We start from the raw sequence: 549,531 nt of genomic DNA, 5'->3' as shown, positions 1-549,531 counted from the left end.
TTCTAGAATGTCAGGACCATGAGGGCTGGAATTTATCTATATTTGATTCCCTACTGAGTCCCCAGTGCCTAGAAATCTAGGGAATTTTAGACATATATAATTGGTATTGTAGCATAAATAATATATTGGTTTTTAAAAGTATTGGTTAAATGAATAAGTTAATTCAGAGAGTCCATGTGTTTAAAGGCAGGTCACACAGCATCTCAGAGCAGAAAACCTTCTGGACCAATGGGATGGCAAATCTGTGGCACCCATGTCTGAGTTCCCACTCCTGCACTGAGGGCAGACATCACTAGTCAATCCCAGCACTGTTTCCAATGAATAGCACACAGAGCCCCGAGTTGAGAACCTATAGAGAGGAGAGAATGCAGGAGATGTCCCTGCCCAACACTTCTGATTTCAGGCCTCCCCTGTAACCCCACAGCCTCAATCCTGGCCCTCTGGGTCCCCCCAGGCTCCTGGGCAGCCCTCCGCATCCAGAAGATTCCAGAACAGCCTCAAACAAACCAGGACCTTCTCCTGTCTGTCCAGGGCATCCCAGACACCTTCCAGGACTTCAACTGGTACCTGGGGGAGGAGACCTATGGTGGTACGATGCTATTCACCTACATCCCAGGGCTACTGAAGCCCCAGAGGGATGGCAGTGCCATGAAGCAGCGAGACATCATCGGCTTCCCCAACGGCTCCATGCTGCTGCGTCATGCCCAGCCCACAGATAGCGGCACCTACCAGGTAGCTGTCACTATCAACCCTGCCTGGACTATGCGGGCCAAGACCGAGGTCCAGGTGGCCGGTGAGTGTTGGGCACTGAAGGAGGAAGTGGGGAGGCTGATGCACCCTGAGCAGCCACCACATGCCAAGCTCTGGGCAAACATTTGGTCCTCTCATTCATCCATGCAACACATATTGGTTGAGCACTTAACTGTGTGCCAGGCCTGGAGATATCATTTAATACTCCTGTGCATTAACTAATTAAGTATCTACTGAATGCCTACTTTGTGCCAGACCCAAAGCCAGAGCCTGGAGAATGCACCATCTCACCGACTCCTCACATGCATTAATTCATGAAAAATCTATTGAGCATCCACTGTATGCCTGGTCTTAAAGGATATATATCCATAAGTAAAGTATTTATTGATGAATCCACTCTGGGCAAAGTACCAGAGAGATGGTGGTGGACAGTAGCAACAGCTAACATTTCTTGGACACTTGTTATGGGAACAGTGTTATGGGAACACTGTTCTAAATGCTTGCCCTGGGCTAGTTCTTTGCAGTAGGGACCTGTTCTGTGCACTGTAGGATACTGAGCACCCTCCCCGGCCTCTAGCCACTAGATGCCAGTAGCAGCCTTTCAGTCGTGACAACCACAAACGTCTCTAGACGAGGTCAAATGTTACCCTTGGTTGAGAACTACTGCCCTATATTAACTTATTTGTATCTTAAAAAATAGAAAACTCCGTGAAATGTTATATGCCAATTATATCCCAATAAAGCTGGCGGGGGGGAGATAACTTAACCTTCCCTGGCAGATCTATTTCTTTATTATTTTTAATGGAGGTACTGGGGATTGAACCCAGGACCTTGTGCATGCTAAGCATGCACTCTGCTGAGCTATACCCTCCCCCCAAAATATGATCTTAATTTATTATTTACATGTTCACTCTCAGCATCGTACATTGGAATGAAGGTAGGGATTAGTTTTTTTAATCATCATCTGTGCTCTTGTAGGACTCTGCTCATCCCCTCACCTTTCTGATTATCACAACATGTTCTAATTTATCACTCTACAAACTTGTCTCACTAGAATAGTAATTATTCAAAGTGACAGAAATAGAACATACTCATCCTTTTGTCATCCGTCTACCACAGTAGGTGGGACATAATGGGTTCTCAGTTAATGTATGTTGAATAAACAAATGAGTGAATGAAAACTTTCAAAACAAAATTCCATGAGGTGGGCACCATTGTTGTGTCCATTTTACAGATGGGGAAACTGAGACACACAAAGCAGTAGAGCTGGCATTTAATCCCATGAAGTCCCCAGGCCAGCATCTGGGAGCCTAACCACTTCCTCTCAATGTGGGATGCTCAGAATGAACATGTAAATAATAATTTAAGATCAAATTTCAGCAGGGGAGAGTACAGCTCGGTGGCAGAGTGCGTGCTTAGCATGCATGAGGTCCGGGCTTCAATCCCCAGTACCTCCATTAAAAAATAATAATAAATACATGAACCTAATTATCTCCCCCCCAAAAAAACAAACAAAAAGATCACATTTCAAGCAGAGACTTTAACAACAATAGTGATAGCTAACACTCTTTAGGGCTTATTACATGCCAGTTTTACATATAATGGGTCATTTCATCATCATTGCAGCCCTGTGAAGCGGGCATTATTATAAGACCCAATTTACAGATGAGGAAACTGAGGCCCAGAAAGGTTATGACTTGTCCAGTTAAATTTTTTTTTAATTAAATAGGAAGATGTGATCAGGGATGGGCCTCATTGAAGAAGTGACATTTGAGCAAAGGGAGGGAAAAGATCTCTGTAGATTTCAGAGTACAGAGTTCCTGGCAGAGGGAACAGCAAGTGCAAAGGCCCCAAGGCCAGCTTGGTACATTCAAAGCATAGACAGAAGGACACAGGGCTATAAGACATTGAGCAAGTAGGGTGTTAGGAGGCGAGGTCTAAGAGGGAGACGGGGCCAGGCTCATAGGCCGTGGAGAGATTGACAAGAATCCACCAGAGGGTTTAAGCAGGGGAGTGATCTGATTCACAGCCTAACCTGTCCACGAGGCACAGTGTAGCCTGAATCTCTGTTTTATCCAGGAAGAACCTGAGGTTCAGACAATTTAAGGCACCTCTCAAACATCAGGCAGCTAATCATCAAATCAGCAACAGAGTTGGGATTCGCGTGCAGGGCCTCCTGAATCAGGCCCACAGCTGCCTCAGCAGAATCTAAATTGCTTATTCACTCATCCTTCAGCACTTTCCAAGTGCTGCCTCCTCAAGGTCTCCTCTGTGTCCAGCCTGTATCGGGCAGTGTCAGAGACACAGTGATGACCAAGGCAGCCCTGGCCTTGCCCTCTCAGGACTCATAGCCCAGTGATGGAGACAGATATTAGCTACATAATCACACACACACAAACACAATCAGGGAGGTTGCCTGGAAAGGTAATCCTTCAACAAAGCTTGAATGATGACAACAGTTCTAAGTAGAAGGGGAAGGAGCTTTGGGAGATATTTGGGCAGAGGGCTAAGCCTGTGCAAAGGGCCTGTGGCAAGAAGCTGTAGGGCTCATGAACTGAGCTGGCAGGAGGCCAGCATGACCGAGGCAGGACAGTGAAGGGGGGCATCCTACGAGGCCAGCACTGCAGGACAGATTTGAACCAAGGCTCAGGTTGTAAATACATAAGCTCTCTCTACCTGGCTCAGAGTTGGGGTGCCTAGTAGAACCCGAAGTAGCCCCTGAGATGTCAGTTCTAGGAGGCCTGGGTTCCCAGCTGTCTCTTTGGAGCTTATAACTGGGCCAGACACACTGTTGAATGAATGAATGGTGGGGAAGCCCTGCCCCTGGTGGGAAAGGAAGCTTTGTCGGGAAAGCAAGTGCTCCCTCTTCCTCCAGGGGGCAGCATCTCTGGTATCATCTCTGTTCATGGGCTCTACCTTCCTCTCCATGACTGGTGAGTCCCACCAGGACACTAAACAGGGTGCCAGCCCAGGTTTCTTTGCATATTCTAAATCTCCTCTTCCAAAATGCAGAGATAGAAAGAAAGGGAGCTGGAGAGAGAGAGATGAAGAGAGAAGCTGGTTGGCCTGGCCTGGCCTGTGATTTGCTTCCTCTTGGGTCAAGGGTCTACCCCTTTTCTGAGGGGGGTAGGATCAAGTACCACCACCAAGATGGGGAGCTGGGGCTGGGGTTAAGGGCTAGGAAGATGAGCAAGGAATCAGCAACTGCCATCCCTGGTAATAGTCACAATATAGACTTATCACCATTTTGTTCACCATTATTCCCCTGGTGCCTACAGCAGGGCTTAGCACACATTAAGCCACTAGAACAATACTTTCGATGCCATCTCCCATCTATGGAGCACTTACTACACATCAGGCACTTCCAGCTAAGCGCTCTGCCAGCCTCACCTGATTCCATCCCCACAAAAGGTAGCCTTGGGATGATCCCCATTTTACAGGAGGATAAACTGAAGCCCAGAGAGGGCCCAACAGCCTGCCGCTGGGAAAGGGAGGGGCCAAGGCTCCAGCTGGGTCCGAGTCCATGGCCCTGGTCCCTTGCCACCTGCCTCTTCCACGGGGACTCCCAGGGAAGCACTGAGAGGTCCCCATGGAGATCAGCAAGCTAAAGGGGCTAGAACAACCTTGGCTTCCAGAGAGCTGAGCACAGCAGGCAGGGAAGCAAGGCGGTTCAGCTCAGTGGAAAAGGAAGAGCAGAGGAAAAGACGGAATTGGGGATGGGGTTGGCTGCTAGTGTCCTCGTGCCAGGGGATTTATATTTAAAGGCAGCTGTGCCCCAAATTTAGCCCCCGACCTAGGTGGGGACTGGAAATGACTGACAGCACTTCCTGCGTCCCAGGTAACTCACGTACTTGATCTCTTTTAATCATCAGGGAATTTGGCTGTAACAGAAGCCAACCCCAGCTAGCATGGGCAGAAAGATGTTTAATAAATGTCTAAAAAAATGTTAAAAATCAACTTATTTACAAAATAGACTCATAGACATAGAAAACAAACTTATGCTTACCAAAGGGGAAAGGGGAGGGGAGAGATAAGTTAGGGGTTCGGGATTAACAGATACACACCGCTACATATAAAATAAACAACAAGGATTTACTGTACAGCCCAGGGAACTATATTCAGTGCCTGTAATAACCCATAATAACAATAATACAATATTGTAAATCAACTATAAAATTTTTAAACCTATTAAAATTAAAAATTAATTAAAAAATAAGTAGGGGGAGGGTATAGCTCAAATGGTAGAGCAAATGCTTAACATGCATGCGGTCCTGGGTTCAATCTTCAGTACCTCCTCTAAAAATAAAAACCTAATTACCTCCCCCCAAACAATAACAACAAAATAAACAAATAAATAAATAAATAGAAATAAAAATTTTTTTAAAAGATGACATAAGAAAAAAAAAGGAACAGGACCTCCACGAGGCTGGGAACCAGGAACAAGGTATGATCACCGGAACTGCTCCTGCCAGACAAACCACTGCCCACAACATCAGCCTTGGGCCAAAAAACCATGCCTGGGTAGCCCTGAAAAACTGCATTCATTCCTTCAATCAACAAACATCTATTGAATACCTGCTGTGTGCCAGGCACTGAGTTTACAGACGGAAAGTACAAAGATCTCTTCCCTTGTAAAGTTTATATGCCGGTGGGCGGGCTGGCTCTGTCCTCACCATCAAAGGCCCCACATGGTGTCTGCGTCTCTGACTTCTGCAAGTCAGAAGCCAAGGCTCACAGGAATGCCTCTGATCAGGGAGCCTGGGTCACATGACACTGCGTGACTAAAAAGGAGCGGAAGAAAGTGAGTCTCTGGCAGGACTCCAGAGGCCAATGATTCACAGAGACACAAGAAAAGGCCCTGGACTTGTAGGTACTGTGGCTGCCCCCATTTTACAGATGAGGACACTGAGGCTCAGAGAGGGGAAGTCAGTTGTCCAAGGTCCCACAGCCAGTAAGCAGCAGTTACTGGGCTCAAAAGCACAGTGCAGGGATCACAGTCATTTACAGCTGGTATCTGTTGTCCCGTAAATCTAGTCATGAGGATTTGGGGCCTTCAAGCAACCCTGCAAAGGCTCCTCAAAACCTTCGGGCTCTCTGACACCCACAGTGGTTAAATTACCCAACTCCCCTCAACTCACCAAGTGCAGAGCGCTTCTCACATATTTATCCGCTGCATCCTCCCTGCCAAGGCACGATGATCCCCATTATACAGATGGGAAAACTGAGACACAGTTTAAGTAACTTGTCCAGGTAACCCATCTACGGAGCAGCAGATGCTGGACTTGAACCCAGGCTGCTTGACTCCAGAGCCCACATTTTTTTTTCTCTTGTTACCTAGCTCTCTGGTCGGGACGCTAGAGTATTTATTGCCACACTTCATAAAAGAGACCTTTTACCCTCATGTGCTGGAAGCTTCTATAAGCAGTAACATTTTGTACCATTACAGTTTGCTTTTTCCCTCTTCTTGATGAAATCTTCTATACTTCTACTGAAAGAAGAGAAAGAGAAAAACCAAGCTCATTGGCCTTTCCTACTAGCCTCTCCTTGCCTCAGTCTGGGCTGGGACTCGAGGCAACACTCCTTAGACTCTAGCATTTATTTCAGCAGCATCTGTTGAGTTCAGATTCTCTGCCACCACCAGTGTTCTGCCTGGTGTCACCTCTCACGGGTGTGTGCGGGCAGCCCAGGGGGTCCACGGCAGTCTGCCTTTGGCAACACTCACCAGGCCTCTGTTTTAAAGCTCTGCCACTACTAAAACACGTGAGAGGAAAGAAGCACCAAGCTCCCTGGAGAGTCGGCCCCTGAAAGTCAGAATTGGTGCAAAAAAGCTGTTACCTTCTTGGTGGCCTAGAACCTACCACAACCCTCACAGCCTGAGAAACAGGGGTCATAAAACTGCAGAAACTCTTTGGACCTTCAGAGCCTTTCAGCCACAGGGTCACAAAGACGCTGACAGAAACAAGAAGCGCCCGGGGTCACAAATGGAGGCAAACAGACGGAGGCGTTTAACCAGAGCCCACACTCTTAACTAGGACTTGATTCTGCCTCGCCACCAAGCCTAACTCTGGTGTCAAGTACTCACCGCACTGCGGTTAAGAAATCAGACGCAAGGCCCACCCTGAGGGCCCAAGCTCACACGCATCGCCCCTGGCTTGGCCTGGGAGTCCTTTCCCGCGCAGGTCCGCGCTGCCAAGGATGAAACTGAATTTGATGCAAGCAAGACAGGGTTGAGGAAGGCCAGAGAATGGAGAAGGGGAGCTCATGTTCTAAAAGCCCCTCCCCTCCGAAAGGAGGCGAGTAACGGGGTTTTAAGGGTTAGGAGGCAGACGGTCATCCGGGCTCTAGAAGGGGGAGGAGACTTTCTGGAGCCGCCGGGCATGCGCAGTCTACGCTCCTTTGCCCAGGGCCCAAATTGCGCCTAGCAGGGTGCAGTCCGCCCCGCCCCCCACCTGGGGCAGAGATCTTAGCGTGGTAATGAGGCCAACGTAACTGTGGGACACCATCGCGTCTCATCTACGGAGGCATGTTCCTGTGGTCAAGATAGAGGCGATTCTGAGCCGTTGACCACTGTCTATCTCTTAAAGCACAGCTGCAAATACTAAGTGCCTTTGAAACAAACACAGTATAAATCTGGGCCAGTGTCCTTCAGCTCTCAAGGGCTGGTAGGGAAACACAGAGATAAATCAAGGCAAGGAAAGCCAGCCACCGTGAATCTAGCCGGTTCAGTCTGGTTTTGTTGAGGGCCTCTGTGGCATCCCTGTTGATAAAACACAACTAGCCTGATGGTTAAAAAAAACAGCCTCTGCACCTAGGACCTGGGCTACAGAGCGTGGGTGACAATACGACTTCTAGTCAAATGGCCAAACCTCTCAGAACCTCTATTTTTATGTCCGTAAAAAGGGCAGAACCACAACACCGCCCACTATGGGATCCTTACCAGGGCTGGTTTGACAAGTCCATGGGAAGCTGCTGCTTTTGAAGCTGTAGAAGTAAACAAAGAACAACAAAGTGTATCAATTCAAAACATGCTGTAGCAGGGGAGTCAGCCGTTACTTCTTGCAGAGACTCAAAGGCACGCAGAAGGGTGAGAAAGCTTTAGAATGGAAAACAGGGAAGGTGTCAGGTGTGTCCTTGTTGGAGGCAGAGAAAAAGCTAAAAGCAAGCTAATTAGAAGCAGGATATCCTAGGTGATCAGGGTGCGTGTTTAGCTTTCTCTGGTTGGTCCTAAGTTAGAAGCAGGGACAGAAATTAGAGAGGCTGTTAGTTTTTAATCAAGTCCTGGCTATTTGGAGCTGATTATTACAGAAGTTATTGTAATGCAGTTATTCCTGCATTGTCACTAGAGACGGCAATCTGGCTTCCTGTGAGTCTGACTTAAAGCATGCTGGCTTCCTGGGTTGTTTATAAGAGGGCTGTTTTTGTAGGCAGCTTGCTGCAACTTGTGAGTCAGAATCCTGTTTTTAGAGATGATCTGGCCACTGTCCATTTGTATACTGGTCTTTCGAAGTGATTTATTTATTCACTTATTTATTTTTATTGAAGTAGAGTTGATTTACAATATTGTGTTAGTTTCAGGTATACAACAAAGTGATTCAGTTGTATATACATACATACATATGTATATTCCTTTCAGATTCTTTCCAATTATAGGTTATTAAAAGATACTGAATATAGTTCCCTGTGCTATACAGTAAGTCCTTGTTGTTTATTTTATATATAGCAGTCCAAAACACTTTTTAGATGTGATTTTACCTAGTCAAAGACCAACATGGATAAATTTGCTCCAAAGAAAAAGGCCCAGATGATTCTTTGCTCATAAAACTTGAGTGCACATGGTCCCAGAGGCTGATGAAAAGAAAAGCCAAAAGAAAACTCAGTCTTAGAAGAAGAAACAGAATGCAGAGCTCTGTCCTAGTTACTTCTTGCTGTGGAACAAACTCAGTGGTATAGAACAACAATCATTTCAAGACGCTGAGCTTGGCTCAAATGCTGGAAGCTAGAATCACCTAGATGTGACTTCACTCACATGTCTGGCAGCTCGCGCTGGCTGTCAGCTGGGACCTCAGCTGGGGCTGTCAACCAGATTATCGTGACATATTCTCACCAACGTGACTGCTTGGGCTTCCTCACAACGTGGTGGCTGGGTTCAGGGTTTATGGAGGAGAGCATGTGGAGAGCAAATGTTCCAAAAGACCAATGCAGAAACCCTATAGCTTCTTCCTTGGAAGTCATACACTGTCGCTGACACTGCATTCTTTCAACTACAAGTGAATCACTAAGGTTGGCCCAGATGCGAGAGAGGGAGATTAGACCTTCTGCTGGATAGCAGGATGGTGAAGTCATATCACAGAAGAGCATACGATTGCAATCAACGTTGGAAAATACAGTGATTCACAGATGCCATCTTTACAAGCTCACTGTCTATAATAAAAGCCAGGAAATGTAACAAACTGCAAAAATCATGTGAATCAGGAAAGGTTTCTGCTCCAGCAACAGAAACTGCTTCTGGCTGATTAAAGCAGAAAGGGAACAAATTAAAGGAATCTGAGCAGCTCAAAGAGTCTCCAGGATGGCAGGGAGCCAGGTTTAGGAGGTGCTGTATGTTGAATTAAGTCCCCTCAAAAAGATATGTTGAGTCCTAGCCCCCAGTACCTCAGAATGGGCCCTTATTTGGAAATAGCGTTTTTATAGAGGTAATCAAGTTAAAATAAGGTCACCAGGTTTGAACACGGCATTGTGCTTCGGTCAATACAGTGTTAAGGCATGTGTGAATGAGCTGTGCTCTGCATGACACTGCAAAGGAGGCTGGAAAACGTCTTAATTAGGGGCAGGTTTCTGCCCAGCGAAAGCTCAGGGTTTTCTTTCCAAGGAAGGAGACGGATACCGCCTTTGTGGTAGCAAAATGACTCCAGTCTTCACGTTCACAGGCCTCACAACTCCTCTTGGCTGCTTCCAGAACAAGGGCTCTCTTCTTCCATAACACTGAACCACAGTCCTTCACTTCACTCTGATTGGACCAATCTGAACCAATCACTAAGGCCAAAGGAATGCAGAGCTCTGATTGGCTTAGGTCTGGATAGCCGCCATCTCTGATCCAATCACTGTGACAAGGGGTGGGGCTATACAGATTGCAATAGGCTAATAAGAGCCCCACCCAGAACTGGAGGTGGGCTCAATCGCGCAGAGCAGGTAGGTACTGAGGAGACGCCCACGTGCCCACTCTGGCAACACTAATCAACTAATTGCATAATTAAGTAATCCATAAAGGAGAATTGTATCAGAAGTCTCCTTGGCCCAGGGTTGTCAGAGAAGGCTTCCAGAAGGAACTAGGCACAGAAGAACGAGCAGGAGCTATACATAGCGTGGGGAGAAAAGCAAGCTAGACAGAGCGAACAACATGGGGAAAGGCCAGGCAACCCCGAGAGTAAGGGAGTGAGACGTGGGTGATGGGGATGGGTGGGTATACGGGGCAGCATGGGCCAGAACACGCAGATTTGGGGAGAAGAGGCTCCACATGTTGCAGGAAGACTGGGCAACAAGGGAGAGGGAGTAGACAGAGACTAGGAGGCTCCCTGAGTTAGCTGACACAGCCCTGCCCCTCCTCCTAAGCTGCTCACAGAAGCCACTGAATTTCCATTTGCTGTTGTGGGGATTCAATTAAGTAGAAGCTGCCGAAGTTGCTAGTATAGTATCTGGAAGAGGGACAACCTTCCATTCTCCACCCAAATGCAACCCGTCTGGGCCTTGGTTTGCACATCTGCAGAATGAGCCTAATTTAACCACCTCCCTGGGCTGTGGGGACAACTTTGAATATGCCCACGTACCAGATAAGTCTGGATATAAGCTCTGCCCTTCCTCCTAGTGACAAGATTAAATTTCAAAATGGGTTTTGGATACTTTGAACATATAAACGTTTAGGGAGATGGATGAAATAGGTAAAGGTTGACTTAAAATACTCATTACTATGATTAGAGAGATACAAATCTCTCTCTCTCTCTCTCTCTCTCTCTCTCTCTAATGAAGACTCTAGTCCATTTGGAGATAACAGTCTTTACTGCACTCTCTGCTCTGAAATAGCTCATTCCCACTCTTCAAGGGCTCTCAGGACACAGGCACACACAGCAGTCATTAGGAGCTCTCATGGCCTGGGTGTGATCCCAGCACTGCCCTTACCGAGCCCTCGGGAAGGTTAGTTCATTGCTCTGTGCCTCAGTTTCCTCTTCTGTAAAATGGCACCAAGTCTACTTTGTTTGGATAATAGAGAGAACTCTGTGTGTGCTTGTATGTACATGGGTGTGTGTGTTGTAAACTCATCCAGTTGTCACAACAACCTTGTGAGGAAGTCAGGTATTTTTATTATCCCCATTTCACAGATGAGAAGAGGCACAGAGAGGTTGAGTAATTTGCCCAAGATCACACAGCCTGTAGGCAGCAGGGACTTAAACCCCAGCATTTCAAACTCAGAGTCTACAAGCTTAGCTGCCAAGGACTAGGATATAACAAGCATCCAGCTTGAGATTAAAGGCTAGAGGTCCTCGTGGTGGGGGCCAGAAGTCAGGTAGGCTTGGCCCCAAATCTGGCACATCGATGAATTAAGTCCCCTATGTCCCCCACAAAACACAGTCCAGAACCCCATCCTTTTCCTGGAGAGATGGAGATCTCATCGACTGAGGCAAAAAAAAAGCAGGTTGGTAGGGTGAGGGAGTGTGTCAGGAGGTAGGTTTTGGATGGGCTGAGGATGATAGAAAATCCTAGGGAAGCAGAGGTTTTGAGGTGAGGAAAGCCGAGGTGTTCCAGCTGGGACATGTTGAGTTTCACGTGCGGTGGAATCAGACAGTTGGCTAACTCAGATCTGAAAAGCAGGAGAAAGCTCTGGGCTGGGAAGATGAGATTGCACATCAGTGCTCTGTGAACAGTCACTGATACAGCGGGGAGGGTGGCAGGGAGGCCCTCCCAAGACATCACACAGTCCTCTCTCTCTCTCTCTCATCCCTCAGAAAAGCATAAGGAGCTGCCCATTACAAACCTGCCAGTGAGTGCTGGGATCGTGGCCGCCATCATCATTGGCTCTCTGGCCATCGGGTCTCTCTGCGTTGGCAGCATTGCCTATCTCCTGGTGACAAGAGGCTGGAGAGCCCAGAGCCACAGGTACAGGAACCCCAGGCCTCTCTCTCCTTCCCTTCTGCCTCCCTCCCCCGCAAATCCCATTGATTCTTCTTCCACAAATCACATCATCCAACTCATCAAATCTCATCAAATCTCAGAACCACTATGGGGAACAGGATCTTCCTGTCCTGTATTAGACGGAATTTTGGATTGCAAGTGACAGAGACCCTACCTTTAAACTGGCTTATCAAAAAATAGAAAATGTTTTGTCCTATATAACATAAGCTTCAGGTATGGCTGGCTCAGGGGCTCAATTCTGTCCAGAACCTCCTTCATACACCTCTCAAGGGACCCAAGAGGCCAGGGGTCTTTGTCAGTTTTGTTCCCAGCTGTGTTCCTAAGGCCTTCAACAGTGCCCAGCCCATGGTCAGTGTGCAGCAAATTAACAAATTTGCAGTAATGAGGTCAAGTATACCTTTTAAGTAAGGGTATTCAAACGAGCCAATCTTAAGAAGAATACTAAGGAAATCATGAAACAGGTAGATGGAGCAGGATGTTTACGTGGTCTGTGTAAACCGGGACATTAGGGAAGCGTTGCTTGTTGGCAGAAGGTGGCAGCCAGGGAAACTTGAGGATGGACTGTGTGGCTGGGGATTATGGGAGAAGAGGGTAGGGTGGGGGCAGGTCTTGCCCTGGCTCATTGTAAAGCAAGGACCATCTCTCTCTCTGGGGCCTGATGGGCTTTCCAGCTTCTCTGAATCTCTCCCCACCCACCTGAGCATCTTTCTATCCTAATGTCATTCCCTCCATATGTCCCCAGGATGACGGCCGCAGAGAAACCGGAAGTGGGTTCCCATCATCACGCTGGTAAGACAGAGGTCCTGGTCTCGCTACCTGGCTCTCCTCACAGCCCCCTCCCTTTCATGCACCAAGCCCAAAACCCCCTTGTGGTCCCCAACTTGGGGCCTCCAATCATTTGCCCCACCAAGCCCTCGCTGGGACTCCCCCAGACTCAGCCCACAGATTCTGAGCGCATGAGTGCTCACCCCAAACCTGCTTTTCCTCTTCTTCTCAGTGCCCAGCACTCCCAACCCCAGTCACCGCCACACTCACCGAGCCACACCAGTGGCTCCTGTCTACCAACAGGTCACAACTCAACCCAAGCTCCATCTCCCGGATCCCCACACTCAACTCCTCGCTTTCCTCCCAAACTCCAGGCTGACCTCCACCCTATTGCTGGGCAAGGTCCTTTTAGAACTCTGACCCTGTCCCTCCTCTGCTCAGACACCCTCTATGGCTCCCCAGTACCCTTAGGACAAAGTTCAGGCTCCTTAATGTGGCTCTTCAGACCCTGCATAAACTGGTCGCCACTGTCTTCCCTGGCTTCATCTGTCCTATGTAATGTTTCTATCCTTAAAACAAATTGGTACAAAGAAATATATATACCAAATCCAGACAGAACATAGTTCCTTAAATACAGCCAGCTCTCTCACTGCTAGGCCTCTGTATGCACGCTCTCGTGCCTTTAAATAACTCTCACTTCTCTTTCCAGTCTCAGATGTCCCCACATCCAGGAAGCCCTCCTGGTCTCCTCTCCAGGAGTCCTATGGGCTCATCCCACTCCAGCCCTGCCCATTCTGGATCATCCCTGTCTGGGGATGGGTCTGTCTCCCCCACTGGACTGAGGACAAGGCCAGCACTGCCTCAGTCACTGCTGTGTCCCCAGCATAAGGCCAGGCAAGAAAAGGGCTTAACACAAATGGTAGTTGAATGAGTAAATAAATGGCAGCAGCAGCTAGCGTGGACCTGAGGGCCACCTGTCAGCCGTTGCTCCCCTTGTCTTCTGCTCCAGGTGACAACAACATCTATGAAGCGATGCCAACTCCGGTTCTCCTGGTGTCCCCTCTCAGTGACACGAGGCCCACGAATGCCACCATGGTGAGCCCCCACCCCTGTCCCCTAAATAGCCTACTTCCGACCTGGTGCCTCCCCTTCAAGTTGGCTGCAGTGCCCTGCGGTGCTTCACACACATTTTGGGAACTGCTTCTCTCTCTCTTTCTCTCTCTCTATGTCTGTCTGTCTGTTTGTCTGTCTCTCTCGGCTGCTCCCCATTTTAAAAATCATAAGCAAAAGAGACTGGAAGGAAACAGCATGACATAAACAGCATGTGTCTTTGGGCGCGTAGGCTGGTGGGTGGATTTTATTTTCCCCCTGTAAGTGTCCATATTTGCCACACTGAGCAAATATTCCCTTTACAATCAGGTGGGAAAGGTTGATTAAAAAGAAGAATTCAATAAGAAAAGGGACATAAAACCTAACACTACAAGCTTACAACCACAGGTGTCAACAGGAAGGCTCGTTAATGGGTGATGGTCCGGCCCCTGGACAGACCCCCGTGATGCCCATTTCTCAAAGGAGAACACTGAGGTGCAGAAGGTTCATTCCCTTCACTCAGAGGGCTCACGGTCAGGGAGGGGTGGCGGGGATTTGGAATCCAGGTCTGTCCCTACATCAAAGGGCAAAAGTTGGGGGTGTTCGGGGTGCCCGGGGCCTGGCTCAACGTGTTCTTCCTTCACAGCTGCCACCGCTGCCCCAACTCCCACCACTGGAGCCAGAGAGCCACCACTATCAGGTGTGGAGCTGGGAGGCAGGAGTGGGTGTTGGGGACCCCGTGAGGGTGGGGAGGGTTCATGGCAACCGGGCTTGGTGGGAGAGGGCTGTCGCTCTCTGGAAAGTGCATCACAGCCTTGCGGAGGGACCCTGGACAAGTCCTTTCCCCTCTGGGGATGGCAGTTTCCTCCTTCAGAAAAGGATTCCAAGGCAGTGAATTTGCACAGGAGGAAATGAAGCCCAGAGAGGGGAAGGGCCTTGCCTGGCCAGGGCTCGAGCAGGGACCCCAGCACGGGGGCCCATTCATGGGCCTGGGTCTCAGCCCATCTTCATCCCTTCCTGTCTGCCCCCAGATCTCTGCCTCCTCTCAGTGTCCCTTACTGTCCCGTCTCACATTTCCTGTGCGTGTCTCTCTACCCCTCTCAGGGTGTGTCTGTCTGTCTGTCTCTCTCTTGCTCTGTACTCTTTCCCATATCTTTGTTTCTGTCTCTCTCTCATTGTCCCTCTTCTTCTCTGTCCCTCCTGTCTTTTGATCTCTGTCGCCCCGTGTCTACCCCTTTTCCTGGCTCTTGGGTACCTCCACATCTCTCTGTATCTCTCTCTGTCTTTCCATCTCAGTCCTGCATTCCCCATGTGGGTGTTTCTCCCCATGTTTCTCGGTCTCCACCTGGCTCCTCTCTGTCTCCCCCCAGCTCTTCACCCCAACAACACCCCCTCCCTCTGTCTCCTCTCCCCTCCCCCCAGGACCTGCTGAACCCCGACCCTGCCCCGTACTGCCAGCTGGTGCCAACTCCTGAAGGGGTCCCAGGCTAGGCCAGTGGCTGTCCCTCACCCCTCCTCGGGAGCCTTGGGCCCGCAGAAAAGCCACATCAGAGACCCAGAAGGACCGGGCCATCAGGGCTGTGAGGCTGGTGAGGTGGACTCAGCCGAAGACTCAGCACAGCATCAAACAGGTGTCCTGGGCAGGGGGCAGGGGAGTGAAGGGCCCAGCATCCCGCTCACCCTCTGCGTGTACAACCTGGCCTCAACTCTGGCCCTCCAGCAACCTGGCCTGGGGAAAGTAGGTTCTTGCCTCCCTCACCCCAAAGTCCCCCATCTGGATATTTGGGGGTGAAGAGGGTCATCTCAGGCCGACCTCCAGCCAGACCTCACAAGAGGGCTCCCTACTATCAGCCCACAACACCCCACCCCAGCTCTGCTGGTTGCCTTTGGAGCCCCTTCCCCTGGGCACAAGGCAGCACCCCCACCACCACACAAGCCCCAGAGGACAAGGCACGTGGCAGCCAGGCCTGGTCTCATGGGCCTGTGTCCCCAGATGACAGTCCTGGCCAGTTGCTGCGGCCCCCAGACCCCTTCCCTGCTCAGGCAGATCCAGCCCCACTCAAAATTCGGTCTCTCAAAACCTGTGGCCACCTTCTGGCCACTTCCCCTGACACCAAGTCCCTCGGGACAGCTGCTCCCTGCTCTACCCTCAACCCAATCCTGTCCTAAATGCGGGCCGGCTCTCTCACCCTCTAATCTATTCATTCACTCCACAATGAATAAGCTGTGGGCCGTGCCCCGTTCTAGACCCTGCTGCCCCAGCAAGGATCAAAATAAGCAAACCTTCCTGGTCTCCTAGAAGGACACTCTGGCAACGAAGAGAGAGCCAGAAAATATAAATAAATAACATACATGCTGTGTTGGGTGCTGACAAGTGCACTGGGGAAATAAAGACAGAAGGGGGTTGGGAGAGTTAAGGGACTGAGGTTTTAAATAAAGAGCCAGAGAAGGCCTCCTCGCCCAGAAGGTAACAGTGAACAAAGACCTGAAGGAAGAGAAGCAGGGAGCCAGAGGGATCTGGAGGGAGAGCATTCCAGGCAGGAGGAACAGCAAGTACAAAGGCCCTGAGGTAGGAGTCAGCCTGGGATGGGCACAGAGTAAGGAAGGGGGAGAGGGCGGGAGGTGAGGTCAGGGAGATGGGGAGGTACAGAGCATGCAGGGCATGTAAGGCATTGCAAAGACTGTGGCTTTTGCTCTGGAAGCTAAGAAAAAAATTAAGAACTGGATAATGGCCCCTCCAAGTTGTCTACCTTATATAGCAAAATTCTCTGTGAATGGTACAGAGGATTTTATATAGCAAAAAGAGTTTTGCAGGTGTGATTAAGTTAAGGATCCTGAGATGGGGAGATTATGCTGGATTACCTTGGAGGGCACTGAATGTCATAAGAAGGGTCTTTCTAAGAGGCACACAGAGGAGCAAGTGTCAGAGGAGGAGCTGTGATGAGGAAGGAAGCAGAGATTGGTGTGACACACTTGGAAGATGGAGGAAGGGGCTGAAAACCAAGGCAGCCCAGAGTCAGAGTGACCCGATGGGAGAAAAATTCCAGTGGTCCTTGCTGGCTTTGAAGATTGAAAGGGGCCATGAGCAGAAGCCTTTAGAAGTCAGAAAAGGCAAGGAAACAGATCCTCTCCTAGAAGCTCCAGAAAGCAACTCTGCCCTGCTGACACCTTGATTTGGGCCCAGGGAGACCCACTTTGGACTTGTGACCTCCAGAGCTATGAGATAATAAATTTGTGTCATTTGAAGCCACAATATTGGTGGCAGTTTGTTTCAGCAGCCACAGGAAATTAATGTAGAGGAGGAAGAAGAATTCACAGGAAGGGAAGTTGCCTCTCCCGCTGACTCAATATGCAAATACTCCCTGTGAGGAACTTCTCCAGCCTCAGACCTCTCAGGACACCCAATGCCTGGGCCCCTGACCACCTGCTTGCTGAGGTTAACCAGGTCAACACACGGGTAGAACTCAGCCAGGCACTGGCTGCTAGGGTGTAGGGTGTGAGGGACTCAATTTATCCCAACCCCAGATGAGGAGAACCCAGATGCCTGCCTTCCTCTCCTCAATACCAGCAACTGCTTATCAAATGCCAATATCTGTGATCTCCTTTTCCCCAGAAATAGGGTTTTTAACCAAGTATATGGCTGTCAAGCATAAAAACTACATTCCCCAGCTTCCCTTGCTGCTAGGTGTGGCCATGTGACTAATTCCAGAATAATGGGATATGAGCAGAAGTGATATACACACTCCTCGGGTCATTTTCTTAAAGGGAAAGGATACCCTTTCTTCTTGGTTCACTTTCCCTTAGGCTCAAGAAAAGATGTGATGGGAACTATCTGGGGTCACATGGACAAGGACAGCCCAAAGCCAAGTTAGAGGGAGCCTGAAGGACAGTGATATGGATGGAGCCACCATGCCAGGTTAGATAGTTACCCTCTTGTTTAAGCCACCATTATTTAGGGATTCTGTTACATCCAGCTCCTTCTAAATCCTAATACACCCAAGATGGCAATGTTTTCCAGAGTAAGTTCTCTGAGCCTGACTGTACGCCTTCTAGCTCACTTGGAACTAGCTTTGTTATACAATGACTTGTGTCCCCCAAAACTCATGTTGAAGCCCTAACCTCCAATGTGACTTTATGCCAGTGTTGCAGTCAGGATGACCTGGATTATGCGGCAGTAACAAGCAACCCTACAACCTCCATGGCTCAGAACATTCAAAGGCTCATTTTTTTTGCTCATGCTACGTGTTCCTCTCAGGCAGGCAGGTGTGGCGAGGGTCAGGAGAGCTCTGCTCCACATCTCCCCATTCAGGAACCAGGATGACAGGGCCAGTCACTGTACAGGGAAAGGGAGGGAACCTAGCAAGACACGCACTGGCTTTTAAGGGCTTCCACCAGGAAGTGACACTCCCACTCTAAGTTCATTGGCCAAAGCAAGTCACACGGCACAATCCAATGTCAAGAGCACTGGGCAGGTGCAGTCCTACCACGTGCCCAGAATAGGGAGAACCAAAATATGTACAGTCAGTCAATGCACCTTCAGGATTCACACCTGAGCCCACATTCTCAACCACATAGTTTCCTGAGAGAAATTCCCAGGCAGGCCTGCCCTCCCCTATCTATTCAATCAATGACTCATTCATTCATTCAGCAAGTGCTGGACCACAGTGGTGGGGGTGACTGGGGAAATTTTTGTTTATTCATCAATTCAACAAACATTTATTGATCAACTGTTGTGTGCAGCTGTTTGAGGCTCTGAGGAGGTAGCCATGAACAAAACACACAGAGATTCCTGACCTTGGAGAGCTGACAACAAACAGCATCGAATGTCCAGGGGGGGTGATGCTCTGAGGGAGAACAGAACAGGTGCTGAGGAAGCTGGGGTACCAGAGTGGGGGAACACCCAGGTGCCTGCTTTGCCTACGAGGTTTAAGGAGTAGTGGTGACGTTCACACTGCAAGAAGGCCAGGTTTGCAAGAAATGACAACATACGTTCACACAAAAGCTTGTACCCAGGAGTGGGTATAGCTCAGTGGTAGAGCATGTGCTTAGCATGCACGAGGTCCTGGGTTCAATTCCCAGCACCTCCATGTTTGATGATAGCAAAAAATAAATAAAATAAAATAAAATAAAATAAAATAAAAACTTGCACACAAATGTTAGAGAAGCATTTGACTATTCAAAATAGTCAAAAAGTGAAAACAACCCAAATGTACCTCAGCAGATGAATGGATAAACAAAGTACAACCTATCCATATTTCATATTTCATACCATGAAATATTGTTTGGTCATTAAAAAGGAATAAAATATTAATTCATGTTACAACATGGAACCTTGAGGACATTATGCTGAGTGAAAGAAGCCAAACACAAAAGACTGCATACTGTACGATTCCACTCATATGAACTGTCCAGAATAGGCAAGTCCATAGGGACAGAAAGCAGATTAATGTTTGCCAGGGGCTGGGAGGGAGGGGGCATGGGTAGTGACTCCTAATGGGGACAGGGTTTCTTTGGGGAGGTGGTGGAAGTGTTCTAAGATTGTTGTGATGATGATTGCACAACCCTATGAACATACAAAAAACATTGAGTTGTGCACTTTAAAGGAGTGAATTGTATGATATGTGCACTGTATCTCAATAACACTGTTTTTAGAAAGGAAGGAAGGAAGGAAGGAAGGAAGGTAGGAAGGAAGGAAGGAAAGAAGGAAGAAGGGGTTTGGGAGGAAGAGAGAGATTTGGGAGGACAGTCTTGTGTTCAGTTCAGCGTGTTGGCAGAAGGCAGCTGGAGACCGAGGTTGGGAGTGTAGGCTTGGGGACAGTGAACGTGAGTGCACCCTGCAGCACGATCACCCAGGAAATGTCATCTGTCACTGGTTAGGTATGGACTTACTGAATCCATTCTAGTTAGACTTGCATGCAGGACGGGGGTCATCACGGAGCCAGGAGGGGGCAGCAGAGGACCGCGCAGTCCCACAGCCGAACTCCCCGCCACGTGGTGCCCCTGCATCCACCCGCCCTCAGTTTCCAGCCCTGTCTTTAACTTTCTGGGCACCCAGAGAGTGCACCCAGCTACCCCGGTGCTGAAACATGGGCGCCTCCTTCCCTCAGTTTCTCTGGGGCAGGCACCTGAACCAGTCCCCTAGTCTCCTGAGCTGGGATTTCCCTGCTCTCTACAGTGCAGCCCTGGGCCAGACCGTCCTGTTTCTCCCTGTGCCTCCCCAACCTCCTACCTGGTCTCCTCCCACCCCGTCCCATCCTCCCAACAGAAAACAGCCCAGGGGATCTTTCTAAAGCCCAGACTCGACAGCTGTCCCTCCCTGCTGGGACCCATCCTGGCCAAATCATTCAACTGCCTGTGAGGTCTGGCTCCTGGGGGTCTGTCAGCCTCACCTCTAAGACCCCTGCCCCTAACCCCTACCCTGTGGTCTATGGTCCAAGACACTGAACTCCTTCCAGAACCTTGCACATTCTCTTCCCTCTGCCTGGAGTATGCCTGCAGCCACACCACTCTACTCTAGCTGCCCTACTCCTATTCATCCTCCAGTCTCAACTTAGACACCTCTTCCTCCAGGAAGTCCTCCCTCACTCCCAAGCTGGGTCAGGTCCTCATTCTGAGTTCATATCCACCCCAACCCTGCCACCTCTGGGTCATCACTGGCTGGAGATGGGTTTATCTCCCCCACTGGACTATGAGCTCAGGGCACAGTCTTGCGTTCAGTTCAGCATGCTGGCAGGAGAAGGCAGCTGGAGACCCTGGTTGCAGGTGTAGGCACAGCCAGGGAGGCCTCAGCCACTTGATGGGTCCCAGCACCACCCAGCCCAGGGCAGGCACAGGGCAGGGGCTCCAGGAATGTGTGTGGAATAAATGAACAGGTGTGGATTCTCATGGTCTGTATCCTTCCCTTCCTGTACCCAGCATCTCCATTCCTCACTGACAAGTGTTAATTGAGCAACTACTGTACACCAAGCTCTATTGAATGAACTGGGCACCAGAGACATGAAAATAAACCAGACTAGCCCCTACTCTCAGGGAACTCAAAGTCTGGTAGGGGAGGCAATATGGAAGCAAATGTAATAATAATTAATAATACATGTTTACTGAACGCCATACACGGTGCTGAGTGCTTTACTTATTGTTCATTTTATCCTCGAAACGATTTTGTGAGGCAAGAGCTTTGATTATCCCTATTTTACAGACGCAGATACCAAGGCTGAGAAAGATCAGGTCACGCAGGCTGTTAAGAGACAAACTGGGAATGGAACCCAAATCTTTCCAACACCCAAGCTTCATCCTCTGCATGTTTCAGTCTGAAATGAAGGACTAAGATTTAACCCCCACCTACTAAAATGTCAGGGGTCTGTTTGTCCAAGCAGAGGGGTCTGAGGAGAGGGCACTGCTCAATCCAAAGGAGGTATCACTCTCTGATGGTGGAATTTCAGGCACTGGGTTCAGTGTTTGGCCCAGTTAGGAAGAGACCAACATCCTTGGCTGGAACTGGGAGCCCCCAGGCTCCTTGGCTCTCCCCACCCAAGCTCTGCCCACCAGGGGTCACTGCCCACCATTACCGACTTCCCATGGGTCCACAGGCACCTCTGATTCTCAGGGCTGTGGCTCCTTGTTTGACAAATGAGGAAGTGGCTGCTTGGGGGAAGGAAGTGTGTTGGGCCGTGACCAAGAGGGATTATGATTCATGGGGAAAACCCTTCTCTCCCAAACTCAACCGCTCTGTGTGCCAAAGGGCATTGCTCTCTGAAAGGGTCCGGCCGGGGTCAGATGGCGTGGGTAGCCTGGTCTCAGAAGTATCACCCTCCATACCTTTGATGGGGGTGCAGACTTGTTCCCATACCTGGGGGTGGGGGGATGAGTCAAGACCAAGGTATTTTTATCTGCTGGACACCCTGGGGTTCCGTGGAAGAATTTAGTTGAGGAAATTGTTCCACTGATGGAACAAACATTTCAAAATATGGAATCGTTTTTGTATCTCAACACAAGGAAACTCTTGAGGGTGATGAAAGTGTCCTAAAACAAGATTTGGGGGATGGATGCACAAGGTGAATTTTATGGGATGGAAATGATGCCCCCAGTGAAGCTGGTAAAGACAGTCTAATATTTAGGAGATGATGGGAAATTTAGACACTGACTGGATATTTGAAGATACTAAAAAGGTCTTCATTATTCATTTTAACTTTTTAGGTGAAATAATGACACTGTGAGTATGTTTGTTTGTTTCTTTTTAGCAAGTCCTTATCTTTTAGAGATACAGGCTGAAGTATCTATGAATAAAATGATCCCATGGCTGGAATTTGCTTTCAAATAAAATGGGAAAGGGTTTTGGGTAGGGGAAAGGAGACAAGATTGACCCAAGGTGGGAGACGGCTGTAGGGGAAGGATGTTGTTCTGCCCTCCGTTTTTGAGGAGTCTATAAAACTTGGAAGTTTTCCAGAATTAAAAAAGTTTTTAGAGGGGGAGGGTACAGCTCAGTGGCAGAGCACATGCCTAGCATGCACGAGGTCCTGGGTTCAGTCCCCAGTGCCTCCATTAAAAATAAATAAATCCTTTTAAAAAACTAATTACCCCCCCAAAAAATAATTAATTAATTAAAGAAAATAGAAAATAAATATTTTTTAAATTGTTTTTGACCATAAGTCTAAATACAAGTCCAACTCCTTCCCACATTACAGATGGGAGACATGAGGCCCAGAGAGGAAGGACACCTAGCTGGGTTCCCTTTTCCCAGGTCCTCATATCTCTTATGGGGTCCCCAAAGAACCCTGGCACCCTCTCTGCTCCCCTTCACCTCCCTAACTCTGCCTTTCACTTCCTGCCTTGAACTGCCTTCCAGAAAAGCCCAGCCCCTCACACATACCAACCCAGACCCCTGCAGCCCCTCACCCCACACTTAGAGTCTTCCCTTCTGCCTCTCATTGGCTCTCTTACCCCAAGCTGGGACTTACCATCACCCGACTCATCTTTAACCTGCCGTCTGGTGTACAAAGGTCCCTTTTCTGGGTCCCCTGCTCTTTGTATAACCACCTCCTCCCATGATCCCCCTCCCTCACACAGCTCTAGCCACACCAACCTCCTCCCTGTCCTCACACTCATCCAGGACCCTCCTGCCTCAGGGCCTTTGCACTTGCTGAGACCTGCCAAAAACTCTCTTCCCCTAGATAGTCACAGTCCCCCGGGTCACCTCCTTCAGGTCTCTGCTCAAACATCTCCTTCAGGTCTCTGCTCAAACATCACCTCGTCAGAAAGGCCCTCTCCACCCTCCCTACCAAAAGAGCTGCCCCTGCCACTCCCCAACCTCTCCCCCAATTGAATATTTTTATAGCACTTATCCCCACCCGACAAGATACGCTCTATCAGTCTTTTAATTATTGCACATCTCCCTCCAATAGGATTTAGTCCCACAAGGGAAGTGACGTTGCCTGTATCCCCAGCACAGCCCGGCAGATAGTCAGTGTTCAATAAATATTTGTTAAATGATTAAAAGACTTGGAAAACCCCGGGTGAAGGAGGGGAGAGGGGGCAAGGGGTTGGGGAGGAACAGGTACCCAGACAAAGGGAACAGCCTACTCAAAGGTCTGAGGCTTGACCTCCAACCCACTGTCCCCTTCTGCAGGGTAGCCCTGGTGTTCTTTTGACGGTGAGGAATCAAGTGGGGGACGTGGGATAGAACAGCCTCCCCCCAATGCCCCCGCCCCCGCCCCCGCCAGGACCAAGCCCAGAGTTGCCAGGCGGGCACAGGAAGCCACACCCTGAAGTCAGATCCATGAGTAAATATTGCAGCACCTCAGCCTCGCCCTGGACAGATAAGGGGACAAGAAAAGGGGGGCCGGGAGGTCAGAAGCCTGCTTCAGCCAAGCTAAGTGTGCAGCTCTAGCCAACCTCTCAGCTTCTAGGGCTCTGCCCAGGGGGACAGGACAAGGGTCCTGCCACGGGAGACCCGACCACTCATTCCATCTCACGAATATCGATGACGTCAGTGATGGGCGGGGTCTCAGCGGGGAGACAGAAGGAGGCCCAAATGGCCTCTGGCTCCCTAGGGAACAAACAATGAGGCTGGTGAGATAAGAGAGCCGGGGTAGGGGGAGAGAGTTGACAAAACAAGGTCAGAGAACCTTGTCCCCAACTGGCTGTGCAGAGTTCAAGACCTACCCATTCCAACCTCCTGAGGCTGCGGCCCTGAGTCTCGGTTTCCTTATCTGCAAAATGGGTTCTCAGGGAGGGAGGGTGGTCCCGGATGAGATAACAAGAAAAGCCCACAGTGTCAAGTGAATAGTGTATCGTTAGTAAAATGTGTCAACAATCCGACAGCTTCGCCCCTCCCTGGTCCAGCCATAACCACCCTCTGCCTGATCCAGGGCCACCCAATAGACATGATGCAAGCCACATATACACCTTAAAATGTTCCAGTATCACATGAAGAAAAGTAAAAAGAAATAGATGAAGGGGGAAGGTAATAGCTCAGTGGTAGAGCGCATGCTTAGCACGCACGTGGTCCTGGGTTCCATCCCAGTACCTGCAGTTAAAACAGAAAAGAAACAGGTGAAATGAATTTATTTTACCCAGCGTAGGCAAAATGTTATTTTTTTAACATGGACTCAGTATAAAAAGTGAATGATCTACTTTACATTCTTTTGGTTTTTTTCGGTCTGCAATAAATCTTCAGTATTTAGTGTGTGGGTTTTTTTCTTTTCACCTTCAGATTCTGGGTTTTTTTTTTTCAGTTTTATTAAGAAATCACCGACATACAGCACTGTATAGGTTTATGGCGTACAGCCTAATGGTTTGATTTACATCTGTTGTGAAATGATTATCACAACAGGGTTAGTTAAATTTATTATCTCATAGAGATACAATAAAAAGAAAAGAAAAACATTTTAAAATGTATAGATGTTATAAGAGATAAAATTTAATTAATACCTCCACCTCTCCTTCCTTATCCTCTCCCCAAAATTTTATCATAATTTTAATTATATCAATAATGAGTATTTGTATGTAAGTTCATTTGTATCAATTTTTAGATTCCATGTATAAGTGATATCATATGATATTTGTCTTTCTCTCTCTGACTTACTTCACTTAATATGATAATCTCTAGGTCCAGCCATGTTGCTGGAAGTGGCATTATTTCATTCCTTTTGATGGCTGAGTAGTATTCCATTGTATATGTAAGGAAACTCAAAACAAAATAAGTGTTTGCATCATTACAACAATGTAAATATTGTTCACTGCAGAACCTGTTAGGATACTGTGATTATGTGCCCTTTCTTTTCTTAGTTGAAGTGTAATTGATCTACAACGTATGTTAGCTCCAGGTGCACAACATAGTGATTCAATATTTGTATATATTACAAAATGATCACCACTTTGGTGTATACTCTTCACTCATAGCTCATCTCAGTTCAGATAAGCTAGTGGTAGTGGCTACCAGATTGGACAGCACAGACTATTACAGTCACCTCCTTGCCTCTCAGCATCTGCCATCACCCCCCCACACAGTCTGTTCCCCACATGCAGCCAGAAGATCCTATTGACACCTAAGTCAACTCCCATCCCTCCTCTGTTTACATCCATCCCAGGGCTCCCATCTCAGAGTAAAAGCCAAAGTCCTCCTGTGACCCACAAAGCCCTGAATAATTTACCCTATTCCCTCTCTGCCCTCACTGACTCTGCTCCAGCTACAATGACCTCACACTCACCAAAACACTCCTGCCTCAGGGCCTTTGCACTTATGGTTCCCCCTCCCTGGAATGCTTTTCCCCCAGATTCAGTATGGCAATGTAGCCTCCTAAAACGTCTTCTCTCTGCCCTTTATAAGCCAGTGCCCCAGACACCTCCAACCCTGCTTTCTTTTTCTCCACAGCATTATCTCCACCTGATATAATATTGTACCTGTTTGTATTTGTCAGTTGACTATCTCCCCAGACAAAAAAGTCAGCTCTCTGGGGCAAGGGCTTTTGTCTTTCCTGTATGGGGCTGTAACCTGGAGCCTAGCACAGTGCCTGGTACGTAATAGATGCTCAATAAACGGTTGTTGAAAAGTTAATGAACAATGGAACCATGTACCCAGTTCCCACTCTGGGACAGGCCCAGCACTGAACTCTCCACCCACCTGCTCTCCCTCACACTTGGAGGAATTCCAAGGGGGTCAGGGTCATGATCACCCACCACCTGCTTCCCAGACAAGCAAAGAAAGGGTCCTGCTCAGGACTGCCCATTCTACTTCTGGGCCTGGCACGTAGTAGGTGCTCAAGAAACTTCAGTGCTCAATTGGACCAAAATTCTGGGCTCATGTCTGGAGGCACCAGAGGCGGGGCCAGAGAGGTAGGGGCTGGGAGCAGATCAGGAAGGGTCGGGTGATGCTGGGGGAGGTAGGGAGCCCTGGTGGAGTAGGACAAAAGCCAGGACCTGCCTCAAGACTCTCAGAGCCACAGCCTCTTCTCACTCCTCGGCCAGACGGCAAGTTATCAGAAACCCAGGCCTCCCTGGAGACTCCTCTCTGTGTCATCCACACCCGGTGTCTGGTTCCACAGACACTCTCTGATCCTCTGCTCTGCACCCGATCCCATGCTGGGCAGTGCTGGGGACACAGTGGCAACCAAAGCAGCCGTGGTCCTGCCCTCCCACAACTCATAGTCCTGTTGAAGAAACAGACCCACCCTCTGAGAGTGAGGACCCAGCGTGGTCAGGGCGAGGACTGGGGATCCAGGGCATATCTAACCCTGTCTGAGAGTCCAGGAGGGCTTCCTGGAAGAGGAGGAATTGTTGAATAGGCAATGAAATAGAGCAGAGGGAAGCAAGGATATGCTAGGTGGAGAGAGGGCAAGTGAGGAAGAATAACTGGAACAGAGAGTTTCCAGAAGGAAGGGATGTTCCATGAGGCTGGTCAAATGGGCAGGGCCAGGCCATGCACGGCCTGGTGGGCCACCATGAGGAGCTGGGCTTTCTCCTGAGGGCGCCAAGGAGTCATAGCAGGTTCTGAGTACCAAGATGGGGCCAAACCAAGGCCAGAGATCAGGGAGGAGTTGAGGAGGGGAAGCCAGACAAGGAGCTGTGGGGAAAGGGGGGTGGGGGGGTGGGAGGACCTGGACCCAGGGACAGAGACAAAGGCACACAAGGAAGAGATATTTAAGAGGCAGGCATGAGAGGGTGTGGTGTGAGGGGTAGGGGGGGAACTGGATGTCAAGGACGAGACCCAGTCTCTCTGTCCCAGTGACAGGTGGACGGTGGCGCCATCCCTGATAAGAGGACAAGGAGGAGGAGGAGCAGGTCTGGGGGAAGATGCCGAGGTCAGTTTGGGATGGGGTGAGGGAGAGGTACCCAGGGACATCCGGGGGAGGCATTCTGAATGACACTGGGACAAGGTCCCAGGGCTCAGGGGAGAGGGCCGGGCCAGGACAGAGAAGGGTGAGGTGAGGTCACAGGAGGGATGGGGGGAGCAGAAGGAGCCAGGTCACCCACAACGCATCTGGCCACCCCCACCCCTCTCACCTAGCACCGCCCCCCATGTCAGAGCCCCGCCCTGCCCCTGCCAGGGCAGCTCAGGACACGGTGCTGGAGGAGCAAACCAGGACAGGTGAGCTGCAGGTATGGCCCCCTGCCCAGAAGCCGGATGCTGGGGCCTCAGAGAGACCAGGACCCAGAAGCCACCGAGATGTCGATAATAACACGTTTGTTAGGAACACCCTTCCTAGATCCCCCGTGGCTCCTGCTCAAGGTCACCTTCCCAGAGACATCCTCCCTCAGCCCCTCCTCTGCCCCCAATTTCAAAATTACAAGCCCCCTTCTCAGCTTTGTTTTTCTCCTGAGCACTTATCTCCATCAACATGGAATAGATTTTCTGTTTATGTGTTAATCCCACAAATGTCAGCACGATGAAGAGAGGGATTTTACCCACCAGCCACTAGAACAGCGCCTGGCAGGCAGTCTCTGCTCATTAAATATTTGTAGCATAAATGAATGAGTGATTTATTGCATTTTTGCTCCGTGTCTGCCATCATCGTAAGTACTTCATACAAGTTCACTCATTTGATCCTTACAACCCCATGAGATGGGTACAATCATCACTCCCATTTTACAGATGAGGAAACTGAGGCCTGGCAGGCTCCATAATTTGCCCAGGGTCATGGAGGCCGGGAACAGTGGAAACAGGTCCAGTAACAGCAACCACACCTCGTATTTGGGACCCAGACTCTGCCAGGTGCTGGCGGAGTTCCTGATATGTAGCATCTCACTGTTCTCAACAACCAGAATCAGGGCTACATCCTCCCTGTTTTTCCATAGTAAACAGAAACTCAGGAAGGGGCTGCCCCTAGCCCCAGTTCTAGTAAGTACAGATCCCAGGTCAACACTGGGCTCTCTCTGGCACCAATGTCTCCACATACACCCATTTGACAGATAGGCAAAAACGAGGCCTCAAGAGGCGAAGACAGACTGAATTTCTCAGCCCCGTGCAGGAGGTCAAAATGAAGCAGGGCCCCAAAGAAAGTCTGGAGGCACCCAGCCTCCTTCCCTTCTGTGTAGCTTTGAAAACAGGGCAGGATTCAGACCTCTCCCCCCGCCTTGCAGGAATTGGTAAGTCAGAGTCCTTTCCTGGTGCCTCAGTTTCCTCATCTGCCACTGGGGGTTCTGACAGTGCCCACATCACAAGGCAGCCACAGAGATGACACATGAAGGTCACCCTTGGCGTTGGGACTGGGAAACGGGCAATCACTGCTGATGGGTTTTATTGCTCAGTGACCCCCAAGCTCACCAGGGAAGCCAAGGCCTGGGTCATGGTTAAGAACTGCCCTAAAATCTTCCCTTGCCCCTCCTCCCTCCTCCCTGGCAACCTGGTTCTTCTCCTGGTACCAAATCCGGGCCCTCGGCACAAAGAAGGTTAGGCAGCGCCCCAGGAGGCCTGACCAGGTCGTGACCCCTGGCCTGTACCTGCCACACCCGCTCTGGTACCCAAACGGGGCCCCAGATCCTTGGTGACTCGATCCCTCCAAATTCAGGTGATCTCTCCCCCCAGCTCCAAATCACCGAACCCTCCCTGATCCGGCGCCAGACGGAGCCAAACCCCAATCAGGAAGGGCCTCGGAGCACCGAGCCACCAACGCCACTATCCCCAGGAGCCGGACTGGGGTGAAAGATGGTGCTGACCGGGTACAGCTGGCTCCTCCTCAGTGGTGAGCAAGGATGGCACCCCCAGAATTCAGCCCCCACGGGGAAAGGAGGGGATGCCCGGCCCGGGGAGGGAAGGTGTGAGCTGGAAATCAGCATGCTGGGTAGGGAGGACGGCACTGCATCATGCAGGTGTGGTTTGCTCCTCCAAGGGTCACCAGCGAGGGGAAGGCCGGGAAGGACCATCACCCAGAGAGGTTTTTGGGGGGGATTTTGGAGATTTCTAAGGCTTGGGTGTGAGCATTCTTGGGGCAAACTCTTACTTGAGCTATGGAAGCCTGAACTAGAGTGAGTTGGAACCAGCAGCTCTGCTCCTTCTGGGGCCTGGGGATATGGTTTGGACAGTTCTAAACCTCAGTTTCCTCATCTAGGAGATGGGCCTAACTCCCAGGGTCACTTGAAGGTCATAACAAGCAGGGTTTACTAGCGTTTACTGGATACTGGGAGCTGTTCTAAATGCTTTCCATGTATTCATAACCACCTTATAAAGGTGGTCCACTCGTGACCCCCACTTCATAGACCAGAAACCTGAGGCTCAGAGAGGTGAAGTCACTGGTCACAGGTCACACAGCCAGAAAACAGCGGGGCTAAGAGCCAGACCCAGAGCCCTTACTCCTAGCCATGCTCTAACAGCATGGAAAGTACCGGAAACCAGGCTGGGCATGTAAGTACGTCTTACATAAGAGGTGCCCCGGCTCCCCACTCCAGGAAACCACATACAACTCCAACCCAGGCAGACTCGACCAGCTAGCTGGGTTTGAGGCTTATCTGTTGGGTTGAGAACAGAAAGGGTGGGGTGTATTCATCACGTCCCAACTTTCTGCTGTGGCCGAGCCTGGGGAGGCAGAGTAAGAGCACTGGACTGGGAGTCCAGGCCCAGGGGCTGGGTGAGGCAGCCTGATCTCATAAGCGTAGGCCTGATGATGACTCTCACAGAAGGAAAACCCTCTGGACGCACCCAAAAGCTCCTGGAGGCTGTGAGCGTGTGCTATGAGTTTGCCGTGTGCCCGGCCTTATACTAGATCCTTAGCACGGCCCATCCAGCTCAGCCCTCAGAACAGACCCATCTCCCCAGGACTGAGCCCCTGCACCTGGCTAACACTTATTCAGCACTTACTGCATAGCAGGAACACGTGTGGCAAGAACACATGTGGCAGGAGCCTATGTCTCCTCCTCCATCAAATGTGGGGAGCGGTCCCAGCCCGCCTCATCTGACCCCTCTGGCTCATCTTCCTCAGCCGTGTTCCTGAGCGTGGGAGCTGAGATCACCATCACCCCCCAGCCTGCCAAGCCAGCCGAGGGAGACAACATCACACTGGCTGTCCAAGGGCTTTCGGGGGACCTCCTTGCCTACAACTGGTATGCGGGGCCCACACTCAGCCTGTCTTACCTGGTGGCCAGCTACATCGTAAGCACGGGTGATGAGACCCCCGGCCCGGCCCACACGGGGCGGGAGGCTGTGCGCCCCGACGGCGGTCTGGACATCCAGGGCGTCCTGCCCAGACACTCGGGCACCTACATCCTGCAGACTCTCAACAGGCAGTTTCAGACGGAGGTGGGCTACGGACACTTGCAGGTCTATGGTGAGACACCCCCTGGAGCCCCCTCAACCCCAGCTGGGCCTCCCCGTCTCTTTTCCAATCCTGCTTTAAAAAAAAAACTCTAAAAAATATTAAAACCATCAAACAAAAAGACCTAAAATAACATTAAAATGCTCACCTCCTTCAGGATGGCTTCCAGGATTAAATCTGCCTCCCTTCCTGTTCCTTGTCTGTCCTGGCTGGAGGTTCAAGGGCACCGCCAGGATCCTATCATACTCCTTGTCTGGGGAGAAGGAGGCCCCCAGAGCAGGTGGTGCCCGGCCCCCTCCCCCTCTGACTCTTGCCCCACAGAGATCCTGGCCCCGCCCGTGGTCATGGCCAACAGCACTGCATTGGTGGAGCGCCGAGACACCCTGCACCTGACGTGCAGCAGCCCCAGCCCCGCTGAGGTCCGCTGGTTCTTCAATGGCGAGGCCCTGCCCATCACCATCCGTCTTGGCCTGTCCCCTGATGGCCGGGTGCTGACCCGACATGGCATCCGCAGGGAGGAGGCTGGAGCCTACCAGTGTGAGGTCTGGAACCCAGTCAGTGTCAGCCGCAGCGAACCCATCAACCTGACTGTGTACTGTGAGTCCTCCTGGCCCCGGCCCATCCGAGATACCCAGTGTCCCAACCGCCTAGATGGGGAAACTGAGGCCAGGAAAGGGCACCCAAGGGCACACAGTGAGTCAGTAGGCCAGCAGGATTAGAAACCAGGGGTTCCCCCTTACAATGTACTTGCTCCATCTCTAAGGACTAAAGACCACCTTTGAAATTAAATAATCAATACTCCAAGGAAAGGACACCGAACTGATTGGGTTTGAGAGGGAGGCGGGAAGTGAGTGGTGGGATGGGAGTGGAAATAAAACTTTAAAAAACATAACCAAAGCGTGGAGTCATCCCCAGGGACAGCAGATATACAGTGTGGACTCCAAAGAAAAGAAATCACTGAGGTACATGAGTGATGTAGAAAAACTTAGAACTCAGAATTCTACAACCAGGGAACCCTAGATTTAAGAAGTACTGAATTCTAGACTCTAAGAATCCTGCAAACTCTAGAAGCAGAGATTCTTAGACTCTGAGAATCTAATTCTAAAACCGTAGAGCCATCCAATCCTAGAATCTTAGAAACATAGATTTCTAGAATCTTAGAAGCCTAATAACTTAGAAACATCTGCTCTTGGAGCCCTAGAATTCTAGACTCTTAGAATGGCTTATCAGAAACCAATCAGTTAGACTTCTTCTTCTTCTTTTTTTTTTTTTTAAATGTAGCCATAGATTTCAAACGTTATCTTGAAATTTTGTCTGGCCCAACATCCTCTTTTTACAGAAGAGAAAAACCAAGATCCCTGAGAAAGTGATTCTCAAGATCTTAGCGCAAGTTAGAGATTCATGCGGGACTGTATAACTTTTTTTTTCCCCCTCTGCTAGGCCCAGATAGCCCCAGGGGCCCAGCCTGGTGGAAAGAAAGCCAGGGGTGCCCACCTCGACTGCCCTGCCCCTCTACTGCCCCATTTCTCTCCCTCCCGCCCTCACAGTCGGCCCAGAACGTGTGGCCATCCTCCAGGATTCCACCACCCGCACGGGCTGCACCATCAAAGTCGACTTCAACACCTCCCTCACGCTGTGGTGCGTGTCCCGGTCCTGCCCGGAGCCCGAGTACGTGTGGGCCTTCAACGGGCGGGCCTTGAAGAACGGTCAGGACCACCTCAACATCAGCAGCATGACCGCAGCCCAGGAGGGCACATACACGTGTATTGCTAAGAACCCCAAGACCCTGCTTTCTGGATCCGCCTCAGTGGTGGTCAAACTCTCTGGTGAGTCACCCCCCAGCCTGACCACCCGCCCCGATCCCCGCGGTGGAAGCCCAGTTAAGATTGTGAAGGTTTGGCTTCTCCGCCCAGCATGAGGCCGCCATTTCCCCAAGAGAGGATGGGAAAGCGAGAGATTTCCAATCCATTCATTGGGCAAGTAACAAAGTGGCACATCAGATGGACCCTCTTCATCCAGGTGACAAAAGGAGGCAGTCCTTCGTGCTTTGCCACTTAGAACGCAAATGACAAATCAGACTGTCTTCCTTGAGGGGTTGGCAAAGGGAGAAACGGGCCACATAGCCCACGCTGTGCAGCGGCAGAATGGAAAAACATTCGGCCATCCCTTCACAGGGGCGCCCCTGTTCTCAGTGCAGCCCTCCACAGCTGCTCCAGGCCTGACCCACTAGCTGCCACCCAGACAGCGGCACCTCTGCGCGGCCAACAGATTACCCCGTTATCCGGCCCAGATGCCGGGGAGCGCATGCGCACACAGGCACACGTGCATCCGCTTCCGGAAAATCACAGCCAATTGCTGGCAAATGGAAAAACACAGCGAGGGAGGCACTGTCTGGCCTCTGTCCTTAAACAACCTGGTGGTGGGGGTAGTGCAAACACAGCTGGTGTTCTCAGAGCCATCAGGAGCCTCAGGGGACATTTTCTCCTCCCCTGGGGATGGTGGCTTTGAACATTAGGGCCTCATTCATTCCGCCTTGGTTCCTTCCCAAGTGGCCACCGTCCCCTGAGGGACAGTGGGAACAGTCCTCCCCTGCCTCCACCCTCCCTCCTACTAACAGACTGGGTCTCATCCAAAGGGTGGATACTCTTTCCCCAAAGCAGAAATGGCATCCCCAGAGGTAAGTGTACCTCCTGCCCCACCCAACTTGAGCCTTGGCAGCCGGTCTTGGCAAGACACAGGGGGGTGGACCAGATGACCTCAGGCACTGCCCAGAGCCCTGTCTGTGCAGGTCAAGATGGGGGGTGTCCGAGGTGTGCAGGTATGTGCAGGGAATGGGTACAGCGTCCCCAAGAGCCTCCTGAACTGTCAGCAACCCTGTGGCAGGTGCCAGGGGAGAGACAGAGGAAAGGGCGACACCACCCTTTCCCCACTGGTAGAGACTCTGATCTGATGGAGGAGACATGGGCTCTGCCCTTGGAGAGATGGTCTTGAAACAGGGAAGCAGGGCCTCCCTATCAAGGAGCTACCAGTCAGAGAGAAGAGTCAGCGCCTCATACTCCATCCAAGCAGTGATGAAGGAGACAGGACAGCCACCCTCAGTGAGCTTCCAGTCAGATGGAGGAGACACATTCCACACTTGAGACGATTTTGTATTCTGATAGGGGAGACATGGTCTTGAGGAGACATGGCCCTTTTTTTTGAGAATTCCTAGTCTGATGGGGGAGACAGTTCCCACTTTGGGGGCACTCCCAATCTGATGGGGGAGTAGAGGCCCCCACTTTCTAGGAATTTCCAGTCTCATGGAATAGACATGTACCCATTCAACTTCTGAGGTCCCCAGCCTGATTGGAAAGACCCAGCCCAATAATCTGAAATTTCCAATCTGATGGAGGAGACATGGCCTCCCACCCTGGAATCTTTCCGTCTGATGGGGAATTATAGCCCCCATATTCTGAGGTCTCTTGGTCTGACAGAAGAGACACAACCTGGAGTACACAGCTCCCAAATATCTGATGGGGGAGACACGGCCCCCATATTCTGAGAATTTCCAATCTGATGGGGGAGACATGGCCCCTATACTCTGGGAGTTTCCAGTTTGATGGAGGAGACATGACCCACCCCTCTAGGGTCTTCCAGTTTAATAGAGAGATATCCCCCCAAAGGCTGGAAATTCCTAGTCTAGTGGGGGAGAGACGGCTCCCACCCACTGAGGTCTCCCAATCTGATGGGGGAAGACACAGCTCCCTGGCAGCGGGCATTGCTGGGACACAAACTCCGCCTCCACTACCACACGCCACCTGCTTCCTCTGTCTCCCTCCCAGCACCCCACATGGGGAGCACCAGCCAGTGGGGGAGGCATAGGTGAGCTGGCTGGGGGTGGGCAGGGGATGCTGTGCCCTGTGCTGGCCCAGCTGACCCAGCCCCTCCGGCTCTCTCCCCAGCGGCAGTAGTGGCCATGATGATCGTGCCCGTGCCGAGCAGGCCGATGGAGGGCCAGGACGTGACACTGACCGTACCGGGCTACCCCAAGGACCTGCTGGTCTACGCCTGGTACCGCGGGCCTGCCTCCGAGCCCAACCGGCTGCTCAGCCAACTGCCGTCGGGGAACTGGATTGCAGGCCCCGCGCACACAGGCCGGGAGGTGGGCTTCCCCAACTGCTCGCTGCTGGTGCAGAAGCTGAACCTCACAGACGCCGGCCGCTACACACTCAAGACCGTTACACTGCAGGGCAAGACTGAGACGCTGGAAGTGGAGCTTCAGGTGGCCCGTGAGTGTGCGAGAGGGGGCGGGGGCACCTCTTTTGAGACAGGGGCTCCCAGAAGAGGCTTTTGCCTCCTCCGTGAGTCTGGGGAGAGAGATCAAGGATGGATATGCCTCCCCATCAGACGGAAGGAAGGGGCCTTTGCCTCCTCCGTCTGACCTGGGACTCCCCAGTGGAGCTCTCACCTCTTCTGTCAAACTGATAACCTAGACCAGGGGTAGCGAGGCTTCCTCCATCAGACTGGGGGCACTAAGCGGGGCTTCTGTGCCTTCTCGCTCCTGGCAGAGGCATACCAGACCAAAGGTTTTAAAACATGGGACGTAGCCTGAGGATAGGGTATCCTTTTTCCTGCAGATTGGTGGCCCCTAAAACACAGGAGATATTGCCTCTACCACCATGCTGGGAGGATGGGTTAATGATGGAGGCTTACCTCTCCCATCAGACTAGAGGTGCAGAGTGAGGGTGGACCATGCCTCCCTCTTCAGACTGTCATCCCAGACAACGAGGGTCCTGTTTTGTCCTTTGCATTCTAGTAAGAGTGAGAACAGAATTTCTACCCCTAGAAGGTAAAATACATCTCTCACACTGAAATAAGGGTGATCTCCATTAGGATGGAGGTTTCTAGGTCATAGGAATTATGTCTCCTCTATCAGACTGGAAATACCCAGTGGTTAGGAAGAATGTCTCCTCCATCAGACTGGGAGCTCCCAGATGTTAGGGACCGTGTCTCCCCATCAGACTGGGAGCTCCCAGGAGTCAGGAACAATGTCTCCTCCATCAGACTGGGAATTAACAAATGTTGAAGACCGTGTCTTGCTCATCAAACTAGGGGTTCCCAGAGTTGGGGACCATGTCACTTCTATCATACTGGGAGCTCCCAGAGCCAAGGACCATGTCTCCTCCATCAGACTGGGAGCTCCCAGAGCCGGGGACCATGTCTCCTCCATCAGGCTGGGAGCTCCCAGAGTCAGGGACCATGTCTCCTCCATCACCCTGGGAGCTCCCAGAGTCAGGGACCATATTTCTCCCATCAGACTGAGCATTCCCAGAGTTCTGAGAGGCCATGTACCTGAGGCAAGGTCAAGTTTTACCCATTTGACAAGGAGCTATTAGACACTGTGGGCTAGGTCATTCCCAGTCTGCAGTCTCGCTTCCCCCAGGCAGTCCCAGAAGCCATGTCCCTGAGTCAAGGATAGTGACCTCCTCCCTCAGACTTGAAGCTTCCAGGATCAGAGACTCAATCACTGCGAAGCACCCCTGGTACCCTCCTTCATCCACTCACTCAAACCCTGGTTTTCTGGGTCCGTGTTGGAGGGAGAATGCCTGTCAGCGGCAGCAGGCCACCCCTGATGAAGCCTCAGAATTCCTTTTCACCCTGTCTCTCTTCTCACAGTCAATCTCCCTTCCTCGCACCAGGACCAACGCCACCTTCCTGAACCTGAACCTGGCACAGGCTGAGCATGGGGGCGGGTGGGGCCGCTGGGAGGCTAGGGTTGGGCAGGGGAGCGGGAGGAATGGGGGCACTGGGGACCTGGTCCCCTACCTCCCTGACAGTCTCCTCCGCCCCTGTGCCCATCCTTCCGCACAGACCTGGAGTAGCATCGTGGCCCTGGAGACCTCCAGAGAGACGAGCGCTTTGTGCCACCCTCCTCATCTCCTCCCTCTGAGCGAAGGACCTCTTGCTTCCAGCAAGGATGCCGGACTATTCTCCTGTTTCCACCCTAGAGTTAGAGCCACCAGGGCCCTACTCCTTCACTGAACTGTCAGAGAGCCACAGAGTTCATAAACGTCCTGGTTAACACACGTATGTGTCAGTCTATCCTTCCGCCACCACCAACCCTGCCATTTCCTGGTGGCCACACTTGCTGCTCTTCCCACCCAAGATTATTCTCAGTCTGGGTGCATATATCTACAGGGATGCTCAAATCCGAGGGCTCCAAGCTCCCACTGCTTGATATCAGGGCCTCAGGCCTTCCCACATCTCCCCAGGTTATATCTGAGGATCCTGCTTCCTAGTAGGGCAAAGAACGTCCCTCCTCTGGCACCAAACAATGGCCGGACATGCCCTCTCCTACACTGCACCCCGCTCCTTAATCCAGGGCCTGATGCCAAGCTGCTTGTGCACAGGACAGGGAATGACCACATTTTTCAAGAAGAGTTCCAGCACCTTCTGGCCTTCATCCATTTAACCAAAGATGCCCTTTTGTGTCCTCCATTGTCCTGGGATTTCCCCCCCCACCCCTCGTATCTCTCACACATCACCTGCATGGCCCTAAAATATCTCCCTCCTCCTCTAAACACGAAAATCCCCTATGAATAAATGAATGCAAATGGGGCAGGGGTAGGGGTGAGGGGTGGAGAACAGGGGAGCAGGAAGCAGAGAGAGTGTGTCTTCTAACTCCTCCCACTAGTAGAGTCTGAGCCGCAGGCCCCCACCCACTCAAGATGACCCACTGGCGAGAGACTCTTGCTGTTAGAAGTGGCGATAGCAGACTCCAGGCTTGGGGTGGAAAGAGAGGTTTGGGCAGGGATGGAAAGGACTAGTAGGGAGATTTCTCCAAAACTTTCAGGCCAGAGCATTTCTGGGGATGGCTATGTTGAGCTAAGATGGTGAGTGGTAAAAGATACCCAGAATGAGGATTATAAAATCTGGGTTGGAATCCTACATTTGCTATGGGTTCACTAGACCCTCAATTTGTCCATCAGTAAAAAGGTGTGGACTTAGGATAGGCTAGAGTTTTCCAAACCATTTTATTAGCCTCAGAGCCCTTTCTTCAAGTGCAAGCTTACATGGTAGGTCAATATCTTATTTAAAATGCAATGCAATAAAAGTAGATAACAGTTCAATAGCTAGAGCCCATTCCCCACCCCAAATTTCTAAACATTTAGTGGGGGAAATCCTTTTTAAAAATTTCTTTCTTGTTTGTTTCTTAATTTGGGGCGAGAGGTAATTAGGTTTGTTTATTCATTTATTTAATGGAGGTACTGGGGATTGCACTCAGGACCTTGTGCATGCTAAGCACCTGCTCTACCACTAAGCTATACCCCTGCCCCCGGAAACCCTTGAATTTAAATAATACTTGGATTACAGGGACACTTAAAATGCAAAATACTAACCAGAATCAAATGACAGTAAAAACATTATATAATGAAACCGTGGGATACGGCCAAAGCCACACTTGGCGGGGGAATGAAAGCCTTAAATACTTAAATGCATTGAGAGTATTAAAAAGAAAAGAGCTTGAAAGTGAGCAAAATAAGTTTCTACTCAAGAAATGAGGGGGAAAGTCCCCAAAATAAACCAAAGGGGAAAAGGTAAGGAATTAAGAAAGATAAAAGCAGAAATGGATGAAATAGAATATAAAACATTGAGTGAGCCAATAAAACCTAAAGCTGGTTCTTTGAAAATATCAGTGAATGGACAAACTGTTTGCGCATGTAACAAGAAACAGCAGAGACTAATATATAAAATTAAAGAGAAACTGTTTTGATTAAAGTGAAGGGTCTGTCCCAGGGTAGATGCTTGCTCTCTCCCTCTCTCTCTCTCTCTCTCTTTTTCTCTCTCCTCTCTCAGAGAGAGAGAGAGAAGAGAATGTGGTTAGCTCCCCAGCAACAATTCCCCTCTCCTCTTTCATGATGGCAGGCACTGCGTCCCATAAAGGCAGCTGAAAATGTCAGGTACTCACTTTCCCAGACTGCTTTATAGCAACAGGTGGCCACGTGACCAGTTCTGGCTAATGAAGGAAGGAGGGAGCTAAAAGTTCTGTCCACTGACTCTGTCCTACCAAACTGAGCACTAAGAGAGCTCCATGGAGTTTGAAAGCTATTAGCTAAATCCGTGATCTCCAAGATGAGGTTTCCAGGCAATGGCACAGCTAGAAAGTGAGGATGGATTTGTACCTATACTCTTAACCCCAACAACCCTAACCAGCCACAAATGAGAAAAAGCATCGAAGTTCTCGCCACACCTCCAAGTTCACATAAGAGTCAGTGACATACCTATCAGTTAGAATTTTTCTTCAATAGCTGGTAAGAAAGACTGGAAATAACGTAAGACAAACAGCAAAGAGAAAGGACACTAATATATAAGATAAAAGAGAAACTGGTGTGTATATATATATATATATATATAAGAATAGCTTACATGGATAGAAGATTATTTCTCTCTCACATAAAAAGTGACCATAAGCAGATTGTTCAGAGCTGAAATGGTGGCTCCACAGTGTCATTAGGGACACAGCTCTTTCTATCTTTCTGCTCCATTATTCTTAGCTGGGGACTTCCATTCTCTTGATCACCTCATGGTCCAAGATGGCTGCTGGGGCTGCAGCTGCCTCATTTATGTTCCAGGCAGGAAGCAGAAAGAAGGAAACAAAGGGTAAAAATAGCCCCATGCCAGATCATGGGCTGTGCCCTTCTTAAGGAACCCTTCCCCAAATCCCAACTACTACAATTTCCACTTACAGCTGATTGGCCAGCTCTTAGTCATGTGACCAGCCTAGCTGCAAGGGCGGCTGGGACATGTAGTCTTTTCCCTGGGTATATGGCTGCACCAAAGAACATCAGGGTCCTGCTCTCAAAGAAGACGGGAAGGATGGATCCCAGGTGGGCAGCTGGCAGGCTTTGCCATGACAGACCTTGAATCTCCTACCTACTAAGCTGGACAAAATGACCTTTCTCACCTAAGCCCAAAGAGAAAAAGCTCCAGCCACAGTAGCAAGGACTCGGGAAAGGCTGGGGTTGTGTCCAGCTGGGGTTTGCTTTGTGCAATGCAGAATGAGGCCAGGGGGAGGGGCCACAGGACGGGGGCAGCTCAATTTTCTAGGTCAAGCCAGATCCCATGTCCTCAGGATGCGGAGGTTCAGATGTCCCCAAGACCAAGTCTCCTATCCCCCTAGGTCTCTCTGGGCTCCTGGACTGAATCATCTAGGCAGTCCAGTCCCCTTCTTTAAGAGTCCAAGAAAGAGTAACAAGAAACGAACATTTTTTTAAGAAAAAGGAAAAAAAGAGTAACACAATCATACAATAATCATGGCTCCTCTATCCCGAGCATCAGTTTTGTCCTTTTGTGTGCTCTATCTCAATGAATCCCTACAACAGCCCTTCTGAGTGGTTACTGGCAGCTCTTCCATTTTACAGGTGAGGAAACTGAGGCACAGAGAGCCAAAAACCTCGCTCCAGGTCCCATGGTCCCCACGGCTGCCGGGTGGACACGCCAGCTGACGAGTCCCCTTCACTCCTCAGCAGGGCTGCAGGGCAAGGGCGCAGCCTCGGAGCCCGACACAGCTGAGCTGGCCGCCTTCGCTGTGGGCCTCCAGGCAGCCTGGCTCTCCTCCCCCACAAAACAGGCATAATGACAGTGCCTGCCTCCTTCTGCTATGGTGAGCCCAGCTAACAGATACTCCAGAAGCCAGTAGGACGGAAGTATTAAGAAGTGGAACTTCTAGTAGATTTAGAGGACGAATTCCCGTTGGAGGCCAGCACCTGCCTAATTCAGGTGTGGGAGGAAGGCCTGAGCGATGAAAAGCTCATAAGAACCCGGTAAAAAATAAGACTTCTGATACAATAAAAAGAATTAGGACTAAGAGATTAAATGAGTCCATACAAGGAAAGAATCTAGTTAATATAAGCACTTTTTTTTTTTTGGTTCTTTCTTTGTTTTCATTGGGGTTTTTTGGGAGGAAGTAATTAGGTTTATTTATTATAAAAATATTATATTTTAATAATATATAATATTATAAATATTTTATAAATAAACCTATTAAATGTATTTAAAATATATTACATGTTATTTATGTACAGAAGTATTTTTTGTTTGTTGTTTTGGGGAGTAGTGAGGTTAAACTTATTTTAATGGCAGGACTGGGGATTAGAACCCAGGACCATCATAGTATGCTAAGCATGCGCTCTACCACTGAGCTATACCCTCCCCACCATAAGCGCTTTTTAACCATGAAGATGTTAGGTTTGAGCAACAGGCAGCTGAAAAAGCCCCAAATCATTGTTTTTCCATAATGCCTTCTTCCTTGGGGACTTAATCCTGTGGCACAGGTTTCCCTCATTTTATGTAATACAGGCTGTTCTTGAAAATCGTCATCACCTGAAAACAGCCTATAAGAAACCTAGTCCACGTGTACGAGCTTTCCAGATCCCGACGCTGATCATCACAGGTGCCCGCGCCACGTGCGCTCAGCACTGATTCCCTAGCCTGCTCCTCAGGCCTCCCTTTGAAATGGGGCCACATCTCCGCAGTCTCCTAGCTGTTTATTAAAAATATACCTCCCAGGTTCCTGCCTGGGCCCAGGGAAACTGTGTCTTCAGAGAAAGGAAGCTGGAAGCTGAATTATTTAAAAATAAAGAGCCTGGGTGATTTTTGTCAGCTGAGACATTAGGGGACACAGATGCAGGGACTGTTTGACAAATAAAAGGAAAGTGAGGCACAAAGAGTAGGAGGCAACTTGCCCAAAGTCAGCCAGCCAGGAAGGGGTGGGGCCAGGAATTGGCCCAGGATCACAGGGCAGGTTTGCAGACTGAAGATTGAGACTGTATGGCCCTCTTCTGCCCCAAGGAGTTGATAACGGCTCCCCACGTCCCCCCACAAAGCCCGGAGGGTGCTTGGGGTCCTCTTGGGCCCTCAGATTCTTCTAGCCATGGGTGGGAGCCAGGCCAGACCTCCAGCACTGCCTCTGCCCCTCTCCCCATCCCCATTCATCCCCTCCTCACCCAAAATGCCTTTTCCCAAGTAAACTTTCTGCAGTGGGGAGGGCAGTTTCGGGGCAGGAATGACCTTGAGGCCAAAACACACAATAGCGCAGTCAGTCTCTGGAGCCCTGCCAGGGTGAGGAAGGAAGCCTGCCCTGTTTTTCTCCCCGGGCCAGAATGTTGATTCAGGATAGAAAGGAGGGTGAGAGAGAGGGAGGAGGAAGGAGAAAGAGGAGGGAGAGGGGAAGGAGGGATGAGGATGGAATAGGGAGGAGGTGAGGGAGGAGGAGGATGAGAGGGGAAGAAGGAGGTGGGTGAGAAGCAGGGAGGGGAGGAGGGAAGATGGGGGTGCCTGGCACCAGGATGCCAAGGCCAGACCTTGGGAACCAAAACCCAGCAGGGAGTCTGGTGAACTCCAGCCTGTCCTGACACACAGTGAAGAGTCCAGAGAGGTTGTCCCAGCCCCTCAAGGTTGCACAGGACAAGGGCAGCCAAAGGGCCTCACCAGTGCTGCTAACCACAGGCAGAATCTCCCTGAGTTCCCACAGTGACCTTCAGAAGCAGGTATCAGATACCCATTCCTCAGAAGAAGAAATAGAGCCCCCAGAGGTGAGATCACATTTCTGGAATTATCTCCTCTTCAGATCACAGTCTATACCCCTCCTCCTCTCCTTTCCTCTCACTCCAGTCTGGCCACACTGGCCTCTTGGCTATTGTTTGACCAAGCCACACAACTCCTGCCTCAGGGCCTTTGCACTGGCCATTCCCTCTGCCAGGAATGTTCTCACCATGGATATCTGAATCATTCCATTCAGATCTCTGCTCACATATCACCACCTCAGAGGGATACATACCCCCACCCAGAACACCGAATTTTATCTAGCTTTGTTCTTCAGAGCATTTATGACACACACACTCCACTTCATATTATGTATTTCATTCTTCACTTGTTCATTATCTGTCTTTTCCACCAGACTGTGAGCTCCATGAGGCAGGACATTTATTTCTTGTCTATTACCTAAATCAGTGCTTCGTGCTCAGTAGGTGCTCAATAAATAGTCCTAGTAGTGATCAGGAGGCTTGCCCTACCAGATAACAAAACATACCATAGAGTGATTGTATCAGTTGTCTACTGCTGCATAACAAATTGCCCCAACATCAGCAGCTGTATTATCTCACAGTTTCTGTGAGTCAAGAATCCAAGAGTAACTTGGTTGGATTGTTCTGGCTCAGGGTCTCATGTGAGGGTACAGTTAAGAGGTTGGCTGGGTCACAGTCATCAGAAGGTTTGGCTGGGGGTTGGAGGATCCACTTCCTAGCTCACTCACGTGGCTGTTGGCTGGCGGCCTCTGTCCCTTGCCACCCAGGCCTCTCTGTAGAAAGTTCATGATAAGGCAGCTGGTGATCCCATGGCGGGACAAGAAGGAAGCCACAGTGGTCTCAGAAATCACACACCTTCACTTCTGCTGTATTCTAGACTAGAAGCAAGTTGCTACATCCAGCCATATTCAAGGGGAGGGGGATTTGCTTCACTTCTGAGGGGAGGATCCTCTAAGAAGTTGTGGACAGATTTTTAAACCACCACAGCCATGATAAGTAGAGCAGTGTGGAAAGAGGGGAAAAACAACCGAGAAACAGCAAATGCTAGAGGGTATCTAAGTCAGCTTGAGCTGCCGTAACAAAATACCACGGATGGGATGGCTTGAACAACAGAAATTAATTTCTCACAGTTCAAAATGCTAGGAAGTCCAAGAGCAAGGTGCCAGCAGGTGGGTTTCAGTCTGAGGCCTCTCCTGTGGCTTGCAGGCACATCCATCTTGCCCAGTGCTCTTTGTGAGCTCGGAGGGAGAGAGAGCGGGCAGGCTGTCGGGTCTCTTCTTAGAAGGACACTAATCCTTTCAGCTCGGGGCCCCACCTTTAAGCATTTCCATAGAGGCCCCATCTCCACGTACCGGTGCACAGTGGCGGGGGGAGGTTAGGGCTTCCACATGTGAATTTAAGGGAGACAAAAGCATTCGGTTCATAATCAGGGGAGACACAAGGGCAGAGTCACTGTCTGCATCCCCCAATTCCAAGAACAGTGCAAGGCAAACACTGGGTACTTGATAAATACTTGATAAGTGGATGGATGAATGAATTTGAACCGAAATATCTGTTGAGCCTAGACCCTCAGCAGGTCCTGCGTAAGGTCACAGGAACACATACTGAATGAGACATCTGGGATCCTGGCCTCACGGAGCTCACAGCCCAGACTGGAAGACAGGTGTTAACAGGTCATGACAAAGTCATCACAGAGTGTCATAATGCTCTGATGGAAAAGCGTGGGTTCTTGTATGTAATGTAGGTGGAGGCTCCGAAGCAGCCTCCCAGAGGGGTGACATTTCAGGCGTGTGTGTTTCCTGTGACTGCCGAAACAAATTGCTACAAACTCAGTGGCTTAAAACAGCAGAAGTGCATTCTCTTACAGTTCTGGCAGGCAGAAGCTGGAAATACATCTTACAGGGCTAAAACCAATGTGTCCACAGGCCTGGTTCCTTCTGGAGGCTCCAGGGAAAAATTCGTTCCTTGTCTCTTCCAGCTTCTGGTGGTTGCCGGCGTCCCTCACCTGTGGTTGCACCCCACGTCTCTGCTTCTATTGTCACAGCACTGTGTCTTCTGTAGCAAATCTTTCTCTGCTTCCTTCTTATAAGGATACTTGTGATAACATTTAGGGCCCACTCAGATCACGCAGTATAATCTCTCCATCTCAAGATCCTGAACTTCACCACCTCTGCGAAGTCCTTTTCATTATACAAGGTAATATTCGCAGGTCCCAGGGATTCCGACGTGGATATCTCGGGGGGGCATTAGTCGGCCTCTCACAAGGTGAGACCTGAAAGATCAGAGGAGCTGGGTGGACAGTTGGTGGGGAGGAGGCACTGCAAACAGAAGGCACAGGATGTACAAAGGCCCGGAGGCAGGAAAGAGGATTCGAGCTAGGGTGATGGGAGTGGAGCAAGTGTGGGGGAAGTGGAGAAGTTGAAGGCAGAGGGGAAACAGGGGCATGCAGGGCCTTGTAGGCTGCAGTAAGGACTTGGCCATTACCTCAAGTGAGGTGGGAGCCACAGGAGGGGTCTGAGCAGAGGCTGGACAGGCCCTGACTCAGGTCTTAACAGGATCCCTCTGGCCCCCTGCTGGAAGAGACCATTGGAGGGAGACAGAAGAGCAGGGAACCCAGTGAGGAGGCAACAGCAGTGGCAGCAGCTGGACCAGGATGGTGGCCGTGGAGGTGGGGATGGACTTTGAAGGTGGAGCCAACAGCATTCACTGATGGGCTGGATTCAGTGTGAGGGAAGAGAGAAGTCCAGGGGTCTCTAAGCTCTTCCGCGAGCATGCGCAGGATGGAGCTGCCATTCGTGAGGCTGGAAGGCTGCAGGCAGAGCAGGATTGGAGGTAGGGCCAGTGACAGGGCAGACAGCCTGGACCCCACGGCATACAGGCTCTGGGAGGGAAGCTGGCACAAGCTGTGGACTGTGGTTTTTACCCACCTCCAGGGGCCCCTTATCCTCTCCCCCAACTTCCCCTCACACCCGGGTGGAGCCAGCCTTGTTTGTTTCCCTCCCATCATCCGTTTTATGATGGGGAAGGCTGGTTTTCCCCTAACCCAGCAGACACCTCTTCCCTCTGCCTGTCCCTGACCCTCCCGCCTTGGGAAGCCCCGCGCTGGCCTCCTGAAATGTCCCGGCAGGATGGGGCCTCTGCCACCCATTCATATAGCCAGATGGGCCCCAAAAGGGGAAGTGGATCACCCACAGTCACCCGGCACACGGTCAGTTCAGGACCCAGGGTCTTGTCTCCTCGATGTCCCTGGGAGGCTGGAGGAAGAACTACCCATTCTTTTCACATTTCTCATGAGAAAACTGGAGCTCCAGGAGGGCCCTGAGCTCACCCAAGACACGCTGCAAATGGGGGAGTCGAGATTGAAGCCCAGGTCTTGACAAAAGGATGTCTCTATTATAAGCTCTGCAGGAAGACAGTGGATGAACAGAACTCAGTCCCGTCCTCCCAGGACCCAGTAGGGGAGACAGACTTGTCACAGACAGTGACAACCCAGCATTGGTCAGGGATGAGATTGGGGGAGCCCAGGAGGCCAGGTTGGGGAATGCCTGACCCAGGGGGTCAGGGAGTGCTTCCTGGAGGAAGGGGTGGCCCACTGAGACCTAGAAGATGAGCGGGAGTTAATACGTGCAAATGTTCCAGGAAGAAGGAAAAGCATATACAAAGGCTCAGGATTAAGAGGAAACCTGGAAGCTTCTAAATCTGACCTTGTCCCTCCTCTGATTAAACTCTCCTCTGGCTGCCCTGGCAAACTCTTTAGCCTGGCATTCATTCATTTATTCAAACAAACATTCCCTGGAGTATGTAGCTAGTGTCAGGCTCTGTAGGGACATAGCACTCCCCATAAGACTGTAACCCTGACTTGGGGAGGTCAAGGAGGGGCTCCTGGAGGAGGAGGCATCTACTCCAAGATCTGAAGGAGGAGTACAAGAGATGCTGGGGAAGAGGCAGGGAAGGGTGTTCCAGGCAAAAGGAACAGCCTGTGCAAAGGCCTGAAGGTAGGTTCTGAGCCTGACATGCTCAAAAATCTACTCATGTTCAGCTGAAGCACAGGGCGGTCTGGGAGAGGCTAGAGAGGCCAGCCTTGGGGCCCTCGTGCGGGCTTCCTTCTCAGGCACTGGGGAGCCATGGAGAAGTTGTGAGCAGAGAGACAGGAGCAGACTTATAGGTCAGAAAGACCCCTCCCCCCAGAACACCTGGAGGATGAGCACAGTGAAGCCGCAGAATTACAGATGGGTTTCTTTTTTTCGGGGGGCGGGAGGAACTTGCACCTAGGGGTTCACGTCCTCGGGGGCCTCAGCTTTCCTCCAGCTCTGGATGGGAGGCCTGGTCCATAGATGCCACTAGGTGGCGCCAGTACCTCACCATCCAGATCTGAGCTCACAAAAGACGTCAGGCCCAGAGCCCCGCAGAATTGCCCTTGGATCCCCCAAATCCTTTGCCTCCCTGGCCCTTGGTCGTGGCCCCCTCCAGAGCTGGAGCTGACTAACAGTGGCATTTCAAGCATTCAGGTGCTGCTTGGACTCTGGCGGCTCAGGAAAGAGCGGGCTGAGCTGGAGCAAACATTTTCTCTCATCACATCGGAAGCTCAGGCTGGAGCATCTTGCTTCCCCCTGGGGAGCACAGAGAGCGGGGCAGGATGAGGGGGCGTCGAGGAGGAGTTTCTACCTCCCCCTTCAGACTGGGGCTGGGGCTACCTGCCTCCTCCCTCAGACTAGAAACTAACCATCTCACACATCAGAATGGGCCCTCCTAACCTCCCCCAGCGGACTGGAAATGCAGACTAGACACCTGCTCTCTATCCAGGGAGCTGGGACTTATCTTTATCCTGTTTGGGAAATCCTGTCTCCCTCATCAGACTTAATGAGAGCTCTTTATCGTCTCCGTCAGGGTGGAGCTCCTTGTCTCCCCCATCAGACTGAGGAAACCTCTGTATCCCAGTCCGACCAGAAGGGAAGATGCCTGAGGGTCCTTCTTGTGTCCCTGGAAGGAGCCCCACCCATTTTACCAAGAGGGAAACTGAGGCACATGGCAACGAGGCGGCACCACGGAACTGCAGATGCTCCCCTTCCCCCATGGCCCCTTTCTCCGCACCTGCCTTCTGCCCTCCGCGCCCTGGGTAACTCCCCTGGCACCGGGAGTAGGGGAATTTTGCCTGCTGGCCTCCGCACTGCTTGCTTGACTTTTATTGACCTGGGCGGTGGCTGGGGATAAAGTCCAGAACTGGGCTTGGGGCTCTGGGCAGGGAGGGAGGGAGGGGTGGTGGCCTAACCCTGCCTGAGGCCGCTGCTGGAGGGCAGCCGGGAGGGTAGGGGATGGACAGGGCTGCATCCTGGCCTTTCTTAGGGAAATGGTTGTGGGTTCAAATCTCCATACTCCAGTTCCCAATTGTGTGACCTTGGACTGGGAACTTTGCAGCCTCTCCAAGCCTCAGTTTCCCCAGCTGTGAAAAGGGGATACTTCTCTGGGTGGTTGTGAAGATTCGCTGAGTTCAGGTGTGAGATACTCCTAGGATGCTAGCTGACATTGACCCCAGAAGTCAGCACAGACCCCACCATCTCCCTTTCCCAGGAAGTTAGCTCCTAAATCTCTGGAATGGGTGCTCATCACCCCTCCCTCACGTACCCTCTCCACCCAAGCCACCTGCTGGCTCGAGGCAAAGCTGATCTCCCTGCACAGTCAGAGTGGTCTTTCCAAAACTCAACCCTGACCCCTGCTCAGAACCTGCTGTGGCTCCCCAGTGCTCTCAGGAGAAAACCCAAGGGCTGTTCCAGGGCTCCAGGCCTACTGGGCACAGTGTGGCCTGACCCCTGCCTGTGTCCATCCTCCTTTCTGTTTTGCTAAAAGATCTTGGCACTGGCTGCCTTCAAATACTTCCTCAGCTGCTTAAGGCCTCAGCTAAAACATCAGGTCCCCAAGGATGTTTTCTCTGATCTCCGCAAACCAAGCCTGGTCCTCTCACTCCTCCCCGTCCTGGTTCCCTGGGCTTCTTGCCCCACCCCCCAACACAGGTAGAAGTATTGGGATATCCACCTTCAAACTAGCTTCTGAATCCAGCCACTTCTCTTCACAGCTGCACCCAACCTGACGCAGCCACCACCACATCACCTATGGCCCGGACCTCTGCAGTCTCCTCCTCACTGGGCTCCCTGCCTCTGTCCCTGCCCTGCCTGCAAAGGGAAACCCTTGCAGCCAGAGAGACTCTGTTAAATCTTAAGTCAGGTCACATCTCTCCCCTGCTCAGAACCCTCCCATGGCCCCCATCTCCCTCTGAGTGAAACCAAAGTCTTGGCAGTGGCCCACAGGACCCGAACAATCTGTCCCACCCTCCCTTGTCCTTGGGCTCTCGTCTTCCCAATCTCTCTTCCACTTTCCCCACTGCTCACTCTACTCCAGCAACCAGCCTCAAACAGCCAGTATAATCCACCTCAGGGCCTTTGCACTTGCTGTTCTCTCAGCCTGGAACACTCTTCCCACTGATGTCCAGATGGCTTCTTCTCTCCCCTCCTTCACATCTTTGCCCAAATGTCACTCCTGATGAGGGCCTCCTGATTTTAAAAACACTTTAAACCACTCCCCACTCTCCCATCCCACCCTACCCCCAGTCACTTGCCAGTTTTATTTTTCTCCATAGCGAATACTTGACATTGTCTACATTTTCCTTGTCTTATTGACAATCTGTCTCAGGACACAACTCCCCAGTGGTCCGATCTTATTTGTTCACCACCAGAACCAGGCCTGAAATACCTGTTGGTGGAGTGGATGGAATGTATGTGTCTATTTTGAACCAGTAAGACATTCACAAGTTTCAAAATCCAAAAAGCACAAAATAGAATTGAGATGTGGTCTATCTACTTGACCTCTGCTCCAACCCCTCCCAATCCTGTTCCCACCTCCCAGTTTCTGCTCTTACCAGCTTCTTGTGTTTATTCCAGAGATAGTCTATGAATGAATCAGAAAATATGTACACATATTTCTTTCCCCTCCCCTCTTTCCACAAATGCACACATTCATCCTGTTCTGGACTTTCCTTCTAGCAATTTGTCTAGGAGATCACACCACATCAGCCCAGAACTGCCTCCTCTTTTCTTTTTTTTTTTTTTTTAAGCAACTGCATGGTGTGACCAAAGGGGAAAGAGCTTTTGTTGCAATCATTTACAGGAGCCCTGTGGCTTGGTGTCAAGAGCTCAGCCCGGTCTCACAAACCCAGACTCACATCCTAGTTCTGCAATCAGAACTCTCCTGAGCTGCTGGTGAGCCTGCAAAGCAGAGGGGCCACTTTGGAAAACAGTTTGCCAATCTCTCCAGAGGTGAAATATACACTTCCCAGGCCCAACCCAGCAATTTCAATCCTTGGGTATTTGCCCAAGAGAAAAGCGAACTTAGGGTCACATATAAACCTGTACACGCGTGTTTATAGCCACTCTCTGCAGAATGGGCAACAGCTGGAAATGACCCAGGTGTTCTTCAGCTGGTAGATGGATAAGCCAACTGTGGTCCATCCACGCATGGTCATGAAACGCAGCACGCTTCTGTTGCACACGACCACGTGGATGAATCTCAGATGAGTTAAGCTAAGTGAGAGGCTAGACTCACAAATCTCTGTTATTCTATTTATAAGACTTTATGAAAAAGGCCACTCAGTAGGGACAGAAAGCAGATCAGTGGTTGTGGGGGCGGGACGGGGGAGGGTGTGACCACAGAGGGCCAGCAGCAGGGGGTTTTGGGGGTAATGGAAAAATCTGCATTTTGATTCTGGTGGTGGCTACCTTACTGCACGCATGGCACAAAGCTTATAGAACAGGATGCCAAAAAGAGTAAATTTGACTGTATTCAAATTTTTTAATGAATTTTTCTAAAAAGCTGCATAATGTATGATACCATTTATGTGATATTCTGGAAAAGCAGAAACAACAGGGATAAAAAACAGATCAGTGGCTGCCAGGGATTGGGGATGGAGGGAGGGTTTGACTGGAGGGGCACGGGGGTAGTTTGGGGACGATGGAAGTGTTCTATATCTCGAGTGTGATGATATGACTGTAAACTTTTATCAGAACTCATCCCTCGCACCACGTACACTGAGTGCATTCTGTTGTATGTAAATTATGTCTCAATAAAGTTGATTTTAAAAAGCCTATTTCCCCCAGCCCTTCCATGGCTGTGTGACCTTAGGCAAAGCCCCTAACCTCTCTGTGCCTCAGGGGAAGGAGTAGGGAGTTGGGGAGATGGGTCCTGAAGTCTGGGGTCTCACAGTGGGTACACAGGTACATGGGTACATGCAAGAAATGTTTACAAATAAAACAGGCTTTATGAGAATTTAGGGTAGAACTGGGGACACGAGAGCTGAGCTGCTGTCAATGGCTACTGTGTCTCAGGAGGGCAGGTCCTGAGCTGAGCACCATCGGACCTTAACTGAGTCCCTTTGAACCACTGGGCACACCTGTTGACCTAGAAAAGCGAAGAGAGCCATCCCAGGGTCCCAGAGGAATGGCATCCCGAGTGCACAATTCAGAGCATTGTAAGACAGCCTCTTTCAATAGTCAGGTGGAGCTGATGGACCTGTTCCCTGAGATCTCAGCTGTTCCAGGGAGTGTTTGGACGAGCACAGCCCTGGCCTGCCCTCACAGGCTCACACATAGGGGAGATTGAGCTGCCCCCAGACAGCGACATCTCCGAATGGTTGGGGCTTCGAGTTGGGGAATCCAGAGAGGGACACCTGACCCAGCCTACAGAAAGAAATCAGGGAGGACTTCCTGGAGAACAGGCTGCCAGAGCTGAGACATGATATGTAGTTTGAACCCCTCCTGTGTGTCCTGGTCTGGATCTCGATGGACGAGACGGGTTTTTGAGGCTGAAGTTAAAGGGGCATGTGTGGGCAGGAGGGTTGGGGGAGAGGCCACGGCTAAAAGCAGGGGTGTGGGTGGGGGCAGGGCAGGGGGAGATAAGGCAGAGGGAGGTGGTGCCTGGTTCAAGGCCGCATGGCAGGAGCCTGGACTTTCTCTGGCTGACACCCTAGCACCCTAGGTGGGAACAGCTTACTTAAGATCCATTCACCTGCGCAGGGAGGATGAGCCGGGAAGAGGTCGGGAGGGTGAGGAGGGAGGTGATGGATATGAGAAGTAGGGGTAACAAGCAGGGTGAGAAGACAGAGGTTTTGTCTTTTCAGTCCCACATGAGACACTACCAAGAGCTAGGAGGCCTCCACCAATGGAATGTCCTCATTTCTAAAACTTGAACACAGTCAGCCTTAGGAACTACACGTGATAAAAACGCATCCTTGGCAAATCTAAGACTCTCTGGCCTGATAAGTCTTCATCTTTTAAATTCTGTTAGCCTTTGCTCCTGAGGTTCCACAATTGCAAGTTTCTTTGATCCTTTGAGGCTCAGATCCATTCAGGAAATATTTATTGAGCTTCCATCCTGTTGGAGGTGCCAAGGACACAGAAAAGAACAAGATGGATGAAATTCCTGCCTGAGGGGAAATCACATTTACGGAGCGCTCACTATGCACCGGGCTCAGTTCTCAGTGTGCATATAATTCAGTCCTTGAATCCTGTCCCCAATCCTCTGAGTCAGAGACTTGAATAATCCCTGTGACACAAACAAGGAAACTGAGGCACAGGATTCTGGAATGTCTAGTTCCTTAAAGTCTGGGACTCTAAAATTCTTTGCCACTAAGATTCTAAGTTTCTAGAGCTTTTTGTCTTGAACATTATGTTGTGCTTGGATTCCAGTGGACAGTGGATACAGGAAAGGGTGCTCAACTTCATTCCTGAGCAAGGAATTGCAAATTATAACCACCAGAAGATACACACACATACACACACACACACACACACACACACACACACACCAGGATGACTTGTATTTCAAAAGTCTGACCAGATCCAGTGCCAACAAAGATGTGGGGCAGATAGAACTCAAAGCAGCAAAGTAGATGGGAGTGAAAATCAGTGCAAAGCCGTGCGGCCGTATCTTTCCACAGCTGGACCGCTGCAACCCAATGCCCCAACTCTACCACTCTTGGATAACGCAGAAAAGTGCGTGGGCTTGGAGGCACCAGGGGATGCACAGAGCATCGTCCAAAGAGTCAGAATCGAGAGACCGCTCACATGCCCACCAACAGGAGAACAGATGAAGAAATTATAGTTTTCCAGGCCAGAGAATGATAGACCCAAAGTCACGGAAATGAAGGCACTCCAACAGATGAAAGAACATGCATGAACCTCACAGACATAAAATGCAATGCAAGGAGCCAGATTCAAGAGGTTGCACTGAAAGATCCTCTTTATTAAGAACTGAAGGAGGGGAAGGGTATAGCTCAGTGGTAGAGCACATGCTTAGCATGCACGAGGTCCTGGGTTCAATCCCCAGCACCTCTGTTAAAATACATACATACATACATACATACATACTTCCCCCTCCAGAAAGAAAGAAAGAAAACTGTAGTGGTCAGGTGTGTATTCACAGGGAGTAAAAGGAAAGCAATAAAAACATAAAAGAATATGGGTTACCTTGAGGGAGGGAGAGAGTTGTGATTTGGAAGAGGCCTGAAGGGGCTTCCGAGGAATCAGCAGAACCATTTCTGAACCTAACTGCTCTCTTTATAATCGTTCGTGAAGTGGAACATTGCATTTTATGCATTTCTCCACATCATATTTCCTAATTTAGAAATATATATATATATATATATTATTTTACATCCCATGATTCCACCATCTCTTCATTGCTCCTCAGATGACTTGGTTCTCCAGGGGGGGCAAAATTCCTGAGCCCAGAGGCAGGAGGGTGTGGTGGGAACCCACATAAGAAAATTTGGGATCTGAAACTCACGATAATGATTTGATTTTTCCCAGAAGTGAGCCAATGTTCCGCGGCTATGTGACCACAGGAGGCTGAAGTGACAAGTTGAGAGGTGGGTGATGTCCCCAAGGAGATGCCACAGCCAACTCCCACCCCACCTCCCACAGAGCCTGATGGTAACAGCTCCTCTGGACACCCCCTCTCACCAGCCGGCCCATAGCCAGTGCAAACTCACAGAGGCCTGGCGCCAGCCCCACACTTTCAGATGGAGAAACTGAGCCTGCCTGGGGTTGAGCAGCTGGGAGGCTGCCGTGTGGAGATTTGCTTCCAGCTGGCGACCTGATTCCACCAGGCAGGGCAGTGGTGACATGTCTGCCATGGGAAAGTCTGGCAGGGCAGGGGTAGCCCCAGCCAGGACGGTGGTTTGGGACAGGGAAGATGAGTCTACTGTGGCCCCAGCTCAAATGAGGAAGGGCCTGGCATGACCTGGCTTTCCCAGGAGCCTGGGGAACTTTTGCATCTGTGTTTTTAAGCCTTAGTGGCTGCAGGGGAGGTTGTGGCCTCAGGCTGGGGAGGCACCGACTTCCAGGGAAAAGGCTAGATTTTCAGGGAAGGTGCTGTCCCTTCCTCTGGGATGGGCTCTGTGCTCTGCCCTGGGGAGGTGGGCTTGGGAAGGGGGGCCCCAGTTCATTGAGGGAGGCTCACACCTTCTCAGGGAGTGGCTAGGCTGATGGGAGACGCAGGCCACAACTTCCTCCTGGGTAATTCATAGCTTATACTTTAATACTGCGGACAAGACTTAAGCTCATTAAGCACTCTTAGTAAGATGGCCGATTCAAGCTCAGGACTCAGGCTCACCCTCAGGGAGCTTTAGCATGATGGTGGAGGCATGCCCACCTTCTTCAGGAAGCTCTAGTCTAATACTCATCCAAACGTCCCCTGGGAGGGAGGCAAACTTGTCCACCTCCATTGAGAACCATGTACAAGACAGATGATGGAAGCACACTGCCTCCTCATTCAGGAGCTCCTAGTCTAACAAGAGGCGTGCCCAGCCACCACCCAAGGGAGTTCCAAGCCTGAGAGAGGAGGCATTGCCCGCACGCACGTAGAGATATCTAATCCGCGAAGTCACACTCATTCTCAGGGAGCCTCTGATCTGATGGAGGAGGAAGGCCCCAAGGCAAACCTGCAAAGGAACCCCTGCACTGATGCGGAACGTGTCCCCACCTCAGGGACCTCCCAGTCTGGTGGTGGTGGCCTTCCTCCCCGCCTTGGGGAGCTCTAATCTGCGGAGGGAGGCAGTCCCCGCAACCAGCACCTGCCCTCCCCGCCCAGCCCTCTTTCTTGCACACCCTTCCCCTTCTCTGGTTGACAGAATGAGCAGGGCAGAGGCCTCCCCCTTCCCACCTCCACGGTGTATCCTAGAATCAGGGAACTTCTCCAGGAGACACCACACTTTCCCAGCCCTGGGGCTTCCCTTTATTTGTCAGCCTGCGAGCAGGACCTCAACGGGGGTCAAACACGCCCGCCAAGCAGACCCCTGCTCACCTCCCCTGTCATGGCGCTCACAGCGGTGACACCACCTGGCTACTGAGCATCCAGTGAGCCGGGCTCAGCGGGGCTCCCCACGCCTGACCTCGCCAGTGCCCTGCCCGGGAAGGGAGGGGCCCATCCCCTCTTTGCAGACCAGGCTCAGAGGGCAAAGCACTTGGCAGCAGCCACATGGCTGGGAACTGGCAAAGTGGAAGGTAGACCCAGATTCGACTTGTCTCAGCTTTCTGGATAAGGAAGACGTAGGCAACAGTTCCTAAGGCGCTGTAGCTGACTCACCGGATCCTTTCAGCCGTCATGTTATCATCCTCATGACTCAGAGGGGGAAACTGAGGCCCAGAGAGATCAGATGCCACTCCAAAGCCACTCAGGCAGAGCCGATACTCCCACTCAGTTGTCTGACTCCCAAGTGCCTTGTCATGGATGTGGTCCTCCAGAAAGCAGACACTGAGAGGTAGGAGGGCAAAAGGTTTATGTGAGAAAGGGGAGGGAGGGCAGGATTGGGCAAGAGAACCATCAGGCCATGATGCCAGCCCAAAAGGGAGCCCCTGAAGCAAAGATTGCATTAGAGGAATCCCACAGTGGCCGGAAACGGCCAGACCACCCCCCCCCATCCTGCCAGGCTCTTTCAATGGCTGGAGGCTGCCCAGGGGACTTTGCCCCCGACTGACACACTGAGGCAGCCCTTGAAGGAGCCAACTGTTGAGGCTGTCAGCCACCTACACGCCTGGCAGCTGGGTCACAAGTCCTTTCTTCAAAGGGGATCCAAGCAGTGTGCCTCTGTGGCAACACTCCCATACTCAGTATTAATAGCAAATTTGAAAATCACAGCTTCCACGTACTGATTACTTACTTCATGTCGGCCTGTGCCAACAGGTGTGAACTCATTTGACCTTCGCCACAACCCTGTGAGGCATGCACTGGTTCTGCCCCCATTTTATAAATGAGGAAACTGAGGCTCAGAGAGGGTAAGTCACTTGCCCAGGGTCACATAGCTGGTAAGTGGCTGAGCTCAAGTTTGAACCCAAACAGTTAGACAGTGAGCCTCATTTACAGATGAGCCCCATTTACACTAAGGCCTAGCACTGTAATGCCAGGCTGTCTACCATCATCACCTCGCTGGGACCCCTCTGCCCTCCACCTGACCTTCCCAGAGCCACCACCCTCTGCAGCCGCCCAGGGCAGATGCTGATATCCCCAAACTCCTCCCATCTCCCCTGTCTGATCAAGGCAATGGGGGGGGAGTGCGGGGGGGGGGAGGGTGTCCAGTCTTGAAGCCCGCCTGGAGATGATGTTGTAATCCTCTGACTCAGCGGCGTGCGTGCAGACCCAGCAACAGGGAGAAAGAGGAAGATTAAGTCTTGGCCTAGGCCCCAGATACGCTGATCCTGCCTGGTGCCAGGGATTCCAGCAGCTGCCAAGGCCCCAGGGTGGGGAGGAACCAGGAGGCGCAGGCTGGGCTCCAGGAAGCTGGCCTGCATTCACCCCTGGGGGTTGGGTGGAGCCTCAGAGGGCAGAGCTGTGTGCAGACCCAGGGAGGACTTTCAACCCAGAGCCCAGACGCAAGGCTGTGTGACCTCGGGCAAGTCCTTTTCCATTCAGGCTCAATGTCTCTGTTTCCCTCTATCTGCAAAATTCACTTGCGCTCCCTGAGACTCTTAAATCTAACTCTATTTCCTCCTGCTGCAAAGCGAACTTCTCTCTTGTCTGCTCAAACTTCCCTGTGCCTGGAGGCAGCAGAATAGCACTGGAGAAAGAATGTAGACCCTTGGGCACGTGACCTTGCCTGTTTCCCCATCTAAACTACTCCTTCCCAGGGAGTAACTGGAATTAGAACTGAGACAGAAGGCCTTGGGCCTCTGGGACTAATGACCACCTCACCCAGGGCAGCGGGTACAGCAATCAAGAAGCTGGGGTCACAGAGACCTGCTTACAATCTTGACTCCCCCAATCTCTCACCGTGTGATCCTAAGAAGTGACTACTCTGTGCCTGTTTCTTTCTCTGTAAAAATAGCGATTTTCGTTGACTTTTCCTCACAAGGTGTCAAGAGAATGAAATGGGCCAACTCCCAGTGGAAGCTCAGCCAGAAGGACTGGGCCATCTTGGCTGATCACTGGGTGGAACATGATGACAAGAAAGGTCTGGCCTGCTGGGTGAAGGCAGGCAACATGGACACAAGAATAGAAGTCATTCATTCATTCAGCTGTTCATTCTGCACACCTGGGCTCACTTCATCTGCTCAGCAATCCTGGGAGGCAGAAGCTGTTACTACCCTCAACCAAGAAGTCATAGAAAGGCACAGAGAGGGACAGCCACCTATCCAAGGTCACACAGCCAACACATGGCAGAGCCAGGGCTCCAACCCACGTCTCTAAGCCCAGTAGGCTGGATGTTAATTTCCTCAAAGAAATGGATCCTGCTGTTGAAATTATGGGTTAATTGATAATAATTATTATTCCTATGCCAGGTTATAACAGGAAGAATAATAATAGCAGCTACATCATATTAGGCACTTTCTGTAGTTCAGAACCTGTAGAATGGAAGTGTATTTTCTTGACTTAGTCTGTCTTATAAATGAGCAAGCTAACTGCCTGGAAGTCACAAAACTAATGAAAGCAGGAGACAGGACTTGTATCCTGGCCTCAGTCAGAAGCCAACAGGACAAGCCCAGGAATTAAGTCAATAGGATCATAGGGCCCAACCAGCCCAATCTTCTCTTCTTTGAAGAGGAAACTGAGGCCCCCAAGGCAAGAAAGCTGCCCCAGACCAGCAACTTTCTAGCTAGGAATTCATTTCTCTCTTCGGACCTCGAGCAGGTACAGTTGTGGTCCTTCCTTCCCCAGGGAGGTTCGGGGAAGGACAAGGGGAGAAGAAGCAGTAGGAGGCAGGAGAACTGAACAGGTACAAAGGGTTGCCTGCATGAGGGAAAGTGGTTAGACATCAAACAGGACTTTCGGGCCTTCTCTGGGAAGTTTCTGGGACTCATCCAGGGACTGCCCCTACTGGCGGCGGGGGGCCTCCAGATTTCAAAGCCCAGAGAGGGGAGACCCTAGTCCTCCCCGCCTAGGGTGCAGGGAGCAAAGGGAAAAGGAGGGGGAGCCATCCTGGTTCCGCATCCTCCGTTCCCGACACTGGAGGGAGGCGGCTGTGGGAGCTGGGACTTTCCTGAGCAGCAGAAGATTCTGGGAAATTAGAGACAGCTGCGGGGCGGGGCTGACTCCAGCCTCCCTTTTCTTCCCTCCCCTGAGTCTCCGCAGGTTCCCCAAGCATGCCGCTCTTCCCTCCGGCCCAAGGAGGCCCTCCTCCAACTGCTCCTCCTCCCTCAGACCATGACCTCCTCCCTCAGACCCTCAGGTCTGCTCCCTCCCGTGTCCTCCTCCCTCAGAATTTGCCCTCTCAGATGCTCTTCAAATCTCCCCTTCCCTCAGACCCTTCCGTTTCCCCCAACTCTCTCCTCCTCCCTCAGAGCCACTGCCCTCACTTGGTCTTTCTTAGAGTTCCTCAGACCTCACTTCCTCCCTCAGACCCTCATTTCCTCCCTCAGACTCTCACCTCCTCCCTCAGACTCTCACCTCCTCCCTCAGACTCTCTCCCCTTCCCTAGACCACCTACTTCTGTCTCAGATCTGTCTTCCTCCTGAAGATCCTCTTCCCTCAGACTCTTATTCCTCATCCATCCTCAGACTCAGAACCAGCACCCTCTCCCTCAGCCCCTCCAACCCCTCTTTGGGCCAAGCACAGACATCCCCCTTTCCAGTCCTGCCTGGGTCGAGAGCCATCACGCCACCTGCCACAAGGGAGCCCGGGGTGGGTGGGTGTCCTGCCAACACTATCTCCTAGGGTCATCACCTGGACAAGCCCTGCTCCCCTGAGGCTGACTTTCCCTCTGTGCAGGGGTAGTATTCTACATCCTGTCCCTCCCCTGTGTTTGAGAGTCACCAGAGGCCAGGGTGGGTGGGGGCAGTGGGACCCAGACTTTCCAACCTAATTCCTTCACCTCTTCCCTTGTAGCTCCCACAACTCTAGGGCCAGGGCTTGACATCAGCCCCATTTTCCAGAAGAGCAAACCGAGTTTTAAGAGAGACAACTTGTCTGAGGTCCACCGTCAGCAAGAGGTGGAAGTGGGATTTGAAACCAGGTCTTGCCTGCAGATGCTCACCCATTACAGGGGACCCAGGGGGAGAGCCAGAGAGGTAGAGAGACGGGGGAAGGGCTGAGGCCTGAGTCTGCCCACAGCTGCTCCTCACATCCCGTTTAACCATCCACCGGGTGGAGCCCCAGTCTGGGGCAAAGTCCCTTCCTGGGAACCGGGGCCCCACACCCACTTTCAGGGTCCCAGAGAGACACTGCCGAGGAGACAGAGACGCAGAGATTGGGAAACAAAGAGACAGGGTGGGGCTGGAGACGGAGGCCAGGGAGAGAGGGACAGAATTGCAGAGACATAGGGAGACACATGGAGAGAACCAGGGAGACTCTGCGTGCCGCCTGAACAGATCCGGAGTGCAGCCCCCCCTTCCCCTGCCCCCTCTAGGTCCCAAAGCCTCCTGCTCCGCCTCCCGTAACTCGGTGACCGGGACTCAACCCCAGCAACGGTCCCGCCTCCAGGGAAATCCGGGAAAGCCCCGCGAGGCGCAGGCCCCTCCCCGGGGCGGGGAGAAGGGCTGCAGGGGAGGGGACGCAGGAGAGGCCCGCCTTTGCCGTCCCCCGCCCCCCAGCTCCAGCGGGCCTCTGAGTCATGCCCCCAACCGGCCTGGCCTGTTCCCCACCCACCAACTCCGCCCGGGATGGGAGTGGGATGTGGTGCAGAAGGGGCGCCAGACTGCCCCCGCCTCCTGGGCCCGGGTTTGGGCGCTGTGACACTGGTCTTGTGTCCTGCGTCTCTTGCTATCTGCCCGTCTCTCCCTTGGTCTCTCACGACCTCTCTGCCTCTTTTGCCACGTCTCTTTCTGTGCATCGAGGATTCCCGGAGCACCCACCTAGTGCCCGGCGGCTCCGGCTGGGTGCAGGGACCTCGCAGGGAGAGACACATTCAGTGTTTCTCTGTGCACTTCCCGCCGCACCCCACCCCCAGCGAAATTCAAACCCACCGCTAAGGAGGCACATGGAGGAGGCAGAGATGGTGTCAGGGGGGCGGAGAGACAGTGCCTGGGCGCCTGCCGAGGGTAGTCCTTGCCCTAGGTGCGTCTTTTCGGTCCCATAAAGGAGGAAACGGCTCAGGGAAGAGAAGTGCTCGGTCAAGGTCAACCACCGAGAAGTGGGAATCGGGAATCGAACCCGCGTCCTTGCGACCCCAGCGCCTCATGGAATTGCCTCCCTGGGGGAGAGGCTGAGAAGCAGACAGCACTCATGAGACAGAGAGATGGCGAGGGACGCGAAGAGAAGACAGAGACAGAGACAGAACAGAGAGCAACACAGAGATAAAGAGACATCTCTCCAAACCCAAGAGTCAGAGACAGTTGCAGACTGGGAAATACAGAGATAGAGACCTATAAGCCAGAAAGAAAAAAACAGAGACGGAAACTGAGGCCTGCAGCCGCAAGGGTGGGGACCCCGCAACCTCCGACCCCGCCCCCTACCTACCCCACCCCCTCCTCCCGCCGAGGCCCAGCCGCCCCGGGCGCTGCGGGGCCGGGAGGGGGCGGGCGCGGGGCGAGGCGCGGGCGGGGCGCTCGGCGGGCGGCGCCGCAGGACGGCTGGAGCTGCGGCGGGTCCAGGAAACCCCTGGGGCGGACGGGTGGCCCCGGGGGGGCCGGGGGCGGGGAGGCGGGCGGCCGGCAACGCCCGGGCCGACAAAAGTCCCTTCAGTTCAGCCGGCGGCAGGGGAAGTCCCGGCGCTCGGCGCAACCACCCTCCCGTGCCGCCGAGCCGAGCCGCGCTCCGGCCGCCCGCTCGGCCGCCGTCCCCGGCGGCCCCATGCCCCGATGCCCCGCGGGGACCATGGACGAGGGGCCCGTGGACCTGCGCACCAGGCCCAAGGCCGCCGGACCCCCCGGCGCCGCGCTGCCGCTCCGCAAGCGCCCCCTGCGCGCGCCCTCTCCGGAGCCCGCCGCCCCCCGCGGCGCCGCGGGCCCAGTGGTCCCCCCGGATCCCCTCCGCGCTGGCTCCGACACGCCCGCTGTGCCCGCGCCCCCCCACGGCCTGGCCCGTCCAGAGGCAGTTTACTACCAGGGTGAGTGGCTTCCGCGGGTCCGGGCCGGTTGGGGGGCAGGCAGGGCATAGGGTCCCCAGAGCCAGGGGCAGAGCTCCGACGTGATATACGGGGTCTCACGCAGCTGAGGGACGGAAGCCAAGGTCACAGATACGGGGTTCCTTAGTGGGTCAGAACCTGGGGTCCCAGGAGTACAGATACGAGAGCATCAGGGAGCAGACCTTGGGACACACATATCCTTGCTCTAGGAAGCTGGGTGTCAGGAGGCCCTGAGGGATACAGCCCGGGGTCCGAGTGCCATGTATCCAGAATCAGGAGACAGTGCCCAGTCTCAGGGAATCAAGTCCCAGGAACACAGAATTATAAACTCTTAAGAACCCAGATATCTAGAGTTATGAGAAATCAGCACTTGGACACAAGAAACTGGAGTTCTTGGCATCCAGCTATGTGGGGTCAAAGGGAGTCAGGGAACAGGCTGGGGTTCTAAGGAGACAGATTTTAAGGATCCTAGGATGTCAAAAATCTCAAGAACCAAGATATTGGGAGACACTGGAATTAGGAGAACATAGTTGGAGTTCTGAGCACCCCAATATCTGGGGTCACAAGGATCCAAAGAAACAGATCCAGATACTAGGAGTCCTAAGGAGCCAGTGGGACAGAGATCTGGGGTTTTGAGCACCTAGTTATGTGTGCTTGCAAGTGATCAGTGTCTGCTGGGGTCACAAGGTCAGGTGGCTTGGGGACTGAGGATTCTAAGAATTGGGGGCAGGACTGGGGAGTTCTGGGAATCAAGGATTTAGGACCAGAAAAAGGATTCAGGGAGTCTCTGGGAAGAAGGTCCCAGGGCACCAAGGCCTGGTATGGGACATACAAAAACCAGGAAACCTGAGAGTTCAATAATGGGAGCCTCCAAGGATCAGGAGATGACAGAGAACGCCAAACACCATTTTCCCCATCCTGTCTCCATCCCTGATCTCCAGGAAGAAGCATCCCCTCTCACAGCTGTGCTGACCTCAGCATCCCAGAGTGACCTCCAGAGCTGCAGAGACCCCATGCCTAGTACCTCCAGACCTTTGCCCAGTTCCTGCACCTTCCACCCCCTCAGAGCACAGCTTTGAGCTGTGCATCCCGAGGCCTGTCACTGCCTCCTTTCCCATTCCTTGAGTGAGAACCTGGGCCTCAGTTTTCCCCATTTGTGTGATGGGTGGATGTGGATTTGCCTGCTACCACAGTCCCTTCCAACAGTTTGATCTGAACAGGCTCCCAGCACCACTCCCCACTAAGCAAACTCTGTTCACATCTACCCCACACCCTACACCTAGTGCTTCATCCATCCTTACATCCCTCAGCCACAAATTCACTCAGCAAACAGACCCTGGGGTCCCCCTGCTGGGTGATGATAGGGGTTCAGTCCTTAAGGGACTCTTTGCCTAGGAGGAGCTGGGAGTCAGACACAAGTGAAAATAAGTGATATTGAGAGTGACCAGGGCCGAGGGGGAAGCTGCGGGAGCCCAGGGGAGGGATGTGGGAGAGGAGTTTGTCATGGGTGTTGAGGACTCAGTGTGAGATGCAAAGGGGACCTGGGAAAAGCGCAGGTGCCTGGCAGGAACAAAGGCCTGGAGGTGGCAGGTGGGTTTGAAGATCTATGGGCCTGGCCTCAGACATGTCCTTTCTCTGCCCAGGACCTTTACTGTCCCTGTACCCGACTCCGACCATGGGCACCCCTTTCCCTCTGCTGAACCTGCCTACACCCCTGTACCCCATGATGTGCTCCATGGAACACCCCCTGTCGGCTGACATCGCCATGGCCACCCGTGCGGATGAGGACGGAGACACGTGAGTGACAGTCCCCCATTAATGGAGGGATTAGTAGGGCCAATCTTCCCCCCACCTCACCCACCGAAGGACAGGTGCCCTCAACATTGGCTTTCAAGTTGTCTCGACCCAAGTTAGAATCCAGTCTCCACCGCTGTCTCTGTGACTTTGAGCAAGGCCCTTTCCCTCTCTGAGCCTCAGTTTCCTTTTCTGGAAAATGGGCACCCTGTGAGCACTTACTTCCTAGGGCTTTTTTTGAAGCAGTGGATTTCCAGTTTATCAAAATCCAAAAATGAGAAAGACATTTCACTGACTGATTTCTTACATGAATTATACATGATAAGCTCCTCGCACTGAGCCTGGGAGATTAGAAGTGCTCAATAAGTATTAATTAAGATTATTGTTGTTGTCATGACTTTATATTAAGCCCAGGACATACATGCACGTATAAACTTGAAAAAAAAATTGCACAGAACAAAACAGGACTTACCCTTACAACATGGGGTCTACTTTGGGTTTTTTCTATTCTAGTCTCATTTCCTGGTCATAGCCCACTAAATTAGGCTGACAATCCCTTAAGTTGATTTCACCAGTCTCATGGTTTGATCCCCTGCAGTTTGGGACCTCTGGGAAATCCTACATCAGAGGGTTTAGCCCCGGGCCCAGCATCTAGTGAGCCCTCAATACACTTGACTGCCATGATTCTTATGATTCTATCCACCTCAGTTTGAATCTCAGCTGGCCACTTTCTCACCCCTCTCTGCCTCAGTCTCCCCCTATAAAAATAGGAACCATGAGTATGTGGGGGTCTCTGTGAGGCAGAAATGCAATCACTTCTAGAAGGTGATGATCTGGGGATGGTTTTGGTGGGAATGGGATGGACAGGCCTTTTTCTGCAATGAAAATGGGGGCTCCACCACTGGCCCCTGGGTGGCTTCCCATCCCTGAGCCACATATCTCCTAGCTGGAGATCAGGGCTCATCATCACAACTGGGCTTGAGTGCAATGATGGACATACATGTAGTGCATAGAACAGGACTGGGCACACAGTAGGTACTCAGTACGTGGGAGGGGATTTTGTTTAAACAGAGCTCCTAGGGTGGTTGTGAGCCAGACTTGTGAGCCAAAGCAGGAGAAAGTGCCTGTGAGATATATAAAGGACTCAGCGAAGCTAGTTCCCTCCCACTCTGGGTACCTCTGGGGTCATCTGTGAAATAGATTTAATTTGTACCTGTCCCCAGGGGTGATTTGTTTGCAGCCTGTGAAAGAGGGGTGCAGAGAGGGACCTGGCACAGCAGCCCGCAGCCCCACACCCCAGCCGCTCTCCCCTACTCCCCCCTCTCCCCCAAAGCAAACACTTCTGCCTCAGCTGCCTGTTGGGGGAAATCCCTTCCCGCAGAACTTGACCGCAGCCCAGCTGCTCTGCCTCCCCCACGTCAGCACCCGTCACTCACTCGCAGCCTCCCCCTCCCGGCGCTCCCTCTAACCTTAACCCCTTCCGCTGGGGCCCAAGACTTTACCGGAATGGGCAGCCGGCGCAGGCCTGGCGGGGGCGGGGGAGGGGGACACGAGCAGTCTGGGTCCCCAAAGCAGCAAAGCTACAGTTGGGAGGCTGGACTTCCAGGGATTCAAGGGAGAAAGAATCTCAGGGCATTTGGACCCCCAAGAGGTCAGGCACTGGGGAGCTGGCATCTGGGTCTCCGAGAGAGGGGGGCACGTGTTCTGAATCCCAGAGAATAGAGGTGGGGGTAGTGTAGTCCTTGACCTCTGAGCAGAGTAGGACAAGGGTGCAGGGCAGATTGGGGATCTACTCGGAGGGAATGGGGAAGTTCGCATCCGCAAAGAGTTAGGGAACTATATTCCTAGGGTCCCAAGAGATCTTGGGAGTGGATGCCCGGATTGGGGGGATAGGCAGCCAGCTGGAGTCTAAGCCCCAAAGGGTGGAATTCTAGGGGGGGGGTCCCCTGGCTGGAGGACTTGGAGTCCTTCCCCCAACGGTAACTAGGTCTCTAAGTTGGGCTCCCCTCTCCGCCCCTTTCGAGGATGGAAGTTGGGGTGCCAGGGTGGCCGGGGTAGATCCCCGGCAGGACAGGCTTCCCTCCCCCGGGAGCAGGAAGCAGAGCCCCGCCCAGCAGACCTGTTACTGGAAGTCCGAGGGCTGGGCCGCCCCTCCCGTCCCCACTTCCTCCAGCCCCGCCCCACCCCCTGCGGCCCGCGCGTTTATGGGAACTCAGGCCTGGACGGTTTCTCTGAAATCATTCTCTCCCTCTGCCCTCACTTAACCCCGCCCGCCCCGAGAGAGACCCGGGCCGGGCGTCCTGGGAGATGCTGGGAGGGGCGGGAGACCATCCCAGGGGCCCCTCGCCCAGATGCGACCCCTCCCCCAAGATTTCTTTTTAAATGTGTCTTTCACGGATCCGGGTCCAGAATCAGAGTTTCATCTGCATAATCCCCTCCTGGGAGATAGGCGTTATTATGGGTTATGCTTTACAGAGAAGAAACCCGAGGCTCAGAAGGGCCATGTGACTTTGCCCTAGCCTCACAGCTAGAGAGATTTGCCACCCAGTTGGTAACCCTGGCCTGCTTAGTTTCCCCAGAGCCCCCTGGGCTGCAGGATTTCTCAGCATGGGAGAACCGCTATTCACCTGCCAGAGCCATGCTCTGGTTGGTCCCCAGCAGTGGTGGGTGAGAAAGTAGTGGCTCCAGTAAATGGACTTTAAAGAAAGGTGTGGGGCCTATGTACCTTCAGTCTTGTGCCCTTAGTGCTAATGCCCCCTTACCGACCCTGTACAGTCATCCCAGATTGCCGTCATTTTGAAATGACTCTTCCAGGTGGGGGGCCCTGGGAAGTGGCAGGAAGTTTATTGGAAAGTGTTCTCCACATCAATGCCTGCAGGGGTGGAGGAAGCTGGACTTGGCAGGGGCAGCAGTCAAGCTTCTGTGTAGTTTCACCAGGGCCTCAGCTATCCCAGAGGGAGTGTTTTGCAGCTGGAGTGGCCTTCAGAGTTGGGGCCAGAAGGCCAGACCTTCTATGCCCACACTGACCAGTCACTGGATGCCATTGTATGACATCTACCCCCACCCAACTGACCCCCATGACCTGGGCAAGCAGCTCTTTTCTGCAGAGAGTAATTAACAAAGAGTGCTGACAACCTTCCCAGAAGCTGAGGGAATGAGTCCCTCAGTCCGGAAAAGGGGGGGGGTGTATCTAGGTTGTGCAGCCCAGCCTCCCAAACAATGACCCCCATCCCCATTTGTCCCACCTCCCTTCTGGGCAAAACTTCCTCCACTCTTGGGTTGAAGGCTGAACATGATCTGCAGTCACAGCTGATGGGAGCCCTTGATGGCCTTGAGTTCATCCCCACTCTTGTCACAGATGAGAAACTCATGGCCTGGAATGGGGTGGGGATGTGGTCACCAGCTTCAAGGATGGCCAAGGATCGTTGAGAGGGACTCATTTATTCTATGAGTATTTGAGGAGCACCTGTTCAGCCCCAGCCACTGTCCTAAGCACTGGGCAGTGACAGAAGCAGACAAGTGACAGGAGTTGACATTCTATCAGGAAAGAGTTAGACAGGAAACAAGTGTACAATGTCAGGTGATGATGTGGGGGAAAATGAAACAGGGAGAGGGGCGAGCCACTGCCACTCTACCATTTTAACTGAGGCCCAGATGAGGGGAGCTGACCCTGCAGATCTGGGGGAGGGGTAAGATTATTCCAGGCAAAGGGAACAGCCAGTGTGAAAGCCCTGGGAGGCAAGCATGCTTGGTATGTTTGAGGAACAGCAAGGAGGTCAATGGTCCCAGCTGAGTGAGGAGAGTGGACAGAGATAAAGGAATTGAAGAATGAGAGGCAAGATCACATAAGGCCTGTGGGCCATAGCGAGGACTTCGGCCTTTACTCTGAGGGTTCTGGGCAGAAAAGGGGCATGACCTGACTTAGATTCCACAAGGGTCTCTCTAGCTGCTATGTGAGGGACAGGCCATAGGGCAGGGTGGAAGCAGGGAGGCCAGGGAGGAGGGGACAGTCGAGGGGGGAGATAATGGTGGCTGAACCAAGACGGAGGGAGTAGGGGTGGGGAGCAGTGGCTGGATTCTGGAGATTTTTCTAGAGTAGCCTGCACATAATGGAATGAGCACTGCTAAGATTGTGGGTGTGAGAGGTGACCAGCCCCTCATGCCCGTGATCCTCCACCTCCAGGCCACTCCACATTGCCGTAGTGCAGGGCAATTTGCCAGCTGTGCATCGGCTAGTCAACCTCTTCCAGCATGGCGGCCGGGACCTGGATATCTATAATAACCTACGGCAGGTGAGCCTGGGGACCTGGATCTGATGGAACAGGGGGCTGGAGACCTGGACTCCTGGGTCCTAGGGGAAGAAGAGCTGGGGGCCCTGACTGTTGAATCTGAGGGAGGAGGCGCTCCAGATTTCTGGTTCTTGAATAAGACTATAGCTAGGCGTCAGGACTCGGAAATTCTGGGGAAGGCAGGACTGGGAGGCAGGGCACGGGTCCCTTACAGTCTCTCGTCCCCAGACACCGCTACACCTGGCTGTGATCACCACCCTGCCGTCTGTGGTCCGGCTCCTGGTGATGGCCGGTGCCAGTCCCATGGCACTGGACCGCCATGGCCAGACGGCAGCCCACCTGGCGTGCGAGCACCGCAGCCCGGCCTGCCTGCGGGCCCTGCTGGACAGCGCGGCCGGAGGCACCGTGGACCTGGAGGCCCGCAATTACGACGGTGAGCACCTACCCGGGTGCAAGGTGGGGCTGTCTGGCAAGCCGTGGAGTTCTTCTGAGGGCGCAGAGCCCCACGCCCAGGTTTAACTGAGTCTCCCTCTCCTTCAGGGCTCACTGCCTTGCACGTGGCCGTGAATACCGAGTGCCACGAAGCCGTGCTGCTGCTGCTGGAGCATGGCGCAGACATCGACGCTGTGGTGAGCGTGCTTGGGTCGGGGGTGGAACCAATAGGAGCGGGGAGGGGCGGAGCCAACGGGGAGGGGCTACAGTGGGAGAACGCCCTGATGAGTGGGGTGGGGCTTGAAGTATGCATCCGGTTGAGATGCTAGACTAAGCGATTGCGATGCGAACCCGCCCACTGTTTGGACACAAGTAGGAGATGCTCAAAACCTTCCTTCCCTGCCGCAGGACATTAAGAGCGGCCGCTCCCCACTCATACACGCCGTCGAAAACAACAGCCTTAGCATGGTGCAGCTGCTGCTGCAGGTGGGTACGGCCTATGCCCGTGGCCTCTCGCCCACTCTTTCCTCTGTTACCAACAGGCTGTCGCCCCATCCCTGCCACTCACTGACCCCTTCCAATTCTGTCTCCTCTCTTGCTATACTTCCAGCCCCGACCCTTCCTTCCAGGACTCTATCTGTCAACCCTGTGACTTATTTCTCTCTCTCTCTCTCTTTCACACATACACACACACACACACACCGGCTACGAACTTACCCAGGTCCTTCTCCCATTACTCCTCCGCCGTTCAAATGGCCCAAGCTGCCCCACCCAGCGAGAGTCTTACTGATCCTGCCTTCCGGCTTTGGCCCTGTCTCCGTGCTGTCCTTCTGCCTCAACTGTGACCACCATTAGGCCCATACTCTGGACTCTTCCCATCTCTGACTCCACCCTACCTTGGCCAGGGCTGCCGAGTCCAGCACGGGTTGATTCAGCGCCGCCCCCCATCCCGCTCTGTCCAGCTTCCAGCCTTCTCTCGCCCCACCCCGATGTGGCCCCGCCCCAGGCTCTGATCCCACCCGGCCCCGCCCCTCCCTCTGGCCCCGCCCGGGCCCCGCCCCCTCCAGTCGGACCTGGCCCCGGTCCGGCCGCCGCGGTGGTCCTGACCCGCCCCTCCCGGCCCGCAGCACGGCGCCAACGTGAACGCTCAGATGTACTCGGGCAGCTCGGCGCTGCACTCGGCGTCGGGCCGCGGGCTCCTCCCGCTCGTGCGCACGCTGGTCCGCAGCGGCGCCGACAGCGGCCTCAAGAACTGCCACAACGACACGCCGCTGATGGTGGCGCGCAGCCGCCGGGTGAGCGTGCGCGCTGGTGGCGGTGGGAGTTGCGGGGGCGGCGGAGGAGGGGTCTGTGCCCGAGCGCCGGTCAGCGTGGATGTGAGTGGGCACGTATATGCAGGGGTGCGGCGGTTTGCGTGTGCGTGTCCGTGCAGGGCGTGGAGGCGGGCGGGTGAGCCAGAGTGCGTGGATGTGAGTTCCGGACAGAGGAGAGACTGAGGCACAAAGACGGGAAGTGACCCGCCCGCCTTCACATACTGAGGTAGAGGCAGTGCCCATTTGAACATGGACACCCCATGAGCTAGGCGAGGTGGAGAAAGGCGGTGCTGGGTGGGCAAGGGTGGCTTGGTAATGACTCCGCATCTTCCTACAGGTCATCGACATCCTGAGGGGGAAGGCCACCCGGCCGGCTCCTGCATCCCAGCCTGAGCCTTCCTCTGACCGGAGCACCACCACCTCCCCGGAGAGCAGCAGCCGAGTCAGCTCCAATGGTGAGAAATCAGCCCCCTCCTCCCTCAGCACCCAGGAGTGGGGGCCCCCAGCCCCCTTTCTCTGGATCCAGTCTCACTGCCCTCACGCCTCCTCTCTCTTTTCTTCCCACAGGTCTTCTGTCAGCATCACCTCCCTCCTCGCCCTCCCAGTCTCCCCCTAAAGACCTCCCTGGATTCCCCATGGCTCCCCCCAGTTTCTTCCTTCCTCCCTCATCTCCACCTACCTTCTTGCCCTTTTCTGGGGTCCTCCGAGCCCCTGGCCAGCCGGTGCCCCCTTCCCCAGCTCCAGGAGGCAGCTGAGAGGGATGGGGGGGCAGATCTCGGACTCATGAGGAGGGACCTTGCTGCCCAATGGGGTCAGCCCTCCTGAAAACTGTGAAGATCTCACTCTGCCCCCCCAATCTTCTGGACCAGGATTTGCACAAAGGCACATGTATTTACCCATAAGCCCCCTCTTCTCAGCACAGATATTCCCCCAACTCATCTCTGGCACCCAGGACTCTGACCCCCATTATTCTCAGGCGCCTGTCTCCTGTCTGGAACTCCACCCAAATGTTCATTTCCTTCTCCTCTTCCAGAGATGGTGGAACCGAGGAAAAGCCACTCTTCTTTGTGCTCTCCCCAGTTGGATGAGGAGAGATGGACTGTAGCCAGGCACTGATAACAATGTAAATTATTAGGCATTTTGGTTGAATTTCTTTTGTAATAAACTATTTTTGTACCATATCCCTGGCTTGGTGGGGCCTCTCTCATGCAGAGGTCTGGAGGAGGCGTGTTTGTGTGTGTGCACACCTGGACACTATATCCAGCTGACTCCAGGAATGACCTTGTGAGTCTCAGACTGACAGTGATGTGTATGGGTGCCTCTGGGGCTCCTGGTGTGTTTGGTTGTAAGTGGTCTGTCACTGTGTCACTGTGCCACTGTTTTATGCAAATGACGTGATGTGTGACATCTTTCTGGGGACTCTGTTGGATTCCATGGGATGGGAGCTCTGGGTGTGGGCAGGTGTGAGTGGTGTGCTTTTGAGGGATGCAGCAGTTTGTGGGTCCCTGTGGTACCACAGCTGACTGTTGTGTACCTGCTGTAAACTGTTGATTCCGGGGTCTGTGGGTTGCCTTGTGTGTAGCATCCGTGGGTGTTCCTAACACGGAGGGAGACCTGTGGTCATCCAGTGTGATTGTTTTTGTGTGACTACCTTACTTGATGTGTAACATTTTACTCTGGCTCCAGGGCCCCCACAACATACAGGTTTATTTTTAACTCTCTAGACATGTCTCTTGTGTATCAGTCAGGGTTTACACTCATTTCTTGTTGCCACAGTAAAAAAGCAACACAAAGTGAGCGGCTTAAAACAACACAAATTCATCCTCTGATAGTTCTGGAGGTCAGAATTCCAAAATCAGCTTCACTGGGCCAAAGTTAAGGTGTCAACAGAGCTGGTTCCTTCTGGAAGTTCCAGGGGAGAATCTGTTCCCTTTCTTTATCCAGCTTCTAGAGGCTACCTGCATTCCTTGGCTTGTAGCCCCTTCCTGGTATTGCTCCAACTTCTTGCTTCCATCTGCACATCTCCTATTCTAATCTCCTGCCTCCCTCTTAGAAGGACCCTGTGATAATCCCCCTGGGTCCACCCAGATAATCCAGGATAATCTGCCCATCTCAGGATCCTTATCTGCCAAATCCCTTTTGCCATATGATACTTCACACATTCACAGATTCCAGAGATTAGGATGTAGATATTTGTTGGTAGCCTTAACGCAGCTGACCCTGGACATCAATCAGAGAAGCAACTACTAGGAGGTAGGTATATGGATGAGAGATTTGTGACAAGGATTTTCCCATCAAGAAGGGCAGATGGATGTACAGTGAGGGTGGGGAGCAAGGACTAGCAGGGACCCCTGAGGAAGGACTGGACCCGATGTCAGCCCCCACTGCCTCCAGCCTTGGTGAAGGGGGTGTCCTTCCAGAGAAGCTGGCAACCTTTGCCCCGTTCTATTGGTCTTTTCTTTTTATTGAAGTATTTTTGGTTTGCATGTTGTGTTAATTTCCGGTGTTAATTTCATAGTGATTCATTGTACACATATATATTCCTTTTCATATTCTTTTTCATTATAGGTTATTAGAAAGTATTGAAAATAGTTCCCTGTGCTAAACAGTAGGACCTTGTTGTTCGTCTATTTTATATATAGTAGTTAGCATCTGCAAATCCCGAACTCATTTTAACCTTCCGCACCACTCCCTTTCCACCCTGGTAACCATAAGTTTGTTTTCTATGTCTGTGAGTTTGTTTCTGTTTTGTAAATAATTTCATTTGTGTCATTTTTTTTTAGATTCCCCATATAAGTGATATCATATGGTACTTTTCTTTCTGACTTACTTCACTTAGTATGACGATCTTCAGGTCCATCCACGTTGCTATAAATGGCAGTATTGTATTCTTTTTATGGCTGAGTAATATTCCATTATCTAAATACACCACAACTTCTTTATCCAGTCAACTGTTGATGGACATTTAGGTTGTTTCCATGTCTTGTAAATAGTGCTGCTGTGAACATTGGGGTGCATGTATCTTCAAATTTGAGTTTCCTCCGGATAGATTCCCAGGAAGGGAATTGCTGGATCATAGGGTAACTCTATTTTTAGTTTTTACTTCCTTCTTAAGGAATCTCCATACTGTTTTCCATAGCGGCTGCACCAAGCTACATTCCTATCTATTGGTCTTGAGTGACCATGTGTTTGTATGTTTCTGAGTGATGCTAAATGCTGTTTTTTTTAATCTAGGGGGGCCTCCATGGGCCTCTGGGTCTTTGTATGTCTTGGCTATTGTGAACATTTCTGCTGCCACGACTTCATAACGTGTTCTATATGTGGGGCCAACTGTCTCAATGTCTTCCTCGTGTTGCCAAAACATGGTCTCCGTACCCCACTTACCGAATTGAGACTCGAGGACAGAGCTTTGCATGAAGTAGAAAGGGCAGCTTTATTTCTTTGCCAGGCAAAGGAGGTCACAGTGGGATAATGCTTCTATGACTGTGAGCCTGCTGGGGAGAGACGGCAGAGGGTTTATAGTAAAAGTTCAAGAAATTGAGAGGCAGAACTATCTTCCATAGAGATTGCATACAATGTGATAAACTGTTGCAAAGTTGTTTTTATTTTTGTAGATACTGTGGTCCCCTTCCCTCTGCTGGGTATGAAGTTCACCTCCAGGTTTGGGAGTTTCTTAATATTCTTATATCTAGAACAAAGGATGCTTAGGAAGGGGCTCTGTGGAAAAGAGCTCTAGAGAAAAACTTGTGCAGTTTAAAGTCAGGTTGATAAATACTTTTCTCCTTTTAAGCAGACTGAGGCCTGGGATCTCCTGCTGCAGGCCTCAGCCTGCAGCTCAAACAACAGGATACAAGGAAACCACAAGGGGTCAAGAGGAGGGCACTGGAGTCAGGAGGAGAGCACTGGGGGCAAAAGCAGAGCACTGAGCATTATCCCTGTACCCAGAACCACAAGGGAGTGGGTGGATCACCCAAACCTCCCTCCTCTCCAGCCCAACTTGGTCAGCAAGAGGATAAGAAAAACCCTTTAAACCATTATACAGTTAGGCAGTTACAAACACTTACAGATATCAGATGGCCACCGATGACAATAGAGTCCTGCTCGGTTACACTGAGAGACACTGTTGGGTTCCATGAATAGCTGTGTGTGTATGTGTGGACACGTACATGCATGCACACACATCCACACATGCACTTCTGGGTCAGCTCTGACTGGGTGGCCCACAATCACCTGACTGTCCTGACCCAGGTGGCCACGTGTCTTTGTGTGTTTTTGTGACCATGTGCCAGTGTTCCTGCCCCTACCTCTGGGCTATGGTGGCCCTACTGCTGCCTCATTTGGAAGCTGTATTAGTTTCCTAGGGCTGTGACAGATGGCCACGAACTAGGTGGCTTAAAACAGAAATTTATTCTCTGACAGCTCTGGAGGCCAGAAGTCCAAAATCAAGGTGTCAGCAGGGCTGCACTCTCTCCAAAGGCTCTCAGGGCAGACCCTTCCTTGCCTCTTCCAGCTTCTGGTGGCTCTGGCATTCCCTGGTTTGTGGCTGCATCCCTTCCATCTCTGCCTCCATCTCCATCTCTGTGTGTCTATGTCTTCTCATCTCTCTTATAATGACAATTGTCTTAAGGTTTAGGGCCCACCCAGATAATCCAGGATCATCTCTCTTCGAGATCCTCACCTTAACTGCATCTGCAAATACCCTTTTTCCAAATAAGATCACATGCACAGGTCCTAGGGGGTTAGAATGGTTTCATATCTTCGTGGGAGGCCACCACTCAGCCCACTACAGAAGGTGACTGTTGGGCCCTGTAAGCAGCTGTGTGTGCAAACTTCCCATGTGATAGTACCACCACACCAGTAAGGTCGCGGGCAATGACTGTCTCTCCAGCAGACAGTGAGCCCTGGGTACCCAGCACTCACAGCAGCCAGCACAGAGCAGACCCAGAGAAGTGACGGTAGAATGGGTGAGCCTTGCCCACCCCCTGCTGCGTTATGGCGTCTGCAATCCTTTGTGGCTGTTTGGTCCCCTGTCACACAGTGCAGATTTGTGGAGTGTGAACAGAAACAAATCTGAGCAGCCGTGTATTGACCATGATGATGCCCATATTCCAGACAAGAATACTGAGACTCAGAGAGAACAAGCTGCCTATCCAAGACCGGATGCGCTGCCTCCAAAATCCATGCTCATATTTGCTGGGCCCTTGCCTGAAAGGAAGGCTGTGTGTGGTTGTGTCTCTTAAGTGCGTGTGTGTGCATGTGTATGGGCTACTGGAATGGGGGTAGGTGAACAGGTGGGTGGGTCACCGAGGGCAAAGGCCCTGGACTCAGAACTGAGCTCGAGTCCTAGCTCTGTGACCTTGATCATGAGACTTCACAGCCCTGAGCCTCCACTTCCTCATCTGTAAAATGGGAATAATAGCCCGCTCTCAGGGTTGGTGGGTTGATGGGGATTTGATGAGAGTGGAGATGCCAGGCCCACTGGAGTGTGTCCTGGGAGTTTCCTCATACCTGTGGGTCCAGGCTGTGGGTGATGTGCTATGTGTGAGAGAAACTATCCTCGGGTTCAAAAACTGAACCCAGCACTGACCTTGGTAAGTTACTTCTCTAAAACAAAGGATCTGGCTTCTCCACACATGGAAATCCCCTCTCAGCCTCCTGACCTTGGGACTGGGCACGTGTCCTTCCACACCCCTCCCCCTCCCCACAAAGAAAGGCAGACTCCAAGGAGAGGGGTGGGGAGGGCCACATATAGGGTCTCCAGCCCCCCAGCCCTCTCTCAGCCACCACCACCAAGACTGTTCTCCTCATCTGTGAAAGTCCTAGTGTTCTAGGGCCAGAAGTCATACTTTCCATGCATTTTTCCAGGGCCCCAGCCCCTGATGCAAAGTTTCACTTGTTATCACCACCCTGGGTAAACCCAGAAGCTCAGTCAGAGAATCTCTCTTCCAAGTGTATGTGTGAAATCTGCCAAATCTTAAATGGTGCTGTTCCCCTAAAATGATTTTAAGAGCACAAGAACTAAACAGAATATATCTTCTGGTTAGCTGTTAGCAGACCCTCATGTAAACGACACCTCCATTTTACAAAAAGGGAAACTGAGGGCCAGAAAGGGAAGACACTGACACTGAAGGGTCGATGAGTCCGGGATTCCATGATTGACCTTAACCAAGTGATGGAATTCGGCACCAATAATGGGATGACTAGCATCATGTACCTTCTGATACAATGCACCGAGAAGAATCCAGCATCACTTTTATAATATTCCGGCCACCAGAATCTGAACAACAAGGAAACATTAGACAAACCCTAATCTAGACATCTTACAAAAGAACTAAAAACTGGCTTGCAGTGTTCAAAAATGTCAATGTCATAAAAGGCTGAGCAGTTGTCCCAGACTGAAGGAGACTAAAAAGACAACAAAACTAAATGCAACATGTGATCTCGGCTTGGATCCTGGACTGGGAAATGTGGTTTACTAAAAAAGATAGTTTGGGGACAAATGGCAACTTGAATATAGGCTGCACCGTTAGATGCTTGTATTGTATAACTGTTAAACGTCCTGTTTTCGATAACCTTTCTGTGACTGTGTAAAAGAATGTCCTTAAATGTGGAAATACACACCTGAGTGTTTAGGGGAGAAGAGGTATACTGTCTGAAACTTACTCCCAAATGGTTCGGGGAAGGGAGGAGAGCAAATGATAAAGCAAACTGACAAAGTGTTAGCAATTGGGGAACCTGAGTGAAGGGTATACAAGAAGCCTTTGCCCTATTCTCGCAACTTTTCCGTAAGTTTAAAATTATTTCAAGAAAGAAAAGAATGCTTGCAAATTAAAAGTCATGGTTTAAAGGTCTATGGTTTTCAGGCTCTGTGTTTCTAAGAGTATCTAAGTCTGTGGGTGTCTCTGTGCTGAGTTTGGGAAATCAGGAGGGTGAATTTGTGGCTTCAGATTCTGCCTTGGGGTGTGACCTGGGTTTTAGGGTGTGGTTAAGATCTAGGGGTGTGACCAGAGTGTTGGGGGTGTGGCCAAAGTTTCAGAGGCATGGCCTGGATGAGGGGCAGGCCATATCCTGGGGGTGTGGTCAGAACCTAGGGGCATGGCCAGATTCTCGGAGGTGTGGCCAGAGTCGGCAGGTGGAGCCTGAGATGTTAAGGGAGGAGATAAGTCTGTGCTTAGAGCACCCTCTTGTGGGGTCTGGCGTCCACTTTTTTAAACAGTTTTATTGAAATATAATATATATAGCCTACAATTCAACTGAAGAGTACAAATCAATGGTTTCAGTAAATTCAAAGAGTTGTGCAATCATCACCACAATCAATATTGTGATTTCTGACTTGCTTCACTTGGAATGACAATCTCCAGGTCCATCCATGTTGCTGCAAATGGCATTATTTTATTCTTTTTTATGGCTGAGTAGTATTCCATTGTATAAATATACCACATCTTCTTTATCCAGTCATCTGTCAATGGACATTTAGGTTGCTTCCATGTCTTGGCTATTGTAAGTAGTGCTACTATGAACATTGAGGTATATGTGTCCTTTCAAATTATATTTTCCTCCAGATATATGCCCAGGAGTAGGATTGCTGGATCGTATGATAAGTCTATTTTTAGCTTTCTGAGGAATCTCCATACTGTTTTCTATAGTGGCTGCCCCAATTTACATTCCCATCAACAATGTAGAAGGGTTCCTTTTTCTCCACACCCTCTCCAGCATTTATGGTTTGTGGACTTTTTAATGATGGCCATTCTGACTGCTGTGAGGTGATATCTCATGGTAGCTTTGATTTGCATTTCTCTGACAATTAGTGATGTTGAGGATCTTTTCATGTGCTTGTTGGCCATCTGGATGTCTTCTTTGGAGAAATGTCTATCTGGGTATTACCATAATCAATTTAAAAACATTTCTTCACACACACCCCCAAAAGAAACCCCACACCTATTAGTAGTCATTTCCTATTTCCCCCTTCCTTCAGCCCTAGGCAACCACTAATATATTTTCTGTCTCTATAGATTTGCCTGTTCTGGACATTTTATAGATACTGAATCATATAATATGTGGTCTTTGTGATTGGTTTCTTTGACTTAGTGTAATGTTTATGAGTTTCATCCACACTGTAGCCTGTATTAGTACTGTGTTCCTTTTAATGGCCAAATAATATTCTGTTGTATGGGCATACTGCATTTAATTTACCCATTTATCTATTTTCATTTGAGGGACATTTAAATTGTTTCCACAAATCTTTGCATGGGATATATGTTTTGAATTCTCTGTGAAATATACACATAGGCATGGAATTCCTGGGTCATACAGTGACTCTATGTTTAACATTTTCAACATTTTGAGAAGATGCCAAACTTTTATCCAAGGCAGCTGCACCATTTTACACCCACAACAGCAGTGTCTGAGGGTTCCAACTTCTCCACAGCCTCCCCAATACTCATTATTGTCTGTTTTTTTCTTTGTAGCCTTCCTGGCAGGTGTGAAGTGAGATCTTCTTGTGGTTTTGATTTTCATTTCCCTAACTGATAGTGATTTTTCTGTATCTTTTCTTACCATCCATTTCTTTTGTATCCACTACGCAATTATATGAATTCTTAATCAGTTTGCAATATTTGATCCAGATTTTTTATTTTTTAAAACATTTTTATTGAGTTATAGTTATTTTAGAATGTTGTGTCAAATTCCAGTATGATCCAAATTTTTTAAATTAAAGCATTAACAATATCATTGTAGTCCCACTGTATCCTCAAAGTCCATCTTTTCCCTTCTTCATGTACTGCATTCAGTGCTGCATTCCTGCATTACCACTCATGGTTTCATATGATTATGACATACAATGTGATATAATAAATAATATAGAGCACCTGTTTTGCAGGTTTTCTAACTCTGTATAAATAACATTGTGTTGTACTAATCCTTCAGCGTTTCAAAAAAAAAAAACTCATTGTGTTAGTTTCCTGTTGCTGCCATTAACAGAGGACCACAAACTGAATGGCTTAAGCCAATAAATTTATTCTCTCACAATTCTGGGGACTGGGAGCCCCAAGTCAACATGTTGGCAGGGCTTTCTCTCTTTGAAGGCTCTAGGGGAGGGTCCTTCCTTGCCTCTTCCTAGCTTCCAGCGTTTGCCAGCAATTTGTGGCATTCCTTGGCTTACAGATGCATCACTCATCTCTGCTTCCATCATCACATAGCTTTCTCCCTATGGGCATACCTGTTTCTGTGTCCAAATTTCCAGTCATATTGGATTTAGGGCTCATCCTAATTCAGTACAACCTCACCTTAACTTGGCTAACTCCAAAAACTCTATTTCTAAATAAGGCCACCTTCACAGGTTCCAGTGGACATGAATGGGGGAGGGCCACTATTCAACACAATACACTCATCATTACGTGTTTACGATTCACGCTGTTGGTATGTGTGTCCAGTTCATTCATTGGAACTGCTGTGTGGGAGTCCTTTGTGAGAGTAGACCACAATGAATTATTCATCCCTCCTCCTGCTGATGGACGATTGCCTTGTTTCCAGTTTTCTCCACTTCCGACAAGGTTGCAATTAACATCCCTGAACATGCCTCTTGGAGTTTCTTAGGGCAGTATTTTTCAACCTGCCCAAAAAGATGCATTAGTGGGTTGGGAAATCAATTTAGTGGGTTACAAACACAATTTTCCCTTTAATGAAACGATGTTAAATGGAACAGAAAATATTAGAGCACATGCTCGGGGTAAGGATTACTCTGAAATTATTTCAGGTGTATAATGTCCCAATGTGAGCAAAAGTGTGTACAAATCACAGCTCTGAAGGATGTAGCTGGCAGTGGACTCGCCCTGCCAAGTCTTTAATGGATGCTGTTAAATTACTCTCCAACTAAATCTGTCCACTTACGCTTGCATCAGCTCCTCATCAACGCTTGACATAGTCAAAATTTTGAATTTCTGCCAGGCCAATGAATTTTCACCCTATTTCCCAGAATTCAGAGAGAAAACGTAAAGCTTGACACACAGGGCCCCACAGGGAGTGTTTAATAAATGTTCTCTATTACGATTATTCTCTGATTAGAACATTAGAGCATTCTCTAAATAGGCGCACATTTGTAATCAGAACTTGGCTAGGTCTCCTGGCCGGGGCGTGGCCTGGATGCCTTGGGGATAGAGGGACGCTCCGGTCCACAAGCGCCCCCGAGTGGCCGCGCAGCGCACAGCCGGGGCTGTGTTGATGCTACAAGTAGCCCAAGCTGCGGAGAAAATCACGCCCCTCCAGCCCTGCGAGGACCAGCCGGGTCTGGGCCTTGGAATTCATGAACCCCATCTTCCCGCTTCATCCCCTGGGGACCAAGAAACCCCCGTCCCCTTTGGAAATCTATCTCAGCTTCAGCCAGATTTCTCGTAGGCCCCTGCCCTGAGGACCCAGGAATTACGTCACCAAATTCTTGCTCCCTCAGATACTCTCCTCCCAACTCCAGCTCTTAGGGGACCCAGAGGTCTGGGCACGTTGTGTTCCTTCTCGGGGACAAAGGGATCCCGCTATCCCCCTAACATTTTCTCCTAGAAAATTCAGCTTTCTGACCTTTCAGCTCTCTGACCTTTAATCTTCAGCCGCGACCCAGGATCGCTAAACTCCCAGCCCCACCCGCGCCCCCAACAAAAATCCCAGGTTTCCCCCAATCCCTCATCCACTGCAAGCTTGGGACCCAGCCCTCAGCCCTTCCCAAAAGGGGCCCAGGCATCCTACCTGCAATTCCCACCCACTCAGGAAGTCCTGTCTCCACCCACCGCAGCCACCCTATCCGGCTCTCCTTTGGGGATCAGACTTTAGAACCTCATCTCTAGGGAACCCAGTTGTCAGAGCCCCCAGCCCCCGCCCCCCTTGGGAGACACAGGTACCTTGCAGTCCCCTCCCCGGTTCCCCAGGGCCCGCCCTCACCTCCCCGGCCCCGTCCCGCCCTCACCCCGGGCTGGGCGGCGCCGCGCCTTTCCCCGCCGCACCCGTCCCTCCCCGGGCAGCCGAGGGACCCATGGCTGTGGCGGCCCTTCGGGGATGGCAAAGGGGAGAATCCCGCGCGTTCGGCCGGGCGGTGAAGCTCCTGCAGCGCCTGGAAGAGCAATGCCGGGACCTCCGGCTCTCCTCGAGTCCCCCGTCGCTGCGGGACCTGCTGCCCCGCACCGCGGAGCTGCTGCGCGAGGTGGCGCAGGCACAGCGGGCGGCCGGCGGGGGCGGCCCCGAGGGCCCCGGTGGTGCGGTGGACTTTCTCGCGGTCTATCTTGCTAACCTGGAGGCCAAGAGCCGGCAGGTGGTGGCACTGCTGCCACCCCGGGGCCGAAAGACCGCCGCCGACGAGCTCTTCCGGGAGGGCTCCAGACTCAGGTGAGCCTTTGCCCCGGGACAAAGGTGAGATCGCCAGCGAGGCCCAGGTCCTGCTCGCAGCTCCCTCCGCCCTCGGACCCAGGAGTCCCAGTCCCAGTCCCTTCTTCCTAAAGGAACCTGGAAAACTAGGCCTCCCAGTTTTTTCCTTCCTTGGGCACCTAGGCTCTCAGCCCCCCATTCCCTCTCTTCTTGGCTTAGAAGCCGGCTGGCCCACCCAGAGAATTTAGACACATATCCTGGAACATGGGGACCTCAGGGTGCTTCCTGCATCCTAATCACTGGAGAAAGTCAGCGCCCCTGCCGGGAACCTCCCAAGGCCTGTCTGGAGCAGCAGCTGTCAACCGTGTCATGCCCCCACACCCCTTCTTTATAGCAAATATTTTGTAAGGTTTCCTTAAATCCATCCTGAGATGAAATTCACAGGGTCAATAACCTACCTCCTCATAATTCCTTAAAAAACATTATAAGACCCAAACTGTATTATAAGGGAGTGATCAAAGGAACGTTCTTCATAATAAATGTATCTATATTTTGAATGAAAATGCCAAGGCACAATTACCATTGCTCTGGAAGGCAGAACGGACTAGTCAGACACTTGGACCTGTACAGAGAAATCACTATGTTGCTGAAACAAACTGACTTCCCTTGATACATAGGATAGTTGGATTTCTGTAAAATTCAGAATCAATTTTAAATGTGCAAAAAAATACTTGTGTAAAACGGAATTGGGTTCTAGGTTCAGATCATTACAAATGGATTTTCCACCTTCATGAATGTCTGGTGGGACACTGGAAAATTGAGAGAGATGTGGGCAAATCTTGCTGGAGGGGATTGTCCCTATAATCCAGCCTCCGCACCCTAACTACCATGTCAAGGAAATTTCCAGAAGCTCCTTAGGAGGGTGGTATAATTCTGCTGAGAATCACTGTTCTAGATTCAGTGGGTTCTAGAAACTAGGAAGCTTTGGGGCTCAATGAGTGTCTTAGTGGATGTTACAGAGTTTCAGGATCCTAGCAACTCTTTGAAGGAAATTCTAAACCAGAAAACTCCACTAAAATCTAATGCAAGCCAAACAAGCAGCTTTCCATTTTCCAGTAGACATATTACAAAGAGTTTTTTTAAACAGGTGAAATGAATTTTAGTAACATTTTCTTTAACTCACTATATCCAAAACATTATCACCTCAGTATAATCAATATAAGGCGATGATTAACGAGATAGTTCACATTTTGTTTTCCCTTTTGCGTTGTTTCAGAAATCTGGTGTCTATTTCATACTTAGAGCACATCTCAGTTTGAACCAGTCACATGTGAATAGTGATTCCATTATAGACTCTGGGAAGGGAGGATGCTTAGAAACTGTCAAGGGTGGCCCTATAAAAGGTCTCAGGAATCCTACAGACCTAGCCCAAGGAGACTATTAACACAAAATAAAAAAAAAACAGTAATAGTAATTAACATGCCCTGAGTGCAGCCTTATGCCACACTGTGCTAGGCATTTTATGTGCTTAGAAGATGTGTAAGAATCCTCATCACTCCCCCAGTGACCCAGGGGCTGTACTTACCCTGTATGTATGCCCATTTCACAGTTGAGGAAACTGAGGCTTTGGGGGTGGGAAAAAGGAACTTGCCGAAAACCACACAGCTCAGTGTCCGAGCTACCCTCTGCTGCTCACCAAATTCTGAGCAGTCCCTCGGGGAGGCAGCCAGCAGGAAAAAGCTCAGGAACCCACCATCCAGAGCTGCTAAAACCAAGAGGGAGTCTCCAAGCGTGACCTATACTCAGACCACCCTAAATGGCCCCAGCCCTAGTGGTCCGCGTGTCTGACTAGGCAAGGCTTCTCCTCCAGCCCCAACCCCAGGCTTCAGGCAGAGGCTGGGATTTGTCTGCTGGAGGATGCCTTCGGTATTGGAAGAAGGGCAGTACCTCCCTTTCCTTCACAGATGGGGAAACCAAGGTTCCGAGAGGGGAGACATTAGGGCTGCAACAAGCAGTTTGGGAATTGACTTTTACCCTGCACTGACGCCTTAGGGAGATTCTGGGGGCCTCGTCCCTGTGGGTGTTCCCCACCGAGGGTGCAGGAGTCAGTGGGAGCCCCAAGGTCCAGCCCAGATCCTCAGAGCCCATCCCCACAGGCGACAGCTGGCCAAGCTGGCCCTCATCTTCAGCCACATGCATGAGGAGCTGAGCGCGCTCTTCCCCGGAGGAAAGTACTGCGGAAACACGTACCAGCTCACCAAGATCCCAGCCCACACTTTCTGGAGGAAGCACTGCGGAGCCCGGTGAGTGAGCACTACCCCTGGGGCCCCTCAGCATCTGGAGCCTCATCCTGCCCCTGCCCAGGGACCCAGGAGTCCAGGCCCTGAGCCCCTCTTCCCTCAGACCCAGGAGTCCAGGCTCCCAGTTGTTTCCTTCCTAGAAGGTGCTCCCATCCTAGGCTCCCAGAAGCTTCAGCTTCGTTCCCCCACCCCCTCCATCTAGGTGTGTGCTGCCCTGGGCTGAGTTTGAGGCACTCCTGTGTATCTGCCACCCCGTGGAGCCAGGCTCCACCGCCCTGGCCTTGCGCTCCACCATTGACCTCACCTGCAGTGGCCACGTGTCCATCTTCGAGTTTGACGTCTTCACCAGACTCTTTCAGGTGAGGGGAGGCCAAAGCTGGAAGCTTAGACTTTTGGGTCCTGGGGGAAGGAGAGGCTGGGAGCCCAGACTCCTAGATCTGAGGGAGGAGGGGCTAGGGACCTGGACTCCTGGGTCCTGGAGAAGGAAGAGTCTGGAATCTTCTGTGTCAGAGATATTCCTGAGGCCTACCATGGGTGTGAGCGAGGTAGTGGGAGGCACTAGGGGTGAGGGCTGCTTCCTCAGCCCCTCCCTCACCCAAGTGCTGCCTCACCCTAGCCATGGCCAACACTCCTCAAGAATTGGCAGCTGCTGGCAGTCAACCACCCGGGCTACATGGCCTTCCTCACATATGACGAAGTCCGAGCACGTCTACAGGCCTGCAGAGACAAGCCAGGCAGGTAAAAGGACCCGGCCTCAGGAGAAGGAGGCTGCAGGAGGTGCAGGGGTCTGGGTCTTGGGCTGGGGCGATGGAAGCCCAGACATCCTTCAGACAGCAAGGGCCACAGTACATGGGACCCCAAAGGGTCGAGAGCTCAGAGGTAAGATGCTAATGCCTCTTACCTCTGCAGTCTGGGTTCTCCAAGGACCACCTAGACCTTCCCACAGTCCAGCAGTTAAAGGGACAATGCCTGCTCTGGTAGGGGGGCCTGAAGACCCTGCCCCAGGACAAATGTGTTTCTGACAGCTCAGAGCCCATGCTGTACCAGCTGTTAAATATTTTGTATGTGACCTTCTGATCTGCTGGACTTCACCTGCTGGAAGTTGCACTTCAAACTGGTGTAAAGGGAAAGAGAAATTAATGAATTCCCATAATTGAAAAGACCAGGTGCAAGTTTCAGGCACATCTGGATCCAGGTGCCCAAGTGCTATTATCAGAAATTGGTTCCTGTTTTTCCCTGGCTTCCTCCGTGTTAGCCTCATTCTCAAATATAGTCTTTCCTCATGGTGGTAAATGGTTTCTAGAAGCCCCAGCCCTACACTCTGCCAGTTTAGCAACCCCTGTAGAATGTGGGTGCCTTGCTCCTGATACTTCCAGCAAAATTTCCAGAGTTGATTCCCACCACTATGATCAGGGTCCTGAAATGCACTGGTTGGCCAAGACAGAATCAGTGTTGTCTAAACCCCAGAGAAGGTGGAGGAGGAGCCAAGCAGGTAAAAACAGCAGGTGTTCCCTATGGTGGCGGATGGGGATCTAGCCTAAAAAGGAGGAAGCTGGGTTATAAGGGATTGAGGACTTAAACGCCTGGATCCGCACTAGGGTAAGGGGCCGGGAGGTTCCAGAAGGGACAGCAGTGACCACTCCCTAACCCCATCCCTTCCTACCTCTTCCTCCAGCTATATCTTCCGGCCTAGTTGCACTCGCCTGGGACAGTGGGCCATCGGATATGTGAGCTCAGATGGCAGTATCCTGCAGACCATCCCTCTCAACAAACCCCTGTTCCAGGCACTCCTGGAAGGACAAAAGGAAGGCTTGTGAGTCATCATCCTAGCAGGGGGAGGGTGTCAGCAGAACACACTGCAAAAGCTCATGCCTATTGAGCACTGCCCTAGATCACTACGACAGAGGGCACAGGGTTCACAGAGCAAACATAAATTTGCAATACTCCAGTGTTCCAGCAGGTGGCAGACAAGGATCCAGAGGAAGGGGCACCTTTCCTAGTTCCCACAAAGCTGCCATATTGGGCTAGCGGCAGCTCGGAGCTGTGTGTGGAAGTTGGGCACAACCCCAGTGGCCACCTTCCTTGGACTTGCACTCAAGGGCCTTTGCTTCTAGATAGCCATATCCTCTTCTAGAATCCAGACCAGTTAGAGCAGGAGAACTGGGCAAAAAGTTAGACTGGGGTTTTCAATCTGTAATCTGGGCTGCCCCGGAGCCCCTCTTTTGGAAGCTGCCTTGGGTAGGAGGGGAGGGGGAAAAAAGGCAGGTGAGGTTCCTGAATCTTACCCTGGACCTTTAACCAGAGCCTTCTTAGCTAGCAGACATATCTATATGATGTGCTATGAAACAGATGCTGGATAGATAGATAGACAGAGATAGATAAGCAGTTGATTCTCATTATTTCTCATTATTCATGGTAGTTCTATTGTACAAAAGTGCAACAAACACCGAGTTAGGAAATCCTAAGCCATGGCTCCTAGGGGAAATACAGGTGCAGGTTCCTGCAAGATTCTGGTCACGTTTTGGTCAATCAGTCGTTCCATAAGAAGATTCCTGTGTGTTTCTGTTTAAAGACACCTAATTTAACACATAACGTTGATTCATTCACATGGAACTCATGGCCAACAGCACTGTAACTCATGCCTGAATGAAGCTCGTCTGTCTCACCCCCGAATTTTCTCCATAAGTCACATCTCAGCCTTCTTGAGCTTAGGACATGAGACTGAACTTCAGCACTTTGCTTGGGGTGGGGGGCATTTAAACTAGTGAAATCACCAAGAAAAAGCATTAAAATGTGGAAAACGGGACACTGAATAGACTGTGAAAATGACACGTTTACAGTGTGAGAGCTCAAAGGAGAAGGCCAAATGTTGCCTTGTTCACCCTCAGCTGGGAGCATGCCTGGCGGTGAATGACCACGGAAGGTGCCCAAGAATTGATTCTGAGGTTACAAATACATTTTAGCAAGTAGGCACATTTGCAACCACGGAATCCACGAGTAATGAATATCTATTGTGTGTGTGTGTATGTAAATATATACGTATACATACACACACACAAGGAAATTGAGGCACAGAGAGACAGAGATACATGTCCAGGTCACACAGCTCCTTAGCTAATAAACTGGGATTTGAAGCCAGGCAGCCAGGCTCAGAATTCAGGCTCTAAAGCATTTTTTTTTTGTTTGTTTGGGGGCGAGATAATTAGGTTTATTTATTTATTTTAATTTAATTGTTTTTCATGGAGGTACTGGAGATTGAACCCAGGACCTTGAGCATGCTAAGCACGTCCTCTACCACTGAGCTATGCCTTCCCCCTTCTAACGCATTATTATGTGCTGAGTTCCAGGTCAGATTTCATCGGAGGATTCCAGAGTTAAAATAAGTGCGAACACCATCGATCTGGTTTAGCCCCCCTGCCCTATGTGTTACACCCTCCCCCAATATTTTATCAATGGAAAAATCAAGAGGAGGGGAGGGGACACTAAGCTCTTTCTACCACACAGCGAGACATCTTTCTGGGTCTAACGCTGATCACAGCAGCTCCCCTCTTCCTGGGTGTTTCTGTGTGGGGATGAGTACTGCTTGTCTTCTGAGCACTGTCTTGTTAAATCCTCACCACCCATCTTTGCCCCAGGCACTATTATGTCCATTTTACAGAAGAGGAAACTTGAGGCCAGAGAGGTAGAGTTGCCTGGCCCTGGTCACACAGTGTGTTTGTGGGAGAGCTGCACCAGGGCCCAGGTAGAGCCACTGGCCTTGGGGGACTTGTGACCCTGAGTTGATCTCGGGGTGCAGTTACAACCTGGATAGGAGGCCCTGAGTGCGCAGAGCCTTTCTCTGGGCTGCTTGGAGCCTGGCGCTCAGACCTGGCCCACAGCCCTGGTTCCGTTCCCCTCCCGGCCTCTCTGTGTGGCCTTGGGCATCGCCTTCCTGGCACACTGAGCTCCGTCACCCTCTGTAAAGCATGAAGTAGTGTAGATGGACTAGGAGGTCCTTCCAGCCCTGTGGGCCTCAGACTCTAGGACTTGGTCACTCCAGCAATCTGTGACTAAGATGCTTTTTTACGATGGGGCCTGAAGACTCTGGAACTGGTGAAGTTCCAGGGTTGGGGGTGCTGGGCCTGAGGTTCTGAGGTTCCGGGTTCTCATTCACCTGGTCTGAGCTTCCAGGCTGGAGTCGTTTAGTGTGCCTTTCTATGGGGGTCTGAGAGGATGTGGCCTACCCTGGAGGGTTCTGAGGGGACGTGGCTTGACCTGGGGTTTGAGGGGACACAGCTTGCCCTAGAAAGTCCCACTGTGAGGAGAAGGGAGGGAAAATAGCCCCAGGCTAGCAGTGTGTTTGGGGCAGATGCTCTGTGGCCGGGCAGTGAATGCGGGATGGCCCCTCGGCAACCCTCTCTTGCCTCCCCCACCCAGCTACCTCTACCCAGATGGGAAGAACCACAACCCGGACCTGACTGAACTCTACCGGATGGAAACCTATCAGCGCATCCACGTGTCAGAGGTGAGGCCCAGGCCTGGGCCCCTAACCCCTGCCCATGCCACCCCCCCACCCGCCGCCTCACCTCACCTCACCGTGGCTCAGGAATCCTCTCCATCGGAGTTCAGCCCTGGACTCCTGGAGGCGGGGAGTTTTGTGCTGGCTTGGTGGCCACGTGACCTGAAGTGTATCACTTGGCCTCTCAGAGCCTCTCTGTTCCTCCTCTGGAAAACACAGCTCCTCCTGCCTCCTACCCAGGGGTTTTCGTGGGGATTAAACCAGGAAATGATACTGCTGAGCTCACCGGAGCAGCTAATGCACTTTGCGCATTCACCGGGGGCAGCCCCTGGGCCAGTTCCTGGCCTTCCAGCCATCCCGCAGTGAAAGCAATGAAAAATACGGGGTTTTTTTTTTAGTACAATTATATCCCGTGCAATATTTGGGATACACTTATACTAAAAATGTATTCATCATTTAATCTGAAAATCAAATGGAACAGGGCATCCAGTATGTTTATTGGCTGAATCTGGCATCCCTGAGTGTAGACCACCCCCAAGAACGAGTCCATAAGAAAAGCCCAAGTAGGAGGCAGTTGGGCACCCGGCCTTGAACTTGGGAGAGCGTCCAGGGCTGGTGCAGAGGTTTGAGACTTTGTGACCCGGCTTGTATCCCAGTGGTTGACATCAGCACTCCTTCCCGGCATCCCCGTCTCGCCTGCCAGGAGCAGCTGCAGCTGTACTGGGCCATGGACTCCACGTTTGAGCTCTGCAAGATCTGCACCGAGAGCAACAAGGACGTGAAGATTGAGCCGTGCGGGCACCTGCTCTGTGGCCGCTGTCTGGCTGCCTGGCAGGTAGATCTGACCCGGTCCCCGCGCCCTGCCTTAAAAGCCCCCAGACACTCGCCCAGATGCCTCACTAATTACGTGGGGAAACTGAGGCCCAGGGAAAGCAGAGGCTCACTCTGCATCTGTCACCTCGGCTTCTCCTGCAGTCACACTGTTAGTTGAAAATGCCACGACATTGGCCCTGGTGTGAGAGGGGGTGTCTGTGAGGCTGGTTCCAATTAATACAGCCTCAGGCATTCCTAGTCAATTGCATTTCCTTGCTGGGTGATCTGGGGCCAGTGGCTTCACCTCTCTGAGCCTTAGCTGCCTTCTCAGGAGATGAGCTGATGGGAGTAACCTCCCAAGGGAGGATCCAGGCCTACAAAGCTAAGGCTTGGGCTGGAGAAGCCTCAGGGTAAAGGGAGCCCCTGTGGATTACAGGTGTCGGGTACTAAGCTTTTCAATTGTAATGTAAGTGTTTGACATTAAGTTGTTGGTTGTGGAGCATCCACATCAAAGACATCCATCTCAATGACACAGCGACTAGCAGAACAACTAGATAAGGGACCAGGCCGCTCTCACCCCTGAAGTTTCCTTTTAATAGAAGTACTGGGGATTGAACCCAGGACCTCGTGCAGGCTAAGCATGTGCTCCACCCCTAAGCTACACCCTCCCCCCTGCAGGGTCCCTTTAGAAAGCTTTGGATAACTGACCATTTGAGTGGCCCCGTTTCTCACCTCCCATATCCTGATTCTGGCTCTTCTGCTTTAAATTGGCCAATAAAGAGTGAACCTCAGAAAATCTAGGCACCCTGCTCAGCCCCTAATAAAGGCAGAGCCTCAGGTCCGCCCCCCTCCCTCCCTTTCTCTCCACCCGCTCTCTGAGGTAGAGACCTCCCGCAGCCTCCAGGACCTGTGAGTAATTCATCTCGCTCTTTAAAGTTCCCTAATGGTTGGTGCTGAGGGGAGCTCTGCAGTCATAAGAACCAAAGGGCTGGTCCAGCCAGACATTGGCCTCAGGCATTCCTAGCCAACAGCATCACTACTGCGGGGCTGAGACCACAATGCACCCTGCCTCCCTCAGCTCCTCCTGACCTCGGGCTCTGGTCCTGTCCCTCCTTCCCATCCTACATCTCTCTCTCCATCGCCCTCTCTTCATAGTTCCTCCTCTCTCTTTCAATTTCCCTCCCTCTAGCTGTCCTCCCCTCATCATTCTGTTGGGGATGTAGTCCCAGGGCACGTGGTGGGAAACAGAGAGATCCTGACCCTTTCCCTGCCCATCTCCCCCAGCAATCAGACAGCCAGACCTGCCCCTTCTGCCGCTGCGAGATTAAGGGCCAAGAGGCTGTGAGTATCCATCAATCCCAAGGGAGGCCAGAGGACACCAGTGCCACTGCTGAGGACTCAGGGGACAGCAGTGATGGGGAAGATGGGGAGGAGGAGCTGGAGCAGGTAAGCACGGCCAGGCAGGAGCTGGAACTGGAATTCCTGGGTCTGAGGGAGGAGGGGCTGGGGGCCTGGATCCTGGGGCCTAGGAGAGGAGGGGGCTTGGTGACAGGATACCGGGGTCTTAGGGGCCTAGACCTTTGCTTCCCCTGGGGTCGCGGCTGTGGCTCTCTCCAGTTGTGACCCTCCTGAGGTTTAGGACTCTGTCTCATTCACCATCCTATCTCCAAGGCCTAGAAGAATGCCTGAAGGCTAGGGGGACATGGAGACGAGAGAAAATGGCAGCTCACAACCCCCTCCCCACCCTCTGTCTCCCCTAGGGGGCCACCTCAGCTCCTCCTCTGCCCCCTCGGCTGGATCTGTTCCCCAGGAATCCCAGCAGCAAATGCCAGCTGAAGGTGGTGAGTCAGGCACTGGTCTGAGGTGGGTGGCTTGGGTCTCGGTCATCCCTGGCACCCCTGGTCTGGCACTCGGGCTGCAGGCAAGGCACCTATTCTTTGCACCCACTTACAAGGGGCTGTGCCATGTACATCCACACTGTTATAGCCTCTTCTCTTGTCGTCTCCTTTACTTATTCCCCCAACTGGCTTTCTGGCTCTCCTTCCAGCATCCCAGGCATGCCCTACCCCAGGGCCTTTGCACAAGCTGTTCCTGCTGCCTGGATCTCCTTTCTCCAGACTCGCTTTCTCTGCTCCTCAGGGAGGCCTTCCCAGACCACCCTGTTGAAAATAGTGGCCCCTGTCCCTCCAAGCCCCTGTCAGCTGCCTTCTCAGTCCTTTCCGCCAGCTGACAGAGTGTTACAGTCTATTGTTTCCTGTCACTGTCAGCAGGTTGTAACCCTCCTGAAGGTTAGGACATTGCTTTATTCTCTGTCATATGAACCATGCCTGACACATAGTAGGTGCTTAATAAACAGACATTGAGTGACTCAATCAAATGAGTCTTCCCAACAGCCCTATGAAGTCTGAATGTTCCTCTCCTCATTTTCCAGACGAAAAAAGCTCAGGGAGGGGATTGCACCTGCCCAAACACATAGCCTGAAAGAGAAATCTTAAAAACCCCAAATCATCTGCTTACTTTCTAAGTGAGCCCCATCCTTGTTTTTATGTCTCCCCCCACCCTCTAGGTGAAACCCTAGGGTTTTCCAAGCCCCTGGCTGGCTGGGGAGGGGCAGTTCTCTGTTAGCATCTCAGGCTGAGTACACACCAGATCCAATCGATACTGGGCAGTCTTCAAACAAACAGCTCAGGAAGTCCAGGAACATTATTCGACCACAGCAAACAGGAGAGCCAGCAGGAAGGAGGGGGGCGGGAGCGGGGCGTGGTGACACCAGCCAGGGAAGCTAAAAACAGATCCCGACCTGCAGCCAAAAACAAATGGAAACATTCAGAGGCACTCAAGGCTCCCTGAGGACAATGAGGGGGTCACAGGCTGATGGGGCCCCTCTGGCCAGATGGCCGCTGAGTGTGCTACTTCCCAGAAAGGTGACTGTCGTAATGAGAAGAACTAATGCGTTTATCACTGTTACTATATGTCTGTGCTGCTTGTTTAATGTAGTCACTTAGTTGTCATGACAACCTGATGACGTAGGTGCTATTATGATCCCCATTATACAGAGGGGTCCACTGAAGCTACGGGATGTGAAGGTCTCCCAGCTCAAAAGTGAGAGAGTCAGGACTGGAACCCAGGCCCCTGGCTCCAGACTCCAGAGTTCATCCTTGATTTCCGTGTCTGTAAAATGGGCGTGATGTCAGTCCCTGCCATGTGGGGCCGCTGTGGGCACTGGATGAATCCCCCGCTGGGCCTGCTCCCACACCAGCAGAGAAACCCCCCACTAGGAGTGACACCATGGTTCAGCGGGACCCAGGCACCTCGCTGTGGCCTCTGGGGACCTCTCCCCTCTTTGGTGTCTCCATGTGGAAAATGCAGACAAGCATGGCACGGGCTCCATGGGTTTTGATGGAAGTCAGCAAGATTGGGCATTTGTAACCTGAATCAGATCCCCTCCCTCACCTCTCAGAAGCCCCCAAGACCCCAGGGCTCAAGAATTAAAGCCAAAGTCCTCTCTACCAGCCCACAAGGCCTGGGGATCTGAGCCCTACCCACCTCTCTGACCTCCTACCACCCCCTCAGCTCCTTTCCAGCAACGATGGACCCCTTGCTGTTCTCCTAACAAGCCAGCAAGCCCACCACCCTCTGGGCACTTCTGCCTGCATCCTTCTTGCACTCAGGCTTCTGCTCAGTTTCCCCTTCCTCCAAGAGGCCTTCCCCAGCCACCCTCACGTCTCATCATCCCCTCTCTCCTCCTGTACTATTTCCATCCTCTGAAGGACACCTAACACTCTCCAGGCTATTTCCTTATTATGCACTGATTACTCACGGTAAGCCCCTTGCTTAGCAGACTATCAGCTCCATGAGGACAGAGATTTTTTTTCTGTCAGTTCAGACAGTTCGTGGCTGTCTCTTCAGAGCCTAGAACAGTGCCTGACACACTGTAGCTGCTCAGGAAATTTGTGAGATGAATGAATGAATGAAGAGATGGGTAGCGGATGTGTGGATGAATAGATGGATGGACAGACAGATGGATGGGGGATAAAAGGGGATGGATGGGGGATAAAAGGGGATGGATGGATGGGTGGGTGGATGAGTGGGTGAGTGGGTGGGTATATGAATAGGTAGATGGGTGGATGGATGGATGAATGGATGGGTGGATGGATGGATGGATGAGTGGACAGATGGATGGATTAATGGATAGATGGAAAAACAAAACTTTTTTCCACTCAAGCCAGAGGTGTTGGGGAAAAAAGCAGCATGGACTGGGGACAAGACCCTGCCATTCCCCTCCCCGCCACCACCACCACTGTGTTACCCCTGTCGGGGCCTGTGACATGGAGCTCAGCTGCAGCTCAGCTGTGAAATTTCTTAATCTCCTCCCCTCCAGGCGACTCTGGCCCTCCCCAGACTTCGGGCCCCTCTTACCTTGCCAAGAATTTGGACTGTGGCCTCAGCCCCATGGGAAGTCACCTCCAGCCCCCAGGCCAGGGAGGGAGCTAGAGAGTAAGTGGAGAGGGCAGCTGGGGTCCAGGACTCCTAGGTCTGAGAGAAGAGGGGGTGGGGGCGGCAGGAGGACACTGGTCCTAGGAAATCAACAGCCCCCCCACCAACTCTCCCCACTGCAGAAACTCCTAAAGGGAGAGTCCCCTCTCCAGCTGCCCCGAGGGACCCACGAAGGCCTAGATGCCAGGTGAGGTCCCCGCCCCGCCCAGGGTCCTTCCCTCAGCCTGGTCCTTCCTGCCCTATGCCACCTGGATGTGATACTATCTAAATTATCTAAACCACGTCTCTTTCCGCCTCACAGGGCACCAAGATGTGCTGCTCAAGGGAGCCCCAGGGGCTGAAGGGGTTCCTCAAGCGGAAATAAACTGCCAAGCCTGGTCTGTCCTCTGGTGTGTGGAGATGAAGTGTAGCAGCCACCAAGGGGCAGCCTGGTGTCGGGAAGAGGCGGTCCCTGAGGCCTGATCCCCACCTGATCAAGCCGTGTCCCTCTTCAGAGAGCCAAGAGTGAGGGACTCTGCTCCTCTGGATCCAGGAGTCTAGGCCCCAAGATCCCTCCTCCCTCAGACCCAGGAGTCCCACCCTCAGGACTTAGGCATCCAGAGTCTCAATTCTCAGAGAATCGGGCATCCAACTCCCTTCCCCCATCATGGAAAAAAAAAAAATTCCCTGGACCCAAACCCAGATATCCGAGTTCTGAGTCCCCACATTTCCTTGAGAGTTATCATCTGGTCTTGCCAGAGTCTGTTCTCATCCCTCTCTTTGCTCCATTCCTCGGTGGGATCCTTCTCCCAGAGTAGAGCTGACAAGTAGAACTTGTCCAAGACAAGCTGAGGAAGTATCTCCCCACCTCATCACTAATCCCGGAGGGACCCGAGCCTCCCTCCACTTGAGTGTAAACCAGTTGGCACCTCTGAGCCCCTACCCCGTGCCCAGCCCCAGGCTGGATAATGCTGAGCACATGGCAGGGACCACTGCCCTCCTGGGGCTCACAGTCCTGTCCCCAAACGATGACACAGAGTGGGCAGAGCCGGGATGGGGGCAGCAGCCCAGGGAGCTGCAGGAGCCTGGGGCCGATAGCTGACCCAGCCTCTGAGATCTGGGAGGGCTTCCAGGAGGAGGGGATGTACAAGCTGCATCTGAAAAGATAAAGAAAAGGTATTTCAGTGTAAACAGAGCATGGAAGCCTGCGTCACAAATTTAGTTTCAAGCAACAGAAGCCTCCTCTGGGGTAGGAAAGGAATTGATTGAGAGGACTTAGGATCACTCACAGATTCCCAGGAGTGATTAGAGAACCAGGATTGGAAAGTCATCAAGAACACTGGCAGCTGGCCTCCAACCATAGCCCAGCCACGATCACACCACCAAACTGGTTTAATAAGGTTACGCTGGTGCCTCAGTGACCACTGGACACCAGTCATCTCACTGCCTCTGCTGCCCCAGAAACAAGCTGTGTCTTCTAACTGCTCAGTGAACAAAGCACACCGAAACTTAATGGTGAATGACAACAATCGTGTTATGATCTCTCGTGGTTGCTGTGGGCCAGGATTTGGGGAGGGGATCATTTGGGTGGTTGTGGCTCAGGGTGCAGTTGAGTGATGCTTGGAGCAGGGCAGCTGGGGGCTGGGCAGGCATCCCCCATGTGGTCCCCACATTGGCTAGTCTGGGCTTCCCCACAGCATGGCTGTCCCAAACAAGTCAGACTGCTTGTATGAAGGCTGAAGGCTTCCTGGAGACTGCTACAGTGACCCAGGGAGAAGCGACATGGCTTTTTCAACTTAATCTTGGGAGTCATGGATTGTCACTTCTGCCTCATTCTAATGGTGACCTGCGAGTCACAAAACTGCACGGATTTAAGAGGAGGGGACACAGATCCCACCTCTCAGTGGAAAGAGTGTCAAGATCAGGTTGTCCTAGAGCACGCGGGATGAGAGCTATGGTTACAGCCATCTTTAGAAAGTAGAATCCATTCCCGCTGCCAGAGCAGCAAGAGATTTGCCCTTCCCTGTTTATTTGGCATCGTGAGCACCTGATTCCAAGCGAAGCAGGATTCGCCAGACTTAGGTCACCTGAGCTGCAATGGAGGCAGGAAAGCAAACATCTGTCCTTCTTGGTTTCAACAGAGGACCATGGGCTTTCAGAGAGCACAGATTTTTTTAAATGTGGGAAGTGGGTACAGATGCTAGCCAACTCTCCCCCCCAAAAAGTCTCACACAGTAAGTAAGATAACAGGATGGAGGCAGAGAAAAGATAGAACGTGTTAATGAAAATGTATCTGTATCTCCATCTGAGGCGGCAAAGATGGAACTGGAAAATTCCTTGATTCTACAAACACTTGCCTAGCTCCTCATGCCTAGCGCTGTTCTAGGCACTGGAGATACAGTGGTGACCCAAACAAAGTTCCTGTTCTCTCAGAGCTTCTGTTCTGTGCCAGAAAATAAAAAATAAATATATGGTGGTGATAAGTACCATGGAGGGAAAATGTAGTAAGACAAAGGAAGGAAAGAGTGGTGGGGATAGCAGGAGTTGCTATTTTAGATAGGATAGTCAAGGGAAGCCCTGTGATGAAGTGATGGAGTAGAAATTTGAAGCAAGTGAGGGAGGGAGCTATGGCGGGAAAGAATGTCCCAAGAGACGGAAGAGTAAGTGCAAAGGCCCTGAGGCTGGAAGATGCCTGGCATTGGAGGAACAGCAAAAACGCAAAGCAACCTGGGTGGCAGGAGCAGAGCTAGCTAGTTGGGGAAGAGCGGGGGAGATGGGGTCAGAGAGTCATGAGGAACAAATCAAGGCCCTTGTGCGCCATGGAGAGGACTCCAGCTTTTACTGGGAGTGAGAGGGGCCATGCAAGGGTTCTGAGCAGAAGAGTGACAGGGGCTGACTCACATTTTAATGGGACCCCTCTGGCTGTTTTGTGGAGATGAATTGTAGAAGACAAAGGCAGACGACATTTCAGTACTAGTTTCGGCAAGTCCTCATGGACAGAGGAACTGTGCTGGTATTTATGACTTCCCTGCTTCCTACACATGTCATATAGTCCTCCCTCACCTAGATCCTCATCTGGTTGGCTTCTTGAGGAAGGTGGAAAGGGGGTGCTGATGAGAGGGTGCCTATCAGCCCAAGCAGTAGGTGCACTAGCGAGCCAGGGCCAGAAGAGCTGGGCAGCAGGTGCCTGGGGTCATTGTGTGTAAGCTGGTCCCAGGGAGTGCTTTGGTCCAAGAGCAAGTATGCATGTGCGGCCAGCCTGGGTGGAATTTGCAGGTGAGCCTGTGTGCTCCTGCCTTTGAGCCTTGCGCACCTTCCCTGAGTGCCTGCTCTGTGTCTGGCCTGTGCTGGGCAGTGCTGGGGACACAACAGTGACCGAAACAGCCCTGGCCCTGCCCTTACTGGCTCACAGCCCAGATCCAGTCCCCAGAGCGATGACCCAGTGTGGGAAGAGCTGGAGTTGGAGAGCTCAGAGAGGGCACCTGACCCAGCCTAAGAGATCAGGGAGGACTTCCTGGAGGAGGGGGTGGTGTGGCTAACACTAAAAGATCACCTGTCCCTCTATAACAATTGCTCTCCTGTATGGACAAAGTAGCCTTTACCAATCTGACCTATAACTCAAGGCTGACCTGTAATCTAAGCCTTCCCTGGTGTTTGACCAATGACCCTCTGCCACCTCCACCCACCCCGATCTGATCAAAGGCCTGGGTAACCTCTCCCAGCATGACCAGCATCCCCTATCCCGAACAGTGTCCAGGGCTAGCTTCTCCCTGGTAACCAGTGACATCTCCCTCCCTGCAGCCAGCATCTGGGGATTTGGTCCCAGTCAGGCCTGGCTTGTGAGGAGCCTTGGACAGTCTGATCTGTGATCCCAAGTCTGACCTGTGACCCTTCCTTCTGACCCATGGCCAGGCTCCTCCTCTCTTCCCTCAGGTGCCCTGGCTTCCTCCCCTCCCCCATTCACCTGCTCCTGCCAGCCCGATTCCCTTCCCCTCCCCCCAAGGTTGGGAGGGAGTGAAGGGAAGAGAAAGGGAGGAAGGGGGGTGGCATTCCTGGGATTCCCAGGATGGGGGGAAGAGAGGGAGGGCCCTAGGAGGAGATCAGAGGAAAGAGCACCCCACAGCCCCCACTCCCCAGCATCAAAGAGGCCTGGGCAGAACTGGGGTTTGAAGACTATTAGATATAAGAGATTGAACTGGTGGGTTCCAGGCCACTGGTCAGACAGGAGAGCAGCTGGCCACAGGGGAGGGCTCACAGGGCATACTGGGAGAAGCTGTTCTAGGCCACTGGTCAGGCTGGCGACTGCTGGTTATACTGGGAGAGGCCAATGCAGGCCACTGGATGGACCAGGGCCAGCTGGTTTAAAGGATGAAGTGAGCCCAGGCCATGGGCCATAGTGGGAACGAGACCGCCGGTCAAAATGAGGGGGAGAGGGTCCGCGGTTGTCCAGTGATGTCCAGCTCAGGACACCGGCTGGACTGGTCAGTCAGGCCACCCGCCGTGGGCGCTGGCCAGCCCGTGCCTGAGCCTGACACCCTGGGGCCTGGGGGCGGAGGGAGCCCCGCTCCGGGCTGAGCGCTGGGAGGTCGGCTCCGGGCAGTGGGAGGTCCTGGCGCGGCGCCCGGGTTTGGGGGGACAAGGGAGGCCGGGAGGGCGGGGCGGGGCGGGGCTGCCCGGGGCGGGGCCTCGTTGCTCCAGCCCCGCGGCCGCCGAGCTCCAGCCCGGGCTCAGTCCCTGCCGCCGCCGCCGCCGCCGCCGCCGCTGCTGCTGACAACGCCTTGAACATGGAGCCCCCGGACGCCCGGGCAGGGGCGCGCGGGGCCTCGCGGCTGCTGGTGCTCACGCTCCTGCTGGGGGCGCAGCCAGGTAAGGCTCGGGCTGAGAGCAGGGCGCCTCCGGCTGGGGGCGGGGACGGTGGGTGGGTAGCCCCTGGGGACCCCACGAAGGGAAGAGGGCAGGAGCTTTCACCGACCCCAGGAAGCCAAACTTGGGGACCCCAGGGAGGAGGGATACGGGAGCATAGGGACATAAGGACAGCTAGGCAGAGGGGCTCAGGATACACAGCAGTGGCTTCCAGACGACCTGAGAAGTTGGGACCCAGGAGTGCGGGGGGCTCTCGGCTCCCTCCCCACTCAGACCTTGGGAACTACCCCCACCCCGACCTGGGCCGTACTCCCTCAGACACAGGGCCAGGCCCCCAGTGGCTGGGGTAGATTTCCCCAGGACAGAAGAGACCAAAACAATGCTCCCCGCTCAAAAGTTGTCAAATTTTGAGAAGATCAGGGACTCTGTGGCTAGAAACCAGGAAGTCACATGTATTTGAGGGTCCCTGGGTCTAGATCGAGAGCCCAGATTCTAAGGGACCCCCCTCCCTCTCCATCAGAAAGAGCTGGAGCAATGGCCCTGGGCAGTGACAGTGGAGCCAAGTGGGAACCAAGTGTTTCCGAGTGACACTGCCCCCTTCCCAGGGCCCCAGATAAATCCACACACCTGTGTGGTTGGGGAATGGGGGTGGAGGATGAGGCTCTGAGGGGCTAGCCACAGAGGGACAGAGAGACCAGAGAACTGGGGAAGAAAGAGATCTCTCCATCTATCCTTGCTGTCTGCTGCTCAGCCCGAGCCCCAGGCACTAGCCTGGCCCCACACTCCCTCCCATGGGGCAGGCCTGGGCCAGAGGTGGGTGCCTGGGAATCCAGGCCCCTGGCACAAGCATGGCCAAGAGTGGATCCCCAGGGGCAGAGCTGGGCCAAGCTGGGCGGGGAAGGGAAGGGAGAGTCTAAGAACTGAGAGCTAATGCCAGGATGCCAGCCCAGAGGGTGACAGAGCTTGCTTTCCTGATGTGAGCACCTCTGTCTGCCAGGGTCCGGGGATAGGAGTCCGGCCCCGAGCTCCCTTCTCCCTCGGGACACAACATCCAGGGCCTCAGTCCTAGTCTGTTCTGAAGTGACGCACTGCTCAATCAGAGTTAGAGGGGCCAAGGGGCGGGTAGGGGGCTCGGGCAGGTCTGAGCCAGCCTGTCCCTCCCACATTCCTGAAACCTGCCCAGCCCTGTCCCCCTCACCGCGCCCACACAGCCATCCCGCCTCAGCTCTGGCCCAGCCCCAGCCCCCCACTCCTGAGGGAGAGACCCAGAGGCAGGGCTGAGGTACATGGAGATGGTGAGAGACACAGAGGCCATGGAACTAAGAGCTGGAGACCCAGTGTGAGGGACACACATGCAGAGGAGGTGACTAAGAGATGGAGAGGCGGTGATCTCCATCACTGTGGCAGGCCGGAGCAACGCAAAGTGCTGGAGGCAAAGGAAGAAGACCGCCCTGGCCCTGCCCTTGAGGGGTGTTTGGTCTGGTGAGAAAAGTCAGGACCGACACGCTTTTAGCCCAAGAGGATTGAATGGAGGCCCCTGGGGCCCTGTGTGGCCCGAGGGAGGAGCCCTTAGTTCTGCAATTGAGGAGAAAGATGGAAAGAAATGCTAATGAGATCTGAAGCTCAGAGATGCAGAGATGAGAGATTAAGGGAGAAGAGGAGGGACTGGGTCTGAGGGAGGAGGGACTGAGGACTTGGACTCCAGGGTCTGAGGGAGGAGGGGGCTGGTGGCCTGGACTCCTGGGTACTGACGGAGGAGGGGCTGTGTTTGGAGGGCTCTGCCTATTGGTGGCGGTAGGGGAGAGCTCAATGGCCCAACTCCCACAACAGGTGCCAAGGCTGAGGTGCGCCTGTCTGTGCCCCCCCTGGTGGAGGTGATGAGGGGAGATCCTGTCACTCTGGACTGCACCCCCTCGGGGACTTATGACTATTTCATGCTGGAATGGTTCCTGGTGAGTGCTGCGGGCTGGGGGCCAGGGGATGACAGAGTGTGGCCTTGGAGTCTGGGCACAGCGGACTGCAAACCTTCATCCCTCATCAGAACCCGAAGGACCCTAGGAGCTCCACCAAGCTGCCTTTCCATTTTACAGATGGGAAAATGGAGGCCCAGAAAAGGGAAATGCGGGTCCTCTGATGTCTGAGCACAGCTGAGACTAGAATGAAGAAGTTCCCCTTCAGAGCCCTGGCTCTTGAGAGAGAACATTCAGAGGCAGATACCCAGGAAGCCAGAGCCCCGGGGTGGGAGTAAAGAGAAAATAAGAGGCAGGGAGAAACAGGGCAGGTGAGGGAGATGGAGAGGTGGGAATAGAGTGAGATAGAGAAAGAGAGGAAAATGTGGCAACAGATAGGGTGCACGGGTGGGAGGGGTGGAGAGAGGGGCAGAGGGACCAGAGAGAAAGATAACAAGAGGCAAAGAGACCCACCGAGCAGCAGAAAGAAAAGGACACAGACAGAGACGCTGCGGAGGGGTGGGCCAGCCAGGCAGCCCCTCAAGATGAGGCGCTGGCCCCCCCTCCCACAGGCCGACCGCTCTGGGATCCGCCACCGCCTGGCCTCTGCCGAGCTGCAGGGCTCTAAGCTCCAGGACAAGGTGCATGATTCCCGGGGCCGCAGCCCTCCGTACCAGCTGGACTCCCGGGGGCGCCTGGTGCTGGCCGAGGCCCAGGTGGGCGACGAGCGGGACTACGTGTGCGTGGTGAGGGCGGGGGCAGCGGGCACTGCCGAGGCCACCGCGCGGCTCATTGTGTTTGGTGAGTATCCAAGGGTCCCCCCCCCAACCAAGGGGCAGGCAAGGGAGAGCCACAGGAAGGGGCTCCTGATAGTAACATCTCTCCCACAGCAAAACCAGAGGACACCGAGGTTACCCCCAACAAAGGGATATTGTCTGTGATGGAGGACACTGCCCAAGAGGTACCTGGCCTGGACCTTCATTCCAGGGTTCTGAAGGAGGAGGGGGCTGGGGTCCTGGACTCCTGCATCCTGAGGTTGGAAGGGGCTGGGAACTTGGGCTCTCTAGTCCAAGGAGCAGGGGCCTGGGAACTCAGCCCAGGTCCCGGGGGAGTAGGGGTCTGGGAGCTTGACTCCTGGGTCTGAGTAAGAAGCCCCTAAGGGGGCGAGGGGACCCAGATTTCAGGATCCTGGCTCCAAGCCCACTGTGGGGCCCTGTGTCTGCCCCAGATTGCCACCTGCAACAGTCGCAACGGGAACCCAGCCCCCCAGATCATGTGGTATCGGAACGGGCAGCGCCTGGAAGTGCCCATGGAGATGAACTCCGGTGAGCTAAGTGCACAGGAAGAGCCTAGCTAATGGGGTGGGTGGGGCAGCGGCCTGGCTGGCTGATGGCCTCTCTCTCTCTCTTTCCCTCTCTCTCTCCCTTCCCCTCTCCCAGAGGGCTACATGACCAGCCGCACAGTCCGGGAGGCCTCGGGCCTGCAGTCCCTCACCAGCACCCTCTACCTGCGCCTCCGCAAGGCCGACCGGGATGCCAGCTTCCACTGCTCCGCGCACTACCGCCTGCCCACAGGCCAGCACGGCCGCCTGGACAGCCCGGCCTTCCACCTGACCCTGCACTGTGAGTCCACGCCGGCCCGACCCTCCCCTCTGGCCTTCCACTCCCCTACCTCATGTGGCCTGGCCTCTGACCTCTGACCTCAAATAGTAGCACGAGCCCCTTCCTGACTTCTGACCCCACCCCCATGGCACCCTGAACCCCCTGGAGTTTTGTGACTTCACCTCATACCCAACCCTTTCACATCTTTGAATTGGTTCCCCCGAATCTCACACTGACCTGCCACCTGTGCTGACCTCTAACCCTTGACCTATACTCTCAGCTTGTCTCAGCCTCTGACTTCTAGTCCCTGATCTCAGAATTTGAACCTGAGCCTTGAAAGCTATGACCTCTAACCTTTAGCCAACCGTAGCCTTTTCCTTTGCTGAGGCGCTGACCTCTTTCCCTTCATCCAGCCCTGCCTTTTACTCTTGACCCTGATCGTGAGTCTGCCCTTTCCCTTAGATCCCACGGAGCACGTACAGTTCTGGGTGGGCAGCCCATCCACAACAGCGGGCTGGGTACGTGAGGGTGACTCTGTCCAGCTGTTCTGCCAGGGGGACGGCAGCCCCAGCCCAGAGTACACGTTTTTCCACCTTCAGGTAACTCACTCCATCATTCCCTTGGAACTGCCAGCCCTGACCTCTGTGATATACTCACCTGTACCAACTTCTAACCTTTCACTTGGGTGGCCCCTGGCCTAGCAAGGCACCAGACGGGTGACCCTGGAGCTAACAAGACCTCAGACCTCTGATTTGAGAGAGTTCTGACTTAACGTGATGCCTGACTTGGGTGACCCCTGATCTAGAATGACCCTGCCAGTCCAGGGTATCTCGTGAACTGAGTTCCTCATTCCTGGCCACCCAGGACAAGCAGGAGGTTGTGCTGAAAACAAATCTGGAGGGGAACTTGACCCTGGCGGGGGTACAGCGGAGCCAGAGTGGGACCTACGGCTGCAGGGTGGAGGACTACGACGCTGCTGAGGACGCAGAGCTCTCCAAAACCCGGGAGCTGCACGTGGCCTGTGAGCGCCCCTGGAGAGCGGGGAGGGTGGCCCGGCGCCCGCTGCCTCCTCACCCCCACCCCCCGCAGCCCTGCCGCCACCCCTTTCTCTCTATTTCTATGGTCCCTGCCCCTGACCCAGATGCCCCAGCCCCCTCCAGCCTCCAGATTGCTGCCTTTCCAAAACCCAAACCTGACCTTTCCCTGCTCGGAACCTACCATGGCTCCCCAGTGCTCTCAGGAGAAAATCTGCCTGCCTCACCACAGCCTTCAAGGCCCACCTGGCAGGCTTCACCTTCGCAGACCCTTGTCCCCACCGAGGCGTTCTCCCCATCACACACCGGGCCCCTCTCATTCCTACGCTAACTCCCCATCCCCTCCACTGCCTATTTCTAACGAATCTCTTGGGTCCCAGTCTTCTAAGAAGCCTTCTTGGTCCACCTGCACCCAGTCCTGTGCGAAAGCTCTGTCCCTTCTCGGCCTTCCTTGTACCTCTCTTCCTGGGGCGAGACCCTCTGCCAGATCTTTGAGACACCTCTGTGAACAAGACAGACCAGTCCCCACCTTCGCAGAGCTCTGGGCCCAGTCGGGGAGGCAGATGGTAAATGCTGAACAAGACACTTTGAGTAGCAATCCTGCAGCTACAGCGACTAGCGCAGAGTGATGGGATAAGGAGTTGGCCAGGCGAGCGGGGATTATGTTAGATGGAGAGGAAGTGGGTTATAGGCTGCGTCCCCAAGAAGCAGATTCTGACCACAGGTGGGAAATTTATAGGGAATGCCTTGGGATTCACGTCTGTTGGGGGGTGAGGAGGGCAAGGAAGCAGGATTGGGCAGAGGGAGAAGTTGGGCTTCAGTCTAAGGAAGGCTTTGGTTGGCCTCACAGGGCACCCGGAAGCTGGGATGTCCCCAGATGAGGTGAGGGGGTGAGGCTGTTATACTCCCACATCAACCAGTCATTGGATGTGGGCTGCGTGGTGAAGGAGGGGGCATGACCTTGAGCGAGGGGCTCTGTGCAGCCCGGGCAGTTCCCAGAGAGGGCTGACAGCTGAGATCTGACAGCTGACATCCTTCTCAACAGCTGGGGGAACAAATCCTTCAGTGCTGAAGGGGAAATCTGAGTGTCTACAATAGGGGGACAGAGAGGCCTCTCTGAGAAAGGGACATTTGAGTAGGAAACCAAAGAATGGAATCAGAAGTATGAAGAACCAAAAGAAGTACATTCCAGGCAGCGGAAGCAGCAAGTGCAAAGGCCCTGAGGCAGGACCCAACTTGGCATACTAGAGAATGACAGCGAAAGTATAGGCTAGCTAGAGCTCAACAAACAAGAGGGGAGGGTGGGAGATGAGGTCAAAGCAGTGAGCAGGGGTCAACCAGGCAGGATCTTTAGGCTTCATCAGGGAAGTTGGCCTTTATGTCAAGGGTATTGGGGAACCAGTGCAGGATTTTAAGCAGAGGCAAGGGCTGACCCAGGTGTGTTTTGGAAAGATCCCTCTGGTTGCTCAGCAGAGGATGGACCAGAGAAGATGAGAGTCTTGCCCAGGAGGGAGACCAGTGAGGAGGTGATTGCAGAAGTCAAGGCAGTCAGACCCCAGGACAGAGATGGAGAGTAGTGGAAGGATGCATCTGGAGGACAGGGCAGAGGGTGTCTTGATGGAAGAGTGGGCAGTGTGGAGGAGAAGGCCAGGGTTTGGGTGGTAAGTCAGATAAAGAACACCTCACACCTCCGAGGTTATCCACTAACCTTGGGCGCAGACATCAGCTCTGGAGGCAAGTGGTCGAGGAGGGCATGTGTTCGGGAGCTAGACTCCTAGGTCTGGCCTCGAGGGCTTGGATGGGACAGTGGAAAGTTCGTGATGCCAGGGAGAATTCGGCATTCTCTTCTAACATTTGTCCGTTCATGTCTGCACCCCCTAGCAGCCCTGGAGAGCCCCTAACCCAGTGGGTGAGGGTCCAGGGAAGGTGACAGTCTGTACCCCTCTCCAGACCTGGACCCACTGGAGCTCAGCATTGGAGAAGAGCTTTCCCTGCCTCTGGGCAACAGCACAGCCGTGAATTGCTCCGTGCAAGGCCTGCCCACCCCAACCCTGCGCTGGACCAAGGTGAGAGGGAAAGGCTCCCCGCCCAGCGCAGAACCCCGCCTTCCATCAGCCCCTCCCCTCCTCTCACAGCTGGCCCCGCCTACTCTTTCTCCCCACCCAGGACTCGGCACCCCTGGGGAATGACCCCACACTCTCCCTCCGCTCCATCACCTTTGATTCCGCTGGCACCTACGTATGCGAGGCCTTCATGCCCACTGTCCCCCTTCTTAGTCGCACCCGGAGCTTCAAGTTGCTGGTCCAAGGTTCGGGGTTGGGGCAGGCTTGGATGGGGACAGTGGGGGGCATGGGGGCCAGGACAAATGAGTCATGTCCACAGCTGGTCCTTCTCTCTCTCCTCTTTCTCTCCTACTTCTTCTTTCCCGGGGTGCCTCCCGCTCACTCCCTTCCTGCCCCACCACCCACAGGGCCACCAGAGTTAAGGGCAGAGGAGACAAAGCCTAAAGCAGAGGGCAGCTGGATGGAAGGAGACGAAGTCAGGCTGACCTGCTATGCCCGCGGCTACCCAGAGCCCAAACTCAGCTGGAGCCAACTGGGCGGCAGCGTAAGGGACCCTTCCCTGCACCCTGAACTCTCTGGGACCCGGGAAGCGCCCCCTCCCAAACCCCTCAGAAGACCCTGCCCCCTCAACAGTCCGAGCATTATGCTCCCCCCCCCCACTTCCTCTTCACCTCTGCCCTCACCCTGAGCCCTTGGTCCTGAGCCTGGGCCTGACCTGCGCCTCCGCAGCCAGCAGAGCCGGCCCCCGGAGAGCAGGGCTGGGTGAGCAGCTCCCTGACCCTGAAGGTGACCAGTGCCCTGAGCCGAGATGGTGTCTCCTGTGCGGCCTCCAACCCCCACGGGCACGACCAGCACGTCTTCCACTTCGGCACTGGTGAGTGAGCACAGGGGTGGGACAGGAGCCGGGTGTGGGGCAGACGCGGCGCTGCTGACTGACTCCTCCTCCTGCGTCCTGTCCCTGCAGTGGCCCCCCAGACCTCCCAGGCCGGAGTGGCAGTCATGGCCGTGGCCGTCAGCGTGGGCCTCCTGCTCATCGTCGTTGCTGCCTTCTACTGCATGAGACGCAAGGGCCACCCCGGCTGCTGCCGGCGCGGGGAGAAGGGGTCTCCGTGAGTGACCTTGCAGTGGACCTCTCTAACCCGGCTCTGACCTCGTCCCCAGCCTCCACCCCAAACCAACCACATCCCCAACCCCAGCTCCATCGCCAAATAAAACGCCATCCCATCTCCAACCTCTAACCTGGTCCATAACCATCCCCTCCCACACTCCCATTCCCAGTCTCATCACTGCCTCAGATCCTGACCCCACCCCACTCCCAACCCCAGCCCATAACCACGTGCAAACCCACGTCAAACTCAATTTAACCCCATCTGTGTCCCCAACCTCCTCTCCAACCCCAACTCAGTCCCAACCCCAAACCCAGCCCGTAACCAGCCCCGAACTTGACTCCTACCACATCTCCATCCCCGAGGCCCCCTCCTAACCCAGTCCCATTCCTAACCCCACACCCATCCCCATCTAACCTCATCTCCATCTGCAACCACATGGCCACCCTCAACTCCAATCCATGGCCACCCCCAAACCCATCCTCAAAACCCACCCCAACTACATCACCAGCTCCATTTCCAACAGCATCTTTGACCGTAGCCCCACCCCATCCCTAACCCCAGTGCCATTACCACCTCTGACCCCATCCCCAGCCCATTCCCACCCATGCCCAAGTCCATCCCCATCCAACACACCCCAGCCCCAGTTCCTTCCTTGGCCATGACCACCTCCAACATGCTTGCCTCCTACCCCTAGGCCACCCAGGGAACCAGAGCTGAGCCACTCAGGGTCAGAGCGGCCAGAGCAGACGGGCCTTCTCATGGGAGGTGCCTCTGGAGGAGCCCGGCGTGGGAGCGGTGGCTTCGGAGATGAGGTGGGTGAGGGCCTGGGCACCCTGGTGAGAGGGTGGAATGGTCTCTATGGGTCCAGGCTGACTTCTCCGTCTTCTCCCCAGTGCTGAGCCTGAGGACTGCCCAGAAGCAGCCATGAACCTGATGTGGGGTTGAGGGGATCAGAAAACCAGCCCTGCTCCCGCCTCCGCCTGCCCCTGCCTTCCCGGCCTTCCCTTTTCCCTCTCAGACCCTCCCTTCCTTCCTCTGTAAGCTGGGCAGGGACCACAGCAGCCTGCTGCTGTTGGGAGGGAGGGAACCTTCCTCTAGGGAGTGTGACTCTCCCAGGCCCCAGAATAGCTCCTGGACCCAAGCCCAGGGCCTGGCCTGGGACGAGCCTCTGAGGGTCGGCTGGCCGGGGCTATTTTTACCTCCTGCCTCCATTGCTGGTCCCCCCACCTGACGTCCCGCTGCATAGTCTGACACTGGATCCCCGCCCCTGCCCCCGCCCCATTATCTGTGGACACTGGAGTCTGGAATAAATGCTGTCTGTCACGTGGACCCCATCCTGTGGCCAGAGCCTCCTCTGGGGGATGAGAGGGGAAAGGGATGCAGGTGATGCGTCCCTCCCCGCTGGCCCTCCAGCCTCCTTGCTGGACCTCAGGAGAAATCTGATGTCATGGAGCAAGAAATGAGAGAGAGGAAGAAAACACAGGGTGACTCAGCTGGATGAGGGTGGAGGAGAGAGATGCTGGGGGTCCAGAGGGAGCTGATCCTGGATCCTGAGGACCAGTGCCTGCTTGGGGGTGGGGTGCCGTCCCTGTAAGTAAAAGTTCCCAGTCTCTCTTGCCAGAGACCCAGAGGTAACTGAAGCTTCCAGAGGAAAAACTCTCTCTGAGCTGTAGAGTGGATGGAATTAGGAATTTAGCTGCCTCTTCTGGGGCCAGCCTAGTGCCTGCAATTGAGGATTCCCTAGGGGAGGAGGGGTGGCTTGGAGGAACCCCAATGAAGGTGCCTGGGGCAGAGAGAAGAGAGGTAGAAACAGTGAGGCCAGCTAGAGAGATTTATGGAGGCCAAGGAAGAAGGATTTGACAGGATGGTGAGGTTTAGGGGGAGGCAGGAGAGATGGACTGGAGCAACTCAGAGATGAGAAAGACCTGTAGAGTCAGACAGACAGAGATTTAGGGGGAGAGAGGCAAAGACAGACAAATCCAGGCATACCATAGACATATTTCAGGTTTGGTTCCAGACCACTGCAATAAACCGAGTATCACAATAAAGCGAGTCATACAATTTTTTTGGTTTCCAGTGCCTATAAGTGATGTTTACACTCCCCCCCTGCAGTCTGTTAAGTGTGCAATAGCATTCTGTCTGAAAAAACAATGTACATACCTTAACTAAAAAGTATTTTATTGTTAAAAACACTAACCATCATTGAAGCCTTCAGTGAGTCACAGTAGTCACATCAAAGATCACTGATCACAGAGCACCTTAACAAGTATAACAATGAAAAAATCTGAAACATTGCAAGAATTACCAAATATGACACAGAGACAGGAAGTCAGCAAATGCAGTTGGTGCAGATAGAATCGCTGGACACAGGGTTGCCACTAACCTTCAATTTGTGAAAAACACAGTATCTGCGAAGCACAATGAAGCAAAGCCAGGTAAAGCGAGGTAGACTCAGAGAGACAAAGTCAGGAACACAAAGAACTGGGATTCAGAGCGATAATTCCAGTTAGAAAGGGAGAGGAAAATATGTTGAAAAGAAGGAGCTCCGAAACAATGGGAGGGGCGGACAGGTGTGACCTTGGGCAAGTGACTTCACCTCCACCAGCCCATCACACTTGGACCGTGGTTGGCACCGTGAGGAGTGCGCAGGACCATCCCTGTTCAATGCATGATTGGAGGTCTCTGCCAGTGGCATCACCTCTCTGTCCTCAGTCTCCTTGGCCACAAAAGGGCCAATGTGGGATCTGGGGCTGGGGGAAATTGGAGAGATGCTATGAGAGCCTCTCCATAGGCAACTGAGTGGATGCCCAGAAGTCCCCCGAGTAGAAGAGCTCACGGGCCTAATTAAGGTGCTCAAATCCCATGGTTTATTGAATCGGATTAAAACCAATGTGAGAAACCAGAAATTGACGTAACATTGTAAACTGACTGTACTTCAATTAAAAAAAAACAATAAAAGTTCCCACCACTTGAGCTCTGGGGTACACATGGCTCTCTCGTCCTGTCTCTCACCATCCCGCTCCCAGAGTTGAGGGGGAGCCAGGAGGTTCTGCACCCAGACGGTACCAGGGTCATGTGGGGGGCAAATGAGTCTGGCTGCAACTGCAGCTGGCAGAAAACAGACTTGGTAGCCGTGGCTTTTACCTGCCTAACGTGGGCACAGGACTCATGGAGCAGAGCGGGAGTCACCAATGGGAAGCACCTCAAGGACTCAGATACTTGGAGCTTCTAGATCTTTCCACCCTTCTCATCTGCTTTCAGCTCACATTCTTAATAGGTTTAACAAGCCTCATGAGTTGCTTCTTAATCTGCATCCTTCGTTTCATCTGTCTCCTTATTTGTGTGGATTTCTTGCTTTATGTCTGGCAGAACTGAATATTCTTTAAAAATAAAAATTAAGCAGTTGAGGAGAGTAGAGTTCAGTGGTAGAGTGCGGGCTTAATATGCATGACGTCCTGGGTTCAATCCCCAGTACCTCCATTAAAAAAAAAGCCAAAAAACAGCCAACATATAGAGGATCCTAGGGTATCGGGGATAATTTGCTAACTGTGGAAAGTGTTTAGTGCAAAGCCTGGCACGTGTTCAGTATGTGGTTATTATTATTGTTGTTGTCATAATTATCATCATCATTCATGGAAAATGGAGGGACAGGGAGAAAAGCCAGGAAGGGACCAGGAGGAGAGAGATACCACTCTAAGGGCAGATATTGGTGAGGGGAGGTTTGGGGAGCTGGAGGGAGAGCGAACAGATGGCTGGGAGGAGGGGAGAAAGAGGGGGCCCCAGGGACTAAGGGGTGCTCTGCCCAGCACCAGGTCCCTGATTTAATGAGGGGAGGGGCTGGGCCTGCCTCCCAGAAGGGCATACGTTTGCATAAGATCCCTCATCTGCATGGCATCCCAGGCAATTTGCATACAGATGGTAGCCTGCACCCTCCTCAGTCTGACCCCTCCTTTCACCTTGGCCAAGGGTCTAGGGGAAGGGGAGGGGGGAGGAGGGAATCATAGGATCTGTGATTCCAGGAAGTAAAGGCACATTTAGGGTAGGCTCCCCTTTGCTCCTCAACCTTCTGTGGCTCCCTATTACTCTCAGGAACATGAACCACCTTTCACCTGGCATTCAGAGCCTGCTAAGATGTTGCCCCTCACACACACCCACTGCTCCCTCTCTCACATGTTCCCCTATCTTTTACCTTTGTGACTTTACTATTCCCCCTTCCTGGAATGTCCTTTCTCATTTCCCCCACTGTAACAAAGCTTGCCTGTCCTTCACAGTCTGGACATCTTGAAGAACTCATAAGTTTTCAGTCCCTGTTCCCTGTCCTTGGAACTTTACTGGAATTTGTGACTCCTCTGAATCAGAGATTTTATTAGTAAAGGTATGTTTCACTGCAAATGACAAAAAAGTTATATAAGTGAAAAGGGAAAATTATTCACTCATATAATCAGGTAGATCAAAGGCTGATTAACCTTCAGGTATAGCTGGATCCAGGGACTCAAACAGTCTCATCAGAAAACTCGTTTTCCATTTCTCAGCTTCGCTGTCCTCCATGCACAGGCAGGTTTTTTTGTCTCCAGTGGCAATCATAATGCCAGATTTCTATCCTTACAGTTTAGCAACTGCCATCAAAAGAGGGTGCCCCTTTCCTATTCAACAAGAAGTCTCAGGGCTAATTCTCATTGGTCAAAAATGGGTCCCACTCCCATCCCCGAACCAGTCCTATGGCCAGGAGATCAAATGCTCTGCTTGGCCAGGACTAGGCCAGGCTTATTCTGAACCATAAGGGCTTAGCGTGGAAGAGGTTACTGGGCAGGTAAAATACTTGTCATCAACTCCACAGCTCCATCAGAAAGCCTTTGGCCCTGTGCCCCAACCTCCTGGTGGTTATGGTTCTTCAGTGAAGTGTCACCTCTGAGACTCCTTGACACTGGAAGTCAACTCAGCAGGAATGAGACTCACCCAGACTTTTGTCAACAAATGCAGCAGTGCTCAGCCTTATCCACATCCCCTTATGCATGTGACTGGGGGCATGAAACTCCAGCCTGCTGCCCTCTGGGGCTTCCCTCCTGGGCTCACCCCTGCACACAAAAAACAGCTGAACCCACTCATTGACAGACCAGGAAAAGAGTGGGTGCTGGGGGCGGTGCTTCCTGGAAGAATTCTCCCTGGGGACTGGTTATTTTGTTCAAGGGAGAAATGGGAGGGGAGGGGAGCTCAATTTTACAAAGCAAGTTAGTAGCAAAACTAGCACTAACCCCAGAGATCTTGGCCCTCCAGTCTGGCCCCAAACTGAGGAGAGAAAGACAAGAGTTCTAGAGAGAATTTATTATGCACTTACAGGAGTCCTCCCTTTTCTGTGGGGGATATGTTCCAAGACCCCCAGTGGATGCCTGGAACCCTGGATAGTACCGAACCCTACATATACAATGTTTTTTCCTATGCATTCATACTTATGACAAACTTTCACTGATAAATGAAGAACAGTAAGAGAATATCTCAATTGCCAGCATCACTACTCTTGTGCTTTGGGGCCATTATTAAGTAAAATAAGGGTTAGTTGAACATAAGCTCTGTGATAACCTCCACAGTTGATCTGATAACGGAGGCTTCTACTAAGTGACTAACGGGCAGGTAGTATATGAGCAAGGATACACTGGACCAGGGGATGATTTACGTCTCAGGCTCCAGATTTCATCAAGCTACTCAGAACAATTTAAAATCCATAAATTTTTATTTCTGGAATTTTCCACTTAATATTTTTGGACTGCGGTTGACCACGGGGTAACTGAAACCACAGATAAGAGGAGGGGGAGATTTACTATATTTGTCCAGCTGGCCTCATACCAGGCCAGTGCTGAGCCTAAGATACACATGGGGAGATCCCAGCCTGCTTCTTGCTTGCTGGGTAGCGTGGAGCAAATAAATAACCACTATGTTCAGTGTACTTTACAGTGAAATGGGGATCACGATAGCCTCCCCTTCACGGGATTCTCCTGCAGAATTAACTGACAAGTTGTAAACTGTGACATTTGGGTCAAGTCACTTTATCTCTCTGTGCCTCAGTCTCCTTATCACATAGGTGCTGCGGGGGTTACTCGAGATAGGGCACCTGGATCAGTTCCTGGCACATAGTACTAAACACATTTATTAATAGTATTATTACCAAGACGTGAATGCCAGTAATAAGAGTAATGCCAGTAAGAGTCTCCACTACTTAAGATCTTGCCCTTCTGGGAAGGAAAGCTCAGGTGTGTGGCAGGTGGGAAGGGAAGGCAAGTCTAGGGCGTCATCTTGGTAGGGGAAGAAGCGCACAAGCAGCTGCCCCCAGCTGACTAGCTCGCGTTCAGAGGAACTGGAACGGAGGGATTTCAGACGTTCGGGCATCCCCTCCCTCGGCCTCCTGCTTCCCGCCCTCATCCTGCACGCTGGGCGGCCTCACCAGCTCCCCCATGGCAGCCCAAGGAATGTGAAGAGGTAGGTGGGGGTAGGGAGGAGCGGGAGCCGCCCGGGAGGGACAAAGGGGCCGAGTTAGAGCGAGAGACACAAAGACGCGAGGAGGCTGGGAAGATAGAACTGGGACAAGGACACGGGGAGGGACCAGCCGAGTCTGGAGGCCGGACCCTAGCCCAGCCCCGCAGGGCCAGCGGAGCGCGGGGGCCGGTCTGTGCTGCCCCCTGGCGGGCGGCCGCGGTAAAGAGACGATGCGGACCAGATGCAGGAGAGGACTGGGGGATGCAAGGAGGGTGAGAGGTCAAGAGAGACGCAGAGAGAAACAAGAGACACTGAAAGAGACACAGAAACACACAGAGAGACAGAGGCACAGACACACAAAGAGACAGAGAGGCTCACAGAAACACACAGAGACATACAGAGGCAGAGAGAGACGCAGAGACAGAGACAAAGAATGGAGACAAATGACACAGAAACAGCAATAGAAAGACACCAGAAGGAGAGATCAGAAACACAAAGCGACGCCGAAATACGAAGACTGAAAGACCCAGAGTTAGAGAAACACAGAGACAGAGGAGAAGCAAAGATAATGAGACACAAAGACAGAGAAACTAAAAGGGACAGATATATCTGAAAAGAAACGAAGCGGCAACTCCCAGTGTCCCGAGGCAGAAATTAGAAGGAAACCAGGGTACGCTGAAATCTTGCACAGACCGGAGAGACAAAGCGGGCGCGGGACGAGAACTGGGGAAGTTGCTAGGCAGGGAAGGGGATGCGAGGAGGGTGTCTCAGCATGGGGGCGGGGCTCCAGAGGGGAGGGCCTATGAGAACCCACGTGCCTCACGCAGGTGCGACGAGGCGGCTTCGACTAACGTAGAGCGGGGCAGAGGCCGGGCGGAGGCCAGGCCGTACCGGGCTCCTGGGGAGGGGAGGGGCAGACTACGGGGAGAGCGGGTGGGCGGGGCTATCTTGAACGGCGTGGGTGGAAACGGCCGGAAGTCGTGAAGAAGGCTCTATAAGAGCACCTCATTAGATGGGGGCGAGGCGCGAAGGCCACCGCGAGTGTAAGAGGGCGTGGCTATAACACAAAGGGGGCGGGGTTTGAACACCAGGAGAGGGCAAAAATAGAATTCTGGGGGATGGGGGCGGCGATCAAAGAATCCTGGGGGTGGCGAACATAGGATCCTGACAGCAGGTGTAGAATCCTGGGAAAGAGAAGGAGAGGAATGCGGCGTGGGGGGTACGGGGCGGGGCTGGCGGAGAATCCTGGGGAGGGACAGGCGTGGAATCCCAGGAGAGGGCGGAGTCAGAACGGCATGAGGGGGCGTGGCCGGATCGGCTCCGCTTTTGGGGGGAGGAAAGGGGTGAGTCCTGTGACGTCAGTGAGTCCGAAGCCAGAAAGAAGCTAGAGGCCAGGGACGCCGAACTGGGAGAGTCGGGCCGCGAGAGCTGAGCCGGGAGAGCAGAGCGCGGCTGGAATTACCCAGGAACCTGCTTGTCCGCCCAGCCGATCGGCGCACGCAGAGTGGCCCGCAGGCCCTTTCCTGGGCCCAGTCCCTCCCCGGGCCCCCCATGGCCCGGGCCACAGCCCTCCCGCCGTCGAGATTGTCGCCGCCGACTCTACCGCTACTGCCGTTGCTGCTGCTATTGCTCCGGGAAACTGGTGAGAGACCGCAGGCACCCCCCCCCCACGCCGTGCGCGGACCCAACCCCCTCCCCACCTCAGCAGGAGGGTCGCGATGATGAAGCGAGACCACCCCTCATCTTTCCTTCTCCCAGAGTTGGGAGTCTGAGGCCCGGGGAGCATTGAGGGCAGGGGGTCAGATGCCGAGGTCTTCAAGAAGAGCGGGGAGCTCGGACTTTGGTTCCCTTGGAGGGCCCAAGAATGACAGTTCGGCGACGGGGAAGGGCCTGAGGGTTCCAACCCCGTGCTGAAGGCTCTGACTCCTGAGCCTCAGAAAAAAAATAGGGGCTGGGGGCTCTCTCTCTTAGGTCCCAGGGAGAATGAAGGCTAGGGGCTATGTCTACCGGGGTCCTGGTAGAATTGGGGGCAGAAAACGCTCTTACTTGTGTGTGGGTTCCAGACTGTGAGCAGGCGGCTCTGTCTCCTGGGTCCCAGGTAGAACTAGAGGGAGGGGAAGGCAAGCGGCCTGTCTCCTGGGCTCCAGATTTAATTGTGGGCATTGGAATGTCTCCTGAGATTCAGATATAAATGTGGGCAGAAACCCTGTCTCTTGGGTTCTAGATATAATGGAAGGCCGGAGGCTCTGGACGCTGGAGGCTCGGTCGGCTGTGTCCCACGTAGATTAAGAAAGCCGAGTCCCACCGGCTGGGACCCTTCCTGTTCCCTGAGAGCCGTCAGCGGGGACGTCCCTGGGGAAGTTTTCCCGGTTTCACTTTTTGTCGGGCCGAGCCAGGGCAGGGCAGGGCCGGGCAAGTCGGGCGCTCTCATGGCTCCTGGTTTCGGACTCCCTGTTTCGGGACCTTATCTTTCCTCTAGTAGCGCCTTTGTCCTCGGAGCCGCTGCGGGAGATGGACGCGGGGAGACGCCGCCCTAATCCCTCTGCTCTGCCCACTACCCACTCCTGTTCCCCCCACCTCCCATAGTGGAGGGGCGCAGCCCCAGGAGAGGGAGGGGCTGGGAGGAAACAGGTGAAGGAGGCTCTGGTCCCGCCCCTTGCAGGTGACCCGGCTGTTTATTCCCAGCTGGAAACTCAAGGTACTGGAGTTTCCCAAAGATTTGCTAGAAAGTGTGAAGGGAGCTGGGGGGAGCCCTGATCATCCTGTCTTTTCTCCCAGCGTGTCTCTGAATTGTCTCCCAGCTGTGACCCAGGGCTGGGTACTGACTCTTGCCTCACCTGCCTCTCCCTCTGTCAGAAATAGGGAGATAAAGTCAGAACCTGCCACCTCTGGGAGAGGGCTCAGAATCCACCCCACCTTGTGTCAAATGATGACTTGGTGCATGATCTCATGGTGGACTCTGGGAGACAGGCTTAGTTCCTGTTTCCATTTTGCAAACAAGGAAACAGAAGCTTAGAAAGGGCAAGCCACTTTTCCAGGGTCCACAGCCAGTCCCTGGGGAAGCCAGACTGCTTTTCTTGGCTCTGCCCCACCAGGTGAGCTCCAGAAAGTGCCTCTGAGCCTCCATTTCCTCCTTTGTAAAACTGAGTTAACAGCTCTTTCCCTGCAGGGCCATTGGGAGGATTTAGAGGTCTCATGGATCCCAGGGTAAAGCTCTTAGCACCTGGGGATGAGGTCTTCCCCTTTCCTGATCCTCCATCCTTGTGCCTTTACTCTCTGCTGTCTCTCCTCTCTGCCTCTCTCCCTCCCTCCCTCCCCTCCTCTCTCTTTCTAGGTCTCTCCCTCCCCTCCTTCCCTCACTTTCTCTCCCCCTCTTCCTCTCTCCATGCTCACCCTCTCCCTCTCTGCTTCTCTGGCTAGCTAATCTCTCTCCGAGCTCTTTCTCTCTTCCTTTCTTGCCATCTCTCCCTCCTTTCCATCTATCTCTGTTTCCCTATCCCTAGCTCCTCTGCCTTCCCCCTCCTTGGTCTCCACGGAATGTGGGTGCACCACCTGGGTTTCCTGCTGGGCCGGCTCCCCTCCCCAGTCCTCCCCAGCTTTCACTGCTCATCCATGTCAGCCAGGCAGCCCCACAGTAGCGGAGGGGGATGGGAGGAGAGAGGACTGCTGGCCTGCTGTCTCTTCTCGTTAGGGAAGCAGGACTGGACACAGGAGAGGTGGGGGTGGGTCTGCTCACATCCTGGGGTGAGGGAAGTGGGGATGCAATGGAGAGGCCAGAGATACAGGGATGGGGACAGAAGCGAATAGAGGGAGGACGTCAGAAACAAATTTAGGGATGAGGTCAGAGACACACACAGAGATGGAATCCAGAGATGGGAGGAATAAAATACAGCCTGGAGTTATAGGGATGGGGCAGAGAGACACTGGGATGGGACAGAGAAAGGCAGGGGGGTGGGAGCTGGACAGACATCTGGATAAAGGCAGAAACAGCATAAAGAGACAGACTTAGAGGTTTGGTGACAGGCAGGGAACCCAAAAGACCCCAGCCATCAATGACGGCGATGCCATGACCCAGAGACATCAGGGCACAGGAAAGCCTCAAGGCCAGCAGTGTGTAGGGGCCATGGGGAGTGCTGGACGTAGGAGGGACAGGGAGTTGGACATGCTGGCCAGCTCCCCCGCCCCTGCCTGGGACGCTGTTACATTTTTAATGCCCCAGCACTGCTGAGAAACGGAGCAGGAGGGGGAGGAGAAGAGGGGACCCAGCGAGATGGCCCAGCACAGAGAAAGTGTGTCAGAATTGTGGAGAGACAGGCAGGGATGAGGAGACCCAGGGGGCAGAGAGAGTCCGGGGTCAGAGACATGGAGAAACAGAGACTGTGAGAGTTGCAGACAAGAAACCTTGAGAGATTAGAGACTCCAGGAATCGATGCAAGGAACCAGATGCCAGAGACTGGGAAACCCAGACCTGGAAAGACCCAGACCTTAGATGGCAGTGGTATGGAAGAAAGAGAATATGAGAACAGCTAGGATCTTTGGGGGCTGGTGAAAATGATTTGAAATTGATTGTGGTGATGGATGCACAAATCTATGAATTTACTAAAAACCATTGAACTGGACACTTCGGGCGAATTGTATGGTATAGGAATTATATCTCAGTAAAGCTGTTAGAGAGACAGAGAGACACAGAAAGCAGAGACCAGGGACTCTTGGGAGACACAGGTAAGAAGAACAGAGACTCCGAAAGAGACAGAGGCAGAGACCAGAGACCCTAGGAGTTGGGGACACAGAGGGACAGACTTGGGACTCTAACAACCAGAACAGAGGGAGACACCGGAGATCAAAGAGACAGGACCAGCAGGAAGAAGAGGAGGAGGAATCTCAGAGACAGAAGTGTTCAGATGTAAACTCTGGACTGGCTAGAATGGTAGAGTAGGATTCTGTCTGAGGGGCTCGGCCAGGAAGAACAGTCCTAGAGATTGACCCCCAGAAGTATCACATCCCACAGAGGAGGCCTTCCCGGATGGTGGAGCCCCTGCAGAAAGGCAGGGAAAGCTCAGACCAAGGCAGGGGGATCCCCTGAGCTGAGGGATGACCTCCACCAGAGAGGTGGGCTGCAGGAGGCAGGTGCAGAGATGCAGGCAGACAGCCCCATATCCTGACAGTGCTGCTGCTCACCCCCCAAAACCGGCTCCCAGATGTCCGCTGGGTGGGGGTGGGCACTGTGATTAATGCCATTAATTAATTAACAAGGTAGCTGAGGCCAGCATTCCAAGCACACTGGCCTTCAAGGGCCTGCTGGAGTCCGCCATACCCTGCGGTGAGAGGGCAAGTCATGATGTATTACAAGTTGGGAGGTGGGTGAACCAAGCCACCGTGAGGAGCCAGCCAGGCAAGGACCCAGGAGTCGGCGTCCCCAGCCCCTTCCTCTCAGCCTTGATTTCCCCTGCCCGGATCTCAGGACCTCAGGCTCTGTCTCTGTACCACCCACCAAAGTTTTCCCCTGGGCTCATACAGTACCCTGGGTAGCCCCCACTCTGCCCCCACAGGAAGTCTACATCCCAGGCCACAGGGAGCGGAAGCATGTTTGGGGACCTAGCTGACACCTCGTGAAGATGTCACCAGCCTGGCTTGCCAAGGGAAGCTGAGAGAGGCCAGTGTTCCCACGGCCGTCCTCTCCCCTGCTGTGGTGCTGGCCCTATCCTGGCCAAGGTCAGGGCACAGGTCCCCGCCCAGAAGCCTGCCGGACACTAGGGCCTGAACTCCAGGCCAGCCATCCCCCTGGTTTCACTTCCCCTGCCTCTGCCTGAAACACATCTGGGCATCAGCCCACACCTTGTCCCCCCAGCACCCCTCTACCCAGCCTGTCGGCCTCTGTGTCCCAACCATTCCAACTTCTGAACGTCTGGTTCATCCTCCATCCCAACAGCCCTGACCTGCAAAGCCCTGCCCCACGCCATTCTGAGGGCTCTTTCTAAAGCACAAACCTAACCCTGTTCCTCTCTCTGCTTATAACTCTCCATGGCTCCCCAGTGCCCCCAAGAAAAAGCTCAAACTCTAACACGGCCTTAACCTTTGTGACCTAGTGCACTGTGAATTCCCCATCCTTACCTCATTCATTCATTCAACACATTTATGGAGCACCTACAGTGTGCCAGGCACGGTTCTAGGCTCTAGGGATACAGCAGTGAACAAGACAGAAAGCTCCCTGCCCACTACACTGATGTTCTAGCGGGAGAGATACATCAGGTGCTGAGAAGAAAATGAAACAGGGTCAAGGGAGTTTCTGCTCTTAGGCAGATAAGGGACTTTCGCTGAGCAAAAACCCAAAGGGAGGGAGCTGTGGGGACCTGCTGGGGAAGAGAGTTCCAGGATGGGAGGACAAGTGCAAATGCCCTGAGGTAGGACTTGCCTGGCATGTCTGAGGAACAGTGAGGAGGGCACTGTGGCTGGAGCAGGGTCTGCCAAGGGGAGAGGGTGGGAAAAAGGACAGGCATAGGATCACACAGGGGTTTGTGGACCACTGTAAAGACTTGAGCTTTTTGTTTTGGTGAGGAGTGAACCACCGGAGGGCTCTAAGCAGAGAGACAAGGGACCTGGTTTGTAGTTTCCCTGTGGCATGTGGGGACAGACTAGGAGGTACAGGGAGACAAGGGCAATGCTCCATGGGGGGAATGACCCAGGGGAGAGATGCTACTGCATTAGACCAGGATACAGGCCATGCAGGAGTCAGACCTGGTCCACTTGCTGATACATTTTGAAGATGGTGCTAATAGGATTTCCTGATGGCTTGCGTGTGGGTGAGAGGAAAGGGAGTCAGGGATGACTCCAGAGTTTCTATCTTGAACTTTTCACTGAGGTGGAAATGCCTAAAAATGGGCCACTAACGCCCCCATCCCCGCCCAGGGGCTGGACCATTATATTCATTCATTCAGAATTAGAAACTCCTAGAGCTGTGGGATTTTAGAACTCGTTCATTCAGCAAATACTGAGCATCTCCTAGGAGCCAGTCTCTGTTGCAGATACTGAGGGGACAGCTGTGAGCAAGACAAGGCAAAGAATTCCTGCCCTCAGGGAGCTTACAAGGCCCTTGAAAATCTGTTGTGTGAGATGGGGTCAGCTAGTCGGTGAGGGGAGAGGTGGGGCAGAGTTTTGTGATGAAAGAACTTCCAGAGGAGCTTGCCCCACAAGAAGCTAGAAGTGGATTTTTTTTACTTCTCTGGAGCTGCCAGGGCTGAGGCGCCACTCTAGATCCAGGAGGGCAGCCTCCTTCAGAAGAGAGGCATCTTGCAATCACAAGGACTTCCTTTGGGCAGGAAAGCGGAGTCCCAGAAGGGACCAGTGACCCAGAGAGAAGTGTGGGGCTCTGTGGGCCCAGAGCTTGGCTTCCCTTGAAAAGGAAAGGAAAGGTCTCCCCCTCCAGGAAGCCCTCTTGCCCTTCCCCTCAGATGGGTCAGGCCCCTGCTCTAGTTACTTCCCCCACCCCTAGCCCCACCCCTTCAGTCTTCCTGGCATTTTTTGGTGATGACTATCTATGTAATAGCTTTCTCCCCTAGAACTGTCAATTCCTGGAGGACAAGCCCCTGATTTGCCCTGACTCATCTGTGACATCAGCATCCAGAACAGAGCTTGATAGTTATTCAACAGTTTTTTTTAACAGTGTTTCTTGAGCACTTACTATGTGCCAGGCCCTGGTGTAGGCTCTGAGGGTACAACAGGAAACTAGACAAGTCCCAGTCCTCAGGGGCTGACCCTCCACCCCCCAGGGCCTGTGTTGAGTCACTGTCTATTTGCATGGATTTGCATAGGCTGGGAAAGATTGGCTGGTGGGCGCATTCTCGCAGGCTCCTCCCTCTGCCCCACCTAAATCCCTTGAAGTTCTAAAGCCTCCTGGAGGAGTCCATCTCCTCCCCCACCCCCAGGCTCAGTCTTAAACTCTGGGTCTTTTTATCAAGTTGCCTTTTCAGGCCTGTCTGATAATCCATTTCTGCCCAGCTCCTCCCCACAACCTAGATCTCCTTGGCTTTAGCCAAGTTCTTCTCCAGTTGAAGAACCCTCAATGGCTCCCACTTGCCTCAAGAACAAAACTCAAGTCCTTGCCCCCCCCCGCCCCCTGCCCCCCTCATCCCCCCCCCCCCCCCCCCCCGCTCTCTGCAGCTTACACTGGCCCGGATGTTTTCGCCCTCCCCTGACTGCATACCATTCCTTCCTCATTCAGCTAGAAAGGAGTAGAGCCTTTGGGGACCCTTGCCCCAGACTCAGTGCCTTTGGGGGCCCTGCAGTTAGGGGTCCTGGCACCTGAAGGAGTGCCTTGAGGGAAGGGGGCAGCCCTTCCTCAGCTCCACTCACCTCTGGCCCCCAGAGCCCATCCTGACTTTTGTCTGGATTTTTACCTTCAATCTCCAGGCTCTTCGGGGCTGCTAGTTCACATCTGAAACAATGCTATGTGGGCCAAAAGTAAACATGACCGAGAGTACTGAGAGCCGGATTTGGCCTGCAGCAGGCAGAGGACTGCCTCGGCGCGGCTCCCCCGTCCAGCCCTGTGAAGTGTTACAGGAGAACGTCATTTAGGGGACTTGTAGCCAGGGACCCTGCAAGGCTGCTTAAACATCCCCATTTTACAGAAGGAGGAATTGAGTCTCAAAACAGGGTCACCCACCTGGAAAGGGAAAGAGCCAGCCAGAAGCCCCCAGCCATCTGCTCCAGGGTCCCTCACATGACACTCTGTAGTGCAGTCCCTCTGCCAGGGGAGGAGCCCCATCTCCCAGGGGGGCACCCTTGGGTTCGAGTTGCAGGACATGTGGAGATTCCATGAGATGATGTCAGTGTCACATGAAGACCTTCACTGATGGCATCTTCCCAGACGCACCTGGAATGAGTCCTGCCAGAGGGGCTGCCTTCTGCCAGGGACCCTCTGTTCATGTACCCTGGATTCCTGTGTGAGGCCAGGGTCTGCACACGCTCCTCACCTGACATCTTGGGCAGCAGGTGCCCCTTGCGACAGGACGTGGGCCTTGCCTCGAGGCTGGGTGTCAAGCGCTACTTGTAATTATACTTACCTGGATGTGTTTATTTACCAAGCACTCATCTGTTTCCTGTGGCCCCATGCTAAGTGCTCTACAAATATTCTTTTATCCTCACAACAACCCCAAAGAAGTGGGTGTTATTATTACCCTCATTTGACAGCTGAGGCAACTGAGGCACAGAGAGGTTAAATGACTTGCCTAATGTCACACAGCCAGGAAGCAGCAGAGCCAGGATTCAAACCCAGGCAGTCTGTGCCCTCAGTCGCCATGCTGTACTGCCTCACACCACAGAGAAACATTCATCTTTATTCCAGTGTTTCTTAAAAGTCAGAAAACAAAAGATAAGCTAAGAAATGAAAAACACACATTCTGACAAAAACTGGTACTCAGGTGTTCACAATAGCTTTATTCGTAGATGCCAAAAGGTAGAAGTGTCCATCATCTGATGACTGGATACACAAAAGTGGTCTCTCCATATGATGAAATATTACTCAGCAGTAAAAAGGAACAAGGCACTGATCTATGTTATAACTTGGATGCACCTTGAAAACATTATGCCAAGTGAAAGAAGCTGGACACATTGTAGGATTCTATTTATGTGAAGTATGCAGAAGAGGCAAATCTGGGCGGAGAGTATAGGTCAGTGGTAGAGCACAGGTTTAGCATGCATGACATCCTAGATTCAATCCCTAGTACCTCCATTAAAAATAATAATATAAATAAATAAACAAACAAACAAACAAACAAACAAACAAACCTAATTACCTTCCCCCTTCTCCTCCCAAAAGAGAAGAGGCAAATCTATGGAGACAGAAAATAGTTTAGTGATTCCTAGGGGCTGGGAGGAGGGGGAATGGGAGTGACTGTTTAATGGGTACAGGGATTTCTTTGGGGGATTATCAAAATGTCCTAAACTTGATTATAGTGATGGGTGCACCATTCTCATGAATATACAAAAAGCCATTTAATTATACACTTTTATTTATTTATTTGAGGGAATCCTTTTTTTTTTTTTTTTTGAATTTTCCTTTTGTCGTTTAATGGAGGTATTGGGGATTGTACCCAGGACCTCATGCAGGCTGAGCATATGCTCCACCACTGAGCGATGCCCACCCCTGAATAGTATGCTTTTAATGGGTGAGTGGGAATTACATCTTAAGAAAACTGTTTTAAAAAATAGGCTCAGAGGGCTGTAGTTCTATTTCTAGAAAGATGAGAGAAAGTAGTATTACCACGCAGGAAAAAATGAAAACTAGCCTCATTTAAATGTTTTAAAATTGATTTTGTGATAGATTTGGGGTTTATTTTTGGAGGATTCTTTTTTCCTCCAAACATTTTAGAATGAAACATCTCAGCCATACATGTGTAAGTTGGAAGTATGGCCCAGCAGCCTCCCTCATCCTCTGTCCCTAGACTTCACAGCAGGTCATGTTTTGCTACGTTTGTTTCATCAGTTTCTCTATCTTTTCTTTTTTTTTTTTTTTTTGGATGAACCATTTGAGAATACGTTGCAGACATGGCATTTCCACCCTTTACCTTCTCAGAAAAAGGAACACTGTAAATCCACAATTTAATCTTCACACCTAAGGTTACGTGAAGGTTATAGTCATCCCATAATAATATGAAATCTATCCCGGACCACAAATGTCCTAGTTTTCCCCCAAACCATTTAATCTGGCTGACCTTTTGGGATTGGGACCTCATGAAGTTTCCTGCGTCGCATTTGGAGCCTGCATTTCCCGGTGGGGCTCCCTCACAGATGTCCCTGCCTGCCAGGAGGTATCTGGGTCCTTCCCCCTCCCAACCTCTCTCCTCTCCCCCCAGGAGCCCAGGATGTGCGAGTTCGCGTGGCAGCCGAGGTGCGGGGCCGCCTTGGGGACACCGTAGAGCTACCGTGCCACCTGCTGCCCCCAGCGCCTGAAGTCCGAGTGTCCCAGGTGACGTGGCTGCGCCCGGACGCGCCCGAGGGCAGCCAGAACGTGGCCGTCTTCCACCCTACGTATGGTCCCAGCTTCCCCAGCCCGCAGCCGGGCAAGGAGCGGCTGTCCTTCGTCAGTGCCGGGCAGAGCACCGGGGCCGGGCAAGGCACCGAGATGGAGCTGCGGGACGCCACGCTGGCCCTCCGGGGGCTGACAGTGGAGGACGAGGGCAACTACACCTGCGACTTTGCCACCTTCCCCCGGGGTACCAGTCGGGGGGTGACCTGGCTCAGAGTCATAGGTGAGCAGGGTGCGGGGCGGGGAGGCAGCAAAGTGGGAGGGGCGTGGTGTGGGCCCCCCCCCCGCTCCGATCTGTCTCTCTGCCTTAGCTGTGGTCTCCAGTCAACTGGCAGATATTCATTAAGCACCTGCTGTTTGCTCCACGCTGTCCTGCAAGTTGGAGATACAGCAGGCAGCAAGGCATTCAACAAATATGTATTGAGGACCTACTCGATGCCAGGCACTATTCTAGGGGTAAAGCAGCGAGGAAGACAGAACCCCCTGTCCTCCTGCAGCTTACGCTCCGATGAAGGGGTGCTTGAGAGTGAATAACAACTAAGAAAAATAAGGGGGGTGGGTATGGTTCACTAGTAGAGTGCATGCTTAGCAGACAGGAGGTCCTGGGTTCAATCCCCAGTACCTCCATTAAAAATAATAATTAAAAAAAAATAAGTGTGACTCAGGTGCTTATAGGGGCTTTGGAAGTTGGAGGGGAGCAGGTTACAGTTTTAGCGAGGGTGGTCTGGTGATATCTGAACCAAAACTCGGAGGTAAGGAAGTCCTGCAGGCTATCTAACAGAAGAGAGTTCCAGCCAGAGGGAATGGCAAGTGCAAAAGCCCTGAGGCAGGGCATACCTGGAATGCCTGAGGAAGAGCAAGGAAATCAGTGTGGCCGGGAGACACGTGAGTGGGGGTAAAGTCAGGGAAAGTAAGAGGAGACAAGGCCAATGAGTGATGGGGGAGCATAGATCACAGACAGCCTCATGGACCATGTGAAGATTTTGGCTTTTGCCCTGAGCGAAGAAGAGCTACAGGAAGTTCTGAGCAAGGGAAAGATGTGATCTGGCTTGGGTTTTCACAGGCTCCTTCTGTCTGTGTCAAGGGTGAAGGTGGAATCACAAAGGAGGTGACTGCATAAGTCCAGGCGGGAGGTGACAGCAATTAGACCAAGGCAGAGGCAGTGGGGTGGTGAGAAGAGGTCGGATTTTGGAAATATTTTAGAGGTGAAGCCAAAGAGTAGTCAAATTGTCAGATAAAAGGAACACAAGGATGTTGTACCACTCAGACTAAGAGACCCAGTGGACTCATTTAGATAGAACGGTCAGCAAAAGCCTCTTAGTCGAGTCCCAGAGTGTAGGAAGGAGCCAACTCGGGGACACGTCCAGGAGCAGAGGAGTGAATGCACAAGCAGAGGGAACAGCCTATGCGAAGCTGGGACGTGAGAGTGACCTTGGCGTGTTCCCAGAACAGAAAGGAGGCTGGTGAGGTTGGTGGCAGGGGCTTGAGTGACCCTCAGTGAGGCAGAAAAACCAACAGGGCCAGACTGCTTGGGCCTCAGAGATGGAGGCCCAATGGCTGGACTTCAACTAAAATACTATTCGGAGCCATCAGAGGGTTTCAAACCCTAAGAGCACCCTTATCAGACTGTTGAAATTGTTTAAAAAAAAAAAAAGACTGGCTGCTGTGTGGGGTGCCATGCGAGGGGTAGACAAAGGTAGACAGAAGCAGGGAGGCCAGGTGAGAGAAGGCATTGGCTGGAAGAGGGAAGAAGCAGGGAAGGAGGGAGGGAAGGGGAGTGAAGTGGAATAATCACACTTTCAGGAGACGGTAGGCACTTGTCCATGAATTAAGGGAGGAGGAGGATCAGGGAGGACTCCCAGCCTCCTGGCAGCAGCAGAAAGGTGACCCACACAACCATTTAGCAAAATGGGGAAGACTTAAGGAAGGAAGGAAGGCATCTTTTTGAAGGTCACTATTTCTTGCCAAATCTTGGCATTCCCCTGGGATTCCGCCTTCCCCCTTGGCAACTCCACAGAAGCCACACCACTCTGGACACTTTCTTTCCTTCCAGTCAGCCCCAGAAAGTTTGAGAAGTGTCCCCTGTACTGTCCCTGGGTCCACACTTCCCTTCCCTGGGAGCCCTGAAACCAACTGTTTTGCATAAAGCACAGCTCTTCTCCCATCCACCCCTTGCCAAGGTCTCTCTTCTTCTGCAATCATTTGTTCTGTTCAAGACATACATAGAGCACCTATCCTGCACCAGGCACCTACGAAAATACAGAACAGAACAGTGAAGCCTCTGCTTTCTTGGAGAGACAGCCATGAGGGAAGTTCCCTTGATGAAGTGAAGCTGGATCTGGAGAAGGAGGAGCAAGACAAGGAGAAGGGAGGCTAGAGCACTCCAGTAGTGGGGCAATGCAAGTCGCTAAGACCCTGCAGTGGGCAGGAGCAGGGGTGGGGTGGGCGTGCCTGGAGCTGTCAGAGGACAGATAGGAGGGTGACCGGGAAGGATGTTGGGAGGTCCATCAGAGACTCTGGTGGTTGGGAGAGAAGAGGGAAAGGAGAGGAGGGCCATACTGAATTGAGGTACCTAGGTGGTGAGATCCAGAAGGTGACTAGAACTCAGGGAACTGTCAGCCCACAGCAATAACTGTGGGTTGCCATTATTATTCCTCATGGGGGTTCACCCCGCCTAATATTCTTCCATATTTTCCAGGACGATGGGTGGAAAGGGCAAAGGATGTACAGCTTTGGGAATCTCCATTGCCTTGATCCCACTTCTGGCACCACAATCTAGTGGTGATTACAGGAAAAGAAGTCGGAGGCCTTTGCAGCTGGACCTTTGAACCAGATTATTCTACTTTAGCTTTTCTTTTTGTTTTTCATTTTATTTTTTCTAATGGAAGGTCTGGGGATTAAACCCAGGACCCTGTGAATGCTAAGCATGTGTTCTACCACTGAACTATGTCTCCTACCCCAGCTTTTCTTTTTAAATATTGGCCTCTTCCAGACTTGTGGACAGTGTCTCTGCTTTTCTAGCAAAGCAGAACAGAAAATATAACATAATGGCTAACATTTAAGTAGCACAGTGCGTGTCAGGCACTGTCCAAAGTGTTTGATGTATCAATTTATTCAATCAACACAACAATTCTATGTGGTGGTGGGTACTTTTATTATCTCCACTTCACAAAAGAGGAAACTGGTACAGAGATGGGAAATGACTTACCCAAAGCCATCCAGCTGCAAAGCAGCAAAGCTGGGATTTGAACCCAGGCAGTTGGGGCTTAACTGCTCAGCTCTACTGCAGAGGTGTTTGTTGAATTACTGTAGGTGAGCAGTGACTCACCCTCTATTCCTCTCCCCAGCCAAGCCCCAGAATGATGCCAAAGCACAGGAGGTCACACTGAGCCTGGAGCCTGTACCCGTGGCCCGCTGTGTCTCCTCGGGTGGCCGGCCACCCGCCCGAGTCTCCTGGCTGTCATCCTTGGATGGGGAGACCAAAGAGACCCAGACGTCAGGGCCCCTGCCTGGCACAGTCACCGTCACCAGCCGCTTTATCTTGGTACCCTTGGGCCGAGCAGATGGGGTCGAGATAACTTGCAAAGTGGAACACGAGAGCTTTGAGGAGCCTGACCTGAAGCCTGTGATCCTCTCTGTGCGCTGTGAGTGCATTAAGATGTGACCACACCCCCAATACTGTCTACACTGGCTTCTCTAGGGCACTGTCTACACTATCGCTAAGTGTTGTCTACATTGGTCCTCTGGGTCAAATTCTGCACTGCTTTCCTGCCCATTGTCTATACCGGCTCCCCTGGACAACATCGACGCACTGTCCCCTCATTGTCTACACCGGCTTCACTAGGCTCTCATCTTGCTACCACGATGGTAAATCAGAATGGGTTTGCAGGGGCTGGTTTTATACCTCTTATCCCAATTCTGCATCCAGAGAAGTCTTACTGATATTTTGAATCAACCACAACAACCACGGGGCGTGTTTATACCAAGGAAATTGGCAAACATTGCAAATCAAGGCTATTCTTTCCTTTTTTTCCCTTTTGAGAGGGCCAGTTTACCAACACACAACTGCCCCCAACAATATCTTTTCCGGCTCCCATAGACCCCAGGTGACATTGCTCCCTTACTGTCTCTATCAACTACACTGCCCACCGCAATATTGTCACCCACACCGTTTCCACCCCAACTCATACTATCTAAATTGGCTGCCTGGGCACTGTCTATACTGACTCTCCTGAGGTCTCTACACCAACTTCTGCCCCCTAGTATGATCACATTAGCCCCTCTGGACCTAGTCTATACTGACCCCTTTCAATAAGTTTCATGCTAGCTCTTCCCCGAACTGCCTACACCAGCACCCCCTAATATTAGAGAGGCTCCCCTGGCATTCTTCCCACAAACCCTGCCAAACAGTAACTTTAGCAGCTTTTCCAGCCACTGTCCAAACACACCCCATACCCCAACTCAGCATTTTCTATACTAGCTCCCCAGACAATGCCTTCAGTGAAGCTAATTCCCTTATCTACTCTGGGCATGTCAGGAATGACACACATTATCTATAGTGGCTCCCTGGGGCGCTGCCTGCACTGTATAACAACTTCCCCAAAATGACCCCAGAACAACATCTGGGCTGCCAAGACTGATGTGCCCCAGGCACTTTCCTTGGGTCCGCCTCCTGCCAACCCCACCCCTATTTCTTTGGGATTCCCATCGACCTGCTCACCTGTCACCCGCCTTAGGATTCTCTCTGTCTCTGAACCAGTCCCCCCATTTCTTCCAGACCCCCCCGAAGTCTCCATCTCCGGCTATGATGACAACTGGTACATCGGCCGCAGTGAGGCCACCCTAAACTGTGACGTCCGCAGCAAACCGGAGCCCACAGGCTACGACTGGAGCACGTGAGTCCTGTGTGGACCCAGACTCTTGGGTCTGAGGGAGGAGGGGCTGGGAGCCTGGACTCCTGTGTCATGAAAGAGGCATGAAAGAGGAACATCAGAGGCCGGAAACTGTGAGTCCTCCAGAAGGAAGGAGCTGGCAGTTTGGGGTGTCAAGGAGTAAGTTTCAGGTCCACAGAGCTTGGTTTCTGAGGGCATCAGGGACCAGACCTGTGCTCCCCTCTCACATGAGCCCCACACCCTCCAGGACTTCAGGCGTCTTCCCAGCCTCAGCAGTAGCCCAGGGCCCTAAGCTGATCGTCCACTCGGTGGACAGGCTGTTCAATACCACGTTCATCTGCACGGTCACCAACGCCGTGGGCACAGGCCATGCTGAGCAGATGGTTCTCGTTCGAGGTAAGCAGGTCTTGGGGGTGGTGTGTGTGGCCCTGGGTCTGTTCCCCAAGTGTTCCTCCTTTCTGGGTTCTGGGGCTGCACTGTGGGAGACTGCACCGCCGACCTCGAGAGGATTCAGACCCGCCTCGCTGATGGGAGAGGAGGGCAAAGTGGCTTTCATTTCTTACCCCCAGGTGGGGTCTGGATTGGGGTGACAGGGTAGGTGTTGACAGAGGAAGTAGGAGGTGGAGGCCTGGGCTGGGGGCTTCCTAAAAGTCGAGGCCTGGGAAAGGTCTTCAGGAAGAGAGACCCAGGGACATTGGCCCGGCCTGCGGCCAGTGAGACACACCCAAAGATCACACAACTAACGTCACAGAGGCTCGTGAGGGGAGCTAGACAGAAACAAACACTCAGAAACAATGGGCTTCTTACCGCCAGTGCTGGTCAGGACCACCTGGAGACTAGTTTGAGCGTGTGTGTTGGGATGTTTGTGTTTCTGGAGGTGGGATTTCGGAAATGGTGGCTGATGTGTCCATGGGACAGAAGTTCTCAGAGTCTCCCTGCTGTGAACTCAGAAACACAGATGGGACCCAAGACACGTAGCCGGAGAGGAAAAGCATGAAGCCAAACTAAGCTCAGGCTGATGGAAATGGGGCTGGAATCATCCCTGTAGGCCCAGATGCTCGGAGGGACGCAGGGACTGTCCCGGGGCCTCAGTGGGTGGGAGGAGAGCCTGCCCTGAGAAACCCAACTGGGGCAGGGGGCGGGGCTAGCTCAGCGGCAGAGGGTAAGCTCAGCAGGTTTCAGTCCACGGGTACCTCCATGTAAGACAAGGTAAATAAATAAGCCAAATGGTCTTCCTCCCAACCTTCCCCCTCAAAAAAATAGAAAAGAAACCCAATCAAAGGCAAATTCACAGGCATAGGTGTGAAGACAGACACACCCACATCTAGAGACAGAGGGAGGGAGACCACCTTACTGAGATGACCGTCACACACACACACACACACACGCCCCCCTCGAAAGACCCAAAGGAAAACGATTCCTCTTCAGGAACTGAGACTCTCGCCAGGGAGATACAACGTAGCTACCCAGAAACCCACAAACCACACACCCAGAGAGACTGTGGCACACCCTCAGCACATTTGACACTCGGGTGTGCAAACACGCACACCTGGAGGGAGGGAGACAGACACGCCGGAAGCAAAAAGAACCTCGGAGCAGCTGTTCCACGTGCCGCAACGCCATCACTCACGCACAGGTGCCGAGAAAGCAACTCAGAGACGTTGTCAGGGGCCCACCGTCAGAAACTCCAGAAACCCCATTATAATGATACTCTTTCAACAAATCATCATCTGACAAATATGTGTTGAGGCTTCCTCTTTGCCAGGCACTCTCCTTGATGTTGGGGATACAATGCTGATGGAGTTGCCGTCCCCGCCTCAAAGGCACATCCAGAGAAGGGTCACCCCATCGACCCAACAAGGTGCCCAACCGGAAATACACCCCTGGACCCCAAATATACACCTGAGAAACTGGTCTTCCCACCCACACTCGTTCAGTCGGCACCTCCATGGGGTGGAGCCTGCAGAGCACAGGCACGGTCACACTTAAGGGCCATTGGAGGAATATACAACCACGGAAACACAGACACTCCCCCAAAACACCCAGAAACCCCAGAGATGTCCACTGCTGGTAACCCCCAAAGAGAAAACACCAGCTTCAGAGTTTAGCCCTTCGGCAACATTCACCCAGTGAAACACACGTTCTCAGAGTCCTGTCAGGAGCCTGGGGCGTGGGGGGCCGCACACACAGAATCACACCCCCAGAGAAAGACTCAGCGCACTGGAAAGACCCCCCCGACTCCCCCAAAGGTAACTGCAGACCCGCATATGGTCAAAAATATCATCACAAAGACGCACACCTACAGATGAACACCAACAGACATGGGGATGCACTCTGAACACCGTAGAAATGCAGTCACAGATGGTGGTGAATGGGTCAACAGAGGGCTTTGCCCAGAGAGGAGACTTACTCCCAGCTCTTGGCTGAGTCCCCGCAGAGGGTCTTGGAGACACCTCATGTTCCCATGTGCGCGCAAACCCGCACATGCAGTCACTCACGGATTGGGGTTCATACCTGCGGACACAGTGCACATCCCAGGCTAAGTACGCAGGGTGCACACCAGGCTGGACGTTGATTCAGGGAGGCTTTGGAGAAGTTCTGCCCACAGACAGGAACACAGACATCCACCATCTCCAAAATACCACCTCCAGAAACGCAGACGCACGTTCCAACATGCGCAAAGACTGGTCTCCAGACGTTCCTGACGAGCACTCACAGAAAGAAGCCCTTCACGCCTCCCGCCCCGGGGACAAGTATAGAAATATATTCCCCCACTAAAAGTTTCACAAAATAGTACATACCATTCATACCTTAGGTAAACTTTCTCTGTTCTTCTTTGTTTTACTGCTGCTTGTGAGTCACCCAACTGATCGGACAGTCCCCTAGGTCGTGACCCCCTTTTTGAAAAGCCCTGGAAACAGATACCCTCGGGAGCCCGGGTCCTAGCCCCTCCTGTGTGCAGAGGCGTGGGGAGGGGTGGGAGGGCACAAAGCAGATCCTCCCTGGCCTCTCCCAATCAGGCTCCGCGTGCAGGTGGGTGGGGCGGGGGTGTGATAAAAGATAAAAGGTGCAGGGTGCATCATCTGTCCCTGCCTTGGGGTCCAGACCTCCTCCCAATTCTCACTCCTCCCTCCTTAGTGTTCCCTGGCTTCCTTTTCCACCTCCCCCAAAGTTCCCCAGAGCCGTCCACTCCCGCCACCTCAGCCCCTGCAGGGAGAGGAAACCAGGACTGTGGGCGCTGGGAGCCTCATTTTCCACACTGGGGATGCATGCCCCCAGCCGCTCCCAAGGAAGAAATTATCAGGAGGCCCCTTACCCGCTTCAAATGCAAAGAGCTTTGGAAACAGCCTCAAGCTTACATCCAGCTCTGCCTCTTCCTGACTAGATCAGGGCCCCAAGATTCCGTGACCCTGACCTCAGCTTCTGGGAGAGGGTTGCAAACTCAGATGCCTATGGGATGCCTATGGGGTCCTGGCAAATGATGGGCTGAGGGGCAGGTGGGGAACTCTGCTCGCTTCTGAGTCACCAACCTCACTCAGCCACAGCCCTTCACCAGGCGGAGGTGAGAGTTTAGTGTTGCCAGTTCTGATTTCTTCCCTCTAAGAGAAATCTGGAATTTGCAGTGAAATGGCCTGGTGCTTTAAATGTTGGCTGGCATGTTTAATTTTTGAAAAACACTGCGTGAGTGTAAGGAAACCCATCTAGGGGCCACCTGTTGGCAACCCCTCCACGTACAAAGCACCCAGCCTGTAGCGAAGAGCGAATGGGTCCCCCTTCTCTCCTGCACCTCCTCCTCCATCCTGTTTTTTCTCTTTTACTTAAGTTTTCAAACTTTTCTATTTTTATGCAATTTTTAAAGGTTACACTCCATTTACAGTTATTACAAAATATTGGCTCTGTTCCCCTACAATACATCCTCCCACCCCCCACCCCAACCTCCTCTGTTCTTCTGCCCAGAGTCAACCTCCCTAGTTCCCGTCACGCCCTGCTGTGCCCTGTGTCCCACCCCCACCAGATGTATCCTCTTGACCTTGTGTCTCCTTCTCTCTCTCTCCCTCTCACCCCCTTCTTCTCTCTCCTCAGACACCCCCCGGGCCTCACCCCGAGACGTGGGTCCAGCGGTGTGGGGGGCTATGGGGGGGACACTGCTGGTGCTGCTGCTTCTGGCTGGGGGGTCCTTAGCATTCATCCTGCTGAGGGTGAGAAGGAGGAGGAAGAGCCCTGGCGGAGGCGGCGACGGCGGCAGAGGAGGATCCTACGATCCGAAAACTCAGGTGTTTGGGAATGGGGGCCCCGTTTTCTGGACGCCAACGGCCCCTGGTCCCCTGAGGCCAGAGGGCAAGGAAGAGGAGGACGAGGAGGACGAGGAGGAGAAGGCAGAGAAAGGCCTTATGTTGCCTCCACCCCCGGCACTGGAGGACGACATGGAGTCCCAGCTGGACGGCTCCCTCATCTCCCGGTGGGCAGTTTATGTGTGATTCCCAAGACAGGCAGACAGAGACAGAGACACAGCCTGCCACCAAGGCCAAGGGTTCCAAGACCGGTTGAACTCGTTTGTCCGGACACTGGAATTCAAATGCTACCTCCCACTTACTTTCCTGGGGTTCGCAGGGAGGTGGACTATCACACACTGGACTTCTGTCTCCAGGGCTGCATGGGGATGGGGAGGCCCCCCGGGGGGGAGCTCGGTAATGGGGACCCACAGAGGGCCCCCAGGGACTCGATTTGGGCTCCAGCCTGCCCCAGCCCCCATGACACTCAGGAGTTAATAAATGCCTTGGAGGAAAACATTGGGGGTGTCTTGTAATACATCAGACCCCCTCCTTGTGGGGTGGGACAGGGACTGCTAGGTCCCAGGAGGTGGGGAAAACTCAACTGGGCCCTGGAAAGTGGGAGCCTGGGGTGGGCGGGGCTCTGGTCACTTGGGTCCTTGAAAGACACATTGGATGCCCAAGACCCCTGAGGCCAGTGGGACTGGAAACTGGGCCTAGAGGCTGGGGTGCTTGGACTTGGGGGTTCCAGGATGGAAGCTGCCTTCCTGGGTGGAAAGGCCAGACTGGTGGGAGCCCTGAGATCTCCAGGAGAGCAGGGCTGGGATCCTGGACTCCTGGGCACTTGCGGGTGGGGAGGTGCTGTGAGTGATCCTCTGGGGGCAGCTCAGACCTGACCTCTGCAAGGTTGCTGAGGGTATTGGGAGGGAGGGCTGCCCCCCTGCATTCTGAGGGCTCTGAGGGGCAGGGCAGGTGGGGATGCTGAGGAACTGGGAAAGTCCCACCTCTTGAGAACACCGCAGTGGCCTTTCCTACCTCCTTCCTGTTCCCTTGTCCCCAGGCTGGGCCCAAGGGGATTTTCAGTGATTCAGAGGGAGGGGCTACAGCTTTGTATCTTAGAAAATCTCTCAAACCCAAGCTGGGGGCTGCGGTGGGGGCGAGGGGGCGGGCAGGGTTAAATCCCCATAACCTCTGCTCCCGGGGGTGTCCTGGGATTCAGTAAGGCTGCGCCCAAACGCCCAGAGCGTTGCTGAGCACCCAGCAGGGGCTTGGTCAGCTTGTTCCTTCCACCAGCATTGACCCCCACCTACTCTGCCGGGGACACAGCGGTGACTCCGCCGAGCTCGCCTGGCCCTCCCGGGCGACGACGAGAATCGCAGCCATCTTAGGATGACCGCATGTGGATGGACCGAGCGGCAATTACTCTGACATCCCCACACCCCCGGCTCTGAAGCCCTCCGGAGGATGCCAGGCTGTGGAACAGAAAGTTCTGGAAATCACAAATCTGAGAGTCCAGGGATGCAGCCGGCATCCCCGGGGCAGCTTTCTGTCCTCGTCTGTGCAGTGGGGTTGATGGAAGGGGGACGCCTTTGCGCACGTGTTATTTCCTTTGGTTGGTTGTTGTCTGTCCCGCTCCGTCCAGTGCCCCCCCCCACCACCATCGCCTCCTCCCAAATGGGAAGGTAGTGACAGGAGGGCAGCGGGGGGAGTTTGGTCTATCTGGCTTACAGTAGGTCCCTGAGTGCCCCTGCTGGGCCCTTCCCTACACTGCTAGCAAACGCCAGCTGTATGCCAGACCCCGCCCCTTGGAGCGCACAGTGTGGAAACTGGCAAGTAAACAGGTAACTGGTCCAATAAGACTCAGGAAGTAGGAAATGTTACAAAAGGAGAGGTCCACGGGGTCATGGGCTTCTCTCACCCCCTTTTCCTGTTAGGTTGGAGGAGCTATGGACCTCTGCCCAGGATGAATCCATTCTGTGTAATGAATTCAGGGTTCTGATCTCAATCTCAGAATCACCCACTCCCCTCCAATTTTCTGCCTTTTCGCTCCACCCCTTCCCCATAACCTCCGGTCCCTTAGCTCCCCACTCTCCCAGTCATCACTGCTCTGGCCACATGGCCTCCTTGCTGTCCTTAAAAACAACCTGAGGCTTCCTCCGCAGGGCCTTTGCACTGGCTGTTTGCTCTGCCTGGAATGCTCTCATATTCTCATGGCTTGCCCCCTACAGTTCCTTCAGGTCTTTGCTCAAATGTCACCTCATAGTAAGGCTCTCTCTGACTACCCTTGAGGGCCCCTGCTCTGTCACTTATCACCTTCTATATATTGTTTTTTTTTTCCAGGGCAGGGGGTGGGTGGTAATTAGGTTCATTTGTTTATTTATTTTTTTTTTAGTGGAGGTACTGGGGATTGAACCCAGGACCTCGTGTATGCTAAGCATGTGCTCTACCACTGAGCTACACCCTCCCCCCTCCACTATATATTGTTATCCTCTATCACTTACTGTCACCTGGATGATAGCTATTGTGTATATTTCTCTACTGTTGGCCTCCCTGCCCAACAAAATGTAAGTCCCATGAGACTGGGAATTTTGTATGCTTTGTTCACCACTCTCTCATGCAACAAATGCTCAGGAAGGGTTAGGTGAATAAAAAGAATGTTCCCTGCCCTTGGGAGAGGAGGTAGGCAGGTGGGTGGAGACTTGGGGGGGCTGGGAATAAAGAGTTATGGCTTCCTCCTGGAGACTCCCTTACGCTGTCCCTCTTCTTGCAGAGACACCCAACACAGCAGGCGCAGGGGCCACAGGCGGCATCATTGGGGGGATCATCGCTGCCATCATTGCTACTGCTGTGGCCGCCACGGGCATCCTCATCTGCCGGCAGCAGAAGAAAGAGCAGAGGCTGCAGGGGGCAGAGGAGGAGGAGGAGTGAGTGAGGGGCCCTGAGAAGCAAATGGGGGAGGGGTCCCAGAACTGAGGAGCACAGGGTCGGGGATGAGGCTGGGAGAAAATAACCCATAATGGGCTGTATGAAACAGAGGGACCCAAAATAACTATGACTTGCATTGGCCGGAGAGGAGAGTTTATTTCTGCCTTCTAGAAAGCATGGGTATGACAGTTCTGCTCTGTGAGGTCATCAGAGCCCAGGATCCTGCTATCTTGTTGCTCCACCAAGTGTGGCCTTTATTCACATTCCAACAAGACACAGCCATCCTGGCCTCGATGACCCCACCCTTACCAGTGGGAAAGGGAAAGGGAAGTCGAGGGTAGGCGATAGCCCTGTAAAGGAACCCATCACTTCTCATTTCTCATTGGCCAGAATCTAGTTACGTGGATGCCCCAGCTGCAGAGGAAACTGGGAAATGTAGTCTTTATTCTGGGTGGCCATGTGCCCAGCCAAAATCTCTATTACTGTGAGGAAAGAGGAGCCTGAATATTGAGGGAAACTAGCCCCACTTCTCTGTGTAGAACATCTGTTATGTGCCAGGCTTGGCGAGATGCATTTTACATGTGTGATCTCAGTGAAGCCTCATATCCATTCATTCATTCAACGTGTACTCAGACATGTATCAACATGCCTACTTGGGATGAGGTCCTGAAAGTTAGGGACATAATGATGAGACAAACATTTAAAGTATGTTCACACACATAAAGGTGTCATGTCATGGAAACTTAAATTCTCAGAGGGAGCTAAGATACCCATTTTCTCAAAGACTAACAGGTTCAGAGAGCTGAAATCACTTGCTGAAATTCATCCAGCAAGAAAATACTTGGCAGGCAAAATGGTTCTGAAATAATACTATCCAGTGTGTGTGAGGGGGAACACTTATTAAAAATGCATAATCCTGGGCTTACACCAAACCTACTGAATCAGAGCTTTTAAAAGAAGGGCTCAGCATCTGTGTTTATAACAAGCTCCCTAAGATGCACAGGAAAGTTTGTGAACCACTGTCTTAATCATCTTATCAGTGCAAACCAACAACTTGCTATTGATCTCTCCTCCTAAGCCCAGCCCGGTGCTGAGACTCAGTGGTGCCTGAGATGGCCCTGGTCCTGCCCTGCTGGGGTTCACACAGTCTGGAGGAGACTGACTTGTCCCCAAACAGTGACAGCATGGCCAGGGATGGGCTCAGGAAGCTGAGGGAGCTGTAGGAGGCCAGGAGGGGCACCTGCCTCAGCCTGGAAGATCAGGGAGGGCTTCCTGGATGTAGGGACATCTGAGCTGAGGATAGAAGACATATTAAGCATCATCATTTGTGTGTATATATATATATATATATACACACACACACACACACACACACACACACACACACACACACACACATACACACACAGAGAGAGGATGCTCTGGTCTGTGGGTATGTAGAATGAGTGAATTTAACCTGGTTTAGGGGACAGGAAAGCATTTCATTCATTTATCCATTCTCTCTTTTAACAAATATTCCCTGAATTCCTCATAATGGGTTCTGGGAACACCGTGTTGACAACACAGATCTCATTTTTCCCCCCTCACATGGCTCACAGTCATTGAATGATATCAGAAACAACATTTCAAATACAAACTCAGTTAGTGCCCCATGAGGGACGTATAGATGGATATTATCATGTAAGAGGAGTTCCTGATTCTCTTAGAGAGTCAGGAAGGCTTCCTGGAAGAAAAGAAAGCCATGGGATGTGCAGTAGTTAGCTGGGCAAGGAAGGTGGGTGGTGGAAAGGGAGATCAGGCAGAAGGAGGAACATGGGTAGTGACCCTGGGGTAGGTTGCTCAGGGCTTAGCCTCTACCTGACTTACCTTCTACCCCACAGCCTGGAGGGGCCTCCCTCATACAAGCCACCGACCCCAAAGGCAAAGCTGGAGGAGCCAGAGATGGTGAGCACTTCCCTGGAGCTCAGGCTGCACCCACCCCCTCACTACCTTTCCCCACTGAGGCCAGACCTGGGAGGGGGGCTGATGGGGAGAGGCTGTCTGGGGGTGGGGTCCTGACCTACCCCATCTTTCCCACCACAGCCCTCCCAGCTCTTTACCTTGGGGGCCTCGGAGCACAGCCCACTCAAGACCCCCTACTTTGATGCTGGCGTATCATGCACCGAGCAGGTAGGAGCCCGGGAGACAACAAGAGTAAGATTCGGGGTCTGGGTTTAAGGGACTCTTGACATAAGAGGTCAAGGAGTAAATGTCCAACTCAAGTTCAGGACTGTATCTCTGATTAGAGCTTAGAGCACTGAGATGCATTTAGGATTCATTCTTGAGGTCATAGCTGTAAAAGTTCAAGGACATGAGGTTAGCATTTGAAGTCACTCCATCAAAGAAAATTGGTTGAGTATCTCCATTTGCTGGACACTGTGCCGGGAACTGGAACAAGACAAGTAGTGTCTCTCCTCAGCGGTCTCCTGGAGGTCAGAGGTTGGATGTTGAGTTTGAGATAGGTCAAGTTTCAAGGGGCTATTTAGAGCTAAGCTTAGGTCAAGATTAAAGTCAAAGGTTCATGGGGAAAGACTTGGGGTCAGTGATCAAAAGAAAAGGAGAGGCTTACTCTAGAACCACAAGATCTTGAGTCCCTTGGTCCCATCTTTGCTCTTTACTTTGTCTCTGTTTCATAAGTCTTGCATCGCCCATCCTCAGACATGGTCCCAAGCTGCGAAGGACGCAGCACAGAATTGTTAAATTTTACTTAGGGTCACACAGAAATAGATGGTATTAGGAGTTGAATTTATACCTACTTGTTCAGGGAAACTGAGATCTTAGCTGTAGTGATACACTGTGAGTAAAAACTTAGAAAATATTCAATCCACATACTTTTCAAGAGACAAATTACTTAGAAATTTAAATCAAGCAACCAAGGAATAAAGTGAACATAAGAATTAAATAATAAAAAAAAAAAAGGAGAGGCTTAGGATTGACAGTCCATGCTCTGGGCTTCGAGTTAGGGACGAGCTATATGATTGTCCCAGTGCAATATCTATCCAGGTGACAAGGGGTGATATGGGGTGTGGTCAGGTCTGGTTGGTATGGGGAGAGCGTGGGCAGGATTTGGGGGTCAAGGAGCAGATTTAGATTCTGTGTTACACTCAAGAGGTGACCTTGGGCTCATTCCTTCTTCACCCCCAGGAAATGCCTCGATACCATGAGCTGCCCACCTTGGAAGAACGGTCAGGGCCCCTGCTCCTGGGGGCCACAAGCCTGGGATCCCCCATCCTGGTACCTCCAGGGCCACCTGCTGTTGAGAGGGTTTCCCTGGATCTAGAGGAGGAGGAGGAGGAAGAAGACTATCTGGACAAGATCAACCCCATCTACGACGCCCTGTCCTACTCCAGCCCCTCTGACTCCTACCAGGGCAAAGGCTTTGTCATGTCCCGGGCCATGTATGTGTAAGCCGCCAAGACTCTGTCCTCTTACTTCTCATTTTTTGATCCCTCAGCTTTCTGCCAGGGATCTAGGGCCCCCTGACCTCTGGCCAGGCCAGTCAGTTAACACACATGCATCTCATCTGTGATTTCTACCTTGGTGGATCCACTATGACCTCTAATTCCTGATCTCTGATTCAGAGAAATGGGTCATGACAATGGAAACCCGATAACCTTATCCCATGAGGGGCCGGGGGAGGTATGTTTCTGCACAGCCTCTCACCCAAGGACTCCTCAGGCTGACCATAAATCATACCTCTCATGCACCACCATCTCCAGACTACCCCCAAATCCCAAAGAAGACCCCAGACCTCTGATTTGTCCTCAGGCAGTAACTCCCAATAGCTCTGCTGTGGGGTGGGCATTGGGGGCATACTGCTGCCCAGACCTGAGCCCTCCAGGCAGCAGAGCCTCACTTGCCCAGTCCCCACCCTGTCCCCCAAAAGTGGGAGGAAGAGGATTCCCCAGCTCAAGACGGAACTTCCCCATTTCCTCCCTCCTGCCAGCAGGAGACTCAGGGTACAGACCCATCCCTGAGCCCCAACTACCCTAATTCCTGTCTACAGGGAATTAAGCCCCAGCTCAGGGCTAGATGGGGTGAGCCTCATGCAGAGTGTGCCTTGTTGACCCCAGTCTTGGGAGAAGAACCTGCTGTTACTTTGAAGACTACTGAGTCCTTTTACTCCTGCCCCAGTGGGATTGGACCCAAACATCTCCCTTGGGGAGTAGGGGGAAAGTGGATCATCTGGGTTGCGGGTAGGGAATGTGGTATTGTTTCTGTAATATAGCGTTTCCTTAAAAATATAAGTTTGTACTTTTGTCAGGTCTCAACTCGTGTTTTCTGTGGGCTGTCAAGGGGATAGGGGTGAGATATGATGTGTAATGAATTGGGGGGGGGGGTCCAGGGCTTAAGAGAATCAGTGGACTAGAAATCAAGATGGGTTACAGACAAAAAGAAAAGGGCCAAATATATAAAAACAAAATAATTCAGGGGATAATGAGCAAAAATGCATAAGCCAAAAACAGCGATGGGTAATGGAAGGAGAGGGGGAGGAGTCCAGGGCATGGTGGTTAATGAAAGGGAATCCGTGCAACAGCAGTCTAATGGGTCATGGACAGAAATAAACAGAACAGAGATAGAAATAACAGTAATTAATTATGAAGGGCCCAGGTTTAATGAATAACTGGCAATTGAGAATTGGCCAAAGGCAAAATTATGTATAATGTTGTAATAGGGGCTCAGGGTATGATGGGTAATAGATCCGAATGAATGAGCCGGGGGGATGAATAATGGAGAAATAGGGGTCCCAGGTATAATGGGTAGTGGACCCAAAACTTGATGGTTAGTTAAGGAAGGGCTGGAAGAACGATGGAAGTGAACTGACAGAAATGAGCTAACGGGGGTTCAAGCAACCAAACTGAAATGAATGGGACGGAAGGCATACTGGGTAATGGGACAGGAATGAATGGGCCAAAGATAGAAGCCGCCATGACTAGGGTTGGGGCGGAGGGAGAGACACAGAGGGCATGATGGGTAATGAAAGGGGTGGGTCTACGGCAACTGTCCCGTTAAATAGGTAAGGGGCATTGTGGGTAACAAGAAGCCGGACAGGGTTCACCTAATGGGTTAGAATTCTCCCGGGGCACTGTGGGAGAAGCTAGTACTTCCGGCTTTCGGTCCGCGACTGCGGACTACAGGGCCGCCCCTTTACCGCGGTGCCTGGTGGGATGCGAGGCCTGACCTTGCTGCCTAGCAGCCTCTGCCGCTCAACCCACCTTTACCTGTATCCCTTGACCCTGGCACATTAGCCAATGAACACACGAGGTTGATTACGCCACCAGGGTCGGGCCCCTGTACCTGTTGGAGCCAATCAGGATGCTGCAAGGGCCAAGGCCGACCAATTATCATGGCAGTTTCGCCGCGGGGCGGAGTCGAAAAGGGGAACGCCTTCTGGAATGGGGCAGAGGCGATAAGTCAATGGGCGTTGCAAAGTGCGCAGCACAGACCAATGGCGAGTGAGCACAGGAACCCGCGGCATCGCAAGCCAATCGGGGTGGGCGCCCCGAGCCAATGGGAAGGGCGGGGAGGTGTGCTTTGACCTGAGAGTGGAAACCAACAGAAAAGGACGTTCCAAAGAGATGGGTGGGACTCTCATCCATGACTCCAATAGTAAGGCCAGGCTCTGAAGCTGGTGGGCGGACCCCAAGGCACGCTAAACCAATGGGCTAGGTGGGGCGGGGCGACGGTGGCAGCGGCGGCGGCATCGGGTTCGGTTGCGCGTGGCGCACGGGGTGGGAGCGAAGCCCAGACCCGGAGGAGGCGCTGCCGCGGTGAGAACCGAGGCTCCGAGCAGGGGGGTGTTGGCTGGGGACTGGGCCTGGAGACTGCGGGCCTTGACCTCTGCCCTTTGACCTTTCCCCTGCAGGCGACCATGGGGAACGTGTTGGCCGCTAGCTCGCCGCCCGCAGGGCCGCCGCCGCCGCCGCCTGCGCCTCCCCTCGTGGGACTGCCGCCGCCTCCGCCCTCTCCTCCGGGCTTCACGCTGCCGCCGCTCGGGGGCGGCCTGGGCACTGGGGCTGGCGCAGGTCGAGGTTCCGAACGGACCCCCGGGACTGCGGCCGCCAGCTCTGGAGGGACCGTGGATGATGGGGCCTGCGGCTGCCTGCCCAATCCGGGCACGTTCGAGGAGTGCCACCGGAAGTGCAAGGGTGAGGGGCTAGGGGCCTGGTAGGGGTTCGATGGCCCAGATCTCGGGGGAAGCGGGAGCACGTTGAGGACCTTGAGAATTGGCATAGACCATTGGAATCACTTAACAGAGCATTAGGAGTTGACGTTGGGATCGCGTGGTGGAATGTCAGACTTGGGGCTTAGAGCGATGGGATCAAATGGTGGAACCTTGGGATGGAATGCCAGAGCCTTAGAGAAAAGCCTTAGGAACCTCAGGATCCCCAGGAATCAGCCAAGCCAGCTTCATGTGGTTGAGAGGGAAACTGAGGCCCAAGGTCACAGTGTCAGCAAAGTGTCAGCAAGGGGCCAGTGGCGGTGGAACCCAAGGCTTAGGATCCTGGCTTGGAATAATTATGGTAGCAAAAGTGGTGGAGACTTATTGAGCACTGTTCTGGAATTCAGTATGTGTTAACTCATTAAATTCTTGCAATATTTCCATGTAGTGAGTATTTTCATCTTACAAATGATAACGTTTGACAGAGACATAAAGTGACTTGCTTAAGGTCACAGAGGTAATACTGTGATTTGGATGCAGGCAAAGGCCTTGGTCCTGGGCCCATCCACTAGGCTATTCTGCCTCTTTGCTGGTTGGGGTACTTTGTGCAGTGTGCTGCTTGTTCGTCCCTGGAGAAGGGAGAGCCAGCATGATAGGGAAGGAAGGGATGAGAGATAGTGTGTGTGTGTGTGTGTGTGTTGGAGTGTGATAGCATTTCTCTCTTCTTTAGAGCTGTTTCCTATTCAGATGGAAGGTGTCAAGCTCACAGTCAACAAAGGGTTGAGTAATCATTTCCAGGTGAGCCTTCTTGAGGCCATTATCCTCCAGAGGTCATCCCAGCCATTCCCCTGTATCTGCATATACAGCCCCCTTACTCCTCCTCCCTAAAGGTCTGGGCTCCTTGGTACTTGAAAAGACTCAGAGACACAGTGCCAGGCTGACTACTCAATGGGGGCCAGTGGTAGTGTTTAGAGATCCAGAAACCAGAGATCCTCCCTTCCCCTACTACCAGCATCCAGGCAGGAATGAAGTACCAGGTATGCAGTCCCAGCCCTGGCACATCTCTTCTCTGAGTCTCTAATCTAGTCAGTCCACACCTCCCACTCTTCATCCCCTGCCCAGCCCAGAGATGCCCTGATGGGGAAGCCAGATTGGCAAGTATCCCCTATCCCAGGTGGGAGGGGAGCTGTCCTGGGAGTGGGCTCAGCTGGGCTCCTGGGGGAGGGGGCACAGTCTCGTCACCACAGCCCTCCCTCTTCTCCCAGGTGAACCACACAGTAGCCCTCAGCACAATCGGGGAGTCCAACTACCACTTCGGGGTCACGTATGTGGGGACAAAGCAGCTGAGTCCCACAGAGGTGAGGTTCCTTTTGCCATTCATTCATTGTATCTTTCTTCTAACAAATAATGTAGCCAAACAGGCAAGCGAAGAAGACTTTGTCAGTAGGAGGCCAGAGCTGCTGAGGGTGTTGGGAGGTGGGGACTGTGTCTCTCCAAGGTGCATTGGAATCTGGGTCATTCCTTCATCCTGACCCCCACCTCTCTGCCTAGCCTTGGGCTGGGCAAGTCTGGGGACACCCGGGTCACCAGAGAGTAATGACCTAGAGGGGGCAGAGCTGGGTTGTAGATCATGCTGGGCTTTGAAGGCCAAGTTAGACATTTGAACTTTCACTAGGGGGCGCGAGAGAGCCACAGGAAGATCTGAAGCGGGAAAGACATGGTGGGATGAATGCTTTGGAAATAGCCTCGCAGACATCCTGAAAAATGTTAGGTTAGGGGAGTGAAGAAGGCAAACCTGGGGGCTTGTAAGGAGGCTGAGGCAGGACAAGGAGGAGTTGGGCTAAATTAGATCTCTGCTTATATTAACTATTTCCATTCAATACATTAGTTTATTCAACAAACTTTCCTTTTACCCCATTCTGTGCCCAGCCCTGTGCTGAGCGGTGCTGGGGACCTAGCAGTGACTGAAACAGCCATGAGGCTCATAGCCTAGCAGAGAAAGGGAACAGACCTGTCACCAGATAGTAACAGTGCAGGGTGGGCAGGACTGAAATGGGGGAACCAAAGGCTGTGGGGACCCAGAGAGGAGCCTAACTCAGCCTAGGTGGTCTTGGAGGCCTTCCTGGAGGAGATGAGCTCAGTCTGGGGCTTTCTAAATCTAGGATTCTCACCGAGGCCCGTCATGCCTGTACTTCCATTAGTGCTCTGTCTCTGATCTCTAATCCTGCTCTCTGCCCCACAGGCATTCCCCGTGCTGGTGGGTGACATGGACAATAGTGGCAGCCTCAACGCTCAGGTCATTCACCAGCTGGGCCCTGGCCTCAGATCGAAGATGGCCATTCAGGTGAGTGGGAGTTGTGTTGGCTGCTCCCCTAGTCACCCTGAGCACCAAGCCCTTGTCGAACCCAGGAACCTAAGTTCATATACCCAATGCACAGTGAGGCCAAACAAACCAAAACATCTGAGTTTGGAGCAGAGTACGGGTGGCTCAGACTTTAAAGACAGTTTTCAGGGAAGAGTTTTTAAAGGCAGATTTGGTGAGGAAGGGCTGCAGGATGTGTGACTTTCTTCTGGTTGTTTGGAGGGGGGTCGCAGGGTGTTATGCCAGGAATCTGGTGCCCAGCCTAAAGTTACATCCATCTGGGTAGGGCCTTAACTCAAAGACGCATTGTTCTGTAGATCCCCTGAGGAGGAACTAGGATCCTGCCTATTGCCAGCTCTGTTGTTTGACTGCTTTTCCTTTGCTTCTGCCTTCCCTCCCTTACTTGACTAGTAAATCTTTGAACCTGCTCTTAGGGAGGGTCTAGGAGGCTGAAGCCTCTCTCCCATAAACAAGAAAACTGGACATGACATATATCTATATAACTGAATCACTGCTGTATATCAGGAGTTAACACAACATTGTAAATCAACTATACTTCAACTAGAAAAAAAAAGAAAGAAAGAAAATAAGGGGATAAGGAAAGGCTTTTGTATCTGGGAGGGACCCTCACGCATCCCCTTCTCCCTCACAGACCCAGCAGTCGAAGTTTGTGAACTGGCAGGTAGACGGGGAATACCGGGGTTCCGACTTCACGGCAGCCGTCACCCTGGGGAACCCAGACGTCCTGGTGGGTTCAGGTAAGAGGCCCAGGGCTTGGAGGGTGGTTCAACCCCCGCCCCAGCTCAACCAGCAAATCCATTTCTTTCTCCCTCCTTTTCTACTATCCAAGAACTGGTCCAGGGCAGGAATGTCTTGAGAACATGGGGCCCCATAGCATTGTGGGTGAGAAAGCGATTGAAGCCCCAGCTGTGCTGCTGTCTCAACTGCGATTATATGCACTTTCATCACTTCTGTGGGCCTGTTTCCTCATCTGTAAAATCAGATTGCCTCACAGACTTGTTGAGTAGGTCGTGGAAGTTCATATGTCTGGAGAGCTTCAAATAGGGTTAAGCATGTGACAGGTCCCAAGATGAGCTGCTCTTGTTACTACTTGTGCGGCTCTGGGGTTGCCTGGGGGCAGAGAGCAGATCCCAAGGCAGGCGGGGTCTACGTGCAGTTGCGCGCAGTTGCGGGGAAGCAAGTGAGTCTGAGATGGAAGCTGATGGGGTTAGCTGGGGGCAGGGACCGTCTGACTTCTTCTGTCTGTACTTCTCCGCTTTGGTTCCCTTTTTTTTTTTTTCTCATCTCTAGGTGTCTGCCTTTGATTTCTCTACATTCATTTAGTGAGTGTTTAGCGATCACGTACTGTGTATATTCTAGACCCCAAGGGTAAGGTGGTGAACAAAGGAAAATTAAGTTCGTCCTCTGGGAGCCTCCATTCTCCTGACACAAGTAAAGCAGCATATAAAGAAAAGACGTAGTGATGGAGTGATGTGAAAAGATTACAGCCTCAGGAGCGCTGGGTGGAGTCTGCAGAAAAGGCTTCGTTACATAACTAATGTTTGCACGAAGACTGAGGGGTGTGAGGGAAGGTGTCAAGCAAATACATGGGAAAAGAGCTTTTCAGCTGGAAGGAACAGCAAGTGCAAAGGCTCTGAGGTAGAACCCTTTACTGGAACGTCAAGGAAGATCCGGGCTGTAATGAAAGAGGAAGGAGGGCAATGAGGCCAAATCACATAAGGCTTTGTAAAACTTTGGTTTTACTCTGAGTGAGTCTGGGGTTACCAGAGGATTTTGAGAGGAGCAGGGTCTGACTTAGCTTCTAATGGGACCCCTTGTGCCAACACATGGAGACTGGACCACAAGGGGTTCCAGCCTGGGGACAGTGGAGGCGGGGAGAAGTGATGTACTTTGAAGCTGGAGCAGTGGGGATTGCTGATGGATTGGGTGTTGGGGATAAGAGAGAGGTCAGAAATAAGAGATCAGTCCCCTTCTTTTTGGCTTGGACCACTGGAAGGGTGGCGTTGGTTCCCACCTTGTGGCTGGGCCCTAGGCTCTTGGGCAGTGAGCGCTGAGTGAATGCATGTGTGAGGTGGGAAGCCAGGATATCTGGGAGTCCCCAGGGAGAGCCCTCACTTCTGCCTTCTGGAGGCTCAGGAGCCTTTGCAGAGGTGTCACCTTTGAGCTTCCAGAAGAAGGGGAGGAGAGGAGCCGTGAAGGTGAGGAGAGAGGGACGGGCTGGGAGATGGGAGGCTTGGCATGAGAGGCCTCCTAGGTGGGCTGCATCCAGGGGCCCCAGAGCGGGGGTCCTGTCCCCTCCACCCTCCTCTTCCACCTGCTCACATGCTCACTGCAGCTGGACCACAAGAGCTCTTCTGGAATCGCTGTGTTGTTTCTTCCCCGGGCCCCTCTCTTTCATCTGCCATCCCCACTGCTTGGAATTCTTTCTGATCTTGACATGGCTGAATGAACGCCTCTCAGGACACACACCACCCTCGCTGAGAGACCTTCCTTGGCTAAAGTGATGTTCGCGTCTCCGTGGTAGCCCTTCCCTCTGAAGTGGTCTCGCTCTTCCTCACCTGCCTCCCACGCTAGGACATCAGCTCTCTGCAGGCAGGGAGTCGTCTGCTTACTCACTACTGTCTGCGCAGCACCTGGAACCATGCTGGGAACAGAGTAGGTGCTCAGAAAATGCTGAGTGATGGTTATAGCGCAAGCTGGTTTCCACCTCCTGCCCTTTATCAGGCCCAAAGCTTATCGTGCGCACTTTGTCTCTCATTCGAGGCACTAGGGGTAGAGTGATGAAGAAACAGGTGGTCCTGTAGAAGCTCACAGAATCCTCAGCAGCCCTGTGGGGTTGGTGCTGCCGTCACCCCCAACTCATCGAGGCCCACAGGGACAAGTGCTTCCCCAAGGACATCAGCGAGTCCACCTCCAGAGTTCCGGCTCCTCTAGCACTGGCCCGCGCCCTGCGAACACTCGCCAGCGTCGTCCTTCCATCTTCCCAGCGCTGGCCTCTCCTTCCCTCTTCCCTGGAGCCCAAGGCCACTGGTGACACTCTCGTCTCTCAGTTCTTAACAGGTGTCCCTTCGTCCCCCCGAGACACTGATCAAAACTACTGGGCCCGGGTCAGTGCTGACCACCTGTAGTCGGTGGCTCCGCCCCCTCTGAGCCTCAGTTTCCTTGTCTGTCTCTCGGGCACAGTAGCAGTGAGCACATCTTCCTGAGGGAGCAGTGGGAGAGCCCAGCTTCAGCCCCGAGTACGGGGCGAACTATGCCTAGTTAGGGTGCACTCCCACCACGGGTCAGGGCTCAGTGTTCCCACAGATGAGGGCAGGGCTCAGGGGTGAAACGGACACAGCTAGGAAGCAGAGGAGCTGAGATTTGAATCGCAGCCTCTGCCTCACTGAGGAGCCCGTCGTTTCACTTCAGTTCCTTCCCATGGCCTCAGTTCCTCCCCTGGAGCCTCTGCTTCATTCTGAGCACCTCGCGCACCTGTGCCTGTTCTGGGCTGGGTGGTGCTGGGACCCAAAGCCAGAGAGCCCCTGCCTTCCCTGTAGGTTTCCGGAGACCAGGCTCCTTTTCCAGGCCAGCTGCACTCTGCCCCTTGCCCGCGGCCTCCTCTTTGCCCACAGATCCCTGACTCACTTCCTGTCCTTCTTGCGGGGTCTTGAGCTCCGTGGTTTCTCCCTCGCTGCTCCAGACGTTGCAGAATGGCCCCTGGTTGAGAACCACTGGTCTTGACAAAGCTCCTTCCTTGGGGAGCTCCCGGGTCATGGGGGAGCTGGGTCTGGACGCAAGCAGGAGGGAAAACCAGAGCAGCTTGAGGAGACAGATGCAGGAAGGGCTGGAATGCTCAGGTCTGTGAGGAGCTAAGTGCTGGGCAGCGAGCTGTAAAGCCCTCGGAGGAAAAACATCCCGGCGCAGAGCAACCATGAGCCAGAGGCCCGGGGAACGTGCTTGGGGCGCAGAGAGAGCGACTCCATAGGGCACGGGGCAACCAGGAGAGGCTCAGGCCGACTGCAGGAGGCCAGGGCTATGCGGCCGCAGTGGTCCTGTGGTGATGGCAGCTTCAATCCCACGGGGAGAAAGCAGGCAAATCCAGGAAATGGCTTCAGTGCAAGCATTTACTTTCCCAGACGAAGCAGAGGGACGGGTACACCCAGCCGAAGGGATGGTGTGTGCATGGGCTTGAAAGCAGAAGAGAGCTCCACGTGTTCCTGCAGTGTGGCCAGCTGTGTTATGGGATGAGACGATGGCTCTCTCAAAGCTGGGGACCAGCCATATGGGGCCTTGCACCTGTTCCGTGAGGAGCCAGGGTCTCCTTGGCAGTGGGGAGCCTGAGCAGGGGGAGAGCGGGGTCAGGTCTGTGCTTGAGCAAGATCCCTCTGTCTGCTGCGTGCAGGGTTGTTTGGAGAGGGTGAGAGTGGGATCCAGGGAGCAGAGGACGAGGCAGTCCCAGGAGATGGAGGGCGAGTGGGAGAGAAGTTTGGGGGTCTCTCAGTCCCAGTAGTGGCCAGAGACTCTTGAGTTGAAGTCCCTGTGTGAACTCGAGATAGTCAGTTTTCTCTCTCTGGGTCTCGGGTTCCCTTTTATTGAAAGGAGAGGGCGCTCCGGGCCAGAGGTGTGCTGGTGATGGTTTAACAGGCAGCTCCAGGGGTAGGAGTTAGGAGGCAGATCTGTATCATCTACTTGTGGGGTGAAGAAACGGACACAGTCACTCGAGCCCTTAGGGATCCGCTCCAGCCCACCCTGACCCCAGCTGCCCCAGAAGACACCACCAGGTCCCTGGCCGGGAACCCTCAGCCTCCCTCAGTTCCGCTGGTGGCCGCCCCTTCCCAGGTGTGCCTGCACATGTGAGCGGCCCCTGATGCTGTCTACCCGTCCCTGTCCTGCTGCCTCCAGCCTGTCCCCAGGCTGTGCCTCTGATCTCTGGGAAGCATATTTACATCTCCTGCTTCCTGTCTCTAGGTTGACACCTCGTGCTCCTGTCCCCCAGGCTTTGTACCACCCCCCAACTCTGGGCCTGTCCTGTCCCTGCCTGTCCCCACCTTCCTTTCTGCCCTGTATTCCTTCTCACTGAGTGTCTATCTCTAAGCTTATCTCCAAGCTTATCTCCACTGAGCTCACCTGCTCCATCTTTTCAGGTTAGGAATCTGCATTCCTCCATCCCTCTCCCTTTCTGATCATTTTCCTGTCACTACAGAGTTGTCTTTTGTTTTCCTTTTCTCTCTCACTCCCTCTGCATACCCCCTCTCTTCCTCCCTGGTTCTTCCCCTCTGCAGAGGTCACTCTGTGGTGTCTAGTCTCTGGGGCTTCAGAGACAGACACGAGTGAGTCTCCGTCCTCGGGCTCAAGGAATTAGCGCAGTGATGAAGTCATTTGTTAGCATATACTCAGGGGGCCTCAGAGCCATCCCTGGCTGCCGAGGAACAGAGGAAGTAGACCTCAGCAGGGCCCATCCTCGTGATTGCTGGGTGCTGGCTGTGTAGATACTGCTCCTGCTTCCAGCCCTGAGCTCTTCCTCACAACCTTGCCAGGTGGTCCTTGCCAGGAGTGATGCCAGAGGCCTGAGGTACCTCCACCAGCACGTGGTGGGGCTGGGATCTGAACGCAGGCTTTCTGGCCCCCCGAGGTGTGCTCTTACCAACCGTACCCTCTTACTTCTCCTGGCGGGAGAGCAGTTCAGAGCCTGGGCTTGGGAGGTGGAGAGGCCTGGAGTCTGCCCCTGACCCATTTTGTGACCTTGTGGGAGTGACTTAATCTTTCAGCGTCTGTAGCCTCCTCCGTAAACGGAGGCAAATGAATGCAGAGTAGTTGAGGTCCCATGGGGCCTGGGAGGCTGACCTCAGAGTCCTGTGAACCACTTGAGCAAGGAGCCTGCTTGGGAGGCCTGAGGCAGCCCTGAGCCTCCGGCAGGGGCAAGCCTAGAAGGCTGCCTGGAGCAGGAGTCTAGCCTGGCACTGTGACAAGGCGGAAACTAACCAACAAACCAAGTGTTAACTTAATGTCTTCCCTGCAGGAATCCTCGTGGCCCACTACCTCCAGAGCATCACGCCATGTCTGGCCCTGGGCGGAGAGCTGGTCTACCACCGGCGGCCCGGGGAGGAGGGCACTGTTATGTCACTAGCTGGGAAATATACATGTGAGCCTGGGGGCCCTGGTCACCTGGGTCCAAAGGAGGAGGGGGCTAGGGGCCTGGACTCCTGGGTCTGAGGGAGGTGGGGGAGAACCTAGGTTCCCAGATGCCCAAGCCCCCTTGGTAACCTGCCCCACCCCCCGCCTTGCTCTCTTACAGTGAACAACTGGGTGGCAACAGTAACGTTGGGTCAGGCGGGCATGCACGCCACGTACTACCACAAAGCCAGCGACCAGGTGAGCTAGTCCGGGGACTGGCTATCGGGGTATGCTTGCCAGGCACGGGGTGCTGGGGGCTCCTGTGCCTGAGACCCACCCAGGAGGCTGACTCGCCCGTGTTGTCCTGGCCTCTCCAGCTACAGGTGGGTGTGGAGTTCGAAGCCAGCACAAGGATGCAGGACACAAGTGTCTCCTTCGGGTACCAGTTGGACCTGCCCAAGGCCAACCTCCTCTTCAAAGGTACAGGCCCCCATTTCCTTACTTGGGAAACAACAGGTGACTCAGCTCTGAGGGGGTGTCTAGACCAGGGGAGATGGTAAAGGGCATCATGCCGGGCCCCCAAATTACCCAGGGAGGGTAGGTGCCTGGGCCCCGAGCTTTGTATCTACCACCCTCCCTCCTCACCCCGCCAGTGGCCCTCTCCCAGTCTGCACACCGGGCCCCTTCTCTCTTTTTATCATGAGTGGAAGGCAACTTGGAGCACAGCCAGCCCACCCCGTATCTCCCATTTGGGAGGTTGCACAGCCTCAGCTAGATCCAGAACCTTCCCCCAGGCTCACCGACTCTAGTCTCGTTTCTTCTTGGACCTCAGTGCTTCTCAGGCTTGGGGTGTGTGGAGATTGCCCCAGTAAGGCAGCTTCAGTCGGCCTGGGCCAGGGCTTCTCAAGGCAGCGAGGAGGCCCAGTGAAGGGTTTGGGGGTTTTTTTGTTTTTGCCTCTGAAGCCTGCCTCCCCTGCTTGCCCCTCGAGCCCTCGCTCTGCAGGCAGTAGCCCGCTGTCAGAGGCTGGGTTTGGGTTGCGGCTCTGCTCTCCTCAACTCCTGGTCAGTGAGTCCTCCCTCCCCACCGTGCGGGAATGGCACCAGGTTCTTGCACACCTGTCAGGTTCTGGCACACAAGCCCTAGAGGAGAGTTCAGTCTTTCATTCAGCAGATACTCAGCCTTGTGTACCCAGTCCTGTGTCGAGGGGGCTGGGGACACAGCAGTCACCAGGCCCTGTCCCCCCCCCATCCCCGAGAGCTAACAGTGTGAGGGACAGACCCATCCCCAGAGAGCCGCAGCAACCTGGTGTGAACAGCACTAGAGTGGATGCTGGGGGGGCTCTCCAGAGGTGGGGTGTCACTAAGCTCAGAGCTGAAATTCTTGGGGTGCATTGAGGGGCTTCGGGATGATGGGGACCACATGGACAGCAGTCTGGGGCAGCTCCTGGGGACAGAGCAAGAAGCCAGCACGTGGCTCTTACACAGCTATCTGCCGGCAGGCTCCGTGGACAGCAACTGGATCGTGGGTGCCACGCTGGAGAAGAAGCTCCCACCCCTGCCCCTGACATTGGCCCTCGGGGCCTTCCTGAATCACCGAAAGAACAAGTTCCAGTGCGGCTTCGGCCTCACCATTGGCTGAGCCCCTCCTGGCCCCCGCCTTCCACGCCCTTTCTCCTTCAGATCCCACCTCCCCCTCCCCCTGCCATGGAGGGGAGACCTGAGTTCCCCTCCCCCTCCCTTCCCTCCCTCCTCGGGGGTCAGGGGGACAGCGGAAAGGAGGGGACCCATCACCCCAGCAGCTAAGGGGGGATTCTGGAACCACGGGCGCTTCAGGGTTCAGAGTACCAGGGGCAGCATGCCCCGCAGGCCTGGAGGTCCAGGAAGGGATTCTGGAATCGAGGGGCACACGGGATTCTGAGCACCATGGGGCAGAGGCAGCCAGACAACCTCAGGGAGGTGTTGGGGTGTTCCCATCCCCCAAAGGGCCCTGGGCCCAGCCCCAAGGGGGCAGCAAGCAGAGGAGCTTCCCACCCCCAGTTAGCCTGCCCTGCCCACTTTCCCGCCCACCCTGCATATAAATCATGTTTATAAGTTATGGAAGAACTGGGACATTTTACAGAAAAAAAAAAAAACAACAAAAAATATACATGAAAAAAACCCAAGTGAAATGGGAGGCCTCTGTTTTCCTATGCGTGATGTGTCTGTGGCCCCGTTTGGCCTATTCCATCTACCTGACCTCCCCACAGTGGCCGGCGGGGGGGCACAGACCGCAAGGGAGTCAAGTCTGGTCATTGGCCAGAGCCCAGCCCAGCACGGGGAAGGGCCTGGCCCAGGGTCACACAGCCTCCTTGTGACTTTCCCAGCCGCCGGGGACATCACAGGCTTCCCTTCCCAGGAGGACGTTGTCCTGTGGTCACTCACCTCAGCTTGGCCTGGCCAGCGTGGCTGCAGAGGACTTTGTCCCTAAGAACTAAAGCAACAGGGATGAGGCTGTCTCTGGGTGCAGGGGTGGGGGCAGAGGGCTGGGACTCCAAGATTTTTCCAGGTTCCAAAGAAGGCAAAGGATGAAGGTGTGTGAAGACTAACAGGAAGATCAGAGCTTTTGAAAAGGTTCATGAAGTATTCAAGCACCTGGAAGGGCTTCAGAATCAGTTACTACCCTTGGGAAAAGGGCGTGGGCTTCTGGCCCCTGGTGGGGAGGGAGGGGGCTGGAGTCTGATTCACTGGTGGGGACAGGGGGTGCTGGAAGCAAGGGAGGCAAGCTGACACCCCTGACCCCACTCCAGACAGAGGAACTGAAACCCTGGCATGCACTGTCTGGGGAGGGAGTCCACTGACCAGTGATGACCCCTCACGGCTCAGAGAAGCCACCCAACCCATTCCCTGCCAGGGCCTTCTGAGGCCAAAGCAAACAGGCCCTGCCTGTCTGGCACGGGGGCTCCCTTCCTGAGACCAGCCTCAGACGCCACAGTATCCAATGTCCCCACACCCTCAGAAGCAAGCTCCTCCATTTCTTACTGGCTTCACTATCCACCTCAATTCCAAATCAGGGGTTACTCATCTGCGAAACAGCTGGGGTGCATGTAACGGCTGCTGGGGAGCGGACAGTGACACTGTGGCCCACCACAGCAGTGACGGTTCTCAGTACTTGACATATACCAAATGATTCACCAAACAATAAGGCAACTATCCGTTTTCTGGACCAAGAAACTGGACGTTCAGAGAGGCTGTCATTTGCTCATGGTCACACAGCTGGCGACCAGCAGAGTCGCCTGGATTCAGGCCAGGACATTTTGGTTCCAGAGTCAACATGAATGCTCCAAGCCCTGGGGGATGGCACAATATGCAGGTGGCTCCTGGAATCCACAAAGCCTCTGTTAAAATGCTAGATTTTCATTTCACAAATGGGGAAAAGGGCTCAGAGAGGTACTTACGTGTGCCCAAAGTCACAGAGAGTGAGGGTTAAAAACCGGGTTTCACTCAAAGCCTAGGCTTTTAGCAGATGCTACACTGTCCCCACACCTCCCATCCCTTTTCTCTTTTTTTTTTTTTTTTTTTTTGGAGGAGGTAATTAGGCTTATCTGTTTTGTTTTGTTTTGTTTTTTGGAGGCGGTACTGGGGATTGAACCCAGGACCCTGTGCATGCTACGCATGCGCTCTACCACTTGCGCTATAAGCACCCCCCCACCTCGACCTCCCATCCCATTTCTGCCTGGGCCTCCATCTCCCTTCTGCCTCAACCCAGAAATCCAAGACCCCAGCCGCCTGCTTCCAATGACCCAGGATCTCACGCCCCCAGCCCTTCCCCCAAATTCTATTCAACCAACTGCTGGAAAAGAGAGGAGTGGGGAATGGGTGTTCCGGGCAGCTGCCTAAGCCTTTCCCTTCCACATGCCCCCCTAACATCCCCCCCAACCCACCCACCAGAATGGAGGAAGGCGCCTGAGTTTCTGGGTGAGAGGTCACCTCCATTCATGGGGCTGGGAGTGGGGGGGATGATAGGGCTTCCAAGCCCCACCTCTCTCCTCCTCCCTGCCTTGTTTGAAGGGGGAGGACAGCCCACCTCGTGACCTGACGGGGGCTGGCCCAGCTCGCCCCAGCTCTGGAAGAGTGGGCGGGGCAGGAGGAGCCTTATAATTGGATGAATCTGGGATCCCTGAGTCCTGCTCAGCCCAGGAGGCGCGAAGGACACCGTTCCCCGGGAGCTGGTGAGAAGCAGAGTTGGGGACACAGAGCCCAGTTCAGGGCTTCTGTGAGAGTTGGGCTGCGGGGGAGGAGGTGACCGTCCAACGTCCTACGCCTGGGCCAGGACAGAAGCAGGATGAGGCCAGAGACGGGACTGGACCTAGAAGAAGGGTGGGCAGCAGGGGCATCCTGAATTGCCTGGAAGGTGTGGTTGGGGGAGCAGCTGGACCTGTAGGAAAAACTAAGTGAGCCGTTGCAAGAGCCACAAATTGTCATTGTCATTTATTGAGCACCTCCTGGGTGCCCCCATCGTCCTAATATCTCTTGTTAATGGGAGGCACAGGGTGAGGATCGGGAGTAACAGGATGGCCACCAGGATGGTGGCCGGGTTACTAGAGCATCGGTTGAAGGGCTTTTAAATGAGGATTAAATTAGCGAATATGTGGAAGGCAGTGTATAGATGTGAAGTTGGAGGTTAGAATGTGAAGGCACAACGAGGAATGCGAGGTTGGAACGCCCAGGTGGAGCTCCCATGGAACTCCGGGATGGAGGGGAGGGCGGGGTGAGTGGAATTTGAACTTTGGGAGAGGGCCTGGAATTTTGGCTGCGGCAGACCTGGGGATGAGGAGATAGGACAAGACAATTAGGGAATTAAATAGACAATGAAGGCGCCGCTTGGTAAACATTTGTGATAGGATTAGGCTGATGCAGATGCTGGGGTCCAAGGCTTTGAAGGCCGTGACCGGATGGGGCGGGGCTCTAGGTGGGAGGAGCCCGCACTGCCGCTGAGTGACAATTTCTCCCTCCCCTAGGTTGGCCAATCTCAAGCCAGAAGATGAAGGCTCTGTGGGTTGCGTTGGTGGTCACGCTCCTGGCCGGTATGAGGGCGGAGCTTGCTCTGGTTCCCTGCCCCCGCCCCCTTCCATCCTCCGCTGCACCCCTTGCCCTCCTTCCATCCCTGGGTCCCCTCTTCTGCTGGTCTATCTCCTCAGGTCTGAGGCCTCTCTGACATTCACTGGCTCTGAGCAGCTGTTTTACTAACTCTGAGCCACAGTTTCCCAATCCTTAAAATGGGAGTTATAACAGTTTCTAATGCATCGTTGTCAGTCAGGTAGTGAGCACTAGGTAAGTGTCAGCTGTGATTAGTTTTATTCTCCGTCACCCCAGCATGGCCCTGCATGGAGAACAGGACAATCAATGCTGGTCAAGTGATTAAATGTGCTGGATGTCCCTCCACCCCCGTCTCTGCTCACCAGCTCTCTAAAGAAGCCCACCAGCACTGGTTGAGCACCTACTCTGTACCAGGTACTGTGTGCCTGCAGTGGGCAGAGGACCCTGACAGCCATGAACTTGCTCCCGTGCAGGATGCCGGGCGGAGGTGGAGCCGGAGCCAGACGTGCAGCTGGGGCAGGAGCAGCCCGAATGGCAGGGCAGCCAGCCCTGGGAGCTGGCTCTGGGTCGTCTCTGGGATTACCTGCGCTGGGTGCAGACGCTGTCTGACCAGGTGCAGGAGGAGCTGCTCAGCACCCAGATCACCCAGGAACTGACGTGAGTGTCCCTGTCCTGGCCCCTGATCCTCCTGGCAGGCAGTGCCTTCTGGACCTTCAGCCTCTACTGGTCTGGGTTTCTTTTTGTCCCCCGGCGCCGATTCCTGGGGGTCTGGGTCTCTGTTCATTTCTTGCTTTCTTTCCATTTTGAGCTCCTGGCTTCACCTCTCTCCGATTCTGTTTCTCGGCGCTTCCTGTCTCTGGAATATTACTCTCCTGGTCCTCCATCCTTCTAGCCCAAGATCCCTATTTCTCTCTCTCCATGCCCACGCTCCCGCCCTCTCGGCCCCCAGGGCGCTGATGGAGGAGACCATGAAGGAGGTGAAAGCCTACAAGGCGGAGCTGGAGGAGCAGCTGAGCCCTGTGGCCCAGGAAACCCGGGCCCGCCTGTCCAAGGAGCTGCAGGCGGCGCAGGCCCGGCTGGGCACGGACATGGAGGACTTGCGCAGCCGCCTGGCGCATTACCGCAACGAGGTGCAGGCCATGCTGGGCCAGACCACCGACGAGCTGCGGAACCGCCTGGCCTCCCACCTGCGGAAGCTGCGGAAGCGGCTGCTCCGCGACGCCGAGGACCTGCAGAAACGCCTGGCCGTGTACCGGGCCGGGGCCGTCGAGGGCGCCGAGCGCAGCGTGAGCGCCCTCCGCGAGCGCCTCGGGCCCCTGGTGGAGCAGGGCCGACTGGGGACCGCCACCACGAGCACCCTGGGCAGCCAGCCACTGCGGGAGCGCGCTGAGGCCTGGGGCCAGAAGCTGCGTGGGCGGCTGGAGGCGGTGGGCACCCGGGCCCAGGACCGCCTGGACAAGATGCGCGAGCAGTTGGAGGAGGTGCGCGCGAAGGTGGAGGAGCAGGCCAGCCAGATGCGCCTGCAGGCCGAGACCTTCCAGGCCCGCCTCAAGGGCTGGTTCCAGCCCCTGGTGGAAGACCTGCAGCGCCAGTGGGCCGGGCTGGTGGAGAAGGTGCAACAGTTGGCCGTGGGCACCACCCCCACACCTGCAGCCAGCAAGAATCAATGAGTGCCCGGGCATCCGCCTGGGGCGCCCCACTCCTGCCCAGGTGCCCCCTGCCTCCCTCCAGCCTGCGGGAGGCCCTGTCCCTGACCCAGCTGTCCTCCTGGTGGGCCCTAGCTTAATAAAGAGTTCATCAAGCTTCACCGCAGCTGCTGGGTGTTCCTGTGTGATTTCTCACAGCTCACGCCTGTTTCTCTTTCCTTCCCTACTCTGGCCACACAGCTGTCCTGTTCCCTCGGCCTGTGTGTGTCTGTTTGTCTCTTTCTAACTGTCTTGACTTCCTTCTGTCCCTTTCTGAGTCTTTCCCTTTTTTCTCCATCTCCACTCGTTCTCCTCCCGGCCTCTCTGGCCATTCTGCCTCCAAAACAGGACTCTGGAAGAATTCCACCCGTGGGTTAAATCCCGCGGTTGCCCCTGACTACTGTGGGCCAAAAAAGCAAGCTCTGTGAGCCTCCGTTTGCCCAGCTTCACCATACCGGCTTCATTGCCTCATGACTCAAAAGACCTGAGACCACCACCATTATCATTAAACTGTTTTTATTGCCGCTTCCCCACCCCCTTTCTCCCTCTCTTATCTGATTCTTGGTCTCCTTCCCTCTCCTGGCCTTGGTCTCAGTCCTGCTCTCCCCGAGAGGCTTCATTTTCTGGCTTCCTCTTTTCTTCCATCTCTGTCTTTTATCTCTCCCTCCACTGGTTTCTCTTGCCCCTGGCCATGCTTGGTGGTTTTGTTTGTTTCTTTTTCCCTTCTTTGTCTGGGTTTGCCCTCAGCCACCATCTTGTGGCATGTGGGCCCTGGGCCTGTCTCCCTCCCTCTGGATTAGTGAGTCCCTTCACTCTGAGCTCTGCTTTCTAGTCCCCCACCCTCATTCTCATTCCTCTGCTCCTCGAGCTGGGTCATTGGCCTCTGGTCGACACTGACAAGCCTGCTGGGTGCTGGGAGCAGGCCAGGGAGGGAGGCATGCCCTGTGAGGGTCTGCAGCTGGGCCGTTGGTGTTCAGGGCGGGGCCATGTGGTAGGGAGTTGACATTCAGAGAAGCCTGGCTGGAGCCTGGAGATACCTGTGCTCTCCCCTCCCATGCCCTCCCCCTTGGTTCTCAGAGGAGGGGAGCGGGGTTCCCTCCACCAGGGACAGGCCGGAACTTGTGTCTGCAGGGCTGCCTCTGCCTGCTTTGGTTCCAGCACTCTGCCCTTCCAGCTTTCCCTGGCACTGCTTTGCTTGCCCTTGTGGAATCAGACTCCCTCCCCCTGCTCCACCAGATGAGTCACCCTTGGGGCTGAGTGAGGAGGGGAAGTATCTGTGGGCTCAGAGGCAGGGGCCTAGTCCCACCTGGGCTTCTGCTGACTCACTGTGTGCCCAGGAGCGAGGGCTGAGCCCTCTGAGCCTGCTTCCCCAGATGTCCATGGGGGCGGAGACGTCCACCATCTCTCCCACTGGAAGAGCTGAATCTTGAATTCTGTATGAACAGAGGCTGGCAGAGGGTGCTGTGGGGTGAAGGCTGACTCCAAAGGGATTCAGAGAGACAGCCTAAAGTCTAAGAAAGGGAGGGAGAAGATGAGGGAGAAGGAAGGAGAGGACACTTAACCTCTCACTGAGCCATCGAATGTTCTAATCTGCACCTCTGTTGCCCCATCTGTAAACAGAAACTCCTGTAGCTGAGTGGAGGACCAGATCAGCAAAGCAAAGTTGTCATTCTGTTCTGAGGGTGGAGAGGGGGAAAGCAGACATCTAGGGGGTTGTGTGGGAAGCACTGGGCTCACGGAGGAGGAAGCCGGTGTCTGGGAAGGCTGCTGGGGGCTGACGGGCTGGAAGCACTGAGCTGGCCAAAAGGCTGTTGCAATCCTGCCAAGGTAGTGTCTGTGCTTCCTTCTCACAACCACCCCCCTCAGCCCAAGACAGACACGTGGTTGTTGGGGCACTAGGCCAGCCAACCTAGAGTCTGGGGCCAGGGCCACCCTCTCCCAGCTGCCAGGGATCACTAGCAGTCAAAGGCAGCTGAGAGGATGGGAGCAGGCATTGGATGGCAGCCCTGGGGGCTTGATCTGGTGGAAGGGAAAAGGGGCGGGTGCATGGTGTTAGGAGGGGCCCAGTGGGTGAATAAAAGCAGATGGAGTGTTTCCAGGGAACCTGGAGGCTTGGAGAGTTGGGGAGCAGAGAGAAAGGGGCTGCTGGTGGAATGGACAGAAGGGTGCACATTGTGAACCTTGCACCTGAGGTTTTGTACTTTTAGGGGGGAGGGGGTGGTAATTAGATTTACTTGTTTGTTTGTTTGTTAATTATTTTAATGGAGGTACTGGGGATTGAACCCAGGACCTCATGCATGCTAAACATGCGCTCTGTCACTGAGCTCTACCCTCCCTCCATGCACTTTTGACAAGTTGAAGAGACCCTCTCCAAAAGGGAGATTGGGGGCTGTGAAATTAAGACCCCAGAGAGCATCCAGGGAGGCCTAAGAGTCTTCCAGATGCAGAAAGATGGGGGAATAGAACGGCTAGTCTGAAAGTGACTGGAGGTGGCCGTGAGATAGGTAAATGTGTGGAGGCAGACTGTATGACCCCAGAGTCCTGGAGTATGAGTTATTTGAGGCAGGCAGGTAATAGCTCAGTGGTAGAGCACATGCTTAGCATGCACAAGGTCCTGGGTTTTATCCTCAGTAGCTCCATTAAAAAAAAAGTTATTTGAGCTGAAGGGGCCTGTTAAGAAGGGGGAGGGGATGATAGAGGTGGCCTGGGGACACAGTGTGAATTAGTTACTCAGTTACTGAGAGACTTACTGAGAGACCCCCTGAGGCTGGAGAAGGGTCTTAAGCAGGAGAGCCCTCTAAGGGATCATGGCCACAGGGAGAGGGAGAAGGCTGTCCCCTGAATGGGGAAGACACCATGGCAGCCTGAGGTCCCCAACAGTCAGGGAAATTTGGAGGTGCAGGTGCTGTACATCAAGATGCTTTTGGCCTAAGTCTTCAGGCCTATGTCCCACCTGATCCCCACAGCCACCAGGGAGGGGTGGGGAGGAGGAGGTAGGTGGGTACAGGGAGGCAGGTGAGGCTTAAGGGGAGGAAGACTGACCTTACCTGACTCCCCCCGCCATCAAAAAGGCCCCGGGCCAGGCTAGGTCCTGTCACCTGTGCTGTCCTCAGAGCCCAGAAGGAAATCGGAGAGTGCTGCTCTGGCCCCATCCCAACCTAAGGCTAATTCTGTCACTCCCGGTCCTGCTGGTGGCTCTCTGCATGGTTTTGAAAGGTGAAAATGGGATGGGAGACTGAGAGTTTGAGATTTGGGAAGGTGAGGCTACCTTGGGCCTGAGATGCAGGCTTAGAGGACCCTTGAGAACTCTGGGGTCCCTTCTGTACCCTGGTTCCCACAAAGTCCACCAGTCGCCCTCACTTCCACCCTCCCAGTCATGTCTCAGAGTTCTCTAAAGCCAGGTCCAGTGTGTGTCAGTCTGCCCAGGGGAGCCCTAGTAACCAATGACGTGTCCATTCTAGCCCTCTGGGATTGGCTGTCTTGCTTTTACCTCCTGGAAAGGGCTGGGGAACTGGTCCAGTGCTGAGTAAGGCAATTCTCAGCATCTTTCAAGCCCCATCTGGTGCCTCCAGTACCGTCTCCTGCATTCTAACACCATGACCCCCAAGAATCACATTCAAAGGTCTCCTTTCCCATCCCCAGAATCTCATCCCAAGGGCTCCCAATACTGAAGGTTTTGTACCCGTGTCCCTTTTCTGGGCAGGCCTAGCCCCTGCCCAGGCCTCATCAGCTTATTGGACCACATCCCGATCCTCAGAAAGTTGGCAAAGTTTGGAAAACCCCACGAGATGACTCAGGGTGTCGTTGGCACCATCAAAAATAGCAAAGTTCCTCTGAAGGCTACATAAGGACCCTCTCCAGGGTAAGGGAAGGCTGGGGTGTATGGACTTACACATTGGGATAACTAAAGTCAGGAGAGGCTGACAAAGTCCCTGAGGTCACACGGCTGGTCCTTAGATCTCAGGGTGCTCAGACATGGGGGACAGGTTCCCTGACTCCCATTCAGACACAGTGTAGAGATGGTCCTGGGTGGTGGTGAAAAACCCAAGCATGGGAGTCACGGTCCACAGGCAGACCTGTGTCCTCAGGCTGGCAAAGACCCACTGCTCCCTGTGTGATCATGTGCCTCAGTTTTCTCATCTGCAAAATAGGTGCTCTGAGGGGAAATAAACTAGAGGAACTTCGTAGTGCCTGACATCTGGTAAATACTCAATACATTCAACTGGAAGTTAGCTGTTGAGTTAGAGGATCATTCATGACTGAATATTATGGAGCATCCACTAACTGCCAGGAACTGTTCCAAGGTGGGGAATGACAGAAATGAACAGGATAAAGTCCCAGCTCATGGGGAGCTGACATTCTGCAGGGGAGAGAGGAAGGAGGAGAGAACACACTATAAACCCGTATATTTTCAAGAAATTAGTCCAGCTAGATCCAAATACTGAGAGGACAATAAACAGGGCAGGTGTAAACAAGGCAGGATGGAGTAGGGGCTTTTGCAGACTTGGTGACTGGATCTTGGAAAAGGAGACACTTTCAATCCAGATCTTAATGATTAGGAAAATCCAGCCAGGCCAAGGGCAGCTTGTTTCCTGGGAGGGTGAGTGCAAAGGCCCTGACGCAGGAGTACATAAAGTACCTAAAGGAGAGGGAGGCATTCCAGGCAAGGAAACAACCCAGTCAAGGACTGGGAGACTGGAAATTGCCCTTGAGGAAGTAGGGGACAGCTAGGGTGAGAGCAGGCTTGGTAGCAAGAGATGGCAAGCCTTGAAAGCCAGGCCAGGGTGAGGTGTTGTGACTTCAAGGTGCTCATCTGGGAAATAGGCACAGAAGTTGGGGGCACCCAGCCTAGGGCTCCTCCTAATCCCACAGACAGGGTCCACCCTGCTGTTTTCTTGGGGGAAGGAGATAATCAGGCAGTCAGGTATAGGGGAGGATTTGGGCATCCTGCAAAGAGGCAAAACACAGTCATCCCTGCTCCACTTTTCTCTATAGAAACTGGTTTTTGAAAATCATCCTCCATGTCTAGCAGGTATTTCAGAAAAAAAGAACCTCCTGAGCACCAGGAGGTCCACCTCTCTCCTCTGGGTCTGTGCTCTGGGAGGGCTCTCTAAAGTTTCGCACACCATGGACTCTGGATGGATGACTCCATGAAGTGCCATATCACCCCCGCCCACCAAACAATAAAAATTGTAGAGAGAATTCTGAGTGCTTCTTTGCTGCGTGGCCAGGGCTATCTGACAGGGTGGGGGCTGTGCCTTTGGGGAAGGGCAGCAAGGACACAAATGGATTGAGTATTGTCTACTTGCTCTGTGTTGAGGACTTTGAACTTCATCATCTTAAAAGAATCCTCATAAGAAACTTGGGGGAGGACATAGCTCAGCGGTAGAGTGCATGCTCAGTGTGCATGAGGTCCTGGGTTCAATCCCCAGTGCCTCCATTAAATAAATAAATAAATAAGCCTAATTACCCCACCAAAAAAACTAAAAAAAAAGTGGAAGATAGCCCCCTCAAAATACCCATCAATTGATGAATGGATAGATAAATCCATAGTGTATGTGTGACCATGTATATATACACACACACACAGTGGAATATTTTTCAGCCATAAAAAGGAACAGAGCACAGACACATGCTACAGCATAGATGAACCATAAAAATGAAGTGAAAGAAGCCAGTCACAAATGACCGTATATTATACGATTCTATTCACAAGCAATGTCCAGAACTGGGAGACAGAAAGCAGATTAGTGGTTGTCTTGCTGTGGAGAAGGGGCTGGGAGTAAGTGCCAGGGGGTATGGGGTTTCCTTTTGGGATGATGAAATGTTCTGGAATTAGATAATGGTGATGGCTAAAAACTTAGCAAATAGATCAAAAATCATTGAATTGTGCATCTTAAAAGGGTGACTATTATGGTATGTGCAAATCTCAATATAAAAAAAATGAATGAATGGAAATCTTACAGACAAAGGCAGAAAGAAGAGATGAAGAAGGGGACATTCCAACCTCTCTTCCACCCCAGACTTCCCTGACAACCCAAAGCAGCCAGGGAGGGGAGTGGTGAGGGATGCCAGAAGGGAGGTGGGTACAGGGACTCAGGGGAGAGGGGATGGGGTCTGGACTGGGACAGGGACCCTGGTGTGAAAAGAAAGATTGATTTGGGAGTCTGATGATCTTGCAGACACAGATATGTGGGCTCAGAGATGCTCTCTGGCTCCAGACACACACGCTAGGGTCTCAGACCCCACTGCTCCCACCCCCAACCCCCTCCTTGTGACCTCTCTGCCCCCACCCACCACCTGGAGTTGTTTTTGAGCTGCCTCTGAGGTCCATCCTGAACGACCTTCAGCCTGTTCCTGCCCTGGATAACAGAGATGAGCAAACATTGCAAACAGCAAACAGCTCATGCTGACCTTGGAGCTGGGGCAGGGTCAGTGACCTTCCCTCCTCTTCCCCCCACCTCCTCCAACCCCGGCCCTGCTTCAGCCTCTCTCTTACCCTGTAGGATCCAGTCGGGAGGTGAGGGCGGTTGTCCTGGCTTGGCTGTAGTGTGAAAAAGCTGGATTCAAATTCACCACTTGCTGGCTGGGAAGCCCCACCGCCTACAGCCTCAGTTTCTTCATCTGTAAAATGAGAATGAAAAAGATGCCCACTTCATAGGGCTGGAGCAAGTTAATTCAATGAGTTAATGCACTAAGGCCCTGCCGGGGAGCCTGATGCATGGTGAGAGCTCAGGGAACACAGGCTTTATAAACAGCAGCTGGGGTTGACAGAGGGGCTTCGCACCGTGTCTGGTGTGGCTCACTGCGTGCTTTACATACGATCTGCTTTACTCTCCTGGGTAGGTACCTAGTCCATGTCTCTGGTTCCTGGATGGAGAAACAGGCCCAGAGACATTAAGCAAGGGGTACCAGGTCACACAGTAGGAAGGAGGTAGAGCCAGACTCTGAACCCAACACCACGCTGCTTCTCATAACACCATGCAAGGTGGGGTTTTTTCTTTTTTCTTTTTTATTATGGTAAAATACATAACATAAAGTTTACCATTTTTTAATTTTTAAAATTTATTTATTTATTTATTTATTTTTTGGTGGGGAGGAAGGTAATTAGGTTTATTTATTTATTTAAATTTGGAGGAGGTACTGGGGATGGAATCTAGGACCTTGTGTATGCTAAACACGCACTCTACCAATGAACTATACCCTCCCCCCTCATTTTAACCATTTTTAGGTGTAAGGTTCACTGGCATTAAGTACATTCACAATCTCGTGCAACCATCATCACTACCCATTTCTGGAACGTTTTCATCATTCCAAACAGAAACTCCTGGAGGTTTTATTTTGCTGATTATTGTCAGTGAGGAACTCCAGGAAACATTCATTGAGCACCTACTGTATGCCAGAGCCCACGCTGGGGCCACTAGAATGGACAGCATTCTGCTGGAAGCCTCTGGGTCCATTCTGTACGGTCGCCCAGGTTGTGGCCAAGGAGGGGTTGTCAGATTCACCACCTGAAAAGACAGGATGCCTGGCGGGATTTCAGATACACAAGAAATAATTTTTAGTGTAATTCCCAAATATTGCATGGGACATATTTATACTAAAAAATACTCATTACTTAGAAATTCAAATGTCACTGCGTGTGTTTTATCTTGTAACCTGAGACCAAGGAATCTGGCCCATGGTCCCCTGGCTAAACTGTGCACCCTGGCTTATGGCTGGGTCCTCTAGGAGAAAAAGACTCATTTTTATTCTGTCTGGTAGTTGGCCTGACCCTGATGTTGGCAACCTCCTACTATGTGGGCCTGGAGCTTTCCTTCACAGGGTGTCACCCAGCCTTCACGTGAACTCCGTTACGCTTGTTACCAGCCCCATTTTACAAATGAAAACACTGAGCCCAGATAAAAGAGTCTTTTTGCCCAGGTCACGTGGTGAAGACATGTGTGGACCTGTAGCCCAGTGGCCAAGGGATCTTAGAGACAGAAGAAACAATAACAAAAAGCTGCGATCTTCGAGCACCTAAATTACCTGGGTCCACGTTGAGAACTTCCTTTGTAATCACATCATTCAATTAACGTCCTAAAAAAAAAAAAATATGGATTGTGGGCCCATTTTACAGAGGAGGAAGCTGAGGCCTAAAAGCAAGGCTGTCACATGAAGTGGGATCAGGATTTGAATCCAGCTCAGCCCAGAAGGCCAAAGAGCCTCCTGCCTTCCCCAGTCAGGTTAGGGTGCTGGGAGAGTAGGAAGGAGGAAGGAAGGAGACCAGCAGGGGAGAGCATGGCCTCTGACTGTCACTGTCACCTGGGCCCCCCTCTCTTTGATGTCCCTGCCAAGGGGCGGGCGGAGGTGGCCAGGGGAGGGCTCTGCTCAGTGCAGCTGCCCCCTCCCCCAACCTGGAGTGCTGAGCACAGAGGGACAGAGGGACAGAGCCCCCAGAAATGTCGTTCTCTGGGCCCAGCACCCCCTCTGCTTCTGCATTCTGGTCCTGGCCTGTGTTGTGGGTGAGGAGCCAGTCAGCGGTTGTGGGGACCGCATAGCAACAGATGCGTCTGGGAGTGGGTGTCATGGGAGACAGTGTGTGAAAAGGGTACACTTGCAGGGTCAGTTCAGATGCTGGGGGTCATGAACATGCACTTGTGCGTGTGAGCGGAAGAGAATGCAGTTGTGGGAAACGTGTGTGTCCATGAACATGCATGTGTATCCGTGTGTGCACATGTGAGTCTTTATGGGGTATTTATGCAAAAGATTTTAGGGTCTGGAAACATGGAAGGGTGTCTGTGTGTATTGGGATGTGAGCATGTCTGGGTTCTGCACATAAGTTTAAAATGTAGGGTACAGCTCAGGGGTAGAGTGCATGCTTAGCAGGCACGAGGTCCTGGGTTCAATCCCCAGTACCTCCACTTAAAAAAATTAAATAAAAATAAAATGTTAACACTTATATAGTGCCTATGACATGCATGAAACCAGCCCAAGTGCCTTATAATTGGTAACTCTGAACACTCACAATAACTCTATGAGGTAGGTCCTATCAACCCATCGTATAGAAGGGGAAACTGAGTCTTGAAGAGGTTAAGTCATTAGCTGAGGGTACACCAGAGATCACATGGATGCCTCTGTACATGTGTGTACACATGCACCCCTGTGATGGCTGGTCTCTGTGGGTGAGGCTTTGCCCGGGTGCTTGAGTGCTGGACAGACAGGTGTGTGCGATTCCTGGCAGAACCCCTGGCCCAGCAGCCCGGCACATGGCCTTGTTCACATCCATCCCTGCGGGCAGGAAGTCCTCCTGTGCTCTCCCTCACTGCCTGCAGTGGTAGCTCAGACCACGTAGGGGTCACAGGAGAGCTGAGCGGGCAGCAAGATCAGGCAGTGAGGGAGGCATCAGGAGGGGGCGAAGGGGCAGAGAGGCGATGGTACAGACTCAGAACATCACAGGCAGACAAGGAGGGGACGGGGCCAGGGTCTCGGGCACAGAGGCTGAAAGGTGATGACCGATAGCAGAAGCGGGGCTAGTGGTCAGAGGGACATATAAAGCGGTGAGAGGACTGGCAAGGGACCACAGGAGTGTCAGTGACAGTGAGCATAGAGGGAAAGGCAGGTGGGAGGGTGCTGGGGCCCAGCTGTCCCACACTGCCCTCTGGTCCCATCCAGTAGGCCAGCAAGAAGCGACTGGGGCATCCCCAAGCCCCCCACCAGAGACCTCGAGTAGTTCCTGGAGCCTGGTTCCCGGCAAGGTGAAGGAGTGGATGGAGCTGCTGGTGACCAGACCCAGAGAGAGGTGGCCGTGGTTCTGGTGAGTGTGTGCAAAAGGAGGCTTGGGGGCTGGACTCCTGGGTCTGACAGAGGAGGGGCTGGGGATCTGGGTCTGAGGGAGGAGGAGGGGCTGGGGGCCTGGGCTCCAGGGTCTGAGGGAGGAGGAGCAGACGAACTCCAGGGAGCAGGAGGGGGTGGGGTTGGGGAGGGCTAGAGGGTAAGGGCTGAGAGCAGGGACTCCTGAATCAGAGGGAGGAAGACGTGAATGGGGCAGAAGTCTTGGGGAGGTGGCTGGAGGTCTCAACTGTGATGTCTCCTCCCTGACAGGGGCCTCGGGGCCTTCCAGGGCTTTCTGCAGACTTACTTTGAAGACCACCTGAAAGACTTGGCTTCCCGCACCCAGGCCTGGCTCCACAGCTCCAAGGACAGCCTCCTGAACAAGGCTCACAACCTGTGTCCCCAGCTGTTCTGCGAGAAAGGCGACCAAGATTAAAGTGTTCACAGCCTCAGCAATAAAGAAATTCTCTGTGTCCCTGTCCCAGTCCCTCCCCAACTCGGCCAGAGATAATTTCACCCCATCCACCCTCAAAGATTAAGGAATAGAGGAAGTAACATGTGGCAGGGAACCACAGTAGGGGTTGGGGGATTGGGGGAAGGAGTCGGGGTTGCGGGGGATGACCCCTCAGGCTTGTTTGGGGGGCAGGGACTTCAGGCTTCTCAGTTTGGGATGGAGGGTGAAGAACTGGAGAGCAGGCAGCTCCCCACAGCAGCTCCTCCTTCAGAGCTCTGCCCTCACTTCCCACAGGATGGAGACACCCAGACCTCATTCCTGGTGGGCACCCAGTACCCCAATCTCGCCACAGCTCCCTACTCAGCCTGTCTCCCTCAGCGGTGAATTTTCCAAGTAGGGGCTCCCTGTGGCTTGACCTCAGGAATGTCACTGTCCTCTGCCCCCATGCCACCCCCCCAGCCGTTCTGTTGGCCAGGACTTTGGCCAAGGCCTCGAGGTTGTGGGGGGGTGGCTCTGGAGGACAGAGCTATAAAGAGCTCAAGAGCTATAAAGGCTTTCTCTGTCCGTGTGGAGCTGGTGCGGACAGCCTGCCAGAGTCCGGTAAGAGAGGGATGGAAATGTGGGGCAGGGGGCAGCAGGGAGGGGGCCAAGACTGTTAAATCAGAAACCACGAGAGTCAAGATGTTAGATTCCAGTATTGGAATCATGGGATGTAGAATCGTAGAATGTTTACCTGTGCCAATCCCCCTCCTGGGTCAGATCTCAACCTCCTTGCTACAGTCTCCTTATCTCCAAAATGTGGATGGTAATATGGTGATCTGAGCACTGTTGTCACTGACAGCGCCTCCCTTATGCGGTTGGGATCACGACAAAGTGATCGAACGCGCTAAAACAGGGCCCAGCACAGAGGAAATACTGTCATTCAAGTGGCGGTTCTTAATCAAGTCCGTGGCATGTGCCCCTGTACCGATTGGATTGGGTCTTAGCATCACTGTTACCCCCTGCTGAGGCTTTTTCAAGATACAAAACACACCCTCCTCCCTCCAGAGGGGTGTGACAGGCTCTTTACTTCACTCACTTAATATTTGTTAATTGCATTTCTCTCTTATGTCGGTGTCTTCTTTTTTTTTTTTTTAATGGAGATGATGTAGATTGAACCCAGGACTTCAGGCATGCTAAGCACACGCTCTACCACTGAGCTATACCCTTCCCTTCGCATGTCGGCTTCTTAAGGGGAGGGCCAATGCTGTGTTCATGGCTGGGCCCAGAACTGTGCTTGGTGCATAGTAGGTGCTGAAGAAATTCTTGAATGAATGAGTGTTAGAATTAAGATGTTAAAATCAGGAGTAGCATCATAGAATGTTAGGAAGTGAGGCCCAAGTTAAGTCATAAGGAACTTGATTCAGGTGGAGAGAGGGGGTTCCCAGGCCTGGATCCCTGAGTGCATGTTCCCTGGAATACATGTTCCAGCGGCCCTGCCTCATGCCTGCTTTAATGTTCCAGGTCTCCTGACGCCATGGGTACCCGATACTTCCTAGCCCTGTTTCTCATCCTCCTGGTGTTGGGATTCAGTGAGTATGGTCAGGAGGGGAGGAGAGGATGTGAGGAGGAGGATGAGCCCCAATCATCTTCCCAGCCCAGTCTTGTCTGGCCCTGTGCCTGCCCATTCCTTTTCTTCTCCACCTCGTTCTCCCATTGCTGGAGACCCGTCAGCACCCTAAACACACTTTCCTCTTGCAGAGGTCCAGGGGGTCGCTATGGCCCAGGAAGATGAGGCTGACAGCCCTGGCCTGCTCACCCGGATGCAGGAATCACTCTTCAGTTACTGGGATACGGCCAAGGCAGCTGCCCAGGACCTGTACCAGAAGACATACCTGCCCACCATGGATGAGAAAATCAGGTATCACCTGCCTCCCACTCTCACCCCAGGAACCCGGAGTCCCAGCCCCCGGCCCCTTCTCCCTCAGACTCAGAAGTTCAGGTTCACATCTATACTCTCTCAAGGACCAGGTATCTCAGCTCCTAGCCCCTGGCCCCACTGGAACATGGGGTTCTGAGATCCCAGCCTAGGGATACAGGAATTTGGGTTCCAGTTGCTTTTCCCCACAGGACACATGATTCTGGTTCCCAGGCCCCTCCTCCTCCCTCAGGCCTAGGAGTCCACACCCCCAGCCCCTCCTCCCTCAGCATCTCTGTCCTTTCTCCTCAGGGACATGTACAACAAAAGCACGGCAGCTGTGACCACCTACGCAGGGATTTTTACTGACCAGCTCTTTTCTCTGCTGAAGGGAGACCAGTAACAGCTGGGCCCCCAATAGTGGGGCAGGGCAAATCCAGACCCCTGCCACCCCTGGGCTCCCCTGATCTACCCTCATACTTCCTAGAAGCTCTGAGCATCCTGCTCCCAACTCTAGCTTGACTTCTTATCAATAAAAAGAAAAAAAAAAGCTAAGTTTATTCTTTTCCACGTGCTTGCTTTTCTGAGACCTCAGGAGCTAAGATGGAGGGACTGATTCCATTCAGCCAACATTTATTGAATCCCTGTTCTATGTATATATATGTATATGGTCAGTGGGAATAAAGAGGTGACTAAAAATAATGAATAATCGTAACAACAATAATTAGAGACTTTGCTTCACTAAGGTCTAGCTTTCTCATTTGTAAAATGACAAATAGACACAGCTAATCTGCAGTGGCCTCTGGCAGTGTCTGGGTCCTGGGCTGACATTTTAAATATGCCATCGTAGAGAGGTGTCCAATGGTCCTGTGGCTGAGGGGAGACCGGTGCCCACGAGTCATTGCTGAGGATAGGAATGCAGTGCCCAGGTTGGCTGGGACCCAAGAGGACAGACCTATAAAAGGTGTGCTCTGTGACAATTCCCATACATTTGTCCCACATGGATTTACAGGGAAAAGACAGACAGTCCTGCCTTCAGGTGGCCCCTCAAAAAGATAGTGTTTTGGTCCTAACCCCAATTACATACTGCTTTATTGATTACAGCTCTATGGTGTGTTTTTTTTAGCTGTTCTCTTATTTTTTTAAATATTTAAAAAATTTATTTTCTATTAAAGTATAGTTGACTTACAATGTTGTGTTAGTTTCTGGTGTACAGCATAGTGATTCAGTTATACAGATACATTCTTTTTCATATCCTTTATCATTATAGATTATTACAAGATATTGAATAATCCCTGTGCTATACAGTAGAATCTTGTTGTTTATCTATTTTAAATGTAGTAGTTAGTATCTGCAAATCCCAATAGCGTTCTCTTCTTACTAGCAATAAAAATAACATTTCCTGAGCTCCTATTCAGGCCAGGAGCTCTGGTCCATCCTGAGGCCACAGAGAGGCTGTGGCGGAAGGGAGGCGGAGGATGCCCAAGACGACCCCTGGAGAAGATAACTTCCGACAACAAGGCAGGCAGTGAAGAAAAGGAGAGGAAGTGAGGCGTTCAAGACCTGGGTGAGGCTACTTCAGATAGGTAGTGGATTCAGGCACAGGGAGGGCCCTCTAGGGGACCGGGCTGGGCTGATCACAGGGGATGCATCACCATGCAGTTGTGGATGGAGAGTAAGGGGAGGGGTGGGGAGCACTCACTTGGCTCCCCCTTCCCTGGTCTGAGTGGTTGGAAGAGGGTATCTGGGCAGTGGGAAACAGCAGGCTAAAAGCATAGGATGTACAAAGGTAAGCAGAGGATCTCCAGTTTGAGAGAGGATAGTGCTGTGGCCCATAGGTAGAGGGGCTGAGTACCGACTTCTAGATCTGAAGGGAGTAGAGGGTGGTCCTGGGCCCCCAAGTCTTATGGGTGGGGCTATTGGCCTCTGAGGATTCAGGGCCTGCATTTATACTAATCAGCTTGGCATTAAATTCCGGTCAGCCTGTCAGCACTCTTGGGGCAGTTTTTCCAGGTCCTGAGACTGGGCAGCTGTGAGTCTAATAGAAAACAGGGGCCTTGGGGAGGGGCTGTGGGAAATGCCCCCAAGTCCCCAGGGCCTGGGAAGAGCTGAGGCTGCCAAGCCCAGGGGGGGATAACAAGGGGGGGATCCTGGAGGAACAATCCCTGCTCTGTCCACTTGTTTCCCACAGACTCTAGCCAAACTAAACCACTGCCCAGGCCAGTTCTGCTTCCAACCAATCCTGGTGTCCTTCCCCGACTCCTCCTTCCCGTCTCAGGCCCCCACCCCAGTCCCACTCCCTTCAGGACTCCAGGAGTCCAGGCCCCAGACTCTTCCAATCCCAGAATTCAGGACCCCCAATCCATTGTCCTCAGGACCCGAAAGTTCAGGTCCCCAGCCTCCTACTCCCTTAGAACCTGAAATCGCAGCCTCTGGTTAGTATTGGGCGTCCCCTAGTGGAGCGCAAACTGGGCCTGGCCTGTGATTCGCTTATCAATAGGAATGGAAGAATTTATTTGGTCATTCAACAGACTTGGGGGAGGGCTTTATAAGGGCCTAGTCTGAGGTCACAGTCTAAGAGCCTCTCATGCTCCAACAGATCAGGACTCTGAAGTATATGAGGGAGGACACTGGGGCATTTTGTACCTAGAGCTGAGAGCAGAGATGGGGTAACAGTCAAACTGGAGATTAAGTTTCAAAGCCTCTCACTTGCCTGGGCTTTCTGTGGTTCTCTATTTAAATCTGTACATGTAATTTTGTACTTTTTAAAAAGAGGCCCACAAAATCTCAATCTGCCCGTCTTCTGGGAGATTTAATCAGTATGTTCATTTCATCTCTAGACTTGAAGACTGGGCCTACAACTTCACAGAATTGTTATTACTATCACTGTTGTCTGTAAGTGAAGGGGATCTGGCAAGAAGTTTTCTAAGATTCCTTCTTGTCCTTGTGTCGGTCCTCAGGGGAAAGGTCATTCATCTTCTCCACTCAGAGTTTCATCCTTTCACTCAGCAATCACGCCCTGAGACAAAGCAGTGCCCATAACCAAGACACACCCATCTGGGTCAGTAATGACACAAAGTGGGCAGGGATGGGGTGGGGAAGTTCAAGGATCCAGAAGGACTGCGATATGGTGCCCCGCCCAGCCTGGAGACCCGGGAGGGCTTCCTGGAAAACGCGGTAATACTATTGAGCTGAGACCTCAAGGAAAGTAAAGGATGTAGATAGCAAATGATAAATAAATAATGAGACTATCCCAATGCAAAGCCTGCTCTCCTTTCCAGGTAATATGTAAAGCTCATGAAAACAGCACATGATGTTGATCACTTACTAAGCAGGAGGCCCAGGGCCAGGTGCTTTACATTCCTATCTCACTGGGTCTTCTCAAGAACACGGCAGGGCAAAGAGGGAGGACAGCGGGTACCACTGTAATGTCTAGTTTATACAAGAGGAAGAAAATGAGGGCCAAAGAAATGAAGATCCTTTGTCCGTGATCATTTCGCCGATGAGTAGCACAACCAGGATTTAAACCCAGTTCAGACTTTCACTCAATTCATTGGTGAAGGTTTAACAGCCGCTGAGTCTTCTCTCTGGGCCTCTTTCACTTCCTCCCCGGGCCAAGGATCCCTCAACACGTGTCCAGGCTGGAGCTGTAGAAAAATAGCTAATGAAAAAGACTGGAGCTTCTTTCTAGAGCCCTTGAAGCTGAGCCCACAGCTGCGAAGCTATCTAGAAAGCAAAAGACCACTAAGGCAACGCGCATGCGCATTAAACTAAGCCCTGAAGGCTTAGGGAGGGGCTGACAGGGTCCAATTTGGAAGTGTGGTGGCGTGAGGACGCTGAAAGAGTAACTAAACGCACAGGATTATAACCTAGGGACACCTGTCGGAGGAAACGGCTGAGGTAAGAAGAGGGGTCAGAAAACGAGGCCCTTGACCGAGGGCCCTGCTCTCCGAGCTTGCGTACGGAAGCCAGGAAGGTTCCTTTAACGCAGGTGGGGAGTGGTTCCAGCGGAGCATCTTGAAGCGCTACAGTGGCCGGGAAGACTCAAGCAACTTGGAACAGAAAGGACTCAGAATCGGCGGGGCGAAGAGGACAGGATGACCCAGAATGCTCATATAACTGGAAGCAGCGGGTTTATTGAGAGGGCAGAAAGAATAGAGACTGTGGGAAGCGCGTTGGCCAAGAAAGCTCCGGGAGTCCGGGGCACGCAGCGTGTCTACTAGGTGTAAACAAGGGCCAGCAAAGAGAGGAGGAGTACGGTGGCCTGGTTGGTCCTTTCTTGGCCGGAAGCGGCTCCCGAGAGGCGTGGCTAAGGCGTTCTTGCCGGATATGGTAGCCGGCTGGTTGGGCCTATTGTGAAATCTCGCGCGATCGCGCTGGTGCCGTCGGGGACGGGGCGGGGTTGGCGGCGGGGGCGGGGACCCGGAGCGGGAAGATGGCGGCGGCGCAGGAGGCGGACGGGGCCGGCAGCGCCGTAGTGGCGGCCGGGGGAGGCGGCTCCGGTCAGGTACGGAGGCCGAGAGGGGCCTGAGGGGTTCTTCCCCACCCGGGGGGCCTCCCACGGGGCGTGTCCTGCTTTTTCTTAGGGAATCTGGTGCACTGGGGGCTCCTTGCCCAGAGGGACCTTGAATACCGGGCCCAGGCGGGGCCGGGCGGCCCGGGAAGCCGGACAGTTCGGGGAACGGGGCCCTGTTGCGCGCTGGGTCCCCTGCACGCTCGCGCCGGGCGGCCACCAGGCTTGTTGTTCGAACCGAGGAGACAGTGGTGCGGAGGAGCGCAGACTGGTACCCAGGCACCCTGGGTTCTCGACTCCTCGATTCCAGGTTCCAAGACTGTTCCTAGAGTGGGCTGGCGTTCACGGCGTCTTTTTCTCAGTGCCCAACATATGGGTAATGATTGATTAATGGGGAGTTTTCTAACTCTGTGAAGTCAGATAATCATTGTGGGTAAGGGCACGCGCTGTAGAGGCTGACAGACCCATTTTACGGACAAGAGTCCAAAGAACAGACTGAGGCGCTTGTAGAAGGTCACCCAGGTTAGGTTTGGGACCCAGTTCCTGTAGAACTTACCAGACATAGCTAAAGCAGGGTGGCTGGAACTGAGATGGGTGTGCTTTCAGCATAAATTAGTTCCGCAGGGGAATTAATCCTGGTTCTGAAGACTTCTGACCCATTGCCACCTCAGCTAAACTGAGGCTGTAGAACATATTAGTTCAGGCAGCCACCCTTCAGACGTTTAGGGAATCGATGAAGTGACAGACAGCGAGGTTTTGCCGACCCACCCACTGGGATGTCACTGACATGTAGGAGGCAGCACAGGGAAAAGAAGTGTAGGTTTGTGGGGAGAGCGAAACTGACTCTCTCTGTGACCTTGGGCGAGTTCCTGTCCCACTTTGGGCCTTCATTTTTCCGGGGTGAATGAAGGGGTTGGACCACAGAGATGGCTCCAGCCGTGTCCCTTCCTTCATCAGTGGAGTGGAAGAGAAGACTGGTGTGTAAAGAGAGAATTATAATCCTGGATGACAATGGTGGTGACAAAAAATCTGTCCGGGACTGGGGGAGACCAGAGGAGAGGCGAATTATAGCACCTGGGGAGGACACCAGTATATTTGTGTCACAGAGCCAACATTCCTGGTCTGGATCTTTTCAGCATCTTCAAGCAGGGCCTGGCCTGGGGGCAACCTGAGGAAATGTTTGTTGAGTTAGGGCCAGAATGAAGACCAAGTCCCTGTCTCCAGGGGCTTCCTAGTCTTGCTGAAAGTTCTTTCCCCCTCTGAATTTCTCTTGACTACTGGGTAGGGGGTGATTAGAGAGACTAAGGCTCCCACTGCCCTGGCTGCTCTGAGCTTACAGAGACCCACCCCTCTAAATCCCCTCTGGTCCCACTCCTGCTTAAAACCTTTCAAGACTTACTCCTTTGCTTTCAGGATTAAGTACAAATTCTTTGGCAGATCAAGGCTTTGCATGACCTGCCTTTTTTCTTCAGACTTGACTAGGATTTTTCAACCTCAGCACCATTCACATTTGGGGTTGGATAATGCTTCATTGCGGGGGGCTGACCTGTGTGTTGTGGGATGTTTAGCAGCATTCTTGACGTTTACACACTAGATAGCATAGCAGTAGCCCCTCCCCAGTTGTGACACCTAAAAATGGCTCCAGACATTGCTGAGGTCCCCCTGGGGAAGGCAAAATTGTCCCTGTTTGAGAACCACTAGACAAGAGGCGCATCAGCTACTGTGAAGCTGTTACTTCCAGGAGTGTGCCTCAGTCTCTCTCCTCGTAGCCTCTGCACATGTTTCTCCCCTCTTTACCTGGCCAATCCTGTACGTCTCAGATGCTCTCTCCCCTGGGAAGCCTCTCAGATGTGGTCAGAGCCCCAGCAGTCCCTGGGCACCCCTGTGCCAGCCCTGCCCCCCTGGGTTTTCACTCTGTCTCCTCCAGTGGACTGTGAGTCTCTGGAGGACATAGCCGGAACTGGCTTGGTCACCACTGTGTCCCCAGCACTGCCCAGCTCAGGACCAGACCCAGAGCAGATGCTCAGCATTTGTGGAATGAGCAGTCTTGAGGCAGAGGCTGTGCTGAGGTGGATGCCCGTGGTGGATCCAGGCAGGCAGTGAGGATGCCCCGACTTTCTCCCAGCTCCCGCCCAGCCTCATGATCTCAGCTGCTTCCTGGGCCCCTTAGTGGGTGTTCCTGGGGATTGTGTGTGAGACTGGGCATGCGGGTCCAAGAACAGGAACTATGTCTTAGTCACTACTGTGTCCACAGCCACCACCACCCTCCCCTGGCCCGTGGGGCCTGGCCCAGAGCAAGTGGGCTCTCAGCAGTCTTCTGCTCCGGCCAGCCGGCCCCTCGCTCGGCCAGAGGCTCAAACACAGGGCCCACAGCTCTACTCATTGTTCCTTCAGCTAACGTTAAGTCCCCACTCCGTGCTAGGCCCCGTGCAGATGTTGGGGATGCAGCTGCGACCCAGACGGAGACCCTGCCCTCTTGGATCTCCTGTATTTGTTGAGCGCTGGGTGTTGGGCAGGGGTGCCTGGGACAGGGACAGTGAACACAGTAAATAAAGAAAACATACTGGGTCAGGTGGTGATAAGTGCCCTGGACAGGACTAAAGCTGGGGAGGAGCATAGGAAGGGAGGTCTGGGTCGTAGGGTTGCAGTTTAAATTGGGTAGTTTGGGAAGGGCTCTTTGAAGAGATGACATTTGAACAAAGACCTGAAGGAGATGAGGAGGGTAGCACACAGATACATTGGGAGAACGCCTTTCAGGAAAAGAGAACGAGTGCAAAGGCCCTGAGGTGGGAGGTGCCTGGTGTGATGCGGGAACAGTGAGGAGGCTGGTGCGGCTGGAGCCGGTGTCTGCAGGGAGAGGGGTGAGAACAAACAGCCATGGAAGGGTCTTGAAAGTGCCAGGCCCTGGGGGTCATGGTGACAACTTTGCCATTACTCTGAGGAAACTGGGAACCACGGGAGAGTTGCCATTTTATTGAGGTCTAGTTTAGATGCTGTCACATTCACCTGTGGTCAGTGTAGAGTTAGTTCAGTGGCTTTCAGTACATGTCTGCAGTTGTTCAGTGGAACCAGCAGCTCAGTCTGGTCTGAGAACATTTCCATCCCCTTAAAACGTTCCCTTGTCCCCTTTTGCAGTTACTCTGCCCCCAGCTGTGTTCCTTTTTGTTGCTAACTGGTATTCCATTGCACAGATACATCACAGGTCATTCATCAGAAGACCTTTGGGTTGTTTCTGGGCTTAGGAAAATCACTGCTGTGAACAGTTGCGTATAAGCTTCTGTGTCGATGCGTGTTCTCATTTCTCTCCGGTAGAGACCTAGGAGTGCGGTTGCTAGTTTGAATGGCAGGTGCACGCTTAGCTTTTTACGCAGCTGCCATATTTTTCAAAGCAGCAGCTCCCTTTTCCCCACCAGCAGTGTACTGCTGTGCTAACTTTGCACGTCCTCGGCGGCACTTGTGACCGTCCCTCTTTTTGATTACGGCCATCCCTGTGAAGTGGCACCTCATTGTGGTTTTCCTTTGCATTTCCCTGGGAGGGTTTCCAGCCAGCTTGTCCACCATTGTGGGTAAGAAAACAGACCTGGGAGCCAACCAGACATGGGTTCAAATCCTGGCCTGGCCTCAAGCTTCCTTTTTTTTGACCCAGAATCAACTCAGATTTGCTAGAAACCCTCACTTGGCTCCTCGGTGCTCCCAGGAGCAAGGTCAGCTGAGCTAGAGGACCCGGTGCCTATTTGCCCTCTCACCCCCGCTGAGCCAACCCCTTACCCACACCTTTTCTCTCCCTCAGACACCCTTCACCCGGACACCAGAGGCGGCTCCTCCGGAGGCCCCCGTAACCACGTGACCCGAGGCGGGTCCCTTGCCATCACCACTCCTGCCTGTTTCCTCCGGAGCGCTTTCCCGTTTACCATTATTCACTGTCCTGTTCACTGTTCTGCCGGTGTGTTTCCCTCTAGACCCGGAGCTCTGAGGGAAGAGGGCCCTGAGCTGTGTGGCCACCACCGATCCTACCGCCCAACACTGGGCCTGGCCTACAGTGGGTGCTCAGGAATACTTTTTTTTGACACACGAAGGAAATCTTTTCTGCCCTAAACGTACCAATATTATCACAGCCTGGCCCTTGGGTCAAAGAGGTGAAGGATCAGAGAGGGGAAGGGACACGCCCGAGACCTCACAGCCAGACCTATGGGACCAGCCCGCAGCCTAGGTCTGTCAAGCTCCAGAGCCCCCGCCTTGCACCACAGGGCTGTCCTGAACTTTGGGAGACGAAAGAGCTCTTGCTAGTGAAGGGGACAGGAAGTGACAAGTGATGTTTAACAAATGCTGGCCTCAGCTTCGTGGCAGCCTCATCTGGCCAGGGGTGCCTCTGTCCCTGCTCTTGGGGGCATTCGAAGCTGACAGGAAGACGCTGCAGAGGAGTGGGCCTGGAGTGGGACTTGGGGGACCATGGGAGGCCCAGGAGTGGGTAGATTTGGGTGGCCTGGGTGTTCAGGGCAGGCTGTTCAGGAAACATTTGTTGATTTATCGAGCCCCTACTCTGCCAGCCCTGTGCTGGGCAGTGCTCCCACCTAACAGCGATCATGACAGTTCTGGTCCTGCCTCTTAAAAGCTGAGGGCTGATGGGCCAGCCGGTAGGAGGGAAGAGGGCAGGACAGGACTGGCGAGCCAGCAGGTGCAGAGAGAGGGGCCCCATCTTGGGCCCTTTCAGCCTGACCTCATGAAATTCTCTGCCTCTGAGCTTCTGTTTCTGAGTGAAGGTTCTTTCCCTTGGAGTCCCTGCCTGACTCCCTGGCTGCTCACCCCTTATCTAGCTGCTGTCGTCCTTCCTGAGTGACCCAGACAAGTGCCTGAGGCTCCCTGAGCCTCCCTTTGCCCGGCTGCCAAATGGAGCTGAGCGTGGTTCTGACCTCACTGGGTGGTGTGTGCCGCATGCATGTCGCTCTCCTCCGGCATGGCTCACGGTGGCGTGGCTCACTGTCTGGTTGTGTTTTTCTGTGTCTGTCTCACCTGCTGGATCCAGAGCCTCTGGAGGGATGGGCCCCACACAGAACCGGCCACAGAGGAGGCCTCAACAACTGTTTGCCTGGGGAAGGACCTTTCAGATAAACCCAAGCCTTGAAGACTCTGACACCCGCCATGCGACCGCTTCTGCATTACCCCAGTAGCCACCTCCTTGTATCCTGGGCTCCAGCCCCAAGGAGCACTGGACGGTTCTCAGAGTCAGGCTGTGTCTCTCTGCACCGGCCAGCTTGTTATGATTTAGGCCTCAGCTCTCCTCCTCCAGGATCCCTGCCTGACCCCCAGGCAGGGCCAGGCGTCCCCTCTGTGCTCTGCCCCGTGTGGGGGCCCTGGTGCCTCAGGTTGCCTCCTCACCTGACCTCTGTCCCTGCAGGTGACCAGCAATGGCAGCATTGGGAGGGACACGCCGGCAGAGACCCAGCCCCAGAACCCACCACCCCAGCCGGCACCCAACGCCTGGCAGGTCATCAAAGGCGTGCTGTTCAGGTAAGCAGATGCGGCTTTGGTTTTGCTCGTTGAAAAAAGTTCAAAAAGAAAAGCATAAAGAGGAAAACAGAGAATCACTGAGGATGACCATCATTACTATATTGATGCAAATCCTTTTTATCTTCTCACAGTTCTGGAGGCTAGAAGTCTGATTTGAAGGTGTCAGCGTGTCTGGTTTCCTCTGAGGCTTCTCTCCTTGGCTTGTAGATAACCGTCTTCCTGAGTCTTCACGTGGTCTTTCCTCTGTGTGTGTCTGTGTTCTAATCTCTCCCTGTATGAGCAGTCATATTGGATGAGGGCCCACCCTAAGTAATGACCTCACTTAGTCTTAATTACCTCCTTAAAGGCCCTGTCCTGTCTGCAAAGAGTCACTAAGATACTGAGGGTTGGGGCTTCCTCACATGAATTTGGGGGAGGTGGGGGAAACAAGCTAGCCATAATACATACTCTACATAAAATTCACCATTTTAACTATTCTTAAGTGTACTATTCGGTGGCATTAAATATATTGACATTATTGTGCAACGTCACACCATCCGTCACCAGAACTTTTTCATCTTCCCCAAACTGAAACTCTGTCCCTATTCAACACTAACTCCCATTTCGCCCTCCCTCAGCCCTGGCAGCCACCATTATACCTCTGTTTCTCTGAACTTGGCTGCTTTCAGTGCCTTGTGTAAGTGGAGTCATATTGTCTGTCCTTTTAAGACTGACTGGGGATGATCCCTTTACCTGTGGATTCATGTGACCATTCCTGGGCAGTGGGAGCACAGGGCTGGCCTTCTGGAAGCCTGGCCTCTGACTGAGAGGCCCTGGGGACCTGTTGGGTGGGGACCGGGGGTACACTTGGGACTGGGTTCAGTCTCTGCCTGCCTAGACTTGGTGCTGGTCCCCTCCCTGCTCTGGGACTTTGTTTACCCATCTACAAAATGGACATTTCTTCTTCTCTCTGGAGAGGTGTTTTAGCTAAATGGTCAAGAGACTAGGCCATGCACTGGGCAGTCACTTCTCCCCTTGTCAGCTATAGGGGATTACACAGCAGAGTTGTTTCAGACAGTGATCGCCTTGGCTAGGACGTTCCCACACGGCCATGGCCATATGCAAGGGGGCCTGGGGATTGTCTTTATTCTGGAAAACAGAGCACCCTGCTGAGAAGCAGGGTGTCTATTGCTACAGAAGAAGGGGAGAGTGATTTGGGGGAAGCAACTACGTGTCTCTTCCATCCTATTTTATTAGTTTTTTTCCCCTCAATTTATAAATAATAGGGGCTTATTGTACAAAATAAAACACTTCACACAATACAGACGAGTATAAAGAAGAAAATAACAAAAAAGTGTAACGTATTGGCCATTCTGTAAACATACACCTGTAACTGCCCTTACATGGGATTAAATAAGGATTCTCGCAGACAAAGTTGTGCAAAATGGAGAAAAGCTGGAAACAGCCTGCTTGTCCAACATAGGAGATCAGCTACTAAGATTTGGGTCGCATGGCAGGTGTCAGAGTCTGCAATATCAGTGTGTGAAAGCACAGGCCTGCCTTGACACCTCAGCTCCCCGACCTCTGAGCTGTGTGACCCTGTCAGGTGATCGCCCCTCTTGTGCCTAAGTTTCCACCCCAGAGCAGAGTGCTGACAGTTAGCTCACAGGTCATCGAAGAATTCCAGTAGAATCTATGTCAACTGGGGGACACAGGGGCTGGCACGTGCTTAGAGTTGAAAGAGAAACAGCTGAAAAATAGCCCACCATCCCTGCTGCAGTCACCAATCACGTTCTGGTGGGGATAGACCCACTTGCCTGGAGTCCTCCGGGAGTGGCACGTGGGACATGGAGGAAGTCACCACCATTGAGCCTGGACACTTGGGTGTTGTTCCTGACATGCACCCCCAAGTTTGTTCATCCGTGGAGCCCTGTCCCTCCTCTTCTCTTTGCCAGCTTCTCCCCTCCCATCGCTCCCGTGTCCAGTAAGGACTTAGAGTCTTCTTATATATCAGCTTCTTTTTTTCATGCAGGCAGCTGTGAATAAAGATTATTTTTATCTTTCCCCTCATTTTTACATAAGAGGTAGCCTATTTTACACTGTTCTGCACTTTGATTTTTTTCATTAACAACATATCTTAGAAATCTTTCCACAGCAGTATGTAAGGGAGCTTCCTTCAGATGGATGCTTTCCATACAGCCACAGCGTAGGCTCATTTCCTTCCTTAGAACCAGGCAGCACCAAGTATCAGTCTGGGTGGTTTCCCAGAGACCCATCTCATTTGGAGTTCTTAAAGGGGGTTCAGGGTGTGTTTTCAGGGGCCTATGAAATCTCAGAAGTGTCAAGCAGATTGCGTGAGAATGGCCTTTTTAGGGGGGTAGAGGGTGGAGTCCATAGTTTTCAGCACATCCTCAGACTGTACCGGTGGTTACCTGAAGTAGGGGGTGGGCTGGGAGGGAGAGTTTTCATTGTTAAGTCTTTTCATTTAAAATGTAAAATTTTTTTTTTGATAAAGTCTTTTTATTTTATTTTATTTTATTTTTAACATTTTTTATTGATTTATAATCATTTTACAATGTTGTGTCAAATTCCAGTGTTCAGCACAATTTTTCAGTCATTCATGGACATATACACACTCATTGTCACATATTTTTTCTCTGTGAGTTATCATAACATTTTGTGTATATTTCCCTGTGCTATACAGTGTAATCTTGTTTATCTGTTCTACAATTTTGAAATCCCAGTCTATCCCTTCCCACCCTCCACCCCCCTAAAATGTAAAATTTTTCTGTGAATGTAGAATGCTTATTTGGGATAGGAAGGAGGATTTAAAGTCTCTTTCATTTACTTACTGCAGTAAGTTGAAAAGCATTAGGTAAGGGCCAGTCCCCTGGAGGCCTGGCGTCCTAGGCAAGGGCTTCCTGGTCTGGGATGTGGGGATGGAGGGCAGCGCCCGTGAGCACTGTGAGAGGGTCCATGAAACTGTGAGTATACGGCTGCACACAGGTGTTCTTCAGGGGACTGGGGATCTGGAATCCCAAACAAGTCTGACTCAGCCTGCCTTGTTTTATACACGGGGACCCAGAAGCCCAGAGCGGGTGGGACTCATGTAGGCCACACACCGAGCCAGGGCAGAGCTGCCTGTGGGTGTCCTTGCTCCCACACTCTCCCTTGGCATGTTCACTCCAATGACTAAAATAGGAGCCTCCCTTGTAAGTGGAGGGGTCCCCAGAGATGGTTCCAGACCTTCCCCAGCCATGTGTGTTGGGGATTCTTGGGGAAACAGCAGGTGGCTCAGCTGGGCCGGGGCCCCTGAGACCCTGGACCCCAGGGCCCCATGGCTTCTGCAGGCAGAGGCAAGCCCCTGTGCTCAGTCTTGCCCTTTGACGTGGTTTGGGGCTCAGCAGGGAGGCATCCACACACTAGAATTCCCTTGTAGTGTTTTTCCATTCCAAACGTTTTTGTGTGCCTTTTTCCTGTGATGAAAATAGCAGTAATAGCTAACATATCTAAGGCACTTACTGAGTACGTAGCAGGCTCCATTCTGGATGATGTATACAGCGTGAGTGTGTGTGTGTCCATTTAATTCTTGTAAACAGCCCTGCAAGGTAGGTAGTGTTGTTGCCCCCATTTTAACTGTCAAGGAAACGGATGCCTAGAGAGGGTAAGTCTTGCCTGAGGTCACACAGTCAGGAAGTAGCAGAGCTGGGCTTTAAGCCCAGATGTTATAGCTCAGAGGCTGAGTGCTTAACCTCTCTGCTATACAGTTGACCCTTGAACAACGTGGAGATCAGGGGTGCTGACCCTCCGTACCCACATGTAACTTAATGTTGGCCTGGTGATTCCTTTCTGTTTGCGGTTCTGCATCCATGGATTCAGCCAGCCACAGATCTTGTAGAACTGTAGTATTTACTATTGAAAAAAATTTGTGTATAACTGGATCCTCATAGTGCAAAACTTTGTTGTTCAGGGTCAACTGTGTTGCTTTTCATACTTGTAATCAATAAGTATGTGTCTAATTTAATACTTACAGAGCTACATGAATCTGTGAGGCCTGAATTAACAGAGTAGGAGTTTATTTCTCTCTCTCTCATGTACCATTCTGAACTTAGACCAGGATCATGTGGTCTTCTGCAATCCAGATTCCTTTCTACTTTTTATTCCCCACTGCTAGGTTTTGCCCCCTTCTCATGGCCTAAGATGCCTACTGAGGATCCAGCCATCACATTCACATTCCAGGAGGGAAGAAGAAATCAAGGAGGATTGCTCTTTCTCTTTAGGACACTTCCTAGAAGTCCAACTTAACACACTATTTTTATATTTTACTGGTCAGGACTTTACCATGTGTCCATACCTAGCTGTAAGCAAAGATGGAATTATAGTCTTTATTCTCAGTAGCCAAGGAGTCCACTTAAAATTTAAGAATTTTTTTTCTGAGGAAGGGGAAGATGAATATTGGGAAATAACTAGCAGTCTGCTACAATTCTGTTGTGGGGCTTTTATTTTGTTCATTAAAAAACACTCAAAAAGAAAAACCTAAACAAGAAAGTAAAAATCACCTACAGATAACGTCATTCATCATTACTGTTTTGGCGGTGATCCTTTTACATGTTAATTCATACACATCCTGATTATATTGTGCAGAATTCTTTAAGGCAGTATTGTGTTTTGAGGCATTTTGTTTTGTTTTTGTTTACCCTCACACCTTCCCTATCCCCCCAAACCAAAGGAATCCATTTTAAAGTCTGATGGGTATCAATTTATACCTTTCTCTGCTTTTATGTCGGTATAAAGGTGCATTACAGATCATTGGTTTTTTGTTTTTCTTTTTATTGTGGCAAAATATGCATAACATAAAATGTACTATTTTAACCATTTTGAAGTATACAGTTCTGTGGCATTAAGTACATGCACATTATTATGCAGTCATCACTGCCATCCATCTCCAAAATTTTTTCATCTTCCCCAACTGAAACTGACCCCATTAAACACTTAGTTCCCATTTCTCCTTCCTCCAGGCCAGGTTTGTTTGTTTGTTTGTTTGTTTTTTAAACAAAAATGGAATGATACTCTACACACTTTCCTTCATCTTGCCTTTATCTTTTAACAGTGTATCCTGGAAATACCTCTACGTCAGTTACAACTCTAAGACTGTAATATTATGTTTCCTCAATTTTGTGAATTGAGAAAATGACTCAAATATTTTTGGGGGGAGGAAGGTAATTAAGTTTATTTATTTTTAAATGGAGGTACTGGGGATTGAACCCAGGGCTTTGTGCATGCTAAGCAGGTACTCTTAACAGTGAGCTGTACCCTCCCCCCTCAAATATTTGTTTTAACTAAGATAGTGTCATTTTGTTTCTCTTTCAATTTTTCCTATGGTGATATTCAGAGTGTGGATACTTCTGAAGCTCTCTCTCACTATACATTTTGAGAGTTTCAGAGTTCATTGGCTCTGAGCTTCTCAAATTTTGGTTTGGTTTCTGCTAGTTCTCACTTATAATGTCTTGTCTCCTTGTGTTTGGCTTGTCTTTGGCTGTGTGTTGATCATCATACTTGGAAAATTATTTACAGGAATCATTTCAGGCCTAGGGTAAACATACTTTCCTCCGGAGAGGACTTGCTTTGCTTCTGGTGGTAGCCTGTTGCGTTATCAGTGGTGGAGGATGGGGGGGTGGTTCCTTGCACCAGGTTCAAGGATCTATCTGTGTCCACCTGGTGTGACTCCAGGGAGGGCTGGGCCACACCTGCTTTCCGTCATCCTGGGCATGGAACCCTGTGGGGTCTTAGCTTCTTGTAAGGTAGTTCTCTGGTTGCCTCCTGTGGGCCTTGGCTAGCATTTCTGTCACTCATCAAAACACCTAGCTAATGTCCTCAGATATTAAAAAAAAAAAGAAGCTCCCAGCGCTCCTTTGCTTCTTTGGTTCCCATCTTCCCTTCAGTTTTTGCCTGCTGAATGTACAGTCTTGTCTGTTCTTCAGTGCTGTTCATTTAAGAATGTGTGTTTACATGCATTTTGTATGTAAACTTGATAAAAAGTATATATGAGAAAATATATGAAGAACATATAGAATATATTATTCCTCTATCAAGATACATAATTATACATATAAAACTAGTGTTGGTGTGCTCTTAATCATATTAATTTTACCAAGCTTTTCCAAATTGTTTCCAACAGGGGTATTGGTCTGAATTACCTAGCCCAGTGTTACCAAAAATAAGGACTAATCCATTACTTACTGTCTGCTTCTCCAGTTTTTGGTTGACTTGAAGTTCTAAAATGTTGCTCTAAGGTCTGAGCCTCTAAAATGCTGGGATTCCAGACTCTAGGGTTCTCACACTTTGGGATTCCAGGGGAGTGGGGCATTAGGTTTCCTAGTTCTGAGGTTTTGAGGGTCCAAGCCCCTGTGGCCACCAGATCCCAGGGGAGGAGTCTGTGTGGAGACCAGGGCAGCACCAGATCCCCCACACAGGTGAACAGGGACATCTGGGGTCTCTCCCCAGACATGGCCTTTAGGGGCATCTTGTCTTCTCAGCAGCCCTGCAGCTGCCTTCTCAGGGGCCCTCCCTACTTGGCCACCAACCCCTGGGTCAGGACCCAGCATGTGCCAAAGTCAGAAGGAGGTCAGGCCGAGCCACGTTAGAAAAGGTGTGGAGACTCACTGTCTGCCCTGCTTCCCTCCTCAGGATCTTCATCATCTGGGCCATCAGCAGCTGGTTCCGCCGAGGGCCGGCCCCTCAGGACCAGGCGGGCCCCGGAGGAGCCCCACGCGTCGCCAGCCGCAACCTGTTCCCCAAAGACACTTTAATGGTAACCATGGGCTGGGAGGCCAGACATGGGAGATGAGAGTGTAGGGGAGGGACATGGGCAGTCGGGACAGACTCGGGCCCTGGTCACTGTCAGGTCTGTGAATGAGTCCAGGGTTGAGAAACTCTGAGTCCATCCTCAGCCCGTGAAACCTGTGTTACTCAAGGGACACTTCTAAGGAACAAGTAAATCTTTTTGGGTTTGTGGTGGTGCTCTCTCTGGGAGAGAGGGACAGTAGAGGTGTCACTCAGATGAAAGCTGTCTTAACAGAGTCCTTACATATTTTAGTTCAAAAGTTATGTTCAGGCTTTAAATGTTGCAAAGGGAGGTGTGCAAGGAAGAGGAAAGGGGTTGGAGGGAGAGAACGAGAGGCCAGAGGGCAGAGTGGGCACGGGGAGAAGTGCACTATTGCCGCACGTGGGCAGCGGCCGGGCTTCAGGAGCATCAGCAGCGAGGCTCAGACCCCAGTAATCTCGGCGTCTTCCACCTTGCGGTTCTCTGCAGCTCTGAGATTCCTGATTTCACAGAATTCTGGCCAGCAGGGTGACCACTGCTCAGCTGTTCTTTATCAGTGGGCTTCCAGGGCTCTGGACAGAGACAGCCTCGGGGACTTGAGAGAGGAGGGAGCTCTGAGACCAGCTTCCCCAGCCACCGGGTTCTCAGTAGCCAGCCGCCATGCCTGCACATCTTGACTGTGCTTTGTCCATAAGCCTGCGGAGCTCTGACCAAGGAGCCCACGAGAGGCTGAGAGGGGAGAAAATAATTCAGGGCAGTCTGGATCCTTTCTGACCCCAAATTCTAATTGGCAGTTTGGCCATTCTTTAATTGTTTTTTGCTCTTTGACGTCAGTCACAGACTCAGACCAGGACAGACGCGGTGGGTGCAAGGAAAGAAAAAATGTATTCTGCCAGCTGCTACTCTTCTCCCCACTAGCCCCCACCCCCGGGTTGTTCATATCAGTGCGCTGACCACCGCCACAGCTCTTCAACTGTTGACCTTCCGATGCTTTTATGAGCAGCCCTAAGCTCCCCCTTTCCCTTCCCAACAGAACCTGCACGTGTACATCTCAGAGCACGAGCACTTTACAGACTTCAATGCCACTTCAGCACTCTTCTGGGAGCAGCATGACCTCGTGTATGGCGACTGGACTAGTGGCGAGAACTCAGACGGCTGCTATGAGCACTTCGCCGAGCTGGACATTCCGCAGGTGGGGACAGCGCCTGGTTTCTGGCCTCAAGGCTGCTCGGCCAGCACTCAGGGCCTTTCCTTGAACCAACTCCCAGTCCTTTTGGGAGTCCAGGTTCCAAGCCTGGCTCTACTCTCAGTTCACATGCTGTGTGACTGGAGGCAAGTCCCTGAGGCCCCTGGGCCTTGTCCTCCCCACATCTCCATGTGGATGGAGTTGAAATTGGCCTAGGATCCTCCCAGCTACTTTAAGGGTTATGTAAATCTGTGGTTTAAACCAGTGAAAGATTAGCAATCGTCCGTGAAAGTGTCGAGTCGTCACTAATTTGTCAGGTAGCCTGGTTTGAAAATAATGGTTAATGTTGATTGAGTACTTACTGTGTACAGGGCACCAGGCTAGGCCGACTGGTGGAAAGCACCCAACAATCCTATGAAGTGGGAACTATTATTTCCATTTGACTGATGAGGAGACTGAGATACAGAGAGGTCACACCCAAGGTCATGCTACTAGTGAGAGATCTGAACTCAGGCTGTCTGGCTCTGGACTCTGGTAGCCCCAAGTTCCAATCCTGCCTCCAGGAAGCTCTCCCTGACACTCAGGCTCAGGCAGTGCCCTCTCTGGGCTCCCCTACCTGAGCTCTGCCAACTCTAGGGGGTTGTCACTACCTGGATATGGGCCTGTCTTCCCCACGGGACTGTGAACCCTGTCAGGATAAGGCTAGGACCTTCTTGGTCACCACTGTATCCCCAGCTCTGCCCAGCAGGGGGCTGGGTACAGAATGAGTGTTGAATAATCAATGAATTTTATGAATCTGTGAATGTTGATATCTCTTTGGAGCTACACTCTCATTCATTTCTCCCCATCAAGTCTTCTCCTTGGCCTCCTAGGGAGGAGGGGGCATGTGTGCTGTGTCTGTCTCTGTCTTGGTCTATTTGGGTAGCTGGACTCAGGGCAGCTGAGTCTTTCTCAGGCAGATAGGATAACCCATGCTGAGGGGTGGCTCCCACTGAGACCTCATGTCCAGCCCCCAGACCCCTCCCCAGGATCCCAGTAAGGCTGAGTGGCAGGAAGCCAGGCAGGGAGAGCTGCTCCCAAGGACTTGGATGTAACCTTCCTCCCCAGATTGGCGGTGCAAGGGTGTCTCAGCTGTACCTGACCTTAATTTACAGAGGTGAGTGAGCAGCGACACAGAGAGGCCAATGCCACTGAAAGAAGAATTTACTACTTACATTTCCCAGGAGGAGGGGGCCCCCCCACCATGCCACGCAGGGCCATAAGGGAAGCCCCAGGTTTGGTCAGGAGCAGAAGGAGCAAGGAGGGCCTAAGCTAAAGCCTTTTTTTGGGGTTTCCACAGGAAAGGCCAGGGAGGTGGGGGAACGGCTTTGGACTGACCAGCTCGGGTGTTGTGGTGGGCTCTGGGCTAGAGGGTTGGTCTCTAGTTGTCTGGTACCTGCCCTGGGAGCTCCAGTGCAGCCTGGTGTGTGAATCAGATAAAGGGAGTGGTTGGGATTGTGGACTTGGAGTTGGTTGTTTTGTATATGAAAGATGTGTTCGAAGGCAGGTGAGTTTGTTATCTCTAGGAATCATCTAGCCCTGGGAGGGGCAGTCTCTCCCTGGCCACATGTTGAAACAGCATAAAGTATAACAAACATGGTTTATTAACACAGAGGTGGACTTAAAAGGCACAGCATGGCCAAGTGAATCCAGGCTCACCTCGAAGGTCAGAGAGGCTCCAGTTTGGCCTTGGCCATCGCCGCTTCAGTCTCCTCACCTCTCTCCCCTTACTGCACACTACGTAGCCTCTCCGCGTGAGCCCCGTCACTGCAGCTGGAACACAGGATAACACGACCCACTGCTTAAGGTTTATGTGCGTTATGCAGATGTGAACTCACTGGATGGGGCAGTTACCATGTGAGGTGCCAGAAGCGGGATCTAGCCTTCACGGTTTTACTGTTGAATGAATTGAGGTCGCTAATGTTTATTGCGCTTTCCCTCTGTTCAGCGATCTCACATCATCCTGCAGCCCTGCTGGCCCACAGCACTGATTACCTACGCCCTGCAGGTGGGCACTGAGGCCACACAGCCCTTGTGCGCTAGAGCCGGGTTTGAATCAGAGTCCATATGACTACAGTGTCCTGCTCTTAACCGCTCAGCTACACTGATGCCCCACTGAGCACTCAGTGAACGGGGTGGGGAAGCCATGGGGGGCGGGCGTCCTGAGGGCCTTCACTGTTTCCTTCTCCTGTCCACCCACCTCTCAGAGCGTCCAGCAGAACGGCTCCATCTACATCCACGTCTACTTCACCAAGAGTGGCTTCCACCCAGACCCCCGGCAGAAGGCGCTGTACCGCCGGCTCGCCACAGTCCACATGTCTCGGAGTAAGTTCCTCCCTGTCCTAGGGGCCCGGCTGGTGCTTTGGGCCTCAACTCCCAGTCCACGAGGGCAGGCGGGGACCTTGTGCTCAGGGAGGTCGATGTTGGTGGCTGAGTTCAAACTGCGCATATGCTGTGTGCCTCTGTGGGCAGGTGGGAGAGGAGTCGGCTTAGAAAGAGCAGGTGGAGAAAGGGACTTCTGAGGGAGAAGACAGTGTTCACAGGAGGGGAAAGGCAGGGCCGGCTTGTGCACGGTACCTGGCCTGGTAGAGCAGACGCTTGAGAATAGTTTGTGACATGTTGCGTCCACTTGTGTTCTCTGTGACTGCACGTGCATCGGCCGCTCCTGGAATGCATGTGCACAGTGCTGCCCTAGGGGGGCCCGAGGTGCAGTGTGCAGCTGCCACGCACAGGTTGAATGTGTTGTGTGTGACTCTCCATCCCCATACACACACCTCTGAGCAGAGCCTGTTGATGAAGCAAGCTGGTGACGGCCATGTCACTGGACAGGCCCCATTCTTGTCCCCGCTGGCCACCCAACTGGTTCTGGGGGCCCCCCTGAGAATCCCGATCCGATGAGCAAACCCCAGGACTGCCAGTGACCCCTAGAAGCCTCGAGTCAGAGCTGGCCATCGGCAACTCTGACACGCCCTCTTGTTGAAACTGAGATTCTTTCTGCCTGGTCCGTCTTCTTAAAAAATTTTTTTTTTTGTTTTAAATCTCTTGTTACAAGTATATGGTTTAAAATTCAAGTAATTCAACCAGACAGTGAAACTCATCAGTCCCCTGCTCACCCCCTCCCGCCCTCCCCAGTTTCCACTCCCCACAGGCAACTGCTTTAGCTGTTTCTGCTGCCTAATCTCCAAGGCTTCCAATAACAAGTTGATACTTGGATTTTTCGGTTTTTCAGTTTTAGACATTATCTCTTGACTTCCTACTCTGGAAGGGGAAATCTCAATTCAGGAACAGAATTTTGGTTAGATTAATATTCAGTATTCAAATGCTTTTGAGTATGTGACTCTTATTCACATCTGAACGACGCACAGGGCACAGAGTTTATTTTTAATTTCCTGTCCAGCTTCTTTTCCATGAGGTTAATAATTGTTGGCATTTTTTCGCTTGCTTTTTGTCTTTTGTCCTTGAGTCCACTGTCTCCTGATTGGCAGTCATGAGAATCTCTCACCATACTTGAGTTTCAGCAGATCTGGAGAACAGGACCTCCCCCAACCCCCGCCCCAAAGCCCCCATTCCCTTTGTGTGAATTTTATGTGCCCCACCTCGCTCTGATTTTGCTGCGCCTGTGGACTTGGTTAAGATCTCTCTGACTGTTTCGTATGGCGCAGTGACACAGGTACTTTAATTTGTGGTGGTTAGATCTTTTCTTACTTCTTTTCATATAAAAATATCCCAAAGGATGAGAATTTTTTTGTTATCATCTACACTGGATGAAACAAAAAGTTGGTGACCCCATGTCAGTCCCCAAAACTGATTTGGAAAAGTCCCCCAGGTATGCTGAGTACTGTTCTCAGTGAGTGTGTCTAGGGCCTCTGCTCTGTGGGATGTTCCGCCCGGCTGGCTGGCTGGTGGAGCGAGTCTGCGAAGATGTGGGCAAAGGAGAGCTGAGGGGGTGTGGCCTGCAGTCCCCACAGAAGTGTCCCTGAAAGTGCAATTCATCAGGGGTCTGGGTTAGGTGTGCCTGATTCCTCAGAGGTTGCCTTGAATGTGACCTAGGTGAGTGGCTGCTCACCTGCATCCCAGTTACCCTGATCAACCTGAATCGATGCCAGCATCTTCTGTGGTTTTGTCTTTGGTGAACAAGATCCATGTCACTGTGCTGAGGTCGTGTTCATGGTCGATGTGACAGATACTGGCATGGTCTGCAAAATAGAATCTGCAGCCTTATGGACCACCAGGGTCACCCAGGTTTGCCTCACAGCTGGGCCAGCTTGGAGCAGGGACTTGGAGGGATGTAAAGCTGGCCACTGGCCAACTCCAGGGCATAGAATGTGACTGTGGGATCAGAAAAGATCCCTTCCTCCCCAGAGGGCCAGTGATCAGTACTCTGGAGCAGCTGTCCCATAGAGATATAGTGCCCGCCTTAGAAGTCATTTTAAGTTTTCTAGTGGCCACAGTAGAAAAAAAGACCATAAAATTTATGTTAGTTATAATTTTATGAAGGTCAACATGTTGTCATTTCCAGATATGATCAGTATTAAAAATTAATGAAATATCTTACACTCTATTTTTTTCCTGCACTAAGTTTCAAAATCCAGCATGTGTTTTGCGCTCGTAGCATATCTCAGTTTCAACTGGCTGTATTGCTGGTGCTTAGTGACCTCATGTGGCCTCACATGGCCACAATCCTGGCTGGTGCAGTTCTAGAAACTCTGAACTTCAAGAAAAGGGAGCTTTTTCCTCCCTACGGAAGCCAGGTCCATCTCACATTATAATTCCATCTGTTTGCTGCCAAGTAGCAGAATGTTCTCCACCTGAGCCAAAGCTTCTCTCCTGCGCCTCCCACTCCAGGCCTTCTGGGGCCGGCCAGGCATGGCTCCTCCCTTCCCTGGACAGCCTTTCCCAGATGTGGAAAACAGCAGGATGCCCACCCTTGGGTGTTTATTGCTCTTCCCGGACGTGGGGCCAGGTCTCAGGTGCATTAATGATAGAAGTGATGGGACAATACTCACAGTGACAGCAGCAGGGCCCGGGCTGAAACCCACAGTCAGTTCCCAGAAGCATGGAACATAGGGAACGGGAGCTCATCCCTGGAATCTAGAAGCCCCTGGTTCTGAGTGGGTGTGGGAGGGATCTGGGCCCTGTGGTTTGTGTAAACGTGATAGGCAGGGATGCTCTGTCCGGCTGGGCTCTGTAGAGCAGAGAGCCACTTCCCAGTGATCCTGCCAGGAAGAGGTGGGACTTTGATCCTCATTTTCCAGTGGAGGAGTGAGACCCAGGGAAGTGGCTAGCTCACCAGTGTCCTTCAGCTCTTGGGAGACAGAGCCAGGATGTGACCCCAGGGTCCCCACTCATGGCCAGCTTCCTCTCCCATTTCCCCATCTCTCCCTAGCCCCTGGGGGCAGGATGGAGAAGTCATAGGAGGGGCAGGCCGTATGTTGTCCCAGGGTGGAGGTGGGGAGACCGAGCATAAACAAGCACCAGCCCCTCCTGCTGGCATGTCTTGGCAAGTTCTGGGCAGGGTGGCAGGGAGCCCGTGGCTGACCTGGCCTCTGCAAGAGGAAGTGAGGTCCACTCCTGGCCAGGGATTCACAGCCCCAAAGTGTTCTCACGTCGGCGGCTCTAGGCCTGCTTTCGAACTGTTGCTGCCCTCCTGTTTCTGTTCGTCTCTTCTACTGTTCGTCCCTGTGGGCTTAGCCCAGGGCCAGGGCTACACTAGTGTCCAAAATGGGCCCAGCCCCACCTGGGATTCACAGACTGGTTGAGGGGACAGATAGCAAACAAGTAAACCAATGGGCAGGTGAATTTGCAGTAGTGGACTGTTGTGAAGGAAACAGGGATGGCGAGGAGCAGGCCTGGGGATCCTCCTTCAGGGGAATGGGCAGGGAAGCCCTGTGGAAGGAGGGGCCTTTAACCAGGGGCTGGAAGAGTGAGAGGAGCCAAACAGGAAGATCCCAGCCATGCTGGGTCTGTGCCAGGGAGATACAGCAGCACATCCGAAGGCCCAAGTTTGGCATATTTGAAGAGAAAGGAGAAGGGGTGGGCGGGGGGCGGGAGGTGGCGAGTGCTTAGAGTTCAGTATGGCTGCGGTGAGCCTCTCAGGGGCCCTGCTCGGGGCTGCGGGAGCCACCTGGGGTTCTGAGGCAGCGGGATGATCAGATACTTGGTTTAAAAGACTCACTGGCTGCCCTGGGCAGAGGGGATCTTAGTGGGGCAGGAGTGTCCTCCAGGAGACCAGTGAGGTGATGATGGTCATCCAGGAGGGGACACTGTGGCTGGCCCAGGTTGGGTCCCTAGAGGTGGGAGGGGTGGTCAGATGTGAGGTGTGTGCCAAAGGGGACACCCCCAGGACGGGCTGATGGAATGGATGCAGCAAATTCTGGAGAAGGAATACTCCAGCTTTCTGCCTGGGGCGATTTGATGGCTGTTGGTGTCACTGTAAAGACGGGGAACTGGGGGCTGGCTGAGATTTGAGAAGGCAGTTCAGGCTTTCTGGTGACCGTTACTGTCGGCTGGCAGGTGGAAGAGTGGCAGCCAGGAACCCAGGGAGCAGCTGTTGGTGGTCAGAGGTCTGGGGCCTGGGGCCTGCAAGTGCCAGTTGGTCTCATGTGCACACCTTTCCCTGCCTTCCCTCCCACAGTGATCAACAAATACAAGCGCCGGCGGTTTCAGAAAACCAAGAACCTGCTGACAGGGGAGACAGAAGCTGACCCAGAAATGATCAAGGTAAACACAAGCAGAGCCAAGGTCCAGGGCCTGTTCCCAGCCCAGCAGCTGCCCATCTGGGTTGACCTCAGGGACCACCACTGAGCCGTCATGGGGGCTTTTAGCTCTCTGAGCCTCAGTTTCCCTCTCTGGAACGGGGTAGGAGGCAGCGCTCCCTCTCAGGGAGTAGGGAGACTTCTCACTGACACTCAGCACTAACAGAGCAGGTGCTCTGCGCATTGTACACACACTCGGCAGCCTCTCGCCAGCCCTGTTGCATGGATCCCCTCACAGGAGACTTCCCCAAGGTGTCATGGCGGGAAGTGGCAGGGCTGGGATTCGCACCCAAGCAGCCAGGGCCCAGGCTTGGCCGGGCACAGAGTAGGTACCTGATGATGTGACTCTTGAAGGAATACTCTGGGGCAGCTGGGGCACTGGGGTATTGACCTGTGGTGGGTACCAAGAGTCCCCTGTTTCCCCGAGGTGGTTCCGGGCAGGCGGGTGGTCCCTGAGTTGGAGACTGCACATGGGTCCTTCACCTGTTCTGTCTCGAGGCTGCACTTTGCCTCCTGGTGAACATCCCACCCAAATCCATGGGTCTGAGTTTTCTGTGCTGTCAGGTGGCCAGGGGATCCAGGGCAGCGGGCTCTGTAAAGGCTGCGTGCAGACTTACCAGGGTGAGCCCTTGGCCAGCGGTCGCAGTGGCAGTTGCTCTTTTGCTTTCGCGATTATCACGGGGGTCCTTGGGAGGAAGCGAGTGGATACCTCTGAGGCTCATCAACCCCTTCACCCCTCAGAGGGCCGAGGACTATGGGCCCGTGGAAGTGATCTCCCACTGGCACCCCAACATCACCATCAACATCGTGGACGACCACACGCCGTGGGTGAAGGGCAGCGTGCCTCCTCCCCTAGACCAGTGTGAGTCCCCGCCACCCCCACCCCCAGGTCCTGACCCAACCCTTGCCCCCAAGATCCCTAGGTCTCCCCACTCCCAAGCTCCACGCCCTGCTCTGCCCCTCTAGACCCTCCCCTTCCTCCCACACCGTGGGTGAGCCCAGCACTGACCACCGTGTGCCATGTCCAGCCTCATCCAGCCCGTGAGCTTTTTTCAGAAAATGTGCCTTAGTTGCCAACCTTGGAAATTCAAAGCATCACTTTAAAACCCAGATTTCTGACTTTTTGTTTTTATAAAACCTTGATCCGTGGTGGCCCTGGGGGCAGCTGTAGTCTGGAGCTGAGCTGCAGCTGTCCCCTCCAGCCGGGGCCTGCCCAGCCCTTCCTACCCTGTCCTCTCCGCTAAAGTCAAGCAGCCCTTCAGCTCCTTGGCACAGCCAAGAAATGTTCCCTGTCCTCCAGTCTCTGTCAGAGGGGCCCCATCAGGTCCCTGCACCTTTGTCCCCAGAGGCTGAGTGATCGCCGCTGCCCTGGCCCCCAGGGGTACCTGTGGCCTCCGGCCTGGGCTGATGGTGCCCCTGCTCCGCACGCCTGCAGATGTGAAGTTCGACGCCGTGAGCGGTGACTACTACCCCATCATCTATTTCAATGACTACTGGAACCTGCAGAAGGACTACTACCCCATCAACGAGAGCCTGGCCAGCCTGCCGCTCCGTGTCTCCTTCTGCCCGCTCTCTCTCTGGCGCTGGCAGCTCTACGCCGCCCAGAGCACCAAGTCGCCCTGGAACTTCCTCGGTGATGAGCTGTATGAGCAGTCAGATGAGGAGCAGGACTCAGTGAAGGTGAGGCAGGGACATGGGGGCTTCCCAGCACCTTCCTGGGCTGCAGGAGGGGAAGGGGAAGTGGGTCAGGTTGGCGGCCTGGGGACCTCTGGCCAATGCTCCCCTGCCCACAGTTTTACAACCTCCCAAGCCCCATCCCTGCAGTGGGCAGGAAATAGGACCTGGCTGACTCTGGGAGTCCTGTCTCTGCAGCTTCCATGGTGCTGCTGGTCATGGCTTTTCTGTCTGCTTGGCCAGGCCCTAAGGGTCTGGACCTGCTCTGCCTGCTTCCATCCAAAGCCGCCTCCCCGACTTTGGGCTTGGACTCGATGTCTCTGCCCCCTCTCCCAGTGTCCTGGAGTATCATCCTTCTCTCTGCCTGCGTCTGTGATGTTGAGACTTGGCTGTGCTTGCTTGGGGTTGTTTTTGGTGTTGGGTTTCTGTTCCTCACTCCAACTGTCCCTTCTTCTCTGTTACTCTGCCTCCCCCCATTGCTGTCTCCCCACCTCTTCTCTGTCTCTCTCCATCTTTCCTCCACCCTCTCTGCATCCCTCACCCACCTCTCTGTGCCCATTTGCCCATCTCTGACCTGCTCTCCTCCCAGCCAGCACTCTCTCCTCCCTCTGAGAAGCCCCAGGGGTTAGGTCTGTGGGGAAGGTCAGCAGGTTCTTCGGGTCCAGAAGGAAGAGACGGGCCGGCTAATGGAGGTGCTGCATTGGTCGGGCCCCAGCACAGTAGTGCTCACAGCCATCTCCCCCACCCCCGCCCCAGGTTGCCCTCCTAGAGACCAACCCCTACCTGCTGGCGCTCACCATCATCGTGTCCATCGTCCACAGTGTCTTTGAGTTCCTGGCCTTCAAGAACGGTAGGTAGGGGTGGGACCCTGGGTTCTATGAGAGGTCATGGGGGACTGGGGACAAGGGGGTACATGGTGGGAGGATAGGGCCTGCCCCCTCCCTCTTCCTCTCAGGCCTTCCCCATACCTGGGCTCCGTTACCCCCATCTCGAGAGGCCTAGTGAGCAGTCGAGGGCAATGGCCGCAAACTCCCAGTCCAGAAACTCCCATCCACCGGGTGTGGTGCTGGGGGAGGGGCTGAGCCTGCTCTTTTGGCAAAGGCCAGGATGGCACCACCAGGAAGCCGGGCCGGGGAACTCCAAGGCCGGGAGCAGGGAAGCCCCAGGGCTGCTCCTGCCACCCTGCTTGGCAGGCTGCCTGTTGGGGAAGACCCCTCAGGGTTGAGTGTTGGGGCCCTGAATGGGAAGGTGACAGCCGTGTCCCCAGAAGGCCGCTAGATTCCAAAGGCCAACACTGGTGATAGCCAGCATTTGAGGGGGACTGGCCACATGCAAGGCACTGTTCCAAGCACCCTCACCAGGGAGCTCATGGAGCCCCTGCAGCCACAGCTCCGTGAGGCAGCATCGTCACCCCCGTGTTTATGGTGAGGACACAGAGGCTCAGGGAGATTAGTTACTTAGCCCACAGTTACACAGCTCCCAAGAGTGTGGATTTAGATCTAGGCAGCCTGCTTTGGCTCCAGGCCCTCGTTCCTTCCCTGGAGAACCCCAGTCTGAAGGAGGACTGCTGTTCTGCAGCTTCTGGGAGTGACAGTAGTGATGATGATTATTATTATTATTACTGTCTTCCTCCTCATCACCAGTAAGAGGACATTTGCCGTGACTGAGTTACCTTCTGGAAAATTAAAAATCGAACAGTAGGTGGTGTCAGCCCGTCAGGGTGGAGTCTGATAGCAGTGGTGCGTGCTGTGCCTGGGCATGCGCCGGCTTGCAGATGCTCCTGCTGACCGTGAGCTGGGTCCCCTGGGGTCCATCTTTTCCTAATGAGAAATGCAGGCACAGAAGAGGTGGTTCCTTGCTCAACGTCGTGCAGCAGGGGTGTGGGCCCTAGGCGAGCCCAGCTTTGTGGCCTCTGGTCTGAGGCAGAACTAGGATTCACCCTCCCCCACCAGAACCATGTCTTCAGACTCATTCTTCCCAGTTAGATTGGGGGGAGTCCTGTGAGTGTCCCCTTCAGATCTCAGGGTCTGAGGGTGCTGGAGCACTGGAATCAGAATCAGAGCCAGGTGGGCGGCCAGCACCCGGGACATGGCCCCATGTGACCACGGGCTTGGCTTCTCTGTAACACAAGCATGTACTGGGTTGGCGTCCTGTGGCAGTAGGTGTCAGATGCTCAGCCTAGGCAGGGTCAAACAGTGCTGTGACCCTCATTTGGCTGATGGGGAGACCAGGGCTCAGAGAGGGGCTGACCTGGGCCCTGGAGGGTCGGGGGTGGGGGATGGTGTCCCAGGACAGTAGTACTGGAAGGAGCTTCAGTTGGAGAGCAGAGCACACAGACCTGTGTGTGCCCTGAGTGTCTGTGGGCCAGTTCCTTCATGGTTTCAGGGTGGTGGGCTGGGAGAGGGGGTCCTGAAGCCTGTGGCCCAGATCTTCTCACCCAGGGAAGGCCCCATAGCATAAGGGTGGACAGCTCAGGTCTAGTGTCAAGCAGACCCGGCTTCTATGCAGATTCTTCTAGGTCTGGCTGTGTGGCCTTAGGAGTGTGGCTTCTCTGAGTAGCCCTTAGCACTTAGCGAGTGGTGAGCACCCAGAACATGTAAGAGATCACTGTCACCATCACTGCCAGCCTAGGGACTGCGCCCTGGGGGCTGGGATGTCCCAATGTGAAGACTGCAGATATCCTGCTTGCCTGGTGCTCGACATGGCACCCATAAAGCAGAGACTACCCCTTCACAGGCAGGGAGATTGTGTGCACCCTCCGCCTTGGCAGACCCCGTGCAGCCCCGAGGGTCTGAAGGGTATGGGGCTTGAGGGAGCTGCAGGAGGGACTCGGAGGCTTCTCAGACTCCTGGCTTTCCCCCATCTCCCACGCACAGATATCCAGTTCTGGAACAGTCGGCAGTCCCTGGAGGGCCTGTCTGTGCGCTCCGTCTTCTTTGGCGTCTTCCAGTCTTTCGTAGTGCTCCTCTATATCCTGGACAACGAGACCAACTTCGTGGTCCAGGTCAGCGTCTTCATCGGGGTCCTTATCGACCTCTGGAAGATCACCAAGGTCATGGATGTCCGGGTAAGGCCGGGCTGCCGGGCTGTTTCGGGAGCCACCAGGGGTTGGGAACCAGACCCTGGAGCTGGCCCCTGGGGGATTCCCAAGACCAAGGGGATTTTTGCACCAGGGGATTTTTTGGGTCACACGTGGGGCAGGGGAACTGGGAACGGTGGGGAAGGGCAGGGGCTGGAACTGGTGTGGGGGGTGGGAGCCAGTGCAGCAGCTGACCACGGCCTCCCTCCCTATGTGCAGCTGGACCGGGAGCACAAGGTGGCAGGACTCTTCCCCCGCCCAACCTTCAAAGACAAGTCCACATACGTGGAGTCCTCGACCAAAGTGTATGATGATGTGAGTGTCCCCAACAGTGGGTCCCAGAGAGGGTCTCCAAGTATCTGCACACTCCTGAGGTACCAGGGGATGGGCCGTGAGTGCTGACAAGCCCATGCTTTATGGCTTGTGCCCTACCCTCCAGTGTCCCCCGCCTGCCATGTATACTTCCTGGCCAAGTCCAGAGTTCCCAGGGCCACCTGGAAATCCCCCGGCTGGCCTGCCAGACCAGGTGTGCATGGGTGAGGGTTGGGAGCAGGGGTGCCAGGCGAGGCCCAAGAGCCGGATCCCAGCCCTGCCCTGTGCCCCACAGATGGCGTTCCGGTACCTGTCTTGGATCCTCTTCCCGCTCCTGGGCTGCTACGCTGTCTACAGCCTCCTGTACCTGGAGCACAAGGGCTGGTACTCCTGGGTGCTCAGCATGCTCTACGGCTTCCTGCTGACCTTCGGTGAGCAGGCTCTCACCACCCTCAGCTCCCCCGGTTAGGGCAGTTGTCCAGCAGCCCTCAGCCCCATGGTGGGCTGTGCTGGGGCCTCAGCAGTCATTAAGTCAGCCGGCCCCCACCCTCCTGGCGCTCAAGGTCCAGTGGTCAGGATGGCACGTGGGGAGCCTCCCAGGGGTGCCTGGTCCAGTCTAGGGGTCAGGGAGGGCTCCTGGGAAGCCCCAAACTGTACATTTCAGTCCTCATCCTCGGGCGAACCCATGGAGTAAACAAGCAGACGAATGAGTTACAGCATGTAACTGAGGTAGGATGTGCCTGGATGGTTGGAAGGCAGCAAGGAGGCCAGTGAGACTGGAGCCAAGTGAATGAGGGGAGAGAGGCCAGAAATGCAGTCAAAGAAGCCAAGGTTCAGGACGCATGCCCCTTCCTCTGCTCACGAGTGTCTCTTCACCACTACCACAGGCTTCATCACCATGACACCCCAGCTCTTCATTAACTACAAGCTCAAGTCTGTGGCCCACCTGCCCTGGCGCATGCTCACCTACAAGGCCCTCAATACCTTCATCGATGACCTGTTTGCCTTTGTCATCAAGATGCCTGTTATGTACCGGATCGGCTGCCTGCGGGACGGTGAGGCTGTGTGGGCAGGTGGGTGGGCTGGCCAGCAGGCTCGCACCAGAGCTGGACACAGGCAGAGCCCTGGTCTGAGTGGGAGGCCCTGGCCTGGGGGTTCAGTCCCAGGGGGCTCAACCCACTCTTTACAGGACCACTCCACCCACCCCTGCTGACAGTGAGCCAGGCGGGCCCCTCCCCCTCACACTGCCCCTCCCACCCCCAGATGTGGTCTTCTTCATCTACCTCTACCAACGGTGGATCTACCGCGTCGACCCCACGCGGGTGAACGAGTTCGGCATGAGTGGCGAGGCCTCGACGGCAGCTGCCCCTGTGGCCGAGGTCCCGACAGCAGCAGGGGCCCTCCCACCTGCCCCCACCACCACCACTGCTGCCGCCAGCGAGGAGGCCTCCACGCCCCTGCCTGCCAAGCCCACCCAGGGGGCCAGTTCTGCCAGTGAGCCCCAGGAAGCCCCTCCAAAGCCAGCAGAGGACAAAAAAAGGGATTAGCCGCTCCTGGTCCTCCTCGTCAGCTCCAGCTCCTGGTGACCACCGCCCCCGCCACCCCGGCCCCCTCGCCTCCCCTCCCTGTTGCCCTTCCCTGGACAGATTGGGCCAGGGCTGTGGGAGGCCCCCATCGAGCCAGGGCCTAGCGTGTGCTGTGGGGGCTGGGGCAGGCCAGGGCACGTCATTTGCGGAGGCGCCGTCTGTTTGTCTGTCCCTGTGTGTTTCTAGCCATCTTGCCCTGCCAGCCCCGCAACATTGGGAATCATGGTGAAGCCGACGTGGAGCTGTTGAGGGGGTGGGCCAGGCGGGGGAGGGGCCAGGGCCCCTCTGTGGGACAGCCACGGCCATCCATCATCTTGTCCCTCGATCCCCCACCACCCCTCCTCCCAGACCGCCGCCCTTTAACACAGTCTGGATTTAATAAATTCATATGGGTGTTTAACTTAAAGTCAACAATCCCCCACTTTGTGCCTTCCTCTGTCCCCTTGGAGAGCAGGTGTGGGTGGCTTTCTTGAGTCTGGCAGGGTGACCTGCAGGATGCAGGACACGGGCAAGTGGGGACAGTGACCCTCTGGGCCAGGCCATTCTCACCCTTCTTCCCCTCCCAGGAGCCCTCTGAGGGGGCTTCCTTAACTGTCCCTACTTCACAGATGGAGAAACTGCTTGCCACGACCTCACTGTACCTGTGCTCACCCACAAGGCTGCATCTGGCCCGCCAATGCGCTCTTACCTCCCGGCACTCTTCCGTCACTTGAGACACGCCTCCAGGCACACAACTCTTCACTTCACCATCTGCTTCCTCCAGGATGTAGCTCTGTGGCTCCTCCTCCAGGAAGCCCTTCCTGACCACCTCCTCTGGGACCTCCCTCCCACCCCCAGCTCCCTGGGCTCCCACATTCCAGAACTGCCCACTGTGGGTCATCACTGTCTGGGGACAGGTCATTCTCCACTGGACTGAGCCCTGTGAGGACAGAGCCAGAGCTGTCTCAGCCTCTGCTGTGTCCTGGGCAGAGGGGTCGCTCTGGGAATGTTTGCCGAGTGGACATTTGCACAGTCCTGACTTACACAGACACGTGCACACATCTGAAGTGTGCACCTTGATGGGGCTGCGATAAGACACTGGCAGAGAGACTGACATACAGTCAGTCGACAAATGTTCCCTGAGCCTTGCCCTTGGACATTACTCCAAGCTGGGGGGCTCTGTGTCCACAGCAGGGATCAAGATAGCCCCAGGCCTGCCCTCATGGGGCTCAGAGCCTCGCAGAAATCCTGAGTGCTGAGGGTTTCTGACAGGTCCTTTCAGTCATTCACCCAACAGACAGTTGTGAAGCCTGACCTTTCAAGGGGCAGAGGGGAATCAGTTGGGCTCCTGGTCCTATACATAGGAGCCACTATTCAACACTTCTTATTGTGAGCCAAGCTCTAAGTGCCGTATGTGGTTTGCTTCATTAAATTGAATACTGCCTAGTGGCCCCATCCCCCTACAGACCATCATTTTAGCTTTATCTCCACTTCTTCCCATCAGTCACCACTCCAGCCTCCTTGCTGTTCCCTGAACATGCTGTGCGTGTTCCCACCTTGGGGCCTTTGCACGTGCTCTTCCCTGTGCTTTGAACATTCTTTCCTAGAAGTCCACATGGATCCTTCACTGTTTCAGCTGTCTGCTCATATGTCACCTTCAACCCTCCCTGAACTTCCTAACCCAAATAGTATCCTCCAAATTCAAGCCATATATCCTGCTTTAGTCTTCTGTAATACTGCCATCACCACCAGACAGACATGTGTCAATTTTCCATCTGTCTCCCCAACTTGGATTTCAGTTCCATGATAGCAGGGGCTTTTGTCTGTTGTGTTCCTTGCTGTGTCCCCAGCTCTGGAACAATGCCTGGTACTGTTACACTGTGTGCAGTAACTGTAAGTCAAGTATTCACAAGAACAGGTGAGAAAACAAACCCAGACAAATTAAGTAATTTGTCTAAAGTCTCATAAAGTAATGTGACACATATTTAAAGTGTAAAGTGCTTGGAATAGTGCTGAGTACATGTGAGAGCTCTATTCAAGTGTCAACTATTACCAGTATTTAATCCTCCCAACCATTATCAGACCCATTGCACAGATGAAGAAACTGAGGCTCAAGAAAGATGAAGTCAATTGTCTGAGGTCTTCTCATAAGTGAGAGACCTAGGATTTGAACCCAGGCAATCTGATTCTAGAACCTCAAATCAGCCTCTCTGGCAATGCCTTTGCCATATGCAGATGACAGACTGCAGACCAAGAACAGCTTTTTCCTGTTTTTATGCAATCTTTACACGTTTTAAGTGGTTGGGAAAAAATCTTAAGAATGGTTTGTTTCAGATTTTAGTATCTATAGAATGATTTTTATTGGAGCACAATGGTGCTCATTGTTTCTGTATGGTCTCTGGTGGTTTTTGAGCTATGGCAGAGTTGAGTGTTGAGACTGCTGGCCCTCAAAGCTTAAAGTGTCATGTATCTGCTATCCAGCTCTTTGCAGAAAAAGTTTGTTCCATGTTTTGCTTTTCAACAGTAGCTCTCCAACTTGAGCTTACATTGTATCACCTGCAGGGCTGGGGGCCACACTTTGAGAACTGCTTTACACAATTCTGCCTCCCATGGGCAGGTACCAGGCCTGGCTTGGTAAGTGCTGCGCCTTAGTACCTAGGCAGGCTCTAGCACAAAGCAGGTGTTCAATAAATGTTAAATGAATCAATGAGTCTGCGTGGGCCATGAAGCAAAGGGGTGGAACACTCAAAGTTTTCACAAGCAGATGTAGGAAGTCAAACCCTGGCTCTGGTGTCTGAGGGTGCCCAGCATCCAAGTTGGGACCCAACAGTCATCCAGTCATTCTTAGGGATAGGCTTAGAAATACGATCTAAGTGGCTGCCCCTCTTTGAACCTCAGTCTCCTCCTCTCTGCAATAATCCTAGCACCTTCCTCTGATGCTGATGCAAGGTGTGAGGCATCTGTGAGGCCCCCAGGTAAGCCCAGGGGTCAGGCACACAGCTCAGTATGTACACTGGGGGCTATGCTGTTACTATTCCCAGACTGAGTTACTGAGCCTTCAGGCTGAAACTGCTGTGGGCTATTAGGAAACTTGAAGGCGCTGTGGGAAGGAATAAAATATCCATCCATTTATTCAATAAACATTTGTCACCTACTGTGTTCTGGGCGCTGTTCTAGGTGCTGGGGATACAGCAGGGAACAAAACAGACAAATCCCAGAGCTGACATTCTAGCTTTAAACGTTTAAGTATCTTCACTGCCAATTTACAGTTTAAGGAACTGAGGTGTAGAGAGATCATGGAAGTTTCAAAAAGATTATCAACGTCAGCTATGGAGCCCTGGCAACCTCCTGATCCCGAAGCTTCCCTTCCACCCAGAGAAACAGGTCAAGTCCCGTAGGCAGACGTTGGGGGCAGGCCTCAGTTTCCTTACTTGCTCCATGGATAGGTTGTAAGGGGCCACAAGCGAGACTCAGTTGTCTCGGCCAGAGCAATGGGCAGCGTCGCCGGCCAGGCCCCTCCCGTGCGCCCGGCCTCCTCTTCCCGGCCGGCCCCGCCCCCGCGACCACGTGACGCGTGGGGGTTTTCCCGTTCCCCTTGCGTTACGTCACGGCGGGGTACGGGCCAATGAGCGCGCAGGCCGGCAGCGCCGGGGAATTCCGCCGCCCCGCCCCCGCCCGCCGCCCTCCCGGCCCGGCCCCGCGCCCCCCGCAACCCCGGGCGCCGCGCGTCCAGCCCGGCCTGCGGCCCCAGCCCCTGCGCCGCTCTTCCGACCCGCAGTCGTCCGCTGGACCGTGCCGCCTGGCCACACGGCCTACCCGCGTGTGTGTTTTGGTCTGAGCTGGCCTCCGTGCCGTCAGTCCCCACTGGTCGGGCCATGCCGAGTCGCCGCGTCGCCAGATCGTCCGCTGCGCCGGAGCTGGGGGCTTTGGGTAAGCGGGGCCGAGGTTCAGGAGAGGAATCTGGGGAGGGACTGGAGATGCGAGAGTTGAGGGTCCCGATGTAGTCTGAGGGTTCCTACAGGAGTCTAGGGGTTTGAGGGGAGTGTGTAAGGGTTCTGGGGACACTATATTAAAAGGAAGGAAGGAGGCAGGGGATGGTGACCGAGTCCGGCCCACGGTAAGAGAGAGGTGTCCCACTATAGAGTGAGAAGGGGGCGGGGCCTGACCCTGAGGCAAAGAAGGGGGCGGGGCCCGTCGCGAAGAGGAGGGGGCGGGGCCTGACTTGGAGAAGGAGGAGCGGGGAGATGCTCCTGAGGGATGAGGCGTGGCCAGACTTTGAGAGTGGGGAAAAAGGAGGGGCTTGACTCACAGAAAGGGGCGGAGCCTGATCGTGAGAGCAAGAAGGGGCGTGGCCTAATTCAAAGAAGGAAGCAAGGTCCTTCCTACTCAGTAAGGAGGCGGTGTCTAAGGGAGAGAAGGGGCGCGGCCGCACTCGGAGAGGGAGAAGGGGCGGGGCCTGACTCTGGCAGAGAGCGGAGAGAGGGCCTGTTCCGAAAAAAAGGAGGGCGGGGCCTGACTCTGAGAAGAAAGAGGGGGTGGGACTTGCCTCAAGAGAGAAGTGGCAGGGTCTGAGAGGGAGAAGGGGACCTGCTTGACACTGGAAAAGTGAAGGGGTAGGGTCTGACCCTGAAATAAGGAAAGGAGTGGGGGGTTTCCTAACTGAGGTTGAGAAGAGCTCCTCCAGGGCCTCCTCAACCTTCTTAAGGTAGAGAAGGAGCAGGGCTTGCGTGTGATGGAGAGCGAGGTGAATGACAAAAACTAGGGAACCTGTTAAGAAAGGAACTAAGGCTGGACCGTGCGGGCGATAAGGGTGAGGGGCCTGGTCCAAAGGGGCGGGGCCAGGAGAGGAACAAGGTGGGGCTTGGGAGATTCCCTGGGCTTCTCGCCATATCTCCGTCACCTCCTGAGACATGCCTCCCTCCCTGCAGGGTCCGCTGACCTCTCCTCGCTCTCGCTCGCCGTTTCCAGGACCACAGGTGAACAGCCCTCCACAGTTCCTGCCCATCTGCACGCTCAGGACAGGGCACAGGGGAATCCTGTGGAGGTGGCATTGTGCACGCCTCTGTGTGGGGGTTTTGTGGAGGTCCACCTCAGCTTTCCTCTGACAGCCTGTGTCCCTCCCTGACTGTTGAGATGGGGTCCCCAGATGTCCCTACCTCCTAGGTGATGATGAGCTGAGCAAGGAAAGCTAACCACCTGTTCACTCTGTAAGAGCAGTCCTCTTTACAGATTCACCATGGTAGTGCAGAGGGTAATAATTACATACTGGTGCCACCACCCCCTCACTGTGTGAATGTTTGCTAGTCACTTCCACTCTCTGGGACTCAGTTTTCCTCATCTGTAAGATGGGTGTAATATCAATACCTCCCTTGTAAGGAGACTGAGAGGATTCAATGAGCTGATACAGTTAAACTTTTAAAGCAGTGTCTGGCACCCAGTAAAGGCTCAGTAAGTGTTACCTGTTAGTGGTATAATAATAATTACTATTATTAGTCTATAAGAGTGGTTCTCAAACCTTTGTGTTTATCAAGGTCACCCTGAGAGCTGTTAAAACAGATTTTTGGGCCTCATCCCCCAAATTTCTGATTTAATAGGTTTGGGATGGGCTTTGAGAGTTTGCATTTCTTGCAAGTTCCCAAGAGATGTTGAGTCTTTAAGGCCCCTCCTACTGTGCCATCCAAAATTCAGTGTTGCCCAGGGAAATGCAGAATCATGCCCCAAGGCTGACATCCTCTCTCATAAATTTGCTGGGATTTGGAGGGAGGAATTGAGTCTTGTTGCCATGAAAACCCAGTGGCCCCAGTGGGCTGGCTCTGAACCTGTCTCTGGAAGTAGACTCTTGGGATGGACCCCGGAAGTACTGGCTTGGCTGTGGAGGAGGCTCTGTGGGTTCTCTAACAAGTCTACATGTTTGGGAGATAGTGAAAGGTGGGAGATGGCTTTGGGAACAGGTACTGCCAATCACTGGTTCTGGGCAGGAACAAGGCTGAGACTTTTCTGACCCAAGACCTAGATCTTTGGTTTCAATTGAGAGTAATTTCTGATGTTATCCATTCAAGAAATATTCAAGAGTGCCTATTCCGTACCTGGCTTTGTGCTGGGCAGTGCTGAGGACTCAGCGGTGACTGAGATAGCCCTGGCTCTGCGCTCATGGAGCTCCCTACCTAGATGTGGAGGCAGATATGTACACAATGAATAAAATGTAAGATTATAAAATATGATGAATAAATCTTGGGGTGAGTGACATCTAACAACATGGTGGGGATAGGAGAACTACTGAGATAGAATGGGAGGGAAAATTTCCCTCGTTCTGATAGGCCAGACACATACTGGGCCCTGGGTATACAGTGGGGGTGGGGCAAACATGTTTCTTACTCTCTGGTGCTCATAGTCTACAGGAGACAGATGTGAATCACTGTAATGTAAGGTCATGTCAAATCCTAATCCGAGTTGGGGTATAGCTCAGTGGTAGAGTGTGTGCTTAGCATGCATGGGGTCCTGGGTTCAATCCCCAGTAATACCATTAAAAAAATAAACTCAAAAAATAAATTAAAAAATTTAAAAATCCTAATCAGTGCCATGAAAATGATAAAACTAAGGCACCTAACTGCGAGTGACTAGAGTAGGGGTTCTGGGGGTTATCTTGGATAAAATAGTCAGGGAAGACCTATGTAGGAGGTGACATTTGAGCAGGGACCTGAAAGAGGAGGAGGAAGCTATGCAAAGAACTGAAGGAAGAGTATGCAGCAGAGACCAGTCTATACAAAGGCCCTGAGACAGGAAAGACATAGCTGCTTCAGGGTGGCCCATCCTGACTGCCCTTGAATGATGGCATGTCTGTGTGAAAGGTTGGGGAGGGCAGGTTGTTATTTAAGCTAAGCCTTGAATAAAGAGAAGTCCCTAACACTTCCTGGTGGAAAGAGGATTTTAGATAATAATAATGTTAGCTAAGCTTAATGAAGGGCCTGAAGTGGTCAGACCCTGTGCTAAGCAATTTCCCAGAGTGATCCTAAATCTTTATGTTAATGCCTAAGATATATTAGACCTCATTTTCTACAAAAGGAGGCTCAGAGAGGTTAGGCGACTTGCCCAAGGCCTCACAGACAGGGAGTGACACCTGAGATTCAAACCAACATCTGTGTGACTCCACATTCCACACTGTGAAACCATGTCTTCCAACCTCCCCGTTTTATAGACAGATAAACTGAGGCCTAGAGAGGGGAAGCAGTTTCCCCAAGTCCATAAAATAATGTCTCTCAACTCCTTACCCAGTAGTAGCCAGCGTTTATTTGTCACCCACTATCATGGCGGTTCTTATGTTAGCTCATTTAATTTTCACGACAGCCCAACGAGGCAGACATTATTATTGCGTCCATTTTATAGATGAAGAAACCAAGGCACAAAAAGAGGTTAAGTAATGGGCTGAAGGCCACACAGTTAGCAAGGAACAGAACCAGGATTTGAACTGGGGCAGTGCAAAGCTTCAGCCACGCCTGCCTCAGTTTCCCCCAACAGCCTGGGAGCCCCTTGAGGGTTCAGACAAAGTCGAACTCGTCTTTAGGTCCACAGGTCATCCAGCATGGATGCCTGAGGTTTTTCCAAGTTGAAGTGACTTGAAGTTGGCCCTGCTGGAGATCTATAGCATGTCCCTTCCTCACTCCTAGCTTCAGTGTCCCCATCTGCCAAAAGGGGATGTCCTCCCCCACCTCCTCTGACTTCACAGATTGCATGAGATAAGGGGTGCAGGAAAAGTGCTTTTCAAGGAGCAAAGGTCTGGCTGCCAGGAGCCACTCCCTGAGAGCAGAGGAGGAGGACAGGCCTGGCAGCAGGGCAGGTCGGCGATCACTCCGCGGCCAGTGACCAGCACAGGCAAGCCTGGGTGGGACATCTGGCCCTGGCCTGCCCTCTCTTGCTGTGTGACCCAAAGGCTTACTTGCTTGCTCTGGGCTCATCCATGCTTTGTCTGTGGAATGACAGGAGGTTGGTTTCAGTTCCTCCTCAGCCCCTTCCAGGACTGAGCTTTCCTGAGGAGGTGATAAGGGGCTTCCCCAGCATTGTCATTACTCCCCACTCAGGAAGTAGGGACGAATCTTGGATACCAGGTGGGCACTGCTGGGGGACGGACACAGGATGCAGAGCACACGGTTGTTTGGAGGTGGAGGACCAGCCTCCTTGGATCTTCAGACACCAGCCAGTGACCTCCCGGGTCTAGGATGGGCTTTAGGGAGTGGTACACCCCCACGTTTTGTTTAGAATCCTGGGAATCCATTTTTCTCCCTGGTGATAAGACCATTGGCTTTTCCTTAGATTCTCCACAGTGCTTCATAATCCCCATATTTTTAGGAAGGACTTTGGGGGTAGCCTGAGCCTGGGACCCCAATATTGGGAGCTGAAGGGAGGGGAGACCAGGAGGGGGAGATGGGGGTTGGGGTTTGACACCCTAGGAGTCGGAGCCCTGGATTTCCCAGGATGGAGGAAGGGGGACGGGTTCCAGGAGGGGATGGGATTGGGGAATCTGTCTTAAAAGACAAAAGTCTTGACCACTTTCTGGAGCTCATCTTTTTCTTTCTCTTTCTTCCACAGATGAATTGGGTGAGTATCACAGGGCCGTTTTGTGGGGAGGGTGAGGAATCCAAGTGCTCACGTGGGGATCTTGGCCTTCCTTGTTGGGGAGGAGGTCACAGTGTAATTTCTGGGACTGTTGGGCTGTTAACAAAGTCACGTGCTCACAAGGTACTTAGCAGCACTTAACACTTAGCAAAGACTCAGTATATGTCAGCTGTCTTTAGTGTTACTGTTACTATGACTATTGTTCATTCCTTCAGTGAATTATATTGAGCACCTGCTGCATGCCAGGCACTGTTCTAGGCACCGGGGATTCAGCCATGAATCAAAGTCCCTGCCCTATGGAAGCTGATATTCTAGTGGGGGAGACAGTCGGAAAAGGAATAAAGTACAAGCTAATGTTAGATTGGGCTGAGGGCTGTGAAGGAAATAAACGGAAAGAAGGAGAGATGGCCTGGGGAAGACACGGTAGATCAGACCTTGACTTTGACTCTAAGGGAGATGGGAGTCACAGGAGGCTTCTGAGTGGATGGGGACAGCGTCTGACATCAGCTCCCTCTGGCTGTGTTTGGGAGACAGACTGGAAGAGGCGAGTTGGGAAATGGAAGCAGTGGTTCAGAGGGGGAATGATGGAGGGTGGACCTGGGTAGAATTAGTGAGGGTGGGGAGAAGCAGAATGTGCATATATATTTGAGGTAGATGCAGAAGTTCACGGATCGGGGTCATGAGTAACTGGCAAAGATATGCATCCTTCCAGCTTGAGCATCTGGATGCTGCTGCTGCTGCTGCTTTTTGAGATAGGAACGGCGCGGGCAGAGCAGCTGCTATTCATGTTGTTATTAAATGGGGCAAGATGGAGGCGGGGTACCTGTCACTTGACCCTACCTTGATCCAGGTGAGGGGTGATGGAGGCAGGGATTCAGGAGCTATTTGGGAGGGGAATGGATGTGAGAGTGCAGGGGAAGGAGAAACCAAGTCGACTCCCCAGGTCTCCGGCTTCAAGAACTGGGGGATGCTGGGGGGCGGGTGCTGTTTGCAAGGAGGACAGGGGCTTTTCTGTGTTCGGAGCTGAAGCCCCTGCCCTCGGCCCACAAGAAATATGTCTTGAAGAAATATGAACGGGGAAAAGCGAGGGCAGCACAAGTCTGCGGGTAAAAAGTCTTTTCTTTTCTAACCAGCATCACCTCCCCGTTTTCGCTTCCCCCACAGAGATCATCGACGAGTACATCAAGGAGAACGGCTTCGGCCTGGAGGGGGCGCAGCCGGGCCCGGGTGAGGGGCTGCCGCGCCTGGTGTCTCGCGGGGCGGCCTCCCTGAGCACCGTCACCCTGGGCCCCGCGGCGCCCCCGCCCCCGGCCACGCCGCCGCCCTGGGGCTGCCCCCTGGGCCGGCTCGTGCCCTCGGCCCCGGGCCCCGGGCCGCGGCCGCACCTGGTCATCACCGAGCAGCCCAAGCAGCGCGGCATGCGCTTCCGCTACGAGTGCGAGGGCCGCTCGGCCGGCAGCATCCTCGGCGAGAGCAGCACCGAGGCCAGCAAGACGCTGCCCGCCATCGAGGTGGGGCCCGGGGCCGGGGCCGGGGCCGGGGGCGGTGGGGCTCGCGCCCTCCCCACCTCCAAGATTCACAGGCACGCATTCATCTATTCCTGTTTTGTGGTGATTGTTATCACCGCTTTTGCTCTTGGAGCGGATGATGCTCTCTCACCTGGCCTTAAGTTAAAAAGGGCATGCAAAGAAAGGCCTTCTTCCAGTTTTACAGGACTGAGCAAAATTATCATTGCTGTAAAGGCGGTGTAGCCTCCTTGCTCAGAAGCGCGGCCTTAAGGTTAGAGTTCCTGAGGGGAGGGTAGAGCTCAGTGGTAGAGCGCATGCTCAGCATGCACGAGGTCCTGGGTTCAGTCCCTAGCACACTACTCCATTAACAACAACAACAAAATTTTTTTAAGAGTATGTCTTGGAGCTGAGCTCACATCAGGGTGACTGAAGCTGCCTTATTCTCTTTATCTTTTCACCTCGCTGTGTGAATGTGTAATAATATACTGTGCAAGTCTATTGGTGGCCGTTTAGGTTGTTTCCTGTCTCCCACTATTACAAGCAGGGCTGTAGAGAACGACTCAGTTCATGTGTGTCACTCAGGCAACTCCTGGAAGTGGAGTTGGAATTGCTGGGCAAAGGTAATTTGATGGTTATTGCTACATTGCCTTCCACCGGGGCTGCACCCAGGACTGTCTCTCCCATTGATGTCTGAGGGGCCTGGTTCCTTGTGCCTCTCCAATGTGGAGGCTTCATGTGTTTCTGAGTCTTTGCCCAAATGTTCGTGGTACTTGAACAGTGTACTCACCATCCCACTAGCCCTGGATCCCGGCCCCAGCTGCTCCCTGACCTCCAGTTTCCTCCGTGGTGACCAGCTCCGAGTCTCCTCTAGATAGTCCCTGACAAGACAGCCAGAGGGGTGCTGTGAAATTACATATCTGCTCCTCTCCCCTGCTCAGAACCCTCCCTTGGCTCCCTAGTACCCTCAGGAGGAGCCCCAAGATCCTCCCTAGGCTTCTAAGACCTTTCATGGTCTGGCTGCCTGTTCCCACCCAGCCCCACTCACTCGCTTGCCACCGCCACGGTTTTGCCTGTGCTGTTCCTCCTGCCTGCAGCCTGGTCACCTCAGGGATGCCTTCCCTGACCTTCCACCCCAGGTCCCAGTTCCCTCCTGTGAGATCTCCTGCTTCCCCCTCCTCTCCCTCAGTCTCCCTCAATGGGATTTTTATGCTGAGCTTTATTTGGGTGATTAGCAGAGCAATCCTGTCCTACCCCAACACATTTGGATTTTAGGGTCAGAAAGACTTGGGTTTGAGTCCTGGCTCTGCCACTTACCAGCTGTATGGATTGGGGAAAATCTAGTGCTTCTCTTGGCCTCAGTTTCATCACCTGTAAAATGGGGATGAAACTCCCACCACTGCCACCCCCACCCAGAATGCTGCGAGGAAACCAGGGAGATGGCCCAGCTCTGGCGTGCAGGACCCCTCACTCAGCCAGGTGCCTGTAGTTCTCGTTACTTGATTTGGCTCCAGGCACTGCGGCCAAAAGTAGCATGTTAGCAGGACATTTTGGTCAAAAGAATGATTTACTTTGAAATGTATATTTCATCACTGGGTTGCACTGAGGGGCAATTTCTTAGCCCTTTATTTATCTTTAAGCACTTTGTGTTTTTCCAGTTTGATGGGATTTTTTTTAACGTTACGTCTCAACTTTTTTGGAAAAATGTTAAACCTGTGTAAAATAGACACGAATCATGCAATGAACACCTGTACACTTGTTGCTGGCATGTGCTTTGTCTCCCTGTCTTTGTGTAGACATTCATAGAGGGAGATGTGAAAGTGAGTCAGAGATATGATACTTCACCTAAAATGTGTATCTCTCGAGAACCAGGACTTTTTTCTACAATGTGGGACCTATATAATCACAACACCATTAGTACACTCTAGAAATGTAATATTCATGCAAGGATGTTATCTTATATTAAGTCCATATTCTAACGATCCCAGCTGTCCCTGGATTTCCTTTATAGCCATTGTTTTTCTTGTCCACAAGTTTATTTTCCGGTTCAAGATCACATGCTGCATTTCGTTGTCAGTTCTTGCTGTGGTCTGAATGTTCATGTCCCCCCTCTATTCGTATATTGAAATCCTAACCATCAAGGTGAGACGGTGTTAGGAGGTGGGGTCTTTGGGATTAGTGCCCTTATAACAGAGACCCCAGAGAGTGCCCTCGTCCCTTCTGCCAGGTGAGGACACGGTGACACCATCTGCAGCCGAAAGAGGCTCTCACCGGAACCCAACTGTGCTGGCACTCTGATCTCGGAGTTCTAGCCTCTGGAACTGTGAGAAATACATTTCTGCTGTTTATACACCACCCAGTTCACGGTATTTTTCCCATACAGCCTGAATAGATGAAGACAGTGTCTTCGGTGTCCTTTGACCTGGGTTAGTTCTTCAGTCTGTCTTTGCATTTTGCGACATGGACATTTGTGGAAGACAGGAAAGGTGTCCTGTGAGGTGTTTTGTAAAATGGCCTACATTCCAGGTTTATGGGCTGTTTCCTGATTAGATCGAATTATTTGTTTTGGAGGGAATACCCCAGAGGTGGTGCTGTGGCCTTCTCAGTCTCACATCGAGGCACGTGGGGTGGCAGTCGGTCCAAGGATCTGATGCTGAGTCAGATCCTGTGGTTAAGGTGGTGTATTAATCAGCTCTGGCTGCCATGACAAAATATCACACTGGGTGGCGTGAACCACAGGAATTTATTGTCTTACAGCTCTGGAGGCTGGAAATCTGAAATCGAGCTATTGGCAGGCTTGGTTCCCTCTGAGGCCTCTCGCCTCGGCTCGTAGATGGCTGCCTTCTGGTGCCGGTGTCTCTTTGTGTGTCCAAATTACCTTTTCTTTTCTTTTTCTCTTTTATAAGAAAATTACTTTTTCTAATAAGGACATGAGGCAGATTGGATTAGGGCCCACCCTAAGGCCTCTTAATTTACTCACCTCTTTCAAAGGCTCTGTCTCCAAATATAGTCACATGCTAAGGTACTAGGGTTAGGCTTCAACATATGAATTGGGGGGGGTGCAGTTTAGCCTGTAACAGGTAGTGACCACCAGGTCCCTCCATTGTAAAGGTACAGCTTTCCCTTTGTAATTAGTAAGTTATCTGTGGGGTGTTACTTTGAGGCTGTGTTTTCTCCAACTTTGTATGTCTAGGTCTTTCCAGGCAATTAGTCTAGCTTTGTGTTGGTTTTGAGTTCAAAGAGTTAGAGGAGCAAACATCCAACAATAGGGGGTGGCCTGACTCTCAATTTGTATTTAGTATTTTTATCCTCATCTTTTAAAGGAGGAGACTGAGGCTCAGAGAGGCTCACAAGTTACATGTGCAGGGGTACACAGCAAACTTATTCTAGTAATTACTACCATTTACTAAGTGCTCCTGTGTGCCAGGTACTTAATAATACCCATTTTACAGATAAGGATGGTGAGACCAGAGAGATTTATCATGCAGATGGCCAGTGGTAGAGCCTGGATTTGGTACAAGGTTTGACTTAACTCTAGGGCCTAATGTTTTATCCACGATCTCGTGTGACATCTCTAAGAGGAAAAGCTTTCAGCCTTGCAGTCTTCATGACTCCTGAGACTGTTGACCTGGAGCTTTTCAGAATCTTTGAATATTACAGCAGGGAGCTGGTTTTAACCCTGTCTGACTCAACATTACCTACCTCTGCTCATAACCATCCCCCAAATCCATAATGCCCTACCTTCAGTGTCAAGGAGAAATAGAAGGAAAATTGTACAGTATATACAAGGACATTTATTTCAGGATATAAATGCTCAGGCATAGCCCCAGGGAAACATAAACAAAGTAGTGGTTGCTTTTGACCTCATTACTACAGCAGCCATGAATGCAGCCTGAGCCAGCCTGGTGGACTTGGCCACTTGAGTGCCACACATCCAGGGTGGCCATTGATGACAGGATTTTCCAAAGTGGTGAACAATTCTCAGTCTAAATGAAATCCAGTCTTCTTTCAATTAACATGGTGATGGCAGTCCTGGAAAATTCAGTGTATTTGAAAGTTATGGGGAAAATACTGTATATGTAAAACGGGAGAGGTTCTGGGTTCTGACCATTTAAAACAGGTTTGGCACTGACGTGAATGTTGGCGGGACATTCAGAATTCTTGCAGGACTTGTGTAGGACTGTCCTGTGTAGCATCTCTGGCCCTGTGTACTGCCTGCTGTGGGTCTCCAACACCGTGTCAACCAAAATCATCCCCCAGTATCTCAGATGCCCCCTAGAGGGCAGTACTCTCCCACTGAGCCGCACCTGTTCATTGTCTTCTATAGGCATGAGCTTTACAGGTTCAGAGCAGGCTTTAGTGGTCCTTCGGTGCCAGCAGGGCCATGCAGGTGACCTACGAAAGCCAAGTGGCCCAGTGGGTCTGGGCCCCATCTAACGGGGCTGGAGTCTATCTGCTGCCCCATGTGGCTGCTGGGTAGAATTCCAGCCCCCATTGCCATAACTTCCTTTTAGAAAAAGAGAATCTGGAAATCTGGAATAATGTGGTATCTCGTACTTTTTAAATGTAGGCTCCAAAATTTCCCCAACTTTTCATTTTGGAAAAAAAAAAATTATTTATTTATTTATTTATTTATTTATTTATTTATTTATTTATTTATTTATTTATTTATTTATTTATGGTGGGGGAAGGTAGTTAGGTTTATTCATTCATTTATTGTTTGTGGAGATCCTGGGGATTGAACCCAGGACCTCATACATGCTAAGCACACACTCTACCACTGAGCTATACCCTCCCCCCACGACACTGATATTTTTGACTGATGACCCACGTTTGGGCTTGTCTAATGTTTCCTCATGATTAGATGCACTTCTGGAGGGGCCATCATAGAAGTGATGTTGTGTCCCCTCCAGCACTTCCCATCAGGGGATGCCTGTGTTATTTTGGCCCCATATTGGTGATGCTGACCTTGGTCACTTAGTTAAGGTGGTGTCTACAGGTCTTTCCCCTGTAAAGGTACCTCTCTCCCCTTATCATTAGTATGTTATCTGTAGCTCATACTTGGAGATCCAACTTTTTTTTAAGTTGAATGACCAAAGAAAGCACATCTTTGGGGCAGCTATCATGCTAGGAGGCCCCCATGTTGGAAGCTTCTGGTTCAGGATCTCCGAAGGGTCTTAAACACTCTTCCATCATCCAGCGGGAGGGGGTGGGGAGCTACCAGGGAGGCCCCAGGGAGTTTGGATGGGTGCAGGTGTCTGCAATGGGACCCCAAGAGCCCCTGTCTTCCTGCAGCTCCGGGATTGTGGAGGGCTGCGGGAGGTGGAGGTGACCGCGTGCCTGGTGTGGAAGGATTGGCCTCATCGAGTTCACCCCCACAGCCTCGTGGGGAAAGATTGCACCGATGGTGTCTGCAGGGTGCGGCTCCGGCCTCACGTCAGCCCCCGGCACAGGTACCCACCCCCTGACCCTGACCCTTCACCCTTCATCATGGAGATTTGGAGGGGCTGAAGATCACCCCGGAAAACCTTAGGGCAAGGAAGTGGACAGCTTAGCCAGATTGTCCCCACTGCATTTCCGGGGAAACTGAGGTCTAGGGTGGGTGGAGGGTCTTACCTAGGCCTGGAACCCTGCCACACACACACACATTATTCACATGCATTGTATTTATCCTCATTTTGTAGAGGAGGAAACTGAGGCTCAGAGAGGTGAAGGAGCCCAGGTGGCCAATGGCAGAGGTCCATTCCTTAACTGCTAGGCCCATTCCTTCTTTTGCTTTTAATTTATATGTTGTTGATAAGTTAAAACATTAAGGGGGGAGAGTGTAGTTCAGTGGTAGAGCGCATGCTTTCATACACGAAGTCCTGGGTTCAATCCCCAGTACCTTCATTAAAAACAATTGAAAGGTTGAGAAAGGATGTGCAGTGAAAAATAAATTTCCTTCCATCTTTGGTCTTTCAGCACAGTGCCCTGTCCTGGAGGCAACTAAAGATATGCCATGCATATATTTTTTTTCTCTCCTAATAAGTGGTAGCCAACATTTGCACCTTGTTTTTATGTTCCAGTACATCTTAGAGATCATGCCTATCAGTACATTTAGAGCTGTCCCATCCTTTTTATGGGCTGCATAGTATTCCACTATATGGATCTACACAGTTAATTGAATAAGTCCCTATTAATGGGCACCCACAATGGTTCCAGTCTCTTGTTGGCTCTGTTACTAACTGTGCTGCCATGAATGGCTTCATATACATATATATACATCTATATATCTGTATCTTTATCTATCTATCTATATGTATATATCTCATTTTTTCTCTAGGATAAATTCCTACAAATGAAATTGCTGGCCCTCAAGTCTGTGCATTTATACTCTTCATGGGTTATAAACTTAAGGAAAATGTCAGCTCCATGAGAGCAGGGATTTTGTCTCTTTTGTTCCCTGCTGTATCCCCTGGCGCCTGGCACACAGTAGGTGCTCAGAAAATATTGGTAGGATGAATGAGTACTGCCATATTGCCCTCCAATATGTGATTGCTAGAGCAATTTACAGTCCTGCCAGCCAGGAGGGAAAGCGCCTAATTCCCCACAACCTCACCAGCAGAGGGTATTTTCAAACATTTTGATCTTTGCTGTTTCAATGAGCTTAAAAAAAATTGGCATCACAGTGATGTTTAATTTGTTCTTTTCTTGTTATAAATGAGGTGAGCCAGTGTTTTCATGTGGTAGAGATACAGTGTGTTTCCAGGTTCTCCTAAGAGTTCTCCACACCCCAGTCCTCTCCCCCTGCTGGGACCCCTGGGCCTGGGGTGCTTCAGCATCTGAGACCCTGAGCCCCATGGCAGCTTCTGCTGGAGACTGCCTGTGGGTTCAGGCTACACCTGCCCCCTCAGGAGTCCCTCCCTCTACCCCTCCTCCCCCGACTCAGCTTTAACAACCTGGGCATCCAGTGTGTGAGGAAGAAGGAGATCGAAGCTGCCATTGAGCGGAAGATTCAGCTAGGCATCGACCCCTACAATGGTGAGTCCCCACGCCTAGCTTGGTCATCCTGTTCCCCCAACCCCTTGCCCTCTGCCAGCCCTGTCCCCTCACCTTCTCCAGTGTCCGCCATCTCCCCAGCCCCATCCCTTCCCTGTCTGCCGTTCCCCAACCATGGTCTTCAGCCCCCATGCTCAGCGTTCCCACATCTCTCCCACAGCTGGGTCCCTAAAGAACCATCAGGAGGTGGACATGAATGTCGTGAGGATCTGCTTCCAGGCCTCATATAGGGACCAGCAAGGACAGTTGCGCAGGATGGACCCTGTGCTCTCTGAGCCCGTCTATGACAAGAGTGAGTCAAGGGTGCTGTATCCATTAGGATTATTCTTGGCCACAGGTACCAGAAAGCCCCATGTACAATGGCATGAACAAATAAACAGGGAGGTTTTTTTTTTTTTGGTCTCAGTTATTAAGTCTGTTCCTATGAATTCAGCTGCTCAGTTCTATCAGGGCATTTGTTCAGTAGCTCTATGATTCTCTTGGCTTTTCCCTCATGGTCATGAGCAGTCTGCCACAGCTCCAGACATCACGTGTGTGTTCAGGGCATGATGGCAGTGTCGCCCTGTATGATGTGCAGGCTGTATACTACCCAATTCTAGGGATCAGCATTTACTATGTAGCCTGTGGAAACAGGGCCTTCTAGTGTTGGAGAATGCACAACCAGTACAACTATACTAGGCAGCCCTTGAGAAGAGGCAGCATGGGTATCTCTCTCTTTTATAGAGAAAAAAATATATTCCTGAGAATCACTCTGGTAGATGTCTACTTATGTCTTGTTGGCCAGAACTTGGGCCCATGGCCACCTCTTGTTGCAGAAGAATCTGGGAAAGCAAATTTTCATCTTCTGTAGAGGGGTACAGGCATAGAAGAAGGGATTGGGAATGGCTGTTAGATTTTAGCCAGCCTGCAGTGACTGCCATAAGCATCAGAATGGGGAGGAATATTGATTTAATCAGGGCTTTTATGGATGTGAGAAATAGAATTGCAACTCAAATAAGGAAAATTTTTAAGAATTTGTTTGTTCCATTAACTAAAAATATCCAGAGGTGTCACAGATCTTCAGGTCTGGCTGCATCCAGGTTTTAAGTGATGTCATCAGAGATCTGTCTTTTTCTGTCTCTCAGCTATGCTTCCTTCATGTTAGAGTCATTTTGGGGAGGGTCCTCTCATGTGGGGGCAAAATAACTGTATGCAGCTCTAGTCTTACATTCTACCAGCTTGATACTTCTCCCCCACTCCCAAAGAGAGATTCTCTTATGCAGTATTTTGGCTCAGAGTCCCAGGGCTGTCTCTCATTGGCTTGGTTTTAGTCATGTGCTCCTCTCTGACCAATCAGCTATGGCCTGAAGGAGGCAATGCTCTGATTGGTCAGGTCTAGGGCACGGGATCACTGTTGAGCTGAGAGTGGGCTCAGCCCTACCCAATCCCCACGACTGAGGTGGGGGGTGGTCTGCTGAAGGAAGGTTGTGGGGCTGTTAACAGAAAAAGGGCCAGGACCACTAGACAGGCAAAACAGCGTGTGTCCATTACAAGTTTCAGGCCTGTTAGCCCTCATCTAAGAATCATCTTTGAGTCCTGACCCCACCAACCCCTCCCTGAGGTCTGAGCATCTCCCTTTTGGCCAGACATTCACCAGATCTCAGCACAGAGGACTTGTGATTGTCCATTAACCTCTCGTGCCTCGGCATCTCCTCTTCCACTTGGACCATGGGTTCCAGAAGGACCAGGCAACCTGGCTTCTCTGTTTCTCATCTCTCTGTGGTCCTGGGTGGGAACCCATGGGGTACCTGGTAAGGGTTTGATGACTGAATCCTTGTTTTTTTTAAATATATTCCTTGCTCTCCTTTGTCCCAGAGTCCACAAACACATCAGAGCTGCGGATTTGCCGAATCAACAAGGAGAGCGGGCCGTGCACGGGAGGCGAGGAGCTCTACCTGCTGTGCGACAAGGTGCAGAAAGGTGAGGGGCCTGGGGCAGCGATGGGGTGGAGTGAGGTCTGGTGGCTCACAGGGACAGCCGGGGAGCCCAGAAGGGTGAGAGGATGAGGAAGAGCTGGCTAACCTGGGCAGCGGAGTGGAAGGGCCCAGAACTCCTGTTTTGGAGTCAGAAACAGCTGATTGATTCATTCACTCACTGAGTCACTCACTCACTCACTCACCCACTCGCTCATTCACGAACAAAGAAGGAGGCTCATGCTGGGTGCTGGACAGCCCTTGCCATCAGGAGCTCCAGGAGACTGATATTAAAATTGTGGAGTTGCATAAATAAATGCTTTATGACAGTTGTGATAGGGGCTACAGATGAAGAAAACAAGGGACATTTCCAGTTGATTCACATCTGCTCAAATGTCCCTTCCTCAAATAGGGCTTAAAAAAAAACCCACCCAAGACTGCCTGGCTGAGGAGAGCTTTCCCTTTATTGTATATATTTTTCTCTGTCCTTTGCGTATTCTGTCATGTGATTCTTTTATAAATAACATCACCACCAACAGAAAAGCTGACATTTAGCTTGCTCCTAATATATGACAGACTCTGTCATAAGCACTTTGTATACATCATTTATTCAATCATCTCTTTGCCTAAGAGTTCTGTGAGGTAGATTCTATTATTCCCTTTTACAGATGAGGAAACCGAGGCACAGAAAAGTTAAGGAACTTGCTCAAGGTCACATGGCTAGGCAGGTAGAGACAGGATTTGAATCCAGGCAGTCTGTGCTCATAATCATTCTTTTGGGAGGAAAAGTAAGAAATAAAGAGAGTTGAAAAAAATTCAGGAAGACGGTGAAAAAGTGGTATTTGGAGATAAATAATACTGAGAAACAGGATAGAAAGGAATGTCTAGAGGGGTTGTGAGGCACAATTTTACTTAGAGGGGCCAGAGAGGATGCTTTTAGGAGGTACTATTGGAGCCGTGAAGAGTCTGTGTGGCCATGTGAGGAAGAGTGTTCCAGCAAAGGGAACAGCAGGTGCAAAGGCTCTGAGGTAGGAGCTGGTCTAGCTGTTGGAAGAACACTAAGGCCAGTGGGGCAGGAGGGCAGAGAGAGGGGAGGAGAGTAGGACAACCTGCCACAGCCTCATGAATCCTCCCCACAATCTTTTCTCAGATTCTATGGTTATATAGTTAACATCTGTCTCTACCCCACCCCCGGCCCCCGCCACTGGGTTGTAAGGGCAGGACCTGAGGATATCCTGGTGAGCAACTGTGTCCCCAGAACCACCCAGTCTAGGGCCAAGCACACATGAGGTTCTCAGGAAAAAAATTTTTTTCAGTAATTCTTTTTTTTTTTTTTGCCACAAGTTTCACTCTTAAAACAAAAAAATTTTGACCATTTCAAAGTGTACACAATTCAGTGGCATCTAATACATTCACGCTGTTGTGCCACCACTGCTATCTAGCTCCAGAACATTCCATCGCCCCAAAAATGAACCCCATACCTGTTAAGCAGTCACTCCCTATTCCCCTCTCTTCCAGCCTCTGGCAACCACTAATCTATTTTCTGTCTCTATGGATTTGCCTATTCTGGACATTTTATGCAAATAGAATCTTACAATATGTGGTCTTTTGTGTCTGGGTTCTTTTACCTAGCATAATGTTATGAAAATTCATCTATGTGTAGCCTGTATTAGCGCTTCGTTCCTTTTTATGGCTAATATTCCATTGTATGGATAGATTTCATTTTGTTTACCCATTCATCCATCATTTGATGGGCATTTGCGGTATTTCCGCAAATGAATAGTGTTGTTATGAACACTTGTGTTATGAACAAAGTTTTTGTTTGAACGTCTGTCTTCAATTCTTTTGGTTATGTACCCAGGAGTGGGAGGTTCTTATAAAATTTTGAATGAAAGAGCAAATTGTTAATGGGTGGCTCATCTGTGCCAGGCTCTGTGCTAGGCAGTGTTGGGACACAGCAGTGACAGGTACAGGCCCAAGCTCTGCCCTCACAGGGCTCTCAGTTCAGTGGGAGGTAGGGAAAGAAATACAAGTTACAAACCTGGGTAGTACTGAGAGGGAAGAAGACGAAGAACAGAGATTGAAAAACAGGAAGACCAGACATGGTCCAGACATCTGGGAAGGCTTTCTAAAAGAGGTGATATTTGGCCTGAGGACTGAGGAATGCCGAGGAGATTGTTAGGATCCTGGGAATGGGGGTCAGGGCAGGGAATGTGAGTCCTATTCCATCATTCACTCACTGGCTGATCTCGGGCAGGTGACTTCACTACCCGGAGCCTCTGTTTCCTCATCCCTAAAATGAGCTGGGGTTAGGATGAGATGCAATCTCAACTACCCAAGAACTACACTACCAGGAGTCAGCATTTACTGAGGATTTTCTGAGTGCCAGACCTGGAGCTAGTATTTTGCATAATGCCAATAGAATCCATCATAGTTAACATGGACTAAGCACCTTTTATGTTAAGCCCTCTTCTAAGCCTTTTCTTGGAGTGACTCACTTAATCGTCCCAACAACTCCTATGAGGTGAGTACTACTACTTTCCCTCTTTAAGGTGAGGAAACTAGGTCCAGAAATAAAAGCTCACTTTGCCAAGCCCTAGGAGCTAGTGATGTAGAGCTCTAGCCTGCCTGGATTCCCAACTTGCTGACTATGTGACCTTGGACAAGTGACTTTATCTCTCTGTGCTTTGCTTTCTCCTCTATATAATGGGCTTCCTAAATGTAGTTTTTCCATAGGATTGTGTGTGTTAGAGGCAATCTGTGTGTGTCCAACACATATAAAGTCTCAGTATATGGAGTTAGTGTGATGAGAAGCAATGCAATAAGACAAGAAAAAGAGATAGCAGGCAAAGTAGCATACTGAATCATGACTATTCTGCTACCAGTTGTGTGACCTTGGGTAAGTCTCTTAAACCCTCCAAGCCTCAGTTTCCCCATCAATAAAGTGAATGTATAGAAAAGAGTTAATATAGCAGATCTGAGACTGTTATCCTTTGATAGGCCAACTTATGAGGTTGACCCTTGGCTGGCTTTTGGGAACTTGGATTTTGGGAGGGTTCCTACCATTCCTTGACTATTAAGAGTGGCTTGCTCTGCCTAAACTGTGCAAACAATGTGGTTTGTGTGGCTCACCTGCTTTCCTTCTGGGAGTCTGGAATTTGGGTATGTGTCAGTCGGAGGATGCCAACATGAGCAGCTCCCAGTAAAAACCCTGGGCAGTGAGTCTCTAATGAGCTTCCCTGATAGAAGCATTTCATGTGTGTTGTCAACTGGGGGGTGGGGGCAGGGGGTGCAATTAGCATGTCCTTTGTGACTCCACTGAGGAGGACTCTTGGAAGCTGACGCCTCGTTTCCTTTGGACTTCGCTCCAGGCACCTTTCCCCTTTACTGAGTATGCTTCTGTATTTTTGCTGTTTTTGTTTTTTGGGGGAGGTAATTAGGTTTGTTTGTTTGTTTATTTATTTATTTAACAGAAGTACTGGGAATTGAACCCAGGACCTCGTGCATGCAAGGCATGTACTCTACCACTGAGCTATCCCCTCCCTCCTTTATATTTTTGCTGTAATACATCATAACCATGATTATGACTATATTGCTGAGTCCTGTGAGTCCCCTTAGTGAATCACTGAATCTGATGGTGGTCTTAGGGGCCCCGACATGGTGGAAATATTAATACTACCTGCCTTTCAGGTTGTTAAAGGATTAGATGAAAATAAATATCTAAAATACTTAGTGACTGGCACACAGTAGGTGCTAACAGAAAGTTAGCTGCCACTGTGATTAGTTTTAGTCTTAGAAATATTGATGTTGATTTGGGGGAAGGCTGAGTGAGTTGGGGCCCTGGTGGACCAGTGTCCCTTGCTCAGCTGATGTCCCCACTTTCCTGCCAGAGGATATATCAGTGGTGTTCAGCAGAGCCTCCTGGGAAGGCCGGGCTGACTTCTCCCAGGCCGACGTGCACCGCCAGATTGCCATTGTGTTCAAGACACCGCCCTACGAGGACCTGGAGATCGTTGAACCTGTGACAGTGAACGTCTTCCTGCAGCGGCTTACTGATGGGGTCTGCAGTGAGCCTCTGCCCTTCACCTACCTGCCTCGGGACCATGGTAACCACGGCAAACCAGGGTGACCCATCACCCTAGAAACCAGGTCTTTGGCCTTGCTTGGGGTCACCCAAAGAGGAAAGGGGAAGAGGCAGAAGTGGAATGCAGGGTCAGAGTTACACAGCCTGGGGTTCAAATCCTGGTCTGCTGCCTACTGGCTGTGTGACCTTGGCCTCTCTGAGTCTCAGTCTCCTCCTGTGCAAAATAGAGGTAGTAATAGTATCCATCTCATGGCATTTTGGGTGTATTTAATCATTCCTCCCTTCAGCATGACTGCCCCTGCCTGGCCCTCTCCTGGGTGGTGCTGGTGACACAGCAGTGACTGAGATTGCCCCAGCCCTGTCCTCATGAGCTCATAGTCTTATGCAGGGGGGAACATTTGTTCCCATACAGTGACAACCAGAGTGGAAAAGACTGGGATGGAATTACTTAGGGGACTCCGATTGCCCAGAGTGGGGCAACTGACCCTGCCTTAGGTATCAAGGAGGGCTTCCTGGAGGAAGGGACAGCTGACCTGAGGATGGGAGGATAACTAAGCAGTTCTCCAGGGAACTGGTTAGAAGTGAAGCAGCAAGTGCAAAGGCCCTGAGGCAGGATTGTGCCTGGGATGCTTCAGGAACAACAAAGAGGCCAGAGTAGCTAGAAGTGGATTTGAGTCTTGTTCTGATTATGATGTAGACATCTATTTGCCTTGGTTGGGCAAGAACCAGAACAGCTCAGCAACTTCCTAAGTGGTCTCTAGAATGAATTCTTAATTAATTTCTTATTTGTAATGGATTACTTTGTATGCCCCTGGTATCTCCTGAACAGACAGCTACGGCGTGGACAAGAAGCGGAAGCGCGGGATGCCTGACGTCCTTGGGGAGCTGAATAGCTCTGGTGCGTCCCATCTGCCCCTTTCCACATCCCTCTCCAGGTCCCTAGGAGGGGGTGACTGATCTCATCTTCCTGTCCTACCCTAGGCTGGGGAGGAGTGGTGGGGCTATGGGGTCCAGGGGTTCTCATCTCTTCTTTCCCTCAGACCCCCATGGCATCGAGAGTAAACGGCGGAGGAAAAAGCCGGCCTTCCTGGATCACTTTCTGCCCAGCCACGGCTCAGGTGGGTCCTGACTCAGGGCAAGCCCAGCCTCTGAGGTGGGCTGAGGGTGGGCTGCAGCCCTTTTTTTCTGGCCTCTTCTAGCCCCTAAGAGCTCCCACACGGCCAGTGACTTACCACTTGGCCAGCAATGTGAAGTGGAAAGAATAGCGGTTCTGGATACTGTCCTGAGGCACCAGGCCATTTACTTGCTGTGACCTTCACCAAGTTGCTCCACATCTCAGAACCTCAGGGCTCCTCTGAAAAGTATCAGCCCACACCTCTTCACTGGCCTTTTACAATTTAATATATTTATTTTTCCAGACACTGTATAATGAGCACATTACTGCTTTGTGTGTGCTTACTAACTTCATCTGTGCAATCACCCCCCCAAGGTGGGTGTTGTTATCCCCCGCAGCCCCACCCCCATTTTACTGGTGAAAAATCTGAGGCCCAGAGAGGTGAAGTCTCTTGCCCAAAGTCACACAGACAGTCTGTGGTAGGGCAAGGAGTTGCACCAGGGTGTAGGTTTAGATTAGTGATGATGGATGTGAAACGGGTTGCAGGGAGTAGACGGTGGATAAATGGAGGTGGTCGTCAGAGCCAGCCTTGAACTCAGTCACCGTCTGGCCTGTTCTACCCCTGCTTTCCTCTCAACTTGCATGCCAGCCTCCAGTTCCACCCCTATCTGGCTGCTATCCAAAGCCTCCCCACTTGCTGACCACTAGCTCTGAGAATGCTGTCCCCAACACTCCAGCTACCCCATGGTATCCAGCTCCTAGCCAGCCACCAGCCACTCAGAGTCTGCTGAGCCCAGACCACTCCAGCCAGTCCCACCCTGGAGGTTTCAAGTACCCCCTGTTGTCCCCTCAACCCTCTGCAACGGTAACCAATGCCCAACAGCTGTGCCCCTAGAAACCCTCAATCCTAGTCCATTTCACCAAACTTCAACCCCCAATCCTTCAACCCCCTGAAGCCCCTCCTCATCAGCCACCTGACATTCATCCACCTGCTCTGTCACCCCAATTTACCGGTGTCTAAAGTCCCCCTCTCTCATCCTTCTGCCAGATCAGCCATGGCTCTGTAGTGTAATGATTAGGAGCATGGCCTCTGGAATCAGACTGGGTTTGAATTCTGAGGCTACAATTTAGCCACTGTGTGATTTCTTTGGGCCTCAGTTCACTTAACTTTCAGATGGAGACCTACCTCTTAGGATCCTTTCCAGAATTTAATGTGGTCACATCACACAATTGTTTATCAGCACAGTGGCTGGCATAGAGTTGTGCCCAGGAGATGTAAAGAACTTGCCAGAAACCAGGAATGCCACCTGCATTTGTTATGATCATGTTTGATTGCCTTCACAGCAAAACCCAAAGTAACAGACTTCAATAGGATAGAATATTATTTCTCCTCTCACATAAATAGAGTCCAGTGGTAGGTGGTCCAGGAACAGTTTGGTGGCTGCATGACCATCAGAGACCCAAGCTCCTGCCATTTTCAACTCACAGTTTCCACCTCATGTTCCAAGGTGGCTGCTGCAGCTCCAGCCATCATTGCCACATTTCAGCCAGCAAAACTTAGTCACATGACCACATTAAGCTGCAAAGGAGGCTGGGAAATTTGAGTCCCAGCAGCACTGTGTCTCTGCAACAACTGTAATCAGCCTTTGCTGGTGAGGTTTGTCTTCTCTCAAAAAGAAAATCTCCCATAATAACACTTATGTTCTTACAATTTTGGGACTGGTGACTTCTCACTTGGGTCTCCCATGGCACAGAGATTTCACTTTTGGGGTTGTCTCTATATTCTGGGGGGCTCTGGGGCCTCCTCTTCTTCCTCATTCTTGGGGATAAACTCCCTAGCATTGCAGGAGCATGATTTCATCTCTGGTTGCACAGCTCGCCCGTTGACTGCAAATTATTTTGCCTGTCTGCTTATTAAATGAGAATGATTCTATATTTTTTTGAGGAATCTCTATACTGCTTTCCACAGTGGCTGTATCAATACATTTACACTCCCACCAAAGCATATGGGGATTCCCTTTTCTCCACATCCTCACCAACATGTTATTTATTATTTGTGTCTTTTTGATGATAGCCATTCTGACAGGTGTGAGGTGGTATCTCATTGTGGTTTTAATTTGCATTTTACTGATGATTAATGATGTTGAGCATCTTTTCTAGTGCCTGTTGGCCATCTGTATGTCTTCTTCCGAAAAATGTCTATTCAGGTCTTTTCCTCATTTTTCAATTGGGTTTTTTTTTTTTTGATGTTTAGTTGTATCAGCTGTTTATATATATTTTGGATATTAACCCCTTATCATGATATTGTTTGCAAATACCATATGACCCAGCAATTACACTCCTGGGTATATAACCAAAAAAAAAAAAGAAGACACTAATTTGAAAAGATACATGCATCCCAATGTTCATAGCAGCATTATTTAAAATAGCCAGGATATGGAAGCAAACTAAGTGTCCTTCAACAAATGAATGGATAAAGATGTGGTATATATAAACAATAGAATACTACTCAGCTGTAAAAAATGAAATTTTGCCTTTTGCAACATGGATGGAGTTGGAGGGTATTATGCTTAGTGAAATAAATCAGATGGAGAAAGATAAACACTGTATGATATCGCTTATGTGTGGAACCTAAAAAAATACGACAAACTAGTGAATATCACAAAAAAGAAACAGACTCACAGAACAAACTAGTAGTTACCAGTGGGAGAGGGCAGGGGGGAGGGGCAACACAGGGGTAGGGGATTAAGAGGTACAAACTATTAGGTATAAAATAGCTACAAGGATATATTGTACGAGGAATATAGCTAATATTTTATAATAACTATAAATGGAGTATAACATTTAAAAATTGTGAATCACGATGTTATACACCTGAAACATAACAACACTGTACATCAGCTATACCTCAATTTAAAAAATTGTAACAACAACAAAAAAATAAGAATGGTGATAGTCCCTATTCAGAGTTTCTCCGTGACATTTAAGGAGGCCACACAGATAATGCATTTAGCACCAGACGGGGCATTTGAATTAGGACCTGGCCGGAGGTTGACTCTAAAGCCCACCACACTTCCATCTTTCTCGTCATCCCTGCAGGACCGTTCCTCCCGCCGTCAGCGCTGTTGCCAGACACAGATTTCTTCCCGGGCACCGTGTCCCTCCCCGGCTTGGAGCCCCCCGGCGGGCCAGACCTCTTGGACGATGGCTTTGCCTACGACCCCGCTGCCCCCACGCTCTTCACCATGCTGGACATGCTGCCCCCAGCGCCGCCACTCACCACCGCTGTCGCGGGCAACGGGGGTGCAGGAGCCGCGGTCGGGGAGGCCCCCGGCCCCGAGCCGCTGACTCTGGACTCGTACCAGGCCCCGGGCCCCGGGGATGGAGGCACTGCCAGCCTCGTGGGCAGCAACATGTTCCCCAACCAATACCGCGAGGCGGGCTTTGGCGGCGGCCTTCTGTCCCCGGGGCCTGAGGCCACGTAGCCCCCGCGGCGCTGGAGGAGAGGCGCTGGGTGGGCAAGGAGGTGGAAGGGGCCTTGCGAACCCAACCAGGATGTCCAGCACCCCCGTCCCCTTTGTGCTGCCTTTGGTTAGTCTTCCGACGTCCTCATCCTTCGGAATCGGACATCTTCAGCGGTGGCGTGAAACTCCGTAGCATCGGTTTCCCCTGAGCCCATTTTACAAATGAGAAAACTGAGTCTGGAGAGGAAAAGGGGCTTGGCTCCTTTGCACTAGCTTCTTAAAGCTGCCTCAGCTCCCACAAGTGGGGGCACCTTCTCTAGGCGGATTCTGAAGTGTACATATGGGAGGAGGTTGCAGATCCTCACCCCTCCTTCCCCAGGTCTGAAGGTGGGGGGTAGGTTGTTTGTTCAGAGTCTTCCCAATAAAGATAAGTTTTTGAGCCTTGGGGGGGATCTCGTCTCTTCTCCGCTTCAGAAACACCCACAGTTCCAACTTACAAAGTCTCCAGGCTCTCCTTCCGCTCCGCTATTTCGACCTTCAAGCCCCGCCCCTTCCTCCACACCCTACCCTAGACCCCGCCTCTCGCGTCTGCGGAAGCGCCCTCCGCCACGCACCGCACCTTCCCCTTACTCAGCCGCCCAGTTCCGCTTCCGGTGCGGGCCGCGCGCGAGCGCAGCGGTGGGAGGCGGCGACGAGCCGGTGAGTGCAGGCGGCGGGCCTTGACCTCCCAGCTTCGGGCGACGTCAGGCCAGCTTCGCCCTCGCCTCGGCCTCTCCCCTGTCTGCTGTGAGATTCTGCCTGGCCCCGGTCCCGAGGGCCGCCCGCCCTGCACCTCCTCGGCCTACCGGGCCTCAGGCCGCGCCCTGCGCCCGCCGTTGGACCGAATTCGCCGCGTCGGACCCGCTGTTTGCCACAGGTCCCGCCCCCTTGTCAAAAATACTTAACCCGAACCCTCAGGCCCAGACCTGGTGCTCGATCCCTGTCCAAACCCGCGGTCTCCGCCTCAGTCCACAACCCTTGCCCCTAAACTCAGCCCACTCCTGCCTGTCTGCCTTCTCCGCCTCCCTCAGTCTCTGTACCTTTCTCCTCCCCTCAGCCCCCGATTTAGATTCCTTCTTTAGACCTTAGCGGTGCTCTGGTCTTTCCTTAACAGCACTCCCTCATGCTCCCCCTCCTTCCCCAAGTGTCGTCGTCTTCCGTCCACTCCCTTTGCCTGCCTTCGACCCCCACTTCCATGCCACTACTCTGTTCCCAGAAAGTCTTTCTCTTCTTCCGCCACCTACTTTCATCTCCAGACCCCTGCAGCCCCTACCCACCCCCTCGGATGACCCCTGGTTTTAGCTCTTCCCCCTCCTTGAGCTCCAGCCCCAGCTGCTCAAGGTCTGCCTCCAGACCTTATTTCAAACACTCCATTCCAAAACCTTTCATTCTTGATTCCAGCTGCTTAAACACAGAAAACCCCTTTCGTAGGGATGCTCACTCCAGAATCTCCCAGTGGGGTTTCTCAGAAGCCCAAGCTGCTGGATCAGAGTTGTTCAGGATACACCTGAGCATCTGGCTCACAGTTCTGCAGCCTCACTTTCCCTCCCCGAAGCTGATGTTCAGGATCAGCTCTGTCACAAGCTTGTTAGGTGACTTTGATTCTGCCCATATGGTTTCTCCAGCCCATATGACACCCCTCCCCTCATCCCTCAGGTTGAGGCCGCAGACTTGGCCTCACCACGATGTGGCACGAAGCTCGGAAGCATGAGCGGAAGCTTCGAGGCATGATGGTGGACTACAAGAAGAGGGCAGAGCGGAGGCGGGAGTACTATGAGAAGATCGTGAGTGACCTTTAATCTGGGCTGGGAGCTCTTCCAGGGGGTGGGGCCCTGGTCATCCTGGTAGAATTTGGGCTGGGAAGTACACCGAGACATAGAGCCCAGTTTCCCAGTTTCCGCAAGGGAATTTTCATTTTTTGAGCATAATGGTTGATAAGAACCTGAGGGATTTTGTTGATTGTAGCATACTGCATTGTTTGGCGTGGGCGCAGAGTACACAGCCAGTGTCAGCAGGAAGGAGGAAAGTCTTTGTAACACTCAGAGCAGTCCAGACATAAGATTGGCCACCTCCAGAATGGTGTCTGTCTTGCTTATTGCTGAATTTGCGGTCCCCAGAAAGTGCAGCTTTTCTTCAGGTTTGCCTTGGCACCCCGAAGCCGTGCCATCCATATTCATTAAGTGAGTGGACTCTGACCAATTTCCCTCTCCTGTTTAAATGCTTCAGTTGCCTTTGGAGAAAAGATCACATTCCATCCTGTGACCTAAAAGGCCTTTGTGATCTGACCTCTACTGGCCTCTCAGCTTCATCCTTAGGTAGCTCCACTGGCCTTTTTTCCGTCTCTGTCACCGCAGGGCATTGAGCCTGTAAAGACTCCTCACCTGTTTAACTCCCGCTAGCCCTTGAGGCCCCAGGTTGAAATGGCATTTGTGTACTAGGTTCTATTTTCCTGTTAGGTGGTATTTATATGGACATTTCCATTAAATACCACATCACTGCCCCAGCCCCCTCCTCCCTGGTCTCCTGGCTTCCAGTCCTGCCCCCTCTAATCCACCCTCCTCCAGGGGGCCAGAGAGGTCTTTCTAGAGCACAAAGCTGACCCTGTCCTTCCCTTGCTCAGAACTTCTCCATTGCTCCTTAGTGCCAGGCTCCTCAACACAGCCTGCAAGACCCTGCATGACTTGGCTTTTACCACCCCCTACAGACTCATACCACTCTGTTTTCTGTCTTGTTTCTCTCCTTATGCTATCTGGCCTCCTCACTACCCAGGGCGACTTTATCTAACAAAAAGATATGTGAAGAGTATCCGTTTACCTTCCAAATTATATAGTCCTCTCCAGCCACAGGGCCTTTGCCTTCACTCCTGCTCATCTGTCAGATCTCAATCCTCAGGGAAGTCTTCCCTCATCCCCCATACACAGCTGGGTGTCCACTATAAATATCCCCATCATAGCTCCCTATTCAGCTCTGTAAGAGTGGAGCCTAGTTATATTGGGGTCATGTTTGTATCCCAAGCTTGGGTCCAACCTGATTTGAAAGAATGAATGAATGAAACAATAGCAATAGCAGTTACCATTTTAATTGATCCCTCTTAGGCCCCAGGCTTTGTGAAAAGAGCTTTAGATAGATGCATTTTTTCTTTGAATCCCCACGGTCATCCACGAGACAGGCTGTTATTACCCTAGGAGAGGCCTCTCAGAGCATCTCGCTTGCCTTCTGTCACCCAGGAGGGAACCACTGGGCTTAGGGATGGCCAGTCTCTGGTGATATCAGAGTAACATGCCCCTGAGGGCTGGCCCTGGGTCTGTGTTGGTTATAGTTGAGGCCCCAGCGATGGACCAGGAACATAGTGCTCAGGAATGAATAGCTGCCATTTATGAAGGGCCCATGGTGTGCCAGACCCCATGCCTGCTACTTTGGCACATTCTTTCTAGTCCTTTCAGCAGGCCTGAGAGATTGCTGTTGTTCCTTGTGTTAAAGGTGATACTGATAGTAAGGGCTAACGCTCTTGAGCATTTATGTGTTACCCACTGTGCTGAACACTTGACATGCGTCTCTGCTTCATCAGATCCTCACCCCAGCCTGGGAGGTAGTTTGCTTATCGCCATTTTACAGATGAGCAAACTGAGGCTCAGAGAGTCCTGGCCTACAGTCATGTAACAAGAGAGCACAGCTGGCATTCTAACCCAGACTCTGACCTTTGACCTCTCAGCTATCCACTGGGCTTTCTACTGCAGAAGTAGAAGTTCAGAAAGGTGCAGCAGCTTGTCCAAGGTGACACAGCCAGGAGGCAAAATACCAAAATGGTTAAGCCCTTAGAGTTTGGAGTCACAGAGCTCTGGGTTCAAATTCCAGCTGTTCCTCTTACATATAGTGTGACCTGGGGTAAGTGGCTGTCTCCCTGATCCTGGTTTCCTGTGAAATGATGTATCATGTAAAATCAGATTTGTCTGTTAATAACAGAGACCTAAAACATAAGTGGCTTAAGTAAGATAGAAATTTATTTCCTTTTTGCTTCATAGCCCAGAGGTGGCCAGCTCTGCTCAGGGACCATTTTGTTGTTGAGCTGTGCATGCTTCTCTTCCCAGTGTTGTCTCAAGAGTCTAAGAGGGCTGCTCAAGCCATCATGTCTTTATTCCTTCCAGCAGGGAGGAAGGAGGGAGGGAAAAGGGGCCAAGGTGCTTATGCCAGTTGTTAAGAAAGTTTCTAATTGTTTGCACGTGACACATCCACTCATATCTCGGTGGCTGAAAAGTAGCCCGGTGGTCATGTACAGCTGCAAGGAAGGCTAAGAGGCATAGACTCTCTTCTGGGTGGCCTTGTGCCAGATGTGTTAGAAGTCTTACTACTGTTGAGGAGAGGAGAATGGATATCGGTTGCCAACTAATGGTCTGCCACAGATGGTGGGGACAGGAGCACCTCCTTCCCAGAGCTGTTGGAGTGAAATTGGGCACAAGACCACTGAGGGTAGGCCTGCCCAGGGAAGCTTGCTCAGTGAACGCCAGCTCGGGTGGGACTAAAGTTATTATTGCCAGGTAGAGCTGGAATTGCGTCCAGGTTGATGGATGATGTGGAGGAGAGAAGGCTGGAGTTGTGTCACTCAGAAGGCCTGGGACTCCAGGCTCTCGTCCTTGTTAGCTGGAGAGCTCCCTGAGCTTTATTTCCCCCTTGGGACAGTGGTGATAACCAGCCCCTCTCACTGGGTGACAGGGAAGAGCTTCAATAATAGAACAGTGTCTGTGGGGTGCCTTGTGGTGCAGGCCTGTACAAGAAGCTATTGTCCCCGTACGAGAATGTGATCAGCATTCAGATCTGAGCCACGAAGCTGTGGACTGATGGCTGGGCAGTGGCTGATGGCTGCTTTGAGGAGGGGGTGGGGCTACTCACGCGGGTCTCTCTTCCTCTCTGGCTGAGAGAGGTGGCTGAGGCGAGTGTTTAAGAAGCCAAGGTCCACTGTGGCGGGCTGGACAGGTGTGTCCTGACAGCTGGTTTCTTTGCTCCTGATTTGTTCTTGTCTGCTCTCTCTCCCTAGCTGACCCTGGTCCTGTCACTGCCCCTGCCCTTGTCAGCTTTCTCCTTTAATCAGTGGTTTGGATAAAGAAACAGAATTCCCTGTTGGTATGAAAGTGGAAAATAAAACAGGTCTCAGTTCCGGCTTTTCCTTCTTCAGAAGCCTCTGGCTGAACCCCCAGGCTAAGTGATGCATCCCCTGGCTCCCCTATCCTAGCGCTGCCTACTCTAGGTCATCACTGTAGTGGACAGGTGTGTCCCCTACACTGGACTGTGAGCCTTAGGGTGGGGCTGGGGCTGTCTCCGTCACTGCCATGGCCCTAGCACAAGGCCTCGCTCAGAGTAGGTGCCTGCCTAACTGTTGAATGAGTGAAAGGCTCTATGACCTCCTCTGACCCCTCTGATCCTGGAATGATCCAGTGGTTAAGAATAGATTTTGGATCTGGAAGAAATATTTGTACATTCATGATCATTGCAGTATGATTTACCATGGCCAAGATGTGGAAGCAACCTACATGTCCATAAGCTGATGAATCGGTAAAGAAAATTTGGTAAATACATGCAGTGGAATATTAGTCAGCCTTAAAAAGAGATGAAATCCTGTCACATGGTACAACATGGAGGAACCTTGAGGACATTGTGCCTAGTGAAATAAGCCAGTCACAGAAAGACGAATACTGCAGGATTCCATGTGTATGAACTGTTTAAAGTAGCCAAGCCCTTAGAAGCAGCAAGTGGTGGTTGCCAGGAGCTGGGGGTGGGGAGGAAGAAGAGTGGTTAGTAGTTCAGGGGGTATAGAGTTTGTTTTGCAGGATGAAACAGTTCTAGAGATCTGTTGCCCAGCAAGGTGCAAATAGTTAACGCTACCGTACTGTGCACTTAAGAGAGGTTAAGATGGCAAGTGTTATATGTCTTATACCACAATTTAAAAAATTACTCTTAAAGAAGAAAAGGAGTGGATTTTGGAGTCAGGCACATTTGGGCTCAAATCCTAGTTTTGTTTTTACTGCTTTGATCTCAGGCAAGTGAGCCCCACCCCTCTGAGCTCGTTTCCTCATCTGGAACACGAGGATAAGAGTAGCTAGCACCTCTCTCCCACGGCTGAAAGATTTGAATGAGAAGATGTCCATAAAACACTTAGTCCAATGCCTGGCTTTTAGTACGGTTCACTGACTTCCAGAATCTCCCAGCAGAGCCAGACTAAACCCAGGTATTTACTCCCAGCCCAGTGCCTTTTCCTTTCTGCGGTGCTGGCACTGCCAGGGACTTCGCCGTCCAGGCCAGAGTCCACCCTGCAAGCAACGTCCCATGAGTCTCGGCTGTGGGAGCTGGCATTTGGCCCGGAGTGGCCTCGGAACATGAAGGACTCTTGGCCTGAGACTTGGCCAGAAGCTGTCACAGGGCCGAGGGAGCTGTGTGGCCTGAGATGAGGAATTGAGGGAGGCAGGGAAGGTGCAGGGTGAGGAGCTGCATTCCAGCAGCGCCGCCCTGCTGGACCCCGTGGTCTGGGGTGTACCCCACCCTCAGCTTCTTCGGGTGTGAAATGAGAAATGGCAGTGGAGTGCACGCAGAATGGACAGTAGCCTGACGTCAGCGGTGTCCTCAGCCCTTGCAGGGCTGGTGTCCCCGCTCACCCCTGCTGGCTGGGGGTCGGGGTGGGAGGTGGAGGCAGAGTGAGGATGGGCAGGCTCTCGGGAACCTGATGTGGATGGGTTTCTCCTGCGGGGGCTCAGCGTCCTCATCTGTCAGTGAGGGTTCATTCTCCCCCCTTCAGTCAGTGTTCCAAGCCCCTGCTGCAGGCTGGGTGCTACTCTAGGCGCTGGGGGTACAACGGGGAACGGAACCGAGATCTTAGCCTGTGGAAGTTTGGTTCTAGTGTGGAGACAGGCGGTATGCGAGTGCAGGTGTAATGTCTGGTGGGGGGCAGGTTAAGAAGCCAGTCAGTCAGGGGTTGTGGGGGGAGCTGTTTGGGTAGAGTTGATAAAGCCTCTGGAAGGAGGTGGGAAATGAGTGAGGGGCGGAATGGGCAAGAGCAGTGCGGGTGGGGGTGGGGGGCAGCCAGCGCAGAGCTGGAGTGGAGGCTGGGATGGGCCTGGAGTGGGGGTGGAGGGGGCAGTGACAGTCAGAGCAGGGAAGGGCTCTGAGCCTCACGGGCCTCGGAGGTTTTAGCAGAAGCCCTGGGGCTGCCGCGTGGAAAACGGGCTGCACTGGGCAAAGGTGGCAGCAGGAAGCCCGAGCGCTCCAGAGTGGTGGCAGGGCTGGGGCAGGGGTCGGGGGAAGGATGGAGGGGGTGGGAGGGCATTGGACTCTGGGAGATTGTGGCTGGGAGTTGGCCAGGACTTAGTGGGGCACACCAGCAGCCCGGCTCATGGCTCTTCTGAGTTCCCCTGATGTGGCATGTGGCTGGAGCTCAGCCAGGGCCTGGCACTCGGGGGCCTCAGTGATGGGAGCTGCTGCTGCTGCTGGATTTTATCTTTCCCTTATGCAGAGATGGTGACTTGGAATTGTGACCCCCTACACATGAGGCTCAGGCCTGACATGATAGATGAACGTCAGGTGTAACATGAGGTGGTAGGGGGCGCTCTGAAGAAAACAGGTGACTTGGGACTTTCTCCTCCACCTTGGTGCTTGTTCTTTTTAACAGCTTTATTGAGATTATTCACGAGGTTGTGCAACCATCTCCACAGTCTTATTTTAGAAAATTTTCACAATCCCAAGAAGGAACCCCATACCCATTGGCAGTCAGCACCCCCTCCTCCACCTTCCCCCGCCAGCCCTGGGCAACCACTAATTTACTTTCTGTCTCTGTGGATTCGCCTGCTCTGGACATTTCACATATTCACAAGTGGAATTGTACACTATATGGCCTCTTTGTGACTGACTCCTTTCACTGAGCATGTTCTCCAGGCTCATCCATTCTAGCGTGGATCAATCCTCCATTCCTTTTTATTACCCAACAATATCCCACTGTCCGGATATGCCACGTTTTGTTTATCTGTCATGCGTTGATGGACATTTGAATTGTTTCCAGTTTTTGGCTGTTGTGCATAGTGCTGCTGTAACATTTGTGTGCACGTATTTGAGTATCTGTTTTCAGTTCTTCCGGGTACATACCTAGGAGTGGAATTGCTGGGTCATATGGCTGTTCTTTGTTTAACTTCTGAAGAACCAAATTTCTCCACATTCTTGTCAGTACTACCTGCTGTCGTCTGTCCTTTCCATTTTAGCCATCCTGGAGAGTGTGACGTGATGCCTTCTAGCTCTCATTGCTTGTTCTCTGATGAGTAGTGACATTGATGGTCTTTTTACGAGCTTATGCAGTCCTGATGTCTTAGAGGCTGGTCCAGGCCAAAGTGCTCTAAATGCATGGCCCTGGGCTGGGGGAGGGGTGGAGAGTTGAGGGATAATATTTTGGTGAGGTAGGTCTTGGTACTGGCTGTGTAGAAGGTTGGGCCAGAGCTTAGAGCCTCTTGCCACTATCTTGAGAGGAAACCCTCCCCCTGTTCCCAGAGGTTGGGTGGCCCCTGTTAGTGCTGCCACCCCTGTGCAGGTCCTTTACCTCTGAAGTATGGCCTGCTTGGCATCAGAGGTGAGCTCGCTGCTAAGCTTGGGTGTGGGGGGGTGGCAGGGTTTTGGGGCTCAGTGGGGCAGTGACCTCTGTCTTGTCCATCCCTGCAGAAGAAGGACCCAGCCCAGTTCCTGCAGGTGCACGGTCGAGCTTGCAAGGTGCACCTGGATTCTGCGGTTGCCCTGGCTGCTGAGAGCCCCGTTAACATGTAAGACTGATTTTGGGGGTAAGGTGGTGTCTGTGGCTGAGGGGTGGGGGTCCGAAGGGACCTGGGGCATGAACAGACCTTTGGAGTCTCAGGCAGGGAAGGCTTGGCCTGCATGGGAAGGTGAAGATCACCAGCTGAGGAGAGCCGGCAGGGGTTGGGCCCAAGGCCTCCGGGTGTAGTGGTTGGAGGATTTCTGGGGAATGGGTGGGGTCAGGGCCAGAGGCTCAGATGCAGCAGAGAGTAGGTTGCCAGAGAGGGTGTTTTGGGGTGACTGGGGCTTAGCAAGTGGCCCTTGGACCTGGTTCAAGTTCCACACTCTTGCTTGGTTCTGAGAAATAACCTGTTCAGGTCTCGAGCCTGAATGTATGTTTCAGGGCAGAGGTTATGGCATAAAAGACTGAGAGGTGAAGGGTGAGGGTGTGGCTGGCATGGGGATCAGAGGCGCTGAGGGTTTGGCTCCCAAGCTTGAGGTGGCAGGGAATAGGCATTTTGTGTCCTGAACAGTGGGGACCCTAGGCTCCTTGCTCCCCCATTCCCCACTTCAGGATGCCCTGGCAGGGGGACACCAACAACATGATTGACCGCTTTGATGTCCGTGCCCACCTGGACCACATCCCTGACTACACCCCGCCACTGCTCACCACCATGTAAGCTGCCTGCCTCCGGGGTTGCCAGTAAGGGAGTCCGTCCTGGCAGCACCTCTTCTTTCTCGAGCCCTTGCCTGCCCGCCACCCTCTAGGGAAGGAAGGAGAAGTGCACGTGGGGAGGCCCTCCACCCCCCAGCCTGGGCCAGGCCCCTCGTCCCCACTCCTGCTGGCTTGGGGTGGGATCTCCCCTCTCCCTCTGATCTCAAGACCGTGACCTCCCCCAAAGCTCCCCAGAACAGGAGTCGGACGAGCGGAAATGTAACTACGAGCGTTACCGAGGCCTGGTGCAGAACGACTTTGCTGGCAGTGAGTGATCTGGGGTGTGGAGAGTGGGTTTGGGGGGGGTCCCTGGAGACTGAAAGACCTCAACAAGATTGGGAAGAGAAGGTATCCCAGGACTTTGTACTAAGGGGCCTTGGGTTTGGTTGAGCTCTGTCATGGACCCGCTCTGTCCACATCCCTTTCCCTTTTGGGGCCTCCATCTCTGGAATTGGTACAGGAGACATTTGCTGGACTAGAGGGTCCCACCAGGGTCACTGCCATATCCAGTGCCCCTTAATTCTGTGGTCTTATTTTCCTAAAAACTTGGACATTTTTTCCCCTTTTGTTTTCCCTGGCCTATACAGATCAGAATGTCAGCTCTGAAGAGGAAATTTCTCCTTGTTTTAAACAAATATTTAGACAGTGTTTGACAGTTTGCCCAGTGTTCATACAGTGTTTTTTCCCAAGCCATCACCATTGCTACTTCACAAATGAGAAAACTGGTTTAGAGAGACTTTTTCATACCCTGGGCTTGTCTGGGGAGATCCTGACCCTGACATACTTGGACTTTTTTGTCTCTGTTATCTCAGTGCATCTGCACAACCACCCAGCAAGGTGAGAGTGATACCCCATTTTACAGATGAGGATGTCAAGGCTCTGGGCTTGGGGGGACACTATGTTCAAGGAGTTGGAGTTCTCACTCTGCCCTTAACCACTGCTGCCTCTCACAGGAGAGCTCCAAACTTAGCACGTCTCCCAAGAAGGACTTTGAGATTCCTTCTCCTAGGGTTTCCCTGTGGAGTTAAGGGGAGGGTCACAGGAGTCCCCAGCCTGGCGGGTCTCGGTCTCCTCCTGGAGAAGGGTGGTAATGGTGGTGTCTGTCCCTCAAGGTGGTTGTGAGGGTTCAGTGAGGGGTGCATGAAGCCCCAGTACCAAGCCTGGCACAGGCAGCTCTCCCTGTGGGTTCACTGTTCCCGTATTTCTTTGTTTCTAAGATAGGCATTTTAGCAGCTCTAAAATCAGGGTTTGAAAAAAATAAAAATTATAAATAAATAAAATCAGGGATTGTCAAATTCTAGCAATCAGTGAGGCCCGAGAATCAAGGAAATGCGTCATCGATGCAGTTGGTTTTGCCTTCCTTCAGGGCCACGCAGATTCTTGGTGATGGAGCCAGGGTTTCCCTTAGTTCTGTCTGATTCTGCATTCATTCCTTTATTCATTCCCACAATTCCTGAGCACCTGTGGTGTGTCAGGTGCTATTCTGGGATCAGGGGTCTAGTAGGGGAGAGGGCAGCAGCCACATAATCATGAGCGCGGGTGGTAATTACAAACCAAGGTGCTGTTACCACAACCGGTGTGCTGTTCTCGGCAGTGCTTGGCTGAGGCTGGGTCAGCGTGGGGGTGCGGGCAGGAGCTCCCCAGGGAGGAGAGGTGGGCCGCGAGGATAGCGCTGTGCGGGAAGGAGGCCTGTGTGGCTGGAGCTCACATGAGGTGGGCCGACAGGGCCCTCTGGGGCTTTGGACACGACCGCAGAACCGTGGAGGCTGCTGGAGGGGCCGTGCTGTGTCAGCTCCGGGCTTGCCCAGCCCACCCACCTCGCTTTCAGATAGAAAAGCTGAGGCCCATGGAGGGAAGGGGACTCGCCCAGGGTCCCACCTTGAGTCAGGCATGTGTTTCATGGCAGGAAGATCAGGAGAGGCTCTGGTACATTGCTGAGCTTGTCTAGTTGGGTGTTGTGAATGACTGAGAGCCCAGATTAACCACATTTAATTTAAACTGAGCCACAGGGCACACACTGGAGTGGCCCGTGGGTTCCAGGGTGCATTCAGCACTTGGGATTAATCACGCTGAAGGGACCAGCCAAAGGCTTCCCTAATTCATGCTAGAGGTAGCAGAGCCTAAGTTAAGTACCACGCACTATCTCTGCCAGGCACCCCATTTTACAGAAATAGAAACTGAGGCACAGAGTGGCTAAGTCCACCCGGATCATATGGCAAGTCAGTGGTATAGCTAGGGCCCTCCTGCAGCCGCTGTGTCTCCACCACACACAGTTTGTGATTTCCCGGGAATCCATGACTCTGCCCCCAGCTATGCTTGGATGGAGCCACCCTCCCACCCCTAACTGCATCCTTGTGTTTCCCCCCGCATTCCCAGTGTCCCCAGCCCACTCTGACCATGTGCCTTTTGCCCCAGTCTCAGAGGAGCAGTGCCTATACCAGATCTACATTGACGAGCTATACGGAGGCCTCCAGAGACCCAGTGAGGACGAGAAGAAGAAGTAAGTTGGGCTCTGGGGCACTGTGTGTGGGGTTGAGGGAGGCAGGAGGACTGTGAGCCCCTCAGGGCGCTGCTCCGTCCATCCTGGAGCCCGGACTCCTGCCCCCAGCCGCAACCTCCCCACCTCCAGCCCCACGCTTGCTGCCTCCCTCCATCTGAAGAATGAGAGCGGAGCTCCTTGATGACTCTGGTCCTCAGTCGCGGCCCCATGTTCAGGGCGAGGCTGGCACTGGGAATGGCTCAGGGAATGTTGCCTGGAGTCAGCAGCAGATGTGCAGAGGGTTCTAGGCTGACGGACAGTGGGAGCAAGGGCTCTGTGCTGCCCTGGAACTCAAGAGGGCGGTGTCCAGGATGCTTGGTGTGGGGGCCCTCCTCTCCCCTGGGCGCTGCCCTGGCTCATAGCTCCCCTGTCCCAGGCTGGCAGAGAAGAAGGCTTCCATTGGCTACACCTATGAGGACAGCACAGTGGCCGAGGTGGAGAAGGTGGCTGAGAAGCCAGAGGAGGAGGAGTCACCAGCTGAGGAGGAGAGCAACTCGGATGAAGATGAGGTCATCCCCGACATCGGTGGGGTCCCCTCTCTGCCCTCCCCCCCTGCAGTCCCTGGGCATCGTTTTCGTGTCTCGTCCCTCACCCTCTGTGGTGCGCCCCGTGCTTATGAGCCCCATCTCTCTGGCCCCTGCTCCAGGGCACACCAGCCCCCTGCTGTCCTCCCATCTCATTCTTGTCCTCCTGGCCCCACCTCCCTCTCTGTATCTCTCTCCTTCCTCATTTCTAGGACACTGCTTTTATGACCCTGTCCCCACCTAGGTTCTAGCTCTGACCTCCTCTTCTCTGTCTCTCTTCTCCGGAAAACAAGTGTTCTTCCAGTTACAGAGCCTCACCCCGCATCCTGCTGCTCACCCCCATCTAAATCCCACTGGTCAGGCCGTCCACCATCCTTCTTCCTCCTCCATCCTGCTCTCACTCAGCCAGTCGGCTGTTGATTCAGACACATGTAAAGCACCCGTTCCCCTCCACTTCACCATCCTGCATCTGGCTCCTGAATACCTGGGACCACACCCCTGCCTCCCACACACCTGGATCTTCATCCACCCTCTGTCCGGCCCCATCCACTCCTCAGATCACTCCCTTCTCAGCCATCACATCACCTGCCCACCTCCCACCCCCACTGCCTGCCGTTTGTTGTGCTCGCCTCTGGCCGGGCCCTGTGCCAGCCAGGGGATGCTGAGATGAGCTGACTCGTTCTCTTCCTACAGAGGCCTCCAGTCTGGTGGGCACCTGCCACCCCCAGCTCTTGGGGCACCGCCCCTTCTCCCCTTCTTCTCACTCGACTTTGGTCCCTGACAGCCTTTCTCTTGGTGCAGACGTGGAGGTGGATGTGGACGAACTGAACCAGGAGCAGGTGGCAGATCTCAACAAACAGGCCACAACCTATGGCATGGCTGACGGCGACTTCGTCAGGTGAGGCCTGCTGGTTGACACCTCTCCCCACCCTGTAGACCTGGCATCTCTGTCATTATCCTTGTCTGAGCACTTTACACAAGTGCCAGGGTATTACACACACAGCCCCTAAGTTCATGGGGTGGGTACTTGGGGACTGGCTTCACCTGTGTAGAAACTGAGGCTGCCCCCAGCTGAGTGACCCCTGGAAGCTCCCGGCCTGGTGGACAGCGCCCTCTAGTGGAGAGGCTTCATTTTTTTTCTGGATCATTAACTTGCAGTTGCTGGTTGAGCCTCTCTGCCTTGTGCCTTACCCAGTGCAGATCACATAGAGTGTTCCACCTAACAGCGCATTGAGTCCAAGTCTGAGTTCTTCCAAGTCTGAACCTCTGCCCAGAACCCTCCAAGACTCCTGCCTCACTCATGACCAGCTAGTGTCCTCACCATGGCTGGGAGGTCTCACCTGTCTGGTCCTCTGCTCGCACACTCCACCCCTTCTCAGCTTCCGTGGCTGCTTTACCTCTCATATCCCTGAGGCTCCATCTGACCTTGGGGCCACTCCATGTGCTTTTGGCCCTGTGACATCTGCAGCTTACTCCTCCAGGTCTCTCGTCAGCTGTCACTGCCTCTGGGTAGCTTCCTATTGAAAGCTGCAGCAGCTTCTGCCAGTTCCCTGGCAGTTCATTTCTCCCTTCCAAGATTTATTTTCCCATGAAGGTTTTCACCATCTAACATATCGTGTGTTACATTACTTTGGCCATTGTCTGTCTTCTCATAATGTAAGCCCACGAGGGTGAGGATTTTTGTTTGTTTTCAGTAATTCTTTAGTACCTGAAATAGCACCTGGCATGCAGCAGGCACTCAGTAATAGTGCTGAATGAATGCGAGACCCTCAGCATGGTGTGGGGTCCCTCACTCCTCATCTCGTATGACCCTCCTCCCCTTCCACAGGATGCTCCGGAAAGACAAGGAGGAGGCAGAGGCCATCAAACACGCCAAGGCCCTTGAGGAGGAGAAAGCCATGTACTCGGTGAGGGCTGGGCCAGGGTGGCAGGGTAGGTGTGCCCCTCATGGAAGGCACACCCTCACCAGCCTGGTACCCGCCCTGTTCCAGGGCCGTCGCTCCCGGCGCCAGCGGAGGGAGTTCCGGGAGAAGCGACTGAGGGGCCGCAAGATCAGCCCACCCAGGTAGAGTGGGTTCGGCCCTGTGCTCCTGCCCCGCCGGCATCAGTCTCTCAGGGCTCAGGAGTTGGGGGCCGGGGCTCAGGAAGACTTCGGGGGCAAGCTTTCGGCCTGTGGGGAGAGTCCTAGTGGGGCCGTGAATAGGGAAGGTTTCGGTAGGAATAGTCATGAGGGTTGTGTGGACACCCTGCCCTGCCAGCCATTTCCCTCACCCTGCTAGACTCAGGGCTCTTGCCGCACACCTTGGGAGTCAGTAGGGAGGTGGCATGAGGTGGCTGGGAGAGTTGGGGACATAGTCGAGGGACACGGGCCTGGCGCCGACTGTCGGACCTGGTTCTGCAGCTCAGCTGCTTTGTCACTATCTCAGGTTGGGCAGGTGACTTCCTCTCTCAAGCTCGTTTCCTCTTTTGGAAAAGGGGCACCGCCACCTGGGAGAGGGGGCTACACCTGTGCCTACATTGAGGTCTTGGGCAGGTTTGGATGAGGTGGTCTGGCTTGGTGCAGAGAGCCAGCCTGGGTCAGGTGGTCTCTGGGCCAACCTGCTGCAGCCTCTTAGGCCTGCTAGCCCCATGCAGACCCCTGCCTCTGCCACGTCTCCTTTGTTCAGGGGAGGTAATTGAGGGTTGCTGTGAGCTTAAGCGGTTTGGTGTGGGGTTTGAAAAATGTACATTCAGAGTGGAACTGATTCTTGCTATTGTCACCGTAGAGGTGCAGGTCAGTGTGGTGTATAAAAGCTTGGGCTTGGGACCACGTGGCCTGGGTTGGAGTCTGCGCTCCTTCATTTACGAGCTGTGTGACCTTGGGCAAGTGACTTCACCTTTCTGGGCCTGTTTCCTCAGCTGTGAAGTGTGAATAATCACAGCACCCACATCAGAGAGTTGTTAGGAATAGCTGTTAGTTCACTTAGTGCTGGCACACAGTGTGCGCAAGACGTCTTAGCGCTGCTAGTTTTATTGTCATCATTAGTGAGCCAGAACCCCGCAGAACCAGGGACTTGTGGGACCAGGGGCGCTTCTCTTCTGGGGTCTGAAGGCCAGCCGGATTGAAGCTGCTGAAGTCCTTGTTGCTCAGGATCAGAATGGGTCTGGGACATTGTGGGTTGGGGCTGAGATTCAGGCTTTGGAGAGATTTGAGGTTGGGTAGGAGGAGGGATCAAGACAGGGCCTGTAATCTGGCCAGCAGCTCCTGTGTTGCCTGGCCTTGGGTGCCCAGGTTGGGGGCTGGCCTTAAATCCGTGCACACTAATCCCACGCCCCTATGTGTCCCCCTCGTTCTCTCCATAGCTATGCCCGGCGAGACAGCCCTACCTACGACCCCTATAAGCGGTGAGTTCCCGGGGCCCAGTTGTCTTCCTGATGGAGGGACGAGTGGTGAGGGGTGGGGCACCCACCCTGTAGGCTGCCCTGAGATCACAGACTGGGTGGTATTTTCTGGGAGTCTTAGCGCCTTGTGTTGGCTTTGAGTCTGAATTATTTTTGGTTTTCCAGAATGTTAGCCTGCTTTCACAATTTCTTTTCCTTTTAAATGTGAACCTTTAAAGTTTTCTGATTTAAACATAGTGTAGTGTTGTGTCGAAAATGATCAAACATGGTAGAAAGACCTGACTTAGAAATCAAATCTCTTTAATCTGAACTCCCAAAAGTAACCAGTGAGAAATAACAGGCACAGAATAGCCTGGTTGAGCACGTGTGTCTCCTGGATGTGGGGGTGATGGGAGTTGTGGCTTTGAAGATGAACAGACCTCAGTCTGACCCCAGTTCCCTTTTCAGAATAGGGTGGGAGGGACCTGCCCTCAGGGCTCTTGGGAGGATGGGTGAGATAAGGCATGAACCCCTTTTGGTGAGAGGTCTGGCCCAGATAAGTGCTCAATCCATGGCTGCTGTGAGGAATATCGCATACGTGCTTTCATGAGAATGGAACTGTATCACATTTAATGCTTTGGAACTTGCTCCCTTCCGACTTGACATCTACATTGGGGAAGTCATTCCCTGCTGCATTATGGATCTGCTCTTCCGTTTTAATAGTCATGTAAAATCAGTACGGTTTTCTGTCACTCCCTTTCCTGGTTGTTTTGAGAAGGCTCCGTGGTCATGAATCACATTCTTGCGTAGCTGGTGTCTTTCTGCCTCCTGGCTCTGTTCATGTGTGTTGGCTGTCCCATGTCGCTCTGTAGTGGGTCTCGTTAGCTGGTGAACAGGCTCGAGGAGCCTGGCAGTTAAGTCCCCTGCTCCCTGCTCTGTAGGTCGCCTTCGGAATCCAGCTCCGAATCCCGCTCCCGCTCCCGCTCCCCAACCCCGGGCCGAGAGGAGAAGATCACATTCATCACCAGTTTTGGGGGCAGTGATGAGGAGGCAGCTGCGGCTGCAGCTGCAGCAGCTGCATCAGGGGCCGCCACAGGGAAGCCCCCCGCGCCCCCCCAGCCCGGCGGCCCCGCACCGGGACGTAATGCCAGCGCCCGGTCGGTAACGCTCACGCTGCCTGCCCTACACCCCAGCCACCGTTGGGGGGGACGCGGGGCAGTGGGGGGCCTGGCCCAGGCTGGTGCTGACTGGCTCTCCGTGCCCCACCTGCAGCCGCCGCTCCTCCACCTCCTCCTCCTCCTCTTCCGCCTCGAGGACCTCCAGCTCCCGCTCCCGCTCCAGCTCCAGCTCCCGGTCCCGCCGCGGCGGGGGCTACTACCGCTCTGGCCGCCACGCACGCTCCCGCTCCCGGTCCTGGTCCCGCTCCCGGTCCCGCTCCCGACGCTATTCGAGGTCCCGCAGCCGTGGCCGGCGGCATTCAGGTGGGGGCTCCCGAGACGGACACCGCTACTCCCGCTCGCCTGCCCGGCGTGGCGGTTACGGGCCCCGGCGCAGAAGCAGGTGCGTGGGGCTGGGTGTACTTGGGGCGCAGGGCCTGAGAGTGGGTGTGGGCCCCATCTCAGGGAGACCAGTGTCTGAGGGGTGGCCCTGGATTGCAGGGGGACATGTTTCCACTCAGGGAGTTCCAAGTGTGGTACCAGGGCCAGAGCACAGCTGCCGTTCTCAGGGACAGTAGGGCAGGAGTCCTCTCAGAGGGAGTTCCTATGTGTTTGCAGTGGGTGACCCTTAGGACTGGGGCCGCTGTGTGGGAGGGGCAGAAAGTCAAGGCAGCCCTTTGAGGAGGAGACAAGGTGTAAGGCGAGTGCTGCAGACAAGGTAGGATGTAAAGTCCTCTAGAGATGGGAGCATCCTTCTGGTCCCGTTCCGCAGGGGAGGGGGTCAGGGTGCCCTGGAAAGGCAGCATGGCTGGGTGTAGATTCTGGCCTTGCTAGTGAATTCTCGGGGCCTGTTACTTCATCTGGGAAAGAGATGATAGTATCCCCTCCGCTGAGTTGTGAAGTTCTAACAAGTAACTTCCACATAAGGGCCCAGTACAAGGCCTAGCATTCAACGAGTACTTTTATTCCCGTCAGTGTCATTACCTATGTTACTGTTGTGTGGGTCTTGCTGCCAGCTACCTGTGGGGTCTGAAATAGAGGGGCCAGGTGGGCCTTGCTGAACTGAGGGCACACGTCCTGTCCTTCGGGGTCATTGGCCAGTCAGTGATAGGCCTGGTGTTGCCTAGTTTTTCAAGAAGAATTGAGTCTGAATTTTTAAAGGGTGGCTCTGGTTTCTTCAATATTAGCAACAAATTTGAATTTTACTGAAACCCAGAACAGTCCCACTGGAATTAATGTGTGACATAGGTGTGGCTTCCAGGTCGTTCCTGAAGCCTGACCTGGAAGCAGGAGAAAGGCTGAGGGAGGGACGGGGGCCCTGGTCACATCTCTGAGGTCAAGGCTGATATGTCCCCAGACTGGGTCCTGTGGGTCTGTGCTGCAGTCTGGTCGGGGAGAGGGGGTGTGGGGGTGCTCCCCGCTGGTGGTGAGCCCCTGGAGGTGGTGAGGTTGTAGGTGAGGTTATGGCTCCTGTGTGCCCTGGCTGGGTGCAACGTATAAAGTGGGCGGAGCCCACCAGCCAGGGAAGTGGGTGAACGGGTGTCTGGTGAGTAAGTGAAGAGCTGTTTGAGGGTCAGTGTGTCTAGGGGGCAGTCTCTGTGTAGAGGCTGCAGGAGGCCAGGAAGGGTTTCTGAGGGAAAGTAGCAGGACAGAAGCAGAGACAGAACGACCACAGGGCCTTTCTTGCAGAAAGACTAGATTCGGTGCCGGGGTGGGGGATTTGTAAATGGGGTCCCAGGAGCCTCATGGCCCCCCTGCTGCCCTGCTGCCCTCCCAGGAGCCGCTCCCGCTCAGGGGATCGGTACAGGCGGGGTGGCCGGGGCCCCCGGCACCACAGCAGTAGCCGCAGCCGCAGCAGCTGGTCCCTCAGCCCGTCCCGAAGTCGCAGCCTGACCCGGAGCCGCAGCCTCAGCCCGAGCCGCAGCCGGAGCCCCAGCCGCAGCCGGAGCCGCAGCCACAGCCAGAGTCACTCGCCGTCGCCCCCGAGGGAGAAGCTGACCAGGCCGGCGGCGTCTCCCGCTGTGGGAGAGAAGCTGAAAAAGTGAGCAGAGCGGGGCTCTGGGGAGGGGACTGTCAGCCTCAGGTGGGGAGGGTGAATCCCACTGTTCCCTCTCTGAAGGGAACTTGGCCTGCCCTGGGAGGTCTGAGAGCGACACAGCTCTGCCCTGGGGAGGGGGGTGGTCTGAGGAGTCACAGCTTTGCCTTGGGTACGGGGTCAGAGGGGGACGTGGTCCTGTCCTGAAGGATCCCAGAGGGACGGGGTTTCTCCCTGAGGGTGTCTGAGGCCCATGGCCTCTGCTCCCTGGTCTAAGGGCAGGGCTTGGGCTGCATGGGGTCAAAGGTAGCAGCTGCCCTTTCTTCCTTCCAGGACTGAACCGGCTGCTGGTAAAGAGACAGGAGCTGCCAAAGTCAGTAAGAATTTGGAACTCGCCCGTCTAATTCCCGCCAGCAGCAGTGCCCGAGAGCTGGGCCCGGTGGGCCTACAGGGGGGCCCGGGTGGGCCAGGAGATCCAGCCCCAGGGATTGAGATCTGTGTCCCCGAGCCCTCCTCAGCTGTCCACTGGGGCTCCCAGAATCCCGTGGCCGGTCTCCACAGCCTGCCCGTCCTTGGCACATGCCCCCGCCAGTCCCAGGCTCTTGGATGAGGTGGGTTGTGGGAACTCCGGGACACCCACCCCCTCTCCTGCCTCTTCTCCCCCTTCCCCAGCCCAAGCTGACGCCGCAGGAGAAGCTGAAGCTGAGGATGCAGAAGGCGCTGAACAGGCAGTGTACGTCCCACCACCTGGCCCTCCAGGGCTGCCCAGCTCCTCTTCCTTCCAGCCTGGCCTTGGGCAGGCTCTGCCCTCTCTGGACAGGAGGCACTGTGGGGAGGGTGTGGGTGTGCATGCCGCCTGCTATGTTAGGACCTCTCCGAGCTCGGCTTCCACCTTTGGGATCGGGGTGGGGGGGGACTTGGCTGGGCACCCCTCAGCCACTGTATCCCTGCCTTTCCACAGTCAAGGCGGATAAGAAGGCGGCTCAGGAGAAGATGATCCAGCAGGAGCACGAGCGCCAGGTAAGGGCAGGAGTGAGGGGATGGGGCTCCCATGGGGGTGGCCCAGCCCTGCCCTCACTGCCCTCTCTCCCACAGGAGCGGGAAGACGAGCTTCGAGCCATGGCCCGCAAGATCCGAATGAAGTAAGACTATCCCCCACTCCCTGCATCAGAGCCAACCCCCTGCCTCCTGGTTGCCCTGCATTCGCCACCACCTGCTTCGAGCCAGAGCCCTGCCCAAGCCCTCTGGGAAGATGAAAATCAAAGCCCTTACCTGGCCCTCAGGGCCAGCCCAGGCCATGTCCTGGGCTCCTCCTCGTCCCCAGCTTACTTCAGCCACCATGACCTGCCAGCTCTGCCAGCCTCCAGCTTGTCGCCTTACCTGCTATTCTTCAGATACCCACCTGCTTCTCTCCCTTGCTACACTCAGGGGCCCTCCCTGACCATCCTGTGTGGAGTAACACCCCACAGCACTCTGTCCTGCAGCCCTGCTCTGTTTTCTTCATAGCACTGGTCTCGCCCCGGCTTCCTGGCCTGCACTGTGTCCTTAACTCATTCTTGTCAGCCTCCGCACTAACGAGCCAAGCCTGGCTGCTGGGCCCCTGCTGTGTGCTCAGCCGCTGATCGTAGCCAGCCCCGTGGGGCCTCTCTCCCCTCCTGCTCTGCTTCTCTTCTCCCCTGACTCTTTCCTTGGAAGAGTTGAGTGGCTCATAGCCTGGGTCAGACAGACTTCAGGTCCCGTCCCAGCTCTGCCACTGTCTGAGTGTGTGGTGCTGGGGCAGGCACTGGTCCAGACTCTGGAGTGAGGACGGTCCTTGGGGCTGACTTCTCAGGGTAGCTCAGGGATCAGTGCTGTGAGGCCTTGCCCCATCCAGGCCGTAGGCAGAACTGCAGGCCGCAGTGCTTGGTGTTGGCGAAAAGGGGAGTCAGTCACAGTCGTGTCGCCTGTTGCTTGTTTCTGGTTCCACCCTGTACTTGCCGTGGGTCCTTGGACAAGCAGCATAACCTCTCTGAGCTTTTCCTCTTTGTGAGACAGACATGACCACACATGCATCTCTGCGGGATGCTGCCATCAGGCTCGTGGTGTGTGGTGCCAGCCACGTGGGGGAGGCTTGATGCCCATCACATGCCTGTCTCTGCTGGGCCTCCAGGGATGCCATGCGCTCCCATCAGGAGGTGGAGGAGCAGAGCTCGCAGACTCAGCATCGTGGTCAGGCAGACCTGCTTCTGCTCCCCACCAGCTATGGGCCTTCTTCCTATCTGAGCCTCAGTTTGTTCATCTACTGAATGGGGATGGAAGAGTTGTCCCTCATAGGCATGTTGGAAGGATTCAGTGAGATCAGGGCCAGGCATGGAGAAGGTGCCCAATAATTGTAGCCCTTGGGGTTTCAAATCCTGGTCATCTGACAAAGGCCAATTAGCGTGTAAGTCCCTGTGTTCTGAGACTGCACCCTGAGTATGACAGGAAATGGCCCAGCTCTCCAGCCCCCCTGGCTGTTTGTTCAGCAAGCCTTTCATGGTGAAGTAGACTGGGGTTCAGATGCTGGCTCTGCCGGCCAGTATCCCGAGCTCAGTGTCCTCATTTCCAAGTGAGGAGAGTTGTGCCCCCTTGGTTAATTTTTCCACTTGGACTAGGACGTTGGCAGCACCTGCCCTGGTGGGAAACCCAGCCAGCCCTCGAGTTCAGTGCTGTCAGCCGGCCACATACTCACCCCTTTCCCCTGGTTTGTGTCCCCTTCCCCCCACAGGGAGCGGGAACGCCGAGAGAAGGAGAGAGAAGAATGGGAACGCCAGTACAGCCGGCAGAGCCGCTCGCCCTCCCCCCGTTACAGTGAGTGCCCCGTGGTCGCTTGGTCGAGAGAGACAGGCTGGAGGCTTTGGGGCATTAAAAAAAAGAGATGTCAAAACTGGGTTACAAAAAACCATGGTACATTTCATACATTAGCTTTCCTTAAATTAAAACTTCCGAGATGCACACACAACACAGTATGGTTGCTTCAGTCACGAGGGAGCTGCAGGGATTGGAAGAAAAGCTCATTTCCAGCATGTGGGTTTGGGCTGAGGGGCGCCCAGTGGACAGGCCAGAAGTGCCAATGCTGCCTTAGCTGGAGACGACACTGGGAACCTAGCCCATGGCCCCTCCTGGTCCCAGGCACTTGCCTGGTTTTCACCTGTCTTCCTCTGTCCTCTTTTCAGGTCGAGAATACAGCTCTTCCCGAAGGTAAGCAAGCCCGCCTGACTCCCTGGGAAATCAGTTACCCTTTGGCAGGAGGCCTCAGCCCTAATTGCTCCATCCCCACCCGGTCCCCTCCACCTGCAGGGCTGGCCTCATCCCTGGGGAACATCCCTCTGCAGCTGACTCCCCCATCACTGAAGCCTTAGCCGCCTCCAGGCGTGTTGCTGTGTATGTGCACACATGTGCAGTGGGGCTCCCTGCTTCCTCCCCAGCCCTCACGGGGCCTCTCTCTCCCCTTTCTCTCTCCAGGCGCTCAAGGTCCAGATCCCGAAGCCCCCATTACCGTCATTAGGCAGAAGCGACAGTGGCAGAGGGGTGAGGGGGTGGGGCGAGGGCTCAAGTTGTGATGCTGCTGGTTTTATCTCTGATGAAATAAAATCACACATTATTTAATTCCCTTCACCTGGTCTCTGTGTCCTCTTTGTGGCCCTCTGTGTGCGGGGCTCCCAAACCCCGGTGCCCACCAGCCAATGAGGCTAGCTGGGCAAGGAGCTTGCTGGGTTCAGGAGACAGTCGCCAGTGTTGCCTAGGTGGGGAGTTCTGCCCACATCTGGGCATTTAAGCAGCAGCTGCTTGGCTTCCAGAACTCTCCTCTGCACTCAGTGAGGGCAGGGGTGCGACGCGGTGGGAACAGGGCTCAGCACCCAGCATGTGGAGGGAGGATGGGCCGGGACTTTGCCCAGGGGCCTCTGGTGACAGGTCCAGGCCTCTCCCCGCCCTCGCCTCGGCCCCTGCCCGGGCCTCGCCCACACCCACACCGGGAACCGGGAGCACCGCTTTCTGTGCCAGTCCTGCTGTGCCCCAGGCACTGGGGGCTGGCCTTTTTCCCTCACCCCCTCCTTCCAAACCGGTCTGTCCAGCTGTCCACCCCAAGGAGGGAAGCCTCCCACCCCACCTCAGACACCCCAAGAAAGCCAGAGTCCAAACGGGTGTGTAACTGGGGGAAGGGAGCGTTTACTCGCGGGGGAAGGACAAGGAGGTCACAGAAGCAGTCAACAGCGAGGACAGCAGGGAGGGCATCCCTGCAGCTCAGGCCTCCCCACCCACCTCGGGGTGCTTCTGCCGCAGGTGCTTGTCCAGGGTGGCGCGCAGGCCGAAGGGCACACAGCAGTGGGGGCACTCGAAGCGGGGGCTGCCGGGCCCGAGGCCGTGCATGCGGCGGTGGCGGTTGAGCTTGCTGCTCTGGGCGCAGGCGTAGGAGCAGAGCTCGCAGACGTAGGGCCGCTCGCCCGTGTGCGAGCGCCGGTGCACCGTCAGGTTGCTGCTGTTGGTGAAGTGCTTCCCGCAGTACTCGCAGCTGCCCCCGGGCCCCAGCCCCCGGCTCTTGCCCGCCGGCTTGGACAGCTTCTTGGGTGACATCTGGCTTTTGGCGGGCTCAGTTCTCTGCTCCTTGCTGGCAGCTCCCCAGCTGTCCCCGCTGGGACCTGCCTGAGCCCCACCGCCGGGAGCCCCTGGTTCTTGGACGCCGGCCGTGGCGGCGGCTCCAGCCCCCTCTCCACCGCCGCTCCGGAGGGTGCTGGCTGGGGCTGCTGCATGGGCAGCCGGCTCTGGAGGGGCGGTGGAGGCCCGCTCCTCACTGGCGTCGGCCTCGCAGGGATTCTGAGGCTGCAGCTGCCGATGGGTCTTCTTGTGGCGGTTGAGCTTGCTGCTCTGGGCGCAGGCGTAGGGACACTGGTCACAGGCGTAGGGCCGCTCACCCGTGTGCGAGCGCATGTGCACCTTGAGGTTGCTGAAGGAGCTGAGGGTCTTCGTGCACACGGGGCAGGTGGGGCTTCGCCGGGTGAGCCCTCCTCGGGTGCCCTTGGCCTCAGCTTCCTGCCCTGCCACCGCCGACACGGCTGCGGCCACTTCGGCCAGGCCCAGCAGCGGGGCCTCTGGGGCCTCGGGTTCCGTCTGGTAGATGGACAGTCCGTGGTCCCACTGGGCGTGGCGCAGCAGTTTCCAGGCCCCAGTGAACTGTCGGCCGCAGCGGAGGCAACTCAAGGCCTTCAGGGCCTCGTGTTCTGCAGAAGAGAGGAGGGCCGGGGGTTAGTGGGATGGGCAAGTCAGAGCAGCTCCAGCTCAGGGCTGCCAGCTGGACACCTGCTGTGGGAGAGGCTCTCTTCCAGGGGCTGAGGAGGCAGTGCTAAGAAGAGGCGAGGCTCCCTGCCCTCGGGAAGCTGATGTTCAGAGATGGGCAGACAGACAGATAAGGAGCAAGGAAAACCCATGGAGTGGATGATGAGGACATGGAGGTTCTCTTTTTGTGTTTGAAAATCTTCAAGAAAAAGTTAAAAGCTAAAGCAGAGTGATGGATGGGGGCCTGCTAAGTTATTGGGATCAGGAAGGCCTTGCTGAAGATGTGATCCAATTCAGTGTGCTGGACACCCTGCCACTCAGCCCCCTCTCACCACTTTACTTCAAGACACAAAATAAGACGTCCATTTTCCAAATGGGAAAATTGAGGCAAAGAGATGTCTCCCCAAGTTCCCGTACCTTGGAAGGGGTGAAGCTAGGGTTTCAATCCAGAAACCTGGGGAGTGGGAGATGGAGGTTTTCAAAAGAAAAACTGGTTTAATAATAAAAATAGCTCTCGATTATCGAGTGGCTTTCTGGGCCAGGCCCCAAAGTCCTGGGTTCCATGCATGATCCCCTTTTCCTGCCTTACGGAGGAGGGGGCCGAGGTCTAGATGGAGAGATGGCTTAGCAGCCACCTAGAGAGATGGGGGTGAGCTAGGACTCCCCCTCCCTCTGCATGGAACCCTCCACACTGGATGTTTTCTCTAGACCCTCCAGGTACTATCAGTAAGGTACTTCTGAGACCGACCTGCCTTTATGTCTTGGATGGGGGTGGCTTTCCCCATGTAACACCAGGGTCAAGAGCACAGATGGGGGTTGGAGACAGCCAGCCTGGTCTGACTTCCTGCTCTCTAGCTGGGTGAACTTGGGCAAGAAATCCCTGTCTCTGAACCTCAGTTTCTTCATTGGCTAGATATGAGCACCCAAGGGGTCTTCTCCCTTTTAGAGGTTGCTGTGACCTCAAATAGAGAATGGCTGAGTTTGGGTCCATCAAATCCTCAGTAAACAGCTGAAGCGTCCACAACTCTCCCAAGTTCAAGGGCCTGGGAAAGTTTTGTTCCAATGATCCCATCACGGCTCCTCCCTTGCCCATCAGGCCACCCTCCCTGCTCCAACTTTACAGCTAAGCCAATTACAACTCCTCATCCCCTTTCCCACCACAGGACCCTCTCCCAGGCCTAGCCCTAAATACAATTCCATTTCTCACAAATGCCAGGAGCACATGGCCCAAGGGCTGGAAGTGCATAGGTGTGGATGAGCCCCTTTTGGTCATCACTAACCAAAAGCTCACCATGAGTCTAGCACCAAGTTAAGGGTTAATTCCCAACCAAGAGGAGGAACCCAGGTATCCAGACACCCAGGATCAGGCTCAAAACAGGGGCTTCCCAGCATGCAGGCTGGGAGATTCCATCAGGGAGGGAAGCCAGAAGCCCCTTCCCTGGCTCTGGGCAAATGCCCAGCTCCTCAATCAGAGGTGATAAAGAGGTGGGAGAGGGTGAAAACATCCCCAGTCCAGCTGGCCTCAGTTCCCCTCCCCCAGGCCGCTGCCCTCCCCAGAGGTCCCCCCTACTGCCACACTGGTCCAGCCACCTGGCCAGTTATTTCTGGCCAAGGGGGAAGGAGAAGTGAAACCAGATTGGGGGGTGGTATGTGTGGCAAATCCCCAGACCAGTCTTCTGGGGCTGGCCACACCCTGTGGGTGGCCCTCTTTCCCAGCCCGGCCCCTGCCCCCACCTGCCCCCCCCCAACTAGTCCCAGCCCTAGGACAGGGCAGGCCCTGGCCACGCCTAGGCTGCACCCGGTGGGGAGCCAGAAAGGGGAAGTAGTGCTCATTGCCCCGCCTGTCCAGCTCAGCCTCTTCTCCCACAGGAAGCCAGGCCCTTGAACCTGACACGGGGGACTGCATCCCGGCTCTACTCACCTGAGCCCTGGCAGGGGCTGGGGCCTTTAAGGAGCTGACAGCCCAGCTTCTTGTGGTCCACGAAAGCAATGATGGCCTCCAACGGGAAGGTCTGCAGGCAGCGGCCGCAGGTCAACAGATCTGGGTGTTTGTCGGTCCACGGCTGGCGGTCTGCAGGGAGGAAGCGGGTGGTGAGCATGGGGTGGGGCCAGGATGGGGGCAAGGGTTTCCGAGGGAGAGGGGAAATCCGAGGGTCGAAAAGGGGGATGGAGGCCAGGACCTGGCGAGGAAAGTAAGGTATGGGCAGGAGTTGGGGATTCGGGGGTCGGTACCCGAAAGAGGGGGTCCGCACCCTAAAGAGAGGGAAGGGAGGCGGGGCAGGGGGCGCTCACCATGAGGGTTCGGGGTCAGCGGCGTCCACTGCGCCCACTGGCTGCGCAGGCCAAGGGCATGGAGGAGGCCGCCGGCGAGCACGGGGCCGGGGGAGTGACGGGGTTCGCCCTCGAGCGGCCCCGGCGCGGGCACTTCCTTCAGGTTGAAGGGCCCCAGCCCCGGGGCCTGTAGGGGCCGCGCGTCCGACTCGGGCTTCACATCGATGACGAGGTTCCCCATCTCCATCTCGTCGTCTGAGTTGGTGGCGGGCGCAGGGTCTATTCGGCGGGGCATGCAGCCGGCCTTGCGGCGGGACATGGGGCACGGGCAGGCGGACTGGCGGGCGGAGGACGCGCCGGCCGTGCGCGCTCAGACAGAGGAGCCCAGGTGAGTGACTGCGGCGACCCGCCGCGAACTCTTACACGTGCTGGCCCGGCCCGTGGCTCCGCCCACCAAGGCGGGGCCTGACGGCAGGGACTGCCCCACCCTCAGCCAAACTCAATCAGGACAGTACCCATTGCGTTTTGCTCAGTGATCAAACCTTCAGGAGACCGAGTTCACACAGTCACGCATAATAACAGCCATTCCTGATCGCGTTTTAGGGCTGGTGGAAATTGAGGCACAAGGTGTCCACTCGCCCCCACAGTGAGAAAATGGTAGGGGCCACGTTTCTAACTTGGCGCCTGACCGTAATCGAATCTATTCCATTAAATGCATTACAATCAAGATTCCTTGGGCAAACGTGAATTGAGCTCCTACTGTGTGGCAGTTGTGGACTTAGCACTGGGGACAGCAGGGGACAAAACAGACAATAACCCTGGTCTCACGCAATTTACTCATTCAGGGAGACAGACTCTCACTCAACAAGATAACTAGGTATAATATAGAATGCCTTCCAGGATGACAAGTGTCATGAAGCAAAATAAAGCTAGGAATGGTTATTAAGGGACAGGATTACTGGGGTGGAGGGGGTCTCAATTTTCTCCCTATGTCAGGGCAGGGCATGGTGGAGTTGGGACCTGAGGGAGTCAGCCAGCCAGCCTGTGCATTTAAGGAGTTCTGTACTGATTAAGTTCTTTTTTAAAAAAAATTATTGAAGTACAGTTGATTTACAATGTTTTGTTAGTTTCAGGTGTACAGCAAAGTGATTCAGGTATACATATATGTGTATATATTCTTCTTTAGATTGTACTGATGAGGTTATATTGATTGAGTTTTGTGAGAAGATGGGGTCAGATCCAAAGAAGTCTTTTGACCATTTTAAAGTCTTTTGGAGCCTTGGGAGGGTTTTGAGCAGAGGAGGGTTGTGATCACATACATTTACCTTGTTCTTAAACTTGGAATCGCTATTAAAACCAGATAGCCAAGTGTCTGGTTTCCCTTCACCAGGGCCTCCTTAAACTTCCCTCCTCAAACAGCTCTCTGATCACTATTTGAAGTGGCATCAACACCCTGCCCCACCCTCCAACCCTTCAAGTTTTCTTCCTGGCACCGACCACATCACAGTACAGAATTGTTGGTTGTCCTCTTGCCCCTCCCCCCAACATAACCCCCCAAGGTCAGGGCCAGGGTCAGTCCTCCTCTGAGTGTCCCCAGTCCAGCACTACGGGAATTTCACATGCTAATCTCCTGGAGTGCTGCTGCAGGCCCGAGGGTTCCTCATATTGTTATTCAGGCCTCAGCTCAATTGTCCTCCAGAGAGCAGAGGACCTCCCTGACCACAGTATCTAAAGTAGCCCCACCCTGCTGAAGGCCTTCCAATTTACACTCCATGACCTCCATCTGTCCCGAGTTCCCTCCAGGGCCTCAGGTTTCCCAGCTGTTACCTGAGGTGGCTTCCTCATCAATGCCACCTCCCCTGACCACCCCATTAAATGTCTCCCAAGCCTGCCACCCGCTATCCCATTGACCTTATTTTATTCCTTTTACAACCTCATCAAGCCCTGAAGGATCTTGTTGATGTGTTTACTCAAGTTCTGTTCCTCTCAGGCTTCCTAGAATTTAGGTTCTGAGACCACTGGGGCCTAGTCTGTCTTATTCACAGAGCTCCTAACTATTCATAGTTCAGTCAATAAACCGTGTATTGAGCTCCTGCTAAATGCACCCTTTCAATAGATATTTGCAGAGGGCCTGTGGACCAGGCTCTGGGGCTTGGGGGTCTGGTGGGAAGCAGAGGCCCTCAAGGTCCCTGCCTTAATGAAACCATGTGGAAGTGAATTCTGAGCCTAGAGCAGTGTGTTTCCATGGGACCTCAGGCCAGACACTCACCTTTTAGGGCCTCAGTTTTCCCCTTTGTAAGATGGGGCTGCAGGGAGGGCTGCAGAAGGAAACCAGTGCCTCTGGTCTATCCCAGCTGCTGCGTGGCTGCTGAGAGCTTGATCTCAAGGTTTCAAGTAGGGGAGGTGGGGTTCGAACTGGAGGTGAAGGGCAGGACTGTGCACGTGTACAGGAGTGGGGGGTGGGGGTGCCAAGATCAAACTTCTGCCCTTAACTCAGAAGGAGGAAGTCTTCCCCCCTCTGAGCCTCAATTTCTTCTTCCGTAAAATGGGCATCCTGGACGCCCTCACCTCGCAGACTAAGCGCCCGGCCAAGCCGCCGTGGGGGTGGCGCCCCGGTCTGTGCTCGCTTCCGAGCCCTCGACCACGTGGGGCGGCGGCGGCGCCAGCGGAACCCAGGCTCGGCGGCTCGCGGCCCGCCCGGGCCTCTGCAGCGGAGGCGCTGGCGGAAGTGGGGACGCCGGCCGCCGCGGACCTCGGTGAGTGCGGGAGTGTAGCGGGTGGGTCGTGAGCACGTTCCCGCTCCCGGGCCCCGGCCCCGGACGCCCACCCGCGCGCAAGGCCGGGAGTGGCGGAAGGGGCAGGTCCGCGCGTGCAAAGGAGGCTGCTGGGACGTTCGGGTCCCCGAAGACCTGCACCCGGGACTTGGGTCCCCAACGCAGCAGTGGAGACCTTCCCGCGCCCAGCGAGGGGTGGGGTTCGGGGTGGGGGTAGGGAGGAATGAGCTCCCTCGAGAAAATAATGACGATGACTATGCTAACAGTAATAACGGCTGCAGTCATCAGTCTCCCGCCTTTCCTGGAGTGGCATCGCTCGCCTGATCTGAGCCAGGTAGTGGGAAGAACGTCCAGCCCAGGGCAGAGTGGGAAGTGGACGCCTGAGGGTCGGGAAGACCTACTTAGTATAAGAAAAGGAGAGCGATGGGTAGCCAGGGCGGAATTGAATGGAAACTGACCAGGGCGTGGGGGCAGGGAGGGAGGAATCCGTGCTTGGGGTCCTGATCCTCTCGGGAGGCCCCATTTAACTAATTTGCATCCAGACGGGGCCATTCCTGGGGTGTGTGTGGGCAGGTCAGTACCGGGGTTAATTAGGTCTGGGGTCTTCACTGTTAACTTGGTAACTTACCTGGTTTCCCACCCTTGCAACGGAAGTGTTAGCGAAATGTTTGTGCACTGATGCGGTCATTCCCATTTTCTTGAAAGTGAGTGCTGAGGCCCCAAAGAAGGAGATCTCTGAATCTGCTGTCCCTGCCATTGACCGAAGTGATGGGCACTTTAGTTTTTCTAGTGGGGAATGGGTTTGGACCTTTTTTCCTGAATCCTGGGCAGGAAATCCTTGGCTTGGAGACTGAAAGGATAAAGGACTCTCAGACTTGGTCATCAGGGAGAATGGATAATGCCTGCTTTGGCTGTCTTGGCCACACCCTATATGACCTTTCTCAGACCAGTTTCTTATCAGGTCACGCCTTGCCTCCCAAATCTCCAACGGCTCCCCTGTGCTAGCTGAAGACACTACCCTTCTGCACAGGGCAGGAGTGAGGGCCTTGGCTCTGTGGTCAGACCAGTGGGTTTGCTCCCTTTTTCTGACAGTCATCAGCTGGCACCCAGTAAATGATTTGGCATCTTGCAGCTTCAGTTTCCTCTTCAGGAAAATGGGTATTGTGCTGCTATGACCAAATCTGTTTTTTTTTTTTTCCCTAATGGAGAAACAGAGCCTATGCTGGCCCACTTTTAATTTTGTTTTATCCAGGGATTTAACATAACTCTTTGGCGACTTGTTTAATTCCCAGCAGTCCTTTATTAAGTCCTAGCCCTAGAGAGGACACTCCAGTGTTAACCTAGGTTGGGGGAAAGCCCTGGGGGCTGATGACCCTTGACTAAACTGGGAATGCAGTGATCAGATACAGTACACAAATCTATGTCTCTTAATCCCATTCACCTCAGTAGTAGTGAGATACAGAAAAGGTATAAATCTCATCAGTCCCATTTACTGCAATCTGGCCCATCAGGCAAAAACCCTGGCTCTGTTCAGTTCATTAGCAAATAGTGAGGGCCCTCAACTCTCAAAACCTACCCTAATTGACCACTTCTCCCCACCCGCACTGCCCCCACCCTGTCCCAGGCACCCTCACCTGCCACCCAGAGGATCGCGGAAGTGGTGTCCTCATGGGGCTCCCTGCTTCTCCCTCTGCGCCTCACAATCCAAGCCTCTGCAGCAGGCAGAGGGATCCTGTGAACCCGAAAGTCAGAGCCTGCCTCTCCCCTGCTCAGAACTGGCCCATGGCTCCTGACTCTATGAGAGTAGAGACCCAAGTTCTCACCATGGTCGGTCCTCAAGACCCCTGCATGCTCTCCCTCTGCCCCCACCTGCACACTGGCCTCCTTGCTGAGCCTCAGTCACCTTTCTATGAGCTTTGCATTTGCTGTTCCCTCTGCCTGGAATGCTTTCCCCTAGATCGCCACGTGGATCCTTATAACCTTATCAGGGAGCTCTTCCCTGAGCCCCTTCCGGAAACCACCTCTTACCCTCCAGGCAGGCCCAGGTGTCCCCTCTGGGCTCCCAAGTCCCCCTGAGCTCCTTTATTCCAGCCCTGCCCACTCTGGGTCATCACTGTCTGCAGACTGAGTCTGTGTCATCGCCTGGACTATGAGCCCAGGAGGGCAAGGCCAGGCTCTTTCTCTCCCAGCTGTGTCCCTAGCACCATCCAGCATGGGCTGGGCACAGAGCAGGCGCTTGAATATTGGGGGTTAGTGGGTGCTTCCACAAATATTTACTGAGTTCCCCCCGATTGCCAGGCTCTAAAGGGCTGGAGATGGAGTTGTAAAGTAATCAGACATGTCCCTTCTCTCAAAGGCTTATGTTCTGTGGCAGAACATAGGCAAACAAGGGGGGAAGGTATAGCTCAGTGGTAGAGCACATGCCAAGCATGCAGAAGTCCTGTGTTCAATTCCCAGTACCTCTATTAAAAAAATAAACAAGTGTAAAAAAAAAAAAAGAACACAAGCAAACAAATAAATACATATTGTCAGGAGGTGATAATGCTGTGAAAGGCTATTTTCCTCCCTGTAAAGGCAATGTTTGAGCAGTGACCTGAGTGAAGTAACAGAGGAAGGTGTATCTGGCAACATATATGTCTCCCATACGGAAGAGATTTCCAGATAGTAAGAATAGCATGTGCCAAGGTCCTGAGGCAGGAATGTGCTTGGCATGTTCAAGGACTAACAACAGCGACCGAAGGGTAGGAAGTGAGAACAGAGAGGTAATAGGGCCTTCTAGCCATTGTGAGGACTTTGGCTTTTGCTCTGGGAGAGGCGGGAGCCATGGGAAGTGCTCTGAACAGAGGAGGGGTGTGATCGTACTTAGTTCTAACAAGAGGATCCCTCTGAGCAAAGTGGGGAACAGACTGGGATGAAGATGGGGGTCAGGAGCCCAGTGTGGAGGCAACTGAAATAGTCCAGATGGGAGGTGATGGTGGCTGGACCAAGGAGGGGCAGAATAAGGGTGGTCAGAAATTCCCAGATTCAGGATGCATTTTTTTTTTTAATGGAGGTACTGGGAATCAAACCCAGGACCTCCTGCATGCTAAGCATGCTCCTACCACTGAGCTATTACCATCCCTTCCATGCATTTTTGAAGGTGGAGCTGATGAGCTTTACTGAAGGATTGGCTGTAGGTAGGAGAGAAAGTGAAGAGTCCAGGATACCTTGGGATGTCCTTTGCCTATGTGATCACCAGCCTCCCCCTGAAAGATTCTTCTGACAGCCTTAGGGGGTCTTTGTATGTTTTATTTCACAGATGAGGATCCAGAGCAGGGAGGCAGCTCCAAGAATTGCAGTCATTTGCCTAGATTGCTAGTAGTGAGTCCGGGAAGGCTAGGACCCACCTGGTGTCCCTCAGTCCACACCTCCATCCTCTGTGCCTGGTGGTAAGCTGTGGCCTGTTGCTTGTTCTTGTGTGGATTGAGAGCTCAGAGTGGATTTTACATTTTTAAGTAGTTGGAAAACTTTAAACAAATTTTCTGCAGCTCATGAAAGTCTATATGATTCAGATATCAGTGTTTCAACAAGTAAAATTTTATTGGCGCGCAGCCATGTTTCCATAGTGTCGGGCTGTTTTCTTGCTACTCTGGCACTTATGAAAGAGAGCCTACGGCCCACGACTCCTAATATATTTACCATCGGGCCCTCTAGAAAGGAAATTTGCTGACCTCTGCTATCTGTTCTGCTAATAAGGATTCAATTTGGGCAACCAATAGGGGTATCCGATTAGTGGGACTTGGCAGCTAGTCACCCAGGGGCTGGGAAAGGTCTGGGTCAGACAGAAAGAGGTTTAGGGAGAGGGTGACAGTAAGGATAGGTGAAGAAGTTCAGATTTCTGAGGGAGGATCTAACTTGGGGACATGGAAGCATTACAGTATGTCCCATCCTTTTTATTTTTAAATTTATTATTATTATCATTTTTTAATGGAGGTGCCGGGGATTGAATCCAGGACCTCATGCATGCTAAGCATGCGCTCTACCACTGAGCTATACCCTCCCCCAATCCCATCCTCTTTAAAGTTAGAATTTAAAAATTCTTTTGAATAGGTCATACAAATTCAAAACAGATACAACTTCAAACAGAATTCAAAAGATACAAAAAGGTAGGCAGCCAAAAGTCTCCACCCCGGATCCTTCATGGACTGAATGGCCCGTGTGCGTGTGTGGTGTTCATTGTTACCGTGCAGCTGCCCCTCTATGAGGGATCTGAGAGGTTGTGAATCTGTTCATGTGTTCAGTGATCATCTTACGTGCCCTCCACCTGTCTGTCTACATCAGTGGTTCTCAATCAGATGTGATTTGGGGGGACATTTGGCAATATATGGAGAAATTTTTCTTTTTCCCTTAACGGAGGTAGTGGGGATTGAACTCAGGACTTGTGTGTGCCAGGCACGTGCTCTATCACTGAGCTCTACCCCCCACCCTCTGTTTTTTTCAAATGGCTTTATTGGAATTGTAATTCTCCTACCAGACTATTCACCAATGGAGACATTTTCAGTTGTCACAAGTTGGGGGAGGGATGTCAGACACTGCTGGCATCTAGTGGGTAGAGGCCAGGGGTGCTGATAAAACCTTCCACCTAAGCACAGGACAGCCTCCCACAGTGCGACAGGGAATGATCCAGCCCCAAAAGTCAACAGTTAATCACTTTAAAGAGGGGGGACAAAGTCACAGGGCAGCCTGAAACTTCGGTCCTTCTCTCTTTCTCTTCCTGCCTACAAAGCCAGCATTTCCCTGCATGCCATCAACATCAGTGCAGTGACACGTAATATGTTACAGGCGACTGCTAAGCTTGCACATTTGTTAGGTCATTTAGTCCCCATGACAACCCTGTCAAGTTGGTCCTCTTTTTTTTTTTTAAATGGCGGTACTAGGGATTGAACCCAGGACCTTGTGCATGCTAAGTATACCCTTTACCACTGAGTTATACCCTCCCCCCATGTTGGTCCTCTTTGCACCCCCATTTTACAGATGAGGAAACTAAGTCACAGACTGGTTAAGCAACTTACCCTCGGTCACATGGCGATACTAATACAGTTGTTATTCAGCTGTAACTAACTCTTATGGAGAACCTAGTATGTAGCAGGCCCTGCATGAGGCTGTGAATCCTCATAACAAGCAAAGGTGGCAGTAGGTCCCATTTCTCCTCCATGTAGTAGAGGAGGAAAATGTCTCTTGCTTGAGGTCACCCAGCTGAGCAGACCTGGGAGCTCAATTTCCTCTCCATTCATTGGAGCAGAGACAGTATTTCAGGAGCCTGGTCTCTGTGCCACTCAGTGTTCCAGGAGCTGGTGATACAGCCATAGGCAAAGAGCAAGGTTCCTGCCTGTGGAGAGGCAGCCATCTCACAGGGAAGAAAGATCATAAGCAGAAAAGTGAATATACCAGGTCATGTCCAGGAGTGATGTGTGTGCTGCAAAGAATGATAAAGCTGACTGAGGGGATGGACGGGGCTGAGGGGCGGATCTTTAGCACAAGATGGTCAGGGAAGAGACAGAGGAGGTACAGGCAGAGGGGACTGCAAGGCCCACGAAGGGACTGTGTCAGGGTGCTCAAGGACCAGAGAGGAGGCCAGTGCGGTTGCGTGGTGCTGGAGAGGCTGAGAGTGCTGGCAGGATCCAGAGCACACAGGGCCTTGAGGGCTGCGGTGAGGACTTTGGTCTTGACCCTAACTGAGATGGAAGCCAAGGGAGGGCTCCAAGCAGAGGAGGGATGTGATCTGACTTGGGTGTTAACAGAGTCCCTCTGGGTGTGTTTGGGGACAGACTAGCAGGTGAGGAAGGTGAGAGTGGGATACTGGTGAGGAGTTGACATCAGCAGTCCAGGCCTATGCAGTGATGGTGGCTGGACCAAGATGCTGGCAGTGGAGCAAGTGAGACATGTTACGTTGTGAGTATATATATATATATATATTTTATATTCCTCTACTCCCAGGCCTTTCTTTGTCTTTTATGATCTTGATATTTTTGAAAAATCAAGCGAAGTTTTTTGAAAAGAATGTCCCTCAATTTGATTAGATTCAGGTCATCCATTTTTGGCAGGAATATCACAGAAGTAGTGCCCGGTCCTCAGTGTGTCACATGAGGGTACATGAGGTATTTATTGGTCCCATCACTGCACATGTTGGCTTTAAAAGCCCAAGTTAGGGTGGTGTCCACCAGGTTTTTCAACTATAAAGTTACTCTTTCCTCTCGACAAGGAATACCTTGTGAGGAGGTACTTTAAGACTGTGTAGCCAACCTGGACCTACTCAGATGTTCTTCCACAAGTGTTAGCATCCATTGATGATTCTGGCTGCCACTGTATGGTAAGGATTTTCCCCTTCCCCCTTTATTTATTTATAATAAGCATGAACTCATGGATTTCTGTTTTATTCAATAAGTTATAATCTGTAACTATCATTTTATGAATTGTTCCAGAGTTGGCCCTTTCAGTCTGGCTCCTGGGTGACTGGGAATTTATTTGGAAGATAGTACTTCCTGATGGATTGGATGGGCTGTGTGTGAGAGAAAGGAGGCCAGGGTTTGTTCTTTCAGCAAATATTTGTTGCCAGGGAATGGGGGTAAAGCTATGATAAAAGCAGGGCAAAGGCCCTGCTCTCATGGACCTTGTGAACGGTGGGCCAGGTCCTGGGAAGGAGGGTACTGGAGGAGGGATCAGGATTTGGGTTTTGGACAGGTTGAGATGGGGTAGATGGGGGTAGACAGGCCTCTGTGCCTATTCCTCCTTCTTCCTGTAACCCCAGACTCCTCATAATGGCTCCCTATTCCTCTTCTTCACCCAGCAGCCAGGATAATGCAGACTCCACCGGCCATTCCTGTGCCTGTGCTCCGGCTCCCTCGGGGCCCTGATGGCTTGAGCCGAGGCTTTGCCCCCGATGGACGCAGAGCCCTCCTGAAACCGGAGGTTCCTGAAATCCCGGAGTCTCCTGTAGATCAAGAATCACGGGAATCCCAGGAACAGCGGGCCCGGGCTGTCCTTCGGGAGCGCTACCTCCGAAGCCTGCTGGCTATGGTGGGTCGCCAGGTGAGCTTCACATTGCACGAGGGTGTGCGTGTGACCGCCTACTTCGGAGCCACCGACCTGGACGTGGCCAACTTCTACGTGTCTCAGCTGCAGACTCCGATAGGTGTGCAAGCTGAGGCGCTGCTTCGCTGTAGTGACATTATTGCATATACCTTCAAGCCATAAAGATGGAATCATGTTCATCTTTCCACCTTGGGTGTAGCCACAGTCTCCTAGGGCTCCGTGTGCTCATGAACTTGGAACTCTGGGCCTCATAGAGTTCTGAATTCCTTTGGAATTTTGAGCCAAGCTCCAAGCAACTCTGGCTTCTTGGGACCTCCGGGGTGTAAGTCAGTAAAATTCTGCAACCCCAGGAGTTCTAGATCCTGTTGAAAGGAATGCTCTACCTCACAGAACTCTAAACTCTACAGATATATGGGCCTCATGACAGTTCCTGAAGACTGGGGTTGGGGGTGGGGCAGGGAGGGAGGGATAAAGGAAGGCAAATTGTTTAGTGGGAAACTGTGTGTTGAGGTTCAGGCACCCTGAAAATATTCCCCAATATTCCCCTCCTGCCAAAGAACCCATTATCCCAGGAAAATTTGCCTCTTTTTTTTTTTAATGTACCCTGCAGGGATCAAACCAGATTTAGGGAGTGGAAGGTGGCTATACAAAGGCAGAATACAGTGGAGCTGGGTCAGGATGGGGAGGACACACCAAGGGAGTGGGAGGAATGCGGATAAGGGTGCGGGGACTGAACCACCACTGGTCTCTGGGATGGCTGGAGTGACCTGGATGCCAGACTTCTGAGATTTGGAGTCGAGTTCTTCTCCAGGTGGGCGGGCATGTACGTACCGAGGGGTGCGGCTCGCATTGGGTCACATGATCGTGCACAAGCACTCCTCCCACTACCTGAGTGGGCGGATTCGCTTTCCTGCCCCTACAGGGACCCGTAGGACCCTGCGTGGCGGTACCATTGAGAAAAGGCAGAGAATTAGGGGTTAGGGTGAAACTTCACGCCTTCGCCATTTTTTGCTTCAGCTGTATAACGTGGCTGTCCATAGCATTCGCTTCACTTAGACCCATTACTAGTAGTCTTTCAGAAGATTTACTCTAAAAAAATAATTTCTGCCCCCATTGTAGTCCCATCAACTTAAGAATGTAAGTGAAGAATCCATTAAAATGTAGATGAGATTTGCTTTTTTCGTCTTCAATCGTGAAAGTGCGGCGGCCAATGAAGTTGAATGGAGCAGGTGAAGAGCCTCAGCTCCCACTTGTCCATTCAATACGCTGCCTCTGGGGACTCCCGGGCCTAGCTTTCGAGTTACCTTGGCAACGACGTCGCTCGCCCCTCCTCACGTACACCCACCCTTTTTTTGTTTTAACCTCCGCCTTCCCGGAGTTTCCTGATGGGCTGGGATGGCGTGGCGAAAGTGCGGAGGCGAATGTTAAGCGACTGAGTTGCGTTCTTATGGGGGTGTGGCTTGAGTTCGTGCTGGTTTGCTACTGGCTCGGTGATCTACCTGGTCCATCACCCGGTATTATGGTTGGCAGATTCGTCCGTTGCTTTTGGAATTTCTTTGTCTTTTTTTGTTTTTAATTAAAATCACTCCTCATGGGCTCATATTTCAGATTTTAAATTTAAATTGTATTTTATACAACGCTATCCAAATGATGTTTATTGATGATGCGTTATTGATGAAACTGCAGTCTGCAAATGGAAGGCTAGAGACTAGCGAGTGGGGACAGGCTTCGTCTCCAAGCAGAGGATCCCTGTCAGCATCCATCACCTGTACTCATATACTCAACACAGCTCCTATCGCCTTTCCTTTCAAGTTCTCCATCCCTTTACTTCTCTCCTTGTCAGTTGGCCTAGCCCCACCAAACTGATGTTTTTATTTCTATCAACTCGATTCCCTTCTCCGTTGCCTGAGCTCGTGACGAACGCGTGCGAGCCTATTTAGTTACCTAGATTCAGGCGGGGAGGCGGGGTGGGGGCGGTTCAGGTTCGCGCTTGCGCGCTGCTCTGGGAGACGGCGTCCATCTCGCCCCGCCCCTCATATTCTGCAGTTCCGGCTCTGCAGATTCACTGCTCACGTTTCTTTTTCCTGTGGCTCTTTCTGCCTTCTGTCCCCTCCATTGACAACTCACTTGACAACGCTACCTGTCTGTAGCTTACACTGATTTTCTGCTCTTCTGAGTAAGCGGCAGGCTCAACGGCTCTTAACGAAAGTGCGGCTGCGAACGGGCAGGTACGCATGGGGCTCGGGGGAGGCGCGCTCGAGCTCCCGGCGGCGACGACTACGACGACCAGCAGAGCGGACGGAGGCGGTGCCTGAAGCAGTGGCGGAGCCCATGCCCCGGGAAAGCGGGAGGGCCCGGAGAGACAAGTCCGGGGCCCGGGGCATGTCCCCGGGGCCCCCGTGAGGAGGAGGCGGCGGCGGCGATGGAGACCCCGCCGCAGGAGGCGCCGCCCGGGCCGAGCGCGGACGGCGAGGCCGAGGAGGCCCCCGCTGAGGCCCTGTCACCCAGCCCCGCATCGCCCCCGGCCGACGGGCGCCTCAAGGCTGTGGCCAAGCGCGTCACGTTCCCCTCCGACGAGGATATCGTGTCTGGAGCTGTGGAACCCAAAGACCCCTGGAGACACGGTAGTTATGGCTGGGGCGCGGGGGCGGCTCGTGGGGGACCTGGGAGTTGATGTAGCGCCCAGCACAGAGCTGGAGCTCAATAAGTTGCACCTTTAGATGATTTAAGGAGACAATCGTCAGTTTAGAGGTGGAGGGTGTTAGGGGGTGGCTGCTGGGTTGGGAATGTGAAAAGTAGCTGGTTTATGCCTACTCCCCGCCTCCCCGCTCCAGGGGACGCTGAAGGTGATCGCTTTAGGAATTAAAACGGGGAGCAATCAAAGAAACTTTGGTGATTCGGGAGATTAGGAGGTCGGTAACCTTTGAGTTAATAGTTCCCCCAGAGAAGGATGGAACAGTCAGGGGAGGAAGAGGGTGGTCAACGTTGGCGCTGAAAGGGTAGTTGGAGAAGTTTGATGGGCTTATAGGAATGGAAGGAGGTTAAATTGCTGGTTTGCAAGCCTGGGGGCAAGGGATGATCATGTTGCTCACTTCCTTGACTGAAAGGAGGAAGAGGAATGAACCTGCACTGTGGCAGTAAATCCTGGGGTTGGGAAAAGGAAGTCAAGGTCAATAAACTTGCCAGGAAAGGAGCAGAATTGGTGGTCAGTTTGGGGCTTGGTGAGATAAAGGAGGTGTTTGATCTTGGAGTCACTGTGTGCCTCCTCTTCCTCTCCTAGAAAAAGGGAAGCAGAACACTGTCAGCTGTTCAGGAGCAGAGGAACTTTGGAGCCTGGCTCTAGAAAGTTCTTTTTTTTTTCCCCTTGAGAAAGAGTTAAGGAATTGGAGTTGTGGATCAGTAGAAGGTGAGAGCATTGTAGAAGTTTGGTGGCTTGAGGTGTAAGAGAGAGAACAAGTTCATGGGTTATAGGTCCTAGGTCCTCTGGAGAAGGTCAGCTCAGTGTTGGAACTGAAAGGGCCGTTGGAGGAATGTGTTTTACCCACAGGGCTGGGAAGGTGGAAAGTTGCTTCAGAGATGGACTGTGGTGTTGAGTCTATTTCTGTGCTGGAGAGGTCTGTCGGTCTTGCTGGGATGGAGCCTGCAAAGAGAGGGATCAGCCTGGCCTGGGCTCTACAGAAGTTGGTCTGTTGGCCCTGTGGAGAGAGGAGGAGCCGTTGCTAGTCTGTGGGCCATGCAGGAATTGGTGGCTTTGATGTGAGAGTGGGGAATCATGGTAACTGGAAGCTGAAAGCACAGGGAGCAGCCATGAATGCTGTCTTGGCCAGTTACTGTTACAGAGAAGGTGCTTAATTTAAAATTCTTGGCCTTGGGAGCCAGCCAAGTCCTTGGGCTCTTGGCCTCACGGATACGTGGTCACTTTTGGTTTGGAGAGCTTGGGGGACTGCGGCTGAGGAAGGGAAGAGTCAGAATGGGCCCTGTCCCAGTATCCAGTCCAGGGAGTTCAGAGCAGCAAAGACTTGGAGGGGCTCAAGTTCAAATCCTGATTCCCATTTACCTACTTCATGACATCAGGCTGGTTACCTAACTCCTCAGTTTCCCCACCTGTAAGTAGGTGGTGATACCCATGCCACAGGCTTTAAGAGAGGACTAACTAAGATTGTGTGTGAAAAGTGGCCAGGGTGAGCCTTCACAAAGTTGCAGTTATTGTTGGTCATTTTAGGGGTGATGTGAGGTAATACTGGTCATTTTAGGGGCCAGTCTGGGGAGGTAGTTCACAGAGCTGGGGCCTGGAGGTTTCTGCTTCGCAGGCTCCCAGAAGAGGGACAGAAACCGTGGTCTGTTTGAGGGCTTGGAGCAAGGGAAAGGGAAGATGTTCCATTTATGGGCTGGGGCGTCGAGGTGGGGCAGTTGGAGGGTCTGAAACCGGGTGGGAAGGAAGTGGGGTGAAGCTTCTAGTCTGCAGGTTCCCAGAAGAGGCACAGCTGTGTGTTACCAACTGTTGGGCTTTGGGGAAGCCATTTTTCCTCTCTGAGCCTCCTGTTTCTTTCTCCGCACATGCAAGTGCTAATTTCTGCCGTGGGGTCGTTGTGAGGATTAAATAAGCTAGTCCTGGTAAGTTCCTGCCACAGAAAGTGCAACTGCTGTTATCCAGGTGGATTCAGTGGGCTTTTCTGGCTTTGTTTTTGTTTCTCATGGGCAGTCTTGCAGATGCAGAGACCTTTGAGGGGAAGGAAGGATGGAAGGAACATAATCTGTTGGATCCTGGCTGGGAGGGGTTGAGGGGTTGCCCTGACAGGCTGGGGAGGGGTCATTGGTGAGCTCTGCTAGTTTGGATGATGTGACTTGCAGGACAGGAAGTTGGAGGGCCTGGCAGTGCTGAGGTGGCTGGCCTCTGTGCCTGGGGAGGACAGCTGGCCTAGGACTGAGGGCGGGGGAGGCTTGCCAGGCTATACAAAGTTGCGCCAAGAAGCTGCCTAGTTGAGAGGTCAAAGGGTCTTGGGTGGGGGGGCTTCAGGGAGGAGTTGGCTGGCGATTTGTTGGAGTTGGTCTGTAAGCCATGAAAGCACAGGGGTGTCATTTGAGCTGTGGCCCTGGTGAAAAGGGTGATGGAGGAGTCATTCTGGGGCTTGCTGTGGTGATAGGACCTCAAGGCCAAGAGTGAGGGAGGAAGTGGCGGGCCTGATGGGAAGAGAGGTCATTCAGAAGCTGTTCTTCCACAGCAGAGTTGGAGAAGTTGCCTGGGCCAGGAGGCACAGAAGGGAGGAATTGGGGGCCCCAGCACAGGGTGCCCGTTCAGCAGAGCCTTGCCCTGGGAGGAGAGCTCAGCCAGTCCCTAATGGAGCCTCTGCTGGGGTGGAGGAAGGCTGGGTCTGGGACTAGAGTGTGGTACAGCTGGGTGGGAACCTCTAGGGGTGTGTCCCTGACTGGGGAGCCCCATTGAGCCTCGCCAGAGGTCGCGGGCTGGGGGATTCCTGGAGGTGCGATTCCGGGAGGGAGGTAGTGAGGGAGGGCCTCAGGCCTCCGCAGGCTCAACCCAGCCTAGCACTCAGAAGGGCCTTCCCTGGCTCCCACCTCCTGTAGTGTCCCTACCTGCCCCCGGCAGGGCCTGTTTATTTTCCTCATTGTGCTGATGGCCGTCTGCTGTTTCATGTTGGTGGTCTCTCTTCTGCACTGGACTGGAGAGCAGACACTGTCCATCCTCGTTCCAACTCAGCCCTCGAAAGACACACAGTGATTGTGGTTGCATGAGCCCCGTGTGCAGCCGTTCTGGAAGGGGTGAGGTCAGGCCATACCTGAGCTCCACTGAGCCAGAGTGTGCCTCCAGGCCAGCCCCGGCAGCAGCGTGCCATGGCTCCGGCAGAGCACTTACTCTTGCTGAGCTTGTTTGTTTCCTCATCTGTGAAATTGTGATCCCTGCCCTGCTGACCACCCAGGATATCTGAGGGGGTGTAATGAACCTGGTAGGGCAGGGTCTCCGCGGTGAGCCAGTCTGCGGTGAGTGGAAGGGGTGTGGAGTTGGGGAAGAGGCTGCCTCAGCGCTGCCAGGCTGGGCTTGTGTGCACTCTACTCTCCTCGCGGGGTGGAAGTGGGTGCCAGCTGGGGAGGGGCCGGCCTGATACACCCCAACCCCGATCCCGTGGTGACAGGTCCTGTGGGCCCAGTTCCTCTGAGGGAACTCTTCAGACCACAAGAATGACCCGAGGCTCAGCTGTCTTCCCAGTCCCAGCTGAACGCTGCATGGAGAGGAGACCTGGGGTTTGTAAGGCAGGCATCGGAGAGCACGTGACACTGGCCACAGTCTGGGAGGCTCTCTCCCCCTCCCTCCAGTGCTGCCAATGACTCATTCCCCACTCCCTGACCTCCAGCCTGTGGAGTCTATCCTGGGCTGGGGGAGGGGAAGTTTTGCCCACCAGGAAACTCCTCATGTGAAGTGGAGATGCTTACAGAGTAAAGGGGGCCCAAACATGCCAACCTTTGGCCACCTGAGCTTTGGGGCTAGAGGACAGAGTAGAAGGAGCAGTGGGGACAGTGGCCGTGGTGTTCTTAAATGGGGATCAAAGAGGATGGAAATGCCTTACTGTTTGTTCTCATTGAAACCCATGCTGCAGATTTAGTCCTTGAAACTGGTTTGACAGGTAGAAAGGTAGAAAGTTACCTGTTAATGGTGGAAAGAGGCTCGTGGTTAATGGCTTGTTTTAGCCTAAGTGGTGGTCTTGCTGCAGAGTGGGGAACGGGGTCGTGGGGGGCGACATGGATGCGTTTGTCCAGGTCTCTATCTGGGCCCAGCCTCACCTCCTGCTGCCCATGTTGGCACGTAGACTCTGCCGTGTGACTTTGGGTGATTGTTCTCTCTGTCCATGGGTTTTCTGCCAGTAAAATATAGCTGACAGTGGTACCTCCTCATAGGGTGATCGTGAGGATTAAGTTAGATAAGTGTCCACTGAGAGCGCTGTGCTGAGTAGGTGTCCTCCTTGTCCAGCCTTCTGCCCCCACTGCAGCCCCCGCCCCTATGCCTTTGCTGTCTCTGTGGTTTATTTGCACTCACCTCTCCCTCAGCATTTCCCTCATCAGAACCCTGCTGTCTGTCCCTCAGAGGCCTACTCCTTTGAGATGAGAGCCCCAACATCCCTGACAGGGCCTGGGAAAGACCTCAGGTTCCAGGCCTCATCCTGTCTCTGAAAAGCTGGGTGACTGTGAGCAAGTGGCCCAGTCTCTCTGAGCTGAAACAAAATCAGCGTGTGTTGGCCCACTGCCCCCTGTCTGAGAGGTACCAAGAGTCTAGACTGGAGGTCTTAGCTGCAGCCTCTCCCTGAGCCTTGGTCCCCTCTGTAGAGTGGGCCCCGGGCCCCAGGCCCCAGCCCTCCACCATGTTGGGATGTGACCGTGTCTACAGGATGTGCTGGGGGTGCCTGCTCTGGCCAGGCCGGGCCCTCCGTGCACTCGGATTCGGGCGGGCTGCCCTCATTTTTTCCACCTCCGGCTCTTTGTTTGTGTTCGCGTCGTATTTCCCTCTCAAGGGTGAAGACTGTGCGAGTCACCTGTGTGACCTCCGTCTGACACACGAGAGGGCTTGGGCCCTGGGTGGACGAATGTCAGAGGAGTGAGGTTTTTCCTTAGGTCTTATTCACCAGAGTGGCGTTTGGAGAGAGCTTCTTGGAGTAGTGCCTGCGGTCGGCGCCAGGACAGGGCCCTTCCTCTGGGCCCTGCGAGTGGCTTTGGCCTCCTCAGCACAGCGTCACCCAGCCGGCAGTGGCAGCGTGGTTCTTCTGTCTTTCACAGGCATTTGGCTCCAAAAATATTAAGAGCTGTGGCGCCAGATGCTCTGGCCTGGACTGGCCATAACTGAGGCCAGCTTCTGGGAATGGCCAGGAATCTGTTTCTAGAAAGCTCCCCCGGCAGCCAGGTTTGGCTGTCCTGCTCAGGGCCCCTGATTCAGTCACTCAGCACTCAGTCCCAACACTGCCTCCCAGACCTCAGTTCAAGGGCGGCTGGAGTTGGCCTGTAGATTTGTTTTAGCAAATTGAATTGTCTGACTTCAGGTGACTACAGAAATGTGTTTTGGGTTGAAATTCTTGCCCTCCAGATGACCTGAGTAGTCACTACCACGGGAGGTCGGTGTTTTTCTTTTCAGTTGTAGATTGAATTAGAAGCACAGAGAGGGTGAGTAACTTACCTGAGGTCGTCACAGAGCCAGTAAATGTTGGGCTGGGATTCAGACCAGGCAGCCCAGCCGTGGGGCCTGCACTCAGCACCTGTGACTGGCTGTGTGAGCTTCACCAGCTGCTGCGTTCGGTTCTGCGAGATGCAGAGTTTCTTTATCTTTAACCCATAACCCTTTGTAACATGGAGATGACAGTTCCAGCCTCACAGGGTTGTGGCAGGGATGAGAAACAGACTGAGTAAAGGGCCCACTGAGTGGCATTCAGGAGGGCTTCACTGTGGTTCTCTGACAGCTCCAGAGGCCTGGGAGGTCCATGGTGCTCCTCTGTCCCCATCATCGGGTCCTTGTTCGGATCCTTGGTCTGAGTACTTCTGTGCTACACAGTATCAGTACGCGGTAGGTGTTCAGTGCATCCTGGCTGAATGTGTGTTTTGGCAACCCTGTGACCAACCATTCATTTAGTTGGTGTTGCCATGCTGGTGTTAGGGGTCAAGGAAGAAGACAGGCCGAGCCCTGCCTCCATGGAGTCACAGTTGAGTGAGGGAGACACCCAGCAAACAATTGTAATCAAACCAGGGTGCCCAGGACTCTGATTAGAAAGAGCTCACAGACCGGCAGGCAGGGCAAAGGTGGCTTCTTGGAGGATGGGCCATCTAAGGCCTGAAGAAATCACAGGAGTTAGCCAGGTGAGGAGCAGTTGGAAGGACGTACCAAGGATTGGAGGCAGAGAGAGTGAGCGAGGTATACCTGAGGAACAGACAAAAGCAGTCTTACTGGGATCGGAAAGCTGGAGGTAGAGGCAGGAGGGTCAGAGGCAAGACTGCAGAAGGGGAAGAGAACCACCCAGCTGAGGCCTTGTAGGCCGAGTTAGCCTGAGGGTGGTGGGAAGCCAGCAGGCTTTAAGAAGGGGCATGCCTACTGTCTTTAACAGAACCTTCTGGGAGTGTGGCATGAAGAGGGTAAGACCAAGACTCGGAGACCAGGGAAGATGGCCACGGGCCAGGAACCTGTAGGCTCTCAGCTTTGTGTGGCCCTGCATTGGCTAATAGCTGACATTTGACTTCTTGATTTATTCATCAGATTTATCTGAACCTCCCCCTCCCCCAGAAGGTTTTGCACTGCGGTGTTCTCTGTAGCACGTTCAAGGTGACAGTTTTCCCTATCCGTTCCCTCTTTGGGTCTTTAACAGCCCACCCCACCCCTGCCCATTAGTTCTTCCTGCCCTCGAGTTGGGTAGTGGGAGGCGTGGGGGCCGTGCGTTTGAGTGCCTGCACCACCTCCCCCGTGTGACCTCAGCAACTGGCTTCACCTCTGAAGTGTCCTTAGGTCCCACATTTCCCAGATCCAGAAAGCTCTAAAAACTGTCCCAGGCCCTGCTGGGGGCTTACATAATATAGATATCCTATCACTCTTCTAAAATCCAGGAAATTCTGAATTCCAGAACACATCTGGCCCAGAATTTTCCAGGAGGAGACCACGGAGTTCCCCATGGGCCTCATTCGCGTCTCTGTGAAATGGCAGTAACATGAGAGGCAGCACCGGGCTCGGGTTTTGGAGCCCACGGTGCCAGTCCAGCTCTGCCCTGAGGCAATCGCCCAGCTGCTCTGCCTCGGTGTCCCCATCTGCATGGGGGTTGAGAATTAGATTATTCTGAACTTGGGGAACGACTGGATGAGGAACTAGCTGTTGTGGGCACTCAGTAAGGGCTCTTTCGAGTAGAATGCGGTTGTGTCCCTCACGAGCCTGCCCGGCTCCCTCCTCTCTGAGAGCCCCCTGGCAGTCACTGTCCCTGGGCTGGATGGGATAGGCAAGCACTCTGCTCTGTGTGAATTTGGCTGTGTGTGCATGGGCATGTCCTGAAACCTCCCTGCGTCACAATTTGCCCATATGTGAAGTCATTTTGACAGATGAGGAGTCTGTTTCAAAGCTTTCTGACTCTCTGGGAGGAGCCAGGCCCAGGGCTTTCACAGCCAGGAGCACATTCTGACTCCAGTCATCTGTCCAGGTGAGAATGCCCTGGGTCCAGGACATCTCCAGTCCCGGGCAGCCGCTGTCACTGCCCATGCTGGCCCCGGATGCTATTCGTGTTAGGACAGCTCTGTCTGGGGGAGCTTTCTGGACTAGACCTGCAATAGGAGGCTGGGGTCTGGTGTCTCAGTGTGGGAGAGGTAGAGGGGGGTCCCCAGTGCCAGGAAAGGGGTTCAGAGGCTGGGTGCCCATCACGGATGGATGGAGTTGTCATGAATGGGTGGACATCCATCATGCTTTGGTGATGCCTCCTTTTCCTATTTGAAAGGCAAGGCTCATCTTGGTTTGGCTCCACTCCATGTCCCTAGAACTTCTCATGGTGCTGGGCACTCACACTGGGTGGACTGGTGTGGATGAAGGGACACAGGCATTCTCCGCTTACTCCTTCCTTACTCTCTGCAGCTGGTATGGAGCCGTTGCCTCAAGGTGGGGGGTGCAGTGTGGAAGTGTCTGCTGACGGCCATTCGACTCATGTGACGTGCCTGACGCCCTCTCCCTTTCCAGCAGAAGCCTGGGTGGGGGCCCTGCAGCCCGATGCTGCGGAGGCCTTGTGGATCCCAGCTGGGATATCCTTCTTAGTTGAGTGGGTGGCCTCTCTTGGAACCCATTGGGGTCAGACTCGTGTGCCACCTTCATACCCACCCCTCTGTCTCTCCACAGTCTTAGTCTCCTGCCAGCTACCATCCGCAGTGCAGTAGGGGAGCCGCTCATGTTCCGTACAGCCCTCCCCTTTCTGCAAAGCAGAGCACCTTCACAGCTCTGGGTTCCTCTGAGCAACAGGGCTGGCAAGAGGGAGGAAGAGCAGGGCTACCGGAAGATGAAAGCAAACGCCTGGGAAGTGACCCTACGGAGGGTCCTGCTTTGGATGATGATGGTGGTGATGGTAGTGATGGTGGTGATCTCAGCTCTTCATGCGCATTTACTTGGTGAATTTGCACAACTGGCAGGAGGAAAGTTGAGGCTTATGGGTGCTGAAGCCACACATATAGTAAGGGCATGAGCTGTGTTCAAACCAGAAGGATCAGTTCCAGAAAAGCCTCTGAGGGCTCCTTCCCCACCACAGGATGAAGGTCTCGCCCCTGAGCCTGGTGAGAGCCCTTTCCAAACGGAGGTCTGTCCCCCTCTGTCCTGACTGACAGACTCCGGTTCCCTCTACTCAGCCTTTCCTGACCAACTCCTGCTCACCCTTCTCGTGCTGGCGCACAACTTGTCCCCAGACAGAGTGCTCTGTGCTCTCCCAGGTTCCCATGACGCTCCTCATGTTGTTGTTATTTGTTTGGGGCCATCTCCCCCCACTGGACCCGGAAGTGCCATGCGGGACTGCATCCTGTCTGGCTGGCTCCCTGGAGGAGGCGAACCACCAAACGCTCCCTGGCACCCTAGGGACTCCGAGCAAAGCGGGTCTGCTAACGAGCACCCCAGGCCTCAGGGCCCTCTAACCCAGAGCTGGGGCTTCAGAGCATTTGGGGGCCTGAAGAGAACAAGGGCCAAGGAAGATGTTTGTTGAATCATTTTTCATGCTTTCACTCATTCATTTTTCCTGCCTGCCTTGCCTCTGCCTCCCTCTACTGGGCGCCAGGTGGAGGAGTCCTGGCTGCCCTCCCTGCCTGCTCTGCCCCCCCTGCCTGCTCTGCCCCCCCGCCTGCTCTGCCCCCTCTCCCTTCCCGAAAAAGCAGACCTTGTTACAGCCCAGCTTTAAATCACACTTATGGCCCACTTCCCCCACTGTCTTTCACACCTGATCTGGAATCCCTAAAACCGCTCTGGAGGCCCAGCCCCTGCCACCCTCACTAACCACGACTGGGCTCTCCCTTCTCCATGCCCTCTCTCTGGGATCAAGTATCGTGCCTTGTTCTCAATTCTGCATGTGAGGAGCTCCCCACATCCTGTCCTGGGATGCCGGCCTTGCTTTCACAGCTTTAGCTTGTCCATCAAGTACCAGCAAACCCTTCTTTCCTAGCCCTCTGAATTGGTTCCCCCAGTGAGGTGGTCAGCGATCTATTTATCTGCAATCCTGTGGTAGATATTCTCTCTTGCCTCTTTGACTGTAAACATCATGAGGGCGGGTGTGGGTTTGGTTTGGTGCCACTGTATCCCCTGGTGCCCTTAGCCCCGAGCCTGGCTCTGAGCAGGAGCTTCTGTGGTAAGTGGAGAAGGAAGCAATGTCTGATGCTGGGCCTTGGGTACCGGACAGGCCCTGCCCTCATGCAGCCTGGATCCAGAAAGGGAAGTGCGAAGAGGGCAGGAAGGCACCCCACTGCCAGATCTGGCAGACCCCCAAACTAGCTAGCCTGGTGGAGTATGGGAGCACAGGTCTGGGATCTTTGCTGTGGACTTGCTGTGGGTCGTAGGCCAAGGCACTGCCCTCTCTGTGCAGCAAGGTGGTGTTTGAGGTCTTTTCCACTGTGTGTGTTTCCCTGTCTCTGTCCATAGGTCACCCCCACCATTTAGGGAACTGAGTGAGTCTCAGGACCTCGTCCTCATCAGGGAGGTTGGGATGGGCAAGAGAGCCCAGGTTTTGGTAATGGTCTGCCTTTCTATCTTTGTGGCAGATGACCTGATTCTCAGCCCCACCAGCAACAAGGTGTGTCACAGGGGGAGGTGGAGGATGTCAGTGGTGCCCAGCCCCGAGCCAGGCCTCCATCTTCTCTCCTTTTCCTCCATCTCACTCTTTGTCCCATAATCCCCTTCTTTCTTGGGCTTGGGATCCTTGCCTCCTAACCCAGCTCTCCCTGCTTTGGTCACAATGACCAGAAATTGCTGCGTTCTTCTTGGCCGGGCGGAGGTCTTCTTCCTACTGGACCTGGCTCAGCCCTTGGGATCTGCAGTGCTGAGCTTCTCTAGGCTCCCGTGTCTGTCCTGTCCCTGACCCTCCACTGGACTGTGAGCCCCAGTAGGGCACAGCTGTGCTGTCTTGGTCACTGCTGTGTCCCCAGCACAGCTCCAGGCCCAAGCAGGTGCTCAGTGAATGTTGTTCCATTAGGGTGGAGTTGACGGTGGGTATAGACAGAGCCCTCCGTGGAGCCCTGGTTAGATCCCCCACATCTGACAGCAGCCTGACCTTGTGTGGGCCTGGGAGAAGCCATCCTAGACCAGTGAGCCCAGTGGCTGGAGGCAAGGCCATCTGACTTATTGTGCCACCACCAGCTATTGTGGCCAAATGTGTGTGCTCACTGACCACCCAGCCAAGAGAGTCCAGGGTGGGACTTCCCTCTTTCTGGCATCCAGGTTATCAGGGGTGGAGGGGTAAACTTCTTGTTTTATAAATGAGGCAGCAGGTGGAGAGGGATGGCCTGGCACTCAGGACAGGGCTCCTGCCACTCTCCTTGGCCACCTCTGTAGTATCCTAGGGGAGGGCAGGTGAAGAGGGCTGCCCAGCTGTGTACCTGGGTTCCCCGCCCGCCTTGCTGTGTGACATTGTTATTAATAGAAAGGCTTTGGGCCCTGGGGAAATGGAGATTCCATCTCCAGCTCACCGTGAAGCCAAGCGAGCTCATGCTTCGTGAGTTGCAGTTTTCTCCTCGCCCCCTCCTGGAGCTGGTGTGGGAGCTGGGGGAGAAGGGTGTGCAGTCACCCTGGGAGTGGATGATGGTTGTTACTAAGGGAAGGATCACTACTTTGATTCTTTTCTGACTTTAAAAGTAAGATGTTCATTGTAGAAAAAAGAATTGGAAAGCCTAAAGAAGAAAATGAAATCACTTGTTAATCTCACCATCTGGAATTAAAAAAAAAACAGCTTTATTGAGATGTAATTCATGTACATTTCACCCATGTAAAGCATACAGTTCAGTTTTTCACAGAGCAGTGCACCTGTCATCACAGTCAATTTTAGAACATTTTCATTACTCCCCAAAAAACCCTGTACCCCTTAGCTGTAGATCCCAGCCCCCCTCCCCCACCCCCTTCAGGCCGCCACTGATCTGCTTTCTGTCGCTTTAGCTTCTGGACATTTCCTATAAATGGAATCATGCAGTATGTGACCTTTTGTGTCTGTCTTCTTTCATTTACCATAATGTTTACAGAGTTTACCCACGTCTTGCGTGTGTCTGTACTTCATCCCTCATTCTTGCTGAATAATGCTCCATTGTATGGATAACCCCACGTTTTATCTCTTCATCCATTGGTACACATTTGGGTTGTTTCCACTTTCTGGCTATTATGAACAACACTGCTGTGGATATTTACGTTGAGGCTTTTGTGTGCATGTGTGCTTTCATTTTTCTAGGAGTGAAATTGCTCGGTCATATGGTGGCTCAAACCATTTGAGCAACGACAAGACTGATTTCCCAAGCGACTGCCCCACTTAGCAGCCCCTCACTGTACAAGAGTTCCGGTCCCTGCATGCCACAGCCTTGGTACCGTCTGTCCTTTTGATTCTTGCCACCCCAGAGGGTCTGCAGTGGCGTCACACTGAGGTTTTGATCTGCGTTTCCCTGATGGCTGATGATGTTGAGCGTCTTTTCACGTGCTTCTTGGGCACTTACACCTCTTCTTTGGGGAAACATCTATTCAGATCCTTTGCCCATTTAAAAATTGGATTGTCTTCTCGTTGTGCTGTAAGAGTTCTATATATAAATTCTAGTTGCAAGACTTCTATCAGAAATGACACACACCGCCTGGGATGTTGTCAGCATTAAATGCCAGAGCATTTCCTTCCTGTCTCTTTTCTGTGGCTGGAGGCACTGCCACGGGCACAGAAAACTAAGACTGGGCAGACAGTGTGTATATAGTTGAATGTCCTGCATTTTCACTTCATTTTTCCATTTTTTACAAAGCATGATGAAAATCCATCATCAGGCCGTTGTAATTTGTTCCAGCCATTTCCGCGTTGCTGAGCATTTAGGTCCTTTCCAGTTTTCAGCTGCATGAATAATGCAGTGACGTTCATCCTTGTCCATAAATCTTTGTCACTGGTAGCTTTCTCAGAAGAAATTCTTAGAAAGGTAGTTTTACCAGGTCAGAGAGTAGGAACCTTTGAAGTTTCATACACTGTCTGTCCACATAGGACTAGAAGTCTTGAGGGACAGGACTTGACTGTATCTTTTATTTATTTTTGAATGAATGAATAAATGAATGAATAATACTTTGGGTGTCTTGATGCCAAGGGTGTTTTGTTTTAATGAAAATTCCTTAACTAGTAGTTAACCTGTTTATAGTTACCACGTTATATACTTCCCAGAGTTGCTTGGGAATTGTATAGTGCAGATATATTTTCTCTAATTTCTCATTTGCCTTGCTGGAAAGGTGGAGGAGGGGGAGCCTCCTTTCCTCCTTAAAAAGAATCACTTTCCCCTTTGCTCTTTCCCTGGCTCTCTGTGGAGAGGCACCATTCCCACCTGAGCAGCTCAGGCTGGAGGAGCGCTGGTGGTGAGATGAGAGAGTGCAGGGGTGGGGGGATCAGCCAGGGCTGGGTGGCAGTGCATTGCAGGGGGAGGGCATGTTAGTGGCGGCCAGGCGTAGGCAGAGGGACAGCAGGTTCCAGAGAGGTTTCCGGTAAAACAACAACAGCCACTGTTTGCTGAGTGCCAGGCCGAACGACCCGGGGAAGCTTGTGGGGCCCTTCGTTTTGTGACTTCGCGCCATCTGTCACTTGCTGAAGTCACACTTCTTTGCAGAAGGTGACAGAAGCCAGGGCAGCCCGGTCCTTGGACACATCCAGTCTGCCACAGCCGCAGAGTCTCGACGAGTCCAGGATGTAGACCCCAGCCACTCCAGCACGCACATGCCAGGCTTCTGCCCTGGAGGCTTTTCCCCAACTCACTTGTGTTTGTCTGCTTCCATCCACTTACTGTCTCGTTTCTGCCTCCTCCAGTATAAGCGACTGGGGAGGTTATTCAAGTGTGTTCACTGATCACCTGGCACAGAATAGGCCCTAGAAAAATACTTGAAGAAATGAATGAATTTCTGACTCTTAGTCATCTTTTTAGGTCTCAGCTTAAATGTCCCTGTCTCTTACAGGTCTTTCCCGATTATTCCCCCCAATCTAAATTATTATCACCTCTGTTTTCCTATAAAAATGCTTTTTTCTTATAATTTGTCATAGTTATTTGTATGATTATTTGTCTGCCTTCCTAGCAATTACTCCCTGAGGGCAGGGGTCCAGATCTGTTTTGTTCTCTGTTGTCTGCCCATCCCAGGTTGTTTGGTAAAGAATGAATGAATGAATATGTCCTTTAGTTCCCAAACAGACCTCATGAGGGTAAGTGGTGTTACTCACCTTGTATGGATGTGAAGGTCAGGTTGGGCAGTGGGAAGTTCCAGGCACCCAGTGTCTGTGCCTGGAGCCTTTGCTGGACCAATAAACAGCTCAGTTACATGATTTAAAAATTCCAAACTCAGACTCCCCAGTGCCTCCGAGTCCAGCTGGCCATCTGGTGCCCCTGACCAACCCTGAGGCGGGCATCCTGAAATAGCCTGCCTGCTTCTGGTCAGGCTGCTTGTCGCCTGATGAGCACCGGCTTTCTCAGAGATCCCCTTCCCAGAGCTTGGCCTGTTGCCTACTTAGGACTTTGATGGGTGGTAGTGATGGGAAGCAGGGAGCCACTGAGGGACTTGCAGACCTTTTTCAGGCACCGTGGTGCCCCCAGCCCTGTACTGGGTCCCTTGCCTGTTTGCTTCCTTTGACCCTGGCAGTGACCTTCAGTTCCCCAGAGGCACCGTTAGCGTTCTTTCCTCTGAGCCTTTGCACATGCTATTCCCTCTGCAACGCTCTCCTTCTCCCCTCTGCTTTTAAAATTATGTTGTTCAGATTCTTCGCTGTGCATATGAACTGTATGTGTAACATACACGTAAGTTAGGGTAATATAATGAAGACCCATGAGCCTACCTCCCAATTCAGGAATGAGAACATTGCCATTGACGCACCTCTACCTCTGGGTGGGTGGAGCACAGAGCCTTGGACTCCTACCTTGCACGCTGTGATTGTCATGCCTTTTTTTTTTAAGTTTTATTAGCTATATGTGTCTGCTGAAAAATACAATATTTGGTATTGCTTATCTTTGAGTGTTGCAAAAATGGCATTGTGTCGTGAGTGGACTCCAGGGGCTTGCTTTTCCTCTCAGCATTTCCCAGTTTCATCCATGTGGATGTTCTGGAATCTTCCATTGTGTGACCTGCCTTAGATTTGCCTGTTGTGCTGTTGGTAGATATTTGGGCTGTTTCTGGTTTTCACTATTACACACTTGTGCAGTTGTGAACTTTCATGGACACGTGACCTAGGGTGTGAGCCAGCATTTCTCCAGGGTACAGAGCTCAGAGTGGAATCACTGGTTGTGGTTGGTGGAGCTGTGCAGCCTTACATGATAGTACCCAGCCCTTTCATGAGGCTCTTCCCTCCCTTACCTGGCCAACTCCTACTCCATCCTCCCCGGGTCTCCTTCCCACCTTTCTTGCCTTCAGCAGATGCCCATGGAGTATCTGGGTGCAGCTGTGTTCCGGGGAGTGATGGTGAATGAGACTCATAGTCTCTGTCCTTGCATAACCAGTGTTGTCAAGTAGCCCCTACTCCAGGAAGCCCTTCCTGACCCCCAGACCATGTTAGGTGCCCCTGGGCTTTCCTGCCCTAGCTCTGCCCGCTCGGGGTCATTGCTGTCTGCGGACACGTCTGTCTCCTGCACTGGACTGGAAGCCTCATGTAAACAGACACCAGAGCTGTTTTGGATTCCGTGTCCCATCACTTGCCCAGGGTGGGGCACAGAGCAGGTGTTCAGTGAAGGATCTGTTGAGTTACTGCTGAGACACTTAACCCTTGAGGCAGGTGGGATTAAGAGGAAGAGATGGAGTCCAGAATCTAGTACTTGGAGTGAGTCTCGGGCCCCAGGCTCATCTGGCCCAAAGCACAACACTTCCTCGAATGGCTGAGCACACAAGGTGCCTGAGCCCATGCATGGCCCTGTGACAGAAGGAGAGGACATGACCTTTGCCCTCGGCAGCTGAGAGAGGAGCCGCTGCCCAGCTGCTCCCTCCTCCGACAATGGCCAGGGCTGGGCCCTGTGTGAGGCCTGCCCGACCCCCTGGGAGTTACAGCGGGTGTGGGTGTTCTTTGAAGAGGGCAGGATCAGAGGCTGCATGAGCCCTTATGACAAGTGGACAAGATGAGAGTCGTGGAGCCCCGGTGGGGAAGCTGGGGCTGGACAGGGCCGTCGATGGCCCGGAAATTAGGAAAAGCAGGGATCACGGAGCTGTGTTTGCAGAGAGCTGCTTGGACCCAGTGCAGCGCTGAGTGCTGTCCACACCCTGTCCCATGAGGTGGGTGGAATTGTTGCCTCATTTCACAGATGGAGGCACCGTGAGACGCAGAGGGTGAAGTCCAGCTCACCTGGCTCGTCCCAGGTAAGCCTGGAAGTCCCCCCAGGAGCCTGCCCCCTTCAGCCCTGTGCTGCGCCGGCCCGCCTGGAGCACTGGGCAGAGAGCTTGCCCGCCCGTGCGCTTGACTCTCCACGGCAGGCTGGGAGGTAGGTAGCGGCGTCTCCCCTTTGCAGGCAGGAAGACTGAGGATCAGAGTTGCGTGGCCCCTGGCGCCACATCTGAGTGGCGAGGTGGAGTCAGCCTGGCCTGGGCTCCTCGTCCTGGACTGCACTCCGGCTCCCTCAGGGCCTCTTTCCTCCTGCTGCTCTGTTGGTGCTCACTTGTCCCGTCTTCCCTTCTGCACCCTTAGGCACCCAGCCCTGGGTAAATATTTGTCTTCAGGCAAGTGGGAGCGGTGCAACCAGTATTTCCGAGCCAGGTGGCAGGGGATAGGTGGAGGCAGCTGGTTTGGGGGCAGACGCTCAGGGAGCCTCTGGGCAGAGCCGATCACTTTGTTTGCCCCCTGCTCATCCAGCACCTACTCTGAGGTGCTGCCGCGGTGTCCGGCTCTGCACCAGTGTGATGGCTGCTACTGTTTAACCAGCACCAACCTCACGCCAGACGCTCCACATCCGTGATCTCAGTGGCTGCTTAGAAGCCTGTGGTGTGTGTGTGTGTGTGTGTGTGTGTGTGTGTGTGTGTGTGTGTGTCTCAGTCTCATTGGCTTCATTTTCCCAAAAAGGAGACTAGACCATAAAGAGATCAGGGCCTTCTCCTGTGGTAGTTGGGATCTGTTTAAGTTGTCAGGGCCAGAATCCACTTGGGGCCACGTGGGGTGAATCAGGATGTTCACTGGAAGGACACAGGGGCCCCTGCCAGTTCCCATGGGGTCCTGAGAGCCAGTAGGAACCGGAATTGCTTCCAGCTCTCTGGGCCACAGGCACTGTTGGTTTATTCCTCTTTCTGTCTGGTCATGAGCCACACAAGCCTGGCCATCCTGGTGGTCAGGACAGGACTGCTCAGGGCAGGACCCTGCCATAAGCGGCTCATTCAGGCTTAGCAAAGAGCCCACATCCTTCCTGTCAGATGGGGCCTGAGAGGGCCCAGCTCAGTCTCAACGGGGGTTTTGGGGGCAGTTCTCAGAGAAAGGGACCTGGCCTCTGCAGACACCCCATTAGGCACCACCAGACGCACCATCTGACTCCAGAGGCCACGCCCTCAACCACCAGGCTGCACTGTTCTGTGCTGAGAAGGCGGCGTCGCATCACGAGGCAGAAGGCCACCAGTGTCCTCAGGAGTACACGTCTCTTTGGGAAGCCCCTTCCATCTGGAGGCACATGGAGGCCGCAAAAGGTCTACAAACACACACGCAACACACATCCCAGGAGAAAGCACTCAGTCAGAGAGAGGGACTGTCTTGGGCACTTGTGTCCGGTGGGTGTCATTAGTCTCCACGCGCCAGAGTTGGTGTGTTTTCTTGGTGGTTCAGGCAGTCAGCCAGTATTGAGCTCTGGTTTCGGACTGGTGCTGGGCATGCAGCATGGCCAAGGTCAGCCCTGGCCCCCACCTCATGGGCTCGAGGTCCAGAAGGGGAGGCGAGAGAGACAAGTCAGCCAAGCTGCCGACACACACTGACACAGGGGTGTGGGAGGACCCGAGCCAAGGGCTGGGATGGAGAATAAGGTGGTGAGGCTAGGGGCGGGGACGTGGCTTGGTAAGAACATCAGACATCTCGGACTGTCCCATGGGGCAGGGCCACCTCACACCCTGAGCTTGATGAAGTAGACTTCAAAAGTCAGGCCTGCCTGCATGCCCTTCTCGGTCCTGGCCGTGTGTCTTTGGCAAGTCCTCCACCTCCCTGAGCTGTGGTTTCCTCTTCTGGAGAGGATGGGGGCGGGGTCTCCATACCCTAAACAGTGGCTGTGGACAGAAAGGTGGTTGGGTTTGGTTTAGAGCAAGGACTGTGGGGAGGGGGTGTAGCTCAAGTAGGTGTATGCTTAGCATGCACAGGGTCCTGGGTTCAATCCCCAGTACCTCCTCTTAAAAAAAAAATAGACTTAATTACTCCAAAAAAATAGAGCAAGGACTGTGGAGCCAGACTGCTCAGGCCTGGATCCCAGCTCTGCCCTTCACTGGCACTGTGACCTGGGGCAGGCTTCAGGGTCATTTTTCAAATGGGGAATCAATCCTACCTCATCAAGTTGTTGAAAGCAGTAAATGAGGTAATATACTAGCAGGGTGCTATGTGCATGTTTGCAGTTGTTAGTAATGATAATTTAGAATGAAAAGTTGCCTGTCACTCAGCTGGGGCTTGAGTCCTTAGTGCGTCCTGTGCAACTGGGGACCCAGAGATTAAGGCCTTGACTTCCCCCTTCATCCAAGGGCACCATTGGCCTTATCAAGCTCCTGCGAGTGTGAGACTGCGGTGGGCCGAGGTGATTGTATGTAATATGCCTGGTTCCTTCTGCCCCCAGAGACTTGGAAAACTGTAGGTGTCTTCTGACTGCACGTGTTTCTGTAACAGGATCTCAGTTGGGCAAAGCAACTTGGAAGGTTAGGATGGGGGTGGTGGGGACAGGCCCCTGGTACCTGCCATCTGCACCCTTCACTGGAGTCAGCAGATCCTCCTGCTTCCCAGCCTGAGGCGCAGGGTCTGGAGGCCTGGCTCCTGGTTGGTTGCATAAGCCCAGCCTGCTCACTGCAGCTGGCCATCCTGCAGCACGTGTCAGTGGCACCGGCTCCCTGAGTCCTGATGCCTCCCTCCCAGAAGAAGGCAGGGAAGAACATTCTTGTCACCCAGGAATCTGCAGGCATCACAGCCCCTTAGCAGGCCTGGGGAGGGGGATGGAGCCTGAGAGGAAAGTACTGGTTATCTCAGCCTCTCCACAGGGGCCTCCTATGCAGAACACAGGGCGGTTTCCCACCACCGTCACATAGTTCTCTAGGCAGAAAGGAAAGGAGACTTTGTTCAGTTCACAGAGCAAATCATCTCATTCATTCGTTCCCAGATGTTCACTTGAGATGCTGCATTGATGTTCCCAGACTCAGGAAGCCCTTGGTCTAGGACAGAGAACAAGGGAACAGATCCAGAGAGGGTGTATCCCATTAGGAAACAGAGGGTTGTGGTGGAGAATAATGAGTGTGGGGTTGTGGGGATGCTACTTTAAAAGGAGGGGGTCAGAGAAGGCTTTTCAAAGTGGGTGACGTCTGGGCTGAGACCTGAATGACAGGTTAGGAAGAGCTGGGGGTGTCGGAGCTCTCTGAGCCTCGGGAATAGCAGTTGCAGACCCGGAGGAGGCGGAACAGATAGGGTCGGGGCGCAGGTGGAGGTATGTGAGAGCAGAGGATGGGCGAGCCCATTGCAGGGCCACGTCAGGGGCTTGTCCCAGGACAAGAAGTTGAGGTTTCAGTCTCATGTGGGGACACACTATGGGGACTAAAAGTGGCAGAGCCTGGCCTGTCCTTGACATGGTCACCACAGCTCGTTATGTGCCTGCCTCGTCTCTGAAGGGCATGGACTGCAAAGGTGGCGTGTTTTCCTTTCCTGAGGGGTCTGCAGGATGTCCCTGCCCATCCTCACCAGGCTTCCTGCGCACAGCCCGCCCTGGGCGTGTGGTTCTGAAGGTGGAAAAGCTAAACATGCCACCCGGCGATCACCTCAGCCCTCCTTGGCCCTGGCAGGGACAGGCAGAGGAGCCGCTCAAGCAAAGGCCCAGAGGCTGCTTGTCAACCAGGCTGGCTGGAATGAGGGATGGCAGCCCCCTTCCCTTCCAGGGACACTAGTCCTAGAGTGGCACCCAGTGTTGGTGTGACTCAGGGACAGATCATGCTTGACATCACCATCGGCGACATTGTCTCAGTCGGGTGGGCCCACTCTACTGGGAAAGTTACCATTTCCAGCCTCAGTGTGATCTGTGAGGGTCTCTGAGTTACTGAAAGACTGGTGGGGGTGGAGGGGGCCTCAGTGATTCGTCATCAGGAGGAATAAGGCATGACTTGTGCCCCTTCATTTTTCCTAAAGAGTTAGAGGCAGAGGTTTTTCAGAACAGGCAGAGCAGCTAGAAATTCCTGCTTGGGCCTCCACCTGCTGGCAGAGGCAGCTGCTCCGTGCCCTCTGTGTGGGCCCCGTCACCACCCTCGTTCTGTGTCCAGGCCTCCTGGCACCCGGCTGCTGTCCCCCAGAGCACCCTGTGGGAACAGGAGGTACACTGCTCTACTCCAGGTCCTGGGGGGAGGTCCCAGCCTGGCCAGGGCAGTAGGCTGGGAAGGCCAGGCCCTCGGGAGCTGTAACTGATGTGGGTGAGGGCATCTGAGGATGCTTCCTCCTGGCAGGTGAGTACCCTTGGAGCTGACTTTGGAGTCCCAACTAGGAAGCCAACTCTAAAAGCCGTAGTGGCCCAGCAGTGCAAGAGGAGGGCTCCTGGCCTTTGTGGTCCCTCGGGTGTTGCCGCCTCTCTGGACCTCCTTTTCTTTGTCTTAGGTTGGGGGTCTGGTCATGTCCCCATTCCAGGGGTGCTGTGTGGCTTTGGCTCGGGCACATGAAGGGACACCTGAGGTGATGGAATTGTAAATGTCAACTCTCCTGGGCTCCCTGTGGAACTCAGGGACACCACCATCACCAGGGTTGTGCTGGAGCCCTGGGTCCCCCTCCCCCTCATGGTGTGTTTCAAATTCTCCTTGTCCACCCTCCATCTAGCTGTCCTATCCCTCATGGTGCAGGGGTGAGGGCCCGTGTTTACGTTCCTTCCTTCCTTCAGCCCATGTTCACTGAGCATCTGCTGAGCCAGGCCCTGGGGAACCACCCAGGCCGGCAACCACCAAAGCCAGGCCTAGCTTTATAATTAAGGTGGTCGTGAAGAGCTGACCTTGGCCTAACCCAAGCTGCTGGCCCTAGGTGAACCAGATTTCCCTCCCATCCTAAATACTGCCTCTGGGGCCCAGCTCTGAGCAGTTGTGCCTCCCAACCCCTATTTATTCATTCATGTTCATTATGGACATCTCTAGACATATGCAACAGTAGTATAATGAACCCCCTGCCCAGCTTCAGTAATGACCAGTACGTGGTCATTCTTTATCCTCTGTTCTGCCCGCTCCCCATTATTTTGTAGCAATTCCTGGATATCCATCATTTCACCTATATGCTTTTCTGAGTTGTTTCTAAAACGGTGAGGACACTCAGTCCCAAGCCAGCCATCTTCTTTCCTCTGCTGTCATCTCCCCAGGGCCAGGACGAGACTGTGCTCTCTGGTGTCCCTGAACAAAGTGGGTAGCTGTAGTTGGCTCTTGGAGAAGAGCACAGCCTTCCCTCTGCTTGAAGGAGGCAGCCACTTCAGGATGAGGCCATGGTGCTGCCAGGAAGCCAGGCAAAGCGACTGGGGGCCTTTATTCTCTGATTTCTGAGCTGTTTCACTTGCTGCTCCATCTCTGTGTTAGCTTTTTAGTGGTGAGCACTGATATTTATTTTCTCCCTTTATTTCATTAAAGGTGGCGTTCACAAGCACACTGTTCTGCACCATGCTTTTTTCATTTAATGTCTCTTGGGTGTTGTTCCCTGTTGGCTCAGAGAGAGCGTCCTCATTCTCTGTGGCCGCAGAGTCCCAGTGCACGGTGGACCGGGGTTATTGACTGCTCCCCGCTGATAGATACTAGTGTCAGTTCAGTTCTCTGTTTGCAGGGAGTGCTGCCATGGATAACCTTCTACGTATATAAAATTGCACCTTTGCAGGCATATTTATAGGATGAATCTCTGGGAGTGGAACAGCTGGAGGGCAGGGTACATGTATTTGTCTTTTGGAGTTTTGACCAGCACAGCCAAATTGGTTTGGAAAGGGGTTGGACTGGTTGGTGCGTACACCAGCTGCTTGAGGGCACGCCTGCTTCCCAGTCTCACCAGCACGTGCTGTCCAGCTTGTGGGCGTTGGCCTGTCTGGTAGGTGAAAAATGGTGTATCGGCATACTTTCATTTAATTTGAATTTCCCTTTGTTCTGAGAGTCACTGAGCGTTTAAGAATTTTGAACCTCAACTGCCTGCTTTGGGGACTGGACTGGTCGAGGAACCAGCCCAGGGGTTGGGAGCGCAGGATGTGGAGGACGGCAGACAGGGTTTGCTCCTGCCTCGGCATCCAGCTGGAAAAGTGTCCTTGGGCAGGTCACTTTCCAAACTCATCTGGAAGGTGAGGGGAGATAATTCCTACTTCTCAGGGCTGTTAGAAGGCATAAATGAAATCAGGTTTCTCTATCACTCAATCTGTCTGAGAGTAGATGCAAAAAGATGATTCCACCGAGCACCAGAGAAGCCCCTGTGCACGGTGTGTTCCCTCTCCCTTTCTCTGCTATAGGCCCAGAGGGTTCTGGGGGCGGAGACAGGGTGGAAGGAGCAGCATTTGGAAATGCAGGGCAGTGGCTGGAGGAGTGGGGTCAGAAGCACAGACCTGGATTCCAACCCCCCCACTCTGGGCTGAGGGACTTTCCACTCAGGGCCTCCGTCTCCCCACGTGTGAGGCCTGCGTTCTTGGTTGCAGGCCCAGAAATGGAGCCCTGCAGGATTCACAGTAGGGGAGTGTATGGGGGGAGGATGTCATCAGGCAGGTGGAGAACCGGGCTGAGGAGGCGCGGGAGCTGGCAACTGGGCAGCCTAAGGTAGGGGGTTACATAGGAGAGAGATTGGGGGCTGGGAGTGCCTTCCCCACTCTGGAACAACTGACCGGTGCCACCATAAAGACTGACACCCACATCCCAGGGTTCTCATGGCAAGGACCTGAGGGCTTGGAAGTGGCTAGGGGTAGAGGTGAACAGCTGGTGTGATGCCTGGTCTCCTGGGACCTCTGGATGTTCACAGTTGGATGCTGGGCGTTCCGTGGGCATCCTTCTGTGGCTGCCCACCAGGATTGGACTTGAGTACCTGTGGCCTGCCCTTGTGAAGTATTCCCGTGAGAAATGCCCAGTCTCGAGAAACCAGCTGAGTTGGGCCTTATACAGTCTTGGAGGGCCCTGCACACTCACATTCTGCGCCCAGAGCAGCATGGGTCAGGGGATGAGGAAGTTCTGCACGTGTGCAGCATAAAACACGTGGCTCTGCAGAGATAGGGACCTCAAGCTTAGTTCCTGCAGGGTGGTGGGGCCGCTGGGCAGCCTAAGGCAGAAGGGCCCTAGAGGCTCTGCCCCTCTCCTACCCCTGGCCCCACCTTTGGGACAGCGCAGGCCGTGAGAGGGATGTGTGTGGGACTGCGGGAGTATGGGAAGGAACCGGGCACCTGATGAGGGTGTGTGGAAGGCATCTGCTCTGGGCTAAGCATCCACGACCTTACTGCCCTCCTGCCCTCGGTGCCTGAGTGTGGGGCGCCCAATGCGAAAAGATTCTTCCCTGAGTTCACCCAGCTGGCCTGAGCAGAGCTGGGGACTTGAATACCTGTCCTTCTGACTCCAGGAACATGCTCTGCCTCACCCTCGGCGTTCATTTGTTCTGTCATCTCCTGTGCACCCCGTGTGTATCGTTCTGGGGATACTTAGTGAACAAAAGCAGTAAAGCTTTGTGTTAGGTCTGGGAAGTGCCACATAGAGAATGAAGCAGGGTAAACAGGGATGGACAGCGACAGAGGGGGCTGTTCTGTATGGGGTGGTCTGGGAAGGCCTCTGAGGAGGTGATGTCGGAGCAGAGGCCTGCAGGGAGGGAGGGAGGGAGGAATCCATGGGGATATAAGGTAGAAGAGTGCTCTGGGCAGAGGGGCAGCAGGTGTAAAGGCCCTGAGGCCCTATGTCACTGATAAGGCTCTGGTGGGGACCTTGACTACTATAGCCCCTGAGCCAGATTTTCCTCGCACCTCTCCTGCACGCAGGCTTTGCCACCAACACTTTTAGGATGACACCCCCATCCTGGGCTCAGTGACTGAGGCCCTCCGTGGGTGGCCTCTCCCAAGCCTCCTTGCCGACCCCTCCTCTCACATACCCTAGACCCTCCTGATCATGTGCTCACTGCCCAGACACATGGTGAGTTTCTCCTTGGGTACTTTAGTCATGAAGTTCCCTCTGCCCAGGATGCCTTTCCCTCTTTGCCATCTCACTCTTCAGGACCTTCTCTCTCAGACTTTTCCAGATGCTCCCTTCCCAGCAGGTGTCAGCCTGTCTGTCCTCGTGCCTCCATGTTCCCTCCCCACTCTCTCTTGTGGCTGTGGTGCTGCTTTGTGACTATTCCCAGGTTTGTCTCCCTGACCACGTGGGGGCCCTGGGATAGGGCTGGGCATGTGGGGATCGGTGGCTGCAGATTGGGAGACTTTGGGGGAGGGAGAAGGCTGTTAGGATGCGAGCCCACCAGGCTGGCCCTGTGCCCACACTCTCCTGCAGCCACTGGCTCCCGCTGCAGTCCTGTGGAGACCCGGTCTCGGCAGGCACCGTGAGGAAACCCCAGAGCACAGCTCTCCTGAGCGCAGGACTGGCTCTCCGGACCCCAGAAACCACAAAGAGAAAGACAAATCCCTCTGGGGAACCTCCCTGACCTGATATTAGAGAAGGCTATCTTTCTGGGCCCCCCAAACCTGTCTGTCCAGCCTGAAGCCCGGGGGCCTGAGGACTGCAGGGCGCCAATGTGGGACGGGAACAGCCCTGGCTTTGACCCCTACCCGTTCCCAGCTCCTAGGAGACCAGTTGGCATTGGGAGAGGTTTTCTCCTCTGCAGTGGTGGGTCGTGGGCTCAGGACCTCTCTGCAGGATTACGATGAGGATTAAAGATTCAGTCACAAAGCGCCTGGCAGAATGCCTGGTAGGGAACCGGGGTGAGATGAAGAACAGCGCGCACCTGTCTGTGCAGGGAGCACTCTGAATTTGAGAGCATGTTTCACCAAGTGAGTGGTTTCTGGCAGGGTCTGGGCCCTGGCATCCCTCTCACCTCCCTCTAGGCTCCCTTGTGCAGTGGTCCTTCCAGCCGGGCCTCCACAGTAGCCTTTCTACACACAGGCAGACCTGCCACCCAACCCCACCCACCGCCGTCAGAATGCCCAGACTACCCTCAGACCTAGGACAGTGACAGAGGACTCTGTCACTCCCTCACCCTGTCTTGGTGCCTTCTTTGTGCCTGGCCCTGTGCTGGGCAGTGGGGACCACAATTCCCGGCCTTTCTTCCCTGGGGCTCTCTGTCCCTTGAGGGAGACAGATCGGTTCCTAGACAGTGACAGTTCAGTGTGGGGCAGAGCTGAGATGGGGGAGCCCAGAGGAGGGGGCCTGACCAGCTGGGGGTCATGGAGGGCTCCCTGGAGAAGGAGACCCTTGAGCTGAGGGTTGAAATGAGAGTGTAATGTGTAAGAGGAGGGAGAGTATGAAGTGTGATGAAGCCCTGGGCCTTTCTGGGAAAGAGAAGAGTTGAGGTGTCGCTGGAGCTCAGTGCCCGGAGCAGGAGGGGGAGGTCTGCTTGATGGTGAGGCTTAAAAGGGGCCTTTGAGACCTGGCTCTTCCTGACCGCCTAGTCCTAGCTCAGTCCAGAGCATTCACAGTGCCCTCCCGGAGCTTCCACAGACCGTCTGCATAGCCCTCTCCTAAGATAAGAACCCCTCAGCGGGCAGGGACCCTGTCAGAGCCTTCCCTGACCCCTTAGCGCCAGCACAGAACTTTGCAGGCAGGAGGCCCCGGGAGGTGTTTACTGATGGATAGCAGGATGGTCTCTAAGCTGGAATCTTCTGGGTTAGAAACCTAACTCAGAGGGGCTGAAGCCAAAAGGGGAATTTATTGGCTTACGGATCTGAGGAGTCCTGAATAGTCTGGCTTCTGGCCTGCCTGGATCCAGGGCCTCAGACAGCGTCATCAGGACTCTCTCTTCACCTCTGAGCTCACCTTTCCTCTGAGTCGGCTTTGTTCTCGGGAGGCGCTCTGGTGGTAGATGCCAGGGTGGCTGCCAGCAGCTCTAGAAATGGGAGGCCACCTCAGCCGCTCCTGCAAGAAGAGAGCTCTTGTTCCTGACAGTTCTGGCCCAGGCCCTGGGGCGGGCTGTGGCCGGTGCTACAAGGATCAGCTTCCTGTCCTCGACCGATCACTGTGACGGGGGCTGTGGACAGGGCACCTCTCGGGAGGACAGTGAGGAGTAGAGGTAATGTGGACATACCCCTGGGGTCCTGGGGTGGCATGGTGAGGGAGGTGGGGGGACCAGTGCCCGTCTACCGAGGGCCAGTTGGTACTTTCACAGGCCAAGGCGGCACTCAGCACAGGGGCGGGTGTGCAGCTGACACTTGTCCACCCGTGAAGCTGCTGTGGGGTGTAGGCTCAGGATCCCAGCTTCCCTGCACCTTTGAGCACTGGCCTGGTCCCCTCTGAGCCAGCCTTCCACCTGCATGTGTGAGCCCAAACGGCCTCCGAAAGGGAGGATGGTGTTCCATAGACCTCGAGTGGTGGGAGCACAGAAGCTTGGGGAGCCCTGCAAGGAAAAGCCTTGAGAGCCGGGGTCTCGGGTCCCACATGGAGAGATGCTGTCCCGTATGAGCCTGGTCACGCACCTGCCGCGAGGCTCTCGGTTTCCCATCTGTCAAGTGGGGTGATAATGGTGACGGTGCCCCACCCTCAGGGGGCAGGAAGAGCATGGCAGGCAGGTTCCCAAGGTCGGCTCTGCTGATGCAGTACAGTAGCCAAGCCCCAAGAAGCCAAGGCCATGTGCTGTTAGCTAATGGAGGGGTTAGAACCCAGGCCTGGCTCTGGGCCACCCAAGCGCTTAAACCTCACTGTTAGCCTCTGGTGTGCTGGTCCCAGCAGCCTCCCTGTTAGGGGGCCCAGGCGGCTCCCTGCTCCCCAGCCCTGGTCTCATGCAGGTTCGGTCCTCTCCACACCTTGAGGAGCTCCTGACACTGCTCTGCACCCAACCCCGGTGCTCCCACACAGAGAGCCAGGTCCTTACCGAGGCCAGGCCTGCTCCCTCCCTGTCACACTTACCCTATCCCAGGGGCCACTGCCCACTACTATGTTTGTGTCTGTCTCGTCTGTGTCCCCAACTTGTTGAAACCCCAGCAGTGAGAGCTGGCTCCCAACTCCCTTGTCTTCCCCTCCACACACACTGTTGCTTCCCAGTTTTTTTTTTTTTTTAGTTATTTTATTTTAGTTCCTGTACAGTAAACTACACATATTTCAAATGTACAGTTTGATGAATTTTGATAGCTATATACACCAACAGTAATTTGGGAATTCAAAAATTGCACCTCTTGGGGAGTGATGGAAATGCTAGCTACCTTGATTGTGGTAGTGGTTTCATCGGTGTTTCCCGGGTTTTGGCTCCCACTTAGATGATGACTGTCTTTCCCACCAGCTCTGGGCTGGCAGGGATGGCCTGAGTCATCGCTGCCCCCTGGTGCCCATCCTGTCCTTGCCTTTCGTGGGTGCTTTTGCACCTGTGTGCAGAGGAGAGCCAGCCCTCTCTGCCTGTCACCTGATGCCTGGCGTCGGGTTTCTCTCTGTCCCTTTGTGAGGGCCCGTGGCAGGTGGGAGTGGGAGGCAGGCTCGTTTCCTCACCACCTCTTCGTGGAAAACTGGCGCCTCCCCAGAACTCACCCCTTCCCCTTGGCCCCAGCCAGAGTTCAGGGGACCCCACAGCCTGCTTCTGTCCCTGGCCCCTTCTTCCCCCTTAGGCCTGTCTAGGAAGTGTGAGAATTAAGCTGTGTTCCAGTTTCAGAGCAAGACAGGTCTGGGTGTGCGTTCCAGGGCTGCCACTTCTGACTCTGTGACCTTGGACAGGTGGCTTGCCCTCTCTGAGCTTGCTTCTGCTTATTAAAAATGGAGCTATAACTGCCAATCCCATAGGATTATGGAGCTGTCTGAAAGAAACTGCGTAGAAAGTGCTCAGCATGGTGTCTTACACAGAGCGAGGGCCCCATACCTGGACATGGTGACCGCCACTGTCATCGTCATCTTTTCTGCAGCTTTGTCTCCTGCTGAGTCAGATCCAGCACTGGGCAGCTGCTTAGCAGGTGCCCTCATGTCCCTTATCTGCTGAGATCCTGCAGGTGTCCTTTCAGAGAGGGAAAGAGGTCGTTGCAAATGTTTATCCCAGCCTCCCCAGGACAAGGATTGGAACCCAGGCCCTCTTGCTGGAAACCATGACCTCTGCACATCCCACCCCCAGCATGCGTGGTCTCTCTCCCTCATGCACCCCGCCCCCTCCTCTCTGACCACCACTTAAGCCAATCCCTGCCTGAGTCGGATCTTCAGGGCGTTGGGCTTGGGAGCGAATGCACTGGAGCCCTGACCTGAGACACACTCTCACATGCATGTGCCTCCGCACACCCATGTGTCCACCTGGCCTCACTGGCCGTTACGTCACTGGACAGGTGCTTTGGCAACTTCTTCTGGGTCCCTGCCTCCCCGTGGGGGAGAACACACGGCAGTGGTAGCTGGTGTTTTGTGAGCACCGACCAATGTGTGCTAAGCCTGGCCTGAGGGCTGGACTCCTGCTACCTCAGTCACCAGTTACCCTGGGGGTAGTTTCACTCATGCACAATTTCAGAATCAGATGATTGAGGCATAGAGGTCCTGGAGTTTACGTTGGGAGCCAGGATTCAACCCCAGGCACTCTGGCTCCAGAGCCCCTGCTTTTAACTACACCGTGAGACCCCACGGCTCTGGTGGGGAGCTCGAGGTGCTTCCCCGGGAGGGCCTTCCCAAGGTCTCAGAGTGCAGGAGGGAGGCAGCCAGGATCCAGGCCCCAGACTTTGGGCTAGAGCTGGGCCTTCTCCACCTTGCAGCCCTGCCCTTCAGAACCTGGCCTCAGCGCTCTGACTGCGGTCTCTCACCTGGCCCACCCCGGTGTCCAGTAACACCCTGTGTGAGCTGTGCCCGCGGCTGCCCTCCTCCTCCCCGGCTCTCTGCCTGTACTGCCTGATGGCTCCCCACACGGGGAGGCCACTGGGTAGAGCCAGGCAGTCACGCTCATCTGTGGGTGTCGAACTGCGGCCAGGAGAGCAGCTCATTGACACTCGAAGGCCTGTGTGCTTAGGTTAAGGCTGGGCAGGTCTGGGGTGGATGACCCGAGGCGCAGGCAGGATTGCCACAAACGAGCTTGTAGGGGCGGGTCCCAAGCCGGCCTGCCTGCGCCAGCTCCCAACTCCACCAGCTTGTAAGGTGCTGGGTGGCCCCGGCACAGCGGCAGTGCTATATAAATGCCCCGTGTTACTTCTCCGACCCACCTGTACTGCCGTTTTCTTACTGTTTTTTATTTTTTGTAAAGTAGTTCAGTTTTAAAATTTGAATATGTTTCATCTCATTCCCAAGTGATAATATATGCAAAATGCTGGTTTTGATGAGATAATTCTTTTTCCTTAGTATATGAATGAAATACACAGACGTAATGATTACTACCAGGTCATTCCTGAGCCACCTGACACTCTCAGGTCTGCCCTCTGGGATGGGCCAGGACTTGGGATGTGCTTGAGATGCTGTTGGGAAATGGAGCCCGGGTCGGGGTGCCCGCAGGCTGCTGAGCCCACGCTGCAGCGCACTGACTGGACCCTTGCTTTTGTTCCTTCAGTGTCTTTCTCCAGTGCTGCCCCCACCTTGAAATGTGTCTCGGCAACAGAGGAGAGTGACAGAATGCAGTTGTCATTGTTGTCTGCTGTTGCCCTGGGCCTTGGGCCCCCCACTTCTGAGCCTGTCCATCTTTCCTACCTGCTACCCTCAGTTTCCCCTGGTGTACGTGAGTGGACCCGTGCCACTTCCCCGAGCTTGGGCTGTGACCTTGTGTAAGGCCCTGCCTGCATCTGAACCCTGGGCTCCTGGCTGAAGGGGTGGCTGGATGGCACCTGTGGCTGGTGTGGAGGTGGCAAGGTCAGAGACCCTGGCCTCAAAGTCACCAGGAGGCTCCTCAAAACAAATACTGATCCAGTGGGCAGGGCTGGGATGGTGGATCCCAGAGGACTTGGGGAGCCTGGCCCAGCCTAGGCATTTAGGGAGGGTTTCCTGAAGGAAGGGATGTCTGAGCTGAACACCTAAAGCACCAGCTGCAGTTTGAGATGTTGCTTAGGGTCTTATTCCCTGCAGACTATCTAGGACCCCAAGAACTGCTAATGAGGATCCCATGTGTACCCGGCCCCTACTTCATCCTCATATGACATGACTGGGGCCTTTATTGACGTGACTGTGTCCAGGGGAGCAGTTTTTCCCTTTGGCCATCTGATAAAGCCTGTGTACATACCCTTTCTTGGAGTGATGCTTTTTAAAGGCGAAAAATAAAATATGATTACAAAAGATACCAGTTAAAATACAGCTTATGAAGTATTTTTAAAATAGTAATCTAGTATTTATACTCTTTTTCATTGACACATGAAATAACAGGATACAGCAGCAGCGTAAATGACTACCATTTCCAAAGTGGTGATGCGCATTCAGAATCTGCAGTCACTGTTATGTGATGTGAGTGCATCTGCCGTTTCTATTGATGACAGAGTGGCAGGGTCTGCTAAACAGTATCTCTTTGCTGTCTTTTTTGTGTGTGTGTGTGTGTGTGTGCTATGTTAATAAGAAGGAAATGCTAAATTTCATTTCAGCTCAGTTAGTGAAAATAAAGAGGTAGTTTTTCCCCACTCAAGTTCACAGATCCCCTGGGGTCAGTGGACCCTGTTTGGCTGGACTCCCTGAGGCAGCTGCTCGAGTCCCAAGGGCTGCCTTCCAGGCAGGGCCAGCTCCTGTCCACCCCCTCTCCCCGCCAGAGCTGGAAGCCTCCAGGCACATGATCCAGTGTCAGAGAGCTCCCTTGCAAGGTCTGCAGGCGGGCAGCTGACACCGGGGAGGACTGCTGGTCACCTCCTGCTTCTTGCAGGCTCCACCAAGCCTGACCTCTGGGGAGGCTGGGGCTTCCGTCAGCTTCTTTCCTCCGGCATCCCCACCCTCACCCAGCACAGTGGAGAGGGTTATGGAGCAAATGTTCGACTCTGCCCTGTACCAGCTGTCTGGCCTCACAGAGGCAGCTTCCCTTCCCTGAACCTTAGTGTCCTCACCTACAAGACAGGGCAGTGCTTGATGAGATTGGAGTGGATGGCCCCTGGCCGAAGCAGTGGCCAGGGGAGGGTCCACTAGGAGGTGCTTACCCAGAAGCTCTGTAGGGGCTCCCACTGGCACATTCCCTGCCCGCCCTGCCGACCCCAGGAGCTTTCTCCACCCAGGCCTGACCCTGTCCCTCCCCTGCTCAGAGCCTTTCTTTCCTGCTGTCCTGGTCACCCCAGGGCAAAACCTAAGCTCTAATAGCCCAAAACTGAAAAGAATACAAATGTCTTCACCTGATGAATGGATAAACAAAATGCATACGTCGGACACTGCAGAGGGGCTGAAACGCAAAATCGTTCTGCTCCAAGAAAGAAGCTGGCTGCCAAAGGCTACCCTGTTTATGAAATGTCCGAAACAGACAAGTCTGCGTAGACAGTAGGGCCAGGCTTACCTTCCGCGTGGTGACGGGCCCTCAGTTTCCCAAGGACAGGGCTGTGTAATCGTTAGGTTTGGGCTGCATTCCCTCATTTGTTTTGCCAGCCACTGCCCCTTACCATGGCGCACCAGGGCCATGTCAGGGACCCTGACTGCTGCTGTGTCCCTGGGACAGGAAGCCCAGTCCTGAGTACCGTCCAGGAATGTCTTGCTGTTGAGGATGTCTCAGGAATGGGAAGTTGGAGAGGCCATGTGGCATCGCAGTTAAGAGCTGAGTTCAAATACTGGCTCTACCACTTACAAGCTGTGAACCTTGGGCAAGGTGCTGCCCTTCTCTGAGCTCAGCATCCTGATAAGATTGAAGTGTGGATTCATTCTCTCATTCAAAAAAACCACAAATCAAACACCTGTTCTGGGTCTGGCCCTGTGCTGGATGGTGTTGGGGACATGGTTGTGACTTAGACAGCCTCTGTCCTTTTGGGGCTCCCAGTCTAGTAGGGGAGACAGCTGACAAGTAGGAAAGTGGTGTGATGTTAGTTGTGTAATGTTTTATGTGAAGGTTCGGAGAGCTGTGGGGAGCTGTGGAGGGTCGGGCTAACTTGGTTTGGGGACGCCTGGGGCTACTTCCCCAGAGTAGCAGTCATATCAAGGGGCTTCAAGGGCAGGATGAACTCAGTGGGTTTTTGGAAGGAAGGTTTTATCTTGAAGGTTGAGGGGGGCGCAGGCAGAGGCCTGTGGCGGGAGTGGGTGAAAGAGGCCCCGGGTGCGGAGAGTCACAGGCCTGGGTCCTCTCTACTTACAGCCCAGAATGTGACCGTGGACGAGGTCATTGGCGCCTACAAGCAGGCCTGCCAGAAGCTGAACTGCAGACAGATCCCCAAGCTCCTCAGGCAGCTCCAGGTACACCAGGTTGGGGATGGGCGGTGTCGGGGCAGGGTGTGGGGGTCCCTGGGGTGAAGCTCCCCTCCTCCCACCTTGGCAGCACCTGGGCCTGTGGTGTCTGCTCCCAAGCAAGAAGGGGTGCACAAAGCACTCCCCCTACCCAGGCTGGTTAGCCAACCAAGAGCTTCTGTAAATACAGCTTTGAAAACCTTTTCAGTTGTAAAAGTAATCAGGCTCTTCATGAATATTTAAACAGTACAGAATTAAAGTAGGAAATTACTTGTCATGTATCTCTCACTCCCCAAAGAAATTCTCTTCCCCGGGGGAAAAGCCATGTACACGAAATTTAAGTTTGAATTACAGAAGTAATGTATGTTCTCTACTTAAAAAAAAAAAAGTTAAAATACTACAGTTATAAAAAGCAGAATTGACTTCTCACTTCCTGCCCAAGTCCCATTCCCCAGGAGTTCCCACTGGTAACAGCTTGGGGTTTTCATCCCCTGGCCTTTTTGTGGTTTTTTTTTTTTTAATTAATTTATTTTATTGTTATTTGGGGAGGGGAGGGAGAGAATTAGGTTTATTTACTTGTTTAATGGCGATAACCAGGGATTGAACTCAGGACCTCATCCATGCTAAGCATGCGCTCTACTACTTGAGCTATACCCTCCCTCCTGACTTTTTGTGTTTTTATAAGAGAACAGATCACTATGCAGAGGTCCATAGACAGGGTAGTTTCCGTTTTTCTCTGAGTGGGGCATTACTGCACCTCTGGCCTGCTTGCCCGCCAGCCGTCTCTCAAAGGCGCCTTTCCTGCTGCTCGCCCAACCTGGTCCTGTTGCTAAAGCTCTGCTTTAGTGACTTCCTTTCGGACAGATGACTCCAGAATGTTCCAAGGTTGCTTGTTTCAGAGCCCCAGCTGCCCCACTGTCCAGCTCAGCCCCTGCAGGTGTCTTCCTGCCTTAACCACCGTTGGTTCTTTCCCAGGAGTTCACAGACCTCGGGCACCGCATTGACTGTCTGGACCTGAAAGGTGTGTGTCTGGACAGAGGCTGGGGGCCCTTGGGTAGTGGGCAGGGCCAGAGCCTCCCTGGAGGTGGATCAAGGGCAGAGAGTGGCCTACCTGGGGTCAGCCAAGGGCAGGCAGGGCTGGGCCTGAGACAGGTGTGAGCTCCCTCCCTTGGTCTGGAGCCCGTTTCCACCCAGCCCCTGACCCCGAATGCGAGTGCACGCGTGCAGGCGCAGAAGTGCGCTCACAGACGTGCGCTCACAGACACGCATGCGCATGGTGCTCCATCTCGTCCCAGGTGAGAAGCTTGACTACAAGACCTGCGAGGCCCTCGAAGAGGTCTTCAAGAGGCTGCAGTTCAAGGTTGTGGATCTGGAGCAGACAAACCTGGACGAAGATGTGAGCAGCCTGCCACTGCCCTTGCGTGCTCCCTGAGCTCCCTGCCCCTTAGAGGTTTGGGGGGAGGGCATGGCAGGAAGAGGGGACCCTCTTGGACAAAGGCTGGGCAGGGCCTCTTGAAGAACAAGACGGGGAGACGTCTGGTGTGGCCAGAGTGGATGAGGGAATGCTGGGCTCTGTGGTGGGGCCCAGAGAAAGGGTCTCATCGGCCCACCTCAGACTCAGGCGGGGGCTTTGTAAGTGAGGGAGAGACTTGGGGAGCCAGGCTGGAGGGTGAGGTGTGTGGCCACCAGGAGCCTTTCCAGGAACCCCTTGCTGGGAACCCAGCGCCTGCAGGGGAGAGTTTGAGAAGTATTCTGAAAGCAGCCTTCCCCGTTTACACCCAGGTATTCTCACCTCCCTAGACCTGGAGACCACCAGGGGCCCGGGGGGAGGGGTCCTGGAGAACTGAGGCCCAGGGACGCCAGAGGCCTATTCTGGTCACACAGCACATCACTTAGACTACTCTGAGGGGCAAGTGAGAGACAGCAGACTGGCTCCAGCAGAAAGGGGGAAGGGTTGGTTCCTGAAACCCAGAGGTGCCAGAGTAGCATCAGGGCTCTCCCCACCCCTTCACTCAGCCCCTACCTCCTGGCTTCCCCGTGAGGCTGAAACTTAAGGCTGAGCCCAGTTGTTTCTGCTCAGGGTGCCTCTGCCCTCTTCGACATGATCGAGTACTACGAGTCGGCCACCCATCTCAACATCTCCTTCAACAAGCACATCGGCACCCGGGGCTGGCAGGCCGCTGCCCACATGATGCGCAAGGTGGGCGCCTCATGCCTGCGCCCTCTCCAGGGCACCCAGCCCTTAGGGCTTGGTTCCAAGAGCCCTCAGGGGGTGCTGGGCCCCAGGCTCCAGGCCAGTGGGAAAGCGGTGCCAACAGGTGCCTGCCCTGGGCCCGCCCTGGCCCCTTCTCTCCCTGCAAGTGTTTTCCTTCCTCCTCCACTTGCCTATAATGTGTCCCTTGGAGGTGGCTGTGGTCACCACACCCATTTCACTCCTTGGCTTCTCTGCCATACAGGAGTCAGGAGCTCGGTTGTCACCAGCACTACCTCCTCATCCCCAGGGTCCCAACCTGGGCCTTCCCTCACCAGCCAGTTTCCCAGCTGTGAAACTAGATGGCCCTGCTGCTCGCTGGGATGTTGGGACATAGGGTGGGAGGTCTCCCAGGACAGGGAGGGCTGAGGTCAGCCTGGCTTAACACCCCCACCTGCTGCACAGACGAGCTGCCTCCAGTACCTGGATGCCCGCAACACACCCCTGCTGGACCACTCAGCACCCTTTGTGGCCCGTGCCCTGCGCATCCGCAGCAGCCTGGCCGTGTTGCACTTGGAGAATGCCAGCCTATCGGGGCGGCCCCTCATGCTGCTCGGTGAGCCCCAGGACAGTGTGCTGGTGGGCTTGGGCTGTTGGCCCAGTCGCCTGGGCATGGCCAGTCACAGCATCCTCCCCTGCTGTCCCCAGCCACAGCCCTGAAGATGAACATGACTCTGCGGGAACTGTACTTGGCCGACAACAAGCTCAATGGCCTGCAGGACTCAGCCCAGCTGGGCAACCTGCTCAAGTTCAACTGCTCCCTGCAGATCCTGGACCTCCGTAACAACCACGTGCTGGACTCAGGTGTGTGCCAGGTCCACCCATCCCACCCCAACTCCAGCCACCCAGCACCCACTGTGTGCCCAGCTGTATGCTCGTGGTGCTAGAGGTGCTGTCGTGGCCCTGCCCTCTTGGGGCTCACAGTTCATCCCCAGTGATGACTCAGACTGGGCTGGGTTGCACAAGCCCAGAGCAGGTGTCTGACCCAGTCTGGGTATCAGGGAGGGTGTCCTGGAGAGGGTACCGCTCAGCTGTTCCTGTAGGATGAGGTGGGCTTTTGACCAGATAATTGAAATAATTACAATCTGGGAAGAATGCCCTGAAGGCAACAAAGATCTCAGGATAAAGGGTCAACCAGAGGCTGTTTAAGGTGTGCAGGCACGCATCTCTGGGCTGGGATGAGGAGGCTAGGACAGGACCAGCCACTTTAAAAGCCTAAGAAAAGAATCCAGGCAGCAGGGATAGCAAGTGCAAAGGCCCCAAGGTGGGAGAGAGCTTAGATGTTAGGTGTTTTGGGGGAAAGCCCCAGAGAGCCAGGAGGTGAGTGGGACGTGAAGAGGGAGTAGTCGGCAGGACCTTGTCAGCGGGAGGAATTAATTTCAACCTGGTTCACTGTTGAGCAGAGTCTCCAGCCTCAGTGTGAAGAAGAGGTTGAGGGAGAGGGGTGCAGAGTGGGACCGCGAGGCCAGTGCCTTCCTCCAGGGCAGCCAGGCCTGGGCATCACGTTTACTGAGCACCTACCACATGCTGGGCCTAATGGCTCTGGGTTCACAGCTGTGAGTGAGGCAGAGTTCTCTGCTCTCAGGGAAGACAAAGCCAAGATACATTCATAAAATATTGAGTCTGTCAGATGGTGAGATGTACTCTGGAGAAAAATAAAGCAGTAATGGTGGGCTGAACTTCCGTTGAGGTTAGGCTGGCCACATTGTCCTGCGAGAGGCTGATATTTGAGCAGAGATTGGAAGCAGACTGGGGAGGCTTTCATCAGGGTGCCCAGGGGAGGGGTGTTCCCGGCCCAGAGATCGGGGAGCCCTGTGAGCCAGGCCCGAGGCAGGCGTGCAGTAGCAGGAGGTGGCAGAGCCAGAGCCTGTGGGGCTGGGCAGGCCAAGGTGGGGGCCTGGGAGCTTCTGAGCACTCGTGGGGCGGCTCCCATGCCAGCGTGCCCCAGGGAGATTCCCGGACCACAGACAGGACTTGCCCACGGGCCTCCCCCAGGTCTGGCCTACATCTGTGAGGGCCTCAAGGAGCAGAGGAAGGGGTTGGCGACCCTGGTGCTGTGGAACAACCAGCTTACGCACACGGGCATGGCCTTCCTGGGCATGACGCTGGTGAGTTGGCCAGGGAGGGGAGGGAGGCAGCCTTGTTCCCTCCAGCGCCTCTCCCACCCCAAGCTCTCCGCATCTTCCAGCTGTCACCTCTCCCATTTTTGCTCATCCTGCCAGTTCAGGAACCTGATCTCTCCCTTCAGCCCTGTTTGGTGTTGGCTTCAGCCCCTGCACCCTCTTCCCCTCGAGGAGAGTAGTTCTCCTCTGATTATCTCTCTGCATCCAGCACGGTAGCCTGGTACAGTGCTTTGTATGAGGTGAAAATGCTTTGCATAGAAAGTTAGTATTTCTGGAAGCCTTCAGTAAGTCTTAAATCTTTCTATTATGTGGTATTTAAAGCAAGCCCATGGGATAAAAAGACTCATACCCAGGTTAAGAATTGCCCAGGGCCAGGCCTGTGGCCCGAGTCCCTGGGTTGCTGGCTGGGGCAGAGAGTGGGCCCGGGCTGTGGGGCGTGGGGGATGGCTGGATGCTCGGAGGGCTGGGGCATGGACAGGCAGCTGGCACTTGGGAGACTTCTGAGTATATGAGGGATTCGGCCTCAAGTAGGAATGTGCTGGGGCTCAGACCGGGGGCACTGCCGAGGAGAGACCCCGTGTGTTTGCCTCTTCCCTGACTGGCCTTCTGGGCCTCTCCTCGCTCTCACACGCCCCACTTCCAGCCGCACACTCACAGCCTGGAGACGCTGAACCTGGGCCACAACCCCATCGGGAACGAGGGCGTGCGGAACCTCAAGAACGGCCTCATTGGCAACCGCAGCGTGCTGCGCCTTGGCCTGGCCTCCACCAAGCTCACCTGCGAGGGTAGGGCACGGGGCTGGGCGCGGGGCTGGTGCAGGCCGGGCTGGGGGGCGGCCAGCTGGGTGTGGGCCTGTGGCCAGCCCCTGCGGTCCCCCTCCCAGGCGCGGTGGCGGTGGCGGAGTTCATCGCCGAGAGCCCCCGCCTCCTGAGACTGGACCTTCGGGAGAACGAGATCAAGACGGGCGGGCTCATGGCACTGTCGTTGGCCCTCAAGGTGAACCATTCCCTACTGCGCCTGGACCTTGACCGCGAGCCCAAGAAGGAGGCGGTGAGCGGGCCCTTCCCTGCGGGCAGTTGGGGGTCAGCCTGGCCTAGGGCGGCCCTGGGACCCCGGCAGGTGGGCCACCTGGAGCCCTAGCCAGGCCTGCTCGCCCACAGGTGAAGAGCTTCATCGAGACGCAGAAGGCGCTGCTTGCGGAGATCCAGAACGGCTGCAAGCGCAACTTTGTGCTGGCGCGGGAGCGGGAGGAGAAGGAGCAGCGCCTGCAGCTGTCGGCCTCCATGCCCGAGATCACCGTCACTGAGCCCCAGCCTGACGATGAGCCTGGGGAGGAGCCTGCCGCAGAGGCGCAGGAGAACGGGGCCCCCGGCCCCAGCCCTGGGCCGGACTCAGACTCAGACTCAGACTCCGACGGGGAGGACCGGGAGGAGGAGGATGGGGAGAGGGCTGAGGCCCCCTGCCCCGCCCTGGTGCCCCCCACGGACTCCCTGGGCCCTGGGGACAGGAGCCCCCCAGGCTGCCCCTCCTCCCCGACTGAGCAGCGCATTTCTGTGTCCAGCCCGGGCCGGGGCCACAAAGTGTTTGTGGTGACCCGGGTGGAGAGTCCACCTGAGAGAGCAGAGCCTCCTGTGCCACCGGCCCCTCCTTCCCCCGCTGCCCCTCCTTGCCCTCCATCCCCACCTGCCTTACCCTCCCCTCCCGCCTCACCTGCACTACCACCGGCTGAGGCTGTCAGCCCTCAGAACCTAGGGTCATCTGAGCCTCAGCCACAGCCAGAGCCGCCTCAGTCAGGGCCACCGCTGCCCAACGGCCTGAAGCCTGAGTTTGCCCTCGCACTGCCCCCAGAGCCGCCCCCGGGGCCCGAGGCCAAGGCAGGCGGCTGTGGCCTGGAACACGGTGAGAGGAGCGCTGGGGCTGGGTGACAGGGGGGCCCCTGGGTGCTGGGTGTGACCCCAGGCAAGCACCTGCCTGTTGGCGTGTCTCAGTTTCCCCCTCTTCAGAATGGCCTTTGAAGGGGTGGGGGACAAGTGCAACTTGATCCTCAGTCCCCACCTTCCTTCCCTGGGAGCACTCCTTGGGGGTGGGGCATGGAAGATTTGCTGCCTGGAGTCTGCTAGTCTCAGTGGTACCTGGGCCTGTGTTACCCTGAGGGTCTGGCTTGGGGCAGGGCTGGTGGGGACGGACTGGTACCCCCAACCCACCTGCCTGACTGGCGGCCCTTCTCCTCGCGCAGAGCTGAGCTGCTCCAAGAACGAGAAGGAGCTCGAGGAGCTGCTGCTGGAAGCCAGTCAGGAATCTGGGCAGGAGACACTGTGACACTTTAGGTGCGGTGAGGGCCAGGGGCCCAGGGAGCTGGGGGGCCAGTGAATTGAGCCCCTGGCTCTGACACACACCCCCCCACCCTCCATCTCTTCTCCCAAGTTCCTTTTTTCCGGTCGGTCTTCAACGAACTGAGGCCAGAGCCATGAGAATCTGCTCACCCTCACCCCCAGCCTTCCTGAGGCCTGGGACGCCAGGGGGTGGGGGGGGCCTTCCCGGGGACCCCCACCCCCCACAGCAACACTACATGGGGTGCAGGAGCTACAGGGAGCGGCCCTCCCCATCCTTACTTAAGCACTTCTATTTATGTGTTCAACACTCGAAGACTGGGCCGGGGGTGGATGGGAGGAGGACGGGGAGGAGGAGGCTGACACGGTCTCCGAGGACATCAGCCACGAGGCCAGGTGCCTTTTCCCAGGGGCCTGTTTGGCCACACCTGCCCTGTCGAGGGCAGGAGTCCTAGGTGGCAGTGGGATGGCCCCCTGGTGGCCCCGGGCACAGGACCAGGCAGGAGGCACGGTGTGGTTGGGGCGGTGAGCGACGGTGGTGGTTGGAATTGGCAGAGCAGCCCCAGGCAGGGTGAGGGCCTGGTCTGGGGGTGGGCGGGGGGAGATGGGAGTGGAGGATCAGAGCTTTCTTTTTCTTAAGTGCAATAAATCTATCAGGGAGCTGGGGTGGGGAGCAGCCAGGGCTCTGGAGACCCTGCCGTCCAGGCCCCTGGAGGCTGCGCCCTGAGAGGCACTACAACCCGGGTGGGGGCGGAACGGGGCGGGGAGGCGGCAGCGGGCGGAGGGCGGGGGAGGGGCTGCTCCTGTTGGTGCAACTCTGTTCACACCTTTTCTAATAAACCAGAGCTGGGTTCCCCATTTGCCTGCTTTCTGCTTGTGCTGATCCCAGGTTCCCCCTCAGGGGTTCTGGGCGCGGGGTGGGGCAGACAGGTCCCAGCTACGCAGCCTCTGCCGGGCCATGGGCCAGTGGTCCCCCAGAGGAAGGCCAGGAGGCTGCCCAGGCAGGAGCCACGTCTTCCCATCCCCTCCCCACTTGGTGCCCGTCCTCGCTCCTGCGACTAATCCTGCTGGCCGTCTCCCATACACTCCCATTTCCCCCTTTTTCGGAGGGAAACAACCCCCAGATACCTTCCAGCTTTGTTGATGGACATGGTGCTTGAGTTCAGAGGTCATCCCTCTGCCTGATCACCTCTAGCTCAAGGAGAACAGACAGCAGCCCGGCTCTGGCAGCCCTGGGTGTTTGGGAGGGAGAGCGCCTCCATGGGCACCAAGCGTATGGCTGGAGGGCTGTGGGGCATTTCTGAGAAATCTGAGTTTCACCCTTCAGGAGAGAACCACTTTAAAGGAAAGGCCTTTGCACCGACCCCTTCTTTCCTGCGGGGGAGGCCGGCCCGGGTGGGTAGAGATGCAGTGGGAAGGTTATGAGAATTGCAACATTGCTGCCTGGAGCCCATTCAGCACCCGTGCAAACCCAGGAACCTTCTGCTCCAGCTGCCTGGGCGTCTGGGGTGAACAGCTTTCCTATTTAGGCCACTGTTTGCCCTTCGGTCACTGACAGCTCCAGTTCTCTTAACTGCCCCCTAAGACACCCACAGGTGGGACTCCCATCTGGGCGAGGGGCTTGGGGGATCCGTGGCAGCAGCCTGGCCAGCAAAGCACCAGAAGCTGGAAGAGGCAAGGAAGGATTCCCCTGCAGGTTTGGGGGGGCGTGTGGCTCTGCCGACTCCTTGATTTTGGACTTCTGGCCTCCAGAACTCAGAGAATAATCTTTGGTTGTTCTGGGCTTCCCAGTTGGTGGGACTTTGTTATAGCAGCCCCAGGAGACTGACAGACCATTTCTGAAGTGCTCCCAATTTTCCAGCTCTTAGGGGTCCTGGGTCACAGAGGTAGATCCCTTTGGCCAAGTATTTTCTTTCTTTTGCCTTCAGCCATTCAAGTGTTGCCCGAGCTTCTTGTGAAGACAGGAGGCCATTTTATTCCTTGGCTAGATGCTGTACCACACGTTAAATATCTCAATATCCTAACATGGGAGAGTTTACTTTCATGCATGTGGGGGTTTGGGGTGGCAGGCAGCTGTGCTCCAAAGTGACTCCTGGACCCAGGCCCCCGCCCTCTGGTGGCTCTGCATCCCCTAGGTCCCCAGGAGACCCTGCATCCAGCAGCCAGTGGGGGAGGAGAATGGAGAAGGCATTTGCCTCTTGTCCTGGTGGGAAAGGGACACACACCACTTCCACTCCCTTCTAGGGGCAAGTTTTCAGCAAAAGCTCCACACAAGAGAAAGGCCCTGAATGCTGGTGGACAGGGCGCCATCTTGGCCACACCCAGCCCCTCTGACATCCTGTTTTTTTTTTTTTTTTCCTCTAAGTCTCCCACAGCTCTAGCTTTGGCAGGTGTGTGGTCAGCCTAAGATAAACAAGCCACAACTTGGTACCAAGTAATAGGGAGCAGCTTCTCATTGGGGCCTGGGGGGTTCTCAGTTCTGCTCCTGTCTGCCAACTGAGTCTACTGGTTAGTTCTGCCTCCCGAGCACCCCACTCCCAGTGCCAGCCTGTTTTCAGCTTGGACTCTGGTGGTAAAAAACAAGCCCAAGTCAAATTAGCTTAGGGAACAAAAGGGAAAGGATATCTGTTGGCTCCAGTAGCGCGTCTACAGAGACACTGATCTAACAGTGTCACGAGGACCCACGTGTCTCCACAGTGGTTTCATTCTGGGGCAGGCTCACCTGCTACTGCTGGAAAACAGCTCCCAGCATGTCCAGCTTTATCCCACTAGCTCAGCTGTGCCGGGACTGCTGGTGCTTCAGTTCTGGCAGCTCCTGTAAAGTCCCAGGCTGGTTCTCTTCCCTGCGTCCATTTTGAAGCAATTACTGGCCAGGGATGTTGGGGTGCTGTGCCCAGTCTTGGAGCTAAGGCATGTGAGGTCAGGATCCCTACCAGACTGCACAGCCTGAGGGTGGTGCATCATTGCAGTGCTCCTGGCTCCCTCTGGGACTGTCTCCACAGCTCTGGGGGCCCTGGCTCAGAAGTCATACCCTTGACCTCTGGTCACACAGGATATGTTAAGTGTTGGTCCCCCATCCCCCATTGGACTGGGCCAGGCACGCCACAGGCCTGTGTGGCTGTTTGACCAGTGAGGAACCAGAAGCTGCCCAGAGGCGTGGTGCACACATTCTAGGTCTCTATCCCACCGGTAGGAGGGAAGGTGGTAAGGCACGGTGGTGGAGTCCAGCCCTGGGAAAAGCCCCTCCTCAGCCTGGCTCTGGCCCCAACTCGGTGTCCTACAAGTGCACCATCTCTGCTCAACTTCCCTGTCCTCATCAAGGGGCTCATCAGGTGGCCCTGGAGTGACCCATAAGGTAGGCACCCCCTGGACAGTTACTTGTCCAGGGAGGCAGCAGTGCCCACCTCAGCTGACTGAGGTGCCAGCGGGGCCTAATTAACCCATTAGGCCCGGGGTGGAGCCACCCCGAGAGAGTGGATCAGCCTGCTGAGGTCACCAGGGACACCGCCTTCGGAAATGCCAGCTCCTGCCCTGCCTACAGAGGGGCAAGCTAGGGTGTAGGGACAAAGACCTGGATTCCCTGAGGCCTGGGCGCTCTCCACTGAGTCAACCTGCACATCCGTCTGTCCTTCATCTCCCCTGACTCTGCAGCCTCTCCCACCGCCCCCGCAGCCCCACCTGCCACCGGGATGCCAGCCATGAGGCTGCCAGCTGAGACTGCCCGACTCCCTGGAGATGAAGTGAGCTTGGCAGGACAGAGCTGGCCTTGTCCTCAGCCCTCACTGAGCCCGGGAGACCAGGGCACGAAGAGCAATCAGGGGCTTTCACATCTTCATTTATTGCACTTGAACCTGAGTTCCGCCACCGGTCCTTCTGCCCCAGCTCTCACACTGGCACTGATACACTGCCCACTCCTGGTGGCTACTGCCAACAGCTCTCTCTGGCTCACAGATTCCCCTGGGGATCATGGCTACCACAGGCTTCATTCTGAAAACGACCCTGGGTCTTGGCCCAGTCATGCCCCCTTACACCCTTATCTGGACAGATGGAATTATTGCCTCCTGCCACCCCAGAGTCTTCCATTCAAAGCCTGCCTGGGCTGGATTCCCCTGGAGAGATAGGCGCTTAAGCCACAGGTCTGGGCTTGCCCCATTGAACCCAGTCCTGGGGGTGGTGGGCTTCCCTGGCATGCGCAGGGGTGTGCCCTGCAAAGTGACCTGACACGGCTGCCCGTGGGGCTTGGTTGGCTCCGTTGGCGGCGTGGGGGGCGTCGTGGGCAGGGGACTTGGGTGGGCTGGGCGGCTTGAGCGCACTGACCGCCCGGATGAGGCCCATGCGGCGGCGGATGGAATGATCCAGGTTGACCGTGCAGCGCAGCAGGCTCTGCGCCTCGGCCACGGTGAAGGGGAAGTCGGAGTCCAGGAAGCGCTCGAAAAGCTCGGGGTCGCCGTCTAGGTCGAGCACGTTCTGCAGCGCCTTGGTCATGGTGTGCAGCTCGTGGCTGTTGTCGCAGAACACGTCCCAGAGGCGCGCGCGGGCGTCGGGCGCGCCCCCAGCCTGCTGCCGGTCCTCCAGGCACTGCAGCACCCAGCTGAGGCGGCATGGCCACTGGTTGGCGAGGACGACCCAAGCCACGGCCTGGCGCGGCGAGGGGCCCACGAAGTCCCCCTGCTGCTGCTGCTGCAGCAGGCGCACAGTGATGGGCACCGTGTTGACGATGCGCCGCATGGACACCACGTTGTCGGGCACGTACTCGTAGAGGCAGTCGCGCTCGTCGTGCAGGCAGAAGAGCGCCTCCTGGATGCGGCGCGCGGCCTCGGCGTCGATGCGGCTCTGCGCGCGCTCGGCCCCCGCCCGCGTCTCCACCCCTAGGAGCCGCGTGCCCTCGCCGTCCCCCGCCCCGCCCGGCGGCCGCAGCTTGCGCGTCATCTCGCGATAGAGCAGGTCGTCGCGGCTCTGCACCGCGTCGTGCAGGAACTGCAGCTTGGTGCGGCGGCCCATGATGGGCACGGAGAAGGGCAGCGTGACGGTGCGGTTGAGGAAGAGGTAGCCATTGTCGGCCGTGCCCTTCATGGAGCCGGCGCTCTCGAGGCACGCGGCCAGGATGCTGGGGTCCACCACCAGGATGAAGATGAAGGGCGCGTGGCTGTCGGACAGCAGTGTATTCATGGCGTTGAGCACGCCCACCACGCGCTCCGGGTAGCAAGTGTCCAGCCCCGTGACCTCGAGCACAACGCGCAGCCGGCACTGCTGGTAGATCTCCAGGAAGCACAGGAAGTCAGTGAGCAGCTCCACCTCCTTCTTCACCTCGCACATGAAGCCCAGCTGGCTGCCGAACTTCTCGCGCGACACCAGCCGCTCAATCTTCTTGCGCTGGCTCACGAACAGGTGCTTGCCCACTGAGTACACGGCCATGAGCAGCCCGGAGCCCGACAGTGTGGTGGCCGCGCCCCCGACCACCTGGAGCAGGCTGCCGTTGGCGCCGCCGTGGCCCAGTGAGCGGCTGCCCACCGACAAGTAGAGCAGGCCCACGCCCAGGCTGAGCGCCGCCAGCAGCGCCAGCAGCGCCAGGCACACGCGCAGCCGGCAGTGCCACTCGCGTTGGCAGAAGCCTGGCGTCGCGCCCGGCTTGTTGCCCATCACCGAGTACACGCTGAAGGGCAGCGCGCCGTAGTGATGGCGGATGCCCTCGCACAGCGTGGTGACCAGGCCGGCCCACAGCTTGTCCGTGCCCGCGTACTGCCAGGCGCTGAAGCGGATGAAGAGGAACTTCACGTTCTTGCGCCGCAGGTGCACTTCTGTGATGACGGGCTGCAGGAACACCAGGTACCACAGAAGCTGTGGGAAGCCCCAGCCGCGCACTGACCGCGGCCTGCATTGCACGCGCTGGAGCTCCTCGGCCTCGCGCTGGGTCGCCTCCTGCTGCATCAGCGCTGCGGGGACCGAAGGCACCCGGCGAGGGGTTGGGGGTACGGTGTGAGCAGCTGGGCTCTGGCCGCGGGGACCAGGCTCAGGCCTGGGTAGGGCCCATCCCAGAAAGCTGAGCAAGTGCAGAAGGAGAGGCCTGGAGCCAGGCTTGAACAGGAAAGAGTCTTGAGGGGGAGGTGAGGGTCAGAGGAGAGAGGCAGGGAGGGCTCTAAGGAATGAAAGAGAGCATTGGAGGTGCTGAGGAAGAGATGCTGCAAGGGCACAGCTTGGCCCAATTTTCCTGGCTTACTGCTTTTCCTCCAGCTCACAGCTCAGCTGTCTCCTCCTCCAGGAAGTCTTCCCTGATCCCCAAGCTGGGTCAGGTGTCCCTGGCTCCCCCACCCCACTCTGGGTCATCAATTGTCTGGGGACAGGTCTGTTCCCAGGTCCCTCACTGGTCTGTGAGCCCAGGAAGGGTAGGGCTCTGGCTGTTTTGGTCACCCTGTGCCCCTTGAGCACTGAGGAAGTGCTGGGAGAATGTCTGGAGGATGGCTCACGAGAAGTTGGGGCAGGATCTGCCTGCTGTAAGGTTAGGGAGTGAACAAGTGGGAGTCACCCAGCACAGCCTAGAAGGTCCGTCATGCTGTCTCCCTTTTCCTTATAGCCGCATCTCTTCTCCTCCCAGGACCCTGTTTGCTGTTCCGTGACAACACAGAGGCAGGATGTGGGCTTGTTTAGGAAGTGCTCACCAGGGCCAGGCATTTGGAGGTGAGTCACCTCCAGCCTCTCTGACCGTGATCAGGGCTAGGGTCTGAGCCCCCACAGGGTTGAACCAGTGCTGAGCTCCTGTGGAACTTGGCTGGGTTTCAGCTCATGTCTTCAATTAACATTATCTGCCAGGGGTCTCATGGGCACCAGGCCTGGGGCCAGGGCTGAGGAGAAGAGACGGGTCCGAGGAGCACAGAAGCCAGGAGGGACTTAGCAGGAGTGAGGAACCTGGGCTTTCTCCCTAGGATGCTGGGGAGATGTGGGAGGCTTTTGAGCAGGGGAGGAATAGGGCTTTTTAGAAAGATTCCTTGCAGTAGATTTGGTGGAGGACGGGGTGAGGCTGGAGGCCAGGAGGCTGGAGATGAAACTGGAGCAAGGAACTGGGGTTTGGGGGGGCAGAGGCTATGGGTGTGGGGAGGGACCCGGTTAATGCTGACTTATGGGCATCTGGACTGGAGCGGACCAGCCTTAGGAGTGAGCTGGTCTTGGGGAAACCTGGGGCTGGGCAGGGACCAGAGGCTTCGTTTCCCTTAATCACCCCTCCCCCAACGCACGCAGATCCTCACCTGTGATCTTGTCCAGCATCAGGTGCAGGCGGCAGCCAAAGGGGGCATAGAAACCCACAGTCACAGGGACGGGCACGTGGCAGAGGGTCTTGGCCAGGCAGCTGCAGTAGACATCATCCTCTGTCAGGATCTCTGGGGGCCGGGGTTGAGGAGGGGGTAGAGGTGGGGAAACTGAGTCAATGAGGCTGGCCAGGCACCACCCTCCTCCCATCTGCCCTCCCCAGTGCCTGCCCTCAGCTGCTCCCTGCACAGGGATCTCCCTCCCTGACTCCCAGAGATGACTCAGGTCAAACCCTCAGACAGAAGCATCTGTGTCCCTCTGGGCCCCAGACCCACCAGGCAAAGGCTGGAAGGCTAGTTTCCCTCTGGCCCCGACCCAGACACGTGTGGGTACTTGGCTGCCCTGGCCTTAGGTCACCAGGCTCAGCCACCAGCCCGTGGTCCCCCTAGGAAAATCCCATGGGCTTTTCTTGAGACTCCAGGCCTGCAAATACTTAAGATACCGCTTTCCATGCTCAAAACTTCTCCGTGTCAGTTCCTTCCTCCTCTGTCAGCCTGGCTCTGAGTACAGCCGGGCCCCGACAGCCACAGGCTCCTCAGCTTCCTGCCCACTCCTTCCTCTGCTCTGTCCACCTCTCTGTGACCCTGTGCCCGCAAGTCCCTAATCCTGCCCCAGCCTGGGCAGACGCATCTTCTGGTCCTGGCCCTGCCACCTTTCTCTGCATACCGGGCAGAGTGATGCCCCTGAGAGGCTCAGTCCCCTCCTCTGAAGAGTGGGATGCAGAGATGCCAGAGAGTGTGGGTGCCAAAGGGCCTGGCCACAGGGGTGGGCCCTCTGTCAATGTCGTCGTCTGGAATGGCCCTTTAGGGCACAGGTTCTGGGGTAATTTCTGGCACAAGCATTTAATGCGCAAGCACTATAGTGTCCACTCTGCAGAGGGTGCCTGCCCTCCCGTCTCGGGCTCCCACTGAGCACTGTTTCGTGGACCCAGAGTTGGGGCACCAGAAAGGTAGGGCTCAGTGTGTGTGTGGGGGGGGCGCCAGGCTGGCCTCACAGGGCATGGTGGGGAGGAAACACCCACTTTCACAGAGGCCTGGGCTGTAGCTTCCTTCCCTCCCTGAGGGCCGGCACAGGGCCTGGAGGCATAGCTGGGAGGGCAGGAGGAAGACTCCGCCGAGGTCAGCTAAGCTGGCGGCCGGGAAGATCTGAGCCTGCTGTGCCTGGTGGCTGGCTGACCTCACCTCATCGAGCCTCTACTTCCCTTGAGTGAAATGGGCAGCGTGGCCCAGAGGCTGTAGGGACAAGGTCGTGTCTGCCTTGGGGCCAAGTCCCTGTGAAGCTGTTGTTCTGTTTTCCAACCAGACCCAACACGTACCTCCACCTCTACCTCCCTGGTCAGGCCACCAGCTCCTCTCGCCTGGACTCCAGTTTCCCACCCCCCGCCTCCTCCAGTCCACTTTCCTGTCGGATCTCAAGTCAGTGCTTGTGCCTCAGGGTCCCACCTCCCTGGGATGTCAAAAGCCGAGCCTTCACCGCGGCCAGCGGCCACGAGGCCCACAGCGTCTGGCCGCCTTCTTCCCTCTTGCACACCCTCTGATCTTCCTCCTCACTGCCCCCTGCTCAAGCCATGTGGACCTCCTTGCCTCCCCCTGGCCCCAACAGAATCTTTGCATTTGCTGATCCTGCTGCCACTTACTTGAGAGAACTGCCCCATCTTTGCTCAAATGTCACCTTCGTGGGGCTTCACCTGATGATCCTGTTTAATTTGCCAACCCTGATGTGCCCTCCTCTCTCCTTGCTTTATTCTTCCCCATCCTGGTTATCAGCTGGTGACACACTTTTGAACTTTGCTACTTATCTTGTTTCTTGTGTCCGCCCCTCCCACCCCACCACCATGGACCCTGAGCTCCACAAAGGCGATGATCTCTGTCTGCCCAGCTTCCTGGGGCACCCCCAGAACAGCAGCTGGTACCCACTACAGGGTCCAGCACCACCTAGTCACAGAATGAATGAGTGAGTGTGTGAGTGAGGGGGTGGGTGGAACCCCTCCCATGGCTGCCTTGCTCTCTCCATCCCCTAGGCTGCTTCCTACCTCCTGCTTTAGCCGCACACTTGACCCGTCTCCCCCATACCAGAGCTGGCCAACAAGCGGGTGTGCGCGGCCCCCTGCTCCAAGTCCTCTGCAGAGGAAGGGCAGGGAAGAGAGAAAGCAGAGCTAGGGTGTCAGCAGAGGGTGAGAGCTGGGGCCCAGGCCCCTGGCCAGCCCAGGACGGGGGCACTGTGGACAGGCCCGGCCTAGAAGCTTGGATCCCAGCAGGTGAAGCAGGGGTGGCCGCCCGAGGCCCAGGGCAAGGGACCAGAGCAAGGGGTGAGGATGGCAGGCCCTAGGCCCAGGTGGGAAGCGAGGCAGCAGGGACAGAGTCCTGGGAAGGCAGGGTAAGCACCGGAGCTGTAGGAGGTGAAGGAGCCATAGGCAGTGGGGGCAGGCAGGGGCCGAGCCTCAGTGGGCCTGCTGGGCTCCAGGAGGGTGCCGGTGGCGGAGGGCAGGGCCGGGCTGCTGCTGGCCGTGGTGTGTGCCGTGGTGGGTGCGGGGGGCGGCTGGGGGGCGCTGGCTGGTTGTACGGGGGCAGTTGAGGTGGCAGGCATCCCCTTCTGGGCCCTTTGGGCAGGGTAGAGCCGCTGCCGCAGGGGGCTGGGAGCTGGGGCCTGGGGCTGCCACCGCTGCTGCTGCTGCTGCAGGAGCGGGGGCTGGGGGCCCCAGCGACAGCCGCCGACACACCCCCTGTGGCTGTGGTAGGCCAACTGCCAGCATGCCTGGGGGAGCGGCCAACAGGGCCCGTGGGCTCCAGGTGCTGCTAGGTCATGGCACCACTGATGACAGCATCCTGGAAGGAAGGAAGTGGGGGTGACTGGGCCTGGGTCCCTGACCCCTGAGGGGCACCAGCAGGAACCAGGTCAGATCTTCAGGTGCAGGCTGGGGCTTATCTCTCAGCTGAGGCTCAAGAGGAGTTGGGGAAAATGACGAGGTGGGTGTGGGCAGAGGGGCCCCACTCTGTGCTCTTCCACAGGTCAGGGGAGAAGAGGTCCAGGGGCCTGGACTCTAGCCAGGTGAGGGGCTGGAGAGGGCATGATGCCCCAGAGTCCCTGCTACCCCAAAATCATTGGTCCCTGGGGTGTCCCCAGTGAGGGGGGACTGAGAGCAATCCATTGGGAGCTGGCCTCATTGGTCCAGAGGAGGCCAGCGTGATGGGCGGTGGCTGTGGGGAGGGGGCTGGCATGGGGACTGAGAAGGGGGTTGGACTTTGCACCTGGGCTCAGAATAGGCCAGCAGGAAGGGGGCTGCCCTGGGAGGCAAGGAGGCTGAATCAGCCCTAATGGGGGCTAACTGCCCCCTCTGAACCCCGGGCAGGAGCACCTGCGGTCACCGTGGGAGGCTGAACCCCCGCCTTGTTCGAATACACTCAGCGTGGGGCGGGGGCTCGCTCTCCTACCCACACCCAAAGCTGCCATGTTGTGGGGCAGTCCCCACAGGCCTGGCGATCTGGGGAGGGGATTCTTTCCATGCTGGGGAAGGGGCAGGCCGGGTGGGCCTCCCCCGCTGGCATCCCAGCTCAGGCTCCCACCTTTGGCCCTCTGTGCGGAAGCCTCTGATGGTGAGCGCTGGTGGCATTTTCCCCTGGGGCCTGAGGTTTTCTGCTTAGCAATCCACTCAGCAGCCCCCAACTCACAGGCCTTTCTCCCTGCCAGACCCCCCAAACTGAACCCCTACCTTTTTGGTGCCCCATTTCCGGGTCCAAGAAATAGCAGTCGGTGGGCGGCCGGGAGCCCTTGGCGAAGTGGACGGTGTAGTGCTTGTGCATGGTGGCCGGGGGTCTGTGTAGAGAAGAGTGGGGCAGGGCCAGGCTCAGTGCCCAGCCCTCTCAGGCCCCAGCAAGGGCCCCCCACCCTTCACCATGACAGCTCCCTGTGACCTGAGATGGATGAGAGACCTCGTCCCTGATGTTGGGGGCCTGGGTCTCCCAGGTGGGGCAGAGGGGCTCTTCTGAGTAACAGTGAGAGGTCAGGACAGGGGACGGATGGCCAGACGTGGGAGGACAGAGAACAGTTGGGGGGGTGTTAGGGGCTAATTTGGGGTGGGTAAGGTTTCCAAGGGTTAGGTAATTGGGTGTTTGGGAGCTGCTAGGAATTTCCAAGAGGCCAGGACAGTGGCGGTGCTGAGCAGACAGAATCTGGGAGCCGGTGGGTAGTTGAGTAAAAATAAGGGGGACCTAGGCACTGGGGTGTATGCTGTGGAAGGTGGGGCCCCTTTCCCACCTCAGTGTGGTGAGAGGTGGGAAGCAGTGAGCCACAAGTGCCTGAAATTTCGGGGCTGGGACATTCGGTTGGAGGGTTGGAGGGAGGGGGGACTCTAGGGGAGCAAATGAAATCAGGGTGGTCTGATTTGGGGAGAGGCTCAGCCTACTGGGGATGAGATGAAGTGCTCTGGATTTAAAATGTCTAGAGCCCAAAGCAGAAGTGAAGGAAGGATGCTGTTTGGAGGCGGGGACAGGGGAAGCCCTGAGGCAGAGGAAACAGGGTGATGAGAGTAAGGGTCAGTGAGGGTTGGGGGCTAGGCACGTGGCCCCTGCCCACTCCCATCCCCCCAGTCCGGGGTCCCACGTACCTGACAGCAGCTTCACAGCCCCAGCTCCCTGCCCCGCCGAGCTGCTGTACCAGCCCCACTGCCCGCCGCCAGCTGCGTCAGTCAGCGCAGGCCCAGCTGGTGAGAGGCCCGGGAGCTGGGAGCCCAGCTGCCCGACCGGTTTGCCCACCTTGTCCCCGCCCCTTCCTCAGCCCGCCTGGCCTGTCCCTGTCGGGGAGCTATGCTCTCGAGGACTGGGGGCTGCCCCCTGAGGACTGAGGCCTGCCCCTGTGCAGTGCCCCCCGTAAGGGATGGAGATGGCCTGCCTCGGTGCTGCCTGGGGCGGGACCTGCCAGGGGATCTATGGGGCCAGCCCCTGGGCCCGGCTGCTGTGGCAGGGAAGGAAGCTGGGACAGGGAGTGGGAGTCTAGGCCCAGAGAAGATGCAGTCCTGGGTTCAGCTGCCAGTTCCTCCAGGGCCCAGCTGTGTGGCCTTAGGCAGGTGACTTCACCTCTCTGAGCCTTGATTTCCTCATTGCTAAGTGGGCCAGCATCCATGCCTGCCTCTCATGGTTGTCAGGAGGAGCCCGCTGAGCACAGATCCTGGCACCCAGCAGTGACAGTGGCAGCTCATGCTCCCTGGGCACCAACCAACCAACCCATTTACCAGCTGCTCTAGATGCTTCATGTAAAATGATGACACTTGCAGACATTCTTTGAGAGGTGAGGGGGCAGGTGGGGCTGGGGTTGGGCAAGACGTGCCTTAGATACCGTGGGGGCTCCTCTGCTCTCTAGGGTCCTGTCTCCCTGCTGCTGGCCTGATGGGGAGAAGGAGAGGCAACCACAGAACAGTGCCCAGGACAAGAGAGAAGGGAGCCGACCAGCCCTGCAGGGCACCCCACTGACCAGACACTGCCCCCGGTAGCCAAGCTATGCCCTCTTCCCTCCCCTGGGCTACTTCTCTCTCCTCCCCCAGGCCTTAAGCTACTTCTCCCAGGAAGACTTCCTTCCTCTCCTCTGCCAGTTCAGTGCTCAGCCCCCTTCTCCACACCCCAGTCCTGTCAGGGGAGGCCAGGCTAGTGTGTCTGAGTGAGGGGTGAGTCTGCAAGGGAACCTTCAGGACAGCCCCTGAGCTTCTTGAGGGCAGGGCTAGGCCAATCCCCTGCTCTCCCCGGCTGCCCTCAGACAAAGCTGAGTAACTGCAATTCATTTGGGAAACACCTGCAGGCTCTGTGCTGGACAGTGCCAGCACCCAGCCCAGGGACCCAGAGGGACCGAAGAGGAAAGGCTCCTGGGCTGTAAACAAGTAAACACAGAGCACGGCAGGATGAGGCTGTCAGGGAGCCTGCTCAGGGCTGCAGGCTCAGGGCGAGTGAGTAACCACTTCAAGGGGTCCGGTGGTCAGCAGAGGCTGCGAGGCTGCTGGACACCAAAGAGGGAGCATGAGTTTGGAGAGTTGGGTACTCAGGCAGGGAACAGCATGTGCAAAGGCTCAGAGGCAAGCCAGGGAACGTGGTGCTGAGCTGAGTGCGCTGGGGAGGGGCGGCTGGACAGGGTGTCTGCACCAGACTCTACAGAGGTAGAGAAGCCCCACCTACTGTGGGTGTTTTAAACAAGGAGACCCTTCCTCCTCCCTTTGGGTTTCCCCCAGCCTCAGTTTACAGCTTGAGGCAGGGGTACTTACCCAGCTCAAGCAGCAGGTGGCAGAGCCTGGCAGAGTCCAGATGTGTGATGCCCCCAGATACTATGAATGTAAACAGGGGAGACGTCAGGGGGAGGGGTGAGGGCACAGATGCCAAGCTGCCTGGGGACTGGTCAGCCCGGCCATGTTCTGGATATGACTCGAGTCCGCCAGGCACATGAAGTATGTGTGTGTGTGCGCACACACGCTCTCAGGGGCGGGGGTTGGAACTGAGGGTGTCTGGCTCACCCCACCTCCATCCATTCTTCGTTCTGGCAGCCCCCAGTCCAGCCCACCCCTGCCGGCACTCCGGTCACTCAGGGCCCCTGGCCCTGCTCCCAAAGAGAGGTCCGTCCCGTGGGGCCTGCTGGGCAGAGGGCAGCCGTAGACTTGTTGATGTGGTGAGGCTGCCAGCACTGGGGGCTGCCCGCCCCTGCTAGGTGTGCCGGATGAGTGAGAGGCAGCAAGCTCCAGGGCTCAGGCCAGGGTGGAGGGAGAGCAGGAGGGCAGGAAATGAGGGATGAGGAGCTACGTGGGGTACTCTGCTTCCCCATAGGATCCACGACACGAACTGTAGCTTGCAGATGCCCCTCCCCTCGTAGCATTGAGTGACCCCCACCTTCCACTTTGAATCTGGTTCCACGGATAGAACCTTTATTGAACATCTGCCATGTGGAGAAATGTGTCCAACTCGGGCATCCCTCCACATCAGCCCTGACTGCGGCAGGGACCACCTTGCCCCTGGGACGCCCCCACCTCCCTATGACACCCATCTGTTGAGCCTGTGTGATGCCCTGAAGTGGCAGGACCCTGTCTCCTTAGCATCAGCCCTCTGGCCTCCACCAGAGGCAGTGGCCGGGTCCCCGGGCCAGCGTGAGGCTCAGCTGGGGATGGGACCTGAAGCACCTCAGGATTTCTGGATCACCACCTGGAACTTACCTGGAAAAGACGGGTTGGCTTTAGCTTGAGGCAGGTCGGAGGGGAGAAGCAGAAAGCACCCCAAGAGCTCAGAGACGTTCATCCCTGCCCTGCATGTCAGCCTGGGTGGCCTCAGGCGGGGCCTGTTTCCTCACTGGTCAGAGGGGTGATGCTCTCCGCCCACCTGCCCTGCATCCCAGGGATGTGTGGGTGACTGAGGGCACAGAGGCCAAGCATGTAGGTCGCCAGGGAGGGGCCTGGTGCAGCTTCCATGGCATGTTTTGCACATGTTGCTCAGAGCCTGCCCACTTGGGCCCTGTGCCCCCCTGGGGACCAGCAGAGGGAAAGCACCGGGAGGGACGGGGAGTGGAGGTCTGGCTGCAGGCTGCTCCAGGTCCCTGCCTGTCCTCTGTCTGACTGAGGACTCTGTGGACCAGTGGGGCCCTGGGGGTCCAAAAGACACCCCATCACGCAGGCTGCAAGTTCTGTGGGGCCTGACTTTGGAGCCCCTGCTAGCCTCAAGGGATGGGAAGACCCCCCCACACCCCAACTCACAGGCGGGCAGGGCTGCCACGGAGGCGGTGACCAGGCTCTTGATGCCCAGGGTGCTGAGGGCGCCGCGCAGCAGGCCGCAGGTGAAGGCCAGGAACTGGGGGCGGGGGCACAGGTCACCGTGGGAAGAGAAGGCAGGCCAACACCCAGGGCCTGGGCCATGCTGGGATTTGGGCCTCACTGCGGGGTCCACCCTTTCCCGGGGTCCTGGGCTTGGGCAGGGGCCTACCTGGCGGTGGGGCTGGAGTCCCAGGACTGCCCGCATACCTTTGGCGCTTCCTCCAGGTACTGCTGGCCCGAGGCCATCCGGACAAGGAGAGGGAAGCTGTTGTCCTGCAGGACGTAGGTTCCCTGGGGACAGAGAAGGGGCCCATGGGGGCTGGGCTGGCACTGTACCTTTGTGGTGGGAGGAAGGGAAGCAGGGACCCAGTGCCCCAGCTCCTCTGTGATGAGGTCTGTGAGGACCCTTCCCTCAAAACTACTGTGGTCACAGGCCCGCCCTTCAGAGCTGCAGAAGGGTCCACGGGCTTTCAGACCCAGGCCTGATGTCCACCCATGGGGGGTGTGTTGGTCCTCCCCACCCCCACTGCCTTCCAAGATGCAGGACTTCCCAGGGTTGTGAGAAGCTGCCAGCCAGGCTTGGGGAGCGGCCAGCTGGGCCAAGGCACAGTGCAGGTGCCCGATGGGAACTCAGACCAGGCTGAGACAGGCAGTGTCACGAGGGGCCTTCTGCCGCCCTGGGGCCACCCTGGAGGCTTGTGGTCATCTGGGAATAGCTGCAATGCCCCACTGCAGCCTCCTGGCTTCCCTTGAAGGATCAGGATCGCACAGAGGGCCCGACGGGGGCTGTGCCTGCCTCCCAGCTGGGGAGGGCCGGCTGCAACTTCCCTCCATGGTGGTCCCCCTCCCCCAGCCCTTCTGATGTCAGGCGGGGCCAGGCTTGGGCACGCACCTGGTGATTGGTGCGGAGGCTGTCCATCTGCTTTTGGAACACAGCCACCCACAGGTCTTTGCACAGGAACTTGAGGACATCCAGCTCCTCTCTGAAGGCCAGCATCTCCCGTGGCAGCCTGGGGGGCATTGGCAGACACTTTGGAGCCAGGCTGGGTTCCTGTGTGGAGCCACACCCCATCCCCGCCTGGGCATGCCCAGGAAGGGACCCCACCTTGGGCCCTGCCCACCTCTCACCTCTCGCCCAGGGCCTGGCCCACGCGGAAGCCCATGCCCTCCAAGACCGATAGGCTCATCTTCTGTCCCTACAAGGCGAGGGAAGAGAGGTTCAGGGGCCTTTGGCCACCTCCACCAGGAAGCCACCCAGTGTAGCAACTGACAGTTCAGGGTGTGGAGACCCAGGAGGGAGCGCCTTCCTGCACAGGCTGGCAGGACAAGCTCAGGCCTCTGGAGTGGCAGGCTGGCTTTGTCCCTCCAGCTCGTGACACCTCCAGTCCCTCACACGCCTCCATAGACCCCATCCGCCCTCGGGACCTGCACCCACACCTCACTCCAGGAAAAATGAGGGTCTTCCCCAGGCTCAGCTGCACCCATGCTGGTCAGCTCTTTCCTGATAACACCAGTCGATTCTGTACACACTTCGAGTGTCCATCCTTACAACACCCTACGGGGTAGCACTCTGATCACCCCTAAAGCTCAGGATGACTTGCCCAGGGGCTCCTGGGGAACAAGGGGTCCAGAAGGTGTGTGCCCTGGCTGGGCCAGCAGGGGGCTGTAAAAGCCAGCTATGATCATCAGGCCTTAAAATACTAGCCAAGAATCCTGGGATAGATACGCAGGGGCTCAGGGGAAGGAAATGTTCCACCCGGTGCTTGGGGAAGGCAGTGGCAGCCACATGGCCTTCTGGAGGGCAGGCCAGGGTCCCACGGAGGAAAGACTAGGCACGGGGAGGTGGGCACTAGGAGGGCTGTCCTTGGTGTCTGTGTGCCTGGGGAGTGCAGACAGCATGGTTGGGGGAGAGCTGACCTGTATGTGTTTCTTACCCGTGTGACCTGGAGAGAGCAGAGGGAGAGAGGCCCAAACTGGGAGCATCAGAAATATCAGGACGGCCTATGGCGTGAGGCACCACGCCTCTTGGAGAAAATCTTGCAGGCCAAGGTGGGAGAACAGAGAAGAAGCAGGGGCAGGACCCGGGAGGGAAGCAGCTCTGTGGGGGTGGCCCACATCAAGAACACCCCGTAGGGTGTTGTAAGGATGGATGCTCGAAATGCGTACAGAATCGATTGGTGTTATCAGGAAAGAGCTGACCAGCATGGGTGCAGCTGAGCCTGGGGAAGACCCTCATTTTTCCTGAAATGAGGGGCGGGTGCAGGTCCCGAGGGCGGATGGGGTCTATGGAGGCGTGTGAGGGACTGGAGGTGTCACGAGCTGGAGGGACAAAGCCAGCCTGCCACTCCAGAGGCCTGAGCTTGTCCTGCCAGCCTGTGCACACCAGAGGCACATGAGAAACATACTGAATGAACAAAGTGAGGAACTGAGACTCGAGCATGCACTGGGCCTCGTACAAACCCCCTCGTTTAATTCTATCAACCCCGCAGGGTAGGCTGCATGTCACCCCTGAAGACCGGGGCACAGAGGGGTTATTAGGAAACACCTCCCAGAGGTGCCCTCAGCCACAGGGCTGACCTTCAGACCTGAGCAGGTCTGGCTCCTGAGAGTAGCTGGCAGCTGGGTGGGTGGCCGGGACGACCCCCACAGCTGTCCTGGCCCCAGCAGAGGTGGCCCTCTCCTCTGTCTGGCCACATGACACTCAGGCCCTAGCCCCCCATTCTGGCCTCTTCCTATGGGCACCGGGCCTGGGGTGCCCCCGCGACGCCGCTCTCTGGTGCCCTGAGGTGCAGCAGGAATGCCACACGGGAGGGTGCGATGGCTGATGCTGCCCAGGCTGAGAGGCAGTGGGGAACGCACGCCCGGAGCCAGATCAGCCCCTGACCCCCGCTGGCTGTGGGATCGGGCAGTGGCCAACTGTCCTGGCCTGTTTCCTCATGTGGACGAGGACCAGGTTGACAGCACTATTGCCAAGGGTCCTTGTGAGGATTAAGGAAGTTGGAAATGTAAACCAAGTGCTCTGAGTCGGGCTCAGGAAGGGGTTCCATCACTCACCACCTCTGCATCCATCAGCCTCCGGAATGAGCCCCCTGGCCGATGGGGGAAAGAGCCCTTGGCTGGAAGGAAAACCCCACAAAGGAGGGGCTCTGTCCTGTGTGCTGACTGATCGCAGCACAGGGATCACGGCCAACTCCCGGGTCACCTTCCTTCTAGAGGTGAGTGCCTGGAGGGGGCCAGGCTGGGCCCTGCTGACCCAGAGCACATCTGCACATCTGGGCCCCAAGGGCTCTCCACTCCCCTTTGTTCACTCCACAAACATTCCCTGGCCTTCCTCTAGGAGCTCACCTACTGTGCCTGGTGGGGGGATGACGACCTGGTGAGAGGGCTGAGCACCCCCCCTCCACCGCAGCACAGAGCAGGGCAGAGCCAGCTCCCCCAGGAGTGGTCCCAGGGTTGGGGGTTACTGGGGAGGGGCCGGAAAAATCGCGGAGAATGCAGCTTAGGCTGAGAGGTGGGGGGACAGTCAGGAGAGGTGGGGCAGGGAGGGGGCCTCTGCAGTCCAGGCTAAGGAGAATGCCTTTTCCTCACATGACAAGTGCTACACAAATGTTCTTGATGTGGGCCATATTAGAGGGGAACATAGATGGTCCCTGCCCTGATGGAGCTGGCATTCTGGGGGTAGAGGGGTAATGGCCCCAGGGGCTGCAGGGAGGGAAAAAGGCCGTGTAGTGCTCCTGGGACATGCCCTCTGTTGGGCAAGGATGCTCTCCTCTGAGGGAGCCATGTCTGTGTCTGAAGGGAGAGTTAAGCGGGGGAGGGCAGATGCCCCAGGCCCAGTTCACAGCCAGGACAGCAGCCTTGAGCAGGGACAGCCAGAGTCATCAGGGTCCTCAGCCCAGCCGGGGAGCTCTGAGGGGGTGTGGGGGGATTTCCCAAGTTCAGGTTTCCCTTAGGTGAGCTTCTGACTGCTTGAGTGTGAATTCTGGCCCTGGGTGAGCTCTCTAATGTCCCATGCCTCAGGGTCCCCACATGGGAACTGTGGTGAGTGACAAGCAGCTCACTCCAGAGCTGCTGTTACTGTTGGACCCACTGTCCCCAGCCCTCGATGGGGGCCAGTTAAACATCTACTGAAGAGACTGGGGGTGGCAGGGAGATGGGGAGTGGAGGGCAGAGGGCAGGCAGGGGGTGGGAGGAGGGTGGAGAAGGAGGCAGAAGCCTCACCTGCTTTCACAGCAGGACTCGGAGGCATTCAACCCCAGTCCCCACAAAAGCTCTTCATACACTAGGAGTTTCTCCTTCCTATGGAGGGCAAGGTGGGCTCTCTCATCCCGTTGGAAGCTTCTGGAGCCCAGCCCAACCTAGTCGGTGCCTTTCTGGGCTCCCATAACAGCCCGCTGAGAGGAAACGAGATGTTGGGAGAAACACGGAGGACCCTCCCCCGCCAAGAAGGCTTATCAGTGTCAGCATGAAGCGCATCCAACAAAGAGCACGGATGCTCGGAGGAAGGGACGATGGGACAAAGGAAAGTTCTTGGAAGTGAAAAATATGGTAGCCCAAATAAACATTTGTTCACAAGGGAGCTGAAAAATGGACAAACCTGGCAAGTAGATAAAACCTCACAGGTCATTAAGAAGAAACCACGAGGTAGGGGAAAAAAAGAAAAACGAGATAAAAGTCAACTCGTGGAAGAGATCCAGGAAGTCTAGTATTCATCCGAGTGCCAAAAATGGAACAAAGCAGGAGAAAAAACAATGAGAGATTTAAACATTCATTCAAGCGTTCAGACTGAAAAGGGCCACAGAGTAGGATGAATGGAAAACAAGCCAACCAAACTGGCCGCCCGCCCCTTCCTGGACTGAAGAGACCAGAGGCTGGCTCAGGGGCTGGCTGGGGGGCCGTCTGCCTGGCTCTCCTGCCTGCCCTACCCCTTGCTTATTTGTGAGGTTCAACCCCCACCCGTGGAGCCACTCTGAGCTGGGCCAGGGCATCCCGGGAAGGAGCGGCCCTGCTTCCTGCCTTAAGACAAGCCCGGGGAGAAGGGATGACTTTGATCTACCTCAAGGTGAATGGTCCCAGGAGACCCAAAAGCAGCGCAGTGAGAGACCAGGTGAGTGAGAGGGAAAAGCCAGCACACTTCCCAGCCTGTCACCCTGGCCTCTCCCCACTCACCCACCCAGGCAGCTCCAAACACCCTCAAGCCCCGCCTTCCCCCCCCATGCCCAGCTCCCCCTCCTCCTCCCGCTCCTCTGTCTACCTCTCCCCCCCCCCCCCCCCCCCGGCTCTGGGCTCCAGCCACAGCAGCGCCCTGCCCCCGCCCAGTCTCCACGTAGTCAGGGAGGTCTTTCTAAAAAGTACATCTGAGCCTGGCACACCTCAGTTGAAACTTTCTATGGCTCCCATGACCCTTGGGTCAGAGACCCAGTTCCTGCGTGGAGACCCAACCACTGGCTCGGTGGCCTCAGATGCCCTGCGCCCTCTCCCGGCCTCTGTCCCCTGCTGTCCACTTTGCCGGGATCCAGTTGGTTTCCCAGGTTCTTGCCAGACGACAGGGACAGTATCTGATAGCTGCTATCTGCACCCCAGGCCCTCCTGAGAGAAGGGGCTGGCCTGGGTGCTTGCTGGGCCTCAGTGGATGAAGGCTGCCCCGGCAGAGCTGTTCCTTGGCCACCGGCCAGGGCTCACAGTACTGGGTGACAACGCATTACACACACACAGGAGTTCACTCCTTTGCCCACAGTGTTCCCTGAGGTGGAAAAACCACTGCCTCCTCCTCCTCCCAGAACTTTTCCTGCTTCGGTAACAAAGGTCTTTTGACTCCTGGTCCCTCTGGCTGGTCTCCCATTCAACTTGCAGCCGTCCAGGAGAATCCATTCACCAGCTACAAATAACCAGGCAGCACAGGGAGATCAAAAAGCCCTAAACAGTGACTGTGGCCCCTGGGTGCCTGTGCTGCAGGGACATGTGCTCAAGAAGCTCCAAGGCTGGTGGGAGGGGCACACCTGACACCACAGACGAGCTCAGGAGTGGATGCCCGGGTCCTGATTTAACCTCTGATCATGCGGCGTTGGGAAGGTCCTCCCTCTTGGGCCCCTCAGTCCCTCCTCTGTAAAGTAGAATGCTGACATCCACCCTGGAGGGCTGTTCTGAGGATGAAATCCAGTAAGATCCTGTGCTGGAGACACGAGAAGTACCTGAGAGTACCTGCATGTGGTTCAGACAGGACACTTTCTGGACCAAAGAGAAGGAACAGAGATGGGAGGGGCCAGGAACAAAAGACAAAAGACTGTGGGGAAACAGAGCGGTTGCCCAAGACGTGCCCCTGAGAAACAGGACTCCTCAGCTTGAAGGAACGTGAACTCTTGTGAGCCCAGGCCACCTCCCGGCCCAGCTCGGCCAGAATCTCTGGTGTGGGACCCTAGCATCGCAACTGTGGTGACAGCCAGGCAGAGGGCCACAGCCCAAGGGTCTCGGGCATGCTTGTGCTCTGAAAGCCCTGTAGTGAGCAAACCAGAGGAACCCTGTGTTCCCCACACTGGCTTGGCAGCAGAAACTCATTAAAATCTTCCTGAAGAGTGTCAGGGAGGACAGAGAAAGATAGGAGAGCGTTTATGGCACAGGCTTTGGAAGTGGGAGGCCCAGTAACATTCCTGACTCCGCCACTTGACCACAAGGACTCCATCCATCAAAGCCTCTGTCTGCTCATCTACAAAGTGGGGAGGATCAAATGAGACTAGGAGCATGAGGCCCATGAGACAACATGGTAGGTGCTATTATTGGTCACAATATTAAATGAATTTCGGTTCCCACCTCCATCCTCCACAGCCCAGGGGCTGCACTCACTCCTTCAGCAAATCCACATACCATTCTGTGGTGATACCCAGAACTGGTCCCCACCCACACAGCACACAGCCCAGCAGAGGAGCTGGATATGAATCAAAGGATCACACCGATACAGAATTCAGATAGATATTTATCATGATGTGGGGGAGGGGGGCTGTGGGAATGGAACAAGGATACCTCACTTCCACTGGGGATTCAGGGAGGGCTTCCCTGAGGAAGGGGCATTTGAGCCCAGATCTGAAAGATTCATAGGTGTCAGGGCAGAGAAGATGTGACAGATGAAATGAGCATGGAGATAAGGGGGAGGCTGGTACGGGGCAGAGAGGAGAAAGCCTGGACTAAGGCAGGGAGGGTCCAGAAGGGAAACAAATTTATACCCCCAGACAGGCAGGGCCTGGTTGATGGCTGGAGGCAAGGGAGTAAAGGCAGATGTTGGGGACTCCTGGGTTTCTGGCTTGCAAGCTAGGAAGGATGGGGTGCTGAGATACTGCAACCCCCTCCCCAATGCACAGTCCCCGCCTCGTTTTCTCTTTCTCACAGCATTAACGATATATAATCATTTATTTGTCTCCCCCACTACCATATAAACTCCTGGGGGCCAAGGGTTTTGCATGGTGGGCTGAGTCTTCCCCAGGCCCTACAGCAGAGCCTGGCACTTGACAGATTTTATTTACAGTTTAAGTGAATGAGCTCAAGAAAACTATGTTGAGATGATAAAAACACTTGTGAGGGCTCCTAAATTGGAAAGAACACCTAGGCCAATAAAAAACAAGTCTTGTAAGTAGATGATGATGAGGAGGATCATAAAAAGAATATTAATGAAAAAAGGAAGCACAGCCCCCGTTTATTAAGCATCTACTATCTCCCCCACCCGTTTCTTGGTAACAGATTTTATAACATGTTTTGAGGGCTGACTATGTGCTAGACTTCCCACTAAGTGTTACAAACTTTGAGCATTTATTTTTCGTAAGTCCAACTTCCAAAATGCCAAGCACGCTCCTTTTGCAGGGCTTCCACCCTATTCCCTCTCCCTGGAATGCTCTTTCCCTCACTTGCTCCCCAGGCTTGCTCCCTCCTTTCTCTTCTCAGAAAGTCCTTCCTCCACCATCCATCACTCCATTCCTTTTCTTTCCCCAACTCTCCTGAAGCTTTTTTTTTTTAAAATAGAACTTCTCACTAACTGATGGCATATTCTATTTTTTATTGTTTGACTCCCCTACTGAAATGTAAGCTTCGCAAGGACAGGAAAACAGTGCCCGGAAGACAACAAGCGCTCAGGAAGTTTGTTGACTGAATAAATGTCTCACTTTGAGTCTCAGGTGTTTACAAGGGAGGAAACTGAGTCACAGAGATCGAATCATCTGCTCTCACACCTAATGTGAGTGGTGCAGGCGGGATCAACCCTGGCAGTAAGTTCTCAATATATATCTTATAACAGTAATTATCGTAACTACGATCCGCTTAGTCTGTGCCAGACTTTGGACTAAGAGCTTTACCCGAACTGGCTCAGTTCCAGTTCCCGCGAGGACCTCAGGTCCCGCGAGGACCGCCCGGCTGCGACCTCCGCTTTCCATAGTTGGAAGCCAGCGCCCGAGGTCGCCGAGCGAGGCAAGGGCGGGGCAGGGGTTCGACTGGGAACTCTTCCGCGCTCCCCGGGACCTCGACCCAGCCTTCCCGCAACGGCCAGTGCCTCCTCCCCTCTGGGGCCCGGCGCTCACCCCGGGACTGGGGTCGGAGTCGTGCGCCCACAGCTCCGCCACCATCTCTGTGTGCAGAAACTCGAACAGTGCCGCGTCCGCCATGCGCCAGCCTCACACGCCCACAGACAGCCCAGCGCTTCGTGCTGTCATTGGCCCGGCTGGACAAGCCCCGCCTCTTCCACCTAAGTTCGAGCCTGCCTACTCTCGATTCCATTGGTGTTTCAGGCTAGCCCCGCCTTCCTTTTCTGGACTCTCGTGGTGCGCGCGTGAACCTGGGAGACTAGAGGGAAAAGCTGCTTTTCCTACATTGGCCGCGAGTGACAGGTAGCTCCGCCCTTCCCTGTCTCGTCCCTGTTTCCGGGTCCTCGAGCATTTCCATTGGCCGAGTCACTGGTTACACGTGACATCTCGTCTTTTAGAATCCCTATTTGTCCACTCCTCTCACAGCACAACGCGGAAGCGGCAGCCCAACCGCTTTCCTATTGGCCGTACCTATATCCACGTGACTCCACACGCGCCCTCCAAGCTGGTCCTGAGGGCTTGCTTCAGAGTTGGTAGCCGCACGGCCCACGTGATTGGCCGCCGACACCCGCCCAATCTGCTCTCTCATTGGTTGGGGCTTGTCGCCCTCCTCCCTCGGTAAAGACGCAGCACTTCGGCTGGGTAGCGGATCTCGCAGGCTCGGAGCTTCGGTGACCCGGTACCGTCTTCAGTGGTAGAGCTCCCCGTCCCGCCCCGACTAGCTCATTCTTCCTAGAGTCATCTGGACTGTCACCCTTTCTATGACTCAGGCACTGGTCCCTGAACGGCTCCTGAGAGCCCGTGTGCTTCCCAATCTGACATAGGCTTGGAGGCCAGTGTGGAGGGTGTGGCCTCTGCTCGGAGGCAAAATCGGACAGAGCTTTATTTGGGACTCTGGGAGCTCGTGCTTCAGAGCCTTGATCAAGCTGGTGGTCTTCAGTTTCCCCATTAGTACACTGAAGAGGTTGCAGTCCAGTAGCCCCCATCATCAGGGATAATCTCTGTTTGCAGAAAAGGAAACAAGCCCAGGCAGGGGAAGTGGATGGCCCCAAGCCGCTAAGATAGTGGTGGGGCTGAGAATTCAGAACTTGCGCCTTTTAACCACCATAGGGCGCCCGCGCCTCATACCGTCCCTACGCGCGCCTTCTCCCTAGCTCGGTGCCATGGCGTCCCAGAGTCGTCAGCGGAGGCCGCTGCGGAGGCCTGAGACGGTGGTGCCGGGGGAGGCGGCCGAGACGGACTCGGAGTTCTCTGCATCCTCGTCGGAGGAGGAGGAGCTGTACCTGGGCCCCACTGGCCCGACGCGAGGCCGCCCCACGGGGTTGCGGGTGGCTGGGGAGGCCGCGGAGACCGACTCAGACCCGGAGCCGGAGCCGGAGCCGAAAGCCGCGCCGAGGGACCTGCCTCCTCTTGTTGTGCAGCGGGAGACGGCCGGGGAGGCCTGGGGCGAGGAGGAGGCCCCGACGCCCGCCCTCGCGCGCTCCCTGCTGCAGCTCCGGCTGGCTGAGAGCCAGGCGCGGCTGGACCACGATGTAGCGGCCGCGGTGAGCGGCGTGTACCGTCGCGCGGGCCGCGATGTGGCCGCTCTGGCCGGTAGGCTGGCGGCTGCCCAAGCGGCAGGATTGGCGGCGGCCCACAGCGTGCGCCTGGCGCGGGGGGACCTGTGCGCTCTGGCCGAACGCCTGGATATCGTGGCTGGCTGCCGCCTGCTGCCCGACATCCGCGGCGTGCCGGGAACCGAGCCGGAGCGAGAGCCGGGACCGCTGGCCTAGCCATGACCCACTCTCCCTCCTGACTATGTCCTGGGGGTAGGCTCTGTGCCCCTCTCATCATGCTGTTACCCTCAGGGCTAACCCCGCTCCGTGAACAATACTGAGTGTCTGTGTCTGTGTGTGGATGGCTGGGTGGGTGTAATGGTGTGCAGCCCCGCTGGGCCTTAGCATCAGGTTCCTCCCCCTGGTCCTGGCTCTTGCTGCCTGGTGCTATGCCTGTGTCTGAAGCTTGGCTCCAGCTCTTGGGTAACTAGCATCTCCTTGATGTGTCTCCATCTTGGGGACTCACTGGGCATCACCTTTACTTTGTCTCTGCCTCAGTTTGGTTTCTCAGTTGGGCTGGTCTTGCTTCTTTCTCCCCCCAGGATCCCCAGAATCTAGCGGGGATCCCTGATGTCTTCCTTTACTCCTTTGGCTCCAGTTCTGGAATTTTGTCCCCCTAGTCTAGGCCCTTTTTCTGCTCCCAAGGCTTGGCCCTGATTCCATCCCCTCCTTCTAGTCCTTGCTCTGCTATCTCCTGGTTCCTTGTGCTTAGTTCCACCTCCTTGGCCTGATCTTGTTTCCTAGGCCCGGCTGTACCCTTAGGTTTGGTGCTGCTGCTTTTTGCTTCTCCCATCCTGCTTAAAATACCTATCTGATCCTGGGCTGCAGGGACCCTCTATGGTTTCTTTCATCAAGATGAGGTCCCCTCCTGATCCCAAGGGGGTCCCCCTCCCAGCTCTCCAGGTCCAAGGTGACATCTCCTCCAGACCTGAGTTGGTGTGTCCTCCCCACCTCCAGGCCAAGCTCCAGAGACAAGATGAGCCTCCTCCTGACTCTCCAGGCTGAGACCCCTGTGACACTCAAGGCCCAAAACAGACTTGCCCTGGAACTTGGGGCACAAGATGACACCACTTTGCAGATAAGGACCACGTGCATTGTGTCTGTTCATCATGTTGGCCCTTCAGCGCTTAAAGGACTTGGATTTCTGGGGCTCAGGGCCTGGGGTTAGCTCCTTTCTTCTCACCTGCTCCATCTTCCCCTCCCAGCCCTAGTCCCTAAGTCCCATTCACGTGCATTCCCCTACCCCACTCTCTTATTATCCCAACCGGAAGCCGAGATCTGAGCCCCCAGGATGGGGAAGTGGGGAAGAGTGCTGTGTGGCTGACTCAGCAGACTCACTGGATAGCCTCTCCCAACTGCAGAGGAGGCAGCCGCACTGCCTGTGTTCTGGAAGAAGCCTGGGAATTCATCCTGGGGCTGAGTGGAGGGGAAATAAGAGGTTATTTGGCCTGGGGTGGGGTGGGAGGATTACATTCTGCAAATGGGAGGATTGAGAGAATGAATGTACACTCTTTCTCTACCTGACCTAAAACAGAAAAATGGAGAAAGAAACTTCCTATTAGGGTTGGCTGTTGCAGTGCCTTGAGCCCGGTCGGTTTACACCCCCACCCCCAACTCCCTGTGGAAGTGACGGCTTCCTTCCAATGGCAAACCCAGCATCAGCCATGGGTCTTATCTTTGCCAATCTGAGAGGTGAAAAATGGTACTCGGTGTTGACTGAAATAAAATGCACAACCTAAAAATTGAGATTCATGTTTTATTTGGTGGCTTTCTGAGGACTCGAACCCAGGAGGCAGCCTCTCAGATTGCTCTGTTCATAGAGGCAAGGAGGGAGCCAGGATATGTAAAAGTTTTGCCACAAAGACCAGGTAGTCAGAACATCGGAAGATTACTGTTAATTAAAGAAAATCAGATATATCAAGGAATTTAGCGCTTTTCTATGTATGGGAAGGTGCAAAGATCTGGGTTCATTGAAATAATTTTCTTGATATGCACCTAGCTGTCTAGGGCCAATTCTTCCACATCCTGAGTTCCCTTAGGGGACATGGTTGGGGGTGGCTGCAGAGGCTGGGCTGCCTGCTTGTCTGCATCCTGAGTTCCCTCTGCTCACCGTTGGGGGTGGCGGTATTGGCTGATGACTTGATGGCCACAGCAGCCTTTGTTTACTGATAAGGCTGGCACTGTTTTTCACTCACATCAGGGTAGTTTTAAATGGCAGGAAATAAAATTAAAACCACCGTGAGACAGCATTTTACACCTGTCAGATTGGCAACATTTAAAAAGTCTAACAATACCGATTGTTGGTGTGGAGGTGAAACCAGGGAACTTTTACACCCTGTGGGTGAGAATGTACATTGACATAATTTCCTGGAAGACAGTTCAGCAATGCCTGGGGCAGCTGATGGTGGACCTACCCCACAGCCCAGCGCATGCTCTTTGTTCATAGAAACATTGGTAATTGTGTCATTAACAAGAGAATGAAGACATAAATTTTGATCGATTGATTGGATGGAATGTTAAACAGCAGTGAAAGTGAATTAACTAAAGATAGAAGTATAAACATGGGTGAATCCCCACTGTGTAACATCAGAAGACCACAGCAAGCTGCAGGAGAATCCATTCAAGATGGTAGCCTTCATCTAAGGTTAAATGACAAACAAATGACTGGTGTGGATTGCTGGGTTTGTAAGCATGTGCCCTATAAATTTAATGGAAAGCAGTAGCAATAAACACCCCTGAAATGCGATTTTGGTTGTTTCTGGTGGACAAGAAGGGTGCTATCAGGAGGTGCGATTTTGGTTGTTTCTGGTGGACAAGAAGGGTGCTATCAGGAGGTGCTATTAGCAGGTTTCACCTAAATTGATGACTTTTTGCTTTTGGACGAGATGGTCTAGACAGAGTTGTTAATTGTAATGTTCATTGTAACATTTGCACACCTTAAATATTTCATTATGTAAAGAAGAAATGAGGGTAGGTGTCCCAGGCAGAGGAACAGCAAGGACAAAGGTCCTGAGGCAGAGGCTTGGCTGCTAAGTACAAAGAGCCAAGGGCACAGGGAATGAAATACGACAGAGCAGTCGGCAGGGGCCAGACCAGGCTGGGGTCCCCCATAAGAGTTTTGTTCATTTCTCCTGAGAACAGCCAGGAATCATGGAAAGACTTTAAGCAGTAAATTACACAATCAGATGTGCATTTTGAAATGATCTTATCAGCTACTAGATGAAGAGCAGAGGGGAGCAGGAGCTGGGTGGTAAGCCCAGTCAGGAGTGGTGACAAGTTGAAGTTATAATGGATTGATCATGTTACCGAGTCCAAACTCCGTTCTGCTTGCCACATGACAGGCCAATAAATCAGTAGGAAGTGGTGATAAGTTGAAATTATATTGGAGTGATCATGTTACCGAGTCCAAACTCCATTCTGCTTGCCACGTAAATTGGAAGACTAGGTGTTGGAGGAAGGAATAGTGACTTTATTTGGAAAGCCAGCAGATCAAGAAGATGGAGGACTAATGTCCTGGAGAACTATCTTCCCCAAGTCCGAATTTAGACTCCTTTTATACTAAAAAGGGGAGGGAGTGTGGTGGGTTATTGCAAGCTTCTTGGTGTCACAATCCTTTGATTTTGCAGCTGTCACATAGATCAGGTCATGATGTCTCTGTAAACCTCCAACAAGACAAATGTTATTTTCTATTCTGCAACTTTTTATCTTTATATGAACAAGAAAGTGTTACACCCTTAAAGGTGGGAGCCTTGAGACTAGGCTATCTATATTTCAGGCTACAGACAACATTCTTTTACAAAAATGCAGAACCAGCATGATTAAGCACAGGGTTAGATCCAAAGGAACAGATCTAATAGGGAGTCAGATTTGTTCTTCCCTATTACAATCACAGTTCCGGTGTACAAAAATGGAGTTAAGCAGCCGTTGAGGATCTGGTCTCTATGTCTCTGCACCACTGGGACCTTGAACTTTCTTTGAACTGTACCAGATCCAAGGACACCATCAGCCATAGACAGAACAACACCTGCCAGTTGCAACCTTATGGTCTCAAGTTCTCTTCTTTGCACTATGCAACCATTTCAGACCCCAACCAATCCTTACTTAATAAGCACCCTTACTTCTGGCCAGCTCCAGTTGTAATTCTTGAGAAATAGATCATGTAACTAATGATAACTTTGTAGTTTTTGCCTTTATAAGCTCCCTCCATTTTGTAGACTGGCAGGAGACAATTCAAGTACTTCTTTTTTTTAATCTAAATCTGTTTTTTCCTCATTAAGCTTTTTTTGGTCTTCATATTCTTTTTCTTTTCTTTTCTTTTTTGTTTTGTTTTATGAGGGGGAGGTAATTAGGTTTATTTATTTATATATTTAGAGGAGGTACTGGGAATTGAACCTAGGCCCCCATGCATGCTAAGCATGTGCTCTACCACTTGAGCTATACCTCCTCCTTTTTTGCTTTTTTTTTTAAAATTTGTTTGTTTTATGAGGCATATTCTTTTTCATGAGAGGTTATTACAAAATACTGAATCAAGTACTTCTTGGATCCGAGTCTCCTGGGCCGCAGTCCTAACAAACCCCCAATAAGCACCTTTTTATTTCAGTCAAGATCCTTAATTTAATCAGAGCCTCAAAATCCCTTTTGCCATATAAGGTAACTCTCACAGGTTCCAAGGATCAAGACCTGGAGATCACTGGAGGAGGGGGTGGTAATTCAGCTTACCAGACCCCCTACACCAAGGAGCTCAGTCAAGGGCACAGGCTGCTCTCGGGGTGGGGGGGGGCTCATCCTTGTCGGAAGGCCTCTGGGTCTCTGCTTGCTTAGCTTTGGCCAAGTCCTTGCCCCCTTCTAGCCCAGAGGGAGAGTGAGTGCAATTCAGTTCCTGCTTCACAAGGTGGTAGAGCTTAGTGGTTAAAAGCGTGGCCTCTGGAGCCAGCCTGCCTGGGTTCATGTCTGAGATTTGCCACCTCTGAACTGTGTGACTTTGGGAAAATTGCTTAACTTCCCTGTGCATTAATTTCCTTATCTAGTATTGACTGATTTGTGTCTTCTCAAAATTCATGTATTGAAGGGGGATGGAGGGTATAGCTCAGTGGTAGAGTGCCTGCTTGGTGTGTACGAGGTACTGGGTTCAATCCCCAGTGGCTCCCTTAAAAGGGAAATTTTTTTTTAATTTTTAAAAAATGTGCACACAATTGAAATTAAAAAAAAAATTTATGTATTGAAAAACTAATCCCCAATACCTCAGAATGTGACCCTATTTGGAGACAGAGCTTTTAAAGAGGAGATTAGGTTAAATAAAGCCATTAGGGAGGGACCTAATCCAATCTGATGTCCACTAAGAAGAAGAAGTTTGGACACACGAAGAGAAACACCAGGCACGTGCAGAGGAGAGACCAAGCGAGGACACACCGAGAAGGTGGCCATCTGTAAGCCAGGGAGAGAGGCCTCAGAGGAAACCAAACTTGCTGCCACATTGATCTTGGACTTCCAGCCTCTTGTGAGAAAACAAATTTCTTATGTCTAAGCCACCCAGTCTGGTATTTCATTATGGCAGTCCCGGAAACCTAATACATCTATTAACTCAGGATAAGACCATTATCCAGCTCCTAGGATTGTTATAAATGTGTTGGGTGCTAAGCCGACAGACAAGGCTGTCATTTGCTGTATTCAATGCGTTAGGTGTTGGGACTACAGCCTGAAAAAGGCCGACTGTTTGGGTTGTCTATTGCTGTATGACAAAGCACCCTGAAACTTGATGGCTTGAAGCAACAGCACTCCCTTAGGCGTGATCCTGGGTTTAGTGGGCTCAGCTGGGTGGTTCTTCTGCTCTGTGTGATGACAGCTGGGGCTGCTGTCATCTGGATGCTTAACTAGACTTTTTTTTTTCTGAATGTTGTCAGTTCTTTTTTTTTTTAATTGAAGTACAGTCAATTAGAATGTGTCAATTTCTGGCGTACAGCACAATGTCCCAGTCATGCATATACATACATATATTCGTTTTCATATTCCTTTTCATTAAAGATCATTACAGATATTGAACATATAGACTCTAAACACCCAAAATAGTTTACTAGCGTGGCTCAGCCGGGCTGGGGCCCACCTCGTTTCCTCCTGGTGGCTTCTCCAGGTGGCACCCACGTTGCAGGAGGGAGTCTCCCAAGTGCACAGAAAACAGACACTGTAGATGTTTTAAGGACAGCCTCAGAAGATACTGTGTCTTCTGTCTCACGCTATTGGTCAAAGCAAGTCTCCCGGCCAAGACCAGACTCTAATGGCAAGGCTCACATGGCGGGTGAATCCTGGCCAGGAGTTGATCGAAGGCCTTCTGTGGAAACTGGCTACCACACAGATACAGATCCTTGCCTCACGGAGTTCACATTCTAGCTCAGGGCTTTTTGATAGAAAGTGGGACTACGGGGGGTGGTACCACCATCCCGTGGATGCAGGCAAGTTTCTGGGAATCTTTCTCAAGTGCCCCCCCAATTTAATATTTTCCTCTCCCATTCTTCATTCTAGAAGGTGCCTTGTAGGTGGAGAAAATGAATGCTTATTTCATGAGGCAGTTTTAAAAAAACTTTTTATTTTGAAATTATTTTAGACCTCCAGAAAAGCTGCAAAAATTGGACTGAGATACCCATATAATCCTTCCCCCAGCTTCCCGTAATATTAGCATCTCGCAGAACCATTGTATAACCATCAAAAGCAGGAAATTAACCTTGGTAACTAGTAACACAACTAAGGGCCTTATTTGAATTTCAGTTTTTCCATTAAAGCCTTTTTTTTTCTGTTCCAGAAGCAAATCCAGGATCCAACATTGCCTTTTGTGGTACTTTTCTTTTCTTTAATGGAGGTTCTGGGGATTGAATGCAGGACCTCGTGCATGCTAAGCACATGCTCTACCACTGAGCTATACACCCCACTCACCCTCACTGCCATGGCACTTTTGAAGAATATCGATCAGTTATTTTGTAGAACGTCCCTCAGTTTGGGTTTCTCTCCCTCATGATTACATTGACTCTGTGCTTTTTGTCAAGAATACCCCAGAAGTGATGTTTTGTGCCTCCGCACATTACATTAAGGGTGTGTGACATTGATACGTCTCATTATATGTGATACTAACCTTGATCACGTGGTTAAGGTGGTGTCTGCTGGGTTTCTTCAGTGTGAGATTGTTATTTTTCCTGCTGTAATTGACAAATATCTTGGGGGAGATCCTTTGAGACTTTGCAAGTATCCTGTTTCCCCTCAAACTTTTGCCTGATAATTTTTGCATCCATCAGATCTTGCCTGCAACAATTAATACTATAGTGTTTGATCAGGCAGTCTTTTAAATCTTTTGTTTCTGGAATAAATTATGTGTATTGAGGGGTTGGGGACATCTAGACACTACCCTCTTTTTAAAATTGAAGTCTAGTCAGTTTACAATGTTGTGACAATTTTTGCTGTACAGCGTCATGTTTCAGTCATACATATACATACATATATTCCTTTTCATATTCTTTTTCATTACAGGTTACTACAAGCTATTGAATATAGTTCCGTGTGCTATACAGTAGAAACTTGTTTATTTTATACGTAGTAGTTAGTATCTGCAAATCTAGAACTCCCAATTTATCCCTTCCCACCCCTTTCCCTTCCTGGTAACCATGTGTTTGTTTTCTATGTCTGTGAGTCTGTTTCTGTTTTGTAAATAAGTTTGTTTGTGTCCTTTTTTGTTTTATTCCACATATACGTGGTATCATATGGTGTTTTTCTTTCTCTTTTTGGCTTCCTCCCCTTAGTATGACAATCTTCAGGTCCATCAATGTTGCTATAAATGGCATTATTTCATTCTTTCTTATGGCTGAGTTGGACACTACCCTCTTATGTTCAATGGCTGGGTCTGTGAACTAAACTGACAACAGGCAGATTAACAGGAGAAAACAAATGAAAATTTATTGATTTTCAATTAATGTGCTTAGGGGTATCATACCAAAAAAGTGAGTACCCCTCAAAACAGTGAGATTTGAGAGTTTACCTACCATCTTAATGGGGGAAAGGGAAGCAGAGAGAGGTCACTTATAGGAGAGAAAGTGATATTTATGGAAGGTAAATGGGTCCTTAGGAGAACAGATGGGAGAGATGAGAGTTTGTGACAGTGTCTGTCAAGGTTTGGTTTCTAGTCTCCTCTCTGGGAATAGGACTCAATCTGCCCCAGTTGATGAAATGCCCAGAGAGGCAATTTATGACAACTCAGTTTTTTAAATTTGTTTGTTTTTTGAGGATCTATTTTTAGTCAGATCAGGAAGTTTAGAGAAATAATCTGCATTTGTTGATTCTCAGATGTCTTCAGCTCAAAACAGTCCTTACCCAAATAAGGCATATTTTGATCTGCATTTCTTCCATCTGAAACTTTGTGCAAAGATTTGCATATTAAAAATTGAGCTGTTGGCTGTGGAGAGGAGATTCAGATTAGTAGCTGAGTGGCAGGAGGTCTGAAAGTGAGATACATGGATTAGAATGAGCAGAAACACACAGAAAAGAGCACATCTAGGCGCACTTCCCCGCATCCCATTAAACTAGCCTCCCAGTCCGGCGAACAATAAGTCCAATAAAATGGCTGAGACTCATTTAACTGATGGAGAGTGTTTATCTTCTCTTTTAAAAGATAGAAATTAGGTACGATTTGTCCTGTCTGATTCACATGCAAGAAGCATTTTCTGCCAGTGATTTCACAAACCCCTCCTTGCTTGCAGTTAGTGTATCCAGGGTGCAGCCGTTTTGGGGGACAACAGAGGCTAAACTATTAACTTTTTATGTTTTGCGGCTCTTTGAGGAGAGAGGTAATCAGGTTTATTTATTTACTTTTAACGGAGGTACTGGGGATTGAACCCAGGACCTCCTGCATGCGAAGCTCAAACTCTACTGCTGAGCTATACCTTCCCCGCATTACATTTTAATTGAGCGCTTGCTGTGTCCGCATATGGTATTGAACTCTTGTTCTATTACCATGGAATGATTTCATATTGCCTTTTCCAACTCATAAGTTCCCATAAGTCATTGGCATTTAACCTGGTGACGGAGGGAGCCTGGTATCCGAGTCCACATTGTCCTGACCGTTTAGGTGGGAATCCACCTTATGAGATAAAGATATTGGTGTGGTTCACCAACAAGGTCAGAGTGGCAACTGCAGTTCTTTGACAACCTCTGTCCTTGGTCATATTGCCATCTGCACCCCTCCATTCTTCACTTGCTCCTGTCTGGTTATAAGAGTGTTACCAACCAGGTTTGTTTACCCAACACAAAAGCAAGCCAAATGCCACATGAAAAGATGCCCAGTATTGCCAATTGTCAGAGAAATGCAAATCAAAACCACAATGAGATATCACCTCACACAGGTCAAGTCACATCATTAAAAAGTCTACAATGGTGAAGGTTGGAGAGGGTATGGAGAAGAGGGAATCTTGGGAATGTAAATTGGTGCAACCACTATGGAAAACAGTATGGAGTTTCCTTTGAAAAATAAAAATAGACTTACCCTATGATCCAGTAATCCAGTTCTGGGGCATGTATCTGGAGAAAACTCCAGTTTGAAAAGATACACACACCCCAATGTTCACAGCAGCATTATTTACAATAGCCAAGACATGGAATCACCATACATGTCCACCAACAGATGAGTGGATAAAGAAGATGTGATATATATACAATGGAATACTACCCAGACATAAAAAATGAAACAATGCCATTTGCAACAACATGGGTGGACCTGGAGATTATCATACTAAGTGAAGTAAGCCAGAGAGAGAAAGGCAAATATATGATATGACTTATAGGTGGAACCCAAACAGAAATGATACAATGAACTTATTTACAAAACAGAAAGAGACTCACAAATATAGAAAACAAATTTATGGTTACCAAAGGGGAAAGAGGTAGGAGGGATAAATTAGGATTTTGGGATTAACAGATACAAACTATATATACAAAATAGATAAATAACAAGGTCCTACTGTATAGCACAGGGAACTACATTCAATAACTTGTAATACCTATAATGAAAAAGAATATGAAAAAGAATATATATGTGTAAGTGAATCACTATACTGTACACCAGAAATGAACACAAGTCAACTATACTTCAAATTTTTAAAAATTAAAAAAAAAAGCAAGCCAAATATTGAGACATCAGGGTTTGCAGCAGAGAAGGGTTCCTCACAAGAGACAGGAGAACAAATCTCAAACCCACCTTCCCAAAGGCGGGGGGCTTAGGATATTTATGGGATAAAGGAGCAGGTGGTCTTGGGCGTGAAACAAGATGATTGGAGGGAGGGAAAAGGGGATGGAATCAGTGTTCTGTGCAGGTGTATCTGAGTTACAGGCTTCTTTGTGTGGCACGTGTGCAAATTGAAGGGGAGTTGGTATGAAACATGCAGGTGAATTGGGGGACAAATTGGACAAGCAAGTCTCTTCTGCACAGACTCCCGTCAGTCGTGTTGGTTCCATTCAGTTTCAGCGAGTTTTGTTGTGTTACAAGCAGAGGGGTTTGTAACAAGCTGTTCCCTTACCTGCTGTTCTGTTAGCCAAGCTCTAGAATTGCTGTAGTCAGCAGGTTCTGTTATGGGTTTTTTAACCCTATGTGGCACAGTGTCAAGAGCAGCAGAATTGCATAATATCTGATCTGGCAGACTGGCGGTCCGGCTTTGGCAGCTGTGAGGCTTGGCTTTGTCACCTGACCAAGTTAGTCCAGATTTGAGGTCTCCCCTTAGACAACTGGTGCCGTCAGGGAGCCTGATTATGGGAGCAGCTGAGCCTTCCCACGTCATTCATGGGTGGCCTGGGAACCAACCAAGACTTTGGGTGATCTGATAATTTTTGTCATAAGAGTTAGTGCTAGAAACACTTATGACCTCTGTGAGTGGTTTGGGGACGTTGCCTCTGGAATCAAACCACAAGCTTTGGTGGCCATGTTACCTTGATATGTCACCACTGGTCTAGCATCATGCCTGTTTTCACAGCAAAGGGACACATTCCTTTCCAGTGATTTCACCTGAGCAAGGGACAGTCCTTAAACTTCCACAGAGGGATGACTGGGCCTAATGAACTAACCGGAGAAGGAGATGGTTTTTGGGGGGTCATGGATACTATACCCTTTCATCCATCCATCTTCCATAGTTAACCCATCAGGTGCTCATTGGCAGAATGAAAACGGCTCAGGTTCCTTTTCTCTGCTAGATTTTGACGTAACCAGCAATCAGGTTGATTAATTAACATGGTCTTGATTTGGAAGATGGGTGCAAGGGGCTGCTGGTTTGTCCTTGACCTATTGAAGAAGCAGTCAGGTTGAGAAGAAGTAAGATCCAGTTTGAAAGACGGCCCATTGTGGATGAGCAGAGATAGCCAGGATGGATTGAGCCAAGCCATTTCCCACCAGCCTTTCCATAAAGGAGAGAAAAGGGGAAAATTCCATGGAAGAAGTCAGAGAATTCTTCTTTTTTTCCTAATGCTCTGGGAGGAGGAGTTCAAGAGGAGAGGAAAAGAAAAAAAGCAAAAAGGTGAAGATGAAGTTCTCGATCCGTGATCTGGGGAAGAAGCTACCTACTTCTTGGCATCATCTGCTTCAGGAGCCTGGGACTTGGCTCTAGAAATCCTTCTGGAAATCCTTCGTGTAAGGTTGTCATCTGTAGGGATGGCCTTCCGAGTGTCCTGGGCGTGCTGACCTGGGTCTGGTTTGGTGCGGCTCCTGCGAATCCAGCGGGATGTCTCTTATATTTTGATGGCAGTGCCGCTGGGTCAGCAGAGACCCTTCCTAGCAAGGTGACCATGCGTGCCTTCTAGAACCTCGATGTACACTGGATTTCCCGGTTGGAAGGGATGACAGGGCTTGTTGGTCAGTGATGGCCTGTTGACAACACGCTCTGAGTACACAGGCAGACCTGTTTTATTGTACTTCGCTTTACTGCATTCACAGATGCTGTTTTTTTTTTTTTTTTTAACAAATTGAGGATTTGTGGCAAGCCAGTAAGACTTACTGGTGCCATTTTTTCCAATAGCATTTGCTCACTTTGGGTCTCTGGGCCATGTTTGGTAATTCTCAACATTTCAGACTTTTTCACGATTACTCTGTTATGATGATCTGTTATCAGTGATCTTTGATGTTACTATTGTAATCGTTTTGCTGGCGCCATGAACAGCGCCCACATGTCAGATGGCGAACTTAATTGATAAACGTTGTGTGTGTTCTGACTGCTCCACCAACTGGCCCTCCCTCTGTCTCTCCCCCTCTCCTCAGACCTCCCTGTTCCCTGAATCACAACAATATTAAATTAGGCCAATTAGTTACCCTACAGTGGCCTCAAGTGTTTTAGTGAAAGGAGGAGTCACATGTCTCTCACTTTTAATCAAAAGCTAGAAAGGATTAAGCTTAGTGAGGAGGACATGTTGAAAACCAAGACAGGCTGAGGGCTTGGCCTCTCGTGCCAGTTAGCCAAGTAGTGATTGTAAAGGACAAGCTCTTGAAGGAGATTAAAAGTGCTACTCCAGGGAACAGACGGATGATAAGAAAGCAAAACAGCTTTATTACTGATATAGAGAAAGCTTGATTGAAAATGGACAAAGGATCAAACCAGCCACAACATTCCCTTCAGCCAACACCTAATCCAGAGCAAGATTCTAACTCTTCAATTCTACGAAGGCTGAGAGAGGTGAGGAAGCTGCAGAAGAAAAGTCTGAAGCCAGCAGAGAAAGAAGCCGTCTCCAGGACATAAAAATGTAAGGTGAAGCAGCCGGTGCTGATGTAGGAGCCACAGCAGGTTATCCAGGAGATTGAGCTGAGTAATTAACGAAGGTGGTGACACCAAACAAGAGCTTCAGTGTACATACATTTCCTAAGGATGTAGCTGCCGTAGATAGTGATTCCTCTGATGCGTCTGTGCAAAGCAAATTTTAAAACCTTCTGGAAAGGACTCACCGTTCTATCAATTTTTTTTTTGGTGGGGGAGGTAACTCGGTTTATTTATTTTTAATGAGGTACTGGGGATTGACCCCAGGACATCATGCATGCTAAGCATGCACTCTACCACCAAGGTATACCGTCCCCTGGACTCACCCTTCTAAATGCCATGAAGAACATTCGTGGTTCATGGGAAGAGGTCAAACATCTCAACATTAACGGGACTTTGGAAGAAGTTGATTCCAACCCTCATGGATGATTTTGAGGAGGTTTCAGACTTCAGCAGAGGAAGTAAGTGCAGAGGTGGTGGCAACAGTGACAGAACCAGAATTAGAAGTGGAGCCTGAAGGTGGGACTGAATTGCTGCAACCTTCTGATCAAAATGTAATGGATGAGGAATTACTTCTTATGGATGAGCATAGAAAGTGGCTTCTTGAGATGGAATCTACTCCTGGTGAAGATGCTGTGAAGACTGTTGAAATGACAACAAAGGATTTAGAAGATGAACGTAGTTAATAAAGCAGCACCAGGATTTGAGAGGATTGACCCCACTGTGAGTAAAATGCTATCAAACAGCATGACATGCTACAGAGATATTGTTTGTGAAAGGAAAAATCAATCAATATGGTCTGCATTCTCATCTGAGAGAAGACAATAAAGTCCATTGTTGTGGGGAAAAAAAAATCGGTCAATGTGGTAAATTTCACGGTTGTCTTATTTTAAGAAATTGCCACGGCTGCCCCCATCTTCAGCAACCACCACCCTGATCAGTCAGCTGCCATCAACATCCAGGCAGGACCCTCCAAGTGGCAAAGAGGTGACAACTCACTGATGGCTCAGATGATGGTCAGCATTTTTTTAGCAATAAAGTATTTTTAAACTAAGATATGTATTTTTTTTAGACATAATATTATTGCATGCTTAATAGACTAGAGTATAATGTAAACACAACTTTTAAAAAAATTTTTATTTATTACTATTTTTAATATAGATACTAGGGATTGAACCCAGGACCTTGGGCATGCTAAGCACACACTCTACCACTGAGCTATATTCCCAACTCTGTGAACATAACTTTTATTTTATTATTTTTTAATTTACTGAAGTATATTCAGTTACAATGTGTCAATATTTGGTGTACAGCATAATGTCACATAACTTTTATCCACACTGGGAAACCAAAAAGTACTTGTGACTCACTTTGTAATGAGAGCAGGACTCTTTGGGGCCTTCCTGGGACAGACCCATCCCCCATACCCTCTGCTGCAGCTCCTCTCTGATAATAGTATCTCATGCATATTTCCTGAGTTTTTCAGATGCTAAAAACCAACACCAAATGGAAGAAGTTTAACTACTTGATGATCAGGAGCACGTAGCCCCCAGACCTTCTGGCACCTAAGGACTGATAACGTTGACCACTCTGTTACCTCAACATCAACCAATCAGAGAGCTGTGCACAAGCTGGTCACACACCCTGGGACATCCCTCCCTCACCTGGCCTTTAAAAAGGCTTTGCTGAACTGCTTCGGGGAGTTTGGGTTTTTTGCGGCATGAGCCACCCATTCTCCTTGCTCCGCCCTGCAACAATCTTTCTCTCTTCCAAAATCTGACCTTTCGGTTTGTTTGGCCTCACTGTGCATGAGACACACGAACTTGCATTCGGTGACAGCTTTATTGCAATATTAACTTTATTGCGCTAGTCTAGAACTGAACCCCAAATATCTCTGAGGTAGGCGTGTACTAGCTAGTTCTTGTATAGAGCTAGTCATAGCATCACACTGCTTATTCAAGTCCCAATAAGTGTTCACACAGAGCAGGAATGGAAGTTTTAGAACTACCAGGGGCAAGGGGGTGGGTATAGATCAGTGGCAGCGTGCATACCTAGCAGGCATGGGTTCAATCTCCAGGTCCTCCATTTAAAAAAGAAAGAAAGAAACAAATGCCAGGAGGCATAGGGCAACCAGACTATCTCAAAATGGGTGACACTTCTAGCTAATTTCTTGACAGATTTTATCTGAAGTCCTTTTTAGTGTTGAGATTTTTATGTTCCACTTGGCATGATGATGATTGAGGGTTTTACAAGGTATGACCTTTTAAGGTGTGTCCCAGAGTTTTTGCAAAGCAGTCTGTTTCCGCTGTAAATTTTATTTATTTATTTCCACAGTTCCTTGGCCCACTCAATCTGTAGAGGAATGCCAAACTGAGGGATAATCTCGGTTATTCATTTCCTTACCACCGTCATAGCTTCGGCACACCTAATTGGATATCATCCAGTTCCTCTAGTAAACATGCAGATTATTAGCAAATGCCAGGAATAGCCTGAAGCCTGAGGTCGATCTACGGGATCGGTGTGGGATGCGGGGACAGGCACTGTGGGCCTCGGAATATTTCCTGAGATATGCTGTGCTCCAGAGATCTGGTGAGATTCCCAAAAGTGCGTCGGGAAATCATTTGGTCAGAAATTTTGTGGATACGAGGTTGGGCCAGGTTGGGATGGGGCAGAATCTTGTCCTTTAGTTGCTTCGCTGGCCCCCATCCACACACAGGTCCCACCTAATGGGAGGTAAGGCCAGCCAAAAGGTCAGAGGAAGGGGGCTGATGAATTATAGCTCAATTTAAAAAAATGAAAGGGGGGCCACAGGAAGTCCATTTGGCCCAACGTATACTCCATTGATGGTTTGGCTCCCTCTTTTTTTTCAAATTGAGGTACAATTGACCTACTGCTTTACATTAGTTTCAGCTGCACAACATAATGATTCGCTATTTGTGTTACTGTGAAATGATCAAAGTAAGTCTAGTGAACATGCATCACCACGCATAGTTACAAAACAGTTTTTTCCCCTGTGAGGACTTATGAGATCTACTCTCTTGGCCATTTTCAAGTGTGCACTGTAGTCTTACGAACTGTGGCTACCGTGCTGTATGTTACATCCTCAGGACTTCCTGTTTGGCCCCCTTTTGTATCCATTTGTCTTTTTCAGATTGTGGAGCATTTGCCTGGCTAGCTGATAGGATCAGTCGGAGATAAAGGCAGGTTTATATAGTGGGTGTGATGTGGGTGAACAGTCAGGGCAAGTCAGGCAGGGGGATGAGGAATTCAAAACAAGGGATTCAAAAGACCTTGAAGAAGACAGATAAACCAGATGTGCTGGGGCCCTGGTTTACAGCCCCCTTCTCTTTTCCTTCCCTTGTACAAACAAGGGATATGAGTGAGCATGTGTGCTTGCGAGCTGGAAAAACTCCACAGTAGGGGAGGGGCATTAAAAAAAAGCCCTTAAAACCACCTGCAGATGCAGCTTCTTCTCTGTCCACAGAGATCTTGTCCCTCTCTGCTGTTTCTTTAACTAATAAAAACTTGCCGTGTGCTGTGATTTCAGAATTTCCTGTGAATTCTTTCACCGAGGACTGTGGGTCATTGATCCTTTACCCAAAACAGGCAGAGAAGGCATGGGTTGGGGCGGTCCCTTTCTGGCTGTGTGTTTAGCAGCCTTGTGGGCTCTGTCCTTCCCTGGAGATGGAGAGTCAATCTCCTGGGTGTAGGCTTCACAGTGAACACTAGTGATTTTAACAGGAAGGTAAATTAGCCCACAGTAAGGCAGCATATCCCTTCGGCCATGGGGTACCAGCGGAGATTAAGAATCTTCGGAATTTTCCGTGTGTGCCAGCAGCATGGCAGATGGCAAGAGCACATCTGGAGGCGGTGTGCATCCTGCCAGTTCTCCCCTTTGACGGTGTGCAAGCTCTTGGGAGAGCTATGAGTTCTGGCTTGGTTGCTTGGCTGATTTTATAGCAGGCAAAGCATGGGCCTCCAGCGCTTCCTGTGGGGAAGCTAAGGCATGACCCGTGTATCAGGTCTCCCCAGGAATTTCATCTACAAGAACCATGGAAAAACAGAAGTAAGTCTGGATTGTCAGAGGGGATATCTAAGCCCACTGAGACCCTTTCTCTAGTTTTGAGGCCATTTCTCGTGGCTTTGAGACCATTTCTGTAGTTGCATTTTTGTAGTTGTGTGGATGGAGTGGGGCTTTCCATCACCAGGGAGGTGATACAGGAAAATGGGGCACAAGAGGATGGCCATGTCCCAAGCCTTGAGCGAGTCCCTGGGACCCACCTGACAAATGAGGGTCCTTGGCTTTCGTGCAGGAAAGAATTCAAGAGCGAGCCATAGTAGAGTGAAGGTAGATTTATTCAGAGAGCTACATCCTCCATAGACAAGAGTGCAGGCGTCTCAGAAGACAAGAGAGCCACAGAGCAACCTCAGGGTCTGGGGTTGTTAGTTTTTATGGGCTTGGTAACTTTGTATGCTAACAAGTGGGAGGATTATTCCAACTACCTTGGAGAAGGGGCTGGGATTCCCAGGAACTGGGCCATCACCCACTTTTTGACCTTTTAGGGTCATTCTTAAAACAGTCATGGCACCTCTGGGAGTACCATTTAGCTAATGTATTACAATGAGCAGATAATGAAGCTCAGGTTCTACTGGGAGTTGACTCTTCTGCCGTCTTGGCGCTAACTGCTGTGTCATTCTTTTAATGGTTGTGCCCCGCCCTCTTCCTTCCTGTCTCAGAGGGATAGCAGAGAAGACAGATGCAAAGCGTTAACCGCAATGGAAGATGATGGCGGGGTTGGTACCCAAGGTCTGTTGGTAGGTCTGCCACTCTGCAGAGAGGCTCCAAGTCACAAGACTGTAAGGGAGCAGAGACAGCAGCAGGGGGCGGAACAGAGGTGCTGGGAGCCCAGTGTGAGGGGCCTGGCTCCTGCTGGCAGGCCTGGGGACGTGCGTGATGCCATAGGGGTCCAAGTAACCTGAGAAATATGCTACAGGATGTATTTGTGAGGCAAAAATTTGTGCTAAAATACCTGAAGCTATTCCACCATCTTCATGGCAGTAGAGGTGAAAAATTTTGTCAAAATTAGGTCAGTTGAGAGCTTGGGGTGTGAACAATGCTCATGTGATGTTTGAGAGGAGGTCCATGCCTCTGAGGGCTGGGAGATGGGCTCCAGAGTAGCATCTGGAACGAGGGCAAATGAAGGTTGAACAAAGGCAGCAAAAATAGGAATCCATGGGTGGCAGAAGCCAGCTGCCCCAGGATTTGCATAGCTGTTTATTTTGGTTTGAGGGGAAGGCCTGGACAGAAGTAATTTAAGGCTTTGGGGGCTAAGTTTTTGAGTCCCCTGTGATATCACAGGTCCTGAGTAGTGGCAGTGGTTCGCATTCACTGAAGCTTAGATCTGAAAGCTTTCTGGTCTTGTGTTACTAGCACCCTCCGGAGAACATCATCCGCTCGTCTGGTTACAGAATGAGAGACCAGCCACGTATTGACCAAGGGTGGGGCCTGAAGTAAAGTCCCCAGAACCAAAGTCAGCTCTAAAGACTTGGGATAATATGGAGGGAGATGCCACATGCGTGAGGTACGTGAGTCCGTGTTCTTTCTCTTCTTCTGAACTTAATTGCAGAGAGAAACTGTGAGTCAAGGGTCAATAGGAAGGAAAGGAACTTTGAGCGGAGGTCAATCCCTGTAAACCAGGTTGCGTCAGCGGGCATTGATGGGCCGGTAGCGGCTGGATGAGGGACCCTGGGGTGGTGACAGATTGCAAGAGTTTACAGTTCTTCTGTCTTGTACACATGGACAGATTTGATTCGCTTCTGAATCAAACTTCCCTTCTGTTTTTTACAGGCGACACTGGAATGTTGCAGGGTAAGAAAGTAAAGATAAGGGCACCCTGCTGGAAAAGAGAGCTTGTAATATTTCTTTTAATTTTATGTACTCTATTTTTTCTTTTTAAGTTTTGTTTTGTGGGGAGGTAATTAGGTTTATTTATTTATTTTTAGAGGAGATACTGGGAATTGCCAGGACCTCATGCATGCTAAGCATATGCCTTACCCCTGAGCTATACCTTCCCACTGGGACATCTTTTAAAGTTGCATCCTCTTCAGAGGAATTTAAATCACGATAGGTCTCTACGAGGGAAAATAGGAAGTTAAGAGGTTCACTCTGCCGGGAGGGACATAAAAAACGCCCTTTTCAACACAAATTTTATTTATAAACCAGAAATAGACTCACAGACAAAGAAAACAAACCAGGGTTACCACAGGGGAAGTGGGGAGGGATAAGTTAGGAGTTGGGGACTAACAGATACACACTACTATATATAAAATAGCTAAACAGCAAGGACCTACTGCATAGCACAGGGAAGTACATTCAATTTCTTATAATAAGCTATAATGGAAAATAATCTGAAAAAATATATACACATACGTATATGTGTAACTGAATGGCTTTGCTGTACACCTGAAATAACATTGTAAATCAAGTACACTTCAATTAAAAATAAAACTTTTGGTAAGCTGACTATAACTCAATAAAATAAAATTTTTAAAAATTTTTAAAAATAAAAATAAAAATTTTAAAAGAGGTACAAACTACAATGTATAAAATAAGTAAGATGGGGTAGTAGAGTGCACAAGGTCCTGGGTTCAATCTCCAGTGCCTCCTTTAAAAATAAGTTAACAAGTAAACCTAATTACCCCCCGCCAAGAAACACAAATAAATAAATTAATGAAATACAAACATATATTGTACAGCACAGAGTATAACCAATATCGTATAATAACTTTAAATGGAGTATGAGCTACAAAAATACTGAATCACTATGTGGTACATCTGAAACTAATACAATACTATAAATCAACTATACTTTAGTAAAAACAAAATAAAGCCTGAAACTTTTTTTAAAGTGCCCTTTGCATTGCACTGTATTGTGACAATAGAATTTCATAGCAAATCTCTACCTAAAAGACTTGCTAGTGAGGAAGCAGAAACTGGAAAGGCGTGGTGGAGGTAAAGAAGGTCTGAGACTAGCAGGGTGGTTTGAGACAGAGGCAGTGAGACAGGTTGCCCAGAGACTTGACAGCTGGAGTGGAATTGGCAGTGATGGGTGGAGATAAATCCTCCGAGCCAATGGTAGAAAAAGTTGCACCAGTGTCCATTAAGAAATCCAATTCCCCACCCTCTCTCTTAACTTAAATGGTGGGTGGTGGGGTGTGGCTGAGTATAGACTGACTTGTCCTCCATGGGGAATTGCCCCGCAGAAGCGGAAGAACGGACCCTCTGAGGGTGCAGGGTTCTAGAATGATTGCTTTTTAAGCTTTCCTTTATTTTTAGGGCAGGACAACTGTTTTCCCAACGTCCTGGCTTTTTATAGAATGTGCAGTTGGCTTGGGACAAACTGGGGAGGCTCTGCGGTTGGTGACAGAAAGGGGCGGACTTTGAGTTACTCCTGGAGTCAACTCTGTTTTCATAAGTACCTTGTAAGCAAGGACTGTTTTGTTTGTTTGTTCTGCAATGGTAAAAAGCTTTAATCATGGACTGAATGTGTTTTTATAGGCAACCAATTAGCAGATTAAAGAGCCATTTAAATTTCTTTACTTCAATATTCGAGAAAGATGAACTTCAAATGCATCCTCTTATACTGATCAGCGAAACTAAGTAAAATGAGGTCAGAGTTGATTTTCATTCCTTTTTCCTCCTGCTTTCCTGCGAGCTATTTTAAAAGAATTGAGAAGCAGTTTCTGTGATAACGTGGAGAGATTGTCCATCCCCGCCAACTGCACTATTTTGGATTTGCTTGTTTATATCAGGGCGAAGATTTCCAACCAAAGCACTGAAAAGATTTCTGTGTTCTGGAGCTTCTGGGTTTGATGCAGTGTGTCTTAGAAAAGTCTGTGTAACACCTTCCACAGAGATATATCCATGTAAGTATAGTCGGTTTACAATGTTGTGTTAGTTTCTGGTGTACAGCATAGTGATTCAGTCATACATACATACATTTATATATAGATTCTTTTTTGTTATATCTTATTATAAACTATTGAATATAGGTCCCTGTGTTATACAGTAGGACCTTGTTGTTTATCTATTTTGTATATAGTAGTTTGTATCTGCTAATCCCAAACTCCTAATTTATCCCTCCCCATCCCTTCCCCTTTGGTAACCATAGTCTGTTTTCTATGTCTGTGAGTCTCTTTCTGTTTTGTAAATAATTTCATTTTGTGTCATTTTTTTAGATTCCACCTCTAAGTGATATCACATATTTGTCTTTCTCTCTCTGACTTACTTCACTTAGTATGATAATCTCTAGGTCCATCCACGTTGCTGCAAATGGCGTTACTTCATTCTTTTTTATGGCTGAGTAGTATTCCATTATATATATACCATATATATATATACCACAACTTCTTTATTCAATCATCTGTTGATGGACATTTAGGTTCCTTCCATGTCTTGGCTGTTGTAAGTAGTGCTGCTGTGAACACTGGGCTGCATGCTCGTCTTCCTTCTGAGCCCACAGTTCAACCTTGGACCAGTTCACCTTTGAAGGAAGGACCTTTAGCGTCACTCCTATCAGGGCTTGAATGTGAGCCTCCATCTGGGTCATTTCCTGGTCATTTGCAGGAGGGCCTGGGAATGGATCTGGCCACCAGTTTCCCCAGTGTGGGGAATTTTCCCCAGGAGCTCTTGGCATATAACTACAGTATAATCACAGGTGGGAAGAACACCCCTTAAAAGCTGGCCAGGATCCCTATGAGAGGGGTTCTAAGTGGCCACTAATCTTTCTAACTCCTCTCAAAATTTGGTAGGATCTTCTGAAAGTGGGAATAAAGGGGCTTTGTAGTTGGCAAGTCCAGACATGGACTCTTCCTGGTTGTGGTCCAGGATACATTCGCCAAGCACTTTGCCTGGGAAAATCTGAAGCGGATGGGTTTTGATTACAGAGCCCTGGGCAGTAGTGGGGGTTGTCAGGGATGTCAAGCCAGTCCCCCTCTACCAGATTTTCTTCCTCAACTCTCAGCATTTACATAAGTAATCTGTGTCCTGTCCCTGGGGTCTGGAGATCAGGCCAGAGTGCTTTCTGGAATTCTTGCAGGGAAAGGGATGGCAGCCAGGTGTTTGAAGGATTTTTCTGGAGGAGTTGAAGGAGTTTTAGGAATTAAAGGAATTTGCAGAAGAGGTGAGGTTAGGTTTGGGGGAGGGGGATTTGGGGCAGGGACCCAGAGATCCAAAAGATCTTTTGAAGGGTTAAGGACAGGAGGGTGAGGGTAAAGGGCAGATAGAGAGGTGGAGAAGGAATTAATGGTGGCTATGGATTTTATTTTATTTGTTTATTTTTTTGTTTTTTGAGGGGGAGGTAATTAGGTTTGTTTGTTTGTTTGTTTTAATGGAGGTACTGGGGATTGAAACAGGACCTTGGGCATGCTAAGGCATGCACTCTACCACAGAGCGGTACCCTCCCCTCTTTCATTTCTGTTCTAAGTAAGTCTGATTTCTGGTTTTTTTAATCTTGTTAAAGGAGTCCCTAAGTCTAGCCAGAATGCTCTTTTGCATCCTTCTATCAGTTTGATCTTGGTACCGATAGACCATTTATTTTCGATGAGAGCTCTCTAAAATCTTTTTTTTAAATGTAAAAGTTTTTACAAATCAAAGGATCCCTCATCTGGCCATTGATTATACTTCAAAGGTATATCTGTTCTTTTATTTATTTGTTTAGGGTGTTTTTTTTGGGGGGGTAATTAGGTTTATTTATTTATTTGGATTTTTTGTTGTTGTTGCTGCTAATGGAGATACTGAGGATTGAACCCAGGACCTCAAGCATGCTAAGCATGGGCTCTCCCGCTGAGTTACACCCTCCCCTCGAAGGTGTGTCCATTCCATTACTAATCGCTCAAGGAAGCAAGGATGCTTGTTGTCACAGGGGGTAAAAATGTTGATTATGAAAACTCATGTCTCCGGTCTCCCATACAAATGAGACACCTTGAGTCACAGATCTAGTCATGTGTGAATACAGGCAGGCGACACTGGGATGGGATTGTCCCAGCACTGACAAGGCAACACGGTTAGAGACAAGAGAGCCTCTGGTGGCCTAGGACTCCTCGTTAAGAGGGACCTCCCTGAGAGCTGGCACCATCAGAGAAAGAAAGTGCTGCTTGCCACTTTGCATCTGGGGTTCCTACCCTGTTGGGCAGCCACTGGAGGCAAGCCGGGCAGCCTGCACCCCCCAGCTGCTGGAAACCAGAGCCAGTGTTCTCACTGCTTACAAAGCCAAGCTCTCAGGACACAAAAGGAGATGAAAGAGGAATTTTTCATCTTTTTTTTTTTAATGGGTGACACACAGCAAAGTTTATCTAGCTCGATGCCAGTCTGATGAGAACTGTAAACTTACCAGGCTGTGAGGCCAATTCCAATGACAGGCTTGTCGACCCTTTGCCTTTGTTCTACCTTATGATTCTCCTAATGATGATCAACACGAGAGACAGCCGTCATCAATAAGTCTACAGATGATAAATGCTGGAGTGGGTGTGGAGAACGGGGAACCCTCCCACACTGTTGGTGGGAATGTAATTTGGTGCAGCCACTATGGAGAATAGTCTGGAGGTTCCTTAAAAAACTAAAAGTAGAGTTACCATGTGATCCAGCAATCCCACTCCTGGGCACATCTCCAGAGACAATTCTAATCTGAAAAGACACATGCACCCCAGTGTTCATAACAGTGCTATTTACAATAGCCAAGACATGGAAGCAACCTAAATGTCCATTGACAGATGCCTGGATAAAGAAGACATGTGAGATATATATATATAATGGAATACTACTCAGCCATAAAAAAGAATGAAGTAACTCCATTTGCACCAACATGGATGGACCTATAGATTATCATATTAAGTGAAGTCAGACAGAGAAAGGTAAATATATGTTATCATTTATATGTGGAATCTAAAAAAAACACAAATGGACTTATTACAGAACAGAAATAGACTCACAGACCTAGAAAACAAACTTATGGTTACCAAAGGGGAAAGGGGGGAGGGAGGATAAATTAAGAGTTTAGGATTAACAGATACACACTATTATATATAAAATAGATAACCAACAAGGAACTATTGTATACACAGGGAACTATATTCAATATCTTATAATGACCTATAATGGAAAATAATCTGAACAAGACTATAAATAACATATAAATAACATATATATATATGTTATATATATATAAACCACAAAAGACAGAGGCAATAGAACACAATGACCATCTCTGGAAGGGAAAGGATGAATTAAAACCCAGAGTACTCAAGACAAAATCACATGAGTTGTTCTACCCAAAGAACTAATTCATACAGATGTTTTCTCCAGCTAATGTAAGTTTAGAAAGGGGAAATATGGTAGAGACTTGTACTCCTGGGTTTGATCAGACCTCATGCTGAGACCCAGGAGACTGAAAAGAAGTCTTACCTTTTGCTGCCTTCGTCAGGTCCCAGGATCTCTCGGCTGCAGCCTCCGGAGTGGGCAGAATGTTCCAGCCAATGATATCTCATTCCCATTGCCAGAAACGACAGGAGAGTGAAGACTTTCCTTTTACACTCCTAGGTCCAGTGACTGGGTCTGCAAACTAAATTGACTGCAGGCAGATTAATGGGAGAAAAAGCATACAAATGTATTAATTTTTTATTTCATGTGCACGGAGGCATCAGAAAAAAAAAAGAGTATCCAAAAAAGCAGTGAGATTTGAGAGCTTTATATGCCTTCATAATGGGGAAGTGAAAGGGGTAGAGAGGCCACTTACGGGAGAGCAAATGATGCTTATGAAAGGTAAACTGGCCCTTAGGAGAACAGATAGGCAATTTGATCGTTTGTGACAGTATCTGTCTGGGTAACATGTTCACTTACAGTCTAGTCTCCTCTCTTGGGATGAGTCAGTTTTCCCTGGTTGACAAAACTCCTAGGGAGGTGATATATGACAAGTGAGGTTTTTGTTTTTATTTTTGTTTTTTGCGGATCTGTTGTTTTTAGGCAGATAAGGGGAATTGAGAGAAAGCGTCTCCTGTATTTGTCGGTTCTCAACTTCAGCTCAAAATAATCGTCATGCCAGCACCCACTCTATTCCTTTTATCCCCTAAGCCAGAGGAATCACCATCTTCCCAGATAAACAAAAGTTAAAGGAGTTTATTATCACCAGACCTGCCCCACAAGAAATGCTAAAAGTCATTAAGGATGAAATAAAATTAAGTTAAACAGGAACTCAAAGTCATATGAAGATATAAAGGCCTCCAATAAAGATAATATAGGCAAATGTAAAGGCCAGTATGATTTAAATCTTGCTTTGTAATTCCATTTTTTATTTTCTACAGGATTTGAAAGACAAATGTGTATATTATTTATAGATTATAAATTATTTATGTAATACATTACATTAATAGATTAATGTGTTAATGTAATACAGTAACAGAATGAAGAAAAAACACATTATAATGTCAAATGATGCGGAAAAACTAGACAAAATTCAACACTCTTTCACGATAAAAACATTCAACAATCTGGGAATAGAAGGAAACGACCTTAAGGTAGTTAAAGCTGTATATGAAAAGCCTGCAGCTGACATCATCCTCGATGGTGAAAGACCAAAATCTTTTCCTCTAAGATCAGGAACAAGACAAAGATGCCAGTTTTACCACTTCTGTGTAGCGTAGCACTAGGAGTCCTGGCCAGAGCGATTAGGCAAGGAAAAGAAGTTAAAGGCATCCAGACTGAAACGGACAGCCACTATAATAGGGAAGCTAAAGCAGACTGGGTGACCTCATTTATTACATGGAATCCCAAATTCCGTAAGAAGAGAGCTTCCAAACCTGCTTTAAAATCTGCCACAGATTCATCTTTCCTCTCTTTGCGTGTTGGAGGAATAGACCAGTCAGTGTGGGCAGGGAAGGCTCTAGGCTCAGTTGCTCTAAGGGGGGCTTTTTCTGGTCCATCAGAAGACCATGTTAGAGATGAAGGATATTGAATATCATCCTTGAGATGATGCCATTCTTCTTCCCACATCCATTCTGGGGCTTCACCAGGTCCTACCAGCATATATAGAAGCTCGTAAAGATCTGGAGACCTGGGGTCAGAGGCCTCGATAAGGATTCTAAATTCTTCAACAGAACTTTTGGAGATACTCCTTGGGTTTAGGAAATTCTTTTAACGATGACCCTTAGTTCAGTCTTTCCAAGGAGTGAAAGCTTTCTGAGGAAGTTCACCTGCAACAATGGATCATTTTATTTTAAAAAGTAACTATGTAATAGTCTCTTTAGAGTGGAAAGGCTGTCCAGACCGAGAATGGGTAAAATGTGAGCGCTCAGGTAAAGAAGGATGGAAGGGAGTGGTAGGGGTCCCATCGGTCCTGTTGCCTTTGGCTTTTGGTACCTCTGGTGTGCTTTAATTTTTCATTAACCTTTTGTAACGAGTCTTTTAATAAAACTATTTGGGAATTTTTTTTTAATTGAAGTACAGTCAATTAGAATATGCCAATCTCTGGTGTACAACACAATGTCCCAGTCTTGCATATACATACATATATTCGTTTTCATATTTTTTCCATTAAAGGTTATTACAAGACATTGAGCATAGTTCCCTGTGCTATACAAAAGAAACTTTCTTATTTTAGAAAGTTTTGGAAGTTCATGCATACCAATTAAAATAGGTATCCCATTCTGTTCGTTTAATTTGGGAACCTTTACTTTCAAGTGCACTTCTTAAGTAAATGAGCTTGTCTAATTGGAGCATTCCTCCATTGTAATTCTAGGTTGTTTTTAGTAAGATTTTGCCATTTTTAATGCATATTTATAGCTCCCGGAACCATGGCTTTTAGACATCAGATAAGCAGGTATGCTAGGAGATGGTGTGCTTGATTCTAGGATTTGAGAATCCCAATAACTAAGTCTTTGGGTTGTTTGGAGCCAAATCAACACCTTTTAAAAAGGATCTGCCACTGGGTGGGGGATTGTGTGGTGTTTTCCAGTGTACCTCATCACATGGAAATTTTCTTGAGGTTGGCGGGTGACCTAGTGTCAATCTAACCCATTCTTTGACCAACTTATCCTACCATGATGTCTTTGGGTTTGGTGGTGGGCACTCTAACAGCTCTTAAGTGCTCGATCCATACCCACTAATTTTTGCAGCTTTTCAGCCTCTGTGATCTCAGTTAGCAACAGCCTTTATTAATACAAGACAAGACAAACAAACATATGAATGTTAATAGATTGGCAATAACCCAGAGACATTACTGGATCCTGGACAAGAAAAGATCCTATGTCACCACCAGCAATTCACAACGTGGAACTGGGGATGGGGGAAAAGGCTGAACCAGCAAAGAATGGGAACTACAGGCTGATTCCAGACAAATGGCAAATTGTAACTGTCACCAATATTTCCCAATATGGAAGCAGTGATTCCAGACAAATGGGGAATGAACTGGAAAGCCAATTAGATCGGGAGCTTAACCCAAACAGAGCAGAGCTCAGAACCAAGAGGAACTCATTCAGGGCCCTCGGAAGTGGAGGTGTCGAGAAAGACGGTCAGCTCAAACTGTGCAAGGGGTACCACACCTGTGTTTCTTGTTGTCCCCAAAGCTGTCGCCTTTGGGGACAGCCTTTGTCGCCTGAAGTTTCCTTCAGTCCTACCACTGCCACCAAATCTGTTAAATAACAAAAACTTAACTGGGTACATTTAAAGATCAAGTTAACGTCATTCAATGATTTATGAATCAGGCTGCATTCCATCCAGGGATACAAAGGTGCTCCACTGGGATGGAAATAAGGAAAGGTGTTTTTTGTTGTTGTTTTTTCCCCTAAAGACATGGGCTTTTCCTATCTGCTGTCTTTGTTTGTTTTTTAAGTCCAAGCTCCCTTTCCACCCCACCCCACCCCGTTAACGGAGGCACTGGGGATTGAACCCAGGACCTTGTGCACGCCAGCTAAGCACGAGCTCTACCACTGAGCTATAACTCCAACCCAGGAAAGGTTTTTAAAGGTGGAAAGGGGGAAAAGAAGGAAATTGTTAGCAAAGAATGCATTGTTTCAGGCAAGGCCACCCTCTAAGGGGAACGGAAGGGTCTGTGGGGTGGATTACCTAACTAGTGCTGACCGCGCGATCGCGGGTGAAGCGGATGAGGGTTACATCAGGGGGGGCTGAAACTGCAGTCAGGTTAGCGATTAGGTCTTGTTTGGCTGACCTGGGGGTTAGCACAAGCGACTCTGCTGGGGGCCTGTTGTTTTCTCTTTATCAAAGATTATGAAATATTTCTGGAAGTGGATTAGTGGTGACAGTTGCACAATACTGTGAACATACTTAATGTCACTGAACCATATATACACTTAAAAAGGGTTCAAGTGGTAAAATCTATGTGGTGCATATTTTACCACAATAGTAATAATAATTAAAAAAGAATTTGCAGAGGAGGAATGAGGAGCAAGATCCCTTAAAGCTGTTGTAAGGGCTTTGGCTTCTTCGTGGCCTGAGCTGATAGTCTGTAGGTCAGGGTGGTCTGACCCATTGAATATTGACAAGCTATTATCAGTTCTGGCTCCTATCAGCAGCTAGAGTGAGTTCAGTGACCCACACAGAGGGCATCTCTGGGTACACTTCCCCTAGTCCAGTGGGCTGAGGGGAGGTGGGATGTACTGTTCTGCAGGGATTCAAAGCAGACCTTAAACACTTGTGGCCGAATTAGATAGGACAGGGCAGTGCTAGGGCTGATGGGCGTGACTATCAGGTAGTTGAAGGCCCCGGGGCGTGGCTACAGTGAAGGGCAGGGCGGAATGCTTGCCAGGTGGTGAGAGGGGTGCTAGCGAGGTGTGTCGTTCCCCAGCCCACCCCACCCCCAACCCTCCCCCCGCCCCTGCTTCCGCCAGGCTTGAAATAGCCGCTCCCGAAGGCAGCCTCCTAGGCCCTAGGTCGGGTGACTTGTTGACCGGAGTTATGATGGAGTCGGAGTGGGATGCACTGAGAGTGCTGGGAGCAGTTACCGCCGTGTGTCTGCTGCTGTGGGCGACCTGGGGGGTGGTCTACACAGTCTATGTTTACCTGCTGCCCCAGGCGCGCCGGGGCGCCCCCTGGCTCCGGGCCCACGGAGCCTGGGCAGGTGAGGGAGGAGGGCTCCATGCCAGGCAGGTTGGGCTGGCTGGGGGGAGGGAAGGGGAAAGAGAGGCAGAAACAGGAACGAGGACAGACAGGTGTGGCCAGAGGATTCCTGGAAGCAAGACAGGTGAAGGCTGGAGCGAGAAGGTCAAGGGAGGCACGGGGTGCTTGAAGTCCCCAAACCTGTGCAGGTAAGCGGAGCAGGTGTCAGAGACCTGAGCCCACGAAGGATGAGGACAAGAACCAGGAGGAGCTGGATCTCAGTGAGGGGGGTTCCCAGAAAAGGCGCAAAAACCCACAAGAGGGAGAATGGAGGGGATGACAGGGTGGGATCTGGTCGGGCTCCCCCACCTACTTCCTGCTCCTTCTCCTGTTTCTAGTGGTGACAGGAGCTACCAGCGGCATCGGCAGGGCTTATGCACACGAGGTGAGCCAGCGCTTGGAGCCTAGTGGGTGGTGGGAAAGCTTCTCTTGTCTGTTTGCCTCTTGTCAGCTGCCCGTAAGAGACTGCGAATCGTGTGCTTTGTCTGCTTCCCTCAGACGTCCTCTCCCCTAGGAAGCCTTCCCTCTGGCCCCCAGGCTGGGGGCAGGTGTTAACACAGGGCTTCTACAGATCCTTGATGTTCTCCCACCGTCACCCTGATTTATTCATTCAAAACCTATTTATATGCCACCTCCACGTGCCAGGCATCTTCAAGGTACAAGGGTTACAGTGAACAAAATCGATTTGAAAAAAATCAAAAGACCTTGCCCTCGCAAAGCTTCTGTTCTAGTGAGGGGAGACATGTGTAAATAAGATAAACAAGTACAAAGGACGGTGTGTCAAATGATTACAAGGGTTAAGGAGAAAAATAAATCAGGAAAGGAGGACAGGGAGCCCTGGGGATGTGCAGGTTCCAATTTTTATAATAGAGTAATCAGAGAAGGTGTCACTGAGAAGGCAACAATGGGCAAAGACTAGAAGGAGGTGAGGGAGGGAGGTGAGGTGAAGGAATTTCCAGGGAGAAGAAACAGCCAGTGCAAAGGCCCTAGGTAGGGAGTGTTGCTTATTGGAGAAGCAGGAAAGGGGCCACTGTAACAGTAAAAGTAAAAGGGAGAGGGGAGCTATGGGAGAGGAGGACAGAGATGCAATTTGAGGGCAAATCATGGGGAATCTGGTAGGTTATTGTGGGGACTTTAACATTTACTGAGAGAGATGGGATCTTGGGGGGGTTCTGAGTAGAAGAAGGATACGATACTATAGTGGGCGAGGGTGGAAGCAAGATCAGCTAAGAGGCTTTTGCAAAATCCAAGCAAGAGATCCTGATGATTTAGACCAGGATGACAGTATTAGAGGTATGAAAAGTACTGGGGATTTGTATTGATTCTATTAAACAGACTGGAGGTGGAGTATGACTCCAAACTTTGGACCTTGTAACCTGAAACCTTGCTAAACTCACTTCATAGTTCTTTTTTTTTTTTTTAACTGAGTTATAGTCAGTTTACAATGTTGTGTCAACTTCTGGTGTACGCTCCTTAGTTCTTGTAGCTTTTTTGTAGATTTCTTAAAATTTTTCTGTGTAGACAATCATGTCATCTGAGTATAGAGACAATTTTATTTCTTCCTTTCCAGTCTGTATACCTATTATTTCTTTTTCTTGCCTTATTGTACTGGCTGGAAAATTAAATATGATGTTGAGAGGAATGCTAAGAGTGAATATCTTTGCCTTTTTTCCTGACCTTAGGGAAAAACCATTCAGGTTTTAGCCATTAAGTATAATGTTAGCTGCAGGTTTTTAAATGTATGCATGCGTGTATATATGTGTTTACATGACCTTATAAGGTTAAGGAAGATCTTTTCTACACCTAGATTGCTGAAAGTTTTTATCAAGGATGGAAGTTGACATTTGTCAATTAATTTTTCTTTGTCTGTTGAGGTACGATCATAGGGCTTTTCTTCTTTAGTCTGTTTATATAATAAATTACACCAATTGATTTTTAAAATGTTAAGCTAACCCTGCATTCCTGCAATAAGCCCCATTTGGTGATTATCTGTTATCCTTTTTCGATATTGCTGGATTTGATTTACCAATATTTTGTTGAGAATTTTTGTGTCTAAGTTTAGAGGGATATTAGTTTGTAGGGTTTTTTTTTTAACTGAAGTATAATTGATTTACAATGTGGTGTCAGTTTCTGGTGTACAACATAGTGATTCAGTTATACATATGTATTCTTTTCTGTTTCATTATAGGCTATTACAAGATATTGAATATAGTTCCCTGAGTTTGTAGTTTTCTTGTAATATCTTTGTTTGGTTTTTGCTATTAGGGTAATGCTGGCCTCATAAACTAAATTACCACAAGATTTTTGACCAAAATACCTCAAAGGATGGAGTTGCCATTACTGAGATGGAGTTGAAATGAGGGGACCAGGTTTAGGGGAAAGGGGAAGGAGTCTAGTTCTGGATATTCGAAGTTTAAGATACCAATTAGGTATCCAATTGAGAAGCATGCAGCCGAGAGGGTCCGCTCTGGAGTTCAGAGGGGTGGAGATGTACACTGAAGCATCATCAACATAACAATGCTACTTGAAGTTATGACACTAGAAAACAAACTTACAATTACCAGGGGGTAAGAGGGTAGGAAGGGATAAATTGGGAGTTTGGGATTTGCAGATACTAACGAGTATATATAAATTAGATAAACAACAAGTTTCTTTTGTACAGCACAGGGAACTATATTCAATATCTTGTAGTGACCTATAATGAAAAGAATATGAAAAGGAAGATATGTATGTATATGTCTGACTGAAACATTATGCTGTCCACCAGAAAGTGACGCAACATTGTAAACTGACTATACGTCAGTGAAAAGAAAAACAACTTTGCCTTAAGAAAAAAAATTAAGTTATGAGACTAGATGAGACGCCCATGGCCCTGGGGGCCTATGGAGAGGGGCAGCACGATCTGAATCACCCCAAAGTGCTCCCTACTGAGACAAAGTAGGGGCAAAACCAGCGTGGAAAGTGAGGTCTCGGAAACCAGGTAAGGAATGCTTCCAAGCAGAGGCGTGATGAATGTGTCATTTGCTGCTGGGAGATGCTGAGAACACAGCACTGGATTTAGCAACACGGAAGTTATTGGTGACTAGAGTGGCTTGGGTGGCCTGGTAGGAGCAGGAGCCCAGCTGGAATGGAAGCAAGAGGGTATGGGAGGAGAGCCAACGTCAACAACCCTTTCTTTGAACATTGAGTAAAGTGGGATGGGGTGATAAGAAATGGCGCAATACCTGAACAGAGAAGACGGGAGTGATTCTGGCAGGTTTGCAAGCTGATGGGAATAATCCAGAAGAGGGAAAAGTTGTGATGCAGGGGAAGACGGGAGAAAGCTGAAGTGATGTCCTTGATGGCCAAGAAGGGAGGGGAGGCTAGAACACAAGGAGCCAGGCAACCCTGGGGGAAAGGGAGAGTACTTGGGTCTAGATGCGAGTCAGCCAGTAGCGATGGCTGCTCTGAGTCATTGCTGTCTGGGGACTGGTCTGTCCCAGCACCACGCTGTGAGCCCCATGAGGGCAGGGCTGTGGCTGTGCCACCAAGTACAGGGCCAGGCACAAGTGGATTCTGGGCAAATGTTTGTTGAATGAATAAATGCCCTTCACAGCATCAACCTCTAAGATGCATGAGGCTGTTGAGATGTTTGTGTCCAACCTCCCCCCAAAGCTGATGGACACTCAGCCCCACGTAACACATCACCCTCAGACATGCAGGTTGAGAGGGTCAGACATGCACCAAAATGCTGCTCAGCACCCATTCCACAAATGTCTGCTAACTCTGTTTCAAGGGGTAGGGCATTCAAGGCAGCAGAAACAGCATGTGCAAAGGCCCAGAGGCAGGAAAATTCAGAAGGTGCTTTTGGGGCTGTTGAACTGCCTGCTGAGCCTGGATTCCCACAGAGGGCCACTGGCAGGAGGGACAGCTGAAGACTCAGGCTAGACCCAGGCCACTCAGGGCCAGGGTGATGAGTGTGGTTTTATCTCCAGGACCCTGGGGAGTCAAAGCAGGTTCTGAGTAGGAAAGGCAGGAGCAGGTTTGTGTTTTAGAGAGAGCTCTCTGGCTACTGAGAGAGACCGAGTCTATCTTGGGCATCCGGTGTTTCCAGCACCATCCAGCAAAGAGCAAGGGCTGAGTAAACACATTTTGAAGAAATGCATGAAGGAAGGAATGCAAATCAATGGATTCTTTATATCACTGAGAATAAAAGCCAAAGTCTTAACTGTCCGTCCGGAGTCCCATGATTTAGTTCCCTGTCCACCTAGCTGAGACCCTGGGTACCGGCCAAGTCATTCAGTGCACACCGTACTGTTTGCTGTCCTCTAAGCTGCCAGCCTTTGTGCAAGGGCCTTTGCACTTGCTGCTCTCTCTGCCTGGAATACTATTTCCCTAGAACGCGTGCTCCATGAAGGCGGACTTTCCGAATTTCTCTTTTGTTCACCTCTGCATCCACCAGTGCCTGCAACACTGCATCAGACTGTCAGCATCCGGTAACTATTTGTGGAATTGGTGAGTAAGTCAATGAATGCATCCCCCGCAGCTTGCCCGGAGAGGTCTGAACATCGTCCTCATCAGTCGAGACCCGAGCAAGTTGGAACACGAGGCCAAGGAGATAGGTGAGGAGGGGAGAGGGGCTGGGAATGTCCTGGGGCGATACCAGGGCATGGCCTGGGGGTCATAGAGGGGCATGGTCGGGGCGGGTGCAGGGAGGGGCCTCCCTCTGCATCTGGGGCCATCGAAGGGGGGGGTAGGGGCAGGAACTGAACAAGGACTGGGGTGGGATGGGGCAAAGGTGGGACTGAATTCCAGCTAAGGTTCTGTCTTCCACTGCCCTGTCCCCCTCCCCAGAGCGGCTTTATGGCCGAAGCACCCGAGTCATCCAGGCTGATTTCACCGGGGGCTTGGAGATCTACGAGCCCATTGAGGCAGGACTGAAGGACCTGGAGATTGGAATACTGGGTATGTCCCCATGCCCTCTGGGAGGAGTGCTGCCCTCAATATGCTCACCCTGACCCAGAACTCCCTTGTGCTCGCCCTCCCTTGGTCGCCACCCTGTCCCGCGGGAACTGTTTGGAGTGACGCAAACAATGTGTCCCCTCTCACTCAGTGAACAATGTGGCCAAGCAATATGCAGACAACTTGGGTAAACTGCTCGACTCTGAGGACATCGCCCAAGTAAGTAAAACCGAGCACCCGTCCGTGGTCACCTCTTCTTCATGCTGCTCCCTCTGTAGTTTCAGGCAGGTAATCTATTGCCTTCCACTGGAAAAAATGATCTGAAAGCTACAAATTTATGACGTCTAGGATGTGAAGGAGGCTTCCTTCCATGGGGCGCCCTTCTGCAGTGCCCAACCGTACAAGCGTTCAAGCTGAGGCTGCTTCTCTCTGCCCTTTTGTATTCCCTGGTGCCAACTTTAAGGGGACATGACTCACGTAGGAAAGTCAGTGCCTCAGTTTCGTATCTAGAAAATGGGAATGCATATTTTTGCTGGCCTCATAGGGCTGATATGACAATGGAATAAAATAATGCACATAAACCTAAGCTGTGTGCTCCATAAATGTTGGCTATTCTGTGTTTGATTTATTTCTTTTTTTTTTTTTAAATAGAGGTACCTGGGAATTGAACCCAAGACCTTGGGCATGCTAAGTATGAGCTAAACCCAGCCACCCCCATGAGTGTTGGCTATTATTAGACATAGACAAAACAGAAGATTAGGATGACTTTTAAATTTTACATATTATTATTTCAAAAGTAATGCATGGCTCATTTTATAAAATTTAAGAGAGGCAGCCAGTGTCTCCTCCCTCTGGTGTTAGAGGAAGTTGTGGCTGGAGATGAACCCTGCATTTGAGAACGATTAGGAAACTGGATAAAAGATTTTTTAACACCTTTATTGTGGTATGGTTCCTGTACAGTAAACTACAATATTTCAAATGTACAATTTGATTAATTTTGATAGATATCTACACCAATGAAACCACTACCACAGTCAAGATAGCTAACATTTCCATCACTCTCCGAAAGATGCAATTTTCAGATTCCTAATTTATCCCTTCCCACCCCTCTTTACCCTCTGGTAACCCTAAGTTTGTTCTCTTTGTCTGTGAGTCCATTTCTGTTTTGTAGATAACTTCATTTGTGTCCTTTTTTTTTTTTAAAGATTCCACATATAAGCCATATCATATGGCATTTTTCTTCTCTTTCTGGCTTACTTTACTTAGAATGATGATCTCCAGGTCCATCGATGTTGCTGCAAATGGCATTATTTTATTCTTTTTTATGGCTGAGTAGTATTCCATTGTGTGTGTGCGCGTGCACACACGTGCCACCTCTTCTTCATCCAGTCTTGTGTTGATGGACTTCTGGGTTGTTTTCACCTCTTGGCTATGGTATATAGTGCTGCTATGAACACTGGGGTGCATGTGTCTTTTTGAATCATATTTTTCTCTGAGTATATGCCAGGAGTGGGATTGCTGGATCATATGAAGTCAATTTTTAGTTTTTTAAGGAATCTCCATACTCTCCTTCACAGTGGCTGTACCAATTTACATTTCCACTGACAATGTAGGAGGGGTCCTTTTTCTCCCTGCCTTCTCCAGCATTTATGGTTTGTGCACTTTTTAATGATGGCCATTCTGACTGGTGTGAAGTGATACCTCATGGTAATTTTGATTTGCATTTCTCTAACAATTAGTGATGTTGAGCATCTTTTCACGTGCTTGCTGGCCATCTGGATGTCTTCTTTGGAGAGATGTCTATTTAGGTCTTCTGCCCATGGATAAAAGATTTTTAAAATAACTGTTTGAAGGTATCATAGAACTACTAAGGCGATGAGGAATACTGCACCAAGATTTGAGGGAAGAGAGACTCCAAGAGAGGTAAAGCTGATATTTGAAGCACCATTTTCCTTCAAAGTGGATGAGTGTTTAAGAGGCTAAACAAGAGTTTTCATCATACGGTTGGAGCCACAACAAGTAATGTAGTTCAAAGCTTTGGAAAAAATCCCAGGCTTTAGGTTAGGGTCCTGAAAACGATAATCTAAGAGTCAGGGTAAAGTAGGTTTCACAGGAACTGAAGCCAGATTTCAAACTATCTCAATGCTCTTTGGGATTAAGTTGATCTGATGTTTTAGCGCCCCCTAGTTTAGCTGCCTGGGAGAAGCAAAGCAAAACAAAATCTATCATTTTTAGAGAAAAACCGATGTAGTCCAGAGCCTTGAATTAGCAATACAGTTTTTAAATATTAAATACCCAGCACCCAACAAAATATAACCTGGAACATTAGAAGAAAAATCGTGATTGAGAGCAAAAGAAATAATAGATAATGTAAATAGGTCTACATGTGACCAAGATAATGGAAACAGCAGCACAGATGTTTTTGAAAATACATCCCGCCTCTCTCTCTCTTTTTCTTTAATTGGAGTATTGTTGATTTACAGTGTTACATTTAGTTCCTGGTGTACAGCCCAGTAACTCAGTTATACACATTTTTTTCGTATTCATTTTCATTATAGGTTATTACAAGCTATTGAATATAGTTCCCTGTGCTATAAAGTAGGACCTTGTCATTTATCTATTTTGTATATAGGAGTTTCTAATCTGCTAATCCCAAACTCCTAATTTATCCCTCCTTCCTTTCCCCTTAGCTAACCATAAGTTTGTTTTCTATGTCTGTCTGTCTATTTCTGTTTTGCAAGTAATTTCATTTGTGTAATTTTTTAAAGATTCCACATATAAGTGATATCATATGCTATTTGTCTTTCTCTGTCTCACTTACTTCACTTAATAATATGGCGATCTCCAGGTCCATCCATGTTGCTGCAAGTGGCATTATTTTATTCTTTTTAATGGCTGAGTGGTATTCCACTGTATATATATACCACGACTTCTTTATCCAGTCATCTGTTGATGGACATTTAGGTTGCTTCCACATCTTCGCTATTGTAAATAGTGCTGCTGTGAACATTGGGGTGCATGTAAGCATAGATTTTTTTTTAAAAATCATGACATAGATAATATAAAATTTACCATTTTAAAGTGTGCAACTTAGTGGCATTACATTCATTCACAGTGTTGCACAGGCATCACCACTATCTATTTCCAGAACTTTTTCATCACCTCAAACAGAAACTCTGGTCCTATTAAGCAGTACCTCCCCAGTCTTCCCTATTCCTCACCCCTGATAACATCTATTTCTACTTTCTGCCTCTGTGAACTTGCTAATTCTAGATGCATTATACAAATGGAATCACAGAATAATTTTCCTTTTGTGTATGGCTTATTTTACTTACCACAGTGTTTTCAATTTCATCCATGTTGTAGCAGGTATCAGAACTTCATTCCTTTTATTTTCTTTATTTTTAAGTTATGGCAAATGTACATAACATAAATCTTGTCATTTTTAACTATGTTGAAGTGTACAGCTCAGTGGCATTAGTGTACATTTACCTTGTTGTGAAACAGTCACCGCTATCCATCTCCAGAATGTTTTCAGTATCTCACACTGAAACTCTGTACCCATTAAACAGTAACCCCCCCATCCCTCCCTACCCACAGCTCCTGGCAACCACCATCCTACTTTGAAAAAATTTTTTCTTTTGGATTTTTTTGGGGGGGGGGTAATTAGGTTTCTTTCTTTATTTGTTTTACTATTTTTTTTAAACGAATGCACTGGGGATTGAATCCAGGACCTCTACATGCTAAGCATGCACTCTACCACTGAGCTATACCCTCCCCCATCCTACTTTCTGTCTCTATGAACTTGACTATTCTAGGTGCCTCATATAAGTGGAATCATACAGTATCTGTCCTTCTGTGCTTGGTTTATTTCTAGTGTAGTATAGTGTTATCAAGGTTCATCCATGTTGTAAAACATGTCACAATTTTATTCCTTTTTAAGGCTGAATGATATTCCATTGTATGTATGTATCACATTTATCTGTTGATAGACATTTGGGTTGTTTCCACCTTGTGGTTATAATGAATAATGATGCTATGAATGTTAGTCTACAAATATGTTTGTGTTCCTGCTTTTAATTCTTTCAGGTATATACCCAGAAGTAGAAATGATGGATGCAAGATTAGTTTGCCTATTCAGGGTCCCTTGAGATTCCCTATGAATTTTGGGGTGGGTTTTTCTACTTCTGAAAAAAAATGCTGTTAGGATTTTTATAGAGTTTGTACTGAGTCTGTAGATCACTTTGGGTAGTACTGTAGTCTTAGCAATATTAAGTCTTCCAATCCACGTACATGGGATGTCTTTCTGATGTCTTCTCTAATATGTTTCAGTAATGATTTGTAGTTTTCAGTATATGTCTTTCCTTCTTGCTTAAGTTAATTCCTAAGTACATTTATTCTTTTATTCTTTTTGATGCTATTGCAAGTGGTATTTTTTTCATAACTTCCCTTTTGGGTTGTTCATTGTTCATCTGGAAAAATGCAACTGATTTCTTGGTGCTGATTTTGTACCTTGTGACTTTGTGAATTTGTTTATTAGTTCTCACTTTTTTTGTGGAATCTTTAAACTTTCTCCGTGTAAGATCATATAATCTGCAAACAGAGATAATTTTGTTTCTTCCTTTCCAATTTTTGAATGCCTTTAACTTCTTTTCTTGGCCTAGTTGCTCTGGCTAGAACTTCCAATACTATATTGAATAGAAATAGCAAAAGCAGGAAACCCTTTCACCATTTCACTGTTGAGTGTGATGTTAGCTGTGGGCTTTTTATAGTATTATATGTATTATTATGTGCATTATCCATATATTTATTATGTTGAGATAGTTTCCTTCTATTCCTAGTTTGAGTGTTTTAATTATAAAAGGCATTGAAATTTGTCCATTTCATCTAGATTATCCAATTTATAGGTATCCGGTTGTTCACAGTGCTCTCTTTAATCGTTTTTCTTTTTTTAATTTTCTTCCTTGATTTTTTTTTTTTTTACAATCGATGAACCAACATGGGCACATTATTATCAACCAAAGTCCATAGTTTACATTAAGGTTCACTCTTGATGTTGTACATTCTATGAGCTTTGACAAATGCATAATGACATGTAGCCACCAATATAGTTTCATACAGAATAATTTCATTGCCCTAAAAATCCCTTGTGTTCCATCTATTCATTCCTCCCTCCCTCCCTCTCCCCAAACCCCTGGAAATCATGATCTTTTTGTTGTTTCTGTAGCTGTGCCTTTTCCAGAATGTCATTTGGAACCGTACAGTTTGTAGCCTTTTCAGACTGGCTTCTTTCATTTAGTAATATGTCTTTTAAATTTCTTCCATGCCTTTCATGGTTTAATAGATCATATTTTTTTTACTGCACATATATTTTTAATTTACATATATGTACTGTTCATTGTTTTTAAGAACGTTTAGAACTTTAGCCTTTTAAACTTACATAGTTATCAAAGGCATAAAGGCACCCACAAAATAAGAATTAATTCAGAAAGATACATACACCCTGCTATTAACAGCAACATTATTTATAATTGCCAAGATATGGAAGCCTCCTAAGTGCACATAGATAGTTGAACAGACAATGAAGATGCAGCATACATATATATATGATGGAATACAGCTCACCCATAAGAAAGAAGGATATTTTGCCATTTGTGGCCCTTCATTCACTTTTTGTTTTTCACTTCAAAAACTGGAATTTTATAGCTGGCAGAGACATTTCCATTACATCAAAAACAACAAAATACCTAAAAATAAACTTAACCAAGGAGGTTACCTGTACTCTGAAAACCAAAATGACACAAAGAAATGGAGAGATTTCTTGTGCTCTTGGATTGGAAGAATCAACACTATCAAAATGGCCACACTACCCAAAGCAATCCACAGATCCAATGCAACCCCCATCAAAATACTCACAACATTCCTCACAGAACTAGAAGAAACAATTCCAGAATTTATAAGGAACCACAAAAGACCCCAAACAGCCAAAGCAAACCTTTGTAGGTCTCTTTTTTTCCCTCTTTCTTCTTTTTGTTCTCTTTTCTTATGGTTTGATGACTACAGAAGGCCCTTTAACATTTGTTGTAAAGCTGGTTTGGTGGTGCTGGAATCTTTTAGCTTTTGTTTATCTGTGAAGCTTTTGATTTCTCCATCAAGTCTGAACGAGAGCCTTGCTGGATAGAGTATTCTTGGTTGTAAGTTTCCCCCTTGCATCACTGTAAATATATCACTCCACTTCCTTCGTTTCAGAGTTCTGCTGAAAAATCAGCTGATAACCTTATGGGAGTTCTTTAATCCTTTTTATTTCTGTAGAATCAGTATAATGTCCAACTTTCATTTCTGGTTTTAGTAATTTCAGTATTTTTTTCCTTAATCAATTTTGATAAATGTCAAATTTGTTCATTTTTTCAAAGAATCAACTTTTGGTTTCCTTGATTTTCTTTATTATTTTTTCAATCTCTATTTTATTTTTCTCTGCTGTAATCTACTAGTTATTTTGTTCTGTTAGCTTTCAGCTTACTTTGTTCTTCTTTTTCTAGTTCCTTAACTTACAGAGTTAAGTTGTTGATTTGAGGTAAGTTTTTCTTTTTTAAAGCATATGTTTACAGCTATTAATTTTCCCCTTAGCACTGCTTTTACTGTGTCCCATAGCTTTGGAATGTTGCGTTTTAACTTCCATTTTCATTTGTCTCTAAGTATTTTTAAATTTCCTTTGTAATTTCTTCGTTGATTCATTGGTGTTTGAGAGTTGTGGAAATTCTTTATATATTATGGATATTAATCCCTTATCAAATGAATGACTTGCAAATGTTTCCTGCCATTTTGTGAGTTACCTTTTCACTCTGTCAGTAGTCTTTTAATATACAGAAGCTTTTAATTTCCATGACATACAGTTTATCTATTTTTCTTTCGCTGCTTGTGCTTTTGTTATCACCCAACTTTAATGACACACAACAAATGCAGAATATGAAGTATTTTCTTGAACTTACAGATCATTTCACAAAACATAAATTCAACAAATATCAGACTCCAAATGATATAATTTATTCTCTTTCCATAGTGAAACTAAGCTAGAAATAAATTATTTAAAAAGTTGGGGGAAACTTATGTGTTTGGAAATTAGATAATACACTTAAAGAAAGTTCCTGGGTCACAAATGACAATAAAGCTAGGAAACGGTTTGAGCTAAATGATACTAAAATCCTACACATCAAAATTTGTGGGATGCAAAGAAAATATATAAACTTAAGTGCATGCATTAAAAGAGTAGGCTGAAAATCAATTATTTAACTGCCCATCTCAGGAAGTTAGAAAAAAAAATCAAAGAAAACATAATGATGGAAATAATGAAGATAAGAGCAGCCATTCATGCAACAGAATATATTGAAGCTTTCAAAACAGAGCATTTAGAAAGTCAAAACTTTGCACTGAAGGACTTTTAAATAAAATTGACAAAACCTTTTAGATTGATCAAGAAAAGATGAAGAGAAGGCACAAATAACTAATATCTTAAATGAAGGTAAAGGTACCCATGGAGTTATTAAAAATATAAGAAGGTCCTTCTAAGTCTTAATGGCAACAATTTGAAATGTTAGATTACTCAAGGCATTTCCTAGGAAACATGGTGTATTCAAACAAATACAAGAAAAAGTAAAAAACCTGACTATTGCTTTATCTGTTCAAGAAATTGAGTCCTGTAAAATACTGTAAAACTTCGTCACAATAGTGGTTACTCTTGGAGGGGTCATGTGTGGAAAGAAGCATGGGTGGGGGCTTCTCAGGAGTTGATAATTTTATTTTTTAAAAACTGGATGCTGGTTACATGGCTGTATCCAGCTGGTGAAAATTCATGAAGCTGTACACCTGTGATATGGGCACATTTCAGGATCTATATTGTTCTTCATTAGAAAGTGTCAAAAAGATAAAAATATAAAACCTTCCCATAAATAAAATCTCCAGGCCCTGATGCCTTTATCAGTGAGCTGCCAAACACTTAAGGTCAAAGTAGTAACAATCTTATCCAAATTGTTTCGAAGACTAGAAAAAGAGCACACACTTTCCAACACATTTTATGACGGGTTATAACCATCATACCAAAATCTGACAAGGAAATTATAGGAAAGCAAAATTTGAGCTTAATCTCCTTCAGGAACTTAAATACAAATACCCTGAACAAAATAATTAGTTAAATATGTCCTGTGATATATGAAAAGAATCACATATCATGATCAAATGAGCTTTATTCCAGGAATGCAAATGATTCAGAATTTTAAAATCAATCTAGATATTAACAGAAAACATGGGAGAAAAACTGTATGATCATCTGGATAGATACAGAGAAAGTAACAATTAATTGCTAAGAGTTAACACACGCTCATTATTTTTTAGAAAGTAAACTAGGAATAGAGAGAAACTGCCTTGATCTGACTGACTGACTTCAAAGAACTTGCAACTAGCATTATACCTATTCTATGAGATTGGGAACAAGACAAGGAAGCCTGCTATGACCTCTTCTGTGTAACATTTCATGGGAGGTCCTAGGCAGTGACATAAGATAAAAAAATAAATCAACGTTATAAAGCCAGGAAAGGAAGAAATACAGATATTATTTGTAGACGAAGAGACTGTATATGCAGAAAATCCAGAAGAATTTATTCATCATTTCAGTGAATTCTGTATCTGTATACCAGTAATGAACAATTAGAAAGTAACTTTTAAGATAAGATTGATTTATTTAATTATCTATTTCTCTATCTATTTATTTCTAATGGCAGTCCTGGGGATTGAACCCAGGACCTCATGCATGCCAAGCAGGCACTCTACCACTGAGCTATACCCTCCCCCCACCTATGAATTTTAAAAATGCAAACAACCCAGTTGAAAAATAGGAACTAGGCTTGAACAGGCACTCTACAAAAGAGAAAATTCAAGCAGCCAATGAATATACAAAAGTGTACTCAACCTCTTTCTCATTAGGGCACTACCAATTAACACCAGAGTGAGCTTCAAGCACGCAGCCACGACAATGGTTAACAGTAAAGTATTGACAGTGCCAAGTGTTGCTGGGGATTGTGGAATAACTAGAATTCTTAAGCTTTGCTAGTGGGCATATAAACTTGGACAACTGGGGGGAACTGCTTGGCAGTACCTCCTAATAAGCATTTTCTGCAATCCAGCCATTTCAGTCCTGGTTGTATAAAAGTGCGCATGTGCGCCGGAAGACACACACAAGGATGTTCCTAGATAAGTCGTTTGTGATAGCTCCAAACTGGACACGACCTCAATGTTAGTCAGCAGTTGATCAGACCCATAAAGCATGCTCTCGTCATACGATGGAAAATTATCACGATGAACACGAATGAAGAACTTCTGCTACACGGAATGGGAATGAATCTTATAATGTTTGGCAAACAATGTCAGAGATACAAGAATACATACTGTATGACTCCACTTATATGAAGTTCAGAACCGGACAAAACTATTCTGCAGCATGTTAGAGGTCAGGACAGTGGTTAACTGGGGGAAAAGCAAGAGTAATGACTGCAAGAGATGACGAATCTGGAAAACTGTCAAACTTTGTTTTTTCAGATGGGTAGAGGTTAAAGATTTGGATTCATTTTTTACAGTAAAGATTCGTGCACTTTGGCATTGTATGGTATACGTTTATAAAAAATTTACTGATCAAAAAATCCAAAGAAAGAAGTTTATGAAGTGAAGGTGAAAATCTCCCTTCTCCCTCCAATCCTATAACCCAAAAGTGACCACAAATTTAAAGTGTGGTAGGTAGTTTTCCCTCTGTGCATATAGGAGGATGTATGTGTGTGTGTGTGTGTGTGTGTTTAAATTCAGATAGAGGCAGCCTATTGTTCTGTGTTTTGCCTTTCACAAGAGGCATATATCTTGGGGGTCATTCTCATCAGAATAATGAATGAACCACTCTTTTACTTGTTGCTCAGTGATCCATCCATTGGCTACACTGTTTATTTAGTCATCTCGGTATTGATGAGCATTCAGGATGCTTCCTGTTATATGTGACTACAAATTGTGTTGGAATGAATACCTCTGGGCATGTGCATTTCTCACATGTGTGAGTATCTTGGAAAGGAATCACATTTCCAGAAGTAGGTCAAAGGGTAGGTGCATTTTAATTACTTATATATGTGGAATCTCAAAAAAAACCCCACACAAATGAACTTATTTACAACACATAAACAGACTCACGGACATAGAAAACAAACTTATGGTTGTGGAGGAGTAGGGGGTAGGAAGGGATAAATTGGGAGTTCGAGATTTGCAGGTACTAACTACTATATATAAAATAGGTTTCTACTATATAGCACGGGGAGCTATATTTAATATCTTGTAGTAACCTATAATGAAAAATAATACGAAAAGGAATATATGTATGTATATGCATGACTAAAACATGCTGTACACCAGAAATTGATATGACATTGTAAACTGACTATACTTCAATATATATATATATTTTAAAAAAGGTAGGTGCATTTTAAATTCTATAGATCCTACTTTAAAGAGCAAAAAATGTGTTCCACCATGAAAGAAAAGTAAGCTAGAAAGTAAGAAAATGTGGGGGTTGTGCCAGGGCTGTGGAAGGGAAGGACTGATTGGTTCTGCTTTCTTTCCCCAGAAACTCTCGGATATTATAAACTGCAACATGATGTCTGTGGTCCAGGTAAGACTGCGCTCAGAGGGACTGGGTTCAAGTTTAGCATAGCTCTGACCACTCTGGGAGGTCCCCAGCATCCCCCAGCACTGGGCCCACCCAGCCTGGAGAAGTGCTAGGGGAATATTCCCAGAGGGAAGGTAGGAAGATGGGAGTGAACTTGAGGAGGCTGCAGGAGTCTGAGTAGGCGGAAGTGTTGGAAAGGGAAAGACGCGGCCCTCCCCATTCCTCCTGCAGATGACTCGAATCGTCTTGCCACAAATGGTTACCAGGTAAGAGGCAGTCTCTTTGTCTTCCACTCGGGATCTTATCCTCATCCAACCTCCGGGCTTTTTCCATTCCCCAGACGTCCCATTCCGCTGTCCCACCCACATTCCCAACTCTTACCCGTCTCTCTGATCCTTCTCAGCTTAGGATGCCGATGAGGGATGGAGGTGGGGAAATCACTCGGACCATCTCTTCTCCACTGGCAGTAACCGCCTTCCAAATAATGCTTCCTCCTCCAGGCGCAAAGGCATCATCATCAACATATCTTCGATAGTGGACAGGAACCCCTTTCCGTTTATAGCAATGTATGGAGCCACCAAGGTACCCAGACCCACAGACGGGGCGAGGGCTGGATGCCATGCTGAAATTCCCGCAGTAGCCTTTAAGTCTGGCATTGAAGGTTGTGGTGAAAAATACCCTGAATGGGTGTGCGTGATGTATCACCTGCGTCTGAGGCTATAAATAGGTCAGACAGACGTCTGGGGCACCGTCCAGTAGGCAAGCGAAATGGTTTGTTTGTTTTTTTAAGAGAAACGGAGGCTAGGGGTGAAGAGAACCTGTGAGGTGGGAGGAGGGCAGGGAATTCAGAGACTGGCCGGGGTAGAATGGAGAGTGAGTGTGTGGAAACAGAAGGAGGGCTTGGAGCGGGGACGCATTCACGTGTTAACTTTGAAGCCTTGGACCGTGAGCGGGGGCGGCGGGTGGGGGCCTCCGGGAGCCTGGGAGTGTTCTAGGATCTGGGACGGCCCTGGGGCGACGGCGGACGGGAGGAGTCTGCCCAAGGAAAGCTCTTGGTCCTGTGGCCCTCCTTCTCCTTCTCCGCAGGCCTTTGTGCGAAACTTCTCCGCGTCTCTGAAAGCAGAGTACAGCTCCGAGGGGGTCCTCGTGCAGGTGCCTGACTCTGCAGGGAGGGAGCTCAAAAGGGCCGAGGCGACAGTGGCAGCTCAGAAGGGCAGGGGTTCTGACAGGGGGAAGGAACTTAGAGACCGCGGAGGCTCTTAGGGGCAGCGGCCGGGGCCGGGGCCGGGGAGCGGGAGGCGGGCCTGAGAGAGGTTTGCTACCCGGCGGAGCTTCCGTGGAGCAGCGCTCAGAAGCCGTGTGCTCTCGAGGGGGCGTGGCCTAAAGAGGCGTGGTCTGGGCTGCCTGGGGGCGTGGCCTCAAGGATCAGCGCTCGGAGATTCGCGAGTGAACCAGACCCCGGGATGCTCAGACAGGGCCTGGGAGCTTACGCTGGGGGGAGGGGAGTTCATTTCTTGATCCCCTTCCTTCCTGCAGACCGTGAGCCCCTTTATAGTTGAAACAAATATGACCTTGGCCATGAAAAATCGATTTCTGGTGGTGAATGCTCACGACTTCGCTCGGCAGGCATTGGACACGCTGGGCCTCACCTCCTATACCCCCGGGTGCCTCCGCCACGCCTTGCAGGTGCTTTCCTGGGGCAACCCTAGGCAAAGAGCTGGACGGGACAGTCCCTGGCCCGGATCCACTAGTCCTCAGAAAGGAGGAGACATCCAGAGAAGGGAGGGCCGCCACCCTGGGCTGGGGAGCTGGGAGAGGAATTGGGAGACGCAGGAATGGGGTGTATCTTGAACTTTGGTACCTCTCCTTCCCAGGGTCTCCTGCTGGCTATCTTCCTGCCCAGTTGGTTTTGTTGCAGTCGCGAAGGAGTAAAGCTTTTGTCTCTGTTTGCGAATTGGAGTAGGGAACAGTCACTTCCTCGAAGAACTCGATAAAAAGCCTTCGAGAGGCATGGGCACTTGTCCGTCGTCCCCAGCTCCCCCGTTCCCTCCAGAATCCTGGACCAGAGCTGCTGATGTTAGAAAAGATGGCCCACACGTCGAAACAGACGGACAAGCAGGCCAGTGGAACAGAACTGGATCCCCAAACGCCTGGACATTTAGTGACAACTGTGGCATCTCAAATCTTTGGCAGAAAGATGGAGTTTTTAATATGTGGCACTGAAACAACTAGATAGACATTTGGAGAAAAACAAATATATACATATACACACATACATAAATTGTAGCAATGATGGTTGCACAACTTTGTGAAACACTAAAAAACACTAAATTGTACACACTAAAAGGTATGTGAATTATATGTCAATAAAAAACTTTTAAAAGAGACCCCCCCCGTGTGTGTCCAAATATATCTCTCTATATAATTAGATCCAGTCCTCACACCCTGTACCTGCATAAACTTCAAATGAATCAGAAATCCCTGTGTAAATATGGAAACATAACAAGTAGAATCCATGAATTTCTTTCCATCTTGGAAGTGGGAGAATCTTTCTAATTACTACTGAAAATTAAAAGCAGCAAAAAACAAAAAAACCCAACCTAACAAATATCAAACTTTAGTTAATGATATGCAGGCTAACTTATTTAGAAAAAGTGTACTGATGTCAGTAACTTACTTTGAAATACATTAAAAAGTTAGATTAATTAATGGATGAATAGAGTGTATAGAAATATGGTTAGACAAGTATGGTAAAATGTTAGTAACAGAATCTAAGTGGTAGACACACGTTCCCTGTACACTTCTTTCAACTTTCCTGTGTGTTTAAAATTTTTCATAATAAACTGCTGGGGAAATCCAGGAGCAATACAATTAAATTTATAAATAAAACAACTTAAGTAGATTTAGAAATTATTTAAGAAAAGATGACACCATAAACAAAGTAAAACTGTGATGATCTCAGAGAAAATATTTACAAGTTACATCACACACAAAATGTTTATCTCCTTAATATATAAGAAATAGTCTAAAAGCTCAATGTTTTAAGGTGTGCACAAGAAATGGACAGTTCATAGAGAAACAAATATGAGTGTTCCTTAACTATATGAAAAGGTGCTCAACTTCACTCATAATGAGAACAATGCCAATTTAAAACCACTTATGAAAGTGACAAAAATTCCTAAGCTGGGAAACACACTCATGCATTGCTGGTGGGTATGCAAAATGATACAACCTCCACGGGGAGAAATTTGACAATAGCTAACTAACAAAACAACATATGCATTTACTCTCATACCTAGCAATGCTGCTTCCAGGAATATACCCTAAAGACCCATCTCCATGGAAACAGCAAGACCTCACTTTGGGGGCAAGGTTGATACCTTCAAAGAACAAAAAGGAGGCCCATATCTGTGTAACAGGTGGGGCTATTTTTAATTTTCTATTTTGAAGACCATCTGGACCTGGATTTTTGTGGCAAAGTTTTAAACTGTGGATTAAATTCTCTGATAGATACAAGAATATTCAGATTTCCTATTTCTTCTTGGGTCAGTTGTGTTTAAGTTCTGTTTCAAAAAACTTACCCTTTTCATCTAAATTTCCAAATGTACTGATATGAATTGTTTCATAATACCTTCTTATTTCCCTTTTCATGCTTGTAGGATCTATAGTGATGTCTCATTTTGATTCTTGATATTGACAATTTTTCTTTTTTCTTCTTTGATCTTGAGAGAGATTTATTGATTATATTAAGCTTTTCTTTTCTTTTTTTTAACTGAAGAACAGTCTGTTATAATGTGTCAGTTTCTGCTGTACAATACAATGACCCAGCCATGCATATACATACATATATTCATTTTCATATTATATTAAGCTTTTAAATAGACAGCTTTTGGTTTATTGATTTTTATGTTGTATATTTGTTTTCTGTTTTGTTGATTTCTGCTCTTGCCTATATCATTTTATTTTCTACTTTGTTTTTAATTTGTTTTTCTTGTTCTACCTTCTTAGATATTTGATTTTTATATTTTACTGTCTTGATACATGCATTAAAAGCTATACATTTCCCTCTAAACATAATGTTTACAGCATCCACAAGTTTTGCTATGTTACATTTTTATTGTTACTCAGTTAAAAATGATTCCTTATTCCCATTTTTATTTCTTCTTTGATTCACAGGTTATTTAGAAGTATGTTGCTTAATTTCCAAACATGGAGCTATTCTAGTTATCTAACTACTAGAGTACTCTAATTTAATTCAAAAGCTATTGGAGAATATATACTATACAATTTTCATCCCTTGAAGTTTTTTAAGGCTTAATTTATGGCCCAGAATATGGTCTGTTTTGTAAAAGACCTTTCTTTATCCTGATAAATTTCCTTGCTTTGATATTCTGTTCTGTTTGAAATTAATATAATATATAATAAAAATAATATAATGATAACATAGATCTACTGTCAACATATTCCCTCCATTTTTTTCTCAGAAATTCCTTATTTCACCTTCATTTTTGAAGGATAATTTTGCAGAATTTTTTTCTCCCAACACTTTAAATATTTCAGTCCACTCTCTTCTTGATTACAGTTTCTGAAGAGAAGTCAGTGCAATTCTTATCCTTGTTCCTCTGTAGGTAAGGTGTTTTATCCCTCTGGCTTGTTTCAGGCTTTTATTCTCTATCTTTGTTTCTCTCTTCTTTGTGTGTGGGAGAGAGGAGGTAATTAGGTTTATTTATTTCTTTTTTTAATGGCTGTACTGAGGACTGAACCCAGGACCTCGTGCATGCTAAGCATGTGCTCTACCACCTCCCCAGTCTCTAGCTTTACTTTTCTGTAATTTCTGTGGTATCGTGCTTGGTGTTCTCTGAGCTTCCTAGATCTGTGATTTGGTGTCTGACATTAATTTGGGGCAAATTCTCAGTCATTATTGTCGCAAATATTTCTTCTGTGCCTTTCTTTCTTCTCCAATTACACATATGTCACAACTTTGGTAGTTGGCCTACAGTCCTTGGATATTCTGTTCTGTGTTTTGTTTATTTCTTTTGGTTTTCAGCCATTGTTTCTCTTTGCTTTTTAGTTTTTTTAGAGTTTTCTATTGAGACATCCTCCAACTTAAGAGTCATTCCTCAACTGTGCCTACTAGTAAGCCCATTAAAGGCATTCTTCATTTTGTTGCAGTGCTTTTTGATCTCTGGCACTTCTTTCTCAGGATTTCCATCTCTTTGCCTGTATTGCCCATCTGTCCCTGCATGTTGTCTGCTTTATCCAATACAATCCTTAATCATAGCATATGAATTATAGTTGTTTTAAATTCCCAGTCTGATCATTCTAACATCCCTACCATGCCTGGTTCTGAGGCTCATTCTGTCTTTTCAGGTTGTGTCATTTTACCTTCTGATATGCCTTGTAATTTTTTTCTTGATAGCCAGATGGAATGTACTGGATAAAAGGAACTAAATACGCCTTTGGCAATGTAGTGGTGAGGTGTAGGGAGAAGAGGAGGAGTTCTACAGTCCTATGATTGGTTTCAGTCTTTTAGTGAGTTTATGCCTCTAGACTGTGAACTACACAGACGGTTTTATTTTTGGTTTATTTTTTAATTTTGGGTTTTGTGTTGGGGGGTGAGGTAATTAGGTTTAATATGCTTATTTATTTATTAATAGAGGTACTAGGGATTGAACCCAGGATCTGGTGCATGCTAAGCATGCATTCGGCCACTGGGCTATACCCGCCCCACCTTGAACTTCACGGGTGTTTTTAATTTTTTTCTCCCTCTTAACTAGGAGAGGATGGCTAGTGTGGGCTGGAGTTGGGTATCTCCCTTCCTCAGGTGAGTTGGCTTCTGATAATATCCCAGCCGGTTAGACTCTGGTTAACTAGTCCTCCTTGGGGCCGGCCTTGTAGGAAGAGCGTGCTCTAAAGAACTTCAAAATTGTCCTTTTCTCCCTTCTCCCTGCCCAAAGCACAAGGGGGTTTTTCTCTAGTATTTACTGTAGGAACCAGCTTCAGCTCCTGGAGGTAAATCTCACAAAATGGTGGGAGTCCTCCCACGGCTAGTTGCCCCTGGAGTTTTTAACTCAGAGTTGTCCACACTGAGCCTCCAGAGACTCATGAATTACAGCTCTGGTTTTCCTGTGCTGGCGCTGGTTCCCGCGGCATTTTCTGCCCGTGAGTCTCTGCTCTGGTAAGTTTTTATTCTCTGTATTCACCTGTCGGTCTCTCCAGTCTTGGGGGCAGTGGTTCTCCCTGTGTCCTCACCTCACTGAAGGATCCCAGAAGTGTTGTTGATTTTTCAGTCTGTTCAGCTTTTTACGTGTTAAGATGGCGTGGTGACTTCCAAGCTCCTTGCATGTGAAACTGGAGAACAGAAGCTACCTACCTACTTGAAAAGAATGTATATTCTGCAGTTGTTGGATGTAGTGTTCTATATGTGTCAGTTAGTTCAAGCTGATTAATTATATTGCTGAAATTTATATTCTTTCAGATAGATTTTTTTTCTTGTTCTATCCGTTACTTCAGGAAGCATGTTAAAATGTTCAGCTGTGATCGTAGATTTGTCTGCCTCTCCTGTTCTGTCACCTTTTGCTTTATGCTTTTGAAGATACGTATTAGGTATATGCAAGTTTGCGGTTGTTATGTTCCTAATTAACCCATTTAAAATTATGAAATGTCCCTCTTCAACTCTTGGAATACATCTATCTAAAGTCTACTTTGTCTGATATATTAATATCATATTAATAACATATTAATGGCCACACTGGCTCTTTCTTTTGCACTGTACCTATTCACTCTTTCTTTTATTCTAAATCCATCTGTGATTTTATATTTAAAGTGTTTTTTTAATAAAGGGTACTTAATAGACTCTAGCTTTTCCTCCAGTATGACAGTATTTTCCTTTAGCTGGAGTGTTTATTTTCATTTACATTTAATATAGTTGGTGATACAGCTGTGTTTCAGATTACTGTATTAGTTAACCTTTGCTGTGTAATGAATCACCCTAAAATTTACTGGCTTAAAACAACAGCCGTCATTGATTATCTTTCAGTTTCTGTGGGTTAGGAATTAATGAGTGGCTCATCTGGATGATAGGAGATCGATGATTTGCAAATACTTTCTTTCATTCTGAGAGCTGTCTTTTAACTTACAATCTTAAAGAAGTCCAACTTACCTATTTTCCCTTTTGTTCACCTTCATTTTTAAAGGTTGTTACTCCTCTACCCGTATGTTTGCACCTCTCCCTTCTCCCCACTGGTAACCACTAGTTTATTCTAGCTGTGAATCTGTTTCTTTTTTGTTATAGTCACCAGTTTGTTATAGTTTTTAGATTGCATATGTAAGTGATGTCATACAGTTTTTGTCTTTCTCTGACTTATTTCACTTAGTATAATGCCCTCCAAGTTTATGTTGCTACAAATGGCGATATGTCATTCTTTTTATGGCTGAGTAGTATTCCATTGTGTATGTGTGTGAAGATGCCCCATCTTTACCCAGCCATCTGTTGATGGACACTTAGGTTGCTTCCATATCTTAGTTATTGTAAATAATACTGATATGAACACTGGGGTGCTTATATATCTCAAATTAGTGTTTTGGGTTTTTTTAAGTCATATTCCTTTTCACTGGTGAGTAGTATTCCATTGTCTGAATATACTGCAATTTGTTTCTAATCACCTATTAATAAACATTTGGGTTATTTCCAATTTTTGAATTTTATGAATAAAGTTTCTATGAACATTTGTGTGAAGTCTTTTTATAGATATATATTTTAATTTCTTTTGGAAAACTACCCAAGAGAATTCTGAATTACAGGGTAAATGTATATTCAATTTGACAAGAAATTACCAACCTGTTTTCCAAAGTGGGGGTACCATTTTAGACTCCCTTCAACTCTGTGGGAGAGTTCCAGCTGCTCCATATTTTTGCCATTGCTTGGTATTGTCAGTCTTTTAAAATTTTAGCCTTTTGAAAAGATGTGTAGTGATATCTCTTTGTGGCATTAATTTGAATTTCCCTAGTGATGGTAGATTTTGAATATCTTCCATATGCTTGTTGGCCATTAACAGATCTTATTTTGGAATATATTTTAGTTTCAAGGCTTTTGCCCATTTTAAAGTTGTATTGTTAAAGATATTTTCATTGATCTTTTCATTATTTAGTTGTAAAGATACTTTATATATTCTAAATTCCCCTAGTTTGGCATAAATCCTACGTTTTAGCTTACATTTTAATTTTCTTAATTTTGTCTTTTGAAGAACAGAAGTTTGAATTTTAACAAAGTCCATTTATCTTTTCTTCTTTTATGGTTAGTGCTTTTATTGTCTTATCTAAAAAGAAAACTTTGCCTACCCCAAGTTTGTGAAGATTTTCTCCAATTTTTTTCTATAATTTTTATAGTTGTAGCGTTTACATTTAGGTCTCTGATTCATTTGAGGTAATTTTTGTGTGCATTGTGAGTTAGGTTCCGTTTTCTTCATGCAAATACCCAGTTGTTTCAGCACCGTTTATTGAAAAGACTATCTTTTCCTCCCTTTGAATTACACTATATATTTATAGAAAATCAACTTTGGGTCTATTTTTGGCTCTCTAGCCTGTTTGTGTGACATATATCCTCAAACTAATACTACACTGTCTTGATTACTGTAGCTTTAAAGAAAGTCTTGAAATCAGGAAGTAAAGCCCTCTATCTTTGATATTCTAAGTCCTTCAGTTTCTGTATAAACTTGAGAATGGGGGTGGGGAGGCTAGAGCTGAAGTGGTAGAGCACATGCTTAGCATGCACACGGTCCTGGATTCAATCCCCAGTACCCCCTCTAAAACAAATAAACAAACAGACCTAATTACCCCCCCTCAACCAGCTCCACCAAAAAATTTTAAAAAAGAATCCATTTGTCATTTTCTTCAAGAAGAGTATGCCGGGATTTTGATTGGGTTAATTTGTGGCCCTTTTATTCTATGTCATTGATCTTTATGTCAATAACACACTATTTGATTACTGCAGATCTATAACAAATCTTAAAATTAGATGGAGTTAGCTTTGCAACTGTTATTTTTCAAGTTTGTCTTGGCTATTCTTGATCCTTTACATTTCCATGTGAATTTGGGAATCAGCTCATCAATTTCTACAAAAAGGATTGCCAGGATTTTGACTGGGATTGCATTGAATACATAGGTAAATTTGAGAACTGACATCTTGACAGTATGAGCCTTTCAGTTCATCAATATGGTTCAGTCTCTCCATTAGGAGAGAAAAATGAAAACCGTTAGGTTCTTGTTAAATTCTCTCATCAATGCTTTTTAGTTTTCAATGCCTACATTGTGCACATATTTTGTTAGCTTTATATATAATATTTATAATTTGTGATGCTGTTGTAAATTATATTTTTAAATGTTATTTTCCAGTTGTTGGTTGTTATCTAGAAATAATTAATTTCTTGTGTTGACATGTATCTTGAAGCCTTGTTAACATCACTAATTAAGATCATTTATTAACAGTAACATCAATGGCACTTATTAGTGCCAGCACTTTTTTTTCCTAGAATACTTAGAACCTTCTGTGTGCATACTCATGTCATCTACAGATAAAGATCATTTTAATTCTTCTTTTCCAATTTGTTACCTCTTATTTCCTTTTTCATGCCTTATTGCTACAGCCAGGATCTCCATTACAATACTGAATAAAAGTAGTGACAATAGATATCTTTATCTTCTTCCTGATCCTAGAGGGAGAGTGTTCAGTCTTTTATCATTAAGTAAAATGTTAGCGTAAATCTTTGAGGAGTGTCATTCTATTTCTGGCTTTCTGAGAATTTTTATTATAAATATCTATTGAATTATGTCAAATGATTTCCTTCACTTATTGAGATGATATGATTTCTCTCCAAAATTCTATTAATGTGGTTTGTTTCATTGATAAATTTATGATGGTTAAATCCACCTTGCAGTCTGAAACAAATCTCACTTGGTCATGAGGCATTTTCCTTTTTGTATGTTACTGTAGTAGATTTGTTAATATTTTGTTAAGAATTTTTATATCTGTGTTCATGAGGAATATTGGTTGTACTCTTCTTTTATGTACTCTTCTTGTAATGCTTTTTGTCTGATTTTGACTTCAGGGTAATGCTGGCCACATAAAATGAGTTGGTAAGCATTCTTTCCTCCTCTCTGTTCTGAAAGAGTTTATGGTAGAATGATATTACATCTTCCCGAAATGTTTCATCAAATTCAACTGTAAAGCTCTCTGGCCCTTACATGTTTTTGTGAAAGTTTTAAAATTATGAATTGATTTCATTAATAGTTATAGTGCTATTCAGATATCCTGTTTCTTCTTGTGCCAATTTTGGTAATTTGTGTTTTTTAAGGAATTTGTCCATTTCAACTAAATTGCCAAATTTGTTGGCATATATTCATAAAGCTAAAAAATTCTTTTAACTTCTTTAGGAAATGCCATGATGTCCCTTCTGTCATTCCTGAATTCAGTAATTTTTTTTCATTTATTGTCTTGATTTTATCCAGTGAGAATTTTATCGATTTTATTAACCTTTTCAAAGAATCAACTTTAAAAAAACAGAATTTCCTTATTTTTGGTCAGTTTCTTCTATCATTGGTTTCCATTATTATCTTTAATATTTCTTTTCTTCTGTTTAATTTGGGTTTACTGTGCTCCTCTTTTCTTAGCTTCTTACAATTGAAGCTTAGATCTTTCCTTTTAAACCCTTCTTATCTACTATAAACAATTATAAATATATAAATTTCCATTTTTATTAATATCTGCTTATGATGTCTTTTTATATGAAGTGCATTTCTTGTGGGCAGCATACAGTAGTTGGATCTTGCTTTTTTAAAAGTCCAGTCTGATAGCTCTGTCTTAGAATCGGGTTCTATGTGATTATTACTATGTTAGTTATAAATCTATCAATTTGACTTCTTTCCTGTCTCATCTAGTCTTTGTGCCCTTTTTTTTTTTTTTTGGTCTTCTTTTGGATTCACTGAGTATTTCTTTATGATTCTCTTTTGTCTTCTTTGTAGGTTTATTAGCTGAGCTCTTCTGTGATTTTAGTGTTTGCTTTAGAGCTTGGGTTATAACTCTAACCTATTGCAGACTACATTCAAGTGATCTCTGCTACCAGTTCACAAATGGTGTAAGAACCTTGTGATCCAGAAATTGCCTTTCTCCCCTCCTGGCACTTGTGCTTTGTCAAACATTTCACTTTTACATACATTACATGCTCCACAACACTTCGTAGTTATTTTTGCTTAAACAATCCAGTTTCTTTTGAAGAGATTTGAAAAATAAGGAAAAACAGCTTGTATACTTTCCCACACAGTTTACCACCCCATTTCTGGTGCTCATCATTCCTTTGTGTAGATCCAGATGCCCATCTGATACCGTTTTCCTTCTGTCTGAGGGGCTTTCTGTAACGTTTCCTGTTGTGCAAGTCTGCCTGTGATAGATTCTTTAAGCTTTGGAATGTCAAAAAGCTGTTCTGGTCTTTTTTTTTTGCCTTTGGTTTCTTAACGTTTAAAAATTTCTTTAAAATTGTGGTGAAATATACATAACACAAAATTGACTATCTTAACCATTTTCTTTTTTATTATTTTTATTTTTTTAATTGAAGTATTGCTCCTTTACAATGTTGGATTAGTTTCTGGTGTGCAACATAGTGATTCCATTATATATATATATATATATATATATTATATTATTATTATATTATATATATAGTCTTTTAAAGATATTTTTCATTATAGGTTATTATAAGATATTGAATATAGTTCCCTGTGCTATACAGTAAGGCCTTGTTATTTATCTATTTTATACATAGTATCTTAGCCATTTTTTAAAAACTTATTTTGGAGAAGGTAATTAGGTTCATTTATTTATTTATTTTTAATGGAGGTACTGGGGATTGAACCCAGGACCTCATGCATGCTAGGCATGTGCTCTGCCACTGAGCTATATCCTCTCCCCTTAGCCTTTTTTTTTTTTTTTTAGGAGAAGAGGTAATTAGATTTATTTATTTATTTTAATGGCTGATACTGGGGATTGAACCCAGAACCTCCTGCGTGCTATGTGCATGTTCTACCACTAAGCTATAACCTCTCCTCTTCCTGTTAATCATTTTTAAATGCACAATTCAGTGGTGTTAAGTACATTCATATTGCTGTGTAGTCATCACAACCAGCCAGAACTTTTTCATCATCCCAAACTGAAACTCTGTACCCATTAAACAAGAGCTCCCTTTTCTCTCTTATCCCTAGGCTCTCACAACCACTATTTTAGGATCTTTCTCTATGAATCTGACTGTTCTACGTGCCTCATATAAGGAGAATGATGAAGTATTTGCCCTTTTGTGACTAACTTATTTAGGATAGAATAATGTTTTCAAGGTTCATTCGTGTTGTAATATCTGTCAGAATTTCTTTCCATTTTTAAGGCTGAGTAATATCTCACTGTATGGACATGTCACATTTTGTTCATCTATTCACCTGTTGATGTTGGGTTGTTTCTACCTTTTGGCTCTTGCGAATGCTGCTTTGAATGTGTGTGTATCAATATCTGTTTGAGTTCCTGGCTTCAATTCTTTTAGGTATTTCCTAGGAGTAGAATTGCTGGATCATATAGTAATGCTATGTTTAATTTTTTGAGGAACCATCATCCTGTTTTCCACAGCAGCTGTACCATTTTATATTCCTACAATCAAGGCACAAGGGTTCCAATTTTTCCACATCCTGGCAAATAATTATTTTCCTTTTAAAAAAAATAACCATTCTAATGGCCATGAAGTAATATTCCATTGTGATTTAGATTTGCATTTCCCTAATATGCATATTTTCATGGGCTTATGGGCCATTTTTTATATTGTCTTTGGAGAAATGTCTATTCAAATCCTTCACTCTTTTTTTAATTGAACTGTTTGTTATTTTCGTTGTTGAGTTACAGTTCTTTTTATATTCTGGCTACTCATCCCCTATCAGATGTATCATTTGTGAATGTTTTCTTGTTCTTTCGCTCTCTTCATAGTGTCCTTTGATGCACAAAGATTTTTAATTTTCGTGAAATCCAAAAGAAAAAATTAACCTAGTAGGTCATTCTTTTGTTGCCTGGGCTTTTGGTGTCATACTTATGAAACTATTGCCAAATCCAAAGTCATAAAAAGATTTTACCTGATGTCTTCTAACAGTTGTATAGTTTTAGCTCTTAATGCTTTGATCCTAAGTTTTCTACACTGTGTGATTTTTGTATATGGTAGCACCATTTGCTGGAAATACTGTCTTATCCTTATTGAATGGTCTTGGCATCCTTGTCAAAAATTTTGATCTCATGTGTGAGGGTTTAGTTCTGAACTCTGTTCCATTCCATTGGTTTATATCGGTCTGTCTTTTCTTTTCTTTTTTTTTTTACCATTTTTAAATGAATTTTTTAAGCAGTCTCGTTTTATTTATTTATTTATTTTGGCAGGGGATGGTAATTAGGTTTGTTAGTTAATTAATTAATTAAATGGAGGTACTGGGGATTGTACCGAAGACCTCACGCATGCTAGGCACGCACTCTTCCACTGAGCTATACCCTCCTCCGTATGTATGTCTGTTTTTATGCTAGTATCACACTATTTTGATTATTGTAGCTTTGTGGTTAGTTTTGAAATCAGGAAGTGTGAGTCCTCCCACTTTGTTCTTCCTTTTCAAGACAGTTCTGGAAATTCAGGGTTCCTTGAAATGAGTTTTAAGTTGAAATTTCCTACTTCTGCAAAAAAACACCATTGGAATTTTGATAGGGATTGCATTGAATCTATAGATCTCTTTGGGTAATTTTGTTATGTTAACAATACTAAGTCTTCCAAACTGTGGATATGGTGTCTTTCCATTTATCTGGGTCTTGCTTAATTTTTGAAAGAAATATGTTTTCGTTTTCAGTGTGTTTTAGTTTAGTCTTTCACTTCCTGGGCTAAATTTATTCCTAATTATTTTATTCTTTTTGATGTTTTTGTAAATGGAATTGTTTTCTTAATTTCCTTTTCAGACTGTTCATTTCTCATGTATAGAAATACAACTGATTTTTGTGTGTTGATTTTGTATCCTGCAACACTGCTGAATTCATTTTTAGTTCTAATGGGCTTTTTGTGGATTCTTTAGACGTTTCTACATATAAGATCATGCTATTGCAAACAGAAGATATTATTTCTTCCTTTCCAGTGATTTTTCTTGCCTTAATTGCTCTAGCTAGAACTTCCAGTACTATGTTAATAAAAATGGTGAAAGCAAACATCCTCATTTTGATTCTGATCTCAAGGGGAAAGTTTTCAATCTTTCCCCATTGTGTATAATATTACTATGGTTCTTTAATATATGGCCTTTATCATGTTGAGGAATTTTCCTCCTATTCTTAGTTTATTGAGTCTTTTTGTCATAAAAAATGTTGAATTTTGCCTCATTCTTTTTCATATCCCCCATGAACATGAATGCAAAAAGAATAAAACGTTAGCAAAACAAAGCAAGTGATACATAATAATGATAATACATCATGATCCAGTGGGTTTAACCTAAAAATTTCAAGATTGTTTTAACAATCAGTAACAATCTAAGTAATCCATCCCATTAACAGAAAAAAGAAGAAAACAGTTTATCATAAAAGATATAGGAAAAGCATCAAGCAAATTTTATCACCCATGCCACATAAAAACTTTCACCAAACTGGGAATTGAAGGATCTTCTTCATTCGGATATGAAGCATCTATGAAAAACCTACACTTAGCATGATGCTTAATAATGAAAGGCTAAGTGCTTCCCCTCTGAGATTGCGAATAAGACAAGGATGCCTGTTGTTAATAATTCTATTCAATGTTGTACTAAAGGATCCAGCCAGTGCAATATAGCAAGAAAAAAGCTCACACATATTGAAAAGGAAGATATAAAATAGTCTTTATTTGCAAAAGGCCTAACAGTCTCTGTAGAAATCCCAAGGAATCTACAGAAAGAAAAAAAGCAACAACTAGAACTAAGAAGTAAATATATCAGGATTGCAGGATAGAAGGCCAATATTTTTAAATGGTATTTCTACATGGAAGCAATAGATGACTGGAAAATGAAAGTTTAAAGCCAATGCAATTTACAGTTCAAAAAAAAGTCTTAAAAACAAGAAAACTCAGGGTAGACTTTTTTTGCAAAACATTGGTTTCAGTTATATACATATATAATGTATATGTGTTTGTTGGATTGCGATCTAAAATATATTTTTTTAGGTCAAGAAAGTTTGCAAGCCACTATAGCTAAGTGACACTGGCAAATAAAAGCAAAAATTAACCTCAAAAAAAGCCAGTGCAATTTACAATATAAAACAAAAACTAAAACATTAAGAAATAAATTTAACAAAATTTGTGGGAGACTGGTACACTGAGAGTTGCAGAATATTGCAGAGAGAAATTATAGAAGTTTTTTTTAAAATGGAGAGTTATACCTTGTTCTTGGGTCAGAAGACTCAATAGTATTAAGAAGTCAACTTTCCCCCAAATATGTCACACTCAATGAGATCTTAGTCAAAATTCCAGCAGATTTTTTTTGGTACATATTAACTATTTGATTCTAAAATGAATATGGAAAAATAAAGGACTTAGAATTGATGTAATTTTGTAAAAGAAGAACAAAATTGAAGAACTTACTCTTGCTGACTTTAAGGCCTACTAGAAAGTTACACCAATCAAGATAGTGTGGTATTGGTGTAGGGGTCAGCATAGATCAGTGGGATAGACTAGAGAGTCCAGAAATATATTCATATATATATGGTTAGCTGATTTTCTACAAAGATAAACAGTGTAATTCAATTTGATAGCTACATCAAAAAAAAATTAACTTGAACCCCTACCTCACACCATGTACAGACCTCAACTCCAAATAGATCCTAGACCTAAATGTAAAAGCTAAATCTATGAAACATCTAGAAGAAATAGGAGAAATATTTGCATGCTTAGGAGAGGCAAATATTTCTCAGGACACAAAGAGCATTAATCCTAAGAGGAAAAAAAATTGGATTTCACTAAAATTTAAACTTCTACTCTTCAAAGGTAACATCAGAAAATTAAAAGTCATGCCAAAAACTGAAGAAATTTGTAGTATATATATTTAATGAGAAACTTGTCTCCAAAATGTATGAAGAACTCAATAATTAATTAAAAGACAAACACTGCAACAAAACTAGGCAAAAGCCTTGGATACTTAACAAAAGAAGATATGTGAATAGCCAATAGGCTTATGAAAGATGTTCAATTTTTTAAATCAATATTCTATTTTTTAAAATTGAAGTATAGTTGGTTTACAATGCTGTGTTAATTTCTGGTATACAGCATAGTGTTTTAGTTATACATATATATTCCTTTTCATATCCTTTTTCATTATGGGTTATTACAAGATATTGAGTATATTTCCCTGTGCTATACAGTGGGATCTTGTTGTTTATCTATTTTATATATGGTAGTTAGTATCTGCAAACCCCAATTTATCCCTCCAAACCCTCCTCCCCATCCCCTTGGTAACCACACGTTTGTTTTCTATGTATGTGAGTCTCAATATTTTTAAACATTATGAAAATTTAAATTAAAACCACAAGGAATACCACTACACACCTACTAGAATAGTTGCAAATTTTAAAAGACTGATAATATCAAGTGTTGGTGAGAACAAGGGACACCACCAGCCTGGCACCAAACTGGAAATAGCCCAAATGTCCATCAACAATAGAATGGATGAAAAAAAAAAAATTCTGACAAGTCAATATAATGGAATCCCATAGAGTAATGAGAATGAGCAAAGTACTGTTTTATATAATAACATGGATGAATCTTGGGGGGAGGATATAGCTCAAGTAGTAAAGCACATGCTTAGTACGCGTGAGGTCCTGGATTCAATCCCCAGTATCTCCTCTAAAAAACAAATAAATAAATAAACCTAATTACCTCCCCTCCGCCAAAAAAAAATTTTTTTTAAATAAAGTTTGGGGAAAAAAAAGAATAATTAATAGCATGGATGAATCTGTCAAATATAATGTCAAGTGAAAGAAGGCAGAAACCAGAGTCATTGGGATGTATGATTCCAATTATGTAAAATTACTGGTGGGAGTAATCAGTAGTGTTGGACCCAGGATAGTGATAAACTTTGTGGGGCAGGAGTGGTTGGGAGAGGATTTGAAGGGGAAAGATTCATATCTTGACCTGGGTTGATTACAGAGTTTCACTCTGGAATTTCACTGAGGTTTGCACTAATGATCTGTGTGCCTTTCTGTATGTTTATTGTACTTCGATAAAGAATTTCAAAATATCTGGGTGGAGGGTATAGCTCAAGTGGTAGAGTGCATGCTTAGCATACAGAAGTATTCAATCCCCACTACCTCCTCCAAAAATAAATAAGTGAACCTAAGTACCCCCAAAAAAAATCCTAAAAAAAAAAAAAATTTCAAAATAGCCAAAGAGAATAGTTTATGAATTAGAAATTGGTCATTTCCTGTCTCTCTCCAATCCTATTCCCCAGAGGTAGCCATGGATGCAAAATGGGTAGTGCCTTTATCCAGAGTTGTAAATGTATTTCCTGAACTGTAGCCACTGTCCTGCACTTCGTGTTTTTCACATAACAGTGTATCTTGGAGGATGTTCCCTATCAGAACTCTGAAGAGCTGCCTCCAATCTTTATCAGCTATGTTGTATTCCACTGGGGGCTATACCTACCAAACCCAATTATACCAGTCGTCTATTGACTGTTTTCCATCTTAGCACTTTGAACAGTGTAGCAATGGCTATCTTCCTTCAGGTGTCGGTTTTGCACCTGTATGAGTTTCACAAGGGGATGCATTCCTAGAAGTGGGATGTCTGAGTTCAAGTCTAGGAGCATTTTCAAATTCCCTTTGAGAATCATTCCATGTATAACAAAGTGCTTTAGGTGAGATTACAGGGAAATGTGAGGGATCTATTGATCCCATTTTCCTCCTCAGGGCCTCTGGGATATCATGAGCTGCAAGGTGATCTTTGTGGTCCAGGTGGAGGTTGGAACTCAGTGCAGATACCTCTTCCTCCAGGAAGCCCTCCCTGATTCCTAGGGTCAAGGAACCCTTGGGCTTCTCTAGTCCTCCTGAGCTTCCCAACTCTAGCCTTGACCACTCTGGATGACAGATGTGTCTCCTCCTTGGACTGTCAGTTCCATAAGGGTACGGCCAAGGCTGTCAAGGTCACCACGGTGTCCCCAGCACCATCCTGCACAGGGTTGGACACAGAGGATGAACTTGGATATATGAATAGGTTGACAGATGGAATGAATTTATAGGAATAGAGAGAGTCAGGACTCAGAGGGGACAGGACTCAGCACCCAGGGACCCAGAGAGGAGGCAGAGAGGCTCAGAGAAGAGAATGAAGACTTGAGGATTGGGAAGGGGTTTCTGGAAAGAGACAGGGTCTCAAGGGGAGAGACAGAGACTTAGAGAGGGGTGGCATCTCAGGGAGAGGCATGGAGACTCAGAGAGGTGGCTGGGGTTCAGGCTGGCGAGGGTCACGGGTGCCCCGACAGCAGGTGGAAGTTGCAGAAGGCCTGGAAGCTGAGGCTCCAAGGGAGAGTGGGAGCTCGGTAAGTTTCCTCTTTTATTCCCCCTCTTCCTGTGGACAGCAAAGTCCAGGCTTGTCTCCCTCCTCAAACCAACTACTCAGATCTGGAGGGCTGGGGAGGGGCCCAAGGGCTCTGCTGGGTGGGCCCTGGACATCCTTGTTCTCTCCCCTAAACCTCTGGGGCCTCCTCCACCCTGTTCGGGTGCTTTGATGGGGCTGCCTTAGAGCTCAGCAGAAAATAACCCTCCTGGGTACACAATTTGTCAGAAAGGCATTGGGCCGAAAAGGAGGGTCCTGACCCTCTCTTGGTGGGGACGGAGGGGAGAGGGCAGGTGGATCCCAACCCCTTGTGCCTCTCCTTTCCCAGAATTTCCTGCCCAGGTGCCTTTCTGGTCCTGGCTGCAATTTCTCATTTTGATGAAGTTGAATTATCCTGGTCCCAGTTGAATCAACCCCAGTCTGAGCAGAGGGCACAGCCACCTGGAGACTGCCTTCTGCCCTTTCTCCTACCCTGGACCATGGTCATGGCCCATAGGGGTAGTCCCCTCCCCATCTGGCTCCATCTCTTTTCTCTCCAATGATGGGGCTGCTCAGCTACTTGGGTGGGTGACCAGAAAAGTTCAAATCCCAGCCTCTGCCTGTAACATACAGTTGGTACCTAACTTTCTGAGCCTGCTTCCTGCCTGAAAGAAACAGTCCCCTTTCCTAGGGCCAGGGGCCGGTGCCATGAGATGCTATGCATTTAAGATACAGTCAGGGAGCTCCTTCCATAGGACACTGGGATTGAACACACCTCCATCTGAGTCCAAAGAGCTAATGTTTTCCGAGCACTTTCCATGGGTTGGGATCTGGGCCAAATGCCTCACACACCTTCTCATCGCTGAGCCCTCCCAGCCTGCTCACTTTTGTTGTCAGAGCCTGGGGTGTGCAGGTGGGGCTCTGCTCCTGGCACTTGTTGGATGGTGACCTTAGCTGCATTCCTGCCCCCGTCTGGGCCTCTGGTTCCAAATCTGCAGTGAATCTGTTGAGTGAATCCTCGGGAACATGGTACTTGGCATGCATTTGGTACTATTAAGACCCTTTCCCCCATTTCCCAAAAGTGGAAACTGAGGCTCAGAGTAGGATTAGAACATCTCAGGGGACCGAGAAAATGCTTGCAATCTAGAGAAAAGTGGGGCAGCATATTCATAATCAAAAAGTAGAAACAGCCTAAATGTCTGTCAGCTGATACATGGATAAACAAATTGGAGTATCGCCATGTTGTGGAATATTATTCAGCCTTTAAAAAGATGGAAGTCCTTCCATTGGTGACAATACGGGTGGACCTGGAAGCCATCATGCTAAGTGAAATTAACCAGTCACAGAAGGACAAGTTCTGCATGATTCCACTTACATGAGACATTTAAAAGTCACAGAGACAGAGAAGAGGATGGTGGCTCCAGGGGATGGGAGGAAGGGGGTAGGGGGAGTAGTTTAATGAGCATAAAGTTACAGTTACACAAGATGAGTGAGTTCCAGCACTCTGCTGTACCACAGCGTGCCTACAGTTAACACTACTGTGCTGTGCACTTAAAAGTGTGTTAAGAGGGTAGATCTCATGTTAAGCGTTCTTAACACACACACACACACACACACACACACACACACACACACAAGGACCATGTAGTGTGCGGTTTTGAAATGTCCAGAACAGGCAAATCTACAGACAAAAAGTAGACTAGTGGCTGCCAGGGCCGGAGGGGGATATAGGGCTTGTGTTGATGATTAAGGGATGCAAGGCTTCTTTTGAGGGGTGATGAAAATGTTCTAGAATGAACCGCGATGATGGTTGCACCAGTCTATGAACATACGAAGGGCGACTGAACTGTGCACTTTAAGGGGATGAATTGTCTGGTGCCTAAATTATGTTTCAAAACAGCCATTTTTAAGCAGGGCACCAAAATCTGAAAAGCACTCTGCCAAACTGAGATGAATACAGCTCTCATTACATGCCTACAAACTGCCCTTTGTTAATTCAATTCCTCTCTTGTATATCAATGCTACAGAAAGTGTTATTTTAGGACGTGGAGTGAGGAGTGTATGTCCTCTGGACATCTCACCTTGTCCTGGGCAGAGAGGTTAAGCAGTACCTCAGAGAGGGATAGGAACCACACCCCAGAGAGGGTCAGCTTCCTGCTCAGCGTCATACAACCCTGGGGCTCCAAGAGTCCTGAGTTCCCACCTTCAAACGTGAGTTCAAATGTGCGTGAGGTTCCAACCCCAACCTCCACACTGACCCCTGACTGCCTCCTCCTTCCGATTTCGCAGGGAAGAAAAAAAAAAAAGAGCCACACCAGGAAGCATCCATCACAAGCTGTCCAACTGGGCCGGAGGGGCAGAGGTCAGCAAGGAGGTGACCTCAAGGTCTCCGTGGGGACCAGGATCCGGCGGGGCTGGGGGTGAGTGGCTGGAACTTTTCCCACCCTGAGATTTTCCTGCGTCAACCCAGGAGGGCGCCCTGGATGCCGCCAGCCCTGCCCCCAACCTCCTTCCTCTTCTGATACAGCTTCCCGGTGAAGGACGGGGGAGGGGCGGGGGCTGCCAAGGTGGAACCACTCCACCCAGAAAGGAAGGCGCTTTGCGACTGACCAAAATGAGGGGCCCCAGCTCAGAGAGGCCAAGGGCCTGCCGGGGAGTCACGCAGCCCTGGGGACTTAGTATAAACAAGGCGGCCCTGCTGGGCCTCCCTCGCCCTCCACTGCCCTGCCCGAGAGTTGGACCCCAGCCCGGCCGTGGGCGTGTGAGAAGCCCTTGGCCCTGGGCCCTGCCCCCGGCCCTTCCTCCCCCCACACACTGGGGACTCAGCCCTTCCTTGTGTTAAATAGAAACCTCTTTATTCTAAGTATCGTACGTTCCTTAATACATTGGCTTGAGGCCAGACCTTGAGGTGAGGGGAAAGGGGGGGCTTGGGATATTTCTGGAGAGCCTTCCAAAACGCCACGCACCACACACTGGGCTAGAGAGGTGGTGCTGGGGGCGGGCTTCGTGGCCGTGGACAAGTCCTGCTCCTTCGGGCCTGTTTCTCTTCTGGACAGGGCGTTTGAGGGTAGGTGAGGAGACCCTGAAGGATCTCTCCCGCCCAGAGGTCTGTGGTCCCAGGCAGGGAGCCAGGAGGACGGTTTGTCAGCAGCAGAGATGTGGGGTGGTGCCCAGGCGGAGCCTGGAGTGTCTCAGTGCTGGGCCCGGGGCTGTGATGCGGACGGAGGCCGAGGCCAGGGCAGATGGGCCAGCCGGGAGAGGGGGATGCAGCCCAGGGAGAGAGGGAGGCTGAGGCAGAAAGGTGGCCGGGGCACAGGGATGTCTGCGAAGAAGGCATGGTCCCGAGAGGGTGACAGAGCTCCCCCCTCTGACAGTTCCAGGTCCCGGGCCACCGCCAGGATCTCATGGCGGGCAACTGTGTGGCGCAGGCCACGGATGTCGAGGAGGGTGGCCACGTGCTTCTGCCTGTGGGTAGAGGAGAGGACAGGTGCATGGGGCTCTCTGATTCAGACACACTCCCAGCCCACCTGTGGACCCCACCTAATCTGTTCCAGAACCTGTCTTAGCTCTAGAGCCCCTCTCCTCCTCCAATACCAGTCCTCCAAAGTGCCACCCCTCCCGCCAGGCCCCCTAGATCCCACCTCCATCCCAGCCCTCCTCCAGAACTCCCCTCCCAACCATTTCCAAATCCTCCTACTCACCACGGATGTCAGAGCCCTCACTTCCAAACCCAGCACAAAAATCTTCCTTTGCACCCCATCTGAGTTCCTAATTATTTAAATAACCTTCAATCTTCACCCCCGACTTAGCTCAGATAGCTCCTAAATTTCCATTCTGGTACCTTCACACCTGTTTAAGCTCTGGACTCTGTAGCAACCTGAACGTCATCTTCACTTTCATCACGAACAGCCCCACATCAGCACTCAAATCTAGGCTGGAAATGCTCACCACACCCCCATCCTAACCCTCACCTCACCCCAAGGCCAGGGCTGGAACCTTCTTCACCATTACAGTTCCAGAGCCCTCATCCAAATTCTGACCCTGGAACACTCACTTCACCCCTAATCCATTCCTGGAATTGTTCTCAACCAAAAGTCTACTCCAGAACTTAAAATTCACCTTGGGGACCCTCACTCCAACTAGAAACTAGGTGCTCAAAACGAACTCTATTCCACAATCCTTGCACCTAAATCTAACACAATGGAACTTTCCCTTCACCCAATCTCAACTCTAGATCAAGGATCCAACACTCAACTCTAGAACCACTATCTGATTCTAACTCGAAATCCTGAACCCAACATTCTTTTCCAGAACTTTCATTTCAAACAGAGCTCTGGAGTCTTCACCACCTCCCTTCACCCAGCTCAGTGCCTTCACCCTCCCACATCCCAAGTTTGGAATCTCCACAGCTCCAAAACACTCATCCAAAATGGGGCTCGAGAACCTGCTAGCTTAACTGAGCTACAAAACATGGCCCCCAAAACTCAGCTCTGGAACCCCTCCCTGCAGCCCAGCTGGAGACCTTTCAAACTGAGCTTCGTGTTCAAATTCTGATTCAAGTTCAGAAGCCTCAATCCAGCAGGAGTGCTGGGACCCTGGCCTCTGTGCTTTTCCAAGGACATGAGCCCCACATCTCAGAACCAGAACCGTGCATCCTGAATCAGTTCCAGAATCCTCACCTTCAACCCCACGCCCTCAACCCTGGCTGATGCATCACTCCCGGGTCCTGTGGGGTTTGTCTCTCTGAGTGGAGAACGTCTGTCTGCCTGACTCTCACTGCAAGAGTGCCACCACTGCCACCACCGCTTACAAGCGGCAGTGTTGTGTGGTGGTCAAGGGCACCAGCTTTAGAGCCTGCTGCCTGGGTTCATGTCCCGCCTTTGCTGCTTGCTTGCTAGCTGTGGCATTTGGGGTAAGCTACTTAATTTCTGCCTGACTTGGATGGTACCAAGGACTTAGAGCAGTGAGGCCTTTTACTTGTAAATATTTTCCAAAAATAGCTTTTATTCTAAAATAACCCTTTCTAATAGGGTGGGTGTGTAAGATGCTTTCTGAGGTCTGACGTTAGGACTCGAGCAAGAACTGGTATTGTGACTGCTGTCACCATAGATGATGATGCTGATAGTGGTAATGACCATGACGAATCCCTCAATAATCCTACAAAAAAAGTACTATTGTCCCCACGGAACAGAGGAGGACACTGAGGCTCAGAGAGGATCACGGAGAAAGGAAACGGTCCCTCAGGATCTGAATGGCGCCTGCCACCGTCCCAGTGCGTGTGCGCCCGTGTGCCCGTGCGTGTCCCCATGTCCCCCGCGGCTCCCCTGCTGGGCCGGCCCTTTCCTGCCGCCAGGCGGCCCCGCGCCCCCCTGCCCTGGGCTTCCTGTGACTGCTTGTTTGTTTGCGAGCCTTGGTGGCGGCGGCAGCAGCGACGGCGGCGGCAGGAGAAGGAGGGAAATCGTATTAATAATGCCCTGGTTCCAGCAGGAAACGGCCGTCAGACACGCTCGCCGCCTCCCTCCCTCGCCCAAGAGGCAGGAAACGCAGGGACGGATGCCAAGGCTCACCGGGAGACCTCGGCCTGGCGGCAGCGCGGGCAACAAGGAACCAAGCCGGCGTGGGGGTGGGGATCTCACCTGATGTCTGGGTAGTCCCGCACCAGCATCCCCACCTCCATCTGGATGCTGGGCGTGTCTTCCAGATGCAGAACTTCGGCCAAACGGGGCACCACGGCGTCCAGCCACGAGGCCTGGGACTCCTGCAGAAAATGCCTGGCTTACACTCTCGCCCCAATCAACACCCACCCCTCAAAACCACAGCCTCCCAAGACCTCGCCTCTCCCGGCAGTCTTGTCCTTAAAACCGGGCAGAGGGCAGACTATGGTCAGAGGTGACCTGGAAACTTTGGAAATTTGAAGGAGCACCCATAATATAATCTACTCCTGGTTTTGCAGATAATCTGGGGCTCGGGGACACCCCTCAAAACCTATTCCAAGTTTGCAAAATGTTACCATCGGGGAAACCGAATATGGTATGCCAGAGGTCTCTCTGCACTCTTTCCTACGTGAATCTACAATTCTTTCTCCTCCTCCGAAAAAACTTTTTTTTAATTCCAAGGGCTCTCGGCTAGAAACTCCCAGAATAGCCACTAAGTGAGGCTTTTCCGGTCCTGCTGATTGCAACTGGGTACAAACAAGATTTGGTGATTTTAAATGCTTGGATTTGGGAACGCTAGCATTCTGAGTTTCTGTTGCATTTAGCTTTTATCTGTGCTCATAGTAATAGCTAACGTTCAGGACCCCAGATCCTAAGACTTTACTGAAACTTAACTGATTTAATCCCCATAGCAATGCATAGGGACCATTTTTCTTATTCGCGCCTAGAGCGAACTCTCACCTCGAGAAAGCCGATTTTTACCCGCAGAGGGTAAAGATCAGAGTGCTACTATTGGCTGAAAGTTGGGTGAGGGTCTTATTCTAAGCCCCCTTCCCTGGGTATCGAGTCCGGGGATTCCCGGAAGCCAAGGGGTTTCCGCGGTTTCGGAGCCCCCGCCCCCGCGCCGCACTTACCAGGCGCCTGAACAGCCTCTGCAGCTGCGCCGCGTCCTCTCGGAGCCTCCCGGCCACGCGGCTGCGGGTCCGCGTGGAGCCGCAGCGCAGGCGCCCGCGAAACAGGGGCCGCACGTACTCGATCAGCGCCCGCCGGTGCAGCTCGGCCACCAGCGCCTGGCGACCCGGGAAGATGCGAGGAGGTGTGAACTGCCGGTTACCCCCTCTCCCCGCTTCCAACCGCCCGTGCCCACGCGGGGCATCCAACGGGAACCCCGCCCCGCCCCGCCCCCAGCCCCCTGGCAGCCCTCTGGTCTCCCAATGGGTGACCCCTGACCTGTCCCCCCAGTCAGCACGCGGACTCCCCCTACCGGCCCCCAAAGAGTGCCCCCATGTCAGCCCTCTCCGCTTTGCCCCCCTCCTCCCCCTCAACCCCGCACTCCTCCCCGCACAAGCAGACGCACCTGGTAAGGCTCATCCTGCATCCTGCGCAGGGCCAGGGCCTTAGCGCCCAGCGTGCCCACGATGCCATCCAGGGCCTCAGAGCTGCTCAGCCACTTCCTGCGCATCAGCTTGTTGAAGTGCGGCTGGGAGACGGAGTGGGGAGAGGGTCGTCACTCTCCTTCCTTCTGCCCACTTTGCGTGGTTTCACCATTCAACATTTGCTCCCCAAACCATGCTCCCAGCTGAACCAGGGCTGTGCGATGCTGAGGACACAGCAGTGACAGAGACAGCCTGGCCCTGCCCTCCTGAGGTTCACAGTCCAGAAGGGAAGACAGACCTGTCCCCAAATAGTGACAACCCAGAGGGGTAATGCCTGGAAGGAGGGAGCCCAGGGGTACAGGAAACCCAGAGGAGAGGCCTGAGTCAGCACAGCCAAGGAGGGCTTCCTGGAGGAGAGGGCATCAGAGCTCAGGCCCGTAAGATAATTATTAGTCAAGTGAAGGATGGGAGAGGGAGTGGCTCAAGCAGAGAGGAAAGCCAGTGTGAAGAAGGTTCAGATTTCAGATGGACCAGGAAGAAGGTCAGTGTGGGTGGTAGGACCATCTGTATAATTCACAGGCCTGATGTAAAATGAAAATGGGAGACTTTTGTTCAAATATTAAGAACATCAAGACAGAGACAGCAGAGCTTTACCAAGCTAGAGCCTTTCTAAGTGGTGGGGGCAGGGGATGTATGACTAAATAGTGAAGAGATGGGGTTAGCCAGGTCAACAGAGCAGAGCCCACAGGCCTCCTGGACTGAATGAGCAGCCCTAGATTTCTTGTGAGAGCACTGGGGAGCCATGGCAGGTTCTAAGCAGGAGAGGGAGAGGGTCAGCTTTGTGCTTCACCCAAATGGATGGGAGGGAGCAAGACTGAGGCAGAAATGGGGGGTCTGCAAAGGGGAAAGGAGAATGCAGGTGATCCATTCATAGGATGGAGTAAGTGGCCACCTGTCGGGGGAGGGGAAGGAGGCATCTGGATCCTAGAGGTGGGCTGATGGGAAGTGGGTCTGTCCCTGAGATGGAGGCTGGGAGGAGCAACGGGGAGATGCTGCAGTCGGGTGGACAATGGGAGTGTAAGGACACCTCTAGGGCTGCAGTCCATGGGGGTCTGAAGCAGTTTCCTATCCCACTCAACAGCACCTCTTTCCTGATCTGTCATCCCCAGTTTTCTGAACCTCCAAAAATGAGGCCTGAGAGCTTTTGTTGACAAGCACGTGCCAATTAAATGAGCCGATGCTCCTGGTACAGCACTCGACTCAGACTTTATTGCTGTTGCTATAAAGTCTACACATTTATGAAGATCACAATGGCCAATACCCAAGGGCCAGGACCCAGGCTAAGCACTTTCTGTCCACAAGCCCATTGCTTCCTCCCAGCCATCTGAGAAGACTGGCATTCCTGTGCCCATTTTCCAGATGAGCAAACAGAGATCCCAAGAGGAAAGTCACTTGCCCAAGTACCCCTATCTGGAAGCAGCATAGCTGGGCCCACTCACTGACTTTCTTTCCCATACTTGTTCATTTAGTCATTCAACAAACACTCTCTGAACCCTTTCTGTGGCCCAGCCCTGGGTGGATCACTGGGGACACATCAGGGAATGCCTGGGGACATAGTGCAAAATAAGATAAACAAAACTCTAAGTGCTTGCTAATCATAAATAGTTGAGGAAATCTGAATTCTGATCTGATATTTGGTGATATGAAGGAATGACCGTTTCATCTGTTAGGTATGAGAATGGCATTGTGGTTATGTTTGTTTAAAAGGGATGAGTTCCTTATCTCTCAGAGATACAGGCTGACGTGGTGATGGATGATACAAGGTGTCAAGAATACAGTGGGCAGGAGGGGCAGGGGAAGAGATGGAGCTGATACTTGCTGGAGTCCATCCACCAGAGGTCATTCTGTCTACTTTTGTGTGTATTTGAAAATTTTCCATAATAAAGCTATTTTAGAAACATTCCAACAAATCCTTGCCCTTGAGAAGCTAACATTCCAATGGGAGGAGACGGATGGGGGGGGAGCAAAGGATGTAGCATGGCAGGTGGTGATAAGTGCTCTGGAGACAAATAGAGCGGTGGGGGGGTGTGGGCATCTCAGGGGCTTCTACTTTAAATAGGACAGTCAGGGGAGATCCTTCTGAAAAGGTGACTTTTGAGTCAAAACTTGAAAGAGGTGAGAGAAGGAGCTCTGTGGGTATTAGAAGGGAGAGTAGTCCAGGCAGAGGGCATGGCAGGTGCAAAGGTACTGAGGTTGGAATGCCATGTTAAGGAGCAGCAATGGGGTGGATGTGGCTGGAGTAGAATAAGCAAGTGGGAAAGTGGGAGGAGGTGAGGTCAGAGAGGGAAAGGGCAGACCATGCAGGGCCTTGGGGACCATGGCAAGGACGTTGGCTTTTGCCCTGAGTGAGCTGGGAGCCATGGAGGGTTCTAGGCGGAAGAGGAACATGTTCTGATGTACAACACGGATTGAGCAAATGTTACAACATGCACACACGCCTCAGTACCCCCTCCATACTCCCACCAGCTTCCCCACCCCAAGTACGCTCACCCACCTCTGAACCTAGTCCCCTCTGGGCATGCGCAGGAGCCTAGAGATGAGTGAATGGGGCTCTAGAGTCTAGGAGAGGCTGGCCAGGAATTTGGGGGACCTCAGTGAGGAGGGGCTCCATCCAGCCCCCAAGGCCCTTTCCTGCTGATGGCTCTCTGTCCTCCCCCCTATCATATCCTCCCACCTCTTCCTTCCTGCACCCTTCTCTGTCCCCTCAAATGGCCAGACATAGCCATCACCCTCCCCACCCTATCTGTTTCCCCAACACTGACTCATGAGCTGAAAGGAACTGCAGGATTGAGTGGGGATGCTCCCCTGTCCTGGCACTGGCCCCACCCCAGCCCACTGCCTTCCTCACCTGCAACTCCTGGAACAGCAGGTCGGTCAGGACACGGTGGCAGAGCCGGGTCACACGATCCAGAGCACTGGCAGCTGCTTCCCGGGCCGGCTCACTTTCAGGGGGCCCCACCCGGGCCAGGCGCTCCGCCAGAGCCCTTTAGGGATCAGTAGAGCCAAAAGTCAAGGAGCCCCAACATCTCACCCCCACTGCCTGGACCTGTCTCCCCAGAGATAGACCCTATTTTGTGGGGCACCAGGGTGACAGGTCAGATGGGAAGCTGAGGAAAGTCAGGGGCTTTGGGGAGGTCCTGGGGGCTGAGAGGTATCAGAGGATGTCTGGAGAGTTGGGGGTCGTGGGGGCCCTGAAATGTCTAGGAGGCTTAAAGATGTAGTGAGAGGGAAGGGGTCTCTCTGGGTCTCTGTATCTCTTGATGTTTTCTGGGTGAGAATGGGGATGCTTCCATTCTAAAAATCTGTGATATTCTAAAGGACTCTAAATCTAAAATTTTACCCTTTTCATTTTCTGTCATTGTTATTTTGATGACCATCTCCATTGCTGAAAGTATAACCTGGTTTGGAGGGCAATTTGGCACTTTCTGCCTAAATCCCAGCAGACCCCCTTTTGGGAGTGTACCCCCGAGTCCCCACACTTGTGGGGGCTGACAGATGTGCCCAGTTTTTCCCTGCAAAAGAGTAGAGGCAATTGTCCTTCCATTGGGGACAGCTTAAATAAATGATGATTAATAATAATATGTCTAAACCGTGGAACACAGTTCAGATATGAAAAAGGAATGTGAAACTCTTCAGGCTCTAACAAAGTCCTCCAAGATGTTAAGGGGAAGAGGGCAGAGTGTGTTGAATATTCTTCCACTTGTATTTTTTTTTAAGGAAAAGGAATATATTTTTTTGCATATAGTTAAATGTATTTACTTGTATGTATGAAATATGCATATGCATGTATATATGTGTATATGCATAAAGTATGCCTATGCATAGATGTACTTATTTACATGTATTTACCAGTAAATGTATCAAATGCCCCTGCAATGATATGGGAAACATTAGCAATAACGGGGTTGGGGAGTGTGGGAAGGAGGCTTTTCACTGTGGGTGCTCTCACCTCAGGAGGGGCCCACAATTGACCAGGGAGATGGTCCTGCTGATATAAGTGTCGGGTAGCAGCTCCCGGACTCCTGGGTTCTCATGGAATCTTTCCACGCGCTGCTGGAAGCTGGTGGGAGGAGGAGAGGATGGCATGACAGATGGAGTGCTGCAGGATGGGGGTCCCTGGCTGGGCACTCAGCCCAGGCAAGCCTGTGATCCCCGTGGAGGCAACCCTGCCCACCTGACCTGACACACTTTCATCTCTCCTCTCTCTGTTGAATCCCAGATCCAGATGCCCCGCACCCCCAGACCTGCGCCCTGCCGCAAGCCGTCCATACCTCTGCAGGAATTCTGCCAGCCCCCCGAGGCAGCAGTGGGCCATCCGCTCCCCAAACTCCTGGCTGATGCGGGGCGCTCGCTCCGTGTGTTCTTCCAGCAGCTTCATGGTCCAGGGGATGAGAAAGGGTGAAGAGGGAATGAGGTCCCACTCTCCCGCCCAGCGCTGTCCAGCTGATTCTCCTTCCTCTTCCCTACCCCCTACCTCACACACATCCTGTGCCAGGCTGCTGGACCAGTCCTCCGCACTCCCCCAGTGCTCCTCGTCCTCCTGTAGCACTCGAAGCAGGGCTGCCCGAGTCTGCGCCTGGAGCGGGGAGGTGGGAGAGAGGCTGGACTCAGGGTGCCTGGGATACTCTCCCTCCCTTTGTCCCAGCAAGATCTCCACACCTTCGTCCCAAGCAGGCCTGGATTCTACCTGTGAGCTCACCGAGGTAACTCTGGGCAGGAACCTGGACCAGAAAACCACTCCAGTCACTTCCATTCCTAAGCCTATTATTTGGAACTTGATATTAAGAGTTTGTGGTCTTGAGCCTCCTCCATCTAATAGCCAGAGGGTTTACAGGTTTATTCTCTCATTGTCTAATGGTTCTAACAGTCTGCTCTCAGGTTCAGCAAAACACTTTGTTCAAGATTTCCAAATTCTGTGATTCAGGAATTCCAAGGGCCTGGGATTCTAAGGTTTACACATCTCTGATTCCCTGGCCTTCAGTTCAGTGAGTCTGAAAATCTAGACATGTTCAGTTTGCAGATTCAAAGCTCTCAGGTTGCAAAGAATTCTGATATCTGTGGCTGGGGCAGGACTGGCTTTCAGATGGGAAACAACCCTGTGGCTGGGCTCGTTGTTTATGGCTGCGCCATTCTGCTCAGCAGTGCCAATGCCCGGCCAATTATTAACCACATTTACTATCCGCCCTGCTTATATGCAGACATGCTTGGATGCCCTCCTTCTGGGACTCTTTGGGTCTGTGACTGACTCTCTCTTGCTGTAAGATTTGAAGGGTCCAAATGTATTGAACCTTTACTGTGTGTCCTGACATCTGGCTGGGTGCTTTGGGATGCAACACTGAGCATAAGACTGAAGTGATCAGATGGGTGTACATTTTGATGTATTTTGGCCAGAACTCAAAGTCCACAAAGGGAAGAGGGAGATGGAAATAGGGAAGAGGGGAGAGGAGAGGCCCCAAGCTCAGTGTGACCCCTCCCTCTGTGCAGAGCACCCCCCTCAGTCATCAATGCCATGTCCCAGGTACCTTAACATCTGTGACACATTCATCCTCCAAGCCACGAAGGGTGCCAGGGGACAGAAGGGACCCCAGTTCCCCGTTCTCCAAGGCGACCATGTCCACCAGACCTAGCACCTCTCTGGGGCGGGGTAAGAGACAGGGAGGTCTGTGAGAGGTGGGATTGGGCAGCTGGACCCCTCCCCACCTCCATCCCTTCACACCCTGTGTGTATGTGACCTGGGCCACTCCCTTCCTCTCTTGAGGCCAGCTTTGCTCATCCCTCAAAGGAAGTCTCTGGAATTGTTGCTCCCCTGGCTCCAGCTCTCTGAGTCAGCTCCCTGATGGATGGTGTCCGGGCAGGACTTGCAGGGGTCAAGTCCAGGCTTGATGATCTGACACGCAAGGTCTCACCCACTAGAGCTTCAGCAGACGGAAGCTTTCTTCCACCTCCGCTCCTAGTCCCGACCAGTGCAGCCCTCACTCCCACTTCTGTGTTTTTGCCTTCCCCAGCCTGTGCCTGCCCACCCCTCCCCACCACCCACACACACACCAGGCTTTTTCCAATGGCTTCTTCTTGGCCAGAAGCCCTGCAAATCAGACTTCACTCAGGTCTTACCATTCCACACTCCCCTATCCCCCCTCCATCCCTCACGGATGGGGTGTGAATGTCATCAACACGTACTCCCAAGTGGGATTCCCAAAACGTCCCATTCTTCTGGTGACAGCATCCTGATTTTGTTTGAGGAACCACCCACTGCCTTCACCTTCCAATGTGCAGTTTGGGTGTGGCTAACTCACTTTTCCCTGGAATTGGTATCGACCCAGTCATAGCTAATCACCATATTCCGTCCCCCAGCCACAATGATGGATGTGTTTTCAAATTCAAAGGCTCAATGGTTATGAGTCTAGGACTGGGACATTCAATGGTATTCAGGTTCTACGTGTATAGACTTCTAGGGGCCAAAAGTGCTACCGTCCTAAAACTGTAAGAGTCAAGGGTCTGGGATCCCAACAGGGGATGAAGCTAAGGTTTAGGTTTCGAAGGCTCATTGGTGCTAAATTCTAAGATTGAAAGTGTCATCAAGTCTAAAGTTCTAAGACTGGAAGAGTCACCAGGGCTAATGCCCTAGGGTCCAAGGCGGGAGCAGTGTAAGGGTTCTAGAATCCTAAGGGTCAACAGCGTCAAGACAAATAAGGGTCATTGGTGCTAAGTTTCTAGGACTGAAAGGGTGGGCAGTGCTAAGATTCCAAGAGCGTAAGTGTTGACTATTCTAAGGTTCTTGGATTGGAAGGATCAACAATGCTAAGATTCTAGGACCAGTAGGATGGCCGGTGCTAACGTTCTAGGACCAGAAGGATCCAATACTAATATTCTAGGACCAGAAGGGTGGCCAGTGCTAAGGTTCTAGGACCAGAAGGATCCATGTTGCTGAGGATCTGGCGCTGGGAGCGCGGAGAGCGCTAGGAGTCTCGGATTGTGAATGTCACCAGTGCTAAGCCTGAAAGGGTCAACGATGTTAAGGTTCTAGGATTGAAGGTACAGGGGCCTTAGGATCTGAAGAGGCCAAGGCCGGGGAAGGGGGGGTGGAGGGAGCTATGCGACCTTGGGGCAGTCGGTCCCTAGGCTGGGCGGTCTGCGGCGGCCCCAGCTCACCTGGGGTACACCTGGTTGTGCCAGTGCAGCAGCGCGTAGCGGTCGGCCAGGGGAAGCCTGCGTCGGGCGGCGGCCCCGATCCACTCGGCCAGCGCGCCGTGGTAGCCGCGCAGGTAGACGCCGAAGGCGCCCAGGCCTGCGGGGTAGGAGGGCGCCAGGCGGCCCCGCACCACGCCCATATCCTCCAGCAGCCGCCCCCGCAGCGCCTCCAGCTGCCCCGCCAGGCCCCCGGGCGCCCCGGGCGCCGCCGCCTCCAGCCGCTCCCGTGCCGCGCGCGCCACCGCCTCGGCCCAGCGGGCGCGCAGCTTGCGGGCCGCCTCGGGTCCGCGGCGCCCGTCGGCCGCCTCCTCCTGCACCAGCACCTGGCCGAGCTGCGCCACGGCGCCCGGCCCGGAGCCCGCGCCCGGCCCGGGGCCCGCCAGCGTCTCGCGCACCAGCGCCCACAGCTCGCGCTGCAGGGCCTCGTACAGCAGAGCCACGTCCCGCGCCCGGCGGCCCCCGCTCGCGCCCTCGGCCTTGGGCGGCCCCGGCGCGCCGCCCCCCGACGACGCCAGCTCCTCGGCCTCCAGCTCCAAGATGTGCTCGTCGGCCCGCGCGAGCTCGCGCTGCTGGATCAAGCTCAGGATCTCCAGCACTGTGGGCACAAAGAGGGAGATCAGGGGCAGGAAAACGACGCGGGGAAGGGGTTGTGGAGAATGAGAAGGGGTAGGAGGTGAGGATAAGAGGGTTAGGGGAGGGGGAAAGGGGTGGGGCCGAGAGAGGAGTCGGGGCGTTTCAGAAGGGGAAGAGAGACGGGTGTCAGATGAGGGGTCGGGGGCTGGGGGTGGGGAGGGGAGGAGAGAGGTAGTTGAGGGGTGGTTGGGGAGAAGGAGGGTGGGCAAATCTGCGCTGGAGAAGGACGTCAAGGGAGGAGGGTGAGGAGAACCGAGAGAAAGACGGGAGGGGTCGGGACTTGGGGAGGGAGGATGGGGGAGGGGCAGAGGAGGGAGCAAGGGAGAGAGTCGGGACATGGGGGAGGAGACTGGAGAGGGTTAGGGAAGGGAAGGGGTTTGGTGATGGAAGAGAGAGTCTGGATATGGGAAGCAGGTCAAAAGACTGGAGGGGTCTGATTAGGGAAAGGATGGTGAGGGGAGTACGAAGGGGGCAAGGGGTTGAAGAAGGAGAGGGTTAGGGCTTCGGATCAGGGGTCAGGGCATGGGAGAGGGTATCAGGGAGTGGGTTAGGATATGAGTAGGAGTCAGAGGAGTTGAGGGCGGATAGGATAAAAAAAGTGCAACAGGGCCAAAGAAAGGCATCAGAGGAGGTCCAATGGCCAAGGGAGGACAGTCTGAGCCGGGTAAGGAGGGAGAGGGATGGAGAACCAGTGGACTGGTGGGCAGAGTCGGGGTTTGGAGGTGGGAAGAGGATATGAAGACGAGAGATGGGTCTTTTGTGGGTGGGGACAGCTGTAGGGGTGATCTGGCTCTCTGATGATTCACATTCTGCCAAGAGAGGAGAGTCATGGGATTGGGAGGCCTCTGAGTGAAGGCAGAGGGAGGGTCCCAGTGGCCCAGGGTTACCCCTCAACACCTCCACCCCCCTCCACTTCCTCCCTGGCAGAGAAACTATTTCCTGGCCAGTGCTATTTCTGCCCATCCGTTTCCAGAAGGCGGGGGCTCCAGTCACCCCCTTCTCACCTCCCTGCGGTGCCCTCCCAGTCCCTCGGGAGCAAGGGCTGAAATAGTCTCTAGCCAGGATGTGGAGGGCATCAGAGGACGAAGAAAGGGCTCTCCAGTGCTGGGGCAGCAAGGGATGTCCATTGGGGGAGGGCTAGGGAGGGGGGTGGGGTGGGGGAAATAGTGGCAGGGTTGGGAGTGGGGCTGAATGAAGGCAGCGGTTGGGACAGGGTTGGGAATGTGGATGGAGTTTCAGGGATGGGGCTGGAGATGAGGATGGGGATGAAGGTGGGGGTTGGGGTGAGGGAGTTTAGGATTAGGGTGAGGTGGGGGGTGAAATCTGAAGAGGGAGGTGGGAAAGGAATTGAGGATGGCATCTGGGGTTTCAGGGTAAGGGTGGAGGTGGAGATGAGTTTAGGTGAATGTTGAGGATGAAAGAAGGTAGAGATGGATGCAAGTCTGAAGAAATTTGGACATGAGTTGAGGTTAGAAATGTAGACAGAGTTGAAGTTGGAGGTTGAACATGGAGGGGTTAGGATTGGGACTCGGGGTGGGGTGGAGATGGGATTAAGAGTGAAGGATGAGGTTGAGTTTGGGGTTAAAGTTGAAAATGAGGGCTGGGAGGGACTAGGAATGGGATTAGGACTGAAGAAGGAAGTTGGGAAGGGAAACGGGGTTGAAGGTGGATGCTGAGATCCTGGGGTCGGGGTTAGGAGTGAGACTGAAGGGGGAAAAGGTTGAAGTTACGCACGGGGATGGAATTGAGGATGAAATGAGAGTAGAGGAATGGGCCGTGGCATGGGTCTGGACCAGTTGGCTGTTGTCATGGTATTGGGTGTTAAGGGTGAGGTTAAAGATGGCCTTTGGAGAAAGGGATAGTTGGGAATAAGCATGTGGATGTGTCTCAAGGTGGAGATTACTGATGGGGTTGAAAGAAGTATGGGTGGAAACCAAAAAGGCACTGAGGAATACATTGGGTTTTGGGGTAGTATTGGGGCTGAGGATACAACTCAGGTGGCATTATGAGTTGAACTGTGTTTATTGCCCCCAAAGAAAAAACATATGTACAGTCCTAACCCCCAGGACCTCAGAATGGGATCTTATTTGGAAATAGGTTCTTTAAAGAAGTAATCAAGTTACAATGAGGTCATAGAGTGGGGCCCTGATTTTGTATGACTGGTGCCCTTATAAGAAGGGAAACTTGGACGCTAAAATAGACACACACAGTGGAGAAGATGATGTGAAAACAGAGAAAAAGCCAAGTGAGGATGGGAGATTGGGGTGACGCGGCTACAAGCCAAGGACACCAAGGATGACCAGCAAAGCACCAGAAGCTGGAAGAGGCAAGGAAAGAGTCCGCTACAGATTTCAGAGGGGCCATGGCCCTGCCGACCCCTTGATTGCAGACCTCTTGGACTGCAACAGAATAAATGTTTATAGTTTCAAGTCACCCAGTTTGTGGTACTAACAGGAAACTCACACAGTTGGTGGTAGATTTGAGGGGATGTAGTTGAGAGACGAAGGTAGACATTGGGCATGGAGGTGAGTTTGAAGATGAAGTTTGGATGTAAGTTGAAGGAAGGATAAAGTTGAGGGTGGAGGCAGGGGCTAGGGGGTTAGGATTGGGATAGAGTTGGGGTTCAGAGTGAGGTGGGAGAGGAGAAGAGATGGGGGATGAAGGAGGAGGCTGAGGTGGGGGTTGGAGTTTGAGGCCATGGCTGGGGCTAAGGATGCCAATGAGGTGGAGTGTTAGAGGTTAGGGAGGGACAAGGGGCAAGGTCAAGGACAAATGTGGATACTTTGAAAGGAGATGAGGTTGAGGTTGAATTTGAGGGTAGCAAGGGAGAGAGGTTGAAATCGGGGATGGAAAGGGGGATTGGAGGAGATGAGACTGAAGTTGGTGATTCAGTGGTGGTTGGACAAGGGGGTGAGGTTGAAGATGGCAGGTGGAGAGAGGGACAGATTGAGGATGAGGGTGGAGATAGGGCTGAAGCTGGAACTTGGCGAGGGGGATTAGGACTGCAGAGGGGATGGGGTGGCCGTGTACATGGAGGTGGGCAGATGGAAGTTGCGGGTGTAAATGGAGATGGGGTCACAGGTGGAGACACGGTGATTCTCCCAGGTCTGGGCCAGGACTCCCAACTCACCTGACAATGGCTCCTTCACCTTTGGGGGCTCCGGGACCTTGGGGGGGGGCTCGGGGGCCGCCTCGCCTGCAGGCACCACCCGCTCTGCCAGTGACACCCGCTGGGGTTTGGGCCCACGCCCCAGTCTCAGGAAGGCCAGTCTCCGAGCAGCCTCCCCAGCTGCCTCCTCATCGCCGTGGGCTCGGATCCCCTGAAGCCTGGCCAGGAGGCCAAAATCTGCCGAGCTCCTGCGTATCCCAGGTGTCAGCACACGGCCCAGGAAAGAGCGAGGCTGCTCGTCCCCGGGGCTGCCCGCCCGCCGGCCAGGGGTTCTGCCCAGCCGGAAGGGGGCCAGGCCTGCCAGCTTCTCCAGGGTGGCACGGCGGCGACAAGATGCTCCGTTGGGCAGGGTACCCAGCTCCTCAGCCTCCTCTTCCAGCCCTGAAACTTCCTCAAAGGGGTTTCGAGAGGACCTCAGGGGCAGTGTCCCCGCTCGGGACACCTTAGAGTCTGCCACCCCTAGACTCTTCAGAATGGGCATTTTGACAGGCAGGGACCTGGGAAAAAAACAATGGACCATCGATGGTATTGATGACAAGTGGTGTTGATGACAGTGCTTCTGTGCGCCTAGCATGGTCTGAGAATTTACCTCTTGAATCTGCAGCAATTTCATGAGGTGAGGACTATCATCATGCCCATTTTGCAGATGAGAAAATTGAGGCTCAGAAGGCATTTGCCTCCAGTCCCACAGTGATTCAGGGACAAAGTTGGGATTCTCATCAGACCTGTCAGATTCCAGATCCCGGGTTCTTTCCCCAGAGCATGGGCATTCAGACCCTTTCCCTACCTTGCTCCTGCCCTGGAGTGTTCAACATCTCAGTGGACCCTCCTACTTCATGAGGAAATAGGCTCAGAGAGGAGAAGCATCTTTCCGAAAGTGGCACAGCCAGCAAAGGGCAGAGAGTACATAGGGACCCAAGCCCCGTGCCACTGTCTACCCAGGCATCCAGTTCACACACTTGGGCACCTGCTTCCTGTCCCCTGTTCAGTTAGTACCCCTGTCCCCTCTGCCCCACCCCATCCATTCTTTCAGCCAACAGTTACTGGGGATATTCTTTGTCCAGAATAGGTAAATCCACAGAGACAGAAAGATTCATGGTTGCCAGTGGCTGGGAGAGGGGGACTGGGGACTGACCACTTAATGGGTCCAGAGTTTCCTTTCAGAGAGATAAAAATGTTCTGGAACTAGATCGTGGCTATGGTCGACAACATTGTGAATGTAGTAGATGCCACTGAATTGTACACTTTCAAATGGTTAATTTGATAAGTTTTATATTATGTAGATTTTAATACACACACACACACACACACACACGCACACTTATTAAGTATTTGCCATGGGCCCAGCCCTGTGTAGGCATTGAGAATACAGCAGTGGCCAAAGCAGACCCAGTCCCTGCCCTCATGGGGCTTGAAGCTTCCAAAGTCTTCCCCCTTCCATCTCCTAAATCCCTGTCTCCTCCCTCTTCATGGCCCCTACCCTAGTCCAAGCCCCTCCTGCATCCCTGCTTCAGCCTCCTCCTCGGTCTCCAGCCTCTAGTCCTCTAGTCCACCCCTGAGGATCTTGTTAAGGCTCAAACCTGCTCCTCACCCTCTCTTAACCTTCTGTGGCTCCCTAGTGCCCTCGGGACAAAATCCAGCCCTCTCGCTGGCCAGCCATGCACCTCACCAGTGCTGATCCACGTTCTCCTCCTCCTTACTCCAGGCGCCTCTGGGTTTCAGCATGTACTGGTCCTTTTACATGCAAATCTGTTTTCCATGTTCCATTCAGGCTTTAGGTACTGCTCCAATGCCATCTCCTCCAGGAAGCCCTCCTGGATGCCCAAGCTGAGTCAGGTGCCCCCTCTCAGGACTCCTACTCTGGGTCATCGCTGTCCAGGGATGGATCTGTGTCCTCCACTGGACTGTGAGCCTCAAGAGGGCAGGGGCAGGGCTGATCTGGGTCACCACTTTGTCCCCAGCTCCCAGGGCAGGCCCTCTGGGAATGAATGGGTGCCAAACAGGAAACAAAGGCAAGGGCTCCATTCCTTCTGAGGTAGGAGGAATGAGAAATCAAACTGGAGAGGTCAGCAAGGAGCAGGCTTGGGCATTCTCCCAAGGACACTGGGGAGCCATGGAAGGGTGCTTTTGAAAATGATGAAATAGTCCAAACATTCAGAAAAGTATAGAAAACAAACATACTGTTTACATGGTTTCAAACTCTCTATAAACACTGTCCTGCTAGGTGTATCCCCTGTAACTTGCTTTTTATTTTTTCTCACCTGATACATGGGAGATTTACCCATGCCTGTCTCTGTGGCATTAACTGATTTAAGTGCTGCATACTATTCCACGGTGTTACTGTGACGAAACTGTGTAAAGTGTCAGATGTTCACACGTCCCTCTATGGCTGGACATGTAGGTTGTTTTAAACCAGGATGGGTTCTGAGCAGATGAGGGGCAGGGTCAAGACTGGGCAGTGGGTGGGGTGCATGGGGGGCCTCAGGTAAGGCTAATGCAGAAGGGGCCCTAAGTTGGCTGAGCCGTGGGCCAGAGCATTTCCTTTCTTAGTGAGGAGCCCCCTTCTTTCCTCCCTGACTTCAGCCTCTAGACCTTAGCTGTTGTTTTTCAAGCCTCCTGTTCCTGGAAACAACATCCCAGCCTCTCCAATCTCCTTGGTCCCTGATCCCCCAGGGAGGCAGTCACCATGGCAACCCTTGTCTGGCACCCCCACGGCTGTGGGAAATCGATACCAGCCCCCTATACACACACACTATTCATACCCTGATTTCTCAGTCTTCATCTTCCAGACTGGTTTCCACATGCCTTATCCCCAAAATGGCTCCATCATCCCCTAGAGCCAGCTCCATCATTGCCCCCCCCAAAACTCTACCTTTTCACTCAAAACAGGGGGCTCCAATTTCCCTCCAATTGAAGTTAACATCACCCAAACTAGATTTTTTTCACCAAAACTAAGTCTGACACTCCCCCTCTGGCTCTCACATCCACCCCCAGACTGGATCCAATATGCCCAAACCATTTCCAACATCCCCAGACCTAGCTGCAACATTTTCCCAAAACTGTCCCCGACGTCTTTCCCCTTCCTGGCTCCAACACCCACCTCTGCAAACTGACTCCAACATCCTGCCCCATCCAGCCCCCTCGTCTGCCTTCCAGTGCCCAGCCCCTGACTCACTTCCGAGGCATCCCTCAAGCCCCCAGCCTCCCAGCTCTTGCAGGATGTCTTGGCCACCAGAGCTTCCCTCTTTGGGCTCCTCCTCCTTTTCCTTGCTGCCAGCCTTTCCCCAAAGTTCCAAACCCTGTGCAGACGGGCCAACCTGTTTGCAGAAATCATCACCTCCAGTCCCCAGTGTCCGGATTAGGGAACTGCCTTTACAAATTGTGTATCCAAGCCAGACCTCTACAACCCCAATCCAGACCTTGCCCCCAAACAATTCTGTCACCAGCCCAGCCTGTTTCAAGCTGATTCACATCTTCACTCCCAACCTCGTCCCCATCTCTGTCTCCTGCTCCATCTCCATTCCAACCCTCGTCCCCACTCCCACTTCCAAGACCTCATCTCTCGGGGATGGAGCAAAGCGCTCATCCCTCTCTGGCCTCAGCCTTCCTACCTGAGCTCAGAGAGCATCCGACCCAATGACACTTCTCGCTTGTCCCTTGGTGTTGCAGGCTCTCCACGGCACCCTCAAAGCCTGGACCCTCAGAGACCCCAAGGTCTTCCCTGCACCCTCCTCCCGCTCCTTTCTCCTCTCACTGGCACCCTCCCAAGGTCAGGCCCTAGATTCTCTTTTAGTCCCCAGCCTCTCCTGGCTTCAGGGCACATATTTCTCCCAAATTCTGGTCCAGCCGCAAATTCAGAGGGCCCTTCCTCCCGCACACTCACCTTCTTGTCAATGTCCCTCTGTCCCTGCTGCTCTCCTGTCCTGAGGCTACTTCAGCCGGGACTGCTGAGAGCTTGGATCTGAGGAGGGGGGGTAAGAGGAGGTCAATTTCCTGTCAGGAAACCCCTCCCTCTCTGGGGCCAGGGGCGGGAAGGACTTGTTATCTGTCTGCCCTTTTAGGCCAGGCTGTGGTTGGGCTTAGAAGAAGAACAAGGCTGCTGTCAGATCCCCACCCTCACCACACCCCAGTCCGGAATTGGCACCCCCTGACTGTTCTTCACACCTCCTGAGGTGACAACACCATCCTGGGTACCTCGCAGAGACACTCCACACTGGATGTGGGCCCAAAGCTCTCTTTTGGGTTCCCTGCTCATGGATGAATACTCTTTTGGGTCCAGGGGCTGGGATTGGAGGCCTCAGGGGGTGGCGCTGGGCATGGCTTCAGAATTGTGGTCCTCTCTGCCTGAAAGCCCCTGTCCCCAAGTCTCCAGATGGCCCCCTCCCTCCGTATTACCCAGGATTCAGCTCCAGCGTCCTTTCCTCAAAGGAGACATTCCTCGACCAGCAAAAGCACTTCTGCTCCCTCCTGTAATCTCTCTCCCCCAGGACGTTGCTGGGATTTCTCAATCCCTTTACAGCACCTTCTATAATCTGAAATGATCAGGTTCCTCTGTCTCCCTGATAGATTTTCCGACTGTCCCAATTGAATGTAAATTCAAAGCAGGTTTGGCTTACCTGATTCATCTTTACATCCCTTGATGCACACCGGGCACAGAGTAGGTGCTCAGGAAAGATCTGTCAACTGGGTGCACGAATGGGGATGGGTCAAAGGTAAGGACTGGAAGTTGTGGGGATGGAGCTGGCAGGTCAGATGGGGCTGAGAATGGGTTGGGGGTTGGATGGGGTTCGATGCAGGGTAAGTTACTTTTAAGGCTGGGTTTTAGGCTTAGGTGGCCTTCCCAGGGCTCAGTCACAGCATCCCAGGTGTTGGACCTGAGAGAGTGATCACTCACCTCAGTAAAATTTGGGTTGGGTGGGGAGGGTATAACTCAGCGGTAGAGTGTGTGCTTAGCATGCACAAGGTCCTGGGTTCAATCCCCAGTACCTCCGTTAAATAAACAAACAAACCTAATTGCCTCCCTCCTCCCCATCAAAAATAATAAATTTAAAAACCTAAAAATTAAAAAAAATGGAGTTGGGATGGATTACGGTTAGCATCACTGCTGCTCTCCCAGCCCCAGTGAGGGCTCGAGGGCTCAGTAGACAGCAGGTTAGGATTAAGTGGGGCAGAGGTTAAGATTCCAAGGCCTGAAGGGCTCAGTTCAAGGACTGGATTTGCCAGGCAATGGGTCCTGGGGAAGGGGCTGCTGCAGTGGCCAAGAGGGGAGGGGGAGGGACAGGCTTTGTCCTCCCCAGGTCAGCGTGGACCAGTGCTAGTCAGAAGGCAGCCCGGGCTTGGCTGGAACCAAGTGGCCTGTTATGGGCTGTGGCCACTGTTGGGTCTCCCCCACTTTTCAAAAATTTTGTTTTTTATTGAGATACAATTCACATGCCATAAAATTCACCCTTTAAAAGTGTATAAGTCAACAGTTTTTAGGTTTTTAGTATGTTCACAAGGTTGGGGCAATCATCACCACTGTGTAGTTCCAGAACATTATCACCACCCCAAAAAGAAATCCTTGTAACCCATTAGCAGTGGTTCCCCATCCCCTTCTCCCACTCCAGCCCCTGGCAACCCTGAATCTACTCTCTGCCACTATGTTGGTCTTTGTTTTTTTTTTTAGGGGGTAATTAGGTTTGTTTGTTTGTTTGTTTAAATGGAGGTACTGGGGATTGAACCCAGGACGCACTCAAGCACTGAGCTATATATATAACCTCCCCTACCTTCTGTCACTATCGATTTACCTATTCAGTATATTTCATATGATGAAATTGTACAGTAAATGATCTTTTGTATGTTTCTTTCGCTAAGCATCATTTTTCAAGGTTCTTCCATGCTGTAGCCACCCCTCTTTAAGCCTCAGTTCCTCTATCTGGGAAATGCGTGGGGACAGTACTGGGAACTGAGGAGCCAGGATGGACCCCTGAAATGTGGTGGGCAAACGTGTGTGGGGAGGTGATCTTCTGCCCCCGTGCGGTGCATGGGAGAATGCAGCTCTCAGAGCTAGGGTTGGGAAGGTATTGGGCTGATTCAGCCCTCCATCCCATCCCTGAGACCCCATCCCTCAACCCGCAGAACCCTTGGGATCGCAGAGGTTCTGGAACAACATCCTGAATTCCTCCCTCTCTGCCTCCCACCATCCCTGAGACTCCTCAGGCTCCATTTGCTGAATAATAATATCACCCACTTGAGGAGTTCTAATCTGTTCCCTAATCTGTTCCTGCGAGAAGCACTTTATTTGCAAAGTCTCATTAATTTGTTGCAAACTGAGGCTGCTACTAATACTACTCAGGGACAGGAAACCATCGTGGTGAGGAGCCCGAGTTCTGGAGTTTGGAGACACTTGTATGCAAACCCCAGCCCTGCTGCTCACCAGTTGTGTCACCGTCAGCATCTGATTTTTCTTCTTTGGGTCTCTGTGAGTAGGGTTGATAAATCTGGTCCAAACTCATGGCGGGGCAGAAAGGATGAGTGCTCAGAGCCTGGCATAGACGAAGCCTCCAGGAGTCTATGAAGCTGGTAGTATCAATCAGTGATGTGCTGGTCAGTGTGTATCAACCAGCTCTCTGGGGAGTGGGGATGCAAAACCTTGCATTTAGCACTTACCAATTTCCATGGTGTAAATGTTCCCACCATGGCTGATTTCAAACTACCAACGTGACATCGTGTAAGTGTTTTCTGGGGAAGAGATGAGGGGTTGCACCTTACCATGCAGATACATAATAGAAGTAAATAACCTCAGGATGACACATAATAGTAAAACGTGGTAAAATAATTAAGATGTGATGAGTATTTACTACCTTTTTTTAAACACAATTTATTTAATTGTATGTTTGCATAATATAATTTTTAATCATGGCAGCTTAACAACCAGTACCAAAATTCTTGAGACTTCAACAATCAGCTTGCTTGAGTGGGATCCAGCACACTGTTGTCATTGTCACACCCATTTTTTAGAAAGGGAAACTGAGGCTCGGGAAAATGTTTAAACAGACAGGGGCAGGGCACAGACCCCATGGGCCAGGACTATGCAATGCCCTTCTTTCTTTCATACTATGGTGGTCTAGAGGGCATGGGTGGTCTCCACGGCACTGTGTGACCTCAGCAAAGCCCTTGACCTCTCTGGTCTCAGTTTGCCCACCTGGAGAATACCTGCAGGGAGTTCCTTTGCACCTGCTTTAGCCCTGCGGGGAAGGTAACATCCAGATCCTCTCCCTCACTTTATAGACTGGGAAACTGAGGCCCAGAAAGAGCAAGTCCCCACCCTGAGTCACATAGCTGGACAGAGTCCTCAGAACCTAGCTGGGCTACAGAGAAGAGACTGCAGCCCACAACCTGGGGGTCTGGAGTTTTCTGGGAGATGGGAGGCATCATTGCTAGAGAGGTTGGTCACCGTTTCCCAGTGGCTCCGCCCAGACACCACCAACCTTAGCCCGCGGTCCCTAGAGCTTCCTGGGCCCGGTGACTGGGGAGAGGGTGGGCCGGGAGGGAGAATGTGGACAGCATCGCCTGCCCGGTTCTTGCCTCTGAGGACTTCTCCGTCTCTGTCTCTTTATCTCCATTCTCTTCACAGGTCTCTGCATCCCTGTCTCTTTCTGTCTCTCCCTCTGTCTCCGGTTATGGGTCTCTCAGTCTTTGTTTCTCACTGTGTCTCTGTACGTCTCACTCTGACTCTTTGTATGTGTCTCTCTTTGCCCACGTTTCCCCCTCTTCCGGCCGTTCTCTGTCTTTCTGTCTCTCCGTCCTTTGGCTGTCTTTTCATCTCTTTGTGTCTCTATGTTTCTCCCTACCTCGTCTCTCTATCTCTTTGTGTCTCTTTGTCTCTTTTTGTGTCTCTCTATCTCTGTGTCTCTCAATACCTTTCTCTGCGTCTCTGGCGCTCTGCCTTGGCATTTCTCGCCCCTTCTCTTCCGGGGTGTCTACTCTCCGGTGAGAACATAGTCCATATCAACGCGCCCAGACCTGCCTCCGCCCCCAGAGCCCGTGGCCCGTCCGGGCCTGCGCCTTTAAGTGCCGGCGGCAGGGGGCGGGGTCTTGGCGGCCCCGCCCTGGCCGCCCCTCCCCCTGACGTCCCTTCCTCCCCGGCCCCTCCACCGCCTCCCTCCGCCGCCGCCCGGGCCGGCTCCGCGCCCCCTCCCCGGCCCCCGCCCGCCCGCCTGCCCGCCGCCCCCATGGCGCCCGGGGCCCCCGCTGTGCGGGGCCACTAGGACCCTCGGCGTCCCCCTCCCTCCCTCGCCCTGCCCCCTCTCCCACGGCGCGAACCCGGGTGTCCACAGCGCCCAGCTTTTGAGCTCGCGTCCCCAGGCCGGCGGGGGGGGAGGGGAAGAGAGGGGACCCCGGACCCCCGCTCCCCCCCCGACCCGGCCGCCCAGTCCCCCGAGACCTGGAGAAAATGTCTTCACGGACGGCGCTGGCCCCGGGCAACGATCGGAACTCGGACACGGTGAGTGGGGCCCGGCCCCTTGGGGAGCCCCGGCTGGGTCTGGCAGCCAAACCCCTCGCCCGGCTGTGCCCCTCGCCCTGCGAGCCCCTACCCTCATTCCCCTAGCCCAGCCCAGCTGGCCACCTCCCGACCCCTCGCCCGGACTTCCAGGCCTCTCGACCTTCCCCCACTCCTCAGCCCAGCCCGACCCCTGGGGGCGCCCCTCTTGCGGGACCCCTCTCTTGTCCCTCTGCAGACTGCTTCCGCTCGGGTCTCTTCCCTCCAGGAAGCCCCCTCCCCTGTCTTCCAGGAGCCCCTCCCTTCTCCCGTGTTCTTAAGCCCCTTCCCCTCCAGGCCTCCCGCATCCGACAACTGGCCCCCTCCCGGATTTGCCGGGCTCCTGACCCCAAGGCCCAGCCACAGCCGTCTCCCAGGAAGGCCTGGCCCAGTCCTGCCTCTGGGTTTGGCCTTCCCTGTTTGGATCTGGGTGCCGGGCTCCCCAGGATGCCCCCTCCTCTCATTCCCAGTCTTCCGCTCCTTGGCTCCCTCAGGATCCTCCTGGCTCCTGTGGGCACCCCCTCACAGGAAGCAGGTTCCACCTTTCCTGGGCTCAGGGCCCTTTCTAGCTTGTTCAAGGTCTCTCCACTCCCAGGCCTGGTACCCATCCTCCAAGCAAACCTGTCCCTGGATTCCTAGCACCTCGTGTCCCTCCAGTTCCCCACCGCCAGACCCTCTCTGGTCTCTTCCTCTCCCAGGAAGCCTTGGCCTCCAACTTCCAGGCCCCCAGCTCAGTCTCGGATTTCTAGGCCCTGAACCAGTCTGACTCCAGGCCTCATCCTCCCTGTCTCAACTCCTCCACTTCAGGCAAGCCCCCTCCCCAATTCCCCAACCCTTTGACACCCCCCCCAGGCCAGGCCCCTCCTCACAGGACACTACCTCATCCCTCAGAGCTCCAGGGCCCCATCCCTTCTGCTGCCCCAGGGCCTCCCTCTTGCCAGGGGTCTGGCCTCCCAGGGACGCTCCCTCCTCAGTTTCAGAGTCCTTCCCCAGCTCACAAGGCCTGGCCCCAGATCTTTCTTCCAGAAGACTCCTGGACTTGAAGCCTCTGGTCTTGCCCTGCCTCTAAGCCCTTTTCTCTTGGGATCTGTCAGATGGAAGCCTTCTCCCCAAGTTTCTAGGCCTCTTGACCCCCGCCAGGATCAGCCTTTATTCCTTTGAGCTGCCCCTTGTCCGGGAAGCTCCTTCCCCAGGATTTCAGGCCCCTGGACCTTTCTTTGGTCACAAGGACTGCTCCTAGAAACCCCCTTCTTTGACTTCTAGGAGCTCCCCCAAGACCTAGGCCCCTGGCTCAGGTATCCTTGGCCCCTGACTTCCACTGCCCCATGGCTTGGAACCTTCTCACTATTCCTGGACCCCCTGTCCTTATACCACATCCCAGAACAATCTTATGGAGACACCCACCTCCATTTCCCTGACTTCTGATTACTCTCAGTGCTTCTAAAGACCCTCTCACCAAACAGCGCCAGACTCCTTCCCAGCTGGGATCTTTGTGCCTTTCCCCCTAGGCCTTCTGCCAGGTCTCTGTCAACCCTCAGCCACCCTCACCCCAGATTCCCACCAGAGAGACTTATCTCTGCCCCTTCATCTTGCAGGACTCTCCCTCACAGAGTTCCTCCACCACCATCACCATCACTGCCACCACCCATCACACTATAGGTCAGACTCGGATTTGGAGTCTCTGATGAGAGACCCCCACCCACCCCCCAGTAGCTACGGGAAGTGACAGGAAGCCCACAGGCCTGGGTTCAAGTGCTGGCTCTGCCTGCCCCTTTGCCCTGTGACCTCAGACTACTGGTTCTTGCCTTCTGAGCCTCAGTTTCCTGCCCTGGAAAATGGGGATGATCACTTGGGTCCCTCAGAGGTTTTCTTGAAATGATACGGGTGAAGCCAGACACGCAGGACGTGTTCCACACATGTTTGCTGCTATTGTGACTGTGGGTGTGAGTCAGACAGCTGGGGCTTCTCAACCCAAGGCTGTCATTAGTTGTTGCAGGAGCTTGCAGTCCACTCCCTGCTCTGAGCCTCAGTTTCTTTACCTCTAAATGGGGTTGATGGAAGCACCTCCCTATTAGGGATGTTTTAAGGAGCCAAAGAGATTATGTGAGTAAGATGCAGAGCTAGGCACATTGTATATGCTATTATTATTTTGATTATTCAGATAAGCATCAGTTCAAATCTCATTTCTGTCCCTCCCTAGCTGTGTGACCTCGGGCAAGTGACCTCACCTCTCTGAGCCTCAGTTTCCTCAGCTGTAAAATGGGGCTTTCACAAGCACTTCTTCCTCCTCTTGCTGTTCAGATTTGTGCATCGTGGGGATTTGGGGACCCCTAATTCTCCTCTCCTTTCTCCCAACTCTATAGTCTGTTAAGACCTGCTTGTCAGTGCTGGCAGAGTCATCTCTCTCCCTCTGGAGTCCGAGGTCACAGCCCCTTCCCCTGCCACCTGGTTACCATGGCAACAGCAATGTGGGGTCATGCTCCCCCACACCAAGTTCCAGGTCCCCCACCTCCCATCCTCTCTGGAGGTTCCCTAGCAACAGGCCCAGTGTTGGGGCGCCAGCCGGTCGGGAGGGAGCTGGGCCAGCTGGTGGTGCCGGCCAATTTTAGCTCCTGCCCCAACCCCTGGGGGCTTTGTCCCCCACTGCCCCACCTGCCCCTTGCAGGGGTCCCTCAGCCACACTGCCTTTGGTGGGGTGCCAGCCCAGCCCCCATTGGCTCCCCTGGTGCCACCTGATGGGGATTGTGCTCTGAGCCCTTATCTGGGTGGGAATCCGAGGCCTTGTCTGCCAGGATCTCCAGCCCCCTCTCCCACTCCCTTGGGAGGAAACCTGGGGTTGTGAGCCGGTGATGCAGGAAAAAGCTGGGGGCTCAAGAGTCAGCAGACCTGGATTCGGATCCTGGGAACTCTGCTCTGTCTGCCCTGTGACCTTGGGCAAGGTACTTACCCTGCCTCCAACTTGGGGTCCCCGGGTGGAGAATGCAGATGGTAATGGAGCCCGCATCTGAGGCCAGGGTGAGGGCACGGGAGGCAGTGGGCGTGTGGTTAGGGCTCCAGCAGTGGCGGCTGTCTTTCTGCCCCTCGTGGGGAGCGTTACCTTTCCACTTCTCACTAATGAGCTGTGTGACCTTGGCAAGGCCCCTCCTCGCTCCAGACCTCAGTTTCTCTTCTGGAATATGAGGATGCAGGTGCCACCCTCATTGGGCTCCTGTGGGAATTAAATGCTGATGGAGTGCTCGAATGCCCATAGTAAGGGCTACTTAATGAAGATGACTGGGAGCGTGAGACAGTGTGGTATGGTCATGGCAGAGACATCAACTCTGGGATAAACTATCTGGGTTCAGGTCCCCGCTCTGAGCTTCAGTTTCCCTACCTGTAAAATGGGGGTGATGATGCACCAGTCACCGGTGCTCATAAACTGGTGGTTCTCATCACTGTTAAGTGTTCTGGTGGATTCCCTGCAAGGAGCAGTCCCAGGCTCTCCTCTCGTCACCTACCTGGCCTTCTCTCTTCCTCAGCTCCCTGTGTTGTCCTGTGTCCCATCCCCAGCCCTGGGAAGGATGCAGGGACAGCCCTGGGACTGAGCAGAGCTGTCTTGGCCTAGGGCCTCAGCCTCCCTCTGTCTCCCACAGCCTGGGCCCCAGCCCTGAAAGGGAGGCACAGTCCCTGGGGCTCACAATCAGGGCAGGGCAGCCTGGAGCAGGCAGGTGACCTGCGGGGGAGAGAGGCCCAGGAGGGACAGGACAGCAGGAACAGAACGTCAGGGACAGATCGTGGCCTGGCGTGGGCGACAGCGGGCGCCTGGGGAGCAGCAGTCTCACGGGGCGGCAGGGATGGGGGCTCCAAATAAGGAGGCAACAATGTTTCCCACAGAAGAAAAGTTAACACTGTGGGGCTAGAATGTCAGGGCAAAATGAAAGACGGTTGGTTACAGTGTTTGGAGTAGAATTTGGGGCAGCAAGAATCAGAAGAAAATGTTGGGGGCAGCAAACTGAGAATCCAATGTTGAAAGATGGTAGAATTGGGGGGCTGGGTGTGGACGGCTGTGGATAAAATGGGGTGTTGGAAGCAATGAGGGTTGGAGTGGAGTGTTGAGTCCAGATTGAGTCGGTGTTGATTGGGGTTGAGGGCTGCAGCATTTAGTATAAAACATTGTGGAACTGATGGAGGTCCCAGTAATTAGGAAAGGAAGTTGGAGGGTAGACTGATTGCAGGGAGGGGTGAAGAAGAGGCTTGATGTCTGGGGTCCCAGGTGCTGCAGACTTGGGCCCCAGCGTCTTTGTTCTTGGAGGCATCTTTTCATAGAGAAAGATGGGGGACCCAAAGGCTTCTATCTGGCCTGGGTTTGAAAAGGGCCATGAAGGTGTCAGTGGCCATGACCCCGGCACACAGGCCACTGAAGGTGGATTGGACGGGCGCTGCCCACCACTCACACTCCATCTCCCTCACCTAGCATGGCACCCTGGGCAGTGGCCGCTCCTCGGACAAGGGACCGTCCTGGTCCAGCCGCTCCTTGGGTGCCCGCTGCCGGAACTCCATCGCCTCCTGTCCCGAGGAGCAGCCCCATGTGGGCAACTACCGCCTCCTGAGGACCATCGGGAAGGGTAACTTTGCCAAAGTCAAGCTGGCCCGGCACATCCTTACTGGCCGGGAGGTGAGTGAAGGGAGGGGCTGGGGCTCAGGGTAGAATCCTGTGGGGCGGGTGCTTTGCGGGAGGTGGGGAGAGGTTGGGCTTGGCCCTCCCTTTGCTTTGTGAACTTGGGTAGGTCCCTGGCTCTGTGGGGCAGATCAGAACATTTCAGGTTTTTCCAGAACAACCCAAGTAGGAGAAGAGAACCAATTTCAGACATCCTTGAAATGGTCAGAACATCTCAGATCACAGGCAAGCCACGTGTTGTTTCTAAGAAGTCACATGGCTTTGGTGTCTAAACCTAGGCCACCTCCCTTTTTAATGATGGACTTTGGTGCCACCAAATCGTCTAGTGATCTTGGTTGAGAACACAAGAGATTTATTCATGCTTACACAGGTTCACTCCCCTTCCAGGGTGAGCATGTGCGTGGAGTATGGCAACACTGTTGCAGAGGATGCATCTAACTCACCTGGGATGGGGAAAAATGATGGTGGATAGGATTATGACCTCTCTGCACCTCTTTCAGTTTTAGAGAAGGTGACTTGAAGCAATTTCTCTTGCCCTCACACTGTCTCTGCCATACACACAAAAGACACCAGGCCCCAGCGGTTTTATGGGCAGATTCTACCAAACATTCCAGTTTTATACTAGTACTCCCAGAGGCTAAGGAAAGAGTTCCCACCACCCACCAGATTTTATGTGCTAGTTTGACGGTGACAACAAAACCAGATAAGATATCAACTTGTGGGCCAGTCTGACATGTGAATGTAGGTACAGAAATCTTAAACAAAGGATTAACAAAGATAGCCTGACGCACCAATTAAGGAAAGCTGTGTGGTGCCAAAGCTGCACTTATCCCAGGAATGCACAGTTCTGTTCAAATCGACAATTTATTCATGTACTTCCCCACATTCACAGATCCAGAGACAGAAACCATATGATCATCTCAATACTGGCATAAAAAGTGCTTGACAAGATTAAAAACCCATTCATGAGAATATGAAGAAAGCTAAGGAACCCTCTTCCCCAACAAGGAGCACATTGTGCCCCTTTCGTGGGTCTTGAAATTGATTCCAGGGGTCTCTGAGAGGACCAGCTTCTACGGGAACAGGGCCTCCCGGGGGGAAGAGTTCTGTAATGCAGTGGATTGGGGGTGATTGAGGAGTAACCCCAAAGCCCTTTGGGAAGATTCTGTACACCTAGATTAAGATTTCTAAAGGCCTCTTGCTGCTTAAAAACTGTAATTAAACATAAAAACTTAAACTACATGAAATGTATAAAGAGAATTCAGTAACATTCTGATTTTTCCCCTGTGACCACCTCAAAGCTCTTTCAAAACTCTATAAATTTAAAGTTTTAATTGTTTGAGGTAGACTCTGTCAGGCTGCATAAGTTCAAATCCCAGCCCACAGACTTAACCAGCCATGTAACCTTGGCCAAGTGACCGAACAGCCCTGTGCCTCAGTTTCCCCACTTGCAGAGTGGGGATAATCCTAACACTTATCTCATAGGGCTGTTGTGAGGATTAAACAAATACTCAAGCACATAGACCAGGGCCTGGCACATGTGACTGCTTGGTAAATGTTAGTGTTGGTTATTTATTGTTCCACAGTTCGTGCATTCAAAACAGAGATGTGATAGGTGAATGGTCTGAAATTCCCTCACAGAGGGGCCCTCTAAAGGTCTCAGTCACCCTCATAGACACTCACACAGGCCCCTGGAGCAGCCCCACCCAAGCCCCGGTGTGGAATAGGGGATATTCCCTTGCAGAAGGAATGGTAGCCCTGGACATGGTGAGAATAACATGTGCAAAGGTCCTGAGGCTCAGATCCCCCATCCACCAGGAATGGCCCAGGTTGAGGGCTCTCTGTGAAAGGAGACAAAGGAAAGACATCCTAGGGTGATCTGAGTTGGGGGAACCTTTCCCCACCTCCTCCTTCCACCTCCAGGTCGCCATCAAGATCATCGACAAAACCCAGCTGAATCCCAGCAGCCTGCAGAAGGTGAGGCCCAGGGAGAGGGAGCAGGGCGGGGCAAGGTTGGGAAGAAAGCCCTCAAAGCCACCCACCCTCGTCTTTCTCTTTCTTCCTTTCCTCCAGCTGTTCCGAGAAGTCCGCATCATGAAGGGCCTAAACCACCCCAACATCGGTGAGGAGCAGCAGGGAGTGGGCTCACTGGATACCAAGCAGGGCACTTGGGAAAAGAGAGTTGAGGGGAGGGAAAATTGGCTGTTATAGTAGTTAGAAAGCTGTGTTTTCTCATAGCAGTATCGCTGCTCACTGGCTGTGTGACCTTAGGTGAGTCACTCAACCCCTCTCTGAGCCTCAGTTTCTTCCTCTGGAGTTGGGGGTGATAAGACGCTTCCCTCAAGGTCATTGTGAGGACTGGGTGAGATCGTCCATGTAAAACACTTAGTTCAGAGCTAAGCGGTGGAGCTGGTCTGATTATTGTCATCAGCAGCATCCGTTGTCATTGTCATTGTCATTAGGTAGAGTGGAGAGAACGGGGTCTTTACCAGAGAAGCAGGATTTAATCTGGCTTGGATGTGGCCACAACTTGTATTCATCCATTTGTTCGTATACTCAGTCAATGTTTATTGAGTGGCTGCTTATGTGCCAGACTCTGGGGTGCAGCGGTGAGGAAAACAGGCACAAATCCCTGGCATCATAGAGGAGACATTCTTAGAAGGAAGTGAAGAAGTGGTAAAGTGGGGTCAGGGAGTTTGGCAGATCTTGACATCAGTAGGGAGCCACTGAGTGTTCTTGAGTAAGAGGTGTTATGGTCAGCACATGCACAGTTACTGAGTTTGGGTGGAGAGTGACGGGTCTCTTCTCAAGTAACCTTCCACCCCTACCCCCGGCCATTGCAGTGAAGCTCTTTGAGGTGATTGAGACGGAGAAGACGCTGTACCTGGTGATGGAATATGCAAGTGCCGGTGAGGCCCTCCCCCACCCCCACCTGCTCTCTGTGCCCCTGTATGCCCACCCTGACCCGGCTCGGCCTCTGCCCTGCAGGAGAAGTGTTTGACTACCTCGTGTCGCACGGCCGCATGAAGGAGAAGGAAGCTCGAGCCAAGTTCCGACAGGTCAGGAGTCATGGCTGTGGGCAGGGCTGGGAGGGGCGCTGAGATCCCTGGGGTCTGGTTGCTGCGTGTGGATCTTGGCTGTCCAGGGACCTGGAGGCGTGGCTTAAGTCCGAGTGGGGTGAAAGTGGAGAGTTGGAGGTCAGAGGGTGTGTGATGCCCAGGTGTGAAGATATCCAGATGTGGGGGTGCAGGTACCCAGCTGGGTGGGTGAGAGGGTCAGGCACGAAGGTGCCCAGCTGTGCCATGTCAGATGTGTGGGCTCGAAGGTGTGCCCAGTGTATAGGAGTGTGACTGAGAGGGCGTGCGGTGCCAGAGTGCTGAGGTGTGTGAGTGTAGGAGTGTGGGTGCCAGGTCTGTCAGTGTGTAGTGGGGGGGTGAAACACATGGCAGCCCGGGTGTATGGGTGAGGGGGTCCGGGTGTGGGTATCTAAGTTTGTGGTTAAGAGGGGCTGCAGGTAGGTGGGTACCTGGGTGTGTGGGTAAGGGGGCATGTGCTTTCAGATGTGTGGGAATGAGGATGCCCGTGTGTGTAAGCGGGCAGGAGGGAGCCCAAGTGTGGGCGTATAGTTTGGTGGACAAGAGAGTATATGGCGTGAGGATGTCCAGGTGGATCAGAAGGGGTGTGGCAGTGAGGATGCACGGATATGTAAGAAGGCAGGCAGGTGTGAGGGTCTGTGGGTGAAGAGATCTGAGTGAAGGTGTTGGTCCGGGACCGTCCACCTGCCTCGCACAGCTGACCTGGGTGTGCAGGGCTTAAGCCCTGGTTGTTGGCACTACGTGTCTGTCTGTAGGCATGTGATGTTCTCATGAGTGTTTCTGGATGTGAAAGTCAGGACGGGGCTAGTCCTGTTACCTTGGTGCTGATGTCCCTGCTGGGAGGGTGTCCTGATGCCTGGGTACAAGGATGTCCGATGTCTGAGTGGAGGTGTGTGTGTGCAGGTCCCACAGCATTTCCCGCTGGGACCAAATTAGGGTGTGGGACCCCAGCATCAGTTGCCACATGTGCCTGGGGAGGCCAGGGGTCCAGAGCTCCATTGCAAGTGGGTTCATGGGGTCTCGGAGGGAGGCTGAGGGGTTTGGAGGCCACAGTAACTGACTCCCCTACCCTCCCTGTAATCCAGATTGTGTCGGCTGTGCACTACTGTCACCAGAAAAACATTGTCCACAGGGACCTGAAGGTGAGCCCCCCCACCACTGCGAGCTCCCAGCTCAGCCCGCAAACCCCTGCGGTCCCCAGCCCCATCTCTGGTCCCCCAGGGCCTTGTACCTTCCACCACATTCCCCCATTCCCCTCCCTTTTCTCTTCGTGCTCCTCCCTGAGCATCCAGAGCCCCTTGACTTTTTCCCAAGCTTTTGTGGCAAAAACAAGGCCAGCAGATGGAGGAGTAGGTGGGGGTGGGGACAGGAGGAGTGAACAAAGGGGAAAGAAACAAAGTGTCCTGGAATGGCCTCAGATGGTTACATGTATCCTGGACAAGGTCACTGGAACCCAGTAAAAAGTTTGTCACTCTCATCCTCCGGAGATTAGAACATTCAAGAATCTTCAGGAATTGAGATCTTAGAGCCCGAGAGTCACGTGGCCTCCGGGTCTGAGAATCACAGGCATCTTCAAACTTGAAGACAGCATCCTTGGGAGGGCCGATGCCTGTCAGGGAAGGGACCCAGCGGGGCCTGGGCCCCAGCCCCCCAGCCTGGCTGAGCTGAGCAGGGACAGCCCCGTCAAGCAGCTCGGTGTCCCAGAGTCCCCACTCCACACCTCCCACCCAGAGAGAACCTCCTGTCTCAGGACTTCTTGTCCGAGACCAGAGAAACGTTTGTCTGGCTCCAATCCAGTTGTCTTGACTGATTTCTTGAACACCTACTGTGTCCCAGGCCCTGGGCTCAGTACTTAGGGAAGTGCTTCTCGAGGTTTCTATAGCAAAGGACCAGGTTTGTTTTAGTGTTTTCAATTCCCAGGTTGACAGGTACTTTTGTAGGAAAAAAGGATATGCAAACAAAATACAAGCCCAGTTTTTTGATTATTATTATTACTAGATTCAAAAACATAAAATTCCACTGTCAAGTTGCTGAAGAAGTTTCTAAATACAACTGTCTCTCCGATAATGCCCTGCCAGCTGCCCCACCTCCCTCCAAACCACTGAGGAAGCACCTTAGCATCTTCTGAGTTTGCCCTGCAGGGATGCGATCCATTGCAACCAACCTGAAAGAGGCACGCCCCCTGGTGGAGAGTCCTGAAAGTGGCTAAAAGGGGGTTTGGGGCTCTGGTTAGTGCAAGGAGGGGCCCAATCACCCGAACCAACCCAGAAGTGAGGTTGGGGTTGAACTGTGGAGCTTGAAATGCCACCAAGGGAAATGTCACCCCTGAACAAGACAGATGGCTGGAGATTGAGGTTTGGGGAAGATCCCTCTTAAGTGTGTGTCAGTGTGGGTTCTACCCCTTTGTTGGGTCAGAGGTGGGGAAGGGTGGTACCAAAATACACCAGAATGTAGGCAGACTGGGAGGAAGCCAGAGACGCTGGGCCAGGGAAGGACTGTGGTTGGGATGGTCCAGGCCTGGGCAGCATTTTGAAGGGCAGGTTGGTGCATCCATTTGTAGTCAGAGAGCTGGAATAGGCGGGATGCTGGAGGCTCCTTCCCTTCTCAAGCCAGGGAGCTGACAGGCCTCATTTGGATTCCAGCTCCTCCACTTTCTTGTTCTGGGCATGAGGTGGCTTCCCTGAGCCTGTTTCCTCTCCCACGAAATGGCAAATACAGAACATGTGCCTCCAAAAACAGACAAAACGTCGTAACAATATGAAGTATTGACTGAGGGCTGACTCTGTCCCATAGGCCGTGAGAAGCACTTTCTGCTTAACCCCACCACTGCCTATGACGCAGGTGCTGTTGTTACCTGCAGTTTACACATAGAGACCTGAAGCACAGGAAGGTCCGGGAATCCACCCAAAGTCACATAGCAAGTGAGTGATGGAGCTGGGATTCTTCCAGACCCTATCCTTTATCCCCACGCTATATAGCCACTCTTACAAATGATTGTCTAAAAGCCCAGCACATAGTAGGTGAACAGTAAGTATTATATAAAATGACTTCATTTTTATGGGTCTTGAGCAGTTGGTTCTCATTTTTTTTTTTTCTGCTGAAACTGAGGCTCAGAGAGGGCAGGAGTTTGCCTGAGGGCCTCCAGCTCTGCAGATCCCATGGGATAATAATAGTTAATGTTCTGTAGTACTTACAGGGTATGAAATTTTGTTCTAGGCCTTTGCATGGATTAATTCACTTAATCCTCAGACATCCTTGTAAGGTCGGGACAATGATTATCCTCATTTTTAGGTACTAGGAATTGAACCCAGGACCTTGTGCATGCTAAACACATGCTCTACCACTGAGCTATATCCTGCCTCCGCCCCCAGTTATCCCCATTTTTGAATGAAGAAATGGCCCAGAGAGGTAAAGTCATTGCCTGAGGTTACACAGGTAGTAAAGGACAGGGCCACTGTCTGGCCAGGCTGGCTGGCTCCTGTCCCCCTCCCATATCTACCCTCTGCCCTCTCCTTGCCTTGCAGGCTGAGAACCTCTTGCTAGACGCCGAGGCCAACATCAAGATCGCCGACTTTGGCTTCAGCAATGAGTTCACGTTAGGCTCAAAGCTGGACACGTTCTGTGGGAGCCCCCCATACGCCGCCCCGGAGCTGTTCCAGGGCAAAAAGTACGACGGGCCGGAGGTGGACATCTGGAGCCTCGGCGTCATCCTCTACACCCTCGTCAGCGGCTCCCTGCCTTTCGATGGGCACAACCTCAAGGTGCTGGGCTGGCAGGGCTGGCACTCCCCTGGGAGGGTCTCTCCTGCCCTCACAATCCGGCTCTATCCCTGGCGAGCACCTCCTCCACAGAAAGGCAGGACCAAGGTCACACGGCAAGATGGGGGTCAGGCTGGACCATGTCCCCACAGTTGTGCGGCCAGCCCAAGTGGACTGTGCTGTTTCGGGGTTCAGGGCTCTGGCTGGCAGCTGGCAGGCTTGGGTTCAAATCCTGCTCCCTCACTGGTTTACTCCATACATATTTATGATCTGCTGTCCATGGGTCAGGCTCTGTTTTGAGTTTTGCAGACAGGATATGAGCAAAAGAGACAGAAATCCCTTCACCAGGGGTGATCCTCGAAAACAGACTAAGGGGGAAAAGCCAGTAACAAAAGGCCACCCGCTGTGGATTCCGTCTCTCTGAAATGTGCACAATAGGCCAGTCCACAGAGACAGAAAGCAGATTAGTGGTTGCCTGAGTCTAGGGAGGAGGGGGAATTGGGATTACAGGGGTTTTTGGGGGGTGATGAAAATGTTCTGAAATTGATTGTGGTGGTGGTTGCACAACTCAGTGAATATACTTAAAAACCATTGAACTGTGCACTTCAAACAAATAAACAAAAATTGCTGCCCTCGTGGACCAACGTTCTTGCAGCAGAGCCAGGCAGAAAGTAAAATAAACAAGCAAAATACATAAGGTGGCAGATGCTGGCTGGTTCTATGGAAGAGGATGGGAAGCGTGGAGTGCATTGTAATGTTGGGGTGCTCTTTTTGTCCTTTGAACTTTTTTCTGAAACATTGCTGGTCCACAGAGAGGTTGTAAGACTAGAACAGAGGACAGGTGGTACCTTTCGGGAGATGCTCCGATTGCCAGCACGTGGCCACGTGGGCTGTATGTGTCTGTATGTGCACGTGGTATCGTCATCGCTCTAACTGATGGAACCCGCGGGAGTCAGTTGCAGACACAATGTCCCTTTGTCCCTCAAGGCTGCATCCAGCAGGGATCTCCTGAGACGGGGCATTTTCCTATCCACGATCACGCTCAGGAAATCCAGCGTTGATGCAGTCCCAGCCTCTTACCCACGGCCCCTACTCAGGTTTCATCAGTGGTCCCAAGAATATCCCTGGTAGCTATTTTTTCTCCTGCATCAGCATCCACTCGGGCTCTTGCATTGCGTTCAGGTGTCTTATCTCTTTAGTTTCATCTGGAACAATTCCTCCGCCATTCTTTGTCTTTTGTGGTATGGCAGTGATTTCAGGCCAGTCATCTTGCAGAAAGAATCTCCCTGGGTCTGGGTTCCTCAGTGTTTCCTCATGATTGTGATCAAGGGGTGTGTTTTGGGTGGAAATTCTGCAGCAGAAATGCTTAGGTCTGCTGGATGTGGCCCGTGAGGAGCAGCCAGCATCACCTGCCCCTGGCCATTGTCACCTCCTGCTTTCTGGTTTCCCCACCAGGCACCCCAAGCCTGGCTGGGCGAAGGAGACACGTGGCTGGGGACAGATCCCGCCTCTGTCATTTCCTTGCTGAGTAACCTTGAGCAAGTCCCTTCCTATAAGATGGGGACACTTACAGCCAGACTAGATATGTAAGGCCCTTCCCAGGGCCTGGCATCTGGCCAGGGTATCACACTCGGGAGATGCTTTGGTGGTGGTGTCAGTAGCTTGATGACCATCTCAGCATCCCATGACAGAGGCACATGGAGCGGTGGTTACTCAGCTCCAGGGCCCCACTGCCCGGGTTTGAACCTTGGCCCTGACATTTTCTGGCTGCACAGTCCCAGAGCAAGTGATTTAACCTCTCTCTGGGCCTCAGTCTCCTCATCTGGAAAATGGGCATCATAACCGTGCTTCACAGCATCCTTGTGAACCCAGATGTAATATGTGTGAAGCACTTAGAATGCTGCCTGGCACAGGGTGAGTGCTCTGAAATCAATACTCATTCTTATTAAATATTCACGACCCTTGGGTCTGTAACGATCCTCCTCAGATGCAGAAGGCTCCCCAGACACAGGCCTCATCCAACCCTTTTAGGAGAAGGCCCTCCCCCACAGGGAGCTTCCTGCCCAGTCCCCCGCAGAGGGCTCCACGCGGGGAGAGCCCTTCCTCCATTCACACCGCCTCCATTTTCTGTCTCCCTCAGTTCTTTATTCAGGATGGGAGGCGCCCTCTCCGGTGTGCCGCAGCCTTGGCCGAGCCCCTCATAAAAGGCCATTAAAAAAAAAAGCCAGCATATAAATCAGTGCTGACCCTTTGAGACTTCCAGGGCCTCAAAGCTCATTAGAAAGACAGGCATGGGGTCGGGGTAGGTGATGCCCCTGCTCTCTTCCCCTTACATCAACGTAATTTTTAAAAAGTGCTTGCTCTGGGAACGGCTTGTGTGAGACATTGACTTCTGCAAGCTCACTGGTACCCTTCCAGCCTGGGAAGCGGGTCCTGTGATCCCTGTTTACAGATAAGGAAACTGAGGCCCCAGAGGCTGGCTCATCTGCCCACCTCCCCTCCTATCTGGCTTATAAAATTCACCTTCTCCGTAAGATGTCCTCAGAATGAAAAAGTATATCACTTTTAAGAAAAACAAACTTTTTTTTGAAAACTGTTGCAGCAAGTACAGCGTTCCCATTTTACCGGTGGGAACTGAGGTCAAGAGAAAGTGGTGGGGTGTTTCCCACATCATCAGGGCTGGGACATGTAGTTCCTGTCACGTCTGTTGGGGGACTGGGAGAAAGATGAGTGAGCGTGTGTGGGTGTGGGGGTGTGTGTGTGTGTGTGTGAGTAATGGTAGGGAGGTGGGGTGACCTCCTCCCCCAGTAACCCCGTCCCCCCAGGAGCTGCGGGAGCGAGTCCTCAGAGGGAAGTACCGAGTCCCTTTCTACATGTCAACAGACTGTGAGAGCATCCTGCGGAGATTTTTGGTGCTGAACCCAGCTAAACGCTGTACTCTCGAGGTAAGCCCCCAGCCCCACAACCATCCCATCATAGCCTTCTTGGCCGACACTCTTCCTCTGCCATCCTGATCCACTACCGGAAGGTGAGCGGGGACAGGCATCCCAGGGAAAGTCTCCCAGACCCGTCCTGATGCCATCCCCCCAACCGCCTCGCCCACTCCCCGAAGTGCCAGTAATTAGCTAATGAGCTCCTAGGATGATTACAGGGTGGCGGGGACCCAGATGATGCGGAGGAGGAAGCGTGGCATCGGGAGGCTCCAGCTGGGGGGAAGGGGGTGGGGCGAGGAGGTGCTAGCTCTCAGGAAGCCCTCAATTCTGGGGTCTTAGGCCTTGGAGGTGGGGGCAGGGCAGGTAGCCCCATTTGGGGGCCCACCTGGGAGGTGGGGAGCTGTCTTTTTCCCACTTTCTTCTGACATTGCTCTTTCCCCCTCCCTGTCCTGCCCCTGATCCTTGCAGCAAATCATGAAAGACAAGTGGATCAACATCGGCTATGAGGGTGAGGAGTTGAAGCCATACACAGAGCCCGAGGAGGACTTCGGGGACACCAAGCGAATCGGTGAGGGTCAGGGAGAGCAGAGCCACGGCCACGGACCTGGGGGTGGGAGCTGCCCAGCACCTGCCCCTTTGGTTAGCACGTCAGAGAAGTTTGCAAGGCAATTAGGGAGAGCAGAGAAATCTGGGTTCCAGTCCCTGCCCTGCTACTTTCTAGCTGTGTGGCTCTGAGCAAGTGGCTTCCCCTCTCTGTGTTTCTGTTTCCTCATCTGTAAAATGGGATAATCATAGAGCCTCATAGATTTGTTATGAATGTAAATAAATGCATTTATGTAAAGCACTTTCATGAGGCGTGTAATAAGTGCTGTTGTGTGTTAGCTTTGATTGTTAAGACATGAGAAATCACAGATCGCTTCCGTTAGAGCTTGGGCAAAGCCATCAGTAATCTGCATGTTTGAGGGAAACTCCCACCTTGGCACGTGCCTCACCCACCACCTCCTTAATCCTAATCCCTTCAGCCTGGAGCCCTCAAACCCTTGACCCCTAAAGCCTTAGCCCTGGAAGAGCCCCTCCGGAACCACCCAGTAACCTTCATTCTGCAGCTGAGGAAACTGGGGCCACCATCAGATCTGGCTGTGTTCATCAGGACTTTACGGTTGCAAGTAACAGAAACCAAAGCCATTCTGGCTTAAGCCAGATAATAATAATAGGTTGAACCATATGAAATTGCCATTTTCATAGCTCAAAAACTGTCAGCACCAGCAACTTCATGCGGTTTAACCTAAAAGTGAAGTCATTCATTCACATAGCTAAAAAGGCCGGGGTGTGCCAGCCTTCAGGGACAGCTGGATCCTGGTGCTCAGAGGCAGCTGTTGGGGGATATTCTCGGTGGTGACTTCTTTCCCAGGCAGCTCTTCCCCCTAGGAGCAAGCTGGCAACAGCACATCCCAGTGGCCTGGATGCCGCGGTAGGAAGAGAACCACTTTCCTAATGTTCCAGTAGAAACCCCAGGGTGGTGCTCATTGATTATCCCTGATCCAATCAGTTTGACCTTGGGGATGGAACACTCTGGCCAGACCTGGGTTATATGCCTGCCCTTGGGGCTTGGAGCAGGCAGGAGTCCACCAGGTGATTTGAGTGGGGAAGCAATGTTCTTCCCAGGAAAGTTAGGGTGCTCTGGCAGACAGGGATGGATACTAGACAGGCGAAAGAGCAAGTGTTGCCATGTGATGCAGAAACAGGTGGAAGGGAAGGATCTGGGGAGACTGAACCTCCTCTCCATCCCCCTCTCCCAGAGGTGATGGTGGGTATGGGCTACACACGGGAAGAAATCAAAGAGGCCTTGACCAGCCAGAAGTACAACGAAGTGACCGCCACCTACCTCCTGCTGGGCAGGAAGACTGAGGTGAGACGGCGTCGGGGACATCTGGGATGTGCGATGCTCAGGGTGGAGGGCCTTCTTGGGACAGAAGGGATAGGGGCTGAAGCTCCTCATCTGTCATCTTCTTGCAGGAGGGTGGGGACCGGGGCGCCCCAGGGCTGGCCCTGGCACGGGTGCGGGCGCCCAGCGACACTACCAATGGAACAAGCTCCAGCAAAGGCACCAGCCACAGCAAAGGGCAGCGGAGTTCCTCCTCCACCTACCACCGCCAGCGCAGGCATAGCGACTTCTGTGAGTATCAGCCCCACTCCCTCACATGCCATCCCTGGCCCTAAGGCCTCAGACTCGCCTTACATCAGGGTTTTCCAGCTGGCAAGCAACAAAAAACCTGCTCAAGCTCACTGTGGTGAAGGGAGGAATGTCTTATAAAGGTGTGGGGACATTGCATGGAACTTGGAAACAGCCAGGCTCAGGAAGGGATTAGAAACTGGAAAAGCAGACACTCTCTGTGTCTTATTTCTTCTCTGCTCATCTGGTTTTTCCTTTCTTTCTTATCTATCGCACGGTGTCTTTTCCCCAGTCTGTCAACTCGTTATAACTTGGTTTTAGAGACCAGCTCAAATAGTAGCTAAAATCTCTTTAGTCCACTTGATATCAGTGTCCAGTTGGGATTAATCTACTTGACTAGGACACAGGAGGACACTTTGTACAAAATGACTGCCAGGAACCTGCCCTTCAGCCTCTCCACATTTACTAGTGAAAAGGAGCTGGGCAGACACCTGATTATACCCCACATTCTACACCTGACAGATAGCTCATCCTCTGCATAAAAAGAATGGACCCACCACCACCACAGATGAGGCATGGGAACTTCCAAGAGGCCTCTCAGCTAACCTTCATCAAATGTTACTCCTCCCCACTATTTTTTTAAACAGCTTTATTGAGATAGAATTCATATATGTCAGACAGTTCACCCATTTGAAGGGTACAATTCTGTGGCGTTAGTATATTCAGAGTTGTGCATCCGTCACCACGATCAACTTTAGAGCAATGTCAATACCCTAGAAAAAACCCCACAACCCTTAGCCCTTGATCTCAACTCCCCCGTCCACTCCAACCCCCAACCCCTGACAACTATAAGTCTATTTTCTGTCTATAAATTTCCCTATTCTGGATATTCTGTGTCTGCTTTCTTTCGCTTAGGATAATGTTGTCGAGGTTGATCCACATTTTAGCGTGGATTGATACTTAATTTTTTATTGCCAAATATTCCACTGCGTGGATATACTGCATTTTGTTTATCAACTGATGGACATCTGAGTTGCTGCCGCCTTTGGCTATCCTGAATAACACTGCTGTGAACATTCATGTACAAGTTTTTGTGTGGATCTGTGTTTTCATTCTTCTTGGGCAAAGAACTAGGAGTGGGATTTCTGGGTCATCTGGTAACTCTGTTTAACAAGGGAGGAACTGCCAAGGTTCAGCCGGCTCAGCACCCGTCCTGGGCAGGAAATGCATGGTTCTGGATGGTCAAGCCGTTCCCCTCCGCTGGGTCTCCTTTCCCCACCTATAAAATAGCAAGATTGGCCCAGAAGGTCCCTACGAAGCTTGTGACTCCAGTATCCTGTGATTAGAACATGGTAACCTTTTAAAATCCCCTCATAGACACTTTCTGGGTTCCAGGGTCCTCGGGATGAAGGATGGGTGATGGTGTCCTGCATCCATCACTGTAGAGCTTGTTATGGTTCTGGGACTCTTAAGTATTAAGTTTCCTGAGGATTTAACACACAGAAGTTCTGACTGTCTGACGTTCTAGAACATGTTTAACCCCTTGGTTCTAAAACCGTAAATTCCCAAATGACACAATGCAACAGTTAGACTTAATTGATATTTTCAGGACATTACCATAATTCCCAAGATGTTCTAAGTGACCAGATTTGTTTTGTTTTGTTTTGTTTTTGAAACTAACACAGTCACATCCTTCAAAACTTGACTGCACAAAAAGAATAGATAGTAAAAAAGTCTTTGTTCTATATACCTCCCAGCTCCCAGTTCTCCTCGGAGCCGGCCACTTTGGCCAGTTTTACATGGATTCTTTTAGAGACGTTTTACTCATATTTAAATATTTAAAGAGACAGATGTGAAAAGAGGGAGAAAGAGAGAAAGAAGAAATGTACAACGATGTGTAAATACAATATTAATAGATTAATATACTGTAAAGACATATTCTCCTTTTTTAATAGAAGTAATAGCCTGTTGGCAACATTCCTTTTTAAACAAGTATAGATGAATAGATATAGATAGATATACGCTTCTCCCCTTTTTATGCATGTGATAACACACTGCAGACCTCATGCCTTGCCTTGCCTTTTCTACTTCACAGTCTGCTTAAAGACCATTCTACATTGGAACCTTCTTTATAACTGCGTGGTATTCCATTCTCTGGCAGTATCTTGACTTATTTAGTTGTACCCATGTTAAGGGGAATTTAGGCTACTCCCAATCTTTTGGCCTTAAAAAAAAGAAGGATGCAGTGAGTAACCTGTATGTGCGTCATGTCATTTATGTGGAGCTTCTGGGTCAGTATATATGTGTCACTTTGACAGAATTTGTCAGAATGGCCTACGCAGAGGTTGAAGCCTATGTGAAGAATTCTAAGGTTCCAGAGTAGGTCCTGGCTTTTCCTAACTGTCCTCTCCCTCCACCAGGTGGCCCATCCCCTGCACCCCTGCACCCCAAGCGCAGCCCGACCAGCACGGGGGAGACGGAGCTGAAGGAGGAGCGCCTGCCAGGCCGGAAGGCAAGCTGCAGTGCCGCAGGAAGTGGGAGCCGAGGGCTGCCCCCCTCCAGCCCCATGGTCAGCAGTGCCCACAACCCCAACAAGGCAGAGATCCCAGAGCGGCGGAAGGACAGCACGAGCACCCCTGTGAGTGCTGGGGCTGGGGGGCGGGGCCGGGGGTCCGACCGCTCATGGCCCAGCCTGCAGATGCCACCTAGGTCATGTTTTTCAGACTTTGCTGTTTCCCACCCTGTTCCTCAGACCATCACACAGGATTCCTTGTTGCATCTATCCAGTCATTCATTTGACAGGCGTTTATTTAGTGCTGTCTCTGCCTGAGCTTGTGCTTGATTCTAGTGTATAACTTAGCATTCAGTGTCAGAAAGAAGCAATCTGTGTGCTTTTGACAGGGAGGATTTAATACAGAGAATTAGGTGTGGTGCTAATAAAATTGTAGAAGGAGCCAGAAGAGCAGGCTGTAAGCATGACCTACAAGAATGACATATCGCCACAGCAGAACTGACCCACCCAGGGGGCTGCTACCTCTGAGGCTGCCTCTAGCCTGCTGAATTCATGAACACACAGTCAGGACTGCAGTACAAGATTCAGAAACTTCATCCTCCACCAGAAGAGCCTCTTGCTGCCCAGAGGTCTGAAACAGCAGCACTGATGCCCCGCTGAAGCGAAGACCTTTGTCTCTGTGTGAGCAGAAGTCAAAGGGGCAAAGAGGCAGCTGCCACCCCATTTCCACCTTCCAGATCTTCACGAGTGCAAAGAATGGCAGAACCCATTTATATCCAGGACATGAGCTGCAGAGGATTCTGGGGAATGTAGTATTTGGCTTTCTTGCTTCTGCAGCTCCCTAGAATGATATAATACAAGCTGAGGAACCAGAATATCCTTAGCATTAGGAGACAAAGGTGGTAGCAGGTTACAGGAAGGTGACCAGGTTGCCGAAGCCACATAGATCAGTGTTTGAGTTACACTGATGAGCTCTGTGACTTTGAGCAAGTAACTGCCCCTCCTGAGCTTCAGGATTCCACCCTATGAAATGAGCTTATCAAAGAACTTGGGTTGCTGGGAGGATTTTGTACAGTCTTGTACATAAAGTACGTTACGTGATGTCTGGCTCAGTAAGCACTCAATGAATGAGAGCTATTGTCACTTCACAATAAACCCACACTTTAAGGAACTAGGAAAGGAACAGCAAATTATACCCCATCCCCCCAAAAAAAGGAAAAGGAAGGAAATTATAAAGAGAAAAGATCAATAAAGGAGACACAGATGTGCACTAGAGAAAATCAGCAAAGCCAGCAGCTGATTCTTTGAAAAGATTAATACAATCAGTGAACCTCTCGCAAGGCTGATTAAGAAAAAAGACAGCAAACATGAATTACCACTATCAGAAATGAAAAAGAGAACTTTGTTCTAACATAAAAAGATAGTAAGGTGGTATTAGGAAGTTCTTCATGCCAATAAATCTGACAACTTGGACAAAGTGGACAAATGTCTTTACACACACAGTTAACCAAAACTGACACAGAAGAAACAGAAAACTTGAACAGTCTTAACACTTTTCCATAAAGAAAATTCCAGACCCAGATGGCCCTAAATGGGTAAAATCTTCCAAATTTTGAAGGAAGAAAGAATGCCAATCTTAGACTTCCAGAGGAAAGAAAGGGGCATATTTAATGAGGCAACAGAATCCTGTTGAGTTACTCCTATCCTCAGAGAGCTCACAGTGCGGTGCAGGGTGTAGACGTGTCTGTGGACAGATGTGGTCAGTACAGAGTGACCAGGGCTGCATCAGGGAGCCCAGAGGAGGCACTTGACTCAGCCTAGGGCCAGGGTGGGGATATATTATGAACTGACACCTGAAAGATACCTACGATACCCAAGCAGATGAGACAGCCTGTGCAAAGGCCTTTAAGAGAAAAGACAGTGTGGCATGAATAAGTGTGTTTAAAAGTTTGACGTGGCTGGAGGTCGGGGAGAGCTGGGAGAGGAGAGGTGGGCAAGGCTGCCCCCTGGGAACTTTCGCTGACTTTCTCTCCTCCTAGCGCCAAGGCTTCCTGTGCCTCTCAGCCTGGATCGCTGGGACGGCCCACTAACCTTTCATCTCTTTAGCCAAAGTAAACCATCACCTACTCACTTTCGGGTCACACACAGACCCCTGCCTCATTCCAAACAAGGGAGGCTGGAGAGGGTAAAACGGAGGAGTTAAGGGGTTTCCTGTGCCCCCTCACTCCCCTCCTGGCCTTTTCTTTTACAGAACAGCCTCCCTCCCAGCATGATGACCCGCAGAAACACCTACGTTTGCACAGAACGCCCAGGGGCTGAGCGCCCATCCCTTTTGCCAAATGGCAAAGAAAACAGGTATAGAGGGAGGGCAGCAATGGGGAGGGAGAAGTGGGGTGTAGGTGAGCAGGGCCCCCCTGAATCTAAGACGATAGATGTGGGGAGGGCGTTTCCCTGGGGACTGAGGAGTCTGTGTGTCTGCCCTTCCCTTGGCGGACTCTACCCATGTTCCCCCACCCCAGACCCCCCTGTAAAGCCTCCCCGCTTAATTAACTAGTCATGAGCACCAGGAAAGCAGTCTGCCCCATTCTCTGCCTACGAGTCTTGGGAACCTGAGTTGATTTTTTTTTTTGAATGATCCATTTTTAGAACTTGAGAGAAGCCCCAGAATGTCACAGCTTCAACATCCTCTGGTTGGCTGGGTTTCAAACCGATTTGCCTGAGTCTGTTCGGTCTCTTTCAGCTGGCAAGTGAGGGAAACCAGTGCAGACTGGCTGGAGCATAAAAAGGGAAGGAATTGGTTCCCATCACAGTTCAAGTCCAGGAGTGGGGCAGGCTTCAGGGTAATGACCCTCCCGCCCACCAGGAGGACTGTAGGGCATGACACCGAGGTGCACTCTGGGAAGCACCTGATAAATGGATGCGGGTGTTACTCTTGGTGGAGTTGGGTAATGGAATGGTTGAGACCAGTGATTCTGTGTCTCCTCAGCTCTTGAGTTTGCATCTTGCCTGACACTGCTTGCAGAGTGACCTTCAGCAAGTGTCTGAGCCTCTGTTTCCTCCTGTGTAAGATGGGGTTGATGTTCTCTGCCTCCAGACCCCATTAGAGGGATCCAGTGGAGATCAAATGTGTCCTGTGCCTGGCACAGAGTCTGAGACACAGTGGGCATTCAATAAGCAAGAACTTTTTTGTGGTTATTAAATTAAAAAAAAGTAATAGCTAACTCTTATCAAGAGATAACCGCAAAGCACTTCTGTTAGTATGGTAGCTGGTTGAATCCCCCTAACAATTCTATGAGGTCGATCCTAGTATCTCCATTTTACAGCTGAGGAAATGAGGCACAGAGAAGTTAAGTAATTTGTCCAAGGCTACACAGCTGGTAAGTCAAGGAGCAAAGATTCCAGACTGACTGCTGTACGTGTAACCACTGTAATATATGGCCTCCTATGTATTCTGGCCAAGAGACAGTGTATAGTCAGTGTATAGATCCACTGCTGCAATGAAGGGACCCCCAGAGTGCAGTGGATGAGATGGAGATTTAGTCCTCTATGATGTAACTAGCAAGAGGTAGGAGGCAAGTTCTTCCAAGGATTCAGGTTGATTCTGCCCATCCTAACATGAGGCTGCAGCTCCTGATCTGAGGCCACTGCTCCAGTTTCTACCATTTCCCAACCAGCAAGAAGAGTGGAAAGAAAGTGGAGTGCAAACTGCATTCTTTTTTAGAGGCATGACCCAGAAATGGTACAAAACACTTCTGCTCATATCTCATTGGCCAGAGCACAGTCACATGACCACCTCCTAGCTGCAAAGGAGGCTGGGAAATGTAGTCTCTGACTCAGCAGCCATGTGCAATTCTCATACTCTAAGGGGTTTGGTTACTAAATGTCAAACAAGGAGGATGGATTCTGGGGGAGAGGTAGTAGCATCTGTCAGTCCTTGTTTAAGATCTAGGCTCGTCCTGGGGTCCCTGGAAGGATAGAAATTGGAAATCTGACTTGTGCTACCAGGACTGGGAGGGTCAGAGGGGGTGGAGGAGGGTCCTGGGATAGTAGAGCCACCTCTGCCAACACGGCATCTTGAGAGAGTTAGGAAGAGGGTTCCTTCCACTTTATTTTCACCTATTGAAAAATTTTTATAATGAGTGTAGGTCCCTTTGATGTTCACATCTGTTCCTTTCCCGTGTTTGAATAATGAAAGTTCAGAGAGCCAAGTGTTTGCACAGTTGGTTTCGTTCCTGAGGCTCGGATGGCGAGGGATTCATCCAAAAATACACCTGAATCTATTCAATTGCTGAGTTTGGAGCAAAGAGAGCTGGGATAGGGGACAGTTTGGAGGAGGTAGAGTTTGAAGAAAGGACGGTTTGAAGGAAGGATGACTTAGGAGGGGGGAAGAGTCAGTAAAATACTACTAGGGTTGTATAGTACACAGCCTGCGCAACTGTACACGGCAGCCTTGTCTCTGAGCTCCAGGTTGGTTGAGGTTTCTGATCTCAGGACAGAGCAGTGAAGAATCAGAGGGATGGGGGACTTGGCCTGCCTCAAGGCCCCACCCTGACTTGTACCTCTCTGCCCACAGCTCGGGTGCCCCACGGGTGCCCCCCGCCTCCCCCTCCAGTCACAGCCTGGCTCCCCCATCGGGGGAGCGGAGCCGCCTGGCACGTGGCTCCACCATCCGCAGCACCTTCCACGGTGGCCAGGTCCGAGACAGGCGGGCAGGGGGCGGGGGAGGTGGGGGCGTGCAGAATGGACCCCCTGCCTCTCCCACACTGGCCCATGAGGCCACGCCCCTGCCCACTGGGCGGCCCCGCCCCACCACCAACCTCTTCACCAAGCTGACCTCTAAACTGACCCGAAGGTGAGCCTCACGGGTTGTGGGGGGTGGGGAGCAGGGTGAGGGGGGCTGATGGGGCCTAACCTGTCTTCTACTCTGCTCTGCTTCCTGTACCCCGACATCTCCTTCTCCTCCTCCTTCTCTCCTTCCTCCTCCGTCACCCTTCACCTCCCTCCTCACGCTGCAGGGTTACCCTCGATCCCTCTAAACGGCAGAACTCTAACCGCTGTGTTTCGGGCGCCTCTCTGCCCCAGGGATCCAAGATCAGTAAGTCCTGTCCACCCTCTGCTTTCACTGGCTCTGCCTCCCTGTCTGCATGTCTGACTTGTGTGCAGGTGTGGGGGACGGGGGTTCTGGGTGGGGGTTTTGGGAGTCGGGCAAGGAGTCTGTATGGGGGCTCTGGTTGTTCATTTATTCACTCAGTTAATAAACAATAGTCCGGCTGTTGGAGCCAGACCCTCAGGGTTCAGACCACCACTCTGCTGAGTGACCTGGAGCAGATGACTCAACCTCTCTGGGCCTCACTTTCCTCTTTGGTAAAGTGGGGATACTAATAACAGTACCTTCCTCACAGGGTCGTTGTGCAAACTAAGTGAGGTGCTACATGGACTGAGCTTAGAATATTGCCTTGGGAAATACTTTATAAATATTTGCTGTTATTACTATTCACTGAGTGTCTACTGTGTGCCTGGCACCATCTTGGACTCTGGAGTACAATGAACAAATTGGATAAAATCCCTGCCCAGGCAGAGCCGACATTCTAGTAGGGGACCCAGAAAGAAATAACAAAGAAGTAAAATATATAGACTGTCAGGTAGTGGCAAGTTCTAAGGAGAAAAATAGAGCAGGGAAGGGGGGCCAGGGGAGTGGGGAAGGGAGGGTGCAGTTTTAAATGGGGCAGGCCTCACTCGCTCAGGCGTCATTTGAGCACAGCATGAAGGAGGGGTGTGTGCGTGTGTCTGTCTATCTCCTTCTTTATGTAGGTGTGTGTCTCTGCCCACCCCCACCCTCTCTTTTGATTTCCAAATTCTTCAGTATCTTTCCTCCAATCTGCACTAACCATTTCAGAATGGGCTCCTCTTCTGGGCATAGAGAGGGAAATCAAATCCTTACTCCCAGCCCTCTCCAGCCCAGCTCCAGCCACAAGGGAGGGACTGGGGCTGAGGCAGGGACTGTCCAGAGTCCTAGAGGCAGTGGGTTGGGGGAGGGGGCTCCCTATGTCCAGATTAGACACTCTGCCCCCTTCCCCTAGGGTCGCAGACGAACCTGAGAGAATCGGGGGACCTGAGGTCTCAAGGTGAGTGCATTTGCTTACCCTGACTGCCCCACCAACCCCTCCCCTTTTTCCTGCCTCAGACCCCACTTGTGTAAGTACCTCTCCCCACCACCTACTCAGACCCTTAAATGGGGCCTGAGCCTCATCCCCAAGGTCAGCTTGCCGAAATGCACCTATGACCCTCCTTCCTCTGCTAGCTCCTGTTACCCACCCCTCATTGATTTCCTCTCATTTCCACCCCCATCCCTGAGCATCATCCCTTGACCATCTTAAACTTCAGCCTCTTCCATCTATAACTGACTCCTCTCCTTGTTGTCACCATATCTCCTTTCCCCTCTCATCCAATGAGGCACAATGATTACTGACAGCTCTGGGCCAGTGGATGGCAGACGTGATCTGTACAGCCCCAGATGATAACTAGTTTAGACTTATGAGGGCCAGATAATTCATCACACCTATTTAAGTCTACCATTGTAGCACAAAAGCAGCCACATTCAATTAAAAAAACAAGTGGGTGTGGCTGTGTTCCAATAAAACTATTTGCAAAATCAGGCATCATACTTTGCCAAGTTTGCTTTAGTTTGACACAATGCCAGCATAGAGACCTCAGTGGAAATAAAGAGCCTTCCTAGCAGTTCTAACAGTCCCAGGACTGAATCTCATTGGCTGGAACTGGGTCACAGTCCATCCCTAAACCAGTGCCTGTGGCCAGAGGGGTCAAGTACTCTGATTGGTCAGATCTGGTCAGATGCTCATCTTAGAACCAATTACAGTGGGGGGAGGATGCTCTTATTGCCCAGCTCTGAGTCATGTGTTCACCCTTGGAGCTGAGAGGCAGTCAGCCCCACCTAAACCTGAAAGACTAGATACACCCTGCTTCTCAAGGGGGACGCTCTTGGTACTTGAAGAGGTCAACTTCTTTGTTAGGCAAGGCACTCTCACACACTGCAGAATACATATCAATCCTGCACCTCCTGAACCTAATAAATGCCAGCAGCGCTCCCATCCCAAGACATTGTAAAAATCAGAAAGCCCCCAGCAATTTCCAAATATCCCTTGGGGGACAGTACTGCTCCTAGGTGGGAACGTTTAGTCTAGAGTGAGGAGGGCTGGTCCTCCAAAGGAAAGGTGACTATTACTGGAAGAAGGATATATTAGGAAACAAGCTGAGCTGCTATAGCAAAGAGACCCCAAAATATAGACAGAAATAAATTTCTTTTCTTCGCTCACACAAACCGTATGTGCAGGGCAGGCTGGCAGGGCCGCTCTGTCCCATGAGGTCATTCCGGTGCCCGGGGCCCTTTCATCCCCATCGCTGGAGCCCTGTCGTTTTCACAGTCGGGCGGGCTCATGCTGCAGCCTTACGGGTGGGGCATCCACTTTGCTTTCGAAGGAGGTGATGTGGGGTTGCGCTCGTCACTTCCACACACATCCGGGAATCTGGAGACAAGACCACACCTGGCTGCAGGGGAGGCTGGGGAATGTAGTCTCCAGCTGGGCAGCTGTATGTACAGCTGAAACTGTCGCTGGGGTAGAGGAGGTTTCGAGGGGACATCAAGGAGTCTGTCCCAAAGTTGGAACAGTAGGAGACCTTCGTCTCTCCCATCTTTAACCCCTAATATCTTCCCACTTCAGTGGCCATCTACCTTGGGATCAAACGGAAACCGCCCCCCGGCTGCTCCGATTCCCCTGGAGTGTGAAGCTGACCAGCTCGCGCCCGCCCGAGGCCCTGATGGCAGCTCTGCGCCAGGCCACCGCGGCCGCCCGCTGCCGCTGCCGCCAGCCACAGCCGTTCCTGCTGGCCTGCCTGCACGGGGGTGCGGGCGGGCCCGAGCCCCTGTCCCACTTCGAAGTGGAGGTCTGCCAGCTGCCCCGGCCGGGCCTGCGCGGAGTTCTCTTCCGCCGCGTGGCAGGCACTGCCCTGGCCTTCCGCACCCTGGTCACCCGCATCTCCAATGACCTCGAGCTCTGAGTTGCCACGGCCCCGGGTCCCCTCCTCTTCCTTGTCCCCTTCGCTTTGTCAGGAGGGAAATGGTCAAGGAAGGGATTCTCCCTTTGCCATCACCTCGGTTTCCCCGGAATCAATTTGGGGGCAGAGATTGTCCCCTCTGCTGTCCTCCGGGGCCGCTGGGCAGGAGAGAAGAGCGAAGGGGCTTAGCAGGGGGAGCTGGCACCTTCCTGGAGCCTCCAGCTAGTCCTGTCCCCACCTCGCCCTGCCGTGGGGCACCTGAGGAAACTTTGGGGACAGGGCGGGGACAGAAAGGGAAACAGGATACTCTTCCATTCTTCCCAAGAGTTCAAGAATTAGGCCTTGGGCAGGGGCAGGGGAGTTGCTGAGCCTAAAGACTGGAGAATTGAGGGGGTGCTTGGAGTGGGGGTCAGAGAGGCAGATTCCTTCCCCTCCTGCTCCCCTGATGCTCGGACCCCCCCCATTCCTGCCCCAGGCTGGCGCGGGGCACTTTGTACAAATCCTTGTAAATACCCTCACCTCCTCCCCTCTGCAGAGATCTCTTGAGGAGCTGCCGCTCTCACCTCTGGTTTTTAAGTTATTACACCCCCACCCTCCTCCTGTCAGCCCCTCACCTGCAGCCTGTTGCCCAATAAACTTAGGAGAGTCCCCCCTCCCCCACGCTGACCCTGGGGTTTTCCTTCCCTGCCCTCACCTGCAAGTGAGATGAAGAGGAGGTGTGTGACTCTAGGCCAGTGGCTTCACCTTTCTGAGCCTCGGTTTTCTCATTTGCAGAATGGGAGTCGTGGGGGTATGAGGGTCCAGGATGATTGTGGAAGAGGGCAGGACGGAACTTGGCCTCATCCACGAGGCTCAGTTCCGCTATCGGACCCCTGTTCATCCACTCACATACCCACCACATGTTATACTGGACTCTAAGCCACTTCTTACTCCAGTAGTACATTTATTCAATAAACAGTCATTGACCGGTGCCTACTCCATGCCAGGTCCAGTGCTGGACACGAAGTCATAGGGAGCCCCTGTCTCTGGGGGACATGGGTTCGGACAAACACTTGAGATACCATTGCTCTGGGGAGCCCAGAAGAGAAAGTGAAGGGGGTTGGGGAAGGCACTCCAGAGGAACTGATGTTGGAGTTGGGTTCTGAAGGATGAATAGGAGTTGACTAGGTATCGGGTAAGCCCTGGACAAAAGCCTGGAAGTGGGAGTGCATGTTATAGCTCAGAGAACTGGATAATTTCAGGGTGGCTGCTGTGTTGGGGGGTGGGTGGAGAATTAGCAAGAGAAATGCTATATTAGGACTAATAATCCATCTACACTTAGACAAAAAGGTGTTTGTTTGCTCGTGTTCTTTTGTAGGCCAGGGGTGTCTGGCTTCAGGTATGGCTGGGTCCAGGCAGCAGGCCATCTTTCTGCTTTTTTTTGGTGTAAGTTTCATCCTGGTAGTTTCACCCAGTTGGTACTTCCTGATGGCAGAGATGATCCCAGCAGTTCCAAGCTTCCATCTTTCCAGCTTAGTTGCAGCAAAAAGTTCCTCATTGCCAACTTCCAGCAAAAGTCCCAAGACCAACTCTCACTGGCCCATATAAATCATGTGATCATCCCTGAACCAGTCACTGTGACTCTGGAGTGGCCTGTCCCTGGTGCTGGACTTAGAGGAGGTTCCCCAGGCAAAAGTCAAGATGCATAAGCTGGAGAGGAGAAGTGCAGGCACAGTAGACTTAAGCAGTAGCGGGCTGTCCAGGACAGGAAGGCAGGAGCCTTCCACCCAGGGCCTTGTGAGCAGGCTAGGCTTTAATCCGAGGCCCCTGGGGAGCCATGGAGGGTTGCAGGCAGGGGCAGGGGGAGTTGCTGAGCTTAGTCAGCAGAGGCTTAGTCAGACTGTGCCTCAGTTGCCCGTAGAGGGCATGGTAGGGTCAACTCTTGTATTCTTCATGGGGCTGATGGGAAAATCAAACAAGAAATGAAGGGTGGTAAAGATTGGTCAGGGGTGAAAAATTCAGGATCTGGGGCAGAACTGAATTCCTATCATGAGCAAGATCAGGATAGGGCTCTGCTGAGAGACAGTAGAAAAATGAGGTGTGTGTAGGGGGAACCAACCCTGTCTCAAAATCTAAATCCCTGAGGGCTTCCTTGGCTCCCAGCCTGCTGAGGACACAGCGGTGACCAAGGCAGCCCCAGCTCACAGTCCAGTGGAGGAGGCAACTATGTCCTCAGTGATGATCCCAGAGTGGGCAGGGCTAGTTTAGGGGAGCCTAGGTCCCGGGGGAGTGCAGAGGGAGCCAGTTGCCCTAGCCAGGGAGGGCTTCCTGGAGGAGGAGCAGCTTGGCTGTGACTGGGAAAATGATGAGCAGCTAACTAGACACAGTGGTGTTGCGGGGGCGGGGGTGCATTCCAGGCAGAGGAAACAGCATGTATGGTGGCAGCATGTACAGGTCCTTCAGCAAATGGTACGTGGCTCAGGGTGAGTATAGAGTCACTGTGAGAGATGAGGCCGGAGATGCTGGTAGGGCTTTGAAGGTCGTGGAGAGGCACCAGGGCTTTCTACCAAGGGCACTGGGGAGCCATGGTGAGGTTGTGAGTAAGAGAGTCAGGGGCAGGTTTGTGTCGTGAAGGGAGGGAAGGAGACAGGCCAGAAGAATAGGGAGGAGTTGGAGATGGGACAGAAGGTGGGGAGAGAAGCGGTGGACTTAAGGCTTATGAGCGGGACAGGCATGGTAGCCAGCAGGTGCCTGGGCTGCAGGTTTGGCCGCCTCAGGCTGTACTGGCTGGAGTGTGTGTGGTCCTTGCGGCCTCGGGGTGGAGCTGGGATTAGTGATGGGATCTTCACAGGGGACAGTATTGTAGAGGACGTCCCAACGTCTACAAAGCCCAAGTGCCTTAACCTTTGGGATCTCTTCTAACCTTTCTGTTTCAGTAATCTCTGAAAACTCTTGGGGACGTCCCTGGACCTCAGTTTCCCCTCTGTAAAATGGAGAGTAGATTTCTTGATCTCTAAGGGCCCTGTGTGACTTAGGTTTGAGAAAGTGCCTCCTCCTGGTCCCTGAGGGCTCTGTCTTCTATTTAACTTTGCCTCATATTTCTTCTGAAATCTCTGTCTCTTTGGGGACCAACCCACTATGCCCTTGCTGATGGAGGCCTCAGCCTATTGGGCCAAGTAGAAGTGATTGACGTGGACAACACCCCATATATGTTCAGATGTTTCTGCTTCTCTCACAGCCACCCTGTAAGGCCCCTTCCTGCTCTTTCTCAGGACCAAGCTCTCCAAAAGGTCAAGCCCTAAAAACTTCACAGGGATGCTCTGACCCAAGCCCTGATCTGGAGGAGGAAACAGCTTGGGCAAAGATAGGTGGGAATTGCCAGGGTGTAAGGAGCAAAAGAGTATATAGAGGAATCATGAGAAAAGAACTGGAAAGACGAGCCTTCAGCAGATGGTACACACTTGTTTGACTTCCAAGAATCGCAAATGACAGGAGTGTGTTCTAGATGTGGGGAGCCCTGGAAGGTTCTTGAGCAAAGCAAGGGAAGTTGAAAAGACTGGTAGCAGCTATAGAGGGCTGACGTCAGACCACACAGGAGGCCGGTGAAAAGCGTGTTAAGGTAGTTAATGATCAGATACAAGGGAGGTCTCAAACTGGAGGCCCGTGGGCCAAGTTCAAGTCTCAGATATCTTGTTTGGCCCCTGTTTCTCCCTCATGTGGACCCTATGTTTGAGATCTGAGCATTAGGTGCTTGGGAGCCAAGGTTGGGAAGGGCCTAAGCTTGGCTATGTGACACTGGGCACAGATTCCCCAGAGAGCCTTGTAATGATTAGACTGTCCGCTAACTGTGCCTCATTTTAGAGATGGGATAAAACATGTCTAGCCCTAGGACATGCCTAGAGTGGGCAAACCACTACTAGGTTACACAGTAGCCTATTGCAAAAGTTTCTCGTCTTCCCTCAATAACTATCGCACACAGTGCTAAGGCCACTGTCGCTTTTATTTGTTGCTTTGAGTGGAGAAAAACACGAGCTCCAGATGTGCTGGCGAGTTCTCCATTAGCCAGAGCGCCTGATGGTGGGCGGAGCTCAGGAAAAAGGAGAGGGGAGTGTGAGGAAGGCTTTTCATTGGCCAGATCCCAGAGAATAGATGCCATTGGTTAGAATTCTGGTTGCCATTAAAGCCCCGCGTTGACCGAACCGCTATAGGCAGGACTCCGGGAGAAGGGGGCGGGGCAAAGCATGAAGGGCTAGGCCTCTGGAGGGCCGGATCCTCCCTTTGGCTGGGGCTCCCGCAGTAGGTGGGCTGGGCGCCTACTTCTGGGCGGGGATCATGTCGTCGATGGACTGGCCCTTTTCCAGCTTCTTCTCCATCTCCACCATGAGCTTCACACCATCCACCACCAGCTGCACCTGTTCCACCTCCGACGAGCCCAGCCGATCGGCGTTGGACACGTCGAACACTGAGCCCACGGCAGCCGTGTCCACGCCACCTGCGAAAGTAGGAGGCAAGGAGTGAGGAGAGAGCAGAAAGGAGCGGTCCCGGGACGCGGCCCCCACCCGTGCCAACTGCGGCAGTCACATGTGCTGAGTGAGCGCATACTGTGTCAACGTTATACGCGCACACAGAGCTTCCTAAGCGTTTGTCTGTTCAGGGGTCCGTATCTCTGGCTTTAAGTACCTCACTCTTCAACCATCCAGCAAGAAAACGTAGCGTAGTGGGTACGAGAGTTGAGCTCTGGAGCTGGGCTGCCTGGGGTCGAATTCTGACCATCCTCCCCTTTACAGATGGGTGAGTGAGGCTCCTAGGCGGCCCGGGACATACACGATGTATATTTTATAACCATGATGATATATTGACTCCTCTGAGATAAGGCGTGCTGATGCCTTTGCACAGGAAGAAATAGGCTCACAGAGGGGCAGCTCTTGCCAACCCCCAGAACTCGCGGGGATGCCCCTCCTCCCCCTCAGCCCCGCAGAGGGCCAGCCCCGAAGCTGCGGGATAGGATGCGCCGCCGCACCTGTGCCCCGCTTCTGCAGGCGCAGACGAGTGAGGATCTCCTCGAACTTGGGATGCTTGCTCAGGTGTGCCAGCTTTACATGCACGCCTCCACGCAGCCCGGTGCCCAGGTTAGATGGGCAGGTGAGCACGTAGCCCAGGTGCTCGTTCCACATGAAGGGGTGGCCGGCTTTCTTGAAGATCTCCTCAATCTGAGGTAGGGGGAGAGGACCAGGGGTCAGTGCCGGCGGGTGCCCCCAAATACACTCGCAACTCGGACCGGTTTCGGAGGGATTGTGTACGAGGGCGGGTCTGGAAAACCGGGAGGGACAAGATTCTGAGGGGAGGGCCCCGACGACACAGACGGCGTCAGGATTCTGAGGGGAGCTAGGCCTGAGGACGCTTTGGAGGCAGGTGCTTAGGGGAGGGGCTTGGGCATAGGGGTGTGGCCGGGTTCCCAAAGGATGCGGTCCTGAAAAGCGAGGTGGTGACTTTGGAAAGGGTGGGGGCTTGGGTTAGAGGGAAGAGCCGGGTTCCCAGGGGCGGGGCCTCGGAAAACCACTAGGGCGGTCGCGCAGTCAGAAGTCAGCCTCAGGGTCAGGCGCTCACCTTCTGCAGCCCCACGCAGAATCGACGGAAAACTTCCTTCATGTTGCCCCCCTTCTGCATGGAGATGACTCGGAGGTGGTCCTCCTCGTTCACCCACACCAGGAAGCTCTTGTTGTCATTGTGCCTGGATTGGGCGAGCAAAAGGCCGAGAAATTAGCTCCGCGAGAACCCATCCCGCGCCCTCTTGCAAACACATACCCAGCGCTAGGGGGCAGCGGGCCTGAAGGGCATGAGGTGGGAGCATCTCAAAATCTCGGAAGCTTACACCTGACTCTAATGTCACAGGACCTGTGAAATCTCAAATCCTGGGATCAGTAACTTTTAGGGTCTTAAGTCCTTGAACAATATTAAGTTAGAGATTCTTAGAATCTCAGAATCTTTGAAAAACAGAAGCCAGGAATCAGAATTGATAAATCTTCCCATCACATTGTGACATCTCAGAAACAGCCTTAGAACCCTAAAACTTGAGGATCTGGAAATGTTTGAAACCATTGAATCATGGAATCTGAAATTAGTGGAATTTTAAAATATTTAAAATCTTGATGTCTTACAACCTACACTCTCCAAATTATTTGAAACCTAGGTCCTCAAAACCCTTTAAAATCTTTGACTATCAGAATCAGGGATTCAAAAATTCATGGAAAGCCTAACTAGCAACGATAGCTAGTAATAAAAATCATACTAATGACCAACATGTACTGAGCACTTACTATATCCCAGGCACTTTTTCTAATACTTTACATAAATTAACTCATTTAATCCTCACAAGAACCTCAAGAGCTATGAATAATTCTGATCTCCTTTTTATAGATGGGGAAACTGGGGCAGAGAGACATTTAATAATGTGTCCATGGGGGGGTATAGCTCAAGTGATAGAGCACAAGCTTAGCACACACTAGGTCCTGTGTTCAATCCCCAGTACCTCCTCTAAAAATAAATAATAAAGCTAATTATCTCACACCCCCACAAAAACCTGTTAAAAAAAATAATGTGTCCAAAGTAACACAGCTAGTAAATGGCAGCACTGGGATTTGAACCCGGGGAATCTGGTTCAAGTCTAAGTTTCAAGTTTTCCAAGATCTAACATAGAGATCACAGGGTAGGCAGGGGTGGAGGACAAGCTCATTCTGGTAATTACTTTCATGGTCTTGACTTTGGGGAAGGGTCATGGGAGGACTGGGAGAGGCAGAGGAGAAGGGGTCATAGGGCAGGGGGGCCTCACCAGATGCCACGGGCATCAGGCCAGTCTCGGGCCATGCCTGAGGCCAGCAGCAGTGGGGACACGGGCTTGTCAAACAGGAAGTGGTCGTCGATGAGCTGTTGCTGCTCCTTCTCTGTCATGCTCTTCAGGGGATAGTACTTCCCCTTGAACTCTCCCGTCAGGCTGTTGAGGGCTGAGGGGCCGCACAAAGGAGTGGTCAGCTGCCTGCCCCACCTCAAGTGGGGTGCAGAGGCCTGGGGACCCTACACTGCCACCCCTAACGGGCCCGGGCATTGGCCCTGTGGATGTCCTAAAGGTGCCTAAACAGTAAGTCTAAACCCAAATTCATGATCCAAAATGTGCTCCTCCTATCTTCCTGGGCCCTGCGGACACACCATGTGCTCAAGCCAGAAAACATGGGGTCCTCCCCTTCCCGCCACCGACCCTCAGGTCCAATCCACCTGCCAGCACTGGTGTGCTGGTGCCCGCTCCTGCTGGCTGACAAAACAGAAAAAGTCTCAGGAACCTGGGATCCGTCAGTAAAAATTATTCTAATATAGCATATCTAGTATTTGTCTACATTCCTATGTGTTCATAATACACAATAAATATCTATTATATATAAAATAAATATGTGTATTAATGCATATATGTATATGTCTACATTCCTATGCATTCATAACACATAATATTTATTATGTGTATAAAGTATGTAATACATATATGTATTTATATACATATTACTTGTATAATACACTACATGTTATATATCATTTACTATATATTATATTATTAAAAATAAGTTATAAAAACTTAACAAATTATATTTAAAAGAAAGGTAACCAATACTCAGAACTATCACTTCCTAATTATTTTTCTACACTTAATACTTTCTGTGTTCGTGGAGTGATTTTTGTCTACTGTATCCACATAGTGGAAACACAATAGAATGATTTACTACTGCACAACTCTTCCCATTTCCCATTTCTGCATGATGTCATGTCAGTAGTTTAAAACTGGCCATGGTAAGAGAATTTATACCACAGATTTTGGCAGTTACTGGCTGTAAATCAGGGCTTTTTTTTTTTTTTTCTGAGAGCTGGTCATGTAACATTTAGCAGAACACTGCTACCAGCCCTGATGGTTCTGCCTTCCAAACATTGCCACTCTTTCTCCCCATCCCATTGCAACCCCTCGCCCCACCCCGGCCTGGACCGCTGCAGTTGCCCCTTCTCAGTCTTCCTCTCCCCTCTTTACCCACAGTCTGTTCCCCACACAGCAGCCAGAGGGATCCATTTAAGTCTGAACCTGTCCCTTCTCTACTCATCACCCTCCCATGGTCTCCACCTCCCTCACGGTCAAAGCCAAAGTCCTCCCAAGGCTCTGCACAACCTGGCCACCCATGTCCCTCGACCACTCAGCTCCAGTCACACTGACCTCCTTGCTATTCCTCCAACACATCTTCCCACCTCAGGGCCTTTGCACTTGCTGTTCCATCTGTCTAGAATTCTTCCCAAGGTTGGCTCCTTCTTGTCGATAAGGTCTGAACCCCTGTCTAAGGTAGCTCCCCTCAGTCACTCTGTGCCACAACTCTTGTTTCTTGGCCTCATGGGATTTTGGAATTATCTTGTTCTTTCTTGATTTCTGTGTTTCCTCCTATCTCCCCACCAGGCTGACAGCTCTGTAAGAGCAGTGACCTTGTCCATCTTATTTATCACAGGAGCCACAGCTCCCCATATGGGTCCAGAACAACCATAAATATTTGCTGGATGGATGGATGGATGGTCAGGACCCTGGTGCAACTCCGTGTCAAGTCTTGACAGCACCCCCAAGACTTCCATCGGGGGTAATGCTGCCTGCTGTCTCTCACCATGTACCCATTTATCAAGCTCTTTCCATCTTTTGGAAAATGAGGATCTAGGGTGTCCAGAGATGTGCCCATGGAGGAACAGAGCCAGAGCTGCATAACCCGGGCAGTGTGTGGGGTGGGGGCTCTCACCTTCCACGGAGAGTTTCTCCACCGCCCTGCGCTCACCGCGGGAGCAGTGCGGGGGCAGCGTGTAGCCCTTGATGCTGCGGCCCGTGCGGACACGGCTGCTGAGCACGTAGTTGGGGTCCAGGTCGTCTCCACCCTAGAGAGTGGGTGGGGGGTCAGGGCCCAGTGGACCCTCCTGCACGCCCTGCCCCCTCCCCAGCAAGACCAGGTGTCCCTCCAGGTCCTCCTAGCCAGCTTGGGCTCTCAGCTGCTTCCTCTGCCTCCTCCAGCCTGCCTCCCTCCCCTTCCCTGGCTCTGTCTCTCCCTTCTCTCTCTCTCTCTCTCTCTCTCTCTCCATCTTTATCTCTCTCCATCTCTGTGTCTCTGTTTTGTGCCTGCCTTCCTCTCTTTCTCTCCTCAACTCCCATCTGTCTTCTGGGTCTCTGTCCCCCTCTTTCTTCCCATCCCCCTCTACATTTCTCCCATCTCTGTTTGTCTCTGTGTCTCTCTGGGTGTCTTCCCCACGACCTCCTCCGTCTTCCCCCTTCCGGCCTCCCCTAGGGGCAGCGAACCTTGAGGTTCTCATGGTTGAGGTCGGTCTTATGCTTGTCGGTGGGTTTGTAGCCCCCGTGCCGGTCCTGGATGATGGGGTCGAAGAGGTCCTTGAAAACCACGTAGGACTCCTCGTCACCAGCCACACAGCCCACAGTCATGATGAAGGGGTGACCTGGGGGTCCGGGGGGAGGTCAGAGGTGCTTGTGGCCGGCAAGGAAGGCCTGGGCTTCTGGGTTCAGGATAGACCATGTGCACACGTGTGTGTGTGTGTGTGTGTGCGTGCATGCGTGTGGGAGTTCACCCAACACCTCTGGGTCAGGACTGAGAAGGCTGAGTGTTGGGAGGAATGGGGAGGAAATACTGGGAAAGGTCAAAGTGGCATCTGGGGGCGGCGGTGGAGAATGCTGAGAACAGGACAAAGGAGGAATGGGGGGCAGTTACAAGGTACTGAAAATATGCCTCCTTGAGGTCCCCAAATCATGGAATCTTCCCCTAAAATTTTTCAGAACCTTAGATCATCAGCCCCCACGGATCATAAAGCACTTGAAAACACTTGTTTCCCACATGGGGAAACAGAGGCCTGGAGAGAAGTGGCCTCTCCACGCAATCACACGAAGACAAGAATTTGGTCTTCTGCCCTCAGTTCCACTTGCCCTGGCGGTGTGTCCTCAGAGAAAGAAACACAGTGCTCGTGACCCCTCCTCAAGAGTCTGAGCGCTCACTCCATGCCAGGCGCCACTCTATGTTTTCACACGTGTGTGTGTTTTCGCAGGTGAGGAAAGTGAGGCCGGGGAGAGTCAATGGCTTCCTCGGGGAAGTCTCACTTACACTCGCGTACATTTAGCGAGAGATTTACTATGTGCCGGCCCCATCCCAAGCCCTTCACACCTCTCAATTCATTCGTTTCTCACAATAGCCCTGTGAGTATGGTCCATTTTTACAGATGGGAAGACTGAGGCCAGGGGAGGTGGGACCGAGGCCTGGCAGGCAGCCTTTGGAGTACCCCCGCCCCCCCTCCTGATCCCCATGATGCTCCAGCGAGGAGGCTTACCTGGGTTGTCCACACCTGTCTGGATGACATCGTCCAGAGTGAAGCCAGATGGAGTCTCCTTGTCTCGCAGCTTCTTGTAAATCTCAGGGGTCAGCGCCTTGGCCATGTGGTTGTTGTGCTTGCTGAGGTCTGGGTACTCCTCCTCAGACTTGTAGTTCAGCTTGAACTTGTTGTGGGTGTTGCCGAACGGCATGGTGGCGGTGTGGGGGGCCTGGTAAGCAGGTGAGGAGGGGACGATTAGCTCATATCCAGCAGAGACTAGCAAGAGAGCAAAACCAGGCTCTGGAGTCAGGCAGGCCTGACTGTCAGTCCTGACTCCTGTGCTGTGTGACTTGGAGAAAGAGCGGTTTCCTCTCTGAGCCCCTTCATCTTGACAGGATGCATGAGGAGTCTTGTGTCAGGGTCTTAGCTGTGCCTCATCTTGGCAGGTGACCCTGGACTAGTCACCTTGCTAGAGACTCAGTTTCTCCAGCTGGAAAATAGAGGGGAGCACCCTTCAAGCCGGAGTAGACACTGTGGCATGTGTAGGAGTGTAGGTTCTAGAATTAGACAGCCTGGATTCAAATCTCAGCTCTGCCACTTACAAGCTGTGTGACCTTGGGCATGTTGCTTAACCTTGCTGGGCCTCAAAGTACTCATCTGTGAAATGCGAGTATAATAACATTCACTTCATGGAGGCATTAAAAAGATGAAATAAGTTAATTATTTAAAGCACTTGGCATAATTGGTGGCACACAACAAGTATTATTTTGCTCAGTGATTATAATAATGATTATTAATATTAATTATTGTTAATTATTAATTTTTTTTTAAACTGTGAGGTGCTGGGGAGAAGATGGCAGGTGTTGCTGGAGATGAGTGTGTGAGCGAAGGAGGGACATTCTTTCCATAAGAGTTCTTGGGTTCTCAGTTGAGGGACGAGGGGCCTTGGGGAAGGGAAGGCTGGGTGCCTGCCCCCACCTCTATTTGCTGACACCTCTCCTGCTGGGCATAGTTGAGAAGAACAACTCAGCCTCTAAGGTCGACAGAGCTGGGTTCAAATCCCACCTATGCTGTTTCCCAGCTGTGTGACCCCAGGCCAGTTGCTCAGCCTCTCTGAGCCTCTGTTTTCTGTGAACTGAGCCTTCCCCATGGCCTTGCCAGGAGTATTCTTTGAGTTCAAGCATGTGGCCGGCTGAGCACAGGCCTTGGCTTGGAGCTGGGGCCCGGTACCTAAAGGAATGACTGCTATTATTGTTATTATTACTTTAATCCACAAGACCCCGAAAGGAGGAGGTGGTGGCAGTGGGACACTCATTCCCAGCCCCAGGGATGGGAGCAGGAAGGATGGTGGGAAGGGGATGGGGACCGGGTGAGCTGAAGGCTGAGGCATCAGGCCAAGGGGGATGGAAACCCACAAAAGCCTTTGGAGTTAATGTCCAGGGTTGGGGATTTATTTTTAGAGTCCGGCAGACTCCTCTCCCACCCCCAGCTGCCACCCCCCGCCACATTCCAGGGACTCAGCTTGCACCAAGTCAGCAGGCCAGAGACAGGTGGGCCAGGGTGGCCGGGAGGACGTACATGCAAGCCTTGGGGTTCAAGGGCTCCCAGCCTAGAAATCCCCCTTCAGAGCATGTCCCCACCCTCATCCCTGCTAGGGACATGCCAGGAGAGGGCACAAAGCAAGGTGGGTGAGCCCCAGAGCCACACAAACACATACACAAGGACCCCTCCACCCATCACACTGTAAACAGAGCCACACATGCACACGTCACAGCGCAGGGACACCCAGGATACAGACACCCATGCAGGAGCCACGGAAAGTCAGACGCAATAGGGACCCACAAGGTCACCAAGGCAGAGACCCTGCAGAGAACTTGATAGACACCTCCCAGGGTTGCAGCGCCCAGTTCTGGTGACAAACCATCATGAACAAGGCCTAGCCTGCAGCCCCTTGCAGAAGGTGACAGCTGGCAGTTGTCAAGTCTCCTTTTGACTCTGGGATCCCTCCCCAGGACCCTGGGCTCACAGGTGGAGGGGACTCTCTGACACAAGGTCGACATTGCCACACACTGACCCATCTGTGTGTAGGAGGATGTGGGGGCCAACATGCCAGACCCCTTCCCGAGCCAGGTCGGCCTCTGGTACCCATGGGGGCCCTCACTCTAGACCCCACCCTGGTTCCCACCCCGACAGTACCTGGCTGTGCTGTGCTGGAAGGGGCTTTCTGTATCCTGGAGGTGACACTGACCCAAAGAAGGACCTGCAGCCCTGGCCTTATATAGGGGGGGGCCCGGGCTGTGCTATTGGCCAGGAGGGGCTGCCCCCTGGGACTGGGCTGGAGGGCAGCTGAGCATCTCACTTCACTGCCCGGGCATCGTGCCCACCCTGAACCCAGGCATGCCTTGCGTCCAGCCCCATGGCCTTGTATGGGCCGCCCCAGGGTCTGGGCCCAGGCCCCCCCACCAAGCCGATCCCCCGATCAAGTGCTGAGTTGGACTGGCGGGGACAGCTGGCCCCCCGCCGGGGCCACGGGACAGTGTCAGGGACCGTCCCAGGCACGTAGAAGCCACGCTCCTCTGGCCCTCCACTAGGCCTCCAGCCTCTCTTCAGCCCCCAGTGGCCTTGACCCCAGCCAGTGGCACTTCCCTAGCCCTGCCCCTGGGGAAACCTTGCAATGGCCCCAGAAGGGACATGTAGCTGACTTTCCACAGGAGGAAACAGAGGCCCAGAGAGCCTGTGTGACTTGTCCGCTGTCACCCAGCTACAGGGAGCATATGACCAAAGTCAAGGTGGGAACTTGGCTGACCCCAGAAGCCTGTGCTTGGATGCACTTTCCTCCATGGGAGTGACTGGGAGGGCAACAGAGGCTGTGCTGAGTTGGGGCAATTCAAACTCAAAGCCATATTGGAGGTGGTGGTCCCCTGTCCCACTCCAGTCCGCTGGCCTGGCAACACTGGAAGATTTCCGCCGCGCAGGGGACAGGGAGGGACTCGCGCTGCCAGGAATGGAGTTTATTTTTAGAGCTCGCTGCTGTCTTCTCTGGGAGACCCGAGGTGCTGGGATAGGGGATTGGCATGGAGGCAGGTGTTAGGGGGTGGGGTTGCCACGTGTCCAGGTTAATTATAACCAGGCATCTCTGGTGTCCCCAGGCCTTGCCTCCTTACAAGGGCAGCCACGGGCCGGGCTGGGCTGGGGAAGCCACCCACACCGGCAGGGGAAGGGGGCTGGGTGGCAACTGGGGTCAGAGCACCGAACTCCGCAGATGCAGGCGAAGCAGGAGCTCTCAGCACCTCGACCGTGACCGTGACCGTGACCGGGGACTTCAAGGGCTGAGGAGGAGATTCTGTGGAAGCTGGGATGGCATAAGGAAGCTGCTTCCTCAGCCTGGAGGGCGCCAAGATTGCAGGACAAGTGAGCGGGGCAAGTCCAGGGAACAGAAGTCCAAGCAGCGCCCAGGATTTAAATGAAGAGAAATTTCCTCTCTCTCTGGGGTTCCTTCCTCCTCCCAGGGCTCTCCCATTTCTTCCTGGGCAGCAGGGAACTGACCTAGGGAAAGGAGGTCCTTTCTACCCCTCTCTAGATTTCTTGTAGGAGGGGGAATGCTTAGAAAATTTTTCCTTGGGGCCCAGCCCCTGACCTCTCCACCCACTGTCCCCTCCCAGCAAGGTCACAGTAACAAAAAGTTCTCCTTCAAGGCTAAGGAAACTGAGGCCCAGAGAACTAGAACAAACTAGTCTAGAATCATTCTGCATTTATCATTTCAACAATTATTTATCTAGACTCATAGACATAGAATACAAACTATGGGGGTGGAGGGTGGGAAGGGATAGACTGGGATTTCAAAATTGTAGAATAGGTAAACAAGATTATACTGTATAGCACAGGTAGCACAGGGAAATAGATACAAGATCTTATGGTAGCTCATGGAGAAAAAAATGTGACAATGAATATATATATGTTCATGTATAACTGAAAAATTGTGCTCTACACTGGAATTTGATACAACATTGTAAAATGATTATAAATCAAAAAATGTTTAAAAAAAAGAAATTAAAAAAAATTATTTATCAAGCACTTACTGAGGACACAGCAGAAAATAACCAAGACCCCTGCCCTCATGGAGGTGATATTTTATTGAGGGTAAACAAGTAAATATACACTCTAATGTCGAGGGCAATGGGGCTTTAAAGGAAAATGAAAGAGTTAGTAAGGAATAGGAGTGATGGAACAGTAGAGGAGGTCAAGTCAGGCCTTTCTGGAGAGGTGACATCTGAGCAAAGACCAGAGGGAGCCAGCCATGTGGGCATCTGGAAGGGAGACAGCAGGTACAAAGGCCCTGAGGTGGGAGTGGCTTGGCATATCTGAGAGACAGGGAGGAGGCGGCAGGGCTGGAGCAAGTGGAGCAGAGGGGAGAGTGGGAGAAAGAAGATGAAGTTGGTGGGGGGACAGGAGCAAGCCTGTGGGGCCCTAGGGGCTGTGGGGCCTCCATCCCACTGTGGGTGGGATGGGAGCCCCCGGGGATTGTGAGCAGAGGAGAGACAGGATCCAGCCCAGCTCAGCCCCCTGGACCCTTAATAACCCCTTGTGGGGATATCTGACATTACTTTGGCCACACAGCCTCAGAAACACTTTCTGTGCTTGCAGAGTTCCCCACCCTCTGACCCTCTCCTTTGAAGAAGCCAGAAATGTCAGAAACTCCATTTCCCAAAATCCTTTGCAGCAATGGCCCAGTCATGTGACCTTGTGTCATAAGCTCCACCTCCTTTATCTCTTTGAGTCTCATAGAAAGAGTTGGCCTTGGGAACATGAGGACGCTCATCACATCTTCCTCCCCCCCCCCACCCCAGCCTCTGAGCCCATCAGTCTCAAGGCTTGTTTATCCCTCCTCCTACCCTAGCTCAAGACCTCCTCCACATCCCCACCTGCCCTAACCTCCTCCCGGGCTTCCCTGCTCCTGCCCTGGTCTTGCCCCCTCCAACCTACTCCCTACCTGCTGACCTCTCCTGTTCAGAACCTGCCTTGGCTCCCCAGTGACCTCAGGATAAATGAGTATTTGTTGACTAAGTAAATATTAGTAGCCTTATCAGGCAATTAGAAACCACTCCACCCAGTTTAAGCAGAAAGGGTTTTACTACCAGGTATTAGCTACTTACAAAATTGGAGGGCTTTCTCCATCCTTTTACTTCTATGTTATTAAACCCAGGAGTTGAATTTATTGTTTTATCCTAACAAGTTTGTGATCCTGTGCTACGTCTGGTACTATAAACTGTAGTGGATATTATTGTACTTCAAAAAGCTGGTCAGTAACTCCCATCTGTGAATTCCACATTTTACTGTGCTTGAAATAGTGATTTATAGCTTGTAGCACTTGCTTATTTGTCAACTTTAGCTCTTCCATATTTTAAGGACATTTAAACATCCCTTGTCCTATCATGATGACAAAAGCAGAATGAAGCAGAATGTAATCTGGGGCGGCGGGGGAAGTCTTTGTACTTACTTGTAACAAGTTTTGTTTTTAAAGCTAATAAAGTTAGTTTTTTTTAATCAAAAAAAATCGAAGGGCTAAAGGAGCAGGCTGTAGGCTGGGCCTCCAGGAACACCTCTTGCCCCTGGAACCATGCTTCTTCTGGAGAACTGAACGTGCTGGAAGGAGGTTAGCATGACTGTTGAACGGCCACTCCACAGTGTCCACCCTAACAGTATTTGTCTTTCTCTGTCTGACTTATTTCACCTACCGTAACACCCTCCAGGTCCATCCATGTTGCTGCAAATGGCAAAATTTCATTCTTTTTATGGCTGAGTAATATTCCATTGTCTCCTACACCACATCTTCTCTATCCATTCATCTGTTGACGGACACATGTTGCTTCCATATCTTGGCTATTATAAATAATGCTGCTGTGAGCTTTGGGGTACATGTATCTTTTCTAATGAGTGTTTTTGGTTTTTGTGGATATATACCCAAGAGTGGAATTGCTGGGTCATATGGTAGTTCTTCTATTTTTAGTGTTTTGAGAAACCTCCATACTGTTTTCCACAGTGGCTGCACCGATTAACATTTGTACCAACAGTGTATGAGGGTTCCCTTTTCTCCACATCTTTGCCAACATTTGTTATTTGTGTTCTTTTGATGACAGCCCTTCTGATAGGTATGAGGTGCCTAATGGTTAATTCTTATGGTATATTTACTGAGGAGAGGTAATCAAGTTTGTTTTTTGGTGGATGTGCTGGGGATTGAACCCAGGACCTTGTGCATTCATAGGCAGGCGCTCTACCACTGAGCTATACCTTCTCCCCCCACCTTATGGTGCGTTAATGTCTATATATCAAGTACTCTGCCAACTGCTTTACATATATTAACTCACTAAACACTCCCAACAATCAGGCTCCAAAAGGTTAAATAATTTGCTCAAGGTCACTTTGCCCCTGGAGGGGCAGAGCTGGGAGTCAAATGAACAGGGCTGCTGAGAGTGGGTTCAGGCTTCGGTGAAAATAATTTCCAGGCCTCTCAGCAAAATCAGACTATCTTGTCAGCCCAGAGTCCCTTTCCAGGTCTCGGGGCCCTGATAATCTGTACCCACTTCCCCATGTCCCCTTCATCACCCTAGCCATCTGGCTTCAGGATTCAATCCCTGTATGTGTATTCACCAATTTAATTCTCCAACAGTCCTACAAGGTGAGGATTGCTAATTTCCTCTTTACAAAACGGGGAAGTGAAGCCCAGATAGGTTGAGTCACTTGCCCAAAATCACACAGCTGGGCAGCAGCAGAGCCAGACTGGACCAGGTAGTCACTCCCTTCCTGATTCCACCTCTTCATGCTGAAGCCTCATTTTACAGAGGATGGATACTGAGGTTGAAAAAGGGCAAGGGATCGCAGACTTCTTGTATCCTGAGGTGGTAAAAAGTACATGGGAGCTTTGTGGGATCTCTCTTAAAAGAGCATCAGTCCCATTCATGTGGGCTCCACCTTCATGACCTAATCACCTCATACTAATACCAAAGGTCCCAGCTGTTAAAAGCCATCATCTTTGAAGGTTAGGATTTCAACACATGCATTTTGGGAAAACATGGACATTTAGATCATAGCACCAAGACACAATTCTAAGTGGGCAAAAGAAATAAATATACACCGATTGCCACAAAAATGCTGTGAAATGCACCATCCCAAAATGCAGGAGCTTGAAAATGGATGCAGGGTTAGCTGAGCTGGCTGATTTGGGTTGGGCTCAGCTGGGAAGCTTTGCTCCATACTACTGTATTAAAAAAAAAAAACCCAGCAGGCTCAAAATGTTAAGCCCCTGTGTCACCAAATCAAGTGTGATCTTAAAGGAAACCTTCAACATGGGGAAGCTGGTCCAGAGACCCCAGGCCAACACAGCGGTAGCCCCACTTCCTCCTCAGGCAGCTTGGCCCAGTTTCCTTCTCTTTTTAAAACTTTTTTTAGGATTTTATTTTATTAATTTAATTTAAAAAATTTATTTGAGGCCATACTTAGGTTTATTTATTTATTTCTTAATGGAGGTACTGGCGATTAAATCCAGGACGCCGTGCGTGCTAAGCAGGTGCTCTACCACTGAGCTATACCTTCCCCCTCAGTTTCCTTCTCTTTAGATGGAGCAAGTCATAGTGCCAACTTCAGGGGGTGGCCCTATGGACTCAGGGGCTCTGCTACTCCTTGGCTCTGTGACCTTGCACAAGTCACTTGACCTGTCTGTGCCTCATCTTCTCCTGTGGAACGAGGACAATCATAGCAACTACCTCTCTGGGTTGGTGTGAAGGTGAACAGAATTAATCTTCAAGACAAGACATGACATGGGGCCTGTCTTGGGTAAGAACTCAGAAATGCCAGCCCCAGTTGATGTTGGGCAAAAGTGCTTGGCCCAGGGCCAGTCTAAAGAAATGGTCACCTTACTTAACATCTTCTTTCAGCCTTTATCTCATTTAATCCTCACCGCTTTGCTATGAGATGAGTGTGATCATCCCTGTTTTACAGATGAGGAAATAGGTGCTCAGCAAATCATAACTTGCCCCAGGTGACGTGGAAAGGAAATGTCAAGATCAGGATTGGAACTTAGATCTACCTGGCTCTAATTCCCTCCCCGCCCTACACATATATACATAGTGTTTATTGTATGCTGCTCTGTTCTAAGCCTTTTAAAAGGATTACTCATTAATCCCCACATCAGCATCACAAAATAGGTTACCTTTGTGAGTCCGGTTCTATAGATCAGGAATGTGAGGCCCAGAGAAGTTAGTTCTGGGTGCAGGAGTCACACGGCCAACAAATGACAGAGCAGAGATTTGCACCTGAGCCATTTGGTTCCAGTCCCTGCACTGCCTGGTAGTGGCAGATCCAGAACCAGTATCCACTGTCCTGAGGCCAAAACAATGGGGGTCAAGGTCTCAGCTGCCCCCTTCTACCTCGTTGCATGGAAGTATCTGGAGAAGTTAGATTGTGAGTTTGAGTTTTATTTTCCATCATTCAACTCAACACTCATGGTCCTGAGTGCCTTCTCTGTGTTCAGCCTGTGCTGGGTAGCACTGGGGACACAGTGGGGACTGAGACTGCCTTGGCACTGTTGTCCCTGTCGGGGCTAACAGTTCTGTTTGGGAGACAGACAATTGATGATCCAGAATGGGTGAGGCTGGGATTTGAGAGCCCAGGAGGCTGCAGGAGCCAGGAAAGGGCATCTCCTCCAGCCTGGTGAGGTGGGTGGTGGTCAGAGAAGTCTTCCTGGAGGAGGGAGCATCTGCACCGAGGCTTGGCGACTAGAGAGCTGCGAGGGAGTCTGGAGCTGAGCGGCCCTGGAGGCTGAGAGAGGCCTGGTCCACAGACCAGCAGCGCTCTCTGCTGGAAGTATCCTGTAGTGCAGTGACCAGGGGTATTGTATTGCCTGGATTTGGCAAAGTTTTTGTTGAACTAAGTTCTTGTGATGCTAGAAGCCTGTGCGCCCAGCTTTGGCCAATTTATGTTTGTAGGACTTGATTCACTTACTCAGTTACTCAACAAATATTTATTGAGCACCTAACTTGGGCCAGGCTGTTCTAGTGCTAAAGAAAACGTGCTGACAATACAGAGCTCTGCCCGCAGGATCTGGCATTCTAGTGAGGGAGAACCAATAATATAATGCCCTAAAATCAGGAACTACTATTTGCTAAATGCTTCCGATCCGTATATTAACTCATTCAATCCTCGCAGCCTTAGACTGTCCCCATTTTACAGATTAGGGAAACAGAGACACAGGTTAAGCTGCTTGCTCAAGGCCTGCACAGCCAGTAAGTGCTGAAATTGGATGTAAACCCAGAACCCAATTTTTAGCTTCGCTAATGATGTGATGTACCATAACAAGGTAGCTTAATTATAATGTTACATAATTTTAGGTCCTGAAAAGTTTTATTGACAAAATCAAGCCGAGGAAAGAGGTTGTGTTTTTGGTAAGAGGGTGTAATTTAGAAGAGGCAGGCAAGAAAAGGCCTTTCTGAGGAAGAGGCCTTTGAAAAGAGACCAGACAAATATCGATATCTGTGGTGGAAAGAGGTCCAAGTAGGGGGCACAGCCAAGGCAAAGGGTCGGTGGCTGGCACTGCAAGGCCATCCGTCTGGGATCCAAGGTTTCCAAGATTCCGGGTTTCCAAGATTCTAGCTTCGCAGGGGCTCTGGTTTCCAGGCCTTCAGCGCGCTGAAATCGTCTCAGAATCGACGTGTCCTACAGGCTACCGGCTGGCGCGCAAGGTTCTGCTCTTTCCGCAGGGCCGGGGCCACTGCACTGGGCTTCACTTTCCGCGGGAGGGGTGGGGCGGGGGCCGGCCTCACCTGCGGGGGCGGGGCGATAGGTCGCCCCGCCCCTCGGCTCGAGACTAGGGGCGCAGCTGGAAGCGGCGGGGCGTGCGCAGCGCGGGCGGCACCGCGCAGTGGGAGCCGGAGCGGTCCGCGGTCAGGTGGGCGCCGGGAGTGCGGGGCGGGAGTGCCGGGAGCCGAGAGGATGGAGGTGGGGGCAGAGGATGTGGGCAAGGCCTGGCGCACCCCTGGGCCCACAGGCCTGATGACAGGGGCGGGCCTTGGGGTCTCTGGACGCCCCTTGCCCAGCGGGCACCCCCGGGTCTGGAGGCCCAGCTGGGGCCGCGCCCCCTCCCCGGTGCGCAGGTAAACAGGAGCGAGGATGGGGCGGGGCCTGGGGAAGGGACGGGGCCCTTGGGACGGGGCCCTTGTGACGGGCCGGCAACGAACAGGCCTGGCGGCGGAGAAGCCAGGGTACCAGGGCCTGGGCCGGCCGGCCAGGGGTAAGTTGAGTGGTTTGAGGGGCTGGCCATGATGGAGGGGCCTCCTGCCTGCGAGTGTGTGCTTGTGCTTGTGCTTGTGCTTGAGGGATGGTGTACGAAGCTCAGGTGTGTGTGATGGTGTCAAGCTGTGGCTACAGGTGTGAAAGGGAGATGGACTGCGAGGGCACAGAGGGACTGTGCGAATGATGTGAAACCGATTCAGTGAAGTGAAAATGTGGGTGACCTCTGATTGTGTGTCTGTAATGCCTTGTGTGTGTGTTTGGCAGGGAGTTGAACTGTTTCTAGAATTGTGAGTGTGACCAAGAGGTTGTGTGGCCGTGGTTGTCTCTCTGCTCGTGAGATGGGTGAGGTGGCAGAGAGGTGGGCACTATGGGGTACAGGATGGATGTATGGGGTGTGACTGTGATTATTGTTGTCAGCTGTGTGGTTGGGTGCACCTGTCTGAACACGTGAAGGGGAGTTTGCTTTTTGGAGGATGGTATGAATGGGAGATCTGGTGTGTGTCTAGGAAACAACCTGAGTGATGTGTGGCTGTGGTCAAGCTGTATGTGTCGCCTTGACAGTTACTGCGTGAGGTTGTGTCTAGAACATTTGGCTCAGGATCTGAGATTGTGCATGATGTTGTGGGAGGTTGTATACGTCCACAAAATTGCAGGAGTAATGGTTGTGGTAGTCAGGATGACTGTCGATGAACTTGTGTGGTTGTGAGTCTGAATATTTATGTGACTTGCATGTGAAGTGTGAGACTATGGTGTGTTATACATATGCACACATATATACTATGTAGAGATTGATGTATACATGAGCACATAGATTGATACATACACAAGCACATATATATAGAGATATATACATGAGCATGTATACATAGAGGTTGATATATACATGAGCACATATATACATAGATTGATATATACGTGAGCACATATAGAGCACATATAGACATAGATTGATACATATGTGAGCACATATAGAGAGACTGAGGTATACATGAGCATATATATACATAGGGATTGATACATACACAAGCACATATGTACATAAAGACTGATGGTGGTGACGAGGCTGCGGTATATAAAACCCACAGGATCACCTGCCTGCCCTTACCGTGTGTTTAAGTGTGTGTGATTATGAGCATGCGAGCAGGTGCAAAGAGCAGTGGGCTGCTCATGGTGGGAACAGTCGTTTGAGTGAAGTAAGCCTGAGAGGGAGTGTGCGGAGAGCATCGGACTACCTCTGTGTCTCTGCAGCTGTCCGTGCCGTGAGCACCCGCTTGCAACAGTCTAAGAGTCTGCGATCAGGGGTCACTGGAGCGTCCGTGCGCGAAGCTCTGAAGTGCATGTGTGTGTGTGTGTGTGAGTCCCTGGCTGGCCGGGGCGGTGGAGGAAGTGGGGAAGGTGGTGACGGGTCCATGGCGAATCCTGGGAGAGTGTGTGTGCGTGGAGGTGGCGTTGGGTGTAGGATGGAGAGCCAGCTGCTTGCAAAACTGTGTGAGGGTGGGAGAGGGCATGTGTCATGAGCCTGAGTGCAAGGAGACAGTCAAATGGGAGTGATTTGGGATTTGGTTATATTTTTGCAGGTGACAGAGTTGAGTGAGGAGACAGGGAGGTAGTTTCTTCATTGCTGGCTTCTGTTTCTGAAAGGGAAATACACCTGTGTGTTGGGTTGTATTTTCTTCTTTGGGGGGGTGGAGGGTAAGTATTTGGTTTATTTATTTATTATTTTTAGAGGAGGTTCTAGGGATTGAATCCAGGACCTCATGCATGCTAAGCACTCTACCATTTGAGCTATACCCTCCCCCCAGGAGCATAGATGCGCTATTTCTGAAAGAAGATTGTATTGAATGTATTTGTGTGTGCACCTGAGTTAGCGTGCTGTGTTAGGTTGTATTTTGAAAGGAAATGTGGATGGGTGTGAGTGTGTGTATTGTATTTTTTTTATTACCTTTTTAAAACAACTTTATTGAGGTATAATTTCTGTACAGTAAACTACACATATTTCAGATGTACAATTGGATGAATTTTGATAGATGTATGCACCAATGAAACCACCACCACAATCAAGATACCAAACATTTAAAAGAAAGTATGTGCATTGTATTTCTGAGAGAAGGACGTGTATTACGTTGTGTTTCTGAGGGGTGTGTGTGAGAAGGCATATATCTGAGACAGTGTGTGTGTATATTGTATCATATTTGAAAGAAGAGAAGAGTATGTGTTATTTCTGAGAACCCTCAGCTCTCACACAGCCAGGGTGACATCCGTGGGCCACGCCTGCCACACGTGTGTCCCAACACGCCTTGGGCAGGCTGGACCTGTCTGCAGCAGAGGGTGGAGCCTGTTTCCTCTGGGTCTGTCAGTTCCTAAGGCCCTGGGAGCCGCCACGTGGGGCCCCCTCCCTGACCTCTCCAATCTGGAGGCCTCCTCTGCTTCCAGCACCCCAGCCCCATGGCCCTCTCCTCCCGCCCCACCCCCAGTGGTCTGACTGGTTCCCAACAAAAACACCCTGAGAATGAGCTCACGGAGAGGCTGCCGCCTCCACACATACGTCCACCCCACACGCCCAGGAGGGGAGGGCATTTCCAGTCCCAGGTGACACAGCCCGGAGCGCTGGGCCAGGGTATCCGGGGGCCTTGGGGTGGGCAGGGCTGGCCGGGTGAACTGAGGGCAGGTGGGAGGCCAGCAGATGGCTGTTTGTCCTCCTTCGGTTAATTACACACAGTGAGATTTTGGAGTTGCCTTTAGGGCAGGGCCCTGGACTGAGGACAGGCAAAGGGAGACTAGAATGTTCCCAGCTGTGGGCTGGCCGGGATGGGTGTGGGACAGGGTGCTGGCTGGAGTGAGGAGAGCATGGGAACAGAGGGGTGGCTGGGCTGGGCGGGTAGGGAGGGAGCTGGGAGGGGGCTTGTGAACCCTAGTGGCGTGGAGGCTGAGAGGCTGGCTTGCCTGGCCCTGGCAGTGACCCTCCAACCCCGGTCACCCCCAGGAGCAGCAATGTCCGTGCAGGTGGCAGCCCCCGGAGGCGTGGGGCTGGGCCCCGAGCGCCTGAGCCCCGAGGAGCTGGTGCGGCAGACGCGGCAAGTAGTGCAGGGGCTGGAGGCCCTACGGGCAGAGCACTGCGGCCTGGCCGGGCACCTGGCGGAGGCCCTGGCAGGACAGGGCCCGGTGGCTGGCTTGGAACTGCTGGAAGAAAAGCAGCAGGTGGTGAGCCACTCGCTGGAGGCCATCGAGCTGGGGCTGGGCGAGGCCCAGGTATGAGGGGACCGACTTTGAGGGATGTGGCTCAGGCCTGAGTGGGAGGACCCAGGGGTGAGGGGGCCAGGTTTGCAGTGGGGGGCAGCCTGGGAAGAGGGAGGCCTAGGGGAGCCAGGCCTGGGAAGGGGAGGTTCTAGTCCAGAGATGGGATCCCTGGGCTGTGTTGGGGGCTCCTTATGTGTGACAGGGAGTCCTGAGCCAGATCGGGTCCCTCCGTAGAACTGTGGGTCCTGGGGAGACTTTGGGATTGCATGGGTGGAATATGAAGTGTCCCTGAGCAGAATTTATGCGCCTGGGTGAAGTCAGAGGAGTCCCTGGGCAGGATCTGGGTGTGTCCCTGGGAGCCTCTGAGCATCCCCGGAGCCCCATTGGAGGGGTCTCCGTAAAATCTGGGGGATCCTGGAGACTATGGGGGTGCTTTGGCTTGGTTTGAGGCCCTGGGCTGGGTTGGGGGCTGTCTGGCAGGGTAGGGACCAGACCTCTGACTGGCCACCCCTGACCCCCGGCAGGTGCTGCTGGCCCTGTCGGCGCACGTGGGTGCGCTGGAGGCTGAGAAGCAGCGGCTCCGCGCGCAGGCCCGGCGGCTGGCCCAGGAGAACGCATGGCTGCGGGAGGAGCTGGAGGAGACGCAGCGGCGGCTGCGGGCCAGCGAGGAGGCCGTGGCCCAGCTGGAGGAGGAGAAGAACCACCTTGAGTTCCTGGGGCAGCTGCGGCAGTATGACCCGCCTGTGGAGAGCCAGGTGCTGTGGGACTGGGCGCAGCGGGGGCTGCGATGCGCTGGGAACCGTGCACACCTTGGATACCCGACCACTCCCCATCCCTTCACAGAGCCCCAAGTGCCCTGGACCCTCAAAAGAACCCGCCAACCCTCTGAAGACCCTCAAACGTTTGCAGAATCCCACAAAACCCAGACCCAGTAGAACTTCCACAGGAGCCCCCTGCCCTAGCTGCTCCACAAAGCCCAAGGATCCTCCCCGAGGCTTCTGGCCACCACCACCCTCAGACCCTGAGATTCAGGACCCCAGTCTCTGAAACCCTAATCTTCCTGATGCCCCACTTTCCTGTCTTCTCTGTAGCAGCCCGAGTCCCCCCCTCGCCGGGACAGCCTGGCCTCCCTGTTCCCCAGTGAGGAGGACGAGAGGAAAGGTGGGTGTGGGGATCTCAGCCCCAGGACGAAAGGCCAAGGCTGGGGAGGGAACTTTCTTTTGCTGGACCCCAAGGTCTCTGAGGGAGGATGGGGAGGTCAAGGTGGGGTGTCAGGATGACTGATGTAGGTGGCTATGGGGGGTGGTGACAGTGGGCAGGTGAGGCTGGGAGCTGTGAACCAAGCATGCCAAGGTGGCCGCAGCCCCACAAACCAGGTGGCTCCTGTGTTTACATCCCACAGGCCAGTTAGTTGCCTGTGATCCCAATCCCAGAAGTCAGTGTAGGGGCCCATGGTCCCCAGGGCCAGTGAGGCAGCTGTAGCTTTGGGGTGTGTGTGTCCCCTCCTGTGGGGCAGGAGGGGTAGGAGGCCTGCGGTGACTCGGCGTCTGACACTCCCAGGTCCTGAGGCAGCAGGGGCCGCAGCGGCTCAGCAGGGTGGCTACGAGATCCCAGCCCGCCTTCGGACCCTGCACAACCTCGTGATCCAGTACGCAGGTCAGGGTCGCTACGAGGTGGCTGTGCCACTGTGCCGCCAGGCCTTAGAGGACCTGGAGCGGAGCTCAGGCCACTGCCACCCTGATGTAGCGACCATGCTCAACATCCTGGCGCTGGTGTACCGGTGAGGGCTGAGGCTGCCGTGGCTGAAGGGGACTGGAAGGGCAGGGACCTACTGTTGGGCAGGAGAGGGGGAACCCTGATGTCCTGCTTGGCCAGCATAGGGCACCTGGGATGGTGGTGGGGAGAAGGGACTGAGATCTGCAGAGGCCAGAGACTCAGGCAAAGAGGAGACAGTGTGGCCAACAGAGACCTGGGGTGACAGAGGAGTGCAGGGACCCTGTGCGCGACTTGGGAGGTGTGGGGAGATCCAGAAGGGACCCCCCCAAAGGGCGCCACCCATGCTTGGTTCTGCCAGGTCCCTGGGCCTGCCGGGTTCAACCCAGCCCATGGCCCCTGCTACCCCAGGTTGGCCAAACCCCCTCCAACCCTGGGCCGCCCCACAGGGACCAGAACAAGTACAAGGAGGCCACAGACCTTCTCCATGATGCTCTGCAGATTCGAGAGCAGACGCTGGGCCCTGAGCACCCAGCGGTGAGTGAGGGCCCAGGAGGGAGGGAGGGCTGTGGCCTGTTCCTTCCCACTCCTGACCCACCTCCTGCACCCCACAGGTGGCCGCCACCCTCAACAACCTGGCTGTCCTCTACGGGAAGCGCGGGCGTTACCAGGAGGCGGAGCCACTGTGCCAGCGCGCCCTGGAGATCCGAGAGAAGGTTCCACCCCGCCACCCCTCCCCGGCTCCCATGGAGCCCTTGTCAGCATGGCTCTTCCCACTTAATCCTTAAGTGCTCAATTCTGTGGCTCTCACGTGACCCTGATTTACTCCTGTGATCTCTGACCTTCTGTGCCCCTCCCATTTAATGTTGTGAACCCCCAGTCCGAACCTAAAGCACTTAGTTCCATGACCCATCACCCCTGACCTAGCATGAGCTCCATTTGATCTTGACTCCTGACTCTGACGACACCTCTTGTAACTCACCTCATTCCCTCACCCAGTCCTGACCTTTCAGCCCCACAAGACCAGTACAGCCCCACCCTTGAGCTACCTGTTTGACCCCATAATCATGAGGTTCTGGACCACCATGAGCTCTGACCTTACTAATCCCCAGTTTGATGGGGACAACTCCTGCCCTTCACCTCCAACCTCATGTAACTCTCCACTTCGATCCTCTAATCACCAGTGGCTCCCTCCATGGCCACTGGCATCACGTGGCCCGTCAATCCCAGATGACCCCAATGACTTGTGACCCGATGACCCCTAGGTCCTGGGCGCCGACCACCCGGACGTGGCCAAGCAACTCAACAACCTGGCCTTGCTCTGCCAGAACCAGGGCAAATTCGAGGAGGTGGAACGGCATTACGCGCGGGCCCTGAGCATTTACGAGGCCCTGGGCGGGCCCCACGACCCCAACGTGGCCAAGACCAAGAACAACCTGGTGAGGGGGCCCCGGGAGGACTGACAGGGGTCTAGTGCTGGGGAGGCACCCACTGGCTCCCTGGTGGGATACTGCAGAGGCTGGGGCCCCATCTCTGCCTGGCCCTCGAGGTGTCCCATGAGACTGCTCAGCACAGATGGTATGGAAGTGTCTGGAAGCAGGCAAGTTGGCAGCAGCCAGAGAACAGCTCCAGTCAAAGCGGGAGCAGACGACAGCATTTATTGACCTAGGCCCCCTTCTTAGTACTTGCCCTGCACCATCCATTTCTTCAAGGGCCCTGTGAGGTAGGTGCTCCCCTGGCCCCATTTGGCAGAGGAGGAAACTGAGGCACAGAGAGGCACGCACTGGCTCTAGGCAGAGTGGGGAATAGGCTCCTGCTCTGAGCCAGGAAGTCAGCTGCCCTATGGGCAGTGGCGGGGTCGGGCTCCAAGCCCACTCTGCTGTAGGCTGAGGCCTTGAGTGTTGGTGAGCCTGTGCTTCCTCCTAGGGGGCTGGGAAGGACCAGCCTGGGTGCAATGCTGGGGCCTGGAACGCTCCCAGATTTGAGCCAAGATCAACCAGGCCATCCCCTCCCCTCAGGCTTCAGCCTACCTGAAACAGAACAAGTACCAGCAGGCAGAAGAGCTATACAAAGAAATCCTCAGCAGGGAGGACCTGCCCGCCCCTCTCGGTGAGCCCCAACCCCTCCCCTCTCCTCCAAGTGGCTCCTCAGCGTCCTGCTACAATGTCCCCATCTGTTCCCCAGGAGCCCCCAACAGAGGCACAGCTGGTGACGCTGAACAACAGGTGAGAACAGGCTTTGCTTCAGCTCCCAGAGTGGGGACGGGGGCTGGATGGAGCGAGGGGTACTGACCGATATCCCCGGTGCCCTCCCCAGACCCTTCGTCGGAGCAGCTCGTTCTCCAAGCTCCGGGAGTCTATCCGACGGGGAAGTGAGAAGCTGGTCTCCCGTCTCCGAGGCGAGGGGGCAGCGGGGGCAGCCGGGTGAGTGTTGGGTCAGGTCAGCGAGAGCATGGACTAGCTGCAGAATCTGTAGCCCACTCCCCTCCTGCTCAAGAACCTTCCATGGCTCCCATCTCCCCTGTGACACATACTATCAAACCTGGTGCTGGAGAGACTGTTCCCAGCATGGGAGCCAGATGCTCGTGGACTCACTCATGCCCCACCCCCTGCCCCTTCCTCCGCAGGATGAAGAGAGCCGTATCGCTCAACATGCTGAACATGGATGGTCCAAGGGCTGCTGGGACCCAGGTGAGGGGCACACCCAGTCAAAGATAGACTGGCAGGCCCAGAGGTGAGGGAAGGGTGGGGATGGATGGGTTTGATCTGGGTAGAGGCAGGGGGATGTGGGGACAGGAGGATGAACACCTCAGCCAGCAGGACAGACAAGCTAGCACCAGGCGGCCAGGGAGTAGCCCGAGTGGCAGATGGAATGGAGCCGGGTCGGCCCCTCACCTGCCTTCCACTATCCCCTGTGCCTGTCCCCAGTTCCCCAACCGGCACTTGAGTGAGGCCTCTCGGACCCTCAGCGCCAGCACCCAGGACATGGGCCCCCGCTAAAGTCGACTTGGCTGCAGCTTCTGGGGATGAGTGGGAGAGAGGTGGGCAGAGGGGAGTCTGTTCATCTCCATGGCTCTCCCCTGGCCTCCTGGGGGCCCCCACTATCTTGGGCTTTCCTGTTGCCCTCTCCTTCTGCAATTAAAGGCTGTAGATTTGGCAGCCAGAACATCTGCCTCAGGTTTCCTCCCTCAAGGTGCCCTCTGAACCACCAGGATCCAGGGCCAGGTCAGACTCGGAGTCACCACAAACACCTTTTATGTTCCCAACCCCCTCACGCTACAGCTGCTGCGCGATCTGCTCTATCCTCCGCAGCGTCTCCTCTGACTCCAGCTGCTCCAGGCTGAGCAGGGACAGGCCCAGCTGATCCTCCTGAAGGGGCGGGAGAAAGGGGGGTGTCAGACAGCTGCCGCGCTTCCCAACACAGGGGTTCACAACTTGGCCAGTAGTGACAGGAGGTGGCTACAGGACAGGATGTTTGAACGTCAAAACACCTGTATAAGCAGAGCATCCCATCCCTGTAACTAGAAGACAGGCTGAGGGAGGGGGCGGCGGCCAGAGAGCTGTGTCCGGGGCCAGCTCAGGGCTCCCACAGGAGACACACGCTGATATCTATTGTCCTCGACTCTCCCCCCCAGTTCCCAGGCTTGGCACATGGGTACACACAGACCTCTCCTCGTTGGGGGAGGGCTGGGGCTCGGGGAGAAAGCCAAGGGACCTTCCTGGAAGAGGAGCTTAGCTGCCTCGGGCTCACCCGGTGGAATGGCTGTGCCATCTGCCTCAGGAAGTACTTGGCGACCTGGACCCCCTCGTCAACGGTCAGGTTGAGGTTGGCATCCGTGAGGTGCTCCTGGATCCAGCGGGGCAGTTTCCCCCGCTTGTCCGCCCGGGCAAACCGCTGGGAGTGGGAGAGGGAAGGTGTCAGGACACCAATGCGGGGGGCCTGGGCCCCCTCCCCCTCTGGGAAAAGAATGCCAACAGCCTGGTTGGCAGAGGCCCCTGAGCCCGCACCTTATCGGCGAAGACCATGAGGCCATAGTCCGTCTTGCCTCTGATGGCCCGTCCCACACACTGGGCTGCGTGGCGCATGGCATCGAAGGTGAGAAAGTCATTCTCTCGAATCTGGAATTGGTCCCGAAGATATTCCAGCCGCGCCTGTGGGTGTGGAGATGGGGGAGATGTCCCTCACACAGTCCCAGGGGGAGGGCCCCACGGAGGCCTGAACATCCTACCAACCCCAGGCGCTGCTCACCTTGAGAATGCGGCTCTGGGTGTAGACGTAGGGGACACCAAACATGATGACAGCCCGCCCGTAGTGGTGCACTGGGTGGGGGGAATGAGAGGGGTTGCCACTGTGGCCGGCTGGAGAAGGCTGACCTCAGGTGGCCCAGGAGATCCCACTGTTGGAGCAGGTGTCCCCCCAGGGGCCCTGACAGATGCCCAGGGATGGAGGGAAGGGGAGGTGTGTGCCCAGGCTGTGGGTGGCCCCCTGCGGGAGCAGAAATGACCAGGGCCCCACGCAGGTACTCAGGGAGGGGAGAGCCTAGTCCACTCACCGAAGTCGATTCCCTCGGACACTTTGCCTCGGGCCACTGAAAGCAGGATGGCCCCACGGCCGTTCTCACAGGCCTGGGGAGGGAAGGCCAGGACATGAGATGCATTACCTCAGAGCTGTCTCCTCTGGCCCCTCTCCAAACCGAACTTCTGGCACCCACCCCCATAGTACCCACCTCCTGGTACTTCTCCAGGGCGACGCTGGTCTCAGCCCCGTCTTGGGTCTCGATAAAGAGCAGCTTGTTCCTCTGGATGTTTTCGAGGATGCCCTTAGGGGAGGACACCAGGGAGGTCAGGGTGTGGGTTGGTAGAAGGTGGATTGAAGGACAGGGGAGTCCTGGTTAAACTCAGGTCTGCCCCGGATTCCATGAAAGGGACCACTTCTTAGTTTGCCCATAGGAGACTTGGTGGGGGGTGGCACTGTCCAGCCTCACTTCTTTGGAAAACCCTGTGGTCAAGGTAGGGAACCCTTCAGACAAGTAGGACAGGCATGTGACTCAAGATGGCCTATCAGGATGCTCCACCCTGCAGCTGGTGATTGGTGGAGAGGCTGATGTAGGCCAGGCAGAGCCAATCAGAGGCTGCCTTGAAATTTCATATTTGATACTGTAAGAGATGTGTGGTACTGATCAAGGACAGACATGTGGATGGACCAGTGAGACAAAACTGTCACTTGTGCCATTTAGTGGGGAGAGCTCTTTTCAGTAACTGGAACTGAAGCAATTAGATTTCCACACGGGAAAAAAATGAACCTTGACCCCTGCCTTACATCATACACAAAGATGAATCTGAGGTACCTCACAGACTTAGACATGAAAGCTAGAACTACAAAGCTTCTAGAAGGAAACACAGGAGACCATCTTCGTGAGCCTGGGGTAGACAAAGTTTTCTTAAATAAAACACAAAAGGTACTCAGGATGTGGGGCCCAGGTGGCCAGCAGCCACCTTTCCCGTGTGGAAAGAACCGGTCTGAGGACAAGACCAAGGTCCCGGTTGTGAGCGGCTGAGGTTCCCACACACCCCCACCGGCACCACTCCCCGGTGCACCTATTAGCCTGGTCCGCTCATCTCACCCCACAGAAATGCTTGCTCTCACTCACTCCTGAGTGTGCTCAGAATCAGAAAGGATGGGTGCCCCGCCCCCACCCACATCCTGTTGGGTGCCCAGCTGGGATGAGCCCCATTTCCAGAATGTCCCATGACCTCGTGCTCACACTCCCCAGAAGGGGCTCTTGCAGGCTCTTTGCCCTGACACTCTGTCCAGCCTTAATTCTCCAGGACCTTCCCCTAGCAGCGCTGCACCCAGCTAGACACACCTGCTACCCAGTGTCCTCACACCAAGCTGTATGTGCTGGAGGGACACAGTCACAGGGTGACCCCGAGGAGAGCAGAGGGAACAAGGAACCCAGAAGGCGGGGTGTGGTCACCTCTCTTGAGGGGTATGCCTTTGAGGAAGGGACCCAGCGAGGCCGCTAATGTCTTAGTTCTTAACATGGATGTGAGGGGAGGAGGGCACAGGAGTGAACACTATTTACTCTTTAAACTGTCCATCTGTGTTTTATACACTGTCCTGTTATCTATGACACATGTCACCATTTAAAACACAAGAGGAATGAGGCCAACACATAGAGGAATGGAGCCAAGAGCTGAGAGGGGGCCTTCCCGAACGTGGGTGGCTGGGCGTACCTGCTCGTACCAGGAGGCCACGGTGCTCTCCATGTACTGGTAGCTGGTGAAGAAGGCCACGATGCCATCGGGGACCACAGCGGACATCTCCAGCAGGAGGTTTCCATAGTTCCGGATCACCGCTGCGAGGGGTCAGAGGATGGGTCTCCTGGCCTGGTCCTCCTCTGACTCCCTCTCAGAGCTTTCCTGGCAACTGCCTTGTCCTGAACATGGAATTCCTAGAAACCCCACTGAGGCATCTGTCGGGCTGTTCATCCACATCCCACTTCTCCCACCAGATCCACGGTGGCACCCCACCCCTTGAAGTTGGGCGTGGTCACATGACTTGCCATGGCCAATGAAATGAGTGCAGAAAGGGCCGTGTGTCACTTTTAGGTGAGAACTTTTATGAACTAGTGCACGGTTCACCATGCTCCCTCCCGTCACATCCTGCCACCACAGTGCTGGGTTCAATAGTGGAGGTTCCCAGAATGAGGAGACACAGGGCAGACCCCCACCAACCCACAAGGGCAAGTACAATGGGCAAGAAGTAATCTCTGTGTTAAGCCACTTTGATTTGAGGGAGTATTTGTTACTGCAGCATGACCTAGCCCATCCTGACTAACACACCTTCCATCTTGGGACCCATACAAACCACCCTCCGTGGGCAGCATACCAATATCTTCCCGGGTCTCAAATTTGGAGCTGATGGCCACCTGGTCATTTCCACGGCCAATGATCTGGAGACAGCAAGAGAGGTCATAATAAGTCAAGCAACAGCAATCTGTCTGATGTGTGAGGGCCAGATGGCTGCTCATGCTGTCCTAAGCTTTTTATAGACACCGTGTCATTGAAGAACCCTCAGCTGCCCTGTTATCTGCATGGCAAAGATGACCTAAGGCTCACAGAAGCAAGGTCACACGGCAAATAAATGGCAGAGTCGAAGGTGAACCCAAGTGTGTGCATGTGTCTCACCAGCAAGTGCCCTGTAGCCAGCCCTGGCCTCCAGGCCAGTCAGTTCCAGTATGGTCTCTCACCACCACCCCAAAAGCCACTGGTGCAACCCAACCAGCAACCTCACAAAAGCACGATGCAGTGTGTGGTCAGCACCAGTCCACGATCCCTGAAGGGCAATTCAAAAAGCCAGAGCACTCTGGAAATGCCAGGTGTTTGGCACAAACTCAAATAGTAGCAAAAGCTGCCCTCCCCTGAGCCTATTCGGAGTCCTGACTTATCTCCCTTAGTCTGTCTCGTCGAAACGCTGGCAGAAATGTAACTTTCACTGGAGGGACTTACCCAGACCCCACTAGGACTGTTCCACACCCAGGCTGGAAGGCCTGGAAAATTCTCAATTCTAAAACATATCTGATCCCAGGACTTCCGGTACAGGACTGAGGGCCTGTGTTATGATGTTCATTTTACAGAGAAGGGGACTGAGGCAGAGTGGAAGGGTCACTTACCAAGGTCACAGCCAGATAATGAGCCAGGCAAAGCCATGTTAACCAAGCCACGTAGCAGGCCCTGGGCCACACAAGCTTTTTTCACACCCACGATCTCACTAAATCCCCTCAACCACCCAGGGAGATCAGGGAGGGGGCAGTCCCATTTCACAGATGAGAAAACGGAGGTTCAGGGAGTTACACTCACAGGGAGCAGCAGCATCAAGCCCAAGTCTGTCTGAATCCAGACTCTGTACCTGCAGCTAGAAAGCTCTCCCGCCCTCGCTCCCATCTCCCCGCCCCCATCGCCTCACCCTCTCGCACGCACCATGGGGCAGAGGCAGACCCGGGCCAACGTCATGGTGAAGGTTGCCATGGTGACAGGGTGGAAGTCCAGGATCTTGGGGTAGATGTCCAGTGGGGACAGTGTCTGTAGCAGTGACAGCAGGAGGAATCTTAGCAGGACTGGGCAGGAACCAGGACCCCTTCTCCCCAGTAGAGTGATGAGGGCTGGGGCGGGGAAGGGTCCTCACCCCAGATGTGATGATCACTGACTGGAAGCGCTCAAACACAGGCTTGATGGCCAGCGAGGAGTCCATGCAGCTATGGGGAGCAGATGAGGGTGGTGAGGGCCAGGCTGAGGGGTGGGGCTGGGCCCCTGGGGGCCGTTCACACTCCCTCTGGGGTAAAGTCTCACCTGAAGTGCAGGATGGGGTTGGCAATGGTCGGGGTCCTGTCGTCAAAGGGTTCGATGATGATGGTGAAACCTACAGGGGGCCGGTGAGATCCCCCGGGCACCAGTCAGGACCATGCCCACTCGGCCATTCCCTCCCCTGCTTTCTCCCTCCAGCTCGGTCCCCCTCCTCCACCTCCCTCAGTGAATGGGACCAGCCACCAGCACCCCAAACATACAACCCAGGCATCTGAGTCCAAAACACACCCCAATCTGCTCACTCCTCCCCACATGACATCTGTGTAAATGTTCATGGAGGACCTGAGCCAAGAGCACCAAAGGTTCAGCCTTCATTCTCCCCAGGGCCACAGGGGCCCACCCCGACACCCAAGCCAAAGCCTGGAGCCTTCTCCCACGACCCTTCTGTCTAAGCCATCAGGAGGCCAGTCACCTCTGCCTCTAAAGTCTATCTGCAATCTGACCACTCCTGCCACCCCCTGCCCAGTCTGGCCGCCATCACCCCCCTGCCTAGACTACTGTAGTCGTCTCCTCACTGTGCTCCCTGCGCTTACCCTTGCTCCCTTCACAGCGGCCAGACAGACCCTATGAAATCCTGAGTCAGGTCACAACCCTCCCCTGCTTGGAAGCCCCCCACACCCCTCTCAGAGTCCAGAGTTGTCTGTGGGATCCTGCCATGCAGACCCTGTTTCCTCCTTGCTCACGGGCCTCCTGCCTAACTTTCCATAACCACCAGGCTCATTCTACCCCAGGGCCTTTGCACTTGCCCCACTGCCTGGAAAGCTTCCCAAGGCAGCTGGCTCCATGTGGTCATTTGGAACTCAGCTCAAATGTCAGCTCCTCATAAAAGCCACCCTGGCCACCCTGACCACTGCAAGCATAGTCCAACACAGTGACATGTTTGTTTCTCACAAAAACTATCACTTTCTGGAATTATCTTCCCTACCTATGTTTGTATCTTTGCTACCTGTCTTCCCTGCCAGAATGTAAGTCCTGGAAGGTCAGGAGTGAGGTCTTTCTTGGTTCCTGCCATTTCCCCAGTGCTGGACCTAGCCCGTTTGTTGAACAAATAAATGAATGAATGAGTTCATATATTCAGTGTCGCTTAGTAAAAATTTTTGTTAAAAGTCATCAAGTCCTCTGTGCCCAGCCCTGTGCTGGTGATGCAGCAGTGACTGAGATGGCCCTGGTCCTGTCCTTTCAGGGCTCACAGTCCAGTCCCATGGAGTGACCACCCCAGGTGGGGAGGGCTGGGACAGCAGAGCCTAGGCGGGGGCCTGACCTAGCCTGGGAGTCAGAAGGGACTTCCTGGAGGTAGAGGAGGCATCTCTACTGAGCGGAGAACTGAAGGCTGAGGGGGAGACAGTTGAGGGCTGAGGAAAACGGGGAAGGATGCTCCAGGGAAAAGAATGTGCGGTGCTGGTAGACGGGGAAATGGGGAAGAGAGGAGAAAGACAGAAAAATATGGGGTGGACAGAGAGATGGACACAGGAGGAAGCTTCCAGGGAGACTTGCTGCTGATCGGCCCTGGGGTGGTGGGGACGGACTCTCTACCTTTCTGCCAAGGCTGCCACAGGACATCTGGCAGGCCTGACCTAGTTTCCTGGATAGAGAAGTAATCCCCGGGGATCAGACTGAGCCCTCAGCCAGCTTAAAGCTGAGGAAGGGGAGGGAAGGCTGACCGATAAAGCCTCCACAACACTTCTCCTCTCCCGGGCGAGCTGGAAATCTGAGCATCAACCTCCACTCCTCTCCCTCCGGGGACCCCCGCACCCAGGCACCAAGTCCCCCTCTTTACCTCCCACATCTCTCTCCAACCCCTCCTCCTGGCCTGGCTCAGGCTCCTCCTCTCCTGCCCCCATCCCTGCCTGCCTCAACCAAGCATGCCCAGAAAAGTCAATCTAAAGCACAAATCTGACCCTGCCTCTCCCTTGTTCAGAACCCGCCATGGCTCCCCAGTGCCACTGGGAGCAGAACGTCCAACTCCTTACCACCCCAGTGCAAGCAGACACCTCATACCACTGCCCAGCCCCGTGCTTCTCCAGGCTACAGCCAGAGGGAACCTTTGCCAACACAAATCTGAGCACAAAGCTTGTCAAGAACTGTTCGTGGCTCCTCACTGCCCCCAAAATAAAGCCCAAACTCCCGAGCCCAGCCCTACGAGATCCTGCACGTCCAAGTCCCACAGGCAACTCTCTAGACTCCACCAGATCCTGATTCCAGCTGCCAGGGGCCGGCAGAGGCAGGAAGAGGTCACTTACCCTTGGCGTAGGTGCTGACGAGGGTGGCAAAGTTTGCGAGGAGGGTGAGAGGGGAGAAGTCGGCCAGGTCGGCAATCTCCAAGGTGTGCAGGAGGGAACGGAGGCGCTCGGCGCAGAATCTGGCGGGGGGGTGGGGGTGGTGAGGCAGGGTGAGGGGAGGCAGTGATGAGCTCCAACAGGACCAGCAGGATCCCCTCACTGTCTCCCCAGCTGCCTGGAAGCTCCCCGAGGGCAGGGACTGGGTCTGTTTCAGTCACCTCTGTGTCCCCACGCTGAATAGCTGCACATCACATGAGCCCACCCAGAGCACTGACCAGAGTCACAGGGTCGTGTCATATGCAGTCACTCTCATAACGCAGGTTCTCAGCCAAAACCAGAGACCCACGGCCACCCCCAGAATCCCACAGTCACAGTGTGACTCCTGCACAGCCATGTAGTCATATATTCAGGCCCAGAACCTCTCCCAATGTCTCAGTCACACCCACCACCCTCGGTGACACACACAGCATCAGAGTCCCACACACTCACACAGGACAATCTTGCACAGCCTTACAGAACCTTCCACACAATGTCAACAGCATCATGGACACACAAGGTCACGCAGGCTGGCTTGAGGCTCCCACCCTTCAGGGATGGGTCATAGAGGAATAGCACTGGGCATTGAAGCCAGGCAGACGGTCAAGTTTAAAACCTGCCTCCTGAACGTCCTTCCAAGTTTGTCCTCTCTACCCACAAGGCTCCATCAGGTGCCCCCTCTGCATTCCCTCAGCCTCCAGGACCCCCCCACCCCAGCCTGGGGCATCCCTGTCTGGGACGGGCTGTCTCCCCACCTAGATTGTGAGCTCCAGGAGGGCAGGGCCAGGGCTCTCAGTCACCAACTGTGTCCCTATCACAGAGCAGGCACTCAGGGCACAAGTGTCACGTGGCTAAGATCCCCTCTGTCCTCACAAGTCTCCCGTTAGTGGGGAGAAAGGCGAAGCCACACTGTGGGCTGCCCCACCCCCTCAGAGGCAGAGCAGCCAGGAGCTTCAGAGCCCCACAGACCTGAGTCACAACTACCCTGCGCAGGGCTGTGTGGCAATGGCTTCCCCTCTCTGGAACACAGCATCCTCAACAGCAGCACAAGGCAAGGACACTGTATTACGGTTCTGTTCCATATGGAACATAAAGCACTTAGCTCTGCACTAGTGCTCAAGACCCAGTAAGTTACCGGTGTTGCTGCTTTCTCATTTAACCACCACAGAAATCTGGGAGTAAAGGGATTGACCCCCTACTCATTTTACAAAGGAGGAAACTGAGGTTCAGAGAAGACCAATGACTTATGCAAAACAGCACAGGAAAAGCACAGGAAACTCCACCTTCACACTCAGGTCCATTCATTGTCTGTTCTGTGATGGGGAGACTGACCCACCCCACCCCAAACTGCACTGAGGGAATACTCCTGCCTTGGGGGGATAATGTGAGGCACTGGCTGGGGGAGACTGGAGCCGGGGGAGTGTTTCACAGCATGTTCTCCCAGTTCCAACTCTCTGCACCTGGTCAGGAGCCCCTCTCCAGGGCAGCTCCCTCCACTACCCCTGCAGCCCTGGGTGGAAACACTTCTGAGCTCTGGGAAGAGCCAGGGGCCTCGCCACCCCATCAGTTCCTCCATCCTGCCCGCCCCTCTGTAAACAGCCCCTCCATCAAGTTCTCCCCGGGTAAATTATCTGATCAAGCCATGGGCTGCCTGCCAGGCCCCTGCCCAACACAGGGCCCCAAGACCAGCTCCAATCTTGCCTCTGGACCTGCGGGCTCTGACCTACTGTGCATACGTGCCCCCACCCCCCCCTTCTTCCTTTATTCCTGATGCCGGCTACATGGTGACCCCAGGACACGGGCTCAGGGGACAAGCTGGGCGAGCACTCGGAGCCTGCCCCAATCCCCCCCGACCCCCGGCAGGGCCCAGCCCAGCTGCTCGGGCGCACCTGAGGGGCTTGCGCTGGATGCAGACGCGCTGGGCCAGGCCGCTCAGGAAGGCGGGCGGGCTCTCCTGCACCACGTGCTGCACACGCAGCCGCCACTTGACATACTCCAGCAGCCGCCGCAGGAAGCCCAGGAAGTGCTCAGCTGTGCGGATGGAGCCAGGCACCGCCTCTGTGGGGAGAAGGGGTCAGCCGTCTGGGGCCTCCGGGTGGACTGGGTGGGGGGAGTGGCCGCAGGCAGGCGGCGGCTCACCCTGTAGCACCTCGTCGGGCAGCACGGGGTTGGCCAGGTGGGCGTCGGTCTCCCTGGCGGCGCTGGCCTCCCGCAGCCCCTCCACCAAGCGCCGGTACTCCTCCCGCAGACGCTGCGCGTCCGTCTCCTTGATCCTGTGGGGAGACGGGATGTGGGAAGAGCTGGGCTCACTTGGGGGACACCGGCTTGGTGCTGGTATTCTGGGGGGAAGGCAGGTCAGGCAGAAAACAGGGACTTGGGAGAGGTCAGGGCGGATGGAGGGGGCAGGACAGACACCAGGGTCTACCAGTCGCCAGCACCCCCACCTGAGCACTGTCTTCTGCAGGGTCTCCAGGTTGCCCTGGCACCGATCCAGGGTCCGGCGGGTGAGGTTGACACTCATGGAGTCAATGCAGACATTGTCTAGAAAGGAAGAGGAAGAGAGCCGGGCTCAGCCAGGTGGACAGAGTGGCAGCCTGAGGGGCTGGCATCGGCTCCCCACCCTGGCTCCCTCCTTACCAATGTTGTGGGCCTCATCAAAGACTACGACAGCCTTGCGGGCCAACTCCTTGGACACCAGGTCTGCGATCTTGGGGTCCAGGAGGTAGTGGTAGCTGTAAACCACCACGTTGGCATGCAGGATCTGGGGGCCGAGGGGGGCAGGGTTACCCCAGTCCACCTGCCAACGCCCACCCCAGGGCCCTGACGCCCCACCTCCATACAACACTACCACGTAGCTCCCTCACAGGCCCACAGAGGCGAGGAAAGAGACAGAGGCAGATAGACAGACACAGACAGGCAGGCAGAGACGAGGCGAGGCCAGAGACAAGGCACGAATATAAGCAAATGGATAGAGACAGACTGACAAACAGACTAGGCAGATAGACAGACAGATGGGCAGGCAGCCTGCAACCCTCACATTCCCGTCTGCCCAACCCTGCCGGCCTCCTCACTGAGTATCGAGCAAGGAAGTATGGGCACCAGCCCTGGCGCCGTCCCAGGGCCTTCAGGTCGTCCAGGTTGTAGATGCCGGCAGGGAGGGGCACCTGGCGCCCATGCACATCAAATTCCTGGGGTGAGAGGGTACATGGGGGTCAGGGAGGTTGGCTGTTACAAGCGGCCTCGCCCTCCCTTCCTGCCTCCCTCCTCACTGCCCCCCGCAGGCACCTCGTAGAAGCGGCAGTGGGGCAGGCTGTGGTCCTGCTGGTATTGCGCCCGCACGTAGGAGGCCGTGAGGCTGTGGCATTTTCCATCAACATCCTTCCCAAAGCGCAGGGGCGTCACCTGGGGGGCCAGGGAGCATCTTAGCAGCGAGAGAGGCCAAGAAACCCGACCACTCAACACCTAATGGCTAGGTGGAATGGGAGGCCGCCGGTCAGTCTGGGAGGGGTGAGACTCTGGCATTTTTGGAAAACATGAGCCTCAACCTGCTTCATTTTTAAACAGTTAAGACATCTGGAAACTCAGTACAGGGATACAAGAATGGTACAATTGTTAGGCTCTTAAATTATTATTATTATTATTTTTAAAATTGTTTATTTAGGGGGGAAGTAATTAGGCTTTTATTTATTTATCTTTAATGGAGGCACTGGAATTGAACCTAGGACTTTGTGCATGCTAGGCATACACCCTACCACTGAGCTATACATTTCCCCTTTAAATTATTATTTTTAAAACGTTAAGCCCTATATAATGTCAGTGACATCTCAATTGAAAAAACATTAAGCCTTGAAGATTCTTTAGCATGTAGATTTAAAGATAACTGCTCTATTAGGGGGAGGTGGGTGGGAAGGCACAGACTGGGAGTTCGAAATTTGTAGATACTGCCAGGTATATATAGAATAGATAAACAAGATTATACTGTACAGCACAGGGAAATATATGCAAGATCTTGTGGTAGCTCCTGGTGAAAAGAATGTGACAATGAATAAATATATGTTCATGTATAACTGAAAAAATTATGCTCTACACCAGAAATCGACACATTATAAACTGACTATAACTCAATTAAAAAAAAAGATACAACGTGAGTTCTCTTATCAACTGTTTAATATCAGTAACCAGAATAAAAGTTTAAAAAAATAGGAAAAATTGTATATGGCTATTTCAGGGACAGAACTATTCTCAGTAATGTGACTATAAAACTATCCGAAGGAAAGAAATTCAATTTTGTGTACTCGAATACATAGCTAAACACATTGTCTGTTCTACTGTAACTTAGTCAATGTCTCCTTTTACTCTTGGGAATATTTCCAGAGTCAAAACAAAGAACCTTAATCAAAAAAAGAAAAAAAGAAAGAAAGAAGTGCTCTATCTTTTAAAATGCTAAAACAGCCAGAACCCTGGCAAGGTCCAAGCAACAGAGGAGGTTCTGATCTCAGTCTGAGAACCTGCCTTGCCTGGGCCCTGCTGGTGGCCCCATCACAGCCCAAGGATGCCTTTCCTCAGAACAAAGCCTCTTCCCTCAGCAAAGCGAAGCCTCTGAGGCTCCTACCCTTCCCTCTCCCTTTCCCATTTCCTCTCTCACTAAGACCTGTGCTACTTCTCTCTCTTTTTGTTAAATACCTTTACGTGTTAATTTTTAGAGATAGGTAATACAAATACGTCATGCAAGGTACACAGGTTAAAAGTGTCACGGATGCTCCCACAGAAAGGTATTCTAAAACTTGGAAAGTTTTAACTAAGTTTGAAGCAGAGACTCAGCTGCAAATCTATTTTGAAGAGCTCAAGTCAGCTCAAACGAAGACCATTAGCTACACTTTTAAGTCCTTCCAAGATAGCAGGCATATGGAGGAACAGCACTGAGATGGAAAAATGCCTGTCCCAATCTTTAGCATTTCCCAGATCACTATACATCTCTGGAGACAACCAAGATCCTTCCTGAAATACAGTGTAAATTTGCTTATGCCGTCTTATCACATTCCCAGAAAACCTAACCCATTTCATCCATTTTCTATTTCTTACTTTCCTAAGGGGGACAGAACCACCACGTAAAAGTGTTCTGGGCACACACATAATGTCCATTTACTACGCGCTACCTCTTAATTGATGGCTCTATTTTATTTCAAAGAAAAGATCTTGACATTTTGCTCCAGAGCCTGTGGAGGCTTTCATATATCCCAGTCATCCTTGCTATCAGATAACAAAGGCTGAATATAGTTATGTTCCTGAACTCCACGTAGCAACAGCAGAATGACGCGAAGTCAGCTGTGCAGCAAGGAAGAGGCAGGGATTTTTTGGCACTACAGCATAACCAAGAATGGGGAAAATTCTCATCCGCAGGTTTAAACACAGTGCTGGGAGGGCCACTTTGCTTTAATTACTATCCATCATCTGTATCATTTCTCGTAAATTCTCACAAATAATGTTACACAATATATATTCCAAGAGTTACCCCACGTAAAGCAGTTAAAACAGTGTCTGGTACATAGTAAGCCCAATGGTTTTGGAACATAATTGAATAACAACTAATATTCTAGGTATCATATGCCAATATACACATTAATAGCACTATCATTTCTAATATTCTTTTAGCTCTTCATATACGGTAAGGGCTATGCATGCATTATCTCGCTCAATCTTTTTTTTTATTATTATTGATGAGATGTAACTGACATACAACAGTGTATGTTAGTTTCAAGTATATAACATGACTCAATACTTGTAGATATAAAGAAATGACCACCACAGTTAAGTCTAGTTAACATTCATCACCACACATAGTTACAATTTTTTTTCTTATCATGAGAACTTTTAAGGTCTACTTTCATACATGGAAGCAACCTAAATTTCCATGGACAGGTGACTGTATAAAGAAGTTGTGGTGTACTTATATATACAATGGAACACTACTCAGCCATAAAAGAGAATGAAATAATACTATTTGCAGCAACATGGATGGACCTAGAGATTATCACACTAAGTGAAGTAAATCAGACAAAGACAAATATCACATGATATCACTTGTACGTGGAACCTTAAAAAAATGATACAAATGAACTTATTTACAAAACAGAAACAGACTCACAAAACAAACTTATGGTTACAGAAGGGGAACGGAGGTGGGGTAGACTAGGAGTTTGGGATTAGCAGATACTAACTACTATATATAAAATAGATATAAACAAGGTCCTACTGTATAGCACAGGGAACTATATTCAATAGCTTGTAATAAACTATAACCAAAAAAGAATATGAAAATGCATATATCTGTATCACTGAATCACTATGCTATACACCAGAAACTAACACTACATTGTAAATGAGCTACACATCAATTAAAAAAAAACATAAAACTATCAGGCAACATTCATGTCAGAACTATACTCATAAGTTAACTATAGATATAAAAATTTAGCAAAAATCAATAAAAGCAGTCTGTGAGAAACAACTGGCTACATGGAATTGACAATATTGTATTGTGTTTCACTATTATTTGTAAGTTGTCTGCTACCTATTCTTTTTATCAGTAGAATTTATAAATTATGTATGTATGTACATGGATACTTTTTTTTTTTCCTGGAGACCCAGTCAGCCAGCTGTCAAACACTTACTGGCACACCACACAGAGTAGTAGAGTTCCTCATTACGTCAAAGTGCTTGAAATAAAGTTTGAATGAAACTTTAAAAAAAAAACCCAAAACCCTACCCTCTTAGAAACTTTCAAATATACAACAAAGAATTATGAGCTACAGGCAGCACGCAGTAGAGTTGTCCCTCAGGATCCAAGGGGGATTGGTTCTAGGTCCACCCCACAGATACCAAAAACTACAGACGTTCAAGTCCTTTATATAAAACGGCATAGCACAGTCAGCCCTTCCTATCCGCAGGTTCCAAATCCACAGGGATGGAGTGCCAACTGTACGTTACCTCCCCATGACTCATTTTATTTCATAACTGGAAGTCTGTACTAATGGGTGTACCTTCATCCATTTAACCCAGCCCTCAACAGCCCATGCCCAATCTTTTATCAACAACTATACGAAGCAGGTAATTCATTATCCCCATTTTACAGAAAGGAGGACTGAAGCCCAGACAGCAGAAATCACCTATGCAAGAGTATCTGGCTAGTACATTTCAAGGCCAAGAAACCAGACCTGCCAGACTCCAGGGGCTGCCTTTTTCACCTATGCCAGGTTAGGGGAAATGGGAAGGCTCCCTGGAGGAGGTGTGCTTGCCTGGGCCATGAACCATGCGTGAGTCAGCATTTGATGAGTGAGAAGAGAAATTGTGCGGCCCACGCATATCCCCTTGAGAGGTCTCTTCTGGGGATTTAGGACTCCTGGTTGGGTGGAAGAGTTTTCTCAACCCTGAGGATGAGGGCAAGGGGAGGAAGGAACACTCACCTCAGGATGAATACACAGGTTCTTCCGGGAGCTCAGAGCCAGCCCCAGAAACGGCAGCTTCTCGCCCTCCTGCTTCTCATAGAAGCTAAGCAACTTTCGAAGCTCTTCAATCACCTGTTCCAGTTGAGAAGGGAGAGGGGACTTGGCCTCACTGAAAGCACAAGCTCCTGCCCAGCCAGGCCCCAGCCCCTTCCCCAGCTTTCCAAACACCCTCAAAGCTACAACGGCAACCACCTGGGAACAACGAGTTAGGGGAGAGTGGGGAAGCAATGGGGTTGGGCCCGGCTCACCTTCTCAATCTCAGGTACAGTCCTCGAGCAGTAGATGAGTTTAGTCACCTCCAGTGGATATGCCTGCAGACAACAATGCGCTCAGCCTCAGCCCCTGTCCAGCCTCTTCCCCCTTCTCCCTCCAAGGGCCCAGCAGGTCACTTACCCGCTGGTATGCTATAATCAGGGCCAACAGGGACACTGTCTTCCCAGTGCCTGAGGGCATCTCCAGGACTCCATGACCCTGTGTGTTGGGGGCAGGAGGGACAAGGCACAGGTTCTCAGAACTTCAGGGACACAAACCCTGGGGACCACCCCCTCACCCCCAGGAATGCTGTCTTGGAAAAGCAGGACAACACAGCAGTTTAAAGTCTGGGACCCAGGGGTAGTGGACTTGAACCCCATTTCTGCTTTTATTGAGTGGTCTTAGGCAAGTGCCTTCGCTTTTCTGGGTGTCAGTACCCTCTCTCTTTTTTTTTTTTAAGGTTTGTTTTTTCTTTTTACTTTTTTTTTCTTTTTTAATGGAGGTACTGAGGATTGAACCCAGGACGTCATGCATGCTAGCTCTACCATTGAGCTATATCCACCCCTACCCTTCAGCTCTAAAATGGCCCTAATAAGCTCTTCTTCATAGCATGACTATGAGGACTAGTGAGAAACTGGGGCCTAAATATTTAGCATAGTATCTGACAGGTAGTGAGCCCTCTTTCTTTTAATTTAGCAAGCACCTCCACAGCACTTACTCTGTGTCTGGCACTGTCTTACACTAGGGTTTCTCAACCTCGGCTCACTTGACATTTGGGGCCAGATAATACTCGGTCGTGCACCGTAAGTTTAGCAGCATCCATGGCCTCTACCTACGAGATGCCAGTAGCAGCCCCCACTCCACTAGCAGGACAACCAGGAATGTCTCCAAGCATTGCCAAATGTCCTCTGGGGGTCAAAAATGGTCCCCAGTTAAGAACCGCTGCCTGACTTAGTGAATTAACCCATACAGCCCTCATATTAATCTCCAAGGTAGGTATTATTACTATGCCCATTTTATAAAGGTGAAAACTGTGAAACTGGGATATTAAGTAATTTACTCAAGGGCACACAGCTGTGGATCCAGGATTCCAATCCATGCAGCCAACTCCAAAGTCTATGTATTCCTAACCAAACTACTGAGCAGCTCAGTCTCTGATAAATGTTGGCTGCTGCTGTTATTATTACCTGTTATTATTTCACACATCAGGAAGTTTGGCAGTGCTGGCTTCCCAAAGACCTCATTGCTAAACGCTAGACGTCCTGCAATCTCAGTCTTAGACGCACGTGTGGCAGCCCTGTCAGGTGGGCAGCAGCGGGCGCGACCCACCCACCTTGGCATCCAGCGTGCGTTTGAGCTCCAGCATGTAGGAGAACTGCTCCGGGTAGATGTAGTCGTATGGGAAATGGACCAGCAGCCCGTCCACGTTGAGCCTGGCGGCGGGGGCTGCCGGGTCAGTCCCCCGTCCCCTCAGCCCCTCTCCAGCCCCCACACTCCCCTGTCGTCGGGCCAAGAGAGGTTACAGGCCCAGAACCAGCCTGCTGGTCGTCCCGGATATCCTCCCGTTTCCCCCGAGCCTCCGAGTCCTTTTGGCATCTCACCGCAGACCATCCCCATTACCGCCCCGTTACCGCGGCTACCCCCACCCCACCGCTTCAGCCTCCTCTCGTCCCGCTGGGACCCGAAGCGTGCCCACGGGTCCCCGCATCTTCTAGACCCCCGCGCCCGCTCGCTAGCTGCAAACCCCAGGTCCCCTCTCACTTCATGGCGCCGGTCGGGGCTTGAAGCAGCGTGGACCCGCCTCCTTCATGAATATTCAGTAAAGGCAGGATCCGCGGGGCAACCGCGAGGGGGCTACTTCAACCTTCGTCACGACGCCATTGGTTGATTCCTCCCGTCACTCCGGGGGGCGACGTAAATCGGGATAATACGCGTGCGCACGGAAAAGCAGGGGTAGGGGGGCGGGCTCCGGGAGAGGTGGTGCCGAAGGCATAGCTGAGGATCACCGAGTACCAAGAACAAAACATGAAAGGAAGAGAACAGAGAGAATCGATCCCACTCAACGGGATTCGGTCTTCCTGCATCTGTTCAGATTATCTGAGTAGCGAATACATACTAAGTTTCATCCTATTATATTCTAGATATTAAGATTTCCTCCCTCCTTTCCCCCCTACTTTAACAAGGTAGCCAGGGCTAGAATGTGGGAGGCCAGAGAGGGTTCCTGATCCAGTCTGGGGGATCAGGGAGGGCTTCCTGGAGGAGTTGTCTCTTTGAGAACTGAAGGTGAGGAGCAGGAGTGAGATAGGATAAGGTGGGGGAGACGACGCTGCAGGCAAAAAGGACACCATTGGAGGCAAGTAGAAACCAGAGGAGTAAGCAGCATGATGCTGCTGGAGTGCGACATGGGGAACACAAACTTCTCTGAAATAGAAGACACCAAGATTAACTCCCAACCACCTGACGTCACATGTATTTGCTCTTCCCAGTTTGTCTCCTTGTACATGGCACTGCAAGGAGCATTTCTGTGGCATCTCTTAAGGCTCAGAGTCACGTCAGCAACCTCACTAACTGGCTCAGCCCCCATCCCAGCCCTGCCCACTCTGGGTCCTCATTATCTGGGGATGATTCTGTCTCCCCCACCGGACTGTAAGCGGCAGGAGGGCAGGGCTGAAACTGTCTTGGTCACCGCTGTATGCCTTTTACCACCCAGTACAGGGTATGTAGAGTAGGGGCTCAATGAATATACGCTCAAGTCCCTCACAGTCTGCCCTCTGTATCCGCGGATTCGGAACCCGAGGACACAGAGGGCAAACTGTACTACGACATTTTATATGAGAGACTTCAGTATCCGCAGATTTTGGTATCCGCAGCAGTCCAGAACCAATCTTCCCGCTTATACCAAGGGATGACTGTATTTCAATCTGCCGTTGATTGACCAGAACCTGCGGATAACGAGGGCCATGTGTATTCCATTCCTTTGAACACATCACTACATCCAGCTTATGATCAAGGGAAGGGGCTACTCAAGGGTGTGAATACCAGGAGGGAGTGGGGAAGGTATAGCTCAAGCGGTAGAGTACATGCACAAGATCCTGGGTTCAGTCCCCAGTACTGCCTCTAAAAATAAATAAGTAAACCTAATTACTTCCCTCAACACACACCTTAAAAAAAAAAAAGCCAAAAAATACCAGGTGGCAGGGGTGATTGAGAACCAATCTTAGCAATGACTCCTCCTTCCTCCTGGTCTATGTAGTTGCTGTTCCCTCTTGTCTGGAAGGCTTTTCCCTCTCTGCGTGGCTTTCTCCCTTGTCTCCCTCTTCCAGGTCCTTTCTCCAGCAAGGACTTTCCCTGACCACTCTATTTAAATAGGAATACTCCCTAGGTATCTTCCCCAGAGATCTCCAGGCCCTGATCCCTGGAACCTATGAAGGTTCCATTATACGTGTCAACCAAAGGCAAAACAAAACACAGAAGGCTGCAGATAAGAAAAGTTTATTTGGAGTCTTAAGAATTGCAATTCAGGAGACACAATTTCCTGTAAAACTGAAGGAGTGCTCCAGGGAAGAGAGTCAGGGGCTTATAAGGAAAAAATCCAACAAACAAACAAAAGCAAAAAGACAAAAGCACAAGGTTGTTAAAGTTGTCTGGCAAGAATCCTCATTGACTCTGATGCAAGCCAGGGGATACTTGTCCTTAGGCAATCAAGAGTTATTTTAGGGTAAGTGTCCCATAAATAGATAATCTGTCATGAGTTTTAGGGTAAGGGTCCAATAAGTATCTTGCATTTTTGGCAGTTGTTCTGGGTGTCTATGTTAAGACAGTAAGTGGTCAAAAGGTCAGATTCCATCAAGCCTGGGATGTGCATAAGTGATACTTCCTAGGTGACCTAGCCTCCCATTTCCATTTGAGAGAGCTCTTTTAGCAATACTGACTCCATTTTTATTTTCCTTCTACATATGGCAAAAGGGAATTTGCAGGTGTGATGAAGTTAAGGTTCTTGAGCTACCTGGGTGCCCTAAATATAATCACAAGTGTCCTCCTAAGTAAGAGAGAGATTCGACAGCAGGCCAGAAACAGAGACAATGTAACACAGAAGCAAGACGCCAAGCTGTGGGCTTTGAAGTTGGAGGAAGAGGCAGAGCCAAGGAATGCAAGGAATGCAGCTCTAGAAACTGGAAAAGACAAGGAAATTGATTCTTCCCTACAGCCCCAGGGCGGGCGGGGGAAGCGGGTGTGGAGTGCAGCCCTGCTAACACCTTGATTTCAGTCCAGTGAAACTAACTTCAAACTTCTGATTTCCAAAATGTAAGAAAATTAATGTGTGTTATTTTAAGCCTCCTAGTTTGGAGTCATTTGTGACAGTAGCCTAAGAAACAAATACATTTCCAACTACTAAAAAAATGATAATATTTCAAAAACACATAAATAAACCTAATTACCTCCCCCTTAATAAGACAAAAAAAAAAAAAAAAGAAAAGAAAGAAAGAAAGAAGAGAGGCAGAAGCCAAGGAAAATCACTCTCCAAGGTCATACCCTCGAAAAGGCCACATGGATTTCCAGTAGATAAAGCCCTTTTGAAGATGATCTCACAAGCCATAATTTCAACACATGTGAGGAAACAATGAACCATGAGTGAGAACCAGCAGATATAACAAATTACAGAAGCAGATGGCCCCAAACTTCAGATAGAATTATCAGACATATACTATAAAATAAAGAGGCTTAAGATGCTAAGAAACGTAAAAGAAAAATCCAAAACATGAAAAAAGATCAAGACACTACCAAAAAAAAAAAAAAAGGCAGGGGTATTTGAAAGAGGAAGAATTGGATTTACAGGCAGGAATCCTTTCTAAAGGAGCTACTTGAAGACTGGTTTGCCAAAAAAAGTAACAATGGCGAGTACTTATTAAGTTAGAACGGAATCCAAAGAGAAGGAAGTCAATTTCTGTGCAAACTATCTTTATTTATAAAGAAAAACTTCCCTGTTTTGTTATAAAACCAGCGTTGTGTGGAGGCACTTGATTGGGGAGAAGTGGGGCAGGGATGCTGGTAGAGACAAATGTGCCTGACCCGGTCCCTAAAGGCTACTGGTAAAGATGGGAGCGGAGGTGACTCCTGGGGAAATCCAGTAGAGGTGACCCATCCCAGACTCCACTAGGATGGCTGGTTGGCTTGGTTTGGGGGTAAGGGACTCGGCAGTAGGAGTAGGAGGCACTTTGGACGGGATCTGATTTGGCAAATGTGGGGGTCTCTCTTGCCCCCAGTGATTCTCAGCCCCACCATGACCTCCATTAGCTAAGGCAGATTTCTAAACTTAAGGCTGGGGTTCTCCTTCTCCCCAGGGCTTCCAGGGAAGCAGAGAGCTATTGGCAAGGATCCCATCCCTGCAAGGGCTTGGGGCGCAGAGAGATGCAGCAGTAACGGAGGGGGAGGTCTGGAGAAGGCAGTGCTGCTTCTTCCTGTCTCCCTTGGAAACGTCTTTTTCTCCAGCTAGACCTTATTCCTCTGAGGCTTCACCCTGGGGAAGAGCTGAGGGAAGACAGGATCTTCAGACACCAGGAGCTCCCCTCACTCCACCCTCAAATATAACACAATCACCAAATCCACCCCCAAACACCTGGAGTGTCTCCATCCTTCCATCCCTTCCTAGTAGACTCACTCAGCATCTCCCAAACCACATGGGAGTCCCCAAGTCCCCTGTCACCTCCATGCACCAGATGGAGCCTTGACGAAATGGAATATTCTGAGTTTCCCAAATGGCCAGAAAAAAAAAACCCGCTGGCCACCCCCTACCACCATGGCTGTCTAATCAGGACCCACTTCCACCTATTCCCCCAATTGAAGGAATCTTCTCCCCCAGGAATATAACGGGATCTTAATGGTCTCCTCCCCTAACTTAATAGAATCTCCCTCATTTCTACTATAATTTTATTAATGGATTCTTCCTCCCTCTGCCCAATGTGGTGTAACAGAAGCGCCCTCACCATCACACCTATGATATACAGTTCTTTAACTGCCTCATCTCTAAAATGGGATTCTTCATGGCTCCCCTTGGCTAAAGTACATTCTTCTTTACCTCCCCATGAATATAATTCGGGATATTAAAAATATTTGATTGAGCATGAACCCATCAAATAACCAGTAAGACAGTACTGGTGAGTACCCCCACGAAGTACCACCAGTAAGGGCCCTCCCTTATTTTAGTGGACTCTTCCTCAGCTCCCCAAGACCAATAATGGACTCTTCTGACCTCCCCTCCTCCCCAATATAATGGACTGTCCCTCTTGCCCCTCTTTTTCCTGTAGGATCACCCTTTTCCTCAAACAGCAAGCAGGAGGCACGGTATCTCTTCTGGGCTCACCCCGAAGTAGTTACGGGGCACGTAGCCCTCCTGGCCGTGCAGCGTGGCCCACCACCAGTCGGTCTCCTCCAGTCCGTCCCTCCGAAGCACGGTGACCGACTCGCCCTCGCGGAAGGACAGCTCGTCCCCGAACTCGGCGCTGTAGTCCCACAGGGCGTACACCACCCCGTTGTGCATCAGCCCCATGCTCTGCTCCACGTCTGAAACATCAGACAGCAGGGATCGTAAGCGCGCAGTCCAAGGGGTCCACAAACACTCAAGGATAAGGGGACAGACACAGACCGTGGGATTTGGCAGGCGCCACCTGGGGACATGAGTCATTTGAAAAGTTGTGTACCCCTGTCTGGAGAGGGGAGCCTGAGCTGGAGTCAGCTGCAGGTACTAGCAGTCTCTAAAACACTGGGGTAAATCAAGATGGGCCACCAACCCCCGAGGCAGGGTCCGTGATCACACTGATCCCCCCTCCATAAAAGATAAATTTTCCAGAGAAGATGTAATAATTTTCCAGATAGTATAGCCCACCTGAACCTCCCCTACCCCCTTAAGTGGTTAAATTCCTATCAAGGATTTAGCCTCCTTTCCAGATGATAGTCCACCACGCTCCCCCTCTTTAGTGGTTCATTTCGCGTGTTCTCCTCTCCCCTCCCTTGCCACGCCTCCCCCCGTGCGCTGTCCTATCTCTGCTTCACGCTCACAGAACTCCCCCACGTCCCTGGCAGGTAGGACAGTAAAATCTTCATATGTCAGTCTCCACCTCACTGTGACAAAGGTGATCACAGTCTCCCTCCCCAAAGCTCACTGTCCTACTCCTCTTCAGTGGACCTTTTACTTCCCGCCCCAGTGGTCCAGTCCGGATCTGCCACTGCCCACGGATAAGGCAGGTGTCACAGACCCATGGCTGCCACCCACTTTCTGCTGTAGCCCAGCAGACTGTCCCGTAGTCCCTCTAGGGTCACCCCTCAAATACACTGCCCCACCTCCAGGTCCTACAGCCTGCCTTGGTCCAGCTCTGTGAAGCTCCGAACTCCACCTTATGATACAGTTGGCGCCTCCAGGTGTGCAGCACAGACCCTAGGCACGCCCCCATGGTACAGTCTACCTAGTTCCTCCCATCACCTGTTTAGGTGATGTGCCCCACCTCCTGGAGATATGTGACACAGCCTCATGTCTCCCTTCAAGTGGAAGTGTCCCCAAGCCTCTCCCCTAAAACCATGGCCTGCTCACCTGTCACCTGTATGGTACTATACCTCCCACAGGTAGCACAGCCCACATGCCCAGCCCTATGCCAGGTGGATGGTATAGTTGGAACATCCAACTCCCCACCCCCGCCGATGCGAAACAGATAAAGCAGCCCAATCTCCACAAACCACTCCTCCCACAGGTGTCCAGCTTGCGTGGCACAGTCCTTGTACCCCTCTCCCTCGAAGGTGGCACCGTCTGCTCCCTCCTACACACACCCTTCTTGCACCTGCCAGTCCCCAACCCCTGCAGGTGGTCCATTCCGCTGGCCCTTCCTCTGTGATGCTGCCACTTGGTTGATACAGCCCCTAGAGCTTCTCTCTAGGGAGCTGCAGTCTGCAGCTTCCCCACCCACCCCCAACCCAACACCTGCCAGCTGGACGGCCCAGTCCCAGCGACCCCCTCCCCCAGGGGTGGCCCAGCCCGCCCACCGGGGCACTGCAGCTCTGCCTCGCACCTGCCAGGTAAGTGGCGCAGTCTGCGTAACCCTCGCGGTAAGGGTCACACTTCTCGATGGCGGTGGCGCCGTCACTGAGCGTGGTGGCGAAGATTGCCGCGCCGTGCTGCACCAGCGCCGTGCAGATGGCCGTGTCGTTGCACGACGCCGCGCAGTGCAACGGTGTCCTGGGCGTGGGAGGCATGCGTGAGAAGCCGCGAGGTCGCCCGCAAGGATCCCGACCCGCAGCGCCGTCCCCGCCCCACGTCGGCCACGCCGTCAGGGCTCACCAGCCGTGGCTATCGGGCGAGTTGACGTTGGCACCCGCCGCGATGAGGAAGTCCACGATGGGGTAGTTGGCGCCGCAGATGGCGTTGTGCAGGGCAGTGATGCCCTCCTCGTTGGGCTGGCTCGGGTCGTTCATCTGCCAGGGAGCGGGAGGCTCAGTCCGGCGGCTGCCACCCGGCCTCCCGCTCCTCCACCCCAGCAGCCCTGCTCTCTAGCAACACTCACCTCCTTCACCGCCTGCTGCACCACGTCCAGCTCCCCGGTCAGCGCGGCGTCCAGCAGCAGCACAAGTGGGTTGAGGCGCGCGCGGCGGACCTTGCGCGGGGAGCCGGCCTTCCGCAGCACCGAACGCATCTCCTGGGAACAGGGCCAGGGGCTTCAGTGGCTTGAGAGGATCGCTAACACATACATTACTCAGAGTGGGAACCAGAAGCTCAGGGACTTGACGGCAACAGCCCCAGGTCATCCAACTAGACAGGGGTGTGATTGAAACTGAGGAATGTGCAGAGCCTGAGTCCAGAGGACCATGGGAAGGAGGGCCCCTCAGTTCTACAGCCTCTGGTTCCCTACAACAGTTAGAGAATCTAATGAATCGCAGGCCCTGAGACCAGAGAGGAAGCTGGGAGGCAATCAGATTGATGATTGTGGGAGCCAGATATTTCTTTTACATATATATATATATATAAAAAAAAAAGCTATGAAGCACACCTGACAAGGTGTTACCAAGTGTTAATTCTGGATGTTTGGAATTAGAATGTTTATCGTATTATTCCTTGTGGTTTCTTATTTTCGATTTTCAAGTATCCTCCTACAAAATCCATTTATTCTGAGCATGTAGCATTTGTGATTCTGGTCCTTGATGTCAATGATTTCAAGATTCTGGAATTTGGAGATCCCAGGAGCCACTGGTTTCAAAATTCTCTGATACTCAGTTATTACAAGTTTCTAATTATGTTGTGAGTCCAGAAATGCTAAGTTGTGCCATTTCAAATTGCTGAAGACCCAAGGCACTGCATTCCCAAGATTCTGAGTGAGAACTTTAATATTTTATGGTTAGAATTTCATTCCAAAAGATTGCAAGGAAATACTCAAAATGTTAATCGTGGTTCTCTCTAGTGCTGTCACTTTGGCCTCATTCTTCTACTTGTTATTTATTTCCTCCAGCTTTCTGTGATGTTTGTTTATTCCTTTCTAGTGGAAAATATTCATTTGAAATAAAATTCTGTATTATGTTAGTGCACTAATTGGTGATTTTATGGTTCAAATGATGAGCCTAATTTCTCATTTGGGTGACTTCAAGAATTAGTAATAACCAGGGTTTGTGTTACTAACTTTTCAATTTAAGATCCTGTTCAAACCTTCAGTGTTCAAGGATTCTGAAATTCCACAGTTCTGAGATTGTGATGCCAGGATTTAATTCTTGAATTCTGTGAATTTTCAAGTTTCCCTGTGATCAGGGATTCTACAGTGAGGCCGCTTGACCATTTCAAGATGTTTTCATTCTCCTATTCTTGATTTCAAGATCCTGAGCCTCAATATTTCTTGGCTCCACTCTCAGAAGGGCCCAGGAATAGGCATTTTGGGGTCCACCTGGCCCCCACTTCTCATTCCTCTCCCTCCGTCTACCCACACTGAGCAATGAGGATTGTTCCATTTGACTACACCCCACACCCCCAGCCAAGATACCGAAATCAGACCAAGATCAGCAAGAGAGCATCCCCTGGTCAAATGATAACAATAATAGTAAGCAGTTGAGTGCCAGATGCTATTCTAGGCACTATATTATGTATTTAATCCTTATAGCAACCCTATGGTTAGTCTCATCCCCATTTTACAGATGAGGAAACCAAGACCCAGAGGGGCTAAGTGTCTTGTCCAGGGTTGTACCCCTGATTAGCTCAGCAGCTGATGCACTTAACCATGACACCCAAAGCCTCAGAGACCAGAGATTTGTTTTTGAAAATGTGAATGGAAGAAGCTCTGACTAGAGTCAGAAGATATCAACAGACTTGAACTGAGAGGTTATTTTGAGTCAGGGCTGGTGGGCCATTTCTAGCCACAGCGCAGGCTTGCTGAGGTGTAAAAGGAAAGAATGGATCCCCAGAGAAGGCGGACATGAGAGACTATGCCAACTAGGGAGAGAAATGGTGACTGACTTGATTCAGGCAGGCTTTTCAGATCCCAGAATAAACCCACTGTTGTGCCAAGATGAAGTCATTTCCAGGTTGTAAGACTCTAAGATTCCTAAAGGGGGATGTGGACAGGTTACTGGAGAGGAACAAAGAAAGTCTCAGTGTGGTCAAGACTTTTGGATGCCCCTCCATGCATGTTCTCCCTTTCCTCTGTACACGAGTACACTTAGATTAAAAACTACATTTCCCAGCCTCCCTTGCAGCTGGGTTCCTGGCCAGTGGGATGCAGTAGATTGTTTGCTGTGATATGTGCAATTTCCAGATTCTGTTCCAAAAGGGAAGGGATGCCTCCATATAATAACTAATATACCCCCAGTTCCTCCTGTATTACTTACCATGCTCTGTGGCTGCTCTGGTGGGCTGCTCTGGAGCGGGGCTGGGGGAGGTATGGGAGCTGGAGGGGCAGGAGCAGGGGGCCCTGCCCTGGCCTCAGATCCCTCAGTGATGGGAGACAGCTCCGGCTCAGGCCCCCCAGGCCCCCCATGACGATGGAAGAGGCGGCTGATGATCTGCTGGTACTGCTTTTTGTGGGTGGGGGGCAGGGCTACAGCAGGGCTCTGCTCCATGGAGCCCCTGCGTTTGAGGGGCCGTGGAATCTCAGCCAGCACCCGTGCCACCTCCTCCAGCTCAGGCACTGACTGTGCCTCGGGTGGCAGTGCTGGCTGCAGCCGTGTGGGACTAAGGGGCCGAGTGACAGCCCCTTCGTCTGAATCACCAGCCTCCAGCACTGGTGTCAGCAGCCCCTCCAGTTCTGGTTCAGGCTCTAACTCAGGGGGAGGTTTGGGGAGGCCTGGAAGGAACAAGAGCACAATCAGAGGAGGGGACTCTGGGAGACCCTCAAGACTTCCTCCCCACAACTTCCAGGACCTGCAACCAGCACTTGATTTGCTGTGTGACCTCAGGGTAGCTCCTTGCTCTCTCTGGGCTATACTTCCCTGGGTTGTGAATAACAGACAATTATGACATCCCCCATTTATTAAGTACTTGGCATGCACCTTGTACTTGACATGCTTGTCTTATTGAATTCTCACCACTAACTTGGGAGGTAGATATATGGCCATTATCTCATCATCATAGAAGGGGAAACTGAGTCTCCGAGAGGGCAAGTCAGTTACCTAAAGCCACACAGCTGGGATTTGAATTCAGTTCTATCGGACTCCAGAATCTCTGCTCCTACTGTCATGATAAGCTTGACTTTGTAAGAGTCTAAGAATTTCCTCTCCTAACAACTCAGGCAGAAAACTGCTAGGGCTAGAATCCTGGAGACTGATGATCTCATGCCTCTCTAGTAGAGCTTCTAAAGTGGGTAGAAATAATAGTGATCACTCTTTATACATTATTTCATTGAATGCTCATCATAATCTATGGGGTAAATATAATTAATATCTCTTCACAGATGAGAAAATGTAAGCTCAGATAGGTTAACTAATTTTATCCTGAGTCACCAGCAGGTCAATGGTGGAGAGGTGCTCAAAACCTACTCTGCTTAAATCCAAGCCCTGAGCTGGTTTCACACCAAAAAACAAACAAACAAACAAACAAACAAACAAAAAACCCTACTAATATGATAGCTATTGAGGGTTTACTATACATCAGGCTGTATTTTAGGACTTTATATGGATTAAATAATCTAGTACCATATCCCAGAATAAAGATAGGTTCTATCATTATTCACATTTTACATTCAAGGAAATTGAGGTCCAGAGAGGTTAAGTGACTTACTAAAGGTCACACAGCATAGAGCCAGGCAGTCTGACCCCAGGGTCCATGGTTAACCACTGTGCTATCCCTAGCTCCTGAGCAAATTCCCAAGCCCATCTGGCCTCACTGTCTGCAGGGACAATGTCTGGGAATAGGTGTTTGGCCGAGATGGCTCCCCTAGTTGGTCTGGCCCCCAGCCATTTGTCCTCCCCTCACCCAGCCCTCTGGGGCTCCCATTGCTGACTCACCTTCACTCATAGGGGGCCAAGTCTGTTGAGGGGGTTGGGGGACTGGGGCAGGGGCTTGAGGCTGGGGTTGAGGCTGGGGTTGTAGTTGTGGCTGGGGCTGTGGGGGCGGCTGCGGCTGTGGTTGGGGCTGGGCCTGTGGAGGAGCCTGGGGCTGGGGAGGCAGCTTAGGCGGGGGAGCTCGGGAGAAGATGGGGGAGCCAGGGAGCATGGCCCTGCTGGCCCCGTGCTCCCAGAAGGCATTCTGCAGTTTGAATATCATGCTGAGGGGGATGGGGCGCTGGCGGGGGGCACTGCGGGGCTGGGGGCTGGAAGGAGGCATAGGGATGCGGCTGACAGGTTGCCAGTTTCGAGGCAAAGTCCCTGATGGTGCCGCGGAGCCCAGAGATCGGCGATAGCTGCCTACATCGGAACGCCTGTCGTTGGCCAGAGGAGAGACCTTGTAATTGCGGGGCAAAGTAGCGCTGGTGAGGTTGTCCTGGGGGAGAAAGAGGGAAGGAAGGAAGGAAGAAGGGGCTCAGGTGGGAAAAAGTTAGGAGTAACAGAATGAATGCTAAGGGAGGGGAGGAAGGGAGGTGGGGGGTAAGGGCAAAAAGTGATGAGGGAGAGGAGGAGGAGAAGGGAGACAGAGAGGGAAAGAAAGAGGGTCAGGAAGGGGGACAGAAATCTAGGATAAAGGAAGAGCGAGGGGAAGGGTGCAGAAACTGCCGGCGCAGCCAGGAGGGGGAGACTAGACCTGACCCCATCCTTACCCACCACCCCCTCCCCAAGCTTCTCTGGCCCCTCACCTTGCCGGTGGCCCCCAGTCCACCATCCAGGCTGCTCTCTCTCCAGGGTAACAGCTGCAGGCCCGGTGAAGAGGGTCGCGCAAAGACGTCCAGGCCTGCGAGAAGGGAATCATTAGGGTCTGGGGGACTCCTCTCCGGCTCCCCGATTCCTCCGGTCTCTCATTACTCACGTTCATAGCTTGCTGTCTGTGAGGACTTCTTCTCGTACGCCACGTCCAGGTCAGACTCGTTCCAGGCTTTGGGGGGCCGCCGGCGCAGCGTAAGGTCATCTAGGGAGAGGTCGCCAATGAGGATGAGGGGGCAGGGAGACGCTAGCCCGCGCTCCTCCCACTCCTCGACACCCCACCTCCGCTCCCCGCCCTCAAGTTCGGCCCCCGGGCTCACCTTGCGCGCGCAGAGGCGGGGCGAAGGCGCTGCCGCCCGCGCCCAGTAGAGAGCTCCCAAAGGCCGCCGGCGCGTCGTAGGCTGCGGTCGGGGGGCGTGGCGAGGGCCCGCGCTCTGGGAAGAAGACCTGGGGCCCCTCCGCCAAGGGGCTGCCGCGCGGGGAGCCGGCACGACCCAAGAAGTCAAAGGGCGTGGGGGGACCCTGCTGGCGGAGCGGGCCCGAGCCCGGCCGCGGGGAAGGCGCACGGCCGAGGGGGCTGCCTGCGCCATCGAAGGCGCGGGGCCGGGGCGAGGGCGCGCGGTCCAGGCTGCCGTAGGTGTCCGGCTGCAGGTAGAGCGGGGTGCGCGGGGACGACGGCCGGCCCTTAGCGGACAGCGAGCTGTAGGGGAGCAGAGCTGGGGCGCTCTCGGAGCGTCCGAACGGGGTGTCTGCGCTGTCGGTGGTCGCCTTCCGGGGGGACCCGCGGTTGCCTAAGGGCTCGGGGACCGGGCTGGAACTGTACCGGGACAGCTGTGGGAAGGTCAGGACATTGAGGGGTCAAAGTAGACGTTGGTAGAGGGTTGGTAGGAGGTCGATAGATGTGACGGAAAATCAATCCTGGGGGTTGGAGCTGGAGATTCTGGCAGAGAGCCCACGAGAAAGGTGTTGGGGAGACAGCCCTGAAATCAGGGCTGAGGTTAGCACATAGAGTGCCTTTGCGCCGCTTAGAATAAAGTCCCCTTTCCTTTCGAGAGTCCTGACCGATGTCCACTTCCACAGGTTCCCTCTATCAAGTGCCCTTTAATAGCCCACAACCTGCACAGCCCTATGGGACAGGCTTGCCTGGACTCCATGCGGAAATATACTGATTTTGAGGGCCAGGGTGGGGACGAGAGCGAGCAGTCTCACCCGAGCGGGGGCTCCGGCCTGCGAGCCAGGAGGCGTTGGTGAGTCTGACCACAGCGATTCCAGCTGCTTGGTCAGTTCGTCCACCTTAGCCGCCGCCGTGTCCAGCTCCATCTGCTTCAGGTCCATGTGCTTCATGGCCAGAGCTGGGCGGGCAGGAGTGGAGGTAAGGACCCAGACCTCTGGGCAGGGTCCAGCCTCTCCCCTCTGAGGGCCCGCCCCCTACCGCAGCTCACACTGAAAATTCAGATCCAGAAGGTCCCGCGAGCTCTGGAAAGCCTCGCTGTCCATGGTGCCGGCCGGAGCGGGGCGCCTGCGGTTGGGGGTGCGGGGGGAGAGCCTTCTCAGAGCCCGCCCGCAGGGAACCAGGGGAAGCGAGGAGAGGGACAGCGCCTTTACTCTCCTAGTTCCTTCCACTGGAAGCGCTATGCGCCTCCACTTCCCTGGCTGGGAAATGTCAACTCCTGCAAAGCCCTCCTAGAAGGCTAAGGACAGTTCAGTCTACTTGGCTCCTTGTCTTTCTCGCTATCTCAGCCCTAAGAAGACTTGATCATTCCTTCAACAATTATCCACTGATCACCTAACTATGTGCCAGGCATTATAGTGAACAGCTGTTGCAATAATAATATCAATTACTGGATGCTCACTAGGGACCAGGAGACACTGACAAAGACTGGGGATCTTTTAAAAAATAATGACTGTGCTGCCTATTATATCCCAGGGCCTGTGCTAGTTGCTTAAGGGTATAATGAAATAAAACAACCATTTATTGAGGGAACACTGCCCCCTAGAATTGTGCCAAGTGCTCTTCTTCCATGATCAAAACCTCCATAGCAAGCAAGAAAGTGGGGGACCTTTTGTTCAGGGTCACCATGCAAGAAGTCCCCATATTGACTTTTACACCTGGACCTAACTTTTCATTCTCGGTCATCTCCACCAGACTGGAGGGGCTCCAGAGGATGGGGACCACTCAGCTTCCTCTCCCCAGAGACGACCTGGTTCACACGGACCCAGCATTAACAGGAAGAACAGGGAGGAGGCCAAGGAAGGCTGGGCCACTGTGGTCACCAGCCCAGTGAGAAGGAGGCAGGCCACTGGGAACCAGTCAAGCCAGCACCATCCCCATCTCCATGGTAGCCGCCACGCCCGCCAGCCCTGCCACCTCCCCAGTGCACCAACCGACCGCTTACATTTGACTTAGGGTGAGGCGTGGGCAGCAGGGCGGGCTGGGGCGTGCTGATTCTGGCCTCTGTCTGGGAAGCCTCGGAACAGAACCTGTTGGGGCTGGTGGCTCATTTGGGTGTGTTGGGAGTGTGTGACCTTGGGCTACAAGGCCCCTTCATTCCTTGGGCCTCAGTTTCCCCAACAGTGAAAGGAGGAGTCAAATCAGCTATTCTGAGAAGCCTCCTCAATCTCTCAGAGGTCTAGATTCTTAAATTATAAACACCTTGAGATTGTAATTAAATTTCTACAGAACCTAAAACTGCCAGCCTGAGAGGCTATTGTTTAAAAGTTCTGAGACCAAGATTCTACCTTTTGGAACATTCTAGAATTCTCTACTTTGGCTAGTCTGGATTCCTCTGTCTTCCTGCTCCGAGTTCTACCTATACCAAGAGTCCAATGTCTTAAAAGTCTAGATGAATGTTTGGTACAGTGGAGTTGCTAAAAACACAATTAAGGAGCCAGACTTCCAGGGTTCAAATCAGGTGGTACCACTGTCCCATCTGACAAGAGTGCCTCAGTCTCCTGATCTGTAAAATGAGGATAAATAGCAGTCCACCTCAGAGGACTGTTGTGAGGATCCAACTGACCAGAAGGTGGAGAGGAGTTAAGATTCTGAGAATTGAGGCCTCAAAAAGTAGAGATTACAGGAATTAGAACTTATGTCTTTTAGGATCTATGAGATACACAGGAAACACTCTGGGTTCGTTGAATATTAAAATGAACCATCTATACTACCTCCAGTGCCAGCATTCTGGCAGGGAATGGTTCTTTTGGGGATTTCATTATTCCCAAATTCTAAGACTCTCAGGTCCCACGCTGACATCCTCTTGGTCTAAGGAAATGCCAAGGCTGAGCGTGGGACCGTCCGGGAGCCGATGCGGCAGAAGGGGGTGTCGGGGCCACCAGAGGGCGCTCCAGGTCACAGCCCGACCCCCGCCGGGGGGTGCTGACAGCGCCTGAGCTCAGACCCTGGGAATGCGCGGCGGGCCTGGGCAGGTGCCGCACCTCCTGCGGCAGGGGAGCGGGGGCCGGGTGGGGCGCGAGGGTGGCGCGGGCCGCGCCTCTGCTCCAGGCCCCTGTCCTCCACCCCCAGGTCCTCTCCGTCAGGCTCCCCCACCCTCCGCCCTTAGGTCTCCTTCCCGGCATCTTCTGCACCCCAGCCAGATTCTTTAGGGTTAAGAATCCGGGGGGTAGGGGGGGCGGGGAAAGGGTGGACTTCCTGGGGGAACCATCTTCAATGGGAATCGGGTCAGAGCGCCAGGCTGGGCTGGGAATACCCAGGTTGGAATCTTCCAGCTCTGTCAACACACTGATGCTGGGAGAGGCCCCACTCTCTCTGGGACTCAGCTTTCCCCTCTGTGAAATGGGCTAGGTCCCCTCCCTTCTTTAAACCTCCACCTTGGGCCAGTTATGCAGCTTCTCTGTGCCTCAGCTTCCTCGTGTATATTATGGGGGAATCAATACCTTCACCTCAAAGAAGTGTGAGGTGTGAATGATAGAATTTATGTATAGTGTTTAGAACAGTGCAGGACACAAAGTGAAGTTCAGATGTAGAGGTTTCCTAATTCCCAGCCTTCCTTGGCTATTCATTAAGATAATTCAGAGCCTGGCACAGACTGAGGGCTGAAGACCCAAAGTAATTTTTTTTCCTCCAAAAGGGCTCTTTCAAATCTGAGATTCTAAAAGCCCTGAGCTTTGACCCCTGGAATCTTGACTTCAGCCCTTGCATCTCAGAGCCCTAAATTCTCCCTGTGCTTTCCTGAGTTCGGGTCATCCCCAGTTCTGGCCCCTTCCAGGGCCTGGGTAGCCCTGGAACATTCCAAACAGAAGGTGGCAAAAGCCTAGTGTGTGGGCTGTGCCCACACTCCAACCTCAGTTTCCCCACTGGACGAGGGAGAAGTCATTCCTCGGGGTGGGGTCAGGAAACCTTATTGGAAGTGAGACCCTTGGGTTGTTGCCAGAAACTTCTGTGGACAATGGGAACCATCAGTCTACCTGCCAGCCCTGAGCCTGGCATGCTGTGAGCTCTGTCTTGGCAGCCACGGTTATTATTTTTAATTTCATCTCAGGCTATCACCAAATGCCATTAAAGCCCAGACATTAGGAAGTTCTTTCTCTCTCCTGGGAACCCCCTGCCTCCCCCACCCCCTTGCTTAATCCCCTCACATGACGCATGGGGGTGGAGAGAAGGGAGAGACAGGGCCCTGCCTCCCACAGCTTCAAGGACAGACACACACCTCCAGAATTAGCCTCTATCCTCCCTTATCTCCCACACTACTTCAGGTCAGCCAGATGGGGGTGGAGGTGACATTTCTCACCTCAGGGTCAGGGCCAGGAGCCCTAGGAGAAAAGTTAGTCAGATAATCCAGTTGGAGAGGATGGAATCCCGTCCCCCAGACAGCGGCTGAGGAAGGGGGAAGTCAAATACCTGATTCACAGTTCTGCTGCCCGGGTGACCTCTAAGCCTCAGTTTACCCCCATCTTCCGTAGGTAATGACTGTATAGTGCCCAGCCACGCAAGCCTTCCAGAATCGAACCCCACCTTCTGGAATTCTGTCCTGGGTTCTAAAACACATTTTGCAAACCCCAGATATTTCCCACCTTTATGAGGCAATAGGAGGCCCCCCGCCCCCGCCAGGGGGCGCCCTGGGGCGGAGGTCCCTCCTCTGGTTAGGCAGGTCTGACACCCCGGTTAATGACATGTTGGGGATCGCGCAGCGGCACAGAGGAGGTTGGAGACCTGCCCTGCTTCCCTTACCCTCGGCCCCTACCTTGGAACCAGACAGTGGGGGGAACGCTGGACACAGCCTCCAGAGGGACCCCGGGTGTTTGTTCTGCTTCATTTTAGGAACCCGGGTTCCACTATTCCCACTCCACCCCTAATTCTGCTCGGAGGTCTAGAGATTCGGTCGAGAAAGCAGCTGAAGGGCGGCAGGGACGGCCGCCCATTCCAGAGCCCCAGCAGTCCGAGCCTCCCATTTCTGCCCGAAAGATTCGCTACCCCAATTCTACTCCAGGATTCAGGCTTCCAAGAGCCTCCAGTTCGAGGGACTCAGGAGCCCCAGCTCCAAACGTCTCCTCGAGACCAAGGCATCCGAGCCCTCTACTCCAAGAACTCAGGCATCTGAGCCCCCTTTTCCTTATGGCCAGTAAATCAGGCATCGCAGTTTCATTCTTCTAACGTCCCTGGCGTCTGCGCACCCCCAATTCTGCCCTGGGACCCGGCGTCCGAGTCTCCTCCCAGTCCTCCCAGAGACGAGAGTGTTGGGCTCCTTCAGAGCCGCTGAACCCGGGGAGGAGGGTGTAACTCACGGATCCGGGGCAGGTCTTGGTACCGGGGGGCTTCCTCCGGCTCCAGCTCCGGCTGCGGGGAGCAGAGGACGGGGCGGGGCAGGCGCCGGGAACAGGTTAGACGACGTGACTCCGACAGGAGGGAGGTGGGTCCCGGAGGGAAGGGGGAGACAGGGTCGCCTCGTGCACCTTGGGACTTGTAGTCCCAGAGGGGAAGGACGTAGACGGAGACTAACATTTGGAGTAGTCGCCCAAAGTCCATTTCACAGACAGGAAAGGTGAGGCCCAAAGGCAGAGGGCGACCTGACTACTTTAGAGTCCAGACTCCTACTCGCTGTGGCTGCAGGAGATGGACCCCTGAGTCCCTGCCGCACCCCTTCAGGCTGAGTTTCCCCCTTCTTGAATGAAGATCTGGATGCCACCAAAGAGGTAGAAGGTTACATAAATCTGGGGGAGACACATCCCTCGACCCCCAAGGCGGGGGATGCTAGAAATCAGTGTACCCTCGAGTCTCTGAGCCTCGATCTCCCCGTCGGTAAAAAGTGCAGTTTGGAACTTTACAGAATTTCCCAGCAACAGTGCCCGAAGTCAGAGGCTGGGACTACAATTCCCAGCAGCTTCCGCGACCAACGTCGGGCTCCTCCCCGCCTCGCGTTGTCTGGGAATTGTAGTCCCGGAGCCCTCAGGGGCGGCGCCCCGTGTCTCGCCCACGCGCGGGAACTGTATGGTAATCCCCGGAGGAGACAACGCATCCTCTTTCCCTGACCCTCCTTCCGCTCAGAAAAGCCGCTGGCTCCCTGAAAGGTGGGCACCCCAGTTCTAAAGTAGGATCAGAAATCTCGGCCGAGGGGGCGGGAATCAGCGCTGACACACCGGTCAGGAATGCAGTTGGGTCACCCTGTCTAGCCACCGTCCCGCGGCTCCGCCCGTCTCCCCACGCGGTGCGGTCCCTGTGGGAAAGGGCGTGAGCGCGTCCCCAAATCTGCGTCCACGTGCCGCTGTTTACACGCGCCCGGGGACAGGGAAGGGGCGCTGGTCGGGACTTCTACACCCTCTCCCTTTCTCTGAAGCTTTAGGAATGTCCCTCACGCATGGGACTAAATCCTCGGGGTACTACCCGTGTCATTTGGTCCACAGCCTCTCCCCTTAGTTCGCACCTCCCCACGCGGGTCCAGCTCTCGAGTGCGGAGGCTCCGCCCCGGGATCCACAGGCTCCTCCCCGTATGTTTCCCGCTCCCCCGGAGTCCAGAAGCCCCGCCCCTAGCTGGTGCTTAAAGCCCTCGGGAGGAATTACCCCCATTCCTCCATTTTCTCACCTCTCCCGCTCAAGTTCTGAACTTCCGAGACAACTGGACCTCCCTAGAAGAGACTGTAACACTGAAAGCACAGGACTGCCAACCTAGACTCTTACCCGTCTCTTTAAGAATTCCAGACCAATCGATCTTCCTGTCTCTTTAAGAGTTAGGGCTTATCAATGTGGCTGCCCCTTTAAGGCAACTTTGGAGCAAATCATGTCCAAGTGACTCGGGGGATACCTGCAGGGACCTGGTGCGGCTCTAACTCCAGCCAGACAGCGAATCAGCTGATCTCTGGAGCAGAAGTTTCTTGGAAAAGATATCTTTCTCAGGTGTCTGCTCTGCACGAGTGGAAATTTCCCCCATTTTTGTTCAGAGAGAGAGCGGTCTCCGAGCGACCCTCCCGCGCTCCCGCACCCCCGCACCACATGGACCCTCCCAGGTGAGGCCCCACCCCTTTGGTTCCACGTGGTCGGCGGCGGGGCCTAAGTGGCTGTGGCTGCTGGGTCTATGTGAGGCATGGGTCCCGGGACGGCGGGGACCCCATCCGGCGGTGAGTTGCTTCACTGTGGGTCGACGGGGTGCAGAGTTAGCTGGCGGGAGGAGAAAGGGGCGCCCTGCGGCGTTCAGACGGAAAACGGGACATCCTCGGAGACAGGACCTGCGGAGAGTGTGTCCCCCAGGGACTGGCAGGGTTTGGGGGGGGATTCCGGATGAAGGGAGGATATCTTTCGGGGGAGTACCGGCGGAGAGAACGAGGGTTGGATCGGCGGAAACAGAGGCGCCTTTGGGGAACAGGCCGGAGAGAGGAAAGATGTGGAGAGTGGATTGGGGCGGTCAAGAAGTTGGGGCCGACGGACCGATGGGCGCCTTGGAGGATTAGACCGGCCGTTAAGTGTCAACAGACCCCCGGTTTCCCCTTCTGCAGGTGCTGCTCGGTTTTCTTGTCCCCCCAACTTTACTGCGACGCCCCCAGCCTCAGAGCACAGCCGATTCTCTTTGGAGGCATTGACGGGCCCAGATACAGAACTGTGGCTTATCCAGGCCCCTGTAGACTTCGCCCCAGACTGGTGAGTGGTCCCATGCCACCTTCCGGGAATACTCCCCACCGTACGGACTGAATCTGGGGGAAATTCAGCAGGGCTTTCCTGGGGAATCCAGAAATGCTGCTTCTCAGCTCCTTTCCCCTGTCCCACTCAAAGAATCTGACCCAGCTTCTGTCTTCCCCCTTTCTCCCCTCAGCCTCAATGGGCGGCTCGTGCCTCTCTCTGGCTCCCAGACAGTGAAGGGCAAGTTGGCAGGCAAGCGGCACCGCTACCGGGTCCTCAGCAGGAGTGGCCCCCAGGCTGGAGGAGAAGCAACCCTGCTGGCCCCCTCAGCGGAGGCAGGAGGGGGCCTCACCTGTGCCCCAGTCCCCCACGGCAGCCTAAGGATCTTTGAGGGTCCCCAGGAAGCCCCAACAGGGACCCTGCTGCAGCCCATTCCTACAAGTCCCCCACCACAAATCCCCCCTGGCCTGCGGCCTCGGTTCTGTGCCTTTGGAGGCAGCACACCAGTCACAGGGCCTGGGTCAGTCTCAGCACTGAAGTCACCGGCCTTGGGGAAGAGAAAAAAAAAGAAGCATATGCCAGAGGCCTCAGTTCCTCAGGAGGCAGTGAATGAGCATGGAGCCCTGGAGGTGGACACAGCTTTGGGATCCCCAGAGATGGATGTAGGGAAGAAGAAAAAAAAGCAGCAGCTGGAAGAATTGGAGGTGACAGAGCCGGTGGCAACAGAGCCCGCTGCTGAGACGTTGGAGCCCCAGGGAGTGCTGCTCCCATCCACCACCAAGAAGAGGAAAAAGAAGCCCAAAGAGGTAGAAATGGTCAAGCCAGAAATGGGGATGCTGAAGACAGAAGAAAAAACAGTGGAGCTGGAATGTATGGTTAAAACTGAGCCTCAGGAAGAGACAGTCCTGTCCCCTACCAAAAAGAGGAAGAGGCAGAAGGGGACAGAAGGGATGGAGTCAGTGGATGGGACGATAGTTGAGTCTCAGCTGCAGGTGAAGTTGGAGCCACAGGGGGAAGCCATCCCACCGCCATCTTCGAAGAAGCAGAAAAAAGAAAAGGGGTCCAGAGTGATGAGGGAGCCAGGGACTGAGGCTACAGAGCCAGAGATGAAACCCTTGGAGCTCCCAGGGGAAGTGATGGAGTCTGAACTGCCGCAGGAAGTGGAGCCTCAGGCTGAGGCAGCCCTGGCATCCACCAAAAAGAGAAAGAAAGAAAAACGGCAGAACGCGATGGTGGAGCCAGGGCCAGAGATGCAGCCCCAAGAAGAGGTGATGAAGCCTCAGCTGCCAGATGCCGTTGAGTCTCAGGCAGCTCTAGCATCCACCAAGAGGAAGAAGAAAGAAAGAGGGCACAAACCACCAGAGCCAGGGACTGAGATGATTAACCCACAAGGTGAGATGATGGAGCCTGAGCTGTTGGATGCGGGAGAGCCTGAGACCAAGGCAGACCCAGCATCCACCAAGAAGAGGAAGAAGCGGGGCCAGGAAAGCCAGGTGCCAGAGACAGTGTCCCAGGAGGAGATGCCAGAGCCACCACTGAATTCGGAGCCTAGGGAGCCAGCTCCCATGGGACAGGAAAGGAAGCGGAAGAAGCCACAGCAGGATCCTGCCTAGTCTCCTCCAGGGAGACTGACGACTGCAACTAAGACAAGCTGAAGGTGGCCACCTGGGCCATCAGAAGGCGAGGGCAGAGAAGGGACCCTCCCAGGGACCGCACCAGCACATCCACGGGAGTCTGCACCAGGAAAATGCTTTATTGTTACACCGAGAGCCTCCTTGGCAGCTGAGGTCATCGGGGCACTTTCAAGAAGGGCTCATGTAAGACATCAAACAGCCTCCGGGCCTGGAGGGGAGGGAGAAAGAAAAGAGAAATTGGTCATTAAATGAGCCATTTGTTTGATACATCAGAGTGGGCTTTTGCTTCTTTTTCTCCAAATTCTCAGAAGAGGACTCTGCAGGCTAGGAGAGAAGTAGCCTGACCTGGTTTCTATCCCAGAACTGGGCATCAGTTCTCCCCATCTGTAGGAGAGGCACTGTGGGCCTTCCAAAACCTCAGAACTTTGGGATCTGAGTGCCTATTTATTTGGGGCTCCCTCTTGCCCCCACCCCCTCAAGCCCACTCCCAAGGCTCTTACCTTCTGGGGCCCCAGGCCTGGGCACAAGGCCAAGTCTTCCTGAGATGCAGCTATGAGCTGTTCCAGAGACTGAGGAAGGTAGGAGTGAGAGGTCAGGGGAGGTGAACACAAAACTCGAGCCTGCCCCAGCTGATGGAGAGTGTGAGGTATTCCCAGAAAAAAGCGAGGTCCTGGGGGAGGACAGGGGAGGCAAGAAGGATGGGGGAGGGGCTTCCTTGAAAAGGCAGGAGGGGAGAAATGTCTGTCAGGACAAAGAAATTGTTCCTTACCCCAAAAGTAGTCAGGAGGGTCTGACTGTCCGTTTTGTTGACTGACTTCACAGTGGTCAGACATTCAGTCACCTGGAAGCAGGGGCAGGGGTGGAGGTGTATTGGAAGAAGAAAGGAGAACAAGATTGAGCCTCTGAGGGTGGCCCTGGGTCACTGCTGTGTCTCCAGACTGCCCTGCATGCAGGAGGCACTTGATAAGTGCCATTTTTTGTGTGTGTTTTGATTTTGCTTTAATATTTAAAGACTTTTTTCCCCTTTAACGGGGACACTGAGGATTGAACCCAGGACCTTGCGCACGCCAAACATGCACTCTTCCACTGAGCTTTACCCCCACCCCTGATTTTTGTGTTCTGGTGATTAAAAGGTCATCTCAGAGTGACCCCCAACTAGCTGAGAGGGTGCTGATCATGTGATAAGAAGTTAATGCCATTTATCTTGAGTTATTTCTGCCCCAGGCAGACCGTAGGCTCTAGAGTGGACCTGGATTCAAAACCAGACCCCACTGCTTACTTCCTGGGAGACCCTGGGCAAGGGAACTGACCTCTCTGGGCCTCCATTTTCAGGCAAATCAGGTTCCTAATAGTACCCACCTCAGGGGTGGCTGTGGATACCACCATTACTCTCTTGTTGGAGCCCAGATTCAACAGTTCATTCAGCAGATATTCCCTGAGCACTCACTGAGGGCTCGGTGCTGCTGGGAACACAGCAGGGACTGAGATAGGCCCAGACCTGCCCTCTGGCGGCTCCCAGTCCAGTGCAGGAGACAGATCAGTTCCAGATATGAAGACCCAGACAGGCAGGGCTGGGACAGAGGGAGCCCACCGAGGACACCTGACCTGGCTTGGGGATCTGGGAGGGCTTCCTGGAGAAGGAAGCATCAGAGCTGAGATGTGGGAAAGATGGGATCAGGCAGCTGACTGAGCAGAGGGAACAGAATGGGCACACAGAGAAGCGACAGAAATGGGAGGGCACTGGGGAGCCACAGGAGGGATCTGGGCTGGAGAGGGCAGGGTCAGGTTTATGCTTATTTAGGTGGGAGAGGAGACCGGAAGCTGAGGGTGGGATGGGGGAGGAGAGATATGACTTGAAATCAGAACTGCAGCTTAAACCCCCAAGAAGCAGCTTGGGGGAAGCCCAGGGAGGTGAGGTGGCCTCACCCGGGAGACGAAGTCCTGCTCCAGCTTCTCCATCAGGAGGTCTGCCGGCTTCTGCTCATAGGCCTTGTATGTCTCCAGGTACCTTCCGGCCTCCTCGGGGCTGAGGTGAGAGACATCAGTCAGCCGGGGGGGGGGGGTCATATTCTAGATTAATTTCATTTGCTGATGCTAAGAATTCCAAACTCTAATACACAGAAAAATTAACTTTTGCAAACTGTCCTAAATGTCCCCTTGATTCAGTAACCCTTGCTGGACAGGTGCATCTTTACACATCTTCTTTGGCTAAGGGCCAGAGCTTAGGAGCCTGACCCACTGGGAGCCTTTCCATCTGAGCTGCCCTGGGCCAATGATTTTCATCTCTCTGGGCCATGGTTTCCTCATCTGTAAAGTGGGGTGGATGCCAGTGACAAATTAAATAAGTCCATTCTTTCTAACTGCTCAGAACCATGTCTGGCACTTAGAAGCCTATTTAAAAAATGTTAGCTGAGGAAGAGGGTAGCTCAGTGGTAAAGTACATGCTTAGCATCCACAAGGTCCTGGGTTCAATCCCCAATACCTCCATTAACAAAAAATAAATAAGTAAATTTTTTAAAAAGAAAGAAATGTTAGCTATTCTGGGAGGGAGGTCAGCACACTGAGCATTTGCACTGGGTCTGAGAGGGAAAAAACCCAGAAATACACTTTATTTTCTCAGCCACAGGAAGACAACCTCATGAAGCTTTCAGCTCTCACTACTGAGAAAAATGAAGCTTTGAAAGCGCCTTCAAAAGGAAAGCTCCAGGCGCTGACTGCTGCATCTTTTATGGCAACTCACAAAACTTAATAATTGCCATTAATTTTCACATTAGGCACTAGTGTTTTGTTTTGTTTTGTTTTTTGACATGTAATTAACTGTTTCAAAGGTAGATGGAACAACGAAATCACTAAAAGGGTCTGTCTGTGTGCAGAGTAAAGGAGCCCAAGTTTATTTGCACCAGGAAAAAGCTGGCCTTTTTTCTCTTCGGAACTTGAGAATATTGAGTTGAGTGAAAGTAAATAAGGTGTTTATCCTGAGGCATTCTCTTAGCCTTCAAAGGTTAGCTAGTGAGCAATGTTTGTTGATTAAACATTGCTTTATATTGGTTTTTGTGTGTGTGGAGGGGAGATAATTAGGTTTATTTTTTTATTAATTAATGGAGGAACTGGGGATTGAACCTAGGATCTTGTGCATGCCAAGCACACGCTCTACCACTGAACTGCACCCTCCCCCACCAAACAATGGTTTACATTCTTAAAAAGAACATTCATTTTTAAAATTTGGTGTTCTTCCCTGGGTTTTGCCGCTTTCCTCTCACTGCAGCAGGGATTATTATTGTTACTATTATTAATCATTTTGTTCAGGACACCAAGTTAGCACCCTATATCCGGTCACACCGTTTGCTTTCACTTTTGCTTCCTACAGTACAATCAGGACCTCCTTCCACATTCGCAGACGGAGCTCAACCCCATTTACCTAAGGGCTCCAAAATATTCCATAGTTTGGATATAAACACATGGGTAGTATTTCCCTTGTAGGGGCCTAGCTGCACTCTGTCCAAAGCTCTTTATGTTCAGAAGCTTCTGGGCTCCCTTGAGAGATCCTATAAGGCAGTTCTTTTCCTTTTCCCTTTTCCTTTTTCCTTTTTCCTTTTTCCTTTTTCCTTTCCTTTCCCTTTCCTTTCCCTTTTCTTTTCTTTTCTTTTCTTTTCTTTTCTTTTCTTTTCTTTTCTTTTCTTTTCTTTCTTTCGTTCTGTGTGTGTGTAAGAGGAGAAACTCTTAGATTGTGGGTAAGATTTACAGTTCTGGGGAAATTAGAGGCAACGATGGGGGAAAAAAACAGACACCCAGAGTTTTAAAGGGATAAGGAAGAAAACCAGCACACCGTCTTTTACCATAGCGAGCAAGACAGCAGCAAAAAGATACAAAGTGACATACAGGTGACAAAATTGGGGTGACAGAGCCTTCCAGGAAACTGCAGTTGGAAAACACTCTGCGCCCAACTTTACACCTAGCCATTAAGAGCGTGAAGTGGCTGGTGCATCTTGTCGCATCTTTTCTGTCTAAGGGCCAGGGAAGCTCCCAGGAGTGGAAAGTTACCAGAGAAAACACCGTCTACTGAATCTATCTTGCAAACTTCCTTTTTTCCCCCCAGAGGGGTGCTCCATTCCTGAAAGTACTGCAGTACCAGGTCAATGCGTGGAATGGACGGAACAAGCTCCTATTCCAACTCCCTGCTCCCAAAAGCCATTTACTGTATTGTCCTCGGATAGAGGATGTATCAGATAGTAAACTGATAAGAAGATACTACACCTGATCTTAGCCAAAAGGCCGAGAAGAGATTACTTATTTTTTTCAAACCATTACACACGGGGAAACGAGACCAGTAGCATTGAGTCACCTGCCCAAGATCACCCAGCTGGCAAGGAGGGGAGACAGCTCCCTCCATGGGTCTGCCTGACCCAGTTGGGCTCCTAATACTAAACTGCTGCCTCCCACAGTAAAAAGAGAGCAATTTTTATACCTGCTTTTGTTTTAACATACAGCCAATACATAAATACATTTTTCCAAAAAGTCAAGCAGCATAGAGGTAACACAGCCGTAGGGAGGGCACAGAATTACAGATACATTTACCCTTCGGCCTAAAAACTCATTCCTGGGGTTCAGGGCAGTGGCGGGAGTATTGCTGGTAACAGCAAAAGCCTGGGACCTACCCAAGTGTCCTCCTGGCCTGGTCCATCTATCTAAGTATATGGCAGAATACTAGACAGCTGGAAATTAGCGTGGATCCAGACAGCGGGACAGTATTCGATGATAGCAAATGAACCACCAACACATGAAAAGGCATGGAGAAACCTTATAAGCACATTGCTAAGTGAAAGAAGCCAATCTGAAAAGGCTACCATGAGACAATAGAAAGTATACACCGGTTCCCAGCACAGAGCTCCCAAACCCTTGTAATTTCCTACATGGTAAGAGTACTAGGAGCATTTTTGTTCCACTGAGGTGTCCCTGGATGGCTCCTGGGTGGGGGCTGATAGCCAGAAAGTCCAAGCCATGATTAGAAGCTTGAAATTTTCAGCCCCAGACCCCATCCTCCAGAGGAGAGAGGGGGCTGGAAGTAAGAGTTAATAATTGATCATGCCTACGTGAGACGCCGCTGTAAAATCCCAACATGACTGCGGGTTTTGGGAAGCTTCCAGGCTGATGAACACATCCACACCGGGAGGGTGACGCAGCCCAACTCCACAGGGACAGGAGCTCCTGCACTCGGGACCCTCCCAGACCTCACCCTGTATCTCTTCACCTGGCTATTCATCTCCAACCTTTATCATACCTTTTAATAAGCTGGTAAACAGAAGTAAATGTTTCCAAATTCTGTGAACCACTCTAGCACAAAATCAAACCTGAGGAAGTGGTCACTGGAAGCTCTGACCTGTGGCCAGCTGGTCAGAAGCACAGGGATTAGCGGGGCTCGCGCCTGGCGTCTGAGTGTGTGTGCGCGGTGGGGAAGTGCTGTGTGCGGTGGGATCTGATGCTATCTCCGGGAAGACAGTGTCAGAATTGAGCAGGACACCCAGCTGGCAGAGAACTGCTTGCTGTGGGAAAAAACCTCCACACAGAGGTGAAGGGTTTTGTGTGAGGAGTAAAGGATATCTCATCACAGGATAAGAAACTGGGTTTTCCCTACACACAAGAACTGTGGATTTTTCTATTTAAGCTACATACTGCATGATTCCAACTATATGATATTCTAGACAAGGCAGAGGGGAGGGTATAGCTCAAGTGGCAGAGTGCATACTTGGCATGCACGAGATCCTGGGTTCAATCCCCAGTACCTCCTCTAAAAAAAATGATAAATAAACCTAATTACCCTCCCCAAAAAAACAATTGAGGGCTAGACAAGGCAAAACTATGGAGACAGTAAAAAGATCAGAGGTTGCCAGGGGTTAGAGGGAGAAAGGGATACATAGTGGGGAGCACAGAGGACTTTTTAGGGCAGTGAAACTGTCCTGTAGGATACACTAATTATGGACACATCATACCTTTGTCAAGACCCACAGCATGTGCAACACAAAGAGTGAACCCTAATGTATGGACTTTGGTTAAAAATAATGACAATATGGTTCACCAATTGTAACAAACGTACCACACTAATACAAGATAAAAATAACTGGAGAAACTGTATGCAGGGGGAGGGGGGTATGCAGGAGCTCTGTATTTTGCAATCAACTTTTCTATAAGCTTAAAATTTCTCTTTAAAAAATCGATTTGTTTTTCTAAATGCAAACACCATATTAGAATATTACATAGCTGTAAAAAAAAATGAGGCGGCTCTCTGTACTGATCTAGAACAGACCTCCTCATAATGACACGACAACACAAGGCACAGAACAATATACACACTATCCTCTTGTCTAAGAAGGAAAATTAAGATGTTTTCACATGTGTTTTCGATTTATAGAAACACTGGAAGGAAACCAAGAAACTAACAACAATGGTTACCTGTAGGGTAAAGGGAGTGGAGTGGGAGGGGAGGGGCAGAAGAGAGATTTCTCAGCAAAATAATTGCCATTTGTATACAAACCGTATACATACATACAGTATTTAAAAGATATAAAAACAGTATATATTATATTATATTATACTGTACTATATTTTATTATATATAAATCACTTCTGATTTTTGAACTGCGTGAGTATGTTACCTATTCTTTAAAAAGAGAAGCTTTAATCATTATATATTCAGAAGAAAACAGAAGGACAGAGAATAAAAGTCCCCTCCCCTCAGGGGTACCCCCAGTTTATTCACATCTGTATCTGTTCACAAACATGGTTCATTTTCCTTCCTTTTTTTTAAATTCTTTTAAACTTTTTTCTTGAGGGGTAGGTAATTAGGTTTATTTATTTATTTTTAGATGAGGTACTGGGGATTGAACCCAGGACCTCATCTATGCTAGGCATGTGCTCTATCACTTGAGCTATACCCTCCCCCTCCTGCCTTTTATACATAAGTTAAAATATCATGCTTTTTGGTCCTGCAACTTATTGCACCGATGGTGCTGGGAAGGCCGGTATCACTGTGGATTTGGGCACACAGGCAGGGATCATCAAAGAGGAGACATTCCTTACGCAGAAATTTCTGCATTGAAGAGCGTGTCTATCTTCTGTTTTTACTGTTTGTTTGTTTGGTTGGTTTTGTTTTTGTTTTTAAATATTTATGTATTTATTTATCATTTTGGGGGGGATAATTAGGTTTACCTATTTATAAATTTATTTAATGGAGGCACTGGGGACTGAACCTAGGACTTTGTGCATGCTAAGCATGCGCTCTACCACTGAGCTATATACCCTCCCTCCATTTTCTGTTTTAATAGCCAGTCAAGTCTCCTGCCAATCAAACATGCCTATTTCATATTAACCATCTTGATGTACTCACCAAATTAATGGGTGAAAAATGGCATCTCATTTTTTAAAAATTTACTTTTTCTGGATAAGCTGAATTATGGCTGATAATTTTTTCATGTGTTTTTGGCAATCCACAAAAGACTTTTTAAAATTGGACTACTGTTTTCTTATTGAATTGTAGGAGATTCTTTATAAATGTATAATAGATATCTTTAAATATATTCGTATGAATATAAACATTTAAATATAGTTGAACGGTATAAATATAATTTATATATACATATATAAGCCAGACATCTTACGTCTTTGTTATAGATAGCAAGGATTTTCTTAGTTTGACACTCGTCTCTTAATTTTGCTTACAGTATCTCTTACCATATGGCAGTTTTAAATTTTAAATTTTCTCAAATCAGCCAATCTTTTCCTTTATGGCTTCTGGGGTCTTGCTTTGGAAGACTTTTCCTGCCACAAGATCGTAATAAATACATATACTTTATAAGATTTCTTCTAACACTTTCACTGTAGTTTTTCTTCTTGTGTCTGTAATTATCAAGATTCAGGTTCGATTACGGGGTGAGGAAGGGCTGTCTTTTTCCATATGGAGAACCAGTCTAATGGTCTTTAGAAAGCTAGACTTGGAATTAATTATTCAGCAGGATTTTATGTCTAGCTCCTAAGTGCCTAGTATGGTCCTATAAATTGGCTCTATGACCTGCTTTTGTGCCTACAACCCTACAAGAAAGATGTGAAGACCCTATTTTACACATAAAGAAACAGGTCCAGTGAGGCACTGCCTGCCCAGGCTCACAGGGAGTTCACGGGAGGTGGGTGGGGGAGGGCAAATGACTCTCAGGATAGAGCCTGACCTGGGGGAGCAGGCCCATCTCACCTCCAGGCAAGGATCAGGGTGCAGTCGGCCAGGATGCACATCTTAGCCAGCTCCTTGAGGGCCTGCTGAGGATCTTTCTGGGCAGAAAAGAAAATCAGAATGAGGGATCTGGGAGAAAGCAAGCAATTATAGTCTTGAAAACAGGGCATCTTAGGATGCCAAGAGCCTTTCACTTAACTGACACTCCCTAATCTCTGACTTGGTGCCCAACCTATGCAGGGACCCGGCAGTTATGGGGACAGCCCTGGCTCTGCCTTCCCGGGATTCAGTCTGATGAGGGGGACAGACCCATGCCCAGAGATGACCCAGAGTGGCTGGGGTGGGGAAGCCAGAGGAGCATCTATCCTGCCTGGGGGATCAGGGAGAGCTTCCTGGAGGAGCGGACATCTGCACTGGGACCTGAAGGAGGATGAGGAGGGAGGACAGCAAAGGAGAGCAGAAAAGGGAACTGCAGACACAGGGAACAGTGTGTGCAAAGGAAAGGAGAGGAAAGAGGGCTTGAGTGAATTACAATTACAATTCACTGCTATGGGATGGAGGATGTGAAATCAAAGGGTGATCACATGGGAGCCTAGAGATGAGACGGGAGAGCTGGGCAGCAGTTGGGTCATGCAGGGGCTCATGGACCATGGAGGGCACTGGGGCACCATGGAGGGGTTCAGGCATCAGGTGTGTGCTCTACAAGACCCCTCTGGCTGCTGTAAGGATGGAAGGGGTCGAGGCTGGAGGCCATGAGATGAGAGAATAGGCTGGAGCAGGGATCCAGGCAGGAGAGAAAAGGGCCTGGATCAGGGCCGGGCTGTGAGGATAGAGAGGAGGAAACATCTCAGAAATCTTCACGTGGCGGAGGGCTGGGACTGACTGAAGCAGGTGTGGGGAAGGAGGGGGTAGGTAATTTTACCCTCCCACCCCCCTGCCAATACAGTTGTCCCCCTCAGATGTAAGAAATTCCCCATTGAGGTTTCAACCTGCATTTCTCTTTGAAAGGGATTCAACAGTCCACCTGGCAACCAAGAGACCCAAGACTACCCATTTCACAGATGGGGATGGTGAGGCTGGCGGGGGAATGACCCCTGCTTACCACGTCCACCTGGACGAGCAGGACCCGCAGGGCGAAGCTCTTCCCCAGGCTCTGCAGCCGCTGGTGGATGTAGTCTGGGTGGAGGTTGTGGTAGCGGAGGCTGGGTGGGGGCAGGCAGAGGGAGGGATTGGGCGGTCTTGGTCTCCCCCAGAGTCCAGGAGCCCTTCCTCCCTCTCAGTGGGATGCAGAGGGCTTGGGGAACTCAGGCAGACAGTCTTGCTGGTGCCTGAGGCTCAGAGAGGTTAAGTGACTTGCCCAAGGTCACCCTTCAAGGAAGGGGCACAGCAGGGACCGGCAGTGAGGGCCACCTGGCTCTGGCTCCCCAGAAGGTGGACCCTTGGATCCTTCACTGAGGAAGAGTAGACCCTTGGGTTTCAGGTGGAGAATAGGAGACTAGAAAGTGTATGGGAGGTGTGGGGGGAGCTGCACAGCTGGTCTTGTGAAGCGGGGCCCATCCCTGGAACTGTCTGCTTTGGCCTCAGAGGGAGCTGGCAGGGAGGGGGTGGGGAAACCCAGGGGTTTGCCCCCTCGGGAACTAAGGGACATCTCTGCCCAGCAGCTGCCAGCTCTCACACCCTGCAGGGAGGACAGTAACTCAGAAGTTTCACTTCCCCTGTCTGACTCCATCTGGAGAGGGGTTTCCAGCAGATGAGGGAAACTTGTTTAACTGTGATGAAGGTTAGAGACATCCTGGCTCCAGTTTGGGATATGAGGCCCCCTCCTCCCTCAGACCCTGAGGCACGGGCCCCAGCTCCAGGCACTTCGAGGCCAAGATCTCTTCCTCTCACACAGGGTCAGACCGAGGCCGAGCCGACAGGGCCATGCCCAGAGGCCTCCCATCTAAAGGTCCAGGACACCGGAGCACACCCCTCCCAGGCCGTCTTGAGTTGGGGCAGCCCCCAGAGCTCACCTGAGGAAGAGGGCACAGGTGCTCTGGCCCAGCACATAGTCGGGCAGCACATCACCAAATTCCCAGGGCACGTTGCGCACAAACCTCAGCACAGGGTTGCCCCTCTGGGGAGGGAGGAAGGACCGACCCATTAGCATGGTGACCCTGGGACCACTGCCACCCCAACCCCTCTCCCCCGCCTCTTCTCAGCACCTCCCCGCCCTCCTCCTGCTTCGCACCTGGGGCTTCTCCCGCTGCGCTCTCCTCCTCTGCCCAGATCCCTCCTCCTCCTCAGCCTGGAGTGTTCTTGGTGCTGGGGCTCTGACCTAGTCACCCCACCAATCCTCAGGCCCTAACTGAAGGGTCCCTGAGTGTCCCTCCAGCTCAGCCCTCTCCCCCAGCCCCCATCTGTGTGTCCTGTGGTCCCCTGGACACCTGTCCCTGGGTGTCTACCTCACTGCACTCAGCACTGACCCCTATACCTGCTTCTGCTCTGGGCCCCAACTCAGGGAACACCCCATCATCCGGAGATCCAGGCCTTGTCCTAGACACTTCCCTCTCCCCCTCCTCCCCGAGGTGGGACACCTCCCTTCTAAGCATCGCCCATGAATGCTTCCCTCTTCACTGCCATGGCCCCCACCCCACCTCCTCCTGGTTGCCTGCCCTGGTGGTGTCCCATCCTGGCCACCCTCCAAACAGTAGCCAGAGGGCTCTTCCTAAAGCACAAACATGACCCTCCCCTGCTCTAAACCCTGCTGTGAATCCCCAGTGCCCTTAGGGGGAAGCTTCTCACTGTGGCCTGTGACCCTCCATGTCAGACGCCCACCCACAGCCTGGTATCTGCTTAGTAGGCTTCTCTCAGGCTCTACCCTGATAGTCCAAGACCAAAATTCTTTTCTTTTTAATTTTTTTTAAATTGGGGTGGGGAGCTAATTAGGCTTATTTATTTATTTATTCATTCATTCATTCATTCATTCATTCATTTATTTAATGGAGGTACTGGGGATTGAACCCAGGACCTCATGTATGCTAAGCATGTGCTCTACCACTGAGGTATACCTCTCCCACTTCCCAACACCAAAATTCTTTAAGCAAGTCAAACTCTAATCTATTCAAGAATTTGAGTGCGTCTAAGTGTGTCTAAGTGCTGGGAATATAGCCATGACTAAGAGGACAAAGATCCCTGCTCTCCTGGGGGGAAAACAGCCATTAAACAAAAGCATCTCAGGGGTGAAGGTGTAATGACCAAGTGAAGTAGAATTCAGCTCGAAGGCTGTGGGATCTGCTCTCGTGGTGGGGTGTGGGGTGGTCAGGGCAGCTGGGGCAGGAAGGGTCTGCAGGGGTCCCCAGATCCACAGGCTCTGGGCCATCTGGACCTGAGGCACCAGGAGCCAGGGAAGGGCTTTGGGCAACGGAGGGAGGGGCAGGACCCAATTTCAATCTTCAAGGATTATTTTGTCCATTTCACACCCACTAGAATGGCCAAAATCAAAAAGACAATGACAAGTGGTAAAGAGAGGGCGAAAATGGAACCTTCACACACTGCTGGTGGGATGCAGCCTTTTAGAAGACAGTTTGAGAGTGCCTGCAAAAGTTAAACACAGAGTTACCATATGACCCAGCAAATCTACTCCTGGATAAATACCCAAGGGAAGTGGAAACCTATGTTCACACAAAAACCTGGACACAAATGTTCACAGCAGCCTTCTCTCACTAACCAAAAAGTATAAACCCAAATGTCCATGAATGGATGAATGAACAAACAGTGGCATGTCTGTACCATGGAATACTATGCAGCAACAAAAAGGAATGAATGTGATACGTGGATGAACCTCGAAAGCACTGTGCTAAGTGAAAAAAGCCATCAGGTGCCAAACATTTGGGTTGTTTCCAATTTTTGGCTATGGTGAGTAATGCTGCTGTGAGCATCTGTGTCCTAGATTCTGCGTGGACGTATAGTCATCCCTCAGAATCCACAGGGGACTGTTCCAGGACCCCTTCAATATTAAACTTTGCAGATGGCATAGTTTTGCAGATGGCATAGTACAGTTGGCCCTCATTGCAGTGGGCTGACCGGATTTTCATTCCTCTTGTATAAATACCTAGAGATGGAATCGCTGGGTCGTCACGTAACTCTATATCTAAACGTTTGAGACACTGCCAGACTGTTTTCCAAAGTGGCTACACCATTTTACCTTCCCACCAGCAGTGTGTGAGGGTTCCAATTCTTCCACGTCCTCCCAAGCCTTGTTACTGTCTGTCCTTTTTTTTTTTTTAATTGTTGTTTCTTTATCTGTGTCTGTCCTTTTGATTCAAGCCATCCTAGTGGGCGTGAAGTGGTATCTCACTGTGGTTTGGATTTGCATTTCCCTGATGGCAAAAGGATACTGAGTATCTTTTCATGTTCTTGGGTCCTATTACCTTTGTAGACCATCCTCTCCCCCTTCCAGAATGCCAGCTCCATCCATGACTAAGACTTTATCTGCTATCCCCAGAGCCTAGAACAGCATCAGGTAACCTCTGACCACATATGTGGATTATATGTGGGTGAACCCCCATTTTATGTATTTTATTTATTTATTTATTTTAAATTTTTTGTTTGTTTCTTTGGTTTTTTTTGAGGGGGGTGTAATTAAGATAGATTTATTTATTTATTTGTTTGTTTGTTTATTTATTTATTTAATGGAGGTCCTAGGGATTGAACCCAGGACTGCATGTATGCTAAGCATGCACTCTACCACTGAGCTATACTCTCCCCTGAACCCCCTAAAATTTTTAAAGGCACAGATGGGTTAAGTCACTTGCCCAAGATCACACAGCACTGTGTGGCAGAGCAGGATTCAAACTTGGGCCCACGTTCAAAAGTTTTTGAATAAATGGACAAAACTGGGGACAGAAAATGTAGCTGCAATGAACAGCCACATCCCCCACAACCAGAAGAGTTGGGGTGTTATGAACTGAATAATGTTGCCCCCAAATTCATAGGTTAAAATTCTAACCCCCAGTGTGATGATATTAGGAGGTGAGGGGAGGTGATTAGGTCATGAAGGTAGAGGCCTCATAAATCGGATTAGCGTTCTTTTAAAGGTGACCCCGGAGAGTTCTGTCACCCCTTCCCACGCTGTGAAGACACAGTGAGAAGATGGCTGTGAGCCAGGAAGCAGGTAAGGTCCTTACTAGAAACCGAATCTTGGACTTCCCAGTCTCCAGAACTGTGAGAAATGAGTGTTTGCTGTTTAAGTCCCAGTCTACGGTATTTTTGTTACAGCAGCCAGAACAGACTAAGACCTGAGGCATCCTAAACCCACACATGGCAGTTGAATGGATGAATGGAGAGATGGCGCTGCTGAGAGCACAGTGTCTAGAACTCAGACCTGCCTTCCACTGCCCACCAGGATGCCATCCCTACAACTGCGTTTCCCACCAGAAACCCCAAAGCCCCACTTCTCTATCCCCCTCCTCACCTGCCGGGGGCTCACAATGATGCTGTTGGATTTTGCTCCTGGTTTGGGAGCTGGGTTGGGGGTCTCTCCTGCCAGAGGTTCTGGCCCCATGGTGTGTGTGGCTCCAGCCCCTCCTGGAGGTCCTGAGATGGCATACTCAGCATAGGTCTGAGGGGCCGGCTGGGGTGAGATCTCCGTGGTGGGCAGGCTCCGTGTGGATTTGAATAAGGGTTTGGCCTGTGGGGAGAGATGTAAGAGGGCACACAAAATCTGGCTCTAGCTACTTCTGCCTCCTCAGCCTCTACCCAGGTCCCAACTACCATCTTCTTTCCTTTGGACCACTGCAGTCACCTCCTCACCAATTCCCTGCCTCTGCCTTTACCCTCCACAGTCTGTTCCCTACACTGAGTCGTATCATGTCCCTCCTCTGATCAGAGCCCGTAGGTGGCTCCTGCCTCAGAGTAAAAGCCAAAGCTGTCACCCTAGCCTTTGAGACTGAAATATCTGTCCCTGCCTCCTTACCTCAAGGACCTCACCTCCTACCCCTCTCCCCTGGCTTTCTCTATTCCAGCCCCACTGGCCTTCTTGCCGACCTAAAACCTACCAGGTTCTCTCTGACCTCAGGGCCTTTGCACTGGCTGTTCCCTCTCCCCCCAGATGTCACATAGCTCACTCCTTCACCTCTTTCACATCTCTGCAAAGATATCACCTCCTCTGAGAAGCCTTCCCTTAACTGTCCTATCTAAGGTAGCTCTTCTCCCCCATCCTTAGCCTACTTTCTTTTTTCTTCACAGCACACAAGTGGCAGCCAGTACTCAGCACTAGCCAGTTGTGTTTCTGTGGGAAAAAGACCTCACTGTTGCCAGACCCTTTGATTTATCCATAGATGTCAAGAATGCAGACTTTTTTCAACTGCAAGACCTTCCAATTCATTAACATCAGCAATAAATTCATGCCTTGCAGAACCAGGGTGCTGGCCACATAAAACATATCAGCTACTCCCTGACTGCCAGTTTCCGGCCTCGGCCTCAGCCCTCCTAACCACGACATTTTATAGATAACAAAAACTGAGACTTGCAGAAGGCAAAGGACTGTTTTCTCAGAGTAACCCAGGCGCCAACATTTCCTAACCCACGCTGTGGTCCCACAGGCCCCTTCCTGTCCCCTTTCCTTCCAACAACCCCCACAAGCCTCCCAGCGGTCCCCCAACCTCCTAGTCCTACCCCAGGAGGAGGGCCCGCATCCTCGTCCAGGGGTATGAGGAATTTCTTTCTTGTGGGAGGGCCAGCGGGCTTCTGCACTCCCTTTTCGTCCATCGCAAAGTCCTTTACGGGCCTGAAAATGAAGACGTGGAGACGGAAGCCAGTGAAACATCGGCATTTCCATCACCCCAGCATGAACCCCCAGTCAAAGCCGTTCCCCTCCAAAATTCCAGGGCTCCATAGCGTCCAGCTCCAAACACCCAGAGCCCCAGGTTCCAAAAAGCCCCGCCCCATCGAGCCTCCACCTCTGGTTCGCCCCGCCCCTTACCGGTCCACACTTTCCATTCTCCCGCCCCTCAGGGCCCCTACGTTCTACTCGCACCGCCCTTACTGTTCTCCGCCTTCCGTCCGCCAGGCCCGGCCACTGGACCCGACCCTCCGTCCGCCCCGCCGCCAGGGCTCCTACCTGGATGCCCTCCCCTCGCTCCATCTCTCGGAGACTGCAACGACTGATTGACTTCTACGGCTGCCAATCCCCACAGCAGTCACAGCCCCCCGCCCCTCTTGACCCAGCCCGGAAAGCTCAGCGTCCGGTGGACTCACCTCCTCGCCCCCGAGTCAGGAAAGACCGGAGGGAGATCGAGGCGTTCCACCGCCGGTGTGGCTAGCGCGGCCGTAGGCTCGCCTCACTTCCGGCCTCTCTAGCCCGCCACCCCGTTCCCATCGTTCCCCTAAGGGGTAGGGCGTGGAGAGGGGCGGTCTCCGCGCAGCTGTCAATGGTTGTGGAGGACTGCGGAGTTTTGGTTTGGAAAGAGCTATGCGTCTCTGGGCCTGAGTGGCTCTGGGCCTGAGTGGCTCTGGTTGCCAAGCAGTTACATTTCAAATACCTCTTGTGTGCCCGGGCTCTAGGCTAGTGGAGAAGAGATGGCAGGAGATCAAACTAGGTCCCTTCTCTCAGTACAGACTTGGGTTTGAATCCCAGCTCTGCCATTGACTTGGTCTCAGTTTCCCCACTCACTCCCCAATTCACTTATTCCACACATATTCCCCCAAAGCCTCCTCTGTTCCCAGCTCTGTGCGAGGCAGTGCTGGTGACACAGTGGTGACGAGTGATAACGATAGCCCCGCTCCGCCCTCCTGGAGCTCACAGCGCATTGGGAGAGACAGACCCGTTCCCAAACAGTGACGACCCAGAGTGGGCAGGGCGGGGACAGGAGACCCCAAAGGGCCAGGGGGAGAGTGGGGTAGGGGACACCTAAGCCACCCCGAGGGTCAGGAAAAACTTCCTAGAGAAAGGGACATCTGAGTAGAGTCCTGGCTGATGAGTTAGTATTAGTCATTTCCTGAAAGGATAGTATCACACTGTTCTAACTTGCAATTCTCTGATTACTAAGAAGAGAGAACATCATTTTTGTGAGTTTATTGGTCTTAAATATTTTGTTTTCCGTGAGTTGCTTGCTCATATCCTTTGCCCATTTTTTTCAAATCCTAGAGGTTTATTAGACTATTTATGAATGCCCATTTTTAAAATGGGGTTGTATGCCTTTTTATTACTATTAATTTGTAGTACTTTACAGATTCCAATTCTAATGGTTAGTTACATATATTTCAAATATTTCCTCCTCTTTTTCATTTCTATTTTAACTTTGTTTACTTATTTTTTATCATGCAGAAGTTCTTAGTGTTTATTCACACCTGTATTATCAATCTACTCTATCCTGACTTTTGTTTTTGGTGTGTTTAAGAGGCTTGTAATACCCCAAGGTCATAAATATACTCTATCATTCCTTTTAATATTTTCCTAGTTTTGACTTTGTTTCTGTCTTTAATCCATATGAGGCTTATTTTTGAAAATGTACTAAGGTGGGCATTTATGATGGGTGTAGCCAATTGTCCTGATGCCATTTACTTTAAAAGTCTGTCCTTTCCCTAGTTTTCATATTCCACCTTTATCATATGCCAAATTCCCATATCTAGAAAGGTCTGTTTCTGACATTTCTATTATGTTTCATTCATCTCTTTATCTGTTCCTTTCCTCTGTTTCAGACGGTTTGATTATTTTACTTGGATATGTTTTGATATCACATGAGGCAAATCCCCCACCTCTGTTCAGTTTCAAATCTGTCTTTACCATTCTTGTACATTTTCTCTTCGAGATGGATTTTAGAAGCTGTTTTTCTAGTTCCACGAAAACTCCTATTGGGATTGAGATTGGAATTGCTTTGAATTGATAGATTAATTACAAGAAGATTGACATCTTTTTCGAATCCATGAATACACTATCTCTATTTCTCCATTGACTTTGGCTTTTGTTAGAAACCTACTGTAAAAAGATTTTTTTTTCTAATTAACTATTTTTTTTTAAGTTGAGGTACTGGGGATTGAAACCAGGACCTCATGCATGCTAAGCATGCACTCTACCACTGAGCTATACCCTCCCCACTAATTAATTTTTATTTATATAATTGGTTCATGGTATTAGTTTCCCAGGACTGCTGTAACAAAGTACAAAAAACTGGGTGGCTTAAACCACAGAAATTTATTGTCTCACAGTTCTGGGGAATAAGCAAGTCCAAAATCAAGATGTTGGCAGGGTGATGCTCCCTCTGAATGCACTAAGAAAGGATCTGTTCCAGAACTCTCTCCTATCTTCTGGCAGCCTCAGGCCTTCCTTTGCTTATAGATGGCCAGCTTCTCCCTGTGTGTCTGTCTTCCCTCTGTACATGTCTGTCTCTGAGTCCAAATTTCCCCATTTCAAAAAGACGCCAGTAAAACTGGATTAGTGGCCTCACTTAAACTTATCTTTGTAAAGACCTTATTTCCAAATAAAGTCACATTCTGAAAAACGGGAGTTAAGACCTCAACATATCTTTTTTTGTGGGGACACAATTCAACTCATAACAATTTTCTGTTACTCTTTATAACTTTCTTCCTTCTGAATTCATTTTTACTTCTTGCTAGAGTACATTCTCTTCTAACTCTTTCAGAGAACATTCTGGATAGCAACTCTTTGAGTCTTGTTCATCTGAAAATGTTTTTATTTGATCTTCACAATCGGAAGCTCAAATTCTGGGTGCCTACTTCTTTTTCTGGCAAAGTTAGAAGATACTGGTCCTCCATCTCCCCAACGACGTCTGGGTGGCTGATGAAAAGTCTCCCATCTCCCTGATTCTCCTTCCTTCATAAGCAGCCTCATCACTGGGTGTAATTTTTCCCCAGGATCACTTACTAGCAGTGTGACCTTATGCCAGTAATTCAGTATCTCCATGTGTGTCAGTTTGCTCATCTCTAAAACGGGGATAACGGTTGTTAGGAGAAAGAAATAAGTTCTATGCAGAGTGCCTACGTCTGTACTTGGCATGCAGTAAGTGCAGGATTCAAGTTTGTCATACAAATAAAACAGCCCTTGAACAAGTCCTCAGCAAGCAGGGGCTGAAACTGTTTTCATCACGGCTGCATCATCCTGCCCCAAACCAGAAGGCGCTACTGAATCATGTGTTATATGAATGAACAAAAGAAATAGTGGAGTCCTACCACAATGGACTTCACCACTTGGTGTCTCAGTTTCCCAGTGTAACTGCTGAGGTTGTGAGAATTTAATAAGACCACAGAGATCAGTCTTGAGATGGATGGTTTATTTATTCCTTGAATAACTACATGTTGAGCACCTGTGGCAGGCACTGTGCACACAGATGCCAATAAATCAGACCACCGTCCCTGCCCTGCAAGCTGATGGTCTCATGGGGGGAGGGGGCGACAGACATAAAAACGAAACAAGAGCACTTCAGTCATATGTGCTCTGAAGATGATATATAGGGGGAGGAGCCACACAGTCACAGGAAGAGGGGCTCTAGAAATAATAGAAATGTTACCATCAACTTGATAACCACCAAGATAAATTGAGCACTTACTATGAGCTAAGTCCTCACAATAACCCTTCCCTTAGGTATCAATAGCTCATTTGACATATGAATGAGCCGAATCCCCAGATACAGAGAGAAGAACTTTGAAGATGTGTCTCTGAATCCAAGGGCAGACGGTGTTTCTAGAAGGAAGCCAGCCTGGGCTGGCTTGAGGAATGGGAATAACCAACCAAACCTGCAACTCGTGTTTTTTCCGCTAGGGGGCGACGGCGCCCCACAAGAGGATTTGGGGTGTAGGGGCGCCGGGAACTGCTCTGCCAGAACCATCCCCAGGGCAAGACGCCCCAAGAAGGCGGCAGGCAGGCCCTTTGCTTCTCCCAACCCGTTTCTCTGTCGCCGAAGTGCGGCAAAGGCCCCGCTGAGTGCGTTCGTGTAACTCTGAGCCTGAGAAAGTTGCCCTCGATTCTACATTATTATCTCCAAGTTTGATTCCTACACTAAATTCCAAACCTGAATTTTCAGATCCCGGATTCGAATCTTCCTAGCGCCTAGAGCAGCGAGTTCGAATCTAACAGCTGTCCCCAACTCTGATTCCTCGTCCATCTTCCAAACGCTCCAAATTCAAATTCCAGCCGCAACCGAAGTTCACCGGAGTCCGGACCCTGCTCCACTCCCAAACCGTCCCCTAATCACAACTTCGAGATTCCTCTGCGCCTCCGAAGAACTGGGGTGGGGATGGAGAATATGGGGAACCCCACCCCTAATTACGCCCGAGGAACTTCGGGTGGGGGCCAGATTGCCGCCAGACCGAAGATTCTGGAAGTCGGGGTGCGGCCGAGGGGCGCAGTGACCCGGCCGGCGTCCCCACCCGCCTCTAAACTTAGCCGCGGTGACGCGCGGCCCGGCGATCGCGGCGGGGCCGGGGACGCAGGGGGGCCCCAGCAGAGGGGGGGCGGCTCCGCTCGGCGAGCCTCTATTTATAGCGCCCGGAGCCCGAAATAGCGGAGCTGAACGGCCGGGATGACGCGGGAGCCGCCGGGGGCTGACTCACCGGCCCCGAACGGCGGCCCCCGGAGAGGGGCAGTGGAAGCGCCTGGCCCCGACCCCGCGCCATCCCAGGCACCTCTTCTGCTGGGACGTCCCAAGTTTGATGGATATACAGCCAAAGGGAGAATCTGCAACATGAGAAACTGGGGTTAGCTCAGAGGTGGGACTTTCCCCAGAAGAACGCAGAATTAAGAAAATAACTTTATATAAGACGGAGGGGCTGGGAAGGAGGGAGATGAACCAGACCTACACACTTACTTCTCACTACAGCAGGACTGAGGTGCGTTGGGCACAGAGAAATGGACACAATAATCTGGTCAACCATCAGGGCACAGCTGTCCTCCTCTCCGTTTGCCATGGCTCCTTGCATGCTGTTGCCACTCCCTAGAATGCCTTTCCCTGCGTCCTCAGTCTTAATAACTCATGATCCTCAGGGACCTGGTGCTAAGGGCGCTCCCTCATAAATGAAAACTCTGTGACCTGCTGGACTGGGACCCCTATGAGGGCAGGGCCAGGCCTTTCTCAGTCATCACCAGGTCACCAGCACTCCAGGCCTCTGGAGAAATTAATGGCAGGAATAAAAAAGTGTTTGGTAATAAAATAAACTGACGTTTCCCAAACTCTAATAGCAAGCGTTTATTGTATGCAACATGCCAAGGGTGATTTGGAGAGTTACCACCTATGTATCTCACCACAACCCTTGGAGGGAGGTAGTTTTAATTATTTTCCTCATCACCACCCCTGTGTTAGAGATGAAGAAACTGAGGCTCAGAGAATGTCTGAGCTCATTTTGCTCATAGTCAGAGCTGTCTCTTGAACCAGAGTTTCAGTTCGCAGGTTACTGTGATTCTCAAAGTGTAGTCCACAGAAACCTGGGCGGATCCCAAGCACTCTTTCAAGAGGGTCCCCGATGTCAAAATGATTATCACAATAAAATTAAGACCCTTACCTGCCTTTTGCACTTTCTCTCTCCTGAGTGTACATTTCAGCCTGCACAATATCATGATGACTGAGCATAGAAGCAGATGTGAAGACCCACTTGCCTTCTGTTGAGCTAGGCATTACAGTGATTTGCAAAACAATGCCCCTCTTCTCACTAAATTTTTTTTTGTCTTAGCAAATATGGTTGTTTTAAATTAAAAGGATATGATTTATGTTAACCTGAAATTGGTTCTTCAAATTATATTAAAATGAATTCATAAATATTGCATAAATTTCTGTTTTAATTACTTTTTTTCTGGGGGGAGGTGATTAGGTTTAGTTATTTTATTATTTTTAATGGAGATACTAGAAATTGAACCCAGGACCTCATGCATGCTAAGCATGCGCTCTACCACTTCAGTTATACCCTCCCCCAGCCCAGTTTTAATTTCTTAAACAGTAAATATGGATAATTCACATCAACAAAAACCCTCCAGAGTCCTCAATAATTTGTAAGAGTATAGGGGGCTCGAAGACCAAAAAGTTTAAGAATCACTGAACTAATAATCATATACACCTGGTAAGTGTTATACTAAGGACAAGAATGCAGAACATCCTTTACCTGGGATTGGGAAATGGGAGAATAGGAGAGGTTTCTCCATCAAAGGAACATTTAAGAGGAGACCTAAAGGACGACTGGGAGTCTGCTAGATAAAAGAAGAGAGAGCTTTCGAGGCAGTGGGAACAGCTTGTGCAAAGGCCCTGTGGTAATAAATTGCTAGGCCTACGTAGCTGGAACACAGGGTGAGAGGGAGAGAATGTCAAGATTGAAGGCTAGATAATCAAATGATCAGATCATGTAAGGCCCTGAAAGCCATGGTAAGTATTTTGGATTTTATTCTGAGTGGAGAAAGGATGGTAGTGGAGCCAAGGATGGAAGCAGGAAGCCCAGTGCAGAAGTGACCATAGTTGTCCAGGGTAGATCAGATGGTAGCTTGGTCTAGGGTGATGGGGAGTCAGAAGGGTCTGAGGGCTGTAACATGAACCAAAAGAGCAGAGTGGGGAAGAAGGTTGAGAATTCCGACTGAGCCCCTTAGGGTTGGAGAAAACTTTGAGACATCCCAGTGGGAATGTCAAAGAGGCAGGGGAGAACTCTGGGCTCAACTTTGAAATTTGTGGAACTAACATAGTGCTGTAGATCAATTTTAAAAAATTGAAACCTGAGAGTCACCAGCGTACATGGAGATGATATTTTTCTTAACTCCTTATCTTATTTCTTTTATAACTTCTAGTTGATGAGTATTATTAAATACTATTGGTTGACCTTCTAACAGGCAATCTGGACAAATTCTGTTTAAAATAGTTTGTGGATTCTCTTAGCTTTTCTTTAAAATGATCCAAATGGCAATTTTACATCTTACCTTCCCATCTTTACATATTGTTTAATTTTTCTTGTCTTATAGCATTTGCAAAGACTTTCAGGACTATCAAATGGCAAAGTTGATCAATTCTCATATACTCTACATCACAGCCTACTAAGGTGATTTGTTATCTCTATTTTATAGCAGGAGAAACTGAAGCACAGAGAGGTTAGTCTCTTGACTGAGGCCACACAGCATGCAAGCAAACAAACCAGGAATCCAACAAAAAAGCTTGTGTTCTCAACCACTACCTCAAAAGAAAACTCAAGAGGCATTCCATATTTTTTAATGGGCAAAAGACACTGCAAGTTTTCACAGTGACCTATGGATCTTGGATGAGTTTCTGGGGACCTGAGTTCTAATCCTGGCTCTGCCTTCTTTCTGAGCCTCAGTTTCCTCCTATGAGACAGCATCTGAAAGCCACAGAAACCCTGTCTTCCAGGTGGAAGGAGACAGGCTCCTGAACAGGCTGTATTCACTTCCTGTGGCTCCCTGAAAAACTACCACAAGTTTGATGGCTTAAAACAACAGAAGTTTGTTCTCTCATGGTTCTGGAGGCCGGAAATCCTAAATCAAGGTATCAGCAGGGCCACACTGCTTCTGAAGGTCCTAGCGGAAGATTGTTCCTTGCCTCTTCCAGCTTCTGGTGACCCCAGGTGTCCTGGGCTTCTGGCCCTATCACTCCAATCTCTGCCTCCGTCCTCACATGACCAACTCCTCTGCTATCTGTGTCCAATCTCCCTCTGCCTTTCTCTTTTAAGGACACTTGCCATTGGGTTTAGGACTCACCTGGGTAATCCAGGATGATATCATCTCAAGATCCTAAACTTAAATGCATCTGCATAGACCGTTTTTCCAACTAAGTTCCCTTTCACAGGTCTCAGGTGGGCTTAATGGATGCAAGAGGGGTGCACCATTCAACCCACTACACAGATCAAAACAGAAAAGAGAACAGGAAAATCTGTGGCAGAGTTTAGATCGGGAGTGCCCATGCCCGTTCCAGCATAGAATTTTTTTTCCTTTATTTTTCAAGCAATTTTTAATGAGATAGTTTACATTCTTTTATAGCACTAAGTCTACCTAATCTGGCATGGATTTTACAGTCATGACTCACCTCCTTTTGGACCCATCAACATTCTGAATGTTGAAGCTCTTGCCCTTAAGAACCCAGAATGGTCTATGTATCTTACATGTGGTGGTTAGAAGTTGTGTGTGTCCCCATGTTCTGAACATCTTCCACAACCAGGATGGGAAGTCTTTAAGGGGGTTTGTTTTCTTCAACTGTTAATGTGGAGTTGAGAGATCTCTTTCACAAAATGCCATATAATAATAAAAGCCAACACCTATACAGCACTTAATATGCGCCAAATCCTGTTCTAAGTGTTTAATATCAGTTCATTAATTTAATCTCCACAAAACCCTTCTGAGGTCTTGTTGGTGACTCCCCTTTTATAGAGGAATAAACTGAGGTGTAGACAGATTGAGTTGCAGTTTGGAAGCTCCAGATTTGTCGTTTGAGGCCCACAGTCTGGCTTCAGCATCCAGGTTCTTTATTTACTTATTTATTTAATGGAGGTACTGGGGATTGAACCCAGGACCTGGTGCATGCTAAGCATGTGCTCTACCAATGATCTCCACCCTCCCTACACTGTCCACAGCATCCAGGTTCTTGACTTTAAGCCACACTGTCCCCTGGAGGCACACCAACACATGTGAAGCCTGAACATGTGGCTCACATCATATTTCTCATGGACAGCGTTGATCCGTGGTATTTGCTGTCTCTCCATCTGGGAGGACGTCGGATGCTGGGGCGCCATTTGTTCTGGGGCTACTGAACTTCAGAATTCCTTGTGGTTTTCTGGAACAATCCATGTGAGAAGCACATTCAAGCAGAATGACCGATGCTCATGCCAAAATTGTGGCTTAAAGGATACTCTGAAATCCCTGCCTCCATCAGGTTGATAAAGTTTATCTGAGACTTAACCAAGAGAGATCACAGGGCCACATAGAACTTTGTGGCCACTTGGTATACGGAGTATATTTTTTATTCACAATATGTGCCTCTGTTGGGAGTGTTACAAAATAAAAACTTACAAACTGAGATACTCAGCATAAATGGCTGAGATCCAGACTGTATGAGATCATGAGTTCAAATCCTGACTCTGTCCCCTCCCTGGCTGGGATTCCTTTTCTGTGAGTCCCAGTTCTTCATCCAGAAACCGGAAGTGTTTGTTCCTGTGCCCTGAGGGTGCTGGGAGGACCCGGTGAGATCGTGCGTGCAAAAGGCCCTGCACACCGCCAGCCCCAAAGAATGAGCTACAGCAGCAACCAGGTTTCTTGAGAGGAGGGGGCCGGGCTTAGCTCAGAAAGAATCATGCTAGGTTTCTCAATGGAGGGGATGGCTGTGTTAGACCAAAGCATGGAGAAATATTCACTAGGTGGAGAAGGATGGGAAAGGTATTCAGGCAGAGGGAACAGAATGCTCCAGTCCGGAGGCAGGCCGGAGCATGATGCATTTGAAGAAAGGTCAGCTGTCCGAGTATTGTTTGAGGGCAGGGTGAATGTGCGTTGGGGAAAGCGGTGAGGAGGGGGCAAGAGGTGGGACTGAAGAAGGCAGCAGGCCACAGAAGGCCTTGTAGGTCACAGGACTAGAACACTGGGGAGCCGTAGCAGGCTCTGAGCAGGGGAGAGACCTGCAGGAGCAGGTTTGTGGTTTAGCAAGATCCTTCTAGATAGGAAGGGACAGGAAACCAGGGAAGGGTTCAGGGAAGGACAAAGTGGGGGAAAGGGACAAAGGAGGCAGCTGGACCAGAGTAGGGAGGAGGAGGAAGGAGAACACATAAAACCTTTCAAAGATAGAATGGAGATGAGTGATGGGCAGTGGGAGGTGAGGGGAGGAAGGCACCAGGATGAGGCTAAGAACTCTGGTCCATGAGACAGGGTCAGTGTGGGACCAAGCCTGAGCTGGGGACCTGGGAACAGTAGGCACAGGTGTGGGAAGAAGCTGTTGAGGTCAAGGTGAAATTCAGTAGGACATCCGGCGGGGGGGGGGATCCAAGAGGCTTCTAGACACATGGATCTAGAGTGTGGGAGGGACGGTAAGGCAGAGGCTGGGAGGCTGGTAGAGCTCAGACAGAGAATGATCCTGAGAGTGGGAGAAAGTGGAGGGTGAAGCAGGGTAAAATCACCATCAGCCAGTAATGACGGTGGAAAGTGGTCCTGCCCAGGACAGCGGCCTCGGTGTCAGGTTCTCATCCCCGTCTGCGCCTAGGGACATGAACATGAGCAGACCCAGAGCCCCTACAAGAGTGCTTGTCCAATTGTGGGGAGAGGGCAGGGGGCCCAGATGTATACAAGCAGTCCATGCCTTCACGGGGGCAGTGTGTAATGAATGGTGGGGCTTTGTGGGGGGTGTACAGTGATTCATTCGCAAGGACTGGGGGCAGTGGAAAGTATCAGGATCAGTTCCTGGTGGCAGAGGAGGTGGAGAGAGAAAGTGAATCAATTGGGAGCCTCTCAGTTTCAAACGCAAACTGGTTTAGGGAAATATCTTGGCTCACATTTTTTTCTTTCTTTTTTAATTAATTAATTATTTATTTATACTTTTTGGCTCATGTTTTTAAAAGATCAAGGAGTAAAACCAGCTTCAGTCACAGCTTGATCCAGGAGTTCAAATGATGATGTGAAATCACTGTCCCACATCTGGGTTTCACATTTCTCTGATTTTTTTCCCTCAGCAAGACCTTCTTTCAGGTGGCAAAGATGGCCCCAGCAGCTCTAGGCTCACATTCCATCCTTTCAGCCACCCTAGAGCAAAGAAAGGTCTCCTGTCCAATGGTTCCATCCCTTGTTGGCCCAACTGGGTCACATGCTCACCTCTCAACCAATCACTGTAGTCAAAGGACAGACCAATTAGAATGCTCTGATTAGCTGGGCCTGGGGCATGTGCCCTTCCCCAGAAAGGGAGGATGGGGTAAGCCCCAAGACAACCAGGTGAACTGAATGGGGGAAGGGGTGGTTTCCCAACGAACAAGCAGAAGGCTGCCAAAGCTGTAGATGTCCATGTGGCTGGGAGAAAAGGGAGATAGGAAAATAGATTTTCTCATCTGTTAATGGGGTATGGGGATAATTACCTCACTTCTGAGAGTTAGGGTGAGGATTTCATGAATTAATGCAGGAGAGGCATTTAGTAGACTTCTCAGCAAAGAGTAGGCACAGGACAAAAGGTAGCTATTATTTAAAAACTAGTAATCACCTGCTACTGATGATGATGAATGGTATCTATATGCCAGGAGGTAATGAGCTCCCAGGCTCAGGAGGACACCAAACTGGAGCTCAACAGTTACGCAAAGCTCATGCAGTCTACATTCTACAAGCTCAGTCTCCAACTGGTTCTTCTCCAGGCTTCTGTCTCCAGATCTATGTAACAGGATGAGAGGACTGCATGAGACCAGAAGGTCGTTTTAGATGCCCCTTCTCATCATTCAGGCTGCACTTAATGGCACACATGAGGCCCTTGATAAATACTTGTTGAATGACTAGATAAATACTACTTAGAAAAGCAAAAAGTGCCTAGTTTTCTGATAGGTGGTGAGTTCTCCACTAAGGGAGGTGTTCAAGCTTAAATTGAACGAATGTAACTTGCAATTCATGATGCAACACCCCCAACCCAGTTCCTCTCACGGCCTCAGTTTCGTCATTTATAAAATAGGTGTGTGGCAGGGGGTGGGGGGGGGACGACTCCTGGACCAGTCCCTGCCTGAGATCCCCGCGGGGGCCACCAGGGGGCGCGGCGCCTCTGCCCAAAAGTAGGCCTTCAGCCGCTTGCTCCCCGGTGGATGCGTCCCGACGGTCCTGGAATATTCTGAGCGCCGCTGGCTGTCGGGCGCCCAGGAACCCAAGAGGCTTGTGCAGATTGGGCGGGGGATGTCCGGAGCCCGCGCTCCTCACCGTGCAGAGGGGCGGGCGGGAAGGAGGTGACTCAGGCGCGCGCCCCCGGCGCCCAGTTCTCGCGAGGGAGCGCGCACGGCCTCGGGAACCCGCGCGGTACCGCGTCCATTTTTACCCGAGCGCCGCTAAAAATAGTCCCCGTGCTCTGAGCAGAGCCCGAAATAGCGGCCCCCAGATAAGGCAGAACGACTCAGCGCTTCCGGGGAGCGGAAAGGGAGGCAGCGGCGGGCAGGGGGATGGGGCTGGGCTCAGCTGGGCCTCACGGCGCTATCCTGGCCGGACGAGCGACCCCCGCCGTCCCCGCACTGCCCCAACTGTGACCCCAGCCCGCATCCCCCACCCCCAACCTGTTACCAGCCTCGAATCGGCACCTTTTATCCCCTCCATCCCCCAAATTCCCTGTCTCCTCCACCCCATGCTCAGCTTTCCCTTCATCCTTCATCCCCTTCCCCCTTCCCTATTCTAATCTTCATTCTTAGCCCAGCCGTACCGCCTCTCCATGTCCTCAGCTGGTATTCATCCCCACCCCTCAACCTACCCATCCCGAAGCCCTGTCCCTATTCTCCCTCCCCATCCGCAGCACCAATCTTGTGTCTTTCCGAATCTCCGCGCCCCCCTCCTTCATTTCAGTCCTCAGCTCCACCTCTATTGGGGGGAGGATGGGGAGGTAACAGGAAGTCACAAGCAGAGGGTTGAGGCGGTGTGGGGAGAGGCTCCGACTTGGTTAGTTGCTGTAGTGGATGGGGTGGGCTTAGTAGTGGGTCTCGACTATTTTCAGGGGCTCATCCTGTTTCGAGGGTCAGGGATTCAGGCTGGTGCCAGGGTTGGGGCTCAGGCTGGGGACAGATGCAGGTCTGCCATCACTAAGGTTGAGGTCTCTGTGTCAGCAGAGTCAGGGCTCAGCCTGGCACCCACTGTTTTGTTCACCAAACCCAAGTCTACTATGATTCTTTCCTCTCTATCCAGTCAGTGATTGGGCACAATGGCTCCAGGCAGTGGGCCCAACTAGAACCCTGCTCCCTCTGGGCCTCTGTCTCCCCTTGGCACCTGGACCCTCTAAGGTACCTTCCCATTCTGATATCTCTGACTCTTCAGTGCCTACTCCAAGAATCAGCCTCAAAGATCTTACACCACGTTTTCCTGAGGTTCAAAGTCTGCATCTTTCTAGCCCCTGAAATATCACAGGAGTGTGGCCCCAGGGAGCAGAAGGTAGTAGACAGATGTTGCTTTAGTGAAAATTCAGGCAGAGCTGTTTGGCTGTGGATGGAAGGCAGCCTCAAGTGATGGTGGTAACATCCCTGTCCCTAATGGACAACAAGCTTTAGCCATGTGTCCAGTTGTTATGTTGTCTGGATGGGGCTCAGCCACCAGGCAGAGGGAGCAAGCTGGAAGATCCTTTAGGATAAGAAAAATCATGCAGTTAGATCCAGGAATTAGGAGACTGGAAAAATCAGCAAGGACCAGATAGAACTGGGCCCCACGGGCCATAGTGAGGAAACTGAACTATTTCCATCAAGGGCTCTGAGGAGCCATGGCAGGTTCTGAGCAGGGGAGGGACAGAGGCAGATTTGTGCTTTAGTAAGAACTTTCTGACTGCTTCCTGGAGGTAGATTGAGGAAGGGAGGGGGAGAGGAGGGGCCTGGACCTAGGGAGGTGAGGGAGGAGGGGAAAAAGGAGAGAAAAGATTTGAGGGCAGTGAGGAGGTGAGAAGGACCAGATCTGGTGGCTAAGAGGCTGTGAGGGGAAGGAGGCACTCAAGATGAGGCCCAGGTCTCCACCCAGGGGCAGGGTGGATGGTGGGGTCATTCCTGATATGAGGCCCAAGAGGAGGATGAACAGGTGTGGGTAGAGGATGCCCAGATAAGTTTCAAAGTCAGTCCAGAGGTGGTAATTTTTTAATAGTTTTTAAAAGATTTTTTTCAAAACTTGGTGAACATGTATTGGCAAATACAAAAAAGTATACCTTGACAAAGTAAATTTCCCTCCTCCCTCTGATCCCCACTTCTGTTAACTACTTGTGTACCTTGGCCAGTAGGATTCATTGAGCATTCAGGATGTCCCCAGCCTATGCTAAGCCCATCACAGAAGTGGTCTTGCTCAAATCACTCAGCACCTAGATGTGTGGGCCGGTCACCATTGCTGTACCCATTTTAGAGAAGTGAAAACTGAGGCTTGGAGAGGGGCAGGGATATGCCTTTTCAAGAGCCTGGCTTTGAAGGATTTTCAAAATTGAAGGCATGGGGGCAGGTGAGGTCAGAAAGGGAAAAGTCCAAAGGGCCAGGATCTAGAGCCCAGGGAACTGGAGGTGGGTGGCAGGGAGTTCATGGAGGCTGCCTGGAGGAGGAGTGAAGGAAGCTAGGAAGGTACCTTCCAGAGCCTTCTGATGAAGGGTTTAGATGGAAGTAAGTCACTCCCTTGGTGGGGGCTGAGGTACCTCTGGCAGCAGGGCAGTGCCCCCTCCTCAGGCCCCGTAAGTGTGTTCATAGGAGACCAAGGCCACTGGATGACATCTCAGGGACACGGTGATGGCACAGCCGGCTGTTATGACGTCTGAGTGATTCGCCAACTCCCTATTAGGACCAGCATCTCTAGTCATGCCCTGTTGGGGGGATGAGGCTAGGAGGAAGTGACAGGCCATGAGGGTGGGGGCGACAGGGATGCAGTCATTCAGAGACCAGGGACTCACAAGCTGAGAGATGCGTTCTGTCCCCTGCCCTAGGGAAGAGTCTCCCAGAGGTTGGGTGAGGGGATCCATGATTTGAGGCTCTAATTTCAGTGAGGTTTGGGTGGGGTGGAGTCAGTCTGGGCTCAGAATCAGGTCAGCCCAGGGGCTGCTGAGATCAGAGGCTTTTGTTTTGTTTGCTGCTTTGTCCCCATCACCTGAGACAGTAACTGGCACACTGTAGGGTCCCAATACATCTTTGCTGAATGACTGAATCAAACGAAAAGTGTCAGCACTCTCTGGGACTCAGTTTACCTTTTTGCTAGCAGCCGTGGCCATCCGGCTGTCTCAGCAGATGGCGTTGCAAGGGATACCCTTCCCAACCCAGGGTCTCAGATCTTAGTCCTCGGCTTCCCATTTGGGGTCGGGGTGAGTAAGAAAATGAGTTCGCGCCTCTGGTGGACTCCGCCTACGTGTGATGTCACAAGCCGCTCGGGATACCGACCCATGTCCCTCCCTTGGGATGGGGCGTGGAGAGGAACCCGGGAGTCCTAACTTCCGCCCCTCTCCCGGGCCGGCAGTGTTACATAACCCCGACGTCGCGTCCACAGGGATGTCGCCGGACGTCCTGGCCAGGCTGGGGACAATGGGCGGGGAGAGGCTCTCCCGCCGGGAGCCTGGAAGTGGCAAGGGCACCCCCTCCTCTGATTCACCCCTGTTTCCGGCCGGGTTTAGCCTCCTCTTCCTCCTCAGGGATCCTTATCTCCCCCAAACTGTCTACCCTCACTTCTTGTACCCCCTAAATTTCAGCTCTACCCTCGAGCCTGCAGATGTATCTGTCCCCTACACCCTGCCTTCCCCAAACTCCCTGCCCTCACACCAGTCCCTCGTGATTTCCGAATCCCCTGAAAGTCCAGTTTCCCACGCCTTTCACTCACCCATCTTGGGGCCCCTTTCCCTGCTCCCTCAAACTACCCCCTACCTTCCTACCCAGCCCCTGCCCTCCCAATCTCCTCCCTTGTCCCCCCACCCAAGATTCTCCCACCGTCTATCTTTCCCAGACCCCTCCCCACCTCCTTCAGAGTGACCTCTAATAACTTTCTCGTCCTTAATCACAGCCCCCTCTGTCTCCCAGAAACTGCCCCAACAGCCCTACTTTATCCCCCCAAATCGGATCCCCTATTCCCTCCTGGCTCCAGACAGCCGCCAGATCCCCCCGGCCTCTCCCGGGTCCCAGGCCCCGAGCCGTCCGCGCCCCTCCCCGGCCGGCTCCCACGCCCGGCGCGGGTTCCCAGGCCGCCCCCCCGCGGTGGCCCAGAGACCCAGTTTGCGGCGGCAAAACATTGGTCTCCGGGCAACAGTCCCCGCCCGCCCCTGGGCGGCCCGCTGCGAGCCCGGCTGCGCCGGGGCTGGACTGCGCGAGGACGCGGGGCGGGCGCGCTGGGCAGCGGCCCTGGCCTCCGGAGGCCTGCGGGGCGCAGAGATCCGGGGAGACAGCAATCGCGGAAGTAGAGATTCAAGGCCCCGGAGCCAGAAACGCGGAGCTATTGGTGGAGGCTGAAGCCACAGGGAGTTGGCTGGGGCGCAGTGATAAAGAGAGACCGCGCGGCAAGGCAAACAAGGACCAGGCCCCGAAATAAACATGAGGGTAGTGAGGCTAAACACAGACAACTCGTGGGTTCGTAGGGACGCCCCTGAAGGCAGGATAATCTACCTCAGATCGTCAGGGCCTTTGCGCTTCTGTCACAGGGACTTCCCTCTCTGACTCTCGGTTTCTGTATCTGTAAAATGCATAGCACATATGGCTGTTGTGACAATAAGGCTATTGTGAGGATTCACTGAATTCACCGACCTAGAGCTTCTGGCACAATCCTGGCACACCCCATCCGTCACTCATTCATTCAACAGATATTTATCGAGCGCCCATTACCTTTCAGGCACTGTGGTAAGTGCTGGATATTCAATGCTGAACAAGACAAACATCCCTGTCCTCCTGGGAGCTTACACTTTGGAAGTGGGAAGGGAGGTGTTGGGCAATATATAAGCCAAATAAGCAAATTATATAGCACTTTGGAAAGTAGTAAGTGCCAGGGAGTTGGAGAGGGAAGGGAGAGTTGGGGTTGCCCTTTTAAATAGGGCAGTCAGAAAAGGCCTACATGAGAAGGTGATGCTTGAGCAAAGATCTGATGATGGTGAGGGAGAAGCCATGCAGTTATCTGGGCCAAGAACATCCCAGGTGCAGGGAGCAGCAAGTGCAAAGGCCTAGGGGCAGCAGAGATCAGATTCTGGAGGTGTTTGAACGTAGAACTGCAGAATTTGCTGACAGGTACCTTCACGGCAAGCCCTCAGTAGATGCTAGCCATCATGATGGCACACCATTATGTTTGGGGGTGCTCACAACATCCCCATAGAAGTCCCTGTCATCCCTATTTTACAGGCGAAGAAACTGAGGTCCCAAGAGGTCACTCAATTTGCCGAAGGACTCACAGCTCAGTCTGGCTCCAAGGACGGTACCTCTCTATTAGGTTGGCTACCCCCAAGTCCAAAACACCCTCAGGGTCTGGAGCTATACCCAAACTGATCCGTATGGGCCCCAGGAACCCTGGAGCTATATCCTCATCAGCCGCACCCAATGGGCGTAGAAAGTGGTGGCCTGATGGAGAATGCTACCTGACTGGTGTTCAGAACGTCAGTCACCCATGCTGGCCCGGGACACTGGCTTAAAGGCAGGCAGGTACATGTAAAGAGGATCCACCCAGAACCTCCCAGCCCTGCACCTGCTTCCCACAGTCAATCCCAACACCGGACCCGGCACACCCCAGTGCTGCCTGCAGCAACCTGTTTAACACAGTCACACACTGGCACGCCGATAGCAATGTGGCCCTCCACCACGGAGGTGCATTTTCAGGAGGTGTGCAGGAAATGCAGTTTCTGTCTCTATCTCTTCGTGTTTCCATGTCTCTCCATCTCTGTATCTTTTTGTCTCTGTTTCCTCTGTGTCTTGTTATCTTTGTCTCTCTCTGTCCCTATCCTGACCCCAAGCTCTGTCTCCCTGACTCCTTCACACTCAGGATCCTCTGCCTGCCATGGAAATCACTCTTGTCCCTAGCGGTGTCTCTGCAGAACCTCACCTATCATGTGACATCAGAACCTGGCACCGTGACATGTGTGTGGAGGCCTCAGGTCTGCAGCACAGAATCACTCAGGCAAGATCTCACATGTTGGAATCTCTTCCACCTCTTTCTCTGAGATTCTGATGCACAGCTTTTGGGTGTGGGACCGGGGCAATCCATTTTATAAATCTCCCCAGGTAATGGGGACCCCTGTCACATCTAATTTTGCAACAGGGAAGGGCAGAGGCCCAGTGAGCAGAGGAACCATCCCAACACCCCACAGCAGACATTGTTGAGGGGCTTGGTGCTGTCTAGAATCTGTGTAATCCTTTTGGGAACAAGTTTGGGAGTTAAAGTAAATAATAAAATAAAAGAGAGGTACAAAGACACAGAGAGAGACCCAGAAGTGGAGGGAGATTCAGAGAAAGGGGAGTGGGAGAGAGGCAGAGGAACAGAGAAAGAGAGTGACAGAAATGCACAGAGTTGGTGCAATGGAGACGGAGAGGGTTAGAAAGATGTGGAGTAAAACTGGAGACACATTAAGAGTCAGAGACTGAGAGAGACAGCCATTTAGAGGGACAGACCCCCAAGAGGGGCACATTTTCAATGAGACAGTGTACACGTGGCCCACATTTTGTAGGCTCTACTTCCTAGAAGCAGCCAGTGTCAGTTTGGCAACTGCAGGCTTACCAAGCCAGGTCCCCTCCCCAGGCCCCATATGTAGGATGCACGTTAAACACGTTTATATAACCTGCCCTCTGTGCAGAATCTAGGAGCTTTACATAACATAGCCCCGTGAGTCATGCTGCAGACATGGGGCACTGACCTGACACGCCCAACAAGAAGGGACCCTTCACCTGGGACCGTTACCTGGAAGTGACTCTGTGAGCTGTGAGAGATCACAGGTTTCACTGAGGAAAAAGCAGAGGGTCAGAGGGGGCAAGACACTTGCTCTAGGGTCAGACAGGGGGCCCAGCATGACAAGGATTCCCACCACATCTGCTGGGTTTCATAGAATTTTCACCCTGAGACACCAAGAAAGACAATGACTGCCAATGCCCTGGGATGTATTCCTTTACAGAGTGGAGGAAATAATAAAAACATCAGTAATAATACAACAGCCCCTTTGTATTGAGCACACTGTGCTGCTGTAAGTACTTTACAAACACTGTCTCATTTATCCCAAAACCCAGTGGGTGGGGACAGAACCCAGTTATCAACTAACATAATTAGACCTGTTATGTATGGAGCACTCACTATGTGCTAAGTGTTTAACAGGATTCCATACAGTCACAATTCTGGAGGTGGGTGATGTTATCAGTCCCATTTCAGGAAGGAAAGAGGCTCAGAAAAAGGAAGTCACAGGTCAAGGTCACAGAGTGGGTATTTGAATCTGGGTCTCTCTATCGGTTTATCGCTGTCACCCACTCCCCCATGGACATACGTGCCCACAAGTGGGCTCATTCACATATGCAATCAATCTAACATCTAACACTAACATCTCAAATACTTTCAAGTATCAACAGCTCTTGCCTCATAGTCTTGCTTTACTCCAGAAGGGCCTCCAGTCCCCTAAACCTCCCCGATGCCTGGGGAGCGACCCTCTCCTCTCCCTGCAGCGCCTCAGTCCTGCAGCGGTAGGAGCCGGATCCTGTAAGGTGTTCCTGCCCCTTTAAGAGAAAGAACAGTCGGCCGGCGTTGCCCGGCAGCGCCACGGCAGTTGCCAAGCAACGTCAACAAACGACTCAGCCGCCGTCTCCGCGCGCCACCCGCCCCCCCCGCCCGCGCAGACGCGGTGACGCGACGGGCTGTGGAACGCCGTCGCCTAGCAACGTAAAGGCTGTTTGTCCCAGGCCTGGCCGCGCGGCCGCACAGGGCGCAACCAGGACCGGCCCGGGCGGACAGACGGGCCGACCGGGAGCCGGGGTGGGGGGGAGGCGCTGCGGTGATGGGAGCGGGGGAGAACCGGGTCCCCAAATTGCCGGTTTCCCTTTAGACAGCCGCCGTCTGCTTGTCACCCGCTCCTTCTGTCTGACCTGGGACCGCCTCCGCTGGGTATCTGTCCGTCTGCGCCCCCTCCTCCCCGGCATGTCTGTCTGTCCAGCGTCTCCTGCGCCGCAGCTGTCTCATACTCCCCCAAACAATAACAACTAAAATAGACTCAAGCACACTCCTCTGGTGTGCTGCTTTTGCCTTAGACTCCCGTGTGCACTGTTGCTTTTGGGGTCCCAACCAGCGGAGACAGACGCACGGTGAACAACCTGTGTGCACACATATATACACTCGAGCCACAGCCCGAGAGCTCCCTCCCGTTCCTTTCCCCGCGCCCCTTGGGTTCTCTTGCCTGTCTTTCTTGAGCCTCTTTCAGCCCGAGGTCCTTCCATCCTGTGTCCGTCTGGGAAACTGTCCACAGCTGGGAGGTTTTAATCACTCATCCCCAACACACACCCGCAACACCCCCCATCCAGTAGCTTCATGTGACCAGGGCTGGGGCAAATCTCCAAGCAGAGAGAAGAAACTGGGTGTGTGACAGTGTGAATGGATGTGACTGTAGGTGAGTGATTCTATCGGTGACAATGTGTACATCGGGGATTTCCTGTGTGAG

At 51.9% G+C, this 549,531-nt stretch overlaps 28 protein-coding genes, 4 long non-coding RNA genes and 3 other non-coding genes across 80 annotated transcripts in view; 23 read left to right on the top strand and 12 right to left on the bottom strand.

Annotated features, from left to right (window-relative positions):
• Window positions 1-17,034, top strand: part of CEACAM19 (CEA cell adhesion molecule 19) — a 17,488-nt gene extending 454 nt beyond the window's left edge. The window contains exons 2-7 of one of the 2 annotated variants that reach the window (XM_072966888.1): window positions 455-793; window positions 11,748-11,898; window positions 12,677-12,723; window positions 13,709-13,794; window positions 14,435-14,488; window positions 15,211-17,034. In XM_072966888.1, the coding sequence (XP_072822989.1) occupies window positions 455-793; window positions 11,748-11,898; window positions 12,677-12,723; window positions 13,709-13,794; window positions 14,435-14,488; window positions 15,211-15,279 (746 nt within the window). In that variant the 3' untranslated portion in view covers window positions 15,280-17,034. Of the gene's footprint in view, window positions 1-424; window positions 794-11,747; window positions 11,899-12,676; window positions 12,724-13,708; window positions 13,795-14,434; window positions 14,489-15,210 lie in introns of both variants that reach the window. The other variant, XM_031681883.2, reaches the window with a different exon arrangement.
• An 11,893-nt stretch (window positions 17,035-28,927) lies between these two features.
• Window positions 28,928-36,595, top strand: CEACAM16 (CEA cell adhesion molecule 16, tectorial membrane component). The gene is made up of 6 exons (XM_072968768.1): window positions 28,928-28,964; window positions 30,198-30,542; window positions 30,852-31,127; window positions 32,078-32,356; window positions 34,472-34,798; window positions 36,186-36,595. Exons 1-6 carry the CDS (start codon window positions 28,928-28,930, stop codon window positions 36,248-36,250), a joined length of 1,329 nt encoding a protein of 442 aa, XP_072824869.1. The 3' UTR covers window positions 36,251-36,595.
• Window positions 36,596-43,931: 7,336 nt separating this feature from the next.
• Window positions 43,932-68,107, bottom strand: LOC140698057 (uncharacterized). The gene is made up of 3 exons (XR_012075462.1): window positions 68,044-68,107; window positions 54,725-54,892; window positions 43,932-46,704 (listed from the first exon to the last, which is right to left on the bottom strand). It is a non-coding gene; the product is annotated as an uncharacterized lncRNA (long non-coding RNA).
• BCL3 (BCL3 transcription coactivator) lies at window positions 60,129-69,641 on the top strand. Of its 2 annotated transcripts, none has more exons than XM_072966886.1 (9): window positions 60,129-60,614; window positions 62,276-62,429; window positions 66,610-66,718; window positions 66,944-67,148; window positions 67,256-67,344; window positions 67,556-67,633; window positions 68,275-68,523; window positions 68,798-68,915; window positions 69,028-69,641. In XM_072966886.1, the coding sequence occupies exons 1-9, from the start codon at window positions 60,359-60,361 to the stop codon at window positions 69,213-69,215; spliced, it is 1,446 nt and encodes a 481-aa protein (XP_072822987.1). In that variant the 5' UTR covers window positions 60,129-60,358; the 3' UTR covers window positions 69,216-69,641. The 2 variants fall into 2 exon arrangements, with proteins under 2 accessions (XP_072822987.1, XP_072822988.1); XM_072966887.1 differs by having other exon boundaries at window positions 60,133-60,614; window positions 68,275-68,442.
• A 9,730-nt stretch (window positions 69,642-79,371) lies between these two features.
• On the top strand, window positions 79,372-92,298 carry CBLC (Cbl proto-oncogene C). Of its 4 annotated transcripts, XM_031681889.2 has the most exons (12): window positions 79,374-79,827; window positions 81,963-82,109; window positions 82,309-82,465; window positions 82,723-82,844; window positions 83,782-83,919; window positions 86,523-86,610; window positions 87,308-87,439; window positions 88,702-88,863; window positions 89,178-89,258; window positions 91,799-91,914; window positions 92,037-92,101; window positions 92,216-92,298. In XM_031681889.2, exons 1-11 carry the CDS (start codon window positions 79,478-79,480, stop codon window positions 92,044-92,046), a joined length of 1,503 nt encoding a protein of 500 aa, XP_031537749.2. In that variant the 5' UTR covers window positions 79,374-79,477; the 3' UTR covers window positions 92,047-92,101; window positions 92,216-92,298. The 4 variants fall into 4 exon arrangements, with proteins under 4 accessions (XP_072822985.1, XP_072822984.1, XP_031537749.2 ...); XM_072966884.1 differs by lacking the exon at window positions 91,799-91,914 and having other exon boundaries at window positions 79,372-79,827; XM_072966883.1 differs by lacking the exon at window positions 92,037-92,101 and having other exon boundaries at window positions 79,373-79,827.
• Window positions 87,080-90,518, bottom strand: LOC140698055 (uncharacterized). The gene is made up of 2 exons (XR_012075461.1): window positions 90,064-90,518; window positions 87,080-87,360 (listed from the first exon to the last, which is right to left on the bottom strand). It is a non-coding gene; the product is annotated as an uncharacterized lncRNA (long non-coding RNA).
• A 4,286-nt stretch (window positions 92,299-96,584) lies between the features above and the next one.
• Window positions 96,585-106,576, top strand: BCAM (basal cell adhesion molecule (Lutheran blood group)). Its single transcript, XM_006208581.3, has 15 exons — window positions 96,585-96,759; window positions 98,587-98,708; window positions 99,278-99,506; window positions 99,596-99,666; window positions 99,934-100,030; window positions 100,145-100,327; window positions 100,769-100,905; window positions 101,171-101,327; window positions 103,291-103,406; window positions 103,507-103,648; window positions 103,811-103,947; window positions 104,133-104,277; window positions 104,368-104,512; window positions 105,207-105,324; window positions 105,406-106,576. Exons 1-15 carry the CDS (start codon window positions 96,678-96,680, stop codon window positions 105,409-105,411), a joined length of 1,887 nt encoding a protein of 628 aa, XP_006208643.3. The 5' UTR covers window positions 96,585-96,677; the 3' UTR covers window positions 105,412-106,576.
• A 5,633-nt stretch (window positions 106,577-112,209) lies between these two features.
• NECTIN2 (nectin cell adhesion molecule 2) lies at window positions 112,210-138,389 on the top strand. 2 transcript variants are annotated; one of them, XM_006208579.4, is made up of 9 exons: window positions 112,210-112,622; window positions 121,831-122,226; window positions 125,351-125,647; window positions 126,781-126,898; window positions 127,143-127,291; window positions 133,937-134,090; window positions 135,972-136,035; window positions 136,174-136,260; window positions 137,275-138,389. In XM_006208579.4, exons 1-9 carry the CDS (start codon window positions 112,532-112,534, stop codon window positions 137,536-137,538), a joined length of 1,620 nt encoding a protein of 539 aa, XP_006208641.1. In that variant the 5' UTR covers window positions 112,210-112,531; the 3' UTR covers window positions 137,539-138,389. The 2 variants fall into 2 exon arrangements, with proteins under 2 accessions (XP_006208641.1, XP_006208642.1); XM_006208580.4 differs by lacking the exons at window positions 133,937-134,090; window positions 135,972-136,035; window positions 136,174-136,260; window positions 137,275-138,389 and adding an exon at window positions 130,979-131,685 and having other exon boundaries at window positions 112,221-112,622.
• A 1,375-nt stretch (window positions 138,390-139,764) lies between these two features.
• Window positions 139,765-150,940, top strand: TOMM40 (translocase of outer mitochondrial membrane 40). Its single transcript, XM_006208578.3, has 10 exons — window positions 139,765-139,901; window positions 139,997-140,279; window positions 141,024-141,091; window positions 141,559-141,651; window positions 142,536-142,637; window positions 143,308-143,413; window positions 148,678-148,800; window positions 148,954-149,030; window positions 149,150-149,252; window positions 150,272-150,940. Exons 2-10 carry the CDS (start codon window positions 140,003-140,005, stop codon window positions 150,409-150,411), a joined length of 1,089 nt encoding a protein of 362 aa, XP_006208640.3. The 5' UTR covers window positions 139,765-139,901; window positions 139,997-140,002; the 3' UTR covers window positions 150,412-150,940.
• A 1,939-nt stretch (window positions 150,941-152,879) lies between these two features.
• On the top strand, window positions 152,880-155,660 carry APOE (apolipoprotein E). Its single transcript, XM_015243093.3, has 4 exons — window positions 152,880-152,980; window positions 153,770-153,835; window positions 154,322-154,505; window positions 154,798-155,660. The coding sequence occupies exons 1-4, from the start codon at window positions 152,914-152,916 to the stop codon at window positions 155,516-155,518; spliced, it is 1,038 nt and encodes a 345-aa protein (XP_015098579.2). The 5' UTR covers window positions 152,880-152,913; the 3' UTR covers window positions 155,519-155,660.
• A 5,240-nt stretch (window positions 155,661-160,900) lies between these two features.
• Window positions 160,901-160,973, top strand: TRNAT-AGU (transfer RNA threonine (anticodon AGU)). The gene has a single exon. It is a non-coding gene; the product is annotated as a tRNA-Thr (tRNA).
• Window positions 160,974-163,813: 2,840 nt separating this feature from the next.
• APOC4 (apolipoprotein C4) lies at window positions 163,814-165,782 on the top strand. Its single transcript, XM_072966397.1, has 5 exons — window positions 163,814-163,882; window positions 163,995-164,037; window positions 164,333-164,335; window positions 165,191-165,329; window positions 165,617-165,782. Exons 1-5 carry the CDS (start codon window positions 163,814-163,816, stop codon window positions 165,780-165,782), a joined length of 420 nt encoding a protein of 139 aa, XP_072822498.1.
• A 559-nt stretch (window positions 165,783-166,341) lies between these two features.
• On the top strand, window positions 166,342-168,252 carry APOC2 (apolipoprotein C2). The gene is made up of 4 exons (XM_031681909.2): window positions 166,342-166,400; window positions 167,304-167,371; window positions 167,541-167,700; window positions 168,010-168,252. The coding sequence occupies exons 2-4, from the start codon at window positions 167,317-167,319 to the stop codon at window positions 168,098-168,100; spliced, it is 306 nt and encodes a 101-aa protein (XP_031537769.1). The 5' UTR covers window positions 166,342-166,400; window positions 167,304-167,316; the 3' UTR covers window positions 168,101-168,252.
• Window positions 168,253-172,072: 3,820 nt separating this feature from the next.
• Window positions 172,073-199,557, top strand: CLPTM1 (CLPTM1 regulator of GABA type A receptor forward trafficking). Its single transcript, XM_006208576.4, has 14 exons — window positions 172,073-172,204; window positions 177,606-177,718; window positions 184,385-184,508; window positions 185,554-185,712; window positions 187,953-188,070; window positions 192,380-192,465; window positions 193,242-193,362; window positions 193,936-194,180; window positions 194,931-195,024; window positions 197,051-197,241; window positions 197,473-197,568; window positions 197,861-197,996; window positions 198,453-198,620; window positions 198,829-199,557. Exons 1-14 carry the CDS (start codon window positions 172,133-172,135, stop codon window positions 199,110-199,112), a joined length of 2,007 nt encoding a protein of 668 aa, XP_006208638.1. The 5' UTR covers window positions 172,073-172,132; the 3' UTR covers window positions 199,113-199,557.
• A 3,260-nt stretch (window positions 199,558-202,817) lies between these two features.
• RELB (RELB proto-oncogene, NF-kB subunit) lies at window positions 202,818-227,341 on the top strand. 2 transcript variants are annotated; one of them, XM_031681902.2, is made up of 12 exons: window positions 202,818-203,060; window positions 204,059-204,106; window positions 207,714-207,722; window positions 208,905-209,251; window positions 214,541-214,698; window positions 216,174-216,265; window positions 216,444-216,575; window positions 218,138-218,242; window positions 222,126-222,341; window positions 223,149-223,217; window positions 223,360-223,437; window positions 226,533-227,341. In XM_031681902.2, the coding sequence occupies exons 1-12, from the start codon at window positions 203,006-203,008 to the stop codon at window positions 226,916-226,918; spliced, it is 1,695 nt and encodes a 564-aa protein (XP_031537762.2). In that variant the 5' UTR covers window positions 202,818-203,005; the 3' UTR covers window positions 226,919-227,341. The 2 variants fall into 2 exon arrangements, with proteins under 2 accessions (XP_031537762.2, XP_072822966.1); XM_072966865.1 differs by lacking the exon at window positions 207,714-207,722 and having other exon boundaries at window positions 202,839-203,060.
• A 177-nt stretch (window positions 227,342-227,518) lies between these two features.
• Window positions 227,519-249,659, top strand: CLASRP (CLK4 associating serine/arginine rich protein). 3 transcript variants are annotated; one of them, XM_072966863.1, is made up of 21 exons: window positions 227,519-227,813; window positions 228,593-228,720; window positions 235,625-235,722; window positions 236,268-236,369; window positions 236,596-236,675; window positions 238,824-238,908; window positions 239,324-239,472; window positions 240,273-240,369; window positions 241,300-241,378; window positions 241,463-241,536; window positions 242,814-242,855; window positions 243,773-243,988; window positions 244,104-244,391; window positions 245,766-246,029; window positions 246,357-246,396; window positions 246,696-246,756; window positions 246,985-247,043; window positions 247,119-247,165; window positions 248,770-248,852; window positions 249,218-249,242; window positions 249,507-249,659. In XM_072966863.1, the coding sequence occupies exons 2-21, from the start codon at window positions 228,622-228,624 to the stop codon at window positions 249,547-249,549; spliced, it is 2,031 nt and encodes a 676-aa protein (XP_072822964.1). In that variant the 5' UTR covers window positions 227,519-227,813; window positions 228,593-228,621; the 3' UTR covers window positions 249,550-249,659. The 3 variants fall into 3 exon arrangements, 2 of the variants coding, with proteins under 2 accessions (XP_072822964.1, XP_072822965.1); XM_072966864.1 differs by having other exon boundaries at window positions 227,536-227,596; XR_012075457.1 differs by having other exon boundaries at window positions 227,539-227,596; window positions 246,357-246,400.
• A 532-nt stretch (window positions 249,660-250,191) lies between these two features.
• ZNF296 (zinc finger protein 296) lies at window positions 250,192-254,087 on the bottom strand. The gene is made up of 3 exons (XM_072966866.1): window positions 253,608-254,087; window positions 253,237-253,386; window positions 250,192-251,260 (listed from the first exon to the last, which is right to left on the bottom strand). The coding sequence occupies exons 1-3, from the start codon at window positions 253,903-253,905 to the stop codon at window positions 250,287-250,289; spliced, it is 1,422 nt and encodes a 473-aa protein (XP_072822967.1). The 5' UTR covers window positions 253,906-254,087; the 3' UTR covers window positions 250,192-250,286.
• Window positions 253,211-264,601, top strand: GEMIN7 (gem nuclear organelle associated protein 7). 18 transcript variants are annotated; one of them, XM_072966870.1, is made up of 4 exons: window positions 256,267-256,342; window positions 259,659-259,788; window positions 262,168-262,291; window positions 263,187-264,601. In XM_072966870.1, the coding sequence occupies exons 3-4, from the start codon at window positions 262,282-262,284 to the stop codon at window positions 263,591-263,593; spliced, it is 417 nt and encodes a 138-aa protein (XP_072822971.1). In that variant the 5' UTR covers window positions 256,267-256,342; window positions 259,659-259,788; window positions 262,168-262,281; the 3' UTR covers window positions 263,594-264,601. The 18 variants fall into 18 exon arrangements, with proteins under 18 accessions (XP_031537768.1, XP_072822981.1, XP_072822969.1 ...); XM_072966877.1 differs by lacking the exons at window positions 259,659-259,788; window positions 262,168-262,291 and adding an exon at window positions 262,602-262,709 and having other exon boundaries at window positions 256,199-256,342; window positions 263,190-264,601; XM_072966875.1 differs by lacking the exons at window positions 259,659-259,788; window positions 262,168-262,291 and adding an exon at window positions 262,602-262,709 and having other exon boundaries at window positions 256,199-256,342.
• An 887-nt stretch (window positions 264,602-265,488) lies between these two features.
• Window positions 265,489-305,740, top strand: PPP1R37 (protein phosphatase 1 regulatory subunit 37). 2 transcript variants are annotated; one of them, XM_072966862.1, is made up of 13 exons: window positions 265,489-266,055; window positions 298,087-298,184; window positions 299,151-299,196; window positions 299,471-299,571; window positions 300,256-300,375; window positions 300,832-300,982; window positions 301,075-301,230; window positions 302,422-302,534; window positions 303,193-303,334; window positions 303,433-303,599; window positions 303,710-304,448; window positions 304,786-304,876; window positions 304,974-305,740. In XM_072966862.1, the coding sequence occupies exons 1-12, from the start codon at window positions 265,854-265,856 to the stop codon at window positions 304,866-304,868; spliced, it is 2,118 nt and encodes a 705-aa protein (XP_072822963.1). In that variant the 5' UTR covers window positions 265,489-265,853; the 3' UTR covers window positions 304,869-304,876; window positions 304,974-305,740. The 2 variants fall into 2 exon arrangements, with proteins under 2 accessions (XP_072822963.1, XP_072822962.1); XM_072966861.1 differs by having other exon boundaries at window positions 304,786-305,740.
• Window positions 305,741-308,698: 2,958 nt separating this feature from the next.
• NKPD1 (NTPase KAP family P-loop domain containing 1) lies at window positions 308,699-316,814 on the bottom strand. 3 transcript variants are annotated; one of them, XM_031681899.2, is made up of 5 exons: window positions 316,785-316,813; window positions 315,891-315,994; window positions 314,566-315,006; window positions 312,121-312,252; window positions 308,699-310,812 (listed from the first exon to the last, which is right to left on the bottom strand). In XM_031681899.2, exons 2-5 carry the CDS (start codon window positions 315,979-315,981, stop codon window positions 309,005-309,007), a joined length of 2,472 nt encoding a protein of 823 aa, XP_031537759.1. In that variant the 5' UTR covers window positions 315,982-315,994; window positions 316,785-316,813; the 3' UTR covers window positions 308,699-309,004. The 3 variants fall into 3 exon arrangements, with proteins under 3 accessions (XP_031537759.1, XP_031537760.1, XP_072822957.1); XM_031681900.2 differs by lacking the exon at window positions 314,566-315,006 and having other exon boundaries at window positions 316,785-316,814; XM_072966856.1 differs by lacking the exons at window positions 315,891-315,994; window positions 316,785-316,813 and adding an exon at window positions 314,214-314,301 and having other exon boundaries at window positions 314,566-314,734.
• On the bottom strand, window positions 315,922-328,802 carry TRAPPC6A (trafficking protein particle complex subunit 6A). Of its 3 annotated transcripts, XM_031681894.2 has the most exons (7): window positions 328,511-328,802; window positions 321,081-321,148; window positions 320,845-320,962; window positions 320,160-320,243; window positions 319,896-319,989; window positions 318,426-318,485; window positions 315,922-315,994 (listed from the first exon to the last, which is right to left on the bottom strand). In XM_031681894.2, exons 1-6 carry the CDS (start codon window positions 328,704-328,706, stop codon window positions 318,431-318,433), a joined length of 615 nt encoding a protein of 204 aa, XP_031537754.2. In that variant the 5' UTR covers window positions 328,707-328,802; the 3' UTR covers window positions 315,922-315,994; window positions 318,426-318,430. The 3 variants fall into 3 exon arrangements, with proteins under 3 accessions (XP_031537754.2, XP_031537758.2, XP_006208634.1); XM_031681898.2 differs by lacking the exon at window positions 321,081-321,148 and having other exon boundaries at window positions 328,511-328,667; XM_006208572.4 differs by lacking the exons at window positions 315,922-315,994; window positions 318,426-318,485 and adding an exon at window positions 319,055-319,361.
• Window positions 328,803-329,095: 293 nt separating this feature from the next.
• BLOC1S3 (biogenesis of lysosomal organelles complex 1 subunit 3) lies at window positions 329,096-332,854 on the top strand. 3 transcript variants are annotated; one of them, XM_072966858.1, is made up of 2 exons: window positions 329,096-329,192; window positions 329,668-332,854. In XM_072966858.1, the coding sequence occupies exon 2, from the start codon at window positions 329,677-329,679 to the stop codon at window positions 330,283-330,285; it is 609 nt and encodes a 202-aa protein (XP_072822959.1). In that variant the 5' UTR covers window positions 329,096-329,192; window positions 329,668-329,676; the 3' UTR covers window positions 330,286-332,854. The 3 variants fall into 3 exon arrangements, with proteins under 3 accessions (XP_072822959.1, XP_072822961.1, XP_072822960.1); XM_072966860.1 differs by having other exon boundaries at window positions 329,103-330,321; window positions 331,066-332,854; XM_072966859.1 differs by having other exon boundaries at window positions 329,133-329,207.
• Window positions 332,855-358,806: 25,952 nt separating this feature from the next.
• On the top strand, window positions 358,807-376,995 carry LOC102541138 (very-long-chain 3-oxoacyl-CoA reductase-B-like). Its single transcript, XM_015243105.3, has 11 exons — window positions 358,807-358,996; window positions 359,373-359,419; window positions 363,560-363,635; window positions 363,868-363,978; window positions 364,127-364,194; window positions 374,627-374,671; window positions 374,900-374,934; window positions 375,169-375,250; window positions 375,755-375,820; window positions 376,205-376,354; window positions 376,543-376,995. The coding sequence occupies exons 1-11, from the start codon at window positions 358,834-358,836 to the stop codon at window positions 376,660-376,662; spliced, it is 963 nt and encodes a 320-aa protein (XP_015098591.1). The 5' UTR covers window positions 358,807-358,833; the 3' UTR covers window positions 376,663-376,995.
• Window positions 376,996-396,091: 19,096 nt separating this feature from the next.
• Window positions 396,092-415,272, bottom strand: EXOC3L2 (exocyst complex component 3 like 2). Its single transcript, XM_072968766.1, has 12 exons — window positions 415,222-415,272; window positions 411,300-411,835; window positions 407,498-408,131; window positions 405,871-405,982; window positions 404,823-404,924; window positions 404,620-404,720; window positions 404,298-404,408; window positions 403,197-403,332; window positions 400,270-400,392; window positions 399,827-399,982; window positions 398,895-399,016; window positions 396,092-396,723 (listed from the first exon to the last, which is right to left on the bottom strand). The coding sequence occupies exons 2-12, from the start codon at window positions 411,817-411,819 to the stop codon at window positions 396,450-396,452; spliced, it is 2,391 nt and encodes a 796-aa protein (XP_072824867.1). The 5' UTR covers window positions 411,820-411,835; window positions 415,222-415,272; the 3' UTR covers window positions 396,092-396,449.
• Window positions 415,273-419,453: 4,181 nt separating this feature from the next.
• MARK4 (microtubule affinity regulating kinase 4) lies at window positions 419,454-448,030 on the top strand. 2 transcript variants are annotated; one of them, XM_006208571.4, is made up of 18 exons: window positions 419,628-419,823; window positions 424,313-424,513; window positions 426,440-426,493; window positions 426,590-426,638; window positions 427,360-427,425; window positions 427,505-427,575; window positions 428,697-428,753; window positions 431,136-431,372; window positions 434,195-434,314; window positions 434,771-434,870; window positions 436,102-436,211; window positions 436,319-436,478; window positions 438,896-439,113; window positions 441,239-441,342; window positions 443,561-443,839; window positions 444,003-444,082; window positions 445,068-445,112; window positions 446,727-447,041. In XM_006208571.4, exons 1-18 carry the CDS (start codon window positions 419,773-419,775, stop codon window positions 446,789-446,791), a joined length of 2,067 nt encoding a protein of 688 aa, XP_006208633.1. In that variant the 5' UTR covers window positions 419,628-419,772; the 3' UTR covers window positions 446,792-447,041. The 2 variants fall into 2 exon arrangements, with proteins under 2 accessions (XP_072822956.1, XP_006208633.1); XM_072966855.1 differs by lacking the exon at window positions 444,003-444,082 and having other exon boundaries at window positions 419,454-419,823; window positions 446,727-448,030.
• Window positions 448,031-451,021: 2,991 nt separating this feature from the next.
• CKM (creatine kinase, M-type) lies at window positions 451,022-459,641 on the bottom strand. The gene is made up of 8 exons (XM_006208569.3): window positions 459,607-459,641; window positions 457,429-457,639; window positions 456,395-456,549; window positions 455,847-455,979; window positions 453,869-454,040; window positions 452,647-452,770; window positions 452,060-452,249; window positions 451,022-451,531 (listed from the first exon to the last, which is right to left on the bottom strand). The coding sequence occupies exons 2-8, from the start codon at window positions 457,619-457,621 to the stop codon at window positions 451,353-451,355; spliced, it is 1,146 nt and encodes a 381-aa protein (XP_006208631.1). The 5' UTR covers window positions 457,622-457,639; window positions 459,607-459,641; the 3' UTR covers window positions 451,022-451,352.
• Window positions 459,642-467,218: 7,577 nt separating this feature from the next.
• Window positions 467,219-475,809, top strand: KLC3 (kinesin light chain 3). 7 transcript variants are annotated; one of them, XM_072966853.1, is made up of 13 exons: window positions 467,219-467,350; window positions 470,678-470,943; window positions 471,456-471,686; window positions 472,023-472,092; window positions 472,492-472,711; window positions 473,094-473,181; window positions 473,259-473,360; window positions 473,910-474,083; window positions 474,663-474,753; window positions 474,829-474,869; window positions 474,961-475,067; window positions 475,271-475,334; window positions 475,572-475,809. In XM_072966853.1, exons 2-13 carry the CDS (start codon window positions 470,686-470,688, stop codon window positions 475,641-475,643), a joined length of 1,518 nt encoding a protein of 505 aa, XP_072822954.1. In that variant the 5' UTR covers window positions 467,219-467,350; window positions 470,678-470,685; the 3' UTR covers window positions 475,644-475,809. The 7 variants fall into 7 exon arrangements, with proteins under 7 accessions (XP_072822954.1, XP_031537777.2, XP_031537776.2 ...); XM_031681917.2 differs by lacking the exon at window positions 467,219-467,350 and adding an exon at window positions 467,597-467,692; XM_031681916.2 differs by lacking the exon at window positions 467,219-467,350 and adding an exon at window positions 470,196-470,283.
• Window positions 475,810-475,881: 72 nt separating this feature from the next.
• ERCC2 (ERCC excision repair 2, TFIIH core complex helicase subunit) lies at window positions 475,882-493,002 on the bottom strand. 2 transcript variants are annotated; one of them, XM_006208566.4, is made up of 23 exons: window positions 492,844-493,002; window positions 492,416-492,515; window positions 491,224-491,301; window positions 491,079-491,141; window positions 490,789-490,902; window positions 486,611-486,727; window positions 486,397-486,513; window positions 485,963-486,086; window positions 485,770-485,866; window positions 485,465-485,598; window positions 485,215-485,383; window positions 483,251-483,369; window positions 480,996-481,065; window positions 480,832-480,901; window positions 480,627-480,728; window positions 479,536-479,599; window positions 478,881-479,002; window positions 477,371-477,463; window positions 477,197-477,269; window positions 476,893-476,963; window positions 476,652-476,795; window positions 476,395-476,538; window positions 475,882-476,012 (listed from the first exon to the last, which is right to left on the bottom strand). In XM_006208566.4, exons 1-23 carry the CDS (start codon window positions 492,846-492,848, stop codon window positions 475,920-475,922), a joined length of 2,283 nt encoding a protein of 760 aa, XP_006208628.1. In that variant the 5' UTR covers window positions 492,849-493,002; the 3' UTR covers window positions 475,882-475,919. The 2 variants fall into 2 exon arrangements, with proteins under 2 accessions (XP_006208628.1, XP_015098451.1); XM_015242965.3 differs by lacking the exon at window positions 492,416-492,515 and having other exon boundaries at window positions 492,844-492,999.
• LOC116282307 (small nucleolar RNA SNORA46) lies at window positions 488,603-488,741 on the bottom strand. The gene has a single exon (XR_004191802.1). It is a non-coding gene; the product is annotated as a small nucleolar RNA SNORA46 (small nucleolar RNA).
• Window positions 493,003-496,024: 3,022 nt separating the features above from the next.
• PPP1R13L (protein phosphatase 1 regulatory subunit 13 like) lies at window positions 496,025-511,584 on the bottom strand. 2 transcript variants are annotated; one of them, XM_072966846.1, is made up of 13 exons: window positions 511,529-511,584; window positions 505,839-505,915; window positions 505,606-505,748; window positions 504,717-505,227; window positions 504,503-504,601; window positions 504,333-504,427; window positions 503,548-504,022; window positions 501,934-502,388; window positions 499,632-499,763; window positions 499,409-499,542; window positions 499,140-499,306; window positions 497,444-497,643; window positions 496,025-496,611 (listed from the first exon to the last, which is right to left on the bottom strand). In XM_072966846.1, exons 2-13 carry the CDS (start codon window positions 505,891-505,893, stop codon window positions 496,573-496,575), a joined length of 2,505 nt encoding a protein of 834 aa, XP_072822947.1. In that variant the 5' UTR covers window positions 505,894-505,915; window positions 511,529-511,584; the 3' UTR covers window positions 496,025-496,572. The 2 variants fall into 2 exon arrangements, with proteins under 2 accessions (XP_072822947.1, XP_072822946.1); XM_072966845.1 differs by lacking the exon at window positions 511,529-511,584 and adding an exon at window positions 510,139-510,828.
• Window positions 509,398-509,998, top strand: LOC140698051 (uncharacterized). The gene is made up of 2 exons (XR_012075454.1): window positions 509,398-509,557; window positions 509,675-509,998. It is a non-coding gene; the product is annotated as an uncharacterized lncRNA (long non-coding RNA).
• Window positions 511,585-511,681: 97 nt separating the features above from the next.
• POLR1G (RNA polymerase I subunit G) lies at window positions 511,682-514,367 on the top strand. Its single transcript, XM_006208703.4, has 3 exons — window positions 511,682-511,965; window positions 512,341-512,482; window positions 512,655-514,367. Exons 1-3 carry the CDS (start codon window positions 511,932-511,934, stop codon window positions 514,072-514,074), a joined length of 1,596 nt encoding a protein of 531 aa, XP_006208765.1. The 5' UTR covers window positions 511,682-511,931; the 3' UTR covers window positions 514,075-514,367.
• ERCC1 (ERCC excision repair 1, endonuclease non-catalytic subunit) lies at window positions 514,194-529,664 on the bottom strand. 4 transcript variants are annotated; one of them, XM_072966847.1, is made up of 10 exons: window positions 529,553-529,664; window positions 528,971-529,082; window positions 527,769-527,984; window positions 524,326-524,429; window positions 523,416-523,515; window positions 522,335-522,411; window positions 516,022-516,121; window positions 514,865-514,936; window positions 514,596-514,664; window positions 514,194-514,303 (listed from the first exon to the last, which is right to left on the bottom strand). In XM_072966847.1, the coding sequence occupies exons 2-10, from the start codon at window positions 529,061-529,063 to the stop codon at window positions 514,250-514,252; spliced, it is 885 nt and encodes a 294-aa protein (XP_072822948.1). In that variant the 5' UTR covers window positions 529,064-529,082; window positions 529,553-529,664; the 3' UTR covers window positions 514,194-514,249. The 4 variants fall into 4 exon arrangements, with proteins under 4 accessions (XP_072822948.1, XP_015098449.1, XP_072822951.1 ...); XM_015242963.3 differs by lacking the exon at window positions 529,553-529,664 and adding an exon at window positions 529,341-529,455; XM_072966850.1 differs by lacking the exon at window positions 529,553-529,664 and adding an exon at window positions 529,416-529,436.
• On the bottom strand, window positions 518,191-518,379 carry LOC116282295 (U2 spliceosomal RNA). The gene has a single exon (XR_004191791.1). It is a non-coding gene; the product is annotated as a U2 spliceosomal RNA (small nuclear RNA).
• A 16,603-nt stretch (window positions 529,665-546,267) lies between the features above and the next one.
• LOC140698052 (uncharacterized) lies at window positions 546,268-549,125 on the top strand. The gene is made up of 2 exons (XR_012075455.1): window positions 546,268-546,338; window positions 548,923-549,125. It is a non-coding gene; the product is annotated as an uncharacterized lncRNA (long non-coding RNA).
• Window positions 549,126-549,531: the final 406 nt, after the last annotated feature.

This window comes from Vicugna pacos, chromosome 9 (genome assembly GCF_048564905.1).
Source record: "Vicugna pacos chromosome 9, VicPac4, whole genome shotgun sequence".
In the NCBI taxonomy this organism is placed as follows: domain Eukaryota; kingdom Metazoa; phylum Chordata; class Mammalia; order Artiodactyla; family Camelidae; genus Vicugna; species Vicugna pacos.
The sequence above is the reverse complement of the archived record's forward strand: the minus strand, read 5'-3'. Positions and strand labels throughout refer to the sequence as shown.

Excerpts from the sequence above, each read along its gene's own strand:
- ERCC2 (XM_006208566.4), bottom strand. Across the intron at positions 476,796-476,892 it reads CCCAGAGCCGCATTCTCAAG|GCGCGGCTGGAATATCTTCG; the intron begins GTGAGCAGCGCC and ends CCACACCCACAG. Across the intron at positions 476,013-476,394 it reads TGGCACAGCCATTCCACCGG|GAGGATCAGCTGGGCCTGTC; the intron begins GTGAGCCCGAGG and ends CCGCCCCTTCAG.
- GEMIN7 (XM_072966867.1), top strand. The coding sequence starts at position 256,132 with ATGGGCATCCTGGACGCCCTCACCTCGCAGACTAAGCGCCCGGCCAAG. Across the intron at positions 256,343-263,186 it reads GCCGGCCGCCGCGGACCTCG|CAGCCAGGATAATGCAGACT; the intron begins GTGAGTGCGGGA and ends TTCTTCACCCAG.
- POLR1G (XM_006208703.4), top strand. The coding sequence starts at position 511,932 with ATGGGTCCCGGGACGGCGGGGACCCCATCCGGCG. Across the intron at positions 511,966-512,340 it reads GGCGGGGACCCCATCCGGCG|GTGCTGCTCGGTTTTCTTGT; the intron begins GTGAGTTGCTTC and ends CCCCTTCTGCAG. Across the intron at positions 512,483-512,654 it reads GTAGACTTCGCCCCAGACTG|CCTCAATGGGCGGCTCGTGC; the intron begins GTGAGTGGTCCC and ends TTCTCCCCTCAG.
- MARK4 (XM_072966855.1), top strand. The coding sequence starts at position 419,773 with ATGTCTTCACGGACGGCGCTGGCCCCGGGCAACGATCGGAACTCGGAC. Across the intron at positions 424,514-426,439 it reads ACATCCTTACTGGCCGGGAG|GTCGCCATCAAGATCATCGA; the intron begins GTGAGTGAAGGG and ends TTCCACCTCCAG. Across the intron at positions 443,840-445,067 it reads ACCTCTAAACTGACCCGAAG|GGTCGCAGACGAACCTGAGA; the intron begins GTGAGCCTCACG and ends CCCTTCCCCTAG.
- KLC3 (XM_072966853.1), top strand. The coding sequence starts at position 470,686 with ATGTCCGTGCAGGTGGCAGCCCCCGGAGGCGTGGGGCTGGGCCCCGAG. Across the intron at positions 471,687-472,022 it reads ACCCGCCTGTGGAGAGCCAG|CAGCCCGAGTCCCCCCCTCG; the intron begins GTGCTGTGGGAC and ends TCTTCTCTGTAG. Across the intron at positions 473,182-473,258 it reads TGGGCCCTGAGCACCCAGCG|GTGGCCGCCACCCTCAACAA; the intron begins GTGAGTGAGGGC and ends TGCACCCCACAG.
- CBLC (XM_072966883.1), top strand. The coding sequence starts at position 79,478 with ATGGCTGTGGCGGCCCTTCGGGGATGGCAAAGGGGAGAATCCCGCGCG. Across the intron at positions 86,611-87,307 it reads AGCGCATCCACGTGTCAGAG|GAGCAGCTGCAGCTGTACTG; the intron begins GTGAGGCCCAGG and ends CTCGCCTGCCAG. Across the intron at positions 88,864-89,177 it reads GGGAGGAGGAGCTGGAGCAG|GGGGCCACCTCAGCTCCTCC; the intron begins GTAAGCACGGCC and ends TGTCTCCCCTAG.
- CEACAM16 (XM_072968768.1), top strand. The coding sequence starts at position 28,928 with ATGGTGCTGACCGGGTACAGCTGGCTCCTCCTCAGTG. Across the intron at positions 30,543-30,851 it reads CGGACACTTGCAGGTCTATG|AGATCCTGGCCCCGCCCGTG; the intron begins GTGAGACACCCC and ends CTTGCCCCACAG. Across the intron at positions 31,128-32,077 it reads CATCAACCTGACTGTGTACT|TCGGCCCAGAACGTGTGGCC; the intron begins GTGAGTCCTCCT and ends CCGCCCTCACAG.
- BCL3 (XM_072966886.1), top strand. The coding sequence starts at position 60,359 with ATGCCCCGATGCCCCGCGGGGACCATGGACGAGGGGCCCGTGGACCTG. Across the intron at positions 60,615-62,275 it reads AGAGGCAGTTTACTACCAGG|GACCTTTACTGTCCCTGTAC; the intron begins GTGAGTGGCTTC and ends TTCTCTGCCCAG. Across the intron at positions 62,430-66,609 it reads GCGGATGAGGACGGAGACAC|GCCACTCCACATTGCCGTAG; the intron begins GTGAGTGACAGT and ends CTCCACCTCCAG.
- APOC4 (XM_072966397.1), top strand. The coding sequence starts at position 163,814 with ATGGCCTCTGACTGTCACTGTCACCTGGGCCCCCCTCTCTTTGATGTC. Across the intron at positions 163,883-163,994 it reads CTGCCAAGGGGCGGGCGGAG|CACCCCCTCTGCTTCTGCAT; the intron begins GTGGCCAGGGGA and ends CTCTGGGCCCAG. Across the intron at positions 165,330-165,616 it reads GAGAGGTGGCCGTGGTTCTG|GGGCCTCGGGGCCTTCCAGG; the intron begins GTGAGTGTGTGC and ends CCTCCCTGACAG.
- NECTIN2 (XM_006208579.4), top strand. The coding sequence starts at position 112,532 with ATGGCCCGGGCCACAGCCCTCCCGCCGTCGAGATTGTCGCCGCCGACT. Across the intron at positions 122,227-125,350 it reads GACCTGGCTCAGAGTCATAG|CCAAGCCCCAGAATGATGCC; the intron begins GTGAGCAGGGTG and ends TCCTCTCCCCAG. Across the intron at positions 136,261-137,274 it reads GCGTATCATGCACCGAGCAG|GAAATGCCTCGATACCATGA; the intron begins GTAGGAGCCCGG and ends CTTCACCCCCAG.
- TRAPPC6A (XM_031681894.2), bottom strand. The coding sequence starts at position 328,706 with ATGGAATCGAGAGTAGGCAGGCTCGAACTTAGGTGGAAGAGGCGGGGC. Across the intron at positions 321,149-328,510 it reads ACTCCGACCCCAGTCCCGGG|GGACAGAAGATGAGCCTATC; the intron begins GTGAGCGCCGGG and ends CTCGCCTTGTAG. Across the intron at positions 320,963-321,080 it reads GGCCAGGCCCTGGGCGAGAG|GCTGCCACGGGAGATGCTGG; the intron begins GTGAGAGGTGGG and ends AATGCCCCCCAG.
- APOC2 (XM_031681909.2), top strand. The coding sequence starts at position 167,317 with ATGGGTACCCGATACTTCCTAGCCCTGTTTCTCATCCTCCTGGTGTTG. Across the intron at positions 167,372-167,540 it reads CCTCCTGGTGTTGGGATTCA|AGGTCCAGGGGGTCGCTATG; the intron begins GTGAGTATGGTC and ends TTCCTCTTGCAG. Across the intron at positions 167,701-168,009 it reads ACCATGGATGAGAAAATCAG|GGACATGTACAACAAAAGCA; the intron begins GTATCACCTGCC and ends CTTTCTCCTCAG.
- BLOC1S3 (XM_072966858.1), top strand. The coding sequence starts at position 329,677 with ATGGCGTCCCAGAGTCGTCAGCGGAGGCCGCTGCGGAGGCCTGAGACG.
- CLPTM1 (XM_006208576.4), top strand. The coding sequence starts at position 172,133 with ATGGCGGCGGCGCAGGAGGCGGACGGGGCCGGCAGCGCCGTAGTGGCG. Across the intron at positions 177,719-184,384 it reads ATCAAAGGCGTGCTGTTCAG|GATCTTCATCATCTGGGCCA; the intron begins GTAAGCAGATGC and ends TTCCCTCCTCAG. Across the intron at positions 197,569-197,860 it reads CGACCAAAGTGTATGATGAT|ATGGCGTTCCGGTACCTGTC; the intron begins GTGAGTGTCCCC and ends TGTGCCCCACAG.
- CKM (XM_006208569.3), bottom strand. The coding sequence starts at position 457,621 with ATGCCGTTCGGCAACACCCACAACAAGTTCAAGCTGAACTACAAGTCT. Across the intron at positions 455,980-456,394 it reads TCAACCATGAGAACCTCAAG|GGTGGAGACGACCTGGACCC; the intron begins GTTCGCTGCCCC and ends CCCACTCTCTAG. Across the intron at positions 454,041-455,846 it reads GGAGAAACTCTCCGTGGAAG|CCCTCAACAGCCTGACGGGA; the intron begins GTGAGAGCCCCC and ends GCGGCCCCTCAG.
- NKPD1 (XM_031681899.2), bottom strand. The coding sequence starts at position 315,981 with ATGCACAAGCACTACACCGTCCACTTCGCCAAGGGCTCCCGGCCGCCC. Across the intron at positions 315,007-315,890 it reads GGAAATGGGGCACCAAAAAG|GATGCTGTCATCAGTGGTGC; the intron begins GTAGGGGTTCAG and ends CCTTCCTTCCAG. Across the intron at positions 310,813-312,120 it reads GATGCTGGACAAGATCACAG|CGCTGATGCAGCAGGAGGCG; the intron begins GTGAGGATCTGC and ends CGGTCCCCGCAG.
- APOE (XM_015243093.3), top strand. The coding sequence starts at position 152,914 with ATGAATCTGGGATCCCTGAGTCCTGCTCAGCCCAGGAGGCGCGAAGGA. Across the intron at positions 152,981-153,769 it reads ACACCGTTCCCCGGGAGCTG|GTTGGCCAATCTCAAGCCAG; the intron begins GTGAGAAGCAGA and ends TCCCTCCCCTAG. Across the intron at positions 153,836-154,321 it reads GGTGGTCACGCTCCTGGCCG|GATGCCGGGCGGAGGTGGAG; the intron begins GTATGAGGGCGG and ends GCTCCCGTGCAG.
- ZNF296 (XM_072966866.1), bottom strand. The coding sequence starts at position 253,905 with ATGTCCCGCCGCAAGGCCGGCTGCATGCCCCGCCGAATAGACCCTGCG. Across the intron at positions 253,387-253,607 it reads GCTGACCCCGAACCCTCATG|ACCGCCAGCCGTGGACCGAC; the intron begins GTGAGCGCCCCC and ends TCCTCCCTGCAG. Across the intron at positions 251,261-253,236 it reads CAGCCCCTGCCAGGGCTCAG|AACACGAGGCCCTGAAGGCC; the intron begins GTGAGTAGAGCC and ends TCTCTTCTGCAG.
- LOC102541138 (XM_015243105.3), top strand. The coding sequence starts at position 358,834 with ATGATGGAGTCGGAGTGGGATGCACTGAGAGTGCTGGGAGCAGTTACC. Across the intron at positions 363,979-364,126 it reads CCTGGAGATTGGAATACTGG|TGAACAATGTGGCCAAGCAA; the intron begins GTATGTCCCCAT and ends CCTCTCACTCAG. Across the intron at positions 375,821-376,204 it reads CCGAGGGGGTCCTCGTGCAG|ACCGTGAGCCCCTTTATAGT; the intron begins GTGCCTGACTCT and ends TCCTTCCTGCAG.
- RELB (XM_031681902.2), top strand. The coding sequence starts at position 203,006 with ATGCCGAGTCGCCGCGTCGCCAGATCGTCCGCTGCGCCGGAGCTGGGG. Across the intron at positions 222,342-223,148 it reads CTACCTGCCTCGGGACCATG|ACAGCTACGGCGTGGACAAG; the intron begins GTAACCACGGCA and ends TCTCCTGAACAG. Across the intron at positions 223,218-223,359 it reads TGGGGAGCTGAATAGCTCTG|ACCCCCATGGCATCGAGAGT; the intron begins GTGCGTCCCATC and ends TCTTTCCCTCAG.
- BCAM (XM_006208581.3), top strand. The coding sequence starts at position 96,678 with ATGGAGCCCCCGGACGCCCGGGCAGGGGCGCGCGGGGCCTCGCGGCTG. Across the intron at positions 100,031-100,144 it reads GCCCATGGAGATGAACTCCG|AGGGCTACATGACCAGCCGC; the intron begins GTGAGCTAAGTG and ends CCCCTCTCCCAG. Across the intron at positions 104,513-105,206 it reads CGCGGGGAGAAGGGGTCTCC|GCCACCCAGGGAACCAGAGC; the intron begins GTGAGTGACCTT and ends TCCTACCCCTAG.
- CLASRP (XM_072966863.1), top strand. The coding sequence starts at position 228,622 with ATGTGGCACGAAGCTCGGAAGCATGAGCGGAAGCTTCGAGGCATGATG. Across the intron at positions 241,379-241,462 it reads AGGAGAAAGCCATGTACTCG|GGCCGTCGCTCCCGGCGCCA; the intron begins GTGAGGGCTGGG and ends GCCCTGTTCCAG. Across the intron at positions 249,243-249,506 it reads GAATACAGCTCTTCCCGAAG|GCGCTCAAGGTCCAGATCCC; the intron begins GTAAGCAAGCCC and ends TTCTCTCTCCAG.
- ERCC1 (XM_072966847.1), bottom strand. The coding sequence starts at position 529,063 with ATGGACGAAAAGGGAGTGCAGAAGCCCGCTGGCCCTCCCACAAGAAAG. Across the intron at positions 523,516-524,325 it reads ACCTGTGCCCTCTTCCTCAG|CCTCCGCTACCACAACCTCC; the intron begins GTGAGCTCTGGG and ends GCCCCCACCCAG. Across the intron at positions 514,304-514,595 it reads CAGGCCTGGGGCCCCAGAAG|GCCCGGAGGCTGTTTGATGT; the intron begins GTAAGAGCCTTG and ends CCTCCCCTCCAG.
- PPP1R13L (XM_072966846.1), bottom strand. The coding sequence starts at position 505,893 with ATGGACAGCGAGGCTTTCCAGAGCTCGCGGGACCTTCTGGATCTGAAT. Across the intron at positions 502,389-503,547 it reads TTGGCCCCCTATGAGTGAAG|GCCTCCCCAAACCTCCCCCT; the intron begins GTGAGTCAGCAA and ends TGTTCCTTCCAG. Across the intron at positions 497,644-499,139 it reads CTGCGCCACTTACCTGGCAG|ACGTGGAGCAGAGCATGGGG; the intron begins GTGCGAGGCAGA and ends CTGATGTTTCAG.
- EXOC3L2 (XM_072968766.1), bottom strand. The coding sequence starts at position 411,819 with ATGCCCATTCTGAAGAGTCTAGGGGTGGCAGACTCTAAGGTGTCCCGA. Across the intron at positions 399,983-400,269 it reads TGCAGGATGAGCCTTACCAG|GCGCTGGTGGCCGAGCTGCA; the intron begins GTGCGTCTGCTT and ends CCGGGTCGCCAG. Across the intron at positions 396,724-398,894 it reads CGGGACTACCCAGACATCAG|GCAGAAGCACGTGGCCACCC; the intron begins GTGAGATCCCCA and ends CTCTACCCACAG.
- TOMM40 (XM_006208578.3), top strand. The coding sequence starts at position 140,003 with ATGGGGAACGTGTTGGCCGCTAGCTCGCCGCCCGCAGGGCCGCCGCCG. Across the intron at positions 141,092-141,558 it reads GGTTGAGTAATCATTTCCAG|GTGAACCACACAGTAGCCCT; the intron begins GTGAGCCTTCTT and ends CTCTTCTCCCAG. Across the intron at positions 148,801-148,953 it reads ACTAGCTGGGAAATATACAT|TGAACAACTGGGTGGCAACA; the intron begins GTGAGCCTGGGG and ends GCTCTCTTACAG.
- PPP1R37 (XM_072966862.1), top strand. The coding sequence starts at position 265,854 with ATGGAGACCCCGCCGCAGGAGGCGCCGCCCGGGCCGAGCGCGGACGGC. Across the intron at positions 298,185-299,150 it reads AGCTCCTCAGGCAGCTCCAG|GAGTTCACAGACCTCGGGCA; the intron begins GTACACCAGGTT and ends GTTCTTTCCCAG. Across the intron at positions 299,572-300,255 it reads AGACAAACCTGGACGAAGAT|GGTGCCTCTGCCCTCTTCGA; the intron begins GTGAGCAGCCTG and ends GTTTCTGCTCAG.